At 41.2% G+C, this 488,616-nt stretch overlaps 5 protein-coding genes across 19 annotated transcripts; 2 read left to right on the forward strand and 3 right to left on the reverse strand.

Annotated features, from left to right (window-relative positions):
• The first annotated feature begins 33,334 nt into the window (after positions 1-33,334).
• MC2R (melanocortin 2 receptor) lies at positions 33,335-34,294 on the forward strand. Its single transcript, XM_009089718.4, has one exon. It carries the CDS (start codon positions 33,335-33,337, stop codon positions 34,292-34,294), a length of 960 nt encoding a protein of 319 aa, XP_009087966.4.
• Positions 34,295-63,671: 29,377 nt separating this feature from the next.
• Positions 63,672-68,214, reverse strand: MC5R (melanocortin 5 receptor). Of its 2 annotated transcripts, none has more exons than XM_030237682.2 (2): positions 67,963-68,214; positions 63,672-67,121 (listed from the first exon to the last, which is right to left on the reverse strand). In XM_030237682.2, exon 2 carries the CDS (start codon positions 67,033-67,035, stop codon positions 66,058-66,060), a length of 978 nt encoding a protein of 325 aa, XP_030093542.1. In that variant the 5' UTR covers positions 67,036-67,121; positions 67,963-68,214; the 3' UTR covers positions 63,672-66,057. The 2 variants fall into 2 exon arrangements, with proteins under 2 accessions (XP_030093542.1, XP_050827456.1); XM_050971499.1 differs by lacking the exon at positions 67,963-68,214 and having other exon boundaries at positions 63,672-66,805; positions 66,892-66,988.
• A 28,151-nt stretch (positions 68,215-96,365) lies between these two features.
• Positions 96,366-112,443, reverse strand: RNMT (RNA guanine-7 methyltransferase). 2 transcript variants are annotated; one of them, XM_009101782.4, is made up of 11 exons: positions 112,352-112,443; positions 110,779-111,039; positions 108,460-108,592; positions 106,849-106,971; positions 105,672-105,787; positions 104,525-104,706; positions 103,769-103,933; positions 102,539-102,656; positions 100,862-100,963; positions 99,403-99,436; positions 96,366-98,185 (listed from the first exon to the last, which is right to left on the reverse strand). In XM_009101782.4, the coding sequence occupies exons 2-11, from the start codon at positions 111,007-111,009 to the stop codon at positions 98,148-98,150; spliced, it is 1,242 nt and encodes a 413-aa protein (XP_009100030.1). In that variant the 5' UTR covers positions 111,010-111,039; positions 112,352-112,443; the 3' UTR covers positions 96,366-98,147. The 2 variants fall into 2 exon arrangements, with proteins under 2 accessions (XP_009100030.1, XP_050826220.1); XM_050970263.1 differs by lacking the exon at positions 112,352-112,443 and adding an exon at positions 111,979-112,124.
• On the forward strand, positions 112,399-134,666 carry FAM210A (family with sequence similarity 210 member A). 7 transcript variants are annotated; one of them, XM_009101793.4, is made up of 5 exons: positions 112,399-112,468; positions 125,302-125,409; positions 126,564-127,036; positions 129,157-129,268; positions 130,310-134,666. In XM_009101793.4, exons 3-5 carry the CDS (start codon positions 126,588-126,590, stop codon positions 130,640-130,642), a joined length of 894 nt encoding a protein of 297 aa, XP_009100041.1. In that variant the 5' UTR covers positions 112,399-112,468; positions 125,302-125,409; positions 126,564-126,587; the 3' UTR covers positions 130,643-134,666. The 7 variants fall into 7 exon arrangements, with proteins under 7 accessions (XP_009100041.1, XP_018764010.1, XP_050826221.1 ...); XM_018908465.3 differs by having other exon boundaries at positions 112,412-112,468; positions 125,305-125,409; XM_050970264.1 differs by lacking the exon at positions 112,399-112,468 and adding an exon at positions 112,475-112,931.
• Positions 134,667-151,547: 16,881 nt separating this feature from the next.
• LDLRAD4 (low density lipoprotein receptor class A domain containing 4) lies at positions 151,548-465,118 on the reverse strand. 7 transcript variants are annotated; one of them, XM_050970346.1, is made up of 7 exons: positions 464,990-465,081; positions 422,335-422,465; positions 323,010-323,468; positions 289,819-289,959; positions 163,929-164,083; positions 153,950-154,003; positions 151,548-152,685 (listed from the first exon to the last, which is right to left on the reverse strand). In XM_050970346.1, the coding sequence occupies exons 3-7, from the start codon at positions 323,047-323,049 to the stop codon at positions 152,143-152,145; spliced, it is 933 nt and encodes a 310-aa protein (XP_050826303.1). In that variant the 5' UTR covers positions 323,050-323,468; positions 422,335-422,465; positions 464,990-465,081; the 3' UTR covers positions 151,548-152,142. The 7 variants fall into 7 exon arrangements, with proteins under 7 accessions (XP_050826303.1, XP_050826306.1, XP_050826305.1 ...); XM_050970349.1 differs by lacking the exon at positions 153,950-154,003 and having other exon boundaries at positions 464,990-465,118; XM_050970348.1 differs by lacking the exon at positions 422,335-422,465 and having other exon boundaries at positions 464,990-465,105.
• Positions 465,119-488,616: the final 23,498 nt, after the last annotated feature.

Consider the following 488,616-nt stretch of genomic DNA (forward strand, 5'->3'; position numbering starts at 1 on the left):
AAAGAAGGGAAAAAATTGCTATGATTCACAGTGCATTATAAAGCAGAGGGTTTTGATAGCATAAAATGTTGTTTTGTCCCCCTTTGCTCACTTAAAAAAAGAGCACTTCTACTTCTAAGGTTAAGCTTCCATGTGTGAAGCTAATAATGTCTTAGGGGTTTTTGGTTTTTGGTTGTTTTTTTTTTTTTTTTTTTTTTGCAAGAGATATATTTCTTAAATCATCTCTTATACTGCAATTTTGCATAAATTTGGAACATAAATTAATTGCTGTTGTTGTTTCTGAAGTATATCTAAGCCTTTTAACAGTCTTGGTACAAGCAGGGGGAAAAACCAACCATTTTCATTTTACTGAAATTTGGTTCAACAGTTATCAAATTGCTCCTCAGTTTAGCACACAAGTTCCATGTTGAAACACAATTTCTTAGTGAATAACATTCAGATGCCTTGGGATGTGCCACCAAACCAGACATGCCAACTCATATCTCAAACTCAGGTGGCTTAGATGCTAAAGAAATGCAGGAATGGTCGAGGGCAGTGAATGGAACTGGAGACAATGAGCAGAAACTGAAAGACAGGAGATTCCCCCTGAAGATCAGGGAACACTTTTCTGCTGTGAGGGACACAGCACTGGCACAGTTTGCCCAGAGAGATTGAGGAGTCTCCATCCTTTGAGATGTTCAAAAACCATTTGGACATGGTCCTGGCCAATGGATGTAAGTGACCTTGCTTTAGTGGGGAGGTTGGAGCAGATGACATCCAGAGGCCCCTTCCAAATCTGACCACTGATTCTGTGATTCTGTGCATTTGTTCCACTGCTCTTCACACACCACTCCATGAGCCAATAGCTGCACCTTTACCTCTCATGACTGCAGCAAACAAAAGAGCAAAACAATGCTCCTGTAAATAATGCAAATTATTTCTCTCATATGTCGAAATCAGGTCATGGATCAATCAGATTGATCAGATTGTCAGTCAGATTGTGGAACCACAGTTTATAATGTTGAGAAAGATAATATTGATGCTTATACCACTGAACAGAGTACCACAGAGTTACAATTAGATAGACATAATTCTTGTATGTTGGATAGGTATGTAGGCTTGACTTTAGCTTCTGCTGGCTGTTATGTCAAAAGATTAAAGGGATTCAAACTGACATGAGCAAATATTGGCTATTTGAGAGCTATGCTGGCTGTGATTTAGTGGGGTTTTTTAAGAAGTCAAAGTGCTTTCATGATTAACTTTTCCCTCATGGTTACATTACTCAGTAAGTGTACATTTGAGCCTCTGCACACAAATGAAGTCTTCAAAATTACAACTACTAGGCAGATGAAAGTGGGATTTTCATTTCTTAATTTTTGCAAAGTACCAAGTGCACTATAGAGCACACAAATGTTAATACCTGATGGAACATAATTGAGATTTTATTTAAAACCCATCTTATCTCCCATGACAATCTTGTGTTTTCTGTTATCTGCATTGTAGGAGCATCTAATAATCATGTTCTAAATCTGGAATTCCATCAGACTGGGCATTGTCTATTTGAACAGCTTTTTTTGAGCAGTGTTTTTCCTTCAGTCTGCAATTTTGAATCTAATTTGTGGGTTTACATTGTGATGCATCTATCACACAGTTCTGATAAGAAAAGGTAAAATTTCTTCATTGTAATCACAAGTTGTAGACCCATCATTTATTTTTATGCTATTTTGATAGGAAATCTCATAAAGTGAAGCCTTAAGGTAAAGGGAAATCTCATAAAGTGAAGCCTTAAACCTTTCTCATTATTTTTGCAATTATCTTGCATCCATCCAACTTCCAAGCAAAACAAGAATTAAGTGACTCTTAGTCATGAGTAATCCATGGAAGCCCTGAGACAGAGAGAGATTTGTATTTCTTATTTTAACTCGTGGACAGAAATTAAGAATGTGCCATGTTTCTAGATCCTGTAAGAGAAGAGCTTCTGCCTAGGGCAATTCCATGGAGCCACAGAGGAAAACACTACCAATCATCTTTTGTCTGCTGAGGTGAATTTCAATCCTGTTGCTCTATTTACAGGAGCTCTATATAGAGAGCTGCTGGTGAAACACTTTTTAAACAACCTCTGATACCTACAGATAACACATCATATAACAAAGTCATAATCAGCCTAAAAACATCAGCCCCTTCATTAATACCCTCTTTATATACATGCTTAGAAATTAAGCCTTAGTAAAGTTTCTTATAGCAACACATAAATATTTTAGAGAACTTGATAAACAAGGGAAAAATTGAGTACTAAAAGTTTGGTGCTGTTAGATTGGATGAATGAGCCCAGAAAAACAAATCTGAGTGATGTCTGTATCACCCAAAAATATAAGAGATCCAAGTCAATGCCCTTTAGTAATTCTACCAGAAGAGACCAGCCAGACATCTTGTGTAAGGATATGCAAAATTCTGTTCCTTCACAAACAGGAACCACAACAATTTTCTCCAGGCCATCTTTCTTCTGCAAATTATTTGTTCACGGTTTTCCTGCCTGAGGCTTTAAATCTGCTGTGCTGCAGAGCAGAGTGATCCAAAATTTCCTGGTTCTGACTTAAATGGATTGGCTACAATATTTCAATAGATAATATTTTTTTAAATTAAATATGATTTTCTTGGGAACTTCATGTTGCCTGTTACATCTGTTCATGAAAACAAAATATCCATGAAGTAAAACATAAGAAACAACAGAATTGGCTATGTACTTCTATGATATGTGCCATATAATTCAAAAGGGAAGAAGCTGTTTAGAAAAGATTTCTGAGATAAATTCCTCAGAGAAAGGAAGTACTTGGCTTTACTGGTTCTCCAAACACACTTACAATGATTCTGAAAAAAAAAAAACATTGGCATCTGAAGAGTCTCATTATGTGTCAGATAGATCACAGGATCTTTCTTTGAACAGATAAACTTCTGAAATTTATTCTGTAGTTAATCACAGTAAAAGCGGGAAGCATCATTTAAAATTGATGAAATAGTATCAGAGGGAAATTGTCTTTCCTGAAGCAAAGTCCTGTGAGATTCAACCATTTTCTTTCACGGAAAAAGTGCCTCATCACATTTCTAGGACCTTTTGTTTTATTCTGTGAACAGCCTCCAGACCAAATGTCATGAGGTAGTAGCATAGATAATTTCAGAAGCAGCTTTACATAAATTTGATTTAAATGAAGTGACAAAAACTCTTCAAGACTGATGCCTTCACACAGTGTGGCACTGTTATGGGGATGTGTTTGGTGAAAATCAACAAAGAAACAAACAAACAAAAACACAAATAAACCCCCTAAACTGAATGTTTCCACTTACTTTCAAAGCAAGAGACTTTACTAGATCCAGGTGAAAATAGGATTTAACACTACCTGTAGGATCATATTTCACAGAATATGCTGGTTGCTAAGGACTTGTTAAGCCACACTTGCCCAAAACAGAAGTGCCAAACACCTTCACCAGCACTCCAAGAACAAGCTGGGGACACCAGAATGGGCCCCACATCACCACAGTGGTGACATCAGGCAGTCCTGCCACAGCTTGGTCAGTCTGTAAAGCTTCTCCCATATTCTCTCATGTGTTTGTATGTTTCTATTCCAGTGGATCAAGTAACCTATTACAATTCCCTTATATTAATTAGGAAAAAAAAACAAACAACCAAACAAACAAAAAACCTCACACACACAAAAAAAAAGCTCCACCAGATTCTTCAGCCTTTTCTTTATCTCATGCTGTTCAACATGCTTGCACTTAGGTTTTTTTCAGCAACTCTTCTTCTGCAATTGTTGTTGATGCCAATGCTGGACAGTTGGAACACATATGAAAAAGAAAACAGTTTCCCAGAAAATTTAAGTCAGCTTTGTAAACTACTGCTTCACTATGCTTACCACTTGTTTCATTTAAAGTTGATAGTACAATAAAAAGCCCAGATCCATACTCTGGTTTCATGCCCCACATGTATATCCCTCTACAATATTTCTAGCTGTCTCTGAATAACACCCACAGTGAAGATAAACAGATTTTTCTGCTTGTTCTAGCTAAAGAGAATATACTCAAAAATGAATCCCATGGAGGATGCTGATTTGTATTTCTGTCACAGCTGAAGCACAGAAAAGAATTGGCTCTCTGGGGGATTTTTTTCTGTTGTGCTGGTTTTGTTTTTTGTTGTTTTTTTTTTTTTTAATAAGAGATATTGATTTTATTTTCTATGTGGGAAATCAGCTCAGATGCAATTTTCTCAGAAATTGTTTAGAAAGTGTCAATGTGATGTAAATTGCCGTTTAAATCACGGAACCTTTGTATGGAATGGATATGTTAATTTTTGTGTTGATGAGGAGAAAACAAGTGTCTGATGAGCATTTGATTCAATATTAATAAGAGCAGCCTGTAACTATATCTCTTAAAGAGAGAGGAACTTCTTTCATTGCTGTACTGAACACTGTGAAAAATTATACCAGTACTCCATTCCACAAGATCTCTGATTGAATAAGGCACTATTCTTTTGAATAACACCAATCAAAGCCACAAAGTTTTGCTGCTAAATCTATGTGAATATAAATTAGGGGGTAGCATCCTTTGTAGACACAAACTGTACCTGACAATTTAAGTCAGTCTAATAGGTAATTTAAATATCCTGTAGTAAAAACTGCTTTAGTGGGTACCAGCCTCTATTCTGTTAGATGTAAATAAGTTCAGTCTAACTATAAAATCAGATAGTTTAAAATATAGGTAAGCTTTGAACTGTCTTCTTTAAAGGCAACATTTAAAATAAGAAAGATAAACAAAGAGGAGACAGCGAGACTAATGAAAAAGTCCTATGATTTTTGTTCAGAATTAAATAAACAATTTAATTATATAGTCCCTCATACAGAAATAAAATAGATAAGTACAAGAAAAAAAAAGCTGAAAGGAAAATTACTGTGTTGTTACAGCCAGCAGGGAAAGCAGGAATAAGACATGTGCAAGCCCATCCAAGAGATGAGGAGCAAACAACCCAGTTAAAATTATTGCAACTGCCAGGGAGCCACTCTGTATAAGCCTCAGTATAGGTGGGCTTCAGCTCTTAAAGGCTGTAGATTGAGATATTGCAAGGTAGCCATCTGGAAGATTGGTAATTATGTACAGGCAATGTGTCTGCACTTCCAGTGCAGCCAGTGGCTAGTTTGGTGTGCCCTAGAGGGGTGCTCAGCTGACAGAAGCTCAAACAGCTCATTTGATTCACTGGATGGACTGCAGCATCCCAGTGCATGGACCAACCCCCCAAACGTGGGTGCTCGCTGTCATCTGGGACCCAACACCCTCACACAACATCTGATGGCTGGGCTGGTGGATATGACAGGTATCACACAAGAACTGCTTCTTTTTGGAGCTGCAGCTGGGCACCTGAAAGGATATCTTACACAACCAGCTAGAATAATATTAGACACTTCTGTTTATGCAACTGGTTCACCTTTTCCCCTTCCCTAGCTCCAGACTGAGAATGACTCTTGTCAAACTTGAGCAATCTGATATATTGAGGGCTATTCTCAAAAGAGATGCCAGAGAAACTGGTAGTTTATAAGTTAAAATTCATGCTACTTCCTCATTTCTAATGATTATTCTACAGGATCTTCTTCAGAAAATTAAGGCACAGCAGCCACTCTCAAAAAAATGCATTTTTTTCTCTCTCTTCTCTTACATCTACCTCTGCCTGGTAGGATAATCATGAGCATTTCAGACTTGAAGCAGTGTAAGATGTAAGGAAAAATTCTTCCAAGTCAATTGACAGTTTCTGACTCCTCAAGCTGGGAACAGCTGGAAAATGACAACCAGCTAGACCCTGCAATAAAAGCAATGATATTAAAGCTCAGGTTTATTCTTAAGGGAGTGCAAACAGTGCCTAGGAACTTGGGCTGTGATATTAACCAACTGTCTTTTCCTTTTTTTTGTGCCTGACAGGCTGAGGAGATAAAACTGTCATTTGAAACAATAAGCAAAAAAGGAGGATTTTAAATAATATCAAAAAGTCTTGCTTAGTTTGTCATTTCTGGACAAGCGATTCACATCACTGCATTCATTCCCAGCAGCACTTAATCAGCAATTTGTGGAATTAAACATTTAGAAATGATTGTAAGGTTTTCAGGGACACTACCTAATACAATTAGGTTATCTCTGAGTGAAGTTCTGTGCCCTGAAATTTAAGAAGGATGTTCAGGTAGTTGAATCCATCCACAGGAGGCCAGCAAGGTTGGTGAAAGGGCTGGAAGGCAGGGCCTGTAAGGAGTGTCTAGGGACTTTTGGCTTGCCTAGTTTGGAAAAAGTGAGGCTCAGGGGAGATGTCACTGCACTCTGCAGCTTCCTGAGAAGTGGAGAGGGAGGGACTGAGCTCTTCTCCTTGGTATTCTGTGACTGGACACATAGAAATGGTTCAAAGCTGCCCCAGGGAAGCCTTAGACTGGAGATTAGGAAGCATTTCTTTATGAGAGGGTGGTCAAACACCCTAGAGAGGTGGTCAATGCTCTGAGCCTGACAGTGTTTAAGAGACTTTTGGGAATGCCTTTAAAAATATGCTTTAACTTTTGGCCACCCTGAAGTAGTCAGATGGGATGACTGCTGCAGACCCCTTCCAGCTGAAATGTTCTGTTCTGTTCTGTTCTGTTCTGTTCTGTTCTGTTCTGTTCTGTTCTGTTCTGTTCTAGGGATTCAGCTGCCTCATCCAGCCTTCAGTGAAGTGACAACTGCTTATAGAAGGGTTCTCCAGCAACCTGTGGAGAAGCTGTTGGCAGTTCAGCTGATCAGCAGCAAAGCTCAGGGATCAACTGAGGCAACAAAGCCAGGTACTTTTCAGATGAGACCCAGGAGACCCTCTGTCACATATGAACAACAGTTTGGCAACTGTTCGGACTTTTTTATATCCTCTGCTGGATTTTGTCTAAGCCTTTCCTGTCAGCATCTTCGTTCCCCTTTGTGCAAGCAAATCCCACACATCCAGAGGAAGCTACACAGCCAAGTGGATGACCACCCATCAGAGAGCATGAGATATCTCAGCCCCTGTTTGCACACTGCTGTAGCCCACTGGCAGCTCAGAACCTCTCAGTGGCAGTGGCTGCTGTCAGGTCACTTGCTGCCTCTCAGTGATGAGCTAAAGATTTATGGCTTCACTACAAAACACTTAGCATTGCAATCTGTGCTTTGGTGACTTATTTGAAACCATTTTTGTGTTGGATGTATGATAAAAAGCAATAAAGAAGCTTGTAATATTTTTCTCTCCTCAATGTATTATTTGTCTAAATGTTAGTATTTAAATGGAATTAACTTTACAGTTAATACATTACTGAGGTAAAAAAAATTTGTAATTTCTGAATTCTGCTATTGCTTCTGCTTTTAGGAAACTAGTTTTCTGCAGAGTTGCATATATAAAAATAATCATTACAGTTGCTTTTCTGTGACATTAAAAATTAATTTTAGTTGGAAATCTCATAATGTGTCACAGTAAGGATTATATCTCATCCTAAAGGAATAAGCTTGTCTATGTGCCTGAACATTCTTCTTTACCCACACACAATGAAGTATTGACCCTAAAAATTGTTAGCATCTATTTAAATGGGGAAATAATGTTTTGAAGGAAGTTCATTCTTTACTATGATTTAATGGTAATAATCATGTTGACTAAAACCAAAATCTATATAACTAGCTGTCAAGTGCCTGAACATTGGTTATTAGCATCCTATAGTTAATCAAGCTAACAAAAAAGTTTTTAAAGAAGATTAGACAAACATTTCTTTTAAAATTTGCTGGTGCTTTCTTTTGCTTCATATACCAGAAGCAAAAGTAGCTTTGGCTCGACTCAGTTCACAGTCATAAAACAATAAACTCAAAAAATATTTACTACTTTACCATGAGAACACAATTATTTACTTACCATACTGTATCTCATCACTTCATGAGAGGATTAAAACACTGTCTGAAACTAATTCTCAAGGCAGTTAAGCACCACTACATCCCTTGCATGAACTTTTGATCCCCTACATTGTAAATATCTCTGAAGTGAAGCAGACAAACACTGCCACAGGTCAGCCAGAGAGCTTGTAAACTTTCCATGCTCAGATCTAGTCAAAGCTCTGCTGGACACAGCCTTGAGCACTGCAGGTTGCAATATGGAACTAGATTTACATTGACCCTGCTTTGAGCAAGGGGCTAATTCAGATGACCTCTACTGCTGCTTGTCAGACAGTCAATATATTTATAGAAAAAAAAATTAGGCTGTTAGCCTCTCTTGTTTTTTTTTTTTTTTTTTTTTTTTTGTTAATTTGCCTAATTCTTTTTTTTTTCTGTTTGTATTTTTTCATATTTTTTTAATTTCTGTTCTAGACATACGTTTGCTCTTTCAAACAAAGATCAGGCCTCTCTTCCCTTGCTTCAGCACACAGGTTCCTGTTCAAGGAATAGTACTGTGTTAAATCCCATAAATTGAGGTCGAAGCAGTTCCTATTGTTATTATTTCTGACTTTAATTATGGCTCTGACCTGGCAATCAAGACATAGTTGGTTTGATTTGCATAACCTGCAGGAAACAGTTCTGGAATTTTCCTGAAAGAAAAAAAAGAAAAGAAAGAAGGCCAGAACCTCAGGAAGAGAGGCAGACAGAAGTGTCACCATTTTTTTTATCACTAATTCAGATGTTAGTATAAATTGACACAATGGAGCACTGCATGATTCAGGACTTCATAAACCCTGATTCTAATGTTTAACCTAGTTTTTACCCATTGCAGTTTAACATTAAAACCTCTCTCCATTAAAACCTCTCCTCCTGTAAATCATAATCAGAGATAATTAATTCTGGTGTTACCAATGAAAATTGTGGGCAAGAACCTCATCTCTATGATTATGTTGTTAGTTAGAACACCTTCTTATTTTTTAGCATTATTACACTAATTAGGCTTTTCAAGTGCTTTGTGGGGTTTGATGCTCTCCTATGATCTTTGAGTAATTACTTCATTTGCCTTGAAACATAGTTTTAAAATAAATAATGGTTGTTTTCTGAAGCCAAAGCCACATGAACCATTGTAAACAAGGAGATAATGATTTTCACTGTATAATAATCTTTTCCAGGGGAAAAAAAAAGGGAGAAAAAAAAGGCAACAAAAGAAACCTTAAGTGCAGTACTGCTCAAAAAGGATAAGATATAATTTATTCTGATACTTTTAGTAATCATTGTCATTTGAACGTATATCTTATCATCATATTAGCAGGCAGAAGATGAAACATTTGTTTTCCACTTACCCTCCTATAAACTCATGACAGATAAAATCCATTCACAAACTAAGATTAATAGGCTCAATTTAGTCTTTTGCAACATCAAGGGACAGATAAATTCTTACAATGTTATGGTTCAGGCAGCACCCATATTCTCAGAATCAGTGATCACATATTGCTTAATCCTAGAAGCATCAGAGCTCCTATGAGGTGATTTGAAAAATGTGGATCGACACCACTTCACAAGGGAAGAAACCTATTTCTCTCACATTTTTCTCACTCCTCTCTCTCAGCTGCTGCACAGCATTCTTTGCCCTTTCTCAAATATGTTTTCACAGTGATGTCACCAGCGTTACTCATGGACTCAACCTTGGTGAATCATGACCTGTTTTAGAGACATCTGGAACTGACTCTGTCCAGCCTGGGGGCAGGCAGCTCCTGATCTCTTCTGAGACTAAAACTTAAACCCAATATGGCACCACGTAAGACACAACTATAAGCCAGTGCAGCATCTGGCTCAGACCCTTCATTTGGAAATCTCAAAATGCTCATATTATACTTGTTCCCTTTTCTCGTGCTCATGACCTTATTGCCCAAGTCCCACATCCATAGATGCTGCCAATGCACAAAATCATGGTGCCTCTCAACCCAGAACATAATGACAAACTATGATAGGATTTCTGGCACCCCCAAGACACATCTCACACATGAACAGGAAAATCATCCACAGAGGAGTGATCTGGGAGACTTCATAGAGCAGAGTCCTGTGAGCTTGTAGCCCTTTTCCTTAAGGAATCCTACTGCTCCTAGTCTTGCCATGAAAAGAGGCAAAACCTAGCAGAGACGTGTATCAAGTACACCAGGTACAACTCTTCTTCCCTCAAGATGTTTGGCATTTCATCTGCATTTTCCCTCTTTAACTCTTCTTCCAGCCACACCAAGTAACAGGTTGTCCTTGTCACATGTATCTATTTACAGCTCTTCATGCATGGTTTGTCTCCAGACACAGCACCATCAAACAGCATCCACTAGCTCCTTGTAATTCCTAAGGAACACTCTCTTTCCCTATAGCTATCCTTTGAGGCTTAATTCCTTCTTTTTGCTATTCTTTGCTCTGCATCATAAACTATGCTGTTTCTTACAACATGGATGAAAACCTTACATGGGCTTCCCTACAAGGGCTTCTTACAAGCTCTTCTTACTTACCACATGGATCAAACATACGCAAGAAAATCAAGTTAAAATAAATTTAGGCTGATCTACTCAGAGGTCCATGACATAAAAGGGAACAGCAGACCTTCTTGTTGAGTAACGAGGGTCAGTCAGAGGTGATCCCCCTGCTTTCTGAACTCCTCAAGAAGCTTAGGTGTGGCTAGATCCAGTCTTAGTCTCGGAGCTGGACACTGGTTCATACCTGAGGGAATTAACTGTATGGGTTTCATTAGTATTAATTTAGCAAGATCTCAGCAATTTACTGAGGATCTGTTGTGAATAAGGGATCTCTTCAGTCTGGGTGGTGAAGAATCTCTCAGTATCAAGTAAGGAATCTCAGGCCTTGAGAGGTGTCCCAGGTCAAGGGGAGAGTCACTGGCATGCAGTCCAGTTGCAACTTATGAAGAATTCAGACTGGACTCATCCCAAGATCTGTTGTTAGTAGAAAGCTGCCTCTGCTTTAAGGAGCAACCTTGAGAGGTTTCATGGCCAACAGGGAGATCTCGGCATGCAGCCACATTGCCTAGCAGGGGGAGCTCAAAGAAGGCTCCCTTGGGCTGTCACATTAATGGGATAGAGCAGTTGGCTCAGTCAAACTGCATACCAAGGAAAGGGTGTGCATGATACTTGTCTTGGTTTGAAAAGAAAAGTGCTTGCTAAGGAAGGCAGGAGTCTGTCTTGAAATGGAAATGTAAACCCCCTTCCTCCAAATTATTATAATTTTGAAATTAAGGGGCTCTCGGGCAAAGATATGGGAATAGGAATAACAGTTCTTTATTAGGAAAAACAAAAACAAAAATAAAAATGTAATAATATAAAACAACACTGGCAGAGTCAGAATATGACTTGACACTCTGTGGGTCAGGGTGTTGGTAGCAGTACATTTAAATGGTGGCTGCAGTCCTCCTGCAGTGACAGATGTGCTTCTGCTGAAGCAGTGATCCTGTAGAAGGGTGGAGTTTTCTTCTGAAGGTTCAGTGGTGGTGTAGATGGGCCTGGTCTTCCTCTGGGAGTCCAGTGGAGAAGAAAGCTGCTCCTCTGAGAATCCAGTGGGAAAAGGCTGACTGTGGTTTTCCAATTCTCAGATTATATCCAGGTAGGAATGCTTGGCTCCTCCCCCCGGGCAGATCATCTGACATTGGGATGATGTAATTTTATCAGTCATGCAATGAGGCTCAGCGGCCCATTAAGAGAAGATATCTCCCCAAAGGCAGGATGCCTCATGGAAGAGATAAAGAAAACTGCCCCACCTGGTTTTAGCAGGTGGCCCAATTAACAGAAGATAACTGCTCCAGCTCTAACAGAGGGCAATAGAATACACATCCCCCCCAGCCACATCTTGCATTTGCAACTAAAGACAGTATTCCTTGTGGGCACAGTTTTCTCTGTTCCTTCAATAGTGAGTCTTGGTAAAGCCATCCTCTATTCATGTGTTAATCTCACAGTTGACATTCTAAACTCACATGCATCAATGCTCATTGAGCCACTCTGCCCCTTTGTGGACTTTCTTAGGGAATTCTTGACCTGTGTCCTAGGCCTTTACCTCCTTTGGAGCCTCTACCAAATTATTGCTGGTTTGGTTGAGGGCATAAAGTGCATCCATCATCCAAGCTTGCCCACACACGCATGGATAACATCAAATGTCAGATGACACATCTGACTTCTCCAGGATGGATGGAGAATATCTGCTGATTTGGATGGTTTGTTTTACCACCAGTTTTTTGGCATCCCTGAGCATAAACTGCTTTCTGGGACTGGTATTTTTCTGACTGTGTGCCAGTGTGAACATACCAACCATCCCTTGAGCACTCTTGCTCTCTTCTGTGGTAGATTTTTCAGTGGTCATGTTTTCATTCATAGCAGTCAAATCCCTTCTGTCAGAGAAATATAAAATGTTTTATTATCTGAGACAAAAAATTGTTGGTATGTGATTTCCTGATGTACTGTCGTTGACTTCCTTCTGCTGCAGGGAACTGAACTTGATATATGTTTAAGATGTAGTCTTTTTTGGTCCTGTGTTTCTAGACTGCTTCTAATACCCCTGGATAGGATATTTGTTTGCAGAGACAAAATGGCTTAAAACAGTGTGTAGTACTCAATTAGTTACAATTGCAACAATATTAAATGTCAGAAGAGAAGAGCCTGTCCCATACGAAAAATAGGATCAGGAAAAGGCTGATCTAAAACTCTCATGGGATAGCTTGAGTCCCTCAAAAACAAAATCATTGCTCATTTTTTGCCTTTACTTTCTTTTTCATTTTTCTCTTATGAAAATGAAAAGTAGGCAGTAAGTATGAAAAAGGAATTATTCTGTTAGAACAAGTCTGCCAAAACTCAATTCCTATTTTCAAATCATGCTATTTCTATACCACTCTGACTTTGATTGCAACAAAGGAAATTTAATTCACATATGAGGAAACACTCGAGGAGGTTGTGACATACACAGAAGTAAAGGGTTTTGAAAAGAGGTTAGAAAAGTAACCTGTGCAAATCAGAATAGGTCTTTCTGCCTTGGGACCGAGGTACAGAGGTGTTAGCTCTGTTTTCTGAGTGTTTTTTTTTAATTTCCTGGAGCTAGCCAAGCCAACTCTCAGTGCAACTCAGTAGTAATTATTCTACTAATACAGCAGAGTCCACAAAAATGTCTGTGAAAGGTCTAATGCTATGCCTGTTTAATAACAGATTTATAATCTGTCACTCTCTTGTAATAGAATACAGAACTAATGTAGAGTTAGAGCAAATGATAGGGGATTTAGGCAAACCAAAGTCTGCTCTTATCTAATTTTATTAATTAGCTAGAGGTTTGTTCTTTTTCCTATTTCACTATTGTGACACTACCTTAGAGAAATTTGTTCTCTTTCTGAGCAATTTATATATGTTTAAATGACACTTATGCAATATCATACCTTGATTACTAGATCAAAGAGAAGTTAGGAAAAGGGTTGTTTTTTCATTACATTCCTTGTGCATCTCAGCTATTCTAAACTGACTTGCCATAATTATACTTCTAAAAAAATATTCTATGTATTAAGTAAAAGCCTATAATGTTGATTAAAAGCAATTCATTTACCAGATTTCAACAGGAATTGGAAACACACACACAGGAAGCAACAGTTTTCTGTTTGCACATTCTAGCTGGATTTTGTTTGTGCTCCACAGCTGCATCCATTGAGTGCAGCAGGATTCTGGTCTATGAAAAATTGCACATATAAAAAGTATAAAACTAGAAAACTGCCAGCAATTCCCTACTACTTAGAGATTTGAGTTGTTGTGGGTGGGTTGCTGGGTTGTTTATTTTTTAATCAAGCCTGGGCATCCTACAACATAGGCTTTAGCCTATCGAGGGGGGAAGAATCTTGATGCAGGAATCATGGTGAATATGTCTGAGCAGCCTCTTACAGACAGACACAGCCCAGTTCTGACTGTTCTATTCAATCATGTGCAAATCAATGCCAAACTGCAGCTATTAGCTTGGATTCTGCACCCAGCTAAATCTATCCCTTTTGCTTCTAATCAAGAAGTGGACATGAATGCAGGGAGAGGGTGAGCCTGTTTCTGCCTGCAATCATATCTCATGTACCAGCTACATCCTGATACAGGAGGCCACATAATTCTATTTTCTGTATGCCTCTCCCTGCAACAGAAAGTAATCAAAGAGGTTGTCTCTTAAATGAGCACATAAATCCACTTGAACGAACACAAGGGTTTGATTACACAAATGCAGTGATTCAAAGACATAATCTAGCAGGGAAGTTCTGACATCTGTAATAAAAATCTGGTTGGCAAAGAAGCAAGAATTAGTGGAAGGGGAAGAAAACTGGTGTTATCAGCAACCACTCCCCATACAGTAATTTAGCTCTTCTCCTTACTACAGCACAGAAAAGTTCCCCAGCCCTCCATATCTGAGTAAGAACTAATATGTGAAGTGCAATTCTCTTTTCCTCCTGAATCTCCTGGAGTTAATCTGCTCAATTTTCCATTAATATTACTCCATAGAGTAATTAACAATCAATCCCAGGAAGGGCTGGAGGTAGTTTACTTCCAGCAGAAATGTTTAACTACCAGAAAGTTTGAAAAATGCCTTTCACACATCAAATGCTCCATCCAGACATCTCAGTTCATGACAGAATGAAACCATTGCACTCCACTCTCAATTTCAACCCAGCCTCATGTCTGTTCATGTCATGCTACCACACTGCTCAAGAGACACTTTAGAGACTGCAAAGTCAAAATATGACATTCAGTGCAAAATTGATGGACAAATGTTCATCAAAACTACAATGTCAAAAGTCTAAAATGGTTGTGTCTTTCAAATTAGTATATTAGGTAACTGTACTTTTTGTTAAAGGACACTTTATTATTAAAAAAAAAACCCATAAAAAAATAAAAGCCCTGAGAAATCTACTTTTAGAGATCTGTAAAGACTATTTAAATTCCACTGGACTGGAAATGTCTAGAATATTTTTAAGTGACCATTCATATTATTTGGCAACCTTTACCTAGAGCCGAGTTCTAGGGAATAAGCAGAGAAATAATTAGTCTTAATAATTAAAGTGAATTTTATAGAAGTAGGTCGCTCCTAGACTTTTCCACTGCAGAGCAAGACCTTGCTTGTTCTCTGTGTCACATAAGGATTTGCTGCTGGAGAAATGCCCTTTGCAAAATGTCCAGAGAGCACTCTGACAACGGACTTTGTGTCAAGTGGGATGCACTCAGGCTCTCATTTCTATTAAAATCAATGGCTAAACACCTCTCAGAATATGTTGTTTATGGTTAATATCACTGATCAGAACAATAGCTAGTAATTAAACTGTGTTGCAAGGGCCATGCATCCTGGCACCCTGCACAACTCAAGCCATAGATTTAAATTATTGCTACTTTACCCATCACACATCATACCTCTTGTCAACTGTAAAAAAGAAAATGAGAATCTGAATACATCCACCTTCAGCTTAGGACCTCTGTCTTTTAGTCAGATCTTTAAAACCCTTTACTTTGAAACTGCTACTTGTGTGCCTCTAAGATGTATTCAGATCACCCCTGATCTCTCTCACCTGTAGCCTGGATAAATGAGTTAGATAAACTACAAACTAGCTACTTTTACTCTGGTATTTGCTCAACTCTTTGTAAATAGTCTAAAGTTAAAGAATATTTTTTTACATATCTCTAGATATCACATATACTGTCAAATATTTGACAAGCAGGGCAGTTTGGAAAGTGGTGCCTATTTATACCACTGTGTGCCAAATTGTCAAACCAATATGTGGCCAGTGGTTAAACCAATAGTGGATAGTCTGCATTTATGACAATACTTATCTCCTTGTTTTCAGTTTAGGAGCAGTGATGCCTTGGAGTTTACATGCAACAGTTTTTATTATAAAACCCATAAAGCACAGACACCTTACGAAAACTTTTGCTTTTGTTCAATGTTTTCCATGCCAAATCATGCCCTTTGCAATGCTTTTACAAAGTGGTCAGATTTTTAAATGGAAAAGGAAATGAGCATAATTTACAGGAGTCTTTTTTTAAAGACACTTTTCTTAGCATAATAACCAGCTTTTCAAATTCTTTTTTCAAACTCTTTCTTGTTGAATATCTTGTATTTCCTCACCTGGTGCAGACTCCTCTTAGTGGAGAAATAAAATAGTTCCTTCAGCTCCTTCAGCTCCTTAGCAAGACTCCAGTACCAAAATTACAGTCAGGTGTATTTATAACTCTGTGTAAGCATTTGCAGAAATGTAATTCTCTCATGGATGGCAAAATGCACTCATTCTCTTTTGCCATAGCATTATCCTAAAATGTGATCATTAAAATTATTTCAAAGTTCAGGTTTAAATAACATTTTGATTAATTATCCACTGTTCCTTATTGTCACATTTTGACATTTCTCTCTTTATCCTTGTAGTCCATAAGCAAATTAGCATGGAAGAATAATCCTTAATAACTCTAATATGAAATCATTTTCATAATCAGTACACTGAATGTGTCAAACTGTACACATTTTTGTTGAGGTTCTTGTTCATTTTGTCAATTTCTGAACTATTCCATTGTTCAGGTTTAATGTAATTATGCACCATCTTTCTGATTAAAGAACAAGCTATTTTGAGCTCTACTGAGAGCTAATACAGCTCTTTAGCAGCCCTGGGATAAGATGAAAACTTAAAGCACACATAATTTGCTGAAGAAAAGCATTTTCTGAATAAAATGGTGAAGGAGATAGCTCTTTTTATTACAAAACATCAGAGATCAAACAGGATGGCAAAGTACAGGAATTCTCTGTTAATTCAAAGTGATTGTTACAGATGTTTTCACTCTTCTGTTTCTTGGATGTCTTTAGAATGGTTTCAATTTTAGCTATTTTACATTGTAAACTTGATGGGGAAAATACTTTTTCAATGGAATTTTTTTTTTAAGTATTTGATTCAACAACTTAAAGATCACAGTTGACCTGTGCCAATACTTCCCTGGCCATGGCAAACCCATTTCACAAGCACATTCTGTGATCACATTGCATACAAATTGTAACACCATTAATGAGCTGTGGAGAAAATCCCAACTGCTTGTATTCCTTTAGGGAGATTCAGTTGCACTGCCCATTGGTGGGAAAGAGATGGGTGCTGGGAACAGCCTGGCCTCTCTTCTAGCCCATTTACTCAATTTGGTGGCCAAAAGCACAGCAAGAAACTTCATCTCCTCTTCTTCTTGTAGCCCATCAAAATGTAGCAGAAATTAAAAAGTCAAGGTCTTTTTGATCTGGAACTGTCCAGCTGTGGGTGTAGGAAGTCTTAGGTCTTGTCCCTTAGAAAATGGGTATAAGAGATTGTTCTGTGAAGCAAGGTGTCTTCAGAATTTGGCCTCCTGATTTACAGAAAGTTCAGGAAGATTGAGGGGGAGAAAGAAATTCCAACTTGGGAGTCTCTTTCTGGAAGCACTGTGAGGATTCAGCATATATGGACTTTGACTAGAGCACACTTCAGGGCAGGTCTAAGAGCAATTTTCTTTCTGGTTCTGCTTGCCAGCTGCCTTGTAGCCCAACAGGGAACTTAGCAGGAATTGTGCAGTCTGTCATGGTTTTGTTCAAAAGCCATTCTCTGAGACTTTCTCATTTATTGCAGTGATCTTTTGTTTTACAGGGTCTTCAGTTCACTTCACTGGAGTTTATATCTAGTTAAACACATGTAATGGTCCAGGAAATTTTTCCATTTGCTCCCTATAAGTGGTTCATTGTTGAAAACTCATTCTATGTAACGGCCAGATTAATAGCCAAGAATCCCCACATTTCCACATTTCTAGTGTTTGCCTTCTTTGTGTCTTTTTTTAATTACATTTAGAATGCTGTTCCGAGGGCTGATGAGAGACCATAAACAAAAATATTCATTCAACCTTGCCAATCTTGTATTTAAATGGAAGCAAGCCCACGGGCAACAAAATACAACAATACCACCAAATGACATCAAAGAAGAGTGCCTGTTAGTTAGGGCACTACAAGAGAGAAAGTTGAATCCCTTGACAAAATATATAAGATTTTTTAAATGGAGGAGGGGAAAACAGAGACTCCCCCTTTTTCTTTCCATTTTTTTTTTTCAACTGAGCCTAAACTCCACTTGAGAAGATTAGTACAAGAACAAAAACCATTCATTTTACCGATGGAAACACGTTCGATTTTTTGCTCCAAGTCTCAGTACCCATGCATGGCTGAGAATGACAAATGAACAATATGAGAGGCTTTTCAATTATACATAATAGATAACTAAACATTGTTTGGGGGAAATGTATTTAGTGGGAATAATAGGCAGGAAGATGTAAACTAGATTGAGAACAAAATCCAAGTCTTTGTTGATTTTCTGTCACACTAAACAAATGAAGCATTCAATAAAAGCATGCTATGGACTAATTAATAGTCAGAGGGAAAAAACCTACAAATGCCTGAAAGAAATAGGTTTTTTTCTTCAATTTCCATCAAAAAACTGAAACTAAAGCTGAATATCAATTAAAAGAGAAGAAGCAATAGACAAATCTGTTGTATTGATTATCTCTGTTCTTTGTATGCCAAAAACTGTAAGCATTTATGTCAGGCAGTAACCACTTCACACTAAACAGAATATGAAAGTACACTAACAGTATTTTTAAAAATTACATGAATCATGAAGCTAGAAATTAAATATAAGAAAAATAAGATGTCAAAAATGTCCAAACTAAAAAAAGAAAACCAAGAGCTGCAAATGCATTTTGAGACTACCCAGATAAATTGTTTTTAAAAATTCATTTGGACAATGCATTTGTTTTTATTAAGTAGTGATATGTGATGGTCATCAGAAAAAATAAATTAACATATTTCAGAAATTTCACCTGTCTGCCTTTTGAGATTTAAGTGATATAAAAATTGTAAAACTTGAACTGTCTCTGACATTCTAGTTAACCCTCCTCCACCTACACACTACAAGAGAAGGTAATATTTTAAATTGTATTACTCCCTTCGCCAAAGTTGTTCCTCCCACTCAGTCTTAACTCCACTCTCAGCTTAACTCCACTATCAAAGTTTCAAACATAAAGATAAATCAGAACTTTATAAAACAAAATGTTGTAGAGGTGGTCAAGTTAACTGCACCTGCAATCCTAGAATTGTAGGGATGGTCTTTCAGCCTGCCACAAAGCCCTCTGCACAAAAGGAAACAGTGAAAATAAAAGGAGTTCTCCAAGCTGCTTTATCAAAGGATTGCACTTTCCCCCCTCCTTCCCAGAACAAACAACAGACAAACTGCTGCCCTTGCCTTCAGGCAGTCCCACTGAGAGCCCTGGGGCTCAAGATATTTCTGAGACCAAAATAAGAAAGAAAAGCTAAAACAACTGAAGTACTCAGTTGAACTGAAGTATTCAGTCTCTGAATCTTCTGACAGAGATTTCAATAAATGGACAAATTATTTTACTGGCCTGAAATTATGGAGATTTCTTGAAAATATTTATCCCTGTCATTCCACTTACTCCTTTCCATATATTTATTTTTTAATTTTATTTCGTATAAAATGTATTAATGTTTCTTCTCCCACCTAGAGAGAAAGCACAACTGTATAAAACTTTATTTAGAAATTCAGATTTCTTCAGAGATTCTTTTTAAAGGAGAAATAAAAAGTCAAATATAATACTAAATTTCAAATCAAGAAATTTCTTATGTTGCATTCCATTTATTTCACTATGAAAATTCTTCAGAGGTTTATGAGGTTTTTAACTGCACTAACTAAACATTGACTATCTGCTTGTTAACAGCTAACTGGAAATCTCAGTCAAGGGACTATCACTTTACAGGAAACTTCATTTTGCTGTCCTTAAGATGACACATCTTTTGCAATTAGGCAATAAAACATCTACCCCATCAGACAGGCAATGGTAAGAGGAGCAAATCATCCCAAGGGACCTGAACTTCAGATCCAAAGCTGTCAAATGGGTGCCACAGTCTTCCATTAGCAATTCTTGCCATAAACCAGGCTAGAAGGAGAGGAGGGAAGATCTCCTGCCTTGTAGGAGGTTCTGGAAGAGGAGACGCAAATATTTCCCTTCTGAGGTATTGGCTCCTCCTGAATGTTGAAAGACTAGAGCTTTCCAAAAAAGTGAGTTTATATCTGTCCTGAAGGCTTTATTGGTTATAAGTTCATATAAAACCTTTAAGATTTTTACCATGGTTACAGAAATGTTTTTAACAGGTATAATGACCCAAATCCACAGATACATTCTGTCATTTATCTAAGTGTAATAAAAAAATTAGGGATATGTTGGTTTTTTGAAGGCAGTTGTATTAATTAAAATAGCTTTCACTGAAAACTTCATTAAGAGAAATTAACATTAATAAATAATTACCATATTTTGTTGCTAGTACTGAAAAAGCAAAATTAGTAAGGAAATAAAAAAAATTCAGGAACTTAAACAAATTGGAGATAATCTCAGAAATAAAGGTCTTCATAGAAATAAATTTATAAATTGAGAAGAGCCACTGTATTTGCTTTTTGAAAGTGAAAATAATTAAATACTAATTTTGATCATGGATAATCAAATACACAAATGTTTCCTCCAGGTTTTCTATGGTAAGAATATCCTCCAAATGCTCCATAAAGAGGAAACACAAGGAAAACAAACTACTTAGGAAACAAAAATTTTTTTAAAAAGCTTAAAAACAAAAACTTTAAAAAAATGTATTCCTCTTAGCTGTTTTTATTCACACTTTTGAAAAAATAAATGTAGTTTTTTATAAGATTACTAAATTCTCCTGACATACTATTGACTGAATGGAAAATGTTTTCCATCCATGGAAAATGTTTTGGTCACCTTGAATACCAGCATTTGAGTAGAACCTGACCCCTACACTATGTGTGTGAAAATGATCTCCCAGGGCAAAAGCAATGCCAGCTTTTCCTTTTAAAACCTAACTAATTTTTCATGTTGAATAGCAACATTATACCTAGAACACTTTCAAGAGCACAATACAAAAATAGCAATTATTTATAAATCAAATTATTTATAAATAAGTAAATGTTAACATTTAAGTAGACCACACAACTCCCACATGTAGTGAGTTTAATACACTCCTTGACTATCTTGTAGGATTTAACAAAATTTCACAGGAAATTCCTTTTAGAAAAATTGATCTAAAAAGCCCAGATTCATCCAAAAAAATCTCTACTGGCATTCTAATCCCATATTTTATCACTTGCTATATATTTCAGTGTGCAAGATAAAACATGCTGACATCTGAAAAAGTTGGCTGAATCTTTCCCTCTTGGAGCTCTGTTTGACCATATGGCACTGCCTCAGGGACAAATTCATTACCAGTGTACCTCCAGAAATTCCCTAAAAGTTGCCTTGCTTTCATACTTCAAGTGACTAAAAAATTAATTGGTGGCATCTTTGTGCAAATACTGGATTACTAGTAATAAAACCACAAATATATATTTTTGATTTAGCAATTTACAATTAGACTGTCTTCTACCTCTTCTCCTGCTAATGTTTTCTCTAGCCATCTGTCCCCAAAAGATCATTGTTTGCTTTCTGATGACAGAGTAGCCTAATAGTTGCCTTTTCTGCAAAGCCCCAAGTTTGCACAGCATGTTGAAAATTGCATGGAATAAAATCCTGGCCTAACAGATCTACTGTGCAATAAGAATGAAATGGCAGGCTAAATCCATGCTTGCTTGTTTTTTTAAAGGTCATGGCTGCAGAATCTGAGATTTGGCTAAGTATTTAATACAGCTAATAAACTACAGTTGATGTGTTCCCTGCATATTTGATTTTAAAAGTGTATACTTTGGAAATAGTATTTGTGTTTTTCTTGACCCTTCTGAGGTCACATTTTTTGCTCACTCTTCTTCTAACCAACACTACTGATCCTGTCTCCTCCTTGAAAGCCTGAACTATTTATAGATCTCTTTTCTGCTACAATTTCTAGATCTCTTATTCTCTTCACATGTTGTGAAAATACTGTTTATTTCCCGGAGTGTTCTTTTGAATTGAAACACAGTGGGATGAAAACACATGCAATATGAGTGTTAAATTTGCTATATTTTTTTAAGCACTGAACTGGAAAAATCATTGTAACAAGTTTTTCAGGTGATAAGGTCATTCTCTAATTATTTTGCATTTTTCAAACTTCAAACACAAATAATCTACTGATTTAATGGCTCAATAAATAGAAATAATAAATTTTATGCCGTGTGATAGCAGGGATTCATTTTTTTATTTATGACATACAATTCTAGCTGCTTTTTCATTTTAATTCATTGTAGTACATTTTTTTTTAATATTACATATTAAAAAAAAATTAGAATAACTCTTGGCCTCTCCCTGACATATCCTTTTCTATTTACATACCTTCCCTCTACAAAACAAAACAGAAAAGTCAAGGATTACCATTATAAAAACTGATCTGCCTAGAATTGTAGTGATTTGTGCTTAGGTAGGTGACTTGTCAGGGGGACAATTTCTAAATGCCCACAGCACCTTTCAAAATAAAACTCTGATAAATACAAACCTTCCTATTTCTTACAAATGTACTTCATCAGACTTTCACTGTGCATTTCCCTGTAGCATCAGACACCTCTGCTGAGCAGCAGAGAGCCTCTGTGGCCAGGTCAAAAGTACAGGAAATGCATCCCAATCCCTCCTGCTGCCCCAGCTTTGTACTCAGTGTGATCCTGGAGGCTGAGAGTTGTGTGAGCTGCAGGTAGAACTTGAGGGCATGATGCTGTCCCTTGCACATCCACAGTCCCAGCTTTGTTGGGCTGGTTGGAGTGACATTATCCCTGAACAGAGGTATTTGTAATTCTAGTAGGGGAATACTGGAGTGTTGAGCTGATGTCTTTATCTTGCATAGAGTCACAGAAGGGCTTGGGTTGCAAGGGACCTTAAAGACCATTTAGTTCTGACCCCACTGCCATGGGCAAGGACACCTTCCACTAGACAAGGGCGCTCAGAGCCCCATCCAGCCTGGCCTTGAACTCTTCAAATGATGGGGCATCCACAACTTCTCTGACTAAACATCATTATTTTGAGTTCTGACACTACATTTCATTCTCAATTCAGACTTCTTCCAAAGTTACTTGTTGCCCAAGGTGGAATGAAGCACTCTCTGTGCCTCCAGTGTGTTTGTTTTCTCTGTAACCAAAATACAATGCAAGCCTGAATCTGTGGACTTTTCCTTATTAACTATTTATCACTGGTTTTGGTACAAAATTTTTTGTGCATACAGTATATTGTTAGGCTGTGTCTTGCACTCTTAGTGCAGAACAGAAATTCACAGCACAAGGAATGAAGGCCTTCACAACTTTTGAGGCACCTAATGAGTGTCTTCATGCACAAAGCAAAGAAGCAGAATTCATAGGATGAGAACTGCCTGACAATATAAAGAGTGAGTATTCCTGAAGCTTGCTCCTGCAAGGACCATAACCAGTTATATTTGAAGGAGATTATTCAAGTGCATCACAATGCAGGTTTAAAAAATAGTAAACAAATGTTCTCTACTCCTGTGACACCAGCTGTCTTCTTGACTTTATTCTATTTAATTAATTCTGTGTATCATAGTGGCACTCAGCAGGTTCAGCTGGTCTAAAGAAAAGGAAGCTAAAAGCAAACCTGTGTATAACTGAGGATGAAGAGCGAGAATGAGACACTTTTTTTTCTCCTTGAAAATCTGAAGGACACTCAGATGATGAATATACCTTCCACTTTTGAAGGTTTTTTAATTTTTTCAGGTCCCCTCCCTTTGCATGTGTTGCTAAGCTTTTTCTCCTCCAGTCATTATGTTCCAGGGATCCAAATGACTCTCACTGAAGCTGTCAAACTGCTAATTGCTGGGGGTTTATGTTTTTACCAGTCCTGCTGCACAGAGACGAATTAATTCCTCATTTATTGAGAATGAATTCCTTAGGTAGCCTGTAAGCAAACAAATTTACTAGGTTTATGCTGTTAAGAATATAATTCTGCTTTTGGGCATTGAAATTTAATTGCTATTTAATTCTTTCCCTAGGGCGACTCACTTCTGCTATCCCCTCCCATTTGTTTCAGTAATAGGGCCAACCACATCTTCATGGGTGGTTGTTAAAGCTCAGCACATTTTTTTAACCTTCACCACCTGAATTACGAATCTCCATAATGATCACTTGCATTTATTCAGACTAGCACACTTGGATTTTGGTGCTGCTGAGTTCTCTCTACCTTGCTAACTTTTCAGTTCAGCCACCAGTTGTGTCCTTGGTAGAGATGACAGGTTGGAAACAAAGACAGTGACAATCATCTTGATGGCAATAAACATCTTACACCAACTCAACCATTTACTTGAGTGTTTAAATACTATTTTTAATATAGCCCATGATCTTGCTGTGATTTACACACTCCTCCTTCCAAATGTTAGGAAGGAAGGTTATAAAGAGGAGCAGCTGAAAAGATAATCCATCTGAAACAGAATATTTTCCCTTTGATTGGGCAGTTTGATCTTTTTCTTTTCCTATAAGTGTTTCAAGAGACAGTGGGTGATTTATTTTAAAGAGACCCTAATTCAAGGTTATGTCAATGACACAACTGTCATCCTCTTTGATTTAGATGTTCCAATCTTTCCCTTACGTAAAGGCTGTGTTGGATTCATTTCCTTTATAAATAATCTGGCTCCCAGAGCTACCAGCAAACTGACTCACAAGTGGTTTCACTAGCAGGTAAGTGGAGGTTTACAAAATATATCTAATGTCAGAAAGCCTCCTTGGAGAAATTAGAAATATGCAATGTTATTGTGGAATGAACTGCCATATTTCCTAATGTTCCCTGAAATCTTTCATCTTCCAATCATTCTTCTTTAAAACAAAATTTTGGTAGGGGTTTTATGTCTCTTGTATGGAGACTGAGTAAGATTATCCTCTTTACAAATGGAAGAAGCTAAGTTATAGAGTAAGAAAACTTCTTATTGAAATGTTTCTTATCTTTTGTTTACTGTTTTTCCTGCTTCAACTGTTTTGGGTTTTTTCACTGCGTCAGCCAGAGGCCACATATCCCTCAGAGACTTTCTAGCTGGTCATCAATGAGTGCTCTTCTGAGTCTGGACTGGGAATTATCTGAGGAGAGTTACACCTGCCAGGTATGGTTTTGTTGTAATTACTCTGTTCAGGGAGAACAAATTCTGTTCTCACTTGCTCAAGTGCAAGTGCTGAATAATTCCATCGATGTACCTGACAGTTACAGATTTCTCAGACGACTCTCTGGTTTGCTGCACGCTAATTGCCAATACTTTTAAATGCTTAATCCTGTGTCAATCAGCAGCACACAAGAGAGGGAGGCAGAGAACAGCAGCAGTCTCTGCCTTGAAGCAGATAACCACAAATGAGGGCAGAGCAAATGTCTCTGCTAAAAACCTGTTGTTGTAGATGACCTGAACTATTATTTATCCTTTGACTTTCTCTGTTAACTATTTCAGACCAGAAGCAGAAGCCAAATTTCACACACACACCCACACACACCCACACACACACCCTATATATACCTGTATTTCCATGATACCTGTGTGGAAGTGGAAAAACCTGTTCTGCCAAAGCATCATTGCCATGGGGCTTCCACATTCATGGGAATGTGCATAGGAAAAACAAGCTAAAATTACCTAATCTCAGTTATCTTCATAAATCTCCCACAGCTCTCCAGAGGTGGTTTTTGATGACAGAGCACCTTTTGCAATGAGAATTTTTCTACTTCCACCTGTAGCAAAAGCCACAGTAGCACTGAATGCCAACACGTAACCAGACTAAAGCTTTATGTGGCCACTGCTCCAAATGCAAGTAGATTTTTGCAGTCTTGGAGAACTTAGATATGAGTCCTTCCACACTTTTTTCCTACTCATTCTCCCTCTCAGGCATATGGAATGAAGATGGCTCTGAAAAGACATATTTAAAGAGGGATTTTCTTCACCCTGCCCCTGTTCTCCAGGCTTCCCAGAGAAAATAACCATCTATTGAATTATTCTTTCAATCATTGTCTCTTCTCTGCATTTGCTTTTTAGCATAAATGGATGTAAATAAATTAATTCACTGGCAAGACAAAAAGCATAAAAGCACTTTGAAGTAGATCTCAGGAAAGAAGATGCTGTATTTTTGATGCATGTTTTTGTTTCAATTAGAGATACCTAATACATATCATAATATAATCCACCTAAACAACAGCCTACATGCTATAAATCCACACCCTTCTTTTCTGTCATTTAAAAATATTAAATATTACTCTAATGATACCATCTACTTTGATTATTATTTTGTTTGCAACTATTGGAGAAACAGCCAGGGAAAAAGATGGCTGGCTCCTAAAAGAGCAGCTAGGGGTGCTTCTTTCTTTAGGGCAGAAACACAGGAGGTTTTTTTGTGAAATGGTAAATGCTTTTCTGTAAAGAATATTTCCTTAATGCTTGTTGGTAAAATTTTTGTGATGGCATTATTAATGGCAAACAGTGATTTAGTGGAAAGTGTAAAAACAAAGCAATGGCCTCCAGAAATGTCACTTGAAGGCCTCTTGATTGATTTTACAAAGATCCCAAAGAACTATTCACCCTGTGTTCAAATCCAATATAATTTTTCATTCTTTGTAGACATTTACAGCTTTATAGGCTTAAAATTAATTTATTCTGGAAACAAATGGAAAAGAGTTATGTAATAAAAGCCATCTACAAAGTCTGGGGCTCTATAACTATTGTTTCAAAGAAATATGAATCTTTCCCCTATAATCTTAATAAAGAAACATATTTACTGATCACTGTAGCCTGTCACCAAGTGTCTCCAATGTCATGAGACTGATCTGAGGGTGAAGAATGTGACCAAAGGTTATAAGTACACCACTTCCAAAGCAATGACCTGCATCAGGCAGAGCAAACTTGGTTTAGTTTGGTGTTTTGGTTTGTTTTTTTTTTTCTTTAGGTAGATTATGTTGTAAAAATTACAATGGACTAATAATTATATTTCTTAGCTTATCATAATAGTTGTATTTCTTAATGTATCTCAACTTTACAAAGCAACAGAAGCTTTGCAGAGAGTGAGGCTCCACATGTTTAGAAAAAAACTCTCATGATCCCATATACTGTCCAGCAGTAAAGACAGGGGAAACCTCCACTGCAATTTCACTCCCTTCCCTGATAGCTGCATAGGAAATGACTTTCAAAAGTTCCCCTTCCCCAGGGCACAGCAAGTTGTCTACACTGGTGGGAAGGCTGCTCCAAAGTGTAAGTACTGAGAAAGGAAGCAGAACACCAGTGAGAAGTGCATTAATGAATTTACAGCCCTTGATTTTGTACAGATCCTAGCTGTAATCTCTCCAGGTTACTTGTTTTCAATAAATTGTCCACACACTTGATATGAAGATTATTTTGCTAAAGACTTTGTGATATAAAGTTCATTAATGACTTTGTGAACATTCTGTGTTTATGCCTTGTGAAAAAACAAGAGTCTTTACATAACCTCCAACATTTTATGCAGCTTTTTTTGAGTTCCAGGTACCTCAGCTAACAGGATAGCTTACAGACTCAGAAACTGTATGTGAAAACAGATCCTGCCACAAGGATTAAATCAATTAGAAAATGTTTCCTGGGTTTTCAGCTTTATTTTCTTTTTCTATCTGCCTTTTTAATGGTTCTTGCTATTTCATTTATAAGTATCCTAATAATTCCTTTTTCCTCTCTGCTACTGCAAAGATTTATTTTGTTAAGGATATTAAGAACTCAGTCCATCCTTTTTAATCCTTTTTACTTTACCTGCTTCCAATATCTTTGCTGAAAAACCAGAGCTATGCATGTTTTGCATGAAGCTACACTCACATGATAGAGAGAGAAGTAGTCCTGACCAGTTTGTTTCTGCACAGCTTAGATACCTTATTACATTTAATTTTTTTTGGCAATAAAATCATTGCATAGTGAATATACCTAACCTTAAATATGAATAAGAAAATCTTTCCTGATTTTTCTTTATTCATAAAACAAACACATAATTGTGTTACCTTGGTGCTAATCCTAAGGAAAAAAGAAAGAGAAGTATCCATAAGAAGTAAAACAAACATTCCAATTTTTTTCAGCTGTAATCTTAGCAAGATCTCCAGTCTGTTCAGTTTGTGATTTGGTCAGAAAATGCTTTTATGTAGTTTTCAAAGCCAGGAAAAAAGAAGTCTCTTCAACTACACACACATGTCATACATTTAGAATTTCAGCAAGTATGATTTGCACCTTAATTTCACTTTAAAAAGTATTTTTAAAAAGAAGTCAGTTGTAATCACATGAGTGAAATTTTGGTGGTAGTTAACCCAGTTGGTATATGCACAGCTTTAGATACAACATTTTAAATGCATTTAGCCTGTATACATATACACATCCTTTTTTTGCTTCCTTGCTTTTCTTCAAAAAGTGACATCTCTATCAATGTGAAGTTATTTCTAAAAAAGCAGCGACATTGAAATCCTATGGGACATACACTCACTATCCTGGTGCAGTAAATCACCAAGATCCATGGCAGTGAACACCCTTACACACAAAAAACAGTTTATCTAGGCCTGATAACAGTTCATGAACTCGAGATTAGGAAACACAATGTTATATAAAGTCCACGTATGTGAAGAATTAGAACAGCTCGGATCAGTCATTAATACCTGGCTGGCACTATTTTCTTGAACACTAGAGGGAGATCAAAGCAAAAGAATAAATTACCTAATACAGCATGGATACTAATTGCAGTTGTTAATAAAATTGCAAAAGATTGTGTGATGAAGATCCAGATATCTTATCATCTCCAATTTTCCTCACTGTTTTCACAGCTTGAACATGAGTGACTGAAAAAATATTGTTCCTGTCCGTGGGACTTTGGCTGGCGTTTTCCGACAAAGGAGGTCGTTCCAAGCTGCACCAGGCAAGGGGAACCAAACTGAACAGATTACTGGTGTCCCAGTGATAAAGCTTTGGAGCTAGCTAGAGATAAAGGCATAGAAGCAAGTGCTAGTACATTGGAGACTTTGGGGGACTGAGGGAAGGCTATGGCATTTCTAGTGACAAATGAGCACCTATTTATATGCTGAGTGGGTTGTGAAATATATTGTTTACACTGTGTCTGATACAGAAACCCCTTATTCTGTTCCATTCCTTCCAAATTACTTTTTTTCCCCAAAAATTTAGATATGTGGAACCAGGAATTTATACATTTCATGGTTGTGGAAAGAAATCATTGCCTCTACATAATTGGCTCATTATCAGAGCTTTTTTGTGCAGTCCTAAAGCTAGATGAAACTACTCAGTACCCTTTCAGGTTTTATTTACCAACAGCTATTTAGAGAGTAAATACATCTTTTGGTCTCTATGATAAAAGGAAGCATGGCTTGCTATTAAAACAATAATAGAATGCAAAAACAAAAACCTGGGAAATTATACACTATTAAGGTATATAATTTTTTAACCATTTCTTCTCATTATAGTTCACAGCTGAAATTACTTTTATTGCTACTGCCGCTGACCTGGCCAGTTTATTTAATATTTTGGCATCGAGGGAAACGTGCTATCTATTTATTCAGCAATTTAAGTTTTCATCCAATTAAAAAAAAAATCAAGAGCAGACCTATTATTCCAGACCTTTCAGATGCTAAGTCATTGCATTTCTGCAGCAGAGAAATTTGTATTTTAGTTATCAGCAGGCACAGGACACGCGGGAGAGAGTTATGGTTTGTGCCCAAGGCTAATGCTCTGGAGTTCTGGGAGTTCCCAGCATCTTCAAGGGTATTCTCAGCCTTGCCACAAGCTGAAGTACTGGGGCTGGCTTTCAGCTGTGTAATACAAACCAGTGCAAATGTGCTTTCCAAGCAACAAGAGCATCAGAAGGAGACACTACAAATATACTCATTTTTAGGAACTTTACTCTTGCCATCAGTTCATTGTCCATTATACCAGCTTGGGAGACTGCATCCTGCTAGATAAATAATGTTTCTGCATATCCAGGGTTACTGAGCTGTTGATTTCTCCATCCAGGATCGAATTTAAACAAGAATGGGTTGATTTTTTGTTGATTTTGTAATACAGCTACATATGTAAATGAGTTTCAGATTTTAAGAATCTTTCACTGTCATTTATTGCTTTTTGACTGTTTTACATTGCTACAGTCAGGCAAATTTATTCTTAGACCATGAATGTCCTCAAAAAAAGTAAAATCCAAATAATTCAGGTATTGATTGCCAGGAAACCTGAATTGTCCTATATGGTTTTTTTGTTTGGTTGTTTTTTTGGTTTTTTTGTTTTGTTTTGGTTTTTTTTTTGGTTTTTTTTTTTTTAAGAATTGCAGTGTCCTATTTTTAATAGTTATGAAATGCAAGCCTTATCTGGGAAAGGTTGACTTTGCAGATACCTGCAAAAGATAAATCTGAGGTATTTCAGAGAATGAGTGGCATGGACCCTTCATCTGGACAGTACAAAGCAAACTGGCAAGGTACTGACAGGGGAGATGAAATCTAATGCATCCAAACTTTCTTTGGTATTAACACAGAAGTGTAAACATTTTTTTCCACCTTTTATACTTGTGTGAAAGGACATTAGCTCTAATTTTTGTAGACAGTAGAAATACGCATCCAAGCTCCCAAATGTCTTCTTTTCCCATTACTTTTTAAGATGCTGTTAAGATGCAATTATTGAAAGATGCCTCTCCCTGAGTGAAGGGGAAGACAAGACCACATGCCAAAGTAATAGTATGGGTATTATTTAACAGTGTGTATGAGCTAGAGAGATAGAAAGAAATAGAAAAGGGTGAGGAGGGAAGAGAGAGAGAGAGAGAGAGAGAGAGATCAAGCAGAAGACAGTCACCACCCATGGATCCAGTGGCATCCTGGTGGTCCTTCTTCGCCCTGGGCTTCTTGGTGCTGCGGGCACAGAGCCATTTTTCTGGGGGTACCCATAAAAATGTTCTGGTATGTTCTGGAATGTTACTCACCATGTTCACAACAGCTTTACCTCCCATGTGTAGTCTGCCTGCTCCTACACTGCTTAGAACCACAAAACTACTCAATGCACACTACCTGGGGGATCAGTAGCAGTGAAAACCATCCTGTAACTGGGGAACTAACTGCAGATGTATGATCTAATGTCTGTTGTGCAGATCAAGCACTGGATTCATGACCCATGTAAAACACTGAATACACAGATATTTCTGTCTGGGATATCTGAGATTGAAATATGACTGTGCACCACGCTAAAGCAGCAGAAAAGGAGATAATAACCCTTGATGGAACCCTAATAGAATAGTGTGCAATAGCCATGTATACATGCTGAAATTAAACAAGATGGTCTTTTTTTTGGCTTTATATTGATTATTGGAAAACAACATTAACTGATGTAAATATTCAGTTTATTGTAAATGCATCAAAGCCCTTATAAATTCTCTACTCTCAGCTTAAAACAAAGTTATTGTAAAATTATAAGCACCAGATGTAATATACCATGCCATTCACAATATTATATCTTTTCAGTGAAGGAAACTTCATGTTTTTCAGGTAGATTATTCCAGCAATATGACTAAATCAGCAAAGAAGCACTCTTGAAATACAGTTTTGACAAAATGGCAACTTAATAAATGTTTGCTAGCTGATTCTCCTGTTTAAATCCTATTTTAATGAAGTTTTGTCTGAAGTGTTTGTGCTGACTTCCTATAAAGAGTGAAAATCGGTAACAGAGTGCTAGATTAGAAATCATTAAACTTAACTGTGACAGTAGCTCCAGGTGAGAATAGGAAAAACATATCATTACAAAGACATTGTCAAGTTTCTTATTCTTGTTAGTGATTCCTTCCATCACATACTGACAGATGCCAGCCTAATTATCTTTGGGAATATCCACGCATGCTGCAGTGCAGTACAGCTCATTTTTCCCACTACACAGCCTGTGTTTTCAGGGTACTCTCCTGAATGCTTCCTCTTAAGGGATCCAGTTTCATCAAATTTGTGATGGCTGGTGCTCCAAGCCTTGTTTATATACAAAATAAATGAAACTTTTAACTTCTCCCTTTGAAACTGTAACTGTGTGTCATAATATTCAGCAACCCTGACTATGAACAAATGTCCAAAGGAATTTCAAGATTTACTGACATGAAAGTGTCAAAGAAAGCTGGTTTAAACTTAAAAACAGAGGAGGAATAATGAAATTTTAGACTCATTTAGGCTAAAAAAGACCCTTTAAGATCATTCAGTCCAGCCATTAACCCAGCACTGCTAAGTCCACCACTAAACAATACCCCTAAGGGTCACATCCATACCTCATTTAAATAACTCATGAGATGGTTATTTAAATGAGGTATGGATGTGACTTCTCTGGACAGCTTGTTCCAGTTCTTGACAACCCTTTCAGTGAAAATATATCTGTAAAGAAGGGGAACTTTACTGCATCTGTATTTCCCAAATTGGCTATGAAGACAGGAAGAAAAACTCTTTCTTATCGTTTATGCGTCATATCCAAGCTAAACTAATATCACATCAATTTATACATTAATGAAAATAGTCAAAAAGTCTATTCCTTTGAAAAGATTCCTATATGCTTGGATGTAGTTTAGATTAGGATCATTATGGAAAAAGGAAATGCTGAAATAATATTTGGGGTTTTAGATAGTTGTAAAATACAGGCAAGAAAAAAATTGTACTTTGGACCTTAGAAATACTTTCATGGAATCAAAAGACAGTTTCAATTCTAAATTAAAAGGAAGCCTCTCAGTAACATCTTACATGCCTTTAAATACATCAATATTTATGAATGTTCACATCTAAATTGAGGGCATTTCATTGCACCATCAACAGTGTGGAGGTAAACATGTTATTGTTCTGAACAAGAGTTTATCTTGGCATTAGTTTTATTTGTGTCTAATAATGCTGAATATCTTGTGAGAACTGCCAGGCTTTCTCAAAGCAAACAGCTGGGCCAGTAAAGATTGCCAAACTCTTTAAGTCAGTCAGATTAGTTCTAGTAAATGTGGGATGCAAATTAGTAAAGAAAATAACACATATTTTTTAAAATCACTTTGAAGATAAAAGAGAATTTACACTTTGATTCTCTTTAAGGTTCAGTGAAGCCTTGAACAGCTCCTATTTAATCCCATTTTTTTTCTCTATGGTGATTATAGATGTGCTTTAAACTGCAATAGATGATATTCCAAATATCTATTTTTGCCTCATGTGTGTGGTCAATTTCTTCTTGATATTTATGTTTCTACATGTCTTATTGTAGGAGAAATTCCAGACATTTCAGTTAAGTCTTAAAATTGACCGAGATGAAGGAGAGAGCCTTGATCAAAAGAAGAATGGTCTGATTGACAGGTCAGCTTCACAATAAAGCCAAACCTGAAAAAGAAGCAACCCAGACTTTTTCCATGACCAGAAGAATGAGCACTGAGAGACCTTCCAACTTAATCAAACACCCAGGGCAGACAAGCATTCCATCCCTAGAAAACATAAGTGATTTTTCATTAAATGTCACTGACTGCACCCAGATTGTGGTGCCAGAGGAAGTTTTTTTCACTGTTGCTGCCGCTGGGATACTGGAAAATCTACTGATCCTCATTGCTGTTGTGAGAAACAAGAATTTACACTTGCCCATGTACTTCTTCATTTGCAGTTTAGCCATTTCAGACATGTTAGGTAGCTTGTACAAAACTCTGGAGAACATCTTTATCATCTTGTGCAAAGTGGGATACCTGACACGTCACGGAGACTTCGAGAAAAAACTGGATGATGCCATGGATTCCATGTTCATTCTGTCTCTTCTGGGGTCTATTTTCAGCCTGCTAGCTATTGCAGCAGACAGATACATCACTATCTTCTACGCTTTGCGGTACCACAATATCATGACACTGAGGAGAGCTTTGGTTATCCTGGCCATCATCTGGGCCTTCTGTGCCGGCAGCAGCATTGCCATTGCCCTCTTCTCCTACGAAGCAGCAACAGTCATTCCCTTCACCATCCTGTTCCCTTTGATGATGTGTTTCATACTCTGCCTCTACATCCACATGTTCCTTCTGGCTCGATCTCATGCCAGAAAGATCGCCTCACTGCCCAGCAGCACCGTCCATCACAGAACTAACATGAAAGGCGCCATCACACTGACTATTTTTCTTGGAGTTTTCCTTTGTTGTTGGGCCCCCTTTGTTCTTCACATCCTCTTAGCAAGGTTTTGCCCACACAACCCTTACTGTGCCTGCTACATGTCCATTTTCCACGTGAATGGGACACTCATCATGTGCAATGCCATCATCAACCCTATGATTTTTGCATTCCGAAGCCCAGAATTGCGGAGTACATTTAAGAAGATGTTCTACTGTCCCAGGTCAAGCTGCAACTGGTGAACACTTCATCAAAAAAAAATTATAGAAGCATTTATGGGGTGCTGTGCAACATCAGTGTGAAGAGTTAAAAATTCCAACAATTACACCCAAAGTAATGCTATGCTTGTAGTATGCTGCCAGAGATTTTTTCAGAGTTACCAAATAATGAATAAAAAATAAGTAAGCATACAAGTCTTTGTCAACCAGACCTCCACACCAAGCTAATTCTGCTGATAATTTTCATTCACGGAAAAAAAACCTAAAATATTGTCTTAATTACCTTTTGTCATTTCAGAAAAATCAAAACTAAAACTTGCATCATGTTACCTCAAATAAGAGCAAATTCATTTTGTATCAATATTTGTATCAATAATTATTTGTATCAATAATTTCAATTCAATGCATATACTATGTTAAAATTCTGTTGTTTAAATTGCAATGAAGCGAACATTTGTTTCTAAACTGTGCATTTTTGGTTAAATAGAAAACATGGACATGTAATCTTGTTGTAAAAGGGAACTCAAGACTCTTCTTTAGCATCTAACCTCCTGAAAATCATGCAATTAATGATCTCTAAGTTTCAAAAGCAATTTTTGGAGTGTAAGTCCAAAAGAATAGGATATTTTGATTAAAAAGCTATTTTCAGTCACTGAAATGTTTCCAACATAAAGTTGTCATGCCAGCAAAGACAGGTTTTGAATTTTAAAACTCCTAATTCAGGTCTGAACTAGCAAAGGGAATTGCTGAGCTGGTCAGTGCCAGTTCTCATCAATAAAATAATAAGCTCCACAGATAGGAAAAGCACTTTGATTCAACCATGGCATGCTATGACAAAGAATTTAAAAAAACTTAATACCAGAGATAAAATTCAAACACTTCCAAGGAAGTCAGCCACCCAGGTAAGGAAGCAACTATCCAGTTTGGAAGGATGCTACAAATCAGGTTGTAATTTAGAAACCCTTGTAAGAAAATTTTGAATTGTTCTTGCCAAAATAATACAGAGCTCACAAAACTTTGAGGCAGAATGGCTTTCAGCAGTAAAACATCCTGAAGCAGTCCAGAGGATATGGTGAGGAATCAACCTCACAGTAGTTCAAGGGAGTCATTCAGATGTGCCAGAGAGAAGTTCTAAGAGAATTTCAAGAGTATGGGATAGGGACAAACCATATGAATTCAGGTTATCTTGCGCTTAATAAAGAACAATAAACCTGAAAGACTTACAGACCTAGAAAAATCAATTGGAAGAGAGATACTAAAATGAAAATTTTTCAAACCTATGCATTTATTGCAAAAAAAAAAAAAAAAAAAAAAAAGCTCATCTATAAAATACAAGTTTAGAAGGGAGCGCTAATATAACCATGTATTTAATTTTAATAAGCATTTTCTAATCTCCATCATGTAGCAGAATAAATGTAAAGTTGCACAGCAAGAAATGACTGTTAGAATTGGGGGAGGAAAGAAAAGAAACATACAATGTTAAAGAAAAGGCAAAAGAAAATATCTACAGTTTTGCAGTGCCTTGTGCGCAGAAGTGATTAATTTTAAAATGATAAAAACTATTGGAAAGAAAATCGTGATTAAGGCAGCGCTTATATTAACTCTGCAATGCATGAATTATCAGCCAAATGTTCCTTCCCTCAAAACATTCTTTTCCATCTGCTTCCCCAAAGGAGACATAGTTAAGAGAGACAAGTAGCTTCTACCATGTTAGAAGTAAATGCATCCTGTAAGGAAGACTACTCTAACTCTACGCATGCAAAGTCTCCACATTCACAATGAGCTGTCCAAATGTAAATGAGTCTTATAATAAAATTATTCATACCTCATAACACCTACACATGGAAAAATAATCATTAAAGAAAACACCAAACATTTAGCCCCACAATGAGGAACACTCAAGAGAGACTCATGTCAAAATCAAAAATTCAGCAGTAAAAAATATTATTGAAATTCTATAAAAAGTCCTTTGGTAAGGAATGCTCTCATGGAGATGCTGGCAGTTAGGGCTTGGAAAGGTACCCCTGTGAAAGCAGGGGATGGACAAGGTCATGGCTACAGCAGCGCTCAGGTGATGCCACCAGCTACTGCATTCTTCCACCACACCAGCCAGTGGCAGCTCAGGGCAGTCCTGGCAGGTGTGGCTAGTCCTGGCTGCCTTTGGCCCTCATAGGACTGCCCTCACCTACAAAGAGTTTCAGGGACTGGCTGGTGCCAGCCTCCCGTTTGCAGCATCCCCAGGCCCAGGGGAAAGTAGCAGTGGTCACTCACAGACCCCAGGAGACAGAGACCAGCTCCCACCCCTGCACTGCTTTTTTTTTTTTTTCTTTGGTTTGCAGTGAGGACCTGGGCTTCCACCTCACCAAACAAAATCCATCCCATGGGCACACCTTTGATTGTGTTCCTCTGAGCCCTCCTTCAAGGGCAGAGCAAACTGTTCTCCATTAACCCATCTGCCCACTCTTCCCCAACTATCCCACTGCCTTTCCCAGCACCATCCCCAAGCCTCCAGCCACCATTTATCTGCAAAACACAGAGCAGCTGTGGTTATGCAGGTTATGGACCAGTGAGAATTTTTTCCATCTAGCTTGTTAAAACAAGTCAACACCTGGGCAGTAAGATTTTGGTAGGTTTTATCCCTGTTTTCTTTGACTTGAAAATATTTCTGCAGTCACTGACATTGAATCTCAGATTGCCATGAGATCCAAGCACTGTCTGGAACTGGTTCCCACCTCATTTTAGCAGAAATTAAGTGCCTGTTCTCCATAGCCTACCTGGACTCATCCGTGAATGCACTCAAATCAATATCCCAAAACATCTGTTCCTGTCATGATGCCTGAGCAACACCCAAACTTACAGTTCAGGGCAATCTCTTTAAACTGGTGTAGATACTTGATGTCTCTTACTATTATACTCTGTGTCTAATACACAGACAACCAGCAAGACTGGGAAAAGGCTGCAAGGTAGACAGGTTGCAAATCATGAAAACTGCTTCTTTTTCTCCATTTTTGTGTTAGAGACAGCAGGACTAACCATGTTCACTCAGTAAATTTGTAATAAGTCATCCTGTGCATTTGCAATACAGCTGAAATCTGTGTCTACAATATTAGATCTCAAGCTGAGCCTGGGGGTTATGTAAGGAATTGATATAAAATTCAAAATACACATGTAAACTTTTTTTCAGTTTGCACTAGTTATGATTAAACAGAGCATTCTCTTGAAAATATTCCCTTCCTGGGAAGAAAGAGTCAGGAAGAACACAAAATATATTTGAATAAGAAAGCTTCTAGAAATATTTTAATTTTTTAGTCTGCCTGCATTTCTTGCATGTTAGCAGATGGGTAAATGTCTATGCATTATCTCCTCATTGGCTGTAAATTTTTACTTGCATTTTAGTTGTCCACTGTCCAAGCAAGTTTCTCTGTCTCACATACCAATGTCTCCATATATTTACCTATGTTGCTTTTTGAATGGATTCTTTAAGCCACGATTTTTGAAACTTTCATTGTATTGTGCTGAAGTCACTACTGAAATTCTCCACTGATATATTAACATCTAAAAATGAAGACTTTTCTCAGATTTTGGAACTTCCCTTCATCTGCCCGGCTTTAAAAGTTTAGGAGGCAGAATTGTACCTTAACTTTGGGAGAAAAAAGTTCGTTCTGGATTCTACCAGAAGCTAATAAGCCGGAAAGGAACATCCAGTTCTTTGAAGATCACAGGCAATGCTACAATCAATGTTTCATTTGGAAGGGTCCACAGAACTTCACATGCCTGTGGCAACACAACATTTCCCATTCACTTACTGCAAAACCAAAGAAGAAAACCTCCTCTTCTCTTTTTATTGTTTTGAACTGAACTTCATGTTCAGGAATAAAAGGAACAAATCTGATAAAAATACCCAGGGGAATTAATTCCACTGAAAGAATAGGTATGCCAGTGAGAGAGAAACTTGCAGTTTGATTTTGTTTACAAATTAGCAAGACAGTTTATTCATGAGAAAATATAGTTTAGAGTTAGTTTATTTATGTGAGAAAAATCTTGTTTCTATGAATTGTTGTTCTGGACAAGATTTTCAGAAAAATAGGTGCCCTGGACTCCAATCAGCCAAACAAAATTTCAGTTTTTCAAACAAAACTACACTCTTCAAATGATACATTTATTCAAACAGAATAAATAAACACAAGTAGGGCCTGGTTTATTAATTCTCTCAAGATAATTTCAGCAGAGAGCTATTCATTGTGTCTTTATCATTCAACAGCATTTTAATACTGCTTTGTTTGAAGTATCATTTCTCAGAAGACACAATGCTGTTGTAAGCTTCCAATTCAAAGAGGATGACTTAAAGTACAATTCTGGAGAGCTGAGTGTGCCCACTAAACAAATGTTTTTCATGTCCACTGAAAGTAATTTTCTTACATCCTCAAATCCCCTCACACCTCTAAGACAAAGTCAGACTATTGAACTGTCACACATAGTCTAATGAGTAACCATTAACTATCAAATAATTCTGCATAACTCCTCTGGAGAACAAATTCTTACTGAGCACCTAAAATTATTTATTGCTTTTGAAAATTGTGGGGGGTTTTCTACATTAAGACCATGAGATGGGTTTGTTAATCCATATTCCATTGCTTCATCAGCACTTTTACACTACCATTTTTTACAACTTCAGTCCCCAAACAGCTACCCCCACACTTTGTACCATCAGGATAAAGATAGTACATTTGTGGGTGGAGTTACTCCATCAGCAGCTTCTCACCCTCTGACAACCTAACCAGGGACAGAGGAGATGGAGCACATGGCCCAGGTGGACACTTGCATTGACATTTCAGCTGTAGTTAGCTGTACAGAAGGGTCTCCAATACAAAAAGACAGATTGCCCTGATGGACCCCAAAGGAGTCCCATGGCCCCCGTAGTGCCCTGACTCTGACCTGGTGATTACAAGGTCAGGCAATTAAAACCCACTTTCACAATGTCTAAAGCCTCTCAAGAGTCTCTGTGTTATCACATCATGAGAACATTCAGCCCTGCAGGAGGTCTAGGCATCAGAATATTACCATGAGGCATAATGCAGCCTCTAAAACCAGGAAGAAATGTCTTCAGTCCCTTTAAAATCCCATCACGTAGGTTTTTCTGGCTAATTGTCCCTGACAATTTAAATTTGGTCTCAGGGTTTGGTGGCATTGAAAGTGTTGGGTAGACGTCTTCCAATTCAGAACCAGCTTCCCAGTCCAGGGACTCCTGCAGCTATTCACTTTTAAAATTAATTATTATTATCCATCATTCTAAATATGCATTTGAGCTTTTGCTTGAATTTTAAAGAGTGATCTGCAGAGTTGCTTAATGCACCATTTCATTCTCACATACCCCAGTCTTACATTTTCATTTACTTGAGAAAGGAAACCACTGCCAAGTAATTTGGGTAATCATATCATCCCGTGTGACAGCTAAACCTGTCTTAACTGCCAGCCTGTGCAATGAGATAAAAAGGGAGGGGAAAAAGGGCTTCAGCCCAGTATGGAGCAGACTATGCCAGAGGGCAAGCCAAGAGGAACTGATGGAGGCCTCAGGGCTCTCATCTGCACTTTGCTTCCTCTCAGATCACAGAAGAGCCTTTGAAGGAAGGGGGATTGGATAAAAGGCAGCTGTTCACTCCTGGGTGAGCAGAAGGTGGAAAGAAGCACAGCCTTGCAAGTAAGAGCTGGCTGGTTAATAAGGGGCGGAGACTGGCAACATTCCGCATTAGAGGAGCTGGCGCTAGGGGCAGTTAAAAGCCTGGGAATACACCCAAGGAAAAGGGTTGATGAATAATAATAATTTTTTAAAATAATGGTGCTAAATGAGCAAAATCAATTGTTCAGCTTTTTTCTGTACAGAAGTGATGCATTGTTCACAGGGGTCTGAGGATGAGGGAAGAGACGAGAAAGTTGACTCCATGTTTCAGAAGGCTTGGTTTATTATTTTATGATATCTATTATGTTAAAACTATACTAAAAGAGCAGAAGAAAAGATTTCTACAGAAGGCTTGCTAAGAATAGAAAAGGAATGAATAACAAAGGTTTGTCTCTGACCGAGACAGTCTGGACAGGTGAACTGTGATTGGCCATTAATTAGAAACAACCACATGAGACCAATCCCAGATCCACCTGGTGCATTCCACAGCAGCAAATAAGAATTGTTTGCATTTAGTTCTTGAGGCCTCTCAGCTTCTCAGGAGGGAAAAATCCTAAGGAAAGGATTTTTCATAGAACATGTCAGTGACATGTAATGGTCTTTACTGAAGGTTTTGTCTGGGTGGCTCAGGAGTAGCAGGGGCGCAAGCAAACTCATCACACGGAGGCATCCCTGGGTTCCCAAGCTGGAAACTTTGCAGGCAAGGTCAGGATCAGGTTAGGAGAGACAAGGGCAGGGAAGAAAAGAGCAGTTTCTAAGACTGGCTAGCACAGCATGAAGTAAGCAGAAGAGAGAAAGAAATAGGTAGGGAGGACCTATTCCTCTTTTATTGCTGGAAAGAAGTGTGTAGAGCTGAGAGAAGGAGAAATGAAAGAAGTAACATTCATGGTCAGACAAACAGAAGGAGAAATGAAAGAAATAACATTCATGGTCAGACAAAATGAGATGAGTGAAAAGAGCAGAGATGTCCAGATGTCCAGGCTTTTTCTCCTGATTTGCAATAGCAACCAAAAATTGGTGCATCCATTTGATTTAGAGATCAAAGACACCTTGGAGCCTTATTTCTTTGGATATGTGTAAAAAAAGTGATACTATAACTCATGGAAGGAATTCAAAACAAGTCCTGAAGAATTCATAATGTAAACAGGGGTTATGTTTGTGCTTTATGGCTTAATGATTAATTTATTTTTCACTTCCTTTCAAAAATGTTCCATTTCTTCCCTAAATCACCATCATAAAATTCTCTGTAATGATCCTGGTAACTGTTAATGTATCATGTCTGGAGGTCAGCCATAATACAGTCAGATTAGGTGTGATGCTTCTGGTATTTCAAAAAAACCCCTGGTCATTTAAATTTAAAACATATTGCGCAGTCATTTTAATTTCAGATGTTGATGTTTCAAAAATATCTCATGCATTGTGTGCTTTACATCCACTCTATAACTAAGCACCTTACAGTACACTTTCCTCAGCTGATTGTCCTTCCAGCAACTGAGGCATGAATGCAAAATTTTGCTTTTACATGACTGAAATTACCTAATGTAATATCTATACTTACATTCAGTAGTCTATTAAAATGTTTGTCTTCTTATATTTAAAAGAGAAAGCTTGAAAAAAAGGCAGAGCTGTGAAAAAGGAGGGCTAAATAAACTAAAGGACTTTGGTGGAATTTAGTGCCTGAAACAGTAAGATCTTAATCTGTTTCTGTTTTCCTTGCAAGCAAATGCACACGAGCTCAGATGGCTCTTTGTATTGCACTAAGCCTGTAATGGAGAATTTCTCCCCTAAAGAAGAGAGATAAGTTTACTAAATCATCTCATATTCCCTGCAGCTAGCTTTGAAGAAGCACAAACTCTCAGTTAAAGGGTTTGGAAAATATTCTCCTGAGGCAACATGATAGGAAATGAGGGGGAAGCAAAAGGTCTTCTGAATTAAGTTAGTCTGCTCCTCCAGTGCTTCCAGACATATTAATGAAAAAGCCTTCCCCCTAAGGAATATGCCATACCAACTGGCAATGTTTTGAAACAAATGCCTAAAATAAGAGGCAGAAATAGCATTTGGCAGTTCAAAAATGCATCTGTTCTCCTAATGATACTTTCATATCAGTGTTTTTGGGTCATAGATGAAGCAATATGAAAATGAAAGTGGTTTTACTTCAGACGAGTTTTAGTTACAGTGATTTCAAGCTGAGGCACACTTTTTAGTCCATTGATCAATCTCTTCCAAAAAAAAATATATTTGCTCAGGTCTGCTGAGTCCTGGAAAGGTATCCTTGGCTTGGTTTGTGTACTGGACCAGCTACCAGCTTCTCCACAGCAGAGTGAAACACAGATTGCCTTGTCTGTGAGTTTGTGGCCCCAGCTTCATGAATTAGGACAGCAATGGAGAGAAGAGGCTTTTTCCATAAAAGAGAAATCTGATGCAGCTGCAGAACTGGGTGACAGTCCCTCCAGGTTCTGAGAGGGGATATTGGTAGGAGAAGCAAGACTCTTTAAGGGTACAGACCTCTGCAGTGAAACAAGGCAGCCAGAGCTGTAGGATGGGTGACACAGAGCAAAGGAGGTGCCAGCAAATGTAGCTGGCAACATTTAAGAAAAATTCAATTAAGAAGAAAAAAAGGCAAAGAAAGTAACAGTAGAAATAGTGTCAGCTATCAAAAAAAAGAAAAATGAAAAACACATGAAAATGTCAACCACCACTGCACCCAGGATACTCTGTGTTGCAAGAAGTTGGCACAATAGCCAAGAAATGAGAAATGAGAAAGGACGAATGACAGAATATTAAGAACTAAGTTTAAAATGTATATAATTGGTAAAAAAGGAATTTCATTCTAACATACCTGCTTCTAAACTAGAAATCTGAGAACAACCTGAAATGCACTCTGATCTTTGAAATTTTTGCCTTTTGAAGGATATTCTATCTGTTGTTGCCTGCATTAACTAGAATCCCTTTTATCCATGAACAGTAGAGACATTTTGCTGCATTTTAAAAACCACTTTTTAAAAAAATCATACTGTGCACTTTCAAAACCTACTGTTTGCTGCTAAATCTTCTACACCTTTTGTCATGACCCACTCACCCCCCTTTATTGACCTAGTTGCAAGAGGAAATTTTTAAAGTTGCTCTCCTAGGCTAGTTATCTCAGGGTATTTTTTTGAATGACAATACTTAAATTTATTACAACAATATAAGATGGAGTGAAGGTCCTCTGATTAAGTAATGAACACATTGAAAAGTGGGAAGGACATGTTGTAACCATGTGGGTGAAATGTTATTGTAACAGGTAGGAGCTCCCTCATGCTTTCCTCCAAAAAAGCCAAGGTGGGCCAGACTAATCATGGTGTCTGGGCTGCACTACAGGAAAAGCTGCAAAACATTTCATCCCATCCTGACCACTGTACCTAAAGTACCCCAAGAACTAGGAAGTCTTTGCTGTCAGCACACACACACACCTCTGCACACATTAGGAGGTTTCTGCAGCTGAAAAAATTGTACTTTAAAGGAATTAGTAGATTAAATTAAATGACAAAATTTATATTAGCTGGCTAAAAGAAGACTGTATCTGGAAACAGAAGCCAGAATGCAGCCAGCTTCTATTTCTGAGGAGGAGGTTAAGGAAAGAGAAGGTAAGGGACAGACTGATAATATTCCAGGGAGGGTAGAAAACAACTGTGTCAAAACCCAAATATGGTTTATCCTGCAAGAAAGTTAAAGGTAGAAAAACCATGCCTACAATAAATAGAGTGAATTCATTAGTTCTAGTACTTAGTGGTACCACTGTGTGTGTTTTTTATGGGATTTTGGGCCCTGTTTATATCACGGGGACTTGACTCTTCTTTTTACCAAAGATACTCAACAAGAGCAGTGGATTTACTGTGTGGAATTGAACTGCCCAAACAGTTGCTTCCTTAAGGAATAGTAGCACCTCTTCAGGAGACAACTGCTGTAGCAAAGCATAATGGTGAGAGTAAATAGCAGATATTTGAAATGCACTTTCAAATATACACTTCCATGGGAGCAAATTAACCATAATATATGGAAGGCAGTACCCACACTCCAGCCAGCATTGCTTCTTCTCCATTCCCTTGTCACCTCTTGCTGTCTACATTTCAAATGTATGTGCACATGCTCAAAGTTTAGATCAAGATGGAGTGTGTCCTCAGCTGTCTTAAAATAAATTTGTGTATTATCTTTGGCATCTTTTATAGACCATTTGACAGGTTACCAAAACCACAATTACATATACTTGAAACACAATTGTACCCACCCCTAAGACTAAGCAGGCAGCAGCAAACAACAGGGAGAAGAAATGCAACCAGATCCTTTTCTAATACATGAGGAAACCATAAATTGACAACCCATGAGGACAAGAGAAACAACTGCCAAGGGACTGCACGTCTTTCATGCTGATGCACAGCTTGCTTAAATCTCTCCTTAGTTTTTCCACCCATGACCTTTGGATCTGTGTACAGATGCCTGCTGTACAGTACCCTTTTGTTCTAGGAAAAATGTCTTTCCCAACAATAGTTCTCAGCTGGTTGCACAAGTTTCCTAATAAAGAAATGAGCTATTACACCAGTATGGCTTTAGGTCCCTTAGAAAGGTCACAAGTGTCTGTGCTGCTGTAGTGGAAATTGGAAGAGCCAGAGGAACACATGCCCATGCAGAATTTGATCTAAGTGGAGTCTCTCAATGGAGGTTGTTACAGAGACCAGTCCTCTTGCCTTCTTTTACAGGGGGTGAGCTCTACCTACCCTGAAAACAACTAAAAAGAAATAGGAGGTGACTCTTTGACATTTAACTAACCACCTCACAATTTTTTCTCCACTAGATTGACTGAGTTCTTAAACCACATGTTCTGAGCTGCCAACACTCTCTGCATACCTCTGACATGGGATGCAGTTCCACAGAGCTATTTGTACATGTGGATAAAATAGGAAGGTTAAAAATAGCCACCTAAAATTTTTTATCAGGAGGTTCAGATGTGTTTGATGAGCTGTCAGCATTTTGATCACCAACATGTGTCACTTGTCAGGTGAATAAAGGAAAGAGTAGATAGGAGTTGATAGACAGACAGATAGATAGTGTTCCATCATTATTAAGCAATTTTGCCCCTTCAGAAGCAAAGTTGGCCACTCAATAAACAGTACAAAAGCTTCAGAGACAGAAGCTCAGAGGTAAGAAAAACCACGTTTTTGGAAGGGCAAACAGAAGCAGCCCAAATAATGGTGCCAATTTGATCAAAGTACAATGGACAGTGGCTATTTCCCACTAACAAATGGACATGAAGGAACAGTGGTTGTTGGGGAATGAAGACCTTCACATCCTTGCAGAGACAAAAAAAAAAACCAGAAATAGTGTTGCTCTCTACAGGACTTATGAGTTCAAGACCTTGATGATGAAGGAAACCTGTAAAAAAAGCTACAGCTTTTGTTAAGGGAATGTAATGAATTATACTAATGAAGGCAGTTTTCATGTTAGTGCCAAAGACAGTATTGCAGTCCAAGGAAAGGTCCAAAATTTCTCAAAATGAGAGCATAAATCTATGTCTGATATGTTATGCCTCATTTCAGAATAGTATTTTATTTGTCAGAATGCGAGGGGCTTGCTACTTCTGTTCATCACTTTTACAGACAGGTGTTTCCCAATCTCCTGCTGCAGCCACTGGTTTTAAAAACATGGAAATTTTGCAGTTCAAGGTAAGCAAGAATAATTTTATGCACTCAGCCATGACAGCACTTGATTTAAAGCCAATGAAATGATTACTGAAAGATATCCCTGGCATATTTTGCAGAGAGGTCATTACTTTTTCTGGCCTCTGAAAGTTCTGTTGATCAAAAATTTGTATTTCTTACAGAGGAAAAATCAAACAATTACAGTAATTAACCAAGGAACAATAATGGAATCCCCATCAATGACAGTAATATATTCCTTTCTAAAAGACACATTCCAGTCTGATTTATTAACAGATGAGTCACACTGGCAGGAGATGAAGTATTTATCTTTCGCTGAAAGTCTTGTTACATCTACTTAAATCAAAGGCTGCCAGAAAACAATAAGTTCTTTACTTCCTTTTTCTGTTGATTAAAGTAAAAAGCTATTTCTCTACCTAGTCATGTCAGATTGAATCTAAGTGCTTACAACATCATTATCACCATGGCAGCTATATTCACAGTGTTCTTCATTGCCTTCCCACCCACTGTAACTGATGTTTTGACAAATAGTGCATTAAAAATTAAAATAGCTCAAAAAACTCTTCATAGATTAATTTTCTTGTGTACAAATTTATCTTTTCCCCAGATAACTAAAATACTGTTCTCCAAGGAAATTACTTTTCTTTAAAAAACCCTTTATTAATTTTATTTGTAAAAGCTGACAACAAAACTAAAATATTTCAAACAGAAACACTTCAAAATCAGTTGTTTGGGGTTTTTTTTCCACAAAGTAGAAAATTGTAAATATTACTTGAGACAATAAATGAAACAAGGACATTTTGATAATGTGAAGGCAGATATCTTGGGGACAAAGGTTGATAACCACAGTCCTCTTCATCTCTAGTAGTTGCATAACTAGAGATTTTGAAAGACAGTAGAAAAAACAAACCTAATACCAAAAAAAAAAAGTTACTAAATTTGCAGAAAGCCAGAGTGAATAGTTAATAATTAGCCAGAGAGAAATATCTCTGTTTCAGGGAAACATGTTTCAGCTTCATTTATTATTATTTTAATTACAGTGAGTGATTGAGGATTCACAGACAGAGTGTGTTTGAAGGCAATGGAATAAATACATGCAGTGAGCTTCAGAGGGATGGTGAATGAAAAGGGGAAATGGGGAAGCAGGAGAGAGGGAAGGAAGGAAGGAAGGAAGGAAGGAAGTGAAGGAAGGAAAGGAAGGAAGGAAGGAAGGAAGGCAGGAAGGGACAGGAAGGAAGGAGGATAAGGAAGGAAGGAAGGAAAGGAAGGAAGGACAGGAGAAGGAAGGAAGGACGAAGGAGAGGAAGGAAGGAAGGAAGGAGGAAGGAAGGGAAGGAAGGAAGGAAGGGAAGGAACGGACGGAAGGAAGGACAGGAACGGAAGGACCAGCGAAGTAGGAAGGAAGGACCAGGAAGGAAGGAAGGAAATGGAAGGAAGGAGGAAGGATCACGGAAGACGGAAGGAAGGGAAAGGAACGGAAGGAAGGAAAGGAGAGGAAGGAGGAAGGAAGGAAAGGAGGAAGGACAGGAAAGGACAGGAAGGAAAGGAAGGAACAGGAAGGAAGAAGGAAAGGAGAAGGAAGGAAGGAAAGGAGAGGAAGGAAGGAAGGAAGGAAGGAGACAGGTAGGAAGGAAGGAGGACGGAAAGGAAGGAAGGAAGGAAGGAAGGAAGGAAGGAAGGAAGGAGGAAGGACAGGAGGAGGGATGGAAGGAAGGAGGTGAAGGAAGAGGAAGGAAGGGAAGGAAGGATAGGAAGGAAAGGAAGGAAGGAAGGAAACAGGAAGGAAGGAAGGAAGGAAGGAAGAGGAAGGAGGAAGGAAGGCAGGAAGGGAAGGAAGGTAACAGGAGGAGAGGAAGATAGGGAAGGAAGAGGAAGGAAGGAAGGAGGAAGGAAGGAAGGAAGGAAGGAAGGAAGGAAGGAAGGAAGGAAGGAAGGAAGGGAAGGAATAAGGGAAGGAAGGAAGGAAGGAAGGAAGGAAGGAAGGAAGGAAGGAAGGAAGGAGGAAGGAAGGAAGGAAGGAAGAAGGAAGGAAGGAAGAGGAAGGAAGGAAGGAAGGAAGGAAGGAAGGAAGGAAGGAAGGAAGGAAGGAAGGAAGGAAGGAAGTTTTTTTAAAGAAAGACCTAAAACTGTTGCATTTGCAAGTGGAGAATAAGCACAGTGTTCTAAATTCAGACTGACAAGAGAATCAGGGCCATGCTGCCAGTAGCCTGATACCAGTTGTGGATAAATTAATGAAACTACTTGTCTCAATGACTCAAACAAGACCACGAGAACCCAAAAAAACCTTCAATTTGCTCCATAAAGGAGAAACTATGAACCAGAAAAGGAAACTGAAGCTAACAAAGGAAGGCTGATAACAACAGCCATTGCTCTGCAGTCAGCAGTGGTACAAATGAGAATGATTCAGGGAATTGCATACTCAAATAGCACAGAAAAAAACAACTAAAGAGCTACCATGTTGTAGCAGTTAAGTAGCCAGGAAAGAGTAAAACCATTTCTTACTGATGAGTTAATAACTTTTAAATTCCTCTAGTTCCCTTCAGTTGTCAATAGTTTCACAAAAACACTTCAGCAACAAAATCCACTTTAAAGAGATGCTACAAAGAACTTGGCAAGGGCAGCACATGTTGTGAAAGAAAAGTGGAAAAATATGTCAGTCTGTCTGCATGTGCTGGGATGCCACCAGATGCTGTGTAAGACATGGATTTCTTAATAAAGAGATGGCTTATTTTTAAAATATGAATCATTTTGAACCTGAAAGTATATAACCTTCATTGACCTCATCATAACAGGGCAAATGAAAAGGAGAGAAAACAGAAAAGGGGTCTAGATCATTTGTGATGGCCCCACCATCCTTCCATGACTTCTGTCATCCTGCCCAACCCATTGCTTTCTCTACCTGTTCCTAAATTTCTTGAATCTCCTTTGACAGCTTCACCTTTCATCACAGAGCTTTTGACTTGAACTGCTCAAGCAGATCGAAACTGCTTGAAGGAAATTTCCTCCTTTTCTTTCAGCTTTTGCAAGAATGTGAAGTCAGAATGAACTCCAGTGTCATGCCTTCAAAACAGCACGGGTCACTTGCGACCTGTGAAATGCCTCTGTCTCCATTTTAGTCATGTTTCAGTGAAGTTGTATTCAGCTTTTTATCTACTTATTTCTGCACCTGTATAATCCCTCACCTCCAGCTGCGCAGCCAAGGCTTTGAGAGGAACAGAAACTCTTCTTTTGTCTCAGAGTGACAAAAACTGCTAGAGAACTTGGCAGAGTTTTGCAGAGAACTGCTCTCATTACCCTGCAATATTTAGACCTGCAGCATCATAATTTGCCTTAGGAAATAATTCTTCCACAGAGTTTTGCTTGGAATAAAATCTTCAGATGACCACAGTGACATCTTCAGCTCATGCACCACAGGCTTCTAAGAAGAAGGGCAAGGCTTTTTCTTCTATGGAACACTTTCATCTCTGCTGGTTATATATGAGTTCAGTGCTGTTCTGCTCTAAGTAGGCAGTTGTTGTGGGTGAACCACAGGTGGCAGCTCAGCCCCACACAATTCACTGACTCCCCTGCAGTGGTGTGGGGCAGAGAATGGAAGGGTAAAAGTATGACAGTTTGTGGGTTGAGATACAGAGAGTTTAACTGAGAAAGTGAATATTGGGCACACAAGCAAAGCAAAACAAGGAATTCAATTACCACTCTCCATGGGCAGGCAGGTGTTCAGTCTTCCCATCCCCAGGAAAGCAGGACCCTATCACAGCAGCAGCTTTTGAAGACAAACAGCATCTCTCTGAATATTGCTCCTGTGTCCTTCTTTCCCTGAATACTTTTATCACTGAGCATGACACTGTATGATATGCAACGTCCCTTTGGCCAGGTGGGGTCAGCTGTTCCACCTGTGTCCCCTGACAGCTTCTTTGAACCTTCTTTTGAGCTTCTCAGCCTCCTCACAGCATAAGGAGCTCAAAAGGGGCCTTGCTGCTGTGTAGGCACTGATCAGCAATAACTAAAACATCAGTTTGCTGTCAACACTATTTTGGTCACCAATCCAAAATGTAGAACCATACAAGCCACTGTGAGGAAAATTGATCCAACCAAAACCTGAACCTCAGTGTGAAGAAATTATATTTGCTTCTGCTGTAGAAAGTATGATCACTTAATACAAAAAAAACTTTGTAAAAACTATCAGTAAACTTTAAAGGAGAAAATAAGAGTAGCACCAGTAGGATCCTTAGTGTCACAAAATACCTAAGCTACCTTGAAAGAAGAGAAAATGTGGGGAAAACAGGCCATTAAATTTCGATTCAAATTATGGCTTCCTCATTGCTTTTGAAGATGGAACTTCAAATTCTAATAAATTCTAAGTAATTTATAATATAAATTATAAATTAAATAAATAATAATAAATATATTATTTATAATAAATTCTAAGTAATTTATGGATTTTTCACATATATATTCTGGTAGATACTCTACTACTATAGAATACTTCTGCCCTAGCTACTAAATACAGCAGTAAATTATGTTGAAACAGACCCAGAAAGTGATAGAAATAAGATTGCTTCACCCCCTTTCCAGAGAAGAAGAGGTTAAAGCTTTTTGAAGGTTTCTATTTTGTGCTTATTCTTCCTTTATACAAAAAAAATTTATTGTTACAAATGGATGCTTTCTCATGAATGAAATAGACAGGTGAGAACAAAAATGCTTTACGGTTTATATGGAATTTGCTTGCTCATTTCTGCTTTACAGAGCCACCACTTAGCTGAAGCGAAGTTGCACAAAAGCTCATTAAGTGAAAGTGGAGAAGCAGGATGTGCATTCCTGGTTTCACTCACAGTACTGTATCTTGCATTCAGCTGGGACATTGGGAACAATCAAGGACCTGTACTTCCTTACTTTTCAAAAGGAAAAATCTGTGGTTTCTGGAGCAAGGCAGTCAAATGCTCCTACAGAACAGAGCAGAAATAAACGGTACAATCCTTTTCCTGTGACCATTAAGAGAATTGATGTTAATACAGTTCAGGCAATCTACATGACCAACCTTGGAACAAAGTGTATTTTTGCAAATTGGGTTGGGATGCATTACTAGAAGTCCACAGCTCTAATCTAGCCTAGCAGATATTCTTACAGCTGTCTAAAGCCTAAGCACGTTCCACTTCAGCCACATTTCTTTTCAAAGTTGCCCTTTTTAGGAAATTATCTCTGTCACATGTTCTTGAGAGTTATTTAACAGGTATTAGCTGTTCACTGGAGCAGAACTATACCAAAGAAACAATAAGTTTCAAGTTTTCATCCTGTTTCCAGTCTTCAAAGAAATATTGATCTTTATTGCATAATCCACCTCTCCAAAAAAGTCTCCTAGCTCCCTGCTTTGTAGCAACAAATCAGTGAAATATCAAGTGATGCCATACTTCAACTAATGTAAAAGGAGATAGCAAAATTATAAGCCCAAATGAATTAAAGTATTTTAAATCCAGTCCTTTGGAGCCAAAAAGTCTCAGTGTAATTTAAAAATTAAATCTTAACTGGCTTGAAATTATTGATTTTTCTGAGAAAAAGATAACATAAGATGATACTCCTTCAGAGGGAACATCCTTTTAAAAGCATTTGCAGAGGAACAGAACTTGCACCACTTGTGCTCCTACAGAAGAGATGTCTTAGACACACAGAGAACATCCTGTATCTTCTGAAGGTTCATATATATATAGCTTTCAAGGTATAAGACAGTCATTGGATGGAAATGTTTTGTTCCTGATAATTACAAAAAGAAAATAACTGAACGTGGAAATGCAAGCCTCTGTGTCTGACATCTTTATTGTAAATTCAATTGGTTATTGAGAATCCAATTGCTAATGGAAAATCTGGAGTTCAAATCTGTAAGAAGAAGAGATCCACAGTGTCTTTCTCTTTTGGCAGCTGTTGTTTAGATGTTTCTGTGACTGCTATGAGATAAATAGAGCTTCTAGTTAGAAATGTGTTTATCAAAAAATATGGAGAAGGACTTTTTACAAGAGTATATAATGACAGGACAAGGGGAAATGGCTTTAAACTGAAAGATGGTGGATTTAGATTGGATATTAGGAAGAAATTCTTTACTGTGAGGGTGATGAGGCACTGGAACATGTTGCCTAGAGAAGCTATGGCTGCCCCATCCCTGGGAGTGTCCAAGGCCAGGTTGTATGGGGCTTTGAGCCACCTGGGCTGGGGAGAGGCCTCCCTGCCCATGGCAGGGAAAAGGTTGGAAGCAGGTTGTCTTAAAGATCTCTCCCAGTCTGTACCATTCTGTAATTCTGTGATCCTGCTCTGGTGAGAAATACACCATGATCCAGCTGCAGACAAATGTTACAGACTGGGAGGAAAATTCTTCAAAGCCAGGAAATAGCAGCAGGCACTTCTTGGGAATTTTTCCCTTTTGATCAAATCTATTCTGCCTACACTGATCTTGAAACAACTGCAACTGACTCTAAGAGTTTCAGAAGCAAACCTGGATTACAAAAATAAGATCATCTTAAGTACCAGAGGTAAAAAAATTCAAGTATAAAGCAAGTCCAATTTCCAGGCCAAGGCCAATTAGACACTTGGCACTGAATAGATAAAAAGGAGCAACAGGATAAAGTGTTCTTGAGCTGTTGCTTGGTAGTAAGTGGGCAAAATCACTTCCCACAATGTCTCACACTAAGAAAGAGGGGCAGCACTTTCCATTTCCCATCTCGCCAGCTTGAGGGAAATGCATGACTATGAGATGACTGGACCAATGAATTAAAAGGCACTCAATTTTTTTTTCCTTTGTCTCCTTGAAGTTGTGCAAGTTCTTTTATTCCCCCTATAGTGAGGCTGCAACTTTCAGTCTAAGTCACAAAGAAGGAGAAAAAACGTGCCTCATATATAACTGGCCCACAAATTGTTGAACTAAGTAGATTGATGTGCAATGTGAAGCATCCCTCAGCATGATCCAAATAGTCTGTCTCTTCACCTCTCCATTCATTTAAAAAGTCCATCCTACTCCAGATTTCCTGGAGTTCTACTAAGAATGGGTATTTAGGGATATTTTATGTCTAATGGCACTCTACTGCTGAGACAGTTTTTGGGAAATTCCTACCCTGTGTTTACTGCATTTTCATTCACTTTTAGTTTAAGGAAAAAAGGCTGAGGCATAATGGGGTTTTTTTATTCATTCATTTTCTTTTAAGTCCATTAAGATTTAAAAAAACTTTAATCAGAATAATTCAAGACTATAGTAAGAATTTTAAAGAAACAGTCATTCAAAGGAAGAATATCTCCAGAGTCCCAGTAACGGCTACCTTTTATTTTGTCATTTAATTATAGGTTATCATAGATTATATAATTGTGTATGAAAAATTAAGATCAGCATAATACCATTCATATAACTGGTAATTAATCATGTCCTTTAAAATTCTCCCTGTCTTTCCTCTTGTGTAGAAGAAAACAAACATGTCCCATCAGAGAACATCTTCCTTCTAAATACTCTGCCTACTGGATAAGGACTCATGATGCTTATTTACACATTTTCCAATCAACTTCTTAATCACAATCTTTGTATCTCACCACCCCTCACTGCTCCTCCCTATGCCAAAGCCACAAAAAGTCAGGGAGCTGGTAACTCCCAATGGCCTGCAATCCCTGGTCTGCAGACAGAGAATCTGGCAAAACTGTCTGGATTAGGAGATCCCAAACACATTTTAACAAATTTTAAGGGGATCCAGTGAAGAAAAAGATCTAAATAAACAGAAATTTGCAATGTGCAAGCAGCAGCAATAAAAGCATCTGTTTGAAAATAATTTTTAAACCACTAGATTATGGGGCTACTAAAATGATATCCAGACATCATACATGGTAGATTTAAAAAGGAATTTGTGCTCAAACCAAGTTAAATTTTAAACTTACACTTGCAAACTCCAGAACTGTTCTAGAATCCATAGTCATGGATTCTAGAATGCTTAATTCTAAATTTATCCCAAAGGAGTTCTTGCACCTCATTCAAGAAATATTCTTTCGTATATTTTTTACAATTTTATTTAAACTGGTGTTTATCCTGATGGTTGAACAGTTGTTTGAAATGACAGCTCCTCCCTTCACTTGTGGGAATTTAAACAGGAACATTAGCAGATATGAATTTAAAGCGATTTTTATCATTCCCTTGCATTTTACCTCCTCCAACTTTTGTAATTCCTTGCTAGCTGTATTAAAAATTTGAGAAAAAAAATTTCACAAATAGCCAAAGCTATGGATGATTAGAGGGGCAGTGACAACAATCAATGCAAAATAAGATTAAATAAGGCTAATCATGGTTGATTCAAATAAGGTTAAACAATTACAGGAGATTAAATTATTAATAAAATGTGTCATGTCACTGCTAGATCTGGATAAATTAATTTAGCACATATTATTCCATTATCTTAATTCATCTTTCTGTTTTGGTGGGGGGTTTTAATAAATTAATTTCTCCATCAGTGTTTCTTAGTTCAAGCAGAATTTTGTACAATGCTGTTTCACAGTTCAGGCTGATCACTTGTACAAATGTGATTTCTGACTCAGTGTTAAATTTCATCCATTTCTTATGCTCTGGTCTTAACCTGAACTCATGAAAGCTTTTATCATGAATCTTCACATTTGTAAATGTAGGAAGATTTCCTTTGGACTGTATTTATTTACCCCTTAAGAAGAACAGAATTATCACTGTTCCCATTCTTTGTTGGGAAAGAGACCTGAACATCTGCTAAATTGTCATTAAACTTATTTCAAAATTTTAAGACCAGAAGAGATTAAAACAATAAACCATCTTGAGTTTCATAATAAAGACCATAAAAATCTCATCCTGTGATTTCTGCACCAAGATGATTGGTGAATTAATTCCTCATTATTAACAATGTAGCTTCAGCAAGTTCTTCCCACTATTAATTTCACAGCTTCTTGATTTATTATTTTAATGCAATAATGGTACCCGACATGAAATGTTACATTTCCAAATATCTGTGGAAAAAAATTACTCTGTTGATAGTGCCTATATAGTCTTTTACAGGTGTTTTCTTGCTTTATTCTAGCTCCAATATGAAGTATGCACACTGTATGGAGAAGGGACAGAGATTAATGATGTTTTGCAAAAACAAATTGTGTGATGAGTCATGTCATATCTTTAGGCACTTCAATTTTTAAGTACAGAACATGAACACAATGATCCAGCTAAGCAATTTATTCAGGCTCCATCAACCTCTTGCCTTGGACCACAATGCAGAGATCTTTAAAGAAGCTCTAGGCAACCTGGTGCCAAGGCTGTGGGAAGCACAACATTGCTGGCTCTGTCAGCACAGTGCTGTTACACCCAAAGAAAACACCAAATTATAGGTGGCTAAACGACCTGGGACCCTCAAGTCAGTCCATGTGCCATATTTTCCTTTGTTCTGCTGGGTTATTGGGTGTAGTAGTGGGATCTCTGGTGTCGTTTCCCTGCCCCCAAGTCATCAAGCATGCAGTCCTGCAGATTTCAGAAATACAGTTTGCAATTTTAAAGAACAGCCTGTTCTCCTTTTTTTTTTTTTTTTTCTGCTTGAATTGGAGGCTAAATCAAGAATGCTGCCATAAAGCTAATGAACAGTGGGTGCCAGTAAACTACAGATCTTTTCAAAGGAAAACCTGCAAACTGAAAAAATGTCCTCAAACTAACTACAGATATGCAGATAGACTAAGGGGTTTTTAGATCAAGTGCCTATGCAAAAGGTGAGTAATCAAAGACAGCAGCCTTAGAAAAACAGGTATTTCAAAAAATATTGCTTGTTTTCCTTCACCACTGATTGTCTCTTTCCCATAGGATGAATCCATTTAAAATCTAGTCTTTTTCTGCAGTGTAGAGCAATGTGTTGCTGCAGGAGGTACAAGCAGTGCTTATTATGAGCTGCTATCAAAGTCCATGGTTACTTAAGGAACAGGTTCTCAGGTAACCCATTCTATTACTAGTCTGGATCAGTAGATTGGTGAAAAAGTAAAACAAACAAAAAAAATTACGCTGAGATCAGTTGAGTTGTTTAGAGCATGGTGCTAATAACACCAAGGTTGTGGGTTCAATCCCCATTTACTCAAGAGCTACACTCGATGATCCTTGTGGGGCCCTTCCCAACTCAGAGTATTCTGTGAGTCTGGGATTACAGCTGCTTCATCTGCAGCAGCTGTCACAGAGAAATGCTGGTAGAGGGTCACAGAAAGCTAAGCAGCAACAGCCCTAGTGCCCTCAACAAATTAGGAGTCAAATATGCCTTAGGAAAGAAGTAGAAAAGATTTTTAAGTGAATCCTACCTTATAGAAGAAGAATGATTTCTGTAGAATAAACGTCGCTTTCACTGATTTTGTAAATAACTCAGGTTTAGCAAAATATTAGCTTAAAACTGTGGATGTCATTAACAAATCTCTGACTAATTTCCATCTATTTTTCCATTTCAAAGGTAAGAAACAGCATTTCATATTCTAACTGGACTTTTTTTCAGAGAATTTTCAAATTCTCCCAGGGAACAGCAGGGAGAATTTGACACAAATGTCTGTCTCTGCCTTGTTTGTGGTTTTGCCAAGGCATTTGCACTACAAATAATGTTTCAAGACTACCATCGTCCTTTTAAAGTCCTTGAAATACAGTCTGAGCATGCCTCCTTCTGGAACTCCTCAGCCCCACATGCAGGCCAAAACTAAAAGAAGATGGATGTACATGCTCAAATTACAGTATCTGGTAGGAATTATTAAGTTTAAGAATCAGTGGTTTGTCAAGTTGAACTATGTTGGTCACTTCAGGATAGAGGTTCTTTGCTATCTGCATGCTATCCTGTCTCTGCCTTACACAGTTTCCCTGTATGAAATGTATTTTAAATGAAAGCAGATATTATGTTGAAAGTACATTTGAATTAAAACCTCCATAGGAAAATGCAGGAAGCCCTCAAGTACAACTTTTAAGGTGTCCTTCCCCTGTGGCCTGGCTTATTAGAAAAAGGAACAGCAGCCTAATAAAGCCTGACCTTACCTAACAGCTGAGACAATTGCTGACAGTAGCAATGAATATGACACCCTTAAGCTTTAAATCCTATCAGCTGTGACTGTTTAAAGTTCTTAAGAAAGAAACTGGGGTGTATTTGGTTTGTTTCAAAGGACAATCCTACTCAGTACAAGCATTTCCGAGGACTAAGGATGCATTAGTAAGAGGGATTACTTGTGTGCAAAATGGTCTCAGTTCAAAAAAGCCTCCAGACACTTTCACTTTTTGAATGTCACACTGTCCTACTCCCTAGCCTTAACCTGTGTTTTAACAATGTATTTATTTCTTTATTCAAACAGCAGTGATCATAGCTGCTGCTTCAGAATTTTTAACATTGCAAGGACATTTCAGGCATGTTGCAAAGATGTCATTCACAGGCAACCAGCCATAGCTGAGAAACTAGAAGAACAAAAAAAAAAAAAAAAAAACCAGAAGGGTTACTTAACCACAAAGGTAGGAAATCAGTATTTTAGAACTCTACTTTCAAAAATACCTCATCAAAAATACCCACAGCCTGCACCTCTGGGACAGTGCTATGCTTCTGCAAGCAATCTTGCAGACATCATTTGAGATTTCATTCATTAGTATTTGAAAAATACTTTGAGACTCACAGAAGGGAGATGCTACAGTATTCTAAATACCTGCCTAATTAGCTCTGATCAGAAGTTGTTTTACCCAATCAAGAGGAAAGATCAAAAATATCGTTGAAAAATTAACTGCAAAACAAAACACAACAAAAATCAAATAGAAGATGCTTAAATACCTTCCTATTTATTTATGGAGAAGGCTTAGTAAATCTATTCCAAAATGCATGACTTCCAGAGCCACATGGACATCCTCATCCAGGGCTGGAGTGTAGACTCTTCTTTAACAGCTCTGCTAGTTCACCACAGATTTCCTTCATTATTAGCCCTAGTTATTAGATGCTTTTGTTTTTTCCCAGCACCAAAAATGCTGGCACTACACTGGCTGTTATTAATTCAGCTAAGTTTTAAAGTATGTGTGGTGCTAGGTGACCAGCCTCCCTGCATCTTCACTTTGGTTCTTCCCTGAGAATTAAACCTTTCATTATTCAGCCCAGTTATTTATTACCCTCTTTAACAATTCAGCACAGTCTTCTAACTGACATTTTCAGCAAAAGGTCATCTGAAATACACACAGTGTTTCTCGTACTGCCCGCTTTCCCCTCTAAAGGTCCACCAGAGATAATGTTGTGTTTGTCATCTATTTACTCATTACATTGTGCAACAGGCCTTTGATCCCCTGCTTGTCTGCATGCCAGGTCTGTTCACAGGAGGTAGCTTAAGAGGAAAGCTCTAGGGTGGCTTTCCTCTTTTCCATGTCCGTCCAATTAGGCTGGACATATCTTCAATATCCCCCACTCTAAATAAGAGTGTATTTCTTGAAATGCCACTGCTAAGTTCAGTTATTAATTGCACCTGACTGAAGCACCAGGAAAAACCAAGGAGCTGCATGAGGAGCTGGGAGCATAAATTCTCCTGTCACTTATACCTAAAATCCTTGCACCTTCCAGTTTTCTGGAAGCAGAGCACCTCTGCTTTGGACAGCAGGAACACCAAGAACCCACAGACTACAAATACCATCTTAAAAATTACTTATGTGAAAATTAGTAAAATATATGTTTCTCCTCTTATTTCACCAATGGGATCATTCAACTTTCCAGAGTACAACTAAACCATCAGACTACACAACAAATACCATCTTTTTTCTTTGCAGGGCTTTCCTTCAAAATTCCACCTCCAGATTCAGAGGTGGCCCCACCAATGTCCCTTTTCAATGTGAAAACCTGAATATTTAGCAGTTTTACTGTGAGATTAAAAACTTGGATTTTATTCGGGATTTACCTCCTACCTCTTCATTTTTTATGTGCTTTATGTAGGGACATGAACTCTCATTGGAACTTGAACTGAAATTCAAGTGATTCATCTCTCTTCTTGGCCATATGAAAGGAGGACTATTCAAGCACCTGCTTTCCAAACTATGAGTACCAAGCAGAGCACTTTAGACCAAGAGAAGTCAAAGGTTTAACTTACCTTTTCCAAGTGACTTGAGCAGTTTCCATATGACATGACTTTGCAAAGACCCCCAGCCACAGCACTGGATCTTGGGGACCCACCAAGATGGGTTCTTGGTCTAAGGAACACAAGAAATAAATTTCTTCCTGGACTGATTTTCCACTAATGCTTAAAATTTTGTTGTCCTTTCTGAAGGAGAAGGGGTTTGAGAGATACCATATCCTGAATTGTTACTACATGCCTCTGTGGGGAGAAGATGTCTTACAAGACCCTTCAGTGGAATGGAATTCAGTCACACCCAGTGAGGATCTTGCACACAGACTTTCAGCCAAGCTTCCAGCAACTCACTGACTCTACTCCTCTAAAACTGAATTTGGCACAAGTATGTGTAAGGGATGATTTTCAACACAGCCTAGTCCTCGCAGTAGGACGCAGCTATTTATCATCATCTTTTGTTAAGAGTCAAGGGTGAACTTAACACAGACTTGAAATTCTTGCTTGCCCAAGCTCCACCACTTAGAGAGCAGGAATGTCATCTCTTTTTTATAGCCAGGGCTCTTTGTGTTCTCTGGGAAAAGCTTTTGTGAAAGAGCTGCTTTTAGTTTCCGTGAAGTATCTCTGAGCTTAGGGCAGTGTTGGCACTACTAATCATGATGTTGCTCTATATTTATAACAAGGTTGAAGCAGAGTGGGGTATTTTCTGGGCTCCCAGGACAAAGGAGGAATTAATGAATCTGACTCCCTGTTCTTAGAAGACTAATTTATTATTTTATGTACTTATATTATATTAAAGAAATGCTATACTAAAACTATACTAAAGAGTAGAGAAAGGATACAGATAGAAGGTTGCAAAGAATGATAATGAAAAACTCATGACTGCGGCTAGAGTCCCGACACAGCTGGATGGTGATTGGTCATTAATTCAAAACAATTCACATTAAACCAATCAAACAACCACCTGTTGGATAAACAATCTCCAACTACATTCCAAAGCAGCAAAATACAGAAGAAGCAATCAGATAATTATTGTTTTCATTCTTCTCTGAAGCTTCTCAGCTTCCCAGGAGAAGAATCATGGGAAAAGAGGATTTTTCAGAAAATATGATGGTGACAGCAGAGGAATCTTTCCTACTATTCTTTGAATGGAAGAATATCCTGGACATATTCCCCTGACTTTAAAAAGCACGATGAGCCTCTGAAGCAGAAATAATCGTAAGGTCTATGTAAGGCTATCCCAGCACTATCAACTCTGGGGATATAGAATTTCAGGGACTTGCATTCTGACTCAAAAACCATGCAAAGCTTTTCAGAAAGAAGTTCAGAGCAAAGAAAAGGTATAATACAAAGATGATAGTTACTCCTAGGGTCATATTTTCAGGGTAGGTGAAGTAGGTACAAATTTTCCTTGAAAAATAACAATGAAAAAGCTAATTCATGGGCAATTTTACTTATTGCCTGCCAAAACCAATTGTGTCCTGTTAAAAAAACTGGCAAACTAAAGAGAAAAATTAATCCCATTTTGTTGTGGGTTTTTGTTTTGTCACTGTTAATTAAGGCATTTGTGCAACAGAGCATCAAAAGAGTTCATGAGATGCCTTTGCAAATCATCTGGAGCCAGCATACAAAGCTGATCCTTCTTCTTCTCATAGTGCTTTAATCAGGTGTAAAACCAGCCTAATTGAAAGGAAGGGAGTGATAAATCACCATCTGGAGGTAGCTGTGCAAATTATATGCTTACCACCCTTCTCAAGGAAATTATGAGCTTCCAGGAGAAGTGTGTGTGTGAACTTGAGATCCCTGATCCTCAGCCACACAGAGCATGGCTGGGACAAAAGGCCCTTCCAGCCTCTGTGGCCAGGCTTCCATCCCATCAGAGGTAGGGTAATGAAGACTGTGTCCAGCAGATGAGTTCTGCTGTAGAGATAGGACACAGCCAAGGCATATACTTGGTCCTGGAACGACAGAAACACCCCTAAGTAATGTATTTTTGGCATAAGTTTTACACATCCTTGCCATCAAAAATGAAAGATTATTTAGAGAACAAAGAGCATTTGTTCCCATGAGCATTTTAGAGATCTTGAAATTTTCCAAATTATAGAATGTGTTGTACTAAATGAAAGTATATTGTTACATACTGCCTAGACAACAAAAGAGGCAGCAGCATTTGGCACTGTGGAACTGTAGTTTCCATCTAGATCTGGATTATCATTTGCTTATCTGATCCAGAAACAATATAGCAGGTCTAGGAAAACAACATAATGACAACAAGGTATGAAGTTACCAGTAAAGATTAAATGGGCCAGGGTTCTAGGCTGGCAAAGATAAAATTTATAGAAGAATATCGGGGAGTAGGATAATGAATGTCACAAGGGAAATGAATGGGGACTAATTACTTCTTTTCTTTGCAACATAAGGACTGTAGGGCATTGAAGAAATCTTACAAATAGACGTTTTATAATAGAAAAAAAATCATTTTTCCACCCAACATATCTTGTGAAACAAGGTGTTGCAGATTAAAATGAAGAGATCCAAGAGTGATTAGGTAAATTTTTGTAAGACCCATTCATTTAGAGCTATTGGTCACAAATCTGTAAATATAACCTCTTGCCCAAGAAGTCCCTAAACCACAGCTTCGTGGGAGCTCTGCTCACATTCCAGAGGATTGCTAGACACAAGTCCAGACTTTACATAATGTCCCCAAAGAGCTGCCCTTTGTTTTGATGAAAACCCTTCACTCCTTGCTCAGCACAGCTAGTCATGCATTCTTAGGGCTTTTTTAGGCAAGCTGCTCAAAAAGAAACTGTTGAGGGAATAATGTTTAAACCATAAGAATTTGACCAATTTACTAGATCTTTAGTTTAACTGGTGCCAGGGGAACTCTGTTCTGTCACACTGATCTGCTGTAATTTTCAAAACCTTAAGATGCAAAAAGTACTTGAGGCTTTTTCTTCTACTTCAGATTCTGCCTCTTGCTAATTTGTTCACAGGGAGAGGAAATACATGAAAAACGCTGCAGATTGGAAAGCAGTGTAACAAATAATAAAAAACAGAAAGGTTAGAGGAAAAGGAACCATACATTCTCACACACATTTCATCTGTTGATGTCATCTGTGCTTTTATTTTATATTTGGGAGTAAAAACTGATTTAGACATGTATCTAAATGGTGTACACATACATTTCAGACTCTTCTGTCCTCTATGAAGAACAGGAGGATCCAAGATACCCAGAGCTCAGGTTGTAACACAGGCTAAGATTAGAAAAGGAGAGAGAACATCTCACCTGGAGACAAACTAGCAGAGAGTCTTATGCAGGCAGTTCCACCTCAGCCTGCATGCCTTTCTATCCCCCATGTGAAGATCCTCATTTCCACATCCACGTTCCCAAATCTTCACCTGCCTAACAGGAAGGGCACTGTGCTTGAAAACCAACACAGCTGAAGACTGGGACCGTCCTTTGCAATTCCTGAATGCAGCAGTGGTCACCATGAATTGGTCTTCTGTGCAAGAAGCTGATGAGCAACAGAGGAAGCATTTACTGAAAAAATAGGCAGGAGAATCCACAACAAGGCTTTGGAGTAAAACAGAGTCCTTGAAGATTTCAGAGAGCAGACTGTGTGAGGGAGTTGAGTTGTTTTCCCAAAGATTTTATATCTTTTCTGCCTTCCTAAAGTTTGCATGTGCAGGAAATTCCTGTGCCTTCTGCACTTATTTTGCACTTATTTGATCCACAAAAAATGCAACTCCAACCTCCAGAGAGACACTCTGAGAAGGTTTTCTGAGGGGATAAGCCTGAGAGGTGGGAATGAATGTGCAACCCACACTCAAAAGGGTTCCACACTATGTTAGGGGACTGCTGGACACTGGTTGCACAAAGGGTGCAGGCTGCAGGTTGCAGACCTGTAGATTGTAGACTTGAAAACAATCATCCCTCCCAGCCCAGACTCAGTGGCACTAGTACTCAGTAATTAAAGCTTTATGTGACAGATTTGTGCCCATTTGGGGAGCAGGATCCTGAAGCCGAGGACCAACTTCTTCCCCAAAGAACCAATTTTATTTCTCCATCCAATTATAACCATTTCGTGTTACAGGAGATGCCAAGGCTCTTTGGGAAGCTAGTACTTCCTTATTGTGGCCTTGGCATGGAGAAAGGCTTCAGATTTTTTCTTTTACTATTCCCCCTGGTACTAATCTGCTCAAAATGCAGATGACTTTATAGAAGTTGATCCCACCTGCGACAGGAGGAAGATCAGAATACTTGATTATTAAGAACTTTTAAATAGTGACACATGAGTTAGAAGCAGTGAAGAGTTCTGTCATCAAAGCAACAGTGCGCAATAAAAATTAGTTTTGTTGCTTTGGGGCAGAAATAGTGTGATTTGAGTTACTTTGTGCAGTGACTAAAGCTAAACTGTAAATGTCTGGTTGGATAAGCAAGAGTAGTGTCATTAACTGCAGGGACATGGTGCAATGACAGTCTAGCAACTAATTTTCCATGACTGTAAATTTCCTGCTTACACCATGCTGGCTGGTCCCAGTCTATCACAACACTTAGTGTTTCCCAGGCTCTGACAGAAGTGACAGTATGCTAAATGTTCCTTTTATTCTGCAGCCAAACTGGAGAAAGAAACATGTTAATGCTTGTCATGGTCCCCCAGAGATATGTATTTTATATTCATTACTTGAGTGTAAACAACCTGTTTTGCAGGAAATGTTCTAGCCTGTTTTGAAAATACTTGCATTTCACTTTTAAGTTGTTTCAACTCCCCACCTGTAAAGCTTATAATGAAGATGTGGTGTTGACACCCAGGGGAACATAGGTATGAATGTAAATACACTGTATGAGTCTGTAACTCTCATTCAGAATGTTTCTTAAGAAAGCACCTGTTTAAATGAGACGTGAAAGTCTGTAATGCAATATTCCCTCTGTGAATAATATAGCAGAAATGTTACAATGAATAACCAGAAATGTGGGAGTTTCCAGCAATCCAGTTTAATAGTTTCTTTATATGTCTGTGTTTATACATCAAACAGCCTTCAAACAAAACAAAAAAAGAGTAATATACAATTCAAGAAAATACCTAAAACTATTACAGTTTTGGTTTCCCCTCAGTTGATTTACAGTTATGTACAAAACTGTCTTATTTGCAATACCCAGTGAAGATTTAATGATTTATTTACATCAGCTGGTGCCTTTCACTATGCAGCGGAACTGTCTCCTTTCGTCATTTACATTCATAGTTGCAAGAGCCAACATTTAGAGGCTACTTATGGATAGGATTAAGAGATGGGCTGAAACAAGGCAAGATTCTCACTACTGACCACCAGCATTCTCTGAAATCCCATTTTCAGATATAGCTGAAGGAAGACTCTAGCCCCTAGTGCACTGATAACCAGTGTATCAGTCAGCATAATAAGGGATCTCCACTGAGAATTACATTCCCACTCATGTCAGAGGGAGATATATGTGAGCTGAAGGAATAGTAAATTTGGAGCAGAAAAAATGTATGACTCTGGTGCTAAAGGTGCATCTTCTCCTGTCAGAAACGTCTTAAGCAAATGAAGACATAAAGTAGGCTCTAAGTGTGTGGAGGGAAATACCTTCTAATTTTTCTTACGCAAGAGATAAAATTAGGAGGGGAAAATATAATTTTATCATAATATGCAAACTGTGTCATAGAATCACTGAACAATTTGGGTTGGAAGGAGGTAATCTGCTCCTAGTGGCTCAAAGCAGGGCCAGCTTCAAAGTTAGAGTCAGCTTTCAGTTTAGTGCAGGTTTTTCAGGGCCATGTTGAGTCCAGTTCTAAATATCTCTAAGATGGATTTTGTACAACCATTGACCACCTGTTCACATATTTGACCACCCTTATGGCAAATAAATTTCTTAAAACCCAATCAGGAATCTCACCATGAAAGTATAACCTAAGAGTCATGGAATAAATCATAAACTGTCTACTGATAAAAAAGAGTTTTACAGCATGCATAAACCAAGTATAACAAGCATTATTCTTCCAGATTTCAGAAGGAAGATTTCATTTTTTCAAGATATATTCAGCTATCTAGTTAAGTTATGGAATCTTTCCATAACTTAAATCACAGCACAAGATGTGCACCATTCATGGTCATCAAGAAATACCAGAGTTGCTCCCTCTTTTTGTTAGGCCAGCATTTTGCATATTATACAGCTGTTGCAGAACAGCAGGTTTATGAAAGCATCACTAGATGCAAACTACTCACAAAAAAAGCATGAGGGTTTCAGCTTAGAATCCTCTCAACTAAGAGGAAAACTGTTCAGGGAACAAAATTCAGGACTCTTTATAGCTACATATACCTGATGTTTTGAAATCCTTTTTTTTGCCATTGCCTGACACGCCTTTTGATTATCAAACTTGTTTTCTCTCTCCCAACTTGAAAGATGCAATCTACAGTAACACAGGCTCTTCACATCCAAAAGGGTTTTCTAATGTGTATAGAAAGGCAGCCACTCAATCTTTCCATCTCCACAAAATATTACATGAACATCTACAGGCTGTGTTCCCTTTGTTTCCCTAGCCCTGGCAAATAAAGAAAACAGACAAACTAGAATCAGCTCAGTCTTCATATTCAGCCTTAAAATTCACCTGTGGTACATCTTGCTTCACAGTGATTTGAACATATATAGTCATATATGACAAAGTGCTGTATCCAGCCTGGAAAATCTCGTGGAAATATTGGCATCTTACACAATATGAATTTTGTGACAGTAACAGTCATGACTGGAATACAAGACTGCTGACATGTGCGTGTATATTGATCATAACTGCTGACCAAGGTATGTGGAGCTTGATAATTGGGGCTACTTCTCTGATTTTATGTCTTCAGAAGAAAATAGCAAAAAAAAATTCCTTGTTAATTCTGGGCATCAAAATAAGCCATGCTTGTGTTTATCTAGAGAGATAAATTTTTATTATTTTTTTATATCTAGAGAGACAAATAACACAAAAAGAAACACACATTGAGAGGCTGGTGGGTTCATTCACATGGCAGAACTCACTCGTTATATTTAACAGAAATAAAAATAAGGTTTTCCCCAGTATAATCCTCTTATAAATTCCAATCTTCAATAGAGTAAATGAAAGTCAAAATATCCTTTATCCCCATAACACAGATGCACTGAGTAGCTCCAACCACCAGCATGAGTGAAGTGTGTGGAGGGAAAGAAATGTAAAATCACATGTTTAAAAAGGGTCTCTGATTGCTGTGGGAATCGTGACAGCTGAATGAAGAAAATATTCCATAGGTATTTCACCAGAATCACAGGATGCAGGAAGATGTTGCCTTTTCAGTCTCCTCCCTGGTTTGGTTTTGTTATCTTAATACTTGTTTGATAACCCACAGAGCATTCTCAGGCTATAGCAACAAATAATCTCTTTGAAGGTCTTCCTCATTTCCTGGCTACGAAAGGCATAGATCAAGGGGTCGATCACCGAGTTGCACATAATGAGAATGAGGTACATGTTGAAGTGAGACATGAAGCAAACACAGTAGAGGTTTTGAGGGCAGGAGATCATCAGGATGAGATGAAGGAAGAATGGAGCCCAGCAAACAATGAAGATGCCAAGAAGCATAGTCAGAGTGATGGCTCCTTTCATGCTGGTTCTTTGACGGACAGAGTTGTACCCAGGCAAAGCAGCGATTTTCTTCACATGAGTACGAGCCAGGAGGAACATATGGATGTACAGGGAGACCATGAGGAACAACATGGTAAAAAACATAGTGATGAGACAAATGACCACGTAAGTTGATTCATAATAAAGAATGAAGATAATGCCACAGCCCGTGCAAAAGGTCCAGATGCATGCAATAATGAGCCCCGACCTTTTCACGGTCATGATGTTGTGATAACGCAGGGCATAGAAGATAGTGATATATCTGTCAACTGCTATAGCCAGCAAACTGCACATGGAAGCCACCACAGATATGCAGATCATGGAATCAAAGACATTGTCTATATGACGGACAAAGGCATCTTCCATGATGATGTGCCTATTGTTTATTAAGTATATGGTTATGGTCTCCCAAGCATTAGACACACTAACCAGCATGTCAGCCACTGCTAAACTGCAAACAAAAAAATACATGGGTGAGTGCAAGTTCTTGTTCTTAGCTATTGCACATATAACTAGTATGTTTTCAAGGAGGCTTACAATGCCCAGAGTTAGGAACACCTCAGCTGCGATGACCACTTGCTCACATGGTGATGACTTGCTCTTCTCAGTAGGCACAGTAAAGTTGCTACCGAAGGCACTCAGGTTGAGTTCAGAAACATAGAATTGAGAGGATGTGTTCATCTCTGGGAGTTAACACATTCTGTTCCGTCTGAAGGGCTTGCCAAGGAGTGTGGTAAATGCATTTTCCAAAAGGCAGAAGATCCTGCCTAAAAAAAGTATAGCATGAAGATTACAGGCAGAAGTTGACAACATAAATACCAGCTATTTCTATTTAATTTGTACATGTCCCACCCTCTTCCACACCACATTCCTTCACTGATTCTAAACTAAACTTTGGTTAGCTCAGAGATTTTCTGCCTATCCTTACTGGCAAATTAAAATCACAAACTGATTTGTGCAGAAAAGATTCCTGCACTCTTCATTCATAGTTTTGATTATTCTGTCTGGTTCCCTGGAGTACTTCCCCAGAATGTCCTGGAAATTCTGCTGAAAAGCAAACAAAAAACAGTTTTCCCAGTCCCAGCTCTCAGACCCCAGAAATGCAGGAGGATGTAGCACTACGTCCAGCAGAAACCACTCACTTGAATATGATAGAAAGAAGTTTCTATTATTGACACAATAAAGAATTTAACATTTTCAGTAAAAGGTTTACATGCTTTCCTGACCTTTGTACATTTAATTTGGCATGAACTATATTATAAACAGATTATCTGTGCAGTGTTAACATGCTCATTTAAAAGCATGGCATTAAACACCTAACCAAGGCAAATCCATACCTTTCAGGATAAACTAAGGTTACAGAATTTATGTGAGTGGAATGCTATTGCAAAAGAAGTTTTATCTTCCAAATCCAACATATTTTATTCAATGGTTTTTTGGTAATGAAAATATTTCGGGAAAGTTGTAAGTCATCACATTTTTAATAAAGGGAACATTTAGAGCTGATTGTCAGTCACTTGTTGCAAATACAAATTCAAAGCATATCGTGCTAAACAATTTTCTGTTTCAAAAAGCCACTTTTTATTTGCAATCAAGAATTTACTGTACCTATTTACCAGAGCTGCTCCTTCAGCTGCTTTTTCTCATCATTGTCTGCAACGTTTCCTCCAGAGAGCTGAAGTTTCAGACCCCCTGACATCTGGGGCTGGGGACTTCTTGGTGGCAAAAGATAAAAAAAAAATAGAGGGAAAAGAATTAGTAAATCCATAGAGTCAAAGCTGACCACATATAAATTACTTACTGTGCGACTGCCTTTTTATAGACTCCAAGCAATAATGACTTCAGTACTCAAACTGTGGCTCCTCCTCCCCTTCTTTGCCCCCCTGGACTTCTCTTTCCACAGATCTCATAGCAAAGGCTTGAGTTTTTACCACCATCTAGTGGCCTTCCTCTCTCTTTCTAACTGAACAGGTATTCTTATCTGAAATTTTTTATGAGCTTTCTATAATATTAAAGGGAGAAAATGTACCTGACATGCTCCTTTCTTTTGTTTTCTTTGTTGTTTCTAGTACACTGACAATAAGTTCCTCCTACAACAGTACTCCAAAAGAGGAGATAATACTATTATTAAAGTGGGAGGCTTATTACTGCTATAAGCATTTTTCTCATATTCAGCTTTGCTGGGATTTTTTTCAGAAATAAGAACCCCACTGTTACAAAATTTAGAGAACATGCAGTCAAAGCCACCATGCCACTAATAGAAAATATATTCAAATAATTTGTATTAAAACAATTGAACAAATAAACAGCTGCGTTCTGTACCCCTTGCTAGAATGGAGATTTCAGTGTAGAAATGGAAGGAGCAGTGTACCATGCCAGGAGCCCGGGCTCCCTGAGATGGATGTGAATTCCCCAAGGGGCCCAGGAGCTGTTAAACTCTGTGCTCGGTATTCCAGTGCTGAAGTTCCCCTGTGGGTCTAGCAGGCAGGAGCCAATGCCCCTTCTGGGCCTTACCCAAAAGGTGGCAAAATCAGTTCAAGTCTTTAACAAATGGTCTCTGCTTCCAGGTGCAGGCTGGGGAATGCAAAGCACACACCTTCTGACTGCCAAATGCCCTTCTTCTTAGCTGCTAACCAGACAGTCAGACACATGCAGGATTTGAAATTAACTTGACACAGGAAGTCTCTGCTTCTCCAAATCACCACCATGGGTGTTTTCATGCTGTATTTTCATGACCAAATTGCTTCTTTTTAACCTACAGCATTTTTCTTAAAGCATCACCACCAACAAATCCTAATTTTCCCATGCCACTTTTGTGTTTTCAGAGTTCAGTTAAGGTTTATCATTGAAAAGCAGATGAATCCCTATTTCGAATTAATATACTCCAGAGTATGTTTCTCTATTGTCCCTGCTGGCCTCACTCTAACCCTTCACTCTAGGGATGCAGAAACACCTCGGCCATTATATGGAATATGTTTAGGTACAAATAGTCCCTGCACAAAGGGTGACAGTGAAAAGCATTTTTTTTTTACAATTTTGAGTAAAATGTCTCTTTTAGCATTATAGAGTTATAGTCAGGAGATTAACTTTGCCTATCCCTTCTCTCCAGTACTGGAAAGAGAATTTAAATTATCACAAACTTGAGGTCACAAACTGTGCTCAGGTGCAGCTGTTAAATCTGACTGGATCAGGCCATCTGCTGAACACACACACTCCCTGCTGTGTCTCACTTATGTGCAAGTTCTGAGCTCTTAGTCCTTTAAAAAGAATAGAGAAACATCACCTGCAGTCCTCTTTCTGTTCTTTAATGTAAAGCATGGTTTTGGTAACATGTTTTCAGCAAAGTTAACTTACCTTAGCTAGCTTAGGTTATCTTTCTCATAGTTTTTGATATTCCCATTGCAGGTGCTGGCAGTCAGATACCTAACAGTAAATTTTACACGTTCCTGTGCTCTTATATCTAGCAAGAACTGTGCAGACATTGTACTCTTTCCCCTTCAATTACTTCTCTTGCAGTACCCAACTTATTGCTGTTTATATCACATTGTCTCTTGTTAGGTTCTGTTCATTCCATTTACAAATTGCTCTGTATGTTCAGTTTAACAAAGCTCTTTGCAGGCCAGCTTAACAGCTTTACAAAAGTTTTCAGTGTACCTGGTAGGGCTCAGCAGGCCAGCCAATTGCAGGAAATGAATTACTCATCAGACTGGGTGGTTTGGCTGTTGTTCCTTAGAGCAATGCCAAGTTTCTTACCTATAAATTATGAATCAGCATTTGGATTCTTGTTCCACAAGCCAGACACTGCAGGTGTAAACCTTGGTACAATTGCCTGTGCTACACCAAAAAGTCCCTTTTTTACAAAACTTGCAGAAAAATTGCCTGCCTGGAAACTGGGTAGTGGTACAGATGCATTTTTTCTTATGTTAGAGGATGAAATGAAGAAAATACTTTCCTTCCCCACCATCACCCTCCAAAAAAGAGTTTTATCAATAAATTGCTGCAGTAAGCAGCTCTTTAGTGCTATAGCTTGGCAAGCAGGTAACTGAAAGGACACCCAAACAACAGTGAGTGGAGGCAGGCAAGTGAGTTATAAAGATTTGAATAGAGGGGTATGGGAGCAGATCTTTGGATTCTCTTGGGAAGAATCAATGAACAGCTTCCCAGCTGCAGGACTCCTGAATGAATAAGCTTGTCTTTCAGATGTTCATGATCTCCATGTCCAGCTCCCTCAACCAAGAAATTTCTTTGGGTTCTAGGAAGAGAGATTGAAAGTGCTACAGAAAGACCTCAGTGAATGAAAGAAAGAAGTAAAATAGGATTCTGGCAGAAAAAGAGATGCCAGGGCCTGTCTCAGTCCCATGCCATTCTTTTCAGCTGTGAAGTGGTTGAGAGAGAGCAGAAGCCACTCCAGATACATCTTTGCCTCTCAGGCTTTGTCAACAACCAGACTGGGAGCCATGACAACGTGGCTGGCAGAAACAGCCGGGCCCTGCTTGCCATCAGCAGCACCAACAATCCCAGCCAGAAATCCCCTTTGCCCTGCACATCCACTGGAACTACACTGACACGTAGGGCAAGTTACATCATGTCAAAACCAGCAGGGAATTGCCACCTGAAGGATAGCAAGATACTGATTTTATCAATAAATGGATAAATGAGGCCAATGGAAGGACATGTTCCCAACCAAGTTTCTGTAGATGAGTCAGTTACACTCAGATGCATTCTGGTATTAATCTATGCTCATCTTAACAGGTTCAAAGAAGAGTGTTGGTGGTATTTATAAAAATTTACCAAACTTATCTAGCACTAACACATGTAAGAAATTCAGTTCCAGTATCCTTCTGCAGCTCTTTTTATCTATTTGATGAAAATACCTTTGTTCCGCATAATATAACTAGGATTGGTGCTCTTTTCCTATTTATAAAATCCCTCTTCTGTCTAATTCTTGTCTATCTTGTCATCAGCAGAATATCTCAAAGTCACAGAGGAGCCTTCCAGACTGCTCTAAGAGATAACCTGTGCATGTGCCAAAGTGGAAGATCATGGCCTTCTCTGCATTCAAAACACATAAAAAATGTTCTTTAATGTCTCAGACTGAGAAACTATTTGTCCTGGACTGTTTACTGAGTAACCTTGTCTGAGCCCTATCAAGGTCCCCACTGTTAGCTCCTCAGCATTACAGTCAGTTAGCCTTTTCTAATGACAGACAATTAATTGAGGTTAAAAAAAAAAAAAAGGCATTATTGATCCTTTTCCTGAAATAAAGAAGCTGGATGAAGTGATGACAGACTGTCAGTATTTCAGTCCCCTTGTCTGCCCAGGGGATGTCTGAAAGCCTAAAAGTTGGACTTTGCAGTAAGCAGTGGCATAGTGAATATTTCTTTTATCTCATGGCCCTAATCTTCAAATCAACATCTGATCTTTTGTATTTTCTTTCAGAAAGAAAAGGAAGTCTGAAAAACAGCATCAAAATAAAAAGCAATCTGTGCCCTCTTGAGGGTAGGATCAGCCATACTTAGTATGAATGCATTAGCACTTTTGGCCATCAACCCCTTCAACTGAGTCCTTCCAAATGGTTTGAGACAGTCTCTGACCACTCTCAGTTAGTACCTATCAGTGGTGCTTCTTGAATAAGAGTACAAAGCTGAGAAAGATGCAGTATGGTACAAAAGGCATTTAAGAAAGATTTATGCTAATAACCTAAAAGGGATGATGTTGTAACCAGCCTCCCAAACTGTAAAAGAGTAGTAAGAATTCACTTTTATGTGCCACTAATTGGAGCAATGAATCACCCCCTAGCCTTTTGTTAGAAGATAGGTCAGCAGTACAGACCTGGTGAATCAGAAGTGCCAGCTGCAGACTCCACAAGGCACAGATAACCAGCAGGAGAATGTAGAAACTTCCCAATAGAAAAGAGAGATGATTCCATAATATACAAACAGACTGGGATTGAGGAAAAAAACCAAACCAGCAGGTGCTGATTTGGTACTTCTTTCTGGAAGGACTGGTTGAGACCCCAGAGTAATTTAAACCCCTTTAAAGGACCTCAGTAGGTTGGAGAGATGAGCAGAGAAGAAAAGTCTGAAATACAACAGAGGTAAACGCACGTTCCTACTAGCAAAGAGCAAACCTTCCAAATACAGAGTGCTGTGCTTAGATCATCCTTCCCCACTTTATTTTAGTACAAAGTTTATGCTCAAATCTACTTTACTTGAGTGTAAGGAGGCAAGCATTCCTTGAAGTGAGTGACAAAATTCTGATTTCTGATTTTTTTGTAAAGTACTGGTCTAAAGAGGTCCCTTGAAAAGCTGCTCACTTCCATCTTCCTCTCCTCCAGATAAGCAGAGGAGCACAGCATGAACCCTTCCCTGGGAGCACTGCACTCCCCATCCTGGCCTGGCTGCTTGCTTTGAGCAGAGAGCCTTGACAACTCAGTGCCTTTTGTCCTGTGCTATCTCTCTAGTCAGGTATTGGCATTTTAGCACAGCATGAACATGGAAAAGTAACAAAGCAGCAGAAGAAGAACTCCAAGGAGATGCACAGTGAGAATTATCCTTAATTCTTCATCTCACAGAGACATTGCTACACACAGAAAACTGCTGTAATGTGTGCGTGCTGCTCCTATCAGGGCAAGTGCAAATGTCTCTGGTTGGATGCACATGATAACTAAGCATGGATCCATGTGCTACACAGGCAATTTTCAAGAACACCCAGGCAACAATATCAAAATTTGTCTCTTTAGTAGTGTTCAGTGCTAATCTAACATCTCTGTACTCATATATAGGTTCTTTCCTCACTCTCTGTACAGGTTGGCAAAAAATGCAGCTGCTTCCTATCTAATGAGGTGTCTAAGTGCAAAAAGAAGAATTAAATAGCAGCCATTTAACTCAGAACTGATTTTTTTTCTGTCAGTCCCTTGCTACACTATGTTTTCTGATCTTTTTGGCAATAAAGTCTTGCAATAAACAGTACCTTGTTATGTCAGGATTTTTTTTTTAAATCACTGTATCCTAACAGAAAAAAATAAGCAATATTATTTCAGAAGTTGGAATTATTTTCCTTCTAGTACTCACCAGCTAAGGAGTGAAAGGGTGGAGTATTGCTATGGCTGAAATGAAAGCTGTCAAAATTACAAAGGTAAATTATGTTAGCCAGAAGCAAAGAGACTTGCAGAAAGGAAAGTGGTTCAGTATCAAAGAATATCTTCTATACTGCAGTAACCAGTGCATGCAGTTGTACTATTGAGAACTTAAATCAGTTTACAATAAAACATTGTCCTCAATGGTAAACTGTTTGCTGACATACAAAAATCAAGTGACTCTCATGGTCCTCCCAGATTCCTGGCATTTAAAATTTCAAGCATCATTAATCCCTCACAAAAGCAGGAAACACGTCCTGACATACTTGGTGTCTGATCCACTATTAAAAGTGAAGCAGAACCTGAGAAAAGTCTTGTGACACTGATTTGCTGAGGCTGCTGCTATGATGCACTTTCCTGGCTTCCCTGGGTGTACAAAGTGCCCAGTTACAAAAGAAGATCATACAATCATTTCCTTTGAGCTTGTTTTGAAACATGAACAAAAACCCTTTTCCTTTCTCTCTCCCCACCCAAACAAAGAAACAAACAAACAAATCACAAGAAACACGAAAATATTTCAGAGAGAGGACAAGCAAGCTCTGGTTCTGATGAAACTTAAACCTGAGCCAGCACATGGCTTCATCATTCTGCTAAGGGGGATGGCAGATTTTTGTCTCCCAGAAATCACTTGCTATTGGATCAGTTAGGAAATCAATTTCTGCAAGAGCTAAGATGGACTATGCAATGGTTACTCAACTAAATTACATTTCTTCATTCCATCTTTAGTGGCTGATAAATAAAAAGAAAAACAAATGCTTAGCATCTACAGTTTTTATTACTTTATTTTGTTGAGCTCCTCATTGATTCTAGGGTGGAGGTCAATGCTGGCTAAACATCACAGCCTTCAAAGTGGTGAATACCTGCATCTTGGTAAAAGTGCTTATTAATGATGATGAATACCTACCATGCACATCTAATTCAATGGCTAATTGAAAGCAGGGGTTGAAATATTCCCATTTAGGGGATGAAAGATAAACCCATCAAACCTCTGGGCAAAGAATTAGGCTTTAATATTCAGGAAAAATCCTTTTTTATTCCCCTGTGAATCTGTACTTAAGTTACCAGCCTTCATGGCCTCCAGGGCTGACAGAAAACTCCAGCACTCTCCAAGAAATTCCCTGGGGAGCTGAGAGGGAAGATATGACTGTGTAGATCCTTCACTAAAACATGACAGGAACTTCTGCTCCACATGTCCATGTAAGACACATTGATGGACCAGCAAAACAACACGACTCTCTAGTTCTGGAGATTGTCTGTATCTCTTGTACTCTCCTCTGGACATATAAACCCACCAGCAATGTTGTAACTGAGATTTAAACAGCAAGGATTGCCCTTGTAAACATAACTCCATTAATGTCACATACAGCTACAGAACATGGCTTTGACTCCTAAAACCAAGTATACTTTTGTTGATACATCCTGGTCTGTCAATGATCAGCTCACACAAAAAAATTTCCTGAAAGCCAGCAGGGAACAATTAAAGTCTGAATACTTACAGATGCACAAATTTGTAGCTAAGAATTACCCTCTCCAAGGTTCAGTGAAAGTAGTAGCTGTGTACTAAATTTATATATATGCAAATATTTTTCAACAGTAAGGGACAAGTTAATCCAAAGATTTAGGTAAAATAGAACAACCAGGACAAGGAGAACTTGCAACCTGACTTTTCTCCAGAAAAAAAATTTGCAGGGAGAGCAAGTTCACAGGCTCTTATTCTAAAGGTGAAACAAAAGGGGCTTCATTTCCAGCAATAAGAAACTAGATCAGTATACATCTCAATTTTACAAACAGAATTAATATTGACCTGCAAGAACAACATTATCAAGTTCAATGATACCACCATTTCTGACAAACAGAAACACAAGGTATACTTCCCAATAGAACACAAATTCAGGCTTAGCAGTAGGACAGTTGGAGCTTTGTCTTCATACAGTGAGAAAAAAACTACAGAAAATCAATTATCTCTTTGAGCATGTTCAGCTAATTTGAGGTTTGCAGTAAACTGATGTTTTTGATGCTGAGTTAAAATTAACTGTTACTAACATAGAGATTTATAGCCATGAGAAAACAGAACAGTAACACAAGCAAACAGCCTTCTTTTTCAGGGTTATGAAATTCTATTTTCAGCAGACTAAGCAAGACTAGGAAAAAAATTGCAGTGCTTCTCAGTTATAAATAATACAATTAATTAAAATACAGGGGCAAATAAAATTTTAATATTACAGCATTTATAAGAGAGATAATTTAATCAGCTAATGAAATTTCCACTTCTTCATCTTCATTAGTCCTTTAAAAGGCAGTAAATTTGTCAGTAACTAGATGCAAGAAGAGTCTCTAAATTATTTTGAGATTATCACAGCAGGTTCATGAAGTGCCAGAGAATAACAAGAAGGCCATGGGAATTGCTTGAGAAGAAATATCCTCTACAAGTTAGAGGATACAGTGAGAGGAAGTTCAGGACTCCTGTTCCTGTGGAATAGATATATTTTTTATCCTGATTGTTTGTGCTGGATTTAGCCCAATGCTGAGTTTATGCCATACAGTGGGATGATGAGTGTCTGACCTGGCACAGAAAGCATGACACTATCAAGTTAAGTTATCAAAATTGTTTAAAGAAATTTGAACCAGCTCAATGAGCATGTGTTGCATCAGAGCTTTGCATCACAGCCAGATTCCTAACAGAGGATCAAAACATCATCTTTATTGCAAATTCAAACTGCAGCTCCTACATCCTTCCCAGCTGAGATTCTTGCCAATTTTAATGTTGCTGGCTAATGTGCCAACTACTTGCAATTGTGGTAATAAGGCTTTTTCTATGTGAATATATGTTCATTACACACAGCCAATAATACCAATGTATTTACATTACATCTTTATATTTTAGCCCTGACCAGTTTTTTTCTATTCTGCCAGCCCATTTTTATTTTATTCTTAACTTTTGATTTTGCGTTTCTTGAAGCTGGCCTAAAAAAATCTTGATATTTTGTCCCCAAAAGACATTTCAGAATAGAATTTCATTAACAGCAGGATGAAAACTACTTTTGAGATTCAAGACATATGTTTGGGTCATTAAGTATTGACTTAAAGTCTAACTCCACCAACAGAAATCTTTGCCAAACCACAGCCTTAGACACCAAAACCACTCTATTATCTCAAATGCTTCTCACAAACACATAAAATAAATACAATTGACCTTACTTGTTGATGTTTTGCTAACAAACTACATCTGTTAGTAGGAATACAGATGCATTGCAAATGTTTTTTGTATCTACCAAAGCACAGTCCAATAACAACGGGGACAGCTCATTCAGATTAGCTGAGGGAGCCAATTAGTAGATGAGGGCAATGAGGTGACCACATCCAACAGCAGGATGACAATAATACCTGCACTCCCCCTCTCCTGACCCAGAACAAATCACAGCATTTGGCTGCCTGAAAGATCACATATTTACTTATTTAATAGGAAGAAGAGTTGAGCCCTCTCAGGTTTGCTGCTGTTGCCAATCCAGCGCTGATACAACACATTGCCCAGGGAAGAAGGCCCAGGACACCAGATCCTGCTGCCTCAGAGGAGGGTCCTAATGACTGGCTGCTATTAAGAGATCATGACTTACACTTGTTTGATCCTCTTCCCTATCCAGAGAAGAGAGATCACTTTAGTGTAGACTCAACAAATAACATCTCCTACAGTGGTCTCTTGGATGAACAACTCTTATTCCTTAGAAAGTGGGAGGCTTGGAGTTGAAACCCATGACTCCAAGGGCATTCAGGCACCACTGACCTGAGTGAGAGGTTGGGCCCCAAGGCTTTTCAATGAGATGTAGGCATCTCCATTACTGCTCAAGGCCATGCTTACGGGGCTAAAAATGCAGCTAATGCTATATCTATTCTACCTACCATCCCAATCCCAGTGTAACCATGATAGAAAGTCTGTCAGATGGAGCACAAATGTTAAAAACACCAGCTCTAGGAGCTTCCCTTCCTATCCCAGTGTCAAAAATAGGTTAGAAACTGTTGTAAAATAGTTGATAATTTTTAAGCATATGCAGTTAGTTTGGTTATGGTAGAAGGGGTTAAAAGGGTAGTTATAAGAAATATGGTACTCAGCGTACCATAACACACCTAAGTAAAGTGCACCACCCCCCAAGCCAAAAGAGCCAGCCTGGACAGAACTGTAATAGGCCAATCAAACACCTTCAACCTTCATGCAAATGAAGGATCCAAACAGAAACCAATCCAAAGTGACAAAAAACAGGATAAAAAGGGGCATCTGACCCAATGAATCTGTGCCGCTCCACCTGGAACATCGGGGACATCGTTGCTCAAGAAAACCCAGCGCCAGCGCTGCAGCATCCCGATAGGAACGCTCCTGCTTGGCCAACGGACCCCCTTACTTTAGGCCTTTTTTAATAATAAGTGCTGAAATCCCTTTTAGTACCAGGAGTGTGATCCCGTTTCTAACACCAGAACACAGAGCGGCACTCACCAAGTGAGCGATGCTGGCAGAGCTGGAACACCAAGTTGTAAATAATACTCCCAAGACTTGAAGGTTAGAAATGGGCATAATCATGACAGGAAGATCAAATTCCATTTCAGCTCCCACCATCTTTTTTAGAACTGACATATCAACTAGAGAGATGTGACATCTTTGCCAGGAGAGTTTCCCCTAGCACGCCTGGTTGTACTTGAGCAGGTGGAGATGTTTCTGTGTACAACATCTGTCGTTTGTCTGCAAATGGGTGGAGCAGTCCAACTACACCTCCAGCCAGTACAGGCTTCCATCTGGGGGAGGGTGGTGGGAACCAGACACAGACAAACAAACATTACCACTGATTTTGAAAGTAAAAGTTCTGCAGTGAATGACAATGGCTTTTCACTAGGGTCTGATTGCTGCTCTAGCAATTTCTTTGTATTTTTTTTCAATTTATGCACCTTATGTAAGGTGATAAGAGGTAATGTGTCTATGCCAGGAGCAGGCACACTTGTTGGGGACCAATTACCACAGAGGGCTGGAGAAAATGTTCAGACAGGGGAACTGGAGCAGAAGGCAGGAAACCCCCGGTGGCCCACAATAACTAAAATGTCACTTACCTTTCTCTGTCAGGGGTGAGAAGTTAAAGGAATCCACAGAAATACATTCCACTGCCCCAGATTTCTTTCATTAGTCCAAGTTAAAATGTTATTTTATCAATTGTTACTATTTCAATTAGCATTTGGGAAGTCTTACCTTCTGCTTGATCCATAAGAGGAGTGGGCTTGTTTCTTAGTAATAGTATCAACAAACTAATAGCGTTTTGCAAATTCTAGGTTTCTTATTAGATTAACTTCTACTATTTGATTTCAGTCAGGAGAAAAGTTTAAGTATGCAAGATTGAAGTAATTTGTTACCTATCAAAACCACAAAAGTCACACTGGATTTACTATTAAAATCCAGTAAAAAAACTGGAATATTTTAAGATTTTTAAGATTTTAAAATTTTCTGAGCAATTGAAGATAGACATACCTCTTAATAAATCTTCTTTAAGTTGCAAATTAGTAGCATGTCTAGTTCAACTGTTAATTGGAGAGAAAGCACAGCAACCTATCCTCACACACAGAAATACTGACTGATTTCAGAGAAAGCAATGGAGCTCTCAGAACATCAACAAGACACAGCTTTAGTGAAAATTCCACCCTTCAGCTTTCCACAGGAACATTCTGCCCAATCTTTAAAGCAATAACGGTAAATTTGGCCACAAGTAGTTCAAACCAATTTGCTTTCTAATATGTCTTTTTTCTCTTCAAGGGCATTTTGACCACAGATTAGGAAACTGTGAGTTTAAGGAACAGATTCAAACAGATGGAAGTGAAATATTGCACTGAAGAGGTTGCTGTGACCGTCAGGTCTGAGCAAAGCCTTGTGCAGAAATTCACTCCTTTTGCCTCTGTTTCCTCACTATTATTAAAGGTCACCACAGCAGAAGTTACTGGAAGTTGCCTTGGAAATCAGTCATGGAAAGTCACATTGAAGTTTTAGGTAAGGTTTGATATCCTTGGGTATAAGTGGCTGCCATTATTACAATGTAGAATTGTACAATCAGATATTCTCTTCAGTGGTGGCTTGTTTTACTGGTGTTGAAGAGGTAATAGAGATCTTCTTGCTCATCATTCATTTTTGGAGGTTTAACCCCAGCTGGAAATTAAGCACTACACAGCTTCTTGCTTCCAGTAGGACAGGGCAGAGAACCAAGAGAGTAAAAGTGAGAAAACTCATGTGTTGAGATAACGATAGTTTAGTAGGGAAAGCAAAATACAGACACATGCAAAGCAGAGCAAGGAATTCAACCACCACTTCCCAAGGTCATTCACCACATCCCTTTGGTCAGTTAGGGTCAGCTTTCCTGGGCTGTGTCCCCAGACAAGTCTTTGAACTCCTTCCCCCCCTCAATCCTCCTTGCTGGCAAGGCAGTAGGAGAAGCAAAAAAGGCCTTGACACCATGCAAGTGCTGCTCAGCAATTATGAAAATGTCCCTGAGTTATCAGGCTGTTGCAACATACATTCAAAGCATGTCCCCATACCTGCTACTATGAGGAAAATTAACTCTATCCCAGCCAAAACCAACACAATAATCCAGTGATTTTCTTGTCTGCAACTTCAAGTGAATGTATAAATGTAAAAGAAAAAATAACTGAATACTTATTTTTTTCTCTTAGTTGTCTTTGTTTCTTTCTGGACATGTAATAAAAAGTGATCCTAGTCTGGCCAAAAAAATGCTTCTTACAAAGTCAGCAACGAAAAAAAAAAGTCTATTCCTGGAGTTGGAACTGCAGTGAGTCAAGAGGTATCAAGGATAAATTTGCTACAAGACTGTCTACACTACTGAAATTAACACTGAACCCACATTACCAAACTCCCCAAAAAGTCTAATTTCTTCTCTAAACTTATCAAAGGTGAGAAACTAAGCAGTATGTTTCAAGCAGCTACAGTAATTAGCACCTTTCCCATCCAGTGTTAATTGCCTCCACAGTAATAAGAGTCATAATTATGCAGCACTCCAGATTGTCACTTCGTTACACTAATTGCACTGCCACCAAATTTTGAAACTTTAAGTAATGCACTGATAAACAGAATCTTCACTATGTGCCACAAGTGTTTAATTGGACCTCAAAGCAGCAAAACCTTATGCTGTGAGCTGTGCTGAAGTAGATCACTGTAATGATTAGACATTCTCCAGAAGAGACAGGTCTGCAGAAGCTGTGAAAAATCACATTGTGTTACTACTTAGTGAGGGGAGCACAAATACATAACATAGAGGCAGTCACCAGCAATAGTCTTGCCTTTAGCTTTGTAACTTATAGACTTCCAAACTTGCTTATCTTGCTATCATGTTACTCCTTACTTTGTGGTACACACTGCTATTGAAATATCCATGTGCACAAATAAATTTAGCAGCTAATGGAAGAGGCTTTATATACTTATTAATACTTGCCGGATTTTAAGAGGGACCCGATTTTCAAGGGCTGTCAAACAGGTCATCTTTAAAAAATCAGATCTGTTAATATTAGTTTTAGTAGGGTGCCTTAAAACGTAATTTCTAAAATCAGTAGCTTCTTAAAATTCAACTTTGTTGCACCGTGATGGGTTGGGCCTGACTAGCAACCAAAAATCCAGCCTGACATTTGCCCTACGCCCCTGCTGTGGTATCTGAAGAAAATATCAGGAAGGTTAGAAGACTAATGGATCAAGATAATTACATTTTAATAAGAAAAGCAAAAGTGTTGCACACAGGAAAAGCAAAAATAATTAATTCACCACTTCCCATTGGCTGCCAGATGTTCAGACTCTTACAGGAGAGGTGGGTCCCAGCATCCGCAATGATTATTTGGGAAAACAAGCACCATAGCAATCAGGAAAACCACAAATGTCTTCCTTTCTTCCTCCTTTCCCCCAGCTTTTACTGCAGAGCTTAACATCATTTGGTATGGGACCTCCCTCTGGTCAGCTGGGGTCAGCTGGCCCAGCAGTGTCCCCTCACACTTCTTGCCCATCCCCAGCCTACTGGCCTTTGCAGGAGTGGTTTGGAAAGAAAACCTCGGTGCTGTGATAGCACTGCTCAGCAATGGCCAAAACAATGGTGTATTATCAAGAGTGTTTGTGTCACAAACTCAAAGCACAGCTTCACTGATACCATTGTGACAGCAACAAGTGACAATCAGGTCTTTTTGTTTGCCCTACACACACACATGCACACATAAACCCTTGCTGTCTCTGATGGGCAGTCTGACTCATCCTAAGAACATCAGGTGGGAGTTGCAGAAGGAACTGTCTGGACAGTTGCATAATTAATACGTTCCAGAAATGGAGGAGGTGTGAAGATTGACTTTGTTACACATCAAAAGCCTGCAAAAGGTTGTAAAGTGCTACTGGACAGTGGGAGACCTACTGGTCTCCCAAGGTTGTAGGCAGCTTCTGTGGATACTTCCCTTGACAGGATGTCTGCAGGGTACATCCAGCCTGAAGATGCAGAACACAATTTTGGATGGGTGAGTAGAATTTCTGAGGTCTGATCACATACAGAGATAAAATCCTGAAGTAGCTCCTTACATGCTTTGTTTGTGTATTCTGCAAGTCCAAAGACTGTAAATCTGTACATTTCTAACCAAACCTGGTTATATTATAATCCTCTAGACCTGCTTGAATTAGATACCGCACTGGCAATATTTAGATACTGTACAAGCAATAAACCTAATCACAATCATCCACATAATCAGTGTCATACTTCTCACACCTGACCAAGAGTCATCTCTCTAACAACCTGTCACACCCAAAAAAACCCTGTACAAATACTTTCCATATTTGATTTCTCCAGAATTCCTGTAGACTTTGGCCTGATTTGTCTAGGTACTCTTTGTGCTATTCCTTCTCTTATTTTGGCATGTATGCTGACTGCAAGCCCACTGGCAATGCAAATAACTCCTCTATAATAAATAGTAAGATAATGCCCTCAGAGTTCAGCCTGTGCAGAAGAGAGATTACAGTAAATAATTTAGAATGCTAAAAGTATTACAATATGGTACCTGGAAAATAACCTCATTCAAACTAGAATATATATTATAATGCTTAAGTATCACAGTACAACCAGACACTGAATTTCTACCTTTAAGAAAAACCTAAACTATTAGATTTCGGTACACCTTAATTCCATTAATCCTTTGTCCACCTTTCTCTATCACCACTCAGGCTGACAGGAACTCCATCCCAGGCAGACCTCATACCAGGATTTTCTCTTTCCTTTTTCTGGTAGCAAGGGACAGCTATGCTTTTAAAGCTATTCCTTAGCATTACTTCAGTTTTAAAAGTGAGAATGTGTTGTATTGAGGAATGCAGATGTCTAAAACTCTGCATTTGATTATGTAGTCAGCATCATAAAACACATCCCTTTCATTTTTTTTTAAGAGCCCAATAAAAATAAAAATTGTTGTGAATAATAGAGTGCCTAAATTTTACTAGGATGACATTAGCACCTGACAAAGCTACACACAGGTCACAAAGCACCTTTTCTCCCTCACTTAATACATAGTCTTGGAAAAGTATGCTACACGTGCTAACACTCTGGACCTCTCAGCAGTTTTTGTCAGGGTGACCCTGGAGACAAGAAGAAATTACCCTCTCCTAGGAGAATGCAGCCTTGGATTTGAGCAGTGTGGAACTCCGATGAAAAGCTGCTATGAGGAAACCTGGCCCTGGTCTTGGGTTGGCAAATAGGGGACTGAGGAAAAAGAATACATTCTGTCCTGGCACCCCCATTACATCCCTGTGCCCCCAAGACAGGCATCGCTGGTTTTATCTCCACAATCTTCAGGTGATACCACCCAGCAAAGGAACAAAGACTAGTACCAAAAGAGGAAAAATCACATGTTCAAGATTGACATCTGTGTAACCACCCAGCTCCTGAATTAAAAGGACCACACAATTAGCCTGCATCCTGATGACATCCCATCTGGGCAAAATCAACATGAAGGAACTGACTGAACTGTGGAATAATTTAACAGAATAACTGTGCAGGGTGATTAAAAAAAAAAAAAAAAAACAAAGTTACTAACCACTTCCTTGGATTGTTAGCCTCCCTCTTGAAAGAAGGTATAATGGTTCCTCTAACAAGCCAAACACATTGGGAGAAGCAAAAATAGGCCACCTTCAGCAAAAGAAGTCTTGATTGCATCAGTATTTCACAAGTGTTTCTTTGGTAGCATCAGAAATTGGAAAGGACAATGACTCTTCAAAACACAGCATACAGTGAGTCCCAATTGCCATCTACTTCTGCTTCCCAGAGGTCTGTAATAAAACTTTACCCTTTTTACACTGTTTTCCACCCTGGACCCTACTGAAAACAGAAGTTAAAATCTTAAAAGGAGCCTAGAAAGGCTAGGGATGAAAAAAAATCACCACTTCTTTTGAATGAAAAGCGCACCCTAGCTCTCTGTAGCCTCCTTAGAAATTCCCAGCCCCTGTTATTTTGGGAGCTGAAGAGAGGTGTTAATGAAGATAGAGGCTTCTTGCATTAAAGAAGTTATTTAAAAACTAGTTTAAAACTACTGTACTCAAAATACAATAGAATAGACACACACAGCCTAAATATACAATACTCACAGTGTTCCTGATGCTATGAAAGGGAAAGGGAAAACTCCAAATGTGAGGTTTTGAGGCCTTTTGAGTAAAATATCCCGCACAGGAGAGGCTATATGATACCTGGACCACCCTGATGATTTACACTTGTAAAATGATTAAAAGTTTTCAAGTGTTGAAGATCTCCAAAAATAATTGTATCACAATTGTAATTGTGAATGGTAAATGCAAGAAACAGAATTTAAAGATATATTGAGCATGATTTTAAGGGCTACAACAGTCAAGTATGTCTTCTACTGATAAAACCTACTACCATGCAGTTATGGTGTTCATCCAGTTACATCAGAGTTCTGATGTGTATAAGGAAATATCTGTTATTTTATGCTTGACTAATTTTCCTCTGTCAGACTGTAATTTGTCTGTGTCATTAATGGGCTTGCCTGTGAATTGCAGCTCCTGGCAAATTCTGCTTCTGAATCTGCCTGAGATTCCCACATGGTTTACTGAAACAGTTTCCAGGTGTTGAGGTATCATCTGGTTTCTAGAAATGGCAAGGAAAGTTAGTGCTGAGATCAGCAAGGCAAGGGATCAACTAACTTCTAAAAGAAGACATCTGACAGTATAAAATGAACTTTCTAAAGTATGTTTTTAGTTTGGATTCAGGTGCAATGCACCCAATGTGGATATATCCAGGTTCTCCTGCATAGCAAAATAGGGGCAAGTTATAGAACACTGTTGGAAAACTCCCTCTGACTGCAGTGTGGGTCAGACTGAAGCTTGGTCTTTGTTTCATGTGGCTCTTTATCTCAATAGCATGTGCTAAACAAAGGTCTTCAGCCCATGTGAGGGGACTCAAGCTTAAACAGGCTCAGAAACTTTGGGACAAAAGTTGTTGACAGATGTAATACTTTCAGAATGTAAAACAAATGGACTTCTATATTGGCATAGATCTACTGCAAAAATACCTACAGGCTTACACTCCTTCCCTCTATAAAACTGGAGCTTGACCACAATTTTCCATGTTGACAAGTCACAAGGGTGACACTGAGCACATTTATTTTGGCTCCACACAACTCACATGATTGCCACTACTGGACATGGGAAGTGCTGCCTTCAAGGCCGAGACTACAGAAAGAGTCACAAAGTCAATACCAAGGGAACACCCTTTCCTCTCATTTCAATATGATCCTGCTACATTCACTTCTGCTATTTGAGGATATCTTGCCTAAATAAGAAATTTTCTTCCCAAGCATCAGCAAGCCTGCAGTCAAAGACAGCTCTGCTGCAGTTACTCCACTTTTCAGTAACAAGCTGGAGATCTGCACATAAACATCAGCTGCAGGAAAGCAGCTTGTGCTCCATGAAGCACCTCTCCTGGATTTATTTTTTCCCAAGCAGAGTAAAAATTACAAATATCTTATGTTCTTCATTTAATAAAATGTTCATCAACTAAATAGCTTAATGATTCATAATTCAAAACAAAATATCATTTTAAATTACTGATCATTTTCTCTTTTCTGGCCTCTGGAAATAAATGAAAAGATTTAGAGGAGGATTGGAAATAAAATTTTGTGAAAGCATGAAATAAATTTTTGGTGATTTCATTTTTCCCTTTCCCACCCTGCTCTTATTTCTATCAGCAGAGAACATGCTTTGCCAGCACTTTTTAATGCAAGGAAAGCTCTGGTCAAAATCTACAATGTTTAGGTTGAAAATGGTTCTCTTGGCCTGACTCTGTACAGGCATTGTCCAAAGAGCCAAGTCAGAAACCTATGGCCTTGGGAGAATGAGAGAAAAGGCATTCTGCAATTATATTCCATGGAGAACCAGATCACAGAGAAACTCATTGTAGCAAAGAAGTAAGAGGAAATTTTAGAGACACACCATCAGATCAGCCCTGCATACGAATGCAATTGATGCATAGGAATAGGACAGAAAGACAAGAATCAACCTGGACCTTCCAATGAAATAATAATAGCTACAGGCAGAAATAAATGTTATGTTATATGCATAAAAGCCAACAACCAGCAGTTACAGCTAAATCAAATGGCTTTTAAGTGATTCTCTGACAGTGCTAAAACCCTACAGAGTAGGCCTGTTGCTCCTTACAAATTCGTTTCTGGCTAAATCAGTCATCTTGACAGGAGAGCAGAAATATTTTTGTGTGCAACATCACACAAAGCCTTTGCTGAGTCACTTTTTTCTGTCTCTATCAGCATACCAATTGATATCAGAATTCAATTGCTTATTCATGTATTTGTATTAGTTCAGGATTTCCCAGACTCCTGAGCTCTTGCTGGTGGTCTGTAAGTCTATCCTGCATTCATTCTGCTGCCTGCCATACATCATTTTACTAACTGGTGTAATGGTCCATCAGAGCACTGCCTGGCATGTCTCATTAGCATCCTTTAATTACAGCAGGACTGAATGGCATGTCATTTACTTGTAAAAACCATTCACTGTACAGTACAAAAAAGTGATTATAAGCTAATCTCTAAGCTCTGGCTTCAACCTGGACATGACATTTTTATAGACATCTATACCTCATTCTGGTAGTTCATGACAACACATCCCCTTGACAAAGCTGTTGCCTGTTAATATGCAATTTGTTCTAATTCGTTATCTCACACTTTATTAAGCATAGGGTAAACAAGGAGCTGGGAAATACTTTTATTGCTTAATTGACTAGTAAGTAAATGATCATGCTAATTTGAGCTACTCTCTTAGTTTCTGCTTTCTGATTCCAGTGTCTAAAAGGAAGTTTGTACTTCAGCTTGAGTTATGTAAGTTTTGTAGTACAAATACAAACTACCATGTTCTGCCTGAGTGTTGGTCCCTTTGCCTGAGCTCTCTTGCAGTCCCTTCTCCTTGCAGAAAGTGATGGCAATGAAATAACTTCAGAGTAAACTGCTTGAATCAGGGTTCTGAAGGAGTCAGCCACAGAAAAGGCAAAATGTGGAGAAAGCAAGAAAAATGGGAGAGTTAAAAAAGAGGAAGGGGTTTCTACAATAATTTGGAGTCTGCTGAGCAGGTCTGTGGGAATCAGAACTTCAAATCCAAATACTTAAAACTCCTCCTCTGTCCAGTTTCAGAAATTTAAAACCTCTGTATTACCAGCCATTTGTATAACCTCTGCCAAGCTAGCCAGATAACAGAACAAAGTTTTGCCCCACAGCACAAGGCTAAGTTGCAGAAACACTTATTGGTCTTAGTGATTGATCTACAAGAAGCCCTGTCATTGGTGTCTGCACAAATGTTATCACCTTAGTTGATCAAAGCAAATTATGTTTTTAGATCTAACATGCTTAAGTCTAAAAATAGTTTCAAGGTGACAGAAGTAAAACAAGTGGTTTACTGTGCAAGTGCAAAGTCGAGATTAGCCAGGTTGGTTCCTTACTGAAAGAAAGAAAAATTACTATGTCCTCTAGGGAATAAATGCCATTTTCCATTTACACTAGGGAGAAATGTGGTTACCCTCACTAGGTGAATGCAGAAATCCAGACTATGAGTTAGTTTTTCTTCACCACACTGAGCACAGCCATCTTTATAGTGGACAAAGTGGGCAATATTAACATCCTCAATCAATCAGGATTTGGTTTCATGCCCACATAGGAGGTTCAGCACACCAAATGGCTGAAAGGTAACCTTGTGAAAGATTCACTTCTCTTTTATAAGCCATACTTTAGTGTGTAACTGAGAGACTGCTTCTAGAAAGAGCAGCTGAAGAAGAAAAAACCTGATAAGCAAAACCAGCTACTGTCTGGAGAGGAATGCATCTTTAAGAAGGGAAGAAAGATAATATTCACCTGACTTAAGACTTTAATTTAAAGGGGCAATTGCTACTCAAAGTATAATGAGGTGATGTTCTCTGTGCCAATAACTGCCTCTGGCCTTGAATCTGAAAGCAGAATGTCATATTTTTCTCACTGAGGACAATTTATGCAAAATCCCTTGCCTGCTAGACCCAGAATGTTTATATTGCTTTGTCATACATATTTCCATCAAAATCTTATTTGTACTGCAGGATTCATGGTATTTTCCCACATGAAATGGATGTGTTTCATACAATAGGAATTGATTATTTAAGGCAAAGACTGAAGTTCATTTTGAGGAAAACAGAAAAATGGGCACTGGTTATTCTGCACTCCAATTTGAAGGAACTCCTGCAAAGCTGGAAAATGCATTTTGTTAATAAATGTTCTCCCCAAATCTTCTCCCCAAAATATTCTCACTATAAAAGCCTTAGTTACAGTAATTGAGCAGGTCAACTCACAAAGGGAACTTGAAAAACATTCTTTCAGCAGAGCATTTGATAGAAAAATAGGGAACAATGAGGGAAAAGGAAACACAAAAAAAAAAAATTTTTTTTTTCTTCTCTTCTCTATTGAAAAGTGCACTGCCCCACCCTCCACAAACCATTTTTAAGCAAAACCTAAAGAAATTAGTTGCTGAGACAGAAAAATTCTACAGCAGGCTTCAATAGCGACTCATGCACAGGTGCACAGACACTGCATATATTCTTCATCAGTGCACCTAAGTCATCTTTGAAGTTAGAACAAATTGACAACAGCAATGATGATTAAAATTAAAAATTGTACTACAAAAGTAATGTTAGAATAGAAGAAAATCATTTAAGACACTGACTCTTCTGTCAGGATGGCTGTAGATGAATGTTAGCTAAGAAACAAGCCTTTTAGACAGTCTTTTAAACGTGACATCACTAGAAAACTCCTTTGTTTTGCCTTGAGATTCTTATATAATGCTAGAAGAATGACAAGTTTAAATGCTGCAGAATTAATGGACTTCTACCTGCAAGACATTCTTCCCTCTCTTCACTCCTTAGAAAAAAAGGGCACAATTTTGACTGGTGTATGAAAATACTGAAGGCAGTGACCCAATTACACATTTCATTCCCTGTGGGGAGTGAAAGAGAAGACCCCAGGGACTGCGGGGTGGAGATGCCTTGGGAAGGCACTCCCCTGGAGATGTCCGTCAGCTATGGTTCCCTCCCTAAGACCTAGAAAGTTCTGTGGTTCTCCCCTCCCCATTGGCTTGTATGTTAGCACCGCCCTCCTGTCCTCCTCTCATTCGTGTGTCCCCAATCACCCCACTCCTGCTCCTCCCCTGGTCCTCTGTCCCATTGGTTCTCTGTACCCTGGCCCCTCCTGCCTGCCACTATGTTATAAACCCCGTCCCTGCCCTGTTCTGGGCTTCTTGCCACCTGTTCCCCTTCAGCCTGCTTGTATCCTGGCTCCTTTCTGACCCACCCTGCCTTGGACCCTCTGTTGCCCTTTGAATAAACCCGGTTGGACCCTTCGCAGTGCGTGCAGAGCCCTCCTTCTTCTGGTTGAACCCTTTTAGAGCTATCCGGGATTGCGTGTGTCTGGGACGTGGATCGAGGAGGCAGCTCCCCTGGGAGTTGGACCATTCTCATCTGCCCAGGAGGACACCCCAATTTCCTGCAATTCCCATTTATCTCAGGAGCTAACAGAGACCTCTGAAAAGAAAAAACATTAAACTTGGTTTTTTTGCCTTTTTTTTCCCTAATGCATTGCTAGTGATTAGTAAAACAGCAACCCCATTTTCATCAAGAGAATAATTTCATAAAGCAACCATAATTTTATAATATGTCTTTCCATATATCCCTATTCCTCTTTCCCCTGTACTGCTGGATGGGAGAAGGTAGAGAATTCAGGAGTGCAAGTTGAGCCCAGGAAGAAGAAAGAAGTTATTTAAAGATTGAGTTTTTCTCATTATCTGATTTTTCATTGATAACAAATTCAATTAACTTCCTCAAGTCAAGCCTGGTTTGCCCATGACAGTAACTAGTGATGGATCTCTCCCTGCTCTTATCTTGAGCCACAAGCCTTTCACTGTATTTTCTCTCTCCTGCCCAGCTGCTTGGTGGGCAGCAGCATCCTGTCAGGATCAGCTCACCACAAACATACAATAGAATATTGCTGCTTTGCTTGAAACCCTTTAGCCTGGAGAAGAGAAGGCTTCAGGGAGATATTATTAGATCTTTCAATATTTAGAGAGGGGTTATAAAATAGGTGAAATTAGTTTTTTATCAAAGCTTGTAGCAAAAGCACAAAGTGTAACAGTTTTAAACTAAAAGAGGGTAGATTTCAATTAGGTATAAGGAAGAAATTTTTCATTGTGGGAGTAAGGAGGCACTGGAAAAGGTTTTCCACCGAAGTTGTGTGTGTCACATCTCTGGGAGTATTCAAGACCTGTCTGGATGGGGCTTTAAGCAACTTAGTTAAGTGAAGCTGTCCCTGCCCACAGCAGTGCAGGGGGACTAGGGGATGTCTAGGTGATCTTTATTGGTACATTCTAACATGAATCAATCTATGTATCTATGAAATAGCCAGAATATTCTCACAGGATTAAAATAAAACATTAATTTATCTTTATTCAGGCACAAAGTCATAGTCCTGGTGAAGGCAATGTCCATCCCGGAAGGGCAAAATAGAAAACCATTGTCTTCTGATTTAAGGACTGGTCTTCAGAGGATAATCCATTCTTCCACCTGTCTATACAGCATCAAATGTGCAAGTGATATCACATCACAACTTAGTGATACAAATCACAAGCAAAAAACCCCCTATACTTAATTTAACCATTGAGAGGTATGTCTTTGGGGCAGCTTAGGAGTGTCCTCTCAATTTGTCCTCTCTAATTTGTCCTCTCTAATTTTATTTCAAATTTACTTTAAATGGGCATTAGACAAACTGTGTAATCAGCCTCTTGATTACCACAGTTGGGATTCCATGGTTTTGCCTGAAAGCCTCCTGTGGGCTCAGACTCTTGGTAGCCAGCCCAGATCCTGCAATTTCTAAGAGATCCAACAGTACACCATTACAATGAAGGTGCAGCGTGCCCTGCACACTCAACAGCAGCCCATTTCTTCCTTGAAGAAAGGCTGCTCTTAAGAGGAAGCAGTGATTTGCTTCCAGCTGAAGAAATACTTAATTAAATATTTTATAAAATATAAAGAAGCCAAAATTTTCCAACCCTGTAGTTATTGTTATTTGTTCAGCTCACAGCTCTTTTATAAAGAAGCAGGCTTCAGTTCCAGCAGTTTGTTGCAGAGATGTACACTGCAGGTGGCAAAGTGAACTAAAGAAAGAAAAGGACTACTGGAACCAAAGAATGCAGAATAATTCTGCTACCAGAAAATTACTGCTCCACAGAGAAGTTTCCTTGGACTATAAAAATTAGAGACTTAAAAGCTGAATCTTATATATAAACCAAGGCTTTCTTTGTGCTTATAATTTCATGTAGGATTTTGTAGTTTAAAACCTATGGAGTCTAGTCATGTGTCTTGTGTCTAAATAATTCCACCACTGTCCAGTTGGAAGTGAGTGCAAACTGAGAAGTTGTTACTAGATGGGAGCTAGTAAGTCACCAGCTGAGTGGTCTTGTTCCAAGACTGTAAGAGAGCCATAAAAGTTAAGAACAAAGTGAGAAAGTATGACTCCAGCAATGTCAGCATTGTTACTCTAAATTCCATGGTGATGTTCATGCCACTGCTAAAAGCAGTACATTTCTAGTTTAATTACAATTAGTGATTAAATCAGACTTTCAGAAACACAACTTCAGTGAATTCATAGAATACTGTGAGATGTAGAGGAAGAGAGCCCAACCCTCAAGAAGCTGTGCATTGAAATAATATGGCAAATGACCTATAAAAAATCCTGTCCTTGGACTTAAACTAATAACAGCACAGTTCAGTCAGACCTTAAATGTTCAAACACCTTATCCTGCAAATTAGCAAAACCTAATTGATCAAGTTAGCTTTGTTTTACTTTACACCTGTTCTCCAAGTTATAGAAACATTCAAGGCGGTACATAAATCTGTGATGGGGTTTGCTGTAAGGGAGATAAAGAGAAAGCCATTTCACCAGGACTAGTACATCCATGTAAAATGAAGCTGCAAAAAACTTAACTCTAGTAACAGTTAGTTTGGTACACAGCATTCATAATGTCGTCAGCAAAAGGATTTCAGACTTTTTCTTTAAATCTCAGGCGAGGTTTCTTGTTCAAAAACCACTCAAACACTTATTTCCGTGTCTTTTGGCACTGAAATGACCTGATTTTTGTGCTTCAAATTCCTGAAAAATCAGGATGCTTATTTGCATTCACAAGTAGCACTAACAGACGTCCATTCCCTCATTTCCATACAGACGTAGGTTCTAATTTGTGGCATACAAAGAACACCAGGAACTGAGATTACAAGATTAATGTTAATCCTGCTTGATATTAGATCCTGCTTCCTCCAGAAGCATTATTACTCTGGCAATAAGTGGATTGCAAAAGTGGATTTATTATTAGCCCCTTAATTACCCTGCAGATGTTTTACACTTGTTGCTCTTCAGCCGGATGTTCCTGAAATTAACGTTTTTCAATGTCTTTAAAAAAACAGTTTAGCAATTAGGACACAGCATATAATTACTCTTTTTCATAAAAATAGATATTAGAGTGCTTTATTAAATAGATTATGTCTCAAAAGGAAAACACTCATAGTCAAAGGACTGAGATGTTAATTATGTAAATTAAACTATTCAAGGGCTGTAACAGGAGAACGTGTAAGATTTGCAGCACACCTGAAGGATGGGATGCCATCAAGAGGAATCTGGACAACCTTGAGAAGTAGGCCCATGAGAAAATCATGAAGGTCAAGGCCCACTGCAAAGTCCTGCCCCTGGGTCAGGATAGTTCACAGTATCAATACAGACTAGGAGATGAACAAATTGAGAGCAGCCCTGCCAAGAAGGACGTGGGGATTCTGTTGGGTGAGGTTAGGCATGAGCCAGCAAGGTCTGCTAGGAGCCCAGAAAGCCAATAGGATCCTGGGCTGCATCCAAACCAGTGTGGCCAGCAGGGCGAGGGAGGGGATTCTGCCCCTCTGCTCTGCTCTGCTCTGCTCTGCTCTGCTCTGGTGAGACCCCACCTGCAGTGCTGCATCCTGCTCTGGGGTCCTCAGCACAGGAAGAGCAATGACCTGTTGGAGCAAGTCCAGGGGAGGGCCACCAAGCTGACCACAGGGATGGAGCACCTCTCCTATGAGGAAAGGATGAGAGAATTGGGATTGTTCAGCCTGGAATAGAGGCTTTGGTGTGACCTTAGAGCAGCCAGCCTTCCAGTACCCAAAAGGAGACTGCAAGAAAGATGGAGAGGGAATTTTCACAAGGAGAACAAGGGGAAACGCCTTCAAACTGACAGTATTTTTGAATTAGGTACTGGGAAGATATTCTTTACTTTGAGGGTGATGAAACACTGGAACAAGCTGCCCAAAGCATTTGTGGGTGCCTCATCCCTGGAAGTGTTCAAGGCTAGGTTGGATGGAGGTCAGCACAACCTGTTCTAGTGAAAGGTGTTCCTGAACACAGCAGGGAGGGTAGAACTAGATGATTTTTAAGGTCCCTTCCAACCAAAACCATTCTCAATGTCTGTCTTCTAAAGTCAATGAAATACCTTCTACTAGGCAGCTCAACTGGTTAAGCATTTGCTTGAAACTTAAGCATGAAACACAGCATATGCTAAGTGTTTTGCAGCAATTTCTACCACTCTGGTGTGTAAGTCATAAAAGCAAACTTCTACAACATAGCACTGATATAACACATTTCCTCCACAAATACAAATACAGTATTTCATTTCATTGTTTTTGCTATACCGCTTCAGAATAACTAAACAAGGAACAATTACCTCTTTTTTAAAACAGGATTTTCATACATACATTTTCACGGCAAGCTGAGGTGTTTCCTGCAGCAAGGAATCTACTTAACCTAAGCACAAAACATTTTCTCAGATCTGCTGCCCCCCCGAGCAACTACATGCTGACCCACTTGGTTACAGTTCTCACACAGTTCTGTTTGCCATTAGGGAAGAAACTAGAGGAAAAGGTTGCAATGTTTTCTAGCTCCTATTCCCAACTCCTACATCTCACCACCTAGTGGAGGGGGGACAAAATGACCTACAAAGTTCAGTTGCCATTTCTGATTTCCTTTTTTGCGTAAAGTGAATTTGAAAGTGGAACCACTTTATTGGTGCAGCACCAGGTATTGCTCCTACAACTTCTTAGTTCAGGAGATTACCAAATGCCTTCCATTGCAAAAAATCATCCAGCTCAGATGACCTTAGCACTCCCCTATCTTCAACGTCTCATCAGCAGTCCTGAGAATCTAAATGCTTTGCTCATCTTTAATTGCTTCTCTTTTACTGGGAAGATATGTATTTATCAGGAAATGTTGCAGGGCTATGATCTTGCTGGAATCACAGAGAAATGGCAAGATGACCTGCATGACTGGGGCCCTGTAATGAAGATATTTCTACAGAGTAAGGACTAAAGAGATGACAAGTACAGGTGACATTATTGTGGTTATTGGCTACAAGACAACTGAACAGAGAGAAGTGGATGAGGTTCTCTATGGCTGGAAGCAGCTTCACATCTACAGCCCTGGTCCTCAACAGCTACAGAAGGGATAACACAGCAAGATAAAAGCAATTAAGAAGGTTTCTGAAGAGCATCAATGACTTCCTGACCCAAGAGACAGAGGAACCAAAGCCATGCTCTGCTGGACCTCATACCACCGACAAGGAGCTTGTTGAGTATGTGAAGGTCAGAGGCTACCTTGGCTGCAGTGAGCATGATACTGGAGTTCAGGATCCTGAGATGCATTAGCAATGCAAAAACCAAGCACAACATTGGTCCTCAGAAGAGCAGATGTTTGCCTCTTCTAAGGTCTGCATTGTAGAATCTGATGGGATAATGCCCTGGAGGAAAGGGGTTCAGTAAAGCTGATTATTATTCAAAGATCACCTCCACCAAGATCAAGAGAGGTCTATCCCCACAGAAGTCAGGCAAAAATGCCAGGAGACCTGTGTGGATAAGCAAGGAGCTCCTTACTAAATTCTGACACAAGAGGAAAGTATATAGAGGGAAGAAGGACAGACAGTAACCTATTAGGAATATGCAGTCAGGAGAGCCAAAAGCCCACCTGGAATTAAATCAGGCCTGAGATTTCCAAGGCAACAAGGGTTTCTATAAGTGTATGGATAAAAAAGGAAGACTGGGAAAAAAGTGCAGAATGGCGTAGGGCACTTGTGACACAGAGCATGGAAAAGGCAGAGATCCCAAATGTTTTCATCATCTCTGTCTTTACAAGGAACAATGGCCTTTCAGGAATCTCAGGCTCAGACACCAGAATGAAAGGCTGGAACAAGGAAGATGTGTCCTTGGTTTTTCAACTCAGGTCAGGAAATACTTAAGTTCATGTGTAAGTCCATGAACCCTGATGGGATACACCCACAAGTATGGAGGGAGATGACAGCTATCAGTATGAGTCCACTCTCAAGGATCTTTGAACACTCATAGGAGAAGTGTCCAAAGACTGGAGGAAAGCAAATGCTGCTCCTATCTCCAAGAAGGTCAAGGAAAATGATCCAGGGAACTACAGTACCATCCTCACCTCAATGAGGTGATTGAAGAGATGCTGGAAATTATCTCCAGGCACATGAATTACAAGAAAATTATCAGATATAGTCAGCATGGATTCATCACAGGGAAGTCATGCTTAACTGACAGCACAAACTTCTACAAGAAAATAAATGGCTTGACGATGGAAAAGCACTGGATAGTCTGCTTTGATATTAAGAAGGAGGGTTTTTTTCATCCACCATCTTGGATGCACAGTGGGGGAGGAATTGCAAACTGTCTGAGTAGCCAGTCCAGAGAGAGGTGATCAGTGAAACAAAGTCTAGTTGAAGGTCACCAACAGTATATGCCAGGACTTGATACCGGGTCTAATTGCATTCAAAGCCCTGGAAGATCTCTCATACAAGGAAAGGCTGGGAGATCTGGAGCCAGGAGAAGGCTCAGGGCAATAATCTTATCGGTGCAGTCAAATACCGAAAGGGAGCTTGTAAAGATTGGTCTAGGGCCTTGGGTGTGTGCCCTGTGACAAGGCAAGAGGCAATGGGCACACACTGAAACACAGGAAATTCCCTCTGAACACGAGGATACTTTTACTGCAAGAGTGACCAAGCACTGGCACAGGTTGCTCATTGAGACTGTGGAGACCCTACCACTGGAGCTGTTCAAAAGTTGTCTGGACAAGGTCCTGGCAACCAGCTCTGGATGGTGAACATGCTTGGGCAGGTGTGGCGGTTGGACCAAATGACCTCCACAGGTCCCTTCAGAACTCAACCATTATGTGATTATGTGATTGATATGTTAAGATTCACTTAAAAGAGGAAAGACACTTCACTGTACTCCCCTGTTTTTATTATTCATATCTCTTCCAAAAATAGCATAACATTTTCAAATGAAATTTGATACAAGAAATCCAACAAAACTAGCTTTGACGCACACAAATTTCAAAGAAACATTTCAGCACTTCTAAAGTGTCATCATTTTTAGCTAGTTTCATGAGTACTAATTCTAGCAAACAAGAACATTTTATTGTCTTAATTTCAGCAGCAGAACTGACAGATTCTACTGCTTCAGTGAAGGTTTCAAGTGTTCTTCTGGACAACAAAAAAAAAATAGGAAGAAAGAGTACAACCTAAGAGGAAGAAAGAGTACAACCTATTACAGGGGGAAAGCAATACAACTAAAAACTCTTATAATTTGAACATTTAAGTCTTAACAGAAATGTTCTCTTCTAGGTTTGCTATAACTTTTCAAAATACTCATGTACCATCATCATTTCATCTCTAAGTTAAATCTATTGGCCAACAGCAGCCATCAGCTACTGTTAGCCCAAAACTGGAGAGAAGAAACATGAAGTTTCAGGCCTTTTAAGAAATGGGTGGATACAAGCACATGGAAAGTCAAGCTAACACCGTATAGAAACCCCTAAGCCAGCTCTAAGAGACTAACAAGCAGTTTTGATGGTAGTTAGGCATAGTTCTGCCTACTGGTATCATTTGATTTCATTCCCAAACAAAATATGTGTCTCCAATTTGGGGATTGTTACCCACAGGTACCAGAGTCTGTATGCACATACACAGCCGTCCCTTCCAGAGAAAACTGCTGGAATCCTCAAATAATACACAGGCTCCCCTTTTGGTTCATGATCCATGACATGACAACGTTTTTTATGCCTTTAGACTGCAACGAGGTCCCCATCACCATCAACAGGTCATTCTACTGCCAATCCCATTTGGAATCTTATGAAACAAGAAAGAAAAGCATCCTAAGATCTGTCTAGTAAGTTTCAAGAAACACTAAAACTATTAAAAAGTCAGGAGAGTCTTTAATACAATAAAAAAAGTTCAGTAATCTAACTTAAGCAGCTGTTACTGATTACCGCACAGCCATATTTGGAAAACAAAGTCAAGATTTAAAACGTTAGAAATTGAGTACTTTCAGAGCAGTTTTGTACAGAACAAACTCATTTAATCTTAAAAGCACCATGAAGTGACACTACATATCAGCAAGCAGGAAAAACAAGAACATCATGGGATTTTACCATGTAAAATACACCATGAATACCACTAAGGTAGATTTACAACGCAGGCTTGAGCACAGCACAGAGGTTCTCAAACTGACTTGGGTATTTTTTGCTCTGCATGCAATGTAGACATACCCTCTATGCTGAACAGATCTCATTAGGAATTAACTGAGCTCTGCAGAACAGTATTTAGGCCCTCATTCTGCATTATTGAAGTCAACGTTCTTCCATCAACTTCAGAAGGTGCAGGGTCAGGCTCGTAATCACAAACATACTTCTACCAACAAAACATTTGTTTCTAACAAAGTTCTGTGAGTTCAAACACAGGTTTTGAGAGCATGCAGATTGCTTACAAATGCTTAAAAAGACTGGTTCAGAATCTTTCTTATATATACACACACAAGTCCATCTGTCACAGACAGGCAATGTAACTCTGAATCACGAGCTTGCTCTAGTTTTTGGTAGTGTCCTGCACATGTCTGATAATTAAAAAATAAAAAATAAAAAAATAGTTGCCACAATGGATTTCTGATCATTCCAACTTGCACATGGATATGATCCCTTCTTGCTGCATCCAGTATGTGAAGTTTCATGGTTGCTTCTCAAATGCAAATACCAAGTAGATACCTAAAAAAGAAAATGGGAGTATTTAATGTTTCAGCTTTCTTGGTGACTCAATTAAGTTTTCAAAATGTAACCAGGCTGATATTATGCCCAAACAACCTGTTAGCAGATTACTGAAATCGCAAAAGATCTTATGATCTTCTAGTGAGTAACTCTAGCATTCCATTTCAGCATAGTTTTACATGCTTTCAGAAATTACTGTGCCATTCTACATATAATGAACATTCACTAGCACCTAAAAAGTCATGCGAGTTAAGTTTAAAGACTCCTTCATACTTGCAGTAATGGACAATCAGGGTTGAGATTATTACTTCATTTTTAATTGAAAAGTGAATGAACTCATGATACATATTATCAATTTTGACGGACAAAGATGGAATTATAGCATTTTTCCAAGTCCAGAACAGTATGATTCTATTAATGGATATTCATATAATCCACACCAGCATCCTTGGAAAACTTAGTTTGTATATATTCAATGCCAGGTATGCCAAATGTTCCTGCGCTCCATACCAGACAGATATGTTAAACCAGTTACTTGAGATCACATTTATAGATTTCCACTTAATTTCAACTTTTATTTTAATGAATGAGGTGCCATAACTACTTGCAAATCTTTCAAGACAAGCTTATCAGACATCCCTCAGCAACAATGCAAAGTTCTACGTAAGGAACAAGCTATGTTTATCAGAAGCTACTCTTATCAGAAGCTCAATACTCCCTCCACATGTTTCTGGAAAAATAAACTACTTAGGAAACATAGTAATTTTAAAGGTATAAATTGTTTTTAAGTTATGAAAAGGTATAAAACTGTATAAAAGCCCCTCTCAAATAGCTAATTGAGATAATACTTCTAGATTGCTGGAAATTTATGTCTACCTTATAATTCATAGATTCAAAAATTAGATAATAATTTATTAAAGCAGAGTGAAGATTCTTCTCAACTGTGAAGTACACAGCATTTTTTTTGCTTTTAAACTAACACAACCAGTATAATGGCCTGCAAAAACACAAATCCTGGTTGGCTGCACTTATGCATTTCCCTCACAATTTCTTGAGATGTGCACACTACATAATCCATAAACAGACATTCTGAATTACAAAAATAACAACATCTTATTATATTTAAAATCTGAAATTTCTTCCATGACTAACAGGTTATTTTACACACTTTTCAAAGCAGTCATTCAGTCAATAGCGTTTTCAAAACCATTACTTACTTGTTGCTTCCCATTCAGATTTACTCAAGGTTCCCTAGAACGGGACAAAAAAACCCAGTTTCAACAAAAAATAAGGAAACAATAAAACACTAATTTAGCTCAATTTTTCACTGACCAGTGTCTAAGCACCCACACTGACTGGCTATTTAGGGGCAAGGAAAGTAATACTGTAGACCACAGATATTTACAACTCCACTAACTATGATGTTGGGAACTGGAAGATCCAGATAATGGAACACACCTAAATTAAACAGGTACAGGAGAATGGGCCAACAGCTTCTTGGTCTGGATGCCTCTGCAGTGCAGAGCATGCCTGTGTCCATCACCACCCACCAGTGTGATCTGACCCAGCTCCAGGTGCTGTTCAGACAGAGATGCCCAGTATTTATGTTAAGTCAGGAAAAGGCCTTACACCATGGTGCTGCCACCTTTCTCAGGAACACTGCCTGCCTCCACCCAACAACACCCCACAGTCTCTATTTGCAAGAGACTCTCACCCTCACTCACACATTCTGGAAAAACAGCCTGCCTTCCAGCCTAGGAAATTCCCAGTTCACCTGATCAGATGAAAGCAGGGCAAGTTCACGAGTAAAAAGCTGCTGCCATTTACCCCATCACTTAAGAAATCTAAGGCAACAACAAGAAGCAGATTTTCTGCTCTGCCCACTCCATCCCCATCCAAGGAGTCCTCATTGGGGCCTTAATTTTAGTCCATATGCTGCTACCCACTAACCAAACCTTCACCTTTTAAAGCAGCACTTGGCAACAGATGTTTTTGGTGTGACTTGGCTATTCTCACGTTCTTAAGTCTATTTCTTAAAATAAGCATTTTTCTTTTAAAAAATTTTCTAATTTCAGATGTGAAGAGGTGGTTTCTTTTCTCTCTTGATGCAGGATTTTTATATATGCAGTAAAAGGACTACATCTTTCAAGAATTCAGAATGTGAACAGTAGATGAATCAATGATTTAAAAAAAAACCAAAACAACAAAACCAAGTGGAATAAACTTTAGGCTGACCACCCTCATGCTGTATTGATGAAAAGGGAAAGAATGATTTCAAATATATACAGTGCTATGAAGAAAGCTTTGAAGTCTCCCATCAGAGGACTGGAATTAATGCTCTAAATCAGTATTGAGAAGATCCAGACATAGAAGACGATTCCTCAAATTAAGAATAGTTAGAAAGAAGAGCTGTCAAGAAAGATGGAAAAAATATCCTTTCCCTTCCGCATTATTACAAATGTCTCAACAGCTACCAAATAAGGTGAATTTGATTCTTTGAGTATGGGATATAGGTTAGATGAACACCTCAGCCCTGCAGCTCTATGATTTTTCACATGCAAAGAGACACTCATACCAACTTCATTGCAGTTGAAATGAAGAAGGCACTGCAGTTTAAAAGATCAGGACCTCAATTTTAAGACACCATTATCTCTAGTGAAGTATGAAGAAACTTACCAATGGTAACTTTGCCTTGCCATCTTTGATAAACTCTTTTGCATGCTCATAATCATCAGGTTTATCAGAAACAAGCCTGGAATCACCATGTGTAGAATATGGCTGGAGAACATAGAATAAAACATTGAGTAGTGAGATACATTAATCACATAAAATAAAGGGTTTGTCACAACACAGTCCATGACAGAAGTCAGCAAGTCTTAAAAAAATTTAAAATTTACATCTCTCCTTTATAGCATCCTCAGGAGCAGGTCTGATGTTCCCTACTTACCAGAAAATCTGACACCCAAGAATTATAAATTTTTATCCTTATGTCTCTAAAGCAGGGGAAACTGAATAACTATAAACACTCTCCTTCATGTACAGCTCATTGTGAGCATTACCCAGATATACCTTTAGAAGAGCAACTATACCAGCAACCCTTCAACAGAAGTACTAAGAAATGGGCAACCACAATTTCAAGCAGAACAACTAAAATACTTCAGTAACACATAAGCTGTAACAGGTTCTTCAAAACTAAGATGTACTTATTAAGGATCCCAGTTACTAGTGATCTGTGTAAATAAATCTGATTGTAAAAATGCAGTCCTCAGTTGTAAGTGGCCACTACCTTAAGACAACTCTCTCTTTCCTAAGAAGGAAGATGGTGAGTCAAAGGCTGTGTCTCTGTGCTGTTACCAGCGTGAGCCCTTACACAGCACCATCACTTATAGAGTCAAAAAGTGCAGTCAAGTTGTAGTCTGACTCAGCTGAGTAAGTCACCAATTAGTTGATCTGAGAGTTTTCTGCAGAAGAATTCTACTGTTTGCAAGAGGAGGGAAGTACAGATAACTGCAAGTAAAACCAAAGCCTCAGAGGTGGCCTGGAAAAGCTTCTCTGAAGCTGTTAAAGTTAAGTTGGAGGACAAACAAAAAATGCAAAAACACTGTCCTTTTATTCCTACAAAGACTTCTTTCTGTCTTTTCAGCCAATATTCCTTGCACAAAGATCCAGCTTTCAGTCTCTCTGCTGAGAAAGAAATGGATTACAATCACCACTATCTGACACTTGGCATGACTCTTGGGCTTCTGTTTCCTACTTCACAAGAACAGAATCTTGCCTCAATATTGAAATATTATCTTCAAAACTTGAATCATCTATTGGGTGGTACCTGTGCTGGACCAAGAGAAGAGCCACAGGAAGAAGGAGAGGCAGAAACAAAGTGTTATACACGGACCACAATCCCCCTTCCCATGCAGAGGAAGGGAGAGGAGGTAGAAAGGTCAGGAGTGAACAAAAGAAGCTGAGCCTGGGAACAAGCAGTGGATGGCACAAAGTTGGTTTTAGGTTTTCATATTTCTCACCTTTCTACTTTTTTTTTTTCAATTAATTAAATTAACCTTCTCCAAGTTCAATCTGTTTTGTCTGTAACAGTAATTGCTAAGCAATCTCCTTGAATTTATCTTGACCCACAAGTTTTTCTTTCTATTTTCTCCCCCCATCCTGTTGGGAAGAGGGAACAAGAGTGCAGGTCAGTGGGTGTCTGGCAGCCAGTCAAGATCAACAAGCAGAGTCACACTTTCAGCCCCAAGAACTAAATACTTTCTATTGGTGGCCCTTAATTAATTGTAAAATGTTCAAAAAGGGAATTTCAATTATTGCGCAAAAATTAACAAGATGTAAAATGCTATTAAATACCTCCAAGGCCTGCATTCTCCTTAACAGCATTTTATGTTCCTCGTTCTTGATTTTTTCCTCATAGAATTCCCGAAACGTCATTTTGTAGACTAATTTCATACCATGCTTCTTTGCCATTCTGTCAAAACAACAAGCTTAATTAGGGAAGCCACAAAATTATTGTAGCTTTATTTTCAAAGGAACAATTTTAAGCCATAGTGACATCTTATGGTATTCACTAGAATAACACTCCTTTACAACTTTTTTTCTTAGTAAAGACATTTAGATGAAAAAAGCTGCAGTTCCACCACAAATTGAAGTTTTATTTTTTTTAATTAGGACAACAAAAATCTACACAGAAGTAACTTACAACATTTTAATAGAAAATGTCTCTTCTCCTGAAACACAGAAGTTCCATGTGGACTTCCAGAAAGACTACAGTTTTCCTTGCAGTATCTATCATGTCAGATTATGAATATATTTAGAGAACTTCTTTCTACTGTATTCAGTGGCTTATATCTCAATTTTATGTAGACACCGTGGACATGCAACACTGAAGTTACAGCTGTCAGTGACAGATGCTGTTATTTTTCAGAGACAACTACAAATGAAGCTCTTGAACAGGCTTGAAGGGAAAGCTTAATACTGTTTAACCATACTGAGCTTGAACAGCAGGAAAAAACCCAGTATGGAAAGATTTGTCTGTACCTCAGGATACAGCTGGGAAAACCAAATCTCAGGTCACACAGAGGTAACAGCAAAATATATGCTTACAGATGAAGATCATTTGGAGGAAGAAAAAAATTCCTCATAGCAAAAATCCTATGAACATCTAAGGAAAGGTGAAGAAGACAAGAAAGAGGCACCATGGTGAAGATGCACAAGAAAGACTAAAAAAGGGGTAGAAAGAAACACCTCAAAAAGTTATAATTAAAGAAGAAAAAGCTGATAATTTTAAAGGTTTGCCAATAGATCAAATATATCAGACCACATGGTCCCTCATGAGACATAGTTTAAGTCCTCACAGCTTCTCACCAGAGCACCTTCAATAGTTGGACAGATTACAGCTGTGGATGGAAATGCAAGAAACCTCTGTATTTGAAGCAACAACAAAAAATTAAGAACTGAAAAATAAAGTAAGAAAGCCAAAATATAATTTTCTGCAAGCATTATGCAATGACATAAAAACTAAACAAATGTTTATTATGTTCCACAGCTTTTATTGTATAATAAATTTAAAACTTAACTTACTCTTCCAGTAAGGGAAAGTAAACCAAAAACTCAGGGACATCAACCACTTCTTCCAAGTGAAAATCATACTTGCAGCCAAATAAAGGATAGTCTCCCTTCTTTTCAAATTTTACATTGTACACATCATTTCCAAATGAATTTGTTTCTGAAGCTTCGAGTCTCTTTCTATAGAATGAGATATAAACAAACATTTATTGACCAGTATTGAACACGCAGAGAAAACTACACATAAGAAGCCTGAAAGTATTTCTCCCAGTAATACTCATTGATCTCTCTAGTTTCCCACTTCCCTTATCTCATAAGGCACTGAAACAATGAAATGAAGCAGCATACTGGATTTTAACAGGTTATCATTCCCATGCAACATACTAAGGACAAAACGGACCTAGAAGATGAACCTTTAGCCCAGACACACAGTCAATCTGCATGGACAAGACAGGCTTCTAGAAACAACCACAAAACCTTGACAGTTTTTCCCCAGGCTGTGGAAATTTTGACACTATTGAAGTCATGATAGAGGGATGAAGTATATGAAGACCTGTACTCTCTATCAGAAGAGCCATGAAGACATGAGACAAGTATTGCTTTACCTTTTTGAGTCAAGTTAATGAGTGAGATTCTTTTTTATTAGAATCCAAAACTGTTGCAAAAAATTGCTTTTGTTTGCACAAACATATTGGAGCACTGTAAGAACAGCTATCACTAAACAATGCTTCACAGAGTTTTGGAAGACTAACAGGATATAAGAGTACTTACACAAGTTCAAAGCTATTTGGAGTTGTGCCAATGAAATAACCTCCAGGAGAGAGGTTCCCACAAGCATTTTTAAGCATCATGTCAGCCTGCTCATACGTCTCAAATGAATAGTGGTAAACAAATTGACAACTGCAAATGTCAAAGCGCATATCTGGATCATTGTACTTGGAAGACAGGAGATCCTGCAACAGATAAAAAAGGAAAGAAAAAACAACAGAAACAAGCATGATTCACTTAAATCTCCTAACAAATATACTACATTCATGGTAGAGACCCAAAGTCAGGGAAATTAACTTTGTGTACAAGGACAGACAGAACAAAGCATGCAACAGAAAATACATATGCATCTAAGACTGAGCTGTAATAGCAACATGAAAATATCCCTTTCTTTCCCAGCCAAGTCTCTCTTTTCTCTGCCCCAAGTTGAGAGAGATGACATGAACATTCAACAGACTATTTCTTAGAAGAAGGAAAGACAACCAAGAATTCAAGCAAACCCTTCATGCAAGGCTGAGAACAGGTTCAGCTTTTCCACAGATATGCTGGAACCAGGTAGGTTCTGTCTCAGCCTCTATCAGCAGGGCACTGTCAGCCTGCACTTCTAGGAAGCAAAAGCAGTTCTGTTTACAAGACTGTCTCCTAAGCCTCAGCCATGCATTCACCACCGCCTCCAGACAGTCTAAGAAACCTGCTCTACCACACAAGTAGAGGTAGTTTTAAAGGTACCTATTATAGTAACCAAAATGCCACTAGAAAGAAAAAATTCTAAGTGTTAAATCAGCTAAATTAGAAGAGGTCCTTTATATATTCCAGCATTCACCAAAATAGTTTCCAACATCCCATGCCGTCTCACATAACTCCAAAGCCAAATTCTGTTCCTCTTGTCAAGTAAAAGATAGTGAAAGCACCAGATTTACTATCTGGAAAAGACATTCAAGCTTCAGGAATGTCTGAAGCTTGAATGTACACTGTACAACAGCAGCAAAATGCACCAAAGTACATCTTAAGCAACCTTCCAGTAACCCCTGTGGCTGATTCTCCTGGCAGTACAATAATCCAACCTTAAAAATGTATATACCCAAATTGTTACAACACTACCACAGAAAACATTAAATCTCCAAAATATTACAAAGCACAGGAACTGTACCTTGGTACTATCTGCTTGTATGAATTCTGCATCAAAAATATGTTCATTATACCGACATCGGGATTTCATTTCTTCATAGCGGTGCTTGCACTGTTGCACAGAAATGTCAGCAATGTCTAAATACAGAAATATAATAAGTATAATAAATGAAAGTTTTAAAAGTTTGTACACAGCTCCAGACAAGAAAGCTGTAATGATTACTGGAACACAGAAGGTACAATATGTCAGGATAAAACAAATGATCTTCAGTTCTATTAAAATAGCTCAGCTCCCTGGGATTCTTAATAATCTTTAAATTGTAAAAGATGTTGAAATGCATTTTTGATATGTCACATCATGAGAACTGTTTTAAATTCTAAGACTGCTTCTTTCTCAGTCATTGAGTTTCTGACAATATGCAATAAGTTTACCTAAGAACTTTGTAAGTAAATTAGTTAAATGTATTTGAATGCTGCCCACTGAATAATGCAAGAAAGAACTGAAAAATGTGAAGTACACGAAATAATTCCCACTGAAAGAGTTTTGGGGAATTTTAGTAGCTAATTAAATTTGGAGTTAAATAATTATTTCTCTGATTATCCTTGGGATACTTTCTGAGAAAAGGGAAGATGGTATAATTCTCCCAACATATAAGCCAATTATTCAAACCAGAAATTTTTTTAATCAGCTTTCAGCTCTTCCCCGTTTCTGAGTCTGAAAATCTTTAGTTGATTGTAACACGCAAGACCATTTTTTCTCACAACATTGGGGGGATTATTTGGTTTTTTAAATGCAACTCTACAGTACGTGTTTCAGAACAATTAAAAATACTACAAGAGACTAGATGTGGAAGAAAAGAAAGAAAAGACATAAAATAAAAAAGTGGTGTTTTCCCCAAAGAAAAGACCACTTTTTCCCCATTTTGCCTAAGGCAACCTGTGGCAATGGTGTTTTTCTTTAGTGATACCAGTTTTTAATTAAGAGTTGAAATGAAAGCTAAATATTGATGATTCTTATATTTCTGCTGGCAATCAAGTCATATCTTCAGATTAAAAGACAAAACACAACTTTTTGCACAAAAGGTGTACATTACATTCTTTGATTGACTGGAAAGAAAAAACAATAAAATACTGGAGGTGTACTTGGTTTCCCATAAAACCTGATGTACTTTCCCTAGAAAGTTATCGTGCCTCCTTACCAGTACAGACGAGTTTTTTAATTCTGCCTTTTTTCCATTTCAGTAAGTCTCCACCTTTCCCACATCCTAGATCCAAAACAGTTATATCACTCTTCTTTTGTCGTACCCGGTCTATAAATTCACCTAGAAAAATAAAAACCAGGAGCATATAAACACATCTCTGCATGTGTATTGCACCTAAAAGCCTAAAGAACCAAAAGGAGTTAAGAATTTTAAACCACCTCAGACCTTACTTCACCTATAAATATTCCTAATATTACAAACTTAAATCTCTTTTCTTTCTAGAAGGATGAAAGGAACCACAAACTTTTAAAACTGTGGAGAAGATGAGTATTTTCTGTGCTTAATGCACTCTGCATATAACTTGACTGAGGTTCTGAACTGTTTCCCTGGCTAAGGCAAAACTGCACATGGCTAAACAACCACCCTGGACAAGGGGAGGGAACACAGGGTTCTCTTTCATTAGCATTATAGTGAATGCAGATGTTACTTGAAAGTATGGGAAAGCCTTTTGCAGAAAGAAAAAGCCAATTAAATGCATCAGCCACAACATCTCCTCCCAGTCACCTCACAAAAATACATAATGTTTTTCACTCACTCTCCCAGGCTTTGCAATAACAGTAGCTTTGCAGTAACAGTAGCTTTGCTACCGGTCCTTTGCTGTCTTTCTACCCTACATACAACAGCCACATTTTTTCTTCCCCCTTGAGGCTGCCTAGATTCTCTCTGCTCTGACTGATGTTGGCATATTATGTAAAACATATCAGCATGCTAGCAACTTTTCTTCACAGTAGGAGACATGAAATATGTTTTGATACAACTGCTATAAAGCCACACTGCTGAAATTCTTTATGACAGAAAGGCTTCAACACAGGCTTGAGGAACAGCTTTATAGAAATCTAAATATTGCTTCTAACTGCTCTGATATAACACAACAAAAAGCAGCATGCTAAGACAAATGGTGCCAACATCTTCTGGCACAGATCCCTCTTCATGAACCTGTGGTGCTGTGCTGATGATTCTTTTCTTTGTTGGCAGATATTTGATGGCTTTGTTTCCTCAATTTGGAATTAATTTGTGGAACAGCAGACTTTGCTTTTAAATAAAAGCCTGCTGATTCTTAAAGAACTACATCATTTAGCTTTCCATCTTTTCAACCACTGACTATGGGTAATACAGAAAATTTAGGTGTTCAAGCTTCCTGCAGAACTGCTTAACCAGGATCTGAACAGAAAGTGCTTTGGGAAAATGCCTAAGAAATTATTTGAGATAGATTGAGCTGTTCTTGTTTGAATCTAAGAACTGTGAAGTTCTTTATGATTTAAAGCTGTACTTTTCTCTTTAGAAATAGCATGGAGAAGAACAGTTTCCAGTATGAACTTTTTAAGTCAGTTGACCTTTAAAACTTCAGCATATGCACTCCAACAATAAAAAACACTATCACAGAGATTCAAATTAAATATAACAGACATTTTACTGCAGCTGAAAAACTTACTATGTATTATGAGACAAAGTGTCATACTCAACATCAGAAAACAGAAAAAGTTACATTATGATACAAAAATTATTTCCATTTTAATCACATCAAAGCAATCAGTTAAGGGAACTTACCAATGAGGACACTCTTTGTCCAATTATTAAAGTTTCGGAGGTAGAATATGCGAGACTGGCTACGTTTTTCCAAACCAACTTCTTGAAGTTCATTATAATGTGCAGCTACAGCTTGTCCATGGCCAATCACATGCTGCAGAAAGGAAATCACACCACAGAAGGAACAGACTCAAGCAGTGAATTCTTTTTATTACTTAGTCATTTAACCAAAATACACATGTGTTCACTTCAGGGATTTAAGAAGGCAAACAAGCAATACTATGAAGGGAACCATCATTATAAAGAGATTTTCCGTATCTGTCCTGGTACTGATGTCAGTACTTCAGTTATCACAGCAACACTCACAAACTTTACTCCCTTTTCAGTTCACACATTCAAGCAATTTCGGGATGATAGATATTGCCCAGCACCTTTTCTTTACAGAAATACTTAACTTTCAGTTCTCTAATACTCTCAACCATGCTCAAAGAACATGTTTCATTCTTCTTCTTAAGTCTGGGACAGAAGAAGAGGATGTTCCTTCTCAAGGAATTGTGAGCCTCTTCAAAGAGCATGTTTCAGAATTTCAGTGTTTTCATCTGACAGAAGTGTATAAACTGCCAATTTAACTAAAAGGACAATTGGCTGATGTCACATTAAGGTCCAAGTGGATGACCCCACTGCCAGAGATTTAAATAGACCATGATAAAGGAATGAAAACGTATTCCACATAATGCTTAGGAGTTAGTTGTAGAAAAGTCTCTGATTTAGCTTTAACTCAAAATACTTCCAGAGACTTCTGTCCGGCCTTAGCTTTAAGTACTACAAGACACTTCTCTCCCTTGTTACACAGAGAAGCAGTCTACATCCAGACATTACGCTCCCAACATTTCTTCTCCTTGAAAATAATCTTCAACTATACACATGAAGTGAAAATAAATTATAAGTAAAATCCAAACAGAACAGACACAACCAGCATTGACTCGATGAGGTACAAAAGCATTTGAAATATCAGTACAAACCAGACTGAAGCCATTAAAAGCATTCCTAACAGTTCACTACGGAAGTCAATATTCCTGCATCTTACTATTCAAACAGCAGTTCCTCAAGGGAAAAGAAGGTTTGGCTGATATATGTGAATTCTTCAGTGTTTCATATATTTTTGGAAACATTCAGAATGAACACAGCCTTACTTGTCTAAAATCTTTATAACCTCATCATCTGTTTATTGCCACACTGGGCTGACCGATACTAACAAGTATTTTGACGACTTCTATTCTTTTCCAGGGTAAGCACAGATGGCTCCCTGAATGGCCACTGAAGGTGACAGAAGCTAGAACAGCTGACTCAGACAAGTGTGGGGGACACACTCATACAAACCATTCACACATCTCAGCTGCAAACAGCCATCAGCAACAAAATCTAGATGGTGGCAGCTATATTCAGTCACCTCTCCCTCTCCACCCTTAGGCTACACAAACCCAAGGTAGTTCTTGTTCATCTAAGCCTTATCCCCCCTTATTAAAAGGATGAAAGGGTTAATAATGTTTCTACCACAACAAAGGACACCCTTTATTTTGCCAGACTGCTAAGCCATATATTGACATACTGGGAAAATTCTGGGCAGATAAACAAAACATTAGGTCAGACATTCTCAAATCATATTTAAATATCCCAAAAGGATGACCTAGAGTGCATATTAAAGAATCAGCTTCTACAAGCTCATACATAATAAAGGACAGCATCATGTAAAACATTACTCTTTTCACCCTCCCAGGTGGACATATAAAAGGACATATATTTTCTGCTGCTTTTGTAGTCTTAAAATACAAAGAAGCACCTGTAAGTCTTTCACTGCTTCACTTTGCCAACAAACCATACTGAAATTATATCACAGAGGATGCAGTCTGTTGAGTTTTGCAAACTATACAGTACCTTAGCAAGGAAATAAAAGGACAAAGATACCTTATGGAAGAACTTTCCAAGCACACATACTAACACACAGATAAACAGCATACATGAGAACTGAGTTCAAGATATGGAACTTGGACTAATGCCAGTAAATCCTACACTACACTACCAGATTGCTACCATATGGAGGATGGAACAGTCTTAGAATGAGACTAAGGATGTGCTGAGATTATCATTCTAATTGCCAGCCCTCTTTCTCCTCTGTGAAGCCCAGCATCACTTGTGCACCTCTTGCTTCCCCAGGAAACATTTCCATGCTTGGTGTTTTGTGCTGGCTCACACACATCTAGCATAAATCTTTTCAATCATTTCTTGAGCTAAGGCTTTGAAACAAGGATTTGAAATCAGCTCAAAATAAATGATACTTACTACTTTCTTTGAAGGTTCATCTTCAGAATCTAAATTCCTCTTCTTTGCTCTGCCATCCTGATCACCACTATCAACTTCTTTGTCATTTTCAGTGGACTGCTCTGCACCTGAAGCAGAATTATTGCCCTCACACCCGACACTTGAAGCTGACTCTAAAGCATGAGGTGTTTTCTCCACTTCTTCCAAACTCTTCTCTACTTGCTCTTCTTCTGTCCTGGTTACTTCAGCCATTTTGACTGGTCCACTGATCAGAATGGAAATCTAGAAGGAAAAAAAAACAAACCAACAAGAATTTTCAGTGCTGAAAATTTCACTTACTTGTGGTTACAATCATGACTTTCAAACATAATGTTGGTATTTCACCCTAGGCAACATACAGACTTCAAATTTGACCAGTTGTTTGATAAAGACAGCTCAACAAAACGTGGAACTAAAAAGTACTCATTAAATAAGTTCAAATTAAGATAAATTGTTACTTTTCATTTTAGAGTCATTCTTACCTATCGTTATTTACTCAACTGCCAAATGTTACTGGTTTTTTTCTTTCCCTTCCCATAAAAGGTAACCTACAAATAAGTTTATGTTTAGAAACACAAAGAGAGTCTCTCAAATTAGAAAATTTGTTATTTAAACTGATATGCTTTGAAATGGATGTCTTCAAATAAAAGATCAAGATGTGTTTTTGTGAGAACATTTTCTTACCAGTTGTGGATTTTCCAGTTTGCCAAGAATATCCACTATGCTCTGAGCTTAACTAATATGTGGAATATTCAGTTGCACCTGTATTTCCCCATCTCCACCGCACAAATATCAACAGGGGTTGCAGGACTGCAAACAACTGCTACAAAGCTCATGTGGTCTCCAGCACATCCCAGCCTTCGTTACACCAGCACTGGGAAGCAGAGCACCTACTTTTTAACCAGGCATGAGAGAGGGCAATTTGAAACCTCCTGTTCTGAAACAGTGGCCTAAATCACCAAAAAAAGAATTAAAATTCAAAAATCACACTTCAATCCACTGTATCCTCCTAATGAGGGCCAGAAGACATCCACTGAGTGGGCCACTAGACAGAGGCACCAGAGCAGCTTTCCTCAAAACACATGGCCTCAAAGTACGACTTACAAAAATAATTCTTCTACTACTGCAAAGCACCACAGCGCTTGGTTTGCGAAGCAGCAGCAGACCCTTCGTTATCCTCACCCGGCTATTCCAAGATGTTTTGAAAGCCCCAATTCTGAAACGATCCGACTTTCACAACTAGCGATGGCAACCAGAGGAAGCAGCAGCTCTTCAGCCTGAGAGCTCAAAACGCCTGGAGTGATGCGGGAACGGCCCCGCCGGTCTTGGGACGCTCCCGCCCCCTCCTTTCTTCCTTCCCTCCTTCCCTTCCCCCACGACGCGGCGGGGAGGCCTCAGGGCCTCCGCTCCCGTTAACGGAGCGGCGGCGCCCGTGGCTTCTCTGCGGCCCGCCCGGCCCCACCGTCCGGCGAGGCCGAGGGCCCCGGGCCCCGCCGCCGCCGGTCCACCCGCGGGCAGCGAGGGCGGCCCTGCACGGCCCCAGCCCAGCACTCACCCGGCTCAGCGCTCCGCCATCCCTGTTTGCGGAAGTGACGAACTCCCACGGCGGCGTCACGTCCTGGGAGGGACCGCGCGAAAGGGAACGGGAAAAGACGGCGGCGCGCGGAGTCTTGTGAGGAGCGGCTGGGGCTGTTTAGCCTGGAGAAGCGGAGGGCTCAGGGGCACCGTATCGCTCTCTACAACTGCCTGACAGGAGGGTGTAGTGAGCCGGGGCTGGTTTCTTCCAACGTGCTTGCTCTGAGAGAGGGGAGATTCCGATTACATACTAGAACAATTTCTTCACTGTTAGGATGCGCAGGCGTTGGAATAGGTTGCCCATGGAGCTGGTGGAGTCGCCCTCCCTGGAGGTGTTTAAGGCGCCTGGAGCTGGCGCCGGATGATTTGGGTTAGGGGGCGCAGTGGCCGTGCTGGGTTGACAATTGGGCAGGGTGGTCTTAAAGGTCACTTCCGACCTTGGTTCTGCGAAAGGTGGTAGGGTCCCAGCCGGGACAGAGAGACTGCGAGTCCCAGGGGGCTGTGCGAGGGGGGGGCGGAGCTCGCGTCTGCGCAGTGGGAGGGCGCCGCCGGGCCTGAAGGTGATGGTGGGGACGGGCGCCGCCGCACGTTGCGCGGGGCGGGCGGAGGGGGGTGTGACGAGAGCGGCCGTTGGTGACTCTGGCGCGTGCCCGAGGCTCGCGGGGCCCCTGAGGAGCGGCGCGGGCCTGGCACGAGGTACCCGCGCGGCGGGGGCGGGAACGGGAGCAGCGGGACCCACGGGATCGGGACGGATCCCCCACCGCTCCGGCTTGTGGGGGGATCGGGCTGCTGGCGCCTTCCTTCTGGCTGCCTTCCCTTTGACCAGTCCGCGTTGGTCGGCGTTGAAGGATGTCGGCCGCGACCCAAGCAAGTGGGGTTGAAAGAAAGATTTCTTGGTAGGGAAATGACGCTGGATGGGCCTGGGTGTTCCGCCGTGGGCTGCAGTATCTGGGTGGAGAGGAAGGGATTTGGGGGTGGGAGCTCAGGCTGTGACTTCTTCACGAAGGGCACTGGCGGTCCCGGTTCCCTGGTGCCCAGTGACAGAACCCAAGGGAACGGCACGAAACTGTGTCAGAGGAAGTTTAGGCTGGATATTAGGCAAAGGTTCTTCACCCAGAGGATGGCTGGGCACTGGAGCAAGCTTCCCAGGCAAGTGGTCATAGCACCAGCTGGCAGAGCTCAGGTGTTTGGCCATAGTCTCAATCACAAGGTGTGATTCTTGGGATGTCCTGTGCAGGGCCAGGAGCTGGCCGTGCAGAGGACATCGATGATCTTGATGGATCCCTTCCGAGTCAGCATATTCCATGGTTCTGTGTTACCACTGAAGGACCGTGGGTGGCTTATGCCTCTTAAGGGGGTTCGTTTCCTAGACCTGCCTATGTCTTGTCTCTTCAGAAAGCTTGAAGTGGCCATGCAAGTGTTTTATTGTCTCATGTTATGTTTCTCATTAGTAATCCCCTCCTGTTAATTAAGTATATCCAGGGAGTCAGAAGTCATCAGAATATTTGTTAAGGCTGTTAAGTGAAACACGAATCTGTTACTAATTACTTGTAAGCCTCACTAATGTCTATTTCCAAAACGCCCTCTACCAACTGTCCTGAAAGAGAAAACCTTACTTTGGACAGCAGTACATGAAGTGTCCTAGAATTCCTTACCAAAGCCAGTTCTTAAACTGAAAACATTCTTCAGCTTACCCCGAGGTGTCATTGCTGTTACAAGTATAAACATAAAATGGTTTGGCAAAGTTTTGCTGCTTTGGGAAGAGATAGGGCGCAGGTTCCTCGTTTGGAATGTGTTTTGCTGCCTGTGCTTCTGTGGCTTGCAGCTGCTTCAGTGTGGGAATTGCATGCCCAGAGGATAGTATGTCCCCACCGTCCATCTCCTGTGGGGGTTACAGCAGGTGTTTATCTCCTTTTCTGTTTAATGGCTGTTTGAGGTAAAAAGGATATGACTGATCCTTGTGGCAGGGTTACTGAATTGCTCTCAATGCCTAAAAGGTCCTTCCATGAGGACAAAAAAAAAAAAAAAAAGGTGATTTGGGTTGGTAGATATCAGGTGGCTTCCACGTGGCAAAAACTGAGTAGATAAATTCAGACTGTTAAGGTGTATGTAAGTAATGTAAGATACTTTTCTGGCATGACTGTCTGCAGATCTACTTCACAAGCTATAGCAGCTGCAAGAAAAGTTTTGATCTGGTTTGGTTTTTAAAAGAATCTGTGTAGTTCTCCTGCTGTAGATGGTCTTTTCTGCAGGTAAACCACCCCAGCTTTTGTGTATGCTCATAGGTATCACTTGGAAAGTGAAGTGTGTTTTTGACAGACAGGGAGTTCTTGATGTCCCCTAATGTCAGATAAGAGCCCTCAGTTTGCATGTTGGAACATTTCTGGATCTGAAGGGAGTTTTTCCTAGTCTGGAAGACAAGGGCGTGAGAAATTCAACAAGAGCAACAAGAACATTGATTTTTAAAAATGTAAAACTACTAATGGAATCTCAGCAAATTCCTTGTAATCAGTTTGGTCCTGCAGGCTGGAAAGACAATGCAATTTAGTTATTTTTGGTGTTAAATCAGATAGTTGAAGATGAACTTATTTTCAAAATAAGATGATGAAGTAAATTCATAATCATCAATATCTCAGTATTAGGAATGGAATAAAATCACTGAAAAGACTGAGATGTGGGCCCAAAACCTAAAGGAAATCTTCCTGGACAGCCAGGTGTCATCAGAATGGATCATATGGATTCTACCTTGATATGCTGATAGGTAACTACCTAGTTCTGTTGCTTTAGATCAAGGATCAAACTCGAGGTCAAAGATTCTTAATGACTATTATGTGCCCCTAGTCGATTTTTTACTTGAGATTAATGGATTGTGCAATGTGACAATAAAAACAACAAAAAAAGAGCACTGTTTAAGTTACAGAACTTTTTCTTAATTTTTCAGTCTTGAGTTGTGACTCCTCTAAAAAACACACATAATTCTTTGTGTCCCTGTCACTATAGTAAAATTCCAGTGAAAGTAAAATGTTATTATTCAGTTGAAAAATCCTTATAATCTATTCTGATGACACCTGTGATTCTATTTTCATAAATTTAGTTGAGTCTTGAAGGTATCAGTACAGGTGTGTCAAGTCCAACACACTTTGTCCATAATAAATTTTGTCCAGAAAATTGTGATTTAAGCAGGTGCTGTCAGGCCAGAGTGGTGTGCCTACTTAGGACTTTTTGTCTGGTAAGGACTGAAGCCACATCTTTTAGGCATTGGCATTACACAGTAGGATTTACTGTGTTTGGAACTCTGTGCTTCTTCTAAAAATCTGCAACCCTTTGTAGCCCAGTGCCTTCCATCACTCAGTTTTCCTCTCATCCTCTTCAAATGAGCCACGTTTTTTGTTGTGTTTCCAGATGTGACCCTGCCCCTTTCGAAATAAATTCATCTGAATGGTAAAGCTCTGTTTGTGCACATCAGGAAATGAAAGGGACACTTAGATGGGCTATAAATTGTAATTCTGTGCATATACTGTTTTATCTTGGCCCGAGAATGGACCTTGATCCTGTATAACAGTACTTGTGTAAACCAAACAAGTTGTGTGGCTGTGATTGTGGCTTTGTAGAACGTTGAAGCAGGTGATCCCCTGCAGCTCTTCAGGACTTGCCGTGTCCTTGAGGATGGGGATGGAGGAAGGGAATGGTTGTTAATACAGTCAGGTGCTCACGAACAAATTATAAAAGAAACCAATAGCTTTTTTTCCAATGGATGAATTTTGTTAGAAATAAAAATGCGTGAGTGGCTTCACAAGAATTCAGTCTCTTCTAAAAGTGGCTGGTGAAAGATTTTAGTAAAACGTGACAGCACTTGCCTTTAACTGCAGCGGTAGTGCTCAGCCCCAGCATGTACCAGGCAGTTAACTATTCGTGCTTAATGTTTTGTGAATTTAAAAATTGGCTTTTCTGGTGTTAAAATTAGATGGCATCCTTTGCTTCGTGCTGTCTCAGGCCATAGGATAGTACTTTTTGATGACAGGTGTTTCTGTGTTGGAGCACAAGCTTTGGGCCTTGTTAATGATATCTGGCAGAAAGCAGTATGCTTGCAAAGGTTGCAGTGTTGCAGTCACAGGATTCCTTTCCCAATCCAAATACAGCAGTGGTGTAATGCTGCTGCTTCAGACTGTGACTAGGAATGTTATTAGGGCTCTAATACTGAAATCTCATCAGAGCTCCTTCTAGTGTAAAGACACAGCTCTCTGAATCTGATGTACTTTCAGACACTTGTAGATGGTGTAATTTTGTTGTTTGCATGTCCTCTGTGCAAGAAATTCTGTGTAAGGCAGTAAACTGAGTAATGGGCAAGATACCTGGTGCAGCCACTCAGGTATCAAGACCTTAATAAAAATAATACTTTGCTTGTAAGACCTGTTCACGTTCATTTGTAGAGATGTTGGGAATAGCGTATACTGAAAATTAGATGAAGACTGTGGTTTTGAGTGTGTGTGTGTTCTGTAAATGTTATGATCAGCTTCTTCACACATAATTTTTCAAGATATTCTGATTGATACTGTACATATTTCCCCATATGGAGAAATTTGAATTCACAACAGAGAATTCAGCACTTACTTTGAATATTTAGAAAAGATTTGTACTGGAAGTGAATGTCTGCCAACAGTAATTCTGCTGAAAGATGAATGTTCTGTATTTTTTGCTGGCAAAAATGACAGCTTTTCAGTGTTTGAAAGTGTGAAATAAATGTGGTGAGAGAATAAAAGAAAAAATCTTGAACCCAATGCTTCCACTGTGAATTCTGTTTTTACAGAAGCTGGGATGTTGTTTTTTTGTTTTTTCCAGTTTCACACTGGTTTAGTTGTATTCCTACTTTGTTTCTAATTGTAAGGCTTCAGAGTTCTTCCTTGAGGATGTTTTTTGGACATCTTTAGAGGCATTTTGGGTGAATTTGATGAGAAAAACTTGGTACTTCAAGGTTGTTGTTTTAAGTGTCTTATAAAATTATTACATAATATAACTTGCACTTAATGTATTATTACAGATAGTACTGTTGCTTGCTGTTGGGTTATGGAGAGAAGAAACACAATAATGAGGCAAGACCTGTAAAGATCCAAGGTGGCAAAAATAGCATTTATCAAGGCTAGACAGGAAACAGGTTTGGTTGTCACTGTCGAAGGTTAGGCAGAAGGGTGTACAAAGCTGAGTCTAAGATTGAAGTTTAAGCATATTCCTAATAAAAGCCTTTTATAATTAGTCAAGATATTTGAATATCTAAGGTCTTATTCTGTGGTTTAATGTGGTGGTTTGATTCTGGCTGGATGTCAGGTGCCCACCAAAGCTGCTCTACCCCTCCCCTCCTCAGCTGGGCAGGGAAAAGAAAATACAATGAAAAGCTCTTGAGTTGAGGTAAGGACAGGGAGAGATCAGTCATTGCTTGCTGTCATGGGCTAAACAGACTCTATGTGGGGAAATAGATTGAATTTATTACCAATCAAATCAGAGTACGGAAATGAGAAGTAAAACAAATGCTAAACATTTCTTCCTGGCACTCCCCCTTCCTTACCGGGCTTAACTCTACTCCCTGTTCTCTCCCTGCTCTTCCTCTCAGTGGCACAGGAGGACGGGGAAGGGGGTTACAATCAGTTCACACACGTTGTCTCTGCCACTGCTTCCTCCACAGGGGGAAAATTCTGCCCCTGCTGCAGCAGAAGGTTCTTCCCATGGCAGACCAACCTCTCCAACATGAATCCTTCCCATGAGCTGCAGTTATTCGTGAACTGCTCCAGCATGGGTTGTTTCATACTGTGTGCAGTCCTCCAGGAGTAGCCTGTTCCAGCATGGATCCCCTATGGAATCACAAGTCCTCCCAGCAAACCTGCTCTAGCATGGACTCCTCTTGCCCCAGGTCCTCACAGGACCTTCTCCAGTGTGGGTTTCCTACAGGGTCACAGCCTCCTCCTGGCATCCACCTGATCTGGTGTGGGCTCCTCCACAGGCTGCAGGTGGATCTCTGTTTCTCTCTAGACCTCCATGGGCTGCAAGGACACAGCTCCCTCACCACGATCTGCATCACAGGCTGCTGGCTTGTCTCAGCTCCTGTGCCTGGAGAATGTCTCCTTCCTCCTTCACTGACCTTGGTGTCTGCAGGGCTGTTCCTCTCACATGTTCTCACTCTGCTCTTCCCTGGCCTCAATTACATCTCTGCAACAGTTTTTTTTTTTACCTTCTTAGCCATGTTATCCCATGGCTCTACCACCATCACTGATAGTCTCAGCCTTTGCCAGCAGTGAGTCTCTCTTGGAGCTGGCTAGCATTGGCTCTGTCAAACATGGGGGAAACTTTTGGCAGCTTCTCAAAGAAACCACCCCTATAGCCCACCCTCCTCCGGAACCTTGCTGCACAAACCCAGCAGATCTGGACATGAAGGCTGAACTTTATTTGTGTCAGCACCATCTGTTTTTGTAAAAGTCAGTGTATCTGCAGTGTGTCTCTAATTGTTTCATTACATTTTTCATGAATAAATATTTTATCACTATTTCAGACACTTTAAAAGTTAATTATTATAATCCACATTGTCTATATCAGTGAAGTGCTGAGTGACCAGAAAAACTATGAATTAAAAAATGAGCTTGGCTACTAGAATCCAAGTTGCAAGTAGCAGGAAGTCTTTAGCAAGAGTTCAGTTTTTGGCAGCAGCCTTTTGACTCTCATTGATGACTCAGTGAAAAGACATGTGCACTGCATCTCTGAATTTCATCATAAAAGAAATATCTGAGCTCTGAACATAGAACTAATAACTATATTTCCAATGCATTTCAGCATGTGTTAAACTGTAGAGTCAAAACACTTGAGATGCACAGTGAGTTGAAAGAGGTGAGGGATTTGTCAAATAAAATACAATGTACTGTTGAGAGGGAAGATCCTAAGAGATTCTCAGAATGTTCTGATGAAGTGTAGAAAACTGATCTGTGTATTTTTTTGTTCATGTTTTAGCATCTAACCCCTCATCACTTCAGTTGTGGGTTGTTTTTTTTTCCTGGGGGAGTTCGGAGTCATATGCAGGAAACTGCAGATCTGAGGCTTGCTTATGTGAAGTCCCTTTCCAGCCCTTGTTAGTTATCCAGTAGAAGCTTTCCACTGCTTTGTAAACCAGACCACTACACACATGCCCCTATAGTCCCCACACCTGTGTGTCAAGGGCCCTGTGGCTGAAAACTCTCTGAGAGACAACCACAAGTGTTTTAGGAGGAATGAACTAATGATACCTTAGGATTCAGAAAGTTACTACCTAATTGGAGTAGAAAGAGAATCAGATCTTACTTTGATCATTAGCCTAAAGTGGAAGGTAGTGTGAAGAAGCAGATGAATACAACCCCTGCTTTTAACTAACAAGGCTTTTTTTGGCCTTTTTTAGCATAGATATATAATATGCCTATTTTTAAGCTTAGTTGCAATCAATAGGCATAATTTCTCTGCCTTGCTTGTTGCAAACATGTCTGTAGAGTGACAAATGGACCAAAAAAATCAAACCAGATAGCACTTTAAAAGCCAAATTTTCCCTTGACATATGTCTATAATCTGAGAGGCTCTAAAACTAATGCAGAGGATGATCCAGCAACACTTTTTGGATGGAATCACAGACAGCAGAAACTTTTTGTGTTAGTAGTATGAGTTGTACTTACGTAAAAATTCAGTAGAGGGCAGAACGAAACTTGTGAAAGAAGGAACCAGCACTAACAGATGGAATAGCCCCAGCTATTAAAAGCAGTTCTGAAGAGCAGAAAGTGCTACAGCTGATTGTGATCCTTTCTTTTAGAAACATTTGAGAGACAGCATTCACATTTTCATATAATGGTCAGCTACATGCAATCTTAAGATCCGGTACTTTCCATCACAGAGGAAAATGGAGTTACTGTAGACATATTGACTGTACTGTTAAGGCTCCTGTTTAGCTTTCCAGATGTTACCATTCAACACACAGGCATTGCATTACATTCTCCTGCTTTATTTGTCTTCTGAATCCAGTGTGCAGACTTTACACATGTCTGCAATATTTTTTCTTCTTCCTAAAGCTACTTCTTCTTGTCCTTTTTAATGTTTGAGTATCAGAAGATTGTAGCAGTGAAGATTACTCTCTGTGTCAGGACTGTGCAAAAGTTTATTTTACTTTTTTGATTTTGCTCAGGGTGTTTTAGCAAGAAGAGTAGTTTAGGTAAAATAAGAGTAACAAAGTTGTTGTCCTATCTCCACTTAGCAGTATTAGTTGTAATAATATGATCAATTAAAAAAATTACAGCATAGCATTTACTAAGTAAAAATAGTGTAGAGGTAGGGTGGGGCTAATGCTTTAGGGTCGTCTGTCTGCAAGGGTTTAGATTTTATTTGTTTTAACCTGATTTTACCAAGTTTTAAATAAATGCCGCTGTGATTTATTTTGCATTACTCCTTTTAGCCTAAAATGTGGTGTTATATTTTTAGACGGTCCTGAATGGTAGACAAAACTACACAGCTAATGATGCCCAAACTTCAAATTATAAGCAAGTGTCTTCATTTAGAATGAATAACAGATAGTTCGAGTGATACTGCAAAAGCAGTAGAGGTCAAAATAGAAATTCTAAATGTTCATTCATTCATGCACTCAATGTATTAATACAAAGCATAAAAAATCCTTGTGCACTGCCACTTTCCCATCTGTGATTAGTGATTCCATGCTGTAGCAACCCTTTGCAGTTAATGCTTTGCATGTATTGCACTAGTCTTAAAATTATTTTAAAATATGTTCCCAGATTTTTAGGACACCCATTTATGTTTTCAGTTCAGTTGTGGATTTCTTATTTTCTTATTTTGGTTTATAAGCTTGGCAAAATCAGTTTTGGGGTTTTTTTATATATACTGTCAATGAGTTCTTGAAAAGAAGAAGTTAAATCTGAAAACAACCTTTGGGGATTTTTATTATGTTTAGTAAAAATGTAAGCAATGTGGTGGTGGTGTTTATTAAAGTGCTTGGATGAGATCTCTGTATTTGCTTTTTATGTAATCTGAAGGATGAGTTGAAAAGGATTTCTGAAAACTTGGTTTTTTTCCTGTCTAAATTCTACTCTGTCTGCCACACACAATTCTCAAAGTTTTCTAGATTTTACACTAAATATGACAAGAATGTAAATTAATTTTCTGTTTCCATAGAAAGGTGCCTTGGGAGTAGAAAAAGCTCGCAGATTTTCATTGGGAACTCTCCTGTGGTATAATTAATGTTCTTTTTTTAAACAGTAACAGAACAAGTGAAAATGCTTTAAAGTCATCCATATTTACATATTGTGTCCAGAGTGTTTCTGGTATAACTGAGAAAATAACTCAGTGTTCTCTACATATACTATATCCTCAATTCCCTCAGATGCTTTCTGACCTCTTTTATAAACGAACTTAACACTAATGTTTTTGCCATCTTTTATGCCCCACCTTCTTATTTTTAAATATTTTTGGTAAATAAAAAAGCTCAAAATTATTTGTAACAGGGTAACAATTTTTGTATAAATTATCCTGATTAAAGTTTCTGACAGTATCTCTGACATGTTTTCTCTTTCCAACAGTAAATATCCACAGCAGCCTTTGCTATACCTGTATTGGCCAGGCTTGTTACTTCTGTGTTTTCCAAAGATCTGGAGTTTTTTTGGCATAGAATGTGTTAGCACACATCCAAAGCCAATGACTCTGTGACAGTCACATAAACCAGCTCTGTGGCATTTAACATTCCTGAACTTTTGTTGTCCTTGGGAACAAAAAGCAAATCTAATATCTACTTCCTAATTATCAGTGGAAAGTGGAGCAAATGCAAGAGCTAGGATGCTCTTGTAGTATATCAGATTTATGCCAAAGCTGATCTGAATTATAACACAAGTACAGAAGTTTCCTAAACAAAACCTCCAGCACTGCAATGAGAAGCTGATCTGTACTTTTCCTTAAGAGGCCCCTAGAGTACTCCCTTTATGTCAGAGCCCTTGTTAACAGCTCACTATGAGACAGGGGTGCCTCAGGAATTAAATAGATGTCCAAGAATCCCATCCAAGAGTTTGTCTTGAGCAGCCAAGATCTCTACAGCTCAGTTTACAGTCTGCTGGAGATCCTCCTAAATAGTTAGCTGGGATGTGACAGTGCTGAAGAGGGTACCATAACACAAGTGTTAGTATAGCATTTTATGGTTTCTGTAGCTCATACCTATGCTGTCACTGACTACTTGGAATTCTTGGAGTAGAGAACTTGAGTTATATTTGTCCTTAGACAGATTTTTTTTTCCTTTGTGGCATTTTTAAGTGAAAATGAATAAAGTAATCTAAGATGCCTTAAAACACCTTTCCCCCTGCTCCCACCCCACAGATAAGTGCTTTCTCACCTTGGTGTCTGGAGCTTGTACCTTCTTATCCTTTTCTGTATCTTTGCAGCATGATGTAACAGCAGGAAAAATGTTTAACACACTAAAATGAAGAAGCAACTTTTCTAAAGCCACTAGGTGCAGTTGTGGGTAACATTCAGGTTACTGTCCTGACTTCCTTAGAATCTTAGTGTTTTTAACCACCTAAAGTTACATGGGCAGTTGTATAGCTCATGTTCTCCAGTAATTTCTTTGAGAAGTATTATGCTTAGAGAAGAAATTTGTGTTTCAAATCCATAGGCTGGCATACTTCCTGCTGCCTGTTGAGTGCACAGGGTTTTAGGAACTACCTCTCACTAATTGTCTTAAAGGACAAGTTTCTCTGTATTCATCTCATGTTTTACAGGGATGAAACAGCTAGTTTCATATGTATTTGGATCTCCAACCATAATTATTGTGCACTTTATGTGTCCTGATAAAAATTTCTTTGCATTGTTGAGCCAAGTAACCAAAGTATAACAATTGAGCAGCTGCACCCATCACCCCTTTAAAAATATTTGTTTCTTTAAAATGAATTTACAACGTGTATGCTGTATTAATCTGTTACTTTATTCATGTGCCTTTCCTACATCATGCTGTAACCTTTATAGTAGTTCCCTCATGCCAGTGCTTCTGGATAGCAGTGTAATACTCAATATACCAGTGCTTCAAAAGGTCTCTCCTTTGTTCATTTAAATAAGCAAAGCACTTCCTTGTGAAATACAGTAAGATCATTAGGAAAAAATTTACCTTGTTTCAAAAAATGTTTTCTTTTATCCTCTCAAACATAAGCACTGTCATATCTTACCCTTTCCTTATCTATCAAACTGTTGTACTTCTCCACATTTTAAAGTGGAGAAACAAACAGTAAGCAGTTATGCAGAATATCAACTAGAACCATACTGTCTGCTTACAAGGTGCAAAACCTCTTCAGGGTCTACTGTAGATGTTTAGATAACATTCCTTTTGACCTGCCAGCATGCATCATGGAGAAAAAAAGCCTTGAATTAATGACTTTCAAGTCCATCTGAGAATATAGGAACAAAATTGGCATGGAAAATCTTGTAAAAGCCCCAGAATTTCCTCTGCTCTAAAGCCATTGGTGACATTCTGTTTTTAAGTTTTACATGGTGCATGTAACTTGGTGAGCAAAGACCTTGAAACTCATTTACTGATCGCAGAAGTGTCACATGCTGCCTGGGAAGCATTGGACGCAGTGGTGACCCACTCTCAGGAGAATGGAACCATTTCTTCCCCCAGTCTTATGCAGCCACTGTGGTGGGTCAGAGGTGTTTGGACAGTGCTAGAATGCAAAACCTAGAAACAGTGCTCTGAGAAGTGCTGCTGTAAATACACTACAAGGAATGGAAAAATTCAGAAATGCTTGTTCAGCTTCTCAGTCCTGTGCTGAGGAATGATCTTTTTCCAAGGCTGCTGGAATGCAGTGTCCTGTTACTAACATAAATGACTCAAAATTATGTTTTCCCCCATACTGTATGGTGGGAATTTCCAAAGGTTGTTTGAACCAGGTATTTTTCAGTAGGGTACTGGTGAACAGTAGAAGTCTGACTCAAGAGCTTCCAGATTCCCATAGGTGGATGCCTTTTGCTGAGCCTGCTGGCTGGATATTGGGAAAATCTACTTAGGGCAGACGCTCAGGGCTGTGTACTATTACTGAGAGGGAAAAACAATTCTCTGTGGAGAATGTTATCCCTCAGGAAAGAACTGTAAGTGGCAATAGGCAAGGAATGCAGTTGCCATGTTCCAAGTTTGTTGTTAAAATTTCCATAAATCAGTTAAGTAGTTGGCATATGATAGAGTGCCATCTGAACACTTGAGTTTTACTGAGTGTTTTCACTTCTTGTTTTGAGAAGCAATTGCATTTGGATTTCAGAAGTAAGCAAGATTCTCTGCTTCTTGTAAAATTAGAGATACCTGAAGCAATTGCTGCTTACAGTGAAGTCCTGCAGAAAACTGAGTTGTGGAAGGCCAGTACCTGTAGCTGATTTACTGCTCCATGAGCAGCATAACTGAACGGGACAGAGTAACTGCTTCCTTATATATAGAGACACAAGTTCCTTTTTGCCTGTTGTTGCAGTACCTCCTGTTAGCAGGAGTTCAACAAAAGTGTATGTCTGTGTGTCACAAGCAATGCAGAGGTTCCCAGGGAGTTTGAAACCTGGGAATTCATCTTCTCCCCACATCAAACACTGTAATTCTAGTAATTTCCATTAATTCAAGTACAACAGTAGCATAAAACTAGCTAGAAAGCATACAGGCAGGACTGTTCCAACAGATCCATTTGGATTGTGAAACTTTCCTCTCTTGGAAGAGAAGAGTTATTCAAAGTTGAGGAACTTCTAAAATCACACAGAAAAAAACCTCCCATTAGCATGTCAGTATTGTAAAGGGAATTTACACCAATAACTTCTTCAGTTGCAAGGTTTCAGGCTGGCCAGAAATAAATCTTCATAGAATTATTTTGCTCTTGTTGCTATCTCTCTAAATGTGCCCTTTTTTCACTTTAGCAGGGGCTTCAATGTGTTCAAGACATATATTTGAAAGGTGGGGAACTAGTGGAAGAGTAGCAACTTTTTGAAGATACACACCTTACCATATCTAGAAATTAATAAAGGGTATGTATGGTTTCACCTTTTTTTTTTTTTATTTTATTTCTTCATGTGTTAGGAAGTATTGATCATTTTCTGCAGCCTAGAAAAAGCACCTGCTAAAGCATCTGGCATATGTCTAAGGTGAAGGGAAAGCATATATGATGTTTCAATTAAATTTCAGTGATTTCTAGTGTGGATAAAGAATTGTGACAAATGTACAAAACTTGTAACTAACTTAAGTGGCATTTGTTACATCAATTAGCATCACCTTTTTTTTTTTTTTTTTTGAAGGGAAGGAATGTTAGTTTTGTAACTTGCAACGATTGAATAAAGGAAAGAGTATTTCACAATTTCAAAGCATGCTTTTTGGGGGGTAAAAATTACTTCTTGATGTCTATGCATGCAAAACGAAACTCCTTTTTTCTGTGTGGGGAAGCTTTCAATAGTTATTTCAAACTTTCAGGAGTAATTGGTAAGTATTCTAAATCATAAAGTTAACTGGGTTATTCCACAGTTTTGAAATATTCTTTACATTGCAATGTTTGGAAAATTGCAATTCAGTTTTGCTCATGTTAATATAGGACATTCAACAGTACATTCCCCCTTCCTGACAGGTGTTGCTGGCAGGCTGTTACTGTTTAGGCTCTTGCTTGATCATTAATAATTATTTCTATTGCGGCTTTTCAATTTTATGAACTTCTACTGAAAATAGTATAGAAAATGAAAAATTTTACCAAAACTAAGAATACACTGACACCAAAAATAAATTTTAAATGCACTTACTTCAGTGAATTTATAATGCATTTATGTAGGCTCAAGGTTCACTTAAGTTATCAGATACTACTACAAGTGAAGTTTAAGAGCAACTTTTTAATGTCTGTGCCAGGTTATGTAGATAAAACCAGTAGATAGTACTAAACTCCTAAGAATATTTTTTGGGAGTAGAGCTATCCTTTTAGCAGCAAGGAACAGAGTATGTTAAATGAAGAATGCTGAAAAAATGAGAAAATTATTTCCTTAATTCTGGAAGGTAACTATTTCTGTATAGAAAGATAAGGAAAACCTCTTTAAAGTAGAATAGAAAGCCATTTAAAATTTGAGAATTGTAAGTGGCATTGGAGCAAGTAGAAATCACACCATTGAAATGCAGTTTGTGTACTCTTGGTTCTTCTTTATAGAAACTTCATCCACACTTCACCAAAATGCAGCGGAGTCTGTTACATTCTGCATCTCAGCTGGCTCATGGGACGTGTTGGTTCTTCCCTCGCACCGGTGTCTTTCAGTGCTTAAAAGGACAGTCTGTGCTGCCTAATGTGGGATGCAAAGTGATTCTGGCACTGGATCCTCCTAAACGATGTCTTCATGCGGGTGCAGCTCACTTTGCCTCAAAGAAAACTGCTTTTCAATCACAGCCAGCAAATACTTCTCACAAAGTACCAGAAGAGAGAAATTCTTTGCCCTCGGCCAGTGATGCACCCAAGCAGAGCCCTGCAGAGTCAGATTCTTCAGAACCTGATCCATTACAGGATAAATCAATTAGTCTTGTTCAGAGATTCAAGAAAACTTTTAAGCAGTATGGGAAAGTGATGATTCCAGTGCACCTTGTGACTTCCAGTGTATGGTTTGGATCCTTTTACTATGCAGCCATGAAGTAAGTTGGTATTTTGTTGCACTGCCCAATACCATGGTTGAATTGAGATCAGCTAGTGAAAGGACATAAATTATTATTGTGTGTTAAAAAGTGCCTTTATATTTAAAAGAGAAATGTGGCTACATTTCTGACTAAAGCATAAGGTTAGTGTTGAAAGTATATAGGATTCACGAAAGTGTCGTGTAGATACTATTACCATGCAGTTATTGCTGTGTACCAGGTATGTTGCTGACATTTAAAGGAATGCTCATCTCTCCAAATTGATGAATGGATGTAAACAGCATTGAAATTATTAGTAATCTCTCAAAAGGTAAAGACAGGGATTTGGAATCCTGATTTTGAATGGCTAGTTGAGATCTTTATAGACATTTTCTTTTTTTTTTTTTTGCCCTTGGACTTCAGGTTACCACTTCCTCCCCACTTCATCCCCAGTCCTTCCTCATAACTGGATTTTCAATTCATGGATTTACCTCACTTAGGTGTTCACAATGGGTATCCCCTCCTTTTTTGTTTCTTTTTCCTGTCTTTCCTGCCATCCACTGAAAAAATTGCTGCTGTAGACCATGCTTTTTAATTGGAAATTAAATATCTGTGTGGTTTAAAAAAAAAAAAAGATAAACTAAGTATTCTAATTCTAGTTTCTTTTAGTTACAGCCGGTGCTAGATACCATTCTGGAAAATGGCATTTATCAGAAAAAAGTACTACATCAATTTTGATCTGCTAGTTTGCTAGTTCAGATGAAAGAGGTTTTATTTATCTGGAAATAGTTTGCTAAATATAAGCAAATGTTATCTCTGGACTGCTGGTGTTGTATATTTAATAATAGAAAGCATGAAACAACCAGGTTTGTGGTGGCAAGGATGGAACTCTGACATCAGAATGCCTTACTGCACAAGTGTTTGTTTTAGTTACTCTAACCAGCTGGCATAATTGCCCTTTCTGGGAGCTATAGATCCAAATGTCATTCTAAATTTAGCTCATGTCAGAGGAATAAAGGTCTTGAAGTATAAAAATATTTTGCTTTGAATAAATTCAGGTTGATGCTTATGTCCAGATACTTCACATTGAGTGAAGATTACTTTTCTTGAAACTCCAAAGCCTGCTGCTAAAGTAGGTATTTGGCAGATGAAAACAACTGAAATATTCAACTAGAAACTAATTAAACTAATTATAACAAAGCTTCAGTTTGTTATGCCACAGGAGCGGTGACCTCTTGAAGTGGAAAAATAACTCTCAGAATGACTGGTCATACCAGACTAAACAGCAGTGGTTTATGAAATGGCACAGTTAGAGCTGTCTTTCAGCTCCTACTAGATCTCCATTCCCTACTCCAGGAAGAGGCCTTCAGACTGTAGGCTCTAGTAACTGTTGGTAAATTACTGCCTGTTACTGTTCCTGATGCTAAAGTAATTGCATGCTCAGAAGAATGCCTAAAATATTAGATAGAAATAGATAATGGTACCAATGATATAAACTCTCTAAATATTGGAAACTCAGGTCTTCTATAACTATGTGTAGCTTTCTTCTATAATATAAAGATGAGCTTTCCTTTCTCTTTTGGTGTTTTCCTGGATGTCAAATAGAAAGAAATTGTGATAGGAGCTCCCTCCACTATCTTGACACCTTATATTGGCACAGTAGAACAACTGAGCACAAAGCCCCTGAAGTCTTATCCTTGTAACATGTTGCTTCCTTTTCTTTTGCCACATTCCATGTTTGATATATTTAGAAGTGAATGGAGAACATTGTCGGAAATTTTAATAGGAAAAAAAAGGTAATTTTAGGCAAAACAGAGCATGAAATTGAACATGCACAGCTGGAACCTGAGTAGCTGTCTTACCACCATTACATCTGCTTACCTCAAACATAAACTCAGACACAGGTAAGTTAGAAACCATTCCACCCAACAGAGATAATATAAATGGGTCACCTTTTGAAATGCTGAAAAGAACATTAATTTTCCTATGGTCAGAAACACAAGTCCTGTTAGTTTATTGCTTAGATAAAAAAACATTTTGTTTTCAAATTATGAAGTTTGTGTAATAAAGAAATAGTACTCTAAATTACTGTTCAGGTTTCAAATTCCCATTCAAGTTACCAATGTTTTTCTCTTTTATAGTGGGGTGAATGTTGTTCCATTCCTAGAGTTGATTGGCTTACCAGACAGCGTAGTAGACATCTTGAAAAATTCCCAGAGTGGAAATGCACTAACTGCATATGCATTGTATAAAGTAAGTATAATTATAGTTTGTAAATAAGCTCAGAGTCTTGCCTGGTGAACTAAACAGGGTTTACTTGTTTACAGCAGAAAGAATTAATTAGCTTTCTTTGATAGCTACATGTACTTGAGCATTCATTTTGTGGTAAAAATAGTCTCATGCAAGTTGATATGTGTCCTGTGTTCCTTCAAGGAGTCTATCTGTATTTCTAAAATAACTTCTTTGCTGCAGAAGTATTGCAGCCCTCTGAGATGACAATTAAGTTATTCTTCTGTATCCCTGACATAATTAGCAGGGACAAAGAGGTTGAGTCTAAACACCTAATTGAATTTTAGATAAAAGGACGGTTATTTTTATCCTACATGATTTTTTGTCTTCCCCTTAGATGTCCATCACTCTCAAGTATTTTCATTGTCATTTGAATCAATTACTTACATTCAGGTTTGGGTTTCCTTTTATTGCTTTATATGTGCAAAGTCTGTGTTTGGGAAACTTGAAACATGTCAGACCATTCAAAAACAAGGTACAATATTTGCTGTACACACCTCTCAATTTGTTTTGTTTCTAAAAGTGATGTCCTTCTTGCCTGTTTCCAAAGGGGTTACTTTCCCAAACAAGATGTGAAAGTACAACTCCTTCCAATTTTTCCTGTGCCTAAAAGAGACCAATAAATAAATATGGTTAAATATAAAGATGTTGTTATAGCTGGGAGATCTGGAAGTGTTGGAAGAAACTTGGTGTTCACATGCAGTCTGTTCTGAATTGCGTCAAGATGCTGAATGCTTGTCCTACAAGCTGCACAGGGAGAGTTTGTGTGTTGATGAGTTTTTTTAAGGGAAGTCTAATGCCCTTGCTGCCTCTGACAGAATGATACTTTAAGTAAAAGGTATGCATCTTTAGGGGATGCACTGTAACTGGCTTATTTTCTTATAAATTGAAGATATCTTTAGAATTTGACACTGGTCAAAATAAATTTTCAACATAAAAAAATACCTTTTGCTGGATGTTATTTTCCTATTTTATCTGTGTGGTGTATTCTCTCATTTCTTTAAGATTGCAACTCCTGCCAGATACACTGTGACTTTGGGAGGAACGTCTGCCACTGTTAAATACCTACGGAGGCACGGCTACATGTCCACACCACCACCTGTAAAGGAATACCTACAAGACAGGATGGAGGAAACAAAGGATAAAATTACAGAGAAGATGGGGGAAACAAAGGATAAAATTACGGAGAAGATGGGGGAAACAAAGGATAAAATTACAGAGAAGATGGGAGAAACAAAGGATAAAATTACAGAGAAGATGGAGGAAACAAAGGATAAAATTACAGGGAAGATACAAGAAACCAAAGATAAAGTTTCATTTAAAAAAGTAAAGGAGTAAGAGAGATGCCTAATTTTTGGATATATGAAACTTAGCACTTTAACTCTTTGTGAGGCAGGATATGCAAAGTGCACTTCTGAGCTTTTTTTCTTTTTTTTTTCTTTTATATTTTTTACCCTTTGGAGATGACAATTGCTACATGGATTTAAAGGTTAAAGTTCCTTAGGGAAGAGGTTGTGACCTAAAAGTTTCAATTTTCAGAAGGAAAAGTGAATCTCAGATTAGAAGTTAACATGTCCCTTGGTAATAATGTTAAGAATTACTCTTCCCTCTTTTTTTCCCACATCCTCCTCCTCAAAATGAAGGCGGTTTCTGCCAAGAGCCACTACTCTGTACTTTTCCCATCACAGTGCACAGCCATGGTTCCACTAGACTGTGTCTTCCATTAAATAAGAATGAAGATTTCTCTGTTGGGAAGAGCAGCATGTTTAGATTTTTAGAGCACGTGGACCCAAGCCTCTTCAATCGTGATCATCTCTCAATTTGGAGCAGACCATTGTCACTGATACTGCACATGAAGGAATTGATGGATCAGCTACTCAGCAGGAATTCATTACAATGGTTTCCTTGGCTTCAGCCAGGCTCCTGTGGTTTATGGGCTGAGACTATGAATCTTTCTTGAACAGTGCATCTCTTCAGAAATCTCAACTGAAAGCTATAGGAAGATGAGTTAATCACAGTAGCCATACTGTCAAGTATACTTTGTTTCCTGAAGTTGATTTACAGTACGAAGTCATCAAAATCAATAATTGTATATTAAACACTAGGATTTGTTCATTGTGTTAAAGTTTACAAACCTGCTCTATTTCATTTTTGAAACAAAAAAAACATTGAAAGAAAAGTTTACTTGAGAAATTGCTATAACTAAGGGGCTTTTTAAACACATGGAAAGTTAGAGTTAAACCCCAAAGTTCCTCCTCCTCCCTCAGTAAAACAATTTGACTAAAATCAGCATGATTTCTGAGACAGCAATCACAGTCTACCAAACTTTTTTCCCCTAGATTAAGTCAAGCGAGCATTTATTCATACCTGAAGGCTGAAATGCTGTCTCAGATGTCATAAAGGACTAAAGTTGAAACTGTCTATTTGGCTGGGCAAGCAAACTTCTCTCAGTTTTATTCAAACGTAGGCTGAATTGAAGTGTGTTTTTCCTATTTCTACTACAAATCTCACTTTGTAGCAACTCAGCATGTGTAAGTTAACAAAGGTGCTTTTTTTCAGGGGGATATGGGGAAGCAATAGAGTTGGACCCTGAGCATTGCAATTTACTGGAGTGAAAAAATATAGCTGAAGTATCAGCTCTGCCTCACTGTCCCATTCTCATTCAAGTCACTGAGGGCTTCTCTATGTTTAAGTGAGTTGAACTTCATTAACTTCATTAATTGTGCAGGATTCATTACATACTTCTCTGCTCTGCCCACATGTTAAATAGTAACTGCAATTTAATGCCTGCCTCACAGGGATGTTGTGAGGAATAATCATTGTATATTCAGTGACCTGAAGATGTAAAGTGCCATGTTTCTGATAAAAATTATTAAAAAAATATTTCTGTGAACTCTTACACTACTAAGTACTACTGTTGAGGACTAGAGTTAATAGATGCTATTTTGTTTTTCTCTTTTAGTAAGCTTTTTTGTTTTTCTCTTTTAGTAAGCTTTTCCTTACTATCCCCCTGCACACAGTCTTCTGATGTTGGCATTTCTTCTGATTTCCCACTTTTTTTTTCCCATGGGCAGTGTTACCCATGTCCTGCAGGACCCTGCAAAGCCCAAAGTGTGCCCCAGTAACATTGCATGTCACTCTCAGTCTGGGGCCACATATGGGACCCTGTCAGTGCAACTCAGAGTATTCATCTCTTTACACATGGCAGGGATTGCACAGGGGGACCTTGGTGTCCTAGGATGAGTTTTTAGCCCTTAGACATGTTAGAACTTGTTCATTACACCACCTCTTCTTGCCCTTCCCCTTGCCCAGCTGGCCTGTGACCACTCCAGTGTTTATTGACCCATCTGTACTAATACTAAGTACAAAAGCTGATTGTCTTGGAGTTGACTGTCCTGTGTGATCATTTCTGCAGCTGCAGGAACAGCTCACAGGGACTCTTGCCAAGTGCCTCCTCTGTGGTCAATTTTGCAGCACGGAGAAGCTTGAGGAGTTTCTGGGACAACCACTTCCTCCACCCAGCATGTCAATTGACAAAGCACAGAGTTACATGGATCCATTTATACAAAGTGAGCAGGGAAATCTTCAAGACTTTGGAAGTCTGACCTGGAGAGCTTTTGTAAGAATTAGTCACATACTTAATGACCTTGTCTCAAATTGCTTTATATGGAACCTCTGCCTCTAGTGCAGAGAGCACCTGGGCTGCCCAGAGAATGAATGTAAGGCCACTTGGTGCCCAGCAGGTACGCAGCTATTCTGCAGTTCTAACTCAGCTAAAGTTGACTTTCATCCTGTATCTCACTCATAAATTATCTTGCCATGATACTAAAGTGCAGTTCTTGTTAGTGACAGCCTTAGCGTGAGTCTGCATGGCTGGCAGCCAGGGGCCACCACCCTTTGAAGAGGCAGTGTGCCTGCACTCTGCTAGCAGGCTAGGGCAAGCAAGGGGCACCTGGGGACAGCGTCTCCTTCTGGTACCCAGGCCAGCACAGTTGGCACGTTCATGTGGCAGCAGTGTCCCTTAAGGTGGAACAGCATCAGTGATTGCCTTCAGCAGCAGAGAAGGACAGGGGAGCAGGTGCCAGGGCCTGGGAAAGCAGTTTGGCCACAGCACCAAGAGGCCCTGAGGCAGCCCACAAGTGACCAAGCAAGGGAGAGCCCAGCGAGTGCCAGGAGTCCTTGGTGAGATGAAAAGCCCAGAGAGAAGCCCAGTAGCACCTTCCATTGCCCATAGGACCATTCAGTCAGTGCTGTCAGGGCTTGCCTTTTTACCTCTCACTGTTGAGCATCCTCATGGGAAAGGGCTGTCCCTTCAGGCTCTAGAGGGTGGGTGGGGGTGTGGGTCCCTCCACCTCTGCAAAGCTTCAGAAATCTGGTGAGATCAGGACTGAGGCATCCACCACTACATGTACAGCATGTACATATACACCACTACATGTACAGCAGGGAAATGGCTGCTTTGGCAACCTCTCCCACTGCTGTCTGCTCCCAGCTCACATATAACACCACTGCACAGCATCACCAAGTCACAACCTGCAACAGGGCTGGACCTGAAACTGGGACAGTGCTCAACTGTAAGCCTGAGCAGGCTGGGCCTGCAATTGGGCATCCCAAGATGAGTCCAGAGTACATGCTGTGATCAAAGCAGGGAATCTGTGCCAAAACTGGGGCCCCAGGATGGAACTGGAGTAGATGTTAAGGTCCAAGTAGGGGGGCTGATCTGAAATCACATCCCAAGATGTGACTGGAGCTGAAGCTGCAAACCAGTGCAGAGCCAAATCCAACATCGCAACTCACTACTTGGCTCGGGCCTAAGTTGCTGCTCAGGATGGGGAAGAGACAAATTCAAAGCCCAAGCACTGTCAGAGCTAAAATTGCAGCTAAAGGTGGGCCCAGAGTCAAGATAACATCCCTACTGGGACTGGAACAAAAATCATGGCCCAGTATCAGGACAGAACAGCAATCACCACCTGAGATAGTGCCAGAGCCAAAAAATTCATAACCCAAGATGGGCTGGAACCAAAGCCATGGCCAGAGGTAGGGACCAGAGCCTACACTGCTGCCCAGACTGCTGTGGCACTCACTGTCTGAGCATGGACCAGAGCCAAATTTGAGTTGGAGACAAGTAGTGGTCCAAGACAGGGCAGGAACTGGAGATGAAGTTTTAGCTCTCAGATTTTTCAGATTCTATACTGCATTAGTATATAACTCTGAACTTCATATAAAGTGTTTGCATGTTCTCTTCACAGCTGAAACAAAACAATCCTTTTCCAGACTGTGAACCAAGGTCACCAGGCTCTTGGACTGCCCAAGGTGTAACCTTTGAAGGCCTTTCTAATAAATACCTACTTTATTTCTCTTACTCTGTCTAGCTTCTGTTCTAGGTAGCCTCTCCAGGCATCCAAATCACAGCCAAATACTGAGCTGGAATCATGCCCAGAAATGCCACTGAGATGAAGCCACAGACCAACATGGGGCTACAGCCACAGTTACAACCTGCTATCCCTAGCCACAGTCACAGACCAAATAGGTACTGAAGCTGAAGTAGCAACCTGGTATTAGGCCAGACCTGTCTCAGAGGTTCAAGATGTGTCTGAAACTGAAATCATGGCCTGAAATTGCAATGGAGCTAAAGTCACATCTAGAGATGGGGCCGGAGCTGAAGCCATGGCCCAAGATTTCCCCTAGAAGCAGAGTAACAGCCCAAGATATGACAAGGAACAAATTAGCAACCCAAATAGGGGCCAAAGGCACAGACATGGTCTGAGATTGAGCAAGAGCCAAAGATATAGCAAAAATGGCACCATCACTGATATTACAGCTCAGGATGGGGTTAGAGCTAAAATCACTATCTGATAGAGAGCTGGAGCCAAACTTGTGCCTTGAAATGGGGCCAGAGCCAAAGTCACAGCCCAATATGGGACTGGAGCGGAAGCCATGATCCTCACCGGGGCTGGAGCAGGGACCAGAGCTGAAGCCCTGATCCAAAACCTGAGCCAAACTCATGGCCTCACAGTAGACAGGAGCTGAAGACGTGGCTCAAAAATAGCCACCAGTCACTGAACAGGGAACAGGGCTGAAATCACTGCCCAAGACGAAAAAGTTGCAGCCTGAAATGGGCTAAAGCAGAAGTCATGAACCAAGCAGGGACCAAAGGCAAAGTTGCAACTGAGTATCAAAGCAGAGACAAAGATGTGGATGGCCAGGTGGCCAGAGTCTAGGTCACAGCTTGACCCAGGACTGAAGCTGAAGTAGCAGCCCAAACAAGAGCTGTAATAACCTCCGAATTGGGGCCAGAGCCAAAGCTGTGATCTACCATCAAGCTGTTGGCAAAGCACCTGGTCAATATCAGGCCAGAGATTAAGTCACAGCCCAATACCAATCCAGAACCACACCTGCAATCAGAGCCAAAGCAGGAGCAAAAGCGGGAGCCCAAGATGGAAATGAAGCCAAATTTGAGGCCTGAGCAATAGCTTAAGCCAAAGTTGCAGATGAAGATGTGGCTGGAGACAAAGTCACAAGCCAAGACGGGCCAGAGCCAAAGCCATGGCCCAAAGAGCAGCCAAGTCACAGCAACCTCTTGAGGAGGGGTCAGACCCAAAGCAGCCACCTGAACAATGGCCAGAGCCAAAGTAACGGCCAAAGATGGGCTGACACAAAAATCTCAACCCAGTGTTGAGCCAGAGCTGCAGTAGCAGCCTGAGGTGAGCCAGAGCTCAAACTGCTGCCATAGATGGGAGCAAATGAAGTCTCACTCCAGTATCTCTACAAAGCTGAGGGTAACAGCTCAATCTGGCACCAGTCACAGCCCAGGCAGGGAACAGCAAAGTTGCTGCCCCATGTCAGGCCAGCTCCAAAGTCATAAACCGAGAAGGGCAGAGCAGAGTCAAAGAGCAAGCAGGGGCAGAGCAGACATGGGAGCCTGAGCTGGAGCTGGAGTCAGAGAGGCCTGTATCAGGCTGGGGACATGCTCGTGAGCCAAGATGGGACCAGAATCAAAGTTGTGGCTCAGGATGGGTCCTGGAGCTGCGACCATTGCCCAAGATGGGGTTGGAGACCTGATAGAGGCCTGATGGTGGCTCCTGATCTCTACTCACAGCCGGAGCAGAGGTCTAACCTGCCTGATGGGACCAGAGCCAAAATCAAAGCCCAGCCAGGGGCCAGAGCTGAAGCCTGATACCAAGCTGGAGATGAAGAGACAGGGCCAAGGAGCAGGGGGCAGAGCCCAGCTCAAAGAGTGATATGCAGCCAGAGCCAAACCTATAACCAGCTCTGGGCTGGCACTCAAGTATTGGCCTGAAACAGGCAGGAGAAAAAGCTGCAGACCAAGATGGAGCTGAGTGGAAATGGCAGCTCAATATAGGGCCCAAGGTGAATTCACATCCTGAGCAGGACCCAGAGTCAAAATGATGGCCCAAGATGGGCCCAGAACCAAAGTCAGAGCCTGACAGGGGAACAGCTGAAGTCTCAGCCCAAGAGGAGCTGAAATCTTGGCCTTAGCAATGGCTGGAACTGAAGCAACAGTGAAAATGGGGCCAGTCAAAATAATGGCCTGAACAAAGACCAGAGCCGGTCGCAGTCTAAATTATTGCCCAAGCTGAAGGCGCAGCTGAGCCTTTTGAGCAGGGTTGGCACCAAAGCTGTGACCTGGTAACAGGGCAGAGCAAAAATAGCGACTCAAGATGCTGCTGGAGCCAAAGTTGAAACAAATTCCTCTGATTGTGTCCCCTTCAGGGTGTCAGCTTAGGGCATTGCATCACATTCATCCTTGTTCATCACTTACCATCAGCAACAATAATAATTAGAGAATTGTAATTATCCCCTGGCAATTAGCTGCCTATTTCTACGATCTTCTTAAGTAGAAAGAATACATCTTGATTTCAAAAGCCTGCAGGGTAACATGCAGTGTTAAGTTTGGGCTTGAGTTTGATGAATTGATTGGACAATCAGAGAGGAGGGAACACAGGGGAGGATATTCAGGCTTGTTTAGGAATAATGCCCAAACATGCCACAGTTCTCGAGTCAACTCCATTGCCAGTCAAGTGTTAAATACTCTGTGTCCTCCTCTCAAACTCACGCTAAATCAAGAATCTTATGTACTCTTGCAGTCAGAATAAAATCATAAAACTGATGTAATTTCCACCTGAAATGCTATGCTGAATCCATCAGAAGTGCAGTTGGGATCCTACATTTAATATGACTCAGAACTGTACTGCTGGGAGGCTGGTAGTGGAACAGATCCAGCACTGGTAATGTCAATGGGCTGCCTTGGTGACCTAAAGCAGGCATGGAGAGACGGCACAGGCTCCTTGTGAACACTGCCTTGACCTGGCTCTTGTGCTTACTGATGACCTCCCATCTGGGATCACAAAGCAGGTGGAGACAAAATCCAGCTCCACCATGAGGTTCTACATAACACAAGCTGCAAGTTTACCTCCCATCATTTTTTAGTGATCGTTTCACATGGATTTGTTCACAGGTACAAAAAGAGTTGCCAGACTTTGTAAGGATATGGATGTGAGAGCACAGAGATGAGCAGCGATGCTGTACTTGCCCTTCAGCTGAACAGACCCTGCAGTAAGTGGTGCAGAGTCCCCTCAGCTGGCACTGTCAAGCACTTCCACCAGCACATTTATACCAGCTCTTTATCCAGCCACTGCCTGAGAGCCACCTTGGAGCACCTTCCTCCAAAAACATGCCTGCACACAGCTGTGGCCTCCAGCTACCTCCCAGATGTGGCAGCTGTGTTTTAATGCAGAAGGAGACCTTTGGATGAATTGTAGTGGAGAAAGGAAGATTTCTAAGCCTTGGTTAACTGATGACTAATGATATGGTTGGCCAAATACCTGAATTAAGTTTTTATCCTGGATTAGATTAGAAAAACCATGAAAATAAAGAGAACAGTGTTATTTTATAGAAGTGAACTCAAAGTTTCGGCCTAATGTACTAACAGTGTATTTTCTATTGCAGGATTGCTGTGCACTAGCCCTCACACCTCTACACAGCATGTACCCACATACAGACAATCTTCTTCTTCAAAAAAAGAAGTGCCAGGGCACAAGCAGCACTCAAGCTACAGCTGCACAGTTTACTCTCGAGTACAGTTTTACTGCAGACAAGCACTTTACTTCTGTGCCACTGTCAGGTGGGGATTTTAGTGCACCTGATGTCATTTCCCTGACAGAGCACAATTTTACAGTAAAGTGCCTGATTGCCCTAGCATATGGCTGCAGATAGCATGCATATTATCTATAGGTATAATATACAGCATGACTGTAGAAGGTGAGAGGGCTTGCATGCTGAGTACTTAATGCAGTTATCACTCAGCCACAGGGCTTTTCATGTTTGCCAATGCACCTCTCTCACTGAAAAGCTGTGACACACAGTACTGCACCTGTAACTTCCCAAAACAAACACAGTCAGTCACTATCAGCACCTTTGATCTGCAGAAGGAGGGGGGGGTCAAAGAAAACAGACTGACTCTGCAGTCCCTCAGTCAAGCCTTACCTGTTAGGCTTTTCCTGACAGTACATTAGTTGAAGTTACCAGCTCATCAACTTTTCCCCCAAGAGATATAAAGTTTGCAGCATAAGCAAATTTTATAGCACAATCCTAACCCCATTGTCAGGAAAGAACTAGCTCCTCTCCTTTTTGCTGTTGCCATAAACCCTACCGAGCAGTTATGCAAGCACATTTGTGCTTTTATATTTGACTTACATGTCTTCTTCACCAAGTAAAGCCAACCAGGGCAAACTTGGCTCAGCTCATGAAATATTCACAGCACTGTAACACAATTACACAGGACATATGCATATACACAGGGACATGTAATAAGTGGGAATGTTCTCACTGCTTTGAGATGAAAACCACTTTTTTTCTTTTCCCCTAAGAATTTCTTGCTGCCCAGGGTTAAATGTAGGTCAAGCTGTCTGAGCCCATGTCTGTGGCACACAGAGCAGGATTAAACTGGAATTTTCCACTCAACTCAACTGTCAATCACTATAATGTCTGCAAATGTTAAATTAAGCTGGAATGATCTGGTGTTGGCACTGACGGGGGCTCAAGGGTGGCATTTTGGCCTCCGTGAAAAAGATGCCCTCTTTCTCTGAACAAGGGGTGGCTATGTCCTGGCTGCTTGCTCAAAGCCCTGCCAAACAGAAAATAGCTCTGTACAAGACAGTGGGATGTTTGGAAGTGGGCAGAAACTATACCTCACAAGTGGAGGGACCGGGAATGGCGGCAGGGAAAGGTTATTCCCAGTATTGCCACAGGCTGCGCTGAGACCTGGCATGCACTTCTTCATGTGTGTTTCCTCATCTTTAAAATACTTTTGGCACCTTTCTGCTGCTGTTCTGCAACACACTTCAGAATGTAAACCATTAAAGGATATAAAATATTTTGTCTGATTTACAGATTAGCCCCTTTAATAAGGAGAGCCAGCCTTCAAATGTCCCCCTCTAGCCATAGCAGAGCATCTACAGGCTTAGCATGTGGCAGGTATCCCTGGGATGGATCACACAGTCCTGCCAAAATAAATAATGTATTTAAGGCAACTTGGAACACCTAAGGCAAGCAGAAATTTGCAGTTAAATAGTAAAAACTGCAGCATACAGCTTCCCCCTTATGTTTTGGAAAATTCTGGGAACAAGTAGGGTTACTGACTATACAGGACACTGAGAAACTCAGCTCATCAATTTTACCACATGTAAAGAATTCAGTGTTTCAGCTCTAATCCCCATTCTCAGGCTCTCAGAAGCAATGATTTGGCAGCCATTTGGGAAAAAAAAGTAGAAAACAAGCAAAAAAAAAATCATGCAAGTTTTTATTTTTCTTAATCAATGCTAGAGTTCTGCAAAAGCAGCACAATGCGAACTGCGCAAAAAGCAGGGCATCGCCGCAGTAGAAGTGAGCTATTAGAAGAGGATTCAGCAGTAAGGGTTTTAAAATGTGCATTTTAATTAGAACTCACTTAAAGCACAACCGATCAAAACAGTGATAATGAGAGAAGCCTAATTAATTTTTGTCTAAGTAACGAAGCCTCATTACAGAGGGGTCTTTGGAAGAAAAGGGTTTGGGATGTTAAAACCAGGGTGTTTGTAATGAGACACAATACTGCTGGGAGCCTGGAAGCCAGACCTAGAGGTTTCACAGGACTGCAGCAGCCACTATATTAATCTTTCAGCAGAAAAAAAGTAACCCTACTGAGATGAGACATCCCATTTACAGCTGAGTTGCAACCATTGGCAGTGATATTAAAACACAATCAAACAGAATGGCATATTATAAACTAAATATAAATACAATTAAAACCAGATTAAGTAAAAGATCAAAGCAGGCTCAAAAAATGCAGTTTCCAGGGAGTTCAGGGTTCAGACAGTAGAGGAGGAGCAGAAGCCTGGAGACTTAGAGTACTTCTAAAGACTAAGGAACTAGCAATTTTTTTAAATACTAAAGAAGAATTAAAATGCAGTAGATGGAGGAGAGCAAACTCAGGGTGGTTATAGGAAAAAAATATGATTACTTTTGACCCAAAAATAAGTACTGTAACATTAAAGAACTAAGACATTTGAAAAGAACAGCAGCCAGGGGAACCTCCCTGGTTCCTCTCTGAGTGGAATGTAAAGGCAGCTCCACAGCAGGCTGTCAGAAGTGGGATGCACCATTGCTCCCACAACAGACCTCTTCCTGGAAAAGACCTGCAAGGAAGCTCCAGGTTGGAAGTGTCAAACTCAGCATCACATCACAGCAATACAGACATCGAACTCCAGCAAGCACAGGTATAAAATATAAACCAAGATAACAATGTTATTAATAATCATGCTAAATAAAGCATCACATTATACACAGAATGAAATTACCTGCTCTTTCCCAGTTTTGTTAAGCTTTAGTATGGCAAAGTGGCAGGTGCCAGCCAGGGATAATTTGATCTCCCTTGCAAAGACCTGTATTGCCAAAGACAAATCTTTGCATGTTTTACAGGACCCTTTCATCTGGTTTCTTACTAAGAGCATCATCCCTCTCTTCGCCCCATTACTGGACCACTTTTTAAGCACTGGCCAAAGCATGTCCCAGCTTTCTTAAACCAGGTTGTGAATCTCCCTCCCAGAAGCCATATTTTGCACCTTCATTTTTTAAAGAGGTTTTGCAACTCAATGCTTTGGGGGCATTGCTCATCCCCCCCACTGGTCAGTCGGCACTGCTGTGCCAGAGGCCGGCACCACCAGCAGGGCTTTAAATGAGATCGAGGCAGGGCTTGTCTTCAAGGAACTGAAATCACGAGCTGGCTCAGATTAAGTGCCTAGACTGACCTCCAGTGTGTGACAGGCTGTCTCCTGCTCCAGCCCATCCTATGGCAGAGGCAGGGCAGGGACTGTCCCAGCAGAGTGTGAGGGTCAGAAGGCTGATCTCAAACCCTCATCAGAGACCAACTTCCCGGGGCCCTCATGTAATGCTGCAAGGATTGAGTCACATTCCTTAAGGATCTGCTACCTGGTTGCCAGCAGCGAAACACCAAGGGAAAAAGACAAGTACTTATTTTTACCAATGCCGCTCTAGTGTTCCAATGCTTTTTTGTTTTTCTCACTTCAAAGGGAAAATAAATCCAACAGGAGACAAATGCATTTAATAATTTTTAATAATTTTGTGCCATGGTTTAACCACAGCATATTAAGAACAAGCATAAAATTTGTATTTAAAACTAACAACAGCACTTAGAGCAACATCTTCCTTTAAAAGTATTGCAATAAACAGACCTTAGGTCTAAAAACTAGGACATCACCATTTGCTCAATTAAAAGAGTCAGATACACAACAGTTGAAATCTTTTCTGTATATAACTGGGAGTTACGGTGGAAAATAAGCAACAAATTAATTGTGTTAAACACAAAATAAAATTAAAAAAAATAAAAAGTAAAGCAAGCCAGGTTTGTCATAGCATCACATGAACAGCTATTGAGAAATTCCAATACAGTTGTAAAAAGACTTACTGTTCTTAATAGCTTTGTTTTACAACAATAAATTTTAAAAGAAAGATTATATATTGTTGATAGTGCTGTACATATTTCAGAATAGCTTGAAAGAAAATGGACAAAAATAACAGATGTGTTGAAAATGTGATCTTGAAAGCCACAATGTTGTAAATACAAAAAAAAATTAAAATCCATACAGCAATAAAGCATTTTACACTGTAAATTAACTAGCAAGAAACAACAAAGAAAGGGTAACACTCTAAAAACAGGCATTTGATGGTTAATTTTGAGTGTAACAGCCTGACTGATGTACATACCATCATGAAATGCTCTGAGCACAACAGCATTGGGCAGTTGAGAGTTATACAAAGATAAAACCCCTATCAACGCTTGTGTAGTTTTTATATTATGAGTAGAAAAGCTTTGTTAAAGAATACTAAAGTGATTTTTTAAAAATTATTATTAATATTATTATTATTATTGTTATTATTGTTGCTGTCCAGGTCTATGATGCCTGAGGCTCTCGTAACTTCTGCTCATAGTCCTTTTGAAATCTTGGCTGCCTGCTGTGCTTTGTGGTAAATGGAAAAGCGTGAACACAGCTGTGAATACACTTAATAGATAGATAGTCTGCTCTTTCCACTGCAGCTTCAAAGCAAATTAGTGCCTCTAAAAGAAGACATGCTCATGTTTGGTCCACTCAGTATGCATGTTTTGTTATGATAAATCCTACTCTAGATTCCTCCAGCAGGAGGTTTACTCTGTACAGTCTTCCTAGTGAAGGCCTGGGGTTTTTTGTTTGCTTTCCTTCCTTCATGCACAGAAGTGGTTCTGCAGTGCAAACAGAAACGTGAAGATGGCCAGGCAAGGCACACTTCCAAAACAATTACTCCACGCCCTGACAAACAACAAATGAATTAACAAGTGACAATCACAAAAGATGTGTATTTACCTACGGTACATGCTTACTGACAGAACAGCTCAGCGTAGAGAAGGATGTGATGATAGAAGCTACCTATAAGGGCATGATGATACAGAACTGGCCATAAGAAACTTAACACACTTCTTTAAGACAAAAAAAAAAGCCAGAACAAGCATGGTCAACATTCAGATACAGGACTCCTGTGAGGGCTTTTAAAAGGTATTTACAGACAAAGGTGTAGATGCTTCAGGTTGACAGAGAAGCAGCGAAGGACTGTGCCCCAAGGCACCATCCTCCAGCGTGATGGACGGCTTGAAAGCCCACTCAAACCAGAGGAAGCCCCACCACTGACTTCACTGGCCCCAGGTAAGGCCCCCTGAGTTTTAGCACAGCGCTTTGCTAACCATCTGAAAAACCGAACCAAAACGCCATCCCAAACATCGCCAACACCTTGCTACCTTACACCTGTGGTTAAAGCCTGGCACGTATAAAAAAGCTACATACAGACAGGAGGATCTGTGAAAGAGTAGTTGGTATCCATCTGTGAGAGGACGAGTCTGTCTCGGACCAATAAACTTTTATATCACCTACTGTCCTGGGATAGTTAGAACTAACAGTTTAGAAAAATAAGTACAGCATCTGCAAGTCCCTACACTAGAAATTCATGGTGAGTTTTCCTGAGGTATTTGCTTTAGCAAAGAGCGTGCAGGGGCACGGGAATGGAGTGCCAAACATGGGGAGACACCAGGGGAGAACCAAACTGCCAAGGCAGCCTGGCAGGAAGCTGAAGTGTAACATTACTTCCCACACCACTTCCCCTATTGGGTTTGAACAGGTCTAAGCATTTCTCTGTAATCTTAACTATGAACCTGGGAAAGCCATTGCTGGCAGAAGCCAACACAGCAGCAGAGCTGCCAACTCAAAGCTCCCACTCAAACCCTGCATTCAGCTCTCTACCAATGGGGCCACTCTTGTCTACCCTGCAAGAGCACAGGTCACCAGGGAGTCCATCCACACCCCAAGCCCAAGGACAGTCTCCAGTGGCAGCATGGTGCGCCAGTAATGGGCACAGCAACGGCTGGTTGCTGTCACAGAACTCTCATTGGCCTGGTTTTGATTTTGCAGGGATGGTTTGGGTCAGTTCCCACTTGTCTGAGCTTCATTTCAAATCTAGGATGTGATTAAAAAGGTTTGAAAAGTTTTAGCCCATTTCTAAGTTAAAAAAAAAAAAAGTAATCAGGGATAGTAATAAATAATGTATCTGCTGGAGAAGTAGTAACTAATACTGGTCCAACTCAGCAATAGCAAGGCAACAACCAATATGAGAAGCATTTAGTTGCAAGGTTAAATCTGTGGAGGTTTTGTTTGTTTTGTGGTTTTCTCCTTTTTTTTAAAGTGACATATTTAAAAAAAAAAAAAGAAGAAATCTTCACAGCAAAGATGCATCAAACAACTAATTGCTATACACAGGCTTGTCAAAAAGGATTTGTTTAACCTTTTTCCCTTATGATATTGATATTTAATAGGAAAATAAAATACATAGACTTTTTGTCATTTGTATGCATTCATTTGCAAACTTTCTTACAAAAAAAGGACCAAGCACAGATTGGCATTCACAAAGTCTATGCCATTTTTTTGTGTTAAAATTGGTATCATCTGTACACTATCTTACAGTATTAACAACATCTACTTGTTTTTGTATGCTTGTTTGTTCTACCCATTGGGTAGGATATGTGCATAATATATTCAAGTTATACACAGCACCATACAAAGAAAAAAAACCAAACTAGAAAAAAAGACAGACAACTGAAAAAGCACCATTTTAAGTGAGGCACAACAAAGGTGGGAGTGTAAGGCCAGATGCAAAGCCCCCTGAAGTTGGCAAGAGTCTTCCTACCAACTTCAGCAGGTTTTGGATCAGGCCCTCTTGAGTGCAAGGGGATTCCTATCTGCTCAGACCTGAACATGAGGCACCTTAGTTGCTTACAAACTACGGACATGCAAACCTCCTCAAAATTATATCTAATAAGGATGGATTTAATTGATTAGCAAACCTACCACAGCAGACAGACAAGCACAAACCAAGGAGAGAAAGGAAGAAGAAAAGAGACAGCTTTGTCACCCACGAGATCCTACACACACCGTGTTGTTTCAGGAAGCTCACACACCAAACCACTTGAAACAGCAGCAGCAATATAGCAGAGAAAAAGCATCATCTCTGGCAGTAAATCACACATCTGTCAGAGGGAAGAGGAAGGATATTTACGTTACAGTTTTGTTTTCCTATCATTAATCAACACAAAAAGGTAAGCTCTTTCATAGCAAGAAAGCAACACTAGCAATACCAGGTGGCTTGTGTTCAGTCTAAAAACAGAAGAGACACCAGCAGGGCAGAAGTAAGAGCCAGGAGAGTTTGTGACACAAGATGGTCCTTGATCTTCCCTTTCAAAAGCAGAATTGTACTGGGTGGTTACCAAAACAGCATTAGCATCCCTGAAAAACATTTAATGCCAATGACAATTTCAAGAAAACGTCAGTAGGCCCCTCCATTCGTGTCTGTGGTACTACAGAGTGCAGCAAAGCACTTCATTGAAACACCACACTTCAGTTTGCTGGGAAGAGGTCTCAGGTTGGTTTTGGAGGATGAACTTAGTGGTGCAGATTCTGTTTATTCCCCAGAGTTGTACAAAGAAAACTACTCTTTTTTTTTTTTTTTTTTTTTTTTTTTGCTGGTGCAAGTGGGCCCAAAGGGGCTTTTGCCAGCCCAAAAATGCAATCAGAGGTGGCTCAAAAGGTAATTTACATCCCTGATTAGTGAGGATAGGCTGGCAAACAATATATTAACTACAAAAAAAAAATCCTGCCAACATTTTCAGTCAGCATATTCTCAAAACCTTAAACTTGAATTTTTCTAATGAAGCATACAAACCAGTTTTTGGACAGGAAACCTCTCTAAGTTCAACACATCCTCACAAGGGACTATTCCATGTTCCAAAAGGCCTCAGACAGCTCAATAAAACTGCCTCTTTCCAGGGACTGAAATGATTGACACATTTGGGGCTAGTGTAGGAGAAAAGCTGTAATTGTACTGGTTGGCAAGCAGGCAACACAGTGCAGAGAAAGACCAGATATGTGTAATTAAATTATGTGCAACAGCCTTTATCTAAAAAGCAAGGATATAATCAAAAGCCAGACTTCATCTGAAGCCACTGCACAGAAGGATCACTTGGTTCTCACCATCAGCTAGGTCTGACAAACATGCTTATAAGAACTAGGGTACACTAAGTGTTACTTTCTCCCTGTACATCAGCACATGAGGTTTGTATTGGAGTTATCCCAAAGCACAGAGATTTTTCAAAGCTCACCCAAAAGGAGAGAGAGCTGTTGGATGGAAGATGCACAAGCACACCAGGCCACAGGCAAGAACTGGTGCAGCAAGAAAGCCCCCTACTGATAAAAACATAGGTCATGACATTTACAGGACTGAAAAGCAAATATTCCTCAGGCTTCCTGCTGTTTGACAAATGACCTGCCATTGTTACTGAAAGCACAACACAGCCATTTTGCACTTCTGGAAGGTGATCATGGAATAGAAACTAGTACAGACAGAATCAAGGGGACAAGTCTGCACGCAGGTCTGTATGAGCATGGATATGAGATAACTGTAATGACCAGAGAGAACCTGTGAATAATCCTAAATACTTTCAAATGTGCCAGCAAGCCTATTGTTTATCCTTGGGGAGGGGGAGGGAGGCAGGGGAAAAAGGGGCAAAGAAAAATATCGACCTATATCTATTTTTTACCAACTTGCTATTTTGTTTTCCTTCGCCTACAAAATCAGGTTACCTTAGCTACCGTGAGTGCTCAGGGACAGAGTCAGAGAAAGGTTAGCAATCAATCTTCTCCAAAGCATTCAAACATTCCTTACAGATTAGAGTGTCAGTTCTAAGGCCCAGCATCTCATTACCTGGCAGGGTTAGAAACATGAACCCTACGTTAGAGCCCCTAACAGGGTTAGAAAACACCTCAGACAGCACTGTTCCAGACAGCCTCCTATGGGGCTCTTCAGCAGGACAAGGATTTCTTCTCTATTGCAAAGAAGTGCATTCCTTAATAAACAATGCAATTCTGCTCCTTACCCTTCCCTGCACTTCACTCACAGAAAAAAACCAAGAACTTTTTTTAAAAAGTGTATCTGCAACAAGAACATCCTGGGATTTGGCATAACAGAAGCAGCCTCAGCTGGGACAAACTGGTGCAAGCAGTGGGCAAGCAGTAATAAAAGGCCAAATGAAGCACAGCTTCATTCATGGCTCCTGCAGATTCCATGAGTGCAGGAACACAACCATCTTCCTCACTGGCCATCAGGAACTTGTACATGGGGCATATGCTTGAGTTATCATACTCCCAAGGAAAATTCATGCTGTAATAAAGTCCCATCAGCCTGAGACTGGCCTGCATGAAGAGTTCATCAGTGACAAGACCAGGAGTAGCATTATTAGATCCTCCCTGATGAAAGCATCCTATTATGCAAATTCCTGTGAATTCTGCACGTGCCACACATGCCAGGAAAGGGATCTGAACACTGCACTGTTGGCTGGGTACCCCTCTTCCTGTCCCTCACTCACACCTTTTAAGCAACATCCCACTCAGTCTGCTCGTCCAGCACTGAGAGGAGCCCAACCACAATTGTTTTAAACATAGGTACAGATTTAGAGCTAAGTGCCAAGTGCTCCATTGGTAAACTAGGAGAGAAACTGGTTTGTTCCTTTACTAAAGCCCCTGCCTTTTCTAGCCCTGAAAGATCATACAAAAACATCAAAGATGGGGCATATTCAGCATGAAGAAGAGAGCCATGCCAAGACATGTCAGGGAAAAATGAATCTTTGCAGTAGGACGGAGGTCACAAAACTTTATTTCATAAAGGTGCACTTAAAATAAAAAATAATCTTTTAAACTGAAAATTTCTAAAGTAGGGACACCACCATACTTAATTTTGGGAACACGAGTTACTGGGCAAAGTCAGAAGATGCAACCAGAATTCAGGCAAATATGATCCATCACCTAGAAAACACCACACACATATTATGTGGGTTTTGTGCATGAGACACACATACCAGAAGACCAGCATGGAAGTAAAATCTAGACAATTAATGTTACCGTGTTTGCAGAAATCTTTTATAATTTATACAAAGTTTCATTGAGTGGCTCTGGAATACAGTCTATCAATTCTGGATATTTTCAAAGCTGGTCTTTCATAAATGCTTCAGAGAATTACCTATCTTCAGATCTCACCAATTCAGTGAGCTCCCTCACTAAGCCTATAAAGATTGATAGTGCTATCTAAATTCTGGCATTTCTTTTGATATTGTGTTCTGTTATCAAGAGCAGATTTTCTACCAAGTCAATGGAAGAAAAAATAGAAAAACAAAGTGTTTCAATGTTACACTGTTGACTGCCTTTCCCTTGGAAAGCACTAATATCCTTGAGAAAAGACCCTATTTACTGCTAAGAGAGGCCCCAAAACAGAAGATTACAAGCTCACCTATAGCAAGTGAACTAGTCACTACACCCCCAGAGCTGAGAGGTACTGCCTGCACATTACATGTGGGAAAGCAGAGCATGACATTAAGCCATTAGAGAGTGTCCAAAGGAGAGCCATGAGGATGATGAAGAGTCCCAAGGGGAAGCCATATGAGGAGTGGCTGAGGTTACTTTCTTTGTCCTGCCCAGAGGAGACCTAGGGGAGACCTTAGTGCAGTTACAACTTCCACATGGGGAAAAGAAGAGGGGCAGGCACTGATGTCATCACTGTGTTGACCGGTGACAGCATCCAAGGAAATGTCTGGAAGCTGTGCCGGGGCAGTTTAGGTTGGGTATTAGGGATTCTTCCCCCAGAGGGTGGTTGGGCACTGGAACAGGCTTCCCCACAGCACCAGCCTGACAGAGTTCAAGAAGCATTTGGACAGTGCTCTCAGGCACAGGGCGTGATTCCTGGGGATGGTTCTGTGCAAGGCCAGGAGCTGGATTCAACGATCCTGATGGGTCCCTTCCAGCTCAGCTTGTTCTAGGATTCTAGGATGATTCTAGGATTCTAGGATGAGAAGACAAAGATGCAAGAGGAGATGCAACTATTAGGTGAGCAAATACCAAGTTATTTTAAACAAAGTTCTAAAGAACTGGAAAAGCCTACATTTTCCAGGCAGAAAAATTTTGTCAGCTCAGAAAAATTAAGAGAGAGCATACTGCACAAAGTTAATGGGAAGTGCATAAATCTACTGGCATGCAGAGAGGGTAAAAGATGGAAAAGGGCTGTTTTTAAAGAAAGAACATTCCCAAGAGGCGACTTTGAAGGCAATTTCAAGGCTCACTTTCCTGAGATCCGCACATGGGGAAAGTTGGTCTTCAACCAGCCCAAGGCCAGGTGTGCTCTGCCATGACAACTGAGTTCCAGCTGTTCTCACCTGAAGGCTTCTCAGCTAGCAAGCCTCATTTAGGCAACAGCACAGTGTCTGTGCAGGCACACACATTCTCTGGCTTAAAGGCTCACTTCTCAAGTGACAAAAGTCACTGAAGACCAAAACCAACATTTGCTGGCTTTGTCCTCTGGTTGGGTTTTGTTTGTTTGTTTGTTGTTTTTAACTAAGAATTATGTTCGTAGGTTCTTTGCAAAAATCTAATTTCACAGCTTTTATTCCCAGGAACCAGACAGTGATGAGAGCCCCAGCTGACTGAAAGCCACCTAGTCATCTTCTAAGCACCTGTCCTGCGGGTCTGAGAGGAAAAAAGAAAAAGTGAACCCCACCATACAATCTCTATCTCTCCCTTCAATTAATACATACAATAAAAAGCAGCTTTACTCTGCATTACCAGCATGACTCAGACCAAAATAACAATTACGAGACAAATGGGGCTGTGTATTCAGACTAACAGTTATATAAATGTTTTCTATAAAATCAAATTAACTTATGAAGAAAACAAATCTACACTGAGGCCCAAATGACAACACACACGCAGACACACACACACACACACTGTTTTGGCATTAAAACTCTGCATAGATCAAAGATGCACTTCAGTTATCAGAGTCCCTCGTGTACAGAAGTCCTGCAGATATCCAGCCGTGGGACCAGGGCATCAGTGCCCTTGGGGCACTCAGCAGCTGCTGCCCGCAACCAAGCACAAGGCTCAAGAAAACAGAAAAAAGTGAAAGATCTTAAAGTGAAGAGGTCTATGACACACACATACACCTACATATTAGAAACTATTCAAGCTAAGACTCTAAAGGTTCTTACTTTTAAGTCCGTTTCCAAAATGCATTTTAAGTGCAATTTGTGCTTTTTCATGTGCTTGTGATGCCACTATCACCTTTTGTCAACTGAGTTCCGGCAGCGCGTGTGCTTCCACACGGGAACAGCCAGTGGAGAAACACCCCACATGCCACCACACAGGCAGGGAACACTTCCCAACTACTCTCCAGGCCAGTATAGCAAAAATCAGGGCCTACAGACACTTGGTGAACACAAGTCACCTGTACCCATGAGCACAGTCCTGCTGGTGTCACGCAGATATCATACACCCAGAAGGGTTTCTGCAACAGGGCCCAGAGCAAAATGGTTTGCAGGGAGAATTCCTGGTGGTCCCATGACCCTGCCAGGGATGCAGCAGGAGCCGGCACCACTGCCACGAGCGCTCATGGCACTGCTGCAAAAACACCACGGGGGAGAGGAGGGGGGGGTGTAGCCACAAGGGCCCCTTCACTTCAACAGGACAGACCTCCAGAACAGACCTCCAGCATCTGAAAGGATGAAATGGAGAGCGAAAACCACGACAGCCTCACGTACTTGAACAGCGCAGCAGGGGGAAAACATCGCACCCTGCATTTTCAAACGATTTATTGCATAATGTCATGATATGTGACTAAATACACTTTAGGACAAAAATCTCTAGAACGGTAAGTACTGGTGATAAATGCACTATGACAAGGAAAAGAATGGCAGCACTTGGAATCAATACAAATCAATGCATCTGGGAATTGTAGTTTTGCCATTTATGAGAGAAATAGTCTACACTGCAAAACAGCTAAACCTTAAGTGATGGAAAATGCTGGGATTTCGTATTTGCCTTCTTCCATCCAAAAGTCTCCAAGACACTTCACTGATACACTGTTATTTGAATGCAAATTATTGCAAAGACAAGTGTCCCTGTATTTTTTTAATTTTAAAAGTCAAGAGATGTTAGCCTAAGTCCTGTCCCCATCTTTTAGCAAACCCAGGGGGAGGGGCAAACTCCTCCAGATTACTTCTAGGGCTCTATCATTATTCCACAGGTGAAACGACAACATACAGAAGAACTTCACATAAAACAGTTCCCTCATATATATTTTTTTTTAACAGTAAGATAGTGCAACTTTTTAAAACACATTTATCACAACACAAATTAATTCCTTGCATTCATCTAAGCTCTCAACTTTATACCTTGGCACACAGAACAGGAATTTTGTTTCATATTAAAAAAAAAAAATTCACATCCTGGGAGAAAAAAAAAAGCAAACTGGCCAATTCTTCCCCCATTAATCTAGCAAAACCACCTTCTTCCTTCTGCCATTCAGTGAGTATAAAACAGGCTGTACAAGCCTCATTTCTGTGCTAAGTTAACTTTTAGAATTAAATAATTGAAATAGTTTATTAAAAAAAATAATATATCCCCCCCCCTTTCCCCTGAAACACTGCTCGTAGACAAACTGAATGGAAGTTTGTATTTCTTTCAATCTGCTTTGCATGCAATTCCCCTGAAAGGAATCAGAAACAAAGAACTGGTTTGCACGTTTGGTTTTACTCAGTTGTACCACGTCAAACGTAACAGGCTGTGCACCGGAGCTCAGAGCTCTTCCTCCACCGCCCTGCTTGGCTCTCCCGTCTTCAGTCCAAACGCACCTGGGCAGGTCACTTAGACCAGGTTTCCTGCCTTCCGGTCCTGGCCTTTGCTGGGGACTATTGTGCTCTCTGAATTGTTCTGCTGAAACTGAAGTCTGCTCCCCCTCTGCGAGGAAGGAGGCATGTTGCTGTGCTGGTGATGGAAAAAAGAGGAGCCTGGGTAATGGCCCATGACCTCGCTGTACGTCGGGGGTGGTCCTTCCATCCTTCCATTACTGCTATAGTTGGTTGCACTTATGCCCGAATTGCTGCTGGGTGGGCAGGGACCCCCATTGTACATGGAGATGTCTATCAAGTCGCTATCAAAAATGGTTCGGTTGGGCGGCGCCCTGACGGATTCCCGGTTGAGCTCCATCTGCTGCTCGGGGTCCCGGAGCTGCAGCGTGCACGGGCCCTGGTATGGAGGCGGCTCTTCGCCATCGGAGAGGGAGATGGTCGGAGGAAGGTCGATCTCATGCTGCATGTAAGGGTAGGTGGGCTGGAAGCGACTGAAACGGTCCCGCTGCATAAAGGATGGGGTGGTAAACCTGTCCCTGGACCTCGGGGCGTACATGATCTGAAACGGGAAGAGAGACACGCGTGACTCCACCTCTGCGCAAAGCGCTCCAATCCTCACAAGGACCTGATAAAACACAGAATGCTTCTTTCTGCCACCTGTCTCACAGGTTAAACCCAGCAGATACCCTGCACACGTGCAGCCACATGCCTGCAGGTGAAGAGGCAGGAGGTGCAGGAAGGATCCAGCACACTCGAGAACAGCTGCACAAAGGAAGCCCAAGGCCCCACACAGCTCCTTCTGGCATTAAAACATTCTGAGCAAAAACAAATGATTCTGTTTCTGAAACCAGGGAATTAATTCTCTCTAGTCTGGGTAATTGACCAACTCTACAACAATGTCCCAGTACTGACTTTCAGCTACAGTCTGAGCTTCCCCCTCCTACTCAGAGTTAATGCACCCCCAAAGAATTCAGATGGTCATTTCAGTACAATTTGTAAAGGCTCAGCGTATCTCACGCCTTCACCGTCAGAGTGTATCAGGTGTCCTCCTCCCCCTCAGTTCTCAGCCAGAACTCAGCCTCTGGGGAGAGCCTACAAAGCTTCTGCATTCTGATGGAAAGTATGTCCTTGGTATATTAAAATCCTGGAGAAGGATAGGCTTTACAAAAGGAAGCGTTCAAGATACTCTGTGAGGTGCCGCTGCTCCTCACTTGGTCTATCCCAGATCTGGACAGACACAGCAGCTTCTCAGATCTCGAGCTATCAAACTGCCCTTCTCTTTTTTGGATCCCTGCAGGGTCTTCAATCCTTGACCTTCACAGATGCAGGGCCAACCACCAGGAAGTTCTGCTGCTTGTCATAGGACAGCTGGACCACTCAGAGCAATACACCCACAAATTATTCCATAGACAAGGGATCTGTGCTAGCTGGAAGAAGGGAGACATTGGTGATAAGTGCTGTAAATCCAAGAAAAGTTCAGAGACAAGAGGAACTGGTCTCCCAGCTTCCAATGAATACTCAAATTACTGAGCCACTGTGGGAAAGAGACACACCTCCATCACTTACTTGTGAATGCCTACTATGACACAGGGAGTTACTGATGGAGATGAGGTGTCAGGGTAGGCAGAATTTCATTCTTTTATGAAAAGGTCTCAGGAATTTATGAAATGTGTGTTAAGGTGGGCTTAGATAATGGTCTGAACTCCACTGAAAAAGCTTCCTTCTCAAAAAATAGATGCATGTTTTTGAAAGGAACCAAATACACATTACAGGAAAAAGAAAAAGAAAGCACTTGGTGAAGATAGTCAGAAATCTGTCAGTACCTCTGAAGCACCCTGGCGTGAAACAGAGCTTTCTGAAGGCCACAAGCACCCCTCCTGAAATGTGGAAGAAAACAACAAAAAAAGAAAAATTAATAATTCACATCACCATTCTGCCTCATTATCACAGCAGTTATCTTCTAAGGACTGGCTCCAGGAGCCAGGATTGTCTTCAGGAGCCAAACAAGCAACATCCCACCCCCCCTTCTTTACAAAACATCAGCAAAGAGTCAAGCTTGGTCCATTTTGCAAGTGCCTAGATGTCATCCACAGCACCCAGCCCCACAGGCCATAAGGATGCATCAAGCTGGGGGTGTCTGAGAGTGTGGCAATGCATGGAGATGACAGGAGACACCTCAGCACCTGTGTGCTGAGCAGGTACCTGACACCTCCCAAACCAGCACGGGTGGCAGGTCTGACAAAGGTCTGCCAGCCAGGATCCCGATTACACAGCACAGGCAAAACAGCTCACAACAAAACCTGGCGTCTGTAATCTCAGTGAAGTGACAGACACACTAAACCCAGGGATAATCTGGTCAAAAGTGCCAGTTGCCCAATTCCCACCATAAACAGTAGTTAAAGCAGCTGAGGTTTCAGCCACTTTTTCAACCACTTCTCCAACCATCTTCTCAGGTCAAAATATTTCCTCTCTCATGCCTTGAAATGTTGTTCTGACATTGTACCAGCACTCAGGGCAGAATAAAGGGGTGAAGAACAGTATGTCAATAAGGAAAAATAGCTTAAGGTGTATAATGATTTTTCTTCTCAATTAATGGTATGGAGTAGCAGTAACTCCTGCAGTGAATTTATTTTATTGAAAAATTTTGAAGCTGAAAAGGACATATCAGAGCAGCTCTAAAGCACAGAACTTTAATTTTGGTGCACAAAGAGAAAATCAAAACATTGATAGTCAAGACTATTTTCTTGATGTTAATTCAAGTTTTACATACATAAGAAATTTCAGGAACTGGAAGGAAAACACATACTGTCCCCAAAAGCATTACCATGTATAGACTGCCTCCAAATCTTACTGTACTGCTTCTTCTCACCATAGCATCTTTCAACATATTTCAGAAGTAAAAATAGACCCAACTAGATGTTCCTCATGACACTCAGAGACCAAATGCCGTCTGTGATCTTGTCAGGAGAGTCCACTGCAGAGAAAAGCTGCTCTAACAGGACTCTCCCACAGGATTCAGCTGCTAAGGGAAATGCTCTGAATAGCAAAGCTGGAACACTTCTCTTCTGTAGCTTTAGAGAGCAAAGACAGAGAGCGGCTGACAATTGCAATTATTTACAACTTCATTCCCCTTTGCAAAGACATGAAAGACAAATCTTATGCAGAGTGGCTTATTTCAGTGCCTAGATGTGGTTCTGCCAGTTGAAGAAATCCTAACTGTGGAACGATATACATATTTGTGCACACTTCTCTTGCCATTCCTTCAGCACCCAGGTGCCCTCATTTTGAAATATCAGAGGGTATGTTTGCATAATTAAAGGCAATCAGGTTATCAGCAGTTGACCCAAAGGGCTCCGAACCCGTTGCAACTGTTTGTAAAACATATTAGTCAAAGCTAAAGTTCTCCATTAACTGCTCCTGAGTTACAGGCTCAGAACAGAAGAAAAAAAAGGCAAAACCAACAAGCCAGCCCAGAAAGAAATAATATCTACCTCCACCACTCATATGACTTGAACTCCCTTATGAAAAGGAGCTGCTGATGAGGATGTGGGAACGACTTCCATTCTAGGGCCCATCTCCCCAAAGGCAAGAGGGGAAGATGAGCAGAGAGAGATAGTGCAGCATATGGAGAAAAACTCCTTGCATGGAGATAGAACAGGATGTGCTTGCTGAGCCAAGACTCCCAGATCTGCCACCAGCCATGCCTAACAGAAATAACTTGTTAGAAGAGAGGAGTTGCCTGTTACTTCTATCGCTGATGCCTGAATCCCAGAACAGTCAGAGGCCCCGCCTGGAGCACTGCAGCTGCTACAGGGATCCCACTGAGTGTAACCAGGGCACTGGGATAGTCACACCTAGATGAGACCAAAGGAGCCCAAAGCTCTCCCCACTCAGGACTAACTACTTGAGAAGGCAAACAGCTTGGGATGCAGTTGAACTCTGGGCTATGAGATCCTTAGGATGCAAGGATATGTAACAATGTCTTTCCTGTGACAGTATGTCCTACACCTCACCTGTAGCTCCTTCCTTCCCTAAGGTTTCCCCCAGAGAGAGCAGCAGACTGAATAAATGATTTGGCAGCAGCCAACCCCCAGCAAGATCTCTATCCCAGGAGCCAGAAGAACTTCCCAAGCAGATGGCTGGGTAACACGTGCTCAGCATGCCCACACTTGGAAAACACCAGGCTCAAACACGTGCAGACCAACCCCATGGCTGGTCCAATGACACAGCACAGAATCCTCTCCTCACCAAGGCCAGACTAACTGATCCAACAGAGAATTTCTGTCCTCCTGAAATCGCTGCATCTACCACAGGAGACTTTCTACCTTCTTTTCTGAGTCTTTATTTAAGGGAAACTCCCCTTTCCCTGCACTGGGTAGATACCACCTAACCCTAGGCTTGGTGCCCATCAGCTCCACTGATCTTGGGGTGATGGGAAGAGGTGGAGATGAGAACAAAGTGCTGCATAAGAAAAATATCCCCATGACTACACCCCTCCAACCTGAGACACAGATTTAGGAAATAACGTGCTGAGATCACCCTGACCAATCTGGGGTGACATACTGAGGGAAAGTGTTAGATCTTGCTCTCTGCTTGTCCCGGTGCTTACAGACCTTCCTTTGAAAGTCTGTAAGCACAGGGACAAGCAGAGAGCAAGATCTAACCTAAAATGCTTCCCCTGTGTTCATATCAGTGAAAATCAGATGAGAACTGACAGCATTTGTATTTATATTAGGGATTTGTACAAGCAGTTATCAGGTATGTGCAAATAAGGTTAAACCTGAGCAAATGCAATTTACCCATATTTTGATGAGGGCAATACCTCATTTACCTGCTTCTTATAGACTGTCAATAGCTAAGCCACCTCAACGTGCTCCTTGTTCAAGAGACTGCAGGCACAAGCTTCAATAATTAAAACAAGGAGAGAAAGCTTATGCATTCATTCCCTATACTGTATTCATTTTTAACACTGCTGGGCTTTGGAATGAAAATCCTAGCACTTACCAAGAACACCAAGGAAGAAAAATCACAGGGATCCACCTATGGCTTTTGCTGACCATTGCCATTTTTTGATTTCACCATAATTTACAGAAATTAACTTTGTGATTAGGTTTTGAAATAGCAGCATCATTTAATAAATCCAGCTGAGTGATTACTTAATTATCTCATGGTGATGATTATTTAACTCAATATTTTGAGCTTAGGAGATTCCATAAGCCTAGGATAATTTGCTATTTCATATTTTACAAAGCTTTAGAGCCTCCAGAATTAAACAGTGTAAGAATATGACTTTTTTAGAACATTTTTAAACACTGAAGCACACACTGTCATCCAACTGCCTTAGCTGAGCTTCAGCCCATTGACAGCCTGCAGGAAAGACATTTACCAGAAGAATGATTTTTAACTCAGGAGAAATTACAGGTAAAAATTTACACTCAGCAAAAAGTTTTCCTCAAACTGTAATAAAGCAAAAGGATCCCTGTGCTTGTTAAAGCTGGGATAGAGTTAATTTCTTTCACAGCAGCAAGCACGGGGCCATGTCTTGGATTTGTGAGGAAAACAGTATTGACAACCCAGGGATATTTTCATTATTGCTGAATTGTCTTTACACAGAGTCAGGGCCTTTTCTGCTCCTCACCTCATCCCACCAGCAAGGAGGCTGGGATGGCACAAGGTTGGCCCCACTGACCAAAGGGACATTCCAGACCACATGGCATCATAATCAGTACGTAGAGCCTGGGGAAGAAGAAGGAAAGGGGGACTTTGGGAGCAAGAGCATTTGCCTTTGCAAGTCACTGTTACACACCATGGAGCACCAAAGCCCTGGAAATGGATGGACACGTGCCTGTCCCTGGGCAGTGGTGAATGAACTCCTTGTTTTGCTCTCCCTATGAAACTTCCTCATCCTAGCCCACGAGTTCTCACTTTTACCCTCCCAATTCTCTACCCCAGCCTGCTGGGAACAAGTGGCTGTGTGGTGCTTAGTTGCCAGCTGGGGTTAAACCATGACAATCCCATATAATCCAAACTTTTCTTTTTTTGCTGACTGTTAAGGAGATTTACAGGCTTTCTCCACTATTAAGTTTCTGTGAAATAGAACTCTGCCTGAAATTATGTTTTCTGAGAAACACAAGTCAGTTTTCCACTTTCTAAAATGCACTGAAATTATTAAAAAGGTCCCTCTTTTCTCCTTAACACATATTTTTATGTGTTATAAAAACATATTTTTGTTTTATTTTTATACAAAAATGTACATGCACACACAAATCCCCACATTTCTTTTGCAAGTGAGATGTTCCAGATAGCAGTGTAGTTTCTGATTTTGGCCCTAGGTGGTACATTACACCACACTAAAGCAGCAGCTTGCTGAAAACACTCCAGGAAGGCACAGGGGCTCATTCCTCCCAGTACCTTTCTGGGTGACACAGACCACCACAGCTTGGAAGATAACAACAAACACAAACAAAACAAACTATTGTGCTGTGCCCAACAGAATGGTGATATTCCAGCAGGATTGCTTGTTCATTTAAAAGCAATTCCTCAAGGGCAGGAGAGGTGATGCTGTCTAACAGAGCAGCGCACGGTAATAAGGAGAAGTACTAGAGAATTTCAGAGAGTGCCAAATCTCTCACACGTAATCTGCCTCCCTGCACTTACTGCAATTACTCCTGTTACTTAATGCTCTAAAACTTTTATTTCCCCAACTTCACAGCACTTCATCACTTCAAGTAATCTTCATTTCATTCAACTGAAGGGAGTAAGTACTATTATCCTTCCTCCTTTGTTTGGAGATGAAGCAAGTTGCCCAAGGTGACACACTGAGTCAGGTGCCACCCAAAGCCAGCGCTCCTCGCTCTAGTCCTACCTGCAGATCTCCTGGACAATCCTGCCCTTATTAAACATATGACTTTACTGTGGGAGACTTCAAAGAGCAGCAGCCAAGCTGGCTGTCCCTCTTGGCAACACTCCCTGAGGAGAGGCAAGCCCATGTCCTTCAAGGAGACAGCAGGAGAATACAGTGCACATCCAGCCCTTGCCAAACGATGACTGGGGCAAACAAAAAGATTTGGCAAAGCAGGGTGGTCTACAGCACTCACACCCTCTCCTGGCTGTAGACTGGGTTCTTGTTCCCTGTGGGATTTTCTTTCCTTTGCACATGTCAGTAAGAAAATGAGAATGAGTGGCCTAGGGACACCAGCAGGGAACAGACAGAATAATGCCAATGCCAGTAGGAAATAATTTAAAAGATCAGCAGGAAAGACTAACATTTGAAATAATGACAAATCCCTGAGCTGTCAATATTATTGACTATTTTCTGTCACCCTCCTGACGTTTCCTTTTTATTCTGAAATAGCTGGTACAGGGCAGAGGGGAGCGTTTTTTAAAGCTGTGCTCCTGGAGCTCGGCATCCAGGACTGGCATTCCCAATGCAGGTTTAATGCAAGCTGAGCAGCCTGAGCAGCAAAGCTGCCCTCGGTGCTGGGAGGCAGGGACTGGTCAGGGTGAGCATCTTGGGTGATGGATGCAGGGATTTGCTGCCAGGAGTAGGCCTGGGGCAGTACAAGTGCTCAGCACTCATTCAACATCTACTTTATAAAAGAAGACAATGCAAAGACACCAGGACAGGGAAAAGGAATGAAATTAGGAATGTCAGAAGCTCATTAAGTACCTCTCTGTAAGTCAGTTAATCTCTTTCCCCTCAATGTCCCCGTGGAAATCGCTGGTGATGACATTAAGAGTTAATCATCGGGAAGCAAGATTTATATTTGTTTTGTCCCAGCAAACAGCAGAGTGCCACAGCAGCAGCTCAGCTGCAGCTACCTGCATTCCAGCAGGACACTTCTGGTTACCAGCACGAGTGCCCTCCCAATACCAGGTCAACAAAGGCACAGCCAGCAACACTGCAACACAGATCTCCCCTGGGGTATCACACACACACACCCTGTGCACACATGTGCCCTTCCAAGGCTGCCACATGGCTCTGCTCCAAAATCCCCCAGCACTGCCAGGAGCATCAGTTGCTCCCACACCAGAGGTTCTGCTGTTTCAAAGTGAAGCAGCCCCACGGCAAGCTCCTGGTGTACTCCACACCCTACAGCTTTTGTATCCCTCTAAGGTGTTCGACAACCCTTGGCTTGCTCCCAGCTGTGAAGCCCAACACTGCTGATGGATAAGCCAGCAGCAGGGAACGTTCAATATTTTATCCACTGTGATACAGACACTGCTCAGCACCTTGCAGGCTCACTCCAGGCTACTGCTCATGCCAACATGTTTATTGCTCAGCATCTTTCCACCTCTCATAATTAGGACCCCAAAACTTTTATTTCTACTAATGTAAAAACAGGGCTGGAATGCTTAATGGCCTCGCTAGGACAGGGCAGGCAGCATCCTCAGCACTGCAGCAGAAGCGCCCACTGCTCGTGAGCACTCAGCGTTTGTCCTGCCCTTGGCTGTGATCTGCTGAAGGCCTTAGCCCAATAACCAAGGTAATAAAATACCAAAGACCAGGGGAAAGACTGGAAGATGATACTCCAGAGAAAAGAAAAAAAAAAAATATAAAGATGAACAAAAAACTGTATTTACAGAACAGGCACGTAACAACAGCATTTAGCATGCACTTGCTGAAGAGCAGCCTTTTTTTCCTATGACTGGTCCTTTTTCTGCCCTTCATACATTACTTCAAATGTTAACACTTGTGACTGCAGTGATTTCATCTTGCTAATATTCTAATTTCTGACTTGGCCGGAAAGTTGAAATTCTCACTATCATCCTCTTTTATTTTTGTTTTATTTGAGGGTGGGGTTTTTGTTTGTTTGGTGGGGTTTTTTGTGGAGTTTTTTTTTGGGGGGGGGTGGTTGAATAACCATGAAGAAGTTCAACCTGAAAAAGTAATCCACTAATATCTTTCATTTCATTACTTCTGATGCCTAACCCATGAGTTTTAGATGTGTAAGGCTGGTAATAAAGGCAGCAGGTAATTTAGCTGATCCCTCCTATTACACTCTGTAGAAGAACCAGAATAAGAGAGATCACTTGTTCAATAGCTGGGCTTTACAAGGCCAGAAACCTGTGCAGTTCAGCCACCACTTAGCTGGTAGAAGGCATGACTATCTAGAAACAGGACAGGCTTAAAGAAAAAGGAAACTGAAGGTGACAAAAGGACCAAAAAAAAAAAAAAGTCCCATCTGAACAGGAAAGGCTGGATTCTATAATTTGATACACCTCTGCTACCTCAGTTACATGAAAGGGTGTTCACTTCAGAACTACCCAACAGACAAATAATTTGCTTTACCATCTTCTTTCAAGAAACATGTCTGAATTTCCTCTATTTCCATTCACTGTTTCTCTCCCAAAAAACAAAAAGACTTAAGTCACAATAATGTTTTCTTCAGACATTAGTGGTTAACAAACATTTATATTTGTTTTCAGAGTCTACACATCATTAAAAAATGTTCCCTTGCAAGAAAATCCACTTGGATAGCATGTGAACACAGAACAAGGTGTGCCTGGCACAATAAATGAATTTTAGAAGTGTATAACCTGCATCTCACCACTCACACTATCTATTATCTTGTGCAAGCCATTCCACTGTGGACAATGAGAACAGACTGGTCATTTGCAGTTTCTCACCACAGAGCACTTTAGTTTTCTGACCCTCATTCTCTGCACATTGCTTTTAAGGTTTGCACTGCACAGCCAGTTTCTGTCAGAATTTCCTTCTAACACCTGACACAAAAGAAAACTCAAAGTTTTTGACATCTGAACTCAGAGACCTGTAAATCCCCATTCTCCATAAGTATGACCTTCTTCTAAGAAGAGATGCAGCTTATCAGAAATTCAGATGAGTAATAGTGATGACAAATCTATACCAAAGGCTTTCAGAGGAATTAGTAACTGGTTCTTGCCATCCCCTCATCAATTCCCATGAAGTGCTCACTTGGCTGTGATTATCATTACTTTTAATGGTGACATCAAACTGAAACTGAGTCAGTGTTTTAAAAATGATTTAAGGTCAGTTCTGGGTACTAAAGCAGCTCTCAAGTCCCTGCACATTCTTCTTCACAAGAAGGCAAAGTTTTCTCCCTTGTGCCCAAGAGAAAAAAAACAAAAAACACTGGCTCTGATAACAGACACTAGTAATGAACCATACAAAGGAAATAATGGGTTATTTCATGCATTTGACAGCTTACTACAGTTTAAAAAGATTTGTGAAGATGAAAATGCATTTCATTTATCTCAAACTATTTCACTTTAGGCATCTCTAGCAATTATAGCTAACATTTTTCAGACAAAATTGAGGGTCTTGAATTACAGTGTCCATTTCAAAGCAACATTCAAATTAATCTAGTCAATTTTTCCAGTCCTCAAGCCCATGAGGTTAAGGTTTGACAAGTTCCAGTTTCATCTGTAACCAAATTAGAGCTAACCATTCGTACACTACCGAAATGCCAGGCAATGAGACAGCCTCTCCTTGAGGAGTCAGCTCCTTTCCTCCCCCTGCAGCCTCCAAGGAAAGAGCAATTCACCCCAAAATGGCACAGGTGATGTACTAAGAGAGAGCTTTGGGAACCCTGCATTGCCACACTGTACAGCTTTCAGGAGGGAGCTGCCAATTGCCAGGGGGCAGCTCCACAGCAGCCCTGTGGCATCTCTGCCTCCCCTGCTGAAATCTAACCATAATAAAGAAGCAAAAGCAAAAAGCTAGCAATTAGTGTTCAGCCAGAGCAGTCCCCTGAGGCCTCTCACCATTACCTTGGCAGCTCCCTAAGGAGCACAAAGAGGGAAGAAACATAAGACTGGAATGGATAGAAAGGTGAGACTGTGGTGTTAGACCTGGTGTAAATCATTATGATCACATGTCTCAGTTACAATCCCGCTTTTTTTTGACCACAAAAGGAAGCTGCGAACTCAGCACTGTTACCAGGAATTCAGTGCATCAAAAGGTGACTTCATAAATGGCCCCTTGGCCACCACAGTCAGCAAAGAGGCCAAGGGCACCTCTCTGGGAAAAGCAGATCAGAAGGAAGGACCTCTCTGCATCACCACAGGACGCTGCACGGCTTGTGGGGGATATCCCAAGGTCAGGGACACATTGTGCTTAACCCTCATAAGGGAGCAGAGCATCCCACAGCAAACTCCTGGCTCACAAGGAAAATTAGGTGTTCATTTACTGTTGGGTTGACTAAACACACTTTAAACAAGTGCTGACTGAGATTCCATCCCAAGCCTTTGACTCAGTAACAACACATCTTAAGCACACCAGGTCCTCAGAGAGATGCTTTTTCTAGCCTCTTCTTGCTGTTTTAGTGAAACAAACATTTTCCTAGAGCCTTACTGGGACAGGGGTTTTGATCCAGCAAACAGCCATGGCAGCTTCACAAAACAGTAACAGAGATAAAACCCGGGGTATCAGACAATATATGGAAAGTCATAACAACATGTATTTCAAATCTTTGCACACCAGCTAATCTCCATTCATTCCCCTTCCACACTCCCCTCTCAAATTACAGCAGCAGCAAACACAATGTCCCATCTAAGCCTCCAAATGCAAAATGAATATAGGTTACATCAAACATAGCAGGGTCTAAAAATAATTGAAGACAGAGTACCTTAAATTTGTGTTCCAAATTTGTTTTCTACTGACAAATACAATTTTGGCAAAAGACCTAACTATAGGGAGTATTAAAAGTCATATCAGAAGTTTTTTCCAGCAGCTTCCTGTACCAGAGCTCTTTGGGAGGCTTTGCTGCAGGCCCATCCAGCCCAAGGAAAAGGAGTTTGGTGCAAGGGGCTCACACTCACCGTCTGCAGAGTTTCCTCCTGTCTTCTGCTTTGGCTCTGTCGGTTGATAAAGGAGCGTGTCGAGAGTTTGTAATGGTTCAACAAGCAGATGATCACTACCACCATAACAGTTATAACCACGATTATAATGATTATTTGAACAAACTCCAGTTCAGCTAAAACAAAGAAAAAAAGAGGAAAATGTGTCATCAACAGACAGAAGGTTAACCATCAAAGCAACAACCTGAAAAGACCCTCAATATCTCTCTGAGACTGATCTGGCTTGAGATAGGCTTGCTGTCCATTCTGCAAAGTTTCATGATGAAAGCTGTTCTAATAAGTATGAAAATTATTTCATTTTTGCCAGAGCAAATTGATCAGCATCAGTGGCTGTAGGTCAAACTAAGAAGCTTCTTGGTGATCCTTCTCTGCAGTCACCATAGGAAATAAACTCTTCAACATAAACACCACAGATGAACCTTTTGGACAAAACAATTTCACTGAACAAAAAAAAAAAAATCAAAGAAACCTCTTACATGTAAACCCCATTCTATTTTAACAGCCACCTGTAGTACCAGTAGAGTCCAGAGGGCTCCATAAGCTTCAAAGCCCGAGAGGAATCAGGACACTGATTATCTAGTACACTACCCTTAATTTTTTTATCAAGTAAAGAGCATGAGAGCTATTTAACTAGAATGGAAAACCTTAAGCCTATTGAATCTACACGCAGTGTCTTTTTCAATTACCACCTTCTCTCCAACTAGTGTAATGCTAACTTTTCCAGGCCTTTCCCAGTCAGGTAAAAAATCTAAAAAGAGCTCTGGTACTCTAAAACAAGAGATGTTCCACCAGGGATAAAAATGAAACCAGGGCCCTGGCTGTTGCAAGAGATACAATTACAATGAACTCCGTCAGAACCCATCACCTTATCTGAAGCCCTGCCTAAACCACAAATATTAAGTATATTTAGAAATGAGTCACTCTTGCACCCTTTTGGCTATACTGGAGCAGCAAGGATGAGCAATGTAAGGGGAAAAATTGCCCTTTGCAGTTACCTAGTAGATGATATTTCTATGGAAACTGCATTGCTCACAGGGGATGCTCTCATCTTGAAAGACAACTCCAGTTAATGGGAGGAGGTCTTTGGTTGCTAGGCTGGTAGAAAAAGCAAAGAAGCAGCCCAAGTTGCTCAGTTTTAGTACTTTCCAAAAGGGCACTACTTTTTGGATCAAAAACATGAACTTTGGGGAACCGATACTAAATTTCCATTTTAAAAAGTTAACGAGGAAAGAGAGATGCCATATGAAAATGAAAGCACAGAACATATATCAGAAAACAAGCCCCTTCCCCCACCCCCCAAATCTTTAATTTGTATCCATGCTCAGCTTTCTGTGTGACAGCAGAACACTTGTGCAGACACAACACAACTGTGAAGATGATATAGGAAAACACCACTCAAACATAAAACCCAAGATGAACCTGCAGTGGGCCTAAAGGAAACCCAAGGCTGTTTCATTATTCTAAGACCTCTTGCAAACAAAACGTCAGACTACAGGAGCTGCAAGCATGCTGGTGTCCAGCGGGGGCTGGTGCCAAGGTCCAGCTGTCTGTCACAAGCTACCAGCAGGCACAGCCACAGCACCAAACTGCACAGGGTTTGCAATCCTCTCCTGAGGAGTAACTAAGCCTACTTAAGGCTAAGGAAAGAGTAAATGGCAAAAATACGTCTATCACTTTATCACTCTTCGCTGTTAAGTACTTCCCACTCATCATTTAGACCACCAGCGTTTTCAAAGAATTTGGTTAGTCAGTGCTTTGTGTTCTGCTTTTGCTATCAACCCCACACAGGGCAGCAAGCTTTCTTTTTTCCCTCTCTTGCGACACTGGAAGCTAACAATGTCAGCACCAAAAGATCAAAAAGCCGGAAGAACAGAATTAATTAAAAAATAAACCCACCCAAACCACAGTTAAGTTAAAAGTCTCGGTTTTTCTTGGCTCAGAAACACAGAACACAGACTTTACACAGCTGACAACTTCTGCAATTCACGTTCTGCGGCTACTGAAGTATTAAAGGGTTTCTTTAGCCAAACTTTTTTTAGGTCCATGTCACACTTTAAACTGGAAATTGAGCTAAAGGGCAACATGCAAAACAACCAATGTTTATTTAAGCTTTCCTAGAATGCACAGATCACTAGAATGACATGTTACTTCTCTATCTGCCAAGGACACGTTCTTCTAAATTTATCAAGACCCCTGCATTTCAGTGGCAAGGGACAGTACCTCTCCCTTAGAGATGAGTGATTTGGTCTGTGAGCACTTCCCGTGGGACGGAATAATTTGAAAACGTTTGATTAAAATATGGCCATACAATAAAGAAAATAAAAACCACAGCACACAGCTGTGAGCACATGGGATTGCCCACATTCAGTTTATATTGTAAACACCAAACTGCAACAGAACACCTTACTGATGTTCAAGAGATTTCCTCAATGGAAAGCACGGGGGAAAAAAAAAGGTAATTTTAAATCCCTTCTTCCTCCTGAGTGACATTCCTGCTGCTCGTGGGGTTATTAGCGGTAAAACGCAAAGGCAGACTGCAGCAGCAGCAGGCTGTACTTGCTGGCACTGATCGAGGCCATTTAAATAGTTCCTAGCGGCTGCTGACAGGCACTGGGTCACTCCGGCCCCCATCACGTCCCCAGCCCAGCACCTGCCAGGCGTGAAGGGCCACTGCCTTCCAGACAGGCATCTCCTCCTCCCCACTTTTCCCATAAATTGACTGGGAAAGAAACCGGGCAAAGCTTCAAGAAGAGAAATGTTTTGGTTTTACGATCCTAAGCCTGTCGCACTCGCATACATCCGTTTCTTTACGCGGAAGAAACAACGCTTCTAATAAAAATTCTTCAGGGGAAAAAAAACCTAAAACCAAACACAACGTTTCAGGGTAAACGCCCAACACGGAAAAGGCAACACGCTGAATCAAATTATCCTCTCAGAAGAGCTTGAAAAGAGAGACAGAATTTACAAGCCTACCAGCAATCACACCAGACCGTCACCCCGAACCTCCCCCCGCTGCTCCGCCGGCGAGCGCTCCGGGCTCTGCGGTGCCCCGGGCCGCATCCCGCGGTCCCTGCCCCTGCGGACCTCTGCGCCGGTACCTCTTTCCAACAACAGGTCTTTTAACCGCGCATCCTTCACCGCTGTCCTGTTAAGCCGCTCACTGGACATGCTCGCCTCCGCCGGGCGGGGGGCTCAAGCCGCTCCGCCAGCCCCCGCGGCGGGCACCGCATCCCCGGCAGCCCCGGGCTCCATCCAGCGAGGAGACACGGTCAGGGAGGCTGCCAGGGCGCCTCCCGCCCGCGCCTGTGCCGGCGCTCGGAGCGCGGCTGCCGCCCCGCAGCCGCCGCCGCCGGAGCGGGCGGGCACGGCCAGCACCGGCCGCTCCCGCCCCGCCGTGCCCCGGCCGCGCGTGTGCGCGCACGCACGGACACCAGGGTCCCGCCGGGCTCCGCGCCCGGGGCGGAACGAGTTAAAAAAAAAAAAAAATTAAAATCGAAAATTCCAAACCACAACAACAACAACAAAAAGAAAAAAAAAAGAAAAAAACCCCAGTCGACCGGCGAGAACAAAAAGAAGGGAAAGGCGCTGCCCCGCTGGTGGGCGAGCCCCGCGAGGAGACGCGGAGCGCAGACAGGGAAGGAAGGAGGGATGCGGGAAGGTCCGTACCTGACCCGCGCCGCCGCCGCTCTTTAAGCCCGGCCCGGCGCGGCGCGCTCGGGGCGCCCCGGCTCCGCCGCCTGCCCGGCCCGCCCGCGCCTGCGCCGCGCCCGCGCCGCCCCCGCGCACGTGCCCGCGCCCCGCCCCGCCCCGCCCGCCGCGACGGGACCGCGCCGGGCCGGAGGCGCTCCCGGCCCAGGGCGCTTCACAGGGAACCGGCAGCCAAATCTCGCCCCCGGCGTCACACCGACAGCGAGAGGGATCCCCGGATCCTCCCAGCTGCGCGGCCGCCGGTTCCTTATCCGAAGTTTCACGGGCACTCTTGTGTGTAAAATATTTGGGAGTCGCGTCCTGGAGCTATACCCTAAAACCATAACCATCAGAAGGAACAATGCCTGTAACTTCAAGTTAAAAAAATAAAACAAAACCTAAAGAAGGAGGGGAAAGAAGAACACCAGGCTTCAGCCGCATGTCTATTTCTTTGGCAGAACTCCCAGCTCCAGCAGTGAGTGCTGCCTTCCTCTGAAGCCTGTGCCTGCCAGTGAACCCCTCCGCAGTCCCTGAACCCCTGTGCCTGCCCCTAAACTCCTCTGCCTATCCCAGAACTCCTCTGCCTATCCCAGAACCCCTGTGCCTGCCCCTAAACTCCTCTGCCTATCCCAGAAACCCTGTGCTTATGCCTCAACCCCTGTGGCCTCCCTGAACCCCCGTGCCTGCCCCAGGCACCTTTCTGGCTGATGAACGCTGCCAAAAGGGTTCCTCATCCCGCTCCCCACCTGTGCTCACACTCAGCACCACAATGGAGGCCAGCAGCAAGGACTTAGGGCTGTCCCTGTTGCCACTGTGCCTAGGAGCAGCACAGTCCCACAGCATCTCTGCCGTGTTAGGAAGCACCATCAGCACTGTGTCCCTCAAGTCCCAGGATATTCCTTCTATACTGGCTTCACATTCATGGCCAAGATTCCTCCCGTTCCTGGTTACTTCTGTGGATTATGGTGGCATCCCCAAAGCACTGAATGAGACCAGGGTGTTTATGTGAGCAAGAAAAGTGAGTTCACCCTCTGGTCCACACCTGGCCAGGGCCTTGGAGCTCCTGAGAGCAGAGGAGATGGGCTGCAGCCCTGGGGAGGCTCCATGCCCCTCTCCAGCTGTCTGTGGCTGGCTCAGATCAGCTCAGCTCAGCTCACAGCAGCACTGCTCTCCCCCACACACAGCACAGGCCCCCAGGACACGCTGGCACTGACCGTGGAGGCAGACCCACTGCTGCCCACGCCTCTCATGTTTGTAAATCTCATGCACCAGCTTCAAACAAAAAGATGCCCTAACTCAAAGTCAAAGGGCAAAAGCCAGGAGGGGAAAGAGGCTGAGAGGAGTGGTCCTGCTTGCTGTCACCTATCAAGCTAGCACTATGAAGAGCCAGGGGGTTAAAAATATTAGGGAGACATATCCTGCTATATATATCCACAGCACACAGCAGGGCCCCTCTCCTGGTTACAGGCTATCCCCACTGTCTGGATTTATTAAACTGTTGTTGACGTTTAGCTTGATACTGCAAGGTCTAAGGCCTCAATCCAAACACAACAGTCAACCTGGGGGACAGTGATTGTGGACTGTAAATAAATATCCTTTGAGAGTTCCTAGAAGAGCAGAATGAGTGTCAATAGAATGCTTTTGTGCAAGTGGAGTATTAACCAAGTACAGCACTGTTACCAGGAGAGATAAGTAATTCAGTACAGACAGCAGATATGGAGTGCCTTCAAAATTATAATCTGATTGTCCTTAAACTACTTTGAAGACAATTAATTCAACAGACCAGACTTCTGAACATGGCTGTTGTATGGGCATACCCACTCAATGTGTACAGAGCTGCTGCTGAGGCCAATTACCTTCCTGTTGCAAACTCTTTGTTTTCAAGGACATTGTAAGATAAAGTTTCTGACCAAAGACTGACCTACATACATCATTCCCCAACCTCGTGTTTAAAATGAGAAGCTAGCTTCAGATGAGTGCAGTTTAAAGACTACAAAGAAAGCAGAAAACAAATAAAATTAATATATTGGCATCAATGCTTGTCCTTTCCTTTACTCATACAACTGAACTGTAGATGTTTAGAGTCTTCAGTTTCTGACAAGCATTAACCCATGACATAAAATAATTGCTTTAGCAAGACTGGGGACTCAGCACATAGATTGGAACAAACACACTTTACTTCCTCTCTAGCCCAATACCCACCAACTATTATTGTGCAAGTGCTGGCACAATGACTGCAAAATGACTACAGACTTCTGCGAAAAGCATCCTCAAGAACGTCCTCAGAACAATATTTGGCTCATCACCTGTTTATTAAGAATTTATCACAAACTTTTTAATGTGAATCAAGCCCTGTGCCAGAGAACCCATATAAGCTTCTCTGTCAACAAGAATGGGGGAGCAGCTTCCTGCTAAAATTCCAAGTAGCAGGTTCCACCATGACCTCTGGGCAGGACGGCTGCTCTGGCGTCAGGGTTGAAGCTCCTTAAGCAGGTTCTGGCACAGAGTCATAATGCTTCTCCACAGGCCATTACAAGCCTAGCATATTAATGATAAAACCAAGGGCTAGTTAAACTTGGTAACAGGTGAAATTTTATGAAGGACATGTTCACTGATCTGTCTCCTCAGATCATTACTGAGCAAACTAAAGACTCATTCTGGAACCCACAAGAACAAAACCTGAAATTTTTATTTTACTGCTAGTAAAGATGTTAATCTCTTTGCACTTAATCTCAAGTGCAAAGAAACAGTCATGCTTTGGTGAACAAAACTGCACAGATACTACTTTCTCAATATGAGAAGTATTTTGCATTTCTGCTACTTCTCCCTTTTTTTTTTCTCTGATACTCCAAAGACATTATTGACTGTGGGCAGGTTCTTGGCTAGTTGTGATACTTTGAAAAGTAAGAGAAAACCTGCAGTCTTCAAACTGGACAATAAGGGGGGGGGGTTCCTTCTGCCTGCAGCCAGCCCCTTGGGGTCACTCACTTGGGGAGCCTGGAGAGGCTGGGTGTGGATGCAGAGGTGCTTCCCCCTCCCTGCACTGTCAAGCAACTTCAAGGCTTCAAGCAACTGCAGATGCACCCACTGAATGCCCCATGCTCCCACCTCTCAAACTGCCTCCACCTGGGGGAAATTTTCACCTTTCTGATTAAATCTGGAGTTTGTCAGAAAAAGACAGAGGAACAGCACCGACCGAGGGAAAGAAAAAGTGCATTTCTCATAGGCAGTGAACTCAAGTAACTAACTTGTATCCAGATGTATTATGTTGTGTTTAATGTGATTAGGTGCAAGGAACAAGCAGATGGGAGCACAGGGGAGAGATTAGCAACACAACCCAAAAGAAGTAAAGTTGGTGGAGAGAAGAAGACAGTATTTAAGGCCTCTAAATTAACTCCCTGTTAAAGCTGTTCTTTATTCTGCAGTAATAAGGAGGATTAGGAAATTCAAGCAGTCCTTCATGTGCATAGTTAGTTGCACAGCCTGAGCGATCCCTGTGCTGGCTACGCATGCAGTGGTTTGTTTTCCTCTGCTGGAAGGAGGGTTCAATCAGGGACACTGAATTATAACATGCTGATTTAAAAGTAATCACTGTTTCAGACCTGACTAGCACTGGCTCTGTTTACGCTGGCGAGTGAGAAAATCTACTTATGAATTATCCCCACTGCAATTCTATTAGTCCTCACATGTTGGCTCGACATAGGCAATTTACAGTCGCCTGTTCCAGTAGGGTTAAATGGTACAGTGAGCATAATGCCCTGGCCCTGCTTACCCTGCAGATCACACTGCTGGTAATTTGGATGCTCCCCTGCCACTGCTGAAAAACAGGTACAGAATTTCCTGGTGCTGATGCTTGAGGAACGAGAAGCTCTGGGCAGGGAAAGGCAGCTGTAAATATGAGGAAGATAATCAACCCAGACTATTCCGACCAGGAAAACATCTCCAAGGGGACAAAGTCACTGGGTGTCTGAGAACCAAAATTTCCCACCATTAGGGTGAGTATTATGATACAGTGGCTTCCATGTGTTTTAGTCATTGGCTACTTCAATCTTCCATTTCATTCTGTCCAAAATTAGTGAATAAAATCAGCTGCGCTGAAAATACTGCACCTCCTTCCACCCTTAGTTTTGATCACATTCCACAGCTTTTGTCACGTTTTGAGCTCAAATCAACTAAGTGTAAAAATGAGCTATTTAAGGAAGAGAAAAGGCAAGAAAGGATCCCAGTATTGTTTGTTTGGGGTTTTTAAAATTCGGTTATTATTCAGAGCTCTCCCAGCAGTACTTGCAGTTAGTACCTGGTACTGGATTCTGTGGAGTCTCTGGTTGCAGCATGACTACCCTGCCTAAGCTCCCTGTGGTTTCCAGGCAATTCCCAGCAAGTACAGGAAAGAATCATCCCTCATTATTAATATTTTTTTTTTCTGTTCAAGCAGGAGCTAGAAGAAATGCACTAAGCACCACATTAAAAAGCTGAGAGATCACATCATGCATTATCCTGCCATAGGAATGGATGAAAGTTAAATGAGGGATAGAATTACCATGGATGCTAGAATTAAGCATATGCAAAAATCCACCTCCAACACAAAACTGAAAGCCCTGCTGTAGAAGTATAGGTTGCTAAATAAGCTATTAGTGGTATTTTAGACACACAAAGAACGTTCATTCTTCCACTAAGGAACATACTTCAGTTACAGAGAGTCTCCTGCCAGGTGGATTATTCGCTCCATAAATTTCAATTGCCAGCAAACTCCCTGGCATCCAGGAAAAGAAAACAAGGGCCACTCGACTGCAGGTTAACAGACTATCAAATATTTTAGTAGTTTCTGACTAAGGTGTATGCAAAGACTTCAAAAAGCTGGACAGTGCAGAAACATCACAAGGAAACCCAGCAATCCTGGTCTAAAAAAAACATAATCTCAGGGCAAGACAGAACAGAGATAAGAAGGGAAAGCAAAACCAGGATTACAATACAGTACTAAAAATACAAGTAGAATGTGAAGAGCTGTATTTTATTTCTAACATTAATATAATCAACTGGTTTAAAGATATAAAGCTCTGCCTCACTGATGGTGCTGCCTTGTACCTGAAAGTAAAGGATGAAGAGAGAACCTGGAAAAAGTATCTGAAGACATATGGGGAACAAAGGAAATCAACCGAATGTTGCATTCTGAGGTCAGTGATGACATAAAAATAATGCTTTTAAAGAACTACAATGCCAATATAAGCTAGTGTTAACATTTAAAAGTGGGCAAAGGAAAGACTTTAATATTGGTAAATGAATCTACATTCAAAACAAAGGAATTTGTTTTCTTTCATCCTGCAGTTTTCTTATCATTTGTCTTGCAGCATTTACATACATGCTGTCTGGATGTGTAATCATAAGGGAAATTAACCCTGGATAACCCCATGCTGCAGCACGTTTACAGAAATTGCTCTAGAGAAAACAGCTCTAGGAATAAAATGAGGGATGTTCAAACCATCGGAAATCAAGTGAGTCACAGACACGATAGGTCTGAAGGATGGGAAAAATCTCTTTATGAGAACATGCCATTAAACATTACAATCAAGCATAAAATTGCTCTGCCACAGTATTTTGTTTTATTTGCATTGTTAAATTTTTTCTCCTAACAATAATGGATAGTTTATAGCACTAATGATTTATACAAAAGGAGCTGTGTAAATGCATCCCAAATGGGCGCCTTCTTTCTTAAGAGCCACAGACTCAGTTTCCTTCAGCTTGATCACAGATCGGTGACTCACACAGATTTCACATCTGCCTCAGGATACAATGGCGCAGCTTCTAACGAGGTTTCACGATGGATTAAGCTCCCATGGTGCAAGAGAGGTGTAAAAACTTATGCCAGTTTAGAAAAGCACACTGCATTTCCACCAATTGCCATGGTGGAAGAACTACAGAGGCTCTGCCATTAACAACTGTTACCACATTGCTAAGTCCATTACTTCTGGCTTCTGCAAGCCCACTTAAAATAAAAAAAAAAATACATGACTGGCATACAATTTGCGTATGTCCATGCACAGAAACACAAATTTTCCCCAATAAATCAATGTAATCGATCACATGTATAAATAAATCACATAAATACGAGTATTTACATGTGTCTTCAAAACACATTCACCTCATTTGCAGTGCACCCTCAAAAGAGGCGAGGATTGAGATTTTTGGCGGGCAAAATGATTTGGATTTGCTCTAGTTTATGACCTGCTTTATGATATAACAGAGCAGTCTATTCCCACTCCACACTATTCCAAAACAGTAAAGTCAGGCTCCCTCAAATCAGAAACCATAAGAGTGACATAAAACATCCCTGTGGGATCCACCTGGATCTTATCTTTCCAGAATGTCCTTGACCTTTATGTCAAAATTAAGGTATTCATTCATGTTTGATTCCAGCAGCTGAAGCATTAAGAAAATCATTTAATTTAAGGCAAAATCTTGAGAAAGAACAACACTGGGAATAAGAATCAGAATCCAGTCAGGATCTCTTAGGCCAGCAAGAATGAGAATAACTGCAGATAAGAAGTACTCTGGTCATGGGGAAGTATCAGGAAGTTTGTAACGCACTTCTTTTCTGACTAATGGCCTAAGTGAGTGTGTGGACAATAATCTTCAAGCAGGAGATGTGAGGAGGAAATAGGAGAAGAAGTCCACAGAGAATGTCAGTTGTCAGATGCTTCCTGCAGTTTTTCCATAACCACTTATCAGGAGCCAGTTTTAACGCATCATCACAGGCATTCCTCAGCAAGCAGCAGCGTTTCTGTCACTTCCTTCAGACTGGAAAAGGAGTAAGACTTCCCAAAAATACATCTTCTAGAAAAGAGGAAATTAAGCGAGCAAGCTCAGCACTCAATGGGAATGGGATACCTCACTGCTACTTGTGAAAAGCAGACCTCTGAGTAAACCAGCAGCGAAACGACAACCACACTGCAAAAGCTACCAGGATATTTTTACCACAGCAGAATATGTTATCTTTTCATTTTGTAGAAAGGCAATAAAAATTCATAAGATTCATGCTCTGCATTTAAAGAGAAAAGCTTGGTAATACAGCATTCAGACCACATGGTTTTTAACATTACCATGAATGGTCTAAGTTCTTCAATCTTCTGACATGTTCACAGGGATGGTGTTTACATTGACTTGTTCGTAGTACATCATATCACATTTTAATGATTCGGTTCACTCTGACAAAAGGAAACATCTGCCATAATTTTTTTCTTTCGTGAACTTTATCACAATTAAAAATCTGACGTTTCACCAGCCTGTGTGCCAACTGAGAAGAACGCCAAGTTCGGCACTTCCCGATACATACAAATGAGTGCGGCATGAACAGCTAGTACCAACAGCACCAAGCCATCACTGACTTGTCAGTTCTCACCACAAAAGAGAAGAAAGATCACAGTTTGTGGGCAATAGTTTTATAATCTTGATCTGGTTTCCATATGACAGAGTGCAAGAGAGAGAAAGCAAAAAAAAAAAAAAAAGAAAAGATAAAAAAGACCGTTTTGCACGTTTTGCAGCTCTGTGTGATGACAACATAAGATTTCTATGTCTTGCCCTATTGCAGCCAGAAAAATATTAAAACAGCATGTCAAAACTGGCATCGCTTCTAAAAATGATTTCCAAACATTGCTTGATGGACAGCACCCTAGCAACTCGATACAAAGCTTAAATCTGCATCTATTTTACATAAAATGAGACCGATCCGACCCAAGGCAATGACAGTATTCTCATTTTCAGCAGAATTAATGGTGTCTACAAACTCAAGCCACTTCTGAGACACTACACGTGACAGGAAGGCAGCTTGACCATTTACCATGAGTGCCCTGTGTAACTTCTGTATTTTTAGGCAGTTTAAATTACACTGTCATTTCAGGATGGAAGCCAAGAGCCAGGAGCAAAACCAGCAGCCATGCAGTGCTAGCTCATACATGGAGTAGCAGAGTCCCACTCTACTGTGATGTTACTGAGCCCAGGCAGTCGGGGGGAGGGATGTTTCTGAACAGAATCCAGGACAGAGCTGGGGTCTCTGTGATGGCTGAGAGGTGTTTTCTAACACTGCTGCTCCATCCATTTTTTCCCTGTAGCCCTAACATAATATTGGATCAGGTAGGATACAATTAAACTTGAAGTGTCTCATAGGAGGACTGTAGGTACCAAGAAAGGAAAAATGACGCTGTATACAGAATATACAAGACTGTATATAAAGTATGGCATAGATGCATAGGGAGATGCATCATCTTGTATCTATGAGATCAGACTGAGACTGAGTTTCTCTCCTTAACTCTGTCACAGACCTGTTAGTAACCTAAGGCAAGTCCTCTCAGCACTTCTTGCCTGTCATCTCCATTCTTTTCTCTCTTGGTACCACAGCAGCACCTACGCAGCACTTCCACAGAGCACGGCCTCACTCACCTCAGCCTTCACACGCTGTCCACTGCCAGTGCCATATGTCATTTGGGCTGCTAAGCCGCTTTTGAAGATGATATGTGAGCATCAAAATCACAAAGATGCATTTTCAAAATCTGCCCAGTGGTAAGTGGATGTGTGCCTTTTCCCAGCTAGCAAAAGGCTGGTCCCAAGGGACCGCAATGGTATTTTTCTGTGTGTGACAGCAAAAAAACCCAAAATTTGCTTGAAATCTTACCAGATGCACTGGGAAATGATAGCTAATGCATCTTACAGTTGGTTGGCTGGTATTTTTGGATGGGAGGCTGCATGGCAAACTACTTCATCCTGTATTCCCACTCTGTACAACTGCACATCCGACATTGTACTGACTCACCGGTAGCATTTTTGTGCAGCCCACTAAAGAGATAACACTACACCCCATTTGGGTGGGGCAAGGCTTTCTGGGTGAACTGACTTGTTGGAGAGGAAGTTTTGAGGGTAAGACACTTGTTTTCATGGTCACAGAGAAACGGTGATCTCCTGTACGTGCATGCGGAGCAGGAAAAACACATCCACTCCCTCTCACTTCTCCATGTTACCCCGTTGGGGCAGCAAAACTACTGATGCTTCACATTTGGTGCAGCCCTAATTTTTAATATAAAACGTGGTTTTTCATTAGGATTAAGGTAAATGGTTAAAACCAAATAAATCCAAGTTCTTCTGCAGCCCTCAGGGAGAGGGCTAAGCTTTGTGCCCAGCTTAGGAGGGGATGCTGCCCACACAGCACACCTTCCAGAGTGCCTCCAGGCAAACCCAGGGCAGACAAAGCCTTCTGGATAAGCAAAGGGCAGAGAGATCTCTCCATCATCCTTTCCACTCTGGGATCAGGGGTCTCTGCCACACTTCTGATCTGCTGAGTTTTAAGTCAAAGCTGCAGAGAATCGGCCTGAGCCAGGCAAGCATTTTACAGCGCTGCTCTGTGATCCCCTGCCACCGGCGCCGCTTCACGCGTTCGTGCAATGACTCCAGAAACAGCCTTGACTGCTCACCCATTAACTGTGAGGTGCGAGTCAGGTTTGCACTGCTGGGAGACAGGCTATTTTTACCACACTTAGGATGTGCTGTCACAACTTTAAATCCCAGTTGCAGATTTACCAAAAGCGCTAAGGGGATTTGTCCGGGATTTCAGGATGCCGGCATCCTGATCTGCATAGCAGCTCAGACCAGGCTTTTTGCCATTCATAAGTCCCAGACAAATGACTCGTGAGAGCGTGCAGCTTGCCAGCACGGCACATACCCAGCGAGCACGCGGGGTCTGGGATGTGTCTGACACCAGAGGCATGTGCTGGCCACCTGGCATCCCAGCCTCCCCCGCAGACTTCACCCAACACCTGGCTGCGTGTGTGCACCCTCTCCTCCGTGCACCATGCCTGGGCACACCACGAGGACCACACATGTGGCACATGGGAAAGGCCTGGCCACACGGCCCCTGCCCTCCGGCAGGGCAGTATTTACTCCCCGTACATCCCACACCATTCCTGCTTTCTGTAGGTAACCAAGTGCAGCACAAACTTGCAATCGATTCCCTTATAAAGTTTACACCCTGCAGCAACAGCTTCCCAGCCATTTCTGCCCTCAGGGATCCAACCCCTGGCTGTAGTAGGTACTCAAAAGGGTCTCTTGGGAGAGATCATTGATGGCTCATGGATAAAGCCTGAGTCTTGGATAAAGTCATGGATAAAGTCTTAAGTGCTGTCTGACACTCAGGATGGTGAAGCTGAGGTGCTGCCAATACCTTACCTGCTGTATTTCCTGCCTTGAAAGCTGCATGTGACCATATTAGCACAGTTTTGCTAATTGAATTAGAAAAGGCACACCCTTTCCAGAGTTTATCCTGGATTTTTTTCAGACACACCAAATACCTTGCTGTTAATGCATCTGGTCTCTGGTTTAAACACCTTAGGCAGGAAGAAGGGAATTGCTCAATCCAAAGTTGTGCATATAAGAAGCATGAATCTGTCATACAACCCGAACTGGTTCTCAGCTTCAATCTGTCCTTTTTTGGGCAGAAACAGCTTAGACATTTTGAATTTAAAAGACTCTGGTAATTTTTTCTTTATTTCCTCTCATATTTCTTGCTCTGAAAGCTCAGACTACAACTTTTTGTTCATTGTAAGTGCCTTACCCAAAGCCAACTTACACCTGAACACCTCTAAAAATTTTCAGGAAGATGGGTTTTCTGTTTGGCTTTGGGTTTTGGTTTCTTTTGTGTTTTTGCTTTTGAGGTTTGGGGAATGGGAGGGGGAGGGGAGGGGGAGGGAGCGTTTAAGAGTCTTAGAGTTAAGAGGTTTGGTTCCCTGTATTAGAGGTAAGAGTTGTGGTTCCCAGTGTTAAATCACAAAATTTTGAGGGTCTGGTCTTCTGCTAAAAAAAAAAAAAAAATTGCTCGTTTTTTTAGCACAGTGTGAATTTTCGTCACCTAAAGAACTGAGTCCCAGATTCCAAAATGTTCGTATTTTATCTTCTCTGCTATATTCCACTGTTTCTTCAGTTAATACTTTAACATCCTGCCTGAAACTGAAGCAGTTTTAGGTTCTGCATTGCCTACACATTTTGTCATTTCTAACACGACAGCTCTGTAACCCGTTTGTTTTCTCAGTGCGTCTTTGAGCATCGCTTGTACTTCACAGTGCAGATGTCTAATGCAGATCAAGGCGGGCGCTGCAGCATATTCTGTTCCAAAAGACATCCCCACCTCCTCATTTGTTTTGCAACATGGCTATCAAAGCACTAAATAAATAACATAATAGTTAGCATATATCCATTGTCTTACATATTCTGCATGGTTTATACACGTTACCTAATTTCTTTACTCTTGTGGAATAGATACAGAGGTGATCTCTTTACGTAAATTGTGGATACAAAACAATTTAATAGCTCAACAAAATAATCAGATCAAAGCCCTTTCTCAAATTTCTGAGGCCAAAATAAATCCCATTTATAAGGAAGAACACACACACAAAAAAATTTTAGACTACCTCTTGCAAACAAATGAAATGTAGGCTAAAGTTTGGTCGCAGCTTTTTCTCTGTGAGCCTCTAGCCCAAATCTGAAACCTGAGTTCTCTCCCTTAAAGCTCACACCCAGAGGCATGGCTCAATGGTCAATGCAATCTTCAGAGTTTCCCATCTTGAACAATTTATTTTCAGGAACAAAGCCTGGAAGAGATCCAAACCCCCTGTGTGGATTGGCAGCAGCTCAGGATGCTGTCTAGGTGTGTCTGGCTTGCCCAACTAACAACTCTTTCCAGTTCCTCCATGCAGAGCACACTTGTGTTTCACCATACTGCAGAAAGCCACCCATAAACAACAATTCCCTCTTTTCTAAAAAGGACACCAGTTTCTCCCACTAGATCCCCAGCTTTTTGGGCTGTCAGACACTTTGGGGTTTAGCTGGTGTCTTAGAATTCAGCAGTGAATGTACGGTTTAGAATTAACAGCTGGGAAAACAATTTCCCAAAATATCTGTATGAATGCAAGGCAGAAATATGCCACATTATAACAGTGAGTATTCTTTCTCAAAATGGAAGTGTTAAATTTCAAGCACAGCCCTATGCCTCAAATGAGCCAAGAAACTTCTGAAATGAGTAGCAGGCCTTGCTCAGCACCCTGTGTGCAAACCAGCCTCTTCCTTCCTGCTCCTCTTGCCCCTCCAGGTAGCCCTGGCACAGGAAAGCAAAGTTTCTCAGCTGTGCTGTTAAGCCAGACTCCCCAAAACACTGTTATCCTGTTAAACAGGACAGTGTTTCCCAGCTGTTACCATCAAACTGTTAAATCCTGAAATGGGTCCATCTGAAGGTTATTTGTATCATAGAATCATTTAGGCTGGAAAAGACCTTTAAGATTATTGATTCCAAACACAAACCAATTTTTCATGTGCAGAAAACACACAGGGAAACAAACACTAATATTAATCTGTTCAAACAGCACAAAGTCCCCCCCCCTCCCCCTCCCCCATGCACGAAGCTGCAAAAATTAAATCCATAAGGACATTTATAAAGCATATCTTATTTCGGGGAGAAAACAAAAGTGACTGACACAGTTATTTGTCAGCGCCGGTAAATAAATTTGCACGGCTTACAATGTTTACCCTGGAGTACAGCTGAAAGATCCATTCGTGCTGCATTAGAAACCCGCCTCAATGACAAACTTCAGCTCCCCGCTCTGGCAAAGCTGATGTATTGACTAGACAGGTAGATATTAGGTGCTCCGACTGTCTGGATGCTATGGAAATCATGCCGCATGCATCTGACCGTTGTCAGCGGCAGAAGACAAGCGCCGGCCTCATTCTTATTCCAGCCAGGAAAAAGGCCTCGTCTGCATTAGCCTTTTTACTGAAAGGCTGCCATATTTGTCAGTTCAGACGCATGTAAGATAAGCTCTTTCCCCGTTATCTAATATTTCACCAGGCAGTGGAAACGAAGGATAAGCAGAACCTAATAGTCTATGTGGGCAGGAGATCTTGAATGCTGTCAAGCTCAGCGCAAGGCCTGGATGCCCTAGACAAGGGGAAGTTTACAGCAGGAGTTAATCACTTCATTTTGAAGAAAAACTCACAGGGATTTGGAGAAATGGCTAGGACTTATCCTGGCTACGCAGCAAGCAAGAAGACAAGCGTAAAACCCTTAGTGCAGCATTATACTCAGGGCCTCTCCCCTCTTGTAATGTAGGTACCGCTTGGCTAGAATTCCAGCCCAGTCAAAGGGGATTAAAGAAGGCAGCTGGAAAACTGCTGCTTTTCCTAAGCAGCTGGACAAAACAGAAGGAAAGGCAGGGAGCAGCAAACTAAAAAACGAAACTCCGCATTCTTGAAATGTCCTGGGCTGATCAGTCCCTTGTACGGCAGCTAGCAGAGATGCCAAAAGTACTGCTGCAGTCTGATTTACCTATACTTGTCTGCTCCAAAACTGCCCAAATTGCATGCAGAGATGGTAACAACCTGGCAAAGAGATCAGAAAGGCTCTTGCTCAGTCGCAGGACTCCCTGGCAAGCACAAATCTTAACAGGCTTTTCTGCTGCATAATGTGAATACAACAGTGCTAAGTGAATTCCGAATAAAATGAAGATAGCCTGTTTTAGAGCTCACAGAATAAGTCTGGTTTAACAGCATGTCTTCTTAAGAGATACACCATTTCAAACAGGAGTGACTATACGGTCACACTGCTCCCTTTTAATGCACTGACATGAGAATCCAACCATATTTAGTACAGCCCCAAGTGTAAGCTCTACACGTTGCTCTGGTTCACCCTGAATGGCCAAGCTCTGCCCAAACAATTTTGTGGGGTTTTTTTCCATCTGGCAAAAGTGGAGCTTTTGGGCATAACTGTTCAGAGGTGCCCTGCCAAAATGTATGTGACAGCCTTCAAGGGAAGGGTTATAACACACATGTGGGATGTGGTATCCAGCATCCCTCTGCTGCCTGTTCCCAATCCACTGCCCACTCTTTAAACCACCACCTAAGTGACACTTAGGTGAGCTGTGTCCTGTGCATAGACTCCTAACGTCATGCCGCACTTAATACCTCATGTGGTCACCAATAATAATTTTGACCCTCCCTGGAGTCAACAACGCTTTGGCTGTCGACAGCAACAGTCCCAGGATAGCTGCTGTCAGCAGTGCCACACCACGTGCGCCCGCACGTGACAGCAGCTCTGCCGTGTCGCCCACCTGCTCCCACTGTGTGATGATGGGGACTACACAAAGTCACAAGAAACCTATTCCCAGGGAGTCAAGTGCTCCTTGGCGTCAGCACTCGCCGTCCTCACGGAGTAGGCCAACTGGGGGAAGACACATGCGGCATGTGAGCCTGCGAGGAAAACAAAGCCTAGCCTGCATCTAATTTTAGGCTTGGCAGCCCTAAGGATGTTCTGGGCTGTCTTTATCTTTGGCTTTTCCAACTCCTCTTCCTTTAAGGTCATACCCTTAAAAGCTGTTGTGCTGCCTCTTGCCCCAGGTCTCTTTCCCTCCCCACATCAGCCCGGTCAGAAGGCAGAGCAGCTTGAAAGCGCTGACCCCCTGGAAAGCCTTCCTTTCAGCGAGCTGGCAGGACAGCCATCCAGGAAAAAGCCTTCCAGCCTGCCGGCTCAGCTGGGATAAAGAAGGGACGAGCCCTCATGCTTTATTTTATCACCAGCTGGCTGCAAGGCTTTCTGAATCGCCCTTGTCCTCGGGTTGGTCCAGAGTTTCTCTGCCTTTTTTCATGTGAACCTTGCAGTGTACTTGTTCTTTTTTTTTCAATCATGTACATTAAGTACGTCATTTAAGGTGAACCAAACCCAGTTTCACATTAATGGGAAAGGAATGGGAAGGTACCAGGAGCTGATGTCACATGGCCAAGCTCCATTTCTCTTTATGGATTCCCTCAAACCCCTGTCCAACAGGATTCAGATTCACCCATTCCTCACACAGGAGCAAGATGCCACAGGCTAGCTTTTTGCAGAAATTCCCGGGAGGTACAGGCAGGATAACACCAAGTATCCTCCTGCTCTAAGCAAGCCACAAGCTCCCTGCTGCAGCATGTTGATGCTGGACCACAGTCCCCACACGGGAAAGGTGCTCCTTCCCCAGGTGCTTCAGACCAAGACTGATCCCACCATCTAGGGCCAGCTCCAAATGCCAGCTGCAAGGAGCACGTACACAGCAGCAAAGCTGCCAAGCCTGCACTCGCAGCCCCAACATCCGGCAAAGCAGTGCTCCATTTTCAAGGAGTCTAGAAACACAAAACAGAGAGAAAGGCTAAGGTGGCTTTCCAAACTATTTTTGTTTCACTCCTAATTCCCTAAAATGCTGCAGGGATTTATTTAAAACCTGGAAGAAAAATATAAAGGTACCCCTTTATCCTTTATAGCATTCCACCTCTGGCAGTGTTTTCCATCCATGCTCAGAGAATGCAGCAGGTTACCCAGCCTGACAGCAGCACTGCATCCCAGCCCCAGGGGCACTGCACAACCTCCTGCTCACCTCTGGTAGGGCTGAACAAAAATATACCTTTTGGAGGAAAGTGTCTATGGTGCAGCCATACACCATGACCTCTTACTTCACATCCCAGCTGCCACTCTGAAGCTTGCACAGAAATGAATAATCTTATTTTCTCTGCTTTTTTACTTTTTTTTTTTTCCAGGGGGAAGGGGGAAACCTTGATTAGATAGATGTGGCTACTTAAAAGCAGTCTCTAGCAAGTCCATTCTCAGCTGAAACAACTGGGGCAGAATGGGTCTCTGTTAATGTTACATTTAGTCATTAAAAATGTGCATTTGTGATTCTAAAAGCTGCTAGAGGCAAAACACAAGAGAGAGATACATACTCAGATTTACATTCAGTTTCTAGCCAGGGAGACTCAGTGAAACTAAAAGTAACATCTCTACCTTTCATATGCATTTCTGGATAAACATATATTGAGTAATAACCACCACTGCTATACACATTTGAATCCTCTTTCAGCAAAAGCCTAAATGCCTTTTGAGAAACTTAAATAATTTAGCACTGTGATAGTGTGAAGTGTGTTAAGACACTTTTATATACTACATCTAGCTCTGGGGTACATCACAGGGGATGTCATCTTAAAGGAGCAACACACAACGGCTTAGGGCAGAAAAACAGTTAACAGATAAAAGGAACAAAGTACTTGCACTGGATGGGAAAATATCACACAGGAATAATAGATAGTCAAATAAAAATAGTACAAACTATAGAGTGGAATCTTTAATTATGACTCACTACAAAGAGAGTGGTTTCACATTTAACCCATGCCGGTTAAACAACATCTTGGTAAAACTAGTGCATTTTCACCATTCATTTGTGTTACTGGAACATGAAGATCCTTCAGTCAAGGATCACAACTTCAGTGGCCTGAGCACTGCAAAATTAAAAAAAGACAGCCCTAGGATTCTGAGGTCTGGAACTATGACAAAGAAGATGACTTGGTTATGAAAAAGGAGGTGAGATTAAGGCGTAAAATGTTCACATCCACTGCAAAAAATTCTGGGTATTCTTAGCTCAACAGCTGCCTAGCCAAAAAAAAAAAAAAAAAAAAAAACCTAAAAAAAAAACCAAAAAAGTGAAAAAAAAAAAAACCACTCCAAGGAAAGCCTTTTTAGGACTTTGACAGCAAATAGTCTTTCCCATGAATCAGTGTAGGGGGCCATTTACTGAATCACCAAGACAGTTTTCTGTTGCACTGGGACAATCTCCCACGAAGCCACATGCAGTAAATGCACAAGCAGACTAAGGGGATTAGAAGGAGAAATTTGCATTGTATTTCTGTATTCCAAATTTTTTCTATTCTCTGTTTTTCCGAGCAGTAAAAGAAACTGTAAAAACAAGGTCCAGACATTACCTGAAATAAAGCTATTTCCTACTGTCCAATTACCCAACTTTTAATAGTATTGGTGTCTCAAAAAAGAACACGCACTAGGGAAAAAGTGAAGGTTTAAAAAAATCCCAAAAAACCAACTATAAGTAAATTAATTAGATGGACACACAGTTCAAATTCTGTGCCCATAGGCTGGACCCAAGTCTCTCCTTCATCACCAGCAACTGGAAAAAACAAATCTTAAAACTGTTGCATTTTTGTTCTATCACCCAAAATTTGCTTTGTTTCTAGGTTAAGGGGATCAGAAACAGAAAACTATACCTGCTTTTCCTGTAACAGTTTGCAAATTTCACAGCCCATTTCAAATAACTTCTGGCAGATTTTTTTTTCTTCCCAGAACTCCTTGGAGCAGGGAAGCTTTAATAATTTGCTCATGCAATGCCAAGCAGAATACAAAGATGAAAAAAGAAAGGGAAAAAAAAAGAAAGAAAATATTCACCAACAAAGTAAGCTTCAATGTTAAAAAGTGGAAAAATAAATTAAGGTGAAAGTAAGGGAGTGAGATGAAACAGGCACCCACGCAGGTGCTCAGAAGCGATGATCCAATGGTCTCTCCTCTGATTTCACAGTTCAGGAGCTCCTGGCACACCACTGCCCTATCTGCAGCATCTCCATGCTGGAAAGAAAAGTTTCCATCTACAACTCATTTCTTAAAAAGTGGCTCTTTAGGCTATCATAATACACTAATTTACAGTACTTAGGTTAACCCTGTGCTTTGTTGCTGAGGAGAGCAGAAACAAACTTTATGTTCTTCTTCTTCTACAGTGGTTTAAAAGCACAGCGCAATTTCAAGGGCAGATCAAAGTTAGACTAATTATTTCCTTTCTGTATATCACATAACTAAATGTAACAGGTCACTAGGGAAGGGGGAAACAAAAGATGAATGTATTTTCACACACCAACAGCAAACACCAAGAAACAAGGACATTATTTATATAATAAAAAGATGCAGAAGGGGAAACATCAAAGCCTGTATTAAATATACAAACCCACAAATATATCACCAATGGTGCCTAAATAACTAGGGAAATGAACTGGCTGCTCTCTTCTCCACACTTTACATTAAACATAACTGCTGAGGTAGTTATATCTTTCAAGAGCCTTTAGCACTACTGATGATGAAGGTTTGACAATTCTAGTATTGCCCACTTGAAGTTAATCCCAATACTAAAAAAATACATTGCCATTGTTTTCTGTTGTTTAGAAACATTTGAGTTTACTCAGGACATATCCAAAAGATTTGGGCTGCAGTCAGGAAGATTAGAAACATGTTTTACTGTATTTTATTAATGAGACTTGACATTCTTATAATACAGTTCCAGGAATCAGAGTTTTAAAATATTCCAGCTATCATGAGAACTGAAGAGTGGTCAAAAACATAACTTGCCTGTAGAAACCTGCAGAAGCAAATAGCTTCTGCTCTGTAATTCCTCTCTAGGAAATTTTAACAGGCATATTCCACTTATATTACTGTTCCTTTGTCCTTTTCCCAGGTTACTTCATCTGTTAGTTAAGAAACTGTGAGCTTTGAGGCAAAAAAAACCCCAGTGTGTAACTCCAGTGTGTTGTCTACCCATCAGCAACCGCACAAGCAGTCTCCATGGGCTATCCTCAGCATTCCTACTTCCACCACAGCTTCAGAATACTGACAAAAGGTATGATGGCCCCAGCACACAGTGACTCCTCCAGACAGAACACAACACACCGTGGCATCCGTCAGCAGTCAGGCACTGTCCAACTTCTGTTAAGACCCATTTTCTACGATTCAAGACAGCTTTTGGTATAAGAGCAATTCTGTTCCTTGTTTTGAGATTGTCCTGTGAAAACCATGTTCTTGGGCAGTATGTTTTTCAATGCTCACTGGGTGAAGAGGTTCACTGGAATAGGAGGAGAAAATGATAGGGGCCTTTTCAAGGCATGGAACTGGGGCTCTTCAGGGAAAGCTCTCCTGAACCGAAAGGTGGCACACAGGGAAGGTCCCTGAGCTGGACACAGGTATTGTCACAGCTGCATGGAGCATAAGGGCCACAACCAACAGCTGGGTCTCCAGGAGTGGCAAAGTGTCAGTCCTGCAGCAATAATACTTTGATATTTATTGTTCTTTTCTTTCACTCCTGGAGCACCAGGAAGGTTGTTGCCTGGCTCACCTCCAGAGAGGGTTGCATGGATCAGACCGAATGCAGAGAACTACAGCCTGGCATGCAGAGATCTGAGTGGGACACCTAAGTCTCTACAGTTAAAACCACAAACAACCCTGGACTCCATCTCCACACACAAATAAAAGGCCTTTTATTTGCTTGACAGTGCTCTTTATTTTTTTCAGTGTGTGCCCTTTACTGTTCTTTGACTAAGAGTACAGATACAGGCATTTCTCGCCCACACAGTACTCAAATGACTTTCAAACCTTTGTGTTAGCTTGTCATTTTTTTGGTAGCTTTCACACCCCTATTGAAACAATACTTAGACAAACCCTGTAAACTAAGGATCTCTCCAGACATGTCTAGACTCTCAGTTCAACCAGGCACAATATTTCTGAACTCTCTAACCTTTATGGGAGGTGACCAAAGCCAGCTCAGACAGACTAAACTGACACACTGCCAGCTAATACCCTGAACACCTTAAAATGCAAATAGCTCTAATCTTATTAGAAATGATGCAATTCACCCTACCGCAACAGTAAGAGGAGGCAGGGAAGCAAAAATACCATTCTTAGCACAAGCTACAGTTCTCATCAGAAAAACAAAATGGTAAAATTTATGAATTACAGCCATTTACAGTTAAAGGAGCCAAAGAATTAGGATTTTTTTTTTTTAAATCCATATCGAGCCTGGTAAAAGACTATATCTAGGCTATGCGTGGGAGGTGAAGAACTGCCACCATCTCCCAAAGACATGACTAATACAAGATTTGGTAAGTCAGGATGACAATGCCGTCTTTCCTCATACTGTACAACTTGGATGAAAGCAAGTATGTAGGAAGGTAGCTAGAACATGCCAGAGGAGGCTCAAGCTGTACCCAGCTACTATAAGACAGGCATCTCACTAACTCAGATGGAGCAAACAATGTAGAAACAGAAAAAAGTAGCTCTTTGCAAGTCAGAGCTATCATGCTCTCCTCCCTCCTACCTCCACTGTGGGACAGCAGGAAACCTGCACCGTACAATGGGGGAGCTGGGCAGCTGTGAGCCAGTTCTTCTTGGAAGAGGCATTGTGACACTGATGTGGTGAGCCTTGCACACCACCTGATTCAAATTGCCTAAACCCTGCATATTTACAACCTGTTAAAGTACAGTCTTGATTTCTGAACATAAGGTGTATGACTGGTGAAAAGTTCCTTTTTTTCTGATGGGCTACTTGTATCCAGTACCCTGGAAAAGTAATGCTGCCTTGGATTTCTGCATGCTCCTCCGGCAAAGAATCTCCAGATTCCTCCCAAAGACTTCCAAGTCCTGAATCTGTTCCTCAGTGGAAATACCTCAAGTGAGGCTGCCCAACTTGAAGCTCATGATAGATCACATTGCCAGATAGTGAATTCACTCCTTTTCCAGGAGCAGAAATGTATGACCAGCCAGGGTAATTAAAGTATAAAAAGGGACACTGATAATGAACTGGTTTCTATCGTGCCATATCAGCCAACAAGCTGTGCTGCAGTAGCAGAAAAGCCTTTCAGCCATGCTAACAAGCAAAGGCACATGGGAGAAAAGACTGCTGGAGTTTTGGAAGCTATTTGCTGTGGTAATCTGCAACTGGTGTAGAGCAGCATGTACAGAAGGAGTGTGGCAACTCGACAGAAAGTGAGTAGCAAGCTGCTTCTCTTTTATTGCGGCTTTGCTCAGCTGGGTTGCCTTATGCAACCACCACAGGAGCAAATTCACCATGGGAAGCAAGAGAAAAAAGATTGATTTATCTTAAACCCTGTAGAGCTCCATTCTCAGTTTTGCAAAGAGTGCAGCCCCAAAGCACAGATCCTATCACATGAAAGACCCGCCAAAAATAAAAACCCTAATAATTCTCTAAACTCAAGGGCATCATCAAACATAGTTTGTCTCTAGATCGTGGATTACTGTTAAATTAGGACAAATCTCTTTTCAAGTGACATCTCAAAGCAAAACAAAACCAGCCACACCATTGAAGCCTAAATGAACCGAAAGCCCTACAGCCTCCTCTCACAACCAGACACATATATATATCCATGTTTCTGTCTGTTTTGGATCATAAGAGCATAAATAGGAACCTAGCCTCAGACAAGCCTTGCTATGGCATTAAAAAATTTGCTAACCAGTCTTCCATACTGAAACCCCTGGTTTAAGTCATGTCACAAAAGAAAGGATGGAACAGTCTTTGTAAGTGAGCTGGGTTTTGCTACTCCTTTGATGGATTTCAGATTAGGGATCTGGTGGCAGTCTGGCAGTCATCGAATAAAAGGCCAGCAGGAATGTCAGCAATTAAGGGAGACCTGTGGGGAACAGGCAGGATCTAGAAAAAATCCTCAGAAATGAGAGTAAAATTAGCCTGTTCCATGCTAGCTGGAAAGCAATTCTCTGCAGTGACTGGTGATCTTGTAAAGGGAGTTTCAAAAACTCTGGACAGCGCAATGAGCGCTGTCTCTCAAGTTGCACTGGGTCACAAAATTCATCAGTTCCATTAATAAAAAATGAATTTTTGCCAATGTGGGGCACTTTGAGCAAACCCTACTCCATGGTTTGTTATTCCTGCTTATATAAGGGTCCAGCTGACCAGAACTGCAGCTCTGCAGAGAAACTTGCATGGCTACTGCTAGTAATCTCAGACTACTCAGTCTCCAAATTACTGCTGAATGTCATTAAAGTCCCAAAATAAGCCATCATTCTGTTACAATTTGGACTGATTAACTTTTTCCTACAGGATCTGAGCATTGACTTGGAACATTCTGGGTCTTTACATTGGTTTTAGTCTCAGAATGAGTTGGGCAAACAAAATGTGAAAACTGAGTGAACAGTGGATCACCGGGACAGCAAGACGGGAGTTTCAGGATTTTCTTCACAGCCTTGGACACTCCACATAATTCAAGGACTCAAATGACAAAAATGTTGGCAGGATAGTGTAAAAAAGGAGGGGCAGGAGGGTTTCCAGTTACAAGCCCCACCTTCATATTGCTAGAAGGACTTAGGTCAGTCATTCCAAGTCAATAACCAAAGACCCCTAGTGCAGAGCTTCTCCCAAGGAAAGCATTTTGCTCACATCTTTTGCTCCTGTTCTTTGGCTCTGGCCCCAGTGCAGTGCTGCTTACTGTCTAACTCCCATAATCTGGCATGTAGAGACAGGAAGTTGGAGAGGCACCACACTATTGGGAACAGAAGTTGTGCCAGCACAGCGACAAAGAAGTAGGAGATGAGAGATCTCTTCTGTAACGCCCCATGAACATGCTCGGCAAATCCATGTGGACAATCACCTCTGTGCCACAGAGAAGGAAAAATATCACCCCAAAATAAAAAAATAAAAACAATCTGAACACTGAAAGAGGAATTGGGAAGTTCTGTATCATTTTCCTCTATGCTGTTAGCTCATTGAGGTTACTGAGTGCAAGGGAGGGATGGTAGATCAACCACAACTGTTCTGCATGGCATGCACTGCTGCATGTGAAAGACACAGCATCAGAAAAACAACAGGAACCATAACAACCTTTAAGAGTTTAACAGTGCTTCAACTGCTGGACCTAGACCTTGGAAACCTGCCAGAGATGGCAAAATGCAGAGGAACCACAGTGATCACAGTATGAGGCAGAAGAGAGATCCAGGCACTCAGATATCTGTGATACAAAATAATTTTTTTCACCCATTCAGGCCACTTCCTTGGTTCACCTTGCCAGCACCTATGAAAGCTACACAAGTCATTCTGATGCATACAGCACATACTGCAGCATTCACTGCCCATGAACTGGCACAGCCCTGCCCACAGCCACAGAACCCTTCAGGCTGGAGTGGTTCTGGGAGGTGCCTCACGCGATGCTATGCCCAAAGCCAGGTCAGCACTGGGGTCCGGATCAGATTGCAATTTATATTCTGCTGATCAGATCGACTGTTAAAAAATACCCTTTAAGTCATCAGGACAAGAAGGGAACTCCACTAATTTAAATGAATCCACTTCTAAAAAGGCATTAAATTGGTATTGTTTGGGTCTAAGTAAGGCTGGCAAGGGTTTCTGAAAACAAGACATCTTGGTCACTGAAAATACCTCGAGCATGAGAGAACTTTGACGGAGCTCATGAAGTTATGTGGGTGACTGTCTCTTACCCTTACACAGACTACATGTGCAAAGAAGCCCTCAGACAGTACATTTTAGACCTGTCTCTTGGTGAAACAAGCTACACCAGCAGAATTTGTTAAAAATAATTTCATTTATCTTCCAGGTTCTGCTGAATGTGCTAGGAGAGTGATTTACGCACAACCCTTGCTGATGTACCATTTTCTAGTGCAAACTAAGCTGCAGTCATTAACTAAGAGAGAACTTCAGAGTACATGTTTAAAGGAGCTTTCCAACCAGTTCAGAAATACATGCCAAGCAATTAATTTTCAGAAGTATACCAAACAAGTCACTGATAAACACATAGTGTGGGTATTATGACTATAAGCTGATGTGATACCTTAAAAACTCTCCAGGTAATATGAATTCATGTTTTCAAGAGCACCAGTACTGCAACAGCTCAGCTTACAGCCCACAAGCTTCCAGGGACAAAACAGTAAATAGGAAAATTTTCTGTTTATTTAATTTAAAAAGAAAAGATCCCAGATCAGTCAACGAGTTATGTTTGTGCTACTAAGGTGACTCTCCAAACACACTAGGTTCAAAGCTGCAGCTTCCTCCTACACATGGGATTCCTGAAACCTCACTGGAGTAGTACATTTTTTTAGGAAATAATTACACATGCTTTCATTATTTTACTTACTCCGCTCTGTTCTGGTTCCAGAGGGTTTGTTTTCCCTTGCCCCGAATGATCCATTGCCACTTACACAGGCTAAAATTATACATAGCTGGCACATACACTGAGAAATATGAAGAATAATTTTTAAAGTGATTTGCTTTTAAAGGCAAACCAGCAGTTACTAATCGGTTGACCCATTTCTACTCTAATTTACCACACTTAAAACACACAACCCAAAAAACCCTCTACAGAAATGAAAAACCACCTCAAAACTTTACTGGGCTAGAGAAAGAGGTAAAGATGCCATTACCTATTAAATTTCCTAGGGGAAAGAAAATTGGTATTTAGAAATAAGATTAACTATAATAAAAAAGAAGAAAAGAAAAGCTTAGGGAAATGATCAAGGTCATGAGGATGGTATTTCCAATTTTTTTAAAGCTGCAACGCAACATTCCCAAGTTGAGAAAAACCTACTCCCTGCCCTCATGGCAACCCCACCACAGAAATGCCAGTGGCCATCTATCTCCTGTTCCAGTTCTTCATGTCCCACACCTTCAAACCCAGGGACTGACTCTTCCAACTAAGCACAAAGCTTCCCACGTCTGAAGGAAGACTAGCAGGACTAAAGACATTCCTTACAAAACATGTCCCTGTGGGTATTAGCCAAAGAGTCTGTTTTATTGGTATAGTTATTTTCACCTATTTGTGCCTTTCCTTCTTTTTTTATGTTGTGTTTTCGGTTTTGTTGTTGTTGTTGTTGGTTTTGGGGTTTGGGTATTTTGTTTTTGGTTTTTATTTAATTCTTTCTCCTTGAGCAGGCGATAGAAAATGCCTGATCAGTTTCCATCTTCTTTGCTGGCACAGATCCTGGTCCCAGTGCTGGGGCTGGCGAAATGCCTGTTGCTTCCAGTGGGAAGAGAATCAGGCCCAGTCCTGCAGATGTTACTCATGCCAGTAACTCCAGCTCCACCCTTCATTTCTCACATGGCTCTATGCTCTGCTGCTTGAAAAACAGGGACAAAAAAACCCAGGGCCTCTTATGCCTTCCTGTCATTATTAGGTGATGCCCCTCAAAGCTCTCAGTCCCGCTGATAACATCCAGCATTCCACACCTGGGAGTGACAACACAAAGATTTTGGTGGGAGCCACACACCATTGTCTTTATTTGTCAAGGACCATTGCTCTCCTGGTCTGTGGGAAAGTAGAAAGTCAACAAAACCATCCCAAATGCTGCAGCATTTGCTCACTCTTTTAGAAGTCCCAGTCCTGCAGTCATGTTTCTTCTGGAGAAACTTGGGTTTCTTCTAAAAACTGAACTTTCCAGGTTCCCATAATTGCAGAGAATAGCCTGAGAATCTGACTTCAGAGTTTCCCAGGAGAAAATAAAAAGCCAGTAAACAAATAAAAAGAACTGGAAGTTTCTCTTGGTCAAATGTAATTTGTTGATTTTTCTTAACATGACTATTTTAAGTAATTCTCTCTCTTTTTTTTTTTTTTTAATGTCTTGGCAAATTATTTTTGAATGCTTTAGAATGGCAATTTGCTCTGAGCTAAATCCTGATTCAAACTGTCATCACTGAATAGTAAAAAAAATATTTCTTCACCTGTTTGTCAGCATTATCCAACAATAATTAATTATATTTTTATATATATATATTCTTTTATAGTAATGCTTTAAACTGCTTTATTGGATTAGAGACTTACTTGGGAAACAAAGTCCATTCCCAGTCTAGAAAGCCCTCAAGGCAACTAAGAGACTTGGATCTTATTTTATGCTTATGAAGCTGGTGTAGGAATTGTAAATATATACCTGTGAGACACTCTAGATTGGGAAAGAAAAGCTGACTGCTGCCCCTTCACAACTGGACAATCTACAAATCACTGTGTAATTGGGCTCTAGTTGCTGACCTGTGAAATGTGCATTATTTCACTATTTCCAACTCAAATAAAATGATGCTCATTAGAAAAATGTTCGGCTTGCATTATTTGAATACTCAAAACTGCTCTTCCCTAAGCAGAACTGAAAAAGCAAACGGATATATTTTATTTTTGTATGTATGTCTACACATACAAGCAGGGTAGTTTTTTTTCTAACCACACTTTGTGCCTGTAGGAGAGCAAGAAGTGCAGCTTGGACAACTAGATGTCTAAGAAACTCTTACAATGCTTAAGGAAAGAAAGAAGTGAATTGTATTTGCCTAATGTCTATGTATTTTATGCATGTGGGTGCAAGAACACATTAGCTGTAACCCCCACTTTGCATTGTTGTTTAAAAAAAAAAAAAAAAAAAAAAAAAAAAAAAAAAAAAAAAAAAAAAAAAAAAAAAGAGAGAAGAATGAGACTTTCAGTGCAGCAGGGTCAGCCCGTACCATGGGACTGGTATCTGGCATGGCACTGGCATGGCCCAGCTGCACAAAGTAGCTCATGCCACTGTCACAACCCAGCTGCTACAAGCGAGGGCTATTGTGCAGTGGTCACAATCTCGAGCAACAGCCTGCTGGGGCTGGACACACGCAGCCCTGTCCTGCCCACTGCCACCTGGAACTGCTCCTGCCTGAGAGAAGTTCCTGCTCCCAGACTGGCACTGACTAGGACTTCCTTGCTCCCAGCACTGATGGCCCTCTACACTCTTTATGCTTACAGCAGCACAAGAGGGGCTGGCTGGCTGTGCTGGGCTCACCAAGGCAGAAATGCTTCCCCCAGCCCTCAAAAGAAACCCTCTGTGTTTTCCCCTGTGCCCAGCCCTGACAGCCATCCTTCTCCATGGCCCACCATCATAAAACAAGCTGCATTCTGAGAAAAAAACCACAAGGAGCTATTTCATATAATTTTTGGTTTTACCAGAATCTGAGCATGGGGTTCCCAAAACACACGCATGAAGATCTCTGGATTGGCCTCTTAACAAAGTATATCATCATAGCAAAATCAAAATGCAATTGATTTAAATTTTTTGATGCCAGAAGTGAGAAGCAGGAGGTCGCAGAAAAGATTTCATCTGCAAGGAAATAAACAAACCAACAAAACACATTCATAACAAAAGTGGAGTAAGCTTTGAGACAACTTAAACACAATACATTTGATTCCAGATCTAGTCCTGCCAGGCAAATAGGAAAACTTAAAGCTATGTCGGGAAAGTCAGGCTTGAAAAACTAAGCTGGACTGTTCTGCCCACCCCATCAAGCCTTCTGGGTTTTTGCTGTAGTTTTTTAAGGGAAAAGTTAGGAAGTTGTTCTCCTGGACCCTTATGTGAGAAGTAGAGATGCCTGAAGATGGCCTACTTTGGCTTTGGTGTACAGACAAGTGAGTGAGACTCAAGGACATATTTCTGAGAAAAATAATAGCAACATATACTGCTCTAGCCCATCAGGTGATGGAAAAAACAGCAAGCGAGTTTAAGGAACTGCCACTGCCATGCAAATAATAAGATGTTGCAGACAGGGGAAAAGATGGGACAAGATAAAAGTACCAGGAGAACATGGTGCTTTCAGGACTGACTCCAAGTTTCTACACCTGCAAAACATTCTCATGGATTAACACTAACACACAGACTTTTACTTGGGATTTTAATTCAGAGCAAATAAACTCAAGAGTAAATAATGTAAAAATTAAAAATTACCAAGGCCTTTCCTTTTTAACTCTCCCCCAATGACTTCAGGTCTAATTTAAGCATAAAAGACATTTAATGCATTGAGACAATTTCTTAATGGTGAAATATAATTTGGGGGCAAAACAAAGACATTTGATTATTCTAGAAAATACCTACTCCCTTTTAAAATGGTTGCAAAAAATCACCTGTTTGGAATGTGCACAGACTCAGAATACTGCTTGTGTTTACAACACAAAAGTACCATATCAGTCCCTGCTGAGATGTCAGGAACTGTCGCCAACTGACCTCACTGTGACTGCACATGGAGGAATTTTCCAAAGAAAAACGTCAAAGAATTTTCAGATACTGAATGTGAGGTATAGTTTTGGGTGGGTTTTTTGTCCAGGAAGATTCAAATAATCTTTTTCTGGTTTGTTCCTGAATTTTAAATGAAATCAGGAAAATAAATTAAGTCAGTCATTTCTTCCCTTTCCACAGAGGACTTTTTTGTGTATGCTTTCTCAGAAATGCTTACATTTAATCAAGTGTAGCTTTTCAACCAAACACTCCCTAGGATTAGGCCAGTATTTACAACTACACAGAGAAAATCTTGCAGTGCATGCAAATCCTTCCTCCACTAAAATGCTCAGCCTTTAGTATGTTCAAGTAGCAACAGTCTTGAGGACCTGAGGAACTGCAGTTCTGTAAAAACCACCCAGAAGCCCCAACCAAACACATGATAAAACTCTTTAATCCGATTCCCACATTTTGTTTTTCCCCTGTTATATGTGTACGTTTCATATCATCAAGATTTTTTTATGCAGAGAAATCTGAGAGCGTGTTATTCCATATCTTCTTTCAGATTTTTTTCTGCTTCTCTTTGTTTTTCTGGGAATATGGGCTAAGGAGAGGAGAACTCTTTACATCCACATGGAAATTGGACTCCAATTTTGGTTTCTCCCATAATGGCTGGAATCAACTACATGCTCAGTGAAAACAACTGAGTTATTTTGGTGGAAACTTCAGTGAAAAAAAAAAAATAACTAGGCTATTGCTTCACTACAGAAATAGATCAGTGATGTGTGTTTATGCAGTGCCATTTTTCAACCATGAACTAATAAGAACATTCAGCTTGAATATTCCACAAATTCCTTAAGATCCTGCTGCCTCTTCCTGGCACTAGCTCTTTGTTAAATTTAATGATTCCTTAAAAGAGAAAAGAGAAAATGTCTGTACCACCTGCTAGCAGGAGTGAAAGCTACCCAGGTAGACCTGGTCAAAAAAAATTACACTGGAACCTTCCATGCATTCAGTGGGATAATGAGTATTTTCTTGAACACATGAAGGGGGAAAAAAAACCTCAACCTGTTTCAAGGCAAATTCATGTCTTCTCCTTATAATCATCCCAACCCCCACCCCAACCCGAAAATGTGATTTACCAGAAGGAGCTCACAATGCTGCTCTGGCTGAGAAAGTACACTGAGAACTTCACAGGAAGCCCAAAATAGCCTGAAAAGAGGAAATGGGTGGGGGTGAGGTTCTTTCTTCTGCTCACAAAGGACTTTGCCAGCCGATATAGATCAAGTAAAAACAGTCCTGACATGCGGAGCACACTTGGTGACAGTCCTCCCCTCTTTTCCCAGTCTGGTCTATTTTAAGATCACATCACAGGAAACTTGGCAGCTACATGTTTCCGAAAGTTGCCCCTGCCACTTCCACAAGTTCAAATCGTTTGTAAGGGCACAGCTCACAGCACAGAACATTCTGAGGGGACACAAAAGGTCCTGTCGAGCTACCAAAGGCAGGTCATTCAAAGAAAGAAGACAATAATTGATAATTAAATGAAGCTGAAAACACCCTTGCTCTTCTGTCCTGTATTACTGGTTTCTAAAGAAATGTAACATTTACATGAGCCATCCAAGTGCTGGCAGTACTTGTGGATACTGTCTGTGTGTGCTCAAAGAAGTCCTCTGCACCAAGACAATCAGTTGTGTGGGCTGTGTCCCTGTCATTTTGTTAAGGACTTTCTCTCACCTTCTTATCGTTTTTCCAGAAAATTTTAACACTGTTAGTTGCAAATTTTAAAAGGACACATATGTGTATGTGTGTGCAATTTACACATGCAGACACAGAACCAGGAACAAAGAACAATACTATTGTTTCGTGTCAAACTTCAACTCTGATTCCCATTAAGCTTTGAGTAGGAGGAATGTTAATTGCATGGTCTGGTTGGAAAAACTGATGATAATTAGAATACTAACAAAAAATGCAGAAGCACATAAACATTGCCAGAGCCCTCACCCTACATTATAAAACCATCCATATGTACAAAAGCAGCAATGGTAGATTTTCTGAAACTAGGAAAATGAACAGCAGTTATAACTAATAATAAGCTCCTATGCTTCTATTATTCTATAACCATATTTTTTACAAATGCCAAAGTTTCTCAGTCTCCCTTGTTCACATTACTAGATTTCTGAGTAACGAGAGCTCAAATTAATTGTTGGGAAAAAATATTCTGCAGAAGAAAGATATACTACTTAAGCTCATTGGGTAAAAAAAGAGTCAAATAGATGTTTATCTCCATTTCTCAAAGTAATTTATTTCTGGAAATGGGAAGAGCATTCTCATCCCCAAAAGTAAATTTTAAGATATCTGTAAATACAAAACACAGGTTCTGAAGTTCAGTCTGTACACTAACATGACTATTGGAACACCAGTAATCTTGAGTGGCAATCTAAATCCATAAAAAAAAAAAAAAAAAAAAAAACAACAAAACTAATACTGTCTATGCAGAAAGAGAGCACGCCCTTGCTGCTTTATGATGAGTAAACCTACACAAAAGCTTTCAGGGAATTTCATGTGGTTGGTATTTTGTCTTTCAGTGACATCTGCCTCAAAAAGAAGGCCACCAGAGGACAGGAGTATTAGATCTCCTCTTGCAAAGCTCACTCACTGCTCCATGCTGAATATCACTGCCCCCTCATGCGAGGGCTCTCTGCTCAGCTTCCACATGCAGACAGATTATCTTAAATTGCTCTAAATAACTCCTACTTGCTATTCTTGAGCCCTTGATTCCAGGCTACTCTGTATTCTTAAACTGTACCTGAGTCACCTTCATGCGTTATCCTTGTTGCTCTGGGAAGCTTGGGGTTTAGTAAACAGGTTAAGCAAATGAAAAGATTAGTCAGTATCCATTCAAATGGATGCAAGATGAGATTACACTGAAAGCAAGTGTATTAACAAAGAAAGTTTTCTAGAATCTAAATAGCATGTACTGCACAAAAAGAAACCACGTGAAAGCTTTATGCTTGAGCCTTCTTGACTTTGTATGGAAGACCATTACCAACACTGCCAGCTTAATGGGCAAACTGGGATCTTTGGCTGCCATACAGGCTAGACAACATGGATGTTCTGAGTTGCCTGTGACTGAAATGAAATAAATTGGAAGGAACTGAGATTAAGGAAGCAACTAGCTGATAGTATTATTTATGGAAGACAAAATAGCACATTGTACTTACATTTACTCCTCACTATGTGTTAATGTGTATTGCTACATCAAACAGCATGAAATTTAATATACTGAAGTACTCTTCACTAAACAAAAGAACAACTAAGGCAAGTTAAAGCAAAGCTATTTAAGAATGAATACTGACATTTAAGAAAGGCTCGAGATAACACTTCATTCTTTTTCAGGTTTCCCTCCCCTCAAACAAACATGCTAGTGACACTAGGGCATGACAAGTCACCACCAGTTCAAACTCAAAGCACGCCAGGGACAAAAGCAGTAGGTGGGAAGCAACATGATCCAACCAGTATGGCAATGAACAGGAAATCTACAGAGGCATGGAAGCAATTCAGTCCCTTCCATTCTTCTCTGTACCTCTGTCACAATAAGTCCAACCCTCACATCTCCACTTTCCACTGGCCAAGAGATAGGCCATAATAGTTATTTATCTATAAAAGCACTTTATAGACACTGTAGAAAAATTCTCAAAAAGAACCTTGTATTCCCATGTCCTAAAAATAACTCTTCACACGAGCTGGCTTTACAGTCTTAGTTTCTCCATGTTATATGGTCTCTCAGCATGAACACGTTCAGGTTCTGGTAATTATGCCACCACCTCTGTAGAGGGATCATTCATCATCTTGAATTGCTAACAAATCAGCATCCTCAAAACTGAGAAGGGCAAAGGAAAGGCTGGAATGATTTCTCCCTTGAAAATTATCTGTTCTGAACAACAGAGAAAATACCTTGGATGTAAATCTGATCAAGCAGAACTTAAACTGGCTAAGTTTTCAGACTGAGGAACTGCAAACTGACAGGAAATGTTTGGTGCAAATAACCCAGCCCTCTTAACAGTTTTCTGCTGCAGTCCTTCAGCTGTGAGATAAGGTGACTATTACAATCACTCTTTACACAAGCAGAACCCACACAGAGCTGCAGAAGGTTTTCCAATTCAGTGAAATCAAAGAAAGGAAACCCCCACACTGACACCACTGCATGTAGCAGCACTGCACCCACGAGCTGCTGCGGTGCCACACGCAGCCCACGCACATCGTGTGGCCATAACTAATTAAAGTTCTGGTGGGTGATAAAGGCAAAGGCTAGGTTGAGAAATAGGCACAGCAAGATGAACCCACTGCCCTGAGTACCAGCTGAAGGCACATGGAAAAGCCAAGGCAAAAAAAAACTGCTGTGTCTACACAGTTGTAAAATGTGACTCGTGGAGAAGCCGTAAGCATGACGCATTCCTTGCCTTTAATATACAACTCTCACTCTGTGCTTGTCCTTACTCCCATGCCATGCACAACACCATTTTATCTTCTGAGTTATCTGGACTGCCACTTTTTCTTTTTTTTATTTTTTTATTTTTATGACATGCAGCAATTTCATATAGTGGGCCACATTTTCAGAAGTTCTAAGCATCCAGAAATGTTGAGCTTTAGAAGAGCTCAGCACACACATTTTCTGAATGTGTAATGACATATCTACAGATCTGTCTTGTTCAGAAATCTAACCTTGGTAATCTCCCTGGAGATTACATCAACAGAGACAGTAAGAGCTGCTGAAACACCTCCTCCCCCCCCCCCAATTAAAAGAGAAGACACAAAGTTTAACATTAGATTCTAGTTTTTAATAATAACTAAAAGTTAAACCCCAAATCTTTCCTGGACCTCAAATGCCCATTTCACAGCAAGTGGCAGTGAAACTCTTGCAGGGATCCCACCAGGTCTGTATAACAATTTTCTAACCCTTTGAGCCTCTTGGTTTGCTCAAGGCACAGTTACAGCCATGTACCCTACCAATCTAGTGTTTACACATGTACACTTATTTTTTTTTAAATAACAAATTTTCTATAGATTTTCAGAGATGCCCATCACTCTGTTTCCTGTTAGCTACTCAAGAAACAGTGGATCCTCATAAATCCAAAAACTAGGCCTTAGAGACATCAGTGCTGAGCCAGTGCTCACTGTGGTGACATCTTCTGCTCATTTACAAAAGTCAAATCTTCCAAAACCAAAGAATGGATCAGAGGTACTGTGTCTACACACAAACATTAAAAGAAAAAAATCCTAAAAAAATCTGGCTATTTTTAATATATTGGCAATCACATTTAAAAATGCAGCCCATATCAGAGATATGTCTCATGAAGTGAGGGATCTGCTCTGCAGCTAGGAAGGATTTGTCAAGAAGAAAACAGCCACTGTGGTAAATGCTAAGGAACATGGCATTTGCCTCACCAGCTCAGCCCCAGGTGTGTTGGCAGGCTCAGCAGAGGGGCTGTCAGCTGGGGGGGGGTGCCTGGGGCACCACTGAGAGAGGGGCAGAGGCAGGTCCTGGGGACACCTGCAGCAGGAGTTCTTGGAAGGGATGAGAAGGTGCTCCAGGCAAGCTGGTGGGCTGGGACACACTGTGCTGAGCAGGGACTGAAATGGTGATGCCAGCAGACAATGGGTGAAGAAGAAAATCTGGCAGGCTAGGTTAGATACCACCAGCATTTCAGATAGGTGATGTCTCTCCATTCCTCTTTAGCCTCCCCTGTTTGGACCACAGGATGCCTGTCTCCTGCTGACGGAAAATGGTTGGTGAAATCGAGTCCTCACTGCAGGCTCTGCAGCTGGGAGCTTACTCCACCATCTCCCCTCAAGGTCTCAGGGTGGGGGTACGTATCAGCTTAGGCAGCTTTAAGGAGCTGGTTGGAAGCCTTCAGATGGGATGGGATGGGGGGACATAGAAAGGAACTAAACAGCCGTTTAGATATGAAATATCTACGTTTTATTCCAATTATTAATTATTAAACAGTACGAGGAATTTCATTCATGCTTATTTATTGCTAAAAGGTGACGATTCAGGCTCGCCCCCACCTCTCTCCCTGAGCCCGGAAAACTGCTGTACTGCTTCCCGGCTGGATGAGGAGGGAGGGAGAGAGCCCCGCGGTGGCGAGAGCCGCTCCCGGCCGGCGCCGGGGACACCTGCCGGGCACGGGCAGCGCCCCGCAGCCCCGGGGCCGGCTTTTTCTGGAAACATGACAGCCGGCCCCGGGGAGCCGGGAAAGGGAGGGGGACCCGGGTGCTCGGCAGGACGCGAAGGCGCGACGTGGCGACGGTCGCTAAGGGAGTGACAACAGAGCGATCAACAGAGGGGCTGGAGCGCGGGAGGCGGCGCGGCTGTGGGAGCGAGCCCGCGCTGCCCCCAGCGCCGCCCGCCAGCCCCGCACGGAAATAGCCGTGCCCGGCCACCCTCTGCGGCCGCCCCTCCGCTGGCAGCCCACCGCGCACGGGCTATTTTTGATCGGCCTGAGCAGGATAAAACTTGAATTGGGGAAGCGCGGCTGATTTACGGCCGCTTCGAGAGCTGCGTGCTGGGCTGCGGACGAGCGAGAAGGCTTCGCAGCCTGCGCAGGAACATCTCCCGCCACGCCAGCGTCGGCAGAGCGAGCGGGTCCGGCTGCCCACCCGCGGCAGAGCCGCCCCGGCCGTGTCCGGAGCTGGCAGCGCCTTTGCCCCACGGTCACGCTTCCATCCCGCAGCCTGCGTGCCCGCCACGGCTTGCCAGCCCCCTTACGAGAGGAGCGGATGGTTGTCTTGGGACCTATTTGTCTTGGGCCACAAAACTGGCTGTGGGATTGCCATCCTCCCTCCGGCAGTTCAGCGCTGCATCCGCCCCGAAAGCTGCTGTGCCGGGTCGAATTTGAGCCTCTGAACCTGGACAGTGGGGATGGGCCGCTAAACCAAGCTTGGTTAAGCTCATGCTGCCACACCGTACCTTAGAAAACAAGGAAGATGTGCAATCCTCTCATGAAAAAATTAATGTTCTGAACTGCAGCAAATGCCTTGACAATCAAAGTTATGTTCCAGCAAAGCACTAACAATAATCTCCTACACTGCTGTGGCACGGCCCTGAGTTGTGTTAACATATACCCTTTTTTTTTTTTTTTTTGTTGTTGAAAAGGAGAGGAAAGAATTAGGTTCATTTACTAAGCTTCCATAACAGCAAAGGATTGGGTACCTTTAAAAAATTAACAGTATTTTGATGCAAATATAAACTCATCACAAGCTTCCTGAGGCACATGCAGCATAAAGGCAGTATCGCTGCAGAGAAGGTATCTGCTTTCAAGGGGATTTGCATTCTCACTGAATGCTGGACCAGGTCCAGACCAGCCGGAGGATAACCACCCTCTAACCTCCCTGCGGAGACTTACAGAGACGAGACTGAAGCAGTATAATTTCTGACAGAAATCAAATCCTGGCTACTGCACTGCTGGGAACACTACAGACAGGAAGAAAAAAAAATGGGGAGGAATTGGAATTAAAACAATTCTGTGAAGCTCATTTAGGTAATACCTTGTCAAAGGACCTGATATGGCAACACACTGCATATTTACTGAATGAATGCAGAAAGTTAAGCATCTCCTAGCATAAAATATGATTTTAACACATGGAACATGCAAATGTTAAAGCTGACCAGTTAAAGAACGTGGGCTCAGTTGTATGTCTAGGTTAACCAAGCTAAATAATACAACTAGTCAAATCATACATGAAACCACAAAGAGCATTCAAAAACCACAATTTTGTTCAAATTCTCATCAGTCCCTATCACAGCACTAGTGTTTCAGAGGACAGGGTAATTCCTAGTGATGTGTCTCCAAAGATTCAAAAACAAGTGACCTTAGTGGAAGCTTATGAATATTAGGATATTGCATTACAGGTGCTGGGCACATATTCAGTACCTCCTTCTTGATGTAATGCACCCAGAGACATAGATAAGAAAATCCCAGGACAGACTGATGAGCAGCTTCCAGGTATTCCCTACCTTGCTGTGCTCATTCTGATGTAGTGGTAGAAACCTTTGAGCAGCCACACAGAACAAACTGGATCATAGAAATTGTAAGCAATTTTGGAGTGCCAGCAAAGCACAGGAGGCAGCACAGGAAAGGGAGCAAAATGACTGCACAAGGCAGCAACCACTCAATTCTGCCAATCTGGCCAATAAATGAGTACTGCTCATATATTGTGTTCAGGGTCAGTAAGCTCTAAGACTGTCCCAAAAGAAGAAGCATCTGAATTGTATTAAACCTACAGAGGCCCTTAGCTGTGGTTGGACTGTCTGTGAAAATACGTCTAGACTACAATAAAAATGTAATGTTTTAGAATGTCCTAGCTGGCTTGTTTAAACTGTAATACTAGCAACCCAAATTATAGATATGCCAAACCCAAAAGACAGACAGATATAAAACCATTACCAAAACATTATATGCAATTTATTTTTCAACTGATACTTAAATGTGTACTTCTTTAAGCCACAATTTAAAATACTTCTAACTAGAATATTGTTTTTTCAGTTTTATAGCATTTGTAGCAGAAATCTTAATATTGGTCTGGAGAATGCATGAACAGAAACAGTCTGTCAGTAAAAGCAACAGGAAGGGCAATAGAGCATAAGTCATGGGAAAAACCCCAAAACATTTCAAGAACCATGGGCACACTGACAGCAATCAAACAGAGAAAAACTGAGGAATGTGGTGTTTGCACCACCAAAAATTTGTGCCCTAAGAAGCCCATAGCATGAATTAGCTGAAGACCTGTGCCCTGACAGGGGGAGGATAGTAAGGAGGTTGCACCACGCTCTATGTGCCCCTTCTTTTCTTTTTGGTCACCCAAAAGGGAAGATGACTGTAGCCAGGAAGATACCCACAGCAGGCAAACCCAAGAAACAGCCTGCAAGCTGAGATTCACCTAGGGTGAGGTAAGTAAGAATAAGAGGTGAAAGGATAATAGTGTGTTTGATTGCCAAAGGGTAGAGCAGGCTACACAAAAAACAAGGCATCACAGATGCACAAGTCATGCAATGTGGTGACAACTTGGTGGGTGTCCTCCAGGGACAAAACTGATCCTGGCCAGATCACTTCTTGGGCACACATCCCTTAGCCCCCTTCTTTAAAGTATGGGGGTTGTAAGAGTGGGAATGAAAATGATAAGAAGCAAGTGTGGGACAAACCATTTTTGTTTAAAACAGATACCACCTTCTCTTTCTATAATGTCTCTCTGAGGGTTTTTTTGCATTAATTTTCTCGTGCTAACAAGTAACGTGAGCCTCTCAGATAATCATTAGAACTTCAGAGTTGAAACTTGCAGAAAATGGCGGAATATACAATAAAATCACAAGAACTAGCAGGCAATACTGCAAACAATTTAACACACTAGCACATAAGAAGGCCAAGTGATGGAGAACTGCACTGCTGCTTATTTTACCTAGTTAATGATTTTTAAAGTACAATTTGCTCAATCAAAGTGTTTAAAGAATGTTTACTTAAAAATACCTCACTTTCTTCCCTGTATTTAAATGTCCTCCTGGCACATTTAAATGGGCTCTATGAAAACATCCATCAGCAGTCAGTAGACTGCACTAGATATTTAGGGTCTGATTGTATGTTAATTATTTGCATAGAGACATTTTCTGAAGAGACAGGAGAAGGAATACACAGTAATTGTGGCCTGCCTCTAAAAATGGGACAGATTTACCAGAGGGGACAGTACTTATAACATCAAGAGACCTGTCAGTGTTAGTGCTTTGCCATCACATGTCTGTGTGGGTTCTTTCTCTGCCTCCACATCCACAGAAATCTGGGGATGTTTGCCCAGGGAAGGCAGCTCTTCATCTGATACAGAATTCAGGAGCTAATGCAGTTTGTTATTACTTCAGCCAAACATTAGGAAAGGCAAAAAAAAAAAAAAAAAAAAAAAGAACAGGGTGGTCTTGTAGAAAAGAAAATCTGGAGCTATTCTAGATTAACAATTTCCTCACAGAACTAAAGCTGAGATTTACCTGAAAATAAATTGACTTTTATGCCGAAATGAATTGGTCCCAAAGATTTGGGGGGAGAGGGAGGGTGCAGGGGGTGAGTGTCACATCAATACAGCTACAGCTGGGTAACCACTCTGCTAATGCTGTGGTGCAGACCCTCACAGTACAAACTAGCTCTAAGATCTGGTCTCTTGTTTCTGCACAAGAACACTTGGTTCATTTACAGGTGTGAGTCCTACCTAAGCGGTTTACACCAGCACACCTGTAATACAGACACACAGTTGTATGGAAGTTTCTCTGTGATGCTATACCTCTTCCCCTCTGATAGTGGACAGACAGAATCAGTACTGAAATCAAACTGGTTCACACTATTTTCCAAATAATTTGTTGCTGTAGAGTGCTTGCTTCCAAATGCTGGTTGCTCATCAAGCACCAGTTGCTGTTTTCTGGGATTTATGACTGAAAGAATTAAAACCAAAGAAAACTAAAATAGATCTCCAAAGGATACTAATAACTCCTTCAAGTTCTGCCACATTCTAGATCTTATTATTACAGTAAAATATTCCTAAGGTAATAGATATGGCTCTCTCAATTTAAACATTTTTTACCAAAATATAAATTTATTCTAATTTATTATACACATATCCCAAAAAACGATCCATGCAAATGTTAACTAGGTGATCATTTGTCCCATTTGTACATATATTTAAAAAGCAGCTGAAAATTTGGGCTGGTGTAAGTGTATGCGCATGCCATTGTTTTGCAAACGTAGGACTAATGCCCTGGAAACAGTCAAATGCCCAATGGCATCAGTGGGAATTGAGGGATTTCAGCATTTGGCAGAACTGAGCCTTTTCTACACGTGGGTATAAACACGTTTGCTTACACATAGAGACGTTTTGAATAAAAGGCAAATGGACAATAATTTCCTATTCATCTGGACACTCTCAGAGATTACATTCCTGACCATAGTTTTAATGTTATAAATTAAGATTTGGTAGTGCCTTTAAACATAGTTCATTTATTTTCTAAGGATTCGGGATTGTGGTTCTTAGCAAATTAAGAAAACATATTTTCAGCCAGCAGACCAATCATAATATTAACTCTCTCACACTTGCCGATAACCTTTAAGGAAGCTTTCCTATTTATATCACAGCCATGTGAAAACATCCAAGAAGCACATTAATTAGTAGTGATAATAAAAAAAAAAAGCCTTCAGTCACACGTTCCATTCAGTCACTTGTACCCATATATTTTTAAAATGAACAAAATACATTTACAGTTTGACAGGGAATTATTTTAAGGCCCTGGTATCCCTTAGAATCTCTTCTCACGTCTTTAGATGTCTGCCTTTCGCTCGCGCGGCCTGAAATGTCTAGACATCCAAATTAAGGAGTGACCAATCACTGGCAGACTGATCTCTCTGCCTACAAGGTCAGCACTGGAGAGGCACACACGCTCGCACACGCACACACGCTGGCAGCAGGCACTGCAGCAGACCTTTATTTGTGCACAGAAATATTGATGTTGCTAAGTGATACGCAGGCAGCCACTGGTCCTGAGTCTTTGTGTTTGTTTGTTTATCGCTGTGACTTCTTTCCCAAGTAAACAATGCAGCGGTGATGCTGAGATGGAAGAACCTGTCTAAATTAAAACAGCTATGGAACGTAATTTATTATGTCTGCATGGTATCAACCTATTGCCTTTTTTTTTTTTTCCTGATTTTGTTCTGTTAAGTCAGAAGGAAAAAATTTAGGAGGAACTTCAAAGCACACGTGTCCCGAATGGTCCCAATCATCCTCCTTTTCTTCAGTTAACCAATAAAAACAATTTATTTGCAAATGTCCCTCTGCATCTTAAGCTTGCTGACACCACATTTAAAGAATTTTTTTTATATTAAAATAAAGGCCCTGTATTAAATTCATATGTTTAGTCACTGGAATAAGGGGCAACCTGACAATAGTATTTCATCATACCACACAATAAGTGTGCTTAGACTTTCCTTATCTAAAAATTCAGACCAGTTCCATTCAGTTCAACCCCCCCAAACAGAACACACACTCACACACAACTTTTTTGAGTCATCCCTAATTTGAAAAACTACATTTTGTGGCACTAAGAGTAGGTTTTCAGAATCACAGCTGTCCATGACAGGGGTCCTGTCATGGACAGAGTTTTCAAAATAAGTTAGCTTTCTTGACTTCAAGGGACTCAGACTATGGAAAAGCTGGGTTTCCTTAATCACCTCCCCTGGCTGGCTTTCAAGGCTTCTGGGGCATCCCATCAGTGCTGCAGGCCCCCAAGCTTGAGAGCCCCCGATCCAATGGGCTCCCCAGGAGAGGTGCCCACGTGAGATCCCAGGGAACTCTGCAAATGCAGGTTCCAGACTTCACTAAACTGTCTGCAAGCATGTTGGGAGAGAATTGGTCTGGTCTCCTCCTGGAAGTTTCCAGATTCCCAGAAATGTTTACAGTCAACATGGTAGACCATTAGATTGCAAATCCTTTTTTCAACAGAAAAATATTTCACAGAGCTTTGGCAAAGCAGTGACGCCACTGGAGCCAGGCCACTCTCCCTCTCACCTAGAGCAGCGCTACTGACACCTGGAACTACACAGAACTTATTATTAGGAAAACAGTGAGTGTATTTTGACTTTGATTTTATTTTAGCCGCAAGTTTCAAAGATGACTACCAATGGCAACTGGCTGTGGGAAGCACGCCTTAAGGAACACTTCAAAACTTCTTAAATCCTACAGGAACAGCAAAAGCCTGCCCAGCAATATAAAGATGAAAATGAGTTGAGAACTAATGTAAAACAGTAATTCAGGTAACTTGGTTTTGGTTTTACTCTAGCTTCCTATAAGTCCTGTAATAAATCACAAGACACCCGTAAACTTCTGGGTTTAATTGTCATGCACATACCACTTCCTCCCAAACTCTGTTTCTCCTCTCCCAGTAAAGCAAGCAGCCAGACTACAAACCCAGTATTCTGCTGAGTTACTACATTTTGGATGTCTCAACACATAACCATACCCAAAGCAGTGCTGCTCCAAACCATCTTCCAGTCAGCCACCCAAACAATACATGGGAGCCTCAGTCCAGCAGGGACAGGACAGCTTGGTCCCCTTCTCAATATATCGGTCATTTGCTGGATGAGTCACCAGTCCTTCTCTGTCCCACTTTGTCCATCTGTACAAGGTAAACTGTAACAATACCTTCCAAGCATAAAGCACTGCTTTTAGAATCCATAGATCAGAGACCAGAAATGTTCCTGTTCTGGACAAAAGCAATTCCTTGCCTTATTCCTGAGCTGCTGGCATGGCCAGCACTAGGAGCAGACCATTCCTTCAGGAATCACAAGGTAAGTGTACTAATCCTTATTCACCCAATCAATACTTTCCATTAAAACATTATTTCTGATTATGTGCTCTGGACAAATAATTCAGTTGTGGGGTGACAAAAGAGGAGGGAAATGAGGGCAGAAATAAAACATGTTTTCATCAGAAAAGATGTATGTTAATTAGAAATGTTCTTTTCCAAGAGACTTGAATTTGTAGGAAGAATGAGATGCTGCAAAGAACAGGCACTACATTGAAGGACCTGACTTACCTGAAACTACAATATAACTTCTCAGGCAATCAACACACACTGAAGAGCACATAATCACATATGAACTTATTTATATTGCTCTTCTTCCTCTTTTCTTAAAAAGCATTTTACATCTCACTAAATTCTAACTGTCCTACTGAAAGTTCACACATCAGATTTTGTGCAGAGGAGAAAGCTTATTCACAAATAAACCTTTCAGGATGGAAAAGTGACAAGGAAGAAAAGATCAAGTCAGACAAGTATAACTGGAAACTGAGATGTAAAGATTTCAAATATTTCAAAAGATGCCTTGATAGGTATATTCCCACCTCATTCCAAGCAAATAAGATTAGCATGTATTACAGAGAATTTTATGCCTCAGTAGACGGCCCTAATTATATTTCACACTGCTCTGAAGATTCCTGTAATATACACACATCTTTAATGTGGAATTTTATACCCTATTTATAGCATATAGGCTCTTTTTGATATTATTACTTTTCTATGAAAGTTCCTTTGAAGTCAGGTAATTACCTTAAGCGAAATATTTAGCCTGTTGTGAGAACTGAACCATAAGATTTGTGTAGAACAAGTAAGTCATCCTGTAGCTAAATATAAAGGTTTCTGAGCCACAAGTGGAGATGGAAACATTAATTATGAAGACAAAGACAAGTATGCATTTTAGAAGTAATTTAAAGTGAAAGCTGATAAATCTGTATGGTGCTACACCATGCTTCATTCACATCCCTAAAAACTATTTGAGCTAAGCACTAAAGAGAGAAAGCATTTAATTACTAGTTGCTATCCTTAGTAAAGCCACAGACCAGGCAAGAGTCAGGCTGTAACTGTGAAGAGCTCAGGAGGAGTTGCTAAGATGGCTAACAATGATCTGCAGAATCTTATCCCTAACCAGAAATCGTGCATCATTAAAGACTTGTAAATCTCAGTTCTTCCATACGAGATGAACATGTGTCCTTTCTCTGCAAAGCTATGAATCTCTTTAGTGGGAAAAATCATAGAATCAAATTATGTATTGCTACCATATATCAGTATACAAAGTTTTGTCACTTTGACATTGCATTTGATCTAGGACTGAATCATGACCATTTTTATTTGACTGCAGTGTTTTAAAGAGACATCACTTGTAGTGAGAAGTCACCAGCAGATTCCCCTCTTCACCTCCTCAGGCACAGTTCCTTGAAAATACCTAAAAGTACAGGATGGTGAAAAACTATGCTGTATGGGTTTGCAATTTGTCATGCAAACGTTGTCCCTCATAAGCAATGCATAGCATAATACATGAAACCAAAATTTCAAGATGTAACAGAGCCATGCATACCGTGCATACATTCATACACACACAACACAATTCAGGCAATGCAGGAGCACAAAACTAATTTATTATCATTTTTTACAGGGGGAAAAAATTCACCTAATCTGCTGCACCCAGAGAGGTTTTCCCAATTGCATGCACTTCAGTAATCTGAGAATTAAAACCGCTGTTTCTCTTAAATTTTTTGCTGAAGCAAAAGTCTAGCTTCATATTAAGAATGCTTAATAAAACCAACACACATTAAAAACAGTCAGCAGGGAGTGCTGCAATTAGATGCTTGCACAGTGCTTCCCTCTGTGCCTACATGCTAATAATTTTCATCTTATATGGACTTTCAGAATCTTCATCATGGTGCTGCAGTGAGAGACCTCCTCCCTTTTTTGTTCATGCGAGATGTAAATGTAAGGCCGCTGATGGCTTATCACCATTAGTTTATAGAATATAATGACTTGGAAATTGGCTAAAATAGAAAGCTCCCCACTCCACGTGGGATCTTGTCACAGTGTAATTGAAAATACTGACACTGCAGTTCCATCCCCCAAAACTTAGGGGTGGAGGACTACAACTAAAAAGGGAGATGAGACATGGGTCCAAAAGAATACAAAAGGCTGGAAGAAACACTTAAGATGACAGAAGTATCCACATAGATTATGTGAAACATTTTCCTCTACTAAATATAAAAATGCTATTGAGTTTGTTCTTCTCGGGACGGGGTGCGAGGGGAAGGCTTGGACTAATAAGGGCAAGCATAGGGAAGACAGGCATAGAATATCCTCTCTATTGAGCCAGTCAGATGCAAAATTCACTCTGATTGCTGTGGCATTCTCTTTATAAAGCCGGAGTCTACTGAGTCTACAGAATGCTTCGTGTTCTCAGCGTAATTCCTTCCATCTGAGCGAACGACGCTCAGCACGTTAAGGAAGGCACACTTCCATCCCGTTAAATTGGCTGCATGTAACTTTGTTACAATGTCTGCAATTCTCTGTATTCCTGTTCTTCCTTCCCAGAGTAACCTGCTGAAGGGACTGCAGCACATACATGAAAGAAATGGGACTGTCAGGAGGCAGCTTTAGGAGGGAATAGGAGAAAGGCTCTGAACTGCAGACTCAAAGAAGGATTGAGGGAAGGAGGGACCTCTGGAGGTCATCTCGTCCAGCTTGCCCCTGCTCAAGCAGGGCCACCCAGAGCCAATTGCTTACAGCTGTGTCTGGCTTCTTCTAGCCTTGCTCTGGCAAATGAGGGGCTCAGTTTGACGGAAATAATTGCAGCTGCCTCACCACACCAGGGATGCTACAGGACACAGTCCTTTCCTAAAAGGAAAGGTATCTTTGGGTATCTTTACTGAAAAGTTCAACCTTCCGTGGCATTTGACGTCAACTTTTCTGATGCCACAGTCTGACAAAGGAGAATTCCATTTTGTCAGAGCTTTGTTCCCAGCTGCCGTATCCTAGCCTGCAAACATAGCAAAATGTCTCTACTGGGAGTGAGTATGCAAACAAACAAAAAAATGCTGCAAAAATATTCAGTGTGAAAGAAAGCCACACCCACTGTCTAGGTCTGTCCAAGTCCATCTTTTCAATGTATTTATATCCTCGTGTTGCAGGTTTGTCGGTTTATTAATCGAAAATTTTGTCTGTGAGAGTCTCTTGCACGTTCGTTGCAGTCTTTATAAAGATATTCCTTGCAAATGCCTCGAGGTCACACTTAAAACCATGGTGTGAACTATGCCAGACATGGAATTTGTGAAGGAGCTTCTCCCGGGCCCGCGCGTGCCGTCTGCCTCTCCGCACGGAGCGCTTCCGAGGGGAGCTGCAACCATGGCAGGGCCTTCCCTGAAGCCCGGCCGCCGCCACGTCTGCTCTCGGCCACGGCCGATTCCCACGAGATGCCACGGCACCATTTAATCTGAGTTTAATCTGAGATTTTTAACGATGACTCCGGCACTGACGCAAAAGTCTGCCGGCACACTGCCTCGCTGCACATCTCTCACGATTCGCTTCCCTCACCCAGTGTCTGCAATTTTCCCTGGATCAAAACACTGCCGGTCTCTTCCTGCTGACAGCAAAGCACTCGTTTCTTTAGAGCTCTTCTGCAAAACAAAGTTGCAGTAACTCGGAAATAAAGGTAGTTTTAGGTTGTGTGATCTGCCTGAAACACCACTCAGGCAGTCAAACATTGAAAAGGTAGGGAGTTGAAAATAAAAGGGGGGAAAAAAAAGACAAAAAAAGAAGAGTGTGGTTTTGGTTTGCTTTAAGGTTTTTCAGCTTTGATTCCTGTCAGTGCTACTAGTGCTTTGATTTAAATCAGTGTTGAAACAGTCTTGAAGTCTTTAGTAAGAAATTTAAACTGAAATGGAAAATTAACACTGGCTCATCAGTACAGCCCCCCTGTTACACACAATCTCCAATAACGAGTTGGGAAAAGAATACAATGACATTTCTTGTAGCCGTGCATGAAGTTGGAGAGAAAAACAACCTTTTGCCAAAAGCTAAGTAAAAAATTCCCCTTCTTTTCACAATCTTTATGGTTTCTACCCCTTTTTCTGCCTGAGACAATATTTCAGCTGGCTCTCTGGGAGCATTCTGCAGAGAAGCTCCCACACCGTTGGATGTGTCCCTGCCTGTCCATGGCTGGGGAGAAAACAGTTAAGTTCAGCAGCAAAGTGACAAGAGAGGCAGCAGCCTCCGGCAGCCATGGGAACAACAATTTCTACAGACTAGAGGCTGAAATTTCAGAGGGAAATAATCCCAACTGTCACAGCCAGGTCAGAGAGCAGGGCCCCAATGGCACTGGCTTGAGTTTTAAATGTTACCAGAGACATGTGTGGACCTGACTTTACCATCCTCTGAAGGGCCATAATAATGACATCCACATACCTGCAAGAGGTAATAAAACAAAGCAGGAATTTTGCCTGCACAAAATGTAAACATCAAAACAGATGGCGCAGTTATGTTAATCAGTTAATGTTTGCAGAGTGCTTTGAAGATGCAAAGCTCTGTAAAGGTACTAAATACTTACAGTCTTGTCTAGACATCATCAAGCTCATTTTTCTATTGCAACCTTTCCAGGCCAAACACAGCCTCTGTTGCACTGTTCCTTCTGTAGCAGCCTCCAATCTAGGGATGTATTTGCAAGAGAGGAATAACAGAGGAGCAGCTCCTGGAGATGGAAAGCCCAAGCCAGCAGCTCCTGCTAAAGCAGCAGCAGAGGGTAGGGCTGAATATCATCCGGGAATCAGATGGAAGTCAAAATGTACTACACCAGATTTCACCAGAGAAACAGGTAAAGACTGAGGCTGTCACAACAGATAATCCCTTAAAACACAGTTTGCCACAATGGTGAGAACTGAATACTTGCACTAACAAGCCCTGATGAGAACAACCCATCTTTGACAGAACAAACTATGTATGTAGACTTAACAGAGCTGTGAGAAGTGCAGAGGCAATCTTCATCACCCATAGTCCAAGTATGGAATTGAACAAAGTGAGGTATGAACAATGAGATCACAGATTTTTTTGAGGCTTGGGAAAACCTCCATCTAAACCATTTCAAAACTCACACTTTTTATTTGCTCTAAGGAATGTGGAATGCAAATAAAATTAAACTCCAGGGGCTTATTCTGCAATAAGCAAGCCGTCTGTGTCAGACTGCCTTGCAACCTAACCCAAACCTTACTATTCTGACATTCAGAAACCACAGATCTCAGAAACCTTTTCCACTCACATTTCCTCATCAGCTCAGACTTTAAATGGGGAAAGAAGTCTGGTGTTACACAAAAGGTGCAGACAGCTGAAACACGTAATCCTTATTCATACCCTAAAAATAGACCCTAACTGACCACCCAGTGCACAGCCAGTGCTACTGAGCATGGAACTGAAGTTGGAGATTTCAGTTCAGCTGCTAGTTTGGGGCTAGGTGAGGAGCTGGCACGTAGAGCCAGCTTCCAATCCCTCTGAAACAGCCCCCTTGAACCATTCTGAAATAAAATTTACAAGATCCATGGGGGAACAGCATTTCTTTGCCTTGAAAAGAAGCTCAGCCTGGGTCAGGGGGCTTGGAATCAGGATAGAAAAGATTAAAGGAGGATAAGTGTGTTTGTGTTTAGGAAATTGATCTTTTTTACCCTAAAAATAAAACTTGGGATTTTTTTAACCTTTTTTTTTTTTTTAATTTCCAGACTGGGGGGAAAGATGGCTTTATTCTTGTTCATACTTTTGGACCATTCCCCAAAATCAACTTTTTTATTGTGCTGGGGGAGTATGCCAGGGGTCTCCAACTAGCTCACTATTCCCATAAACAGCTGTGTAACAAAGGTCCTCTGCTGTAGACTCACTTGGATCCTAATGACAGGGAAGGTTATTCTCCTGCTTTTGAGGTTTTTGCTTATTTCCCAGCCTTTTCACCTCAGTTGTTAAACACTAATTTCTAAGCAGAAGAAAAGCTTTATTATCATTATAGCTCTTATTTCTCAATTTGTTCTCAAATAATTTCTGTCAGCTTCCCCCCCAAAAAAACACTAATTGGAAATGGATAAATTAAAAAAAAAACTTTGAGTCCTTTGTACTGGCAGAGCACATTAAAGAGCAATGCCAACACCATACTGACTTCTTTCTTTCCAGGGAAAGCACTGCCTCTCCCTCTTTGTTTCAAACAGCATGTATATGTAATAAGTCAAATTTTCAGTCTCATCTTAACTAGGTTACCAACTTTCCTTGCCCATAATTTTGCATATGCTCAGACAATTATGTCCTGAAATTTGCAAATACAATTACTTGCTGACACACTTTGTTATCTGAATGATAAAGTATTTGATTGTAGCCAATGAAAACAATATTAAGATGGGGAAGCAAACGTGTTTTAGCAAACCTAATGTACCAACTTAAGCTTCTGTTGTTTTATGGAAACATGATCCTCTCACAGCATGTCTACACCCTGCAGAGAAGTATTGTCTGGAGACCTTACATTAAAAGCAGGAAAGCCACATCGCTGCATTACCACATTTGCACTTGCCTGGTAAGAAACACAGCTACTCAGGAACAATCACCTTTTCATTCTTTCAAAACAGACAGGTTGGCTTGCATAAAAATCATCAAGTTAATAATGACATATTAATGGAGTCACAAAACAACTAACAAGAAGGTGCTTCCAAGTTAAACTAGTTTAGCATTCATATTGCACCTTGGTATCTGTACATTCACTACATGTAATAAAACTTCTTAATTTCTCTCCCTAAGAGAAAATTTGCAATAAGAACCCCTGATCAGAAGAGCAACTGTCAAAATACTGGGATACAGTTTAGCAGAACTAAGAGGTTTTTGACTGAGTTTAGTTATATTTGTCAGTAACTTCTGAAGTTACATTTATTTCTCATTAGTTCAAATTTAGCAAATCTTTCAGTATTAAAATTGAATAGAAAATCCTTAAAATTGCACACTGGGTCTCTGAGAAGGCTGGCCCTCTCTCACCACAGTTTCACAGAGCTCCTGCTGGATTTCCTAGTGCTCACCATAAATGCAAACAAGTAACTGGAAAATCCAGATGGGGTTCAACTGTATTTCAAGAACAGTTATGACATAAGACTTTCTTGATACAGAGCTCAGATGTGATGCTGAGGAGATTACACTAGCAACTCTTTTTGGTTAGCAACTTACAGGAGAGACTGTGAAGTAGGGGTAAGCAGCCTGTCAATTATCTTTAAAGACATTATAAAGAAAAACCCAATTAATTTTTAAAAAATACCAGTGTCAAAAACTTACATGCTTTACCAGTAAGATCACAAAGAAAAAAACCTTTTCATTAACAATATTATTCTCTGTGTTTGACCATACTGTCATCAATGGAAAAAAACTATTCAGAGCCTGGAGTAATTTGTTTTAGATCTTGAAAGTGGCACTGAATAAAAACACAGCCAAACAGAGTGAGAGATATTTAACAAATTAATATTATATGGAATCAATCAACAGAAAATGAGTTACCACTTCAAGCTATTCAGAAATTGTGGCAGCACTTCTATCAGGAGAGCTTAAATATTCTTTTTTCTTTCATTTTATCTAGTTTCAAAGCCTTCAGGGATCATATATTTAAGCTTTTCTTTGCAACTGAGAGAGCTGGAAATTAACCTTTTTTACAGTGAGACCAAAATTCTTAAGTATTTCTATAATCAGTAGCCTTGGAAAGGAGGTTTTGAAGGAAATGCAAATCAATGCATGACTACAGAGGAGGACAGTAAGAGCTGGTAACTGTAATCCAGCAAGGACAACACACCATAAATTGGATATTAACTTCAGCAAGAATCAAAAGGCGAAATTCAGTGAAGTCTTGAACAGTGTCAGCCTCCAGCTGTAATCCAGAGTGTCAGCACTGTGCTGGCCAAACCAGAGACACAGCGCACAGTCAGAGGACAGGTAGCCACTGGAAGCTGCTCAGTGTTTACAGCTGCACTTGACACCAGTGTTAATGTACAAGGGTCAAGACCCCAAGTCACCACAACCCCTCGGTGACTGCACTCAGCCATCCATATCTAAATGCTCCAGCAGCTCAGGAGGAAGCCTACACTTCATCAGACCCTTCACAGAACACATCCTACCAGCACTCAGTCCTTGGCTCCAGGGACAAGCACAACACTTTTCCCCATGGGCTGCTAAGTGCTGCTCCTAAAACCAACCTGAACTCGTGTTTGTGTTCCAGACTTTTGTTCCCATTGCAGCTATGCAGGATCAAAAGGTGTTTACTCCTTTGCCTTAGTAGGTTCTACACCAAGGAGATTTCAGGAAAATGTGCCAAGACCGCCAATCAGGGCTTTCATGTTGTTGTTAGAGCCTAAGGAGGGATGACACAGTGTGTTTACAGCTCATGCAGCTCTGAACTCTCCAGTTCCCTGGGCAGAAGAAAGACAGTCATGATCACAGTCCCCTGACTGCAGCATGCGTTTTGTTCAAATGTTCAAATCTTTGCAACCTTTCAGCAGTATTCAATGCATTTTGACCAAAAACTGCTCCAGAGTGCAGGCAAAAACAGTTGGGAAAATGTTAAGCTTCTCCTTATGTAGTGCGAATTAAAAAAAGAAAATACAGGCTGCATTAAATATAATAAATGTCTAAGAAATTCCTCTTTGAGTTGATACTTTGACTCTATTAACTACATTCACAGGAGACAAATTATTTTGGCATATAGAGATAAAAAATTGTGTCAGCTCAAGTTAACATTGTACCACAATTATCAGATAATTCTACTTTGACCTTTAAAAATGTATTTTCAGCCTTTCACCCACTCTTAATGCTAAGCGCTGTGCAACAGTTCTTGCAAATTAGACAAATATTTTTATTTTGCAGACAAGGAAACAGGATAAAATATTTAAGTGACTTCTCCAAACCATTACTAGACCTGAAGAAAATTTCAGAAGACCCCATCCTGTAACTTGCATTATCCATTAATCAACATTCCTGACAGAGTATGTAAATATTACCTACCACCCCTATAAATGTTTACATTACATCTACAGAATAGCTACATAAGTTGAATAAATTGCAGTAAACTAATCTCTTACTGGGCTGCTTTCCTGTTGGGTCAGCATTACAGTCTAGGTCACTACACAGCTGTAGGAGAACTGTCACAAGGAAGTGGGCAAGAACATGTGGCCGGAGGTAGAGAGCAAGACCAAGTGCAGACAGAGATAAAATTAGACACGGAGAGCAGACAGGGATCTAACAAAGTCCTCTGGTTTAGCCACAGGGTGCTGTAGGGTTTTTTTATTCATGCATAAAAACATAGAAATATGGGGCTGAAGAATTCACATATTTACTAGGCCGACCCTCCCAGTCTAAGGTAAGAACAAGCACGTGCACGTTGCCCGTGGCTGATGGCTGGCTAAGCTGTTCTCTCCTCTTGTGAGGATACTGCATTGAGGAACCCTCAGGTGGCCACTGATGATGTTTTATCATCTCAGTAATGGAAAGGTCTAATAGACTTTTGGCCAAAATCAGCTCCGTGGCACATTAAATTGATTTATTTGCTTCCTCTGGAAATTATGGCAAGCCATTGATTACTGACACTTAAATACTGACATTTTTCATATCAAAGACTTCTGTCCTTTCTGGTCTCCTTTTTTCCCAATCTTTTCTCTGTGGATACCTATTTGAAATCTCCTGTAATTCAGAACTTTCTCCCCTTCAGTTTTGTCTCTTGAAGGGAAGGAACTAAAACCAAACACAGTATCCGTCTGATGAGGATCAGTACCATACATAGCAGCAAAAGACTTCCATTGTCTGATAGTTGATTTATCCTTACATGCAACAGTAAATGCTGAGTGAATTCCAACAATATATTTTTATGTGGAGAATAAAATTTAACATGATGCAAGGAAAGTCTCTGCTCTACTTTTGAAACAACATAATTACACACACATTCTCACACACATTATAATCTGGCTAGCTGCCTGTCTGACCTACAAAGTTCATTTCTTGTTATGTGCTTTTATTTATTCAACATTCTTCATTGTTCAGAAATGTTGTGTGCCATGACCTTGTCACTACAGTCAGGAGACTGAGTAGGAACATCCTGGGTCAGACAAATGCAAGGACTGTCCTTCCAGACGCGGCTTCTCTAGCCACTTCAGAGGAAAGAAATGAAAAAAGAGAGCAAGGCTCCCAGCACCAAGGCTTCCAGTGAACAGAAAAGAAGTGGACCATGTGTCAAAGGTTCACTGACCACGAGCTGCCATGAGCTAACATAAGCAGATGGTTATGGGAGCAGGTCTTTCTATTTCCATAGGGCTTCCCATATTGCACACTGCCAGTGGCCAAAGGGACTTGCATACACGGGTTTTTTTGCCACCTTCATACATTTCTTTTAAAGATGGACCTGAAAGAACTGAGAACTGCAAGCTGCCAGAAAAACAGGAATGTGGAGAAGTGTCTGCTTAAACTGGATATGTGGACTGATCAGCACTGGCTCTAATGCTCTTTGCTTTTTTCCCCAATTATTTTTCTGACAAATAGGTTCCCGGAAATACTTGACTGTAGTGGAAAACACCTGCATTTGCAGAGCTCAGGACAGGAAAGAGTGGCTGGACAGCACAAGCTGAAGTCACCACCACTGACTCAAATGTGGAACCAGAGTCTTCAGTCCCTTTGGTCAGGCCTGAGAAATACCAAAGAAAATCAGGAAATCAGTTCAAACAAAACTATTTTTATATCTTAAGAACCTGCAGATACATTTATATTGATTATCTGAATATTGCAAACTACATGTTTTCTCATGACATGCTACGCATGTTGGGCTTCCCTCAAATTGCCTCTCATATCTCATCATAGCACAAGCAATCTATAATGTTTTTGCAAATCAAGGCAATGGATTTCCTTTAATTTCAGCCAGCAGCTGTTGAAACAGACCAATAAACAACAGCGCAGTTCCCACTGAGCTCCAAAAAAAAGGCTGTAAATACATTTAACAACCTGCAGCATAAACACATCTTCTGCTTTTAACCCCCACTGAATACCTTTCAGAGAGTGTTTTTGTTATGTGTGCATTTGAAGAGAAGAAAGGCTTTAAAGGACACAAATGAAATGCCTCTTTTTCCAACGGACATATCCACACTCCCTGCTGCATTGCATCTCCCAGATGAATCAGCAATCCACAAATACCAGCAGCTAACCAACATTCTGAAAATGAACTCAGTAATCAGTCTGATTAATTTAACATTTACGTATTTTAACGTGGAAACTTTAACTTGGGGATTATGTGACAACTGGCGGAAGTCACAGCAGCCTGTAATTGTGTCTTGGTTGGTTGAAGGTATTTCCATCCACACTCCCACTGTCAGTGCTCACACCAACTCAGACCTCTGAGTAGCGTGCGGTGTTTGACACGATGCTGGCTATGGCACCGAGCTGAGGTTCCAAGGGTGCCCCTCACGTGGACTCCCACCGCAGCTCTTTGTGCCACCATCCTACAAAACACATCGTTGAGTCGGTCCAGAATAACCATGTCCAGCTTGTTTTTTCCCGCAGAGCTGCTTTTCCAGACAGATCTCTCCAGCGATGGCTCAGCAGCTCGGCCTTGCCAGCAGCCCTTCTGCCAACACCTTGGTGGTGGCAGGCAGATGCAGAGCCAGAAGGCTCTGGTGCTGATTTTGCCAAGGAAGCCACTGTCTAACTGAGTTACACTCTCAGAAGGCAGCAACCTCCAAAACTCCCCTTGAGCTTAGCTAAGAGATGCCACCACAGCAGCATATACAACGTGCTGAGGCAGCTTCCAACTTATAAAACCCACACAAATTTTAAAATAAGAGACAGAAAAATCAACCTGAAATATTTATAAAGAATGAAACGTGAATTAGAAATTAAATTGTGTTTCTTTATAGCACTGAGGTACCTGGTGCTTCACCAAATCTGCAATTCATCCAAGAAGCCCCAAATTTGTATAAAATTAAACCAATTATTGTCTTTACCATCTTTATTAAAAGTGATGGGCTATAACCCACTGCTTGGGAGAAGAGTCCTGAGGAGACATCTCTAACCAAGAGATGCAAGCCAAGAGAGCTGGTGATGCAAGCCCCAGTGCCTCCTTGCCCCTGAGACCAGTCTATCGCAAAGTCTGGATAAATTAAATCAAAGCCAAACATTCCCTCTTGCTGGTGCAGGATGTCTCACATTCATACCAAGTGAAAACTGTGCCTTAGATTAAATCTCTGAAAAAACAGGATATGCTAGGGAAGAGCTGGTGTACATCTGCTTGCCATTTCCACTCCACCTCCAGCTGGGGTAAACAGGAGTCACTGGGAAGGTATTAACACTGTTCTTCAGCCAGGACCATCCCACCAAGGATACATAAGGAATGACTAACAAAGGAGACATCTGCTTATGCAGTGTGGAGTGTCACTGGGAAAATCATCATTTTGGCTGTGTACAAATCCACTCTTCTGTGTAAGACTGTAGATCTTGGTATGGTGCTGGACTCTGGGCAGGGTGAAAGTCAGGGGTTGGATCAGGTGGCAGATTCTGGCATTAGTGGTCAGGCAGTCAGTGAGAAAATCTCTTTGCTTTCTATCTCTGTTTCCTTCCCTCACTCTGTTCCTCATCATCTATTTTTGCTTTTATTTTGCTTTATTTTTTTCATTTCAACACGTTGAAGCAAAGATTGAAGACTTCTGTGCAGCCTGTTCAGCACTCAGGTTGCCTGGCCATTTTATGACTTGTTTTCTGTTCTACCTTGCTCTGTTTCACAGTTTTTTACTATTGCACAGCACTCTAGTCTCCAGAGAGTTTCTGTCCCTGTTTCTAATTGCAGTGCATGTAAAAGGCGCTAAGTTTTCAATAAGAACAATAAATCACTAACAAACTCAGAAAGAAGAATTTGAAAATGTTTTTCTTTAAGCAGAAATTAAATTACTCAAGGGGAATGGGGGAGAAGCAAAGGCTGATCAGAGAATGCTTACAAAATCCCCTTCCAGAACAGAGAGCACTTACCTGAGCAAGGAAAACTGCCTCTGCCAGCTTTAAAGAAAACACTCCACCTTGGGCCTCCCCAGGAATCCCTGTCAGGATACAAAAGGCTCTACTGACACCTGTACCTGCTCTAAGCAGCAATTTCCACCAAGTAAGAACAAGGCACACCTATTGGGGCAAGCAGTGACTCTCCATGTGAGGATCTGCTGGGGTATGCAGGCTATCCAAGGAAGTAAGGATAACCTGATTCATCTCCAGTTCTACCTCCATCTAGGGAAAGATCCTCAGGTAGGCACTGCACTACAGCTCTTGTGTTTTCCTAAGAGCTTTCTGTAGGTTCAACTCCCCTTGACTCCGACCCAATCCACAGAAAGCACATGGTAAGGAACTACAGCAGAATACCTTGTTCCATTGTAAATGTTTAACCTAGTCAGAAAACAGCATGCAAAGAGTAATGAATCATGCAGTCTCTACTGCCACATTGCAACTGAGGAAAAGATAGCTGGAAAGAAAAGACTACTACTGTTTGATAAGGGCAATGAGAAGTGCCTTAAAACAGGACAGTATTATTTGAAGTTGTATTTATGCAGGAACTAACACTATTTTTAATGCAACTGAGTGGAAACACAACTGTGCTCAGCTGCAAAAAAGAAGTAATGTGCTTTGCTGCTGTCAGAAAACCTTCAAGCAAATTCTTTGTAGGGCAGAGAAATCCTTTGGTCCTGCTTCAGTCCAAGGAAAAAAATTAGCTCTACAGTCTGAAACAGCCCAAATCAATGCTCCTAAAGCACTGACAGAAGGAAACATGGGGGGGGGGGGAAAGAGTTTGTGACAGTTTCTTGATTTTATTAGCTTAGGCGTTCAGCTTCTGAAAAAGATGTACAAATTACTATCTACAGTGACATTACCTCAGCTACATATTTGTAAGAGAGGCTGAGCAGCAGAGTCTGGGAAAAGTGTGAACTATTTCTCAAAGTAACCTCTTGTCCGTCTGGCACATTTCAGGGGACAGAACGTCTGGGTCACACTGGAAAGAAGCTGGAGTCTCTGTGAACCTTGACAGAGCCATGTTGCAAGCTGCATGAGCTGCTTCAAATGAGGCGGCCGTGGGGGGAAGGGGAGTGCCACTCTAAATGTCTCACAAAAGCAATTAAAGTACTGTAAAGCTTCTAGAATAAGAGACTCAGCATTGCCAACCCTTGAAATTTTATTGCAAGTCTCATGATCCTCTATTTAAAGTCATAACTTTTGAAAACAACTGATTACCTTGGAATCAGCTGACATTAAAGAAGGTCTCCAGCAGGGCTTACACAGAAGAGCCTGAAAAGCCCGAGTAGGATACAAAGACTCAAGAAAATAACCTGTTTATTAAAGGCTCGTGATCTTTAAGCTGATCATGATTTTGACAGACTGGCTCATGACTTTAACAGTTGGTGTAAGCCATATCAGAGAGGTGAAAAAGCCCCAACAAATGCTGCCTAAAAACTAAGCCTAAACGAATTCCTCAACAGCATGAGAAAATTGGCAGCAGGAATGGAAAGCTATCTCCACATTGGCTTGCCTTTGAAAGTCTCTGAACCGAACAAAAGAACATAAATCTCATACTTCTCTAAATCAAAGGGTAATAATTAAAATCAGCAGAACTCCAGAACTATGTTGGGTTTATGGAGCCATTCCCAGAAGGAAAGGTAATAAAAAGTGGAAGAGAATCTCTGACTTGTTGGTTCCACGATAGCTGGAGCCTGGCAGTCAGCTGCAAAATAGGTGCAGCAACTTCAGAAACAGGAGATGTGGGAGCTGGTGGAAAACAGATGGATGGTTTGCCTACTATGCCAGGGAAGGTTATTTTTTGCTGCTTCTGCTTCCATCCACACAAATTATAATATACATCCTGTGGATGTTGGCTGTGAGGGAAGTGGGGCGAGAGGATCAGGCTGCGGCCACAGCAGTGGGAGAAAACCATCAACACTCATCAAAGGAGCCTGGATGGGGAAAAAAACAGTCTTCAAGTAGGCCAGATCAAGATAAGAGAGATGTAACGCCATGAATAAACTATCACTTCCACCTTTGCTACATTTATCTCTTCCTTCATCATTATTTCTCCACTCCCCCCCACCACTCCTTCAGATTTCCAAGTAAGACAGAACATCGAGATGTGCACTTTAATTTAAAAGGGAAGGCAAGGAGGAAGACACAAAGAGATTAAAGCAATCACACTACTTCTTGCTTGAAAGTTTTGTTTTTACAAAAGGGAGGAGGCTGGTCTGATTCAAGTCAACAGTGTTTTGTCAGGGTATCATTGCTGCAAGCACTGGAGCACCTCTAGCCAAGAGCAGCTGAGCCTGCTGGCGAGAGTCACACCAGAGACAGGAGCAAACAGGGCAGGGAAGTTCTTCCTATCCAGCCCATTTGGCACATCACCACGAAAACATAAGATCGGTGCTTTTCCCGCAGGAAAAGGGTCTGTTTATCTCTATTAGACACAGAAAGGTATATCCTTTTCATAGTCCTCATCTCTGTAAAGCTGCTAGCATGCCAAAAAACTGTTAACAATAAAAAGCACGCTTTTTTCTAAGATGGAAATTAAAAATAGTTACAATCATACAAAGAATTCCTGGCAACTCTCAATGCCTGTTAGGTCTATCCTTGCTTAACTTGCTGCATGGAAATAATTTAGAGGTGGAAAGCTAGCCAGGCAACTCACAGGAGACTTGTAGTCCATATTTTTCAAGATTTTGGTCAATGTCTTATTTCCCATTTGTTTTTAATATACCCAGGATTCCTCTCAGACCTGCTAAGCTCTGCATTGCTTTTGTTCATTCAGTTTAAAATCTGTTCCACACATACCAGAAAACAAACAAACAGAAAAAAACTTTGGGGAATGGAGCACAGCTGCCATGAAAACTGCATTAAGCTTTCCCAAAGGCAGGCTTTGCCCTGGCCTAACACACCTCTAGATAATGACCACAAAGCAGAAGGCTAGCAAGCATGGTCCTCCTCATTTAAGTGACCATACATTGAAATGGTTAGAGGGAAACACAGATATTGTCCTTAAAATGAGCCCATGGACACGTGTCAGCCCCGTGCCCAACAGCAGGGCCCAGCTTCAGCAGGGAGAAGGGACTAGGAAGGAGCAATGGGATTTAGTCCGACCTTTCATCCCCAGCTGAAGAGATGAGTCTGCTGTTTGAGCACAGCTTAGCAAGGCTTTTGAAAGATGGTTTTGCTTCACTAGCAACTGTTTGAGTTAGTCACTGATCAAGCACAGAGAACTTTCCACTGTGGAGACACCAGATAAATTGTTAGTTTACTGGACCCTGTAACCATTTGGAAGAACTGGGACAGTGCCAGGCCCAGACTCCAAAGTCAGGCTGATGTGTTGCTTGCATAGGGTACGCTCATGCAATAACACTGCATAGACTGATAAATCACTGCATGGAGTCTATTTATATGTGCCTGCTGAGATATATACTACCAGGTCGAAGCCTTGCATAAATGTAAATATTTAACAGCCAAACAGGGGTAAGATTGTGCCTGTATCAAAATATTTTCAACCCAGGCCTTTACATAAAACTTCTAACAGGCCAAATAAATGCTACTGCCTGCTTTACAGAATCTGCGTTCTGTTGGTGATTAGTATTTACTAAAAGACTCCATGTGCTATTTGAAGCTGACAGTTACCAACAATTTGCTACACACAGCAGTCCTCAGAGGAATGTGCTACCCTCTTTAATACTTCCTGAAGAGTCCCAGCTCTGCCCTGTGCTACAGAGGAGTGAGGATGAGGCAGAGGTAGGACAGAACACAGCGTCACATACAGACATGTCATGCCCTACCAGGAACTGATAAGGCTGAAAACAATTTTCATTTAAGCAGCCCGGTGCTACAGATAAAAGCACACGAACGCCTGTGTTGCACAAAACTTTTCAAAGACTGTGTGTAGTAAGATATGAAATCAAATTAATGGCCAACATGATATTGTGTAAGCATAATTATCAAGATGATGGGATGTATTAAGATAATTTAAGGAATAGTAACAGGTTCATAAATCTTGCCAGATATATTTATCAGATTGGAATATTTTGAAAACCTCACCAAACAAGCTCTGACTTTAGAAAGAGGAAGATTAAACTGCTGTTGCACATCTCATACAAAAACAAAACAGAAAGGTCAAAGCAGTGTGCCTAACATAAATTGCACTTGGAAATTTCATTACAGATTGGCATGCACTCTATTCACAGCATCATCTAAAGTTACCTTCAGACAGGAAACGAAAGATAAAAGCTTCCTCAATATTCAAGAAGTATAAAAAAAGGAAAACAGTACCTCAAGTGTAAAGCTGTCCAAAATGCTCAGTAAAACAGATTCCATCTATGAAAATTAGGCTCTAGTCAAAGGAATATTTAAGGACTATTCTGCTTCCTAGCCTTCCCACAGGACCCAGCCATGCTTCCCAGGCACAGATCATGTCCTAACTCAGCACATAGCTTTAGCTCTAATAACACAACTGCAACTCCTTTTAGCCTGAGCTGCACAGACAAAATTAAGCATGCCATAACTTAAGATTTAACAGTATCAAATTAATTCTTTAGCATAATTGTAACTGTAGTTGATATAAGATTCAATTTTGCCCATAAAGTACTAAAGGAATTTTAGCATATCTTGGGCAATGATTCAACCACCGAGTAAGAAGAGAGTTTATGTCATATATAGTTTAGGTTAACATCCACACATACCATACTAGGACCTCTCTGATGCAACAGATTTTATTCCATTCCATGCTATGCTGTCAACAAAAATGTTTCAAGGCTTATTGTTTACAACATTTTAAGCCAAAAATAACTAAGTGCGTCATAGGTGCTTACAGAATCATGGAAGTTAGGAAGAATATCTGCACCAATGCTTTTCTCCTCTAACAAAGCTGAAGAATGTGCCTTCTTCTGTGCTGATTATTGTGAAACAATAGGATGTCCATAACATCTTAGGTGAAACCCCGGCAGTCAGGGTTTAGGGACTTTCTCTTGACTTAATTCTTTGAATGAATTTTACTTCCAACCATGTACTTTTCTTCATCTAAGGTATTCAACAGCTCAGTAATAATTTTAAAACCATTCCTCTGTGCAATAGCTTGAGTCGTGTTTCACATGGTTTTAAAGAATCCTCTGATTTGAAATCTGGCCACACCATTTAACAGACCACCAACTCTAGCTGAAAGGTGGAACTCTCTTCCAGGTTCTGCGAATTCCCCCCGCTCTTCCTCAGCTTCACAGATTCAAAACAGATGCCTTTCCATATGTTGTGAGGATTAGTATTTGTTTGCTATTTTGGGCACGAAAAATACCATAAAGCATGTGTCTTTATTCTAGGTGCACAGAGCCATACCATTCTAGGACTCTGCAATCTTTACAAAGCCTGACACTGGGCAGTCTGCAACGTGATCAAATCTAAACTAAAACAAGTTTTACTGGGCCTTGAGAAATACTACTGACTACTTTCATGAAAGGAAACACTTTTCCCTGCAATATGCAGATGACGGTAGAACTGGCTGCTGAAGGCTGTCGAGGGTAAGAATTTCACAAAGTGTATGATGACATCTGTACAGATCAAAAGGCTGTCCAGAGTTGCAACAGTTAAAAATTCAGCAAGAATATTAAGTGTCTGACTTCTGGGTTTAAGCCAATCATGATGAGAAATCAAGCTGATGCTCAATATGGAGCACTTTTTCTTTTTTTTCTTTTTTTTTTTTTTTTTCCTTAAACATTCCTATAAAACCGTAACGATTCACTCATGGACAATTAAGGCAGATTTTCATTAGGGGGGATTTTCATTCCCATCCAGCTGTTTTATTGAGCCAAGGGTGTTCCAGAAAGAACATTCATCTCAGTCCCAGACATAGTGAAGGAAAATATGACATGTGCTTCATCACCTCTCCAGCAAAAGGATGAGCTTTCAGTGGGAGCATGACACCCTGGGGCTCTGGGACCCAAGAAAGAGGCTCCCACCAAACTCTCACTGGGAAAAGGTGGAGCACACCACATGGATCATGCTGGGCTGTCAGGGCTTATCAGCTCCTGCTCAGCATAAGCTCTTCGGGACCCTGTGGTGCAATCTAAGGGAGAGGGCAGCCCAGTTCAGGCACAGAGGCAAGCCCTGAGCTATCTGTGCCTTAAGGTACCTAAGGCACCAGAGCTTGAGGAGGTCAATGCACTAACACCCCTGTTCTTCTGCAAGGAGCCAGCCCAAAGGCCACCACACCATACATAGCTCAGTGCTGATGGAAAAGATGTCAGCTAAAGAAATCTTTTCAAGCCAGAAGAGGCTCTGCAGGGGGAAAAGGCTCTATTATTCCTGATTCCTCTTAATCTGCCACACAGGTAGTTGTGGTTGACTATCTGAGTGAGGGACTCTGGTGTTGCTTATCCATAACCTATTCACCCTGGCTCATTGCATAACATCTCCTCCTGCATCCTCTGGCTCTCCTATGTGCTGAAATCTCCACCTTTTGTCTTTCTTTAAGCGCTTATGAAAGAGCTGTACACAAGCAGGGCACTAAATGATTTACATGACTCACCAGGGATGAAGGGGCATTTGCACGTAAAAAAGTGTCATTGAGCTAGACAGATGGCTGTATTGCAGGGGTTATGGCAAACAAAGAGGCAGCAGAGACTGATCAGAAAAGGGAGGTCCAGACCAACAAATTGCCAAGCACAGATTTGGCAAAGAATGCTTGATTAGGGCAAGATTTATGTAGGAGGCCATCCAGGTAATTTTAAGGCTGGATCCCGAGGCAAACACGTAGGCAAAGGACTGGAGAGGCTGCTTGTTAGATAAGGGTTAAGTATGCCAGTTTTGCCAGAATGCAAAGTCTGATGAATAAGCCTTGTTGCAGAGAGGGCTGCTGGCAAAAACTCCTTTCTCCAGCTGTGTAAGCCCTGCAGTCTCCGAGAAGACACAAGATGAACACTGAAAGAGAGCAAGAATGCAAGGAAACCATCCAGTGATGTAAGTCAGAAGAATACCCTCACCTCATCACTGCCAAATTTCTGCAGACGTAACAGCAAGGGAGACTTCTGAGAAGGAGGGCTCCTGTAGTGCTCAGAGGATGTGCCCCTGCAAAGGGGCTTCCAAAAAAGAGCATCGGTGCTGAAAGGACAAAGCTAAGGAAAGTCTGCTCACGTCACTCTTCTTCTAATCCTTCCACCAGTTCCTCTTCCTCCATAACAAAACTCCAGCTCATAAATTGCTTGCTTTTGCTTTCAAGACCTATTCATTTCCTACCTATCACATCTCATTTCTCACTGAAATATCAGCTCCTGTCTCTGATCAACCAGTGATGCCAACATTCATCACCAACTTCAGTGACAAGCTGGGACAACAATCTTTGCAGGAGAATTTGCCATGGATATGAGCAAGACTGTGTTTGTCAGGGCAAGAGAAAGTACACAGCAGTTGTTGAAACATGAAAGTGAATTTTAGTTAGATGAGAAGGTGGATAGAAACAGAAGATGTTTTGAGAAAATTCTAATTTGTCTGAGACTTCTCAGACTCTTCCTGCAGCTGTATTCCACATACTCTCTTCCAAAATCAAAACAAGGTTGTGTTCTGAGATTCTCATTACCTTTGCAGTCTTTCCTTTCTTTTGCCTTAATGCAAAAAAAAAAAAAAAAAAAAAAAAAAAAATCCATTCTTTTCTATAGGAAGACTAAGCTACCTAAACAAGTATAATGAAAGGTAGTAAAACAATCATATTGAAAAAACAGAGAATCCAAAATCTTAATAGAGGCAGTAAAATTACTGCAGTAAAAGCAAGACTGAATGAGCTACAGACACACTGCATGGATACAAACCTCAGGAGACTTGCAACCTTGGACTAAATTTCAGGTTTAAGCCTCAGCTTGAGTTGGAACTTGACAAATACTTGAGACATCCAGAGAGCATTTAGGTTAAAAAAGATAGATGTCAATTACACTTCTGTAGCACTCTGCAAAGACTAAGTATTAATCTATCCTTTTGCCTAAATGTTCTAATTTACACTAAGAAGAGATAGTGTGAGGAACAACCAAAAAAAACATCATTGGCTCAGTACAAACCACACTAGGCCAACAAAAGTATTTCACTCAAAGATGAGAAATTATTTGCTGAAATTCTTCATACAGTTAGTACTTGCAGGGGATTTTTTTGCCCCCAAAATCATACACATCCAATGATAATTAATCTGCCAGCAGATCTGCCAGAATGGGCCTGACACAGCAGCTATTACCAATGAAGCACAAAGCCTTTACAAGATGAGAACCAGCAAAGCTGTCAAGTCCTTCAGGACTGGCAAGGGGCCAGGTGATGATGGGGTGCCACCTAAGTACTGCACAGCCCACCAAGACTATGGAGGTCCAATCTAACAGGCAGCATTTCAGCAAATAGAGCAAAATAAACTTTGGCAATCCATCTCATTAAAAGATCTTTGATGGGCAGAGACCCTCAGACAGGCAAGGAGGTGCCAAGGATAATGGACACAATGCAAGGACTCAAGTGGACTAATCACTGCAAGAATGATCATCCAGTTTTATAGCCCAGTCTGTATCTGAGCACTGCGTTGAAGTACAAGAGAAGGCTTTAATACCACATTAACTGCAAGAAAGCAAATAATGTAAATGTAAAACAATGTCTTCTTTGGCAGAGGAAGTAGGGGATCTGTTCCACATCATGGAAGAGTTGCTGGCTACCAAAAGGGCTTTTGACTGTGTGGAGTGAAAGAACTTTTCAAAACTCCTGAAGGATATACACTGCTATTTAACTGTGAGTATGCTTTTCTTTTGGATATACAAATTAAAAAAAAAAACAAAAACAAAAAAAAAAAACACCCCAAAACTCTTTGTGGAATAGTTCTGTTTCTCTACCATTTTAAGTACTTGAAAATATTGCTCACGCTACCATTTCAACTTGAAATTTCTCCTGGGAGCAAATGGGAAGAACTCTACGAAAAAAAAGCAGTAATATGAACAATCAAGTCTATAAAAATTATACGATGCCAAAAGAATGCTGCAGCCACTCCAACATTCTGTTACTGATATTTAGAGGTTGGTTTACTGAATCTTAAGATATTCAAATTAACCAAGTATTTGATGTCACTATTCGGCATTCCTGGGTTAACCAAATCTGAATGATAATTTAAAGTGAACAAAATAGAGCATGCCCTGATTAGGTAATGGATGATGAAGTACAATTAACATCACTATTCAAAATAATGGTTCAGGTTCTCTTTGCTATAGAATTTCTGCTTGGTTCAGCAGGAAGGAGGGTTAGAAAAACATTTACAGCTCCCTACTTATTTGTCCAGCCTTGAAACACAGACAAGCCTCAAATTTGCTTTAACATGCAGCACAAAGAAAAACTCAAAACATTTTCTCTCAACTAAAAAGAGATGATGAAGTACTTAAACCACAGCTTCTCCCTGTCTCCACCATGCTGCCTGAAAATACCCACGTCCAAGGATTTGGTGAGGATAGCATCAAGAGTAGCCACCTTAGAACAAATGTCCAAGATATATCTGAACAGAGCCCAGTCTAGGTAGCTGTGAGGACACAAAAAATGAACAAATAGAAAAATATAATGCATTACATAGACAACAATTATATTAACAGAAATAACTGGATTTTGTGGTGCTGCAACTACATTGCAGTGCAACAGCAAAAATCCCTGGAAGAAATATACAGAGATTAATAACAAAATAAAAATCCAAGTAGTTTAAATTCAATACAAAGCATGTAGCTGCCTGGGAAAATATTAAAAGCGGGATTAAAAACATGAAGCTGCAAGCTTTAATATCTTTTGTCCTTTTTCTAGTTCCAAAACCAGACAGAATTACCCTTACAGAAAAGACAGACACATTAGGATATAAGCATGTATTGCACCAGACACAATACAGCCGTGGCTGCTAAATCAGAGAGTTCAACAGCCCATGGACAGGTAACACAGATCTGTGCTCCCTTCCTCCTCAACAGGTCTCCATATATCACCAGCAATAGTTTTATCTGCTAAGCAACTCAAACCCCAGCTGTGGCTTTAATAAAGCTTTTTCTGTTTGTTTGGTGGGGTGTTTTTTGTTTTGTTTTGTTGTGTTTTCTCTCTAATACCAAACAAGCACTGCCTTGCTTCTCAGTGATCTAATACAATGTACTGGGCACTTCTAATTTGTAAAGAGAGCTTGTTAGGGTGGAAGAAAAAAATAATTAATACACACACACAGACACACAAAGCTACTTTAGACTACTTTTGGGAGTTTCTATTTGTACAGTAGAAAATGTGCAGGATAAGATCTTGAAAAAATCAAAAGAAGATTACACAACTTACATTTGAATAAGGTTTAGACTTTCAAAGCAGAGCATTTTGTAAATTACTGTAATCACACACACACACACACACAAACACACACACACTTTGCCCCTCTTCCTCTCTCTACCATTTAGCTTTCATAATATAAACATCAGATGCATTTCTAGAACAGCACCACTCTCCAAACAAAAGGAAGACATTTGACTTAGAGTTATGGTTAAGAAAACATAACTACAGTTTAGGAGAAGGAAACAAAAATAAAGGAAAGTATTCTAAGGCATTGCAAAAAGAAGCCACTTCAGAAAGCAGAAAAATTCAGAGATCAAGCTTGAAATTTGTATTTTTTAAAGGCTGTGACGATGCATAGCTGACAGAATAGAAACACCTTAACTCTGTTCTCTAGGGAGGCCATTTACCTCACCCCTTTCTCCTCTAAAAATCCCTACAGAAAATGTAATGACCTCGAGAAACTGTTATGGAAGGTGGAAAGTGGTAAAGCTACTTCATTCATAGCAAATTCATTAAATTTTTTATAGAAAGAGGGCATGTCAAGAAGGAAATCACAAAACTGGTCAAAAAACTGTTTGATGTTATCCCACTTCCTCTTCTTTTAAAAAGCTGAGGCTGAATACAATATATAATTAAGAGGTGGTAAAGTGTTAACCAGATAAATTCTTTGGTATCTACTGTTGGAGGCGACAGAAAATAAATCGTGCCAATAATTTGCATTCATTCTCGGTACAGAGCTTCCCCACCCCAAAGGCTCCATCTCAGAATTAAAGATGGAGGCATAAGATGCTGCAATTGCCACTCCCTCGGACTGTCTAAGAGTCCCCATTTCTAATACAAATGCTCTGTATGACGCTACATGAAACCCACAAGGTCTTTTTGAAAAAATAAAGTTTAGCATGCAGGGTAACTGGGTAGAAATGCACTTCAATTACCTTCTTAGGTAGCAGTAGAAACTAACACAAACTTGTATCTTTAAGGCTTCAAGTATCAAGAACATTTCTAAAGAAACAAATATGTTTCTAAACAACTCATCCATATCATATTGTGTATTGATTTGGATTTGCAAGGGCCTGGAACTCAGCAGGAATTTCAAATGCACAGGAACCAAGCATGTTCTCATCAGCCTGCTGGTACCTACATATGCTGCTTCTGAAGAAGCTGATGATCCTGAACTGGCATCAAACACTTCTCTGGCAAAGAGATACTATCCATGACATTAGATATCAACCACCAACCACCCAGAGCTGCCTCATCACCACTCCTTGCAGGAAATGTCTGGACTCAGAAAAGGCCAGCAAGGCACTGGCACTACCCCTGCAGTGACTCAGGAGGGGTTATCAGCTGCTGGCTCCTTTTGAAGGACTTCATACAGTCTGAGCCGTTCTTCTGTATATACAACATTGACGTGTATCAGTACCACCATCAGGTGATTTCAAAATTTCATTTTGATGACTGTTTTTACTATCATCTTCTCAGTAAATAAATAATTAACTAGTAATTGAAAAGAAATATCAAGAACAGACAGACATTGTTTATTTACGTGGAGAAACATTTCAAGCCAGAAAATCTCAAAAGAAATGTTGAGTCTTATCTGCTGTTTATAGACTCACATCTTACCCCCTCTCTCCTTTACTAATCTCTGGTGCACATGCCACACCTCTGGACATGTGGTAGCATGATCCTTACAATGATGTGAACCCCTCTAAAGTCACATGTCTTACTGTGACTCAAAACCTGTCAGAACTACAAAATTTGGCAAAAAAATTTCCAAGGCATTCTGTTCCCTTTCCTTCTGAGAAGGGGAATGTTTCCAGTCAGTCAGCAACAAAAGCACCTGAAATCATCTCCACCATTCCCAATGCATCTAGCCCTCCTGGACTGCTTTCCTGCTAAGGTGCTTTTTGTCCAGCATGGAGTGATGGCAGAGACTGCATCACAGTGAGCAAAATGATGCATCACAGATTCCGTGGGGCACTGTGCCCAAGTGACGTAATTTTTGTGCAGCATTGCTTTGATAAGCAAATAAAAAAGAAAATACACAGGATATGAAGGTCTGCTAAACAGCTTCAATGCTTCCCTGGAACTTCAGCAATAAAAATAATTCCCCATTTTACTGCTTTAGTCATCAAATTTTATTGCACTTTTGCTAGCATGAATGGTTTTTTTCTTTCTAACATTCTGGGACTCTGTGATTTGTAAGGTCTCCATGTTCAGCTTAGAGCAAAAAAAAAGGTGCAAATGTTAATACCTGTTACAGTCATTCCTCTCTACTCCCTGTTTCCCTGTGCCTGAGACCTTCAGAGCCTAAAATACATTCAACAAACTGAAGAAAAGCATTTGCAAGACACAGGGTGCTCTGAAGGGCCACGCACTAAAAGCATCATGCACATAAGTATGGGGTTCAGTCCCAACACTTTGCCTCTACTGTAATGGCACCAGTTTTCTATTTTCAGAAGCAGTGTTTGTCTTTGGGGTTTTTGTCCTGCCCCAACACGAGGCTTCCGCCAATTGCACTTGAGTGGATATTTTCTTTGGGATTTTTTTTTTTCCCAGGAGACTTTTTTAACTTCCAGACAACATCAGAGGAGTCATAAGATCTGGTATTCAAACCTGAAACTACTGAAGTGAAGGCAGTGTGAACCCAATTGCATATCCAGCCACACATTTTTAATTTCATATCACACACCACTGTCTTTGTATAAAGCAGAGAACAGACATTTTCAGAGTAAATCTAAGATGTGGCCCTTCAGTTAAGTGGATGTGCCAAGCCAAAAGTCAGGTTGGAAAGTAGCAGGCCAATGTGATGTGACATTTCACCTTTCCCTCTATGCAATCTTCCCCTGTTCATGCATTAAAGGTTTATGTAACTGGATTTCAACATTACATAACACGTATGAACACATAATTCAGCGTTCACAGCTGAATCGAGTACGTGCATGCATTACCAATGTTCTAACAGTAATTTTCTAATGGTTTTAGAGTTAAAAGCTCTGGAGTCCAACTTTAATGATGATTACCTCCAGAACACAGGAAAACACAACCTCTTTATGTATCACTCCATCTGCCATTTAAAAAAGGGGGGTGATATGATGTCAACTCCGCTTTAAGTGTTTTCATGGCAGTTAAATTGCTATTTGTGAATTATCTTAAGAGCTTCAAGATAAGATGTTTCAATTAAACTTGTTAAACTGCCACATTCAACACATTATCATTTGTCTGTATATATGCTCTGTTACTCATTCAATGAGCAGTGATTTGCACAAGTTCACAGTGCACAAAAGCTCTTGGCATGAGATCCAGGAAACCTCAGAAGGCTGGAAGTGACTCTTTATTCAAAATATACCAAGTATAATGTTTGTATGACCATCAAAATATGAGCACATAGCCATATCTATTCATCTGCCTTTTTACTACATTCCTAGGATCACACAAGCTCTCTTACCTACTCTCAAACACTGCACAATCCAGAAAAAAATTTCTACAGGAAGCAGCTTCATCTTCCACTGATGCAAAACCGCATGACCTTGGTCTTTGGGGAATTCATTAAATCTTTTTGTAAGCAGTGTTTTATTTGAGCAAGGGTAGTAGAGGGCATCTCACACACAGCTGTGTGTACATGGGGACAGATACACCCTGTGAGTAGAGTGAGAGCTATGAACACGTTTAAGATTCTGAAAAAAATTACTTCATAATTTTCCATAGATCAGAAAACTTTATGAAAAGTATGTTCTTCTCCTTACCTAACCTCCTACTCAATTTATACTATTTTTAAGCATCTTTCATGGTACTTTCCATGGCATCTTGAAAGATCAGAAAATATAGACTAAATAATGTAATGAATCAATAGATTTGAAAGAAGTCAGTGAGAAAAATAAAATCAACATTTTGGGCAGCCCACTAGCAGAGGAGAGTTCCCTAAGGTTGATGCATTTTCTTTTGTACCATATTTTTACCACTTTTGAAAAATACTGCCCACCTTTGGTTACGATCAAGGCTAACTCCTGTTTCAGAAACTAAACTGGGCTCTCAGAATTCTCTTATATGGCAACTAAAAAGAAAAACAGGCCCTAAACCCCCCTGAATTTTTACTAACTGCATCACCATGTTAATGATTAGTAAAAGCTAAAGCACTTAGTACATATTTTTTTGTCTCCTCTTTAGAACATCTAAGTACATAGGTTATTGCAAAGCCATTTCAATTAAACCCTGATTTCACTACTGTAATATAATTTATTTAGCCATCCTTTCTGCCAATTTTTAAAGCCTAAGAAAAAACCCACTAATAAAACTTTAACCTATGGTCCTTCAGTACCTGAGATACTTAGAAATCCAATCTCTGTTTTTAACAAGAAAGAGAAATGTGAACAAAAAGGAAAATCTACAATAGCTGCTGTGAATTGAAAATCAGTTATATCAGAACTCTATCTGAAGCATGTTAGTAAGGAAAAAAGACCCTTGGACTCTCACATTGCTTCCCCCTCCTTCTGCCCCCAAACCCAAAGGGGCCAGAACACAGTTTTTTGCTCCTAAATTGCCAAATCAAATTCATCTTTAATTGCTAATAACTAAAATGAATTGTCACCTTGAAGGCTTTTCAGATTATGTTAAAAAAAACTGAGGTCCAAGTCTAGCTCCTGGAGCAAAGGTGACCACAACATCCCTCTTGACAACTGATTCAACTTGGCAAGTTCCTTTCCTGGCTGATTCACAAATACAAGGATAAATGGATATGGAAGGGGAAGAACCTTCGAGCTTTTGCAGGCAGCAGCAATTGTGCCTTTCTGAAGAGCTCTGATGAAACGTGCAGGCAAGGCACCTAGGCTGTTACTCAAACTCCTTCGCTATCGGAGAACACGCAGCTCTGAAGATACGAACATGGCAGTATTCATTCACCCTACGTGCTCTTCAAAGGAGATGTTAAAATCACACAGGAGTCTGTGAACAGCTGAGCTAATGACATCTGATTTGACCCAGAGCTTTCTGGTTCAGTAAGACACAAGCACTAAACAGAAGTTCTTCCAGTGGCTGAAGCATCCATGTCATCCCCTTCTTGCCCACATGCTGGTGCTGACTGGGCATGGGGCTCTTCCAATGGGCTCACTAGCAAGGACTCTCTTTCACCTGCTTCTCACTTTTGAAAAAACCATTCCATCTCTAAGACCTGCTCTTCTTTCAGGGAATTCTTGGTTCCAAAATACTTGAGAAGGGTGTGAAGCAGGCAAACAAATAGGTAAATGAATGTTTACATATGTATACACACACACACGTGTACATACGAACACAGAGTTCACAGACTGTCACCAAATTCTTATTTCTTTGGGAATTTAAAACAGTGAAGAAATGTTTTGCACTGGGTTTAGTACATAATTTTAATTTACTTTTAAGTGTTTAGAACATAATCAGAAAAAAAATATCCAGAGCTTAGCAGCATCTGGTGAACACAGGACTGTGTTAAAAAAGCAGTTTGAGCTTTGTGAAGAATGAAAGTCAGCCAGAGCTCCTGGCTCAGTGGAGATGAGTGCTCAGTTTCCCTGTCCCCCAGGAGAGCAGCTGAGCATCTCTCCATGCAGCTGCAGGAGACTCCTGCCACTTGCTCCCTGTCAGTGCTGGACCACAGATAACACCGCTGAGCACAGAGTGCAACCTCCCACCACAAACATCAGGACCACAGCAGCTGGGAATCAGCAGAAAATTTAGGGTGTTGAGGATACCCTCTTCCCATGCAGCCCTCCCAGAGATCCGGATGCCACTGATGGAGTATGGTAAACAAAGACTCAACAGGCTCTTCTCAGATCGGAGCTATGCCTATTCCACTTCTATCTGCAACACATGACAGTATTTAAATTCCTGCTATTCAACCTTATGCAAAAACCTTTTCTCTTACAAAAGGCATGAAGGAAACTCTTTAGTTTTGCGTTCTACTGTAATGTGCCAAACAACTTTGTTTATTTGAAGTTGCAGTTTTATCACTATAACAATAAGGACTTAACAAAATCATCAATATCCAAATTAACAAAATCATCAATATCCAATATCCAAAGATTATCAATATCCAAAGTAGAGTATTATCTGAAATGATGATCAGTGAATTAAAACAATAATCTAAGGAATTGAAGCTACATTGCATATCCATTTGACAGCTGTTAATGATACTGCTATTAAAAAAAAAACTCTGTATTTTATTTATTTGTTCCTTCTTGATTGATTGATTGATTGTATATTACCTATTTATGAAGGTAAAACAGGATAGCTGTTGCTTTTTAATGGCATGACATCCTGGGATAAATATCACTACTTAGTGAGCTCATAGGATTTGTAAGGAAGAGGTAAAAGAAAAGAAAACATTTAGGTCAAGAAAATATAGAGATCACAGTTCAGGGAGGAGGTGGAGGCTGAAGAGTCCTTTCACCTGATTATAAAATCATCAGGTGAAAGGATATATCTGCTTAATGCAAAGATGCCACCATTTAGCGAACAAATCTAGGAGTCCATGGCCACAAAGGATATACATTTAAGAGGAAGTAACTTACACTGTGCCAGCCCTGTTTTGTCATATTGACGTAGGCAGAGATTGCTGATAACCATGCCATGCTGTTGGCAACCTGCTACATGTCCAGTTTAGATGGAGATGCAAATTGTCAGGTCAAAAGATAAGCCACAGGACAATTTCTACATGCATCAAATTTTTGAATGGAAGCAAAAGTGCATGCCAAAAAGAAATGTGCAACCAGTGCCTTACACATTTTTTGTCTGAGCCTTGAAATTGAAAACTTTTGTTTGGAATACACTGAAAAAAAAATTGTTCACTTTTGGACAATCACTGGCCAAAAAGCAGTACAGGTTGTGCTGGCACTGCACATCACTACTGAAATAACATAATATTCTCTGTCACATCTTAAGCAATGCTGTTCTTTCTTTTGCCTTAAGTGAGGAAATATTCTTTAAAAAGCCCCTGAAGATTATGTTCCGCCTCTGTTTTCCCCTGAGAAAGATTTAGAGAGCAGTGTCATAACTCAATGTCCATTCTTCTCATCTGCAGATGACAGAATGGAAAATGCCACTTTATTTCAGAAATAAGCTACTTTTTTTCATCTTCTCTTAGTCATTCCTGCCTGCAGGCACAAGGGTTATGGAGATGACGCCTTCAAACTCGTGTTCAGAGTACTAGTGCTCTTCCCATCTGACAAGATAATGCTTGTATACTCTGATAACTTAGGCAGCTCAATCTTCCAACAAACCAGCTGGCCCCAATGCTATGGAAATATTTAATTCTTAAATCAGGAAGCCAAATTACTTTTATAATTTAGGTAGAAACTAACTTCCAGAAATATCTTTGCAGTCTACTGGTACTTTCATAGAGAGGGCAATCTGACTCTGCCAGTCTTTTACCACTTCAATAATCTGTCTGAAACATGTTCAATTGAGGTCTTCTGCCTACACCAAACTAGCTCGAATCACTTGTAACAGGAGAGTGCCCTTTGTTTGACTAGGAAGTACTGGAAATACAGGAGTGAAAACAGACTTTGATTATCTTTTATATTGCAGAGGAAAGAAAAACAATTAGGTCAGAGACCTCCCTCAGATACTTTGGTGAAATACAGAGCTTTGACATAATTTACTGAAATCAAGCAAACATCTTTTTCCTTCTCTGCTCCAGAGGCCTATAACCTCCCACTGTTCTCTTGAGGAATGTCAGGGCACAGCTCCCTTTTTGCTGACGGCATGTCTTTTACACTACTGCCTCTAACACCCTCACTATAAAATAGTGCTATTGTCTCTGAAATGATAACAAAATCTTCATAACCAAGGCTGAGCATTTGGTCCCCTATTCCTTCTGTGAGCTTTCTTTAACATTTCTGATGGAAATCTTAAGCGCTGCTTAACCAAAATGATAGCATTACAAATAAAAACATTCAGTTCTCCAGTAACTGGAGAGTGAAGAACCAATGTCCACCTCTGTGTTTTTGCAGTGTCTTTAACCCTGCAGCTGAAACACAAAGGATTTTTTTTTCTTTAAAAGGTGTTTCTCCTCCTTTAAGACACAGGAGACAGCAACTTGCTGCTGTTTACCAACAGAAAACATCCCTCCTGAAAAATAACTCAGCCATTTTATGGGTCTATAGGTCCTGGACTGTACCTCTTCAGTCCTCATGTCACTTCCAGGAGAGTGATGCATGTTTTGGCATAACTTTCTCAGAGTTAGGACCAGTAAGAGCGAGGAGGAAAGTTACTTCCAGAGTTTGGCCACCCAGTAGAGGAGCTCAGGCAGAAGCCACATCTGTCCTGACAGGACAGAAGAAGATGGAACAGGCCAATCAGCCCAAACCTTTTCTCCATTAGGTAAGTTCCTCATCGTTTTCAACAGATGAGGGGACTGACCTTTAAAAATACATCCACTGATGGAAACAGATAGGAAATCTACTGTGAAAATACAACTTCAGATTTATGAACATCAAACCAGAAGAACGAGAGGCTTCATTTCACTGTGACTTTGCTGCATGCTTTCTTGATAACACAGGCAATGGAGCCAAGTCAAGCAAAAGCACAAAGGTAGTGGGGTGTCCAGCTTGCTGCAGGTTTGAAATGGAAATACATGTATACATGGGAAAATACTGGCATGCCAACACCAGGGGAGAGTGACCTAAGGACATCTGCAGCTCTTGAATTCACAAAGGCATTGGTGTGAGGACTTGGACAAATCAGTAACAGTGATACTGTATCCTGGAGTCCTTGAACCTTGCTATGGAAAAAAGAGTAGCGGTAGCCAAGCAGGTGGATGCAAGAGTAGGATGCTCTTTTAAAGGTGTTGCAACAAAAGCAACTGTTGTTTTTGCTGGAGGTTTTTTTCCCTCCACTTTGTTTTTTTTCCTATTACTATTTTTATTACTACTTGTCAGACTACTTGTCTGAAATACATTATGAGGCTTAATTTTTTAAGGAATATACAGCATGCTGGGAGTCTGTGATAGAAGACACTCTACACAGGCCAACTATCATAATTATGCTATGATTTTGCACCCAGCAGGAAACTTATGATTTACCACCCAGGAACAAAGCTAAAGAAATGATCTAAGGTAGCCAATTAAAGTTTTCATAAAGAAACCCTCATCTATTCTCAAAACCCCAAAATCTCCTTTTATAGCACAATCCTCTTAGCACTTATCTCTCCCTTCCTCATTAATCCAGTTTCACCTAGCTGGCACCGACACATGCAGAGACAGGGAGGCAGATACACATATACACACATACTTTTTTCCTTCTGTTCTTCTTGACCTTTCTGATTTGGTTCAGCATTTATACTAGCCCACCTGTCTGGCCAACCTCCCCTGCAATGCGCCCTTCAAGATGAAAAACATCGCTTGATAAGCACGGTGACAAACCTTGCAGAGAGCAAGCGTGCGAGCAAAAGGGAGAGAAAGCACTGAGGGAAATCGCTCCTAACCAGGATCTGCTGCTGCACAGCTAATCAGGCAGGTATTCAGTTGTTCACTCCTGCAGACTTGCTTAGCATAGAAATAGGCTGTCTGCCCAGGAAGATGAGGTAATGTCTAGGTTTAATGCCAATCTCTGTAACTGGCAGGACACAGCGGGTAAATATTTCTGCTGCAGGAGACCACATTAATTTGATTTTGCTACCAATTTTCATTATTGTTATTATTTCTATTGATAGGAATATGCATGAGTTTACCTGCTAACACTGAGGATGAAGGGGGCACAGGGCTCCAGGTGAGGCAGCCTTCACGCTGCAGCACTGTTTTCCCCCCTCACACTCCTCCCCACACTCATTGCTGAACACTTTGTCCTTTCATCTTCTTCACGAAGGACCAGGCATTTGTCTGCTCAGTTATCTCCTCTAGTCCATTTATGGAGTATTAGATCCCCTTTTCCACTCACAGCACATGTTTTTTCACCCCTTATTTGTACCACAGAACCCACCTTCCATTCAGTACTGCAATACCGTGGTCACCCACAGGTGCTTCTGCTCTACCTGCACATTGACACAGCCAGATCTTCTCTCAAACCATCAAATATTAACAAAACCTCCATCAAACAAAACTTCTCACAAAACACTGACCAGCAAATAGGCAGAGAGATCTTTTCATCCGCTTTGCTCTCTTCCCAAACAGAAAAGATCTTGGAAGGGTAAAGTGAAAACATAAACAAGAAGTGAGGGTCAGTCTGTCTGTCCCAGAGCTTCACAAACACAGCCAGAGCTCTAAAACTTAAGACATGTTTGAAGTAAGTCAGGAGCACAAAAGCCTGCAAACAGTAACAAGAGAGAAGTGGAACAATTCTGCAGGAACCACAGCATGAATGAATTCTTCATTACATGGTGGCTCCAAAATGAGCAAAGAGTTCTGGGGGAAAGGCTTCATGATAAAAGAGAACATCAATTTATGGTCTGAGCAGAGGGTTGCAAACTAAGAATTGCCCAAAGTGACTCATTCTTGGCCTTAATCATGCTCTCATTTCACTATCAGTTAGACCAAAACCAACTATCTGTGCCTTAAAAAAATATAAATTCCCCCCAACTCTGCACAGTGCACCACATTTTCCATTTCTAGATCATTTGCTTTTGAGCTCTACAATCTACTTGGAAAAAATATCTTGAGGATACAACAGTGCTTGTTGTAGGTTCATATTTGCTTAGAAACAGAGACAAGGGCAATAATTTGGTTTTGGCAACTATAAAAGTATTCAAACTCTTAATGTTGCCTTTATTCAATTGTAAAAGCCTCAAATAAAAATACAAACAGGTATTTTCCTCCCTTTTCATGAGGTCTCTCTGGAGGAGCAGATTCCAACCACCTAAATACTCTCCATATCAATTTTAAATGAGGTTTCTCAGCATAATGGGTACAATTACACTTTTGAGTGATACCACACTTGGATACCACACTCCAAGACATTTCCGTGCAAACTTGTTCCAGTCTGGAGAGACTGTGACAACATGGAGCTCAGGCAGAACAGCACTCTCCTCCAAGGGGGTCTCTCAGCCTCAGCAAAGAGAAACACTCACCAGTTCCCTGGTCAGAACCCATCTGCAAGTCCCCAGTTCAGACCCACCATGCAGATGTTTGCATCCCACCTTTCAAAACACTGATTTATATTTCTATTAATTGTTGTGCACAATTATATGAATTTGGGGTAAAATCAAACGTGGTTATTTTCTTCTGTTCAGAAGTTTACTATGTTTAAAAAAGTCTTCTCCGTATTAAAACTGACCAAAATATTTGAAAACTGCTAGCAAACCTTACGCATTAAAACTTCACCTTTTCCTTGTCCTACCTTTCATATCTTGAATGTCAGCACATATTTTAAATCATATAACATTAAAGAAGGCGAGGATATGTTTGAGTTCATTCTTTTACCTTTGATACCTGCATATAGACTGTACATTTCAGTTTAAAATCTGTTACCCCTTGTGGTAAGCATCCAGACACTGAAAACAGCACTCCAGTTCTTCCCTCCATTCCTTTGTGCTTCAGGACATGGCCTCCTTTCAAACCATACTGTTCCATTTGGTTCCACCACAACCACTCCTTGCACCAGATTTAATTTAAAATATATGCTCTACCAGATGAAATGGAAACACTTGTTTCTGTGGGGTTCAACCAATCTAGGGCAGATATAACACAGACCTATTCACCTTTACTATATACATGTATTTTCTAAGTTCTTTGTAGTTTCTGCTGAAGAAACTGCTCAGGCAGCACACTTCTCTTATGAATTAGTTCCTGGTTCATCACTACCAGCAATTAAAAAACACAACAGGAACATTTTATGTAAAGGAAGGCTAAAATCTTCATGAAGGTGAAAGGCAGAAAGTGTCACCATTTCTTCCAGACAACTCTTTGTGGCAAACAGCAAGAACTGAAATGGAGGAAAGTTATAGAAATTGTCAGACCAAGGCGAGGCATGTGTTCTTTCCTCTCACGTGCACTGGATGCCAGAGGTGTCTGACAAACCTGAGACACAGAATGAACCAGGGACCTTTGTCAGAACTGGAAAGAAACGTGACTCTGTTTGGCAAGAATGTGGTGACTATTCCCAAGCTGACTGCAAGACAGAGCATGAAGAAAGAAGCCCATTTCCAGTATTTGGGATGGGCAGGCACAGAAATCCAGCTTGAAAGGGAAAACATCTCCCCTGTCTATAAAGCATAGCTAAAATAAAATCTGCAGGCTTGGTGGTACTGGGACCAAGACTCTTTGCCCACCAAGGCTCAGCTACTTGAGGCTTTGTGGGCAAAGAGGCTTGACAAGACAAAGGTAATAAATATGGCCTGCAAACTGCTTTTTCTGATAGGAATATGTTTTCATATATCATATTCAATTGAGGCCATGCCCTGGCAAAAAAACAGACCAGCACAGATTTGACAGGTGACACATTAAAATAAATTTTCAATATTTTGTAGCAGAAGAATGTGTCTGTTTAGAGAAAGGCTGGATATGCTGGCTGCAAAACAGTAATGGTATCCAAGTTTTGGACATTACCAGATTGCACTGTACACCAAAGTGCTAACACACGTCCTCGCCTGCTTCTATTTGCTGCCAAAAACCCAACAAAACAGGTTCTCATCTCTAGGCCCCTCAAGGTAGCATGTTTATAAGAAACCATTTCATTTTAAAAGACTGGAATTATTTTCAGTAACTCCAGTTTTAAGCCATGATGTCACTGATAGACAGTAATCAAGGAGAGCTGCTTTTGAGTGCCAGTACCCTGACAGGTTGATGATACCTCAGTTTTATGCCCTGAGTCCCTCATTCTCTCCTTATGTATGAAAGCTCCCTGGAGAGATTCAGAGCAGAGACTTACCCACTTTCAGTTCCTACGCTTGAGACAAACTCCCATACAAGATAAAAAGAAGACACAACTGTGACAAGATTCCCGCTGCAACACTTGGCCTTCCCAAGGATGCCCAGGATCAATAAATTTTCATAATCACGTCAACAAGAAGAGCACATTCCTATGAGTGTTTCTGAATTCATTTAATAAAATGATAGCAGCTTTGTAAAAAAAACATGGAGAAAGAGGTGTAAAAAGGAGTGTCCCAGCCAGAACACAGCTCTGTGGAGAGTTAACACTCTGCACTGAACAGGCCAAGCTTGAGACAAAACCCTGCTCCAGGCTGTCCTGCCAGGCTGAGGAAAGGGAGCAGGGCAGATGGTGGGCATGCCCCATTCTCCCTGTGGGTGCAAGCAGCCAGAGCAGGAAAGCCATGGCCAGGTCTCTGTGATCACTGGGGTAGCTGTGGCAATCAGATGCAGCAGGGTACCTTTAGGATGTAGGAAAAACAAAAGGGTCTCTTCTTTGGCACTACGTGGGAACTCACAGCAGAGCTGTGCAGCTGGAAAACAGGGATAGGGCAACTTTGCTGAGCAAAGGTTTTGATAACTGGAAAAGGAGGTATGGTGGCTACAACAGGGGCACAAGGAGAATTTAGTTTACCAAAAAAACAAACACAAAAAAACCCCAAAAACCAAAAAAACCCAAACAAATTTTAAAAACCCAAAAAACCCCAAAAACCTAAAAAAAAAAAACCAAACCAAACCTCCCCCCTCCCCCCCAAAAAAAAAAAAACCAAAAACATAAAAACAAAATCAAAAACAAAAACACCCCCCACACCCAACAAAAAACCCCACCAAACCAGAATCAAGAGGATTTTGACAACAGGGTGTACTAAGGGCATCTACCACTCAACAAATCTCACACATACCTCTAGGCTGATGTGAACTTTACACTCGCCCCTCCAATCTGCTGAAGAAATTCTCCCAAACCCCTTCAAAGTGGTGACAAGTACTCTTATTCCTGCTGGCTGCCAAACTTCCTTCCTCCCCCAACCTGTTAGAGCAGCAATGCAGGAAGAAGATAAAAGATGAGGAAATAAAAGGGCCTCTAACATGACTTTCCTAAAACATAATCACTGAAAACCAGGTGGATGTATCTTTCCTGAGAAGCTTCTTATTTGTCATGTTCTAACTGTGCATCATAACCATGGGACTACAAAAAAAATATTCAGCTTCCTTCAATTCCAACAGAAATCAGGCAGCTGAAGACAGTGAATTAAGTAAATAGCAAACAAAAAGCTCTTTTTTTTATTTAGTATTTAAATATTTTCCAACATATGTTGTCTTGTAAAAAATATGTAAAATTTAAAACTTAAAAAATTCTGAAATGAAATGTTTTGACAACTTAAAAATTGAAATACTGGAATACTTCCCTAAAAAAATTATTTACCAAGTGTGACAGAAATTTTTGACAAGACTGAATTAGCTGTAAACTCTTTTTCTTAGCAAGCTTACACCTCACCTTTTCTGTGGTTCACACTCCTATGAAGTTTAGCTTCTCAGTCCATCTTCAAGATCAATTTTTCACCAGCAGGTCAGACTACACAGAAGTCCAGAGATCCACGAGAAAACTTGTACTGAGACTGGCCTGTTGCCTTTCAGAGCATCAAGACATCATTCAATTCTCACTGACGTTAGCACAGAAAGTCCAAAATTCAAATTTTTTCTTAATTTGTTAACTAACTTTGTGGCAACTTCAAATACCAAACAAGATATTTCCTAATTACTTCCTTCACATAAAGCCACACGTTTTGTTTAATGCTGAGGTTTTGTGAAAGCAATCAAACTGGTTTTCTACCCTTCTTAAAAATCCTACTACACCTGATCTATCACCACATGACCTTGATGACAAACTTGTAAGGGGTTTCTCTAAGATGCCCCTGAAACAGGAGTGAGATTCAGATTTGAGAAGGCTTCTTCACATGTCTCTACCAATGTGGATTTCCAGGACTTTTAGAATTAAAATTTATTACTTCTTTAAAAAATGCCTCGGTTGCTTCCTCACCATGTACTCCCAGCCCCTCTTTTGGGTTCCTTGGTCGTACTGTCTGGTAGACAAGCAAGAAAAAGCATTGCAGACATTTTCACATGGCTAATCTTTATGAGCCATCAGTGTTTCTGACAAGCCATTACCTACAAACTATGGCTATTACCAGAGGAAAGACATTTTTCAACTACTTACAAGGATACATCAACAGCTTAAAAAAGCCCTGACAAGAACATTGTATGCATCACTCCAAAACTTTACACAAGCCTGTATCATCCCTCAGCAATCTAAAGTCTATGGGGAATAATTTTTCTTTTTGTTCTGCTTAAAGGCTTCAGGTTTGCACACACAAGCAGTAAAACCAGGCTCTTGCCAGCAGGTGAACAAGTTAATTAATTGGAAGTAGCAAACCTAAAGTTGTTTATTAGGCTGATGGAGACAAGACATTTGTTTTCTGAAACCAGTAAAAAAACAAACAGTAATTTTTTGTTAGCATGGAGCTCTAATTTTCAAAAGGCCGTTGACAGCCATACCTCAAATTAATTATCTTTGCACTAATGAATTAACAGGTGTGATAGAAATGAATACTAGATTATTTTAGCCCTTTCTCCAATTCCTCTTGACCTTCAACAGATATGTGCAATCCCCTCGTCCCCTTCCTGCAGGTAACACATGTAGCAAAGGAATGTTACCACCAGGAAAATAATGGCTTCCGTAGAACCAGCCCGACTGATTTGGCACCATTTCAGCTCAGAGAAGATCATATGAAGAAAAAATGTGAATGATGCTTTCAACCACCCACCCGTGCCCACTCGTGACACTGTTTGCTCACACTACCCACGCCGCAGCGCGCGGATCGGTTCCAAATTACCACCTCGGAGAGAAAGCGCCAAGTGGAAAGTTCCCCAACTGTTCCAGAACAGTGTGGTTTAACATCAAAATACCTCAGCACACAACAGTGCCTTCCTCACTGCTGACCACATTTATTTCCTACACGGTTATAGACTAGCACATTTTACACTCCTATTTTCCATAACAGCTCATGACACCACCCCTTCTCTAGAATCTTCAGTGGAACTCAGCATATGACAGGAGGATCACAGAGACGTGCTGTATCAAGGTCTAACTTAGCCCTGTGAAGCTATCACCCTTGAGCTGAGATGGCTAAAGCAGAGTCAGGCTTTCATCAGGTGGAAATGCACCAAAATTTACTCTTCAAATAGTGCACATTGTAGGCTGTTGTTAAGTCTCAGGTCTTTCACTACTACGATATGTTTGTTAAAACCAATTTTTAATACGGCGAGCTCATCAGAGTTTCCATTTATAATAAAATGGTTTCCACTGACAACAATCTACACTATTTTCTTGACAATCAAACTGCTATAGCCCTTAGGACCAGAATGGAAGTCTCTTCAGCCTCTCAGATTTCAAAGGCTACATCTGCAACATCCCCAAATAATAGATCGCTGTTGTTTGGGGGGCGTTATTTCACTTTGTTGTATCCAGGAGAACACAGACAAGGGTTTTTATTCGCCTTTTTCACTGAATATACATCTCATGTCAGCCAAAGTGAAAGCTAACACAGTTGGAATATACTAAATGTCAATATTTAATCTGGCCTTTCCTTTCCAATTTTTTTAAACCACAATGCATCATCTCAGTATGATTAATAACAACTCTTCTGTTGCTTTCCCCAAACCAACCTGAGGCATTTTAGTTGCTAGGTAATGTTTTGTTGCGAGCTGTCCTCCCAACTGCAGGAAAGATTAAGAGATCTCAGATGGAACCAAAGACAGCATGCCAGTAATCACAGCTGAAAGACGCTTGCACTTGACATCTTGAGATGGGAACAACATGTCTATTGTTTGGAGCCATCAGTCCTTTGCTATAATGCATGACAGACAAAACCACTTACCTTGTCAAGAATTGGGAACCTTGTCAAGAAGTCATTTGTACTGATTGGATAAACAAAAAGGGGAATCTGGAGAAGCAGGTTCATAAAAGAAACAGAATGTCCTAGAAATGGCCCATATTCACCGTTACATTCCAGAGAAAAAAGGAGCTCTCCATCTACTTTAACTGCTCCCAGGAGGATCCAATACTCATAACGAAATCTTGCATTGGCCTCAAGCTTCCACAGCAGCTTTTATAAGAATACAATGCATCGCTGCCAAGGGAGTGGGTTTAGCCAGAGAAAAGAGAGTTTTGGCCAAGACATTCCTCCATCTGACTAATCCTTGGCTTTCCAAGAGCCTGTTAGAGCCACTGGCAGCTGATTCAAAAAGCCTAACACCTTCTTAGTCCCAACCTATATGAGATAATATTTCAGCAGCCCCAAATCAGACAAACATGCAGTCATGCTGCATACTTCCTCCAGATTTTAACTATTCCTTTGCCTCACCAGGAAATTTATTCTAAAACAATTAATTTTTTTGCAAGGATCAACATTCTTATTAGCATATTTACAAAAATACATAGCCATATCTCTGAGTTTCCCAGCAATACCCTTGGCAGAAATAAAGGAAGCCAGACTGATAGAAGAGTTATACTCCAAAATTACCATGCTGTATTCTTTGCCAAAGGGTAATTTGTCAATGCAGTTGACAAATTGAAAAAGGGGAACGTTTTTAGTGCCAGCCCCAGAAAACAGCAGAAGTGAAAAACAATGCTCAATCCCTCACTGAAAATATCACCATATAGCCTCTAAGATAAGGAGAGAAAATAAAAGGGACGAAAAAGAAATCACTGCACCGAGGCACCTAGCTCCCTAATCTTATATTCTCTAAGACTATCCAAGTGAAGAGAAACACAGTTTGCTTCTTCCCAGTTAACAAGTTATTTGTGCATTCTGGTGGCACCAAGGCTCCCATCAGAGATCCTTTTGTACTAGACACTGTAAAAACACTTACTAAAAGGACAGGCTGCCCCAATGGCTTTATTATCTAGAATAAATAAATTACTATGACTTACAAATGAAGTTCTATAGTGGGGTGGGTAATTAAAACCTGGAAAGGTTGCCACATGGTACTGACCATCACGTGAAGTCTTGAAGATTGTATTTCTCTCTAAAAAATATGCTTTCAACTAACTTACAGGAAAAAATTAAATGCCTAACTCCTAACAGGGAAGGTCAAGCTGAATAATTACAGTGATCAGTTCTGCCCCTTGAACCTATGAATACCCCTGATTCAGCCTCTTACTGTATTAAACCAAAGGCAGATAATTAACAGTACCACAACTCAGCTGCTACTAATACCCACTGTTCTGCATGAGGCAACAATGACAAACACAGTTCAGACCTTTGGCCACCAGGCAGGAGTGAATCCCAGTTTTATTTTCTTCTGCATATTAGACCAAAGTGCTATGCCACAGCAAGTTACTGGACAGGATGGAACTGTATTCCACAGTAACATGATATTCCACAGTAAGAGAGATAACTTTACTTCTTCAGTGCTTAATCTCATGGGTGTTATGGCTGTACCTGGTTATGCTGGCAGCATCTCCCAGATCTGGAACACTACAGGAACTTTCCTGCAGTGGTCTAATGACACATTTGCTTCCTTTTTTAGCAAAGTCTGTGAATCACTCAGTTCGAGCCTGGATCTCAGCTTATCCAGATGGGCATATGAAAGTTTTGATGTGATCTCTGTTCTGACTTCTTTTCTGAATGTGGCATGCGACAATTTATTCCAAGTAACACCTCTGGTGTCAATATTATGAACACCATATACATGGAATTCCACAGCCTTTTACATCCTCAAACTAGTCAGTCTAATGTAGTCCTTCAGGCTCTAAACTCTCTGGGGTTGATAAAATGGCTTCTCCATGAGCGAAGGGCACCAAACCCATTCTATTCTACCATCTATAGCTCTTACTTTCAGTTTAATTAATACTAAACCACTTAATCTTCATTATATATCTCACTGTGTCTATGCAACTGCCTTGGCTACGTGGAAGCACTAAGCTACTTATCCCCAGTGACTTCTTAATGAACTGCATTTTCCTACTGCATGTCTGAGAGCTTCTCCCTTTATTATTTACAGGCCCACGTGCACAGGTGGTCACAAACAATGTGCTACATCTATACATTATTCATATGGTGACACCGTAATAATGAAACTCATAAACGCAGAGCAACCTTAAAATAAAACTGATTTCTTAAAACAGTGTTCTCATGAATTAATACAAATCTCTGTGAGACATTTTGCTCCTTTAGGCCCCCAAAATCTTCCTGGACCAAAGCAGAGAAAAAGCTGCAATATGACCTTCAAGATTGTACTGGGATTTGTTATTGCAGCTTTAAGAAAGCTGGCAGACTTGCTTGCCACATCCCACACCCTTCCCACATCCCTGCCAGTTGTCTTCAAGAGTGAAGTCAAATTAACCTTAAAAACCTGAAGTAGTTGGCCAGCAGCTGTGGAAATACTAAAAACAAGGAGTAGTTGAGCCAGCCAAATCACTTCATTTCCTCTGGCAACAGCAAAGAGAAAATGGAATAGGTAAAAACCCTTTAGGACCTGGGGGACTTTGGGTATATGTATTTGTACTGGAGGGTGAAGTCCTCCCTTCCTGAATCAGCAAAGGGAAAGAGATAAGAGAAGTTGGTGCTTCAGGTTAAAAGAACGTCAAAATCCCAAGTAAACCACCACACTCAAAATTCAGCAGTTCTTCCTTCTTTGCTTGAAAGTCATTGACTGAGAATGACTTTTATTATGTCCCTATTCTAGTCTGAATTCCAGACACAATACAAAGCACAGAGAACACAAACTCACTCATATCAAAGAAAAACAAAATCAAAACCCAACAAGTCACATAACCACCACTTTTTAAAACAGCTCTGCTTATAAAACATTAAGGGAAGAATCATTTGTGTCCAAGTGCCATTTGAACTGGCACTGCCACCCAAGAACACTGCCCAGTATAATCAGTAAGACAGATTCTAACCTTCAGGGATATTTTAATCATCACAACCATCCATGGTTATCAGTTCAAATTATGTGTCTACCCCTAAAATGTTCTTCAATGAGCGTTCAGTGTTCTGGCACTAGTTTTAGGGCATGTATTTTATGACACAACAAGTAGATACAACTCTAAGAGGACCACAACATTTGCAAAATGGCATAAGCATGCCACCCTCCTATAAAATATAATAAAAATCTATGTCAGATCAGTGCAGGGGCTAAAGTTTTATACAGAGCAGACATCTACTGGCAATCACCACCAGCACAGATCCTGGTTGATCACTGCAGTAGGAACATCTTAGGTGCTATTTGTCCCACAGGGTTTATGCTGGTTTCAAGGCTAAGGAAGCTCCATCAGGGCAAAAAGCAGCTTCCCCTCAAAACCACAAAACCAACCCAAACCAGTCCACCCTACAGTGCTACTCATGACAGCTGCACCAGAGTTATTTAGCCTCTCTCGCTGGTCCAGAGAGGAGCAAGGAGCAAGACCAGGCAGCTCTAGAGAGGGAACCTTCAGGACAGCCCAGGCACTCTCTACAGGAGTGCAATTATCCAGATCTGACTCATCTCATGTCTGCAGTTCAGCCGCTGGCACTGCACTTTACTGTAACTGCCGTCTTAAAAAAACCCACCAAAACCAAACCAAACCAAACCAAACCAAACCAAACCAAACCAAACCAAACCAAACCAAACCAAACCAAACCAAACCCCTTTCAGCTGCAGACAGGCATCATCTGCTTAATATAATCATATCACTCCTTTCCAAACTCGAGAGATGAAAGGCTTCTCCTTCCAAAAGCTGTGAGACAGCAAACTAAACATTGTGATAAAAGAAGTTTCCGATCAGCAGGTGCCTCCTGTGCTGGCAGCAGGCAAAGACACTCCTGTCTGTCAGCAAACACGGCGGCCCCCAGACAATGAGGGCTCCCACCTTGGGGCCCCTGCCAGAAGCTCCATCACCGCCAGTATCAGGTAGCTGACAGCACACAGCAATGTACGAGCAGAGATTGCCCCAAGGTCACCCAACATTTACCTCATGGTTAAAAGCCAAAATGAGATTATCCCCATGGATGCCACCTAATAAACACACACACCAAGCCGTAAGGGATGCCAGCGTGTCTGGAGCGATAACCACCGGCAGTGCTCGCGCAGGCTGGCAGCAGGGAAGCACGAAGAAGGAGCCTGCCATGCCTGCTCAGCCCCCTTTGGGAGGAACTCTAGACAGCCCCACGGCACACTTCATGGCCCATGCATTGTTCTTTGCTTTTGAAAGCCTTGTCCTGTGCACACAGGCCGAGTGGCATCACCTGAGCTGCCTCAGTGTACCCAAAGCAGCACTGCGTCTTTTCAGCAGGAATTTTGTTGGGTGGGTATTTCAGCTGAGGTCTACAGATTGGCACGAGAGCTATTACACAGAAAACCTATGCAGCAGACCCCTGAAATGTGGGTAGTCCTCAGAAAAACAACTTTGCTGTCAGAAAGTGCACTGCAGAAAAGCACATAATACCTTTGGAGTCTGTGCAAAGACTCCAAAGGTTATTATTTTTAATAATAAAGAGAAAGGAAAAAAAGTCCTCAAAGTAAGAGGAAAAGCATACAGTAACTATGGAGAAAGGGCTGAAATTAGATTGTTTGGTAATTTTTTTTTTATTTTTCAGTTGCAAATACAATTTCTATGATGATGCATGTATTTAAATAAATAAGTAACAAGTGGATGCCATGCCAGGAAGAGATACTACTTCACATCAATTCAGTAAGTTACTGTCATAGACAAAACCATCCAGCACAGACCAAATGCTCAAAAAGTCCAGATCACAAAACCTCCCAATTTCTGAACAAGGCACCATTTTGTCCTGAAACCTCCTCTGCCATCCCAGTGGGTTGAAAAGTGAAATTCACAGGTAGCTCCATGCCAACAAGGAGCAGAGTTCGCAGCTTGTCCTCCACCAGCTCCTCTCACTGTCCCTTCCCATCCCCTCAGGAATGGCCCACACCAGCACCCCCACCTGCTGCATCCCCATTGGTAGGTGGGACACCAGCAGCACACATCACACACATCTAACAACTTCCACAGCCAGTCTGGGGAAGCACCACCAGAAAAATAAATAATCCTGCTCTGGCAGCTCAGGATCAGATCAGTTAAACATGTCTAACTGCCCCTGGGAAACGCTCTCTTTACGAATTATTGAGAGGTAGGTTTGGAGTTGTCTAAACAATTTTAGGTGCAGCCTTTCAGGTTCTCAACCGCAATGAAAGGCAGAGAGTACTGGTCCAAAAAAAAAGGTTGAAACTTTTTAGGATCATGCCCATATTATTAGCAAACACCTTTTTAAAACAATTGGCAGTTTGACTTTGTTGCCTCACAACATCAGGAAAACAAATGTCACACCTCACCCCAACTAATAATGAGCTGACTTCACCTAGTCAGTGGACAGACATTTGTGTGGCCCCAAGAATATCCCACTGTTCACCCTACACCAGCAAAAAGCACCATATGGCCTACTATATTGGTGTCATATCTAATTTCTGAAATTATGTAGGGCACTCTTTCAGAGAAGTAGGTCGCTGTGATATTTTGGATGCAAAGGTCTTCCACTCTTGGAGACCTGAATCAAACTTTCATGTAAGCACAGTGCTTGTTGCTATGACATAATTGCAGGCTTGTTTATGTTATGAATACTGTGTAATGAAGTCTGCATGCAGTCTCCTCTATTCTGGGATTGAAAGTACTTTGACTTATGAATTATGGCAAACATTTTCAGTCTGGGTATCTGTTGTCACTGAGCTATTTGGAAGGCGGTGGGGTAGAAAGGCGTGCACACGGGGAAGGTGCTCAAGGACGTGATCCAAGGAACAAGCGTACTACACAAAAAGCAAACTCACCAAAATAAAAAAGTGCATGAGGTAGAATGTTCCTTACATTGCTCTCTGCTTAAGCCAGGGTTATTCCTAGCAGCCCCTCTTCAAACAAAACTGATAACTGTGCTTAGGAGTCACTGATCTGACTCAGTGCATACATCAGTCTCTGAATACACATTAATTTAATTTGAGGCAATACACCAAGTCATCACTATTACTTCCCTTCCCTATGGCTGGCATAGCCCTCCAGCCCTCCCAAAGGAGAGGGGTATTACCAGAGCAGAAAACACTGGCATAACCTTTCACAGTTAATTTGCTCTTAGATCTCAGTGCAGGAAAGAAATATTTGGGCATGTATTACTATAACTACAATTTCCCCACCCAAGGTGGCAAAGAGAACAGGTCTGCTCCACACAAATGCTTTTGAGTACTGATCTGAAGCCTAGAGACATTGAGACAGGTTAACATTTTCTTTTCCAACTTGCATGCTCCCATTCCCAGAATATATATGGGAAAAAGCGTAATTTTCCTTCTCCAGCTGACTCCCTCTCACAAGGGCAGTAAATACCTCAACAGGATAACTTCACCTGCAGAGTCATGGGTAAGTCTTGGCACAGTTAGTATCCTCCTCTGACCAAGCCAGTATTTTTACTCTTCACAGAGATGTCTGCAACTTCATTTTAAATGAAGTTTCAAAAATTGTGAACTATTCCAAGTAGGTAATGGAGAAGGGAAAAAGAAAAGGAGAGAGAAAAAGAGACACACCAAGCTAAAGGCTATTTAAAAATCATTTTATAGCTTTAAGAAATAAATCTTCAGGAACATGGAAAGAACATTACTTTGGAGTGGAGTATCCAGCATCATAGCATTAATTACTCTACCTGAGAGCATAAAAATAATTTAGCCAGGCTTCTGCTCTCAGCGTGGAGCCAAAAAAATTGATTTCATAAAACTGAGCCACAGTACAAATTTATTTTCACAAGGAAAAAGTACCGATTTTCTTTTCCTCGAGAAAGTAATATTTTCCTTGAGTTTGTAATAAAAGGCAGTGGAACTAAATATCTAGTCTGTCTAGGAAAAAAAGCCAGGTGTCAGAAAGGCCACAAAACTGTATAAAATTGTTTTCAAAATGGAAGTTATGAAGAGATTAACTACATGACATGCTCTAGTATGGAAAAATAATGGAGGGACTAAAGCTACATTTAATGAGGAAAGAAAAAAAGTCAGATTATGAAAGGGCAAACCATCACTCAGACCTAGTTCAGGGTTTGGAAACCAGATTCAAACACTGCTGAAGGACTGTCTCCCAGGTGCAGACAACACCCCTGAACAGCCAAACTCCAGTCACTACTTTCTCTCACACATTACACACAACCACACACATCCCACCACTGCCTGCACCTCCAGACGCCGACCTTCCCAAAGATGATTTTTCAGGAGAAACCTGTCTGTGCTTCTGGGCATTCAAAAGAGGGAACCAAAATGGTGGGAAGGTTTTGAAGGATCATTGACCCTCAAGTTACTTGGCCTGCATCCCCCCTGCAAGGTGGCTGTAATACCGGCCTCGGTGAACAGAAGGAGCAGAGCTCTTGGCTCTCAATCCTGCCTCCAAGAAATTATTCTGCCTGAGGACAAAGCACCAACAAACTACACTGAGAAAATTTTATGCATAGATAAGAGCAAAGCTAAGGGCAACACCCGAGAAACCAAGTTAAGCCAGAACATGGAGTGCTGAAGAAGTTGTATCCAAATCAAAAGGAAAAAACATTTCCTCCTGGTATTCACATTTTTATGGCAGAAATAAACACACACAGCACCTTTAACAATAGCTCCAAAATCAAGAGAGAATAGTTATGAGAGGGTGAGTAAACCAGAAAGCACTCACTGGCAGAGATTTGCATTCAGCTGGAGGAAAACCAAACAAAATGTAAGTGCAGGGTAAGTTGAGCGCTAGAGGGGTGCCAGAGGTCCCCATAAGGTACTGAGATACACTGACTGAAGCACTTAATAGAATACCACGAGCTTAGTATTACACTGTCATGTTTTTTCAAAGCCAAACTAGAAAGCTACCTTACAGCAGAATTTATCTTCCTGAACAAGACTCTGTGCCGCCTCTGGTGATTTGCATATTGTCTGCATTGTTTGCCAAATGCCATCAACAACCTCTCAAGGCCATTTAAAATTGGTAACTTGCTATATCTGTTTTGAATTAGCTGTGCAGGTGTATATGGGTTTCTTAGAAAAGTGGTTCAGCTTAAGGGGGAAGAGTAAAGCCTTTAGTAAAATTGTAATAACTGGAAGATAGACATGCGTTTGAAAAAAACACCAAAGCAAGAGAATGACCTCCAGCTGCAAGTCCGAGCAAGCTAAGTACAAAAAAGCACCAAAGTGCATTTTGCTGTCAGCCTCTATGGGCCAAATCATGAGAGGTACTGTAGGGAGTGTTTATTTGCCAGGGACAGCAGTTACACAAGGCCCCCTTCCTCTCCTGCTGCCTTACGTAAGCTTCCCTGTCTAGACACAAGCTTGACTTTGACAGAACATGCTGGTCCTACATTTTTCCTGGGACTTTCCTCACCATCTGGAAGCTACAGGGGAACAACAATGCGACTCTGCCTCCCCTCAGCTGCTTATATAAAAAGTCTGGGCTCTTAAAGCACTCAGTGGAGGATGAAGAGAGTAAAAATCTAACTGCTTGGATTTAATTTCTTACTTGAGTGAAATTTCCAAGAGGTTGAGCTGTCATGCTAACATAGACAAGAATCAATATTCCTCAGTTACTCCTGCAAATAAAAAACAGAATCTGCCTAAAAAATAAACACAGAGAAAGGGAAAAAAAGAAAAGAGGGGTAATAAAGGACAAGGAAACTACACATAAGCAGGTTATATATAAACTGTTTTATATAAAACACCTTCTATACCCCACACACTTTTTCAATTCTTCCTGGCAATAACAAATGGCATTTTGTTCTCTGGAAAATAACATAGCCTAAATCAATGACATGTTGAACTCTAATACAAGAATGCACCGAAAGCAACATACGGGTTTGGTTGAGGTCACAATAACACCATTGCTATACAAGATATAACATCTTTTACTGGAGTTCCAAGAGAAACTGGCATCTTAATAACTCTTAAGGCAAAATTGGGGTAGAAGAGCATCTGTGAGACATCAGAAATTTGTTGGAGTTCATGTCCCAAGTTCTGTTGTCCTTTGACTCAAAACACAGACAGACAAAAACAAAAAAGAAAAATGCCATCGCCAATATTCATAGCTACTGAAAATTTGTTTTTTGGTAGAAAGCAAACAAGAAAAAAAGATAACAAAGTTGATCTCTTAGTTGAAAACACTTGGGCATCCCTTCGACTTTTGTCTGGGCATTGTTTGCCCATCCTGATCCAGTGGTCTGACATGAGCCAGCCTGTGCCCAAACAGGTGCAGTGGGACTACCAACAGAAAATATAATTTTGCATACCTTAAAAAATTTCCAGATGCTAGCCAAAAACTCAAATCCAAATAGGATTCTGAAAAGTATCCTCTGGAGCCAGTGCAAAGCAAGGCAAATGTCATTTGAGACAGGCCACAAAACTAAAAAAAACAACAAAAATCTGTAGTTGTAAGTGCCTTGTTAGTGGAGCTCAGCAGCAATGAGGATTTGATCAGGTTGGCTGTCACCAGCGGGAACCGCTATAAAGGTTTTTGGCTGAGGGACTAGGATGGGATGATGAAGTATTTGCTTAACTAAGGAAAGGAAAAATAGTATTGTTTAATAAAATATATATCAAAAGATATTCACAAACATGTTTCATGGCAACCCTATAAACTTGAGAATTTTGTCCCGTGACACAGAAGGACTGAAGGATCTGATGAAAGGTGGAACAAAAAGCATTTTATTCTTATGCATATATAATAAATAACACCCTTGGCTTTTGTAAGAAGCCAGTTAAAAATTGTTTGGCATCTCCCAAGATTCCTCCTCTTTGATCTCTCTGCCAACATGATCCATACTAAATGAAGCAGCAGAGCTTACACTATATATCTGTCAGTAAGATTCAGGAGAGGCGTTGGGAGAGGCATCAGGGAGGCACATCCTGACATTTTCACCTATGTCATTTTTGCAAATTAAGCCAGAGCTTGCTATACAAGGAAGAAGAGGACAAAAATCATCACCTCTTGTTGCAAGAGCTGTTAAGTAATGGATGAATAATGCAGAACAATTTGATTAAACAAAATGCCATTGTTCACTTATATATGTGGAAGAAGGGGGTACATAAACACATGAACACATTTATGCAACTCTCCTGGTCACAAAGAAGCAGGAAAGGGTGCAAGTGTTTTGACTGCTAACATGAAACTTCCATCCTCCCCAAACTGACAGTGTTCATATCAGATGTGATTCTTGGTTCTTATAATCCCTCCAATAAAGACTGATAGTTTCAGAGACAATAAGGAAATCAAGGAAAGAAGAATACAAGTGACCCTGTAACAGGAATGTAAACCAGCCAGATGTGGATGCACTGGTCCATTTATTCTCACTGGCAACTTCACAGCTGTACAGTGGCCAGGGACAGTCAGTACCTGCCACCATAAGGAAACTTATTTAAGGAACAATAAAACTAAAGTTAAATAAATTATGGACAGACCTTAATTATTCTGCATACAGCCAAAGAAAATGTCTGGCCATATAGCTGTTAAAAAAAAAGTGATGAACTAGCGAGATCTGAATGTTCATAAGAATTAGGAGAGGGAAGTGAAAAGCCAAATATATCCTGTATCAGCATCGGCTTGAACAGTGTTAAAATTGTTGCGAGTGGATAGCTTTTGAACAGCCTGCATGAGATCTCACCTCTCTGTGCATTGTACAAGTGTCCACAGTACAAAGCCATCAGCCCAGCTGGCACCCTGACTGCTACAGCAAAGAAGTCAATAGTTCTACCTGACCCGAGGACCAAAGACATAAAAGGTGTTTGCTGCCGAGACACTAATGCTGGGCAAGCTCGTAGTAGCAGTGTCCATATGTTCTACCCACTGAAGTACTGCCAACAACAAATACTCAAGAATATGAGTCAGATGCCGTAAAATTCCACATTTGGCATAAAAACAGACATTTCTTTTAACAAATAATGGGCTTCAACATTTTATTTCCTTCTAATTTCTGAGCACTTACAGCTTCTAAGCATTTTTCAGGAATGTAAGGAATGCACTCTTCAAAAGCAAGAGCTGAAATCTTCCTGAAATCCCAGGATGCTAGCAGACAGGCTTTCCAATAGAAAAGAAACATAACATGAGAAAAGATGAAATCAGAAAGTTAGCAAGACTTTTGCATAAGCAACATCAAGATCATCATCCTCAGAAAGTCAAGAGGACATGAGCGCATACCTTCCTTGCCTGAAGTCCAGAGTTCAGAGCCATTTTAACTAAGGCTACTTCAGCTCTTGTACAATAAGTGATTTACTTGTCCCTCTTGAAAAACTCGTGATTTTGACACTAAAATTTAACATTCCCATTGTAGGTTTAGAAGGAGGATTGCAGGTCTGCATGCAAGCACACAACTGAGTTATACTTCCCTGCTCTCACTGGGGAAAAAACAAACAATAAGTTTTTATTTTAAAGGGAACCGTAGCTCAAACAGACTTTTAGTTTTGGAAACACATTTCTTATGAAAGCACTTAATGATCAGAAAACAGCACACCACACCCAGGTGAGCATCATCATTCTGGGAATCACCAGATCTCTCTCTGCCAGCCCCACTGCACAACCCCAGCTTTCCTTGGTGGACCAAAAGCAGTTCATTCTTTACTCTCAACATTTCTTCAGTCTGACAAACTCAAAACTTGCAAAACTCAGTTAAATATCCTGTTATAGAAGAGAGCTGATGTCTCTTCTGAAGTGAAAATATGCTATGACTTGGCTACCTTAGATCTCTGTGACTCAGACCTGGGCAATCTGCAGTTTCACAGGATAGTGTCCCTTTAAATAACTTTTTCTCAGTTTCATTAAGTTGTGTATTTACTTTAAGGAACATTTCTTCACATCAGAGTCAACAGAGTACTGTGAATTACTCCTCAGCGATTTCTCATCATAGAGACAGAAGTGGTTCCACAAAGAGGCAGTGGGTGGGCAGCAAGTCAGCTGATTATCACCCTCCCGTGGGAGCTGCTCTCCTGGAAGCTCCCCGCCCAGCAGAGCGGACACTGAGGACCTCCCAAGCAGCGACCCAGGGGCTCTCTGTTGCTCAGCAGTTGATGCCACCAACTTAACTCTCAAAGAGATCCACTGAGACAGAACAATTCGGTTCTCTTCATCCTTGTAGGAGCCGTGTTACCGCTGCGTAGTGAACAAAAGCCAAACTATGACTATGTCTGATCAGTTATTAGCAAGTCCACCTCTCCCCTCCTCTCTTCAGCCAACACAAGCTGTTTCCGCTATTATTCATTACCCCCATTCTCTGTGGTCAGGCCAAGGCAGAGAAGGGACAGAGGAGAGAATAAACAAACCTGGGGAAAACCAATTGTAGGAGTGGCCACTTGTGGACTATATAAAAGCCTGAGGGACTGGCAGGGTCCAGGTACCCTGTGCGTGCTGCCTCTTACAGACCACCTTGAGGACACTTCCCATTTGCCATTCTGAGGCCCCCTCAAGTGCTGCCCACCTCAGCATCCACCAGCTGCAGAAGCTCTGCCATCCCAAGGCTCCTCTGGTGGCCAGCTACCCCTGGCAGCTTGGGATCTGCAGGGATGGCCACGGGGGTGACCACAGCACATCCCTGCGAGCTGCAAACCCATGGATCTGAGCTTTAACGTGACTGCAGTCACAGAATCAGGTCTGAGTCTGAGCTGGATTCACATCTTCAAGCAGCTGGGCTGTAGCTCAGCTTCTCCAATCTCCTCTCCTTCCAGAGCCTCAGCCCACGCAGGTATCTCTGCAGCCGTCGCAATTAGAACTCCAAATTGCCAGGCAGGCACGGCAGTGACAGATCTCTCTCCGTGCCTTTACACTCCCCTCAGCCTTTGCCAGATCCAGCAGAGCCTGTGAGATGCAAATGCTTTCACACCTACGTGTTTTGTTTAATCAACCACAGATGCTCAGATTGATTGAGCAGTGATTTGCATAGATTAGCGTGATGTCAGTATTTATAATACAGCAGGAATATTATGCCAAAATCCACCCCTGAGGAGGTATCTACTCACCAACTAAACTAATAATTGGATGCAATTTCTATCAGAAAAAGAGACTAAAATTAAAAACTGGGAACCTTCAAGTCAGATTGATCAGATTTTCTCAATCTTCTTCCCTCTTGTGGGTTTCTTTCTTCTTATCTGTCTGGTGACATTGGAGATTTTCTCCCACACCTTCCCTAGAACAATTACAACAGCTGTCAAGGCTGTCACTGTGACCAGATCTACCTTAAGTAAAGAAGATATACAGTGCAAAGTGGGTGTTTCTACACGTTGTAATTATTACCATCCTTGGAGCTAGTTGTGGGTGAAGATCACAAATGTTCCTATTAAAATATTTGTGTTTTAACAAGAGTGAAAAAAAAATGGAAATTATTCCCAAATTCAGTCTAAAATCAACAAGAGTTGGCCAAAATAGGTCTGAAATCTGTAAGAGCTTTTTGGAAATAAAAACTCAGTGTTTAAGCAAGACTTAATTTCAGAAAGAAAGAAATTGTTAACATTTCTAAGCAGCACTAATCCTTTTTCTCCTGGCCTAAAATACAGAGAGCTACAAGATTCACTTTTGTATTCCAGTAACTTGCATGGTGACTACCTTTATTTAAATTTAAAAAAAAATAAAATTCCCAGAATATATAACTCAAGAAGATAAACAAGAAAACTAGATTAAGTGCTGCATGCTTTTCTGAAATTCAAGTTACACATTTTTTTTGAAATATAGTGATAACAGTGAGTAGAGATTACTCTCGACAGGCAATAATCCCCATTTTGTCATATAAGAAATTAATACCTATGTAACAGCCAGCCCTAGTAAACATCTATCAAAACAGCAGGGTAGAGAACTTCCCTTGCAATGTGAAGCAGTTGCCATGACCAAAGGAGGAAAGTACAGTCACCTGTCAGGAGATGCAAGTTGTACAAACAACACAAACCCCAGGTACTTCAAAGAATAAATCAATGTCTTTTTGCAGAGCTTCAGAGCAACTGGCAACATTACTAGCACTGCACTGACATAGAAAACTAAACCAGAGTTTCAAAATAAGATTTGGCACTGACTTATCTATTTTACTGTGTGTTGCCAATGACCAATCTATTTTTTTCCCTTCTTTTTTTCCCCTCATTTTCAAAAGAACAGCCCAGGAGCACATTTCAAACATTATACCACCAGTAGGCACCAAAATCCAGAACCATACAATGTAGCTCAGGCATTACTGCCATGGCACATCACCTACAATTTCTTTTCTTTTTCTTTCCTTGGTTTACTTCTCAGAGGATGACAAATGGCTTCCAGAACACTGAAAACTAGCTTGAGGTTGAAAAACCCATGTAACTTGTTTTGAAACCCAAAGGTATTCTGGTAAGGCTGAATGGGACTCTTAATTTTGTACCTGAAGGTTCTTGTAACATTAAGAGTAGTACAGAGATATTTTGTTTTCTAAACTGTTCTTTCTTTTATGTATTTAATAGTAAACATAATGAACCAACAACTAATACACTGTGTATTTTATCTATGTCTATTTAGGTTTTACCATAAGATGTTGCCCAGTTCAGTGCCCTAGCACTCACCTAACATAACCACTCCTGGCAACAACAGTTATTACTGACTGATTTTACTGCCCTCTTGCAGAGGCTTTGTACCAAGAAGTTTGTTTTACCCTTGCTTTTACATGAAAGTTGCAGTACTTCTAAGAGTAGCAAATTTTTAAATGGGATTTTAGCTGGAAATTTAAATGCACCTTTTGCTCCCATTAATTTTCATTGAGCATCTGCATGCACTGATGAATCTCCCCAGACTTCCACTAGAGAAAGCAAAGCTATTAATAAACCAAAAGTGAAGAATATACGAACAAAAAAATTAAATGGGAAAAATATCCCCAAATACACAATCCTGTCCCCCAACATCAGGAAAACACTGAGAAAGTGCACAAATTCTTGAGGATAACAGGCAGGGTGGGAAAGGACTCTGTACAGTGATGCCAGCAGAAAAAGCATGCATTCACTCACTGTTTCTGAAGTACATGAATATGCACTTCCCTGTCTATAAATTGACCAATTTACCATTCGGAAAAGGCAGAGTGATAATTAATGTACAAGGTTAAACAGAAAGGAAGGAAAAACAAACTCTTTCAAGAATGCAGCAAGAGAATTTTCTGCCTGCAGCTACATTAGCCAAAATAAGAACGTCCACTGTACAAGATCTCATTTCATGCATGAATGCAGCTCTGGGTCACAGCTCTACGCTCTCTCCCTCTGAAGCTTCCCCATTCACGCCTCTACCCCAGCCTAAAATACTGCTATTTATAAATGGCTTGGAAAACTGGTATCCCATCAGCCTCACAGGCTTTATAAACAAATGTGTCTGTCTAATCTGATACTGAATTTGTAGCATTTTTCAACCAGGAGTGGTAAACAAGATGATACAGAAGGCCATTACTTCCAGATTCAGGCAGAATGTTATTGACAGATGAAAAATTGCTCCTATTTTTGCCTGCAGAATTAGGAACTCTGCTGGAACAAAATGAAAACTCCTTCCAATTTCCATTAACAATTTTTTTTTTGTCTAATGGCAGAACTCAGGTTCGTTTTTGGGAAACCATCCTCCTCAAAGCCAATTAAGATATGGTTTATCAGGACAAACAGTGTTATTTCTTCTGTTATTTCAGTTTAGGAACAGCAAAATTGTTCAAATATGTCCTACATCACATCCTAGGGAGTTGAAGTCCGTTGAAATAAAATGAGGGCAGATACCAGACTCCAGAACAACAACTGCAGGGCTGACTTACACAGGACAGCGTGGTTACACACATGAGCAAATGATTATATTGGACTTTTTTATCCACTTTAGCACAGCATTCATGCAATTATGCTTCTGATACTTAACAAGTTTTGTGAGGTATCTCAGCGATCTTGACTGCATCCACATGGATACATCTTCAGATGTTAGGTTGTATAAACAAACTGATTCACAAGTTTCAGCCATCAGTGGACAGTCTGCATATGCAAATCAGGCACAAGCCAAGAGGGAAGGCAAAATAAATCCAGTATGAACTTGCTCTGTGCACCTGTGGAATTGCTATGACTGCAAGTCAGATAAGGAGCAAATAACAGTTTTATCTGTCTAGACTAAAGGTTTAGATTGGCTTGCGATCAACTGCTTCAAATAAGGCAAATTTTCGGAAAAGAAAGATGAAAAAGGAGAGGAAAATTAGTATACAATAACTTCTTTAAAGACATGGAATCACAGAATGCTTGAGGTTGGAAGAGACCTCTGGAGCTCTTCTGGTCCAAACCACCCTCTTAAGCATGGCCACCCAGAGCTAGTGGCCTGGGCTGTGTCCAGGCAGCTTCTGAATAATCCCAAGGACACAGACTCCCCAACCTCCCTGGACAGCCTGTGCCAGTGCTCAGTCACAGTGAAAAAAAGGATTTTATTATGTTCAGGAGGAACCTCCTTTGTCTCAGCTTGTGCCCACTGCTTCTGGTCCTGTCACTGGGAAGCACCCGGCTACATCTCCTGTACACCCTGCCTTCAATGTATTCATTTACACTGCTGACACCCCCTGAGCCTTCTCCTCTCCAGGCTGAGCAGTCCCAGCTCTCTCAGCCTTTCCTCAGAGGAGAAATGCCCATCATCATCTTCACAGTCCTTTGCTCAATTCTGCCTGGTAGCTCCACATCTCTCTTCTACTGGGGATCGCTAAGAGACACTATTTCTAAAAGACTTTTTCAGTCTGAAAGTAGTAGATTTTCCAAATTCAGACCAGCAAAGAGGAAAGATTTACTTGGGATGGTTAATACAATTCACTTTCTCACCCACAGATATTAGGCTTTTTTGTTTTAAGGGGTCAGTATTACTATTAGACCTACAAAAACCCACGGAAGACTCTAAACAAAACTGTTGATGCATACCAGAGACATAATTTATACATGTCTTTTTCACACAATTTATAGCTGTCTTCTAGAAAAGGCTTGAAAATGACTAAAAAGGAAAGTTTATTAAATTGTTTACTGTTCAAATACATTCTGAGGCAAAAATAAATGCCTTGCCAGCTGGTGTTCCTGTGCTCTGTGCAAAGAAGCAGTGTTCGACACTTATCTCATAGGACCCAAAATTCTTCTTTCTGACTTTTTTTCCCCCTAAACCATCAGTTGTTTTTTTCCTTACATTTCCTCTTTTAAAAAGCAAGATCAATAAACAAATTCTTGATGTAGCTGTTTGCATAATGTCATCAACACTGTGGGAGAGCACAAAGTGATCCTTGAACTATCCCTCACTGCCCAGGGCAGCGTGGGCTGGGAGCAGTGTCACAGGAGGGAGCAGACCCTGTTGTGTCCCACACCGGAAGCCTTGGGGGCCCAAACTCTTCAAATGGGGAACTTTCCAAACCCTTTCAAAGTCCTGGTTCCTGAAGCTTGAAAGAAGTAGGAAAGGGGAAATAGGAGGGAAAACACATATGCTTGAGTCCTCTATCTGAAAGGAAGTAACTTGATAAAGGTTGTTTAAAACCAGCATTTTAATGAAACCAAAGGCAGGATATCAACTTTTAAACTACTCCTGTGCACAAACTTTTCCAGTCTGTGTGGGGGAAAAAGTAACAGCAAAAACATGCTAATCTTGTTCGGGCTTACTAGGAAGTTATTTATAACACACTTCAAAATTTTGGAAGGTTATATTACGGAGGAGTTGTATTGTCTATTGTTTTAGAAGCAGGTGCAGGAAACTCAAGCAGAGCCAACATGCTTACTAAAAAAACCAAAACAACCAAAAACCAGAAATCTCTGTGTTGTTGAACTTGCTTTTTGTACTTATTCTCACATATTTAGTAAATGTAGATATGCCATAAATTAATATTTACTAAGCAGAAATGGAGACAGCATGCCATTGTCCCCATGTTTTCTGGGAAGCTGCAAACTTACCTTAAAATTGTTCCTTCTGGATGACTTAAGATGATTGAAGACATGTAATTTAAAGCAGCTTTGATAGGGAAAGGCAATTTTTTTTGCAATTCTCTGTGTACACCAAAGCAGAGACCAGAAATCTTCTTGATTTTCTGAACAGACAAGCAATAGAAAATTGTGGGCGTTCTTTCTTACTCAGTTCTTGCTACCCAGAAACAGGAGTCACCTATTGAACACATCTCATCTCACTGGGGAGGGCATTCCCCAGGTCCTATAAAGCAGAGAAATCCAAGCACAAACAATCCAACAGTACAAACACTATGAAAGGAGTCTGTATGTTAGCCTAGGTGAAAAGACACTGACTTCAATGAACAGATGTTGAACAACCCCAACATCAGACAGCTGCCAATTCTGAATGCTTTTCTGATCTTGCACATTAGCAGCCAGAATTTTGCTTAATTTTAGTGTTAGGTCAGGTAGTTGAACACAAAGCCTGTCTGGGGAAGCTATATTTATGTACCACTTATCTGTTCTTCCCCTCAGAAAATTCATTACCCAGCCTTCCTTCCTGCTTAACCTTAACCTCGGCTCCAAAAAAGTACCAAATTCTGCTTGCACAGTGTTCTTTATAATTAGACACAAATTGTTCAAGACGTTCAATTATAAAGTTTTCTGCTCTAGCATCTAAAAATTCTGGATATTAATAAAAGTTTTAATCATCTTGAAAAAATACTATGCTATCACAATTCTGTTCTATGTTTTAAATTCCTCTGAGCAGACAGAAATGTAAAGGCTGATATATTAATTATTACTACTCACATAGCCGTCATTCTGTGAATTTTGGAAGCTGGATTACAACAGTCTTACAGTGTTTAGAATATCTCTGTCAACTGAGTTTTCATCTACAGTGTTGGATACAGTAGAGCTTATTTTATACTATACTATATTTTTATTATTGTATACAATAATTTAAAAATTAAATACTCTGTATTTCATTATTTCGTGTTGCAATTACTTTTTTGTACACTTGTATTATATAACACCAGACAATAAATATGTGCACAGGTGAATGCACATCCATATATGCACCTGAAACAGGCAAAAGAGGCCTTCATATCCTTAGTAGCCTTTGACAGGTAATGCACACATCAGTCCAGTGAAATTCCTTAAATTATCCAGCCTAAATGTTTAAGTACCACGTAAGGCTAAAACAACCTACCAAACCATACACTGGGGTAACAGAGATTGTAAGACATGCAAAGTGTCCAAAACCTGTCCTTTAATTTCTCAAGATTTTTTCATATTAATATATATTTTTAACCCAATATAGGCATTGAGGGAATTTGCTGTCTTTATATTTAGGTACATATTGCCTTAGTTTTTCCTCTCTTGTCTCAAACCTCTCTCCTTTAATTCTACTGTCTTCTAGAAGGTCAGTCTCCCATCCTCATCTTACACATTTTATTTCTTTGGTCACTGGCCTTCGTCAACAAAATTTATTTCATTCGCATTCATCAACAAAATGTACCCACTAACCTGCTTGCTGATGTTGATCTTTTCCAGGAATATGTGCGTCACTGTACGAGGAACTTAAATAAAATGAAAAAAAAAAAAAAATGCAGATTTCCTGGAAGATGCTAAATTAGTCTGTCCCTTATGCAAAGTCCCTTCAGTTACACAAAGACTGGGCACCCAGTGTTAAGTCCTGCCAGATAAACTCAACCTCTGCCCTTTGCTCTTTCACATCAAGTGGCTTTTTCCCTCACCAGCTTCTGCTTCCACAGGCCTGGGCTTGGGAGTTAGCTATGGCACTGCTGGTATTCTGGAGGATGTTTTGGGTTGTGTCTTGGTTTAGGGTAAATTTTGGGAGGAAACTTTTGAAGGGGTTTGATGGGTAAACACAGGAAGGGATCACTGAATGCTGGAGAACCCTCTGGTTCCCTGTTGAAGGGAAGCCTTGCTCCCTGCTTTTTTACATTTATTTCAGGAGCTTCTGGTCTTTTCCCCCTTTTATTTTTCTGCTGTACAGTTGGCTCTGATCATTAACAAGGGCAGACAGTAGCAGCTATTCAAGGGCCAGCTATGTTTTCCTGCTTTTCAACATATTTCTCTGAGTTTTCCTCCTGCCTATATGCTTTAGGTTGGAGAAAATGGTTTTCATGATGGCTTCCCTAGGAGATGATTCCAAACTTAAACCAGAAGATTTCTAATTTAACATATGCTCTTTGTTTCCTTTCCATGAAAAAAAAAAAAAGAATAAGTGTTAGAACTACAACTGGACAGTCAGTCACTGGTGGATGAGGCGTAGGATAGTCACAGATCCAAAGGACTGAGTGCCCCTTTCCCAGGCACCAAGAACATCACACCCAATCTGAAGATACTCAGTGTTTCTGAAAATAGTTGGAACACATGCATGACCCAATGAAAATGAGGGGTGCAGTGACATCATGTGACTGGACACATTTCTATTTCCAGAAAAGAACTTTACATCCCAACTAGCACTGTTGTGCTCACTCTATAGATCATAATCACACCTCCAACATGAAAACATTTGCACTGCTATGTGATGAACATATCACAATTTACCATTTTAGGTAATTTGGATATTTTTATGTCAATACAGGCTTCACAATCCTAAACAAAAAGTTTTTAGTCTTCCTGTTTACTCAGAATACATACAGACTTAAAAAACAACCTGTTTTACAAGTTTATATCATAGGTCACACTTTCTATTAACAAATGTTTACCCGACCAGAACATTATTTTTTTTTAAACAATAGAGAACTAGGACAAAAAGTCCAAGCCTGAGGACACAAGAAAACAACAAAAAACAAGGATCCAGGACAAGCCAACAAGAATTTTGAGGCACTTCACATGGAAGGCTCTTTGGGAGAAGAGGAGTTTCATTAAAATCATTCTTAGTTCCAAAAGCATTTTTTTTTCCAGTACTCTTGTACGCAAGTAGATTTGTTCTGAAGTGTAAATTTGACCTTCTTGAAGTCAGTAGTGAAAAACAAACAAACACACAAACAAACCCACAGAAGAAAATATAAGCTGTAAATACATAAGTACAGCTACACCAGCAAGAGGTGAAAGATTACACTTTCCTCAGGCAGCAAAACTAGTCTGTGCTAAGTCAGCTTAGCAAAAAAACACCATGCCATATCTCCTTGTAATCAGTTGAAGGAGGCAGATCTAAAAAGATAAATGAAATCCAAACAACACAGATCAAATGGAATATTATAATAAAAAAAAAAAAAAAAGAAGAAACCAAAACCAAACAAAAAACCCTTAAAAACCCCCAAAAAACCCAACAAAAAACCAACCAACCAAACAAAAAAAAACCAAACAAACAAAAAAACCACAAAACAAAAATAAAAAACAAAGGAAGAAATTGGCTGTGCTCATTTTATTGAAAAACATTAAGAAGTATTCCAAGAAGCCAGTTTCCAGGTTGTTTTTTTTCTGGACTGAATGACTAAAACTACCAAACAGGAACACTCTGATGGAGGCATGGTGTAGAGAGTACAAACCCACTTCTTCAAGAACAGTGAGGAGGACCTAAATCCAATCACGCTTAATTTTAATTTAAATTTGTTCGTTTATTTATAGCAGTATTTAGTTTATCTTAATTGTGTTGTCCTTTTGTGTAAATGAACTTCAGCTGACATGCTCTAAATTTTTTTTATTCCTCTTTTCCTCTCATGCCCTTTTCAACTCAGCAGTTTAGTTAATATCTTTTTCTCGGAATTTGTGCCATCTTTGAGAATTTAGCTAAACATGCTGAATGAAGCCTGTTTCTGAGAAGACCTTTAACAACACACCAAGCTTCAGTGGAGTTTCATTTCCCAGAGCACAAATCTCTCCTTGAGCTTGCTGTAACATCTGACTTATCACTGGGAATGTACAAAGTTTACATTATGTTTTGTGGAAAAAAATATAGAAGTCTGCTCAAGTTAATACAGACCCAAATGACCTTCTCAAAAAAAACCCAACAAAAACAAACAAAAAAACCCCACCAAACTTACACTTCCAGAAAATAGCTCTTTGTGATGATGAACTGGGCACTTTTTCTGCAGATTCCAGCTCTATAGAGCCTTTGAGTAAACACTGAACACTCTGCACTCCCTTCCAGCACACTGTGGAGACTGCCTCTTACTAAGGAGATAATATAAATAAGTTTAAATAACATAAATATATTGATAAGTAAGATATAAATCTTTTAACGATGGAACTGCTCCTTACACAATGGCAAATTCATGCAAAGCAACCCTGTGACCTGACATGGGTCTATGACATCCAGACTTTGACCCTGAACTGATTCCTGAAAACTCCTCCTACAGTGGTCATGTGGGATGATTTTAAAGAACAGGAGAACAGAAAGGGAAGAGAAAAAGGAGAATGGAGAAGGGACCAAAACACTTCCAGTTAATTTTCTTCATTAAAATCCACATGGTTCAAAAACCTGGTGTACAACACAGGACAGGGTTACAATTCAGCAGATACAGTATGAATACTTCTTTGTTCACTTTGTTCTTATTTATTTTGCCCCAAAGAACAGAAGCCATACTGTTAGACTGGAATATGTCACCAAACTTGATTCTTTCATCTGAAACTGAAGTCTAAATAACTCCTTTCATCTTCCTTGCTGCCTCATTGTCCCTTTCCAAGTGCCTGAATGAAAGCAAGGAACCTCAAAGCTGTCAGTGGACACTGTAACACCCACACTTTGACCAGAAGGAGTTGGATCGATTTGGCAAAAAGAATTTTAGGAGGCAAAACATCAAAGGATGGCAGGATGCAAGAAGAAAGAGTGGAGATCACGGGCTAGTTCCATCCTTGGCATCAAATGAATCAAAGGGAGACGAAGCCATATTTCATGAGCTCCTTTCACTTCTTTCCTCAGCAATGGGCAGCTGGAAAAAGTAGGTAGGATTCAGTGAAAGGAAGCATTTTCCTTAAGTTTAGTACTTTTACCTATAAGCATGAATTCAAGTCCTCACAACCGGTACCAGCATACTTCGTACCACCATCCATGTTTTGTACATGTTTGTTTTCAGCACCAGTTCGAGTTGGCAGTGTATCTGTTCACTAAGAGAATCACTGTCCTACAATCAGCAAGTCCTCCCACCCTTCTCTCCCAACCCAGAATTTGCTGAAGCTTACCCAATATACAGATTTGCTTTATGCCACCAGGTCCCAGTTTTGCTACTCTGTATGTCCATATTAAATAGGCCTCCCTGGATGTGTTCTGTGTGTCTAGTTCCCAACTTCTTTTGAAATTAAAATGAAAAAGTAGTAAGCCCTTGTACTATATTTGCTGAAGTAACTGAAGACATGAAGGAATTTACACTACAAACACAAATACTATTAAAACACAGCTTCCTCTGTATTCATGCTATTTAACCCTCCTCACCAGCAATGGTGGCAATCTCTGACTTGTCTTTTTCCTAGTCCTTAGGCTCCACAGCTTGGTCAAAGGAGCTGCAGCTGAACCACAGCCATGTACACACTGCCAGGTCCCTGGTATTTAATCTGCCAGTCATCCACAGGTCTGAAATACATTCAACACTTGAAACATTTTAATTTTGTTTCTTTTGCTTTTATATTTAAGCATATTTGCTACATTTAGTACTTATGAAATTAACAGTCAGGATGAATCATTAGATATCCAGCACAGCTAAATCAACAAAGCTTCTTTCAATGCGAGGTTCTTCCCACCCAGGCCGATCAAAGGGCCCCAGACAACCTCAGTTATAGATCTTTTTAATCACTGCCTTATTTAGGAGTTGAAGGAATGATGCCACCTAAGAAAGAACAAGGTCTATTTTCACCAGCCTGAGCTGAGACACTATATATGAGCAATTAGGACCCTAATCCTGCAACACTTAATTTCCCAATTGCTTTTCGAGGGTGTTTAAAAGGATGGATTATTGCTTGGTGTTTTCTTCGTGAAACACCGGCTGTGCAATCAGGTGTTCCAAACGCCCCAAATCTGAATAAACGAGGATTTGCAGTGCTCCACCTGGAGCAGCATCCTCACTACCGAGATGCTGATGCAGAGTGGCTGACTGCCAACCCAGGAGCCGTCCCAGAGCTGCCTGCTAGGGTTCCTGCAGCACATCAGGACCCAAAACCCCAGGGAGTTACAATGAAGTGACTTCAGGACAAGCGGCGGGAAGGGCAGCCGGCACAGGCAGCGAGTTTCGGATGGCAATAGCCAGGCAAGGCAGGGCGATGTCTTTGGGAACTCCAGCAACTTTTTCTTCCCACAACCTGCCACACCTCCTGCCTTCTTCCCACCTACTGACTCGTCAGGCAGCCTCACTCTGCCTACCACAAGTTATCCATCTTCCAGTCTCTCTACCAAATCTCACCCAATCTGTTCACTCTCAGGCTCGTACTGTCCCTGTTTCTCCATCCTTCATGGACACACCTAGAAAGCCCAGGTGTTTTTTCTGAGGATTGTCACTGTTTAAAGAAGTCAATATAACATTTTGTAGAAGTCTCAACTCTTTTAAGGCAGTTTACACTACGGACACGTGATGTAACAAATAAAAAGCTGTGTCAGAATACAATTACTCCTATGAGCAGCAGAAATACTGTGCAAAACTGCAGTACATCCTAAGGGTTTCATGTCCATGAAACATGTTTTATCCATGCCTAACTTCAACCCACTGTCAAAGGCCAGCAATTAGCCTGTGAAGGAATCAAATGGAAGACAAAGAGTCAAGATGGGGCTTTAATTCCAGTTGAAAAAATAAAATATTGACAAGATTCAAAGGCCAGCAGGAGGATTTAGAGACCAGGGCTGATACATTTAGGAGAACAAGTTATTCAGTCACATAGACACAAACACCCCTGCAACTGAAAGGATTAGATTCTTGCTTTTATTTGTATTCAAGAACCTTTAAAATACCATCTTGTACCCCAGCCCTCTACCAAAGATGTGAAAAAACCCCAAAACACTATTCTACCATCTTCAAACACTCATGTATTTGCAGCTGTTCTCATTTCTATTTCCCAGTGTTTGTGCTCAGCCAGCTCCTCTTCACAAACACTGTACTTCAGCAGAAAGCAAGGCACTGTTGGCAAGGAAATATTATGCCATGTGAAATAGAAGGGTTTTTTTTTTTAAAGATAAATAGTTTATTTAACAGAATGTAGGTGATGTGGTATCATCACCTATACCGGTCCATTTGGAAGTAGCACTTTAAACCCTGGTTTCTAACACACAGTGCCCTGCCTTCACTGTTTCCCACAGAGTAATGTTCTGTCACTGCGGATCATGGATAGTCGCAGCTTCATGCACAACATGATGCAGAAAAAACAAAGTCTTTTTCTGATATTTTCTTTTGGTAGATCACTCAGAAAATCCCAATAAGTGCATTTCTTTTTCAGATTCATGTGATTGATGATCAAAGATTTTTAAACCTCAAAAACCTATTTCACATCTGCAGATTTCTAGCAGCGGCCCCAATTTGGAATCAGATTTTCTCTGGAAATCACCTCTGAGTTTTTGATTTTTTTTTCCTCCCCCACTGGTAGACAACTATAATTAATTAGAAGAGAGGTGTGTGTGTATCTATGTGTCTGTCTGAATAATGGAATGAGACACAGCTGGTAAAACTAGCAAAGCCTAAATGTAATGTCTTGACCACTTGCTGCTATTACAAAATCCTATGGCATTTTTCCCTTGTGTATTAGTCTTGCAATGGGGATAATTACATTCTGTCTGCTTAAATCCTCAGCTTAAATAGCTACTATGGTCACATATAGAACACATTTGTGTGTCTAGCTCCTACTTAAATGACTTAACTGCTGCTGAAATCAGGGACAAATATACCTTTTGACTGGGGCTTATATATGACATAATTAAAGAAAACAATTTCTATAAAAAGCCTATGCAGTCTGTAGTTTACTAACGTAATTCTTCTATTTAGCTGGGAAAAAAAAACGCAACACATTCCCTATAATAGCCACTTATCCACCTAGTTAAAAATATGCTATAAAGTCTGTGATTGCTCTTTTTCAGTCAGAGGCAACCAGCTTAATGAAAATGCAAGCAAGATTCTTATATTTATATAATATTTCACCTTTTTCACTAGAGAGGCCAAAAATTAGAAATATTAAAAACAAATAAAACCCAATATGCTTCAAAGCACTAAGTTTAGTTAGCCCTGCAGAATGGAGAGAGGAATCCTATTTATTATTATTACTATCATTTAATCCAGCTCAATATATTGAAAAGCACTGCAAAATTTTGTATCTGTGAGTGCGATTCAAAGGTCTCTGAAATCCATTTTTATTGTGCATAAACATTTTTGTGCACAATTATTATCGTGACAAATGATGTCTTTACAGAATCCATACTAGAAAGCATGGCCAAGTACATAACTGAAAGTGTTCCAGGCAATATGAAGAAACAGTTGTGCTCACACAGAAATTAAGCTCTCCAATAGAGATCTCTAAAGCCCCATTTGTACTTGAAAGACATGTCTCTTGTTTTGCTTTATTCTTTCCTAGCCAACAAACATCTCATCTGTATTCTGCAAAATACACCTTTCAACTGAGGGAGGAAAACCAATGTTTTAGCATTCTGTGGGGAGGGAAGATAAGCACGGGGAGAAGGGGAGGGGGGAAAGAGGGATTATTTCCCCAGTTACCTGGAAGTTTAGAAACAGACTTCTGATTCACAGGCTTTTTCATATGGATAAAGAAGGAAGTTATTCCAGGGAAGAGCGAGAAGCATTTTACAAATGCAGAAACTGGATCAGAGAAAAATCATCTCTGTATTTATGTTCTGGCATCACATTCAGAGTCACTCTTTCTGATCTACAGATGTGCCTTTTACCTGGAAAGCAGCACAGTAAAGAGTAGTAGATAATTTATAACCCCAGTGTGGCAACACTAATTGTGCTGTCTGCTACTGCCTGTTCCTATAATAATGTGCAGGACTGAAACGTATCTCGGATCTGGACTTCACAAAATACAAAATTCTGTTCTAAGAATAGATGCTCATGTGTGTGCAAGTATGCATGGTTTTTTTAGGACATATAGCAGCTGGAAATACTAGTACTTTGCATCAAAATTCCTATGAGATAATACAGCAAAACACAAATTTAAGATAAATTGCAGTAGTTTTCCTAAGGAGCCGCTTGTCACACAGGTAATATTATCCCATAATTTCCCCAGCTATGGCAGCTCAGAAATTGGCTCCTCTTTGCTGTCTCATCACTGAAAGGGGTACAGTGAGAATCACCAAGGGGGTTGTTTAAAGTTGAGATGGCACAGGCTGGGTTCATTAGCATGACAGGAAGCAAAACGGATGAGTCAGATTTCCCCTCCAGTGTTAACCCAAATGCTAGCCCTTCAAGGGCACAGAGAGCTGATGGCCCTATACTTACAGCAATCTACACCAAGAAATTAATCTGTTGTAACAAGGAAGTTCTACATACATCACTTTCAAAACAATTTTAATTGAAGCATGTTACTTATGGGACTGTGCAGAGACTGAGACAAGTGTGAAAACCAGATGCAGGACTGCACTCAAGCAATCACACCAACAGCAACGTTATTCAACATTCCAGGCACTAATTAGCAGGAGGATGGTATCTGAGTAATAGCTGGTGGTGCATATATGACCACACATCTGTTTCCCACCTCTCTGCATCATTCTGCATGTTCACAGCCTACACACATTTCTCTCCCAAAGTCTTAATTAATGGAGAGTTCGTGTTGCAATAGGCAAAGAAACTGTTATCACCTCCTACAAGAAGAGAAGACCTACAAGTGCTGTCCACTAATGTTGGGCATTTACATATGGAGCTCAGTACATCGAGTTTAAGGAGCAGACATTTCTGAGGATCTGGTTTATTAACTGCATGACTTGAATGGACAGAAGGGCTGTAGGAAACTTCAAAGAATCAAATACCAATCCATGTTGCAACACATTTAATTCTAATCCTTGCTTGCTTAAACCGGCTTCCTTTGCAATTCCTAGTAAACTTTTCCCGTCAGCGTGCTCTCCTGTGCTGGAGGTGTGCTCAACACCCCTCCCAGGGCTACAGCATGCTGTGCAGTAGGAATCCAGCACAGGCTGGCAGAGATACCACAGTTTTCACTTGTTGAGCAACTCAATGTGCTCAACAAGCCTCACTAGATAACCACCTTCTATGAAAGATAGATACCCAAGACAGTCGAGATTTCTGTGTTGAAATATGACAGAGGGTTGTTACACACAATATCAATAAGTCAGGGAAACTCCACATAAGGATTTTGATCACAGCTGACACAAGGAGTATTATAAGCCACTTACTATGGACTTCAGTTTCACACCAAATTCAGCAACCCACACTCAGTCCTCCTGGATAAGGATGTTCAGTTCTCCAAAGGAATGAGAAAAAATGTCTTCACAAGCTCTCAACATGATCTTGTAGATAGAAATTACCTGAATGCCTGAAACTTCAGCCTTACCCATTTCTTAGCGACTACCCCCTGGATAAATTACACACAAGTGGACTTGGTATTGAGAGACTTCCTGTCTTTAAGTATTGCTAAATCCTGGCCGCAGAAGCATTGCATGGTAATGAGCCATACAGCCTAAAGACAGGGAAAAGATTTCTTTTGTATCAGCTTGGAATTGCACTGAATGATCTTGTATTGTACAATGCATCTTGAATTGTACTTCTAATCTTACCACACACACCAAGTGCCTGAGCCACCTCTGTTCCACACCCATAGTTCTCTGTACCTTTTTATTTCCCCACCCTTTACCTAGACTCAAAAGCAAATTATTCCAAAATATCTGGGCTCTATACATATCCAGGTCTGTTCACAGCTTCTTTCTTTTTCCTATGTTTTCAACATCCACAGTGTGTTTTGTGCTGCAGCAACACATCATTCTAAATAAAGATTAAATGTTGATTTATGTAGCAGCATCATAACATTTCACATCCTATTTTTATTGACTCAAAATACTTTATCTGACCACAACTCTATTCTCTAAAGAGATCTTCATTCAGCCTTTCATAGTGATGCTTTTTAGTGGTCCTTTTCCTTAAATTACACAATTAATTAGAACCTAATAAAATGTATAATACTTTGCCCTCCAGTATGAATTACTTGCATTAATCAAGATTGAATTTCATTCATCATTCTATTGACTGGTGACCTCATTTGATTAAATCCTTCCAAAGTTCTTTTTCAAACTTCACTAACACACCACCAAATATCATTATGTTGCATTACATTCACCACGTTTTAGGATATTCTGCTTCAATTGTGGAATTACAGTTGACTGATGAAACTCTTTCCTCATCTTTTTTCTCTACTCACATTTTAATACAAATTATATACCTACCTAAATTTTTATGTACCTACTTAGAAACTATCTAGCATATCCATTTCCTTGTTGCTACACAAGTAAAAAATTAAATATACATGTAGTAATAATGGACAGTATGTGTCAATGTTAATGTACAACACAAAGCACATACTTTCAATTTTTTTTCTTCTGTCAGCTTATAATTGCACTTTTTTTCCAATACATAATACCCATTTTCTGAGACTATTACAGCTTAACGTCTCTTTTTGTGTTTTTCAACCACATAAAAATTTCATCTTCTTTTACTACTTCTGCAAAGTAGATGAACATCATTATCTCCCTTTTTAAAATAAGGAAATTCTGAAAGAAAACAAATAATTATTTCATCAGGATTGCACAGGAAGTTGGTGGCAGAGATGTCAAGCAAACTTGGAAGTGGTGGCAAGCCCTTTTCACTAACTGACAAGTCTTCCATTCCTCATATCATTTCAGTCCTTCCTTTAGTTTTCTAACATCAGTGAAATTTATTTTCCTTGCACATTTTCTAAGATGCTTGTCAAAAGAGGACATGGTTTGAAACCTGTGCTCTATACTGCAGCAAATTTATTTGCTGGAGGAGCACCACCAGCCCTGAATACTCAGGGCCAGCTGACTGATCACCTACATTGTAATAGCCTATCAAAAGTGACAGGTATTCACAGTGAGAGATGCACCTTATTACAAACAAAAGCCACGTGCACCTTTCCTGCTGGTAATTAAACAAGCCAGTACTTGTGTTAGGGAGAGGGGGAAAAAAAAGGAAGAGGTTTGCAACATAATGATCCCCATCAATGTCTAGCAAATCTTTGACTGGTACAAAAGGTAAGTTCTTCAGGAATATCTGAATCTGCTGGAAGCAAGTAAAGATCATTTCCTATTGAAAGAGCTGAAAGGTTCCCCAGGACAGCAGTATCAATCTCATTAGCTGCAAAGCCCTGAACACAACGGAGGAGCGTGACCATTTGAAATTCCATGAGGTGGGTGGTGAAGCTGAGGCACTGGAGTGGAATACAGGCCACTGTGACTGCTCTCCAGGAAACTACTGACTCTTCTCTGGAAAAGACTGGCAGTTGAGCTCTATATCAGACCATGGCTCTACAGTTTCTCAAAGCAAATGGTTTATTTCGGCTCAATGAGCTTGGTTTTGAAACCAATAATGATAAAATGATCTGAAATTTTGTAGGAGATGTGGAGCATGAACTATCCAAGAACTGGAACAACAATCCCCATCACCAAACACAGGGGTACACTGATTTTACAGAACCCTCTATTTGTATAAAGATGGCCCTAGCCCAACCAGCCTTGGTCATACCAATTTGTTTATACATTCTTTATCTTAGACCACAAAAAAAGAACATTCTAACTCTTAGTAAAATATAAAAGAAAGGAAGATTGTTTTGGAGGACTGTGCTGCCAAGAACACAGTAACATCACCATCAGCCCCCACACATTTGTTATTGCATTCAGCACAAGTGCTGGATTAACATCTGCACTGTAAAAATTAAGCCCATTAGCTCCTTCAGCTTGTTAGCATATTTTAGTACTGTGATCACAGTTTTCTATTTCCATCAAGGTGCTACTAGGTGTCAGACTCAGTATTCACATAATGCATCATTATTATCTCTAACCCCCTCCAGATCCGTCATGTGTTTTGGTTTCATGAAGCTATTACATGGTGATACTGAACAGAAGGAAAGAAGAAGGAGGAAACTGAGAAGGAAGGAAGAAACTATCAGTTAAGCAGTACTGCTGGAAAGATAAGTAGACCTGTGATCTTATCAGGTATGGTTGGACAATGCTGTGTTCGATAAATCTCTAGCACCTTCGATTGCATTGTTAAGTTAGAAAAGTCATCTAACACACACAAAACACAATTGATTTAGCAACTCACTGTCCTGATCTGTTTTCTGTTAGTTCCTAACAGTAACTCAGTATAAAGATTTGGTTCCAGTGTCTCATTTATGGTCTAAATAGAATGTGAAATTCTCTTTGAGTCATGATTTTAAGACTTAACCTGTAATTAAAAGAACGGTTGTTTTTAAACAAAGATAGAAATACCAATTTGTATTTTTGTAGAAGCTGATTATAGATATTTCTATGTTGCTGGTATTTTTCTTAAGTCTAACCAGTCTGTATTCACTCCTTAGGTTTGCACACAACCTGCATGTATAGAAAACAAAAATAAGCCCAAGCCTGCTCTAAGATACACGTGTACACCCACGGTATCTGATGCTTGTGTGCTACACAGTCACAGGTGACAACTGTGTTTTCTACGTGCAGTAGGCTTTGTGAGAGCATTTGTTTTCTTAAACAGCCAAGACAAATTTAAGCCTGCAAGATGAACGTGGTTCACCATTAACTATAAAGCTGACACACAGTCCACAAATCCTGACTAAAAAAACCCACATCGCTCAAAAAAACCCAGTAAACTTAGAGAAACTAAAAGTCCACATTCCTCACAAAATACGTGAAAAGACCCAGGCAAAGAGTCTTTCCAGCTGACATGAATTCAGCACCTTCTAGCTCATGTCCTACATTCAGAATGCCTTAACATGAAAAGTATGCACTGCATACAGAAGAAGCCAACGGTGCCCACACATCTACTGGTTAGCGAAGGGTTGGTGGATCTTTGCTTATTCTCACACTTCAGAAATGAGGCGTTTTCTCTTTACCCCAATTCTGCCCTTTCTAAATGCTAAATTCTCTCCAGAGGACATAAACCCCATGCTCTTCATGCAAAACAGTGAAGCATTTCTCCAAGGAATCAGGTTTACTGGGAAAAGCAGAACTGTTTGTCTAATTTGCTTTTACTCGTTCACTTAGCATCTGCAATGGCTAGTGCTAGATTTGATGGTGAGCTAGCTGGGCCTTTGATCTGACCCAGGAGAGCTGTTCCTATGTAGTAATTTAACTAGCTAGCATTATTCCAATAAAGCCCCATGACTTAAGCCAAGCTGCACTTGGATAACCAAGTAATATAGCAAAATGGTATATTACATTGGACTAGCCTGGGTTCAGTCCAAAAGAGCCCAAGCCTGCGGATGGTCCCGAGAGTCCCAGTCTGATGCTTCACTCTTCTGTTTCATTTTTCTATTACAAAAAGTGACAAATAATGAGATTTTCAGAGTTATGGAAAAGAGGGAAAGCAACTGCTAGTTCTTAATTCCCAAACTCTTTTGTGTTCAGGGAAAGGTCTATTAGCGTGTACTTTAGAGGGGCAGAGACTAATGCACAGAAACCTCAAACCTCTCAAGGATAAGACACCACTGAACAGAGCCACTTGTATCTCCCTCTGCTCTTGTGCAGCTGCACAGCTGAGCTGAGAACAGAATCAAGGACATGACACCAGCCAAAGCAAAGTGGAAGTTTCTCAGAGCTCATCAGAACCAGACCAGTCTCCAACCCAACTCCTGTGTGCCTGCACAAACACTTGCACAGGAGAAAGTGGAGGAGCAACCACAAGAGGCAACAGTGGCTTGTGCCACTTTCAAGCACTTGCAAAACTGTGGAGAGCATAAGGGTTTCTCAGGCTTTCCAGTTTGAGAAAAATAGCTACACACCAATGACCAAAGCAAGATGCTTTGGTTAAACACTACATGATATGCAAAAACCTATTTTCACTCATAATACAGACCATTTTAGAGATCACTGAAAAGCATGGATTTCTTCAAGCATGATGCTATAAATTTACATAGAAACTTCAGTCAGAAATATTTCAGTGTGCACGTATTCATACCAGAAATTACAAGCAAACTCCCAATTCACCTTGATCTCTAAAGTTGTTACTTTACAGCAGAAGTAGGAAATGAGCCTGCTTAAGAAAAGTTAAAGTGGTTTCTTTCATCAGGGAGATGAAGAGTTTCTGGAGATAAATGGTCAGATACACATCTGCAGAATGAAAAGCAATCAAACATCACAGTCTGCAACATTCTTAGAGAAGGAAAGTGATCTAGTCTGACTTCATGTCCCTTTCTGTTGAGGATTTTTTTTTAACATTATTTTTTATTAAACCTTAACAAAACACTTTCAACTATAAGAAAATATAATTTATCTTCATTTTGCCTAAGCACCTGAACAGCTTCTAATGCTGTACAGAAGAAATAGCTCCCAGTGGTTCCTCCAGGCTTGTGGTAGCCAAGTGCAAACAGTACAAATGCAGTGCTCCTCCTAAGGAGTACTTACCTGCAATAACCAACATGACTTGAATGAGTGATGGGGAAAGCTGTGGCTGTAAAATTCACACGGCAAGATTTCAGAATTGCATCTAAAACGTAGAGAGGTTTAGCTAGGCAAACCTGGCTGTATAGTGCACAGTACAGTGTGACCTCTGCAAATGAAAATGTAGCAGGGAAGGGCAGCAATGGACAACCATTACTAATGTGGACTGAAAATAAAAGTAACAGAAGTTGCTCAGTTACAGCCTAAATGATTTCTGATGTCGTGTTCAAGCACCTACTAGGTGTATGTGAAATAATGTCTGAAACTAATTGTCTCACAGTTTATTCCCTTTCCAGGGGGAGGATCTTGCCTGTGGTATGAGACTGCACTGTGGCTTTTTACCTGAGTTTTACACCCGCATTGATGAAATGTTTATGATACCATGCACTTCTGGTGGAGGACCAGTGTGTGCAAAGGATGCCCTCAGAGTGTGTGGGAGGTCATTTCCCAGGCTCACAAGGTCCAGGAGGAGCTATGGTGACTTTAAGAGCCAGGTGTATCTGTAAGATTCAAAGTCCCATCAAGCCTGGCAGTACTGCTCTGAGATTTCCAACCTGAAGCTTAATCACTTTCTAAGATATAGAAAAAATCAGTCTTTGAATGAAGACTTTATTAGACAGTACACTTTGAGAGCTTACAATTTGCATTTGTAAGAAATCAGTAGCCAAAAAAGGGGACAGGAGAAATCACAAGGATTACCCAGCATGATTGTTCTGAGAAGTAATGTTTGGCAATGGATGAAGTTTCCTAAAAGTAACAGGGTTCATGAAATGTGCATGAAGAGCAAACACAAACAACTTTAAAGAACATTTTTCTAGATTTTGATTAAATGTGATACGACTGACTTACATACTTTGAGGATGAACAAAATAGCATTTCAGAGCTACTAGATTCCCACATTTTCACCTGCACAGTACTGTGAGTTTTTCTTTCTCTCTTTAATCATAAATATATGATTAATGTTCAGCTGTAAACTTTGTGAAATGGAAATTCTTTACCAGGAGCCCAGTTCAGCCCTTCTGATAAGCAGATGCAAACACCTAATTTTGTACCAGCACATTTCATGGTTGTTATTAGCCATACACATGTGTGTGTGTGTCTGGCTGGCCCAAGTCACTCACAGTGTTAGGCCTTGGAGGAAGAATAGGTAAACTCCAACATTATTGACTTCCACTGCAGTTTTGTTACAGCATTCATGGGATCAGGATTCTATTTCATTTATTAAAAGCCAGGGAATACAGTATTTCTTAAAATATAAAATTTTAAGAAAATTATATACAAAAGTCACTTTAATGTTTTGCTCTTTTTCAAATTTTCAAGATCATATAATTGCTAACATTCCATAACGTGCTTTAAAAATATGCAAGGAGGAAAATATTTCAGAACAAAGCACAGAACCTGATTATAGCACTTCAAGAAACAGGACTGCACTATAGGCTGAAAACCAATTGGATTTTCTCAATAAAAATATCTATCTAGTATTTATGACATACACACAGAACTAAAATCCAAAGTACTATGATTTATTGTGCAATCTGAACCCCAGAGAACCTCCTGCTTTTTAAATAAGTTAGCATACATATCAAATTGAGTTTTTGTTAAAACTCTGCCGCTCAAAAAATATTTGTTGCTCCATCTACGTTAGAAATTTCCTTACCATTAATGGTGCTTGATGACAGAGAAGGGACAAGTAACAGCACGAGAGATCACTAAATAGCACAAGAAGTGCCCTAGGCTGTGGGTCTCACCTGCTTACCACAGCTTCTCCTTTCCAAAGGCAGCCTCATGAAACCTCATCTTAACAGCCGGGGACACTGGGAGCCCCGGGTAGGGAAACAGATGAATCCTTCTGAACAAGTGGCCAAATAAAGAAAGCATAAGCAAGGAAGTCACACTGAGACCACAGCAGCTGATAAATACAGGTGACCGCGCAGTCTTTTACAGCGAGCGCTTTATGGGCAGATGATGACTATGGCTCTCCAACGCACCCCCTCCCGAGATCCATACCCCCAGCTAAACCTCCCCGCAGTCCCTGGGCAGACGCAGCTGAAATCAATACTATCGTAACAACATCCCTCTCCTTTCCCCCCAGAGCCCCACAGCAGCCAAGTTTCGGCTGAGCCCGGTATCGAGCGGCCCCAGCACCGGCGGGCAGGCGCAGCGCGGCTCGCTATCTGCCGGGAGAGGGGAGCACGTCCTGCCTCTCCCCAGTCACTTAAGCCGGCGTCTCACTGCTTGTCCTTAGAGACCACAGCTCCACTCAGGCAGAGAGCGTCTAGACAGTATTCATGATCCATCTGTCTGGCACAGCCAGGCTGATGACAAACTCTATTAGAGCCGAAACAATTTTTTTTTTTTCCCCTGCTCTTCCCTCCTCCCATCTCCCTTTTCCTCCGAGAAGCAGTAATCTGACACTGAAAATTACTATCATTGTTGCAATGCTCAAAATAGCAGTGCCAGACTTTCATTAACATCAACGCTAGACTGCTAAATATTTAAAGAAATGGATAAATTTCACCTGAAGTGGGACAGCCCGGCACACATGAAAGCAGAAGCACAATCAAAATGTAAATCTAAGCAGTTGTTTTTATCTGCACAAATTCGGTGTCACAGTCAGAGGGGGATGCCAAAGGTCTCTTTAAACAAAATATTTTCCTTTGATTGAGCTTTTTGTTTTTAAAACAGAATCATTCTCCTACCCCCTGCAGATCCCTACAAAGCTCAGAGCTGACAGCAGTAGGTGGGGGTGGTGAAAGGGAGAGCTATATATTTGATTTGTTTGGGTTTTTTTACCTTGCAGAGGAAAATGAACTCCTACAGCAAACTCTTCTATGCCAAAACAGCCATGACACATCACCTCCATCAATGCTGACAACTTGAAATTTGATGCAGACATAATTTGCACATGACAAGAACGATTTGTTCTCACTTATTTTATTCTTCTGTAAATTCTCAAGTATGTCAATATTTGTGTTTGATATACCCACAAACACATACAGATCACAGCAAAGACAACTACCTGCACTGATTTCCACCAAAAAATTAAAAACCCTAAAATCTCCACCACCACAACCCTTCTCAATAAGACATGACTTGGACACTGCAGTCTGCAGACAACAGACTACACTTCCCATTTCAAAATCTAATTTAGTTTTAGCAGGACAAGACAGACTGATCATTTGTTGTGAAACAAAGGGAAATGCTCAAACAAATGAACTGTGTCCTTCTAGATGCAGGCACATTGTTTCAGTTCTTTGGAGTCCAAATTCTCCAGGTCACACAGAGTGGCAAGCTGCTGCCAAGGCCAAGTCTGCAATGTTTAAAAATGTTGAAAATCCTACTCTTTGCCTCATTTTTCCTATCATGGCTTTGTGCTGTTAAATACACCCTTGACCTCCAAGTAGTCTTAAAAGAACAGTCATCTCCATTATCTCAATCAATAAGTCTTTACAGCTGATGAAAACAAAAACAAGTAGTCCTACTGAAAGCTGATGTGGGCTCTGCTCAAGGCGATCTGCGGGGAGAGATGCAGCAGCACTGGGTGATCTCACAGAGTAGGGGAGGTGTGCTTCAACATGCATCACCAAACCTGCACCCCACTGTAAACCAAGCAAGCTGTTACCTTAACATGTTCAGCTTAAATGCCTTAGCATGTATTTTGATCAACTTGCTGGACTGCAGCTTGTGTCATCTAAAATCAGATTCTAAAACACACCTTGGATTTTCCCAGCTGCCCTCCAGTTTCTCTGTGCTATACAGAGTGAATCGTCCACACAGCAGCATAAGGCTGCCATACCTATAAGCCAGCAAAGGAAAATTAAGACAACCAAAGGGCTTCAGAGATGCACTTTTTGTTTTCCTCTGCACATGTGAGACATTGAGTTCAGTAGCAACATTTTTACAAGGGCATGTAGTGATAGGACAAGGGGGAATGTCCTGAAGGAGAATAGGTTTCAGATTAGGGAGCTGGAAGAAATCCTGTACTGTGAGAGTGGTAATACACTGGAAAAGGTTGCCCAGAGAAGCTGTGAGTGCCCCCTTCCTTAGGAGTCTTCAAGACCAGGTTGGATGGGGTTTTAAAGCAACTTGTTGTAGTAGAAGATGTCCCTGCCCGTGGCAGGAGGGTTGGAGCTAGAGGATCTTTAGGGTCCCTTCCAACCCCCAACCATTCTGTGATTTAAAAGACTGAATTGACAGTTAGCACACTGGAGCCATATAAGAATGGCCAGGAGAGAGGAACACCAGATCTGGGAGATACCTACTGCTTAAATAAACTAAAGAACTTTCACATGAAAATTTATTTATCTAGACATTGAATATTTTTTCCATCACAGGAGGATTGAAGGTTTGAATACAGCCAGACAAAGGAATTCTTTGAACAAAGACCAGAGGGGAAGGCATATTGCTTGTAGTGACGATGTGCTGTAGGTAAAGACAAGGGCAGTCCCAGGGAGAAACAGGATACCCTGCTTGGATTAACCAGCACAAACTAATAACTGTCTCCTTTCAACAGTTTCTTTCCCATTTAAGAACTGCACACAAGCAAGAAGATGCAAGAACAGAGCTTAAATGTAACACTGACCAGAAAGAAATACCTGGTTTAACATTTCTTAAGTGATTTTTTTCTAAAATACCAGTTTTCTTCTTATTGAGCTGTGTTACTGCCTTGTCACTAAAGAGAGAGCAATGAATGTATGTACTTCTGTGTTGAAAGGCAGCCTGCTCAGCTGGGACATTTCAAGAGCATACACTCTGGTGTACTCTGGTAGGGATCCCCATTAAAATCATTGAGCAAAAGCATGCACATATTTCTTAATTCAACATGTCATCCCTCTAAGGCCTGGGGACCTCACTTCAGCAAGTATTCTGAAAACATTTTTTCAAAGCTGGAATAAACCAACACAACTGACGTGTCCATAATAATCATGTTTCCCATTACCAGCTGATACTGATTTCTACCATGAAGTAGTCTGTTTAATAGCCAGAACATGGTAAATATAATTTAAATACAGTTTATGGTTGTATTATTTTTCTGTCTGGCTTTGATCTTTTTCTCTTTGTTTTACCATTAGGATCCTGTTTCACTGGGATTTGTTTGGTTTTCTTTTTTACTTAAAACCAAAGTCCCTTTATTTACCAGCACTTTTCACACAGTCCCTATTGCAATGAAACAGAACAGTCCCTGTCAATATCCCCAAATGCAACAAATCATGAACTGCTGTATCTGCCACAAGGTGAACAAAAAATTAAAACATTTCCAAATGCTCCCAGCAATGCATCCAGCATTTCTTCTACAAATTCCTCATTTCCAATGTTGCTGCAAAACCAGCAAATACAGTTCTTGAAAGACTCAATAATAAGTCTGTTTATGTAATTACCCCTCTTCCACTTGGACTCTGCTTGGGGGATCTCAAGCAATAGGCCTGTTGGACACCATATTTTAAAAGCAGTCATAGAAAATGAACAACTCTAATAGATTTAAGGAAACATAATTCCTATGAATGAACTGGGAGAGGGTTGTTTATTGGGGGTTTTCTAACATCCATGGATGCGTGGTAACAACCCTCACAGCTGTAAAAGGCTGACTACAGGAGGAAGCTGTCTTTCTCCAAGTCTACTGAAAAGTAAGAAAACTGCTGCCAACTTGCACAACTTTCCAGAGATAGGATCACGAAACACACCAACTGCAATTCTCAGGAAAGCAGTAGGGAACCTTTTGCTGAAGGTTTTTCAGAGACACATTTTGTTTGGTTGGCACAAACTTCATGTCACCGGGGGCTAGGGGGATGACTCTCCAGCTGACCAGGCATGCCTGTCTTCATGATCTACAGCAAGACCAGAGGGGACAGATGTGACTCAGGGGATAACCAGGAAGTTTGCAGGTCCCGGGTCAAGCAAGTAACCATTTATAGAGTCCGAAGGGCTTTTGAGGAGAAGGTGCCAAGATGATACTCGATTACTGCAAGACTGCCACCAGCACAGAGGGGTACTGCAAAGCCCCCGGTGCCCACGTCACCAGACCTCAGGATGAAGAAGGGTCTGGGAGTTCCACCTAAAAGGCTCCACCTAGGAACTCACAGGGTGCTACCATCACACTGCAGCTGTGCAGGGCCGCCACCTGCAACGCCACAGCTGCTGCTCATCACCAAAGCCCTTCCCTCCATCCGCTACCACTGCGGGTTTTGTGGCCACTTTTGGACAAACAGTTGTGCTAGCTTGGTTTAAGAGAAGAGCTGTACAGTATCCCAGTCAAAAAAAAAAAATCCTCTCTTTGAACTTTACATATATGCCTACAAGTTTTGCATGAATAAATAATAAAATGTAACTTTTTTACAACTCAAAAGCCAACATTATGGGCAAACCTGACATTTTGATTTGGACACATCACCAAAGCCTATGTCTTGTCTGGGACTTGTTTGGGAGAGTCTCAAAACCAACCAAAAAAAAAAAATAGCCTAAAAGAATACATAGGTCATTATTATTTCAAAGCCACTGAAATCACTGCAGAGGTACCAAAGTAACACAAAGTACAAGATTTAAACAATTTAGAGTAGAGCATTTAGGAACATGTCCACCTGGATGTTAGAGGGTACAGGAGGACAGATCTCCAACACCTGACTCCATCTTCTGTCCTGCTTATAGCCCCATGCATTAATTACAAAAATTACAGATACATGCTGCTTATAATTGCTATTACTAATAACAATATAACAAAACAGATGTTCCTAAGATATAGTCACAACCAGAAGTGAAATAGAATAATGAGGGATGTCAGTATGGGCAGAACAAAACTGTCTGGAAAGCAGAAGTAACATAACATACACCTATTGTACCTGTGAATAAGAAACCTTATTGGAAAATTTATTACCCATCCAGAAAGCTGAATTGTGGTTTAAAAATAAATTATTGAAATAAATAAGAAATAAAAGCAAAGTTTGAATTCAGTGTACATGACTGGGGGCAAAGCACTAAGAAAGCAATTCCTGTGATAAACTCTGGAACTCTGTGTGCAATATTTATGCTGTGAAGAATAGCAACTAAAGATATTTTAAATATATACCTACAAAGGTCAGTAACCTACCAAATCATGCTGATCTCAGCAGCAATAAAACTAATAGGAACTATGAACTCTAGGAAATTATAATTTTCTTGATAGTCTTAATAGCACATAAAGACTTTTACACAAACAGAGCATAGAATATTTTGTAGAATCTTGGAAAACAGATATTTAATTATGCTTTCTCAGAGGCCACGTATGATCCATATGATTATACCCACAATGTCCATAGCAGAAACTCCCTTGGAATAACTAAAAATTTACATGTTCAGAATCCTGGGGAAAGTGCATCACAAATCCCTGCTAGTTCTGAGAAAAATATTATTTACTTTCTCTGTCTTATACTCCTTTGATATCGTACTTCAGATCAAGATTCCAAAAAGACTGATTTCTGAGGTAACCAGACATATTTGACATACATGGATGCACACAAGGAGCCAATACTCACAGCTAAAGATGCCTGGAGGTGGGTGCTCTGTTACAAGCAGGCAGTTCTCTTCATCACTGTTATCCCCACAGTCATTCTGTTGGTTACAAATCAGTGAACCAAGATACAAGCATTTACCACTGGCGCAGGTGAATTTGCACTCTGAAAGGCAAAAAAAAAAAAAAAAAAAAAAAAGAATTGGTGAGAAAATTGATGCCCGCCCTTCTTCAGTGCTAAAATGACAATCTTTTTCAAGTAGATGCTATAATGGTGGATGAGTTTTTGGCATTTCAACACCAACACAAACAATTTTGTCCTTGCAGCTTTGCATGCATAAATAGATAAGTGACACATTCCTGATCACCAGAATCAAACCACTAGCAAACCAAATTGTCACTTGGGAAAATTGACCTTTTTTAATAATAAGCAATATTTTTTGCAGTACATGTTGACTATAGTTCACTTTGGACAAAGGCCATGTTCTCATATATGTTTGTGTGGCACCTTGCATATCTGGGGCAAGACAGCACTATTAATAAAAATAATAATTGTCCCACATTAAAAAAAAAAATCCTGAATCAGCTGTAAGGCAACAGTATAGTTTGTAACCATGAACAATCCTGTTCAGACACAGACAATTATTCCTTAACTACCTTCCCAAAGCCAATTTGCCAGTCTCCCCCCTAATTACAGTCAAGCACTTGGTGTCTGCACATTAAAATCCCACATGCTAGTGTTCTTTAAAAGTTAGTAAACTTCTAAAATGCCTATAAGATGTCTGAATGCTAAATGCAGGCATGGTGTAGCTTTTACATTTGTTTTAAAAAAAAAAAAAAAAAAAAGGAGAACAGTTTCCCCTAAATATGATTCTGTCATGAGAATAATTCCTATGAGTATATAAAGTATACTTTATAGCAAGGTCTGGAGATGTAATTAGGAAATGTTCACAGAAATATACAGACAGTTATGAAAAGCTTTCTCACTAGGATTGCTCCAAAGTAAAATACACATACAGAAGAGAGAACACACTATATCAAGAGAAAATTTAATGATTACATTAATAGTATGTTGACAAATTCTGGTGATTGACATTCCCAAGCAGAGGAAAAGCAGACAGAATTAGAAACTCTCACAAGTAGTTTATTAAAGGAGTGCCATTCCTGGAACCCTGGACTTCCCTAAGACTACAGTATAGGTTGGCTGATTCTGCTTCAGAGAGATGATTTCTGGTCCTTCCCAGCAAAGAGGTAGAATTTGTTCATCTTCAACAGCATCAGCAAAAGACTTTGCTTTAATCTTAACTTAGTCTGAACCGAGACAACAGGACCTCCAATTCTAAAAAGTCCCTAAATCAGTCACCGAGGTGTGACACTTACATGTTTCTGTTGCTTAATGCAAGCATGGTAATAGCAAACGAGAGGAAAAAGAAATTGAGAAAGGGAGCGAATTTATTTTCATTTTTCATTTGCTTTATAGATAAAAGCAATTTGCAGACTTTACCCTGAACACTTTTCAAGAGTATTAATGATATTTTGGTATACATACCAGCAAGAACCTGCTGCAATAAAAAATTGTATACATAAATATGTGTAACATATAAAATGTTACTTAGGAATATAAAGTATGAAAGGCAAGGAAAACAAGCATTTCCTGCGGGGGAAAAAACTGATGTATTTTGCTTGGTGGAAGTGTACTTATAAAAGAAGTATTTGCCTAAATGAGGTCCTCAAATTTAAGCTTTTTTTCAGTCCAACCCTGCAGTCCCTGACCTATTAATAAAATACTGTACAAACAAATTATTTTCTTCTGTTTGTTACTCTGTTCTTCTCTGCAACAACAAAGAACTGAAGAGGCATTGAAGGGCTTAGATTCTTTCTGAATATAGACTATAAAAAAAATCATAACCAAATGAAGTAAGCCTTTGACACCCAAGGAACTGAAAAGGTCATTACCAATTACTTCTGTAAAGGAGACTTAAAAAATCAGTATTAGCAATCTGATAATTACAATGCTTTAGGACTAATTTCTGCAATTTCATTAAGAAACTGGCTCAAGAAATGAACAAAGCTGTCTTGGAAGGTTAGAAAAGTCACTTTGAAAGGATTCAAACTTCCCAGGTATCTTGAAGAATATCACACAGGGTTAAGTTAGAGTGGTAAAAAACATAATGGTTCTATTAGAAGGATCAATCACCATATTGCAGTTAGAATATGTGGCATGCTACTTTGGCTAGCTTTCACTGTTTTCCTGTGCCTTTGTGTTGAGTCCTAATGTAATGCTTTCCATGCTTCCCCCATGGCTGATATAAAATGCTCAAGCAAGGTGTCAAGTCAAAAGCAGTTAAAGCTGAGAGCTCAAGGTGTCTGTTTGCCACTAGATTATACAGTTTTCACAAAAAAGACTAGACGAAGCATTACATTTTTCATAGCTATATTAAAGTCTTAAAAGTTCTGGGGTTTAACTCACATTATCATAAGAGGACTAACGAGGAGAAAGGATTTATGATTTAAGGTGAAGAGGGGGGGTTGTCATAGATAACAGACCACACTGAAATTTAGAATCAAAAAGCAGACTCAAATAACTTTTCTTGCAAAATATTAAGGTTACTTCCTCATTCCCTCACACATGTGAAAATAGCCACTGTGAAGGTGTATTTAAAAAAAAGGATCATGAGGCCTCTTGTCCCCTTTTTGATGTGCCCACATTGACTGGAAGATTGCTCACAATACCACAGGAATTCTGTGTAGATTTGAAAATGGGGCATGTTGTCAAAAATCATGTTGCCTTCTGATCTCCCACCAAATCTATTTGCCAAGGAAGCAGTCATCCACTACTGGCCCTGGCTGGGATGGAGTCAACTTTCTTCACAGCAGACCTTGTGGTGGCTATTGGGATTTGTGATCCAAATAATCAGCGTTGGACAGTGTTGTAGGACAGTGTTGATGTCACAACGATGTTTTGGTTAGAGCTGAGCAGTGCCTGCATATCCATGGGGCTTCCTCTTTTTCTCACTCACTCATCTCCAAAAGTAGCACCTAAATCTAACAAAATGTAATATCTAATGGAGGACACAAACTTGCAAAACTTAGTCTGCATAATCAAATTCTGTTGAAGTCTGAAAGAAATATTCAAAGACAAAATGTATTGCAGGAATAGGATAAATTAATTAAATGCATCATTCAATGAAAATACAGATACTTCTGGCCACAGAATATACTTAGCATCTGGTATTTGCAACTTGTGAACAAAAATTCAGTACCTTAAATTAGTTTGCTTAGTGAATGCATTTAAACAGTACTTTTACTAAAACCAGAGAAGAGCCCTTCCTTGTAAAGCAAAATGGATCAAAGGTTGAGGGAGGTAATAGAAAGCAAATATTAGAGTGTTTTCAAACTGAAATAAACCTAGAGAGGTCTGTACCAAAATACAAGAAGTGACCTCAAAACACTCTGACCAGGGAATCCAGACCAGTCCAGACTAAACCACTGTGCCTAATGACACACCAGAGAGCCCTTTTCAGTACCAAGTCTTGTACTTGGCCTGTCTAGACAAGACAGGGGGGAAAGATCCTGTTCTGACAACATGCCAGCATGATCCTTCTTTCATGAATAATGTTTCAAAGCTAGACAGTTTCCCTTTTCATTTTCAAGTGGCAATTAGTGAAACACCAGTTGGTTGGTCAGCAAGGTTCTGACTACAGCTAAACCTGATGACAGCTACTGGAGGTTGAAAAATATCAATCCTTCTTATAATTATGTCTTACTATGTTCATAATTATGTCTGGAGCATACTTTAAAAAAAAACTATGTGATACAGTGATTCTTCAATATGAAATTTTAATAAACGTACTCCCAGGTAGAACTTGACTATCTTGAAAAGAAAGGAATTCTAAGAATACTATTTTGAACATTTCCTGGTTTTAGAAACTGAATGCAAGTAGTATAAATAAGTATATTGCACACATGTTCAAGGTAGATGCTTGAATGCATAAAACTCTCTACAATTACCAATATACGACTGCATTTCAAATTGTTTCAAATAGTTAATTGAAGGCTATGTTTCTGTTGCTACAGCAAAAGATGGATTTGCCTCATGATACAAAAAAAACTACCCTGATCAGATTTTTTACTGTGAAATGCAAGATCTGATGTATTGGGTAGGCTTATTTTATACTTTCTGTGCCTAGCCAACAAGATAATTTTATCCTTGCATTCAACTTAATTCTTTTAGACTTCATTTACACTTGACTTCATCCATATGAACAGCATTCCCATTGTTTTGTCATCCCACTCACCGTGGGGCATTTTTAATTATAGCTAAGTGCTGTTTGCTTTTCTAATGTAAGCCCAACCACGGGCCAAGGAAAAAAAGCAACAAAGTGTCATATTGAAAAAATATGGTGTTTTAGGCCACTGTTATGATGCATGTCACAGCTGCTTATTTAACGGGTCTGAGATGATTATCTGACCCAGGGGCAGAATTCTCTTCCATCCATTCGAATAAAAAACACAAAACTCGAAATGCAGCCAGTGACTCCAGACTGCTGTGACCAAACTGCAGTAACGCGGTTCAGACGCACCAAGTGAAATCCCAAGGGATGGCTGGGACTCCACCCGAGCAGAAAGGCACTCTCCCAAAATCCAGCAGACTGGCAGCTGCCCGGGCAGCTCAGCCAGCAGAGGGTGATCAAATACCCCACTGAAGTCATGTAAATGGAAGGTAGGGATCTCCCTGCCTCCACATGGGTAGACCTAGATCTCCAGAATAAAGGCCCAACTTCTAATTTCTTACGTAAGGACACCATTTTAAGCACATCACCATACTTCCTCATACTGCTGCTTCTATTGAAGCATGTAAGAGCCTGAAAGAAAATGTGTTTAAAGGGCACCATCACCTATTATAAGGCTAATAAGAGGCAGAAGCAGTAAATTGGGGAGGGCGGGAGGACCCACACTTCACTAGAGATTAAAGAAATATAAACCACAAATACCAGAGTCAGTACAATAAAACCCTGTTCAGCCTCTCATAAACATCTGTCTGTGTATTATTTTTAATATTGTAGATTGTAGCTTCATAATGGGAAGTAAATCATAAATAGGAGACATGCACACAAGGAGCATGTTTATTTGGGAAAAAGCTTGGTTAATAAGGAAGATGGCAGGCTGCCATGCCATCTAATAAACCTCCACTGGTGCAGGGAAGGGAGGGATAAACAGGTCTCTGCAAAACAAAAAAGCACTTCACAAAAAGAATGCCAAGCAGAACACCAACAAAAATGAGAGTGGATCAGCTCATGCAGGGTAAGGAGCAGAGCTGTGAGCCACAGCCAGAGTCCTGTCCTCAGCACCCATGGCATCACACAGGACCAGGGAGCGAGGCTGCTCTCAGAGCCATGCAGCGTGGAGACAGAGACCTCCTCTGCCCAGGGGAGATTACAGCCTTAAAGCCAGGCTGATTGAAAGAAGATTGTTACTGGTTCACAACCAGTCTCATTTACTCACACAGTCCCCCATGCTCGCTTGCTTATCCAGCAATTATCTTTTCATCTACTTCTTAAGGCAAAGCCTGGAGCTATGCCCTTTAACGAGTTACTATTTATGTCAGCAGCTAAAGGAAGCAAGCACTATATTCTTGCACACAGGTAGAGAAATCCACTGCTCAGTTCACCAGTTCAGGGCATTAGGACTTTCACAAAGCTCACCTTAATTAATAGCCTGAATAAAATTACCCCAGACATCGTGGGGGTAACCAAAGGAGCTCCTTTATTTTGAGATTGGTGAGTGAGGTTAGTTTTTGCCTGTGATCTTTCTTCACAGGACATACCTGTCTCTGGTGTGAAAATAAAAAGAAAAATCTCATCCTGGGGGCCATGGGGGCATTAAGAAAAGAGTTTTTATCAACACTGGAAACTAAATTCAGGAGACTCACTGTCACTGAGCCACCATCCTGCCCACACAGCAATTCTCCACAGCTTCACCTTGGGGACCAGCAGCAGCCCTGAGCACGTCCCCTCAGGAATGAGACAACAGTTCCCATCACAGCACTCATCACTAATGGACAAAGCCTCTCCAAGGTGATCTCAAAGACTGTCAAGTCACACAATTGCCAGTTCTGCCAACATACAGAAAAGCCAAAAAAGGAAAGGCTTTTCTATTGCCACTTTCATAAATGATTTGTTCTATTTATCACTTACCTTCCCATAAAACAGCAAGGCAGTATAAATATTCCATTTTTTGCCCTTCTACCCACTTGCTTTCCCTGCACTGGCAGCGCTCTGCCTGCTTATGCCCACAGAGAACTGAAATGCCAGGACTTCTCAACAGAAGTCAAGAACTGTGTCTCCTTCTCCTCATTCATGTGAAGATCCTTTACATCCCACTAAAGCCCCCTGACACCCTCTCCAGCCACAAAGCTTCTGCAGAAACATCCTCGCAGCAGCGTGTGCCTGGCACAGGGACTGGGGCCAGTGCCAACAACTCCAGCAAGTCACAGCCTTGGCACTGCCCCGGGGCTCCACTTGGGTCAGAGCCCACAGACAGAAGGACACGGCACCACGGCAGACACTCACTCCACCTGATGGGAAGGAATGAGCTGTGAGGAGGAATGGGTTTCCAGAAGCCGTGGGAAGGCCTTGTGTCTGCCCTGACAGACCCCACAGGAGCTGCCTGTATTTCTCTACAGGCACCAGCAAAGTTTCCCAAGTCAAGTATGGGGAAGGGGGGAAGGAGCATTGGTGACTCAACTAATGACACTCTCATTTTCAGTTGAGAAATTACATGAGGAGAAGATTAAAGATACATTAAGCATGTACCTTATAATTTTTGTCAAGCAAAATGTCATTATCATGGGCAAGTGCAGGTAAGAAGGGTATATGCAAATGAGATTTTCTTAACATCTCATCCTCCTTAATCATAATTCAAAGAATTCTTGAATTATGGTAAATATTTTAAAATTATCTTAGTTGGTGTTCATCTTAAGAAATCTTTAATAATCACATCCAGTGCCACTTACCAAGTTTGTAGAGTACTGCATATGTAGAGGAATATAAAATAAAAAATCACATTACTGTAGCAGCTTGTTGTTTTTCCTTTGGAATATTGTTTGCTTAACAAACAGCTCAAGACAAGACCATTTTATCAGGCAACTTCATAAACTTTGAATCCATAGAAATACTAATCCATAGAAAGACTAAATCATGTCCCTTCACAGATGCCTTGTGGAGTTTTGACTAAAACCAGGCCCAGATGAAGACACCCAACAGTTACTGCAACACCCAATGATTATCTGGGGTTGGGGACTATGGTTTGGTTGGTGGGGAAAAGTGTTGTCCTTATGTATTTTGTTTTAAATTAGGTCACATTAAGACTGTGACCCCTGTAGGGCAGGAGCTGTTTTAAGCCAGCTCCCCTAGGAGGCACTGAAGTACAGATGGCATCTGAAATGGTGTAATGGTACTGAATCAAGGAAGGGTCTGAGAACAGAGTCAAGAAATTGACTTTTCCTAAAAGCAATGCATAATGCAGGCAAGAGTATACTGTGTTACAGGTGGCTGTCCAGATATCAACCTAATACTGATGACAGTACTTTTATTTTTCATATGTCTTCCTGAGCACAATGTGCAGAAAATATAAGAGAGATTAATGTATTTACTGTGTGTCAAGATGCAGGAGAGTTATGGAGTTTCCACTGTAACAGGAGTTCCAGATTTCAATGGAGAAGAGCATTCTTCTTTCATTTCTCAGTGGCATTTGTTGTGCAATGCACACTAATGTGAGTAATGAGAAATCTGTTATCATCTGGATCATGTTCTCTGATCCACACCTGCAAAGATCTGCGTGTTCCTGCAGTAAATACCTTGTCACTGTTAGATTTTGTACTTTAAAAGCAATTTCAACTAAAGTCCAATTATCGAAGAAGTGTCTAACTCAGTTCACTGTGCCTCAGGGTTCACATAAAAATATTAACAAAGTAACACTTAGATTACAGGGAAATGGATTGCTCTCAGTGGTTTGCACCATACAGCATGGACAAAGTTTTTTACAAACTAGTACTGTCTTGTATCAATTCTTACTAAACTCTTCCCTCCTTATTCATGTCTATCTAAAAAATGAGTCACACATTCTATTCACCTTAGTCTCTTTCCCAGAAGTTGGCAGCTTTTTGGCTAAGCCTTTTAAAGAAAATAAACAAAATAATTCCTTTCTACCTATCTTTAATTCTTCCTTTTTACCAATTGCCATGATCACTTCCTCTCAGGTATGTACTCTAGTGCAAATGTATACTCCCACATATATGCACTTCCATATAGTGGAGCTGGTATTCATTTGGTTTGCCTAATATTTTCCATGATAAATACCTTGGAGAATCCCTCCCATGTTCACTGCATGCAGCAGGTCTGTGATGCTGAGCTGGAAGAATACCCCCAGCCTACAGAAGTGCCTCTTCTATGCCCCAAGAAATTCTTTCCTGCTTTTACAGAAATAAAAACTGTTAAAAAAAAAAAAAAAAAAAAACCAACCAAAAAACAACCCCAAAAAACAGTTATCTTCTTACTGTCTGCAGCAGGGGAGTCTCTGGCAGCACTGCCAAATAACTCAAAGGCACAGACACTATGAGGCTCCAGCAGTATCACTGGCAGAGCAACAGCCCAAGCCATACTGGGACAGCAGGGAAGAGGCAGATGTGCTGCAGTGGGGAAGGGAGGTGAGCTCTGCTCCCCCTTACCTTCCCACAAGATTTCCACTTCACTTCCAGGTACAGCCAAGTTCAGCCATTACTACAACCACCAGGTGCTCCTCTTCCCTCCCCAAGTGCTCCCAATATCAAATGCACGAGACAGACAGACAGACACAAAGAAGAAATGTGAACAGAGAGCCAGAATTTTATGCTTTGAGAATGCCTCATTTAGCAACCTGTGCAGCATAATTTTAATAAAGATTATTTCAAACTACAATTATGATATTTTATTTGAGCATCAGCAACATATTTGACCACCTAGCAGGTATTTAATCAAGATTATTTAATTATTTCCATAGCCATTATTTCTAAGCCATATTTTCATAGCTTATTTCTAAGCAGACTGTGCAGAAAACACTGATACAGGCATCACAAAGAAATCTCTACCACTTAGATCTTTCTGTTGCTGCAACAGTATCATTTAAAAATGGACAGTGTGTTTAGGACAGTGCATTTCAGGCCATGAACGTTAACATACTATTAACATGATGCTGGATGCTGGATGGTGCTGAGTTTCTCCTTGCACCATGCATTGTCTTGGGTAACTTTATAGCAGAGAAAATCAAAGCAGATTCCTTCCCTTCCCTATCTGTACTCAACTTTGCAGATACACTGAGTGTTTAAGTGAAAAAGTACCTAATAAGTAGGCCCAAGCCTAACATAAGGCAAAACTTGAATACACACAGAGGCTCTAGTTCACAAGCTTGGGCCACGACTACACTGCATGTGATAACCAACAAAAACAAAAACAAGCTGGAGCACCGTGTCCCCATGACCGAGTGCTTCTGGCTGGCACTGCTGCCCAGTGACAGCTGGGGGACACGGCACAGCCTTCCCCTGACATCAGCTGTGGTTCACATCCACGTGCAACCACTCCTCTGGGAAGAGACAGAGAAACTAAGGAGGTTTCTGACAGGTCTGCTTGAGTCAGGGGGACCACCTGACCCAAGCTCAGTGTTGGCATGGTGAGGGGGAAAATACTAGATTGGGGCACCCAGGGAGGAACTGATGGTGCCTGGGTGTCCAGATGTGACGGTAAGAGCTCGTCTTCACATCTACACATCTGGCTTGGGTGAAGCCATCCAGCCTGGAACTCTCTTGACAGAGCTGGCTTTGAGAAGTTAACCAAGCTTGTCTCTTCCTGAGCACAGTTTTGCAAAAGGAGCTCAGCCTAGTGGCCACCTGGTATGCACTGAACCAACACACCTGAGCAGTGCCCACCTGCCAGGCTACCATTGATGGTTGAGGCTGGCTTTTCTGACAAAATGTGCTTTGCATCTGAGATCCAAGTAGGACTTGATCTACAAACCACACTCCAAAACCCTGACATATTACCTCACGCCTACAGCTGTTCTGGACACGATTTCTGTCTGTGGTTTATCTTAATACATTGGACTGGAAACTACTGTGGTTGACACGCAGATCAGTCATGCCAGCCTTGAGACAGCAAAGTCTGTCAGAGAGGCAGTGTGGGCAGCCAATAGCAATAACCATTTCAGACATCTAATTTAAACCTGCCACTGTATATCTGCCAGAAGCCCCACAGAATTTTTTGGGTAGGGACAAGAGAGGGGCCCAGGATAAATCTCTGGTTACAGCACAAGCTATCAGTGTATCGATGACAAGTTAAAGCATGTTAAAAATTGTACAAATGATGTGCTGAACACAGAGAACCTCCCAGCCATGAAAGAGAATAAACAGCCAGAGCACTGGAAACTCAAGAGCTTGTTTTAACTCTAGGCAAGGTAGTTTGTAATATTGTACCAGCTCATTATTAATAATTTGTTCAAAGATGGTGACAATTTTCTGTGTTTTCATAAGTCAAGATAATTGAACTGAGGTCAGTTTCACAGCACTGTTCCCTCCTCAGAATACTTCAAATAAGAAGCTCACAGTAAAGCAAAAATCCAGTTAATACCACACTGCTCATTTTGTAGCAACAACAAAGGAACAAAGTATTTGTTAGAGCTTCCTAATAACCCTCTAATTTAGGGTCCTTATGCTTAAAAAATTATTCAGACACTAAGAAACACCATCTAAATGGATTCATTTTCCTCAGCACTAGGAGGCATTTCTTTAAAACATAAGATGTCTTACTATTGAATGTAACACTAACATACAAAAAATACCTCTCCAGAGAAGAGCCCAGTCTAAAATCCAGGATGCAGATAAAGAATATTTTATAATCTGCTGGCACTACTTTCAGATAAATGAATATAAAAAGAATGATCTTCAAGAAAGAAAAAAGAAGTCCAACAGCTATCAGTACTAGGTAAAAAACAATCTAACACATGAATCTTTGGAAACTAAATTCAAAGGCGAGTGAAATTCTACAGCAGTGTAATATCCCTGATTTTTTCCTAGTCCACTTCTCAGACACTTACTGAGACATAACAAAGGCTACAATTAAATGAACACTGTGAACACATTAGCACATTATAATGTTTGCGCATCTAACCTGTTGTTTTTAAGTTCTGAGCTGAGATGTGGCTTCCAGTGTGCAAATATCATCTGCTCTACACAATATTAAACAAAAAAAATTCACCTAAAGTGCTTCAGCAAAAGCTTAAACAAACCCTTCATATTTTGTGTTACAGTGGATTAGGAACTACCTAGAAAAGTTGCAATTAACAACAGTGGGGAAATAATAGTGAAATGCGTCTTTTTATACTTCGTGAAGTAACTGTCTTAGAGTTGACAGTAAAATACTTAAATGTGCTCTACTGCCTAAAAGGCAGACACAGTGATGGCAGGACAACACACCCTGATAAAAGGTCATTTAAAAGGGTAGGAAGTCCCCTTCATAATGGATTAGCGTTATAAAAAATGTAGGAAAAATTTCCTTAAATGACCTATGCATAAGGGGATTTTGTGAAGTTCACCTATTTTAAATAGCAAACAAACACTTTAATACTTGTTGGTATATGGCATGCAGTCATCAAAGCCTTCAAAATGGGATTTACCATTTTAAAAAGAAGAGCATGTTTGTAACAGATATGTACACATAACAGTAATAACTTAAGAGTCTTCAGAATATATTGCTGTTGTTAAACTCATAGCTGACATGGTAGAACATTGGAGAGAAGAATAAGGTTTAAATGGGTTTAAACATGCTTTCTAGAGTTCCAAATATGACCTCACACACCCAGTGTTATTTTTGTCAAAGCTTAAAATACGGAATGAAACAATCTAATTCTGCAAGCACATACTAAGCAGACCATTAATAAAAGAAAAGTTACATTCTCTTGTGGGTAAAACACTAATATTCACATGTTGTCACACAGCAAAGTATTGGATTACTCTTCTTGAAAGGCAAAATTTTGGCAGCTCAGATGGACTCAGTTTGCTTTGAGGAACACCGCTCTCAACGTTATTCCTCAGGATGCAATCTCTGATTTCCATGGCAATTTTTTGGGAATACAGCTGTAGGATGCTGTTCTGTGAAAACCTTAATTAACTAAGTTAGGGCAAAAATCCTAAACAGCAGGTGTTTGAGAGACACTCACAAAGGAATAGCTGAAGAAAAGAATTCACTCTATTTCAGATTTCCAAATAGAACATTAGGATCCTTCAGAAAATCACCAGATTACAGCTTTTTGTAGCATAATTCAATCAGACAAAAAATTGGGTAAAAACTAATTCTTTTGGATGACATCAGTGATGGAAGGAATTCACATATTAAGCATCAAAGAAATGGAAATGGAGAGTGGGTATGGAAGGCTAGGCATCTTTCCAATAGTGTTCTGATGTTTGGTAGCTCTGTCCCATTTTGACATTTTGGGGGCTAATCACAAGTATTTTAATGAGAACTCGCTTCACTGAATTCCACCCCTAAATGTGTATTTTAAATAACTTGCTCACCATTTTCTTTGACACTAAAGGTGACCTATATATGTTAAGACTGTGGAAAGATACTGTGAATACAGAGAGAGAGATATAGGAACGTGGAAAAGGAAGACTAAAAAAGAGAGAGGAATGTTTTGCCCCTTCTTATTTTTTTAGAACATTAAGTATTTCATTCTCTCATATTACAAGTACCTAGAGATGAGAGAGGACTACTCCTTAAATCACTTTAAAACTCTCTAGATAATATCTTCAACTTTAATGGGGCTTCACATATTTATTTCACTTAAAGCTTATTTATATCACATGCCTAGCAATCAGCAGCCTACATCTTGTCTTCTGCATAAAGATTTCTCCAAGTGTCTTCTAAATATTTTTTCTCTCCCAAGCCACATATCAACAGCAAAACAAGGAAAGAATAACCTGATTTTTAAAAGGATCTTATCAGTGTTCTTTTCTTATAAAATAATTTCCTTTTTCACAATATATAAGCAAATAACTAGCAAAGAAATAAAATCAAAGAACAACAACAAAAAAATCCTATCTTTCCTTATTCTTTCCTTACAAAGTTCACCTTTCATGTACCATTATATAAAGAGACATGTACTTTCACATGAATATATCTAACAGCAAACACAAAGCATAGGCATTGTAGGCCAAGGTTTGAAGCAAAATCTGGCCTAGGATGTATTGACCTGGGGATTTCTTCACGAAGGACTCAGCCTGTAAATTATTTCATACTTCTCAAACCCAACGACAACACAGAGTTCAAAATCTCAATGGAGAACCATCTTAAAAAAGCATTGGCTTGCTTTGGATGGAAAATTCCATGAGTCAATAGGGAACACATTTTTTATTTTAAACACAGTATCAACTGATTTTGAATCCATGTATCAACAACATATTATATAACCTATGATGTGATTAGGCAACACAGGTTGCAAAAGCACATTCCAAAAACACATGGAATAGTCCTGGCAGACTGTGCTACAATTTCCCAGCTTCCGCTTTAATACTTGATGTCTGCATACAAAACCAGCAGGCCAAACAAGAAGACTGGCCTGAATTATTTTCATATAATATTCAGGAGAAAAGAGATTTGCTGGCTGCTGCACAAGGGAGCTGCCTGCAGTACTGCACTATTACATCAGCAAAGCATGCAAGACTCAAAGTCCTGTAAAGAACATGGAGCAGCAGGAAAGGAATGCATAACGCTGTGTACCAAAAGATCCAGGAGGAAAACTATTATGCTGCCTTAAGTAATAGTTCTAGAAATTCTTCTTTCAGTAAAGTCACAGAAGGTTTTGTAAGATCTTGAAACAAAAATGTCACAATTCTTTTCTTAGCTGCAGTTTTCCCACAGTCTGTATGACACTGGGCAAGCTGCTTGGATCTTCCCAGCAAACCTAGAGCTGTAATAATAGTAATAATAATAATAATAATGACGATGATAATGATGATGATGATGATGATAATAATAATAATAAGAATGCCACTACTGATGCTGTGAATTATGTAGACATGTAAAGCTTATGATGACTGTAAGAAGGAAAGTATTGAGGCAACCTGAGCAACATTACCATGTGTCTCAGTGTAAAGGAGACTCTCTATTGATTAATAATTTTAATAATTTTCTAGTTCCATTAGTTTTTTTTAATCTCATCAGCTATTAATAAATGTCTGTTATCTGCAGATTTTCTCAATGGAAACTGTTTCAGTTGGGCCACCCAGATAGATAAAATGAGATATAATGCTCTTGCTCACTTCCATTTAACCCAAACATTAATCTCTAAAGACAAAGTAAACCAAAACAGTTTTACATCCCATCTTGCATGACAAGCCACTTTTGTTTTTGTTCAGATATAGTTTCAAGCATCTCTTTTCAGCCACCTACAGAGAACAATTAAATCAGTACATAACTACCACTACTGCAGTGGTCAGTGGAGCTTTACCTTGTTTATCTTTCATTTCCTGAGGCAGATAGAACACCTGAAGAAGAAACCTTGAGCAATGTACTCTTAGAAGACTAATCCATATTCTTGCTTCCCAGGATCTAATCTCTGTTCTCAGTGAAGGCAACAATAAAGCAGAACTTCACTACAAGACTACAAAGATCAGGATATCAATGAGGAAGAATTATTAGAAATTTCTTGCCCCGATATCCAAGGATGTCTTTTTCCCTGATGACATCTCCCCTAAATATTTCAAACTGAAGTAGTCAGAAATATGAAAATGCTTTATCTCTGTATGAAGGACACAAATACCAGCAGGGTATATGAGGCATCCTAAGGATGGAAAGCTGCCATGAGCTCTGTCTAAAATACTGTACATCACAGTCTGTGTCAATTGTCCATGACCCTGTCACCTCTACACCCTGGAGGCCATGAAATTGGGCCTGTCTGAGACAGCCATCATTTCATGATAGATCTGGGACAGTTCAGAACATAAAAAATTATTGCAATGTTAAATTAATAATTTATTAGAAAGGTGTGAAGGTTTGAAAGAACTGCTCAGATTACAGCTGAACCTGAAAAAGGTTTTGAAGAGGAATAAAAATAAAAGCACAGCTAGTAGACAACTGAATCTAGCTACAGATTGCCTCTGCTTTATTCCTTGCCTTGGTTTATTATTCCATTCCACAGATGCTTAGGGAAGGATAATTTTAAGAAGAACTACAGATGAACAGAGAACAGTAATTCTTGTCTTAACTGCTACTAAAACCTGAACAGCCATTTTATTTTATTGCCAGTTCAGCCATTAGTACCAATGGCTCAAGGGCTCAAGTTCACTTCCCTTTGACACTGTGTCTTCAGTCACAAACTCAGTCATGATAAAACTTCTCACCTTTTTTCTCTCAAGAGCCCAATTTCAACTGGACACCTATAGGATCATGACAGGAATTTCAACAGGATATAGGACTACACCTCAAAAGAGGGACCATGCTTTTCTGTGACTGCATGCAGCCCTACACCCTACTGATACCCCCAACTCCAGGGAACAAGGAGAGCCCAATGCTAATGGAAAGGAGTCTCCTCTGCAGCAGCAGCCACAGTTGTATAGATGTATTTGCAGCTTATGACTGATCCAGGTGCTTCGCCCAGTTCTCCTATTCCAGAAAAATGAACAGGATAATTAAGCATGTTGGGATTTACTGAGCTGGCAGATTTAGTACTGAAGGAGAAACCACCTTGTGCAGTAAGCAAAGTCCTGATGCATGCTACATTACCTGCAGGGCAAAAAGGAGACAGCCTTATTTGTGGGTCAGCTTCCCCTCCATCTTGCATCCAGTGATTTCCCTACTTTCTCCTGCCATGCAGAAAACACTCTTATAATACACAAGTTCTCAGTCTAACCCAATATTGACAAGGTCATAGTTTTGGCAGCAATGCCAGTTAGCTTCTGAAAGTGAACTTCATGTATGTGTTTTGCTTTCCTTCTTACCACAGACAGCCAACAGACACTGGTCCTTCAGAATTAAAACTACTTCAATCTTTAAAATATTCTCAACTGTTTTTTTTAAGGAATCACATGCACACACAAATCAGTGCCAAATATAATGAAAAGGTAAAAGTCAGAAGATTTCCAAATCTGTGGATTGCCATGGCTGGTTTTTTGTCATGACAGAAATAATGCACATTACTTAAAAATGTCATAGAGGAACTGCCTCCACTGCATTCAGTATGAAAAGCAAACATTTTAAAAATTAATTAAAAGCCTATCATTGATATTAGCATATTATTTGACAATGTCATAAATTATTAGATGTAAAATTACACAGAAAGGTAAACTTTAAGTTTCTTAGAAGTCCTCAGCCTAACTGCACCTAGTACCTAAGATGTACCTTCCTTATAATTGGTATTTCTAGATTTTTTAGGTATCTCCTTCCTTCCTCATGAAATGTAAAATCCACCATTTTCTTGCTGTAAAACTCTAGTTTCAGAAAATTTTCTAAGGTTTCAGGCTATTGCTTCAATAATAAAAGTAAAAAGTTACTACAGAAACAAAAAAAAAAACATTTCAGCATTAAAACTTCCTTTCTTAGAAGGAAGTTTTATGGGGCAGCTGTGAGAAAATTTAAAATGCCAAATGTGCTTAAGTAGTTGCAAAAAGCCACCACCAACAAAACCATCTTACATGATGGCTCATGCAAGGTCTCCATGTACTCTTTAAAAAAAAAAAAAAAAGTCAAAGAGTAACACATGATGTCAAAGCCCAGAATCTAGGATTTCAAGAACCACAACCCATTTCTGCTCCTCCTGGTGCTAAGTTTTCATCACTTCACACACATTTGAATCACAAATACTTGCATACCTTGCTGCTGCACAAGGGAAAGTGTTAGATGGTATAAGCAGAGCCCCTTTAGACAGTCTGATGGCAGAAAGCTTCTAACTAAAGCTTACAAATCCTGAGTTTGTAGGAAGGCTCCTTACACATGATTATCTCTCCTAGAGGACAAGAAATAGTAGTCTTAAAAAAAGATTTTGCTCTTCTTCAAAATGTGTTGTAACTCAACACACACACCCCCACCAGTCCATGCCCTGCTAGAAGGGATCTTCCAGTCACTTACTCTTTAGCATAGCTCATGCACAGAAACTGCTACAGACGGCTTGGTCAGGTCTTGGCAAGACCACTGAAGCCAGCAGAAGCCAATCTCTCGGGCTGTAAGCTGGAACAAGAGGGCTGTGATGGCTTCCAGTAGAACCTCATGTTTGACTGCTGCTCCCTCTCCATGAAGAAGAGGGGAAAACACACTGTCAGGCTCCCAAGCTACCAGCTGGACCACAACCCCTGAGAGGAGATGGTGAGTCTTATCCAAAGGCTCTTCTCCTTTGGAACAATCACCAGGAAGAGGTGAGAAATGAGGGCATGCACAGGGCAGCTGCCAGGGAACTTCTGGTCCATGTATTGAATCCCTTGTGTGCCCTTCCACTGGTTCCAAAAAGTCTTCCTGAGGCAAGGGACTGTGCAAGTGGAATGTAGGCAGAGCTCTGAGAGGAGCCAGGGATCAGAAAGTAGGAGGAACATTTAAACTGACAGAAAACTGCAAATGCTACAAAGAAGAAAGTGACTAACCTGTTCTAGGAAAATTCCCCTCGCAAGGACGCAAAGCTGTGTGGTGTGTCCCTGAAGCCAAGGTGATTTGACTGAGGAGCATGAAACCAAGCTTTAAATAGACTGCTTGCATCACATATGACAGGCCACAAAATAAATAATTTGGCTACCAATAAGGTCTGTAGTGAAGTCTGAGGGATGGGAACAACATAAAAAACTGAAAAGCAAATCACAGGCTCAACTGCTTCATCGGGTTTTTAGCACAACTTGATTTGAGCTTAGGTAAAAGAGTCAGCCCTTCTGGCTATACCCAGAGTGAGAAAATGTGAAGGGAGAACAAAGGAAAATGGCTGAAAGTAACTTTAATTCAGGCACTTCAAAGAAAAAAAGGTTATGTGTCCTGAATGGCAAATGCTGAAATTACTAAGCTGTGGTTTATTGTAGACATGCCCATTTTATCAAGGTAAGCTTTATAAAGAGACTGGTTATCTTTTAATTGATCAACAGATACAAGTGGAAAAAACAGACCATGTTTGGAGCTTGCAGACCTGTCATTCAGGATCTTTCTCAAAGACCTGAAGAAGGAGTTGCAGTGCACTCAGATTGTCTATTTTCTCCAACTAAATCAGATTGTCTAATAAAAGAAACTACCACCTCCTATAATTTATGCCTTGTAGAAAGTACTGATCTAGGGATGTATAGCTCCACATGATAAATTTCACAGCAAATGGAACAGCTCTTCTCAGTAACAAGAATACCCATGAGATCATCAGACTTGCAATGTCTTCCAAAGTCAGCCAAAGTCATTACAGGGAAACTGAATCTCCAGATATCTAACGACAATGTCCAGCAGAATAAATCTAAGAATTAACATTTCATTTGACACACTATGCAGCCACACACCTGCCAATACCAATATCTAAACTCTAAATCACATGCAACCTACTCTTCATGACACCTGCAACAGTTGGTCAGGAGAAGACACAGAGCCATTGAGAAAGGAGACACTGCAAATTTCAATTACACTATCATGGGAAGTAAAAAACAGAGTCATCTTTTTTCCCCCAGAGAAAACACTGAAATAAGGCAACTGTTATTGCTACTAAGAACCAAAAACCAAAGTTATGTCCTATCTCCAGCATGACAATTGCCATAGCTTTTCCAATCACCTTTATTTTAGTCTTTGTTCCTTCAATTGTTATTAATTTCTTGTTTTAATATAAAACTATTTGCTATTTCAAGGTGCAGTTTGAATTCTCTGTAATTTTTTCTCATATACAGACAGCTAAACCTAACTGATTATTAGTTGTTCAGAATACAGAAATCTATTAAGTGATGTTAAAACCCAAATAACGTCTTGTGGAGTCTACTTTTGTTGTAAAACTTTACAGAAAAAAGGAAAAACATTAGCGGTATTATTAATTAGTATTATTTCAACCAAGCTGCAGAACAAACTTTAAGTAAGGAGGGAAGGGTTATTGTCTCACTTCACACTAAACTATTTAGTCATTCTTAATCAACAATGGTATCAGTGGCAGGTAAGAATATTGTCACTATGTTAGAACATTTGCACAGTGGTGAGAGAATACAATTCCACAGTGGACCGGAGCAGTAATGCATCTCCCTCTATTTATCTGAATCTTTATAATATTATGAAACTTGAAATACTCTTTTCTAAATGGACATATTATTCAATTTTGTCACTTCTGGTAGACACATTTAGCAAAACTAAGTGTTCTTAACAACTGTTCAAGTTTTATAAAAACGGGATCTCTTGTACCATTTACATGAAGACTACATTGTTCTTTATTTCATTTCTAGTTCCTGAACAATGGTCTTGAAAGATGAGAGTACAATAAAGGCATGAGAGTCTGCAGATATTCTACACATCACCCTCACAGTATAAGCTGCACTTTGGAAACCTCGTAACAGTCAGAAGATATTGACAATATTACACAATATTAATCAATAAAAGAATTCACTTTGGAATGCCTTTGTAAAATTATTTCTATTTTTATATCTCAAGGATTATTGCTGCACTCAACGATTCATTACTACCACAGAAGTAAAATGAACATGTGAGGTTAACAGCTATAGCTATTAGGTGTAACCTAAGCAGCATTATACTGCATAATTGATCTACTTTCTTCAAGAATAATATTCAGGAAAAGGGAATTACTACTACCATCTCTATAAATAGTACAGAAAGCCTGGGGCAAGTGTGTGGGATAATAGCAAAGACGAGAGACAGGAAAATGGGAACGCACCAAGAGTTTATTTATAAATATCTGGGAACTCATTGCTTGGCATCGTGTAATGTCTACACAGTCTCACACTGATCGAACTTTTAGACTGTGGCTCTATATTTAAGAACATAAAAACTAAGAATGAGCACACTAGACTTCTGACACTCTTCCCCAAAATGAATGTAGCTCTTTCCCAGTTGAAACTGTTTCAAGACTGTCACTACAGGGATAAGATTTCCAGAGTTTGTTCGCTGTACAAGTATTTAAGTTTGTTCCCTGTACAAGTATTTTTCTGATCCAGTGTTGGCAGAACTTCAGTGTGGTTGAAATGACAGCAATCACTGTTAAAAGAATCATCTTAACCACTGTACGCACATCTAATTCTCTCTTCAGCTTTACCTTCTGCAACCATCCCAAGTCAGGCTTTGATGTTCTTCTGCCTCTCCAAGAGCACTACAACATCCAGGTGGCAGGCCCAAGCACATATTTCTTCCAGGATGGAACTCCACAAGTCCAGTTCAGTTTTAGATATTGTCCCTAGGTCTCACTCCTTTGCCTTCTATCTCTCAATAACATCCAGCATCCGATTGCCTCTGAATAGCTGGAAAAAAGCAATTTCACTTTCTCTAACCTCCTGTTAGCAGGAGGCTACCACCTACTCTGGTAACAACAAAGCTGAACCACAGTGCCATGAATGGGGACCACTGGGGGATTTTGTTCACAATCACAATACTAACTGAAAGCAAAATGCCAATATGGCAACAGCTGATTTTACTTGCATGAGAATTTTCTCCTTGCTGTTTGTCCATTTCTGGTTTTAGTGCTGTTTTGCTTATGTAGCAGAAGATGTCCCTTAGCAAACTGAAGAATCTTGAATGCTTATTAAGAGATTTCCTGGAGATGAAGAGCTCATACGCCTGAATACTTGTGGGGTTTGGCATCTTGTTTGTTTGCCTTTCAAACAGACCACCAGTTGTAGTATGAAATAGAATCTTTCCACAAAGCTTGCCTTTTTGTCCTTCAGATAAAGCAAGTCACATAAAACCCAGGACTTTCTGAGGCTCTTCAAATTATGTCTTAAGATGCCACATCAAGTCTGATCCATAAGTGTATAAAGCAACAAACCAATGAGCCTGCATTACATTAATGAAATTATATTTTGCATTTAAAGACCTTTGAAAAAGAAGTGACATTAATATGGACAGCTTTATTTGTATTCATCTCACTAAATTTTGTTCTCATAAATTTCAATAATCCTACTCTGTAGTTGGCAATTCAATGACAGAGTTTTTCTAAGCCTTTTAGTAATACCCCATATACTTTAAGCAGTCTGGTATCCCAGCACCCTCTTCTTCCCAACACAGAATTAATACTTGCAGATGAGAACGGTTGTTTGTGTCACATATTTTATGGGCAGCTGTAATTCTTCTTCAGAGAACTTCTTTCCAGCGCTGCTGGCATAAAGCAAGCCTGCAGTTTACACAAGAAATCTTACCAGCTTACATTCTTCTCCTCATGGCAGCAGATAGAAAAGTACAAAAATACAACAGAGAAAATATGAGAAAATAGTGTATTAGGTACATTAGTACTTTCTGTTATAACCTCACCCTTCATACTGGGTTGAAATTCAGAGGCTGTAGCTTTAGTCCTCAGGTCTGCCAAGATCCCCACTCACCTCCCATCAATACTGCATCGGTGTCTCAGCTGCCTGTCTGCAAACACTGGACAGCAATACTTTTTCTTTCTGCTTCTATCTTGTGTGTTTTAGATGCTGAGGCTTTAAAAAGAGCTGTCCTTCACTGTTTTGGCACAGCAGGGTCCTCATCTCAGCTGAAGGTTCTTTGGTGCAACACTGATCACTACAAGCAGGAGTCATGCCTGAGAGAACATTATCTTGTTCATCTCCAAAAGCAGAATAACATGGCTTTAAAGCAGTGACATACTTGAAAGATTGTACAAAAGCCACTAAGTCAATGCTGTGGCACTTTCTCCATGCATACACTAGAGAAGCCACTGAATAAAAACATCTTCAAGAACCTTACTTGTTGCCTTTCTTGTTTGGGCTTGTCCCTATTTCTTTTATTACACATAAACTGTCCAACAATCTATATAAACAGCAATGGTTTGGGCACAAAGGTTATGATTGCTACAGAAAACAAAAAAAAACGTATCTTCAGTTTACAGATGTCACCTACTTCCTGAGTTAAGAAGAGTGAGGCTTTTCTGAACTTTAGCATTGCTGTGGCAGGTCATGTGTCTCTTCAAATTCTCGCTCTGAGCAACTGGAAGCAGATAATATCCTGAAAGTATTTCTTTTGAGATAAACAAATCAAGAATAATAAAGATCAGAAAGAGGAAAAATGGAGACTCATGCCCAAATTCTAATTTTTTCGTTTAAATCAAGGACTGACTGAGTGCACAGCCAGGCTGTGAATCCATCTTCAGCCAGTATAAATTACTGGTTTGTATAGTCTGAGCCTCCAGGATAAACAGACAATTCTTAAACAATTCATAGGCAAGCCAGTCTTCCAGGCTTTTCTGAAGCCATTACCTTGTCCTGAGTCTACCTATCACCACCTCAGCATACGTACACCTACAACACAGCACTGTCAGCCTTCAAATGGCATTGAATGAAGTTATTTTACCCACTAACAACAGAGATAAATTTATCCTCAGAGGCATGGATTGAAGGTGCTGCTTAGATGCTGGCTGTTGAGTAGGATTCTTCTTGAGCGTTTTCATCATGAAAACTCTTCACTGTTAACTCCTCACAACTCAAACAAAGCTTCCTCTACTCTTGCACTTGAATCAGAAGGAAGTGACTTTCTTGTGAAGAAAGTGAGAAAGCTAAGAACTTAACAGGATAGAAATTTTTAAGAAAAAAAATCAAACCCTACAATATATGAAAGACATATTGCTCAGTCTGTTCTCCATTGCTAACAGATTAATCCTGGAATGAGAGAGAGCATGGAGACAGACCTGTGGTTCTGATGAACAGGGAGAGTGTCCCAACTTGCCATCCACATACCAATACACCTGCCTAAACCCCAGGGAAACTCATCTTCATGGCTTTCAAAGTTTAAGGATTCAGCAGGTCAAACTACTGGGTAAGTTTCATAGGCAAATGATAGTGGAGTGATCCTAATAAACGACAGTGGAAAGGATTCAACTATGAGAGAGAGGAATTTTGGTTTGCTATCAAACTCCAGGTCCCTGGGCTCCAGATACTGCCAAAGCCTTCCTGCTTGAAGCCCCCTTGGTTGAGAAATCAGCACAAGCACAGCCTTGGAAAAGATGGGTCTCAGAAAGCAGCACTGTTATTACAGCTACATCATGGTTTGTATTCTCACAGGGAAAAAAGTCCCTTTGGGTGTTTGTAAGAGGCTGGAAGGGCTTGAAGGCTACACCATATTAGCAAGTAATGATCTTACTAGAAACTGAACATTTTGGTTATTCACTGTTGCCAAGGGCTGAGTAGAAATTAAAAAGGGTGTGAGTATCCCTCTAGAAAGGTTTTGGAGCAGAGGCTGGGTAGCCTGCAGGCAGAAAAGCTGGGAGAGGCACAGAGTGGGGTGCACGCCTGGGTGGATCCATGCTCTTCCCTAATGAAGTGCTCCTGCAAAGAAAGCCAAGCCCCAGGACCAGAGGTGCAGCCGATACAGGCACCGAACACGTGTGTTCACAAGGCTCAGAGTAAGGACTGTGCCCACCCTTTACACCCAAACCAAACAGCAACAAAGAAAGGCCTAGCAAGAAGTTAATACCCATGAGTCCTGGCTTCTTTTGCTAAAAAGCAAAAGGTTGTAAATATCAGAGAAGTGAATGTAGCATTTAATCTGTATTACCTTCTCCTCAGCAACTTTCAGGCTTTTCCACCGCATTTATCCTGTAATGTCAACTTTCACTTCTCTGTTTATCCAGACTGCAGTCTCTGATTTGCAAAGGCATTACTACAGCACAGAGCAAAGAAACATAACACTAATCCATACTATTTTTTTTTTTTGGTGGTAAAAGGAAACTGAGAGAATATCAAGTCAAATGGGCCTGCTTGACATTACAGAAAAACCAAACAGCAAAACATTAGACCAAAACTTTACCTCACCTCAAGACAAGTACCTGGGAATATCCCACATCATTTTTACATGAATAAAATTTGGTTTTTTTTAACATTTATGTTTCCAATTAGCCATTGTATCTCTTCAGCTTCCCACACAGCACAGTCAAGTGCTTCTGTAGCTTTGCACTGATTTGGGGCTTAGGCTTCCTCTTTTAGCACTTTTAAGTCTGTAACAAAATGCATTTCTAGCTTGCCTCACAATGGTGCTCCAAGATAAGGAGGAAGCCCCACTCCAACTGCTGGAGACAACCAGCAGCAAGAGGTAAAAGGCCTTTTCAGCAGTAAAAATACTCTCAGCTAGCCATGGGCACAGCCAGGCTGCCTCTTCTCCCCTACAAATAAAAATAAAATAATAAAAACAAACAAACAAACAAACAAACCCAAAAGCAGCCCACCTAATTAACTAGAAGGAATTAACAGAAAGCATATACTGCCAATTTAATCCATTTTCACCACTTTTTGTTTTCTGAGTTTTACTTGAGGGACGATGTGCCCATTTTGTCCTTTCAAAAAGTCTGCCTTTTTATTATGATTAAGCACTGAAACATAGCATATTTACAGCTGAATTTATTGTCATATTCAGTCTGGAATTGGCCATTTGGCTGACTAAGTTGTACTACACGAAGGCACCGTGACATGTACTATTAAGAAATGAGAAATGGCAGATGGGCATTTCCAAAGAACCATCAGCTTTGCAAATGGCAATGCTACAGCTGAATACCATCTGCTAAAAATAGTTATCAAAGGTGAGGATCCAGGCTTAACATCCTCCCTGAACATGCTGGAGCATTTCCTCCCACTTTGGGAAGAAGTTTGCCATTTCCAGCAATACACTACTTCATAGAATAATTTTAGTAATAGCATTGGCCAAGATATTTCTCTCAATTTGAATCTTCTTTTGCTCTGGTGTGCCCAAACCACTGCTTCTCATTTAGCTCTGGACTGTCAGAACAAGCAGCCCAAACACATGTACCCAAAACTACACCTAGACTGAAAACTAAAGGACGTCTAAATGGAATTTAAATTAAATCCAAAATGAATCAAAATTTAATTTAAAATAATTTTTTAAAATATTCCTGCATCAGAGTAAGTAGGATGTTGCTTGATATGAATAGTGTTATATCATGCAGTAGTCTGTAATTCCAGGTCCGTGGAGAATCCTTTTCCAAGTTCAGGGACCCTCAAGTTGCTTCACAGTGCACCACACCACTGCAGTTCCTCTGGAGTCTCATTAGCTTCTTTTCTGCCTTTTTTTGACTGCTGTTCATTGAGCTCCAGGTGGCTACACGTGGCAAGGCCTCCTGGTAGTGACTGCCACCCAAACTGTCCCCCTTAGCAAGTGGAAAAGGATGTAGTACTTCACTGAAACTAGCAAACAGAGAAGGAGGTCTTGTACCCCAATTAAATATAAATTTGAAAGGAGAAGCATTTAAAATGTGAAATCCTTGGCCTGTGAGACATGTCCCTCTGTTCCACAGTTCAAGAAGCAGAGGTCGAACCTGGCCAGTTAAGAGATTAAACAGTTCTCCAACCAGACATTTTGAGGGGAACTACCCATTTTCTTGCAGTGCAAGGAAACAAAGAAGAAAACACAGTGTTTCACCTAGATAAAGTTTGGAATCAAAACTTAAAAGCCAGCCTTCTAGGCTTGAAGAAAATCCTAAAGAGAAAGCATTCTTGTTCTAATCACTGATCATGAGGCCAATGGAAGAACTATGTTGTGACCAAAAGCTACCACTCTCAGGAGGCAACAGCGCTTCCAAATTCATTTTCACAGTTTCACACTCTTCTGTAATTCTATTAAAGTTTTTAACCCTGAAGAGGAGACTTCCAAACAATGCAATACTATACTTTAAACTTCTGAATGCTACTGAATGTCACATATTTAGATGGCTAACTCTTAGAGACCATGGTTAAATCTTCTTCCATGTACTTTTGCTGAGAATATTATCTGTACTCCAAAAATTGCTTACCCTAAATAAAATATCTAAGGAATACAATGGAATATGATCTGTTACTATCTGTGTGCTGAGTAAGGGGCATTGCAAAAAAGCAATCTGTTTCTCACAAGAACTAAGAGACAGTCAGAGCTGTCTCTGAGTGACACAGTAACCTTGAAAATTCATAAAATAAGAATGCAATTGTTAAGAAAACTGCAGACATTTTAGTAAGGTCAGACCATTTTCATGAGGCAGATGAAAACAAAACTGGAATAGAGAGGGGTGAGAATTCCCTGCTACATATTCAAGCTGAATTTTTAAATGAAATGTTTATCTGTACTTGAAAATCATGCAAATAATGACAGCAGCAATGTGGGAGATCTGTATTAATGTATAAATTAATTTTCAACTGTTTTCAATATTAATTACACTATATACTTAATATAAGACATTTCAAACCTGTTTTCCTATTTTACATTGAGCCTCAATTATAATTCTGAGGAAGAAGGCTACCTTCAGCAGCAGATATACCAGTTACAGATCAGTTTTGCTCACAATAAGGAAAACAACCTCAGGGGATTGTTGATTTGGCTTTGCCCTATTTTTGGTTATTCTTTAAAATTACCTTTTAAATATGCTTACTATATAAGAGTGGCAAAAGTGTTTCTTAAAATACTTGCATACTTTGAAATGGAAGAATGGATGCAGCATTTCTGTAACATTAAAATATTTCTATACAAGTTGCACTGACATAGAAACATGTCACACCCCCAAAAATAAGATGTCTAAACAAGGCCAAGCTATAAGGAAACCAATGGAGTAATATTCCAGCAAAAGGAGAGTTAATACTTTAAACACCCACGACTCCTAATCTATTTTTTATCAATTATTCCAAGAGCTCAACAGAATCTACTTAAACACTGAGATGATAAAGTAGTACAGGTGGGTTACTAACTTTAAAAATGTACATTTATTATCCAGGGAACCAGCAATAAGAGCATCATTTTTACAGAAAAGTAAGGCTGGAAGTGCTCTCATGAAGTCCATTCCACTGCCCCAGGGCAAAATCAACTATACATAAACCATTCCTGACAGATATTTGTCTAACTTGTTCTTAAAAACCTTCAGTGACAGAGGCTTTGCAACCTCCCTAGGCAATTGGCTGCAGTCCTTAACTATCCTTACCATTAGAAAGATTTTCCTAATGTCTAACCTCAGTCTCTCCACTACAGCAAACCTGACTGTTACTTTGTGCTTTATCCCCAGCAGAACTGGAAAACAGTTTCTATTACTTTACTCTTTACATGAAATTTCCATATATTTTTAAATGTTTATCACATCTTCCCTCACTTTCCCATTCCCTAAATGCATAATGGCCAACTAGGTCATATGCAACCTGCTGGAGCAATTTATCTGTTCTCCCATGTAGTCCCCTCAAGGAGCCTCCCTGTTCTGGCACTGCCACCCCTGCACCAGAGACATCTCCACCCAAAACGCAGGCAGTGAAGCAAAACAAGATGCAGGGAGAGAAGCCAAACTCGATGGCAGCCTCTGAGATTGCCTTCCTGCAAAGAAAGGTCCCACACAAACCAGCAGAAGTCACTGTGGAAGAGATGTGAAGTGGGGAAAGGTATTCACCCTAGAGAAGGGCAGATGAAGAGAGGAAGGGTTGAGTCTAGAAAAGAGGGAGAGAGGCTCTTACAGAACCTGGAAATAGGTTGCGCTTGGTTGTCTGGAAGTGGGAAAGGTCTGGAAACAAAGGTGAAGGAAAGCAGTGAAAAGCAGGAAGATTACCAGAAGAGTAGGGAATTTGGAGGATAAGTGAAACCAAATGTACAAATGGGGAGGGATGAACGAGCTTCAATACAGAGAGAGGGGAGGGGAAGTTGGCACTGGTGGGAGAAGAGGCGAAGAGAGGTTGGGACAACATGAAACACAGGAAGAAATGCAGCAGAAGTCCTGTGTGCCAGGAAATACAGCACAGAGGTGGGGACACTGGAGAAGCTCCACCAAGTTATGTTTCTATGAGCATGACAATCTTCTAACAGATGCATTCTCTTTCTCTGCTACAGCAGGGCCTGTGGGAGTGCCAGCCAAGCTGAGGAGCTGCTCCGTGGGAGTAACCTGGTCTCTCGGGACATGGCCCAAGGTCAAGCTTCGGTGACAATGACTTTCAGACATAAGGCTGCGAGGGATTACAGAAAGATTGGAGGGTGCCATCACTTTCACAGGGAAAGGTGTGAGGGAGAAGATATGCAGCTATGACAGAATGGGATCAGGAGATGACAGGGAAAGTCAGTGCTAGATTGAAGGGCAGCGGCCCACTGCACAGAGTCTCTTACTATTTATTCTGGTTTCCATAGTGCCAGAACTAATAATCCCTCCAGCACTGCTGAGGGTCACAGGGCAGGAATGCCTCTGAGTCAGCCCAGGTCTGACGGAGCTTGTGCTGAGATGGAGTTAATAAAGTCCTGATGAACCTAGGCTGACCTTGCAAGGTCAGGAGGCTTCATACACTGGTTCCTAATCCATCCCACAGTGTTCCCATTATCCTTTGATCACCCTGGATGTCTCTGTGCCACACACTCCCCAGTGATGGAGGGCAGACTTGAGAATCACACTGTTCTCCTAAACAAGCACTCAAAACACACACTAGTGAAGGAAGTGTCTGATTTCAAAAACAGAGCTTGGCTGTCCAGAATTGCCACTGCTGTTATCCCAGCACTGGGAATGGCCAGTGCAGAACTTTGTGTGCAAGCGAGAAGCTCCTTCTGACCACCACACCAACGCAGTGCTGCGTCACGGCCACATCTTGTGATGCCCCTCAGTGCATCAGACATGCCCTGACACAAATCTGGGCTGCTGCTGGGAACCAAGGGAAAAAATCCTCAGGAAGTTTGAGAGTCACTGTTCTAGTCTGAAAAACACCCTTTTTGCAGTTCCCAGGGGTCATGTTGTCCAGACCTCTGGCCATTCCTTCTGCTCTTCTCTGGATGCTTCCAACAGGCCCACAGAGCACTGCTCAGAGCAGAAATAGTACATCAGCCACATAAATGCCAAGTAGAGTGGAAAAATCATTTTGCAGGCAGACTCCTGTCCATATATTCTAGCACAATGGCACAGACTTGTTGATTCATAGCCATTTTCTGAACTCGTGCAACTGCCCATCTGTTTTCTGCAGACCTGGTGTCTCTACCAGTTATTCTACATTTTGATTTGCACAGCTGATTATTCCTGTTGAACCACAATTTAGAACTTGTCCTTGATGAACTGCATCATATTTATTTCAGATAAGTTCTCCAATAAATCACATTAATTTTGAATTCTAATCCTGTGCTCAGAGGGTTTACATCCTCCCCCTTGTTGGTGTCATCTGGAAATTTTGCATGCAGATTCTATCATCTAAATCATTAATTAAAATATTGAATATTTTCTGGCAATCTAGGGCAGAATCCCACTTGACAGATCCTTCTGGTTTGACTGTAAATCACTAGTAATTATTCTGAGAAGAGCTTTCCAGCCAACTGTGTACCCACCTTTAGTCCATTGTGCCACCTTGTTTATGAGAAGCTGAAAAGACTTCCAGAAATCAAAATATATTATTTCTCTGCTTACAGGAAAATTAGGCTCCACTGACAAGGTACCTTCTGGGGAAAAAAAAAATCCATGCAAATTCATTTATCGTATTATCTACAGGTTAATTATTAAAAAATTCAGTTGACTTTTTGATTCAAACTTTTTTCCCCAAGAATATAAAATAAGCTAGCTACTCCAGTGGGGACATGGAAGGACCCAGAAGAGTTTATATGTAGGCACAGTGTTTGCTCTTTCACAGATTTTTTGAAAGTAAACTGTCCTCCAAATGTTCTCCAATGTAGCCACTAATTATACAGAGATTGCTTCAGTTATTTCACCCAGTAGTGAAGAGATAATTTAATAAACTCGATCTTGTTCTAAAACACCCATTATCCTATCTCATTTGTTTATAATCTGTTCTTTCCTTGCTCTAGTTGGAATTCTTACCTTTCTCAAGGTCACAGTTCTTTTCCTGCCACAGGATTCCAGATCAGCCTTTTAGGCAAAGAACGATATAAAAACTTACATGAACTACTCAGTCCTCTCTGCACCAACAGGTTATGAGTTTTTTAACTGACATTTTTTAATTCCCTGTCAACTAGTAGCCCAGAAACTCAGTCTCCCTCTTATTACTACTGAGAATGTAGTATGTTTCTTTGTTATCATACCCTTTATTAGCTGTACCTTGTTCTGTGAACTGGCCTACCTGATTTGACCCTTGCATTTTTCTCATCCTGTTTTACACTCATCTCCAGTAACATTTGAGTTTCCACCTTAGGTATGAAGATTATCAGATCATATAATTTTGTCTCTTCTTACCATTTTTACTGGAATGCCTTTCATCTGGCCATTTTTTACTCTTTATTTTGACTGGGAAAGAAAAAGTTATTTCCTTTAAAAATTGCCAGAATTTCTCAGATTTGTATCCCAGGAAACATTACCTATCAGTTCTGTGAGCTCAGTGCAATATACTTTCTTGCATACTATTGCTTTATTTTCAAAATCTCTCTTCTCACCTTCTGAAGAATGACAGTCTCACTCTTTCTTGATTGCTACCACTCAAATTGCATTTTACCATCATAGGCTCAGCCATCTCTTTCCTAACCAAGCCTAGGAGCACTTCCCTCCCACTGCTCTTTCTCCATTCTGTAATCCTGAACCTGTTATACTCACATGATCTACTGAATTCAGTATTTAGCATGTAAAGTGGATATATTCTAAACCTCTGCTACTGTTTGGTAATTCATTATAAAATGACTGGGTGAGCCCATCTCTTGGGACAAGAGCCATCTACAAAAAAGGGAATCTTTGGCATCAGTGCCAGTAAAATGAGCGTACAGACAGGATCAAAATATCTCCTAGCCATAACTGCAAACTTTTCCAGGTAACAACAACTAGCAAATGGAAAAGGAGCTTTAGGAAATACTCTGACCATGGCTGCACAGAGGCACAGTCCTCCCAGGCTTCTTTTACCAGCACTCAGCTGGTCAGCTGTAAATTGAAATTATTCCTCTGGTTGCTGCAATAGCTGCAATCACTTAGCATGTCTAGATTCAGTGTTGACACCACACAGGCTTCAGATATCAAAGCTTTTTTGTACAAATTAGCTCCCTTCTCATGCGGCCATGCCCCCTCTGCTGCTAGCAGATATTGTTCTCTCCTACAGCTAAACTGGCACTCCAACAGAACAAAAGGAGCACTACAGCAAGGATCAGAGAAGCCACCATATGCATCTGCCATTGCATTCTTATTGCAACTCTTAAATTAGCAAAACACCATCCAGTGGATTTCTCTGAGAAATACATACCTACCCACTGTTTATTATTGCTGTGTACATCATATAAATCTAAAAAGGAACAAGAAAGATCTCCAAAAAGTAAATAGAGATATCAATTTGATACAAGTTGGAAGTTTTCTCCTCGTACAAAGGAAATATAATTCAACCTGTTTCTTTAACAAGTCTCCTGAACGTTTGGTGCACCTTAATGTTTAATAATTCTTTAGTACGACTGCCAAGTTTTGAATGTGTTCATTAACATTTTTACCTAAGGGCAATTCCAAAGGAATATAAGAATTTCTTACAGGAGACCAAGCAATCTTCATGCCATTAAGTTTCCAGAATAGGTCTGAATCTGCTGGGTTGCACCACTGTGTGACTGTTGTCCTGGGCTTCCAGGGACCCCAGTTTCATCTCTCTGAATTTTATGCAGCTCTGCTTGCCAGGTGTTTTCCATCCAGCAGCAATCACGAAACCTCAGCTTTCCCACACACCCCTCCCCGAGCACCCTGGTCACAGTGCCAACTTCTGGGAGCTAAGGGGCAGCAGACACAGTGGCAGAAGAGTGTAAACCTGGACAGAAAATAATATAGTAATGCAAGGGTATTAGAAGTAATAGGGTTTCCAACAAAGGAGAGGGCCAGGTTAAGTAAGATAGCAGATATCCTCACAGCTGGGAGTTTTGGTGGAAAGCAAAAGAGTGACAAAAATTCCTAGGAAAGAGCTGAGGACTGGCAGAGAGCAGCAAGGACAAGAACAGCAGAGGGGAGCTTTAGGAGTGTGCTGCTGGCTAGACAGAGGAAGGAGAGCCCTGCAGTTGTCCCAGACTTCACCTTCCCATCAGCACTGGAGCACATGTGGAGGAGAGCTTCCTGTTTCCTCTCCTTCAGCACACGTCTCACTGACACACACAGAAACCAGCTGTAAATCAAAGCAAGGCAACAGAGATAGTTCAGAGCTGTACCACAACTCCAAACCACTGTGCTGGACACAGAATCACACCCACTGCAGCCAAAACTCCTTCTAAAGGCAAAATTTTTATATTAGAAAAATAAATGTCTCGCACATCACTAGTTTACACTGGGGTACTAATCCCTTATCTAGACCTACTAAAACAAGGACAATATCCAGTTGATTTTCTATGCATTTTTTTCCTGCATCTGAGCTGGCTGGCAGACATGGAAATGAAGCGGCAGGATCCGCTCATCCTCTTTTCCTCCTCCCACCTCTCAAATCAGAAATTATCCCATACAGGGAAAGCACTAAATGAACTCCAGCAGACTTTACACTAGAGGGAGCTTTCCTCAGAAACTCATACCACCATGGCATCCTCTTTCTCATTACAATTTTTTTTAATCCATCTACAGAGAAATACACTGGACTGAGGTGAAACAATTCCCATATAAATCCTCCAGTTTAGCCAGTTCAGGCACTGCAGCAAGCCAGTGGGGAGGAGGGGGGAGTACAGAGAGGGTGCCAGGTAAGGTCTGCCCAGAGATGTGCTCCTGCAGACAAGATAAGGCTCAATACTGACATGTTGCTGAGAAGCCTCCTGATATGAACTATGTCTATCCTGCAGCCTCACCAAACTCCTATGTGGAGCACAAGAGCAACTTAACAGACTACATTTTATACTAACCCAAGAGACCACTCATGGTTAAGCTGTTAATGAGTACTTTAACGAGGAAAGCTGAGATAAGCTTTCCCCAAGGCTCATGGCCATCCATTACTGAAAGCAGAAACATGGATAACTGTGTTCCTCGCTGCTGATACAAGTGTTGAACTGGTCTTCAAGTGAATTGTTTCAAAATACTATTTAAGCTGAAAGTACTACAAAATGTTAATGACAGTCAGGACCTATTAATTTTCTAAACTCCAGTAAATCGTCCCAAGAATATGGGTGGAACTAGAACAGAAATCCTTACCTGTGAAAGCATTTGTGGCCTGAAAACCAGCTTCCTGCATACTGCTCTTCCAGAGAAGCTTGAGATTCCCGTCTCAACCTGTCCTTACTGGAGACAACTGCTGAGCTTGTTGCTGTCAAGTCACTTCCATCTTAGCTCGTCAGAGTCCATTTCTCTTTCCATTCCTGTATCTGGCACCATCCAGTTCCCACCTGTTCCCAGGTCTTTCGATGTGTAAGCAGAAGGGATCTGCACCGAAACTAAGGAGAAGTGTTGGACAGTCCCATCAACCAGCCAGCCAGAGGATTTGTGCCATGATAAATGTGAAAATGAAGCAAATCTCCTGTCAAGACTTCCCTTCCCTTTTACAATTAAGTTCTAATCCTGTGTTCATCCAGCACCATTTTTTTCAGGTCTTGGCCAATGGTGATGTTCAATTGTCTCTCCTCTCTTGTGTTCCTCTTCCCTCAGGCACGCTCACTGAGAAATTAAAAAAGAAGAGATTATGTTTCCTGATGACCTGTAGCAACACTAAAATTAACAGACTCCAGGGAACAAAAACCCAAAATACATTATCAGGGATTGATTGTACACATTAAAGGAGATCTTCAGAAGGCAAATCTTGCGATTTTGCTGAGATGCAAAGTGTGACCACACAGCTCTTTGAAGTGCAAAGAGGAACAGTGCTGAGGGTGTCATATGCATCTCTGAGAACATGATATGATTTACATTTCAAAAGCCATATTTAGCAGAGATGGAAGCAGCAATACAATAACAAAATTGCAGTTAAAAGAGAAAAGGAAAAATACTCAAGGCTCTCAAGTCTAGTCTATTCAAAACCACAGTGAAACTATTAGCATTTCATATAGCTGCTTCCCTCCTTTTCTGGAGCAGGAAAAGAGAGAGCTGTGTGCCAACACTATATATGCCATTCTTACAGTCTTCTGCAGTTAAAAACCTCTGCATTTCTTGCTGTCGATTACCAAATTTGCATGACTTGCTGTAGATTATCTTTTAAAAAATCTCAATTGTAACACAGGTGATACAATTCAGATGCCTTCAGACCTTCAATGAGGTTGGTTAAAAGCACCCACCGGCTACACAGGCAGAAAGGTGGTTACGTTTTACTTGATAATGCTACTTCTATATAGCATGGATACTTACAGCTCACTGAAAACTACAGCTTGTTCCAGGTCCAGCTTTGAAAAACTATGATAAAATTACTTTAATGGGATGAAGGTGAACAGCAGACAGGCACATGTTTAAGGAGAAGATTATTTTAGAAAACAAGGAAGAAAGAAGAGAGGACTTGGAGAAGAACCCATCACTCCCCAGTCATCCTGTTCCTCGTGTAATGATGCTCTGCTCAGTATCTCCCAGCTCAGTGGCACAGGCAGGCTGAAAATATATCTGTGATGATCTTATAACCTACTAATGGAGTTTAGATGATGAGTCCAGCCAGGGCTTGCAGTACAGGATTGGACCCAAGGTCTACCTGCTGGAGCAGCCCCTGTCAGAGCATGGCAGTCCCAGCAGCCGCTCCTTTGCAGAACATTGCAAGAGCCAGCTCAGGGAGTAGGTGGCAATAACTCACTGCTGATTCCCCAGCCCCACGCCACCCTTCACCCTACCTGTAAGATCTGGAGATGAGCTTATGTCTAAAGCACAAGTCTGAATATTCCAGAGAGTCCAAAACTGTAGAGAAGATGCTCATGCTCCTTGGGGTACAGTCAGCCAGGCCTCGAGGGCTTCATTAGGGACCCACCTTGGGTGAGGGACAAAAAGGATCTCTCCTCAGGTGTGCCACTGAAACCAAGTGAGCCTGACACCTGATGAATGTCATTTTCCTTGCAACACAGTGAAAGAAAGCTCGCTGCTAGCAAAGATGAATCCCAATGGTATTGCTTTTCCCCCCAGTTTTGTTATGCCTCTATTACTGAAGAACACATGTTTTTGTCTCAACACACAGCACAGGAATGACTGATTAGTTACTTGTATTCAAATCTAGTCATTTGCATTCAAATCAAATAAGGTTACAGAACAGATTTTAAATGTTTTCCCCATTTCTTACACAAACATCTCAACCTAATAGAAAAGAAAGTGGAAATAACGGAGAAATAAAAAAAAAATATGTGTAGCATCTTTTATCAGAAAATACTGCATAAAAATTTTAGAATAGTGTTTAAAAAGCCATTATTCCTGAATATTATATAGGTCCTTGAGATACTTTTTCAATCCTTTGAAGTCATCAATGCAACTAATAACAATTTCATATGAGGCTATTTTATTCTAAAATATATATAACTGAGCAAGTATAATATACATACACAGTGGCCTATAGTTCTTTTGGGTCTTAACATTGTGCTAATTATTCTATAATGACTGTAGGTGGATGCTGCACTCATTTCCCAAGCTTTCTCTCTTGAGGCTTGAGTTCCCTCTATATTTTTAAGAGGAGGTCCATATTTGCATTTACAGTCTTCTAACTTTTGATTTTGGTTTATAAATCCAAAGTTTTGATGCTTCTATTTTCAACATTTTCATTTCACATCTTAGAGATGCTCAAGAGATGTGCAGTAATACATTAGCATCCAGGGAAATGCTCCTTTTTTATATTTCTATATATTAGATATAATAAACTTCTAATTCTTAAAAGAAAAAAGTATTTCACTTTACTGAAAATTCATATTTTATTAAAAGAATAATTGTTCTCCGCATCTTCAGCAGTTCTGCTAAACTAGTTAAGAACCCAGTAGTGCTGAAGAAACACCACAACACAGGCACTTTCAGTAACCACTGCTTCTTCAGATAGAAAGATATAATTTTATCAACATTACAAGAAACTGAAACATTTCAAGAGTTTATTCAGACCTTAATATTTAAAGGATAGTGCACTGCATCAGGTTTAAGTCCTTCCTGAAGGACTCAAGGTATGCGGGTATCTCTTGACTGCCCTAAGTGAGTGTTTTCTATCACTGCAAAAGTGCTCTTCTGCAGAGCCAGATAACAAACTCAGAGGGGGCTGGCAGGATGGAAGGAACTGGAGCAGGATGTTGGGGCAAGCCTGTGTAGTGCTCAGCACTTGCTGGGCCTTGTCACAATTCAAAACCAAGTTCAGTGCTTATAAAATGCTCCTCCCTTACAGCTACATGGCCTATTTGGTGATCCTTTTCATTAAGCAGACTTTAATCAGTCACATTTGCACGATTTCAGGTTTCTCAGATTACGAATGCATCCAGGTGAAGATGACAAAGCAGCCCAAATGACACCACAGCAAATAAGGAAAACAGAAAATTCTACTTAAAATAGCATATAGAGCTACAACCTTTCTATTGTATTCACATTATCCAGAATGATCCATTATTCCACTAAAGCTGAGCTCATGTTTAAAGGGAGGAGCTTTATGTTTGTTTCCAACACACTGGCATGTTTGCATGTATGGAAAGGGTCAGGACCTCTGCTGACACATTTCAGCATGGCTCAGCCAACTCCAGTGAAGCCATGTGTTTATCCTTTTCTACCACAGCGGTGCAGAAATGCTGAACCAACCTGCTTAAGGGCCCAAAAAGTGAAAATACCTATCCAAAAATGAGAGAACAAACAATACTGATAGAACTATAATAAGGTGTGATCTTTGATGTAACTTTTTTGCAACCTGCAGAGACCCCAGTGGGAACTGATTAGCTGGCAAGAGAAAATGTGGACTAGAAAGAACAGAGATTTTCTCTTTGCTCCATCTGTTGCCTTCCTTCCAATAGCAACAAGAACTCTGCTTCCACTTCTGCTTTCATTCATCTACTCTGCAGTGTTTTATAAGTCTCAGAAGCAAACCAGAGCAAACCATTTGTGCTGTATTAATACGTAGCTGTGCTGTAAGGATTTTTGGCTACTATGCACTTACACAGTGGAATATCTAGAAGAAAAATCAAATCCACTTGTTTTCATCCTCTCCACTTTTCTCCTAAGAAAGACACCACCATCTAAACCTCACATGAATTGCAAACAGAAAGTATGTTGACTATTTAACACCTTATGTGTCTTACACATTCTCATGGTATATTTAGCTGGTAAACATGTTATTTCCCTTTTCTAAACTTTCAAAGATGCAAAAGGGTAACAGTAAAAAAAAGAATCTGAGGGGAAAAAGTAAGCAAAGAGTATAATTAAATTCTGCAATAATATCTACATTTTGTGAAGTATTATGCAACCATCAGCCAGGACAAGACTGGAGGAACTTGTTCTGAAAGAAGAAGTGAAATTTTGCTTTTTCCAAGACTGATTTTTCTGTAACATCTTGAAAAACTCAAAAGCACTCCCTGACATGTAAATGCTGCAAATTGTTGTTTTTTTTTTTTTTTTTTTTTTTTTTGTTTGGAGAGGGGATTTTTCCATTTCCTTTCACTATATAAAGTCTGCTTCTCTGGCTCATGCTTTGGTTCCCACACAGGCTTGAAGAACTCACTCAGTGTGTTGCCAGAAGAACTACATCCATAGGAAACACTTCCTATGATAGCTCTTAGCATCCTTTGGGATGCTAAAGGAGAGCATTTCACTAAGGTGCACAACACATTTCCTAACAGGAATATCTGTAGAGGGAGCGCAGGCATTCACACTTTTAATAAAATTACTGGACAACTTGTAAGCTGTGCTTTAAATTAAATTAACCAAGGAAGGACTCGTGCTTGGATTTCTTGCTCTCAGGTGAACGAGTGTAAAAGGGGAGAGAGCTGGAGCTACCCTGCCCTGCTGTCGCAGCGGTCCCTGCCGAAGGAGGGTGCGGCAGGGGCAGCCCCAGCGCAGCTCGGATGCTGCCGGCACCGCCCCGCCCCAGGGATGGAGGGAGGGCAGAAGCACGGCGGGCTGGGCTGGCAGCACCGCTCCAGCCCAACGGGAGATGGAAACACATCCCCAAGGAAAAAAGTCTCCAGGCTGAAACCCACACAAATACTGAACTATCAGCATGCTTAAACACTTTGCTGAAGTAAGGCCTATACTTCCCATAGGTAAAGGCAGCATAGACTTGGATATTTCTCTAAGAAGTTTCCAAGTAGAAAAATACTTCCAACATTTTTTTAATTGTACTTGTTTTTTTTCAAAATATCTTTTAAAGTTTGCTAAAGCCATTTAAAATGAAGCTCTTGTGCACACATATAGCTCACCTCTCCAGCTCTTTTTGGATTTACCAAGTTTTCCAAGCTTTGTTTTTGCTTCTCATAGAGATTCAAAACTAGATAAATTAATAGCAACCAATTATATCCAATTTTTTTCAGTGGCAAGGCCTGCATTTTACTGTGTGATCCTCATTTATTTTATTTTATTTACTTCTATCTATAATTTCTCTTCCTTCCAAGATAGCATTGCACCAGTGCTGAGTAAATCCTGCTTCTTGGGAAATACTGTGCTCCATAACTCAAAGACCACTTAAAAAACTGAAGGCGACTTTCACAGGAGACCATACACAAATCAAGTAGAAATCCAGATGTTTGAAATATGTTTATCCAAGCACATCTTTCTCTCTCTCACACACGCATGCACACATATAATTTGGTTTTACTTTCAATCTTCAATATTTGCATAGGTCAGTTGGGACTTTTTAAACAGCTGCTGTATTTTACTTTTTTGGTGCATTTCAGCGACATACAAAATGAGTTCATATGTTGAGTTATGTTATACACATTTCTATTCCTACAGATATTATCAGATACTCTTAAGCTTGTCAAGGAATTCTGTCCAAGCTTCTTCTTACTTCTTTTTTGTTACAGCACTTCCTAAATTGGGGGAAATGGAGAACAAGCAAAGCAAGGTGGTCTTTTTTATTAGCTGAAGCAGGAAACAGGTCTTGAGAAGAGGGCTTATGGCCAAATCCCAGCAGTGTTTTTCCCAGCCTGTTAAGAAAATGTTCTATAATGCAAAATATATCCCAAACACCAGCACACACTACAAAAAACACTGCAGACAAGATCCAGTTAAAAATGAAAAGCATAACTGTTTCAGTACAGACACTTCTACTCTTCCTCCTGTTTATTTCTTTCTGGAGTGGCACAACAAACTGAAGCAATGGCAAAAAATGTCTGGATCTGTCTGGAAACTTCATGGTGAAGTAAATAGCCTCTGGTAACCATGTAGAAAGTATTATTTCCCAGAATCACAGAATATGCCAAGCTGGAAGAAGAATTATGGAGTCCAGCTCCGGGCCCTGCACAGCACCATCGCCAAGAGTCACACCATGTGTCCAAGAGCACTATCCGAACAGTTCTTGAACTCAGGCAGCCTTGGTGCTGTGACCACTTCCTTGAGAAGCCCTTTCACATAGGAATAAATCCTATAAATAACCAACAATGCAAACAAACATGCCACATTCCCTTCCATTCATCTTGTTACGTGAAATAATTGAATCCTCTATTTTCTATCTCTGCAAACAAACTAAGAAGCCATACATTTTATCATAGCTGTGCTGACAGAATGCAGTCAGTGGAAAACTTTGCTAAGATCTCCATGGCAAACTACTGGATTTGGATGAGATAATTATTGGAAGAAATTGTAACAAGCCGTGTTACACAGTGCAAGTAAGAAGATTGCATTGTTTATTTTTGCAACTTAATAAAACTATAATTATCAGAATCTGTCAGGAGAAATTATTCATCATGCTGATCTGTGAACCTGACCAGTCAAAGAAAAACTTGACTTCTGAATTTTATTTGCCAAAATACCAAAAAGGTAGTAAGAGCAGAATCCAGTCTCCGTATTTTTCCAGAAAAGGTTTATATTTGAATTTGCAGAAAGCTGGTAAAAGCAAAAATTACACGGAACAGTAATTGAACAGATAAAGAAAAAGATGACAAATTTTTGACTGGTGTTTCTGTGACTTGTTTGGGAAATGAGGAGTAGACAAAAATCATGGGAATCCTGCATATCTCAATACTTTGAGTATCCAACATCCAGCTACAATCCAAAAGGCATTTAGCAACCCTGCACACCACTGGAAAAACTGTGGTTGTTAGTCACAGCTGCAGAACCTGACCATCCTGACAAGGAGCAGTAGGACAGGGAAGTGACTCATTTAACCCTGGCATGCCACAATGGATGTGTGAGCAAGGAGGGGACACCTTAGGAGAACACAACACAGCCACTGCTGCTCGGCTGTCAGACCATCATCAATGTGGAGCTGAGCATGCAATGAGACACATTTGTCTCCTTCTCCACTCCCAGAGAAACCCATGGCTGCTTCAAGAAAATCTTTCTTCTGGCTCCCTTTCACCTCATCCTGAGAACCCACCAAACAGACACACTCACTGTATGTTGTTTACAAGCTCTCCATTTGCCAAGTTCCTGGTTTTTTATCAGCCAACACAAGCTCCTCAAGCTCTTTATTTAGGCTTTTAGGTGTAACAGGAGCACACGGTTATTTGCCATCTCCATGCATTTCTGTTGCATAATAAAAGCAAATGGGCAGTGCTTCTTTTCTGGAGCAAATTACAGTTATGTCATACATGCCCATCATCCCCAGAAGATCCAATGTCAGGCTTCCTCTCTCCACTGACAGCATTTTCCACACAAGGGCATCACATCCACCAAAAAAAAGGTGCACAGATGATAGCAGCTTCTCCCACTGCATTGATTAGTGCAGCCAAAACGTCTGTTACACACAAGGAAGATACAGACACGCATACCTGCTTGGCTCAAAAAAGTCAGACTTGTGTGGATCTAGCCAAGCTGCACTTTGTTTCTGAAGGCAGAAATATCTGCACATTGTTCTGGAAGGAAAACGTAGAAGACAGTATCTCTCATGTGAAAATCTCAAGCATCTTAGGGACACAGAATGGCAGAGTCCTCCCACAGTACAAGGGACCATGGAAGTACAATATATGGGAATCAAAAAATTCAGGGGATAATAAGAGTTACCCAAAATTATTCCAATTTCTATCAAAACACAGGGTACAACTGAAAAAGCACAACACTGCTCATTTCTACAAATGCAGAATGCAGAAGAGAACAGTTCTAACTATAACAAAAAAAAAGAACTGATGCTGAAGAGACCCTCAGGGGTGAGGAAGCTGCTGGAGAATGAAACCACTGTCTTGGAGTACAAAGCTACTACCTGCACAGCACTGGGATTCGCTGTGCACAACTCTGGGGAATGAGTGTGCTCAGCCAGCCTCAAGAAGCACACAGTGTCTGTGCACCTGGGCCATGACCAAAGCCAATCCTCTTCTGCTAAGGACTCAAACATGAGTTATACAATTGAATTAGCATAAACTGACACCATATTATTTGAAGAAAAGCTGATAAGAATGGCCTAACTTTCTGGAATGCTGAATCAGTCAGTGCAACTAATGCCCATCTGCTGTGATCAGCAGCTATTCAGGAGGGCAAGGAAAGTAGGAGGAAAGTCCACTAGTATTTTATGCACATTACTACACAAAACTAGTTCTAGCTTCCTGTGAATAAAGCCATACCACAAAAAACTTTGTTTGGTTTATTGACAGTGTCTAAGGAGCCAACATCATCTACATGCTGTGTGAAGAAATGCAAATGGAACATTATCCAGACAAGAAAAACCCAATTTGAAGAAAATGTTGACAGCACTGAGCACATCATCTACAGGGTGTTCCCAGCACTGCTTGGAGCAGCACAGGAGACACAGGCAGTCTGTGCAGTGCAGACTCATGTGCATGCCTCTCCCAGCCTAAAGAAGGCGTGCAACTGTTTCTGACTGCACAGATCCGCTTTACTTCCAGTACCACAGAAAACTTACAAAGATGTATGACTGCATCCAAAGGGACCCTTGTTATAATAAATACCTAAACCTTCTCCTATAGAATGACACCAGATTTTAGATGACTGAAAATCCATGAGGTTTGCTGATGCACACTCTACCAGCTTTTTTCACGCTAAACTACAACCATCTACAAGTAATAAGAAGTTTAAAATAAGTAATAAGAGTTTTAAATTCCTGTTTGCCTCCATTAAGACCAGGTCTCCATTTTGACCAGTATCTAACCAAAGTGGTAGGTTTAAACTGCATCTCCATCACTACATTATGGCTGAGCTCTGAACTTAATGGAACAATTCAAATGGATCCAAACCATTGCTTCAATGTGGTCTCCTGTTGCTCTGCTTTCCAGAGCATCCACTTGAATGTTATCCTCTGAATGACACTAGATAACAAGACTAATATGTATCAGAAGCCATATCCAAGCAAAACTTTCTCCTGTGTGCACAGTGGTTTTGTCCATGCCATATTAAGGAAAATGAACTTTGCCTTATTACTCAATAATCCAGGTAACACTGAAGAAAGTGCTCTTTCAGCATTTTAAAGGTGTGTGCTGTTGAGCCCTACAGTCAATGGGGCATAAGTAATTGCCTCAGCAAGTCTTAGCTACAACTAACAACACAAATTTACTCCAACTTTCAACACATAAATGAGAAAAGGAACAAAATAATAGGTTAGCATTGCTTGTATTTTTCTTGGACTTGGTACATTGGACTTTGTATTTCTGGGCATGTTATCTGATCTCTCTGGGCTTCAGATCAAGTCACTAAAGTACATAAAACTTCTACCTGTGGATTAAGGAGCTATAAAAAACTTAGGGAACAGAAGTGTTACTGGTAAAACAGACAGAAAATGCTAAAGCAGAGCTTTGATTAATTTGATTTTGTTCTCAAGAGAGTATATCATTCTGCCAAAATCCAAACCAACTCTATTAGCACTGTAAAGTCATGCCAAAGAAAGAGTTTCAACTAAGGCAGAGTCAATGATTCTTTACTTCCAGGTAATACCAACATAAATACTCTGCTTCAAGTTTGGCCTCCTTCAAAAAATCTATTGGAAAACTACTCCAAAAACTCACAAAGATTCACATGAAAAGCACATCAGGGAAGCAGTATCCTGAGGTGATCAGCTAAATCTTATGTCCCAGAAAACCACAGTTCATTCTCTCCAATTCCTCATTATTCAAGATACAAAAGGAAAAGAGGTTATTTTCTTCCTGTGCTTGAAGGACAGCTTTTTACATAAACAAACTGCATAAAGGCATGGGAAGCAATGCTGTTACCAGTTAAATCTGTGAAATTCCCGAGAAGTTCTTGCTTAGCACAAAAAAAAAGAGAAATCTCAACTCACTCACTTCAGCTTTAAGTCATGAAGCATTTCTAATCCTAACTGGCAAAACCAAACAGCTCATTAAGAACACCATGTTTGTGTATGTGTAATGTAGTGCCTTATCTATTTTCTGCCAAGGTTTTTTTAATAATAGATATATTTTAACATGCCCTTGTTGTATTTTAAAATCACTCTTGCTATGCTCACGTACAGTGTCTGGGTGCAACTGAGGCCTGTGACTGCATGGAACTGCAGAAGTGTGTTACTAACACAATGCTGACAGCACCTCCCTCAGTAACAGCGAGGGGAGGTTGACCAAGCAACTCAACAATTGGTATTCTTATGAAGGAAAATTGGGCTGATTTGTTTTTTTCAAGCAAACATCCCATTCAGTTGTTCTCATACTCTCCATGCACACCATCCCTTAGCTTTGTTTTGTGTTTTACAACAGCCTTTAAAGTACAAACCCACAACTTTTACTTTCAAATGTCCATGAGATTGCATGTGCAGTATTTCAAGGCTACCTGTGAGTCCCCTCCCCCAGCACCACAACTCTCTGCAAGAAAGACAGATTCCTATAGGAAGGACCCGCACAGTCGTAATTTATAAATAACTGCAAACTGTAATTAAAGCTTCACAGCCCCAAACAGAAACACTGCAATCTCATATTAGAAGAAAATAATGATCTCTGCAGATGAACAATCATTATCTTCTTTGTTAAGTCATGGAGCTGCAGCTTTGTATTTCCCAGCTGTTAACCTATCATCAGTCTTACCATAAAAAAGGAATACTTTTTGCCTTTCAACCCCACCACCCCCCCCTTTAAAACAAGTGGAAAATTTAATGAGAGTCTGACTTTGTGCCTTTGATAATTAAGTCTCCAGTATCATGAAATTTGTTCTAACAGGAGCATCTGCTTGCTGCATTGCAGCCCTACAGCAAGAAAGCATTGGACTTATTAATAAAATACAATAAAGAACTGAACATCTGGGTGGGAAAGATTCACAGAAAGGGAGAAGCTTGTTTTCCTCTCAAAATATTTAGGAGACAGCAAAGCTCATCCAAATAAAATGTAGTTTTTCTGTTGAGGAAGCAGCTGGAATCAATGATGCTGATTATTCTTATTGCACTATATCCTGCTGTAAGAAACAAACCTATTTAGAGGAAACAGAGGGGAAAGCAGGAAAATCCCTCCTGTAATAATCTACCACATGGTTAAAAGCTCCTGGTAGTGCAACCCATTGCCATGCCCGAGGAACAGGCAGATGGGTATACATAAGTTCTTTCTGCTAACAGCGCTGGCAGAAAAGGGCTTCGTATCAACACTTCAAATACTGAAAAGAGAAAACAGGACAAAAATAAAACAAGAAACACTAAGATCCCAGAAGAGTTAAATAGCTAGAATTTTGGATCAACAATTTGAGCATCTTATATAACACAGTTCATCATATGGTACCCAGTCACTCATGCATCAAGAGCAGAAACTGGGTTAACTACAAAATTTCTCAGAAACAAATTGAAACCTTGATTTTAAAACACTTCTAAATGTGCCAGATACTGCAGTACACTGTTCAAAGTTAATTACCATCAAACTAAATATCTGTGCCTCACATTCTTTTTAAATGCAAAATCCGTGGGGCTGCATGCAGATCCTGCAAATGGCACTCACTTTCTGTAAGGCTGTGCAGCATTTCTTCGCACCCCTGAGCTAAGGGAACGTGAAGGTGTCAAAAAACCTTTCTGAAGGAGGATGGCCATCCCAGAACCCACAGGTAAACTGGAATCTTCCATTCAGCAGTGATGCAGAGACTTGACTGCATCGCCCCACCTACAGCTAAAAGGGAGACAGCCCATGCCCTGGGGACCACTGCCTGCCCTCCTGTCTTCTGGGACAGCAGAAAAACATTAAGGACTACTGTCACTGAGGGACAGCCCCAGAGGAGCTGCATCACATCTGTCCTCCTATGGCAAATGGAAGAATTACTATTCTGAGTCCCATTTTTTGAAAGGAGTAGGTTGCTACCCAGTACATGCATAAGCTAGCAAGACTCATCCTGATTTATCTAGACATTTTTCTGCCTCTTCTTGTCTCTTCTAGCTTAAAACTCCTTGTCTGGTGTTTGTTGGTGTTCTTTGTTCTGAAATAAGATGCAAAAAAAAGCAACCAAAAGGATGTGTAATATCTGTTCCCTGCCATGATGACAGAACTAAAACCAAACCAACCAACCCCGGTATGTTAATTCAGTACACATTATGGATTGGTAAGGGGCCATTTTTAGTCACATATATCTTCACAATTTTAAAAGTCAAAGGTTTTGCTACTGTTTGCATCATCCTATACATAAAAATATATCGATGCAAACGCTATTTTTTATCTGTTGAGACTTCATGACATGACTGAATCTCCACATTTATTTTAGAGTTCAGAAAAGGCTCTGAGCTTTTTTATGGAAATCATACAGAACTCACAAGGAAAAAAAAATCAAATATACATTTGCAGAGAGAGCTGTGTGGATTTTTAACAAATGACCAAACCAACTTTACATTGTAGCCAGAACCAAACATCAAAAAACTCCAGCTCAGAGGGGTACTTTTTTAGTAACACAATCACTTCAGGAAACTGTTAAAATAGCAGAAACTTAAGAGCAGCATTGGCAAAAACTGAATGCAGTTCAATTTCAGTTTCCAACTCAATACCTTTTTTGCACACATATCCTTTGCCTTCCATACTCAGCTGCATAATATAATCCACCAAACTGCACTTACAACAAGTCTGAACTGACAATGCCAAATTTTAATTGAAACAAATGAGAGAAGTTGAGCAACATATGAGCATTTTATAGGGAACTTAGCAGCAGTCACAGCTGGGATAAACCTCCACCCCTACAAGTGAGAAAGGGATCTAGTTTCCTCCTTTTATTTTAATCCTTCCTTCAAAAATCCAGACAAATCTGCTAAATTAAAAAAGAAAAAAAACCACTGCAAATGAACAGTCTGACAAGTAGTGACTTCAGGAAAAAAAGTTATCTTCTCCCTCTTAATGAATGAAAATACATTCTCCCAATTCAGAGGCATTTTCTTGCAGCCTTTTTATATGTCAGCAACTTGCAACAACCTCTTGTCACTGTAAGTGCTACACAGAACGTCTCTGAAAACTGCTGGTTTATTTGTGTACACCCTTGTGTGGAAATGTCTTTGTACAAAGCCCTGGATGCAAACCATGCCTGCAGTAAATGCTCTTTTAGAGCACTTCATGGCATCACTGCAGACGTTTTTCTGTTTAAAGAGAAGACTAATTTACACTAAAAGAAATATCACCTCACTAGAATATGAACCAGTCCTCCCCCAGGTGTTTTTTGCTGCAATTAATAAAGCAACTTTGTCATGAAAGTGAATGGAATAGAGGCAAAGGAGACCTACAAAAATATCAGGAACTAAACAAACAGCATTCAAATTGAAATCTATTAGCAATACCTCAAATCTAACTTATAAAATCCAGACTTCTCTCTGTTATTCCAGTTAGGTGGATGAAAAATTCCCTACTTCACTGTTATACCTGCTCCTTAGGAAAGCATGCCCATGGATGATAAGGCTGGGCGGGGACAGCCCAAGGTGGCTGTCAGCCACAGCACTGTCAAAAACAATTTGCTTATACTTGGTTTTGGGAAGGCAAAAAGGTCATCTGAGATGGAGGAGGGTAAATCTGTCTCTCTTTCCAACTGGTTCTTGACTCCTTGGGTGAGCTCATCAATAAAACATCACCTCTTATAATAGTCCACAGAGAACTACACTACGATTATGGATGTCACTAAAAAGTCACAGCCCTAAATTATTTTTCAAATGTATTATGCAAATGTAAGTAAATGTATTTATTTCTGCAACCAGCTGAATCATAGCAGAAGTAAACTTCCAGTTTTGTTTCCTTACTGAATTTTTTAACTTCAAATCTCACATGCAATCTATGAAGTACATTATAATACAGCTGCACGGAAAAGCACCTCTATAATGACAGTGAAACCATAAAATGTAACTGCTGCACCTGTTCCCCTTGGGAATGCTGGAGATGCTGGGCAAATGCCCTTTGCTCACATCATTAAAACAAACAAAGCCATTGTCATGAAATCATTCACTGTGCAGAAACTTTATAAGTTCTTCTATTATCTTTTATGGCTTAATTTGAGCACTGAGAATCTCTAGAGTGCTTTGCAGCACATTAATAAGAGACACTTGCTTTGTAAAGTTTATCATTATTACTATACAGCCTATATCAGCTCATTACACCCAAGTTTAGGGGTTTTATTTTAAAAAAATTTCCTCAGCCCAAGACTTGACTTTTTCAGTGAATGATAAAGGCGGAGGCGGTTCCCGAGGTCTCTTTCACAGAACTGCTGCTAGTTCATTTTCCATCCTGCTTTAAGAGCCCATTATTTCTAAAACTTCTGTAAGGATCTTCTCCGAAGTCATGAGGCACCAGACCTTGACTTCACTGCTATTTCCCTCACTAAAATTGGGCTACTAGAAGTGCTGACGGAAATTAAGAAAACAACACTGGAAGTGGCAGCTGGCAAACAAGGGAATGTTTCAGTTTTAAACAAACTCCAGTGTTCTATACAGTGCTCTGGCTACTCAAATACTTTAGAGCTTACATCCATCTTTATCCCATAAGTAAATCTGAACCTGATCTGAAGTCAGCCATTGGAGGGGTCTGAGGACAGAGATGGAGGAGCACAGAGGCAGCAGAGGCCAGACCGATACCAGCAGCTTTCACCAGCCCCACAACGATCCCTCAGGGCCTTTCCTGCTTCTCTGACAAACTCTCTGTGCAGGTGGATGCCCTTACACAGCAGTGACAGCATAAAAGTCCACAACTGGACTTGGAGTCAGTTCCGTGTCAGCTTTCCCAAGGCTGGTGCAGCTCAGCCGCACTCCTGAGCCCTTCCTGCCCCAGTGCCCAGGTGGGAAACACAGGGGAGGCCCAGAGCTGGCTCAGCCAACTCCACCCAGCTCCCACTGGGAAGGATCCATGGGGGCATCATCAGTGGAGACCTCATGTTCCTGGAGCCCTCCCCAAAGATGGAAACCGCCACCTGGATGTGGAGCACAAGCTGTAGCTCAGCACAAGGCACTCAGTCAAGCCCTCACCTGATGACTACAGCACATCAGAAGCACCCCTGCAATGCTTTTGGCAGAAGCTTCCTGATGTCTGATGCTGTGCATGGCTGGTGTATTCCTGTAGGATGCCCAACAGACGGATCTTGGCCTAAATCTGCAAACAAACTATTTCAAAAAAATCCATCACACAAAGAGTTTTTCAAATCATGCTTCACTTTGTTAACAAATACTGGCTGTCAACACTCTTTTGTGGTTTTTTTTTTTCCCCTCAGTGCTGCATCCCAACACACTAACCATGCTGGATTTCTCCCAAAAGGGGTACGAGAAAGGACAGAAAGCACATGCAGGTTTGCTGGACCATCAAAGACATATAACATTTTTAACTTTTCTTACACAGTAAAAAGCATTATTTAAACTCCCATTTCTTCACAGGACTTCTTTGAACAGAATTTATTTATTCAATTTGTTCTAAAACCCAACTCCCTAAGAAAAGAAATGATTGCTGAAGTATGATGATGTTTAATTAATATTGCCAGAATATGAGCTCATTTTTAACTATGAAATCTCACTGAATCATTTTAGAGACACGTAAATGCAAAGAAATTTTTCCTCCATTTCTACCCAGATCCTTGTGTACTCAAGAGAATGCAGGTAATTGATTCAAAAAAATGAAGAAATCTTAATCTCTTTGCGATCAAGAAATATAAACAAAATCTAAAAAGGTGGCCTTTTTCTACTTTGAGTCTAATCAGGCTTGCAAAATTTCTCCATGAGCTTTGATACTCTCAAACAGTGGAGTCACATCAGTCTCATGTTGATGAAAGCATCATGAAACATTTCTCTTTCTGATCAAACCCTTGAAGGCACAGTACAGAGAACATTATTAAGATGTTCAAATCATGTTCCTAAAAATGATTGTGTCGTTCCCAGTCTATTTGGGAATATGCACTAAGCTAATCAAACTGACAGGTGTTGCAGCAGAACTCAAAACAACCCAAGTCCTGCTGTTCCTAGAGCCCAGCAGTCCAGAAGCTCAGACCCTTTCATATTGACTGTGTCTTCCCAGTACTCCCCAGCACAGCACATACTTTAACACAATTTGTGCTTTTCTCAGAGGCCAGGACAAAAATGCTTTCAGAAATTAAAGATGAATGTCTGATACTGCTTTTTTTCGTTGTCCTCAGAACACTGCCTCAGTCTTAGTTAACAACTCTGTTCAAGCCCTGCTTTGACAGGAGAACCATGTACCTCCTCAGGGGCTTTTACAAGAGTTCTTTATTGCATCAGTTAGATGTGGGTACACTTAGGTGAGACAAGGAATGCTTTACTAGTATTTATTGGTAGAACTGTAAAGTTAAGAAGCAAAAACCAAATTTCTGCCCAATTTCTAAAGCAAGGACCATAAGCCTCTCAAAAAAAAGTTTGCCAGAGTATTTCCTTTTTATAAAAGCAAAACATGCTTTATATTAATCCCATTATTGTAAACCATGGAGCCATTCTGACTAAAATAAAACACACTGGAATGCAGGCAGCCAGCATGGAAAACTTCAGTCCAAAAGTAAAAGACATGTGAATTAATGTGCAGCTGAAAACAATCATACAATAGCAAATATTTGATAAATAGCAGTAGTTAGATTACACACAGTTGTTTTACAGTATCTGCATGTGTATAATTCACACACATTCCCTTCTCACTTTGGAACCCTGAAGATTAGCACAGCTTCCCCAGAAAACTTCTACAAGTATTTCCCTAACAGCAAAAACTTTCATTATTAATATAGAAAAAGGAATGCCAAGAGTATGGGTGCAAATCCTTGGGCAGTAAGCAAGGTAGTAACCAAGACATTATTATATGAACACACACAACCCATCCAAACATGCACCAAGAGTCCATGATCTGTTTACAATTAAATCTGATGCATTTCCTTGTATGTGTAAAATATGTATGTGAAAGATTCTAAATCTCTGAGTTTAAAAGCCTGTTCCTGTCTAGTTGGGACATTCAAGGAGATCTGCAAATCTCCAAAGAGGAGGCTTCCCCAAAGATGTTTCCAAGAAGAAAAAAACATACAAGGAACAACACTAACGTATTGTAACACTAATGTAATCTATTACAAGGCTATGCAAAAGAATTCTTAAAACTAATTTAATGTGGTAGGAGGGTAGCTCTTTGCTCCCAATGGATGTGGATGTAAAACAATCTCCAGAGTACTGTCAGAGCACTTTCAGGAGCTATCACCAAGAGCACTGTGGTTACCAACCACCTTGCAGGCACTGTATCTTCCACTTTCCCAGAACAAGAGTAGGAGATAATGCAGGCTTGACAGCTTCTGCCTCCTTGCAGGGTGAAGGCAGACATAGATGCTGTCATGATTCCATGGTGTCGGCATGACAACAAAATTAATGCAGAGTCCACTAACCAAAGACAACAAATTTTAAAATTTCAACATGTGAATTTGTTCTACTTAGAAAAAGTGGGGGAAACGCGATCCTCCGCAGCTTGTCAAAAGAAAGGGCAAATATTTTTCTCTCTCCTTGAGCTGTCTTCTCATGAAGTTAGTCATAAGAGAGCTCTGCTATAGCAGAAGGAGTTTCACCTAAAACAAGTGAAAAACTGACCAAAGCCAGTCACCCACAGTGACTCTGCCTCATACTGTCCACTCCAGCCAGACCAGGGAGTCTGGGTAGGACATGGGCTGGAGCAAAAGTATTTCTTAAACCTCCTATGGTCTGCCAGAAACAGAAAATAGGAGGATGCTAAAATGCAGAGGTGACCTTGCTAGTCCTCTTTAGGGCCAAAAATAAACCTTAGCACAAGAAAAAAAAAATCCCTACTTTATAAGGCATATTTTTAACAAACTGATTGGTCAGGCTTTTAGAGTTTATAACCAAGCAATTCTTGGCAATTGTGAGGGATAAAAACTAAAGAATCTCAAACAAATCAATTTATCAACCAGGAAAGTCATAACCAAACGTTCAATAGAAGACTGTCCTAAACGCAGTTGCAACTGCATAATGCTACTACCTAAATTTGACTTGTTAATCATGCCCTTGTTTTAAACCAGAGGTCTGACTAACAGCTTTCAGGTTAGTGTTTAAGCTCATGACATTAAGTCAAATGCAGTTAACAGAGCAAGTTTTTTCATGTTAAGGAGGATGAAAATATTTTTCTTTTAGAAGGTACAGCCTCTGGCTATCTACAAATTATAGAAAAACTACAAATAACAACTTAAAATAAAACATACTATTGAGTATGTTACTAAAGAGAAAGTAGAGACCATCTGAAATTGCCTAGAGGCAACTAAAAATACTTGCTGAGGTGAAACAAGCCATCTTTGCTCCAAATGTAAAACCACCTCCTGACAGCTCTCTAGGCAGAGTAGGAGAGTTCAGAGATGCAATTTGGCTTTGAAGGGTATGATCTCTCAGGGTGTGTGGAAAGCTGTTTTAGATAAATTATGAAAGAATTAAGTAGCAGAGATGAAGGTAAGGCAAGAATGGAGAGAAAGGACCAAGCCAGAATGGTTTTTAACAGCCAAGGCAGATGCCTTTTGCCAAAAACTACAGAACAATCCCCAGTAAGAGCAATTTCCCCAAACAGCAATGAACAACAGAAATTATTATAATGAGCATTGCTTTCTAACCTTCTTAGCTGATCAAGCTGCTTCATTTTCCTCAGGAAACTTCAGCCTCTCTAGTTTCTCCGTATGGGATGAGAAATGGTTTTAAGCCTTTCAGTAAGAAAACAGAGGGAAAATCCATGAGGACTTTCCTGCCCTTCCCTCGCAGCAGCTGTGCACTCAGCAGAGGGCACAGGGAGTCAGGGCCTCCTTCCATGCCCACCATCCACAGCGTGGGTTTGTGCCCTTCACTCCTCTTCATGAACACACACAGGTCTCTGCAGATTTGGTCCAGATACCACTGGATTTGGGACCACTTTTGGGACAGTTTCTCCTTTCCCCTTTCCCCAGCATGTGTTCCAGCTATGCTAGTAACTCCATCCCAGCTGGACACAGCACTCCCCACTGCTCTGTCCTCCTTAAGAGCAATAAGGATTGATGATTTTCAGGCTCAAAGCACATCTCCCTGAGGTAGTGGTGACTGTGAAAGTGAAGGTCCCACAAGCAGACTACTCCTCCCCGGCCGTGAGCAGGGCTTGTGGTTTGCCCCAATTTTAAGTCCAGAGCTTAGGAACAAGCTGTAAGGGATTTCTTTCAGTGCTGCAGTCTTCACAATGGGTTGGCTTCTGCTCCTCAATAACCCTTCCATACAAAGTATGAGAGGTGAAAGCTCTGCTTTCATCAAAACAAGAAAACAATGAAGGCAGCACCTCCACTTTGGTTTTATAAGGCTTTTTATGAGTCATCATACAGCATGAACTAAAACTAAAAATCTATGTTGCCTAGTCACTTAAAGACAAAGCACAAGAAAGGCCTTTGTTTCACAAAATGTGGTTACTTGAATAGAGATAATATGAGGAGCTCCTCTGTTTAGGATTAACACTTCTAATACTTTGTGCCAAGAGACTGATTCCTTTAAAAAGAAACATAAATGGACATTAAAAGGTCATCAAACTGGAGGGGTGTTTATTAGTGCATCATCAATAAAAACAACCAATAATTGAATGCAGTGAGCATTCATTTCTATAAAACTCACTCTGATTTAACTTAGTAGTATTGTCTGGAGAGAGATGTGGCTTAGTTTGAAGAAGAGTAAATACATTTTCTTTTTAATAAGGATGTAAAGTTAATGAGACAGACGTACTATTTACTTTTCAAATATGAATTAGGGGTTTGGTTTGTTTTTTAACCTTACACTGGATTTTAAGTGTCCCACGTGTCAGTGAAATTCTGCCCTCACCTCATTTAATGGGAATTTTACTAATAACTTCACTCTGAGCAGAATTTTACCTAGGGGACCCACATTCATTTCATGATTTTTTAGGTAAGAGCATTATGCCTTATACAAAGAGGACAGAGCTTGAAGAAATCAGTAGATCTTCCATTTTATGCATTTTCCAAGCACAGATTCTTAAATACACTAAGACTTAGGGTAGCACTGTGTATATTTACTTTAGTTTCCAGCCAAGGATCACAACAAACTCCTAAGCTTTATTTTCTCATAATCAAAGGCAAACCTTTCTAAAACATTTGGCATGTTTCATCTGAGCATAAAAAGGTTTGCACAACTACATTACTTCAAACTCCTATCACAAATTACAACTTCATATTCACTGTGGAAACAGACTTTGAGTTCACTTGAGAAATAACTAAGTCATAAGGATTTAACTTCCCATGCTATTCATTAAAAATAATTATTCACTGCATAAAGTCTTGGTGCTGAGCGAGTGAACGGTCAGGCTGGAGAATTCCCTTCAGCCGTGGAACAGACATCTCAGATGCACCAAAGGTGCCTTTCCTCATGCAGCCCCCTTTATTGCTCAGCTGGAAAGACTATCTGTAGAATAAGATGAGACCTCAGACACCCATTTAGTTCCCCACTCCTATATTGGCTTTGCCAATCGGAGCACTGATTACCGACAGACAATAATGATTTTTGCAATGCGAACATCTGTGCAACAGAAAACAGACTGAGATCAAATTAATGGCCTGAATCTCACTATTAAGCAGGTACCAAATAGCAAAGATTTTTTTAATTGCTAATAAACCTGTATTCTTACTAAAAATTTAGCCAATAGAAACACCAAGAGCTTTATAAATCTACAAGTGAGATGCTCTTCAATACCCTTTTGAAATAAAAGAAAACCACATTTTTTTAAAAATAAATCATCAAACTACTCTTAGGCAAAGCTCTAACTAAGGTCTGAACATACAGAAATCCAAATCATGTTAGTTATTGGTCTCACTGTAACAATAACTCAGCCATATTGCCCACGAGCAGCAATTAATTAAATTTAATAAGGAATGCTACGAGTTGTTCCTGTTTTTAAAAACTCAGTCAGAGCCCTAAACAATGCTGCCTTTCTTATTCCAATTTTCAAATGTTTAAAAATCCAATTGAACAAAACCATCTTCAATGTTGGAGAAAATCCCAATGCATAAAAAAGTCACTTAAGTGCTCTATTAAACAAACCAACCAAATCTACGTGGCAGAGGAAATGTCACTTTTTAAGAGGTTACTAAACACCTCTTTTCAATAATAGAAATATAATTTATCTTTAATAACACAAATTTTTCCCCATCACTAAACTCTGAATCAGGAATTCACTGAGGATTAAAAAGCAAACATTAGAAAATAGGAACTTGGTGTGCTGAAAATTCTCTAGTCACTTCAATGCATGCAGAAGATTTTCCCTTTCTTTTTCCAATGAACAGGAGGGTGATCTTAAAAAGCCTGGAATTCTTTTCCTCTCTTTACTATTTGAATATGAAACATCATCATACCACAGAAAGCCAAGGCAAAAAATCAAGCATTATACAAGTCCATAGTAACCATCTAATTCCTGGCTACTTCAAGTGATAAATGGGAAACCAGCAAAATTTTTCCAACTGTGCTTTTAGAAAAGCACATTACCTGAAAAGACAGTGCAAAAAATAATGCCAAATGCTCTCAGAAAAAGTGATCAGAGACAGCCTTTAAAGGAGTAACATTACAAATTACTGCCTCCTGAGTAAAAAGTTAAGAAGTAATCATGTAAAACCATAAAGCTACCAAGACAGGGACCAGGGTATCCCATCTACATTTGGAAGACAGGTTAATGCAATCAGCCCAGAAAATCCATCACATTGGGAAACCACTTGATTAATCCAGTGTATTACATGTTCACACTGTGATTTCTATAACCTGATGTTGTAAAACTCTCATCGGCTTCCTCATTTATGCTTATTATCAATGCCATCAACATTATGCTAAGACAGAAAAGTTTAACTAGCTATGCAGAATTAGTTCAGAAAGCACTATAGCAGCATAAATTCCACTGGTCTGCTCCAGACTGGGAAAAACAAACCCTGAAATAAACAGGTAAAAATGGCAAACAGTAAGCACTTTGAGAGCTTGATTTATAAGTGCCAACTATCTCTCCTGAGAAATTCCTGGGTTTGCTACAAATTGGGCTCAAATTCTGAGGATTTTCAAGCCATATTCCACCAAGAAATTCTATGTCAGATTCAAAGTCTCTTTTCCAAATCCCAGGGGCAGCTTTAGCACTTTTTACTTGTTCTTTGAGGAAAAATGTCTACAATTCTAGCTAGGACCTATACTTGCAAAATCTGCTTACAAAGGCAATCACTCATATCCAAGCCTATGGCAGAGTTCCGGATGCTTAGAGTACGAAACAGGAACTCCACTGAAATAAAAGGTCAAGGAGCCCAGCATTCCCACCAGGAACCAAAGACTGGAAGGGCTTTATAGCAGCAAGTACCTCAAGAAGGATGCTCTTGCTGTCAAATGCCCTTGCAAACAGGTGGTGAACTCCTCCCAGCACCGTCAAGGGCCACAGGTTCCTTCAGACTCTGAGTTCCCTTGCCATGCCACCAAGCAAGGATACTTACCCTAAAGGAATTACTTGTTAAAGAAAGCTCCTCATTGACAACCTCTTCCAATCAGGAAGGCTGAGAATAAAAGAAAGAGGAAGAAAGCAGACGAGTATTTTCCAGCCATATTTCCCTTTGTTGGAAGCTTGTGTGCTCCCCTCAGTGCAGACCCCCTCTTGCCTATTCAGCCTGGGGACCAGCATGCCAGCAGCAATCAGTAAATAAAAAAACTGACTCCCAACTGCACATGTTATTTGCAGCTCAATAAAAAATAATGCTGGGTCTTTGACACGTGTTTATATAACACCTAATATAAAAGGCTTGGTTCTCATGAATAAATATGTGGTGCAGGCCGAAGTCTGGAAGCATTTTCTAACTAAGAAAATAAAATCTGTGAAGTCTAAACTCCAATTCAAATTTCTCCTAAGCTTTTTAGACCTAGGGTTCAAGTTTGAGACCATATGCAATTAAAACGAAGTAGACTTGCCAAAATAAAGCATATTTTGTGATGCAGTGATCTTGACTGATTGGGTTTGTTTATTTAAGCTTACACAGAATTTGGTAAACTGCGACAAGTGACTCTGCAAATGCAAAACAGATTCATCCACCTGGAAACAACCAGTATTTTAATATATATTAATGAAAATGCTCCAAGAGTAAACAGTTCCCTTTCCTACTGGTTGCACTAGTTGTTGTAGAGCCTTATATAGCTTAATCTCATCATGCAGCTTCTTCTTATCACACACTACAGTGCTTACACTTGGAAAATTAATATTATAGCACTTTAATCTTTATTATTCTCTACAGTTTGGAATGACCTGCCTCTTCAACTTTATAAATAACCCAAATACTCTGTATGCTTAATTTGCTATCACCATAGTAATTTTTTCAAAGGATGACTCAAAGTCTTACTCCCAAATTAAATGCATTTTTTCAATCAAGTCTCTTCTTGCGGCACTAAAGCACTGGACAAAAATTTTATTCAAAAAGCCCTTTCTTCTTCATGAAAACGTCATTACAGCAATCATAATAATCCCCTCTTTAACATGAAACACTAAGTCTTACATAAGATGTGTTTACAACATTTACTACCTTGTTAATTCTTTTGTTCATGGAGCAGGCATTTGCTATGACACAGAGTCTGTCATTCTCAGCAACTCAATGATTCATCTGCCTTTCCTACACTTATCTTCCAACCTGTCTTTCCTAATTTTTTGTTTCACTTCTCACTGTTTTGGTACTGCTCTCCCTCTTTAGGTTCTGAACCAGGCTTTTTCCTTTTCACTATATAAGGTCTAATGTTTGAAAACCTTTTGAGCTCTGCCATTTGTGGTACTGTGACTCATTTCTGTAATGACTACAGTTTTCTGCAAAAAAAAAAAGCAACCCAGTGTTACTTGCCAAATAATTATAAAGAGTTAACTTATCCAGGTGTTAGAGTGTAGGATGCAGGGAAGCAGACACACAGGAGCAGTGGATAGCACTTGTGGGAAGGCACAGTACTCTCTGGTGCCCATGTCATGCTCCACTGCTTTCCTTACAGTGAAATTACAATCAGCAAAAATACCCAGTCAAGGACAGCAACAAATAATTTTTCAGACGGATAAAGGGATATATCCATGAAGATCCAGGATATTTCATGAAAGATTCACACCTTGCAGCCCCGGTATGTCTATGGAAATGTGGGGGTTTTGGCAGGACTAACAGGCATGTAAAATCCTCTTCAGCTGCCTCCTGTCTTTTCAACTGGACCACATCCTGTCTTGGAAGAAGTTGCTTGGGTCACTGTAGTCACTGAAGTCACAGCTACCAAAGTAAAGATACATGCAACTAAAACCCAGGTCTGGAACAGGGTGAAATCCCTGATAGAAAGGAAGGAGCTCTAGAAAGTTCAGTTAGGTCTGACCTCATCCTGACCATTTTGGATAAACACAAATACACTGGTTTAATTAATCATCCTATATACAGGTGTTTGCTTCGTTCAGCTAGAGAATCTCTATAATAAACATTCTTTCTTTTCCAGAAATTTGGATTTTTTTCATGGGTGTTGTTCTTACATAAGATGAAAATGGAGAGCTGTAGCACCCACATTATTCTCTTTCTTCTCTTTCTCACCAACACTGAACTTCCAACATTCAGAAACTACTGGAATAATGAGATTTCCAGTCTCATATTCATTTTCATATGCTAATATAAAAATAATACCAAAACACTGTTCTTACTCTGCCACTGTATATGGTCCCATTTTTTAATTTTAAACTAAAAGATCTCTGAAAGATAACACCCATACCTCTAAGTTTTCAGACCCCAAAACCCTTCAGAAACACTTCCCACATGGCTGGCTGGCACTCTTGATCAGTGACAAACTGATGATTGCACAAGAGGTCAGTTGCAGGACAATTTATTTTTTCTTTAAAATAATCCTGGCATCACAGAACTTCGCACTTTTCAGACTTATTTGCCATCCAAAACCTAGTGGACAAACCTACACCACCTTCAGCTATATTACTTCTTCAATCTGAAATGCAGGCTCACACAAATACTTTACTAAAGACACTGCTGCAGATCATCTCATTAAAAGTAACACAATACTTATTTTATCTTACCTTTTTTTACTGAGACAGTTTATCTACAAGACCATCTTTACTTTATCTAACAGTATTTTTCAGAAATTTAGAATCAGTTCAGTGGGATTCTGTCATGCCCTGCATTCACTCAATTTATATCTGCTCAAAAAACTACTGTCAGAAAACAGAGCAGTCACTTGCAGAGCATCTACTCTGTCAAGCATGGAACGATCCAGGCTCTATCCCAGAAACACAAGCACCTTCCCACAGGTAATTTTTCCACATCCTTCAGATGGCATTAAACCCCTATCTAACACTCACTAAATTTCCAGGGCTAAGGTAAATCAGAGAGAACTACAGATGAACTGAAGTCCCAGGCCTCTTAGACAACATCACAGTGGTTTGCATCACCTTTTACTAGCCACCATAAGGTCAGAAGAGACTTTCTACTTTCCACAGTCAAGTGCTACTAGATTTTCAACTGGATAATGGATTACAAAGCAATACATCTTGACACTTTTTGAAGTTAAATTTCAAAGATACAATACCAAAGATAACTGTTTGCATCTTTGATACTTTCAATAAACATTTGCAAAGAAAACTATAAGCCCTGAATCCTCTGAACATGTTACTACTTTTTTTCTTTCTAATATTAAAGCTATTGAAAGAGTTGGGATGAGGAAGAAAACGAAAAATACATTTCTGTTTCATAAATTGCAGCTAAAACAGAGCTTAGGAGGACACAGTCCTGGCCCATCTGCCTCTCTGATGCTCCAGCAGAATATAAAAATGGTTGGAGAGCTCAGGAGAAAAGTCAAAATTATCCAAATGCCTGAGGCTGTAAGATGCTCTGCAGTAGAAGTAATTCCATCAAAAACCACAAGTAACATTACCTTGCTAGCCACAGAAGATTTTTTGCTCTTCTTTTGTCTCCTGAAATGACAACTGAGAACCACAACCTTTCTGGCAAGCAACACAAAAGATAGGTAACTGTAACAACATTAGAAGAGCTTTGGAAGACACATGAAAAGAAGGAACAGATGTAGAGCAGGCACCTGCTCTCTGCTTATAAAATGATGGTTTCTTGGGGTTATTACTGAAATAACAGAAACCTGAAGCAGAACGCAAACCCTGAGAAGGTTCCCCTCTTGAGCTTTTAGACATCAAATGTAAAACTTCAGGCATTCACTGTTACTAGGTAAAGTCCAAGGGCCAATGATTTTCTTACTAATTCAAGGAATGACTGAAAATAGAAGACAGCTTGCAAAACTCTTTTCAGAGCCAACCTATGGAGATCACAAATGGTTCTTGCTTCTTCTCTCACTGAAGAAAGAAAGGTTCTTGCTTCTTCTCTCACTGAAGAGTGTCTGACATGACAATTCTTTAAAACTCCTACCAGGCACCATAATCCCATATTATCCCTTCCTGGCAGGCCCATGAAATACCAGCACCAAGCTCTGAGCCACAGGCTGTCCTGACTCGGCTGCGCTCAGTAACAACTGCACTTATTAGAAACTAATGAGGATTGAGCCACCTGACACTTCTTTATCACAAAATCTTGGTTCAACATCTTCACGTGCTCAATAATGATTTGCCTCATATCTGAGTTTCTCTAAATCACATGAGGTGCTTTAAGCTGCATGAGAGGACACGTGAAGAAGCAGAATGGCTCTTGTTCCCATCAACTCTGTGAAGACATTCCCTTCAGATGAAGTTTGTGTCATGAAGGCAACTGTTTTGAGGACCTAGGATCTAACTTAGACATTATGTTAATGACTCTATCTCTGGTCTGCCCAAGGAAGCTGGTATCTTGGTGGTCTGCACAAGGAAGCTTGTATCTCCTAGAGAAACAGAGACCATCTACTGGCACACTGCATCTGTCATTATCACTAAGGGTTGATGTACCTCTTGACTAGTGACACAAAACACCACAGAACACCACAGCTGGGGCTGTAATGCTTGCCCCATAGCCCAGGGCCAGGAGACATTGCAAGACGTTATTAGATGCTCCATGGTGCTGAAATGAAAATCCTGGGGCTTATACAGTCATTGCACACTGACCCACAGAAAGATCTCATGGACTTCCTAGAAACCTTTTTTTTTTAACCTTATGTCGATAGATCATCTCTAAATGCACATGCACAAATCCACTTATTCTTCAACTTTCTTCTGCTGATATGCAAGAAGGAAACCTCCAGTGCCCCTGGCAGAAATTGCTCAGCAGAGAATCCCCATAAACTTTTAGCAGCCTCTTTTACCTGCTGAAAGGATTGTCTCCTCCTTGAACTGATGCCAAGCTACCAGAGAACAAAAATCTCTGAAGTCTTCCACAGCTGCTTTTCACTGTAAGGCAACAGGGGAAATGTATAAGCAAGGGAGAGAGTTTTCAAAATAAATGGATACTATTTTATGATACTTTGCAGTCAGTGGTGGTAAGAATGACTAACAGCTTCCCAACACTTAAACAAGACCTATGTTTCATCTAGATCTTCCCCAGCACCAGCTGTGTTCTTACACACATGGCAGAGGTGCGTGGTGAGATCCTGGGCTCTGATGACTAAGAACAACAATACCCCAATCAAGGAGCAGAGAAGTATTTTTTTGGAACTGAAAGCTTATGCACAGAAGTTTCAGCAGCTCAGCAGCTTCCTAGTATCTGGCTGGCCTCACTGAGCACAGCAAGATGAATCACCATGTTCTGCAGAAGAGATCTTCATCCCCTCACCAGACAAGATTAAGACCTTTCTCTAAGTCTTTTTTGGAGGAATGTGTTGTGTGGCAACATAGAACTGGCTGCCTGTAACTTTATAGAACTACTATTGGCAAAAAAGGAAAATCACTTGTATTCCTTGTATCAAGGAATCAACACCTTGTAACAATGTACAAGTGGCATAGAAACATGTGCATATGATGATATCCACTAGCAAATATGCCTACAGAATCACAGTATCAGAAAATATCCTGAGTTGGAAGGGACCCAAAAGGATCATCCAGTCCAGCTCCTGGCCCTGCACAGGACAGCCTCAAAATCACACCATGAGCCTGAAAGCATGATATTTCTTGGCTGTGAAAGGTATTTTTAAAGGCAGTCATAAAGCATTCATCTCTGTGAACATTTCTGCATAAAAAAAACTTGTGGATACCTATGGGTGATGTGATTAAAGGGTTTTAAGAGAAGTTGTTTGTGAGCAGAAAATCATCCCAGCCAGCATCAAACCAGACAACTTCTTGAATAATACTGACCTCAAACACTCCTGCTACCACATACAGCAATACATAAAATAATCTTCCCCATTCCTTCCTGTTATTTTTCTCCCTGCTAAAACATCAGGTCTCTATTCCTGCAGCAAACAGCAAGAGCAAACAACTGGCTCCTTCATCAAATCACAACAAGGCCAGGTAGCTAAAAGCACCCACATTTCACATTTTCAGACTTCAATAATACACCTGCACTTGACAGTTACCTGCTGTCGGAATTCAAGCTTACAACACAACACATGGTCACATAGCCATTAGTTAAAGTATGAAACATGTTTCTTTCTTCTAATCTTGCTATTTATTTGCTAGTAATGTCCCCAGCTCTAAGGTCATGTCTCCTTATCATTACTACAACAACAAATAAAGCTGCCAGCAAACAAGTACAAAGATTTCAAAACTAAAACTGACTACAGGGAAGTGAAAGCTTCCTGCTGCTGCTTAAACAGAGGTTTTGTTTCATACTGGGGTCTTAACAGGACACCAAGACACTGTCATTCAACTCTGATAAATCCAGCAAATTAAAATTAATTTTTTGGGGTTTTTTTTGGTTGTTTTTTTTTTCCTGGTCTGTTAGTTTGTTTTAATATCCACCCCCAGTCCAATTAATTTTCATACATAACTTGTCAGGAGCAAAGAATTTAGTCACATGTGAATGGAAAAGCATCTAGCAACTAAAAACAAATTAATCTGTTTCCAACTGTGCCTAAGTTGTATTACTTCATTTTCACAGAAAATCTTTACAATAAGTACAGAAATCCTGGTACGATTTAGGGCAGGGATGGGAGAACAAAACTGGGAAAAGGTTTAGCATCAGTTGGCTGCTGTGCCTAGGTAGGTTGACATCAATAATTTCCAGGATGGAAATTGTTGTATGCAGAGGAAACTAGTTTCCCACACTTGGAGGACTGACATTTGAAACATCAATAAGCTAACTTCCCCTTGAGAATAACATAGCTGCATTTTGCTGGCATTGCATATTCCTTGAGTTATTCTCTGATCAGGGATTAAGAAAGAAAAAATGCAAAAATTAAGCATGCTGATCAGTCACTGCTGTCCATTACCTTGCAATGGAAACATCTGCATTCGGCTTCATGAAAGTAACCATCCACTTTGTGGGTGAATCATGGAAGTCCATCAGTTGTCCTGTGAACTCAGTAATCCTGATTGAGTTATTGGTCACTTGTGATGGAAACACTTAATTGATTAGAGACACATTGGCATTAACATGGTAATCGTGGCTACAAAATTACCCATGTTTTGTAAGTACTCTGTATTTTACCTCCTTAGTTTTCAAACACTAACTTGGGTTGAATAAACAAGACCAAAAAAAAAAAAAAAAAGAAAGACAGTAAATTTAAGAAACTCATGCATGAAAAACAGTATTTAAAGATTACTGTTAGTCTGGAAAGCATTAAAAAGGAGGACATAAATGTTTAGTTCAGGTCTGGTTAAAAGATTTCCTGGCTTGTCATTAAAGAAGAGATTTTCTGAGAGCCCCAAGAAGACAGCCCTGAAAGTTAAGCACAAAACTGGGCATTCAGACAAGTCTTTTTCTTGCTTGATTCTGGGTGGGTTCATTTGACCTCTGGCAGCCCACATAAGTCAGTTTATCAAAAAGAGTAACTAAATTGGGGTACTTGGTCTGAAAGATTTAAAGCCTGACAGAGGTGCTGAATCCTGTAGTTCAAACCTGAGGGAGCACAAGGTAAGAGCACAGGATTTCTCTTTAAGTCAAAGCCTCCCTCTGAAGCTTGGCACCCAGAGCTGATGCCCAAAATAGACTCTGTGAAAAATGTTAGCCTGAATTTCCCTTTCCCTCAGCCTGAGCACTTCAAACTGTCATCTGATGTGAAGTAAAAATGAAAATTACGAAGTATATTATTAAATACTTCAGATGTTGCCTGGAAAGAATAAAGTTTTATTCTGTGAAAAGCTATAGCTCCTATACCAGTGCGACTGCAGAGGGTAGAAAGTTAAATGAAGCAAAAAGCAAACTGACTGCTGAAACAGAAGTAGGGGAACATCCTGACCATTTGCACTGGACTCCATCTATTCTCTGACAGACAGACAGCTTTTTACCACTGTATGATATGTCTGGCAACTTGAATGTGCCAACCTGCTGTGCTTATTACTGGGGTGTCAGGCAATGATGTAGAGACAATTGTCTAAACCAAGCCATTTTCTTTTTGTTTACTTCCCTCTATATTCTCTCTCCAAACAAATTAATGGCCCCTACTTTTAATGAGGCATTTTCATTTTTCCTTATAGCATGGCAATAATTTCACTAAATCAGTGGTCATTTAGAAATGGTACAAACAGCCCTGGGTACTAAAACACAGCTTAAAAATAACTCCACACGAATTAAAAAAAAAAAACAGTATTGCTATATTCATACATGCTCAAGATAATTCAACTTTACAGTTTTGACATCTGTAGCTTATTAGTCTCTTAAGTATGTAAAAACACCATTGGCATTTTTCATATTGCAAGTGTCTGGAGATAATGGCCGTGCAGATTTTGTACAGAACGGTGCAAATAAACTTGCCAAACTTTCATCATCACTCCTTCGGAAACTCTGAGGGGGCCGATTAAATTGGCATTTTGTTTGACATGTACACAGAATGTGCTTAGCATGCAGAAAAAGTAAGGCAATAAACCTTGTCTTAACAGCTGTGTTATTTTAGCTAATGATAAACATGTATCCACATATCACCACAACTTAAATTGGTGAGAAAAGCTTAGTCACCCCATGGAAAGAGAGGCCATCACAACAGAGGAAGTTTTTTTTTTTCCTTACTATGCAATTAATTGTCTCACCAATAAACAGAAATACACAGTTTTCTACATTAAGTAAAATTTATTATCACTATAGCTTATATTCTGTCTCTGACCTTGCTGCATCTATTCCTTACCAACTCACTCCTACCCATGGGCACATTTGTGCAATTACCACTGATCTCAGTGGAAGCTGTGATTGCATAACTGAGCAAAGTTTATTTTCCAGAAAGTTTCCTTACAGTCAGAGGGGCTTTAGAGGGCCAAAAGGCTCTTTTTGCAATCACTGTGGCTCATTCCATTGTGACTGCATTCAAAATGCAAAATACCTTGACATGTGAACTGCAGACATTACCAAGCAAGACAGCATATTGATTTGGTTAAGCCATTTAATTTTGACAAACTGCCAAAACAACAATAAAAGAATAGCAAACCTGAAATATTGGAGATTTCAGCAGCAGCCTATAATGAACAGGGAGACAATGAGTACCCAGTAACCTCTAGGAAGAGATCGATGCTCTCCATGGAACGGCAGTGACTGGGAATTTCAGACAGTACCCTTCGATTTTCTCTGAAATCTTATCTTTACAAAGTAAACAAACACGAGACAATAACCTTTAAACTTTCCACAGCCATTCATAAGGGGATTTGTCACTGCACAACAGCAGCAGACATTCAATATCAGTCTCTGTTCAAGGCACGGTACCCCGTGTATCACAAAACTTCTTTTAAAAGGCACAGGTTGCAATTCCCAAAATCACAGCACTTAATAAAATAATCAGGGTGCCTCAGAAATATTTTCCAGTTTTTCTCTGGATTAAATTTATCATATAATGCACTGATTCTGCAATTTGAAGTCTTAAAAAACACTAAATACTACCAAAAACACTGCAAAAACCAATATCTAAGTTTCAAAATGGGGGAAATTACCATTATTTTCATCATTTAAAAAAAAAGCCATGACAAAACTTGGGTCAGATTTTAAGATACTTACTTTTTTATGTAACTGCAATCAATCCTATTTTGGCTCCTATGTTCATAAAAACGTGAAGCAAAATACCTATGACAGAGCTTTTAAAGAGCATGTCCTTAAACATTACTGGACTCTATAGATATGTTAACTAAATATTTTAAAACATCTTCAAAATTAGGTTAATAGCTACATAAAAGCAGAATTTTTCAAACCCAAATTTATATATCCATCTTGATTGAATTTTAAAAAAAAGGTATTTAACTGTAAAGGTTGGCAAATGCCTTCTAATTCCTTGGAAACAACAGCATTTAGACTACATTATCACCACATCTTCTTCAATCATAATTGTATAATTTTATTACACTGGATATAGAAAAAAGATTAAGAGGTAAGTGCTGCTACATTACTCCCTGTATTATTTTTTACAGCAATTTGCAGGACATCAAGAGTAAACACAGAAGAAAGGTCATTACTCCAGAGAGCTTACAACTACAGCAAACAAATCAAGTACAATAAACCTTCCATTCAAAGGAGATATGAGGACATTCTTTATTAGTGTATCATCATTAAAGGGATCCCTAAGTCAAGCAGCACCAAAACAGTACCAAAAAATGACAAAAAGGGGCACGTTTTTCTCCTTGCCCTTCCTTACTCACAATGTGGATCTTGTAAACAGCAGGCAGATGTATGTCAACTCACTTCTCCATCACAGGCCCAGAAGGGAAGGCATGGAAACACATTGTGCCAGAGACACAAGTGACACTTGTCAAAAAGTCTTTTTTTTTTTTTTTTAATTTCTTCGATTAAAAAATCTAGTCCTTAGTGCTCACTGCTGAGGTGTGTCCTCCTTTCAGTTGAAAGAATCCATCCCTCCATAACCCAGGAAATTTAGTTTCTGGTTTTTGCAGCATCATCAAACTCCTCCTGCTACTTTTGAGGGACACACTTTATAAATCCTCACCTGCTATTGCCTACATGTTACCAGAATTTTCCCAACACTGAAGAAAGCATGGAAGCTTGGAAAAAACTGTGAGGGGGCAAATACAACCTTCCATAAGCAAGACATATTTAAACCTCTAGGTGTCAGTGGTGAAGGGTGGCCAGGGAGGTCATCGGAGCCTCGAGCAGAGCCCTCCAGGAAGAAATAGGATGGGAAAAGTAGGTGTGGCAGCTTGATGTATAAGATAAAATAACATTCTGTCTAGAAATAAAATACTTCCTCAAAATTATTATTTCATCCTCTTTTTCTTTCCACTACCACCCCCAAACTCAACCCTACTTTCCACCCAAAAAAAACCACTGGAGAAGTCTACCATTTAGCAAAGTGAAAAAAGTGGGGGAAAAAAAAAGAAGTAAAAATGCTCAATATATTTAGCATCAGTCAACATTCCCAACAGTAATATTTAGGAAAAAAATTACTCAAAAAAGATGCTCCTTTTAAGAAATTATTTCCAGAGATCACTGTCAGACTCACCAAATATTAAGGTTTCATTTATAATTGATTAACACAGATCATCTCTTTCTATACCCACTGCAGACAGTTAATTTTATATTATTAATCATTATAAACAAAAAGTGGCTATCAATTAGCATGGTGTTTTCTTTAAAAGATGTATAGCTGATGATGAATAAGGTATGAATACAACAAGGTCTCAATTGGAACTGTCAACTGCTTGCCCATTCATTAAAAAATTGTTCCTGAGTTACTTGTGCATGACTATAAACCTGAATATAAAGTGGCACATTACTGTCTGACCTCCTGCCAATCCAACTGCCCAGCCTGCACTGCTAAAAGAAAATTACTGAAGATGTTTTTGTGGCTAAGTCAGGAAAATGTCTGGAAAAGTTAATACTGAGGTTGGCTTTTGTTTAACAAAAGCAAATAGAGATATATTGCATTTCCCCAGTAAGCCCCCATCCTAATGCTTAGAGAAGAGGGAAGATAATTTACCAGGTGTACACTTAATCTATGCTGAATTACAAAAACACTGGAACGAAAACAGGAAGCTGCTGAAACACAAGGGAAAGAAAAACAACCCACATGCAGGTAAGGAATTAAATAGAGCTTAGCTTGATTGTATGGGAGACCAGTTAAGAGCCTGGATCAGTCAGTTACTTCAGGGAGTAAAGTTCTCCTGGACCACACTCAAGCAGACCAAATGGCCTATGCTAGGTAGAAGTGTCTTACTTTCAGTACACCCAAGTATTCTTTTTTGGACTTGCCATCTACTCAAGTATACACCCATCATGGTAATTTCCATCTTGTATGTACCCACACTACCTTAGATTTTATTTGCAACTTATTTCTGTAGATTCAAATTATTTTCAGGATCTTTGTCCCGTTATCTAGTCTGTACTACATTTTAAGGTTTTGGGTTTCAATCAAGTTTATTCCCATTAGACAGCATTTTTCAAACACTGAACAAGTGAAACAAAGTGGCACCGTTTATTAAGTTTTCCAACAAAGCATTTAACAAGAATTTAGCGGAAAAAATATATCTAGCCACATGCAATACTGTTAGGAAGATACTTTATTTACTTTTACTATAAACCAATGTCAGGTTTTATTTTGCTGCTGTTCTAAATTTGCAAACATTTTAAAATGCCATGTTTAACAAACTGTCATGGGATTAAAAGCTATGGTCAAACACAGTCATGTGCAATACTCCATTCTTGGTGTACCAAGCAACGAGCAACGTGAATTATCTGTCTTTATGCCCCAGTGCACTCAATGAGACATCAAGTCCTAGGAGAAAGAGGGGGTTTGGTTCTACTTGATTTTTAAATTGTACTCTTAGACAAAAAGAAAATTTTAAAAGTTGACAAAATCAAGCCTCTCCCTTGCCCTCATTGTCTCAACCCTTCAGAACGGCTGAGGCTGGATGAGGCCCAAGGTATCCATGACCCAGCATTGCTCCCCATAAATGCCAGAGAAGAGATGTTTCAGAGCAGTGGAAAATAAGAGCACTGGAGATGCTGGTGGCTCTTCCACTGGGTTTTCTAATAACAGAAGACTTCAAAGACAGAGCACAAATGCTAAACAAGCAACCAAGTGTGTTAGAAACAGCATTTGGCAGCTGAAGTTAGACAAATATTGTAAGAATGACCTTGTGTAGCACAGACCTAACAGAACTGCAAGGTGCTGCAAGTTTAAGCAGCTGCACCAGAGGAGGTTTAGATTTGATATCAGGAAAAATTTCTTCACTAAAAGGGTGGTCAGGCACTGGAACAGGCTGCCCAGGAAAGTGGTTGAATCACCATCCGAGGAAGTATTCAAAAAATGTGTAGATGTGGTGCTTAAGGATATGGTTTAGCGGTGGACCTGTCAGTGCTGAGTTAATGGTGGGATTAGATGATCTTAGAGGTGTTTCCCAACCTTAACAATTCTCTTCTATGGAGGGAGATCCCTACACTTTACATACACAAAGAAGGACTGTCCTATAGGTAGCCAGGCACCTTGCAGTTTGCAGGGTACATAAATCATCTGGTACCTACTTTGTGAGTGTTTGAGAACAAAGTTAATTTCATCAGTGAAGCAGCAGCAGTAACCTCAGCCAGATCCTCAAAGAGAAACAGACAAGAAAATGTAAAGGTGAGATACCAAACTTGGAATTACCCAACCTACCAGTCTTCAACAGACATCAGGAATGGAAAAATCAAAGCAAAACAAAACACTGTGACCTGGGCAGTGGCTTGCCTAACTTAAATAAGCAACAACCATGGTGCATAGAAACAATCAGCAAAGGATTTGCTTGAAAGATGAACTCTCATCTATCCGTTCAATGCCCAGCAATGAAAACACTGGCTGGACAGAAGAACAAACATTACTTAAATATACTCCTAAAAGCAGACTCAGAATGCTTTTCCTTTTTAAGCAGACATTAGGAGAACAGACCACTCTGGTGAATCAGAACTTCTGAGCTAACCAAGTGGAGTGAAGGAACAGTTATTCACGGAGAAACAACATAGGAAACAAAAGGAGGAAGAGCATTTCATCTTTGCAGAGTTCCACCTCAGACTGTAGTCCCATAACTACAGTGAAGTGAAAAACCTTTTCCTCACTATTTAGGAAACATCTCTTCCTCATACTAGAAAAAATGCCAGATCATCTAGAACTCAGAGATTTAGGTCTGAAATGACAGAGTCTGCATGATGGACACATACTTTTGTAAATAAGTAGTCCAGGATGGGGAGGTTATCTATGAACATCAATGTCCTGCAAGACACTAGAAATAGCTGGCAAGTCTGATATATTGCATCACAGCTGAAAGTTGTTTGAAGATTTTCTTCTTTTTTAGAGATATTAACATATGTTTTATACGTACATGTTTTATAGAAAGTGTTTAAGAATAACCAGGACCCAAATAAAATTGCAAGAGCATAACTGAAACTATACTTTAGTTGCACCTATTTTATTATTTAATGTTACGGACACAAATTGTACACCGTGCCCACAATATTTTATGAATGATATTAAATATTAAAAGCCCTAGAGGAAAAAAGGCATAAAGTTTTAAGTAAAAGGGGAAAGTCAAATGCTACCGTAAAATGTAACATAAAAAAAATTATAAGGTAGATTTCCTTTGGTTTTTTTTTTAAATGTGTTCATCAAGTGAGAGTAACTAGTGAGAGTAACCACTAACTTTGCTTGGCAAATGGTCCTAGGTAACTACCAGGAATCATTGCAAGAAGTGGAAGAGGTTTTCTCATTAGAAGGTAAAGAAACACAGGAAGCCTGGAAATGAGAATAAGGCAATTCTAGAACAGGTAACACACTTTGGGGAACACTGCAGTAGGCAAGAGCTGAAATCAGACAACCATCCTAACTCAAAGAGCCAGTTCAGTAAGGCTTTAAAGCTTTCAGAGTTCACTTTTCTTTCCCACTGTCTAATTTAAGACACTTTACCAGCCCTATTGATTCTACCCATTAAACTGTGGATTTTGAGATTACAAAGAACAACAGAACATTTCAGGGTGGAGTCCAGCCCCACGAGAAGGATGCAGCAGCTAACTCCAGCAGACGTGACCTTTCCAAAGCAGTATTATTCACCCTCTGCTCGCAGGCGCTTTGACACATTAGCACTTTGTGAGATCTCCAGGCAGTATTTTATCAGCAGGGCCCATCCAGGCATGATGTGCACTTTCACAGTGCATTAGCATATCCAGAGGAGGAACACTACAGACTGCAATGGTCTTTCCTTGTAGGACAGAGTTGAAGTGTGAAACAACATCACTGACATTCTCACTGACATCCAGGAGCTCCTCTGCATATCCAAAATTCATAAGCATGTAAAACCTAGCACTGTCTAGGGAAAAGACTAATCTCCAGAGCGCCTCACCTGTTAATACATTCATCTTTGACCTGCTTGGAGTCTTGTATCCTGAAAAGTTCATCATGGTAACTTTTCCTCATTACCTTGCACATTAAGAAAACACTGGTCTATGTTCTACATACAAGTTGAAATTTAAAAAGAAATCAAATGTCGTTGACAATGTAAACAGAAACCTTGCTACTCACCTTACATCTGTACTGACCAGAAGTAACCCTGGTGAAATCAGTCAGCACAGGTATACAAAGAGAGGGAATCTGGTCCAAAGAGTAACATAACCCTTTGCACACACAAGCAACTCAGCGAAAGAAAGAGCCGAGGAACTGATCTGAGGTCACACAGAGCAGCCTCTAAGAGATTTCTCCTCCTTAATCCACAGCCAGTTTTGCACTCAGTGTCTCTGGTGGCCACTGAATCCTGGTCACCTGAGCAGGGGATTCCCGCAATGTGAAATTTTCCTGCATTTCTCAAATCACAAACAGCAATCTATACTTACTCCAAACCACTTTGCAGCACAAGATCTTCGGGTGTAAAACTAGACTCAGGCCTAGCTCATCATTACTGAAAACATTTCAAGCTGCTTCAAAATAGAACTTTCAAATTTTAGTAACAAAAAATTGCCCTTTTTCTTCCCTATTTTATTAAACCTAGCAAATAAGCAGAAACTTGGGCTACAAGCCCTTGGATCTGAGCACTTTTGCCAATGTCTGACTGCCTTCACCACTTTCTGAAACACATTGAAGGCATTCCTGAGGAAAGACTAGTTTTGACTTCACTGTCACACTTTGGTTAACTTGAAGACACAACACAGCTCACTGCTTGAAAAGGCAGGACAACAAGCATTCTTTAAAGTATTAGGATAAGGAACTTGGTTTAATAGCTACAATATGGAGACGCTCTTGTGGATCTGGATGTGACTTTTTCAGGAATACCCATTACTAGGAGCCCAAGAGGTTCTTCTTAAATAATAGATGATAAACCAGGCAGAAGAATTTCATCTTACAAACAGAGGCAAACTGACTGTATCCCAAGTGTAATTGTGCTTCCCAAAGGATTTGCACCAAGAATTTACCTACTTAGTTGAACATTTTTATAACCAATCCTCCTATTATAAAATCTAACTTTTCTTAAAAGGCATTTATATATCCCCATATCACCGTATGATACATTTCACTCAATTCTGCAGTCAGAAAGAATCATGTTTATATTATAAAATTTTGGCTAATGTTACATACAGAAAGCAACTTTAATCTCCATAAATCAATTTCAAAATAAATATTGCAAGCTAATGTTCCATTTTCTTTTTTCTGCATCTTTGTCTTTAGGCTTGAGCACAAAGTGATGAAGAAGTTTATCTCACACATAAGACACTAACACTAATCTACTCCCTCCCCAAAACATCAACAAAAGGAGCTATGGGTCATTGAGCCAAAAAATTAAATGCTGACATATACATCCAACAATGTTACCCTTCACTAGCAGATATCCGGTGGAGAAAAAGAAAAAGTCAAACAAAAACAATTCTAATGTCTAGCCAAAAGAAAACATTCAGAAAAGGCTGAAATTCAGTCCCACTCTTCAAGTATGAAAGGCATCTTGTTACAGCTTCAAATCTTCTGTATTGCCTGCTTAAACACAGCTAGAACATGTGGAGAAAATTTATGGGACTTTATCATGGTTGGCTTGGGGGAAGGAAGAGGTTTCTCTGTGAGGTCAGGCACAGGAAATTATTAGCTTTTTTCCTTCAGCTTTTCCACACACATTCTCTTCTAGAGCTAACAGGGCAGTCATTTTGCTCATAGAAAACTGAGTGGCCAAAGCAGCTCTAAATTAAGGTTAACCCCCACTATAAACAGGCTTCCACTTCAGTGAAAGGTATGCTATTTTCCACTAAAATTCCAGTCCATATTTCAGCTGTAGGTTTGCACCTGATGAGCTTCAAGCACCATATATTTGACAAAGTGTTGCAGTCTAAAGAAAAATACAAAAAACTTGTAATTGTACTGTTACCCCTACTACTATTTTACTTTACAGGCCCTCTCCTTAACAGGGGGAGAGGAGACTGGGACACAGAGGAAAAGCTTAATTAAATAATATAAAAATCAATTACTATCCCAATCAAATTCATCACGATTTTATCAATAGGAAAGAGACTGAATTTTAAAAATATATATCGTCTAAATCTGTCTCTGCAGCGTTCCCAGTTCAGCAGTTATTCATCCAGCAACTCCAGCCAAAGCTCATGGCAGATATCCTAAGAACAGGACATCACCAACCTCACAGGAAAACAGAACTGGAAAACATTTTGAGGAAATGTTGGGGCAAAAAATAACATTTACTAACTAAAATGAAAACAGAAAGATCAAACACAGCCACCATACAGTTCATCCTTTTTAAAGCCCAGTAGGGATTAAAGAGAATTTAAAATAATTTCTTCATATTGAATTGGACAAAACTGAGAGAAACTTCATTGTGGATTTAGGATAATTGCTGTCCAGAAAATTGATAGCTGGGAGGGCTCTAAGCACACAATCACAAGCATTCTGTAGTCCCAGAAAAGGAAAGAGCTAAAAGACATCATATGACATTTCAGATAGCTACAGAGAAATAGAGGGAAAAACAGATACAAATGCTTGTAACTAAAATACATTTACTAAAAATATATACTTAGGCCTGCAGCCATTAAAAGGATGCATTAATGAGAATATTTACAGTATATTAAAACAACTTTCAGTAATGCACTGAAGAAGACCAGAGAACAATAATCAAGACATGATGAAAGAAAGCACACATATACTCAGCATCATTTAAACAGCTATGATAAATGAAATAAAATTTTGCTAGGCAATACTGCAAGATATGCTATCAAACTTACAGTTCTACTGCCCACACTGGAATATTTTTAATCACTAGCAGGATAAATCCTGGGCACAACACAGGAAAAGAGAAAGCAGAAGATTCAACATTTGAAATGAAAAAAAAAATTATCATCCAGTCTATTTTCCTCATTAGTATTTCAGTAACTAATGCACTTAAGTTCAGGCTGGAGACAAGCAATTCTCATTGCCTGCCCTCCAAAATAATCAAATCTGTACATTTCTTTTTCTTAGAATTCTCTTTTAAATATAAATTCCTTGTGATATATTTCCCCTAGTACATAGTAATATTGTAATGTGCTTCTATATAATGTTTACTCTACAAGTTTGACATAAAAAAAAAAATCAGCTTTGAAAGATGCATCATTTTTCCAGAGAATACCACCAGATACAAACTTTGGACCTGATGATTAACAAGACCAAACTTCAGCTGTATTAAGATGAAATCCAAACCTAGTATTTCACATTTCATCAAGGAAAGGAAGAAGGACTACTAGAAACAACCCTCGGCATCCATGAAAGCCACCCCACCACCATTACCAATCTCCTTTGGTCACATAAACTGCCAAGCAGCTGCATGCTCACCAAAAAAATCTCAGCCAGACTGATCTCAGTTTCCTAGAATTTTTCAGAGGACAAGATCTTTGGTAGCAGTCTGTCATATCTCATACAAATACTTAAATTTTCCAAAAGAAAAGGAAAAAGAAAACATCTCTCTGGTAATTAATACACAGTTCAATATAAAATATTAATGTACCTTCAAACGCTGATTATTCAGAATTATTTTTTGTAAGTGCTTTGAAATTTGAAGTTCAATTTGCACTAAATGTGCTTATTTCAGTTTCAGCAAGAAGACTGGTTAAAAGCCAGCAACTGAAAACTTAATTGAAGCTAAACCAAAAACTTGTATTAATTTTTTTTTTTAAGTCCTGTATTTTAAGTGTATCTCTCTCTTTAACTTAATCCTCAAAACTATAATTAGAAATTTTAGAACAAAGACCGTATGCTGAAACACAAGTTCTTAATCTTCCAAGGTTGTTCCTTGGCGTCACATTTGTATAAATACTGCTAATGTCACAGAGTGTCAGTGCATGGCAAAGGCTGCTATTACAGCCTGGAACACTTCCCCAGTGCAAGCAAGCCCAGTGAGCCCCCAAGAACTGCCCAGCAGCTACAGTTTAATAAAGCAAGAGTCATGCCCTGATAACCAAGGCTTCACTTAAGCAACAGAAACACACATGAGCAAGAGTTTCTATGAGTTTTGAGTTAAGGGGAAAAAAAAGCAAGCCCTTTCCTTTGAAAAGCTAGAAAGTCTAAAGCACAAATAAAACCTAGAAAGCTGGCAACAGAGTGAGTTTTTATAGCAGAAGTGCAGAATGAAAGCAAGAGCATTCAGATTTGCCTACATCTAAAAGAGCCTCCTCAGAACCATGAAAACTCTATCAAGTGATAACTCGTTGAGTGTGCTTTAGCACTGCAATTTGTATTTAATTACAGTTCCACAGTTATTCCTTACTTAAGCTATAGTGCTCTCCAGGCAGAATGCATCTCACAAGGTTCATTGCATACCAAGGGAAGAAAGCCTTGCCTCTTCAATCACCACAAGGGCAGCAAAATTTCCCATGCAGTCACTACTATGTTACAGAAACGGTATTTTTTAATATTACTTTCATATACTTGGACTGAAATTCATACATCACCTGAAATCAATGAAGATTTAATCAAAAGTTTAATTTGCATCTAGAGTCTAAGACTGCAATATTAATTTAATATCACTGGAAATTTAATCAATTTCATAGGTGATAAACAAGGGGGCAAAGGGTAATATTATAATAAAAACAGAGCAACTGCCATATTCAATCCTTTGGGATTCTTTAGATACTGCTGTATCAGACACCTATGTTTTATTTAATCAAGAACTTCAGACAACAGCCATACCTGTATGTTCCAGAAACAAATCAAGGCACATCACTCCGCACATGTATAAAAAACTTTCCCCACTTCCCAGATCTGTGTCTTAGGCATTTGTTAAGCCTTGAAGAAGAACATTCAGAGACTCTTTCGATGAAAATTCTCAGCATTTTCGTAATAATTAGCATTAATGCCACTATTTCCTACTCCAATGACATCTCATGCTTGTTAGTGAGGAGAACATGATCCACACAGAAGGACATATGAGGCAGGGAATATACACGGTGTTCACAAAAACAAACACAAATGATGAAATGCCCAAAAATTAAAACAACAAGTAACAATGAGGAAAAGTTCCAAACTCAGAAAAATCGCAAATTACATTTTCAGTCCTTGGAGACTGATATATCATCACAATAAAAAAAAAAAAAAAAAAAGCTAATGAATACGACAGGACAGAATTTGAAAAAAAACCATCGCTCTGAACTCAAAGAGTGAAGCAAATCTTCAGAAATACAGAGAAACACACACATAAATATAAAAAAAATAACGGAAACCAAACAGTCCCAAAAAAACACAGAAGAAATACTCCATGCTACTTAAAAAATCTTCCCTTACAAGACAACATCAGACCTCCCTGCGCTAAAAAAAAAAACCACTGGTGGATTAGAGAACCCTAACCCAAACCCTAGGCGTAACGCTAACCCTAACCCGAGGGAGCAGAAACAGCGTTGGGCTAGGGCTGGTTCCATGAAAGTAGCCGTGGAGGCAGGCACGCTGTGCAATTTCTCTGTCATCGATGGCATGCACTCTGCAGCTCCAGTGTGCCTGCAGCTCTGGACTTCGTGGAATACAAAACACTAACCCTAGGCGCAACACTAACCCTAGGAAGCAAAGGCAGGCTTAGCCGAGAGCTGGTTCCATGGAAGTAGCTGTAGAGGCAGCCAGCATTGGGGAACTTTTCTGTCAACCATGGCATACCCTATTCAGCCAAGTTTGCCTGGAGGTCTGGAATTTCTTGTTCAGAAAACCCTAACCCTAGCCATAACCCTAACCCTAACCCTAGGCGCAACCTAACCCTAGGAAGCAAAAGCAGCCTTAGGCTAGGGCTGGTTCCATGGAAGTAGCTGTGGAGGCAGCCAGCTTCTGCCACTTTTCTCTACTCCTTGGCATGCCCGATTCAGCTGCAGTGTGCCTGGAACTCTGGACTTCATTCTCTTGAAAACCGTAACCCTAGGTGTAACCCTAACCCTAACACCAGGCAGGAAAAGCAGCCTTAAGCTACGTCTGCTTCCATGGAACTACCTGAGGAGGCAGCCAGCTTCTGGTACTTTTCTGTCCTCCTTGGCATGCCCTATTCAGCTGCAGTGTACCTGGAGCTCTGGACTTCGTTATTTTGAAAACCCTAACCCTAGGCTTAACCCTAACCCTAACACCAGGCAGAAAAAGCAGCCTTAGGCTCGGTCTGCTTCCATGAAAATAGCTGAGGAGGCAGCCAGCTTCTGCCACTTTTCTGTCCTCCTTGGCTACCCCTATTCAGCTGCAGTGTGGCTGGAGCTCTGGGTATTGTGGTTTAGAAAACCCTAACCCTAGGCGTAACCCTATCCCTAACACCAGGCAGAATGAGCAGCATTAGGCTAGGTCTGGTTCCATGGAACTAGCTGAGGAGGCAGCCAGCTTGGGGCAATTTTCCATCCTCCTTGGCATGCCCTATTCAGCTGCAGTGTGCCTGGAGCTCTGGGCTTTGTGGTTTAGAAAACCCTAACCCTAGGCGTAACCCTAACCCTAACCCTAGGCGCAACCCTAACCCTAGGCAGCAAAAGCAGCCTTAGGCTAGGGCTGGTTCCATGGAAGTAGCTGTGGAGGCAGCCAGCTTCTGCCACTTTTGTGTCCTCCTTGGCATGCCCTATTCAGCTGCAGTGTGCCTGGAGCTCTGGACTTCGTTCTTTTGAAAACCCTAACCCTAGGCTTAACCCTAACCCTAACACCAGGCAGCAAAAGCAGACTTAGGCTAGGTCTGCTTCCATGAAAGTAGCTGTGGAGGCAGCCAGCTTCTGGCACTTTTCTGTCCTCCTTGGCATGCCCGATTCAGCTGCAGTGTGCCTGGAGCTCTGGGCATTGTGGTTTAGAAAACCCTAACCGTAGCCATAATCCTAACCCTAACACCAGGCAGAAAAAGCAGCCTTAGGCTAGGGATGGTTCCATGGAACTAGCTGTGGAGGCAGCCAGCTTGGAGCACTTTTCTGTCCTCCTTCGCATACCCTATTCAGCTGCAGTGTGGCTGGAGCTCTGGACTTTGTGGTTTACAAAACCCTAACCGTAGCCATAACCATAACCCTAACACCAGGCAGCAAAAGCAGCCTAAGGCTAGGTCTGCTTCCATGGAACTAGCTGAGGAGGCAGCCAGCTTCTGGCACTTTTCTGTCCTCCTTGGCATGCCCTATTCAGCTGCAGTGTGCCTGGAGCTCTGGGCTTTGTGGTTGAGAAAACCCTAACCCTAGCCATAACCCTAACACTAACACCACGCAGGAAAAGCAGCCTTAAGCTAGGTCTGCTTCCATGGAAGTACCTGAGGAGGCAGCCAGCTTCTGGTACTTTTCTGTCCTCCTTGGCATGTCTTATTTAGCTGCAGTGTACCTGGAGCTCTGGACTTCGTTATTTTGAAAACCCTAACCCTAGGCTTAACCCGAACCCTAACACCAGGCAGAAAAGCAGCTTTAGACTACGGCTGGTTCCATGGAAGTAGCTGTGGAGGCAGCCAGCTTCTGCCACTTTTCTGTCCTCCTTGGCATGTCCTATTCAGCTGCAGTGTGCCTGGAGCTCTGGGCTTTGTGGTTTAGAAAACCCTAACCCTAGGCATAACCCTAACCCTAACCCTAGGCGCAACCCTAACCCTAGGCAGCAAAAGCAGCCTTAGGCTAGGGCTGGTTCCATGGAAGTAGCTGTGGAGGCAGCCAGCTTCTGGCACTTTTCTCTCCTCCTTGGCATGCCCTATTCAGCTGCAGTCTGCCTGGAGCTCTGGACTTCGTTCTTTTGAAAACCCTAACCCTAGGCTTAACCCTAACCCTAACACCAGGCAGAAAAATCAGCCTTAGGATAGCTCTTGTTCCATGGAAGTAGCTGTGGAGGCAGCCAGCTTCTGGTACTTTTCTGTCCTCCTTGGCATGCCCATTCAGCTGCAGTGTGCCTGGAGCTCTGGGCATTGTGGTTTAGAAAACCCTAACCCTAGGCTTAACCCTAACCCTAACACCAGGCAGCAAAAGCAGCCTTAGGCTAGGTCTGGTTCCATGGAACTAGCTGAGGAGGCAGCCAGCTTCTGGCACTTTTCTGTCCTTCTTGGCATGCCCTATTCTGCTCCAGTGTGCCTGGAGCTCTGGGCTTTCTGGTTTAGAAAACCCTAACCCTAGCCATAACCCTAACCCTAACCCTAGGCGCAACCCTAACCCTAGGAAGCAAAAGCAGCCTTAGGCTAGGGCTGGTTCCATGGAAGTAGCTGTGGAGGCAGCCAGCTTCTGGCACTTTTCTCTACTCCTTGGCATTCCCGATTCAGCTGCAGTCTGCCTGGAACTCTGGACTTCGTTCTTTTGAAAACCCTAACCCTAGGCGTAACCCTAACCCTAACACCAGGCAGGAAAAGCAGCCTTAAGCTACGTCTGCTTCCATGGAACTACCGGAGGAGGCAGCCAGGTTCTGGTACTTTTCTGTCCTCCTTGGCATGTCTTATTTAGCTGCAGTGTACCTGGAGCTCTGGACTTCGTTATTTTGAAAACCCTAACCCTAGGCTTAACCCTAATCCTAACACCAGGCAGAAAAAGCAGCCTTAGGCTCGGTCTGCTTCCATGAAAATAGCTGAGGAGGCAGCCAGCTTCTGCCACTTTTCTGTCCTCCTTGGCTACCCCTATTCAGCTGCAGTGTGGCTGGAGCTCTGGGTATTGTGGTTTAGAAAACCCTAACCCTAGGCGTAACCCTATTCCTAACACCAGGCAGAATGAGCAGCATTAGGCTAGGTCTGGTTCCATGGAACTAGCTGAGGAGGCAGCCAGCTTGGGGCAATTTTCCATCCTCCTTGGCATGCCCTATTCAGCTGCAGTGTGCCTGGAGCTCTGGGCTTTGTGGTTTAGAAAACCCTAACCCTAGGCATAACCCTAACCCTAACCCTAGGCGCAACCCTAACCCTAGGCAGCAAAAGCAGCCTTAGGCTAGGGCTGGTTCCATGGAACTAGCTGTGGAGGCAGCCAGCTTCTGGCACTTTTCTCTCCTCCTTGGCATGCCCTATTCAGCTGCAGTGTGCCTGGAGCTCTGGACTTCGTTCTTTGAAAACCCTAACCCTAGGCTTAACCCTAACCCTAACACCAGGCAGAAAAGCAGCCTTAGGCTAGGGCTGGTTCCATGGAAGTAGCTGTGGAGCAGCCAGCTTCTGGTACTTTTCTGTCCTCCTTGGCATGCCCGATTCAGCTGCACTGTGCCTGGAGCTCTGGGCTTGTGGTTTAGAAAACCCTAACCCTAGCCATAACCCTAACCCTAACACCAGGCAGCAAAAGCAGCCTTAGGCTAGGGCTGGTTCCATGGAACTAGCTGTGGAGGCAGCCAGCTCTGGCACTTTTCTGTCCTCCTTGGCATACCCTATTCAGCTGCAGTGTGCCTGGAGCTCTGGACTTTGTGGTTTACAAAACCCTAACCCTAGGCATAACCCTAACCCTAACACCAGGCAGCAAAAGCAGCCTTAGGCTAGGTCTGGTTCCATGGAACTAGCTGGGAGGCAGCCAGCTTCTGGCAATTTTCTGTCCTCCATGGCATGCCCTATTCAGCTGCAGTCTGCCTGGCGCTCTGGACTTTGTGGTTTACAAAACCCTAACCCTAGGCGTAACCCTAACCCTAACACCAGGCAGAATGAGCAGCATTAGGCTAGGGATGGTTCCATGGAACTAGCTGTGGAGGCAGCCAGCTTGGGGAAATTTTCTATCCTCCTTGGCATGCCCTATTCAGCTGCAGTGTGCCTGGAGCTCTGGGCTTTGTGGTTTACAAAACCCTAACCCTAGCCATAACCCTAACCTGAACACCAGGCAGCAAAAGCAGACTTAGGCTAGGTCTGCTTCCATGGTAATAGCTGAGGAGGCAGCCAGCTTCTGGCAATTTTCTATCCTCCTTGGCATGCCCTCTGCAGCTGCACGGTGCCTTGAGCTCTGGGCTTTGTGGTTTAGAAAACCCTAACCCTAGCCATAACCCTAACCCTAACCCTAGGCGAAACCCTAACCCTAGGCAGCAATAGCAGCCTTAGGCTAGGGCTGGTTCCATGGACGTAGCTGTGGAGGCAGCCAGCTTCTGCCACTTTTCTGTACTCCTTGGCATGCCCTATTCAACTGCAGTGTGCCTGGAACTCTGGAATTTGTGGTTTAAAAAACCCTAACCCTAGTCCTAACCCTAACCCTAACACCAGGCAGGAAAAGCAGCCTTAAGCTACGTCTGCGTCCATGGAACTACCTGAGGAGGCAGCCTGCTTCTGGTACTTTTCTGGCCTCCTTGGCATGCCCTATTCACCTGCAGTGTACCTGGAGTTCTGGACTTCGTTATTTTGAAAACCCTAAGCCTAGGCTTAACCCTAACCCTAACACCAGGCAGAAAAAGCAGCTTTAGGCTACGGCTGGTTCCATGGAAGTAGCTGTGGAGGCAGCCAGCTTCTGCCACTTTTCTGTCCTCCTTGGCTAGCCCGATTCAGCTGCAGTGTGCCTGGAGCTCTGGGCATTGTGGTTTAGAAAACCCTAACCCTAGGCATAACCCTAACCCTAACCCTAGGCGCAACCCTAACCCTAGGAAGCAAAAGCAGCCTTAGGCTAGGGCTGGTTCCATGGAAGTAGCTGTGGAGGCAGCCAGCTTCTGGCACTTTTCTCTCCTCCTTGGCATGCCCTATTCAGCTGCAGTGTGCCTGGAGCTCTGGACTTCGTTATTTTGAAAACCCTAACCCTAGGCTTACCCCTAACCCTAACACCAGGCAGAAAAAGCAGCTTTAGGCTACGGCTAGTTCCATGGAAGTAGCTGTGGAGGCAGCCAGCTTGGAGCACTTTTCTGTCCTCCTTGGCATGCCCTATTCAGCTGCAGTGTGCCTGGAGCTCTGGGCATTGTGGTTTAGAAAACCCTAACCCTAGCTTAACCCGAGCCCTAACACCAGGCAGCAAAAGCAGCCTTAGGCTAGGTCTGGTTCCATGGAACTAGCTGAGGAGGCAGCCAGCTTCTGGCACTTTTCTGTCCTCCTTGGCATGCCCTATTCAGCTGCAGTGTGCCTGGAGCTCTGGACTTTGTGGTTTAGAAAACCCTAACCCTAGCCATAACCCTAACCCTAACACCAGGCAGCAAAAGCAGCCTTAGGCTAGGTCTGGTTCCATGGAACTAGCTGTGGAGGCAGCCAGCTCTGGCACTTTTCTGTCCTCCTTGGCATGCCCTATTCAGCTGCAGTGTGCCTGGAGCTCTGGACTTTGTGGTTTAGAAAACCCTAACCCTAGCTTAACCCTAGCCCTAACACCAGGCAGCAAAAGCAGCCTTAGGCTAGGTCTGGTTCCATGGAACTAGCTGAGGAGGCAGCCAGCTTCTGGCACTTTTCTCTCCTTCTTGGCATGCCCTATTCAGCTGCAGTGTGCCTGGAGCTCTGGACTTTGTTCTTTAGAAAACCCTAACCCTAGGCGTAACCCTAACCCTAACACCAGGCAGCAAAAGCAGCTTTAGACTACGGCTGGTTCCATGGAAGAAGCTGTGAAGGCAGCCAGCTTCTGGCACTTTTCTGTCCTCCTTGGCATGCCCTATTCAGCTGCAGTGTGCCTGGAGCTCTGGACTTCGTGGTTTAGAAAACCCTAACCCTAGGCATAACCCTAACCCTAACACCAGGCAGAAAAGCAGCCTTAGGCTAGGTCTGCTTCCATGGAACTAGCTGAGGAGGCAGCCAGCTTCTGGCACTTTTCTGTCCTCCTTGGCATGCCCTATTCAGCTGCAGTCTGCCTGGAGCTCTGGGCTTTGTGGTTTACAAAACCCTAACCCTAGCCGTAACCCTAACCCTAACACCAGGCAGCAAAAGCAGCCTTAGGCTAGGTCTGCTTCCATGGAAATAGCTGAGGAGGCAGCCAGCTTCTGGCACTTTTCTGTCCTCCTTGGCATGCCCTATTCAGCTGCAGTGTGCCTGGAGCTCTGGGCTTTGTGGTTTAGAAAACCCTAACCCTAGCCATAACCCTAACCCTAACACCAGGCAGCAAAAGCAGACTTAGGCTAGGTCTGCTTCCATGGTAATAGCTGAGGAGGCAGCCAGCTTCTGGCAATTTTCTATCCTCCTTGGCATGCCCTCTGCAGCTGCACTGTGCCTTGAGCTCTGGGCTTTGTGGTTTAGAAAACCCTAACCCTAGCCATAACCCTAACCCTAACCCTAGGCGAAACCCTAACCCTAGGCAGCAATAGCAGCCTTAGGCTAGGGCTGGTTCCATGGACGTAGCTGTGGAGGCAGCCAGCTTCTGGAACTTTTCTCTACTCCTTGGCATGCCCTATTCAGCTGCAGTGTGCCGGGAACCCTGGACTTCGTTATTTTGAAAACCCTAATCCTAGGCGTAACCTAACCCTAACACCAGGCAGGAAAAGCAGCCTTAGGCTACGTCTGCTTCCATGGAACTACCGGAGGAGGCAGCCAGGTTCTGGTACTTTTCTGTCCTCCTTGGCATGTCCTATTCAGCTGCAGTGTGCCTGGAGCTCTGGACTTCGTTGTTTGAAAACCCTAACCCTAGGCTTAACCCTAATCCTAACACCAGGCAGCAAAAGCAGCCTTAGGCTAGGTCTGCTTCCATGGAAATAGCTGAGGAGGCAGCCAGCTTCTGGCACTTTTCTGTCCTCCTTGGCATCCCTATTCAGCTGCAGTGTGCCTGGAGCTCTGGGTATTGTGGTTTACAAAACCCTAATCCTAGCCATAAGCGTAACCTAACCCTAACACCAGGCAGAATGAGCAGCATTAGGCTAGGTCTGGTTCCATGGAAGTAGCTGAGGAGGCAGGCAGCTTCTGGCACTTTTCTGTCCTCCTTGGCATGCCCCATTCAGCTGCAGTCTGCCTGGAGCTCCGGGCTTTGTGGTTTAGAAAACCCTAACCCTAAGCATAACCCTAACCCTAACCCTAGGGGCAACCCTAACCCTAGGCAGCAAAAGCAGCCTTAGGCTAGGAATGGTTCCATGGAAGTAGCTGTGGAGGCAGTCAGCTTCTGCCACTTTTCTGTCCTCCTTGGCATGCCCGATCCAGCTGCAATGTGCCTGGAGCTCTGGACTTCGTTCTTTTGAAAACCCTAACCCTAGGCGTAACCCTAACCCTAACACCAGGCAGCAAAAGCAGCCTTAAGCTAGGTCTGCTTCCATGGAACTACCTGAGGAGGCAGCCAGCTTCTGGTACTTTTCTGTACTCCTTGGCATGCTTTATTCAGCTGCAGTGTGCCTGGAGCTCTGGGCTTTGTGGTTTACAAAACCCTAACCGTAGCCATAACCCTAACCCGAACACCAGGCAGCAAAAGCAGCCTTAGGCTAGGTCTGCAACCATGGAACTAGCTGAGGAGGCAGCCAGCTTCTGGCTCTGTTCTGTCCTCCTTGGAATGCCCTATTCAGCAGCAGTATGCCTGGCACTGTGGAATTTGTGGTTTACAAAACCCTAACCGTAGCCATAACCCTAACCCGAACACCAGGCAGCAAAAGCAGCGTTCGGCTAGTTCTTGTACCATGGAAGTAGCTGAGGAGGCAGCCAGCTTCTGGCTCTGTTCTGTCCTCCTTGGAATGCCCTATTCTGCTCCAGTGTGCCTGGAGCTCTGGGCTTTCTGGTTTAGAAAACCCTAACCCTAGCCATAACCCTAACCCTAACCCTAGGCGCAACCCTAACCCTAGGAAGCAAAAGCAGCCTTAGGCTAGGGCTGGTTCCATGGAAGTAGCTGTGGAGGCAGCCAGCTTCTGGCACTTTTCTCTACTCCTTGGCATTCCCGATTCAGCTGCAGTCTGCCTGGAACTCTGGACTTCGTTCTTTTGAAAACCCTAACCCTAGGCGTAACCCTAACCCTAACACCAGGCAGGAAAAGCAGCCTTAAGCTACGTCTGCTTCCATGGAACTACCGGAGGAGGCAGCCAGGTTCTGGTACTTTTCTGTCCTCCTTGGCATGTCTTATTTAGCTGCAGTGTACCTGGAGCTCTGGACTTCGTTATTTTGAAAACCCTAACCCTAGGCTTAACCCTAATCCTAACACCAGGCAGAAAAAGCAGCCTTAGGCTCGGTCTGCTTCCATGAAAATAGCTGAGGAGGCAGCCAGCTTCTGCCACTTTTCTGTCCTCCTTGGCTACCCCTATTCAGCTGCAGTGTGGCTGGAGCTCTGGGTATTGTGGTTTAGAAAACCCTAACCCTAGGCGTAACCCTATTCCTAACACCAGGCAGAATGAGCAGCATTAGGCTAGGTCTGGTTCCATGGAACTAGCTGAGGAGGCAGCCAGCTTGGGGCAATTTTCCATCCTCCTTGGCATGCCCTATTCAGCTGCAGTGTGCCTGGAGCTCTGGGCTTTGTGGTTTAGAAAACCCTAACCCTAGGCATAACCCTAACCCTAACCCTAGGCGCAACCCTAACCCTAGGCAGCAAAAGCAGCCTTAGGCTAGGGCTGGTTCCATGGAACTAGCTGTGGAGGCAGCCAGCTTCTGGCACTTTTCTCTACTCCTTGGCATGCCCTATTCAACTGCAGTGTGCCTGGAGCTCGGGACTTTGTTCTTTTGAAAACCCTAACCCTAGGCTTAACCCTAACCCTAACACCAGGCAGAAAAAGCAGCCTTAGGCTAGGGCTGGTTCAATGGAAGTAGCTGTGCAGCAGCCAGCTTCTGGTACTTTTCTGTCCTCCTTGGCATGCCCGATTCAGCTGCACTGTGCCTGGAGCTCTGGGCATTGTGGTTTAGAAAACCCTAACCCTAGGCGTAACCCTAACCCTAACACCAGGCAGCAAAAGCAGCCTTAGGCTAGGGCTGGTTCCATGGAACTAGCTGTGGAGGCAGCCAGCTTGGAGTACTTTTCTGTACTCCTTCGCATACCCTATTCAGCTGCAGTGTGCCTGGAGCTCTGGAATTTGTGGTTTACAAAACCCTAACCCTAGCCATAACCCTAACCCTGACACCAGGCAGCAAAAGCAGCCTTAGGCTAGGTCTGCTTCCATGGAACTAGCTGAGGAGGCAGCCAGCTCCTGGCACTTTTCTGTCCTCCTTGGCATGCCCTATTCAGCTGCAGTGTGCCTGGAGCTCTGGGCTTTGTGGTTGAGAAAACCCTAACCCTAGCCATAACCCTAACACTAACACCACGCAGGAAAAGCAGCCTTAAGCTAGGTCTGCTTCCATGGAAGTACCTGAGGAGGCAGCCAGCTTCTGGTACTTTTCTGTCCTCCTTGGCATGTCTTATTTAGCTGCAGTGTACCTGGAGCTCTGGACTTCGTTATTTTGAAAACCCTAACCCTAGGCTTAACCCGAACCCTAACACCAGGCAGAAAAAGCAGCTTTAGACTACGGCTGGTTCCATGGAAGTAGCTGTGGAGGCAGCCAGCTTCTGCCACTTTTCTGTCCTCCTTGGCATGTCCTATTCAGCTGCAGTGTGCCTGGAGCTCTGGGCTTTGTGGTTTAGAAAACCCTAACCCTAGGCATAACCCTAACCCTAACCCTAGGCGCAACCCTAACCCTAGGCAGCAAAAGCAGCCTTAGGCTAGGGCTGGTTCCATGGAAGTAGCTGTGGGGGCAGCCAGCTTCTGGCACTTTTCTCTCCTCCTTGGCATGCCCTATTCAGCTGCAGTCTGCCTGGAGCTCTGGACTTCGTTCTTTTGAAAACCCTAACCCTAGGCTTAACCCTAACCCTAACACCAGGCAGAAAAATCAGCCTTAGGATAGCTCTTGTTCCATGGAAGTAGCTGTGGAGGCAGCCAGCTTCTGGTACTTTTCTGTCCTCCTTGGCATGCCCAATTCAGCTGCAGTGTGCCTGGAGCTCTGGGCATTGTGGTTTAGAAAACCCTAACCCTAGGCTTAACCCTAACCCTAACACCAGGCAGCAAAAGCAGCCTTAGGCTAGGTCTGGTTCCATGGAACTAGCTGAGGAGGCAGCCAGCTTCTGGCACTTTTCTGTCCTTCTTGGCATGCCCTATTCTGCTCCAGTGTGCCTGGAGCTCTGGGCTTTCTGGTTTAGAAAACCCTAACCCTAGCCATAACCCTAACCCTAACCCTAGGCGCAACCCTAACCCTAGGAAGCAAAAGCAGCCTTAGGCTAGGGCTGGTTCCATGGAAGTAGCTGTGGAGGCAGCCAGCTTCTGGCACTTTTCTCTACTCCTTGGCATTCCCGATTCAGCTGCAGTCTGCCTGGAACTCTGGACTTCGTTCTTTTGAAAACCCTAACCCTAGGCGTAACCCTAACCCTAACACCAGGCAGGAAAAGCAGCCTTAAGCTACGTCTGCTTCCATGGAACTACCGGAGGAGGCAGCCAGGTTCTGGTACTTTTCTGTCCTCCTTGGCATGTCTTATTTAGCTGCAGTGTACCTGGAGCTCTGGACTTCGTTATTTTGGAAACCCTAACCCTAGGCTTAACCCTAATCCTAACACCAGGCAGAAAAAGCAGCCTTAGGCTCGGTCTGCTTCCATGAAAATAGCTGAGGAGGCAGCCAGCTTCTGCCACTTTTCTGTCCTCCTTGGCTACCCCTATTCAGCTGCAGTGTGGCTGGAGCTCTGGGTATTGTGGTTTAGAAAACCCTAACCCTAGGCGTAACCCTATTCCTAACACCAGGCAGAATGAGCAGCATTAGGCTAGGTCTGGTTCCATGGAACTAGCTGAGGAGGCAGCCAGCTTGGGGCAATTTTCCATCCTCCTTGGCATGCCCTATTCAGCTGCAGTGTGCCTGGAGCTCTGGGCTTTGTGGTTTAGAAAACCCTAACCCTAGGCATAACCCTAACCCTAACCCTAGGCGCAACCCTAACCCTAGGCAGCAAAAGCAGCCTTAGGCTAGGGCTGGTTCCATGGAACTAGCTGTGGAGGCAGCCAGCTTCTGGCACTTTTCTCTCCTCCTTGGCATGCCCTATTCAGCTGCAGTGTGCCTGGAGCTCTGGACTTCGTTCTTTTGAAAACCCTAACCCTAGGCTTAACCCTAACCCTAACACCAGGCAGAAAAAGCAGCCTTAGGCTAGGGCTGGTTCAATGGAAGTAGCTGTGCAGCAGCCAGCTTCTGGTACTTTTCTGTCCTCCTTGGCATGCCCGATTCAGCTGCACTGTGCCTGGAGCTCTGGGCATTGTGGTTTAGAAAACCCTAACCCTAGCCATAACCCTAACCCTAACACCAGGCAGCAAAAGCAGCCTTAGGCTAGGGCTGGTTCCATGGAACTAGCTGTGGAGGCAGCCAGCTTGGAGTACTTTTCTGTACTCCTTCGCATACCCTATTCAGCTGCAGTGTGCCTGGAGCTCTGGAATTTGTGGTTTACAAAACCCTAACCCTAGCCATAACCCTAACCCTGACACCAGGCAGCAAAAGCAGCCTTAGGCTAGGTCTGCTTCCATGGAACTAGCTGAGGAGGCAGCCAGCTCCTGGCACTTTTCTGTCCTCCTTGGCATGCCCTATTCAGCTGCAGTGTGCCTGGAGCTCTGGGCTTTGTGGTTGAGAAAACCCTAACCCTAGCCATAACCCTAACCCTAACACCACGCAGGCAAAAGCAGCCTTAGGCTAGGTCTGCTTCCATGGAAGTAGCTGTGGAGGCAGCCAGCTTCTGGCACTTTTCTCTCCTTCTTGGCATGCCCTATTCAGCTGCAGTGTGCCTGGAGCTCTGGGCTTTGTGGTTGAGAAAACCCTAACCCTAGCCATAACCCTAACACTAACACCACGCAGGAAAAGCAGCCTTAAGCTAGGTCTGCTTCCATGGAAGTACCTGAGGAGGCAGCCAGCTTCTGGTACTTTTCTGTCCTCCTTGGCATGTCTTATTTAGCTGCAGTGTACCTGGAGCTCTGGACTTCGTTATTTTGAAAACCCTAACCCTAGGCTTAACCCGAACCCTAACACCAGGCAGAAAAAGCAGCTTTAGACTACGGCTGGTTCCATGGAAGTAGCTGTGGAGGCAGCCAGCTTCTGCCACTTTTCTGTCCTCCTTGGCATGTCCTATTCAGCTGCAGTGTGCCTGGAGCTCTGGGCTTTGTGGTTTAGAAAACCCTAACCCTAGGCATAACCCTAACCCTAACCCTAGGCGCAACCCTAACCCTAGGCAGCAAAAGCAGCCTTAGGCTAGGGCTGGTTCCATGGAAGTAGCTGTGGAGGCAGCCAGCTTCTGGCACTTTTCTCTCCTCCTTGGCATGCCCTATTCAGCTGCAGTCTGCCTGGAGCTCTGGACTTCGTTCTTTTGAAAACCCTAACCCTAGGCTTAACCCTAACCCTAACACCAGGCAGAAAAATCAGCCTTAGGATAGCTCTTGTTCCATGGAAGTAGCTGTGGAGGCAGCCAGCTTCTGGTACTTTTCTGTCCTCCTTGGCATGCCCAATTCAGCTGCAGTGTGCCTGGAGCTCTGGGCATTGTGGTTTAGAAAACCCTAACCCTAGGCTTAACCCTAACCCTAACACCAGGCAGCAAAAGCAGCCTTAGGCTAGGTCTGGTTCCATGGAACTAGCTGAGGAGGCAGCCAGCTTCTGGCACTTTTCTGTCCTTCTTGGCATGCCCTATTCTGCTCCAGTGTGCCTGGAGCTCTGGGCTTTCTGGTTTAGAAAACCCTAACCCTAGCCATAACCCTAACCCTAACCCTAGGCGCAACCCTAACCCTAGGAAGCAAAAGCAGCCTTAGGCTAGGGCTGGTTCCATGGAAGTAGCTGTGGAGGCAGCCAGCTTCTGGCACTTTTCTCTACTCCTTGGCATTCCCGATTCAGCTGCAGTCTGCCTGGAACTCTGGACTTCGTTCTTTTGAAAACCCTAACCCTAGGCGTAACGCTAACCCTAACACCAGGCAGGAAAAGCAGCCTTAAGCTACGTCTGCTTCCATGGAACTACCGGAGGAGGCAGCCAGGTTCTGGTACTTTTCTGTCCTCCTTGGCATGTCTTATTTAGCTGCAGTGTACCTGGAGCTCTGGACTTCGTTATTTTGGAAACCCTAACCCTAGGCTTAACCCTAATCCTAACACCAGGCAGAAAAAGCAGCCTTAGGCTCGGTCTGCTTCCATGAAAATAGCTGAGGAGGCAGCCAGCTTCTGCCACTTTTCTGTCCTCCTTGGCTACCCCTATTCAGCTGCAGTGTGGCTGGAGCTCTGGGTATTGTGGTTTAGAAAACCCTAACCCTAGGCGTAACCCTATTCCTAACACCAGGCAGAATGAGCAGCATTAGGCTAGGTCTGGTTCCATGGAACTAGCTGAGGAGGCAGCCAGCTTGGGGCAATTTTCCATCCTCCTTGGCATGCCCTATTCAGCTGCAGTGTGCCTGGAGCTCTGGGCTTTGTGGTTTAGAAAACCCTAACCCTAGGCATAACCCTAACCCTAACCCTAGGCGCAACCCTAACCCTAGGCAGCAAAAGCAGCCTTAGGCTAGGGCTGGTTCCATGGAACTAGCTGTGGAGGCAGCCAGCTTCTGGCACTTTTCTCTCCTCCTTGGCATGCCCTATTCAGCTGCAGTGTGCCTGGAGCTCTGGACTTCGTTCTTTTGAAAACCCTAACCCTAGGCTTAACCCTAACCCTAACACCAGGCAGAAAAAGCAGCCTTAGGCTAGGGCTGGTTCAATGGAAGTAGCTGTGCAGCAGCCAGCTTCTGGTACTTTTCTGTCCTCCTTGGCATGCCCGATTCAGCTGCACTGTGCCTGGAGCTCTGGGCATTGTGGTTTAGAAAACCCTAACCCTAGCCATAACCCTAACCCTAACACCAGGCAGCAAAAGCAGCCTTAGGCTAGGGCTGGTTCCATGGAACTAGCTGTGGAGGCAGCCAGCTTGGAGTACTTTTCTGTACTCCTTCGCATACCCTATTCAGCTGCAGTGTGCCTGGAGCTCTGGAATTTGTGGTTTACAAAACCCTAACCCTAGCCATAACCCTAACCCTGACACCAGGCAGCAAAAGCAGCCTTAGGCTAGGTCTGCTTCCATGGAACTAGCTGAGGAGGCAGCCAGCTCCTGGCACTTTTCTGTCCTCCTTGGCATGCCCTATTCAGCTGCAGTGTGCCTGGAGCTCTGGGCTTTGTGGTTGAGAAAACCCTAACCCTAGCCATAACCCTAACACTAACACCACGCAGGAAAAGCAGCCTTAAGCTAGGTCTGCTTCCATGGAAGTACCTGAGGAGGCAGCCAGCTTCTGGTACTTTTCTGTCCTCCTTGGCATGTCTTATTTAGCTGCAGTGTACCTGGAGCTCTGGACTTCGTTATTTTGAAAACCCTAACCCTAGGCTTAACCCGAACCCTAACACCAGGCAGAAAAAGCAGCTTTAGACTACGGCTGGTTCCATGGAAGTAGCTGTGGAGGCAGCCAGCTTCTGCCACTTTTCTGTCCTCCTTGGCATGTCCTATTCAGCTGCAGTGTGCCTGGAGCTCTGGGCTTTGTGGTTTAGAAAACCCTAACCCTAGGCATAACCCTAACCCTAACCCTAGGCGCAACCCTAACCCTAGGCAGCAAAAGCAGCCTTAGGCTAGGGCTGGTTCCATGGAAGTAGCTGTGGGGGCAGCCAGCTTCTGGCACTTTTCTCTCCTCCTTGGCATGCCCTATTCAGCTGCAGTCTGCCTGGAGCTCTGGACTTCGTTCTTTTGAAAACCCTAACCCTAGGCTTAACCCTAACCCTAACACCAGGCAGAAAAATCAGCCTTAGGATAGCTCTTGTTCCATGGAAGTAGCTGTGGAGGCAGCCAGCTTCTGGTACTTTTCTGTCCTCCTTGGCATGCCCATTCAGCTGCAGTGTGCCTGGAGCTCTGGGCATTGTGGTTTAGAAAACCCTAACCCTAGGCTTAACCCTAACCCTAACACCAGGCAGCAAAAGCAGCCTTAGGCTAGGTCTGGTTCCATGGAACTAGCTGAGGAGGCAGCCAGCTTCTGGCACTTTTCTGTCCTTCTTGGCATGCCCTATTCTGCTCCAGTGTGCCTGGAGCTCTGGGCTTTCTGGTTTAGAAAACCCTAACCCTAGCCATAACCCTAACCCTAACCCTAGGCGCAACCCTAACCCTAGGAAGCAAAAGCAGCCTTAGGCTAGGGCTGGTTCCATGGAACTAGCTGTGGAGGCAGCCAGCTTGGCTGCAACTTTTGCTCTACTTCCTTGGCGGCCTCTTCAGCCGATCTGTTCCGTCTGAGGGGGCCTGGAATCTTTGTGTGTTAAACCTAGCCCTAGCCATAACCCGGGCCCTGACCCGTGCAGCAGGAGTTCGCCGTTGGGCTCGTCTCATGCTTACCATGGACCTAAATAGGCCCCCCCCTGAGCGGCAGCCAGCTCTGGACTTGTTCTGTCCTCCTTGGCAGCTTTACATATTTTAGGTAAGGTGTGGGTTCCACACTTTTTCGCCCCATCAGCCAGCAACAATACACAAATCCACGGCTATCCGCACATTTCTACTGGTTCCCCTCCCCACCACGACCGTTACCCACCTGCCACACTACTGCTCGCCGTGTGTCCTGGTGCATCTGACCGGGTGGTGCTTTTCCAGACCCTAACCCTAGCCACTCCCTCCACTAACACAGCAGCAACTGCCCGCCGTAGGCTAGGTCTGGGTTTCCTTGACTAGCTGAGGCGGCCGGCCGCCCTGGCACAATTTTCTATCCTCCTTGAGACGGTGCCCTATTCATCTGCAGTGCTGCCTGCCCTTCTGGCTTTCGGCTCTAGAAAACCCTTTACCCCTAGCCGTCGACCTTTCCCTAACCCGAGCGCAACCCGCTGACCCTCGGTCGCCCAAGTCCTTAGGCTAGTGCGATTCTCCATGGAGTAGCTGTGGCGCGCAGCCTCGCTCTCGCGGGGTCGGTTCTCTTCTCCTTGTCAGCCCGGTTCAGCTGCAGTCCTGCCTGGATACTCTGTTTGCTTCGTTCTTTTTTCTTTGAAACCCTAACCTTCTAGGCGTAACCCTAAACCTATACACCAGGCAGGAAAAAGCAGCCTTAAGCTACGTCTGCTTCCATGGAACTACCGGAGGAGGCAGCCAGGTTCTGGTACTTTTCTGTCCTCCTTGGCATGTCTTATTTAGCTGCAGTGTACCTGGAGCTCTGGACTTCGTTATTTTGAAAACCCTAACCCTAGGCTTAACCCTAATCCTAACACCAGGCAGCAAAAGCAGCCTTAGGCTAGGTCTCCTTCCATGGAACTAGCTGAGGAGGCAGCCAGCTTCTGCCACTTTTCTGTCCTCCTTGGCTAGCCCTATTCAGCTACATTGTGCCTGGCGTTCTAGAATTTGTGGTTTAAAAAACCCTAACCCTAGGCGTAACCCTAACCCTGACACCAGGCAGCAAAAGCAGCCTTAGGCTAGGTCTGGTTCCATGGAACTAGCTGAGGAGGCAGCCAGCTTCTGGCACTTTTCTGTCCTCCTTGGCATGCCCTATTCAGCTCCAGTGTGCCTGGAGTTTTGGGCTTTGTGGTTTAGAAAACCCTAACCCTAGCCATAAGCCTAACCCTATCCCTAGGCGCAACCCTAACTCTAGGCAGCAAAAGCAGCCTTAGGCTACGGCCGGTTCCATGGAAGTAGCTGTGGAGGCAGCCAGCTTCTGGCACTTTTCTGTACTCCTTGGCATGCCCTATTCAGCTGCAGTGTGCCTGGAGTTCTGGACTTCGTTCTTTTGAAAACCCTAACCCTAGGCTTAACCCTAACCCTAACACCAGGCAGAAAAAGCAGCCTTAGGCTAGTTCTTGTCCCATGGAAGTAGCTGTGCAGCAGACAGCTTCTGGTACTTTTCTGTCCTCCTTGGCATGTCTTATTTAGCTGCAGTGTGCCTGGAGCTCTGGGCTTGTGGTTTAGAAAACCCTAACCCTAGCCATAACCCTAACCCTAACACCAGGCAGCAAAAGCAGCCTTAGGCTAGGGCTGGTTCCATGGAACTAGCTGTGGAGGCAGCCAGCTTCTGGCACTTTTCTGTCCTCCTTGGCATACCCTATTCAGCTGCAGTGTGCCTGGAGCTCTGGACTTTGTGGTTTAGAAAACCCTAACCCTAGGCTAACCCTAACCCTAACACCAGGCAGAAAAGCAGCCTTAGGCTAGGTCTGGTTCCATGGAACTAGCTGAGGAGGCAGCCAGCTTCTGGCACTTTTCTGTCCTCCTTGGCATGCCCTATTCAGCTGCAGTGTGCCTGGAGCTCTGGGCTTTGTGGTTTAGAAAACCCTAACCCTAGGCATACCCTAACCCTAACCCTAGGCGCAACCCTACCCTAGGCAGCAAAAGCAGCCTTAGGCTAGGGCTGGTTCCATGGAACTAGCTGTGGAGGCAGCCAGCTTCTGGCACTTTTCTCTCCTCCTTGGCATGCCCTATTCAGCTGCAGTGTGCCTGGAGCTCTGGACTTTGTGGTTTAGAAAACCCTAACCCTAGCCATAACCCTAACCCTAACACCAGGCAGAAAAGCAGCCTTAGGCTAGGTCTGGTTCCATGGAAGTAGCTGTGGAGGCAGCCAGCTTCTGGTACTTTTCTGTCCTCCTTGGCATGCCCTATTCAGCTGCAGTGTGCCTGGAGCTCTGGGCATTGTGGTTTAGAAAACCCTAACCCTAGCCATAACCCTAACCCTAACACCAGGCAGCAAAAGCAGCCTTAGGTACGGCTGGTTCCATGGAACTAGCTGTGGAGGCAGCCAGCTTCTGGCACTTTTCTCTCCTCCTTGGCATGCCCTATTCAGCTGCAGTGTGCCTGGAGCTCTGGACTTTGTGGTTTAGAAAACCCTAACCCTAGCCATAACCCTAACCCTAACACCAGGCAGAAAAAGCAGCCTTACGCTAGGTCTGCTTCCATGCAACTAGCTGAGGAGGCAGCCAGCTTCTGGCACTTTTCTCTACTCCTTGGCATGCCCTATTCAGCTGCAGTGTGCCTGGAGCTCTGGGCTTTGTGGTTTAGAAAACCCTAACCCTGGACATAACCCTAACACTAACACCACGCAGGAAAAGCAGCCTTAAGCTAGGTCTGCTTCCATGGAAGTACCTGAGGAGGCAGCCAGCTTCTGGTACTTTTCTGTCCTCCTTGGCATGTCTTATTTAGCTGCAGTGTACCTGGAGCTCTGGACTTCGTTATTTTGAAAACCCTAACCCTAGGCTTAACCCGAACCCTAACACCAGGCAGAAAAAGCAGCTTTAGACTACGGCTGGTTCCATGGAAGTAGCTGTGGAGGCAGCCAGCTTCTGCCACTTTTCTGTCCTCCTTGGCATGCCCTATTCAGCTGCAGTGTGCCTGGAGCTCGGGGCTTTGTGGTTTAGAAAACCCTAACCCTGGACATAACCCTATCCCTAACCCTAGGCGCAACCCTAAATCTAGTCAGCAAAAGCAGCCTTAGGCTAGGGCTGGTTCCATGGAAGTAGCTGTGAAGGCAGCCAGCTTCTGGCACTTTTCTGTCCTCCTTGGCATGCCCTATTCAGCTGCAGTCTGCCTGGACCTCGGGACTTCATTATTTTGAAAACCCTAACCCTAGGCTTAACCCTAACCCTAAAACCAGGCAGAACAAGCAGCGTTAGGCTAGTTCTTGTTCCATGGAAGTAGCTGTGCAGCAGCCAGCTTCTGGCAATTTTCTGTCCTCCTTGGCATGCCCGATTCAGCTGCAGTGTGCCTGGAGCTCTGGACTTTGTGGTTTACAAAACCCTAACCCTAGGCATAACCCTAACCCTAACACCAGGCAGCAAAAGCAGCATTAGGCTAAGACTGGTTCCATGGAAGTAGCTGTGCAGGCAGCCAGCTTCTGGCAATTTTCTGTCCTCCTTCGCATACCCTATTCAGCTGCAGTGTGCCTGGAGCTCTGGACTTTGTGGTTTACAAAACCCTAACCCTAGCCATAACGATAACCCGAACACCAGGCAGCAAAAGCAGCCTTAGGCTAGGTCTGCTTCCATGGAAATAGCTGAGGAGGCAGCCAGCTTCTGGCACTTTTCTCTCCTCCTTGGCATGCCCTATTCAGCTGCAGTCTGCCTGGAGCTCTGGGCATTGTGGTTTAGAAAACCCTAACCCTAGCCATAAGCCTAACTCTACGCTAGGGCACCCTAACCCTAGGCAGCAAAAGCAGCCTTAGACTAGGGCTGGTTCCATGGAAGTAGCTGTGGCGGCAGCCAGCTTCTGGCACTTTTCTGTCCTCCTTGGCATGCCCTATTCAGCTGAAGTCTGCCTGGAGCTCTGGGCTTTGTGGTTTAGAAAACCCTAACCCTAGCCATAACCCTAACCCTAACATCAGGCAGAAAAAGCAGCCTTGGTCTAGGTCTGCTTCCATGGAACTAGCTGAGGAGGCAGCCAGCTTCTGGCACTTTTCTGTCCTCCTTGGCATGCCCTATTCAGCTGAAATGTGCCTGGAGCTCTGGGCTTTGTGGTTTACAAAACCCTAACCCTAGCCATAACCCTAACCCTAACACCAGGCAGCAAAAGCAGCCTTAGGCTAGGTCTGCTTCCATGGAAATAGCTGAGGAGGCAGCCAGCTTCTGGCACTTTTCTGTCCTCCTTGGCATGCCCTATTCAGCTGCAGTCTGCCTGGAGCTCTGGGCTTTGTGGTTTACAAAACCCTAACCCTAGCCATAACCCTAACCGTAACACCAGGCAGCAAAAGCAGCTTTAGGCTAGCTCTGCTTCCATGGAAATAGCTGAGGAGGCAGCCAGCTTCTGGCACTTTTCTGTACTCCTTGGCATGCCCTATTCAGCTGCAGTGTGCCTGGAGCTCTGGGCATTGTGGTTTAGAAAACCCTAACCCTAGCCATAACCCTAACCCTAACCCTAGGGGCAACCCTATCCCTAGGCAGCAAAAGCAGCCTTAGGCTAGGGCTGGTTCCATGGAAGTAGCTGTGGAGGCAGCCAGCTTCTGGTACTTTTCTGTCCTCCTTGGCATGCCCTATTCAGCTGCAGTGTACCTGGAGCTCTGGAATTTGTGGTTTAGAAAACCCTAACCCTAGCCATAACCCTAAACCTAACACCAGGCAGAAAAAGCAGCCTTAGGCTACGGCTGGTTCCATGGAAGTAGCTGAGGAGGCAGCCAGCTTCTGTCACTTTTCTTTCCTCCTTGGCATGCCCTATTCAGCTGCAGTGTGCCTGGAGCTCTGGGCATTGTGGTTTAGAAAACACTAACCCTAGGCTTAACCCTAACCCTAACACCAGGCAGAAAAAGCAGCTTTAGACTACAGCTGGTTCCATGGAAGTAGCTGTGGAGGCAGCCATCTTGGAGCACTTTTTTGTCCTCCTTCGCATACCCTATTCAGCTGCAGTGTGGCTGGAGCTCTGGACTTTGTGGTTTAGAAAACCCTAACCCTAGCCATAACCCTAACACCAGGCAGCAAAAGCAGCCTTAGGCTAGGTCTCCTTCCATGGAACTAGCTGAGGAGGCAGCCAGCTTCTGGCACTTTTCTATCCTCCTTGGCATGCCCTATTCAGCTGCACTGTTCCTTGAGGTCTGGGCTTTGTGGTTTAGAAAACCCTAACCCTAGCCATAACCCTAACCCGAACACCAGGCAGCAAAAGCAGACTTAGGCTAGGTCTGCTTCCATGGAACTAGCTGAGGAGGCAGCCAGCTTCTGGCACTTTTCTGTCCTCCTTGGCTAGCCCTATTCAGCTACAGTGTGCCTGGAGCTCTGGACTTTGTGGTTTACAAAACCCTAACCCTAGCCATAAGCCTAACCCTAACACCAGGCAGCAAAAGCAGCCTTAGGCTAGGTCTGCTTCCATGGAATTAGCTGAGGAGGCAGCCAGCTTCGGAGCAATTCTCTATCCTCCTTGGCATGCCCTCTGCAGCTGCACTGTGCCTTGAGCTCTGGGCTTTGTGGTTTAGAAAACCCTAACCCTAGCCATAACCCTAACCCTAACACCAGGCAGCAAAAGCAGCCTCATGCTACGTCTGCTTCCATGGAAATAGCTGAGGAGGCAGCCAGCTTCTGGCACTTTTCTGTCCTCCTTGGCATGCCCTATTCTGCTCCAGTGTGCCTGGAGCTCTGGGCTTTCTGGTTTAGAAAACCCTAACCCTAGCCATAACCCTAACCCTAACCCTAGGCGCAACCCTAACCCTAGGCAGCAAAAGCAGCCTTAGGCTAGGGCTGGTTCCATGGAAGTAGCTGTGGAGGCAGCCAGCTTCTGGCACTTTTCTCTACTCCTTGGCATTCCCTATTCAGCTGCAGTCTGCCTGGAACTCTGGACTTCGTTCTTTTGAAAACCCTAACCCTAGGCGTAACCCTAACCCTAACACCAGGCAGAAAAGCAGCCTTAAGCTACGTCTGCTTCCATGGAACTACCGGAGGAGGCAGCCAGGTTCTGGTACTTTTCTGTCCTCCTTGGCATGTCTTATTTAGCTGCAGTGTACCTGGAGCTCTGGACTTCGTTATTTTGAAAACCCTAACCCTAGGCTTAACCCTAATCCTAACACCAGGCAGAAAAAGCAGCCTTAGGCTCGGTCTGCTTCCATGAAAATAGCTGAGGAGGCAGCCAGCTTCTGCCACTTTTCTGTCCTCCTTGGCTACCCCTATTCAGCTGCAGTGTGGCTGGAGCTCTGGGTATTGTGGTTTAGAAAACCCTAACCCTAGGCGTAACCCTATTCCTAACACCAGGCAGAATGAGCAGCATTAGGCTAGGTCTGGTTCCATGGAACAAGCTGAGGAGGCAGCCAGCTTGGGGCAATTTTCTATCCTCCTTGGCATGCCCTATTCAGCTGCAGTCTGCCTGGAGCTCTGGGCTTTGTGGTTTAGAAAACCCTAACCCTAGCCATAACCCTAACCCTAACACCAGGCAGCAAAAGCAGCCTTAGGCTAGGGCTGGTTCCATGGAACTAGCTGTGGAGGCAGCCAGCTTGGCTACTTTTCTGTCCTCCTTGGCATGCCCTATTCAGCTGCAGTGTGCCTGGAGCTCTGGACTTGTGGTTTACAAAACCCTAACCCTAGCCATAACCCTAACCCTAACACCAGGCAGCAAAAGCAGCATTAGGCTAGGTCTGGTTCCATGGAACAAGCTGAGGAGGCAGCCAGCTTGGGGCAATTTTCTATCCTCCTTGGCATGCCCTATTCAGCTGCAGTCTGCCTGGAGCTCTGGGCTTTGTGGTTTAGAAAACCCTAACCCTAGGCATAACCCTAACCCTAACCCTAGGCGCAACCCTAACCCTAGGCAGCAAAAGCAGCCTTAGGCTAGGGCTGGTTCCATGGAAGTAGCTGTGGAGGCAGCCAGCTTCTGGCACTTTTCTCTCCTTCTTGGCATGCCCTATTCAGCTGCAGTGTGCCTGGAGCTCTGGGCTTTGTGGTTTAGAAAACCCTAACCCTAGCCATAACCCTAACCCTAACACCACGCAGGAAAAGCAGCCTTAGCTAGGTCTGCTTCCATGGAAGTACCTGAGGAGGCAGCCAGCTTCTGGTACTTTTCTGTCCTCCTTGGCATGTCCTATTCAGCTGCAGTGTGCCTGGAGCTCTGGACTTCGTTGTTTGAAAACCCTAACCCTAGGCTTAACCCTAACCCTAACACCAGGCAGAAAAGCAGCTTTAGGCTACGGCTGGTTCCATGGAAGTAGCTGTGGAGGCAGCCAGCTTCTGGCACTTTTCTGTCCTCCTTGGCATGCCCTATTCAGCTGCAGTGTGCCTGGAGCTCTGGGCTTTGTGGTTTAGAAAACCCTAACCCTAGCCATAACCCTAACCCTAACCCTAGGGCACCCTAACCTAGGCAGCAAAAGCAGCCTTAGGCTAGGGCTGGTTCCATGGAACTAGCTGAGGAGGCAGCCAGGTTCTGGTACTTTTCTGTCCTCCTTGGCATGCCCTATTCAGCTGCAGTGTGCCTGGAGCTCTGGACTTCGTTATTTTGAAAACCCTAACCCTAGGCTTAACCCTAACCCTAACACCAGGCAGAAAAAGCAGCTTTAGACTACGGCTGGTTCCATGGAAGTAGCTGTGGAGGCAGCCAGCTTCTGCCACTTTTCTTTCCTCCTTGGCATGCCCTATTCAGCTGCAGTGTGCCTGGAGCTCTGGGCATTGTTGTTTAGAAAACACTAACCCTAGGCTTAACCCTAACCCTAACACCAGGCAGAAAAAGCAGCCTTAGGCTAGGGCTGGTTCCATGGAACTAGCTGTGAGGCAGCCAGCTTGGAGCACTTTTCTGTCCTCCTTCGAATACCCTATTCAGCTGCAGTCTGCCTGGAGCTCTGGGCTTTGTGGTTTAGAAAACCCTAACCCTAGCCATAACCCTAACCCTAACACCAGGCAGCAAAAGCAGCCTTAGGCTAGGTCTGGTTCCATGGAACTAGCTGAGGAGGCAGCCAGCTTGGGGCAATTTTCTATCTTCCTTGGCATGCCCTCTGCAGCTGCACTGTTCCTTGAGGTCTGGGCTTTCTGGTTTAGAAAACCCTAACCCTAGCCATAACCCTAACCCTAACACCAGGCAGCAAAAGCAGCCTTAGGCTAGGTCTGCTTCCATGGAACTAGCTGAGGAGGCAGCCAGCTTCTGGCACTTTTCTGTCCTCCTTGGCATGCCCTATTCAGCTGCAGTGTGCCTGGAGCTCTGGACTTTGTGGTTTACAAAACCCTAACCCTAGCCATAACCCTACACTAACACCAGGCAGCAAAAGCAGCCTTAGGCTAGGTCTGGTTCCATGGAACTAGCTGAGGAGGCAGCCAGCATGGGACAATTTTCTATCCTCCTTGGCATGCCCTATTCAGCTGCAGTGTGCCTGGAGCTCTGGACTTCGTGGTTTACAAAACCCTAACCCTAGCCATAACCCTAACCCTAACACCAGGCAGCAAAAGCAGACTCAGGCTAGGTCTGCTTCCATGGAATAGCTGAGGAGGCAGCCAGCTTCTGGTACTTTTCTGTCCTCCTTGGCATGCCCTATTCAGCTGAAGTCTGCCTGGAGCTCTGGGCTTTGTGGTTTACAAAACCCTAACCCTCGCCGTAACCCTAACCCTAACACCAGGCAGCAAAAGCAGCCTTAGGCTTGGTCTGCTTCCATGGAATTAGCTGAGGAGGCAGCCAGTTTGGGAAAATTTTCTATCCTCCTTGGCATGCCCTCTGCAGCTGCAGTGTGGCTGGAGCTCTGGACTTCGTGGTTTACAAAACCCTAACCCTAGCCATAACCCTAACCCTAACACCAGGCAGCAAAAGCAGCCTTAGGCTAGGTCTGCTTCCATGGAACTAGCTGAGGAGGAAGCCAGCTTCTGGCACTTTTCTGTCCTTCTTGGCATGCCCTATTCTGCTCCAGTGTGCCTGGAGCTCTGGGCTTTCTGGTTTAGAAAACCCTAACCCTAGCCATAACCCTAACCCTAACCCTAGGCGCAACCTTAACCCTAGGAAGCAAAAGCAGCCTTAGGCTAGGGCTGGTTCCATGGAAGTAGCTGTGGAGGCAGCCAGCTTCTGGCACTTTTCTCTACTCCTTGGCATTCCCATTCAGCTGCAGTCTGCCTGGAACTCTGGACTTCGTTCTTTTGAAAACCCTAACGCTAGGCGTAACCCTAACCCTAACACCAGGCAGGAAAAGCAGCCTTAAGCTACGTCTGCTTCCATGGAACTACCGGAGGAGGCAGCCAGGTTCTGGTACTTTTCTGTCCTCCTTGGCATGTCTTATTTAGCTGCAGTGTACCTGGAGCTCTGGACTTCGTTATTTTGAAAACCCTAACCCTAGGCTTAACCCTAATCCTAACACCAGGCAGAAAAAGCAGCCTTAGGCTCGGTCTGCTTCCATGAAAATAGCTGAGGAGGCAGCCAGCTTCTGACACTTTTCTGTCCTCCTTGGCTACCCTATTCAGCTGCAGTGTGGCTGGAGCTCTGGGCTTTGTGGTTTAGAAAACCCTAACCCTAGGCGTAACCCTATCCTAACACCAGGCAGAATGAGCAGCATTAGGCTAGGTCTGGTTCCATGGAAGTAGCTGAGGAGGCAGCCAGCTTGGGGCAATTTTCCATCCTCCTTGGCATGCCCTATTCAGCTGCAGTGTGCCTGGAGCTCTGGGCTTTGTGGTTTAGAAAACCCTAACCCTAGCCATAACCCTAACCCTAACACCAGGCAGCAAAAGCAGCCTTAGGCTAGGGCTGGTTCCATGGAACTAGCTGTGGAGGCAGCCAGCTTGGAGTACTTTTCTGTACTCCTTCGCATACCCTATTCAGCTGCAGTGTGCCTGGAGCTCTGGAATTTGTGGTTTACAAAACCCTAACCCTAGCCATAACCCTAACCCTGACACCAGGCAGCAAAAGCAGCCTTAGGCTAGGTCTGCTTCCATGGAACTAGCTGAGGAGGCAGCCAGCTTCTGGCACTTTTCTGTCCTCCTTGGCATGCCCTATTCAGCTGCAGGGTGCCTGGAGCTCTGGGCTTTGTGGTTTAGAAAACCCTAACCCTAGCCATAGCCCTAACCCTAACCCTAGGCGCAACCCTAACCCTAGGGTGCAAAAGCAGCCTTAGGGTAGGGCTGGTTCCATGGAAGTAGCTGTGGAGGCAGCCAGCTTCTGGCACTTTTCTCTCCTTCTTGGCATGCCCGATTCAGCTGCAGTGTGCCTGGAGCTCTGGGCTTTGTGGTTGAGAAAACCCTAACCCTAGCCATAACCCTAACACTAACACCACGCAGGAAAAGCAGCCTTAAGCTAGGTCTGCTTCCATGGAAGTACCTGAGGAGGCAGCCAGCTTCTGGTACTTTTCTGTCCTCCTTGGCATGTCTTATTTAGCTGCAGTGTACCTGGAGCTCTGGACTTCGTTATTTTGAAAACCCTAACCCTAGGCTTAACCCGAACCCTAACACCAGGCAGAAAAAGCAGCTTTAGACTACGGCTGGTTCCATGGAAGTAGCTGTGGAGGCAGCCAGCTTCTGCCACTTTTCTGTCCTCCTTCACATACCCTATTCAGCTGCAGTGTGCCTGGAGCTCTGGGCTTTGTGGTTTAGAAAACCCTAACCCTAGGCATAGCCCTAACCCTAACCCTAGGCGCAACCCTAACCCTAGGCAGCAAAAGCAGCCTTAGGCTAGGGCTGGTTCCATGGAAGTAGCTGTGGAGGCAGCCAGCTTCTGGCACTTTTCTCTCCTCCTTGGCATGCCCGATTCAGCTGCAGTGTGCCTGGAGCTCTGGGCTTTGTGGTTGAGAAAACCCTAACCCTAGCCATAACCCTAACACTAACACCACGCAGGAAAAGCAGCCTTAAGCTAGGTCTGCTTCCATGGAAGTACCTGAGGAGGCAGCCAGCTTCTGGTACTTTTCTGTCCTCCTTGGCATGTCCTATTCAGCTGCAGTGTACCTGGAGCTCTGGACTTCGTTATTTTGAAAACCCTAACCCTAGGCTTAACCCGAACCCTAACACCAGGCAGAAAAAGCAGCTTTAGACTACGGCTGGTTCCATGGAAGTAGCTGTGGAGGCAGCCAGCTTCTGCCACTTTTCTGTCCTCCTTCACATACCCTATTCAGCTGCAGTGTGCCTGGAGCTCTGGACTTAGTGGTTTACAAAACCCTAACTCTAGCCATATCCTAACCCTAACCCTAGGCGCAACCCTAACCCTAGGAAGCAAAAGTAGCCTTAGGCTAGGGCTGGTTCCATGGAAGTAGCTGTGGAGGCAGCCAGGTTCTGGCACTTTTGTGTACTCCTTGGCATGCCCTATACAGCTGCAGTGTGCCTGGAGCTCGGGACTTAGTTCTTTTGAAAACCCTAACCCTAGGCTTAACCCTAACACTAACACCAGGCAGAACAAGCAGCGTTAGGGTGGTTCTTGTTCCATGGAAGTAGCTGTGCAGCAGACAGCTTCTGGCAATTTTCTGTCCTCCTTGGCATGCCCGATTCAGCTGCAGTCTGCCTGGAGCTCTGGACTTTGTGGTTTACAAAACCCTAACCCTAGCCATAACCCTAACCCTAACCCTGACACCAGGCAGAAAAAGCAGCTTTAGACTACGGCTGCTTCCATGGAACTAGCTGTGGACGCAGCCAGCTTGGAGCACTTTTCTGTCCTCCTTCGCATACCCTATTCAGATGCAGTGTGCCTGGAGCTCTGGACTTAGTGGTTTACAAAACCCTAACCCTAGCCATAACCCTAAACCTAACACCAGGCAGCAAAAGCAGCTTTAGGCTATGTCTGCTTCCATGGAAATAACTGAGGAGGCAGCCAGCTTCTGGCACTTTTCTGTCCTCCTTGGCATGCCCTATTCAGCTGCAGTCTGCCTGGAGCTCTGGGGTTTGTGGTTTAGAAAACCCTAACCCTAGGCATAACCCTAACCCTAACCCTAGGGGCAACCCTAACCCTAGGCAGCAAAAGCAGCCTTAGACTAGGGCTGGTTCCATGGAAGTAGCTGTGGCGGCAGCCAGCTTCTGGCAATTTTCTGTCCTCCTTGGCATGCCCTATTCAGCTGCAGTGTGCCTGGAGCTCTGGACTTAGTGGTTTACAAAACCCTAACCCTAGCCATAACCCTAACCCTAACACCAGGCAGCAAAAGCAGCTTTAGGTCTAGGTCTGCTTCCATGGAAATAACTGAGGAGGCAGCCAGCTTCTGGCACTTTTCTGTCCTCCTTGGCATGCCCTATTCAGCTGCAGTGTGCCTGGAGCTCTGGGGTTTGTGGTTTACAAAACCCTAACGCTAGCCATAACCCTAACCCTAACACCAGGCAGCAAAAGCAGACTCAGGCTAGGTCTGCTTCCATGGAACTAGCTGAGGAGGCAGCCAGCTTCTGGCACTTTTCTGTCCTCCTTGGCATGCCCTATTCAGCTGCAGTGTGCCTGGAGCTCTGGACTTTGTGGTTTACAAAACCCTAACCCTAGCCATAACCCTACACTAACACCAGGCAGCAAAAGCAGCCTTAGGCTAGGTCTGCTTCCATGGAACTAGCTGAGGAGGCAGCCAGCTTCTGCCACTTTTCTGTCCTCCTTGGCTAGCCCTATTCAGCTACAGTGTGGCTGGAGCTCTGGGTATTGTGGTTTAAAAAACCCTAACCCTAGGCGTAACCCTATCCTAACACCAGGCAGAATGAGCAGCATTAGGCTAGGTCTGCTTCCATGGAACTAGCTGAGGAGGAAGCCAGCTTCTGGCACTTTTCTGTCCTTCTTGGCATGCCCTATTCTGCTCCAGTGTGCCTGGAGCTCTGGGCTTTGTGGTTTAGAAAACCCTAACCCTAGGCATAACCCTAACCCTATCCCTAGGCGCAACCCTAACCCTAGGCAGCAAAAGCAGCCTTAGGCTAGGGCTGGTTCCATGGAAGTAGCTGTGGAGGCAGCCAGCTTCTGGCACTTTTCTCTCCTCCTTGGCATGCCCTATTCAGCTGCAGTGTGCCTGGAGCTCTGGACTTCGTTCTTTTGAAAACCCTAACCCTAGGCTTAACCCTAACCCTAACACCAGGCAGAAAAAGCAGCCTTAGGCTAGGGCTGGTTCAATGGAAGTAGCTGTGCAGCAGCCAGCTTCTGGTACTTTTCTGTCCTCCTTGGCATGCCCGATTCAGCTGCACTGTGCCTGGAGCTCTGGGCATTGTGGTTTAGAAAACCCTAACCCTAGCCATAACCCTAACCCTAACACCAGGCAGCAAAAGCAGCCTTAGGCTAGGGCTGGTTCCATGGAACTAGCTGTGGAGGCAGCCAGCTTGGAGTACTTTTCTGTACTCCTTCGCATACCCTATTCAGCTGCAGTGTGCCTGGAGCTCTGGAATTTGTGGTTTACAAAACCCTAACCCTAGCCATAACCCTAACCCTGACACCAGGCAGCAAAAGCAGCCTTAGGCTAGGTCTGCTTCCATGGAACTAGCTGAGGAGGCAGCCAGCTTCTGGCACTTTTCTGTCCTCCTTGGCATGCCCTATTCAGCTGCAGTGTGCCTGGAGCTCTGGGCTTTGTGGTTTAGAAAACCCTAACCCTAGCCATAGCCCTAACCCTAACCCTAGGCGCAACCCCAACCCTAGGGTGCAAAAGCAGCCTTAGGGTAGGGCTCGTTCCATGGAAGTAGCTGTGGAGGCAGCCAGCTTCTGGCACTTTTCTCTCCTTCTTGGCATGCCCGATTCAGCTGCAGTGTGCCTGGAGCTCTGGGCTTTGTGGTTGAGAAAACCCTAACCCTAGCCATAACCCTAACACTAACACCACGCAGGAAAAGCAGCCTTAAGCTAGGTCTGCTTCCATGGAAGTACCTGAGGAGGCAGCCAGCTTCTGGTACTTTTCTGTCGTACTTGGCATGTCTTATTTAGCTGCAGTGTACCTGGAGCTCTGGACTTCGTTATTTTGAAAACCCTAACCCTAGGCTTAACCCTAACCCTAACACCAGGCAGAAAAAGCAGCTTAGACTACGGCTGGTTCCATGGAAGTAGCTGTGGAGGCAGCCAGCTTCTGCCACTTTTCTGTCCTCCTTGGCATGTCCTATTCAGCTGCAGTGTGCCTGGAGCTCTGGGCTTTGTGGTTTAGAAAACCCTAACCCTAGGCATAACCCTAACCCTAACCCTAGGGGCAACCCTAACCCTAGGCAGCAAAAGCAGCCTTAGGCTAGGGCTGGTTCCATGGAAGTAGCTGTGGAGGCAGCCAGCTTCTGGCACTTTTCTCTCCTCCTTGGCATGCCCGATTCAGCTGCAGTGTGCCTGGAGCTCTGGGCTTTGTGGTTGAGAAAACCCTAACCCTAGCCATAACCCTAACACTAACACCACGCAGGAAAAGCAGCCTTAAGCTAGGTCTGCTTCCATGGAAGTACCTGAGGAGGCAGCCAGCTTCTGGTACTTTTCTGTCCTCCTTGGCATGTCTTATTAGCTGCAGTGTACCTGGAGCTCTGGACTTCGTTATTTTGAAAACCCTAACCCTAGCCATAACCCTAACCCTAACACCAGGCAGCAAAAGCAGCGTTCGGCTAGTTCTTGTTCCATGGAAGTAGCTGTGAAGGCAGCCAGCTTCTGGCACTTTTGTGTCCTCCTTGGCATGCCCTATTCAGCTGCAGTGTGCCTGGAGTTTTGGGCTTTGTGGTTTAGAAAACCCTAACCCTAGGCATAACCCTAACCCTAACCCTAGGCGCAACCCTAACCCTAGGCAGCAAAAGCAGCCTTAGGCTATGACTGGTTCCATGGAAGTAGCTGTGGAGGCAGCCAGGTTCTGGCACTTTTCTCTCCTCCTTGGCATGCCCTATTCAGCTGCAGTGTGCCTGGTGCTCTGGACTTCGTTCTTTTGAAAACCCTAACCCTAGGCTTAACCCTAACCCGAACACCAGGCAGAACAAGCAGCGTTAGGCTAGTTCTTGTTCCATGGAAGTAGCTGTGCAGCAGACAGCTTCTGGCAATTTTCTGTCCTCCTTGGCATGCCCGATTCAGCTGCACTGTGCCTGGAGCTCTGGACTTTGTGGTTTAGAAAACCCTAACCCTAGCCATAACCCAAACCCTAACACCAGGCAGCAAAAGCAGCCTTAGGCTAGGGCTGCTTCCATGGAACTAGCTGTGGACGCAGCCAGCTTGGAGCACTTTTCTGTCCTCCTTCGCATACCCTATTCAGCTGCAGTGTGCCTGGAGCTCTGGACTTAGTGGTTTACAAAACCCTAACCCTAGCCATAACCCTAACCCTAACACCAGGCAGCAAAAGCAGCTTTAGGCTAGGTCTGCTTCCATGGAAATAACTGAGGAGGCAGCCAGCTTCTGGCACTTTTCTGTCCTCCTTGGCATGCCCTATTCAGCTGCAGTCTGCCTGGAGCTCTGGGGTTTGTGGTTTAGAAAACCCTAACCCTAGGCATAACCCTAACTCTAACGCTAGGGGCAACCCTAACCCTAGGCAGCAAAAGCAGCCTTAGACTAGGGCTGGTTCCATGGAAGTAGCTGTGGCGGCAGCCAGCTTCTGGTACTTTTCTGTCCTCCTTGGCATGCCCTATTCAGCTGCAGTCTGCCTGGAGCTCTGGGCTTTGTGGTTTACAAAACCCTAACCCTAGCCATAACCCTAACCCTAACACCAGGCAGAAAAAGCAGCCTTGGTCTAGGTCTGCTTCCATGGAAATAGCTGAGGAGGCAGCCAGCTTCTGGCACTTTTCTGTCCTCATTGGCATGCCCTATTCAGCTGCAGTCTGCCTGGAGCTCTGGGCTTTGTGGTTTAGAAAACCCTAACCCTAGCCATAACCCTAACCCTAACATCAGGCAGAAAAAGCAGCCTTGGTCTAGGTCTGCTTCCATGGAATTAGCTGAGGAGGCAGCCAGCTTCTGGCACTTTTCTGTCCTCCTTGGCATGCCCTATTCAGCTGCAGTCTGCCTGGAGCTCTGGGCTTTGTGGTTTAGAAAACCCTAACCCTAGCCATAACCCTAACCCTAACACCAGGCAGAAAAAGCAGCGTTAGGCTAGGACTGGTTCCATGGAAGTAGCTGTGAAGGCAGCCAGCTTCTGGCAATTTTCTATCCTCCTTGGCATGCCCTCTGCAGCTGCACTGTGCCTTGAGCTCTGGGCTTTGTGGTTTAGAAAACCCTAACCCTAGGCATAACCCTAACCCTAACCACCAGGCAGCAAAAGCAGCCTTAGGCTAGGGCTGGTTCCATGGAAGTAGCTGTGGAGGCAGCCAGCTTCTGGTACTTTTCTGTCCTCCTTGGCATGCCCTATTCAGCTGCAGTGTGCCTGGAGCTCTGGACTTCGTTGTTTTGAAAACCCTAACCCTAGGCTTAACCCTAACCCTAACACCAGGCAGAAAAGCAGCCTTAGGCTAGGTCTGGTTCCATGGAAGTAGCTGTGGAGGCAGCCAGCTTCTGGCACTTTTCTGTCCTCCTTGGCATGCCCTATTCAGCTGAAGTCTGCCTGGAGCTCTGGGCTTTGTGGTTTAGAAAACCCTAACCCTCGCCGTAACCCTAAGCCTAACACCAGGCAGGAAAAGCAGCCTTAAGCTAGGTCTGCTTCCATGGAACTACCGGAGGAGGCAGCCAGCTTCTGGTACTTTTCTGTCCTCCTTGGCATGCCCTATTCAGCTGAAGTCTGCCTGGAGCTTTGGGCTTTGTGGTTTACAAAACCCTAACCCTAGCCATAACCCTACACTAACACCAGGCAGCAAAAGCAGCCTTAGGCTAGGTCTGGTTCCATGGAACTAGCTGAGGAGGCAGCCAGCTTCTGGCACTTTTCTATCCTCCTTGGCATGCCCTATTCAGCTGCAGTGTGCCTGGAGCTCTGGACTTCGTGGTTTACAAAACCCTAACCCTAGCCATAACCCTAACCCGAACACCAGGCAGCAAAAGCAGACTTAGGCTAGGTCTGCTTCCATGGAAATAGCTGAGGAGGCAGCCAGCTTCTGGCACTTTTCTGTCCTCCTTGGCATGCCCTATTCAGCTGAAGTCTGCCTGGAGCTCTGGGCTTTGTGGTTTACAAAACCCTAACCCTCGCCGTAACCCTAACCCTAACACCAGGCAGCAAAAGCAGCCTTAGGCTTGGTCTGCTTCCATGGAATTAGCTGAGGAGGCAGCCAGTTTGGGAAAATTTTCTATCCTCCTTGGCATGCCCTCTGCAGCTGCAGTGTGGCTGGAGCACTGGGCTTTGTGGTTAAGAAAACCCTAACCCTAGCCATAACCCTAACCCTAACACCAGGCAGCAAAAGCAGCCTTAGGCTAGGTCTGCTTCCATGGAACTAGCTGAGGAGGAAGCCAGCTTCTGGCACTTTTCTGTCCTTCTTGGCATGCCCTATTCAGCTGCAGTGTGCCTGGAGCTCTGGGCTTTCTGGTTTAGAAAACCCTAACCCTAGCCATAACCCTAACCCTAACCCTAGGCGCAACCCTAACCCTAGGAAGCAAAAGTAGCCTTAGGCTAGGGCTGGTTCCATGGAAGTAGCTGTGGAGGCAGCCAGCTTCTGGCACTTTTCTCTACTCCTTGGCATTCCCGATTCAGCTGCAGTCTGCCTGGAACTCTGGACTTCGTTCTTTTGAAAACCCTAACCCTAGGCGTAACCCTAACCCTAACACCAGGCAGGAAAAGCAGCCTTAAGCTACGTCTGCTTCCATGGAACTACTGGAGGAGGCAGGCAGGTTCTGGTACTTTTCTGTCCTCCTTGGCATGTCTTATTTAGCTGCAGTGTACCTGGAGCTCTGGACTTCGTTATTTTGAAAACCCTAACCCTAGGCTTAACCCTAATCCTAACACCAGGCAGAAAAAGCAGCCTTAGGCTCGGTCTGCTTCCATGAAAATAGCTGAGGAGGCAGCCAGCATCTGCCACTTTTCTGTCCTCCTTGGCTACCCCTATTCAGCTGCAGTGTGGCTGGAGCTCTGGGTATTGTGGTTTAGAAAACCCTAACCCTAGGCGTAACCCTATTCCTAACACCAGGCAGAATGAGCAGCATTAGGCTAGGTCTGGTTCCATGGAAGTAGCTGAGGAGGCAGCCAGCTTGGGGCAATTTTCCATCCTCCTTGGCATGCCCTATTCAGCTGCAGTGTGCCTGGAGCTCTGGGCTTTGTGGTTTAGAAAACCCTAACCCTAGCCATAACCCTAACCCTAACACCAGGCAGCAAAAGCAGCCTTAGGCTAGGGCTGGTTCCATGGAACTAGCTGTGGAGGCAGCCAGCTTGGAGTACTTTTCTGTACTCCTTCGCATACCCTATTCAGCTGCAGTGTGCCTGGAGCTCTGGAATTTGTGGTTTACAAAACCCTAACCCTAGCCATAACCCTAACCCTGACACCAGGCAGCAAAAGCAGCCTTAGGCTAGGTCTGCTTCCATGGAACTAGCTGAGGAGGCAGCCAGCTTCTGGCACTTTTCTGTCCTCCTTGGCATGCCCTATTCAGCTGCAGGGTGCCTGGAGCTCTGGGCTTTGTGGTTTAGAAAACCCTAACCCTAGCCATAGCCCTAACCCTAACCCTAGGCGCAACCCTAACCCTAGGGTGCAAAAGCAGCCTTAGGGTAGGGCTGGTTCCATGGAAGTAGCTGTGGAGGCAGCCAGCTTCTGGCACTTTTCTCTCCTTCTTGGCATGCCCGATTCAGCTGCAGTGTGCCTGGAGCTCTGGGCTTTGTGGTTGAGAAAACCCTAACCCTAGCCATAACCCTAACACTAACACCACGCAGGAAAAGCAGCCTTAAGCTAGGTCTGCTTCCATGGAAGTACCTGAGGAGGCAGCCAGCTTCTGGTACTTTTCTGTCCTCCTTGGCATGTCTTATTTAGCTGCAGTGTACCTGGAGCTCTGGACTTCGTTATTTTGAAAACCCTAACCCTAGGCTTAACCCTAACCCTAACACCAGGCAGAAAAAGCAGCTTTAGGCTAGGGCTTGTTCCAAGGAAGTAGCTGTGGAGGCAGCCAGCTTCTGCCACTTTTCTGTCCTCCTTCGCGAGTCCGATTGAGCTGCAGTGTGCCTGGAGCTCTGGGCTTTGTGGTTTAGAAAACCCTAACCCTAGCATAACCCTAACCCTAACCCTAGGGGCAACCCTAACCCTAGGCAGCAAAAGCAGCCTTAGGCTAGGGCTGGTTCCATGGAAGTAGCTGTGGAGGCAGCCAGCTTCTGGTACTTTTCTGTCCTCCTTGGCATGCCCTATTCAGCTGCAGTGTACCTGGAGCTCTGGACTTCGTTTTTTGAAAACCCTAACCCTAGCTTAACCCTAACCCTAACACTAGCCAGAAAAAGCAGCCTTAGGCTAGGTCTGCTTCCAAGGAAGTAGCTCTGGAGGCAGCCAGCTTCTGCCACTTTTCTGTCCTCCTTCGCGAGTCCGATTGAGCTGCAGTGTGCCTGGAGCTCTGGGCATTGTGGTTTAGAAAACCCTAACCCTAGGCGTCACCCTAACACCAGGCAGAAAAAGCAGCATTAGGCTAGGGATGGTTCCATGGAATTAGCTGAGGAGGCAGCAACCTTGGAGCACTTTTCTGTCCTCCTTCGAATACCCTATTCAGCTGCAGTGTGCCTGGAGCTCTGGGCATTGTGGTCTACAAAACCCTAACCCTAGCCATAACCCTAACCCTAACACCAGGCAGAAAAAGCAGACTTAGGCTAAGTCTTCTTCCATGGTAATAGCTGAGGAGGCAGCCAGCTTGGGGCAATTTTCTATCCTCCTTGGCATGCCCTCTGCAGCTGCACTGTGCCTTGAGCTCTGGGCTTTGTGGTTTAGAAAACCCTAACCCTAGCCATAACCCTAACCCTAACACCAGGCAGCAAAAGCAGCATTAGGCTAGGTCTGGTTCCATGGAATTAGCAGACGAGGCAGCCAGCTTGGGGAAATTTTCTATCCTCCTTGGCATGCCCTCTGCAGCTGCACTGTGCCTTGAGCTCTGGGCTTTGTGGTTTAGAAAACCCTAACCCTAGGCGTAACCCTAACCCTAACCCTAGGCGCAACCCTAACCCAGGAGCAAAAGCAGCCTTAGGCTAGGGCTGGTTCCATGGAAGTAGCTGTGGAGGCAGCCAGCTTCTGGAACTTTTCTCTACTCCTTGGCATGCCCTATTCAGCTGCAGTGTGCCTGGTGCTCTGGACTTCGTTCTTTTGAAAACCCTAACCCTAGCCATAACCCTAACCCTAACACCAGGCAGCAAAAGCAGCCTTAGGCTAGGTCTGCTTCCATGGAACTAGCTGAGGAGGCAGCCAGCTTCTGGTACTTTTCTGTCCTCCTTGGCATGTCCTATTCAGCTGCAGTGTGCCTGGAGCTCTGGGACTTCGTTATTTTGAAAACCCTAACCCTAGGCTTAACCCTAACCCTAACACCAGGCAGAAAAGCAGCCTTAGGCTCGGTCTGCTTCCATGGAAATAGCTGAGGAGGCAGCCAGCTTCTGGCACTTTTCTTTCCTCCTTGGCATGCCCTATTCAGCTGCAGTGTGCCTGGAGCTCTGAACTTTGTGGTTTAGAAAACACTAACCCTAGGCCTAACCCTAACCCTAACACCAGGAAGAAAAGGCAGCCTTAGTCTAGGTCTGGTTCCATGGAAGTAGCTGTGGAGGCAGCCAGCTTGGGGCATTTTTCTGTCCTCCTTGGCATGCCCTATTCAGCTCCAGTGTGCCTGGAGCTCTGGGCTTTGTGGTTTAGAAAACCCTAACCCTAGCCATAACCCTAACCCTAACACCAGGCAGCAAAAGCAGCCTTAGGCTAGGGCTGGTTCCATGGAACTAGCTGTGGAGGCAGCCAGCTTGGGTACTTTTCTGTCCTCCTTGGCATGCCCTATTCAGCTGCAGTGTGCCTGGAGCTCTGGACTTTGTGGTTTAGAAAACCCTAACCCTAGCCATAACCCTAACCCTAACACCAGGCAGCAAAAGCAGCCTTAGGCTAGGTCTGCTTCCATGGAACTAGCTGAGGAGGCAGCCAGCTTCTGGCACTTTTCTGTCCTCCTTGGCATGCCCTATTCAGCTCCAGTGTGCCTGGAGCTCTGGGCATTGTGGTTTAGAAAACCCTAACCCTAGCCATAACCCTAACCCTAACCCTAGGCGCAACCCTAACCCTAGGTGCAAAAGCAGCCTTAGGCTAGGGCTGGTTCCATGGAAGTAGCTGTGGAGGCAGCCAGCTTCTGGCACTTTTCTCTCCTTCTTGGCATGCCCGATTCAGCTGCAGTGTGCCTGGAGCTCTGGGCTTTGTGGTTGAGAAAACCCTAACCCTAGCCATAACCCTAACCCTAACACCACGCAGGAAAAGCAGCCTTAGCTAGGTCTGCTTCCATGGAAGTACCTGAGGAGGCAGCCAGCTTCTGGTACTTTTCTGTCCTCCTTGGCATGTCCTATTCAGCTGCAGTGTACCTGGAGCTCTGGACTTCGTTTTTTGAAAACCCTAACCCTAGGCTTAACCCTAACCCTAACACCAGGCAGAAAAGCAGCTTTAGACTACGGCTGGTTCCATGGAAGTAGCTGTGGAGGCAGCCAGCTTCTGCCACTTTTCTGTCCTCCTTGGCATGCCCTATTCAGCTGCAGTGTGCCTGGAGCTCTGGGCTTTGTGGTTTAGAAAACCCTAACCCTAGGCATACCCTAACCCTAACCCTAGGCGTAACCCTAACCCTAGGCAGCAAAAGCAGCCTTAGGCTAGGGCTGGTTCCATGGAAGTAGCGGCGGAGGCAGCCTGCTTCTGGCGCTTTTCTGTCCTCCTTGGCATGCCCGATTCAGCTGCAGTGTGCCTGGAACTCTGGACTTCGTTCTTTTGAAAACCCTAACCCTAGGCTTAACCCTAACCCTAACACCAGGCAGAAAAGCAGCCTTAGGCTAGGTCTGGTTCCATGGAAGTAGCTGTGGAGGCAGCCAGCTTCTGGTACTTTTCTGTCCTCCTTGGCATGCCCTATTCAGCTGCAGTGTGCCTGGAGCTCTGGACATTGTGGTTTAGAAAACCCTAACCCTAGGCTTAACCCTAACCCTAACACCAGGCAGCAAAAGCAGCCTTAGGCTAGGTCTGGTTCCATGGAACTAGCTGTGGAGGCAGCCAGCTTCTGGCACTTTTCTGTCCTCCTTGGCATGCCCTATTCAGCTGCAGTGTGCCTGGAGCTCTGGGCTTTGTGGTTTAGAAAACCCTAACCCTAGCCATACCCTAACCCTAACCCTAGGCGCAACCCTAACCCTAGGCAGCAAAAGCAGCCTTAGGCTAGGGCTGGTTCCATGGAAGAAGCTGTGAAGGCAGCCAGCTTCTGGCACTTTTCTCTACTCCTTGGCATGCCCTATTCAGCTGCAGTCTGCCTGGAGCTCTGGGCGTTGTGGTTTAGAAAACCCTAACCCTAGCCATAACCCTAACCCTAACACCAGGCAGAAAAGCAGCCTTAGGCTAGGTCTGCTTCCATGGAAGTAGCTGAGGAGGCAGCCAGCTTCTGGTACTTTTCTGTCCTCCTTGGCATGCCCTATTCAGCTGCAGTGTACCTGGAGCTCTGGACTTCGTTATTTTGAAAACCCTAACCCTAGGCTTAACCCTAACCCTAACACCAGGCAGAAAAAGCAGCTTAGGCTACGGCTGGTTCCATGGAAGTAGCTGTGGAGGCAGCCAGCTTCTGCCACTTTTCTGTCCTCCTTGGCATGCCCTATTCAGCTGCAGTCTGCCTGGAGCTCTGGGCATTGTGGTTTAGAAAACCCTAACCCTAGCCATAAGCCTAACCCTAACCCTAGGCGCAACCCTAACTCTAGGCAGCAAAAGCAGCCTTAGGCTAGGGCTGGTTCCATGGAAGTAGCTGTGGAGGCAGCCAGCTTCTGCCACTTTTCTATCCTCCTTGGCATGCCCTATTCAGCTGCAGTGTGCCTGGAGTTCTGGACTTCGTTCTTTTGAAAACCCTAACCCTAGGCTTAACCCTAACCCTAACACCAGGCAGCAAAAGCAGACTTAGGCTAGATCTGCTTCCATGGAACTAGCTGAGGAGGCAGCCAGCTTCTGGCACTTTTCTGTCCTCCTTGGCATGCCCTATTCTGCTCCAGTGTGCCTGGAGCTCTGGGCTTTCTGGTTTAGAAAACCCTAACCCTAGCCATAACCCTAACCCTAACCCTAGGCGCAACCCTAACCCTAGGCAGCAAAAGCAGACTTAGGCTAGGTCTGCTTCCATGAAAGTAGCTGTGGAGGCAGCCAGCTTCTGGCACTTTTCTGTCCTCCTTGGCATGCCCGATCCAGCTGCAATGTGCCTGGAACGCTGGACTTCGTTCTTTTGAAAACCCTAACCCTAGGCGTAACCCTAACCCTAACACCAGGCAGCAAAAGCAGCCTTAAGCTAGGTCTGCTTCCATGGAACTACCTGAGGAGGCAGCCAGCTTCTGGTACTTTTCTGTACTCCTTGGCATGTCTTATTTAGCTGCAGTGTACCTGGAGCTCTGGACTTCGTTATTTTGAAAACCCTAACCCTAGGCTTAACCCTAATCCTAACACCAGGCAGAAAAAGCAGCCTTAGGCTCGGTCTGCTTCCATGAAAATAGCTGAGGAGGCAGCCAGCTTCTGCCACTTTTCTGTCCTCCTTGGCTACCCCTATTCAGCTGCAGTGTGGCTGGAGCTCTGGGTATTGTGGTTTAGAAAACCCTAACCCTAGGCGTAACCCTATTCCTAACACCAGGCAGAATGAGCAGCATTAGGCTAGGTCTGGTTCCATGGAACTAGCTGAGGAGGCAGCCAGCTTGGGGCAATTTTCCATCCTCCTTGGCATGCCCTATTCAGCTGCAGTGTGCCTGGAGCTCTGGGCTTTGTGGTTTAGAAAACCCTAACCCTAGGCATAACCCTAACCCTAACCCTAGGCGCAACCCTAACCCTAGGCAGCAAAAGCAGCCTTAGGCTAGGGCTGGTTCCATGGAAGTAGCTGTGGAGGCAGCCAGCTTCTGGCACTTTTCTCTCCTCCTTGGCATGCCCTATTCAGCTGCAGTGTGCCTGGAGCTCTGGACTTCGTTCTTTTGAAAACCCTAACCCTAGGCTTAACCCTAACCCTAACACCAGGCAGAAAAAGCAGCCTTAGGCTAGGGCTGGTTCAATGGAAGTAGCTGTGCAGCAGCCAGCTTCTGGTACTTTTCTGTCCTCCTTGGCATGCCCGATTCAGCTGCACTGTGCCTGGAGCTCTGGGCATTGTGGTTTAGAAAACCCTAACCCTAGCCATAACCCTAACCCTAACACCAGGCAGCAAAAGCAGCCTTAGGCTAGGGCTGGTTCCATGGAACTAGCTGTGGAGGCAGCCAGCTTGGAGTACTTTTCTGTACTCCTTCGCATACCCTATTCAGCTGCAGTGTGCCTGGAGCTCTGGAATTTGTGGTTTACAAAACCCTAACCCTAGCCATAACCCTAACCCTGACACCAGGCAGCAAAAGCAGCCTTAGGCTAGGTCTGCTTCCATGGAACTAGCTGAGGAGGCAGCCAGCTTCTGGCACTTTTCTGTCCTCCTTGGCATGCCCTATTCAGCTGCAGTGTGCCTGGAGCTCTGGGCTTTGTGGTTTAGAAAACCCTAACCCTAGCCATAGCCCTAACCCTAACCCTAGGCGCAACCCTAACCCTAGGTGCAAAAGCAGCCTTAGGGTAGGGCTGGTTCCATGGAAGTAGCTGTGGAGGCAGCCAGCTTCTGGCACTTTTCTCTCCTTCTTGGCATGCCCGATTCAGCTGCAGTGTGCCTGGAGCTCTGGGCTTTGTGGTTGAGAAAACCCTAACCCTAGCCATAACCCTAACACTAACACCACGCAGGAAAAGCAGCCTTAAGCTAGGTCTGCTTCCATGGAAGTACCTGAGGAGGCAGCCAGCTTCTGGTACTTTTCTGTCGTCCTTGGCATGTCTTATTTAGCTGCAGTGTACCTGGAGCTCTGGACTTCGTTATTTTGAAAACCCTAACCCTAGGCTTAACCCTAACCCTAACACCAGGCAGAAAAAGCAGCTTTAGACTAGGGCTGGTTCCATGGAAGTAGCTGTGGAGGCAGCCAGCTTCTGCCACTTTTCTGTCCTCCTTGGCATGTCCTATTCAGCTGCAGTGTGCCTGGAGCTCTGGACTTTGTTCTTTAGGAAACCCTAACCCTAGGCTTAACCCTAACCCTAACACCAGGCAGAAAAAGCAGCTTTAGACTAGGTCTGGTTCCATGGAAGTAGCTGTGGAGGCAGCCAGCTTCTGGCACTTTTCTGTCCTCCTTGGCATGCCCTATTCAGCTGCAGTCTGCCTGGAGCTCTGGACTTTGTTCTTTAGGAAAACCTAACCCTAGGCGTAACCCTAACCCTAACACCAGGCAGAAAAAGCAGCCATTAGACTAGGGCTGCTTCCATGGAAGTAGCTGTGGAGGCAGCCAGCTTGGGGAATTTTCTGTCCTCCTTGGCATGCCCTCTGCAGCTGCAGTGTGCCTGGAGCTCTGGAATTTTTGGATTACAGAACCCTAAACCTAGGCTCAACAGTAACCCGAGGCAGCAAAAGCAGCCTTAGGCTAGGGCTGGTTCCATGGAAGTAGCTGTGGAGGCAGCCAGCTTCTGGCACTTTTCTGTCCTCCTTGGCATGCCCTATTCAGCTGCAGTCTGCCTGGAGCTCTGTTCTTTAGAAAACCCTAACCCTAGGCTTAACCCTAACCCTAACACCAGGCAGCAAAAGAAGCCTTAGGCTAGGACTGGTTCCATGGAAGTAGCTGTGGAGGCAGCCATCTTCTGGCACTTTTCTCTCCTTCTTGGCTTGCCCTATTCAGCTGCAGTGTGCCTGGAGCTCTGGACTTTGTTCTGCAGAAAACCCTAACCCTAGGCGTAACCCTAACCCTAACACCAGGCACAAAAAATCAGCGTTAGCTTAGGTCTGGTTCCATGGAAGTAGCTGTGCAGCAGCCAGCTTCTGGCACTTTTGTGTCCCCCTTGGCATGCCCTCTGCAGCTGCAGTGTGCCTGGAGCTCTGGACTTTGTGGTTTAGAAAACCCTAACCCTAGCCATAACCCTAACCCTAACACCAGGCAGAAAAAGCAGCCTTAGGCTAGGTCTGCTTCCATGGAAGTAGCTCTGGAGGCAGCCAGATTCTGGCGCTTTTCTGTCCTCCTTGGCATGCCCTATTCAGCTACAGTGTGCCTGGAGCTCTGGAATTTGTGGTTTACAAAACCGTAACCCTAGGCAAAACCCTAACCCTAACACCCGTCTGCAAAAGCAGCATTAGGCTAGGTGATGTTCCATGGAACTAGCTGTGCAGACAGCCAGCTTCTGGAACTTTTCTGTCCTCCTTGGCATGCCCTATTCAGCTGCAGTGTGCCTGCAGCTTGGAATTTGTTCTTTAGAAAACCCTAACCCTAGGCGTAACCCTAACCCTAACACCAGGCAGCAAAAGCAGCCTTAGGCTAGGGCTGGTTCCATGGAACTAGCTGTGGAGGTGGGCACCTTGTGGCACTTTTGTGTCCTCTTTGGCATGCCCTATTCAGCTGCAGTGTGCCTGGAGCTCTGGGCTTTGTGGTTTACAAAACCATAACTTTGGGCAGCTAAATCAGCCTTGGTCTATGGCTTCTTTTGATGCCTCCTCGTCTGATTCAATGAATGTGATACAAATACATTCACACAATTCTAAATAATTTATGAAGTCGTAAACCTTTTTTACATCAGAATAGTCCCCATAATAACTATAATGCAACATATAAGAAGCAATAATAATACATGCATAAACTGTGCTTATCTATATTTCCCAAGCTTTATACTAACATTTTACCGAAAACTTACATCACTTAATAGAGTAGATATTCAAATGCTTCCCATAAACACCAAACACACTGTTATGCCCAGAAATTTGGAAAAAAAAACAGAAATTATCCTTATGGAAGAGAGACAACCTGGCTGCAGTACCCTAACACACACTTTCAATAAAGACTGGAAAGGAGGAGACACAATATTAGAGAGTCACTGCTATATAAGGAAATAAACTGCATTTCCAAAGACAGAACAAAACTACACAAACTTTGTCAGAAGTAATTAAATGATAACACAACACAGTAAGTTAGTTAAGCTTCATGACATCATGAATCTTCAGTATTTTGTCCCTGCTGCTTTTCCTCTCCCCAGAACCAAACTGAGAAATATGTGTGGATATGAATGAATAGTTCACATTTTCATGTGCATTACCTGAGGACCAGGTAATACCTATGAAACTGTAATTCAAGAGTAATTCTAGACAGCCTGCAATTTGTTGGGACGACTGCAGGAAATATGGTTTTCAGCCACGCACATTCAACCACTGCTTTCTTTATAAACATTAACAGAAGTGTTGATGCATCTAAGACCTTTAGAAGATACAAGCTGACAGCAGTAGCAAAATCACAAGAGGTATGGCTGGTATGAGAAACATGGATGTGAATTCCATTTTTCAAGATGATCCTTTGTTAGGAGACAATTTTAGTCTTGCAATCCAGCAAGGAACATCATGCCTCATACCAAATTCAGGGGATAAACTCTGCAATACAGCTGAACAACATTTGTCTTCTCTAATCATGATGCCTTGCACTTTTAAGATTTACACTAATTAAACCAGAAAAGGTCAAACAACTGAAAATGTTCGTGATTTGGGAAAGACTTCATAACAAAATCTTTCCTGTCTATCACTAATCTTCCATACACAATAACTGTCACTTTGATAAAGTGTCTCTGGCAGCCTGCTTGTGATTATACTCAAGAAGCTTCAGCCTCTATCCACTGCAAGAGTTCACGAGCTTTTTCTTGCAAACCTCAGTGAGACAGAGCCACAAAAGAGAGGAAGAGGAAGCAAAACCCAGCACTCTTCAGGATTACGGTGCCATCTGTTCAGGAAACAATTTCTTTGTAGTTTAAGAACTTCAGATTTTACTTAAGGATTTCAGTATTGAAATTCCAGAATAAAAATATGTATACAGATAGGAAAAAGAGGAGACAGAAAATACCACCTTGATTCTAATCCCAGTCTTTGAAGATCAGCTGCAGTGTGATCTGCAGTTCTTATGTCTCTTTCCTCATGGGTTATCTGATAATATTGTTATTCTTCCAATGCCTGAAACCTTAAGACCCTCTATAGAGGGTCCACTCCTTCCTCATCCCATATAGCACCTTGAAAAAAATTAGACCAGAAAGCATTAATTATGCTTTAGAGTCTGACAACAGCCAGAGAAAATGCCCTTAAAATGCTTCCACATTTACAGATAATTGGTGAGAAATTGATCTGTCTTTAGTTTAGTTAGGAATTTGAAAAGATGTTGGGGTTGAGCCCTGTGCTCTGAAGTTTTTCCCCAGTCTGAATAATCTTGCAGGCAGAGAGGTAGAAAGCTGCTCCTCTCTCAATCTCTTCTTCTCCAATTTTTCTTATTATGTAGAAAACTTTTTTCCCCAACATCCTGCTTTTTCTCAGGTATTTAATGGGTGATTTGAAAGAAATAAAAGGATGAAGAGAAAAAGGTTCCTACACTTCACAGCACAGTGACTGCACAGGATCAGGAGGAAAGCCTGCGTTGCAGCACAATTCTATCAAACCTTTGGGCCTTTCAAAGGCTGCAGTAATGCCTTCCTATTGCTGAAGGAGGTGAAAAAAAAATAAAAATCACACAATCTAACCAGCCTGAGAACACTGGGCTTAAGAGTAAGTGGTCATTCAGCACAGATGCTGACAGAGCAGGTGAAAATAAAATGCTTTCAGAACCTTTCACAATCTATTTCTGGATCAAGTTCCCAGCTTCATATGGTTTCCTGGCACTTTGAACTACACCTTACTGTAGCTACCTCTTCAAACAGTATTCAGTATAGTAGACAAAAAGAAAAACTACAGAAAGTACCAAAAAAACCCCCCACAACTACATATGAACCCAAGTACATGTGTTGTTGCCATTCAGCCCAGACCCAGGAAGTTTTTCCCAGGGAAAAAAAACTTTAATTTAAACAACTCTTACAAGCTGCACAACATAAAAAGGAAACCCCAACAATCTAGCACTTTGTGTAAGGAAACCATATCCTCAAGCAGAGGAACTAACATACATATATCAGAATATACTAGAAATCTCCAATAAATTCACCTCCAAGACAGCCATGCCATAGCTCTCTTTCAACAAAATCCATCAGACTACAGCTACATTTATTTCCCTTCTCATATCCAGGCTTTCAGGATAGATTCCTCTTTTGTCCCAGTCCTCATCTTTTCATTTTTCCATTAGGACACTACAGATTGCAAAGGCTAAGAGGAAGCATGCCTGAGCCAAAAGAATTTTCAGTCTAAAGAAAACTGGTACAAAATGAACTTCGCAACTGCAAGAGGAAGTTGGTCAAATTCAGTGTTCAGAAAATAGAGCATAAGCTTTTCTGTGGGAAAGCTTCTCCATAGTAACTAAAACTGCAATCTGAGCATTGACTCCCTGTCAAAAATACCCTCAACATAAAAACAAAGTACAAAAGCCTCTGAAAAGTGAGAGATTTCAATGACCCAAAAAAGAGGACAAGACGAGGATCCTCTAAGCATATACAATTTCTCTGCTGCTGATCTGTTTTACTATTAAGGAATGACAGAAAAAAATATAACAAAAGATCAAACAGGTATTTAACATGTTCCAGGTAAGATTATTATGGCAATTAGTAAATTGGTGGTAGTGCTTCTCCAGCATGAGATAGGATCAATGCAGCTGACTCTCAGCCTTACAATTAGGGATCAGAGAACTGTTCATCCCTTAAAACTGCTAAGCTTTAAAAATTGGTCCGTATTTTTTCATGTCAAGTCTCTTCTTTGTCTTAATTTTTAAAGTATTTTAATTTCAGTCAGAACAACTCAGTTGTTTCACAAAGCAAGAGAGAAAAATATCTTGTTTAGTCCTTGTTAAAAAGACAGACTTTATAAGAAAAGTTTCAAAGACTGGTGTTTCTGAGAAAGGGTCTGGGGTAGTTTTGGATAAAGAAGGTATCCTCTGTGACCCTCAGGATAATTTATAAATACATCTCACACATCTTTCAAAAGATCCAGATTGCTCATATGTTTTTAAAATACAGCTGAGGTCCTAGAAGAGTCTGATCTGACCAACCATTCCTTCCCATCCCAGAAGGAAGAACCTCTGAGGAAACGCACACCACCACGGGGCCAAAGCAGTCCAAGGAAGCATTATCACAACTATGGCTGCCTGCTGTAAGCATCTGGACAAGGTATCACCAAAACTTAAATTTTTGCAAATATGCATAGTAAGGAATCTGCTTTTCAAGAAGAGGGGAATGTTTCTAACATTTGAGACCAAAATTCTAGTTGAACGATATTTCAAAGTTTATGCGTTCAAACAGTTTCAACCACTAAAGCGTTGCACCCTGATAAAGTGTACCTCTATCCAGAGTGATCACACTGTGCTTGGAGGCTTTTCTTAGGATTCACAGCACAAAGGAAACACCACAGGCATGCCAGTCACCAGGTCACCACAGGAATGAGAGGCACAGCCACCACCATTAACTTGGCACACCCTATGGAACACAGTAACAAGGACAGCAGGGAGAGTGAGCTTGCCGCACCTCCAACTTGCCTTTGCCTCCCTTCTGTAGAGAGGTGATGAGCATGAAAAAACCTGTTACTGTCGTTTTCCCCACCATAAAAACCATAGGAAAAACCATAGTAAATTATAGGGACAAATGAACTATGGCTAAGAACCCTCCATTAAGTCGGCACTCTGAAAGTCTCATGGTTTCTTTCTGCTTAATATTTTGTACATAAAGTATGTTTCCCTAATAGCATACAGCTCAGATTCCTACATTTCCAAGGGCTTATTAAATTAGCATAGGTAAATATGAACATTTTCATATGGAATTAAAGACAAATATTCAAAATTGCAAGTGAAAACAAAATAACACCTGACCCTGTACCTAAAATACGAGGAATAATAAACTTGATTTATTAATACCACTGAAAAATAAATTATATGTTCATAAATTAGGTAACTCCTGAACAATCAGAAATTTTCATCCAGAAAGTTGGGGGATAATGTGGAGAGAAATTCTTTCCATTTATTATGAAATTGAAAACAAACCAAAAAAAAAAGCCCACACCACAGGCCACTGTACTTTTCCCAAGATCATTAAATATAATCTTGAAACAACTATCCAACCTTCAAAGAATTTCTCTACCCTAGCTGAAACCAGGACAGAAACTTTTCTATTTTTTCTTGAAGGAATCCTTGCAACTGATTTCATTTGAGAAGTTCCTAATTGAAAACATTAGCAGAGCCAAGAAGAAAATGTGATGCAGCATAAAATCATGCAAAATCAATTAATTAATTTGTATAATTTTCAATACATCAATTTTTTCAACAATAAATTGCTCAAAATTTCAAGAAACTACAAAATAAAATCTTGATTAATTTTCATTTAAAAATCCATGATCTTTTCCTGCTCTGTACAATTTGTAATAAATTACCCTCAGCTTCAAAATAGTTCATTCCTGTGAGACTGGTTTCAGTTTCAGGATTGCAACTGTGTGGTAACTGCTTCTCTTTCTGTTGTTTTCCATTTCCAAACGTAGGCTTTGATCCCCTCGCTCTTGCTGGTAGAGCAGTCGCCTCACACACACAGTCTCTCTTTGAAGCCTTCCAACAGTGCCAAGAAAGAAGCAGGCTATGGCAGCAGGCTCAGTATTCTCTGGTTATGCAACAGATTAGATCATTATCAACAAAACTGGATGCCTCCAGCAGAGAAAAGAAATGGGGAATTTGAGAGCAAGTTTTTCTTTACTTTTTGTATTAAGGGTGGCTGCTTGATCAGTTTGAAAGGAGGAAAAAGTTACCTGCAATTAAGAGCTGGTCATGTCAGATAAGATTACAGTGAAAAGCCCCATAATAAATATTACTGTCACATTTACCACTCAGTTCTGTTCCTTCCTTGGCACCAAAGTTTTCCCATTCATTGTGTAATGCAAAAGAAATATTTGGCTCAAACTAATGCCAATAATTTAAGAAGGCTGATTTAGCCACGTGGATTTCATTCCCCATAGATCAATGACGATGTGCCAACAGGATGAAGGAGAAGAGTCTGGATTCTCACATACCTGCAGAGAGAATCTGTTTCTTATCTATGATATATACACTTGCCCACAGCCTGTGCATGTGGATATCCTACACATCTGTCACAATTCTGTCTTCTCTAGTTGCTCCAACAACTTTTAAATCACCAATTAAAGATATTTCAGTTCAGAATTCCAACTTCAGTTAATGGATAAAGCACCTACTGATGGAGCATGCAATGAAGATAAGGATTTTGAGACTTCATATACAGCAGAAAAATACATACTATGTAATTTCTTAAGGGAATTACATACTGTGTAATTTCTATAGCTGCATCTTCCAGATAATTTTGGTTTCGTGCATGAAACAAATCCCCTGAGTCAAGTTCTGACAATTAATGTATAGTGAGGAGAGATTAGAGAATATAGAACAGATTAAACAATTTACTGTTTGTATGTAAGAATTCAGCCACTGAGGCTTACAAATGCAGACAAATGAAACCAAAAGGCTTTGAGAATCCTAACTGAAAGCTTTTATAGCTCCTACAAAAGACATTAAGAGTATTTAGATACTGTTTATAGGAAAAAAGTAAGTACAAAATAGTTTAATATAGAAAAAACTATATGGTTGCTCGTAATAAGAGAAAATATTCTTATAGAGTTTCAATGGGTTAATTCTAGATTTTTATAAATTTTTAAACTTAGAAAGCACTACAGAAGTTGAGTTTTGCTTTCAAGTTCCCACAAAAGAAGCACTAAAAGTATTGTGCATCTGGTTATATTACAAGATGAATGTAAGACTTAAAATGACATTATCCTATAAAAGAAGTACTATTAAGAATGGCAGAAGTTATATGACCAGTGTAATTTGTGTACAAATGCATATTATCATGAGATCATCAGTAGCTTAAAGAAAATCTAGAAATCAGAAGCTCTGTGTTCTGGGCTTTATTTGCAGGAGATACTTTCCAGACATGAGATTACACTTTTCTTTTTTTTTTTTTTTTCCTAATACAGCTGAAAAATATTAGGCCAAATAAATTATGAGCATAATAATGAGCTCTTAGTCCTCACTTGTTACTGCCCTTCTTTGATATTATCACTGAAGGATCAGAAAACCATGTCCTCCATCTCTCTTAAGGAATCATACAATACTTTATTGTATGATTTGACTCTTTAGAAACACAGACCTAAATAAAATCAGGTGTTTAGCTGGACTGCCTTCATCTCTATCCCACAGTCAATAATTATTAAAAACTACATATGAAAAAAATAAATGGCATTCCCCCCAAATCATGCCAGAAGAAAAATCACTGATGAGTCAAGCTAGCCTGTAAGTGGGACACAAAGTATGATTCATAAGTCATTGCTTTGGGTTTAATTCTTGAGAGAAAAAGCTCCATCAATAACATCAGACAGAAACTCAAACCCTCATTACAAAAACATAACATTAAATTCAGTGAGTCTTTTCATTCTGAATATTTCTGTTATGTGTGTTCACCACAAGGGTTTGAAGCCATGACCAGTAACCTTCAGCAGCTCCTGCAGGCAGTGAAATCTTGCAGAGGACACTGAGTGTGCTGGGCCACATTCCTGAGCTGTCTTCTACACAGCTGCAGGGCACAAGCTCTGTGTCCACCACTGGGGCAAAGGGAATGGGACCTTTCTGACTGAAACCACAACAGAACACGAATAATGGCCCAACTTGGTCATTGCCAGCATCAAGTTTATCAAAGTAGATGAGATTCACTAAAGCTGCTAATTTGCTTTCTTTTTTTCCCAAATGTAATATTTAGGCAAACTGGACTACAAGACTAAAAAAGGAGATGAGTCCAATGAGATGATGGCAGAGGAACCAAGAGGAACAAGGAGCATCACTACTTTCAGACAACAGATCAGATACTAAGCACTATGTCAAAATTACCTCTGGGCCACAGCTTTTGTAGCAAATTGGGTTTTCAAGGGCATTCCCTCTCCTCTGCACTGCATATTTATCTCATGTCTTTCTTTCAGCCCACACCCAAAACAGAGGCTTTGTGCAGTAATTCTATTTTAACCCCAAAGGACATTTATGACAAGAATATTTTTAATATTTAAAATATAGTCCAATATATACAGAATTCTAGATCAATAAAGAAACAAGCAAACAAAAAAAGACCAGGGAGCCTTTTTCATTGAGGAGGTAATAATACAGTAAAAGGATCTATAAAAACCCTCTTTCAAAACCCTGTATGACCTTGCTTTTCACTCACATCCTTCAAGCTGACCACTGAAAGAAATATAAAGTAATATTCATTTTCCCACATATTCATGGCAGTCCAAATGACAGCTCTGACACTGGAAACAGACTGGCAAAATATTTTATTTATCTTTAACCTCAGCCATGAAAAATGTGAGAAATAAAAAATTAAAAAGCCATGCTGCTATTGGACATTTCACAATTTAATCATACATCATACCTGTACAGCAGAAAACATGCAACAAGACTAAACTTCTAAAAGGCAGCTGGATATAAATGTATGCTGCTTTCGCTGTACTGTCAGCTAGCAGGCCTTTAAAGGAAGATTATCAAAGGCACTCCAGTCACCGTGATGTGAAGACAGAATAAGTGAGCACGACCTTGAGTTCTCCCTTTGTATTTCATGGCATTTTTTTTAAAGTATTTTTAAATCCTCCAAACAGTAAGTACTAACATGGCCACTACTGAATTCACATGCTTTTGAATAGGATGATGAAAATTACTTGAACGAATGTCTTTTGGCTTATGTGCTCCTTTACATTCCCCTCAGGAATAATATATTAGCAGTGTCACTGCTATGAACAAGTAGGTGACATATCAGTAGCTATCATCTATTAATAAATACTTTACTCATTCCATGAGGTTAATCTTCATATGCACCCATGAGGCAGGAAATTATAGTCAGTATTTCCCCTGGGGATGCTAAAGTCATGTGATAGATTGTCCTAGTCCATGCAGTGATTCAGGTGTCAAAGCCATTAGTAAAAAACTGTCAGAGACCCTGCCTCCTAATCCTACATGCTAATCACTGAATTTTGCCCATCTGATGAAAGAAACTACAAGAATCATGCTGCCTTATCATAACTGAAATTTAAAACTGATATTATCAAAAGCTCTTAGAAGCTAAAAGAAAAACTTGCCATTAAAAGGCGAAACAATGAAACCCCCATGATTTATCAACTGGTCTCTCCTTCATCTTCCAAGGACATATGTGTGATAACTGCTACAGAGTTACTGCTCCCTCAGATTAACACAGAGCTTTATTTAGAATAAACATCTTTTATAAGGAACTTGAGAATGTTTTCTCTGTCTAAATTTATTGACTTCTCTTTACCTGGCTCCTAGTCCTCAAATACTGCCTGGAAAGTGAACAGAACACTTGTGAGATGAGATACTGCTACTATTGCCAAGAAAAGCAGGAGAAATATTGAGTTTAAAATAAAAAAAAGATAAATGTTTTGCTGCACAGCACAAATTCACTGCTCATTTCCCTAGTTTGTTTCTAATAAAATTAATAAAGCAATGAGTAGGTAGGCACTCCTCTACTTGTACAAGAGTTCAGTGATTGCCTTCAGAAAGGGAAAACTCTTGTGGCACTCACATGCTGCCTGAGCATTATAAAAGTAAGATTCTATCCATATGTTAAATGTTTATTTCCAGCACATCTGTCTTAGCTCAGTAAATGTTTTGAAACTTACAAGGACAGTGACTTGAAGAACTGCCTTTAAAACTAGTAGGAAGTGTATGAACAAATCCCCTAACAACATTTCGGATCTCTACCCATGAGTTATAAGAAAAATTAGGTTGCAAATCTTTCAAGATTTCAAAGAATCCAGAATGTCACTTGTCCAAACCCCCCCCCCCGACAACATCTACCTTCAATGTGTGCAGCAATGCATTCTGTTATCACCTAGAATCCAGGAGGTGAGAATGTCAGAAATAGCGAAGTTCTAATGAATTTTAAAAAATCAGTTAGGAGCTCAGCATGGAGACTTGAATGGGTTCAGGGGTTTGTGAAGATTCCTTCCATCTCAATTGTCAACTGCCTGCTCGTGCTGAATGTACTGATGAGGAAATCCTCGGAGCATGCAGCAGCAGCTCACTGCAGGGACCTACGTCACTGGAAATGTTCCAAAAAAAACTTTGGTGCCTGAAGAGTTCTTTCCTTTCCACAAGTTCCTTAAGATAGAAGGAAATTAATGTGTCAGGTTCTGGTAAGCACAGACAATGCCACTTTTTTGGGTGGGTATTACCTCACCCAAGAACACCCACTTGCTCATTTTTCAGCTGACTGAAGGAAGACCAGCATCTTCTAGTACAGCTACTTCCTCCGACAGGGAACACTCATTTCCACTGTTGCTCTAACAATCAGAAGACAACACTAATCACTGCAAGTTCTACAGGCCTATATACCCCAACACACACACACAAAACACTGCTCATTTCTACCATGAATTTCCAGCTTAAAGGGGAGTAGACAGATCAATCTTCACAAAGTCTTGAACTAAGCTCTCAAAGCATATTCTTCCATAAGAGCTGGGCCAATAAAAATGTTATTAAAAGCAAAGGGAAGGGGCTGGATCACCCATGGAATTATATAAATTATGAAAACCATACAAGCAAATGTCAGTCTTGAAACAAAACACTAATTTAACTGTCCTCCATGTAGGCAAAGAAGCTACAAGTAACACATTCCTTGAAGAAAAACACTCCTCCTAAGGCTGAAAGCAAGACTAAACTGAAAACACAGGATTAAGCACTTCACCTTGTTTTGTGGGGAGTTTCTCTGAGCACAACAAGAATATTCCTGTGTGCTTTATGCAAGGGTGTTTACAGGACAAGACTGAATTGCTGAGCCATTATTTTACTTGTGGCTCAGGAATCATTCCAAAGCAAACATGAGAGAGAATATAGCAACATATATTTTCAAAATTAATCAAATGCATAATAAACTTTAAGCTATGAAATTCTGAATTTCGTCAAGGTTGCCAAAGTTCAGCCCTAATCCTTTAGCTGATCATCAAGACTTATTTACTGTCTCTCTACTAGTCAGTACTGACAGACAAGTAACCCTAAAGTCACTATCACAGAGCTCAGGAGATAAATACTTCTTCCAAAAGTAAATATTTCCAGAAGGAAAACCAAATCCTGTATATTGCTGATAGTACAAATAAGCAAACAATACAGGAAGTCCATGCTTCTTTGTTCTAAATACAACATTTTTCCATGAAGGGATAAGTTTGCTCTATGTGAGAAAGGAGAATGAAAGTAAAGGTCCCTTAACTTTATTTCCCCATAGTGGTAGCTAACCCAGTGTATACAACAAAATGGGGTCCAACAAATCTTATCTACTATAGAGAATGTTCTGGAATCTCACACTCATTCCCCTATCTCAGGAGTCAAAATTATTTTTATCTTCTAAACAAAAAATTATTCTATGCTTATAAGTGTGTGCAACATTTAAGACTGTCTCCTCATCTTTTAAATTCTTGCTTAAAAACTACCTCTTAAAATTTTCCATAGTATTTCTTGCTATGTAGATAAACAATTTCTATTGTGTCAATATCAATAGGTCAGTATTTGATACAACTTTACCCAAAATCAAGCCAATCACAAAAAAAATGGCTAATATTTAGAAGATGCATGTGTTCATGATGCTTTATCTTCTCTTCATTTATGAGAAATTCTGAAATTTGAGCCGTCCACTATAAGAAAAGAAACAACCTCTAACAACAAGAATTTTAATCTACTCAAAATCCTCTTCAAGGGTCTCCAGAGAACGAGGACACGCCAGTGTTTCATGGCACAGACTCCAAACCACTGAAGCAAGCACAAGCCAGATCGGAAGAGTTAAATAAAGCAGCTAAAATTCAGCAGCATTGTGAGCCATTCCAGACTACGGTTACTGTAACCTACACTGGGTGTCCTCTGCATAAGCACCAGTGTGACTTTGTGGACTGCTGAGACTCAGTCTGTTGCAACTGGCATAAGTTGCCACAGGCGAGTAATCACAAGAAACTGACCTTGGCAAAAGCACATTTTACACTTCACTGCTGTTCAACTGTGTTATACTAAAGAGAGAGCAAGTGAGCAGAAGGGGGAGGGAGAGAGAACAAAGGGGATAGGCAGCAGAAAAGTGAATGTAGCCATTTGCAGCTTTACCTGCTTTTAAGATTTTAAGAGAGGTATATCACACCTCCAACGCACATCACAACCTACACATAGTTACATCAATTCTGCACGGCGGTACCTCAAACCAGTGGGGTCTGAGCAGATTTTTAGAGGGGGAGAAAAAAGAAAAGAGACTAGGTAGTAAATTAGAAATTAAGATCTAAAAAAATTCTCCCAACAAGGAGGAGCAAAGTATAGAAGACAATTACAACATCACATTTTCTTACCGCTGGATTAATGGATAAATTAAGATTTTTAAATTGTTCTTTCCTCCTGTTTGGCTACACCTGTTGAGAGTCCATTTTTGAATCAGCTGCAGCTAATAAAGCCTAAACTTATTCCATGAGGTGTGCAGCAAGATGTCTTCGTTCTGATTTTTTATGTTTCAGCTCAACCTTAACTTCAGCTCTCAACAGCCAGGCAGCAATTTGCAGGAGCTAGTATGGTAAAATCCCCACAGCTGCACATACAGTTGTGTCTGGCTCTTCTCAGCCATCTTTGGTCTCTGATGGTTTGAATCAGTTATTTCCTGCTAAATAATTTTCTTAGCTTCTGCATTACTTTTCTTTGGTATTGATTACTGCATCTCCAAAGAAACAGGACCTGGCAGAGCAAGATGGCACAGGATCCCATCATTAGTGCTAACCCACATCCTGCCCAAATTTTACAGCAAGTTTAACACAAGGATCTAACCTTGAGGGTATGCTGGGTTTCCAGGACATTCGCTGGATGAAGCAAAACATGCAGAAGCTTTGTACGAGTTCCAAAATACCGAATCACTCTCCACTTGGGAAGTGTACAAGGTATGCAAGTCTAGACAAAATAAAATGAGACCACATGCATTTTGTATCTGCTTCCTTAACCCTCTTAGGTCAGTGGCCTAAGAACTCGAGGCAGCTTCTCTTCCAGATCTTGAAGTCTGCTTTCCTCCTGTGCAGACAGTTTCTCTATTCCTCATCTGGTTCCATAAATAACTCAAAACCCTGCTACAAAAGCCAGCCTTTGTTCCTCTCAAGCATGCAAACCCTTCACATCTCTGTCTTCACGAAGTCTCCATTCCTCTATTAAAACTCTCCGTCCTCTGTCTCAGTCCTCTAAATGTCATTACTACCAGTGAGCAGAAGTGACTTTTTTTGGACACAGCCTCGTTGTTACCTTAAACCATTCCCATCTGACACGGTATAATGACCTCCCCTGTCACTGGCCAGGGAGATACAAGACTCAGCCCTGACAGCAGACGGCTGCTTCGCACACACTGACGCTCAGCAGCTCAACAATGATACATCACGCTCAGCCTATAAATTATGAAAACAGCAATTCTATGAAGCATGACCTAAAATTCCAAGGGACTGAAGTATTTCCAAGTCTGAACTTCAGATCTGGGTCAAAAAGGTGTCAGCTGTGGATCTGCAGAATTTTAATCATCTCATCAGACTGTAGCTCTGTGTCTCACAAATACATTATGTTTGTAAGGCCCATGGGCATGCTTCCTGACACTGAGGCAGGACTGTCACAGAGGGCTGGATGGGCCACAGAAATACTCACTGCTTCTGTGAAGTGTGTGAGAAAATCTTGCAGGGTCTAGACAGAGAGTAAACTGATGTCTGTCACATTTTTCTGACTGCACTTGGGCACAAAATAGAATTATTAGAATTTTTATTTACGAAGTCCTATAGTAATTAGTTATAGTAGATAGAAAAAGATAAAGTAAAAAGGGCACAGTAGTTCTGCAACAATTTCTGTGATCCCTCAGGCTTGGCTGCCTATGGTCAGCATTTCTCACAATGACATACAGCAAAAGACAGAGAAGGGTGATGAAAAAAAATACCTGATGGGTACTCATATGCACAGAAAGAACAAATCTTTGCTTTTACTAGGCCAAAAGTTAGCAGATGTTTGTATTACACAAGAGCACCCTCAGCTCAATGTAAGGATTTGACATTTCTTACTTCTTCCATGCATATCCTAAACAAGAGATTATTGAATTAGTCTCTCCCTTTGCAGCTCCCTCTGGGTGTCCCAAACCAAACCATATTTTAAATGTATGTGCCAATCAGTACTGCTTGAGTCATTTGACTTTATAGTTCACTAGCTAGGATCTCATTTTCAAGTAATTTTACTCATTTGGCAGAACAGAAACATTAACTGGGTCTTCCCCATCCATACAAGTAATGACCAATAGACTGGCTACTCCAGGCATCTCCCTTCTCTTTCCTCTTCCTTCACCACCTCTTTCACATTAGAGAAATGCTTGAAACTCACACATTTCCTCAAAATACACAAGGGCTGACAAATCAAAATCTTTTAACATCAAAAAATTACTAGGAAGGTTTAGCTTTTGAAATATATATATATGGGTATGTATCTACACAAAGTATCCAAAAGATGATGATTCTGTGGTGGAGTATGGTTGAAATGTTACTGGAATGGGATTAATTTTACCTAACTCTTCCTTTACAGGAAAAAGATTATGTTTGTTTGAATTACATTTACCTTTCTCGAAGTGTTTAAGAAAGAAGTCTTGTCTAGTTTCAACTCATCCAATATAACATAATGATATCCTTGAAGTCCAGAGAGTCAGGAGAGTCTTGCTTTTCCTTCTAGTTGTAAATACTCAGTGTGATCTACAAGAAAAAGAAAGTGGGGGGAAAAAAGTTTGGCAGGCAATCCTTTATCTTTTCAATGGGTCAGTATTTTCAAAATCCTTACAGAAAATGGCCCTGACTCCAGAAGTTCAATCAAACAACAAACAATCACTACTTGGTTTCCAGAAAGAATTCAAAGCAGACTTATTTTTTCCATGTCAAATATTCTGTCTCTCTCTCTTCACTGTCTTAAACATTAAGATATTAGAGTACAAGGTGTGATTTCCTCTCCTTATTAAAAAAAAAAAAAAAAAAGGAAGAACTTGCAATTCTTTGCATATTCTGAAATAAATTTAAAATTACTATCAGGTAATCTATAACTTTTTGTAAGAACCTATGGAAGAGAAAGGCTACAGTTTCTCTGATGTGAAATGTTAATACACTTCACAAAGCCAGCAGCAACTCTTGAAACAGAACTAAAACTATGAAAAACATAAAACACCCTTTTCTCCTACTAGACACTTCAATTAATCAACAGCTATTGGTGAATAAATTAAGTACTCAGCAGCTTTGTTGAATAAGCATGTTTTAGTCTGCAAACAGCTGTGAGAAGTTCACCAAATTTTATTCTCTGAATTGTCCTGCTGCTTCTGGAGTTTCCACTTTTCTAAGGAATATCACTTTTTCTGGAGAGCAGGTTGAGCCCTTAATTTTGCAGATACTCATTGGGTATAGTATCAGCTCAGTCTTTCTAGTTCTTTCAGTGACAGCAAGCAAACTCACAAAAGCTTTGCCTCAGATTTCACAGGCATGTGTGTGCCTCTCTCTCAGTACCCAGGCCGACGTGCCAATATGTAGGATTAAACTTTTTCCAAGGTTGAATAAGCCACCATCTGTCTATCTTGTGTGGTGCTGTGCGCCATCCGGGAGACTTGTCCCTTAGAGCATGTTTCTACCATATGTCACTCCTGAGTGATCAGTTATGCCAAGACATTTGGGAAAAAATGACTAAGTCGAGCTGGAAAACCCTTTCCGAATTCCAGAGGAGGTTTGCCAAGCCTGTATTTGCAAATAACTTCACATGCACTGGTTTTTGCATATATTGTGCATAACAATAAATAATGACCTTTACTCAAACAGACATCAGGTATGTGCCCTCCACTGTCCAGAACTCAGGGAATTTTTAATAAGCCAAGGGATTCAAGTATGACACATCTCCAGGAAAAATACAAAAAACTTTTACAGCGACTTTTACAATTGCTAACTTAATAAAGGGAAAAAAAAAAAAAAAAAGCAGATGATAAGAATATATTTCAAGAAAGACTCAGTCTGTTGTTTTAAAGCCACAACAAACCAGTAATTCCTTTCAGAATACTCAACTAAAAATACCTAAGGCAAGTGAATACAAGAATTTTTCCTAATAGTAACCATCCAACAATGACCATCTAAAGTGCTCACCCGCACGCAAATTGATCACCGAAACTAAACGTTAAACTGCTGATACAGTCCATGCAATTAGAATTTGTCTAATAAAGAATATGACTCTATCCTATTTTAGATTTAAAGAACCATTTTATGTTCCAATTCCTCAATTATTAAATTAAAACTCATGCCAACATCATTCTTATGGCCAGCTCAAGGCTGCTCATTTACATAACTGACTTTCAAGGGCACTTCCTTACACAGCAATTAATACCAGCAAAAAATCCACCGGATCTGCTACCTAATTTTAAGGAAGACATTCTTGAGAATATTAAAAGAAGAAAGAAATTAGTAAGTCGTGATTACAGCCTCCCTGAGTAAGATTAACATTGAAAGGAAATCTACTCCTAAGGGCAACAGGAGAAATGTTAAATATGAGAAGACAAATTATAGGAATTATTACATTTAGTGACAAAAGTGAGATAAGGAGCAGTACTAAAGTCCAAGAGAGAACACTGACCTTTGTGTTTTGCCTTTAGAATTTGGACAATCATTGAAAAAGAGGGAAGATGTGAAATAAGGATTCACTACAGCCCACTGCGATTTGTAGAAAAACACACACCAAAAAGCAGAAAAAGTTCATGTTAAACAAAGAAAATGAAAACCACTACTGAAAAAGGTTATGATTAAAGGAAAATGAGGTAAATTATCACCTCAGAATGGATTATGATTTTTTTTTGTAATGTATCTAATTTAAACTGTCTCCTTATGCACAAAGAGTGAAACTTGCAAAGGTGAGGATGTTGGTAAAAAATTAGACTACCAAGGAAAGAAAGCCTCTTACTGCAATATGGACTTGCTGAATGGAAAGAAGAGAGGAAAATAAATATAGACCAGCTAGGCAAATCAGGACTACTTGCCTACATAACACACCTAATGATATTGAAGCCAGCATATTTTTTGAAAGGCTCAGCTCCTTCCTGGCCCACTCCAACAGCCTGAGGCATTCACACTGTTGAGCCAAGAGAGACTGGAGAGGCTGGTTCTACAGCACCAACTTTCGGCTAACTCTTCTTATTCCAACAAGAAACCTTTAGGGTAACATGCACCTGCCCTAATGTCCTCCTTGCTTCTTGAATCCACCTACAGGTCCAAATAATCTTCCCTTCAAGATGAAACATGATTTGCACGAAATTCATCAAAGCTGCCAACTAAGAAAATTCTTATTCTGGAAAAAATTTGCGCTGTGAAGCTGGTCAACAGCTTCCTCAAAGAAGGAGCAGCCATGCACTGTCATCTCCTGCCAGAAGTGCAGCAGAAACAAGAGTTTCTCTTGAGCTTCTCAACAAGCATTGTGAAGATCCATGTATATCAGTAAGGAAATCTATGGAGCAATTTAAAAGGAGAAAACATTGAAACACAGACAAATATTAAAATTTTTCTTTCCCTTTATTTTTGGCCTGGGGAGGCTCAGGATCCATCACCCATTTGTCCCACGCCAATGCAGAGATCTGAACAGGAATCATATCACTCTTTGGAAATATGATGCTTTTTAATTTGTTTTAATCACTAGGAGCTCCTTGGAAATTCTTCACACACACAGGCTGTTTTCTTTTGTGTTCCACATGTACTAAGCCTCAACTCTCTGTTGTTCTTACAAACTTTTCAGGGAACTCTCAAGTCTCCTGGAATTCAAAAGTTCAGGATTCCAATAATCACATGCAAACCCATTCTTCTAGAAATAAATTCACTCTTGTGGCACAACTAAATGTTTCTGTTACATAAATGCAAAACTCAACTGAAACATCTGCTGATAATCACAAGACTGCGACACCTGAAAGACAGCAACAGTGAAATTTATTTCCACAGGAAACCTCATTCAGCGGGTATGACTTCAGAGACAGTGTTTAAAGACAAGAAGAGCTCTTCAAGCCCAAGGCCAAACCCAAAGAGTAGTTATGTCCTCTGAGCCACCCATCTGCAAGGTATTTCATATAGTCCCGCAATCATTCACCACAACTCGCTCCCCAGTGGAGACTCTGGCCCCAACTTGGCAAGACTGTTTTATTTCAGTGACCATGAAGTAATGGAGAAAATGCAGGTTGATGGGAAGCTATGAAATGTCTCTAAAAACTGCCAAGCAGCCAGTCCTCTAACATAAAGTCCATTCTGCAAGGGCTGTGGTACTGCAACACAAAAAGAGTTTGTTTTTCAAAAATGTCAATGCAATATTAACACAATACATATTCTCTTTTCTTATGAATAATCAATACTCATAAAGTCACTCGAAGAAAGGCAATCTCCATGTGCCATGTGAAAGTAGCTTGGAGTTACCTTTGCTAGGGGTACAAAAAGAGGGATTGAGGGGGAGATAAGGCTTGCTCTTTCCAATCACAGAGATAAAGCAGTTTTCCTCACGTAGCTTTCCCCTTCCTCACTTCCCCCCTCCTCCACACAAATCCCAAGAAAAGCTGCCATTGCTTTAGGTCAAAGGAAAAACAGGCCCAGCTGCCGTGAGCCAAACAACGTACAGGTTTGCTATCTCCCCTGCTGTTTTGGCTCGAGCGCTTCAGACTGGAAAATTCAGAAGCACGATCTCCCAAGCTCTATAAATGCCAGAACCATCTAAGAGGAAAATAGGACAAGGCCACCCCCAGGCAAGTTTGTACTAAAATCTGCTGGCTGCAAGGCAAAAATACAGTAAACATCGCATAGGGACAGACTGCTCCTCAGAAAATATTCCACAAGAACAATATAGCTTCCAAAGAAAGGCTGCGCTAAGGGGACTTCTGGAGGGAAAAAAATGCAATGTTTTAAAATCCTTGTGAGGAGTTAGCAAGCTAATGGCACACTCAACGACAAATTGTTTGACAGGCAATATGCTTTTGACATTAATCCAAAGCAGAAATGTAAAAGCGACATTGAATGTTCTCTACGAAGTGGTAACAAATTGGGTATCCTAGAATAGTTCTGCAGTTCACTAAGGAAATTTTGCTTTTGTCAGAACAATTGATTACATGGAATAAAACAAGTAATAAAAGCAATTAATCATCAATATCACCACCCTGTCTCTTCAGGAAGAACAATTTTAGTTAAATTTTTGCAGTCCTTGAGAGATGAACTTTGCAACTGATTAAGTATGTTTTAACGTGCTCTATACTGACTCAACCTTGAAAAACAAACCAAAAACAGAAGTTGAAACATCCTTTTTCCTGTGTAGCTCCAATTTGCAGTAGCAAGAAGCTAAACAACATGCTCTCCACCAGATGGCTGAAATAAAAAGAACACTCCTTCTGATTAATTAGGAAACAAATGAATCTGCTGTTAGCACAACAAGTTACCATCAGGAAACCTGGGTTCCCATTAAACTTTGATATTTGTGCTTTCTCTGCAACTGTGTTCAAGACCATCCTCAGATTTGTCTCTCATTTCAGAAGCAAAGTGTTACACACCAGTCCACCACACACAAGTATCACACCAGCCACTGCACAACCAAAAGGGGTACCGGCCCTTTTCACAGACAACTAACACCACAGTTTTCCTAAAAGAGAATGCATCCATCACAGTAGAAACTAATTAAGGCCTCCTAGTGCTATGAGGAGAACTGATGGGTAAAACCACACATCCCTTGTCAGGGTTCCCTGAGCAGGGGAGGCTCTTGCATGCACACCCAAGCTCTCCAGCCGGTCCTGGAAACGCAAATCCCAAGAGCAGATATAGTACAAGGAGCAAGGATGTGGCAGGCCAAGCAGCAGAGGGCAGCCCATGGTTCCCTGCCCAGGGAGGCTGCCAAGGATGAGTGTGAACATCTCAAGTGGAGGTTCAGGATCCAGTGCAGGCACTGCGAGGAGAGGAGTGATGGCATAAAGCACGTGGGACTGGCATGAAAGATGTGCGAGTGCATGCACTAGAACGTGAATATAATGTTTGTTGTTACTGAGCTGAGTGACTCCTTGAAGAAGGAAACCGAGCTTACCTGACCCAGGAAGGTGCAGACAAAAGCTCTTGGTATTGTCATTATTCCTCTGGTTTCTTTGCATGAACAACTGCTTTATTTCAACAAGTCTTAAAGAAGGACCATTTCAGAAGCTGGCTATAGGAAAGAACCCACCATGTTTCAGGTATAAAGGACAAGTTTGCCTTCTTTACTGATGTGTGCCTAAAGAGGCAGAATGCCTTAATGAGAATCCAGGACTGCCAACTAACCCACACTTCTATAATTTAGAGTATTTCTCCTATGTGCACAGCTGAAGTTCTCAAATATGTCGAGTGTTATTTTCTAAGTCCAAAGGGAATGGCGGAGACATTACAAACTAAATCTAAGTCTTCTTTTTAAAATCCAAGCAAAGGTACTACATCCTATTAAGGAATTGAGAAAGCTCAGAGACTTGAATGAGAAAACCCAAAAACACTTCCTCACACATTAAAGAAAGGTTTCAATAATTTTAGATATCTAGGAAAGCCATTGAATTGTGCTAAATGACTGTATCTCATTTTTCCTTATAGGCTGGTCATAGGTACTCTGGGAAATACAAGGACACACAAAAATGCAAAAGAGCATAGAAGACACTAATATTTCAAAGCGCACCTATCCATTACATAACACACACAATTACAGGGGCGGAAATTACTATTTTTTGAACATTTACAGTCATAAAATGGAAAACTTCGGGAAATGCAATATTCTTTGGCACCCACTTCTCTCCTGTTTGCTTACAATTTACTTGAAGCCTACTCTAAGGCTTGTGCTGGCAGAGACAGTGAACAATTTACCCTGTGTACCCTCTCCCTGCCACTCACAACATTAAAGATCTCAATAATATCTTCCACTGTCTCTTCTTCTCAGGGGGAAAAAAAAAATCCCTGTTTTCTGTGGACATAAGCCGTTCCACATCTCTTAAAAATGCTGCTTTTCCCAAAATTTTCTCATCCTGTTATATTGTTTCTGAGCTGAGGGACCTGAACTGCACATGATACAAGATGCTGGTGAGCCATGAACATAGAGAGTGGCAAAAAGGATGCCACCTCTTTAGTTCTCTATTCCTTTATTATTATTTCCTAGTATTTGGTTTGCTTTTCTGATCAGTGTAGAGTAGTGGGCTCCAGTTTTACATTGCTGTTTATCATAACCTGGTAACTGACTCACACATGGCAACAGCTCAAAACTCACCATTATTTTTTCCCTATGCAGACCACTTTATCCACACTGAATTTTACCTGCCTTTCCACTACTCAGCCACCCAGCCATGTCAGTCAGTCCTCCAGTTCTTCATGGTCCACTTCAACCTCACTACTACGACCAAGTTACTATCATCAGCACACTTTCTCACTTCATCAACAAGGTCCTTTCTAGTGTACAATTTATGGCCTGAATGCACCAACCAGTCCAACTACTCTGGTGACTGAGAACCACTTATTTATTCCTACCTTATTCCTCCCATCTTCTACTGACTCTTCCCACAGACTTTGTATTCATCCGTCTGTATTACTGCATTAATATTGCATTATGAAGTAGATAGTATCCTTGTTATTGACAAATTCTACATCTTTGTAGACAAGATGCAGGGGAAGAAAGTAATGTCATTTTCTGCCTTTTGATTTAAAAAAAAATCCCTAAGTGTTTACATATTTTGAATATCCAGGGAATATAAAGTAACACCTCTCTCCTTTATATATGGCCATAACTAAGAAGTGGCACAAGCAAAACAATGGCAATTTCTCCTCTTGTAACTCTTCCATGAAGACAAGACTTTATTAGATCTTCTAACAATTTTTAACCTGAGGATCAAAAAGAAAGCAAATATTTAAAAAAAAAAAAATTAAATATTTTTCTGCTGTCTGCCAGCTGTGTGGGAGTGCCAGCAACTGCATAGCAACAGAAAATTTTTTGAGTCAGCAAATTACAGCTTCCCCCAAGTTTTCTCCTTGGTCTCAAGCAAATCACTACTATTCTTTACTAGATTAATTTATTAATATTCATCCCCCTAGTGGCCCATTTTTGCTGACCATTAAGTTAATGGTGCAGGGAATAATGTCCTTCCAGCCTCCTAACCTGGCTGTTTCCTACCAGCCTACCACAAAGGGCACTTGAATTCTGAAAAGATATGACTATGATTTGTAGGAGTTAGCCACGGGAAACTGATTCCACTTGCTCCCATGTGTTCCTGCATTAAGAGTAGCCACAGCCCAACCCTTAAATTATTGTCTGAAACCTGCAATGACTCCTCTCATCAAAGTTCTCTCCTAACATTTATCCTAGCACTATTTTTAGCACCCTCAGCCTCTTTGATATCACCAATTCCAGACTCTTTGTACCTGGCTCATTAGTGTGAAGAGTGGCCTGAAGCTCAGAAAAGCACAAGACATAAGATGGGCACCCTCACACCAAATAACTATGATGTCATCAAGCTAAAAAGACCAAGAAAACAGCACAATGGAAAATTTTAACAAAGTGTGACTTCATCATTAAAATCTCTATTTGAGTTTTTTTTATTGGTTTCATTACATAGAGAGGCAGAGAGCTCTAAAAAGATTTGCTTAGTTTCCGTGTCTATTGCCAAATTTCCATCCTGTGGAACCAATTTTAAATAGAAAGAAAGGTCTCTTCCCATCCTCTGCTCCTTGGTGTCATTCTTATTAAGAATACAGAGTAAAAAATGAATGGAAATGAACTAGTCACAGTGGGGTTCAAATCCAAATGTTACCTTTTTTAATTGCCAAAAAAAATTCAGATCACTTTGATCCATAAGTCTGTCTTTCTTGCAGCTATGGAAAGTTTTTAAACGGAAGGCTGCCAACAATGACTTTGTTATAAACTAGAGTTCACAGTTGTTTTTATGGAATTTTGTCTCGGTAACTTTTAGCTCAGCAGTTCTCATGAAAATATTTCCAAACCACCAACTTGGCTAAATATTTCCAGTAAAGCAAAATAATCCCTAGCTCCTAAATACAACTCTACTTCTTTTTTTAACTTCACTTTATCCTTCAGAAAACTTAGTACAGCTTTAAACATGGGAATGACAGAGAGGGGAGAAAGGACACAAAAGAAATCTAAGAACTTCAAGCAGCCTCTCATATCTCTGGGTCATAGCAGATGCAGGTCTGGAAATGGAGATGAGATTTGGGAAATAATCTCCCACATATACACAGGAATTAATAGCAATAGCAAATAAAACCAGAATGAACACTTCAATTTGAAATAGTGCAGTATGCACCTAACAGAAAGCTCTCAAATAGATTTAGCCATTGTTAGCCCATGCTCACTGACAGAATTTCCACACCAACATAAAAAATATTATAAATAGGAAAGAAAATCTGATGGGCTTTGTATTGCCACTCTGTTTAGCTCTTTCAAAGAGGGAGTGTAAAGTAATCATTTATTATAACCCTCTTCGTATCCGTCAGATGTTGCATGTTTTATGTAACTATAACACATTTGGCAAACTCTTCCTACCTACCCATATGCTAGGGAAAAGCTCAAACTGTGCAAGAGAAACCTTTCTTCACAAAGTAAATTTCCTCGTAGAGAGGAACTGCGAGTTGGACCTAGGGCTCCAGGATCTCCAGACCCTCCTCTCTCCATGAGAACTGATACTTCCACACAACCTAGAACTCACATTCTGGGAAACAGGTATCCATCCTGTGCTCTACACATGCCAGAACAGCAGTTGCACTGGGTCATTCCACACCCCAGACCACAACACAGATGCAGTACAACCAAGGCAAGCCCTCATCTGCACCCCTACAATGGCTCTTTCAGAATGCAAGTGCCAGATGTGCTGGCCAGTGCCCTCCATCACCAGGGACCAGGCCCATTCCCCAAAGCACAACAAAAGGACCCTGACATCCACGACTCCACCACAGACTCCAGGGCAGCTGGGCATAAGAGCTGACCCCAGGGGCCAGTCCACGTGGGATGCACAGTTCTTCATGCAACAAGTCCTGGTCTTTCACCTCAAGCACAAGAGCCCCTACCTCTGATGTTGAACTCAAACCTCATTCGTTATGAGACCACAATTTGCAAGCTCCATGGGTAGTCCTGAAACTTCTATCTTCCAGCTTTTCCCTACGGTACATGGGGAAAATGGCAGCAGCTGTGATGAGTGGGAGCTGCCACCAGAATACCCCAGCAGAGGAAGGAGAGGAGTGTATGGAGAACACGTAGGAAGCTATGGAGAAACAGAAGAGGGTACGCCACAAAGCACTTACAGCACTTAAGAAATAAACTTGAGAGAAAAACATATCACCTTCAAACAATGGGGCTAAAAAAGAAATGGCAGTGAGGAAGATGATGAGAATAGTCCAGGTGCAGAAGAATGGGGGAGGCTGTTCCTGGCAACCAATAAGGATATTCCTTCTTAGTTCATCCTTAGAACACATTTAAAATTTAGAATTTTAGATTTGTAGAGCAAACTGATAATGCATTTCACTCACCAGAGCTTTCACCCGCAACCTATCTATGCAATTTTAAAATGTTTTCAACTAAAAATATTTGCTAATTAAATACTTCACATAAATATCAAACACTTGTGTTATCTTGGCAAATACGTGACAAAAAAGCAACCTCACTATAAGATTCATATTTTTACTAGGAGACTAAGCAGGAAACACTCTTTGCCTTCAAACTTGGGTGGGACTTTTCAAACTGCAGATAGACCAACTGCTTTATCTAGCAGGATCATCCAGTCAGGTTTTGTTGCTGGCTTTGCTTGGAAAGCTGCTTCACCACCCTTTAGAGACTCTTGAGTTGCAGACAAAAATGTCTGTACCTCAAGTATATGGGCACAGTTTAAAACTGTGATGCACTTGTGTTAACAAGACCTCAGGCAGGCTTTGATTTCAGCAATCGTGGCAGGGTTTCTGCAAGAGATCAGAGGTGACTGTTTTGAATGCAGAAAGTGAGCGGCCAAGTGACCAAAGGGGGAGGCTGCAACAGGGCTCATTGCATCTGTAGAAAATAGTGCTAAGCTCATCCATGAAACAAGAACAGAAAAGGGATTTAAGAGATTTAAAGACACATCACTTGTTTTTTAATCTAGGAAATAACCCTGCAAGGAAGTATGATGGAATAGGGATGGGACAGACAGAGGGAAAAGAGCAGGCTGCATGAGAGACCTGCAGGACAGAAGAGGTTTTGACCAGTCCTACCAGTGCCCTACATTGTCCCTGCAAAGAAAATGGGAAGCAAATCCTTGTACCACCCTTCTGGCCCACCTGAATGTAGCTGCAGCACTAGATCTGAACCCGATGGGCAAAAGCAATCTTCAGTGGACAGGACAGGGAGAAATGCATTCATTTATCAGCTAAAAGGGACTGTAACTGGCTTTTACCTAGAAGTCTCATCTGTTATTTCTAAAAGGGTACCAAGGCACTGGATATTAACATTTAGAAACCAAACCAGGTAGACAAGCTCACAGGAAGGAAGATTGGGTTTTCTGAGTGCTAAGAGATGTCATACTAAGAAAAGCATGGGTTTTATTTTACAAAATGTAAATTTATATATCAAATTGTTTCAAACAGCTAATAAATGCCTCCAGAATTGCAGAGTGGTTCATACACCCAAAAATTAAGGAAATTAATAGACACTTCTGGATACTAGTTTTCTGAGATCCCTTTTTTTTGGCCCACTGCTCTACAAACAAAATGCACATTGACAGAAATGCACAGATGGCCAAAAATACTCCTGCTTCACAAATATACTAGTACACTAGATGGATTACATAAAATTCTTAAACTTTCTAGATCTCTCAAGTACACTGTGTGAATTATGCTTGCTTAGAATAGTGATAATGCAACAAGTAACTCCAGTGTTGTCTTATACAAGCACAGAAAACAAATGTATCAACTCACCACTGATTTTCAAACAAGCACCTATTTAATCCTGGCTAAAGTAAGCATGAAGAGTATCAATTAAGGTATCTTTACAGATACACTGAGTCTCTTCTCCAACCAGTTTATGATCCTGTTCCCAGTTAGGCTTAAAGCTACTGATGTTTTTTAAGGTCTGTTTTGGGTTTCTGTGGCAAGGTTTTGGTAGCAGAGAGCTACAGGGGAGGTTCCTCTGAGAAGCTCCAGAAGCTTCTCCTGTGTCTGACAGAGCCAATGCCAGCTGGCTCCAGTCAGACCCACCACTGGCCAAGGCCGAGCTCAGCAGTGACAGGGTAGCACCTCTGCAGTGGTGTATGCAAGAAGGGAGAAAACTGCAATTTCAGCCAGAGTGAGGAGTGAGAGAAGCATCCCTGCAGACAGCAAGGTCGGTGAAGAAGGAGGAAGAGGTGCTCCAGGCACAGGAGCTGAGACATGCCAGCAGCCTGTGGTGTAGACCACGGTGGGAGCTGTGTCCCTGCAGCCCATGGAGGACCACAGTGGAGCAAGAACCACCTGCAGCCCACAGTGGAATCTCAGCTCAGAGCAAGTGGATGCCCAAAAGAATAACGGAAGTTGTGGGAAGCCCACCCTGGAGCAAGCTCCTGGCAGGATCTGTTGATCCATGGACAGAGGAGCCTACACTGGAGGAGCAGAAGAGTGTGACACGCCATGAATGGACCACAAGCCCCCTTCCATCTCCTCCTGTGCCACGGAGGAGGAGAAGGAAGGTAGAGAATACAGGAGTGAGGTTGAGCCTAGAAGAAGGGAGGGGTAAGGGTGAAAGATTCAGTTTTGATTTCTCATTACCTTTCTCTGATTTGATTGGTAATGAAACACTTTCCCAAGTCATGTCTGTTTTGCCCATGAGGGTAGTTGCTGAATCATCTCACTCCACTTTTATCTCAACTCATGAGATAAAAGACAGACAAGGAAGGGAGCTGTAAAGCAGCTTTGTGAGCACCTGGCATCCAGACAGGGTCAATCCACCCCAAAGAGTCCCAAATTATTTCAGAAACAAAGGTCTCAACTCTATAAACAGGTCGGCCCTGATGAGAATCACATTCTCCTGTGTCTTGACCAGGCTGGATGGGATTTTGAGCAACCTGGTCTAGCAACAGGCATTCCTGCCCATAGCAGGAGGGTTGGAACTAGATGATCTTCAAGGTCCTTTCCAACCAAAACCATTCTATGATTCTATGACTTAACAAGTTTTTCTTTCAAGAGTCCTCACTGAAGATGTGTAGGAGTCAGTGCTTTGAACGCCTTCTAAAAGCAACCAACTTTACGAAAAAGAACTCAGAATACGTCCAAGAGCTATGCAATGTACTCAGGGATAGAAACACTGACAACAAATCATTTCACATGTGCATTGTACACTTCTAACTAAATATTGCTAAATAAAAAGGCAAAAGCAAAGAAAGCAAAATGCTCAACCAAAAATATTTTTAAAGAAAATTGGGGGAAAAAAAAATATATATACTTGTCAAACTGTCTGCACTAACTCTAGATTTTTAAATGCACCCATTATGAAAAATTTTAATACAACTGTATCTCAACACATAAAAAATACTCCCATTACACTTGACACACTATATTAGTTATTTGATGTGCAATATTCTGCATAGTATATCACATATATTGTATGCTTCCTTCTACTCTGCTCCCAAAGATCTTTTCCAATAAGGCTGTCACAGCACCATCTCATGACCTGCACATTTTATTAATCTGTAGTGAAACAAGCAGAATGCCAACACAATCATTTTAACCGTCCACATTTCTACAATTTTGGCAGTGTGTATACTAATTGGACTCCATGCATCCCTTTAGAACATCAGAAGTGTATTCATACTTCCTTATGTGTCAAATCATTCTGGTTATGCTATTCATATATAGGTAATGCCACACATGCATGTAGAATGTCACATATGACTTAGTAGCAACTGTCACGTGTCACATGTTGCAACTTCCACCCTCCAAGGAAGAAAGGAATGTGTATTTACAGTCGCATCCAGAGCTGAACTCTTCTTTGAGACAGAGAAGAAAAATTACACAGTTTACTAAAAAAAGTAAAATAAAAGGAATTTACTAATTCTGTGCCTAATCTTGCCCTTTGTAGCTGCATTAAGGCAGTTTCAGGCACGGGGAGCACAGTGTGCTGTGACAACCTCATCCGCTATGTCACGATACTTTGCCACGTTTCTAAGTTCTGCAGCTTATGCAAGCTCCCAAATCTTCCGCATAATACTTACTCATCCAGCTGGAGAAAACACAAATAATCTAAAGAACCAATAATATACATGATTTACATAACACACCCTGCAAAACAGATCTGTGGGACCAGCCTTATGAATTACAGCAAGACTGAGGCTGCGAGGGCTCAGAGTCCCCAGCTGGCTGTGCCGGGCACCTTGCACTGCTCCTGGATCAATGGCTGCTCTGAGACACGGACAGAGCATCTGCACAGGCGGTACCTGCTCCACTTGTCAGGGCTCAGATTCAGCTAATGGCACACCATTTACACTGCTTTCTAGTATTTGCCTCACAGCAGATGCTATCACAGGAAAAACCTACCACCCATTGCCACTGACTGCTGGGGGAATGGTAACTGCATTTGACCGAGAGACAGTGAGTGAACCAACTCAACAGAGTCACCTGTGCCAAAGAGGGTGTCACAATCACTAGGAATAGAGGGAATCAACCACATGGGTGAAATGAAGTAGTTTTATGTACACAGAGTGTCTTCTCGTAACCAGCTTCATCTCAAAGAGCTCCACTTTTAAAACCACCTAAACACAAAAAGTGATTCACTGGTAACTGCAACTGAGTTTTTCAGTATCTTATAAAAATCTAAACCATACATCTTAAAAGGATATCAGCTTCTAGAAGATCGGAGTTCCACTTATTTTCTCTTATCACATCATTTTCACATTTGCTTTTTCTGATGTTCATTTAACAACTTGCATTATTTTGATGTTCATTTAACAAACAGGTCCAGACAGCTACTTTCCTTTTCCTGTCACCAGGCTTCTGCTAAGCAGCAGGGGTAAAATCATTACAATACAATAAGGAAACAGAAGTTACTAGACAGATTTCAGCAGCTTTAGTATACAGAATTGCTTGCAATTTAGTCAGTAGTTAGGAATGATTATGATAATTTAACTGTTGATGTTATACAACACAACTCCCAGTGACAGAAACATCTATGACATGGAGAATCAAGTGAAGGAGAAGGGGCAAGAGCAGAAGAAATGTGAAAATCCCAAGAAAAAGGGAAAATAGCAGATTCAAAAAGCTCTGGAAACTGCAAATGAAGGCAGTGAACTGAAAATGTATTTTATAAAAACACAGACTGTTTTTCCAGACAGCTAAATATTTCTGCTAATGGATAACACTTCCTTAATATGTAATTTCTACATGGTAACACTGAAAGACGGAAAGGGGAAAAAAAAAAAAAAAGCAAGCATCATATCCAAAAATTGCCAATTTCTGTTGCTAGCCATCTTTTCCTTCTCTGGTCTGTTTTGGAGCTACCAGAGCATTAAACAGAAAGAAGGCTGTAACTAGAAGCTTAAATATGACAGGATACAGACACTTGCCTTCCATGCACACTGTCACTGCGAATTAGGCATGAGTTGACAAGCTAAAGACCTGGCTTGCAGTCTCATCATTCAATCATACATCCAATCTCATCAATTGAGCAAGGCAGTAACACATGTCCCCTCCAGCTTACATGACAGCAAAACTGTGGGTTGTAATCACAGGTCATCTTCAAACGACACTTAGCATTAAGGATGGCTTTGCTCCGAATCAATTTTTATTGAGAATTACTATAATACAATACTTCTCTTTGCTTCCTCTAACTCCTGAATTTAACACTATTTAGAAGAACATTTCAAAATTATAATTTCATCATTTTCTAGGACTAAGGTAACAGCAAATGACATTAAGTAAAAGTCAAAATTAGCCATTTGCAATCCAAAAATGCTGACAAAAATAAGGTCACCTAGATGAACATCCACAACTGAATCTTTAGCTAGTATTAATCTATGGTGTCTTAGCTACAGTCTAGACTATTTTAACCATGTAAAAACTGTATCAAATTAGCTGGACATAAAAATTCAAAAAATAAATCAAAATGTAAATGACAACATTAAGTATCCTTAAAAAAGGTTCCACATTTACATATAGTGTCTAATGTTTTCCCAACCCTTAAAATGAATCCTTTTTCTAAATTTGGCAGATCAATATTTTGTTCTTTATTTCTCTTCTACAGAGGAGTATTCCTCTCTTTTTTGGACCTTGAGCAGCAATTCTGGACTAAGTCAGCTGAGTGTGACCTGAAAGGATGCTGATGGAGCCACTGGGAAAGCCAATGGGAAACGAACAGGAAGAAAAGTTTTATTTCTGTATAGGGTATAGAAAAGGTAGAAGTAAAGTGAGAATCACTATTTCAGAGAGAGGATACGCTCATCTGGAGCTCATTTACCAGTTTTTGAACACCAAGAATTCCTTAATAAAAAAGGGTCAAATCCAACAGACACCACAGCAACATTGCTGATTTTCAACTACTCAGAGAAATATAATCAAATCTCTATTAACCTAATTTGCTTTGTGATAGTTTACAACAGCTGAGAATCTGCCTTGCGGATAACTGGAAATTTATTTGTTTGTTCTCTCACATCACTAGACAGGATGTGCACATTTCCCAAATTTTACCAAGCTTAAATGAAACTCTAACCACTCAGCATAGATACTTCATCACAAATTTATTTTTCTCTGTGGCACCCTCACCATCTTCCCCGGCATATCAATCTCAAACATTTGATAACAGCTACAGAAAATATGGGAATTCTGTGACAGCATATAAACACTACCAAAAATATGCTTTATTATCAGAAAATGTATTTTAAAATTTGCACCTAGTAAACAGTTAAACATGTAATTTTTCCATCACTCTGACAGAAATGTGTTTATCCAAGCCAAAAGTAAGGAACACCTTTTATGATATAAGGATATATCATAGGCTCATAGAATAGCTTGTATTGGAGGGGACCTTTAGAGGTCATCTGGTCCCATCCCCCTGCCATGGGCAGGGACATCTTCAGCCTGATCAGGTTGCTCAGAATCCCATCCAGCCTGACCTTAGATGTTTTAAGGGCTGGAGCATCCACCACCTCATTTAGCAACCTCTGACAGTGTTTTACCACCCTTAGAAGTACAAAACTTCTTTCTTACACCTGATCTAAACTGTCCCTCCTTCCATTGAAAGCCATTCTCCCTTGTCCTGCCACTACAGACCCTTGTAAAATGCCCCTCTCCAACTCTCTAGCCGGCCCCCTTTAAGTACTGGAAGGCTGCTCTAAGGCCTTCCCGGAGTCCTCTCTTCCCCAGGTGGAACAGCCCCAGCCCTATCAGCCTGTCTCCACAGGAGAGGAGCTCCAGCCCTCTGAGCATCATCGTGGCCTCCTCTGGACTCACTCCAACAGGTCCACGTTCTTATGCTGGGGATCCCAAAGCTGAACCCAGTACTGCAGGTGGGCTCTCACAAGAGCAGAGTAGAGTACATCTATCTATCTATCCAGATAAACACACACAGAGTTTTCCAAATAACTGCAATTTCACAAAGATTGCTATTATATTTTAAACTATTCATATTTTCACTTCAGTGATGTTATAAATGATCCTATGTTTCCCAAAAATTAGAGTACCAAAACTGATGGAGATCCTGAACTGACTATGCAATCTGGCCCCTCTGCTAGTTCTCCCATCCTGCCTGGATGCATCCTTTGCAGCTGATCTTTGAGCAAAAAGCCTAAATTTCAAAGGATTTTCAACAAAATATTTCTGTTGTTTCCAGAACTGAGTGTTGGGAGATGCAACACACAGAAAATTATTTACTCTCTCTAGGTTTATATCAAGTACAATTAGCTTCAGTTTGTGCAGAAAGATCAGTGTGACAAATAGTTCAGTCAAGGAAGAGTTCTTATATCAAAAATCACACTAAAAATGGTTTTAGATAATAAAAGTTAGAAGACAAGGAACAGTTTAAAGCTCAACTTCCTTTGTATTAGAAGAGTTTTAGGCTGCAACTTGATTATTCCAAAAGCTTTAAATAAAAAAAAAGAAAAAGAGAAGAGGCTAAGTGCATACAGACCAAACCAAGTATTTTGGGAGATAGCACAATATAAGCACAACAGACATGATCATTTGTATTTATTTTTCTCCAAGCTCTATCTCATACCACATATCCTCAAAGTTATCTTTTTATTTAATCTTTGGCCAAATATACTTTCTTTCCTCACAGAGATAAAACATTTTCATTACAGTTTTCAAGCTGGGGAAAAAGAGTACTAAAACTTATTACTGATACTATCAAAAAAGGAAACTTCTAAACCAAGATTTACAAAATAACTTGGAAAAGTAATCCAGATGTCCAACAAGAGCAGTAAATCTAACAAAGGGAGTGTCCATGAAAAATGAGCTATCAGAAGAATACTAGCTTTGACATAGTCTTGATGACAACAAATTTCACAAAAGCCCTGAGGAATGGCAGATATTCTTTAATTTCTTTCCAGTCACTTCTTTATCCTTAACTTTAAATGTGAATGGGAGGCTTCCCTGTCAGAGCTGCACTGCTTCTGTGTAAATGGCATTTATCCAACCAGGGATACCAGAAATAGTTGTGCTCCCCAAAGTTAATATAATCACCACCTCGCTACACTGGTATGGATCCATATGACAAAGCAAATCCAAAAGTCAGAAGGCACTCAAGGTATGTCAGAGGCAGCTCTTTGTAAGAGCTTCCAACAAGTAAGGATCCTGAAGCCATATTAACAAAAAATGGAACTCAACTTCTGCAACTGACTACAGAAAGAGTAACCTTGAACCTACATAACACACCCAATAACTTTTTTTTTCTGAGACAGTGCTTAGTCCGAAGGATTTCATGTTCAAGGTGGCAGACCGGCAGTAATGAAATGTGAACTTTTCCACTTCTCTTCAAAATCGCAAGCAACAACACAGGGAACTTCTCACACTGTCCAGTTCAATTTCCTTCTGACTTAATTATAGATCAGGAGTAATTCCACTACAATTAATTGAGTTACATCAGAGGCTGACAAGAGAAGCAGCAGTCTGTCTACAGCATGACACAGGGGAAAGACGGCTGTTCTCCCACTACAGCCATTCATTTTTAGCCTCAAAGAACATTAGCCCATTACAATTGCACTAATGACCAAAGCCATTCAATCAAAGAGCAATTAAAGTTCTGCAAAATCAAAGTCCTGAAGTCCAGTCCCACTGTTTAGGAAAGCACCTTAATGAACAATGTAAAGACAAGCTTCAGAGCAGAGCTCTCCAGGCTTCCTGTTTAAACTGACACTAGAGCCACAAGCAGAGTAAAGGAGGGACAGTCTGCAAGGACACCGCTGCTGGAGAAGGGTCCATCAGTATGGTCCTTCTCACCAGGGCTCCTGCTTTTAGCATTCTGTTTGGCAAACACACAGATGTCCACAACATTTGCTGGACAAAGTAAAAATACCCCTTCCCCCACTTTTTTTAAATTTGCTCCTCCACAGCCATAGTACTGACTTCATATTTAATTCCCCATTTTCATTGCAGAAGGAACAAAATGCTCTGGTGAATGCTCTTGCACACCTAGTGTACAACATCCATCCCAGAACCAAGCAAGACATCCAACACAGGTGAGAGTTTTCAGGCCTGGACTGAGTGTGAATAACGACAGGTGAAAGTCACCTATAACCAAGGTTCCTTCATTTCTGAATATTTTTAATAGTATCTACACTTTTCCAGTCATTCTCCACTCCTGTCTTCAGGATTTGGTTTATCCATCAGTTTCTCCACATTCACCTCAAACCTTCAGCATTCTCTCACTTAATCATTTCCCTGCTCTGCTCATTTTCTTGTCACTGCTCCTCTTTAGTTCTTCACTACACAGAGCAGCTCCATGGTCTCTCTCCATAGAGTCACCACTCGCTCCCATTTCACCCACAGCAGAACAAACCTAACTCTCACCCAGCCATGGACCAGTCAGTGCCGAGCATCTCAGAGGCTGAGCCCAGTTTTACAAGCAGAGTGCGGACTGGCACTAGGACAACAGACCTGGAGCATGGGAGGGGAAGAGAGACAAGCCAAGACAAGCAGGGAGGCAGACACAACTCATATTCTTTTGGGGGCTTTCTCTGTACTGCACAGATGTTGCCTTATGCAGCTCATCATGGGAAGCAGAGTGTGAACAAGAATCCTGGTGCTACAGAGACTTCCAGGGAAAGGCTACCCAACTATAGGAATGAAGGTGAATAAAAATCCAGAATGCACAGGAGAACAACTTTCAATGGAAATACGAATTGCATGTCAGAGGGCTAAGAAAATGGCATGGGCTGCATTACAGCATAGTTTTAATACTTAAAAATTAGTTTACTGTCATTTTAAAAAATAAATTTGAGGCGACCAGCACATGACTGAGTATGATTAAGGACAAAAAGTTGAGCTGCACAAATCTGAACAAGCCACCTCTACAGAGTGCAAACAAGGTTTGCTGCTGCAAACCTTAGTTGCAGGGTGGGTTGGCACTTTCCAAGGAAACTCATGGACAGTCAGTTCTTCCCTGCACTGCATTCACATCAAAAAGTCACAAGCTCAACATGAGACTGTATTTTAAGTCAGTACCCAAAAGACACTGTGGAACCTTCTGTTTGTACTTCAGTATTCCTTCTCCCTTTGTTACAATCACAGAAGATGGAGACACACCCCTGGATCTGATCCATCCAAAACCTCATGGATCCTCTACATTCCTAACAATGTTTATTGACATTTTGATGGGGCCACCCTTAATAAACACATGAATAAAAACAATATTATTTATTACCCCATGCAAAAAATTTACAGAAGTCTGCTTTAACCAGCCACTCCAGATCCATTTCCACTTTTTGTATGACAGCATGTGTTCTTGTAATTTACTGGGAACAATCACACAGGTTACTGGATAACTTTAAAGCAATATGTTTGCCTTTTTTTCTTTCTTGGTCTAACTCTCAGACAATGTTTCTTTCTGCATTTATCCTGATGACTTGAAGTGAAATAATTCTACTAGCCATTTCTTTGTTAAACAGCAGAAATCCAAGTGTTTCTGGATTCAGCAAGTCTGAAAACCACAGGCACTGGCAAATCACAGTTCCCTGCAGCATAAAGTTGACAAATAGCATGGGAACAAGAGTTAGAAGCTATGTATCTTTTCAGCTGCATCCCAAGTACCTTACATGGAAGACTGGCCTCACTGGACTCACTGACCAGCATTTTATAGAACAACTCAAACAAAAGGGGATGTATTTACATCTATTTTAAGCCAGTAATAGAAAAATGCCATCCATTGCTGTCAGGCAATATGGCAGGGAAAATTATTTTTCCATAGTTATTGTTCACATCACTCCTCCCTCAACTTACTCCCAAACCCAGGTACCTGCAATTGCTGACACAATTAAACAACCATTTTTATAGAACTGGTCCCATAGTGGGTAATCTATAAAGGCTCCTTGTTTCTAAATAGGGGTTTTTATCGTTATTTTTCTTATAAATTCCTCCTGCTACCTCCTGCAGGTTTTTTACATGCAGACAGGACCTAGGACCCTTGGAGGGACATTTTCCCCAAACAACTGAGAGCTCTGTGCTCGCATACATCTGGGGCAGACTGAGATCACAGAACACACACATAGGTGCTCCTTGAGAAACCATCCTTTAAGCACAGCTCATTCTCTTAAACAAGAGGCTTCCAAGTGAAACATACTGTGATAGCCCTGCTGGAACAAAGACTGGCTTCAGCAGCAGAGCTTGTCTGAGAGATTCCCACCCCAGCAGGCCCCTCCATTCCCAGCCCACAGAGTGCTGACCATTCCTCCTCCTCCCAGTCGTGCCTCCAAAACCGCTTGCAGGGCTGCAGTCAAATTGCATGGCTGGAACGATCTGCATCAGCAGTAACTCCCTTCCTATTCCCACTGGGAGGTTTAGTCTAAATCCAGACCCTTTCAGTAACCCACTTTGAAGTGCAGCACTGCAACATCTGTCCTGGCACGGCCCCAGCAATGGTCAACCACCACATGTCAACTCTTCCCTCCAAGACAGTCATGAACGGGTGAGACCTCACCACTGAGACAGCAGTGATCATCTTTCCTAAATTCCTGCTCAGAAATACTTCCAGCTGGTTTGCTACATCTGAAAAGCCTTCCAGACCAAATAACCAGTCCAAAGCAGATAACCAGCATGGAAAATTTCCAGTCCAATTTCCAGCTCCTACTTGAGAAAGCTACAAACAACTGAAATAGTCTTAATTAACTGAAAACCTCAGCTATGGATACTCAGTCTTTTATAATTTGAGCATATTATACTAATTTTTATTCAACAGCATTTTACTTTGTGCACTTTTTTTTTCTCCTGAAGATCACTAGAAAGTGTTTTGTGCAGGTTAATATTATAGACACCTTTTATCTAGAAAGTATTCTCTCAGGTTAGTTGATACCAGTCCTAAGGGCACAGAAAGTAAAGTACTGAGCATAACCAGAAGACTCAAGTTTTTTTTCCACACAACCTAGTTATTTTTATTAAAGCACAAAAGTCTTATGCATCATGACAGCCCAAAGAGTGATCTACAAAAATGAAAGATGAGAAATTCAATTCGAGAGACTAACTTGTTCCTCTTGTTGAATGCATACTTTTACATCTGTTCAAACAAAAGGGAAAGCAACAGTTCAAATCTTCTTTCCTGGTTCATTTCAAATCTTTTGCAGGGGAGAAATAAAGGAAATTGTGGTTATCCTCCAGAAATAAAAGAATGGAAACTCAAAGCCTCCACCTCTTACCATCAGCTTCACAGTCTTGACTACTGCCTTCCTCTCCATAACATCTCCAGATTTAAGACAGATATTTCAAGAAAATACAAGAAAATCTGTTACCTTTCATCATTAAGCATCATTTGATTCATCATTACCTGATGTATTAAACATCCCCAAAGCAACTCCTGCCTCTACAAATTTATGCAAAATAATTTCCAGGGATTACTCATGTTGCTGCACTAATTTGCTTTTGGACTACTTCTCTGGACAATAGTAGTCTTGCAGAAGATTCTTCCATTGCAGATTCAAAAGAACACACACAAAAAGAGGGTTTATCACATTACATCCAAGCTTTCAATCAGCTCTTCGGCAAACAGGGACACACAGCAAGTGGGGGCTGCCAGTCTGAGACAAATAGCAGCAGTGTCACACCACACCCCAATCACCTCCAGTGTTACATGGCAGATGAATGATGTCTTTCTGAACAAAGGCATTTTGCAATAAAAGGGACTCTCAGAGCTCATCTTTCACAGTTCCAGCAGAATAGTGATGTCTCCAGCGTATATGATTTTAAATACAATGTCCATTCTTTCACAAATAGTTAAAAAAAATAGATCTCACTGTTAAATCTTCCTTTAAAACCACAGATGGAACCAGAAAAAGTGAGCTTGTCCAAACTCATTTACACTAACTCCCACTCTGCTCCAAAATGCAGCCCACAGAGGATGTCTATAATGCTGTGTAACAGTTCTTTCTCTCCATTCCAGAAAAATTCTGCAGGTAACCAAAGAGTTTTCCTGGGGTTTTGTGTCTTAACTGAATGTGACATTTACACATGATTTCTGCTACAAATTCTCCATGCTACCTCCTCTAAAGCACCCTATATGCAGAGGAACAACTTAATGCTGAGCCAGAACTGCTGCTCCTCTTCAGAATGAGGATCAGAACTTGAGTTCCATGTTTCGAGACCCTGCTCTGGTAAGAAGCATTATTAGCACAGCAGAAATGCTGAGGAGAAATCTGGCTCTTCTGGGAAAAAAAACCAGAGATAAAAACCTAATATTCTTTATAATAAAAGTTTGTGCACTGTTCATATTGATGACACAATATGTCACATGTTACAGTGCAAATAAAGAGTCATCTTTGCAGCAAACTAGCACAAAAAACCACATTTTATCACAGAAAAAAGTAGCATCTAAAACAGATACAGATGAAGCCTACTATAAAACTGTTGTGCCATGGTGAAGTCTGAGCTTCTCATGCTACAGATCTAAAACAAACATATTTGTGTTTGAGGTCAGCTCTCAAACTCAGAAACAAGTTTGAATTTTTTGAGAATTATTATATATTTGGACTTTTGGATTCTTTAGTTATCTATTATTAGGTGGAGCTGAGTTGTCAAGACAACAGTTTCCACTCCTAAGAAATGCTTGAACAGTCAGCAAAATGTAACAGTCAATAGGTCACCAGATTGGTCATGTCTATAGCCAGGAAATAAGAATATCTCCTGAGGGTAAGGCCAGGCAGCCTCCAGAACAATGGCAATCAAACACAAGGAGACTGGATGTTTCTGAATGATCCAACCAGCAGAAACTGAAGGATTCAAGGAGCAATCTACCCCACACAAGATCTACTGCCCTGCTGGGCTTTTGTGCAGTGCATTACTACAAGCGCCACCCCAAAGCAGAGTATGGTGTGTGAAACACAACTGATGAAAGTACATGTTTCAATAGAGAAAAACTGGATTTTACATATCAGAGATATCTTAGGATACAGAAAAAAACACCCAAAAAACATCATAATGCAATGAAATCCTGTTATCCAAGAACTGACAGTCAAAGGAACACAGCAGTTAGGTACTGAACCCATTGCAGAAATGTGTGGGAGAAAGGAACATGTTCCCAAAATTAGGTCAAGCCTGATATCAAGAAAGAATGTGATCAGACACTTTTTTTTTTTTAACTATGAGATGTAAGCATGATAGCAATAAACACATTTCAACATGAGACACACCCCTGTATGCCCACGAATCACCACTGGGAAACCCTACCAAAATACAGTTTAGCTTTTGTAAAACCAAGTACCTTAGGATCACATCTTTTTTCCTTATACTTTTTTTTCCCCTCACAATAAGTATTTTGCATCAAGAGGGAAAAATAAATAAATAAAAAAAAAAAACAAAAACAAAAAAAAAACCACAAACAGACACAGCAGACCAACATGATGAAACAATGTGACATCCTCCTAAAAGTCCCAGACTGGACTCTTCAGTGTGTGACTGTGTGCACACAGACAAAACAACACAGGGGCAATGTGCTCTATCTTACTGCTCACCTTCAGCTTTACATGAGCCACAGGCTGAGACAACAGCTGAATTATCTTCCCAAAACATTTTTTCCACCCAAAATTTTTTTTTCATTCAGCACAGGGGAAAAGGACAGAGGGAAGGGTACTCAAGGACAACTGTGCACAGAATACTCTAAAGGACTGAGAGTCAGCTAGCATTAGTCTCTTCACTTTAAAGATGCACGTGACTAATTTTTTTCTTTATATATAATGTATGTCTCCATGCACACACAGCTCCCCTACGCAGTCATCTCCTGCCTTTTATCTCCTTGTCTCTCTAAATAGACACTTGCTTTAACTTAAGAGAAAGCAACTGTACCCGCACCCCAACCTCAGAAGCAATCCTTGCCCTCTGATGGGATGCTTCATAAATACTTGCAGTACTCAGTCAGAACATTTATTTTGCAAGAACAGCTGGGAATAAACTACCTGAAAGTATCACTATTAGCTCTTGTTAACTCAGTTTGCAAGGAACCAGAATAGCTCACAGGCAGGACACCTCAGTGGAGAGGGGAAGGCAAGGAGAAAAAGGAAGAGCAGAACATCAATATACAAATTACCTCCTCAATGTGTCATCCTGATGGATATGTGGGGAAGCTGTCTGGCAAATTAGAAAACAGTCCTTTTGGACAACAGGCACTTTTGTCAAAATAGCATTTCCTGGGATGTGAGAGTGTTGTTGCCTCCATACCTAAGTTGGAACAGCTCCTCAGCTCAGTGAAGGCATCAGACACTCCTCTGCCAGATTTAAATCTTCTTGACCTTTCTTTTTTAGACACTATGCATTTATTTTTATTGCACAGGTTATTTTCAACATATGGAAAAGTAACCTCTCTAATTTCTGAACCAATCATGTCTTTGCATTAAACTGGGCTAGTGATAATCTATTCAGAAATGTTTCTTTTCCTTTAGGTTTCTATATTTACTTCCAACCACAGGTTGAAACCTGCACATCATAAGGAAGGTTACAGTCACCTGGGTTGTTGTTTTTCTTAATTATCATTTCATATTAAGACTTACAGGATATATTTTTCTTTTTTATTGTTGTTAATGGTCATTGCTTCTTTCAATATCTTTGATGATACACTGTAAATATCATACAAAAACTCAGCATTTCAGCTTTTGACATTGCATTGTTTTTGATACCTTAGAATAAAACAAGGTTCTTAGATTGCTCAGTGTATATCAATTCCTAAGTGTGAGCAATAAACAATATTGTCATGTAACACATCCCTGTGGTCCTGGTTTTAGAAGAGAAGATATTTTTTCCGTCTGAAAAGTTAATCATCTTGTTTTGTATCTGGCACAACATATAGGAAAATCAACAAGGTCTGTGAACACTGCTAAAATTACACTGCTAACATTTCCCTTTCAAATAGCCACTTTCAAAAGATCACTTATATGCTGGGATCCTTCTACTAACCTTAAGTTAAAGCAGATTTTTTTTTCTTACACACACCTCAAATCCTAAAGTACCGAGATGAGCATTCCTAAAGCTTTGTACAGCACAACTCTCGATGTGTTCAATAGCTCTCCTCACATCAAGAGGACCTATATTTGCACAGACACAATATGCAGTCACTTAAAACATAAGGACATTTTCCCCCTCACAGACACGAACAGAAGTTCAAATTTGAATATATCCCACACTTTCAGTTACAAACACAGACTTGGGTATAAAAGGAGAATCCGTATTGAGAGTAGTCAACACGTTTTCTTGGTTATAATCTCACTTGAGAGCCGCTCTCTTGCCAATGAACACAGCCAGCCATCAATATCAGCACAGGGCTCCTGCAGAGTTTGTACCAGTAAATTTGCTTCCCTGAAAATCGTATCTGGGAAGTACTTAATTTAACCTCAGTCATCTGGTGAGCTAGAGAGAACTGGGAAGGGAGGAAAATCAGGTTTTATAAAAAATTAAAATAAAATACGTAAAAAGTACTGATCAGGGAAAACACTTTACTGTGTATTTGTTAATAATCACATTTCCATCTCTTCTACTCTCCCTGTTTTCTTGACAACTCTTAACCTGGAGTTAGGAATAGGAAGAGGCCACTGGAGAGCTTTTTGGTCTCTTTTTTAATGCAGAATTCAAAACACAGAACCAAACCATTCTCTTGCATGAAATAAGCACTGCCTGTTAACACTTCATGTCTGACCCCTTCTGCAGTTTTTAATGAAAATAAGAGCAAAGTTGGTAGCAAACAAATGGCTAAGTTTGCCACTTTCCTGCCATCGTGGCAAAATTTCTTGCAGTAGCAGGATGACATACAACCTCCATCCCATACAAAGCCCATAAATTACCTACTCAAGAAGGCTATTTAAATATCCACAAAGTCAAATTCAGATCTGTACCCAGGAAATTCTTACTAAACTAAGATTGACAAAGTTTGTAGAAATGGATTGAGAAATAGTCTGAATAACAATGACAAGAAGATCTAGAAGTCATCTTGGTGGGTCTGGATGACAGATGATAGTCAAGACCAGCATGCTGGATTTGGCTGGGGTAGAGTTAATCTTCTTCACAGTGGCTGGTATGGGGCTGTGGTTTTGATTTGTGTTGGACACAGGGTTGATAATGCAGAGATGTTTTTGTTATTGCTGAGCAGGGCTTACACAGAGCCAAGGCCTTTTGTCCTGCCAGGCTGGTGAGAAAACTGGGGTGCTTGGGAGGCCAGGAGGAGACACAGCTGGGACTGGTGACCCAAACTGACCAGAAGGATATTCCAGCCTATATTCCATGCTCAGTATAGAAAGTGGGGGAAAAAGGGGGAAGGAGAGGACATGTGCAGTGATGGTGTTTGTCTATCCCAGTCAGGAGTGCATGTGAGGAGGTCCTGCTGGGCTGGAGGTGGCTGAGCACCTGCCTGCCCATGGGAAGCAGTGGAATCATTCTGGATTTTGCTTTGCTTGTATGGACATCTTTCATCTTCCCTGTTAAACTGTCTTGATCTCAACCCACGAGTTCTTCAGCTTCTCTCCCCACTCCCACTGGTGGGGGAGTGAGCAAGGGGCTTTTTGGGGTTAAACCATGACCACCAGCCAGTTTAATTAAATAATAAGGGACAGGAAATTGAGTCTTATTCCTTCCTCAAACTTCTGAGGTAGCATGAATCTAACAGCCGCTCATGCAAAAAGAAGAACAGCAAGTAATTTTTTTGGTAAAATTATTAGAAGCCTCTGCAATATATACTTCAGGTTAGGTTGTTTGTCGGGGTTTTTTTAAGTCCTTGCCACAGTTCATAGTGGATTTTAAATATTCATGAACTTTCACTTCAACTTTTTTACATGCTAATTAACATAATTAAATGTATCATAAGCATACTTGGGTTTTTCATTATCCATATTTCTCTACCCCACTTTATCAGTAATTTTCAATTATATGGGATATTGTATTTGTACCATTTACCTTTTACAGTCTCTCTAAAAAGATGGGAAACATGAATAAAATGCGTAACTTATTTATTCAATGATAACAGACAAAATTATGTTTTCAGGCAGGTATCATCACGAATAATTGCTCCACAATTATTCTTAATTACAGAAAATGCAAAAAAATATTTAATGGCCAGCTCTTTGCAGGACTGTTTGACACTACAAAGGGAAAACAGAGTTCACAGCATAGCTACAAAACCACTACAGAGAAGACTGCACAAGGGTACTCATTCTCTTTTAATCAAACTCTAATCTGATGGTTTTACATTCTGACATAGTTTTGGTGAACACAGACAGACCTAATTAAAACATGACTTGTTTATCCAGCAGCACATAAGGTTTTGACTGTAAAAGTGATGTTCACAAAACAAATGCACCCTGTAGTATGTAATTTGCTTTGATATGAAAATCCTTGAACAAAAAAATTATACTGTGCCAGCAATCAGACAGCTAAAATGAAATGTAAAAGGTGGCTAATTGCTTCAGCAATAAATAGCAAGTACTTGAAAATAAAGTCAGTGTTTTGGTATCATCTACCCTGTCTAGTAGGTCAGACTTTGATGTGATAACCCACTCCTGAAGTAAGACATTGTCTCCATCCTTAATTGTGTGTTCGAGGTTTAGCCCCTGCTGATCCAAGCTGAAATGAGCCTGCTGGATTTGACAGCATTCAGGCCTGTCACATGCTCAAGCTCACCAAAGAAACTTTCCAGGCAAAAGTCAAAGTCAGTCTTCCCCATTTATTTCCTGAGTGGTTTGGTTTTTTTTTAATATTTTTAATTTAAGTAGCATAAAGTCTGTACCACAAAACAGTGCCAAACAGAAACCACTCAGCATAAGGACTTTCAGATATCTATGCAGATCCCTTTTTGTCCCCCCTTATTCTGAGTATCCAAATAAAAAGACAGGACTTAAAATTCTATCACTGTGAGATCCAAGCAAACAGGCATTCCAGAAATTATTCCAGAAAGATGTACCACCATTCTACATTCCCTTTCTTATCATTATGTGCTAAAACACTACCTTAGTACACATAAACTAAATTGGATAAGACAGTCAAATTTTATGTTAATTACTTCCATAGCTGTCAAGCACATAATCTTCTTTTGCAACACAGCACTTCTGTCTCACTGGACAAGAATATTTAACAACAAGGAAAATATATTCATCCACATATATGAAGTGCTGGAAGAAGGAAAACACCTGGCTAACGGGACAAAGACCTGACACAGCCAGTGCTATGCCCTTCAGAAGTAAAACCTCGTTTGGTTTTCTGCCAGTCTCAATTCTAAGTGAAAAGAAACACAGAGTGGGTTCAAAATGATTTTGTACAAATCTCCTTCCATTAAGCTACCCAGGATTAGCAGCAGGTAAAGAGAACTGGGAAATCAGCAGCAGGAGATAAAAAAAAAAAAAAAGTAGTCAAGGTCTTGCACATGGAAGTATCTCCACATGTAAGAAATTCAGAAAAGAAGATTAATATTTCTGGCTATAGAGTCAGACAAAACATATCCATCACACAAGATAAATCAGGAAGATGCCCCATCATTTCTATACATTAATATACTCTCTTACATGGTAAAACAAATACAAAGAGGAGTGAAGCAATGAAACAAAATAAAGCTTCAAATCAATTGAGTTTTAGTAATATCCCTAATCAAATTCCAGATTTGCAGTGGAAATGCAAAGAAAGTTAAAGCACTTTAAAAAATTCACACCCAAAACAAATAAATGTAACTAAGATAAAGTAAAGAAGTTCTTCCCAAACAAGAAGTTAGCAGTTCTTGTCAGACATACTCCTGCAGATCTGTTTTCCATCAGAAAATCCAATGCATCAAAACAGAAATACTTCCCTTTGATGACAACAATAATAAAATAAAAACTAAAGTAGGAAATTTTAAAGGCAGGAATTGATAAAAGTTCATAGTTTTATGACTTCTAATTATGTTTTAAATTTTATTATGCATGGTATCATACAAGACTAAAGTACGCATCAATCCAATGCAAATGTAATTTTTGTGGAACACTACAAAAATGCTTTTTTCATTCTGTTTTAATCAAGTTTTGATCCTGTAAGCTTTACAGCAAGATGTAAATTCCCCTTTTCTCCAGAAGTTTAATCAAAGTTACTCTAACCAGAGTTACCTCCAAGAGGACTTCTATGTTTTCATAAGGTGATATGGAAAAGACATTTTTATCTTATTTAACAACAGATAGTAGCCCTGTGACAAAAGGAATACAAATAAATATATGTAAGCTCATATCAGTGAAGAGTTGTCAGCTGTTTCCCTTCTCAGAGAGAAACTACAACATTCTTTAATTATTTAGAACATCTCAAGGAAATAAAAGTGTTGCTTACTTTAAACACATGCAACAGTTTTCAGACACTCTTTAACATGGTCACTCCCTCCCATCTACAGCTAGAGTTGTGTCAGCTTGGCTGGTTTTGGCACTTATTTAGCATCTTTAGAAGTAAGATACTCTTTTCTCACACTTTTTTTTCTTCCACTTGACATTTTCTGCACTTCTGCCTAAACAGAAGCAGTTCAAAACATATGAAAAAACACTGAGTTTTGAAAAATTAAGATCTAAATAACAATTTCTAGATTCAAAAGTATTTCCTCAGAAAAGCCTTAGTCCTGTTACAGCAGATTGGACTAGAACTCTAGAAGGTTCCTTCTGACCTGAATTATTCTACAATTCTCTTTGTAGCATTAGAGGATGAAGCAAAAGTGAGTACAGTTCACCCCTTCCATCTCTACACTCCTCCGTGGAATTGTCCTGATTTCACTTTCACCTACGTTTTCAGCTTAGAACTGCTAATATGCTCACACACAGCCCCCCAAAAGAAAAAGAAAAAAAAAAAGGCCTCTAGTGTGCAAGAAAGCACATATTTTTCTGTGCCTTACTTATGATCTGTTTCTCACCTGTATTATGGACTGGCATTGACTACTGATTATTTTTTCCTTGAAGTTCTGAGTTCACTAAGTACTTCTACCCATGTCTGCCACTTTAAACAACAACTGTCAGGTAAAATTTACCAACCTCAGTAGACAGCCCCATGTTGGCTTCAATCCATTGAATCCACTGAAATCCATGTGAAGCTGCGTGAAAACTCCCTTGCAAGACATGGATAAAGATTTGCTGGATCAAATTGTACAGTGGTCTGAATATTCATCTGTATTTTTCCATATTAAATTCACTAGATTGCTTCAACATAGATTAATATAATTGCCACTAACATAAAACATTCTTTTCATTTAAATTTGCATTTCCCCTGTTGTTTTGTCCCCTTCTCAACTTAAGTCTGACTCACAGACAGATTAGAAATTAGATCAAGCTAGAATTTGCAACAAGAGTGACTTGGCCTCTTTGGACTACAAAAAAGACCAAAACAGTGGGATAGAGTGACTGGAAAGTTAAGAAATCAATGACAGTCAGTCCCAATTTTACCTCAGTATGAATGTGGAGTTTCTCAAGTTTACAGAGCTGGTCTTCCCACAGTGTATTTCCTGCACAATTCCTGGAGCTCTGACTTTCTGCAGGACATCTGAGATTACAAATATGTAGAACATGTATGTGGAAGACTTAGTCCCAAACAAGCATTTCCACGCAAGTCACCAAGAGCAACAATCACCTGGTTTATTCCGTGTAGCCGGGTAAAATGTTCACTGTGACAATTCCAGCCCTGCCCACAGCGGGAAGAAATCCTCCCACAGCCCCGTGTGCTAAAATAACCCCCTAAAGCAGCAGCAGCATGATTGGATTTCCCCGTGCAGCTCAGGTCACCCAGGCCCTGTGTCTGGTCCAGGATTCCCTTGGTCCCCAGCCCTGCCGGGGCTGCCCGCTTGGGGAGGCCGGAGCTGCCTCCCAGCAACGCGCCCACTCGGAGTTTGGGACTGCAGCATCCCCAGGCAGATCAACAGATCAAACCCACCGAGCCACAGGCTTCCTGATGTTCTCCAGAGCGGGCAGGCTTTTCTCTTCCAGAGCTGGGAGGTTTTGGTATTAATTGGAGCAGGGAGGAAAGCTGGATTCTGCTCTGCAGAAACATCGAGTCAAATAAATACGTCATTAAGCTAACTAGCTACAGGATTGTCTAGCAGATGGATGACATCTTGGTTGCTAGTGGAACACTTTTCTATAGCCTTGTTTGAGGCAGACACATATGGCTCTCCCAAGCATTGATGCAAGCTCCCAGATGGACTAGATCATTGCTGACACCTTATTATAAATCCTAGAGATGAAAGAAGGGAGCACAATTTTTGAATCACAACACAGGACTCTAAAATATTCAGGCTTCCTAAAAATCAAATTTACAACAGAATATCTTAACTTCTTTATGTTGAAAGAAGCTATTTCTAACCAGGAACAGAAAATAGGGCAAAATGCTGCATCAAGAAAGACTAGAAGAGCCTTGAGGGAGCTTAAAAGACCAGAAGATCCTTAATGTAAATGTATACCATAGCTACATATATGCAGTTACAAATATTACAGTTCTAAGGATGTGAAAAATTATCTGCTGTGCAGCTGTTACTGACACCAAAGAGCTTCCATCTGGAATTTCTTGATTGGGATGGAAGGGGAAAGAAAGAAGAGGAAGTCACTTAGACATTACCGATGCATGTCTGAAATGTCTGTACCCTAAAGGACTACCAAGGGGAAAAAAAGGAGTGTGAGAGAGATGTCTAGATGGCCACAGGAGCAACAGGAGAACTACCAGAATTATGTGGGAGATTGGGAGATAACAGAACCAGCTGCACACAGCATTTGGCTTTTTATAGGGGTCAGGGATACCTGAGCACATCTCAAGTACACAAGGGTACTACAATACATTTTACTCATCAAGGTCAGAGGCAGGAAAAAATATTCTTTTGACACTTTTACACTGTGAAAAGAGACAATCCTTAGCATCCATAAGAATTTGACTATTCAACTTACCCAAACAGAAGACTCAAAGTGTGGGGAAGATGACTTGCTACAGATTTTCTCTCTCATGTCTGCTATACCAGGTACACTAAGAAAGTTACATCTTGAGAATGTTATAACTCTGTGACAAAACTTTTCCATTTCAAAAGCAAATACACTTTTTGACTCTGGGAATAGGTCAAGAACTCTGTACAATCATAAGAGAGATTCTTAAGGTGCTAAAATTTATCTGCCTCTACTGCAGTGGCCATAATCTTACTAAGCATGCAAACATCTTGGAAAAATGAGCTAAATGTGGAACAGCTAATATAGCACAACAGTGCCTCTTATTTTTTCAGACACACAACTGTACTTTTAGCATCTCCAACCATTAAAGAATTCCAATGTATTGAATTCAGAGTGGGTCTCAAGTTTTCCTTCAAAGCTTTTAGTGTGGCTGTTATCTTCTTGACCAACTGAAAGTTCAGAAGATTTTTTTTTAAAGGGAGAATACAACAATGCCTGAATTGCTTCATAAAATATAATATTTAATTTAAAAAAAAAAGGAGAGAGAGACTCAAGAGAAACGTCCAGCTATACACACTGCATCTGCAACTACTTCAACTGGACAGTTCCTCTTCTCTGTAGCACAGCTCCTTCTGAGAGGCAAGTTCAGCTCCCTTCTTTCTCAGGTCCCTGAAGAATATATGCTTCACTGTTCATTTTAATATTTTGGAATACAGAAGCTTCAGGATATTCTTTCCTGCATGTAAGTCTTCCTATGCAAAACACAGGAAACTGCAACTTGCAAACCTCTGTGGTAAAGGCTGACATGAAAAGGGGGAAATTAAAGACTTTAGGCAGCAGAGGTTTGGGTTCTCCTGAGGTGCTCTATCGGATGAACTTCAGATTGAAAAGAAAGGGGAAGAGAGATATTAATTGGCATCCACAAAGCATGATAAAACACAGTTCTAACTAGAACCAGACAGTTTCTGGGCTCTCAAAGCAGACAAACCCCATAAAACTCCAAATTTCCCACCAGCTGAAGGCTTCAGTTTTAAAACTGTCAAATAGAACTTTTTTTTCCTTAGTTTTAACGTTTAAAAGATTGACAGCTACAAAAGAAAGATACAGAGGATTACTGCAGGTCCCCAAATATGAGGCAAGTCCATGAGGGATTTCTTCAGCCCCTGACTTTGCAGCAGACTTCTCTTGCAGGCTGTCCAATGAAACCACAGGTTCTTAGAAGCACCTGGTCACAAGGTGGGATCCTTGGCAGTTTATCTCTGTGATGAGGTCCATGAAAACATCAGGCTTCTGGCCAAAACGAGTTCACCAGGAATCAGAGAAAGGTTGTGTCTATTTTGACTCAGGTCAAAGTCTGTCAGGTCTAAAATATTTGCAATGAAACTCAGCAATTTCAATGAACTGCCATTTTCTGTGTAAATTACATCCACTTGAAAGTTTGTAACTAGGCCCATTTAAGATATCTCTAAATGGCAGCAGCATCATGGAAACTGATCAATAACAAGTACCATGGAGGAAAGTTGAGATAAATGAAGTATAGCACAAAACTGAAGTTACAGCATGGTAAACATCTATGTCAAGAGCCTCTCAGTCACACAGATCAGCATAATTTAGCTTACATTCTGAATTATGATCTCCATCAGATGAGAATATTAAATGACCTTTGATTGATTCAAGTTAAATATATCAGGCTGTTATGCATTCAACAGAGCATTCACACACAAGTTTAACATACTCTAACATACACATCCTGACTCAACACTTCAAGTGATTTGCTCTGGTGTCTCCATGTAGACATGATTAAAGGCTTTCATCTCCAATTGCTAACAATACCCAGGGGAGAACAGGGAATGGGAAAAGGCAGAGTCTGTTACTGGTTGCATATTCAACTGAAGAGAGAACTCAACATTTCAAAAGACACTTCCAGAATACCTTGCACACCTAACTCCCACTCTGCAATCTAAAGATGTCCTCTTATTCCTCTCCATACTTCTTTTAAATCCTTTTGCTTTGCTCCGCTTTTAGGTAATTTCAAACAAAATTATGAATCATTATCAAATGCTTTTTTAACTCATTACTGTGCATTATCAGCACTAATACATTAGCTCTGTCATATTTCTTTCTTGAATTTTACCTATTTGCCCAGCCACTCCCTATGAAAAAAAGGAGACCAGGCTACATAGGTTTCTGGAGCTTTCTGCTGTAGAAACTTTACATTATTCCAGCTGTTTTCTTCAAAAGGCTGTAAAGATCATTAGAACAGAACACTGATTTTCACCCACAGCTGCAAGTTAGAATCATTATCTCTGTAGCCACTGCAGGTGACTTTTTTTTGCAACTGAAGAAAGATTTGTCTCCCTAATCCTTGGTAAATGAATCCCTACACTAAAAAGTTAAGACTACTGTTGTTACCAATCTAATAAGGCACCGTAAGAATAAAAATATTTGTAAAATGCTTTGATGAGAAAGTTTTGCCATAAGGTGCTAAGTAGAACAGGTCAGATAAAGCACACATTTGACAAACACTGGCAGTATTTCTGTTCATCAACAGATGGTTGCTTTAAAAAAAAAATATTATTATAAGCTATGTGAAAGTAGCCACCAAACAGTACCTGTATTCAACATTATCTAAGCTGCTTTAATTGGACAGATGGATCACATGCTAGAGGCTTCCCAATTAAATAAGGATAACTCATACTTTAAGATATTCTAAGTGAAAATAGGCTACTTGCAACAAGCTAATCTCAAATGTGCTGTTTCTAAAAGGCGGCTAGAAAGGTTATTACAACAGCAAGAGGAACGTGAGAGGGTCACAAAACCCAAAAACATCTCTGTTGGAAATATCCACAGAGCTCTCTTCTACCTCACTCGCTTCTAATACTTGTGTAAGTTTGATGAGGAATTACAGTCAACACAAACCTTTTGTAAAACAAATCATCTGCACATTAACTGCACTGGTCAACAGATGCCATTAGTCAGCCTGAGTCTAACTTTTATATGACCAGGTGCAATCTCTAATTTAGGAGTACTGAACCCTATCTGCATGCATTTCTACAAACATTCAATTTAATTTTGCTTAGCACTAGTTAAGGAAAACCTACAAAACCAGTCCTCCATTGAGGGGAAACTGTAAGAGAAGAACACACACCAACAAGGTATCTCACCAAAGGCACCAGTTCCACAGCTATGGAGATTAAGCTGGGTTGTTTATAAGAGTTCTTTACATTTTCTCTCCCACATCTTCTGCTGTGCTCCTCAACTCTGACCCATGGGGCAGAAGCCAGAGAACTCACTTTTGTCTTTTGAAAATCCCAAGAAACCAAAGCAGACATCCAGCTGACATTCTGTATAGTACAGGCCCAAATAGGCTGTATGGATTAGCATCACTTCACTCAGTCACCAAGGGCTGAGCAGAAACAGAAAGTGAAGCAACACCATTTACACCCAACAGTTTAATACATACTGTTACATCTAGGCAATTACCTATACTAAGTACATCCCAACTAGATACAGGACTAACAGACTGATATTAATTCTTGCTTCATGTGTCATTAACACCTAATGGAATGTTCAGAGGTGTTTACAAGTCCAAAGTAATAATGGATCACTTTTAATTAATGCACAGGAAAAATTTCATGAAAGTCTCAGTGGAAGAAGGCAGCTGTTAAAGAGATTGCTTCATATCTCAGTCACAGACTGCCCCCTCCTTTCTCTCTATAAAACGGAGAACAAGCAGGTAACAGGTGCGAGAAACCAAAATAATAGGCTCAGCCACACAACACCAAGAGGTAATTAAGAAAGTGTCACACATTTTCTCTCCTATAATTCATTGAAAAGTTGAAGAGTGGAACTTGTGTTAAAAAGCAGAGTACTGTACTGTTTGAAGATGCTTCAAGCACTGGTGCTGAAATTGAAGACAAAACACAGCACCCTTATAATGGCATATGCTAGATAGTATGAGTCAACGCTCAACACTTATTTTAGAACTCTAAGTACATTTTAGAGTTTATCCAGAAGAAAACACTATTTTCCAGTCTCTTCTCAATATGAGAGAGATTCTAGACCTTGTTTTATTAAGCATTAACATTTGTTTTAACAGAAACCCTAAGAGAATGCTGTACTGTCCTCTAAAATCACAACTTAAATACACTCAGTGGGACCAAGGTTATGACAGAATCATTCAGACCCCAAGGTATTTCTCATACAAACATGCAAAAAAAGGCCATCTTCCCCAAAGGTCAGTACATCTTTTACAATTTCAGAACATGGAATCTAAGTGAAATACTGAGTTTAAAAATAATTGAAATCTCCCAACTCATCTTTTACAGGCAATACAAATTCACTATCATGACTACATTTTTTCAGAAGCAGATTTATTACCAATTTTTAACAAAAAGGGTACCAGGGTGGTTAGCATGGAAGAAATCAAGAACACCAGCAGATGGAAAGACAAGGACATTCCAAGAGACACTTCACCAACCTGCTCCATTCTCATGTGCTGCATTTCAGTGCTGTATTTTTCTAGGCAGTACTGTCCTGCCTTTTAGAAGGGCAATCCTAATCCAAAACACAGGCTAGATTAAAAATGTGGGTACAATGTTTACAACACTTTTTGTTTTCCCTGTCCTACAGACAGCCAGGTTAGGGTGAGCCAGTAATGCCTACCAACCAAATGTCTATTTATAAATTTGCCTATAGAGGACAAATGCTTTTTTGGGTAGGTAAGGGAGGGACTAAAGCCTGAGAAAAAATGCTGAAAATTTTCACACTTTAAATGTCTGAAATAATGTTCAGTTCAGAATATAACTAAATTTGCTCAGCCAGCCAGAACATAACTAAGTTTGCTCATCTGATTCAACACAAACCAATATCTTCTGGCTTTAATGGTACTCTAAAGGAAAAATACCTCATCTGGGTGAATGACTGATTCTTTTAACAGTTATCTAGCCACCAGAGAATCCATTACACCTGCAATTCCACCTAACATGCAGCAAATCCTAAGCTCAGCAAAATCAGGCAGAGCCCCCAGCACAGGTTTACACAGAGCAGAGGTGTCCCAGCAGCAGTAATTTATCTATCCCTGCCATGTAACTTCAACAGCTTTTCTGTGTGCATGCTGGCAATTGCTGACTTCCACTGTCCCCCAAATTGTCTAACATTTTCAAATGCTTTTCAGTTTTAGCAGATAATAAAACATAAAATCATTATCATATCCATCCCCTTTTGGTGCTCTCCTCAAAAACTAACCCTCCTAACTCATAAACTGCTCTCCTAACAAAACTGTACTTCTATGAGAACACAGCTCTCCCAGTCTGAAGGATCCAGACTTCTGCTCCCAGCAAGTTTTCAAAATCCTGCGGTAAGGACTTCTGATCAGTTTCTCTGCAAAAGCAGACATTAAAAATAAATTATGGGTGTGTATGTGTCGCCTTCCCAGCCCTCTCCCCACCGCATGCACTTCCACCCCCAGCTCCTTTGCTGGTTTTCATGCAGATTTGTGCCAGACATTCTGCATCCTCATTAAGTGGTGTCTGGCAACCTGCCTAAGCTTTAGTGGGTTCTGGGAATGCCAATATATTAACCAGAGGACTTTTTGCATACCCTGGAGGGATTTTTTTTCTAGAAAAGTCAACCACTTGGCACTAAGAAAACTTACTTCAAATCTAGGAAAGCTCTCCATTGGCAATAAGAAGAAAAAATGCATTTACATTCCTCTTAATTTCTGTCTCCTACCTGAAAGAAGTTTGATGTAGAGAAAGATCATTTGAACACAGTTTAAAAGGTCAGTGTGTTCTCTGTAGTAGGATTTTAGAGAAAAGAATAACAGATACAAGCAACTCGGACACAGCACAACATCACAAAAATTACTCATTTTCAGTCCCTTGTCTCTTGTGGCAAAATAATCTTAATCAGGAAAATTAAATTTACCAATTATTATGCTGAGTGATAATGAATGATGATATCGGTGCTTGAAAATTTCCACTGCTTAACTAAACAATAAGAAAAAGCATTTAGTAAAATGCATCTACATTTAGCATATTGCAAATATGCTAAATCAAAGCATACACTACAGAAATCCATATATTAAATAAATACAGATGATGAATACTAACACATTCTGCCAGCAAGAAATACAGGACACACTGTAATGTCATACTCTTATTCACCTGCAAGCATTCTTTCTACTGCTGTCCCCTTAGAGTTAAGATTATTCAACTGACAGTCTCAGAACTAAGCAAATAAAACTCTCTAAGAGAAAAAAAAAAATCACATTTCTTTTTCAAATATGAGGCTCAAAAGAACACAATGGAATAAGAGAAAGGCCCATGGCTTTCCTTCCCTTGAATATTCTGCCCGTGCAGAACATAGAGAAATTTAAAGTACACTGGACAAATGTGTCATTTCAAGATCATTGCTTCAGGCTTGTGTACCCAGAGAATCCAATTCATTTCAATAAGCTGGTCAAGTAATCTGCTACCATACAGATATCACCACCCATTATTATTGTAAATTTCTTCAAACTGACATCTATTTCAAATTCATCATCTTTCTTTGTGCAAAAAATTGCCAACTGACATCAGCTCCAAAACACCACGGTCCCTTTATAATGGCCAATTAGAACCAGAGATTCAGCAAGAATCAATAAAAATCAATTCCATTTAAGTGTTTTAGTGTACTAAGATTATGTTTGGTGTGAAAGAAATTTTTAGCTATCTAGGCTGCCTTTGCTTAGATATCAACCTTCTAGGCAAGACAGCTATTCTTAAAAATAGCTGTCAACTGAGAAAAGAAAATGTATATGCATGAATCATTTCACTACAGGGTTGGATTCCCAGCAACTGATGCACCACTGTTCTGGCACCAGCGCCTTTAACGAGCAGCTGATACTAGATTGGTGCCATTGAAGAATTTCACGGTTACCACAGAACCAATCTGCAGAAAAATTCATCTCCAAACTCCTAGAAGTATTTGCATTCCGTAACTGGCAATGCACTTGCAGGGAGCTGTTTTGAACCATGAAAAACCAGACAGAAAAAAAAAAAAAAAAAACACTTTTCTAAGACCACTCTCAAGTTAAATGCAATAACCTTGACTCCTGATGTAAGAGTTGTTGGACAGGCAGGCACTTTTTAACACTTCATTTCTCTTATAGACTGTGCTAAGTTAAAATACTTTTAAGGTATTTCTCTATTATTTCAATAATGATTTACTTCTTTCTGGCACATATCCACATTTGGAAAGTATTCCAAATTATTTCAGATAGTGTCATTGACATAAAACTAGTTTCTAGTGGAAGGGCAGCACTAGACAGGGTACTTCAGGGCAGCTGAAAAAGAAGTAAATTTTGGTCAAGATAAAGAAAACTTTCAATCCTCTCTTCCCCACAATTCACTCTTGTAAAAATGTTCCGTCAGTGCAGGAAAAACCATCAATTCCTCATTTCAAGTCTCAGTTTAATGTTCTGCACTAAGAAAACAGCATTTTATTTACTTAAAAATAACAAAAGGTGAGGTTAGTTCTAAATTCCTAGGTTAAGCTACTGCCCAATGGCTGTAATCTTACCACATTTACTACAACTGTGCCTCAACCTTGAATTTCAACTTCCTTCTACTTCCAGAAGTTTTCTTATAACAAGTCTAAGGCCCTGAAGACTAAAAACTGCATCAGCCAAACACTGCCTAGTGCCTGTAATGTTTTAGTTAACAAAAACCAATGATTTGAAATACTGTGTCTCACACTGCTAAATCATTCTGTGTTACACACTGATTGCCATTTGGGCCCACTCTGGCATCTGAATTTACTGAAGAATATTAATATGCCTTACGTGTATGCAACAATGATCTTCACATACCTGAATTGGAACTAACTGTGCTGGTATAAACACTGATTATACAAAAAAGATGTGTTTGTACTTCTGTACGTAACTGTAGAGAGTTGACACATTCCAACTGGAGTTCTCCTCATGCTGGTCACTTTGTGTGTCACAGTAACCTAATACCTGGTGCTAAAACTCCAGTACAGATATAGATGTTCAGATTATCATCTCTATCTCAGCTAATATGGACAAGGGGATGATAATTAGGCTGCTTCCCACCAGTGCACTGGTTTTCCAGCAAAACTTCCCCTTCTATTTACAGCCACTAAGCCATAATATTTATACATTCATTAGTGGAATCAAATACGTGTGCACCATGCACAGTAATTTAATTCTGCTCAAGGATGCATCGTATGTTAGAGAGCTCTGGATCATTGCAAAGAATAGGTTTCCCAAAACATCTTCCTAGCAATGAAACTGAAGTCCTGTCTAACCAACATACCCAGGTGTTGAAGGACCAGTAAGAACACTGCCCCTGCTCAGGCAGCATTTATGTCCTTACCTCATCGATGACTACTGGTAAGAAAGTCCCTTGGGCTTTCACACTGGCAAAAACTCTCTCCCCCTTTTGGCCAGCTTCAGATTTATGACGCTGGAGACACTTCATGCTACGTGATGCACCTTTCCAGTCCACAAATATTTTAATGCAGGATGTTTTTGGTTTGGAAGCAAAGACAAATCTCTTAAAGGAGCCTTCCATCCTGACCAGAAGATGTCTGTGGTTTTAGATGAACAAACTTTTATAACATCAAACAGTATTTTTAACACCACATAAAATTATTCACCTGATTTTTATTCTCCTGCACAATCACCATTTGCTACTCAGAAAAGGTTCTGAATCCCACTAAAATCTGTACCAGTCTAGGTGTTAAGATCACCCAAGAAAACAGAAGTTACTTTTCATTTTGCCTGCTTCCTGCTTGTTCTTTACTGAACTTAAACCTACACACAACGGTGTCTTTGCCTCTTCAGCAAGCATCGAACCACAGCCTACACATAGCTACCTACCCACCTACATGACAGGAAACCTGGTACACCATTCAGAAATTTGGGATGCACATATTCACTGCAAACAACGCAGGCAGACATCTGATACAGGCAGGCAAAGCTACGCTTCTGCTAATAAACTTTTCTCCAAGAAAAAAAAGGCACTTCATCAAATATAGGTCACTGGTGCGTGAGCCCGGCAGCCGCACTGCCGCTCTGCCTCCCTGCGAAAGTTGCCCGCCCGGCGCTGGGCGCGCACCGCGGCCGGGCATCCCCGGGAGGGTCACCCTGCGGGGCCGGGCACGTCCCCGGCAGCCGGGCTGTGACACCAGCCCTGACCGAGCGGCGGACGGAGCTGCGGTACTCACTCCGGAGCAGCCGGGGAGGACGTGCCGCGCACTCCGTGCTCCCCAGCGCCCTGCCCGCCGCCGCGGCTCCGCAGCCCCGCTCGCCTCCGCCTCTCCTGCGGCGCCCCGGGGCTCTCCCGTCCGGGCTGCCGCTCCGGCTGCTTCCCGGGCCAGCCGGGGCAGGACGGCGGCGGGGCTCCCCGGAGCGCCAGCCGGCCCCCGCTACCAGCGGTACCTGTCACGCTGTCCTCGCCGCGGCCGGCACCCCCACCTGCCCCCAGGTGCCGCGGAGGGACGCGCTCAGCGCGGCCCCGGCGGGGGCCAGGCAGTGCCCCCTCCGAGGCAGGGAGGGTGGGCGAGCGCCGCCGGAGCCCCACGGTAGCCGCCGCCTCGTCCCCAGCACGCTCACAGACCTTCAGCTCGGGCCTCCCGCACTTTCTCCAGCACTTCCTGACGCGGCGCCCCCCGGCCGCCCCCGGCCCCGCCGCCGCGGGCAGCACTCACCTCCCGCCGGCCCCCGCCGCTCGCCCCCGCGCCGCGCCGGCCTCCTCCGGAGCGCCTCGCCTCCTCCCCCTGCCTGTCTCCGGCAACTGCTCTCCCTGCGCTGAGCCTGTGCCTGCCTCCAACTCATCCCCAGCCTCTCCTCCTCCTCCTCCTCCTCCCCCCCGCCCTGCCCGCCCCGCTGGCTGCCGCCTGTCTGCAGCGAGTCTGGCTCCGGCGGGCGGGCGGGCGCGGGGGCCGCCGGCGGGGGGGCGGGCGGAGCGGGGGAGGGGAGGCGGCGCTCCCGCCCGGCCCCGCAGCCCACACTGACACCTGCCGGGTGGATGTGCTCGGCTCCGGCTCCGCGGGACCGGCCCCCGACAGCCCCCGAAATGCCGCCCCTGACTCGCCTTCAAGAAACCTAATGAGGTTCAAGAAGGGCAAGTGCAGGGTCTGCGCCTGGGGAGGAAAAGCCCCAAGGCCAGCGCAGGTTGGGGCTTACCTTCTAGAGGGCAGCACTGTGGCGGAGGACCTGAGAGTCGTGGTAGATGACAAGTTGACTATGAGCCAGCAGTGTCCTTGCAGCGAGGAGAGCCAATGGGATCCTGGGGTGCGTCGGGAAAAGTGTGTCCTGCAGGCTGAGGGTGGTGATCCTCCCGCACTGCTTGGCCCTAGTGAGGCCACATCTGCAGTGCTGTGTCCAGTTCTGAGCTCCTCAGCACAAGAAAGACAAGGAGCTACTGCAGAGGGTCCAGCCGAGGCCACAAAGACCGAGCATCTCTCTTTTGAGGAGAGGCTGAGGATGCTGGGCCTGTTTAGTCTGAAAACTGAGAGGGGATCTCATTAATGGAGGTAAATATCTCAAAGGCAGGTACCAAAACATGGTGCCAGACTCTTTTCACTGGTGCCCAGCACCAGGACAAGCAGCTTAGCCATGACCTAAAAAATAAGTTTCACTTATGAGGAAAAATTTCCTGACCTTGAGGGCGGCAGAGCACTGGAACAGGCTGCCCAGGGAAGTCGTAGAGTCTCCCTCTGTGTTCCTGTGTCACCTGCTCTAGGTGCCCCTGCCTTGGCAGGGGAGTTTGACTCTGTGATCTCCAGAGCTCCCTTCCAACCCTTATGGTTCTGTGAGCTGCTCTGTTAGTGTGGGAGTAGCCCTGCTCACAGACTCGTGGCAGCCACAGTATCCACGGGGCAGCCCTGCCACACACCCAGCAGCCCTCAGGCAGCCCCTGCCCCTGCACCTCTGTAAAGGTCAGGACAGGCACAGGGTGTGGGAAACAAAAAAAAAGTACATTTTGTCCCATGCAGAATGAGAAATTTTTTAACTTTTCCAAAAATGTTGCAAGACAGGAAAACCCAGTTCATGTCACAGCCCAGCAGGCACGAACCCAAGGCAACTTCTGCCTTGCCTGTGTTCACTTGCAGGTACTGTCCATTCCAGGCTCAGTAATGCAGTCCCACACAGAATATTCACTAGCCCTTGGCCTCCCCCTATCCCTGTTAATATCCTTTGGGATGCAGGACTGTGGGATCTACTAAAAATGCCACCTTAATGTCAACTATGCCCAAACCACTTGGGTACAACTGTGCAACCAAAGTTGCCATTACTCGTTTTAATGCAGGAATATTTATGCATGCCATTCTCACAGAAATAAAGAAATCCCTGTTTCTGGGAGCACCAGAACAGGTTACCCAGAGAGGTTGTGAAGTCTCTCTCACTGGAAATATTCACAAACCATCTGGACACAATCCTGTGCCGTGTGCTCTGGGATGACCTTGCTTAAGCAGGGAGGCTGGAACAGATGACCCACTGTGATCTCTTCCAAATTTGCCCATTCTGTGATTTCTGTTAATTTAGAGAATCAAAGAGAGAGTTAAAGAATTTAGAGCCTCTGCTCACATTCCCATCCACCATGTACTCTGAAGACTTCTCCCTTCCCAGTCACACCTGTGACCCTAGGAATGAAGAGGATAAATAGCAGGGATGAGGTAACATAAAGAATTGTAAACGTTGCTGACCTTAAGCATATGCATGTTTGATTCAAATGCACTTGTTTCACTTTTTGTCTCACGTCTCCCAAATTGCAGGTTGGAAGAAAGATGTAAATCTGCTTGAAAGAGCCAGGCATCTGCCAACCCAGAACCTGGAGCACCAAGCTATGAAGATTGTGATGGCCTCAAGTTGGTGCTGTGGGTCACCATATCACTGGAAAAGGGGGAATTACCAGATTACTTCCAAAACAGAGAAACAGACAGAACAGTAGTGAAAGATTATTTAGCAAATATAGTTTGGATTAAGCCACAAGGAGCCAAAGCAACATCAAACACTACAGAAAGAAAAACCTTCCAGTAATATGGATAATTGTTGGGCCTTCTTGTCCTGAAAGTTGCAAAAATCATCAGGAAGTCACAGGGTTATTCCCTAACTTGGTATTTATAATGCATTTATTTATAATCTAACAAATTGGAAGAAATTTGATTTAAAGTTTGCTCTGTAGTTAGCCACCAAAACTCAAGTGCTCAACTTCCAAAAGTGCACTGTTAATCTGTATGTACTTCATAACAAATTAGTCTGACACACTTCAGCTGTATTCCCTTCAAAGACTTCTCAAGGAATACCAGTCATTCACTTCCATCAAGAAGTGAATGACTCCTCTCCCAAGTGCAGAGGAGTATCCTGACCCATAGAAAACCTTGTAAAGCATAACAAGATCACCTACCAAATAACAAATTATTCCTATACAATACTTTTTGAGTGAAAAAATTTGCCTAGCAACAAGTTGGGATATTTTGGGCACATAGGAAGAGGAGGACAGCAAAATCTGATGAAAATGCATAGACATGCTCAGAAAGCATTGTGATGGATGCACATCTGGAAAGTGAAATGCCAAGAACACTCTATGCTGCTGATAGCCTTGTTCCTATCCGAGATGTCTCTGGAAGAGAGAACCTGCAGCTTAACATACTGGCACCTGCCAGGGGACAACATTTCCTCAGGTATATAAATTCCTTTACCTTTTCATCACCAAAATTTCCATTTAAAGCTCTGTTCAGTGTCTTGCTCCACTTAAACATGTCTGAAGAATGTTAATATTTCTAAAGCTTAGAGAGACAGTTAAAGGGGAGTGTTAACATTTATTCCCTGACAAAGTTACAAATCATAGGAGAACTTGGAGTTGTGTAGAGGTTTCACTATAAAGAGAATACCAGGGAGAGTTTGGTTATATGAAGAAACTTATCTTAAAAAAATAATTTTAAAAACCCCAACATCTCTTAAGTGAAAGCCATATTCACAGTATCATGATATTGGGTTCTCATATCCATAAGGCTGCACAGACATCCTGTTTGTTTCCTGGATAAAAAAGTGAAAATTCTTATAACTGATTTAAGGTATAGGCAGATCTGTGTGTGATTTTTTTTCCCTTTATCTTCCTCTCTAAACACAGCAATGGTATAGTTAATATTTGGACAATTGGAGGTTTTGTTGGGGTTTTTTACTACTTTATTGTTAATATGATAGAAAAAGTGACTTCAATGTTACTGGCAGACAGCAAGGTACTCTGTTCCTAAGGGTGTGGCTTAACAACAGAAGCACCACTTACCCCTGCTGTGTCCAGAACTCCAGTGCAAGAACCAAGGAAACCTGGCAGACAGAATCTCTGCTATCCTATAATAAATACTTGGCACAGTCATGCTATTAGATATGGTAGGAGATACACAGTCTGGTGAAGCACTTAGGTCTGAGTGTCCACATCCATCCCTGGTGGGCCCCTTTTCTGGGCTTGTTACACATGCTGTAACTGCTGTCACTTCTTCCTTCCCAGTCTGGCTGTCTGCTGCACTGCTAGGGAGAAGTCAGTGGGGAAAGCAAGTATTTGAACAATTATACTGAGAAGAACAAATTTGAATCCAGGGACATAAAGGCTGTTGGTTTTAGTTACTGGTGACTCATCTTGTTTCCCACCAGGAAGCCACAGATCCGTGTATTTCAAGTATTGCTGATTCCTATTATCTGTTATGCTGAGAGAACAAGAAGGAAGAAATTAAAAACACTCAAACCACAGTAAGGACACAGCTAAATAACATATGGGCACATCATAAACCAGCCTTGATAAACTACACATAAAAAGCATGCTACAAATAAAATACCTAAAACTAGTCAGATGAGTATTTGGTAGGGTTTGTTGCAGGTCATCCAGATTCCTCTCCCCGTTGTCCACCATGAGCAGATAAGCACTGCTCATAATTCTAAACCTGGAGCTGTTATCAAAAAAAGAGTGCAGCCTTATGGGAACCCTGCAGTACACAGGACAGAAACATCTTCAATATGCTGTCCTCCAAAAATCCCCACTCAATCTAGCCTCTGCAGTGGTGAGCAGGGCTTGGTTTTGGTGGTTTGGTGGTTTTTTGGTGGTTTGTTATCATGGCAGAGTCTAGTGAGGGAAGCATTACAGCAGAGAAAAACATGAGAATTCTCTCTTACTAAAGCCAGGAAGTTATATTCTTTCTCTTGGATGATTCCCAAAAAGGTCATTCATTGCAAGGGCTTCCACTCTCCTTCCTGATTAGACTAACCATAGCACACCAGGGGAGAAAATTTCTATATTAGTCAATTTATGGAACTAATGGCAAGCAATCAAATCTCCTCAGAATTCTAAAAATCAGTAACATGCAAAACACCATGCCAGAGGCTTGCCATTATGGTTTTGGCCATTTTGAAGGAAAAAGGTCTGTTGAACATTTTAGGAAAATACTTTGAAATTTTCCAAAATGGTTCAAGATCTTAATTCAAATTCTAATGTTTCAGTTGTAGAGGAATGGAGGCCTTCAGTGAGGTGCAAAGCCTTGACAGGTGCCTCAGCAGATGTGTGCAGATGGGCTCAATGAAGTGCCCCTTGACCAGACACAGGACCCAGACTGTATGTCCAGAATGTCACTGTGCTGTGAAATTGTGTCACCCCAGTGAGTGCACCTGTATGCCTTGTCAAGTAGGTGCTAGGTAGGAAAGCAGCAGCAGGGGGGAAATGGATGTAAGGATGGCAGCGCAAGAAATGTTATGGTTTTATTACTTATAATATTTTCGTATTGTAGAAAATTCCCTGCCTTCAGTCATTCACTGAAGTTAAACTCCAGCTCGTTTGCTGTTCCTGGGTGCACACACACACAGCTCATTCTGCAACGCCTTGTTCATCTGCCAACTCCACCCACAGACCTGCAGACCCCATCACTAGATGCCAATCTCAGTTTTAGATAATCCCACATATCTTAAGAGATGTTTTGGTTTTCTTATCATGATGGACATAACTAAAAAAGATTTTCATGCTAAATAAAATGTAATGTCAGACTGTAAACTTAGTGAGCACTATCAATATCAGAAGCACCTCAGGACTCTCCCAACTGTAACAGCAGCAATGCCACCCTCTTTTTCCTAAAAGGAGGCCAAAAATAAAAAAGTTTACAATGAGTGAGCACAGATCAGGTTGCCAGGTCTACCTTCTGCTTCTGATAAATCAGCCAAGAAAGCTATGATGCCAAAACACTCTACAAGGGACCAAGAAAAAAGGGCTGCAACCAAATTGTGTCTCATAAGATAAGTCCATGTACATTGCCATAACAAACAGAGAAATTACACACCCTGAGTAATAGGGGCTGGGCTACATCTTATTATACAGAGTCAATAATGTATGTAGAAATTAGACAATATTTGATCATCAAATAAAGAACAAATTCTTGTCTTAACCTGGATGTTCTATAGGATGTGCTCTGCTGTCACGAATTTACAAACAATTTACAAATAGGTATGTTTTCAGTTTTGCAAAATAAAGTCTTTGCCACATGAAAGATACATTTTTTTTTGTTTATAATACCATTTCCCAAATATCTTTTTAATATCTTTCCCAAGTCTCAGACTGATTTGTGTTAGAGGATAAGTCTCAATTTTCAGTTATATAGACACAGAATTTAAGTTATAAAATAAATATGATTTGCTTTAAGAATGTACTGTGAGAACAGGCATAATTGGGAACTGATCCAAATTCCCCTGGTTTATCCTATGGCATTCTGTCTACTGGATCACAAAGCAGCTATTCACGGCTTGTTATTCTACACTTTTTGATTTCATGTATTATCAAAACCCCCTTTTTCTCCAAAAACATTTCCAGAATTACTTTCTTAGCTTCAGTCCTACTGTATGCAAGGTAAGTAATTACTTTTTGCAAAGGACTTGTAAATGAAAAAATTGACAAATATTGTTGGAAAAGATCCTCTTTTCAGATTCCCATCAGAAATCCTACTGACTTCAGTAGAACAGAAATGATCAGACTTATTTGTCACATGCACACACACACACAGAAAACAGACAGAAAAAGTATTCAATAAACAATGTGTTGTCCACCTACTACATCAAATGAAGCCATGAGTCAAAAACTCCAAAACCTTGGAGAAAGTCTTGCATGAAGAAAGGGATATTGTATGACAAGAATGTATAACAGAACTGACAACCAAGAACAGCATCATCATCTTATATTTAACTGTAATGGTAAAATCAGTACTACAATCTATAACCTTCTGGTTTTATGTTCACTAATATCATAACTCCTATTCAGCTGCCCATCCTCCTACCTTGCATAACCTTCCCAATAACTGGACACGTGTTTAAAAGCCACATGTGTTTAAAAGCCACTCCATTCTTCTTCTTCTTCTTCTTCAGGTCACCTTAGAATATTTCTATCTTTATATTTATACACTCAAAAAAATCCCTCATTTTTGGAAATAAGGACCGTTTTCACTGTTTCCCTGGTACAGTACAGAGGCATCTGTTCAATGCTTAAATTTTAAAATATAACTACCATCATTTTAAGAACCCTTCCCTTCTGGTAAAGTACTTCTGGTTCTGCCCTTCAACTCTCCCAAAAGATAAAGCTGCAGAGCTCTGAGAACTTTCCAGTGTCCACTTACTACAACTCCTCCTTTTCTCTTTCTTGGGTTTGTTTTTTTTGATTTTTTTTTCTTCTGCTTTTGGACTTCTTTTTAATAAAACCTTTGCATTAATGCAGCATTGAAAAATCTGAAGGTTTCACCATCAGAGAAGACAACTAATTTAAAGCAAATAATTTGGACAGAGGACACTAATCAAATTGCATATATTGTCATATAGTATAGTAGATGAGTGTTTTTCATGCCTAGTAGGAATACATCACCTTCAGGGACCCCAGGCTAACACTGACCACTGAATCAGATATCCATAACAAGCACAAGTGGAACCTGCTGCTGTCCACATACCTGCTTTGCTTCATCTGCTGCTCTAAGTAAATGCATTTTTTCATGTCTGGAAAAATGTTTTCACAACAGATTACAGAAATACTGCAAATTAGAAATTTCCTTCTAGGTAACTCCTCCCAAAGGGATTTTAGGAACTGTTCACTGTGCTCTTTCTTGTTAAATGAACCTCAGTGACTTTTTTTTATCCTCCCCACTGTTTTTGTACATCACCTATAACATATTTTTAATATTGAAAATCTGCATAGCATGCAGTTGTTTAATGCCTTCCATTAAAAGCTCTCAAAGCATTTTGTTGTCACTAATCAGTTCAATCTCACCAAGCCAGGCATACACATGCATTATCCCTATTCTGTAGACAAGAAAACAACTTCAGAGAGGGCTGAGTGGCAGAATTCATTCCTGCATTCAAACTCCAACCACTAAATCACAAACTGCTTGCAAAAAGACAAACTGTTCTCTAATGCTCAGATCTGTAGGACTTCATTGACAGGAGTTCCTCCAATAACTTGCTGTGTCTTCTCTCAGATACTTCCTTAGCAACTCATTTATTGGCAGGTTACCTACACATGCTAACATTCCATACAGACACCAAGAACAGAGGCCAATACAAAAAAACCTATTAAAAGGCACTTTCACAGTTATTTTAGCATCAGTTTAACAAGTTGCAAAAGCGTAAAATACATAAAAGTACAGAATTTTACATGGTTTTCCTTTAACACACTGTTTACTCCTTGGGCCACCATCTTCAGCATTCTTCACTGTCAGCTGAATTACTTTAAACTAGACACTACTGGGGAAAAATATTCAGAACATGTGAAAGGAAAAAAGAGTTTCTACATCTCAAAATCTTAACTTCAAAGCTCTATTTTATCTTTATAGGTACCATCCTAACAGGTCATACATATATCTCTCAAGTGAGTGTTAGAAGTACTGAGATGTGCCCTGTCATGTTGTGAAAATAATACCTCAATTCAGATGTTTAACATATTGAGATGCACAAAACCCCCTTGTTTTTCTCTGTCAAATCCATGGAGTGGGAAACTACTATGTTCCAGGACAGTCTTCTGCAAATGATTAGAAGTGGTACGGATTGTACACTATGTAACACAGACTTTCATAAGTGAACCAGTTTTCCTAGGTTAGAAACTTATGCAATAGGCAGTGATGTCAAATACTAGAGGTTTGGAGGTTTTTTTTAATGTTGAGTGACATGATGGATCGTAATCCTAACAGTGAAAAATAAAAATCCTATTCCAGAGTAATGCAACTTTGGAAATTATTCTGATATAATAGTAACATTTGCAGAAATATAAGTCAAATTACACTCTACTTTTGTTTATTTTCTGTGATTATATTACCGTTTCGAGAGTAGTTTGACCTTCATTGTTGCATAGAATGGAAGCTGTTTAAAGGATGAATCAGCAATACATATGGAAAAAGGTTCCCCTTGGTAGAAACTTTGCCTCATTTGTGCAGATTAACATCTTGCTCTTGTTCAGTATCATATTGACTACACCACACTCTAACAGTAGGAATTCATGAAGGAATTGTCACAAGTTAAGACAGGATGTCAAATTTACTATAAATCAGTTCGTCTTCAGTTGTTTTCTATGAAATGTATACTATGCCCCAGCAGCGCATGCAAAAGAATTGGTCCTTAACCAAGCATATAAACGGCTTGGAATTGGCTCATACTGACCTGACAATAACAATTTGCATGCAGGCAGTTAATGCAAAACAGCTGACTTGGAGTAATTTCCTTAGAATGAGGAGTTAGAGACCGAGCAGGTTATTGGTGTATGTGTCCTCTCAGATATGCACGCACTACCATTATGTCAGACAGTCTGGCAACATTTTGATAAAATACAGCTACACCTGGAGCTTATGCCAATCTAAGTTACCTTGTTTCCAGAAAATTTCACTTCTTCAAGCCACGTCTTTCTGGCAAGGTGAAAATGTGTGAAATAATGTCCTTGTTCCTCCAACTTGAGACTTTTCACCATTTTGCAAATGAGGGCACATAAATACCTACTTAGGTTTATTTGTGGCTATGCCATTCACAGTCTTGAAGCACATAGCTATCCTAAACTTCAAAACTCAACAATTCTAAGACAATAAAGCCTGTTCCTGCTCTCATGTTTTAGAACTAATTTCTTAAGGTTTATATATTTATTCTTTATTGCTTTTACAGTGCTATCTATTTATTTCTCTTCTGTACTCCATTTGTTACACTGAAAGCATGAAAGATGAGCAACAACACAACTTGAATTACACCCCATGCAGCGAGGCCACGCAGAGACCTCAGACCTCCCCAGGCAAATAGGCACAATGTTATCTCCAAGCCCTTTCTCCCTCCAAATATCTGCCCTTCTGCTGGGGGCAAGGCAGCAGAGCAAAGAAGACATTGTTCTGTTCCACCCCATTCCTGGCACCGCAGCCCAACAGCAGCATGGAAATCTTGGCAGGGAACACTGATGCCAGGGCCTCTTGAGCAGTTGCATGGGGCACACAGCCAGAGGCTGCCCAGCTGCTGCTGGAAAGGGCTCCAAGTCACCCTCTCACCTACCAGGCCTCTCTGGCTCCACAAACCACTCACCCAAACACTGAAAACTGGAGTGATATCAAGGAGACTCCTCCCCATCCCTTCTATTAACTGGTATAGGCTCTGCTTGCTGGGTAACTGCAATGATCCAGGCACAGGCTAGATGCTGAACTCATTTAAAGAGGCCTCAGAATCACGTCTGCTACCAGAAATAAAACCAAAACTGCTTCGGAGTCAGTATAGCTGTGATTTGTCTGTTCCTAAAGAGAATTACATGAGCATAGGAATTTATTTGTCAGTGGGCAGTCTCAGCTTTGTACCAGACATATGATTTTATATGAAATCCAGATGTCATTTAGAACAGTGTCAAAAGTCAGACTAAAATTAGTATTCACTGAATGAGTTTTTAAAAGAGAAAATATGCCTTGCAGCTTAAAGAAAGAACTGTAAAAATATCTCAGACTCATGTATTTCTCTTAGCAATGTCAGTGGAGTACAAATATAAAAGTCTAAAGAAACAAGAATGAAAATACTTTCCATGTTTCTGTTCAGATATAGCTCATAACTAGGGATCAAATTAGGAGACATGGTAGCTCCCCCAGAGTACAGATCTGTCCACTGCTACTCTTTGATTTACATGCACAAAATCTACCTACCTGAAAAGTCTTCAAAGGACCAAGATGGGTTCTCTACATTTATTTAGCAAACAAATAAAATCACTTTCAACAGTCTTAGGTTTACCTAGGCAATACCAGAACTCTCTGCACACTAGTCTACTAGTTAGTGTAAGTAGGGAAAAAAGCTCAAAATACTGCTTATTTTGTTTTGAGACAGCCACACCAAAGCTCTACCTACTACCCTACAGAGTGAGTTCACCTTCATGCCATGCTGTGCCTACCCAAATTGTAGCAGTCACCCACTTTCACTGAATAAAATGGTGCTTTATTTGTAAAGATGTAAATAAAGCTCTCTTTGTTCATGAAAGATCCCTATTCTTTTCAGCAAAAGGCATGATCTCATCATTCTGATATAATTGTCCCATTAGTTGCATGAAAAGAAACTTTGCATTGCCACAGCTGAGACAGATCACTCTAGCAGGTGAATTTGAGAGTCTAGAGGGATGTTTACAATTTACCTCATCAGCAGGAAGAAGAATATGTGTCATTTAGCTGTTCCCTAAGAGTGAGAAAGAAAGCGAAATCAGCATGGGGCTAGGCTGACATGGAGATGCCATTCAAAGAGTATCCAGACCCAACAATGTCTCAGCCTCATAATAAGCCTTTTACGATCAGTTGGCCCTCAGCTGCATTGCAAACTTCCATTTCAGAAAGGGATTAAAGATATCTTTTAGTCAAGAACATTCCACTGCACCTTCAGGAACACCCATTCACCATTCACATTAATGGTTGGCTTTGATATTTTCTGCTGCATGGTCCTCTTTAAGTTCTGCAAAGACATATTTCATGTAGCTTTTTTATTCATTGCAGGTTTCTGGTTAAAAAATGTTTAGATTTGTGAGTCACAGCAAGGACAATTTCAGAAAGGAAATATTAATATAGTTTTTTTTTTTTTTTTTTAAGAAGAAAACATTATGGTCATACAATAAATAAATTTCTCAGTTGTAATAGAGAGTACTGTTTAATACAAATTTTGAGCTACAGATTTTTTTCACATCAGTCTTCCTACCAGAGTTCTAAACAAAGTGAATAAAAGGTGATCAGACACAATAGCTGTATGAAAGAAAAGTCCCTTCTATCAGATGCACCTCAGTAAGTAGTCTCAGCAACTTAACCCTCACTCTTGGACTGACACAGTTACCCTTCAGTGCTTTGAGAGTTTTTAATTTATTAAAGCTGACAATTACAGAAGCTTGATGCTGAAATAGCAGTACTGATCCCGGGAGGTGGTGGAGTTACCATCCCTGGATGTGTTTTTAAAAAGGACTGGATGTGGCACTTGGTGCCATGGTTTAGTTGAGGTGTTAGGGCATGGGTTGGACTCAGTGATCTTGAAGGTCTCTTCCAACCTAACGGTTCTGTGGTTCTGTGATCTGGTTGCAAGAATGCTGCATTAAGCAGCCAGCACGTTGTCCAAGTCCCTCTAGGAAGACTGAAGTCCTCATAAGAATTTGCTGTTCTTGGTGATTAAAGCCAGAAATTGAGGGATGTGGAGTTACAAATTAGACCAAGCACTACAGAAGGCAAGACCAAGTCAAACTATCTCCACTACAGGTCCTTCTACTACTCCCAGTTGGATATAGTGGTGCACCATGCCAGAACAGGTCAACAGACTTCACCTTTCTTCCAGCTCATCCTCTCATGGCCCTAGGATTGCATTTCCACCCTTGCACTCTGCTTGGATTTCACTTCAAATATCCTGTTTGCATTTTTTGTTTCAGAGTTTGTGTCTGACTTCACATGTGTGGCTGTTTTATTTGCTTAAGACCATGACCTCTTGGATTTTGGGACTGAGGACAAATACATCATCATCTTCAACAGGAAGCTCCATTTGAGGGACCACATATGTCTGCCCTTCTAGCGATTAGGCCTATCCTATTACCATAGAAAATGGACCTCATCCTATCCCCAAAAATACAAGTAAGGCAAATTCTTGGCAAGAGGAACCATAAATTGCTTCCTTAGATATCATTATTTAGATATAATTTATTTATAAAGTTTCATATCCTGAGATTTATAAACTAGGCTGAGCACTGTGGAATTCTTCCTCTGCAGAGACGAAGTTTGGCCTCCCACACTAATAAATCTTCAACTCATGCATCTCAATGAACAAATGCTTTAGCAACTCCCACATTACCACTTTAACTCAAAAGCATCTTAGGACAACCTTCATGTTAGCATTTCAGCATATATGAATGGGATTCCTGAGAAAGCAGGTTTTCAGGAACTGTGCAGTGAGCTCCAGGGCATTGACAGACCCCCACAGTCTCTGCTGTTGCTCCTGCAGCATTTGTTTCCCATTTTGCCGCAGTTACAGGATGAGAGCATCTGGATTTCAACCCAATTTCATCAAAGAATGGCACTACCCCTGTAGGTGAGGTTATCCTTAGGCAAGCTGACAAAGGCATTCTCATACTCAGCATCACTGTTCCAAGCTGGCCTGCTTTCCACTCCAGCATGTCTTTTTGACTCGAACAGGCTCTAAATACTGACACTCTGCTCTAAGTCACATGCCTGTAGAAGGGAGCAGAACAGCAGCATGGGTGGCTCCTGGCTGGGGAAGTGTCAGAAGCAGCTTTTGCAGGGTGAGGGGTGTCTACAAGACCCCCACCCCTACAGCAGATATGCTTGCTTCCACCCAAGTTTTGGAATAACTAATTTATCTCAAGAAACTCCTCCAGCTCAGAAGAGGTTACAACCTCCAGCCGCCTGTCATCACCCTTCTGCTTGAGATTATCTGCTGGAGGGGCTCTTATTACAAATGTTCCACAATCTGTTGCCTTCAAAGAGAACCAAGTTAACTTAAAAAAAAAAAAAGTCTTTTCAGCCTAACTCATTTTGACAGACAAGTTATAAAATGACAACATGCACAACAAATAGATCTGAGATGATGATAATTCCCAGCTGAAAAGATGGTGACAAGCAGCTGAAGGGCAGTTACCTCTTCTGAAAATGTAGCAAGATCCAGGCAGTACCTTCTGCCCAAGACTTCATTAAACTACAGGTTTGTCTTCTAAAACACAGCTTCTTTTCTATACATTGCTAGAATAAAGAAAAATTAGTTCTCATCTGTGTAGCTAAAGCTAAAATCTCCTACTTAATCTACCAATAACACTCCTTTTGCACAGCCAAGTGTTAAAGTATACAAGGTCTCTTCCCAAAATATTTTTTTTAGTAACCTGTCAACTTTCTTACCTTCAATGAATCAGCATTTTTCTGTTTTTCTCATTCTATATTCTGCCAAAAAAATAAACACTGTTTCAGTTTTGATGTTACAAAAGCAAGTTCCATGTTAGTATACAAATTTCTTTTTGATTCTACACACATATATGCTTTTGCAACGACACAAAATAAATTTTACCTTTCTACAAAGAGTGGATAAAGAACTTCATGCCATAAAAAAACCTCCACAATAACCTCCTTGCTGAAGCAGTGCAGGCGAATCTCCCCTAGACCCTTCCTAAGAGGGTCACATCATCCTGCAGCATAGCTGCTTTCATGTCTGGTGATGCTAGTGACTATTCTTCTTGTGAGTAATCCTGCAGTGCTACAGTAGTTCCAGAAAGCCTCAGCTCTTCTGGGGGAGGGTCCTGTTTGTTTGGAGTTTGGAGGGGATTTTTTTGAAATTCAAACATCTTTTCATGTTGGCAGAAGTGCTGACAAGCCTAACAGACTAGTTCTATACAGGCCACACAGGGATGCCTGGAGCTTTGGCAAAAATTCCGCTGAGGACTCCAGGGGTGATCCCAGTGGACAGGGGTACACAGAAAATACATAGAGCCTATGCAAGAAATAGGTAGCATATGCAAGAGGCTTTGAAATAACTTCCTAACATACACCAGCTGCCCAACATGGATTGACTGACCCCAGAAAAAGTTATGCAATTGTGAAGAAACAGCAAGTGAGTTTTGGGGAATCAAAAATTTGCCTGCATGAAAAGGTTTATACAAACAAATGGTGAGATTAAGCACCAACTGTTGCTCCAGGTATGCAGGTGCTTTCAAAATTTCATTCCATCATTTAATTTACTTGATTTCTAAAAATGCCAAACCCCTTCAATTAGTACTCAACTACACAATGGGTTGCTAGTCTGTAAATCAGCGTTATTTCCAGAGGTAAGTTTTAGGTTCATGGTTGTGTTTTCACAGTTAAAACCAGGTAAGAATCTTTATCTCGTGATCTCAGCTTATGCTCACATCCTGTTCACACACATCTTGCTTTCTGTTTTGTCACAAGAACAATTCAGCTCAGACACTTTTTACTACCACTCTTGTACTTTCATTTAATTCTTTTATGTTTTTAATTTTTGTAATATTTATTCAATTTTCAGCTATTGTCAACAACCAAGGGCATCAAAAATTTCCTTTCTTCATGTTGACTCCCTAGAGAAAAAGCTAAGGGGCTGGTGAATTCATAGTTTTAAAATTTAAAACTAAAACCATTAAAAGTTAATGCTGTTAATCCTTTTTCTGTGTGGTTATTCATACCAAATATGCCACAGTTACAAGGCCATGAACTACGTAAGGTAAGCTTTCAAAATGCATGATTTTGTGAGAGCTTCTTAGAGATATCTGTTTAAACCATTAGAAAATGAACTTAAACAGTCCATTAATGTTTGTTTTGTCAAGTAATCTCTAGACTTCATTAAATGAATCTTTCCTAACAATTTCTTTCACTAACACTCAGCAATACAATTTAGAAAGGAAAGCATATTTGTTCAAGAGCAGCTTGGAACAGAACAGGAAGTCCAAATATTCTTGAATTTTGGGAAGTCTACTCCACATTATTGTCTTTATTTACACTGGAAGAGAAAGAAAACTGTGAGAAGCTGTAGCAATATCAAAATAAGGAGGACATTTTAATACTTTGCCTTTGTGCCCATAGTGTTTCCCGTAGAGCAAATAAATCAAGAAACCATTCCAATACCAAATACTGCAATGAAAATGGAAAACCCACAATGCAGTACTAAAATTTCCAAAAACCTGCCTACAGGCTGTAAACAATTCACAGGGTGACACATCATGATTTACCAGAAAGGTGGGTTAAATTACAAGCCTTCATTGTTTTGGCATTGCCCTCCCTTTCTGTGGAGGTCCTGGTCTCCAAACATCGAGAGACAGCATCCACAGGAACAAACTGAAGCTCTGAGCTGATTTTCACACAATTGCTGAAAATCTGTAAGATAAAGGTGAAGAACCACTGAAGAACAGATTACTGAGACAGGAAAAAAAACCCTGCAATATGAGGACACAAGATATTTCTTCTGAATACAGAAATTCCACTTGCCTATCTATCATCCTTTACTATGAACCACCTTTCAAAGACTATTTCTCTCTAGTACTCATGAGTCATTTTCTAGCATCGCGTCTTTGGCAGCTTGAAGCATTTTGAAAGTGAAAGCAAATAAAATTGCTTTTAATGCACTCGTAAGAGGGTACTTCAGGTTTTTTAAAAGCCATTTTTTCTCTATCTTTTAGCTGCTAGGAGGCTTTAAATGGGACCCCTGTAGGTTTTTGTCTGTAAACCATGCGAGAGCATAAAAGCTTGGAAAACTTGCAGAGATTCTGCAGCAGGTTCACACAGCTTCATTGAAACTGTGTGTGGTTTTGAAGCTCACCAGGACTCTACTCACCAGGAACCATTTAAAATTGCCAACTTATGAAGCAGATTTAAAACTCAAAAGATTATGATGAAAACCTAAGACTTATTTTGTAGGCTTCCAGCTTGAAAGAAAAAAAAAAAACCTTTCTGTAAATAGGGAGGAATGGGTTTTCATTCTCTAAAGGTTTTGGGGTATTGTTTCTTTGAAAACACATACAGCAACCTGAAAAGGGGATCAGAATAACCTCTGTAAACACAGCCTGAATTAACCTGCATCAAAGTAATTTACCTGTATCAAAAGAATCAAACTGATCAATCCATTATAGCAACACATGGTGGCTCAACTATCCTAAAAGCACTTGCAGCATGGTTACAAATGAAATGCTTCAAATCTTTCCATCTTTGGAGATAACTCCGCTCAACCCACTTTACTATCAATCAGAACAGCCAGCAGGAAAAGAAGGCTTGGAAAACCACCATAAATACCATGAGAAATGAGAAGCTACTTTCATTTATATGAAGAATCAGTCAAAGAAAATTTCATGACTCATACCATTCTCTCTTGATTTTGTATTGTAAGATTTATTAGGACTTGGTGCTGCAAAAGAAAATGGAAAAATGTTGGTTTGAATGGCAAGGAAGACATGAAAATTTATCACAATAGAGTCTAATATAGTATTTTCCTCTTTCTGTACATATACTGTCATCTTTGAAGGCTCTCTTAAGTTCTGTTGGCAAAGATTGGGTTTTTACTTCAGTTAACCCAGAAACTCTAGCAAGATTCCAAGAAGTTAATGAACAGAAATGAAACTGCTTTTCATGATTTTTGGTGGCAAGTAGTACAGGGGAGGATGTTTGCTAGTACTTAAATTTGTTGTGTGATTTTTCCACTATTGGTTGCTTCTGGCTTTTATATTCATTACTTATAAATTTTATATTCATTGATAATAAAGAATATTCAACAGTCCTGTTGATTTCATATTAAACATTCAACAAAACAGCAGTTGTGCAGTGCCAAGAAATCAATGTCACTTTTCACTAGGGTCATAAAGAACATGGGGTTGGTCATAGAAGCTTATTTTTCCACAGTCACAACCAGCCATGGAATTAATTCCTAACCTAGGAAGGTCTATGTAAAAACTCTACTGCTAATATATAAGACACCAAAAGTTGACATTTTGTTTCTATTTGGCTTGGAATCCATTGGCCCACACCAAATGACCAAAATCTGTAATATTTGAGCCATTGCACAAGAGCAGGAGGAAGTAAAGATCAGCAGTTTGTGAAGTCCTTACACTAGCTGAGAATTTTAAGAACTTCCAGAGGTACAAAGGAGAATGTTTAAACTTTGAAGAAGATGCCAAAACATTTATCCTTGCCTATTTGGAGGGGACAGAGGTCCTGACCTCAAATGTAGGGACAGGAAGCAAAATCCACTGACTAGCTGCTTAAAAGGTTGGTGCCAAAGGAAGTTCCAGGGCACACCTTATGTGTACACTTGGAGCAACCTTCAGTGCTTCAAAAGAAGGTAGAGGGGGAGGGGGAAGGGAAGGGAAGGGAAGGGAAGGGAAGGGAAGGGAAGGGAAGGGAAGGGAAGGGAAGGGAAGGGAAGGGAAGGGAAGGGAAGGGAAGGGAAGGGAAGGGAAGGGAAGGGAAGGGAAGGGAAGGGAAGGGAAGGGAAGGGAAGGGAAGGGAAGGGAAGGGAAGGGAAGGGAAGGGAAGGGAAGGGAAGGGAAGGGAAGGGAAGGGAAGGGAAGGGAAGGGAAGGGAAGGGAAGGGAAGGGAAGGGAAGGGAAGGGAAGGGAAGGGAAGGGAAGGGAAGGGAAGGGAAGGGAAGGAGGAAGGGAAGGGAAGGGAAGGGAAGGGAAGGGAGGGAAGGGAAGGGAAGGGAAGGGAAGGGAAGGGAAGGGAAGGGAAGGGAAGGGAAGGGAAGGGAAGGGAAGGGAAGGGAAGGGAAGGGAAGGGAAGGGAAGGGAAGGGAAGGGAAGGGAAGGGAAGGGAAGGGAAGGGAAGGGAAGGGAAGGGAAGGGAAGGGAAGGGAAGGGAAGGGAAGGGAAGGGAAGGGAAGGGAAGGGAAGGGAAGGGAAGGGAAGGGAAGGGAAGGGAAGGGAAGGGAAGGGAAGGGAAGGGAAGGGAAGGGAAGGGAAGGGAAATTTCTTCCTGAAGCTTAAGGGTAAGTAGCAATTCTGAAGCATAGCATCAATACAGCAAAAGTGTAATGTAAACAGATACTCAAGTAGTCTGTTTAAAAAAAAGAAGTGAGAGAGAGGAGGGGGAGAGGTACTATTCAAGTACTACTCAAAGAGAGCAAAGTTTGGAAGAGCACAGCCCATGGCTGGCATCTAGGCATTTCTTTTCCACTAGACCAATTTGAAGAAAATCCCTGCAAAGAAGCTTTCATAAGATGGCATTTTTGTGATTCAGTATAGCACCAATATTCCTTTTGAGTTTTATAACTGTTCCTAGAACATTCTTGGCAATGAATTTAAACTTTTTGAAAGAGGTCGCATTTCACTGTAAATGGTTATCTGGTATTCACAACACAAAATAAGCATTTGAATATTTATTGTGAGCACATTGCATTTTAGGGAGAACACACAAAGATTCTTACCACAATTATCTTGTTCCAGCTTTAATATATTAGCTGTCACCTCTTTAATGGATCTTGTGAGAAAGGAAAGTTTCTTTCTTTAACTCTCTTTTCCCCCTGAACGCAATTACCACCTCATTCAGAGCTCTTTGTGTCCACCTAATCTCTCTGATTATGTCTCTGACACCACCACAATACTCCATGACTGACATACCTGACAGCTGTGACTAGTGACAGAGCACTCACAATGCAAACCAGCTCTATGCAGGATGAGTATTACCTACCGCCAGCCTCCCAGAACAAACATGGAAGGAAGGTAAAAGGGGTGGGGGCATTTCACCACCAGCCTAACCCCTACCGATTCTGCCTCCTTTTAGAGCCAAACAGCATTGACAAGCAGAGCCTCTTTGTACATACCTACCTAATGAACCAATTGTTGGATGAATACAAAAGCACACCCATTAGTATTTTAATTTTTAATTTATAGAGTGGAAAATGCATGTTTGGAGACCTGACTTACAAGCAGGACTTGATGGATCATTTTGTCTCGTTCCAGCCCTTTCATGCTTCTCCGGGTCATAACTCCCAGCTGGTGCTCAACTGTCAGATTTGGGCAGGTGGCTATGGATGAGAGTCTGTGAGGAAAAACATACCTGAAAATGTCATTACCACACAACAAACTGCCCCTGGAATCGAGGACAAACTGTCTCAGAATTCAGCATTTGGAGCCATAAAAACAAGAATTTGTGTTACAAATAGTTGCCAAGTACAATGACAGTAATGAATTCATTAATCAGGAAAAATATTAGAGTGCTTTATAAAGAGTCTTATACTTTAAAATTTCATGGTTTTCAGTAATATTTATACTTTAAAAGCTTCAGCTTGTCAGCACTGACTACCTTTTTTCCCCCATGGAAAAAAAAAAACCAAACCCAAAATTATGAGAATTTTGAGAATAGGGATAAAGCTGATTATTCAGAACAAACAATTTTGTTGCATCCTTCTGAGCTTTTGAGCAGCTCTAGAAATTACATATTCCTAGAATGAGAGAAAAGGTGAAAAAAACCCCAAACATTTTCATGCAGGAAATGTCTAGAGCCAAAAAGTACCACCCAAGCATCCAGTTTTCAAGAATTATCAGATAATACTTACAGAAAATGAATCCCAGTGCATTATATCAATCTAATTTTACATCTAAAACCTGCTCATGTAAGACTGTCCTCCAACAATCATACAGCAAAAATAAAACATCCAGGATTGAGGGATATGCTCAGGAAAGCTTTGAGGTCAAACAGTATGTTATTGAAAGCAGAATTTTAATTTTCTATCTTAACCTTCTTATGCTGCAAGTTAGGTGTTTATGCTATTAGTACAGATTTAGCACATTGCATTAAGTTTGAAAATATTTCAGGAGCAATTTTAGCAAATTATAATATGTCTAAAGAAAATCCTCTTTTTAATCCACCATGGTCCAGCCTGTAATACCTCTTTATTCTGTACTTGAAGTTACCACTCCATAGGAACCTGTAAGGCAGATTCCACATTACTTGATGTATCAGTGAACCAATGCAGTGCTCTAAAGGCAAAAAATCATTACTGTTGAAAGAACATTGAGGAAAATCTTTTCTACTGTTAATACCAACTCAAATTTTCAAATGGGAAGCTAGAAACCATATTCTGCTTAACTGGCAAATTTGGGGAGAAAATTGGTATGATGCAAACATGACCACTTAAAAAATTATTAACAGTCACCTTTCTTACTGAGTATGAGGCATCATGGCAGGCAGGGGGATCCTTCATCCAAATACTGATGCTTGTCATTCTGATAAAAAGATGCATATTCTTCACTTATGCTATACAATGAAAGGAGTAAGGCATAAACTTCTGTTACCTGGAGGTTTTTTTTTAAACAAAGTAGAACAAGATAACTGTGACTAAAAGTCAGGATACTCAATTACAGTACCAGGGACAACTGATCCTATGTCACCTGCCCACTCTCTCACTGGCTTCCAAAGGACCTTTTTTCCCAGAATGCCTCTTCTCATTTCCAAAAATGCTGCAATACAGCAAGCTAACATGCATAAGATACACAACCTCAGATACATAAGATCACATACATAAGATACATAACCTACTAGCCTCACAGTGAACTTTGTTACCCCTTAACTCCTTCACCAACCATAAAAGCAAGAATGTACCAGCATCTGACCTATCAGGCATTCCTACAACAGAAATGCCTGTGTATTTGGTATTCTTTTTCAAAAGGCCAGCACGGCCCTCAGTAATTTACTTTATGTATCAAAAAACACTCACAAAATTCTCTTTACCATTTTAAGCTTTTATATAATCAAAATAATCTTCTAGACAGCCAGGCCTTGATATGCACCTATACAAGATTTTCTGAACACTAATTAGTTTCAGATGCCAGGGCAACCATCTCCAAAACACACTGAAGCACGTGTACAGAATGTATTACAGCCCCATTTGCAGCCAATGATGTGAAAACTTTACAAAGCTCTTGAATAATTATGATTACTAATATCCCAATTAGGTTGAACAGGTACACAGACATCCTCAGTGCTAGACACTTAATGAATTTTTAAAAAATACTTCATTTCTGAATTTCCTCTCTGACTGGTCTTAAAAATCCACAAGTAAGATGACTGTAATTAAAAAGACTTTATTTCAGGTTTGTTTGGGATTTTTTTAAGTTTGCTGCTTGGGGCATTTGAGTCAAACTTGCCAGTTGGAGACAAAAGATTGCAGCCAGCAACATAAGAAAATTGAAAAAAAATTTCAAAGCTGTCAAAGATCAGAATGAGAAAATAATTATACCTAAAGTTAATTCTGCTTAGTTTATTAAAAGTATTACAGCTTTAAATCTTAATCAAATTAAATTCTGGACAGACTTGTTCTATTTTTCTACATCTCTAAAAGAAGTAGACAGAAATCAGGACTTCTTCACTGTAAGCACTGGACAAATCAAAGCAAGATTGTCTTGATTATAAAAGTTTATTATATAAATAAAGCAACCATGGGGAAAGGAAGCAATCTCATTTTCTGGAGTAGGAATGGAACCAGTTTGAAGTGACTGCAAAGAAAGTGAAAGACATTATTAGGAGTGAAACAAGCACAGTGGGCTGCAAACAGGTACCAAAATAATTCACATCACCTGCAAATCAGGATTCCCCTGGATTATGAGGACAGGTCATTTGCTCATACTTAGATGCATTTCACCTGTATATATTTACATATTTATGCACACAAGCATAGTTCACCAGAGTATTCACAGCAGCACATTCTGCATCCTTTTCCTCCCTTACATCCAAACCAGGAGAAAACATAGGAAAAAATGCATTCTTCCCAATTCTTCTCAAGAACTCAAAAAAACCCCCATAGCAGAAGTGTGAACAGAGTCACAGACAGCAGGCCTAGTACAGGAACAGAACATAAAGACAATTCTGAATTTACACCAAATAATTATCCAAAGTCAGGGCTTCTTATTGTAATTAAAAGGCAGCTTAGTCTTTTTTTCTAGCTCTGGAAGAGACTTCCAATTGTGCTTCTAAAACTGATCAGACATAGGCTTTTGAACACTAAGGTTTTCTCAAATGAAGCAGCCAAGCCTGTTGAGCTAAGGCAGCAGGCAGAAGATTCCCTCTATTCCAATTCTGTACTCAGAAATACACAGGCATCACATCAATTAAACATGAAACATCTGGCAGAAAGAGGGCAAAAGGAAAATGGTCACAGTTACATGAACTTACATGCTGGGAGAATAAAGAGGTGACAAGACTTCTCCTCTCGAGTTTAATTTCTTTTAACAAATCTGCCCTTCCTGGTTTCCAGACTGCTGAGAAACAGCAGCTTTAGTATACTTTTACTTAACACTGATGGTATGTACCAAAGGCAATGCAGAGGGTACTTCAAGTTTTTCCACCCTGCTTTTCACATTTCAGTTGTTTTAAAATGCTGCTAAAACAAACAACCTCCTACTAAAACAAATTTCACTCACACTCCTACCAACCTGAAGAAGGGAATAATGTACATGTGCTATGACAAAACAACACAAAAACCTGCACTTTTATCTTAAAGCAACTTTGGCCACGCATGCTACAAAAAAATAAATAGAAGACAGAGCCAAAGGCTACAAACAATATGATATTTGAAAAGTCATGATGGTGAAGTCCCAGGTGACCGAAAAAAGGCAAACATTACACCCATTTTTAAAGGTTAGAAAGGAGGAACCCAGGAGCTACTGACCCATCAGCCTCACATCTGTGCCTGGGAAAATCATGGAACAGCTCCTCCTACAAGCTATGCTAAAACACATGAAGAACAGGGAGGCAACTTGAGACAGGCAGCACCCTTCACCAAAGGGAAATCCTGTCTAACCAACCTGATGGCTTTCTGCATGGAGTGACTACATCCGTGAGAACAGGAAGGGTTACAAATGTTATCTCGACTCTTTAAAGCCTTTGACACAGTCCTGCACAACATCCTTCTCTCTAGACTGGAGAGAGATGGATTTGATGGGTGGACTGTTGACTGGCTAAGAAGTTGGTTGGATGGTCACATCCAGAGGGTAGTGATCAATGGCTCAGAATCCCAATGGGCACCAGTGACAAGTGTTGTCCCTCAAAGGTCCATACTGGGACTAGTGTTATTTAGTATCTTCATTAATGATAAAGAAGAAGGGACGGAGTGCACCCTCAGCAAGTTTGCAGACACCAAGCTAAGCAGGGAGGGACACACCTGAAGGATGGGATACCATCCAGAGGAGCCTGGACAAGCTCAAGAAGTGGGCACTTGGGAGTCTCTTGAGGTTTAAACAAGACCCAGTGCAAGGGGCTGCATCTGGGTTGGGGCAAGCCTCAGCACCATTCTTGGGAATGAACAGATCAAGAGCAGCCCTGCCTAGGCCAGCCTGGGGTGCTGGTGAGGAAGAGGCTGC

Source organism: Serinus canaria, chromosome 2 (assembly GCF_022539315.1).
Source record: "Serinus canaria isolate serCan28SL12 chromosome 2, serCan2020, whole genome shotgun sequence".
Classification (NCBI taxonomy): Eukaryota; Metazoa; Chordata; class Aves; order Passeriformes; family Fringillidae; genus Serinus; species Serinus canaria.

What these genes read in the sequence shown, in the direction of transcription:
- RNMT (XM_009101782.4), bottom strand. Translation starts at nt 111,009, where the DNA reads ATGGCTGAAGTAACCAGGACAGAAGAAGAGCAAGTAGAGAAGAGTTTG. An exon ending in CCAAATAGCTTTGAACTTGT is followed by an intron (nt 103,934 to 104,524) that starts GTAAGTACTCTT and finishes CTCATTCTATAG; the next exon opens with AAAGAGACTCGAAGCTTCAG. An exon ending in GCAAGGCAAAGTTACCATTG is followed by an intron (nt 99,437 to 100,861) that starts GTAAGTTTCTTC and finishes GTCCCGTTCTAG; the next exon opens with GGAACCTTGAGTAAATCTGA.
- MC2R (XM_009089718.4), top strand. Translation starts at nt 33,335, where the DNA reads ATGAGCACTGAGAGACCTTCCAACTTAATCAAACACCCAGGGCAGACA.
- MC5R (XM_030237682.2), bottom strand. Translation starts at nt 67,035, where the DNA reads ATGAACACATCCTCTCAATTCTATGTTTCTGAACTCAACCTGAGTGCC.
- LDLRAD4 (XM_050970348.1), bottom strand. Translation starts at nt 323,049, where the DNA reads ATGCAGGAAGCTGGTTTTCAGGCCACAAATGCTTTCACAG. An exon ending in ACCTCCAGGCATCTTTAGCT is followed by an intron (nt 164,084 to 289,818) that starts GTGAGTATTGGC and finishes TCTTTGTTTTAG; the next exon opens with CTGAACTGGAGTTTGTTCAA. An exon ending in AGGAGGAAACTCTGCAGACG is followed by an intron (nt 154,004 to 163,928) that starts GTGAGTGTGAGC and finishes TCCACATTTCAG; the next exon opens with GAGGGGTGCTTGTGGCCTTC.
- FAM210A (XM_009101793.4), top strand. Translation starts at nt 126,588, where the DNA reads ATGCAGCGGAGTCTGTTACATTCTGCATCTCAGCTGGCTCATGGGACG. An exon ending in TTTTACTATGCAGCCATGAA is followed by an intron (nt 127,037 to 129,156) that starts GTAAGTTGGTAT and finishes TCTCTTTTATAG; the next exon opens with TGGGGTGAATGTTGTTCCAT. An exon ending in CTGCATATGCATTGTATAAA is followed by an intron (nt 129,269 to 130,309) that starts GTAAGTATAATT and finishes CATTTCTTTAAG; the next exon opens with ATTGCAACTCCTGCCAGATA.